A 450,850-nucleotide genomic window follows, 5' to 3' on the forward strand; every position below is an offset into this window, starting at 1 on the left:
TGGACCCTCACGTCAGGGACAGGAACATGTCCTGTATCGATATTCACCAGTTCTGGGGGTCACTCAGTAGCTCAGCCCAATGGGGATGGGAAGGATGACCCACTGAATGGCAGCTGATGCTCACCATGACAGATCTACCCTTGGTCATCTGTTTGGTGTGCAAGTAGGAACTGATGAGCCAATCCCTCCAACACACACTGGCCATAGCCACGGGACACCAGCCTCCTCCATGGACTGTGGGGCCAAAGTCCTAGAGTTCTACAGGGAGAAACCTCCCCTGGTGAGGTCCTCTGCACTCAAGAAGTCTCAAAGCCCTCAGTGGGTTCTGCAATGCTCTCTGTTTTGTGAGGAAGAACCAAAGCAACTCCTCTGCTCCCCAGAGCCAATGACTCACCTGGGCTTTTCTCTCAATTGGCTTTTCAGCATCATTAACTCCAGCCCCACTCCCACCCGAAAAATCACAAGCAAGGTTCATAATTAAATCAAATAAATAAATAAATAGCTATTTTTGCATAATTTGTGGGTATTCTTCAATATCAGGAAATACTTGGATTATGCACTGAATATTTTTCATTGAATAACAAGGTATGGATTTTTAGTTTGGGCTGTCATTGTTAGAGGGATTTTTAGTGGTTCTTCTAGATCATGTCTTCTGGGGTGAAATCAGCCCTTTTCTTGTTCTCAAATAGCTCAGCAGCAGTTTCACCAGTCAATCTGGGAGTCTTGCCAGGCTCTTCTGACTTAGCCACCACCACCACCAGGGACAGGGATGCTGCAGTCCAGGCAGTCCCACACGCCCCGGGGGAAGGAGGTAAGGTGCTGCCACCTCCGTACCAGTCCAGCCCTGCAGCCGATGGGGACATCTGTGACAACAGTTCAAACAAGGGCAAATACAAATCTCAGACTATGTAACATGTGGCACAGCCACAAAGGCTGGACAACACCGAGTGAGGACAGAGTGGCAAAAAGACACAGTGGAAAAATTGGCTTTGGAAAGATTCTTTCTCTGTTCGGTTCTCTTCATTGAAAAAGCAAGAAATTTGAAAAATGAGATGTTTTTCTATCTCATTAAGGGAAGAAGAATTCAAAACACGTGGAGTTTGTCCCACTTACTTTTTTGGCCATCCTTCTTCGAAGCAAAAAAAGGAAGGAATAGGAACACAAAACTGAAGTGGGCTTCTACCCATTTTCACTGCTTTTTGCTCCTTTTTCTGAAACGTTTTCAGTAGGAAAGTGAGAACAAGGCCATCCCCCCATTATATTCTCCTTCTCTACTTCCTCCCACCTTTTCTCCTAAATAGAAAATAAGGGGAAAAAAAACCCCTACAAAACCAGAAAAATTTAAAAGCTCCCACTCTTTCAAAACAAAAAAGTACAACATTTCAAAACATTAGGAAGGAACATCTTTCAGTTTCAGCGTTCAGGAATGAGACACAGCATTGCTCCATTACTGCAGCGCGAGGGACGACTATTTCCGACAGCAAGGAAGGAGATCAGCAGCTCACCTGCTCAACAATTTCCTCCTTGCCTTACTGGCCAGGTTGACTTGGGACACGGTGTAGATTCCACGAACTCCTCGCCTGCCTCCCGGGCCAGACCAGTCTCACACCAGGAACTAGATTTCCCTCATGATGTCTCTCTCCACTCCTCCCAGGCAGGCAGGCAGCGTTTTTGGGGCATAAAGCCTGGCTGGGATCGAGCCGTTAGTTACCATTCCTGTTGACAGGCAAACTAGAATAGGCTCTGGCTCACTTTCTCCGAGCTGCGGAAGGAGGAATGAGCCGGGAAAAGAGTTCATTCAATTGCTTCTGTTTGGCAGCTCTGCAGGACTCTCCGCAAAGACAGAAAGAGATGTGGCAAGTAAGGAGTTGCCATTTTTAGAATTACATAAGCCAGTTTGATTGCCATCGAGGCACTCTGTGCAGCTCCTGCCACGGTGCCCTGCCGGTTGCTCTGCAGTGGGACTAGATTTCAAACAGCTTTAGAAGCAGGTCAGATACCAGCTCTTAAAATTGGACTCAGGTTGAAAATGTCGATGTTATTCTTGCATAACTGACAATGTTGAACAGCATAACCATGCAAGGACTCCGGGACAGTTTGCTTCCAAAATCCCACTAATCACACTTGCTCTGGGACCTGTGCAGTGCTCCAAAAACTACTTCCCCAGTGAAGAAAAATAAATCTAAAAATAAAAAATAAAATTATCTGTCTACAGATACGCAGTAATGTGTACACAACTAAGTGAAAGAGATGAAACAATAGTCTGGAGAGACTCAACGCCTCTGCTCCAGCCAAGGTGGCCTTGCCTTGCACTGCCCCTGCCCCGGTCGTGGCACTCTCCATCGGGTGACAAGGCAGCAGGATCCTGCAGGATGAGATGGACTGCCCATAGGGACTGAGGCATTGGCACTGCTCCTGTTACACAAGGTATCACGGTTTCAAAGGAATAACGGGAAGCAGTCACATGGGTAACAACCCTCACTTCACCCCAGCCCCAAACTTTGCTATCCTGACTTCCCTATTCGTTGCTCCCTAATTTGTCCAAGCAGTGTCTGTCTTTGACCACTGCAAACCAAACTGCGGCCAAACACCTTGGGACCATCTCTGGGTTGACCCTTCGAGGTAGTAATTTCTGCCTTGCACTGAGACAGTCCCAAACCCAGCAAAGTGGGGCCAGGGCCGGGCAGCATCACAGCCCAGCCTGACCCAGGGCCACTCTGCCACACCTCGCACCAGCCACAAAGCTGCAAAAACACATAAAAAGCTGCCACCCCCCAGCTGACAAAGACAGCCCCATTGTAGTTGCCTGGGCTGGTGGCTTGGCTAGTAGTTCATCACCTTCTGCTATTAAAAAAGGGGGGAAAAAAGGGGGGAAAAAAGTATTTAGAAAAATACATACGTAAAGCAAAGCAGCATGGAAATCAAAGCCACCATTTCGGAGAGATTGAAGCATAATGCTAATAACTTTCGGCAGCTTCCACTGTGGAGTTTAAGCAGCTGCCAAGTTAAATAACTAGGAGGATCCTAAGTTGTCTTCCAGTGGACCAGAAATGCCCAGCGCCGACTGCCCGGGCACGGGCGGCCCGACGGGCACGGGGAGCCGGGCCGGGCCTGCGGGGCCCTGCGCTCCCGCCCGCCCGGGACCCACCCGGGACACGTCCCCGGGAGCCCCTCGCTGAGCGGGTCTGGCTGTCGAGGGGCGAAAGGGGAACCCCCGCCGTTTTTCGATGTCAGCGGCCAGGGAGCTTTTGGGGCTGGGGCTGCCGGGCGCGTACAGGATCGTCCGAGGGGAGTGGGGGCTAGAGAAGCCCCAGGTGACCCGGTGTGTCCCGCGTGGGGCCGGCCCGGCCCGGTCGGACACCGCAATCGTTTTTCTGGGGAGGCAGCAGCGCAAAAATCACCGTAGGAGCGATCGCGTCCGCATCAGGAGCGGCTTTGCGGCGTGCGCCCTTCCTGGGAAAAATCCACAAACCATTTCTCCCTCCAAACGTCGGAGGTGAAGGATTAAAACCCCACAGGACAACAGCCTCCACGGGAAAGGCAGAACGCCCTGCCGAGCCGGGAGCTGGGAGCCCGCAGCCCACCCGACGTGCGGCAGCTCCTGCCTCCCAAAGCCGGGCCGGGCCGCTCGGCCCCCCCAGACCCACCCGCTCCGAGGGGCTCGGCGGTGGGCAGGCGGCAGGGCCGGGGCAGGCGAGGGGGCTGGGGCAGCTGTCTCAAAGTCAGTCAGTTGTAATATGCTCGCCGGAACAGCAGAAGTCGAATCGATAGAGACGGCCTCCAGCTGTGCCTAAACCTGCGATTTCAATTAAAATACTGAGCTCCGATGCCGGGGTCTTAGCTGGGATCTCAAAGCCCTGATGCACAAGGCATGCGGTACCCAGCTCCCCACCGGCCGGGAGGCAGCGGCATGGCCCGAGCCGGTGCCCGGCTTCGGGATGCACGGGGGCTTCTCCGGGATGCAGGATGGAGGCGGCCCCGGGGCTGCACTCGGGGTTCCCCCGTCCCTCCTCGCCCCCAGGAGCCCTGAGGCCTACAGGACCCTCTGCCCCGAGCAGGGCGGTGGGTGCGGAGCGGCGAGCCGGCAGCCTTTCCCTCGTCCAGAAAGGGAGGGAGGGAAAGAGGGAGAGAGCCGGTCCAGCAAACACCCCGGCAAGGATGAGGGCGGCGCGGGGAAGCTGGCAGCAAGCTCCCGGCCCCGGCTCCGCAGCCCTCTTTTATCCTGCCCGAAATCATCTCGTTTACAGAAAATATTTGTTTGCACTATTAGTTGGTACTGGAGTTAATTACTCAACGTGTGAGCGGGGAGTAATATGGATAAAAGCAGCCCCAGTGTTTATTGTGTGGGTGAGCTGTTTGAGCGGTGCTTGAATAAACTGCAATTAGGGTTAGATAGAGATTAATTAACATGTGAGTGGCAAGGTGTAAAATAGTTCCCAACCCTCCACTCAGTATAATCTGCAGGCGAGGAAAAGAAGTTTGTGGAGGCTAATTAAATACTTTGCTAAAGCCGGCGAGCCCCGGGAGCGAGCGGAGCCCAGCCCAGCCGCCGCCTGCCCGCTCCCTCTGCCCAGAGGAGGCGCGGGCAGGGCGGGCAGCGCGGCGCGGCTCCCCGGGGTTCACACGGGCTCTCCCGCAGCCCAGCCACCGGACGCGGCTTGTGTGGCTCTTCGCGGTCCCGTCCCACCCTCTGCCCCAGACGCGGGACGGTTCCCTCGCTCCCGTGAACGCTGACCCGACAGATCCGGGCAGGCGGGATGGAGCGGGCAGGGCTGAGGGGATGCCAGCACCTGATGCTCCAGACGGGGTGTCCCCCCGGGGCAAGGCGCTCCCCTCCGCCCGCAGGCAGCCCGGGGCGGCCGCCGCTTTCAAAGTTTGTTTCTGGAGCGTGTTGTGGTTCGCAGGTGAAAAAGCCTGTCTGCAAACAGCCGCCGGCGAGCTGCCCCGGCGGGGAGAGGAGGCGCGGCTTTGTCAGCGCCGCACAAAACCCCCGAATTCCTCCAAACTTTCTTAGGCGTGCGAGGGAGGCGGAAAAAAATATATATTGGGGCCTTTTCATTGCTTGCTTTACCTCTGGCCAGGCTCAATCTAAACCCTTCTCTCCCCCCCTCTCCCCCGGATAATCCTCCCCTTTATTTTAGAAACACACAAAACCAGGTTCCACGCAGCGCTATAGTGGCTACAAGTGAAAGAGAATTGAGCGCCCTGAATCGCTGGGGGAAAATTGGTTCGGCTGAATAGCCCCAGCGAGGGACAGGGCGGCTAATCAGGGCCAGGGGGGTGCTGCCGGGCCCCCCCCCAAACAGGTGGACGCGGGACTCTCTCAATTACCGCGTCCTCGCATCTGAGGTTTCTGCAAATCCTTCCCTCCCGCATCACGACGTTTTAATTAAAGAGAGGAAGGAAAGAAACCCCGGCATCCAGGCGCTATAATGTATCGTCGCCTATTTGGGGAGGAGGGGGGAGGAAAAGGAAAGGCGGGGGGCACGACAAGGGCTAGAAGGACAAGGGAGAGCCGCACGGGTGCCCCGCCGGGGCAGCGGGCACCTTTCGGGGGTGACAATTTGCAGAACTCCCGTTCGCTAAACGCTGGTCTATTTTTTTTTTTTTTTTTTTTTTAAGCAGCGAAATCCAGTCCTGGACTCAACTCCCTCCACATTTATTTAAGGCTAATCACCAGCTACCCTGTGAGGGGAGAGGGGTGGAATTAAACTTAGTTTAATTAACATTAATACACTGTCCTAATTAATGGGTTGGCTATTAATTTATACATGCTGGGGAGGCTCGCAGATAAGTGACAATTTATTAATTATCTTCCAGCTCGGTTGCAACGGAGCTGATTGCAGATGGGTTGCCAAAATAACTCGAGCATGGTTGCGTGGTAGTTGCTTTAGAAAAAAAAAATCATTCTCCCCCTTCTTTAAAAAAAAAAAAAAAAAGGAAGAAGAAGAAGAAAAAAAAATCCTCACGCTCACTCGGAGTGGCTCTTCTAACCCCAGCAAGAACTGGAGCACTCTTTTCCACCCAACTTGTGAATCGCACTTGCCTTCTAATTTGCCACATGCAAAACGATTCCTCTGCTTTGCAAGTTGCTTTTTAAGAAGGGAGAGAGAGAGGAAAAAACCCAGCTCGCACACGAGCGATTTGTGCGTCTTAAACTGGAAGGAAATTGTGCGTGGAGAGGGGGGGCTCGTCTTCCTCTCTCTGCCCCAACCCACCGTGCTCCAGCCCGGCGCCTCGGCTCGGGGAAGATCCATGGTGGCATCCCCATGTCATTCTGCTCAAAGTGACTTCATGTGATGTCAGCTTTAAATGTACGAGACCGTGATCTGACGCTCAGGAAGATGTTTGCTATCAAAATGTGACTGTGGCCACACTGCGCTGCTTGGATGAGTCTCGCCGGCGCTGGGCAAAGGTAAGTGGTCCCAAGGCGAGTCCCGCCGCCCCTCGCCGTGCCCCCCGCCCCTGCTCCTGCATTTCCCGGACCGTAGCCATCGGTGGGGCTGGGCTGGGTGGCATTGGGCTGGAGGAGGCTTTTCTTTTTCTTTCCCCTTTTTTTTTTTTAATACTAACAAGGTCTAGCTTGCATGTTACTTTAGCGTGTTCCGCTTAATGAGCAGTAATCTGGTACCCTACGTGCCATTGTTCTTGGATATGTTCATTTGAATGTAAATAGGGAGGGGGTGCCGGTGGGGGGTGGGGTGGGGGGAGAACAAGGTGCTTATTAAATTGATTTGTCTCCTGGCTTTTCTGGAATGCAGAGCCGAGAGCGGGAGCGAGTCGCTGCTCACACCAAGTTCCCGCACGGCGGAGCGACATGGCGAGCCCGGGGTCGCTGGAGACGGTCATGCCTTCCTCCTGCCCCCGGCACGACGGCAGGGCCGCCGCCGCTAACCCCTCCAAGACCCTGGCCTTCTCCATCGAGCGGATCATGGCCAAGACGTCGGAGCCCAAGCCAGCCTTCGAGCAGCGGCACGGCGGGCCGGGGCCGGAGCCGGGCAAGAAGCCGCTGAGCCTGTGCTCGCCCCTGCCCTGCGTGATCCCTATCCCGCCGCTGGGCTACGAGCTGCCCTCCAAGACTCTCAACTACTCGGAGCTGTGGAAGAGCAGCCTGCGGGGCGGCGCGGGGCTCTGCAAAGCCAACTGCGGCGTCTGCTGCAAGGCAGAGCTCGCCCTGGGCCAGCCCAGCGGCCGGCTCATCAAGCCGCAGGTCATCCACCAGGCAGGGGCCGTGCCGGCCGCCCCCCGCTCCCTCTACTACTTCAACTACCTGGACGCCGCGTACCACCCGGCCGACCTCCTGCACGGACAGCTCTTCCCCGCCGGCCTGCTGGGCGCCCCGCCGCCGGGGGGGCTCTCGGCCCACCAGAAGCTTTTCCTGCTGGAGAATGCCAAGCTGGCGGGGCTGGCGGCCGAGAAGCTGCCGCCGCCGCCGCCCTTCGCCCACAAGGAGCGGCTGCCGGGACACCTGGATCAGGTGATGAAGGAGGCGGCGGCGGCGGAGCGCGGCGGCCCCCCCAAGGGCCACGGCAAGATGGGGGGCGGCGGCGGCGGGGCGGCGGAGGGCAAGCCCAAAAACTTTACCTGCGAGGTCTGCGGCAAGGTAAGGGGGGCGCCGGCACGGGGTGGGGGGCCGGGGGCGGCCGGCGGCGGGGCCGTGCCTGACCTCGCCTTCCCGGCGCTTCCCCGCAGGTGTTCAACGCGCACTACAACCTCACCCGCCACATGCCGGTGCACACGGGGGCCCGGCCCTTCGTCTGCAAGGTCTGCGGGAAGGGCTTCCGCCAGGCCAGCACCCTGTGTCGGCACAAAATCATCCACACCCAGGTAGGTGGGGGGCAGCCGGGGTGCGGGAGGCGGCGGCCCCCCCTGCTCTCCGCGCAGCCCCCACTGACGGGCCTCTCGCCCCCCTGTGCAGGAGAAACCCCACAAGTGCAACCAGTGCGGAAAGGCGTTCAACAGGAGCTCCACGCTCAACACCCACATCCGCATCCACGCCGGCTACAAACCCTTCGTCTGCGAGTTCTGCGGCAAGGGCTTCCACCAGAAAGGTGAGCTGAGCCGAGCCAGGCCGGGGCCCTCGCCCATCATTAGCGGGGATTAAAAGCGGCGAGCCCGGCCCGGCTGGGGGAAGCGAGGGGCGCAGGCAGAGCCGCCGCCGCCGCTCCCAATTACTTTCCCTCTAAGCCGGGCCGCATCGCCGGGCACTGCTGACGGTTCTCCCTAAATGCTTTTTAAATGAGAGGTGCCGGGCCTTGGTCCTAATCCAGAGCCCTCCGTTTGCCGCGGGTCACCGGGCTGACCCTGCCTCTCATTTGTGCCGTGCCAGTTGCGCGCTGCTCCGCGCTGACGCGGACCGAGTTTGACAAGTGGGACGGGGGTGCGGGGGGAGACACTTCCTAATGCCCCCCTTACCTGTGCACCGTGCGGCCAGGGCACCCTCGGGTAACCCCTTTTTCCACCTTTTTCCTCCTTCGCAGGCAACTACAAGAACCACAAGCTGACCCACAGCGGAGAGAAGCAGTATAAGTGCACCATTTGCAACAAAGCCTTCCACCAGATCTATAACTTGACTTTCCACATGCACACCCACAACGACAAGAAGCCCTTTACGTGTGTCACTTGCGGGAAAGGATTTTGCAGAAACTTTGATTTAAAGAAGCACGTCCGAAAGTTGCACGACAGCGTCTCCAGCGCTCCTCCGCCGCGGGACCCTGGGCGCAGCGGGCAGAGCTAAGGGCCCGGCGCGCCGCCCCATTCGGACCTTCTCCACCAGGCCAGCACTATTTATCCAAACCAGCCTTCGCTTCTCTGTCTTTTCCCCAGCGAGCTCAGCCGCCGGTAGCAAGCGACCCCGAGCCGCAGTTGTACATAAGAGGAATCTTATTTAACGGCGCGTTGCGCCGCCGGAGCGGGCCAGGAGGGGCCGGGCTGGCCGCCCCCCGCGCCAGGACAGCGCTCTTTATACGTGTCTGTAAATCTCCATTTTAAATGTACGCTCGAATAAGTGAGGAATATATATCTATATCTATATCTATCATGGGACAATAAACCGGCCCTTCGCAGGTGTCTCATTTCCCACCTCGGCCCCGGCCCGAGCGGGGACCGGGCTGCACGGCGCTATCCCCCGTGTGAACGCGGCGTGCGGGAGCTGCGGGAGTCGGGCCCTGCCGCTCCAGGGCCCGCCGAAAGCCGCGGGCATCGCAGGAAGCAAAACCAGGGCGGGGAGGGAGCCGGGCGGCTTCAGAGGGCTGCAGCCGCCCCCCGGAACGGGGGCAGCGCCGGTGCGGGACCCCCGGCCGGCAGCGCGAACGGCGGCTCGGAGTTTCCCAGAGCTGCTTTCCGGGGTCGGTTCATTACGGCGTGTTTAAGCCGCTCCTGAATGACTATCTTTCCTTGCATGCAGATAAAATGATCTCACGCTTGCTTTCCGAGTAATGACCCAAATTAAGAGAGAAAACACAGACCCTTCAAACCGCATTACATTAATCTAATCACTCCCAGCAGGCCTCAGAAACTCTTTTTGATCAGAATATGGATAATCAAGCACTTGGATTACACTAAATATTCCCTTCTCATCTCCCCCCCTCCCTCACTTTTAATACGCAAGTGTCTATTCTGGCCACGTCGTTAGGAACAATATTATTCTAGCGGAGAAAGGAGATTGAGGCGGCCGGGCGTGTGCGTGCTGCTCGGGCCGGGCTTGCCAATGAAGAGGGGAACGAGACAGGCACCGAAATGCCCGGGGACGGCGTAATGGGGAGCTCACCTTTCTCCGCTTAATTGAGTGGTTAAATAGTAGGAGGCGAGGACGAGCACAGCTCGCCGCCGAGCGCAGGAAGGGGAGGCGACCCCTCGCTCCGGGTTTCTGGATCATTATTCGGCTGCGATGTTCCGCGCTCCCCGAGGAGCGGGCTGGGGGCTGGGGCCAGGGCTGGCGGGCCCCGTGCTCCCGCTGGAGGGATGGGGCGACTTCAGAGTTTCCTGGGGTTTGCATTTTCCAGTGTCAGAAGTAGCGTTTTGACGGTTTGAGGGGCGGAAAAGGATGTCCAATTATCCTGGCAGTGGGGAAAGATCGTGACAAAAATCTGTTAAAATATTTTGGGAGAGTTTTAGGTTAAAAAGAAATTAAAAAAAAAAAAAAAGAAGAAAGAAAAAGAAAAGGAAAAATGCAAACCCCGTCGCCGTTAAGTCACTGTTCTGGACACCCTGTCGGGGGAAAGGGTCCCGCAAGCGAAGGGGCTGCAGCTCAAGCCTTTGCAGGTGAGAGCCGAGCCCGGCTCTCCCGACGCCGCGACAGACGGGGCGGGACAGCCCACGGGCCGGGGACAGAGGGGGGGACCCCTCTCTCCGGGAGGACAGTGTGCGGGGGGAGGCCACGGCAGGACAAGGTTCCAGAGGAGGGGAGCGGGGCGTGCGCATCCCGAGGGGCGGCTACGGAGCCGGTGCCGCTGTCAGGTCCGGGGGAAGCTCTGCTTCCTTCGCACCTCGGGCCGCGGGAAAAGGTCTGGGCTGCCAGTCGGGAGCCGAAAGCGGGAGCCAGGCGCGGCTACAGGCCCCACAGACAGCGCGCAGGCTGCTTCCTCAGCTCCCCTGATGGGCGAGAGCAGTGCGAAACCCGCTCCCGGGAAGGGAATTAAGGAAGCGCGTTCTTATCGCATTTTTATAAAAAGCGGCGTTGTTTACAGAGCCGTCTGTGAGGGGGGAGGGAGTCATCCCCGTCACGGTTAAGGGCATCCTCGGGGCACCCTGCAGGGCCGTATCGGCCGCCGCTGGGTGGGCTTGGTTACCTGGCCCCCCCTGGATGGCGGCGGGCAGCCCTGCCCGGGCCGGCTGTCGCTCCGGCTTCCCCCCGACCTCACGCACCGGGAAGGGGCCGCGGCAGCGCGCTCGCCACCGGCCGGCCCCTGCCCCCCCCCCCTCGGGATCTCGCCCAGATCCCGGCACATACAAGCCGCAGATCGCGGGGGAGGGGCGGCTCTGTCAGACACACACACGCCAGAGACTCCAATTATCTTCTCCCTCACAAGATGTTTCTGCTGTCCACGACTGCTCACACTTCGGCACTCTTGCCAGCAAGCCTCAATAATAACACAAAAACCCGCACAAAAAAAAACCTCTCCCGGCGCCACAGCCGCGCACACAACAGATTGAGCGGTGCCGGTGCCTCGGGGGGAGGGTTAGAGGTGCCTCCGCGCAGAGAGGGACGTGCCAGCACCACCGGGCTTCCCCCCTCGGCCCGCCCGGCCCGGCCCGGCGCCTCCCCGGCACCGGGCGGCTCCCAGGTGCGTCCCGGCACCGCGCCGGGCACCGGGAAGCGACCAACCTACAGGCAGCTGCGTTGCCCTTTTCCCTGCACTCCGCTCTCCAAACGTCTGAGCAACCAGTTTGCTGCTAGAAACATGTTAATTGCCAACGGAGCTCATTAAGGCATGCACATGCAAAACACAGCGAGGGAGATTAAATGGACAAAAGCGCAATAATGAACTGTCAAAAATCGGACCCATCTACACGACCAGGAGCACTCAAGAATGAGGCATTTAGAGGCAACAAAGGATTGTCTGGGACAGGAAGAAAGGACGACCTAGACTTTTGTTTAGTCAACACAATTGATTACAAATGAGAGATTAACAGGATAGCTTCAGAGTTTTTTTGAAGGAGGCAGAAGAGAAAAGTCCAATTAAGTGCACCGAATGTTAACTACATTGATTTCCACGGCCAGCGCTAGAGAAATTCTCATTAAACCATCCCTGGCGATCCCTTTTGGAAAGTAATTTGTCTCCCTGATGGAGCAGAGAAAGAGAGCCGTGTAAAGAGAAAGAAGCGCTAGTTCTTGGCACAATGAGCTTAGGAGACACACTGGAAAGAGCCAAAGGGGGAGTTAATGAGCATCTGACAAGCCGCTTGGACCCGGGCCTGGAGAGCAGCGATGAAAAGATGGAATTGGCCAACAACTATTCTTTATATCAAACATAAAAAGGCCAATCTGAAACAGGGCTGCTCAAAGCTGGTGGGGAAGAAAAGAAAGGCCCCCACTGGGGGGTGGAGTGGAGGGCTCAACTGCCCCATTGGGACGGGGGAAAAAAATGCATTGGCATGTCCCTCTCCCGAGCGAGCGGAGCTGCCGGCCCTCGGCACCACCCCCGGGCCAGACACGGCCGAGAGGTCCCGGCAGCTGCAAACACCCCCGGCCCAGGGGTTTGCACAGCCCCGAACCGCCCCACGCCAGCCGAGCTGGGTACAGTTTTAAGAGGTTGTCCCGCGGAGGGCGATCACCGGTCATCCCAAATCACTGCGGCCCGCCTTTCCTCGAAACTCGCCTTCCTCCTCCCTGGGGATGCATTCGCCCGACCCTCCTGCTGTCCCGGGCCGCGGCCCCCCCGAGGGACCGGGCACCGCGGAGCGCAGCGCAAGGCAACGCGCCTCGTGTAGACACGGCTCGCTCGGAGGCTCTTAAATCAGATTAGAGCTCGTTAATAACAATTTTGGCTTAAGTCTGTATTGACTTAGGTTTAGGAATGGCTTAGCACTTTCACTTAAGTCAACACTAGGGCTAAATTGACACATGCCTTTCCCAACCCGCCGCGTCCCCAAGGACGCCCAATTTCTTGCAGGACTAGTCCGTCTCTCGCTTTAAGCAGTTGTACTGAAGTATTTACGTTATTTTTAAGCGAGCCCACTGGGCCCACCCCTGCGAGAGTCCACTCTAGGGACGGGTTTCAGGGCCTCGCCCTCCCACGGCTGGGGTGCGGGCACTGCTGTCCTTCTGGCTCTCAGTGTTCTCACTGCCGGCCCTTGCTGTCCTTCCTTCCCCAGCCCTCACGGCGTGGCCCCTGCCAACTCCCTAACACCTCCTGCATCTTTCCTCAGGCCGTCCCTACCTCTTCAGATTTGGACCCCGGATACCCCCGGAGAGCCAGGGCTGTGCTGCCACCCACAGCCGTGCTCTGCAGAGAGGAAAGGGCCAGAGGAAGATGCCCCTGCAACCGAGGGACAGACGGCACGGCAGATCCCAGTGCAGGCATCGCCCTTCGGTCAGCACGGACAGCGGCCATGGCGAGGGCTATCGGCTGTCCGGCCGCGTTGGACCCCTTGGCAGCCTCCTGGGGACGGGATGGCGAAGGGCAGCGAGGCCCTGGGGCTGTGCAGGCAGAGGGGGTCACTGGCAGGCCGTGGCTGCGGGACAGGCACCCACCTCCCGGGCTGGGGTGCTGATGGGGGGCTGCTGGGTGACACGCTCACCCCATGCCCTTCCTCTCCTGAGGGCTTCTGCAGTCAGACCTTGCACCATGGCCAGCTTTGCCCTAAAGATCTTCCTTCCTACTCTCCCCACCTTCTCCACAGCCACGGTGCTGTGCTAACCAACACCATCACCACGGGGCCTTAGTAAAAAAAAAAAAAAAAAACATAAAAAGGGGGCAAAAACGCTCTTACCAGCCTGTGTCTACCACCTGCCCTGACTCTCTAGGTGACCTTTCCCCACCTTTTATAACCCTGCTCCTGCTGCTAACCCTGCCTAGCCCAAAGCCATAGCCTCCTCACGTTATTTGTATTTATCTCATTGATTTATTGCAATTGCTTAATTGATTCAATCATGGGCAACATGTGCCCTCAATGAAAAATTAAAAAAAAAAAAAAAAAAGAGGAAAAGGGTGCATTTGGAACTTCTGTGCTCTCCATTTTACAACGGGCTGCCCCTCCTCATCAGGTGTTGGGGCTGCAGCCGGGCCATGTGGCCTTTCAGTGTGGGTGCTTCAAGTCACCAGTGCTCTTAAAATCTGCTATAAAGTGACTCTGGGAGTAAGAGCATGTTTAGTCACCAAAGTGCTTTATGATCCCCAGTCGGGACAGACATGGAGTGCAGAAAAGGGGTCTGCTCCCAGAATTCTGAGTGTATAAGCCCAAAACAACATAAAACTTGACTTCTACAAATATTTGCATCTTTGCCGTCTTCTCCGTTTGAGAAGAAGCAGGCTGACAAGTAACTTTAAAAGAGATCTGGTCCGGGGGCAGAAGTACTCCCAGCCGACGGGACAGGGGCTGGGCACCGCGCTGGACCCGCTTCGCCTCTCCCGGCTCCCCGCCGAGCATTTCGGAGCACCCCCGGCCCCATCCGGGCCTCCTCAGCCCGTGGGCGATGGGTCACAGCAGTGGGGGGGGGGGGGAGGCGGCAGTCCCTGTCCCACCCCCCCGGGCTGACCTGCCAGCGGCGGCCGGGAGCAAAACCCTGTCCCAAACAACGGGGATGGGCGCTTTGAACTACCTGGGAGACCGAGGCCACCGGAGCCAGGTACTTCCCCAAATCAGCGCTGCTGCCTCGCTGCAATGGGCACAGTTGTCCTTTGGAGGGCTAAGGCGTTTAAATCGCAGAGAGCACCTGAGTCCTCCTGCAGCCGCGTTCCCGAGGTCCTGTTAACTGTCTGATACTCCTTCTACTGTCTTCCTCACTGCTGCCAGTTGCCAAGATATTTCACATAAATAGAAGCTTTCTGATTTATAATCAGCCTCTTCCTTCTGATTCATTATGTTAATGAATTGAGATATTACCAACATTGGATTATCGCATCACTCAATGAATCCAGCAAGAGAAAGCTGATTATAGAGGAAAAAGCCAAGTGTATTCGGAAACTTGATACAAAGAAACGTCCGAGAAACAGCGAAAAGCAGCTGCAGTAGTTTAAGCACCTTCTAAACACCGTTCCCAGATGACGGGGGGCTACCACACTTTTTTGGGTCACATAGGCAAACCTTTTCCCAAGAGATTTACGGATACGTTTTTCATCGTCATGGGTATCATTACGAACACTTCCAAGGAATCAAACCCTCTGCCCAGAGCTTTCCTGGGAATCTCGGCGCCTTTGAGTGAGGGAGAACACACACAACACGCTCCCCGTTCCCTCTCCCAGCGCACCGTTCCCGGCAACGCGCAGCCCCTGCGCCCCGACACGACCGACCGCCGTCCGTCTGTCCTCCCCCGCACCACAGCGAGCGCGTTTCACACCGGGCAACCACCAAGCAATGGGTTTGGGGTGTTCATTTTGTCCCGTCCTTTCTCCCTTTCCCACAGCCGCTGGGCTCGGGGTTTCCCGGCTCGGAGCAGCGCTGCCCCTCGGGCAGAGCCCGCACCGCCGGGGCGCGGGGCGCGCAGGTTCCACCGCGCCGAACAAAGCTGCGGGCATGTGCTCCACTTGGGCACATCATCCTCCGGAAGCTTTTACTGAGCAACAGTCAGAGCTCCGTGAAATGAAGCTACTGGGAACACATGCGAACTAAACGAGTAAAGAAAGGCAGGTCTGGATATCAAAATTACATTTCCCAACACCGCGGTGAGACAGGTACTTATTTACTGCAGCTTCAAGCTACGTAATTAGTCAAGGAGACTGTAATTTACTTAAAGAAAGGCAAATTTTTCCTATTATTAATTTGCAATAGATTTGTAAAATAATCTTACAGCAGCTGGCTCTGCTTGAATCTGTTTCAAAAGTGTGATGTAAATACCGTCTCACACTATTTTGTTGCCTATTAGGGCTTTCTGGTAGGTGATACGACTGAGAGTGAGGAGAAAGAACACCACACATTTATTTTTAAGATCATCATCACTAGCGATAAAACTTATGGGAGAAGTGAGCATACTTCCTATCTGTATGCGTTAAAACCAGACGTACTCAAAGTAAGTAAAATGTAAAAGATACAACTGGAAGGCTCCATACACAGCGGGTACAACTTAGCGCATTTTCAAGAGCTGTTTCAACTGTGTTTAAAAGGAGTAGCAAATTCCCAAATTAAATCACGCTATTTATAGCTAAGACAAAGAGCTTCACACAGCAGGAGGATGTACTAAAGAACCGTTTTCCCCCACCTGTTTCCTTTGCAAGGGCTTAAGTCTCTCTATCTACATCTTCCTAGTAATCGCATATCTGAAGTAATTTAGCTCAGTTATTGTGAAACAATAGGAGAGGTGCCAATAATCGATCTGGGATTCATTACACTTGGATTTTTCAGCAGTAAACTTCTGAGATTCTAATCTTCACTCAGCAGATTAGAATTTCATATCAGAGTCACAGGAAAATAAACACCATACCTGAACAAAGTATTTATCACTGGCCTACTTGCTGTTCACACACTTGGCTATCACAGGCACCAACTTACATCCAACTCACACATGCAATATAACACCGAGATCCAGGAGGCAGTGACTACAGGATCAAAGCTTTATTTCAACTATAACACAGTATATCCATGGATTATAATCCTTGAGCAAACAGAATATCACAGTAATGAAGACCTTAGCATTACAAATATGTTAAAACAGCTTGCATTTGGGGTGATATTTAAGGTCAAGTTGTATCTGAACACAACTATTAAAATATTATGAAAATTACCATTATGGAGTAAATAATATTTTCTTTCAGATATAACCTCTAAAAGTACATTCAATTTCAAATTTGGTTTTCTTATTTTTCCGTACCAACAAACTCAAACTGAACATCTCTATCCTCAACCAGCTCTATGTGAATGAAAAAGACAGAAATGACAGCCTAAAATTTAGCTCCCAACTCCTATGAAAACATGACCCTGAATAAATACAATCTAGATACCATAGTATCAAATATCATTTGTCCAAACCAACTTATTATTTCAAATGTACTCCCAAATTAAATTAATAGTCTCGAGGAAGATTCTGCAGAGTAAGAAATTTCTTATCCTAGGGAAAAACTAACATGCCTTCTGCTCCTGCCCCCACAGCCAGAGTAACTGAGAAAGTAAAAAGCTTGGGAATGTGATGGCAGAGGTGACAAGATGGGTGAACAGGCTGTGCTCCTGGGTTAGCATTGGGGCTACTCATCTGTGCATAAACCTAAAAAAGGATGATTAATTATTTCTTCTTGCAAGACACTCAAAGATGAACTTACAGACAGGCAAAACCTTTGGGTTTTCTCACTGCTCTTCTCTCAATTGCTGTTCCCCACCCACCAAAAAAGCACAAGAAGCAACAAGCTCTTAGGACCACTGCAGCATACGTATATATTTTAACATAAAAGGGCAAGTAGCAAGTCAAGACTGCAGAGTAACAAGTTAAGGTTTTTTTAAGGGAAAAACATTTAGTCAGGATGGATAGGAAATTACAGAAGATGTAATATCTATAATATATATTTTATATATAAAAGTTTGGGAAAAGATGTGGTAACTACATAGAATTGATATGTTTAAGGTAATAGCCTTGACTTGGTGTAGAACACCCATTCAGGATGTCATATAAGGCCAATATTGAATCACATCAGTATCAATCAGTTTAGGGGAATTTAAAAAAATTTTTTTAAACACACTAAACTTTCTCATTTGCTTTCTCAAATCTGTATCTATAGAAAGGAGAGCAGCAAGCTAGCCCAGCTGTAGTAAACTAAACTTAACAAATTAAGTAGAACAGGAGATGCCATATAATTATGTTCCCTGACACTGTGTGCCCCAAGGTCTGTGCCAAATCAGGAGACATTCGCTCCTTACCCTAATGTCCCTGCTGTGTCCCCCCTGCCCCTTCTGCTGTGCTGTTTCACAGTCACAGGCAATTGCATTCATTTGTTTCAGACCACACGCCAACACGAAGGTCCTTGTCTCTGAGAACAGTCACCTACACACATTCCTGCTTTTAATGTTTCTCTTCAATTTTTACTTTCCTGGACACGTTCCTATACAGCTTTCCTTCCACTTGTTGTCCTAGTGCTTCTAAAGTTATGCTGCAGGAAAAATTAAACATTTTTTTGAAGATAATTTCATCTTAATCTCATACACGCTATGTGAACACCCAACTGCAGCATGGAAACTACTCTAATCCTGCTTGCAGGTGCCTTTCCCTGCAGGCTGCCAAATCCTCATCCATCCAGCTGCCATGCCCTCAATGTCCACACACTTAGCTCTCCTTCCAGGGGAATTCACAAGGGGCAAGGAGACAGTGAGCATCTGCATTGTGTCCCAGTGGTGAGGCGGAGTGGAAAGAGATAAAGACCCAGATTATTCCTATATATAAAGTACTTAGGGGCCCAGATTTTAGCTTAAGTGATTTCCCTTTGGATGCAAAGACCGGGATGAATCCCAGTCTTTGTTAGTGACTAACTGCTCACCCATCCCTTCATTCTGGGCATCATGTGCAATAGCTGTTCCCTTCTTGTCTGCTCAACTGGCTCCAAGTATTTGCTTTTTAAATGTGAGCTCTATTACTGTAAGATCCATCCACATTCCCGCTAAATTAGATTGAGAATCACATTGTGAGCTTACAGAAGAAAATATTACCAAGTTGTCTTTGTGACAGAACACTGAGTAGGTATAAAATTGCAATAGTCTCTATGCCAGGTTTTTTTTAAGCTCTCAGCTTGTAAGATGAAAGCCTAATTTGATATTTTTGTAGTTATATAACAGTTCTAATATTTTGTGACATTTTGTATTGTGACACTATAGATGAAATTGTCATCGGACTGACACCCTTTACTGTTTATTCCTTAATTACAACTGTTAACAACACTGCAGAGAAGCGTGCTAATCTGCCATCACATATTATGAAAACAACGTTATTGTTACAAACACCAACACCCACTCAACAGGATAATTCTAAGATGGCAGTTTCTGTAAAAACTTATCAGTTTAATGGACACTTCAATAGAAAAAGTTTTAAATGAACTCTTAATATTCCTGTGGAAAAACATACAGAAATTTTATATCGCAGCTGAAGTTTTGATTTTATTGTGTCAGTGATTCTTCACGCAACATAGAGTTATATATATTTAACCAGTAGGTTATATCTCTGTAGCATGGAGATGCATAGCCAGTTAACTAGTAGCTTAGTAAAATTTGTAATCATTACATTTTCATATCCTCGGACACTGGTAGAGATAATTTTTTTTTCTCCTACTTCCAGGTTGGGGTGGAATTATATTGTTGGATATGAGATTAAATTTTAACAGTATATTGACTTGAGTACAGGTTCTTAATAATAAGAAAAAATAGTATTTTCTAGGCTTCTTTTGCTTGGGAAGGATTCAATTTCTGCAGACCACATCACACACCTGGAAGGATCTTCAGTTGAACCGATACTGAAGTTCTGTACTGTGAATTTTTCATATCAAGTTAGCCCACTGCACAATTAAAACTCACCAATACTACACCTCTGTAGGAGGAAGCTGAGCAGCTGTTCAATGTCTGAAATGAAATTATTAGCTCCTCAACTTCCATATATGCTTTGTTCTTGGACAGCCACTTCCACCTACCTTTCAGTTTGCTTCTCCCAAACTTTTCATGTCTAAGAAAAAGTTCTCACTTGTAGATTATATCAACAGAATGAAAATAGCATTAAGGGCAGCCTCAAAGTAGCAAAAAGCCCTGGAAATTTGTTTCCCTACCCCTTAGACAGGAAACACAACGTAGGCAGAAGGAGGTTGGGAAAAGCAGCAGTGGTTACTGGAGTGAGGTGTAGAAGTGATGAAAGTGGCAATGACAAAAATCAGGGAAAACAGGATATGGAAATTCAAGGTTGTTCCTTCCACCATTGCTCTTGTGAAGGTTTTTACAGATTCTTGGTGCTAAACCAAGGCTACTCTGATGCACACAGCCTGCCTTTCCTCCTAATGGTAAATTCCTGCTCTCTCCCTCATCCACGAACAGGCATGCAGCACAGATGACTGAAGTGAAGAAAGATAATGCAAGAATCTGTCTTTACTTATCGCACTTACATGTAGAAGCAGAGGATTAAAAATAACCTAAAACTCTTCTCATACTGAAAAAGCAATTGCCTTGGTGGAAATCTATACACTAGTGTTTCTCACTCTTGCTCCTAAAAGCCCCTTTGAGGATTGCTCCTCTAATACAGAACAAAAATAAGGAATTGTACACAATGTAACAATGGAATCAAATTATCCAATACAGTTAATTTTAATTCAAATTATTTACATTTCAATTTAATGGCATGATATTCTGTTGCCCGATCTGGATGATCTTCTCTGCTTAAGTAATAAATTACAAAACAAAATGCAACTAGAATGTTTATTTTTGTGAGTCTTCTTCTGAGTAGTTTATGTTCTGCTTTGTAGCTTTCATTTTCTTAAAGCCAATAGGAACTTCTGCTCTTCCTAAAAGAAATTCTTCCCACTTGGGAAGAGATTCTTTTATTGATGCCCAATAGAGAGTCTGAGAAAGATATAAGAAAAAATAAACTTAATTTCAAAATCTGCGTCAGCCTGTTTAAAACAATATAGATATGCAAAACATTATTAAATCTTACTTTATGAGTGAAGCAATTCAGAAAACAATAATGTACTTACACATGAAATTTCAGATTTCTAGAATGATACAAAATATCAGCCTGGAAAGATTTCATTCTGCAGCATGAACTGTGAAGTGACTGAATGTGCCCTCTTGTGGTAAGCAACAGATTAGTTTAGACCCTCACAGTACCTTTAATAAACTATTTTTCGTGATAATATACTCTTCCTGAAGTAGCTTTTATATTTAAGTATGTATGTTAGTTGAATTTAATTTTGAAGTGGAAAAAAAACCCGGTTTAATATTAGAAATGAAAAGTGCACATTTACCAACGTAAACTGATTATGCTAGAAGAGTCTGCAGTACTATAGTTCCAAATATTTGAGTAAAATTTTAGATGTGATAACTCGCCGATGAAGTTATAATCCCCAGTATTTGGACCAACAAATAATAAAAAAAAAAAATCTGTATACTTAGCTTGTGGTCTAGGAAAACCACTGTGGATCATCTAACCCTTCCTCCTGCATTATGCTGTGTCTCTGAGTAATGAATTTAACTTATTATTTATCTGTGGAATTCATCATTCATCATTTTTGTATTGGTATCCTAAGAATAACTTTGTTGTTTGCAGGATTTTCAGGAAAATTTCAAGTGCTGTGCATTATCTTTTTTCCCACAAAAATAATGGGATTGAAGAACCATATTAAGCCAACACCTTAATCCATCCACCAATGAAAGTATTTTTAGTCATTGATGTCCATTCAGAAAAAAGTAATTTTGTAGTAAAGAACAGTTATGGTACATATGTAGTGAGCCTTTTTATTTTACTTAATTATGTAATGTGGGAGAAACGCAGCACAAAACTGAACATCTCCCTGCAGGGTATTAGATTCCTGGCTAATCATTTTGATCCTTGCATGTAGCTCAGATATAACTGTGGCTCTTGCAGATTTACAAAAATATTTTCTTCAACAGATTTACTCAAAGAATCTTTTCTGACAAGCATATGTGCTGTCACACAAAACTACTCCGACTTAGCAAGCTGGGGATCCATTATAGCCATAACTTTCAGAGTATATTAATACAGACACATATATGGCTGAGTGAAATATGCTCAGAAGTGTTTTGGAACAAAGCACGCACAAGAATTTTGTACCATGAAAGAAAGTTTTCTTTTTCCACTATTTATAGCACTCCTCTCTAGAAGTATAAAAAAAAAAAAAAAAAAGCTGAAATAGGATCTTCTCCTCCAAATAGTAACTCTGCTCTCTCTAAAATTTCACCGCTGCTGCAGAGTGCAGACGTTCTGCAGCCAGAGCAGTCGCTCGGCAGTCTCCAATTTGTGAGGACTTGGCTTTACATGGTGCAAGCAGCTTCACACCCAACACAGGACAGAGGGAGCAGCAGTCCAAAACTGACCCAGAAAACCCTAGCTGGTGTCTCAAAAGTCCTCAAGGAGTCTAGAACTACTTCCAAACACAGTAAAAATAGGTTCAGTATTAGTAGCTTGGCATCTTTCTTAGCATCAATCAAGACGTACAGGTATCCAGGAGAAAAAAAATGTACCTTTATGCCTAAAAATGTCTAAAAATAAGAGTAATAAAAAAGCCACAGTCACAGCAGGCTGTTTACAAAATGCAATGACAGATAAAAACTTTTTAACAGTAACCAGAACAAGAATTGATGCCTCTCATTTAAGTAATAGCCTAAGCATGACAACACTTGCCCAGCAGGTGTGAAGCTAAGGCACAATACACCTCTTTTCACAGCTGACAGTGCTAAAAACATACCTTTGCCCTTCCCTGACAGCACCCAAACCTGTGTGGGACACTGTGCTGCTGTGCCTGTGAGGACTAAGCCACCACGCAACACAGAACCCACAAACTGTTGGTGCAAGAAACACAAGTGGGAATCTGGCTGCTCAAACTTTTTATGTTCAAATAATGTTTACAGTCTCCAGGTTGAGAAGCAAAAATAGAGTGTTCCTGCAGCAGCAGTACTTTTTGTAAGCTTCCATATAACCACAAAATAACTGAAGTGAAATTTCCTCTGTTCATGCTGATAAACTGTTGACCCTGAAATGTAAAGATGACAATCCGTGGCAAACTGAGAATGGGATGACCACATAAAATTACTCTAACATAATAAACACAGTAATCCTCTGATATTCACAATATTAATTTCTTATATTTGACTTCATTTTTAAATAGAATTTTGTACAGATCTGAAAGCTGATAAACATTTCCACCAGAATGCTCCAGAATCTAGGGACCTTGCCCCAGAATTTAGGTTCAGCTTGCTACACAGTACACAGGCCTTTGGCTATACCAGTCACTGGATTTTAAAATCAATTATTTTCACTTTAAGAACACGCTTCAGGGGAAAAAAACCCCAACAAAATATTTGGTAAACAGCAAATAAAAAGACAGAGTTCTAGGACTTACTTCTAACTTAACAGTTTCAGGATGTGGAAGTAAATACACTCTTTCTTGCAGCCTTTTTTCTGCTGCTTCTATATCCTAAAACACAGGCAAAGTATATTTTTAAAACAAATGCTGGGAATTTTAAAAGGAAAATAGACATTCACATAAAGACATTTCACTTAATAAACCCATTAAATCTAAAAAGCATTCAAATAATCACACTGAAGTTCAAATCTTTGTTTAGGCATTCTGAAATCCAACTTATACTAGTTAGACTAACACCCTACAGCTACTAAATATGTTTGCTGTACCTTTTTCATACAAGAGTACATTTCAGGACCATGTTGCTGTAAAAGACTGTTATTCTCTCTGGACACCAGGGTAAATCAGTTAAATTCTGTTCTATAAAACTTAAGGAAATAGAGGGGAAGAGAACATCTTTTTCTGTGCTACAAGAAGACTGAAGTATGTATTCTAGCTACTGTAACTGTAAAGTAACTAGGCAAATTATGTGCAAGATCTTTACTTCTCAAGACAAAGATGACTTGCTAATATGCATGCATAACATGTGCACAAAAATGTAGAGCTGCAGCAAGCTGTTCACCAGACAAACTTGGATGACAATGCACCTCACATAGCTTTCTTACAAAAAAATCAGTATTTGGGTTTCTGCGTGTCCAGCGGATGTGTGCTGGATTCACAAAGGCCTAAATACATTTTTTTTTTTAAAAAAAGAAGCAACCAAAAAACCAACAGCAACAAACAAATCAAAGCATGCCCCCAAACTCACCGCCCTCCCCCTTTAAAGTTCTGACCCGTTCTTGTGGGCTTAGTTCCATACCCAAACATTGAAGAGATTGAGTGGTGGGCAGATGAAGAGAGACAGAAAGGGACGTGGGAGTGGGGTGTGAAGAAGCCAAAGCTGAACAGAGTGGAGGGGGAAAGAAAGTATAGCAGATGGCAGAGTTGGGAGCAGAGAGCGGGTGTGAAGAGTACAACAGAAAAACTAAATGAGAGAGGAAATTCCCCAAAGGGACTTCCCAAATATTCACCACCACTGCTGCTGAAAGGAAGAGTGAGATTCTGGAGGAGCATATCCACAAGAGAGACCAAACATGATTACTCGTATTGAATAATAGCCAGTCTGAATACTTCAATAAGTACACAGTGCTCGACTCGGGTTTAGTTTGAAAAATATGACTCAAATTCAGTGAGTATGATTAATAAAAGCAAAAAAACCAAGCCTTACTGTTAGTTGAAGTTCAACTTAGCGATAGATACAGTCAGTTCATTCAATTTACAGTGTTTGTCTTATTTCATGAATTCCTTTTACAATGACTGTATTCTCTTGTACATGATAACAAACCTAATCCAAGCAAAACTGTTCTCCCTTTTCTACAGCAAAATCCATACTGCTGTAGGAAGCTAAAGGATGTTTGAGAAAAATCTGAGACCTAGTTTGCCCTATCCAAATCCTCGGAAGCAGCAAGTAGCTGTCCCTTTTCAGGTGAGAAAAGACTAATGGGATAAACATAAAGGGGGAACAAGAGCAATGATAAAAGCCATTTGAAATCATGATGTCAAAATAACAGAGGCCAACACAAACTTAAGTAACTTAAGCAAGGAATTTCTCTGTTGCACCACCACCAGCACCAAACGTAGCTCGTGTTAGAACAGCTCAGGCCAAGTCTGGAGAATTTATCACCACAGCAGAAAAAGGATCAATCAGTAACGTTCACCTCATTCTTCCATAGGATTTTCCTCCTTTCTGATTCCTGCTTCCTAATGACTGTAGGAATTTCAGCAGGAAGGAAGAACAATCATTATTTCTTTATATACTCAGCCAAGTCATTGGAATGTTTATGATGATAGGAAATGAGTGTCTTTCAGGCAAGAAAGGAGACAGCAGTTGTGCATATATGTTTAGAAGAGAAGGTCACTTTGGCATAGCCTAGATATTGGACATGTCTTTTTGTTGCTCACTCCAGTTTGTATGTTGTGCAGTCTATTGTCATTCAGAATACTGATTTAATGACAGACAGTGAAAGAAATTTTTGCTGGAAGGTGTAGTATGCTTTAGAAAATAACTGTAACTACTGAAAGATTAGATGGCACTTCTTGTGTGTCTACAGAACTGGTAAGCTTCGTAGGAAAAATAAATCCCTGTCATCAATATAAAAATAAATACGTCAGCAATATAAACTTCTTTGGAAAAAACCCAGCAAATCAAATATGTCACAGTACTGAAAAAAAAGAGAGCATCTTACAGTGCTTCCCCTAAAACCACAAGGACTGGAACAAAAACAATTCGAGACCCTTCCCCAGAGGTAAAATGGAATGCATGACACATGCATCGCTTTTAGGGGACCAAATTCAGCTGTCACTTATATTGATATCAGTCTGGCAGAATCCCACTTAAATAATTCTGGAATTACATGCCTGGGAAGGAAAGCAAATTTGCTCTAAATTACCTTCCCAATACTAATTACTATACAGCATATTCTTTCTTTTCTATTTCATGTTACAAGCTGTTGCAAAGTAATACATATTTCTAAACACAAGAAATATCACTGAGAAACAAATGTCATAAATTAGATTACAAATACTAGTCTAATTTCTGCTTTTATTACGACAACATTATATAAGCACCAAATGATACAGATTTCCCCAAATCTGCAGCCTCCCTCTAAAGACATCAAGGAAAATACTCTGATAATTATGTTAAAACGCTGAACAAGTGCTTATAATGTCAAAATCTCAATTAAAAAAAGGTTAGTTCCTTGCTTACTACTGATTAGAATTTAATCTTGAAATCTTTCCTGTGCATAAATACCAACTAGCACAGAGAAAGACAAATGCCTTTTGCTACCATCTATTACTGAAAACAACTGATTTTGCTTACATGCAGAAAACCAGAAATGCAAATAAAAAAATAACACTTCGTCATGTCCATGTATTTTTGAGTAGGCCAAATCAACAACTCTCCACATGGTAACTGTGAAATGTACAGTGCCTGGTATCAGGAACAATATTCTGAAGCTGGCACATTAATCAGTCTTGTTTTCAAGCTTCTCATATATTATGCTGCATAGATTTTTTTTTTCCTGTTTTCTTCTGTTATCAAAAAGCATCTGCAGGAGTGCATGCTTGTTAAAACTAGTATAAAATTAATAGATTTAAACTGATTTATGCTACTTTATCCTGCAACAGAATTTGTTTTGATACATATGTTTTTGCTTTTTTTCTGTACAAACACCAACATTTTTGACACTTGAAAGGAACAATTTTGAGGATGTGACAGAAGACGGCAAATATCTGTTTAACTGCAGAAATATTTACACTCTGTATATGTCTGAGCTATTGTTAACATTTCCAATACAATAAAAGCTTTCAGCATGGAAAAATACACTCTGCATTTATTGTGCTTGCCTGCACGTGTAAACTGAGAATGCATTTATAAATGCAAATAATTTATAAAATACTGTAATTATGAAGTAAAAATCTAATGTAAAATGCATATGGAAAACGGGATCATAATGGTTGAAATTACTAAATCGATGGAGGAGGAGCTATGGAAAAAAAAAAATTCAAACCATTTACTTCTCCCTAGTGAAGCACCTGCACTTATCCATACCCAATACAGGGGGGATTGATTGCCCCAGCCTGGAATGCACCAGTTTGCCAGTTCAAGCTGAAAAATCTTCCTTGTCACAGAATAGTTAAGAAGGCATCCCTGTCTAACTGTTTCACCTTGTCTACCCCTCCCTGAATATAACTTCCATTTAAACACAAAGAGGGCCTTCAACAGAATTATACCCACCCAAAATCTGAACATTTTAAACCTGAACCAGGCTCTGCATGAAGAAGCAAAGGATTTTGGGTGACAAAAATTAATCTTGTAATCATCTAGAGTAAAATTTACTTTTTCAGTAAACACAATATATACAATTTGGACCCTCAATAAAAATGAGTATAAAGGAAATGCATAGGAGGTTCAGTTTTCTGCTACTTCCTGAACAACCAACAAACATTTTTCAAATGCATCATGTCAGTGGCCAAGTGCATCTCTTTGAACTCAGATGCCTAAGCCTGGGGTTCCAGAGGAGGCTTTTAGCATTCCAGTCCCTGCCATCAAACCTGGATCGTTTCAATTGCCCATTCTCCAGTGTCTGCTGAATTTCTCTAGGAAACACAAACCTCACCTAAATGACGAGAGGTATGCGGAACAGCTATGAACAATATAATAATGGTGTCACCTCTAGGAAGAGCCAGAAACACCAAACACTACTTTTACAGACTTGCAAGTAAGATTCCTGCAGTCACTCTACACCTATTTAAAGAAAAACACCAAACTGAAAATCTCTCCTACAACTTAATGCAACTAAGGTGGGAGAGCAGTTCCTCCCCTGGACCAAAAGCACTGTAGCCTGGTCAGCCCCTCTTTCCAAACATACCCCCGTGTCTTGAATCGAAGCATAGAGAGGCTGTGAGTCCTGTCAGACCCCTAAGTTCTCTCAGGCAGACATGTACTAGCATGTGTTGCATCTCCACGTACTTTAAAAAAAAAAAAAAAATATAGTAGCAGCTTCCACTACGAGACTTTTATAAGAAGGGCATGGGAAACAGGTAGTGATGCCATCAGATAATGAAGACTTGTCATTTAATACTTTTTGGTCAGGTTCCAGAAGAGGGAACTGTACAGAGGAGAATTCAAATGACAACTATACAGCAAACACTTTTTTTTTTTCTAATTATCTAAGCTACATAACCATGACATTTCGATGCGGTTCCTGGTAGTTGCAGAAACTTACATTTAAAAGTGCTGCATTCCTTTTATGAGCTGCATCAGCTGCTTGAGTTTGCCATGTCTTTTTAGTCTTTTTGTCTCCTAGATAAGTCTCCATCTGCTGTAGCAGCTCTGATCTCTGAGACAGTCTACAAAGGAAAACATTTTGCTAAGTGGGTAGAACATTTTGCTCAGGAGCTAGAAAATAACCTTTTTACCTTACCCAGTTTTCTCAAAACTATGGGGCTAATTAAGCCGGCTGCAGGGTGGGTGTGCTGGAGGAGGGAAAAGGTACAGGCAGGCATCACCTGCTGCGCTTGTATAAAGCTATAACGTTGTAACCAGCAGCCCTCATATGCTAAGGTGCTTAGAAACACTGAATCTCCCAGCACAGGAAAGACAGGGTGGGTTGGGGTGACTTGATCAGTACTGCTTTTGCTCATTGGCACGTACTGGTTGTTACAAGAAAAACAGACTTTTCTGAATCATTACTGTTTTTGCCTCACATTCTGAGTTTACAGGGCAACAAAGAAGCAATTCTGTAACTGAGGCGTTGAGTGAGAAAATCCAATTACCTTCCCCAAATAGGAATTTAACAGTGACAGGAGGTTAACAATGGAGATCTTAAACCAGTACCACCATTGGAAGTCAAAAAACTCATCAACCTAGATACCCTTAACGGCAGGCAAGGATGCTAATTCCAATGGTTCATGAAGGAAGGGTGCCACCTCCTGGAACTCCAGCCTCTTGCAGAGCTCGGATTCACGGGCACCGAGGGTCATGTGCAGGGAGGGAGGTCTCACACGACCCCAGCACAAACTGCTGCGAGGTAGAACACAACTACTCACATCTCCTCATGTCTTCGAGCAAGGTGAACCTCCTGAGCCAAATAGGATGACATTTTCGGTTGTTTGCCCTGGTTTTGTCACCCTATAAAAAGGAAAATCAAGTGAAATTAAAACCTTCCAAAGACAGACATCAACATACACTTTTCAGTATTAAACAATTCTGGTTAAAAAGTTGCACACATTATATTTATATGTCAGCTATCTACACAAAACCTGCCACAAGACATCGCTACATTATGCTTTGAATACATTCACACTACTAATGTTCACAATATGTTTTAGGAAAATCCTACCGTATTCTAATAATTTATGAGAGAATTAAAGTTTTACTTTTGAGTTTCCGATTCAGCATTAAGTTTTCTCAAGTATCAGATGCTTACAACTGCACACAAACTCTGTGCTTGCAAAAACTGTGTATTACTGTTTACAGTACTGATTTCTGGCTTTTGTCATGTTACACTGAACACAAAGTTACTTGTAAATATGATTTTTAACTACTGATCACAGATACAGTGCCCTGTTCATAGGAAACTCTATGTATAGGTATGATTAAACTAAGTAACTTGATTAACTAAGTAACTTAGGCTAACAAACTATTTTTAAGTGGTTGAAAAATTAAGCAAAAACTTCTGAGCTCACGTTTTCAGCACTGTAACTCAGTACATGAGAGAGTACACAGTTTAAATAGTTTACATCTTACTGGTTCTTTTTTCTTATCCATTAAGGGGATCAAGTGCACCCTGATGCAAATAAAGATTCTGTGGCACTTTTCAGAAGGCCGAAAGTGTTTTACAGCCTATTTTTTTTCGTTTCAGAAGTGACTGTGTTGTCGTCACATCAAATAAAATTAAATAATTTATCACGCGTTCATAAGATGAAAGGGTGCGAGAGCTGAAAGATCTCATCAAGGTAAAGAGAACGCTGGGAAAGGCCTCTCTGTCAAGAGTTCACACTGAGACCAGTTATTTACACATGGCCTCTGCTGAAGTTGGGGTGCATCTTCTAGGGATGTGTGCTTTACCACACTCCGAAAACACTTCTGTCCACCCGGCCTGTTGATATAATGCTCCCCCTTCGCTCGCTCCTTCCCTCGGCCGGGGCACGTCGTGCTGTTCGCGCCGTATCTGCTCATCAGCAACACCTTTAGTGGCCACAGGAGAAAACAGAGCACGGGCAGCGCCGCCGCACGCACCTCGTGCCTTTAGGGGCGCCCACAGCTCACAACGGGAGCGATAAAGCAGCACCAGCCCGAGCACCCCCCGCCCACAGCACCGCGGGGCAACCGCTCCAACCGCAGTTGCTCCGGGAGGCTCCCAAGGCCGGAGGCAGCCCGGGATGAGCCCCCGCGGGCAGCTCCCGGCTCGTCAGCAGCCCCGTGAGGTCCCTGGGGCTGAGGGCGGCGGGACAGGACGTGACGGGATGGGACGGGACCCTTCGGTCCCGGGGCCGCTCCCCCTCAGGCCGCGGCCCTGACAGGGAGGGAGCGACTCGCACCGCCTGAGCCCTACCACTGGGGAAGGGGGGAGGGGGTGTCAGGATTTACGATCCATCGGAATGCACCACCCCGCAGGATCGAGGAAGGAGAAGTCAGGCAATAAATAAGTAATTCAATAAATAAACAAACCAGGCCGTTTACCTTTAGCCTCTCCGGCTTCCAAAAGGAAGACGACGACCCGCCATGGTCTCCGGGACGCCTTAAAACAATCCCCCCCGCCCCCCCGGGCTGCCATGGAGACGGCCGGAAAGGTGGGGCCGAGCCGTCGGCTCGGTGGGCGGGGTCGGGCGGGGTCGAGACCCGCCTTCGCCCCGGGGATTGGAGGAGCGGGACGGCGCCGGGCCAATCAGGGCCGGGCCCGGGAGCGCTGAGGGGCGCGCGGGCGGTGGCGGTGCCGACGCTTCCCCTTCGCGGAGCCCACGGGTCGCGGAGCCTCACGGGCCGTGCCCAGGGTCGTTTGTGTTTAAAACAACTGCTCTGTTCCCGCATAAGGCACACAGCGTTCCATGTCCGGCCCGGGGAGTGCGCCCGGAGCGCCAGCCCGGTTCTCCTCGTGGTTTCCAAACCCTCTGGTGTGATCCTGCCCCTGTGTGTCAGAGCTGAATTCCTTCCCGGCTCCAGTATTGGAGAGTTGCTGAAGTGACTCCAGTCCTTTATAGTCAAACTTACATCAAAATGTACTTCAAATAAAAAAGCACAACTAGTCCACCTTTTTTTTTTAATGAATTTTTTCTCCTTAGTAGAAAACATAAACCAAAATATTCCAAGCCAGATAAAGCTGAAAGATATTTTTTCTTCATTTCATTGGTGTCCGATAGATTTATGCATATTTGCAGCTGCAGACAATTTCTAAAAGCTGCTCTGAAAGCGCTTGTGTTCCATAAATATTTTCTTTCTGATCGTAGTTTAAGATGACTCATTACAAGCCTTTTTACTGCAGATCAGAAGTTTTTTCTTGGGACTATTCAACTCTTTATATTTTCTATTTTGTCCCATTCTCTGATTTTACATTTCTGCAACAAATTAATATTAAGTCACTTCGTGACATAAATACAAGTTCTTCAGCGTACTTGTCAACTTACCCGTGCTTATTGCAGCAGTCAGGATAAATACTACTTAAAAACTTACTTCAATTTTTTTTTTTTACCATTGTGATTTAAAGACAAGACTTTCCAATAAAAGACACAGAGACATAGGAGTCAGTCCTCGTTTCTAATGGTGCGGAAAGCTAATGGTTACGGTCTCAATAAATTTAACAGAAAGCCCAAGTGTTTTGCATATTCCACTTTGAGCTACGCCAGCTCCCTGTAATGGCCGTGATCTTTCTTTCTTGTAGCATTTAATGAATTTCAGGAAGAATAGAGACAAATCGAAGTTTGGTTTACATAAACCATTATGGATGCCATTTTTGGAGAGAATGCAAAGAGCATTTTAGTTGTTACAGATACTATCAATTGTTCGGTGTTGCGGAAACAGAGACAGGATGGAAGCCATAATTTCTGCCTTATGTGACAGTGGGTGAAGTTCATAGCTAATGAGCTATAAACTCTTATTTTAACCTAGATCAGTTCTGGACTTGTCAAGAATGCAAACTTCAAAATTATTGAAAAAAAAAATAGTGCTAGTAACAGCCAGAAATCCCCATGTGCTGGTTTGGGATGGGGTAGAGTTATTTTTCTTCACAGTAGCTGGTCTGGGTCTGTGTTTTGGGTTTCTGCTGGACACTGTTGATAATTCGGGGATGTTTTTATTGCTGCTGGTCAGGGCTTACATGGAGTTGAGGACTTTTCTGCTTCCACTCCAACTTGTGGGGGTGCACAAGGAGTTGGGAGGAGACACAGCTGGAACAGCTGATCCCAACTGACCCAAGGGATATTCCAGACCATCTGGTGTCATGCTCAGTGCATAGACCTGGGGGAAGAAGTAATGTACATGGAGGAAGGCATTCTCCTGCAGATCTGAATGCACTGGCACCTCACTGCACTGTGTTCTACTGTTCAACGTGTGTCATATCACATGTGTCTCCCCCCCTCAGTTTCCAGTTATATTGTGTATCTTACAGAAAAAACCCCACCTTTAATAATACTTATAAAAAGCCTTTTTTCCACCCTGATACTGTCTTCATTACTTCATTACTTCTTCTATCCTTATGTGAATTTACTGTTGGATCATTGCCACAAAAATTTGAAAAACTGGATACCTGCCAGTGGGACCCTGAGATCTGTATTTACTGCCCAGTTGTGCTCATATGACCACGTGTGCATTTTGTAGTTCCTCTGCTGCTTGGACACAGTCTGCAGTAGAAGTGTAGACATGAGATTGTGTACTCCATGAGCACTTAAATATGGATTAAGGACTTAATGTTAGCACTGAAATGGTAGCATTGTGACCCTGGGTTTTTCTGAACCCTGCAATTTGATTTTGCTCTGAAAATTTAGAGGGGTTTCTGAGCGAAATTGGTGAATTGTGACACTAGGTGGCACTTAAATACAGCTAACAAAAATTTTTGTCTCTTTCAACACACACAAACAGTCAAACACATTCTGTTCTAACATGCAGTTAATTATATCCTCCAAATGATGTCTTGGATTGATATTACTAAACAAACATGTATAAAATGTAATTACCGACAAGTGAAATAAATACTGTGGGCTTATAATTGCAAGATATGTTTTTTGCTTGTAATATGCTACACACCTGTGCGTAGTTTATATAGATAGTATTTTATTTTGTCATTTTTACTAACATTTAGGATGGCACAATTTAGCTTTATGTGCGTTTCGTTACTGCTACAAATTTTTGCCATATGTCAGTTTTTAAAAAAGGAAATGTTTTTATGTATTGGGATTGCAAGACATGAGTATTTCAAAGGGAAAACTGTAAGAAAATAGTTTTGTTATACAAAACTGCTTAAAACTTGTAAAGGAATGCATATATTTTAGGTTTTCTTGCTTTGCTTTCCTCTTCTTTTTGTCTTCCCTTACCTTTTGGAGGTACACCTCTATTGGTACAGTAGCTTAATATCCACTTTGAGGTCTGAGGTCTATTGGTTCATAAACATTTGTTAAGTGATACCACTGGTAAAATACCTCAGGCTTATGGGACAATCTGAGAGCTGTGAAGTCCCTTCAGAGCAGCTTACGGCCATCACCTTGGCTTCTGGCAGTTTCTCCTATCAACTGCAGAAGTTGTCAGCAGCATTTCAGACAACTGCACAAGACCTGTGTGAAGCTGCTTTAAGTTACAACCAGCTGAAAAGGCAAAAGCGTGCAAGGAAATGTCCTCCCAGAGCAGGAGTGAGCTAATAAAGAATCAAACATAGAAAGTTAAAAAATGGACTTCTAATTCCTTTTTCCCCTCACATTCCAATATTCAGAGAGTTCCTTTCAAACTTCCTGTTGGCAGGTCCCTCACCATTCCCTCTTCTGCGTTACGAATAGTTGGCTCCTCTGTGGTAGTAAGGTTAGAGCTGAGATGAAGCTCATAAATGCTAGGAAACCTCAACAATACATTCCTGTATTTGCATTTTGGGTTTTTTTTTTTTGGTGGCTAAAGGTGTATTTTTGTTGTGGGAAGGACCTGTACACAGGTAGAAGTCACACGTTGTTGAAAAGAATTTGCCAACGCATTACTGTGTGCTAAGTCAAGCTAAAGTGAATAACCTATGCTTGTTGGAATTGCCCCCAGGCATCAGGAGACCTGTTTCAGGTGAACCAGAACCCAAACAGCAGACTGGGATGGGCTCAGCATCCATCAGCAAAAATAGTTGTCCAAACTAGAGACAACTGGGTCAAGTTCAGAAACAGAGTTGGAAGACCTGTGTGAACAGGAAGAACAAGAGCTTTGAGTGTGAGGGCACAGAGGTGGTGGAACTTCAGCTGGTTTGTGTGCCTGCCAAAGTGTGGTATAAAACTGCATCAGGCCAGGCCAGACTCTGTCCAATGTCAAAAGAAAAAAGTAATGTTCTTGATAAAAGGATGTAGGGAAGAAAATTTTTTTTTCTATGTTTCAAGTAGAGATAAAAACCTGATAAATAGGACAAAGCTAAGAAAATCAGTATTCAAGTGCGATTTTTTTTTTTTAAAAGCTCCTTTAAGGTTCTGGAAATACAAGCTAGCCTAGACAATTCTTCAGCCAGTTTACTGATGCACCCACTCAGTCTTGTCAAGGGGATACACGCCCCAACAGGGTATGTTGTCTCCATCAGTAGTTTCTATGGTATAGCTACTTCTTTTTGAAGAGTTCAAGAAAATAATTTAGCCCTTAAGTAATGATATTAAGTCTTCTATTTAAAAAAATGTTAAAAGAAGTCTATAGGTCTCGACTGACTTTAACATACATACAGGTAGTAGAATGTTTTACAACTAATTAGAATAACTATTTACAGTAATTAGCTTGAATCTAATTGCTTCTCAGCATGTTAGGGCAGTAAATTACAGCTTTATTTCAAACAACTCCTGTTGTCAGTTTTCCCTAAACTCCACACAGGAAACCCAATAAAAACAAACACTTGGAGAACCACCATTCTCAGTTCCTGTTTGAAGTAGGTCGAATGAGGGTACTTAGCTTTGATCTTACAAGCAGCACTTCCCTACCCATGTAGGGTGCATCTTTCCTCCCCAGCACACAGAGAGCCAGGTCCTCCTGAGAGCAAAAGAGGGTGAACAAGAGGGACAGAAATACACCTTTTGGCTCCTAAGGCAGAGAGTTATGTCAGATGGTTTATACATGGGAAGGCTGATTTTCCCAGACTACCTCTGTAATCAATGCAAAGAGATCAGCTCTCTTTGACCTCAATGTAGGCACTAGGCTGAACATTTGGACTTGCTCTGAAGGACCAGAGGTGTCATTCTCTACAAGCCTATGTAGGGAGCTTTGAGAAACTGCCTTCCTCAGACTGGTGCCTGTATGTACCTGATCAGTGTCTGAACATCTGCTTCAAAACCATCCACAGCTTATGTCTTTCACACCCTAGTGGAGGTTCATTGGAGTTCCTCAAGGATGACCTTACCTGCTGCACAGACAGAAAGTCTGTCAGCTTCAGTCTGGTTTGAGATTCCTACTTGAAACCATAGCAAATTCACTGGGGAGCAGGTTGGTGCCTGCTGATTTCATGTGGATCCAATCACATGCCACGTACTGCTGATTATTTAAACAGTCCAGCTGAGTTCCCACAATATTTCAAATGAACTGGACTATTCAACTTTGTGTCCGCTCTTACTCCAGGTTGATGATAGACACCATCTTCAGTTTCAGGACGTTTGCATTGAGTATACAAGTCACCCTATAACTTTTAGCCACTGTAAGGAAGTGATGCTATTGCCATCTGGTCTTAAAATCATTGTCTTACGCTGTAATGATGATACATCTACAGCAGCAAAAAGTACTTTGAATTTTAATATGTGCGTTTATGCGACTGTCAAGATGCCTGATATTAATAGCTTGACTTTTACTGTAAGCAGAGGTAGAAGAAATAACACCACCTTCACAGTTCTGGCACAGTTTCCTTAAGAGCTGAATTCTCAGCCCATCGTTTCTGTTTTTTTGTCATACAAACCTCAGGAGCAATGTTTTATTTTTTTTTATTTCAGTTTAGATTTTGAATGCTTTTATTATGAGTTTTTTCAATTCTCAAGAGAAATTAGAGAAGCAACAATGCTTCACTTATTGCATAACATCAACATTTACTGACAATAAAAATAACTGAACTTGCACAAGAAGCCAGTTTCTAATAAACCCTTTTACTAGGTTGTTGTTATGAGGCTTGAGCTTTTCAATTTTTTTAAAAAGACACTTTTTAAAGAAAGGTCAGTCAACCTTTTTAGAAGGATTTAATAAATGACTTTTCCCCCCTTACTGAATTTAGTCTTTTGTTGAATTGTTTCCGTTCCTATTAAAGCTTCACAAAAATGTACCTTCTATTATATTTCTTCTAATAGGTTTCTCAGCCTTATAACTATAATAAATTTGTCAGTCTAGCTTCGCTGAACACTGGACTTGAAAATCCTACCACAACAGATTAGAAATATAACCATTTCTAAACCCTTTCAAGAAGTTTTACCCTTTCTTTCAACACATTTTATGTACTCAGCAATTCAGTGAAAATAACCTTTCAGAGTCATTCTTTAAACTCTCTTTCTTGGTGATAGCACAGTCGAGTCATTTGATCAGTCAGTCAGAAAGCCTGAGTTCTGTTCCTGTCTCTGCCAGGATGGATTCATAGTCTGAACCAACTCGCTGAAAGCCAACGTTTTCTTAAGTGTTCATTCAGAGGAAATGACCAACTTGACCCACATAGGACTTGATTTTCAGAGCAGCTGAGTGCTCAGACCTGCAATTTCAATAATTTTGAGCAGTGCCCTTAGCACTGGGGGGAGAAAAAAAAGTCTAGTGGCATCTTGTTTGGACATCAGAAATGAATACTCTCAGAAGTAGCTTTTATAGACAATTTTAAAAGATATGCAAATATCTTTTCTCTCATTTCTTTGCCTAATCTCTTTCCTCTATTTTGCTTCTATGAACTTTGGTTGTTGGCTTTGGCTTTCTTTTTTTTTTTTTTTAAGCAAAGAAGTTACATTTTTTAGAAACATAAAATACTGTTTTAATAAACAATTCTCTTGAGGAAAGAGTTTTGAAGTTTGAATGGATTAATGTAAGGAGAATAAAACAAAAAGTTTAGAACATTAATAACCATTCTAAAAGCAGGGAAGCAAGCAGCGTGATCACATAAATCTAAGAAAAGCAAATAGAATCTAAATATCTCAAACTGACTGTCATAAAATGAACCAACTTTTCTTTATAACACTATGTAAAGTAGAAACAGCAATGTATCATATTTGCTTTGTATGGATGAATGGGAAGCAGAGAGAAGGAAGGGTTATCTAAGTAATACAAAAGTGTAATTAATGAACACATCCCAGGGATGCAAATAATCTGCACTAATCCCAAATTACAGCACATATTTTATCCTTCAATTTACCCTCCACCCTTCAAATTTATCCTTTAATCAGCAAATGGAGAAAAGGTGGATTAGCTCTCCCCTCTTTTCTTGTGAGAGAATTGTTCAGGGATATCCTTGCAAGCCTGTCATGGGTCATTCTACTTATTTGACCAGCTGTGATGATTCTGGTGTGTTTCTGGTCACCTGAGTTCAAGAAAAATGAAGAGGTATAGAAAAAGCTTTTAGGATGATCAAGATAGTGGAGCAAGCTTGTTTTGTGAGAAAAGATTAAAATCTTTGGCTTATTTACCAAAACAGAAGCAGGAGGAGTATCTGATTGTTTTCTACTAACATGTGACAGTGTTATCATCAGTGAAAAAAATCTTTTAAAGCAAAAACATAGTACTGGCAGAAGAACAAATGGATGTAATCCAGCTGTGTCCCTGCCTGTGGCAGGGGGGCTGGAACTAGATGACCTTTAAGGTCCCTTCCAACCCATACCATTCAATGATTCTATAATGAATAAACCTTCTATGGCACAGAGAAGTTTTAGGAAAGTACTTAAGCAGGTGAACTTCTAGGGCAGCCTCCTAGACAGAATAGAGGGGGAGGAAGAGCAAGAAAATGGGGCCATTTTAACACAGACCTTCATCCGTTTGTGACGTGCAGTCCGAGCTGTGGCTTTCCGGTGACCTTCAGAGGGAAGCCTGACTTGCAGAACCTTTCCAAAGACAAGTCTTTCTTGCAGACATGTTCTGCTGAGCAGGGCTGGTGAAGTGCCAAAATCCCATCACCAGCGCCAATATTGTTATCAGCTGTTAGTCGTCACTGAGAGAAAACTTGGAAATTAAAGCTCCAAGTCACCTGCTGCTCTGTGCCTCTGGCTATGCAGAATTGCAGAGGGAAAACCTGTAATAAACCACACAATGCACAACTTGTGCAGTCTGCTGGGCTCTGCCTGCCAAGCCAGCCCGAGCAGTTGACACCAATGCTCTGTAGCATTGCTACACCATTCAGGCATTGGAAGGAGAATGTTTTGAACACAGTATCTCTGTGTTTTTAACATAAGATCTTCCTGCCTGTGTAGGCTTCCTAATGTAACCTTGTATTTCCTGTGATCTCCCTACAAGCTTTACATTACAAAGTCCTACATGACATTATTTGTAGTTGGATGTTTGAACCTATTTCGTAGCTTAAGGCGCACAAAGGCAGGTGAATTTAAATTTTAGCTTTCAAGTTAGTTTTCAAACACTGTCAGTTTAAAATATTAAAATAACAGCAAGTTCTAAAAACATTCTCAGATTTTCTTGCCCAGTTGACTGTCTTTGGCATTACTGAACCAGACTCTATTTGTGATCAGTTATGGACAACACTATGGAGCCCAGGCTTTAAAATAACTCAGTACAAATGTCAGTGCTGCCATTGATGTGAAAAGGGTCAGTGCTTGCTTTTCTGTCATTTATGTTTCAACCTAGCAATAACATAGTAAAGGAGATTTTCTTTGGAAAGGTGAAGCAGTGAGAAATATGAGAAAATAAATACATTCCAAGGAAGGAGAAAATTACTTTCCTTAGAGAGTATCATTTATTTTCTTCATTAAACCATATCACTGAATGATATCAGTCGATGGTTAGCTGCTAAGCTTCTGAAAATAGACAAGACTGGCAAAAACTGTAGAGTTACAGCAGTTTATATAATTTTTTAAAAGAGAATGTTTTTCTATTTAAATGAGGCTTATGTAGTCATACTGTGTGTTTGTGTATGTAGCTGTGCACACATGTGTGCACTAATCTCTATTTTCAGTAATTTTTGAAGCTGACCCATTGCAGCCAAATTTAACACCAAGGTTACTTGTCCCAAAGACATCACAGTTCTAAAAGCTGGTTTTTTTTAATAGATGGCTATTCAGAGAAAAAGAAAGGCAGAAAGGAGAGGTTACCATTTGCAAGATGTCAGAGGGTCCATGTAGGTTTTTTCCCTACCAACTCAATTCTACAGAAAACCAGGCTCCTTGGTTCTGTTATTCATAGAGCTGCTTATATACTTAGAATTTTTCTGTATTTAAAGCAAGTGAAACGAAACCAGTTTATATAAGCAATCAAATGATCTGTTGCTAAAATATGACTGCTGTATAAATCAAGCCGCTACTGAGATGCTCTAAATTTCCTCTCTGGAAATGCCTCTCTGTAATTGGCTAATCTCTCAAAATAATTTGTGATACCTTTTTACACATTGTGCCAACTGGAATAATCAAACAGGGCTGATTAAAAGTATGCTTCCCCAGTTCTATTTGAAAAACATAGTCCATAAGTTTTATGTACTTTTAATTGTTTTATACTGTTATAGACTCTGAGAAGGGACTGCTGTCTCTGCACCAGAGGACACATAAGTGAGAGTAGAAATGGTTATTAATCTCTGTTTGTGTGTGAGAGAATGTGGGTGTTACCTGTAAGAAAGATCATGAAAGCATCATTGGGATCCATGGCTAAATCCCACACGGCATGCTGAAGGTAGCAAGGTTTGTCACCACAAGGTGCTGAAGGTACCTCCCAAAAATGTAATCTAGGGCAGTAAACAATCATTTTTCAATGTAACATGAGTATTATTTATTAAGCACTTTTGGATGTGCATATCTCCCTCTGTAGATATAGCACAGAATTAGGAGTAACATTCATTTAAAATCAGGGACCAGTTCAGGAAAAGAAACTGCAGGAATTCGTTCTGAAAGGGAACTGAGTATTTTTAAAAAAATAAAGAGCCAGTAAATTTGTGAAGTTGGAATTATACAGGTCAGGAACTGTTCAGTCACTGAGGCTTTCTAGAGAGACGCTGTGAAAGAGAATCAAAGTGAATCGGTAAAGAGAAATTTTAAAAGATTTTAGGTCTACTCCATTACTTCTGTCTCACCAGCTGACAGCTCTTTTCCTTGTGCCTTCAGCCTTAGCCAGTGGGGTGGTAGGAGTGAGGAAGAGCACACACCCCCAACCAGATACCCCCACCAATACCCCCACCCATGCTGACCAGAAGCTGCAGCTGGTCATCCTCTTGGTCATTCCACACCATCTCACACTGGTGTCCACGTGTGTGATAAAGGAATATATTGCCCTTGCTTTTCCTCCCTTTTTGTGTTCTGCATCATACCAAACCAAGGGAAACCTTGAAGGCTAACAGCCACCAGTACAGTGTACAGCAGGGTGTACTTGGGACCACACCTTGAGCAGCCTCTGGCCAGGCAAACCCTATTCTTCCATGGGAGAAGAGCCAAGTCTGTGACCCCAGGCTTTGTGGCAGTGTCAGGAGCAGCTCTCACCATGCACTTGAACCAGCAGCTACTGCAGGATTTGCTCCTCTCAGCTAAGAGAGCCTTAATTGCTTTTGATTAGAATAGAGCAGAGAGGACATACCTATCTAAGCAATGTGCTCTCCACCTTGTTTTGCCCCCCTGTCTTGTTCTTCCATGCTGAGGTACTTACACCACACAACCTGTCTCAGCGCACTTATCTCAGCCCAATAAATAACTCTGTATAAAGAGTTACCTTCTAACAAACTGTGTTTGCAAAGACCACACAAGTTCTGAGAAAAAGGGAGGTTTTCTTTTCCCCTGTAGTTTATTGAGAGTTCTTTCTTTGTGTGGTCTCATTGTATATGCTTGCAAGACTATAAGGGAATACAGCTCTTGTAAGGCTGGAAAGTTATGACAGCATATGCCTTCCTTCTCATCATGTACCTGTGTTTAGATTTCATTCATTTGCTCATAAAAAAGCAATTGGATTAGTTTTAGAAAATGACTCAGCATGATATGGGGGTGAGGAGGAAGAGAGACAGTGAAAGATCTCACAAGCCTGAGATTTACAAAAAAATGTGACTTGGGAATACTATTTGTTTACTGTGAGTAAAATTTTTAAAAGGCAGTTAGATCACTGCTACTTTATAGGCCAAAATATATGTCAAAAATCAGATTAATCTCAGTGGAAACACTAAGTTAGAAATGGCATAATTCGGTGTAAACTGTCAAAATGTTCTGCAAAACGTCATTTGTAGTTATAGAAAAACAAGGCACACTTCATAGGACTGCTTCAGAAAGAACCATCCGTTTGCAGTCAGGGTGCAGGATTGTGATCTGTTTGTCATGACACCACTGATGTTCCAGACAGATCTTCCCAACAAAACACAGGCTGAAAAATCTTTATTATCGGGAGTGTAGGAATATTCAGGCTATATCCTGTTTTTAAGAAGGGATCAATAAAGGATACCCAGGGAAAATGATAGAGAGCAACAGACATTAATTCTTACCAGGCTTTGACAGTCTGTAGACCAGGCACATCCTGAACCAGAGATCATATCTACACCTTTGTGTTTATTCCTCAGTTTAAACTCCTTCGTGTAAATGTCTGAGGATAAGGTAAAGAGCACTATACATAAATAAAGAACCAACCTGTCTCTTTATTATGCATCCACACACTGCTGCTGCTGGTGCACATGGGTCCACAGCTAAAGTCCCAGGATACTACTACAACAGCATAATTACTATTCATCATAAATATCTTTGTCAGAAGACTGAAATAGGCCTGCCTAAAATTGCTCAGGAAAATATGCAGTAGTGTTGAAAGCCAAGAGATTTAGTGATAAGGTGACAGAAAAATCTTGGCTCTGCTAAAGCCAAACTGAACTTTGCCCGTGGCTTCTGTAAAGCCCAGATTTTTGCCTTGAGAGTCTGCCCAGACCAGCTGCTCTTCCTGGATGTCCTGAGAGCATCTCCTGCCTGAAGGGGCTTCAAGGAAAGGTGTGCTGTCATGAATTCAGAAAAATGGATTTTAACAAGCATGTGTGCACCATGACTGACTATACTACTCTTTTTGTGAAGAACCTACTCTTTGTCATTCATTTTCACAAAGCCAGATACTACAGCTGAGCACTCATGGCTGTCAATGTTCTGATGCCACCTTGTGAGGGAGGACTGGCAGAAAATATTCAGGTGGAGAGGATTTTGTAAAAAAAAGAAGTTGGCTTTCCATTTAGATAGCACTGGAAAGTGACTGTTGTGAAATATTATAGACTTGAGGATACACCACTTCTTTATTCCAAGCTTTTCCCTCTTCTGTACATACAAATCAGGAAAAGAACCATTGGCAGTCCTTTGGGAATTTCTTTGGCCATTTAAATGTAAATGCTTGTGCCTTGTAGGTTTTAGTACTTTAAGTTGTGACCATTTTAGTGAAAGAAATCTATGAAGAACGTGGCATAGATGGGAAGCATGGTTCAGTGTACTGGTGAAACTGTATCTTCAGGCACTAGACAGAACTCTCGTGAAAGGAGGATTGAAGGCACCAACTCAGAGATGGGGGTGAGAGCAGAGATGTCCATTGCCATGGCCTCACCACAGCACTCAGACCCACAAAGTTGTGCACAGGTCTGCTCACTCTGAAGGCTGTTAACAAGCTCTTGGTCCTATTCCCAAATCTGTCCATACCAATATAACAGCAAGAGCTTAGCTTCTGCTACAGGCATCAGTTGCCATGTGGGAAAATGCAGCACATGGATTATTGATAACCATGTTCTAGGAAGAAGTGGAGCCCTCCAGAATATCAACAGTGTATGATAAAATCTAAATGGGGAACGCATAATGAAGCCAGGATTAGCTGCACAGAAAAAACTTTTTAGTGCCCATGTCCTGCCTGTTTGGGCTGTAATCTGTTGCAGTTCATGCTACAGCTTGTAATGAGGTTAGTTTATAAATTATTAATAGATAATATGAGCATCTAGCAGATAAAGATAACAAGGGTTACAAGCTCATCAGCAGATAATGCTCTATTGCAGCAGTAATCGACCTGCTGAACTCTGTAATCACCTATAACAATTGAGACTTATTTGTGAAAATATCTATTAATTCCTATTAAATATAAAAGGAAGTTTAATACAAAACATGGCAGTAATGGGCATATGTATGAGATCCCTTTTTAATACTGTTTTGTCTATAAGCACTTGCTTATGCTCAACAAGATCCTTCTGTAAATAGGAAATGTGTCAACTGGAACTCATGTGTGAGGAGAGAGATGTATTTTTCCTCCACTGTCATGTTATTGGGAAGCTCAGGTTTTGGGCTGGGCAGAGGCAAGGATGGTGTCATGAAGAAAGGGTTTGTTAAAGCACACAGCATGGAACAGCTGTGTTACCTGGTTGGGTTATGTGGAATGATTCTTCTGAAGTCAGCCCTGCCAACAGCTATTCTGTTTCAACCAAGTGACATTCCCCAACTGTAGGGGCAGAGCTGGGCATATAAGGGGAGCAGTGGCCTCCTGTGCCAGCCTGGTCACTAAGTACCTTGTACCCACCTTGGATCTCAGGTTCTTGTGGATATCTGAAAAAGACTTTGGGGTTTGTGTGCTTTACACAAAAATCCTAATTGCAGGAAGGCCAAAATTCCGCTCCTCCGGAGTTAATTACTTTCTAAATCACCTCAAGTGTGGGACTCAAAACAGTGCTTGTGGGCTACAGAGTAAGCTGTAATAGTTGTAATGACATGGTGTGAAACAGAACATCATCCTGCTTTACACAAGGTGAAAATAAATTTTGTAAATCCAGCAAGTATTTAAGAATAAAAATAATGGAGATCTGCTGCCATTCAGATCAGGAAGACTGTGATGACCCCAGTGCTGCAGAGGTACCACTCTAGAGGGGACGTGGATTTAGTGAAACAATTTTCCAAACCCCGTGTGGAGGAGCTGACTATATAACTTTACATCTAATATCTATATCTATACTCATCTCCTATGAGAAGCTGAACTACAAGGATGCTTCCTGCTCTGCACTCTGCCTGGGACAGACAGACCCTTAGCTATGTGGATGCATCCTATCTTTAGTGGAATAACTGTGGGTCTTTCTCTGTATTGCTTTGCAAAAGTACCTTGTATCCTTCACCGGAAAGTGAAGTCAACAAAGGAATGGATAGGAAGGATTTTAGCGAATAAATTGGCTTATCTTCTGATATTATAGCAGTAGATAAAATTAAACAGAAAAATCCCATAACCCACAAAACCCAAAAAAAACCCCCTTCCCCCAAACAACAGCATTTTCAGTCATTATACTGGCAATAACATGCAACAATAAGATTATGATGCCTGCAAATGTACCACATTGAAACAAAATTATTTTAAAAGGCAAGAACAATGGCATCATCAGGTAGCTTTCTCGCAGGGTGGAAAATAGCTTTAATAACTTTATTGATGGAACTAGCATAAAAATATAAAGGTTCTCCTTTTCCCCCAATACAGCAGTGATTGTGTTAAAAGCAAGACCTCGGGGTCTAGAGGGCTCTTTTGGTGCTCTCAGCCTATGAAAAACAAGGGCTGTGGCATGCAGCTGAAAATCAGCAATGCAGAGTGTTGAAATCTCATTCAGAGATGGGTGTATTTCAGAGTACAGAACCAAACGGGAATATTCATTATATGGAAAGCTAATGCATCATGCTGCCTAGGAAGGATGCTGAGAGGTGGCACAGGAAAATCAATAAAAATTGAAGTCTCTATAAGTGCAGGCAAAATGTGGAATAAGAGCTCCAAAAGGCAAAGAATCCAATTGCCAAAGTTAATATTATATTTTTGGGACTTACCAAGAGGGAAATTACGTAATGGGACTTTGCTCTCTATTTTGGGAAGGGACCACTGTATGGTCTGAGGAAGAAAAGAGTGCAAGACATGATTGAGGCAGAAAATTTGGGTAGGGGTGACTGTGTGCTCAGAAGACACTAGCCCTGCTCAGGGTTGTTCATTGCTGAGGCTGCCATTAAGTGGCTGGTAATAACAAATATCTGGCACCCAAAGTGGTGAGTTTTATGCCATTTGTGAGAAAATGTACCTTCCTCATCTGATGCAAAGTACGGGGATGCAGCTGCTTCAAAACAATTTTGTGAACAAACTGGAAACCACCTGGATCAGCAGTTTGTGCCACATCTGTGACTTTGTGACCATTTGCAAAATTGACTTTATCATACTGTGGCCTTTCTCCCAGCTACATGAAGTGGCAGGGGCATAAAAACAGAAAGAAATAAGGGCACAAAAAGTGGGGGTGTACTAATATCCCTTATTTGCCGACTTCAGTGTAATTTGAACCACTTTATGACATTTATTTTAAATCACCGTGTTCTTTTATCTTGTCATTTTGGAGCTCGTTCTTTTTCTTTTTGTCCTACCTTTTATGTGAAAAAGTCCAACATAATATCTCTTTTGGCATTTACATACTTAATCTTCCCAGTTCCTGTGGATACCAGCACATCAAGGTGTTTCAGAAACTATTAAAGCTGATGAATCAGGGACCAGTCATTGATCTTGACTGGAAGGTGCTGATCCCTGGCTGATCAGGCACCCATGACTCAAGATGGAGAATCTGGAGGGGAATTTTGGCAAATGGAGATAACTGTGTTTTGACAGGTCTCTGCTCATCTAACCAAGTTAGCTTGAATCAGTTATTCTTCCTAACACACACTGCTTGGAGGTCAATAGTGTTTCTGAAGTCCATACAGGATCTATAGCCTGAGAGTAACAAGCCACCTGCATCCTTTTTATTTCAGAAAAGAAGAAAAGAAAATAGGGAAAAAGAAAAAAAGAGCAAAGATTTACTTTTGGCCAATTTCACAGGCTGCAATCAATTTACAGGTCACTAGGAGACTTTCAGGCAAAGGCATAACATATGTCTAACAGGCTCAAAGTAAGAGGCTATCTAGAAAATTGGATTTAAGTTATAAGGAAGCTTATTTAAAGCACTAAAATTCAGCAGGCAGAGCCTTTCATAACCTAAGGTACTGAACCATTAAGAGTTTTTATGATTCCACCCCACTCCAATAATGATGTTTTTCAGCTTGAAGTCTAGTATTAAGCAACACTAAGGACATTCCTTGCTAGTTGCAAAGTGTGATAACCATTCCATACCTACATAAATAAAGTGTCACCTTTTATTCCATGTCATTTATTTTTATAAAGCTACCTGTATTACAGCTACAAGCCAACAGCTTGTTTTAGTCAGTCACAGCGTATTCAGATTCATGAATGAAATAAAATTTAATTTAAGTGACATTAAAAGATATTTTAAATTAAAACTACCAATTAAAATCAGAATGTTCATCTCATGATTGGACTCAGGGTTTGTCCAACTGTTCTGACACTGAGGCAATAACATTGAAGATAATGATTTGAGCCTGGTACAAAAAGTTCCTAGAGAGTGAAGCACCACCTGGAGAGTCGTGCTAATGGTCCCATCAGCCTGCATGTAATCAAGGCCTCAATTTATTGTTTTTCTGTGGTTTTCTATTCTTCTTGATTGTCTGCTGATGAAACCTGATAAGTACCTTGTTACAGAAAAATGCTCATTTATCTCCTATATGCAAGACACTCCCATTCCATCCTATGTGTGCACCACATAGGAACCCCCCAGCAGAGAAGAAACAGCCAGGCTTTGTTGAAGAGATCATAATTTCCCTCCCATGCACTGGCTGAGAGAACACTAAAGATCTCATTTTATCCTGCAATCAACCTCGACAGCTCTCCCCTGGCTTTTCCTTCTCAGCAAGGAGCTGAAGGGGATCACAGCCTTCCCCCCTCACAGAAAGAAGGCGCTTGGGGCGTCTCAGAGCTCTGGGGCTGACCTACAGAACTTGGTGTCAGAGGGGAGTGGGGGTCTGTGTGATGCATGGCTGAGAAGCCACTGGTTCTCTGTTAGGATGGGAAAATATTTTTAAAGAGTCTGTACTAGATTTCTTCAGTATCTGGGCTTTATTTGGAGGTTCCCTCTGTTGCCTCAGTGTCTCATTCCCCCAGGTCTGGACTGTGATGGCTCGTGTGACACCAGCTCACAAGTCTGCCTGTTTCCTTCTGTACACAGATGGTACCTATGACCTTGTCAGCAGTGCAGTTAATGGAGCAGTACCAAAAGTAATGTTCAGCCATCTCAAATCCATCATAGGCTGGATCACACGTATGAAAAATTGAGTGCTCGGCTCACTCCTGCAGGCACCGTGCCCTGATGGACCCAAAGAAACCTGGGACCCACAGACCCTAAACGGTGTAGAAAAGCATCTACTTTACACAGCATCCTGTGTAGTCAGAGCCTGCTGGCCCTCATCTTGCAGATGGGGCATCATTTTAGAACTTAAAAAAGCAGCAAAACATCTGTTGGAGGGTTGTGCCACATTCCCTTCTATCAAGTCTTGGGCTTCCAGCCAATAATACCATCCTTCCAAGGCAAAAGACACATACCTTCTGCCTTTCTTCTGATGTTGACCCAGAAACTCTTTCAGCAGCTTTTTAGACAAAGGAACAAAGTATTGGGACATAGGACCAACAGAGTTTGAATTTGGGAGTGACAGAAATGCTGAGCTATGCAGAAAGAGTGGCTCACGGACACAGAGGCAGGGAAATGTGAAATATTGGAAACAGTTCCCCTAAGAGACATGGAACTGAAATGTAGAATCTTTTCAAAATTCAAAACCATAACATAAAACACCAGTGAAGCAGACGTCAAGTCCTAAACAAGGATTTCAAGACATAAGGAAGATAACAAGTTTAGAAAAGAAAAGTGAGCCCAGTGACTGTCAGATTAATTGAACACAGTGTCAGGAAAGATTGCTTTGTGAAGTGTTGCTTCTTAAAGCATTACAAAGTCGGAAAGACATCAGAAACATTGATTGGCAGCAAAGGGGAAACAGAAATCACCAGTGATCAATAAGGCAGCTGCCAGCGGGGGGGGGGTGACACGTCAATGCAGGAAGCACTTTGTGGAGCTTCAAGTGGCTAAGTAATAGGACTGGGACAAACCATTGATCAAAAGTATTTTTATGTTGTAAAAGGTCTTGAAAATACACCTTCTGGCATTTGAATCCATTTAATAAGAATGCTGCTATTATTTGTGCCTGCTTAGCATGACTGCTAGCAGCCTCTGGAAGGCTTAAAGGCTAAACTCGTTAGCTCTTTATTACAGAAGAAGTTGGGATCTCCTGATACCACCAATTAATTCAGGCATATTGTTAGAAGTGGGAAGTGCTGGTAAATCATATCTCTGTTGCCAAAGTATCACTTACTGCATCTTTCCACTCTGTACAAGTCTCAGCCAGGCCTCTTCCCCGTGCGTTTCCAAGCACGGAATCCAAGTACTTCCTCCAAGGCTTTCCCTTTTCTCTTGTCCTCTGCTCCTGCCTCTGTTGCCCACCAAAGCGGCTCCTGGGGACCAGGGCCTCCTGGAACAAATGCTGTGTGACCTTTGCAGTGTTGGGAGCTGCTGCTGAGCTCAGCTCAGGATGAGGGTGTGTTAGGGAACATCCTCCCTGCATCCCGCAGGGAGCTCTGCCCTGTTTGTGGTCTGTGCACATGATGACCTGGTTGGCAGCAGGAGGGGGCTCACCTCAGAGCTGCTACTGTCTACTGAAAATGCTGTTTTTCATTAAGGGGGCTGCCTTGGGGTGTCTTGATTTCTATAGCTGCTACAGAGATATTTTTTGTTGTTCCATCACTGCCCCAGGTCATGTTCCCACTGCCTGATCCCTACCTTCCTTGTGGCTGTTCAAGCTCTGTTTTTTGTCAGATATAGGAAGAGAATTACACCCTTCCTTCAGGAGTGGTGATTTAAGTACCAGGATAGAAGCCCCACAGCCTCTCCTCTGCTTCTGACTCTTCCAGGCCCTCTCTCTCCAGCATCTCACTAGGCAATGTCCCAATTCATCCTGTCTTTACTCAGAGGATTTCCAGCTCACTAACCATTCCTGTTGCTCTCCTTTTGCCTGTCTTCAGTGGAGTTACATTTTTTCCCTGTGTGGTCCTCCTTCCCAAAAAGAGACAGTTTTAACCCTGCTGAGTAGGCTGGGAGGTGTCCTTACCTGGTCCCAGGGTAGACTTGCCAGACCTGCACTTGTCCATCTTGCAGCAGGTGGAGTTGCCTCATGTTCAGCTTGCCATCAGCTCTATCCTTCAGGAGCTTCCTGGACAAGTGGGATTTAAGCAGCTCTTTTCCCAAATTGTTGTTATGAAGGACCATGTACCCACCTACCTGTGCCTGCAGAGGCTGCTGTCTTCTCCATGGAGGTGGAGCAGCCAAGCTGAGCAGAGGAGCCTTCCCTGGTTTCTGCTCCTGGTCTGGGAGATGTACAGAGGGCATGGGGCTCTGCTGGTTGCTGGAGCATCCCCCAGAGCAGGCCTGGCAGGCTGGGAAGCAGCTCCCTGCCACTCATTCATGAGGCAGCGGGACCTGCCGGTGGGATGGTGCTGAGCTGCTACTGGAGTGCAACATGAGGCAACACCCTGGAGCAAGGACTGGAGGGAGCACACTATGAAGTGGGGGGACTTGACAGGGGTCATCAGGTGGTGCTGCAGTGTCCCAGTGATCACAGTCCCCATCCAGTGCCCCAGGCTCCGTCTTTCTCCCTGTCAACCAGAATGCAGGACTTACAGGTGAGAATGCAGCAACACAAAAGGCAGCAGATGGAGTGTATTGATTTTAACCAGCAATTTTACGTCAACAAGCCATTCCAGTTATGGATGTTGTTTGTCCATGTGCAGGTGCTGCTCCAGAGGCTGCGTGCTGCTGGGTTTCTGAAGGCTCTGCCAGCCTGGGCAGTCGCTGTGCCAGCAGCAGATTGCAACGAGAATCTGTCCACAAACCCGAGTGGCTTTTCCACAAGAACGACAGGAAAGGTAACGCAGCACTGAGCACAGAACCAGCACAGGAGGTGGCATGTGGAGCTGCCGAGGTTTTGTTGCAGAACACGGAGCATCGACGGCGTCGTGTGTGCTTCACTGACAGCTCTTGGCTAGAGCAGCCGGGAGGTGTGACTGCTAATCCACTCCGTGGGGAATATTTGCTGCTTTCTCTCTAGGATTTGGAACATTTGTCCCCCCCCTCCCAGCCAGCCTGACATGGGAACGAGTACTTTTGCTTTTCCTACCCCAGCACTGGGGTTAGTTGAGCTGTGAGTTATCACAGTGAATCAGGTGACCCTGTTCCTCCAGGCAGGCACCTGCTGGCAAACCAGGGTTGGAGCTAAGGAAGGGCATGCCAAAGGAGCTCAGAGGAAAGCTCAGGCTCTGAGGCCCTGTTTGGAATGAAGACAGTCCTCCTTCCAAAAAGGATGTGGATGGGTCACAACCGTCTAGGGAGGAGCAGTGGTGGAGAGGGATGGGGTTACTGGAAGCTCTCTAATAGTTGGAAGCAATTAAGAAAGGAACAGTGATTTCCACTGTCACCAAGAGACTGTTCCCAGCTGAGTACTGCTTGGAAATTTGAGATCTAATTAAAGCAGGCCTTGGATCTCATCATTCTTCCTGCACGCCTGGGACAATGAAATACTGACTCCTGCATCTGTTCTGTATGTGTACACAATGCAAATAAGGAAGAAGTCTGTAAATACATCAAAAACCATACTTTATTTTATGTATAGCAATACAATTTACATATTAAATAACACTATAATAGAATGATTTGATATAGTTTAACATAACAAAAAGAAGATTCTTCAAGTTACAAAAAAACCCCAAACAAAAACCAAAAACGAACAAAAAATCTCCCTCAAAATACTCCCTCCCACCCTCTCCCCAAACCAAACACCACATTTTTATTTTTTTTTTCTGAATGGATCAATGAGACAAACGTATCCAGTGACTGGCTAAGTCTAATTCCTATTGCACACACTGACAATGGAATCCAAAAAAAATATCCAACTTTCACAATCACTGCCCCAAAGAAATGACATGTGTGGAAATCTTTTTTGGAGTGTGATGATGGTGTCTCACTACCTCGATACACAGAAGGTTTGTGTTCACATAGCCACCACAGAACTAGGAAGGAGGTGAAACTAGAAAAAAATTAGCTTTATATGAAAATATAAAATTCTATGATTATATACCATAGATACAAAGTTCCCAGAAGATGCTTATCCAAGCAACAAAATATTTACAGTTTTAATGACTTTGCTATTTTAAAAATGAAGGAAAAGAAAATAGGAGTACACATGAATGCTTCAGTCTCTAGAAACAATGGCTGCTTGCTAGTCTCAAGTGTTCTAACAAAACAAAAAAAGTCACTACCCCAAATGTTGGAGAGTTGTGACATTGTATAAAATTGACTATCTCCTCTTTTGGAGACGTTTATTCTTAAAACTCAAGACATTTTTCTTGAAATTAATTATCCTCTGTAGAAAATGCTTCCCTTTGCAAATAGTTAACAAAAACACTAAAAACAGTTTAACAGCTAAGACAAAGTAGAGGCCAAATCTCTTCATTACAGTTCCTCTTTTTCTTTATTTTTGCATTCCTTCTCCTTTGATAAGTAAAGCCAATGTAGTTCACATTGTTAGAATGGCAACAAAGAGAAGAAGAGCAAAGGGGTAACAGTGAATTACATCTGAAAAAAATTAAAAAAAAAAAGAGAAAAAGAAAAAGAAGAAAAGCAATGCAGTGGATTAACAAATAGGCATTTTCCCTTCATATAAAAATTCACTGGCACCATTTGAATATAAATTTCAGAACACAAGATCTGATGTCAGAAGACATGAATTTGAGAAAGACTGCTAAATCTTTAAGACAACTACATTTTAATTTTTTTTTTTTAAATTAAGTTGGTTTTGTTTTGCTGAGAATTAGTAGTATGTATCTTTGGTAGAATTGATATCTATATTTTTTAGCTTTTAAATAAAATATATTATCTTAAAAGAAAGATTAATGAGAAGGCAGTTGTGCTGTGTCATAAAGATTCTTCTCCTAATGTTCCAATGTATCACTCTGGGTTCAAACAATTTGAGCAGTCAAAAACTGGAAAAACAACTGAAATTTTTCAGATCCTGTAAATGACTCTGCTGACCTAGAACAGATCTGCAGTACAGAAACAGTCACTCACAAGAAATAGTTTAAGGGGTTTGGATTTTTCTTTTTTCCTGTTCCTAAATTAGTGTTTGGAAACAGACACTGAAATACTAAGGACAAATGCTGTTTAAAATGAATGTTCCTTAGACCTCGGTCCCACAGAAGAATCAGTGCTCAGCCTGCACATCTGAGCAGTCCCAGCAGCTCTCCCAGACCTTCCTACTGGCACCAAGCTCACATACAGGAGTGTTTGTAGGATGGGGCATTCAGCTGAGACTGTCACCCATTTTAGAGGCTAAGATGGTACAGCAGCTTTCCAAGCATTCCCTCTTGGAAAGCTTGGCTGCTCTTACTCAGCACCGTTTATGTCCCTCACGGCCTGTGGGTGCAGTACACATGCAAGACACGGAGAAATGGTATTTTCTAAATGCAGACACACATGCACACGTGTGCTTCAGTCCTTCCATATTTCTCAGGGCTGGTGCTGAGGACCATAGGGATATACTCAGGTTCTCTTAATTTGCAAACCTGCACATTGCCTGGGAACCTCTGATGCTTGAAAGACATCCTGACTGAATGCCAAGAGGTGGGTACAGAGAGGGGGGGGTTGATGTGCCAAAAGCAAGGTTGGGATGCACAGAGCAAGACACTTGCGGGAACATCAGCAGAGCTCATGAGTGCCCATCTCTGAGCAGACACTCCCTCCTTCTGCCACTCAGTCCAGGGAAAGGTGCAAATCCATGTAAGAGAGCAGAGCTACAGCTGCTTACAGTAGGGTAGATTTGGCTCTTTGTGCACTTAATCCTGACCTTCACAAGCAATTTCTAGCTTCACCCACTTCAAGCCTCATGCATCACTACCATCCATTGGCTACCTGACTGTCAGCACAGCACTTAACACACAGCTCAAGCCTCCTTACAAAAAAAAAAAAATCTATGGAGAACTCATAGAACACCAGTGTACATTACTTCCCCATGGATTAAACCCCAAGCAAAAGTATTTCAGGTGTCAAAAAATGCCAATGCAAATGCATGGATTTCCAAAGCACCTACCAAAGTTCAACCCCCGCAGCCTTCATTCATTGATGTTTAAAACTTGCGAGAAGGTAAGGGATTAAACCAAGGGTATTCAGACAGTGTGTCACGAACCACAGTTATCTTCCATCATGCCAGTGAAATGAAAAGTAATCAGCTGAAAGTACTGAACAAATCCAACCCTCTTGATGCCTGCAGTAATCTTCGTGTCACTTAGCTCTTGTCAGGGTTTGAATTCTTAACTTCTCCCTACACCTCCCCAGGAACTTAAATACTTCAGATTGAACTGATCCAACTCATCAGTCCCTTTGTGCTACCAGCTGGAATTTCCTGGGGCCAGGTTGATTACTGGGGGTGCAGGGGGATTTCCCAGCCTCTAATGCTGATGCCCACTGGCCAACAGACCACTCAGCAAAACCTTCCAGACCTTGCAGGCAGCAGCACTTGAAAACTTACCTAAACAATTCTGTTACTGGGGTGTAGTGACTGTAGAGCCAGTCCTACCTCCTACCAGACATAACTGACTCCCTTCTCCATGCCAGGCTATCCCAGTGCAAAGGGGATGCAAACTACAACCTTTTGAAACATTCTGCACATTTTTTATCTGGACTAGCTGTTGCTGGACATGAGATTTCCTTACTGAAACCATGGGCTTATTATCCTGTTCAGCATTAACAGTTATTGGGATCACTTGTATGGAGAGGGATTCAACAAACGGAGAAGTGAAAGGTTGCTGATGAGTTCTTGAATACTGTGGTGTTGAATTAATTGAGTAGGAAATCTTTCTCTCATTAAAGACAAAAGGCCAGATTTTAGCACATACCAGTTTGCATATCTCCTCTGCTCTCAGCAAGGTCGTATCAGTTTGCATCTGAGAGGTCCTGAACCAAAATGCCTACTCTCCATATCCTTTTAAGCAGTTTGCTTTCAGCTTCCTTGTGAGTGAAAATACACAGAACTCTGCCAAATGTCTGTATTTCAGCAAGACTGGACTGGCAGAAATTAATAGGCTTACATTTAAATGAAAAAAATAGGCTGTATTAAATGAAAAAAAATATGCTGTAACATTTTGACAAGTCCTGAAAAATTACAATGCACGTTTTGTGCAGCTGAAATTCAGAAGTAAAGAAAATAATGCTATATATAAGGGATAGTGCCTTTAACTGCCCACCAAACGTCAGGATGGCTGAAATCACATATTTCTTTTTCCAGGCAGATTCAATAACCCCTCCTCCCTACTCAGCCGAGCTATGAAGGACACGATTAACTTTAATTTTAAGGAGAATTAAGCATGTGCTTACTTCTTTTGTTAAACAGGGATGGACCTTGTTGAATTATGACCAATACAAAGGAAGAGGGAGCCAGTTAGGATGTATACTTAAATGCTCCAAACAATAATTCAATTATTTATATAATCTGGGGGAAACCATTTCATTGGTGTGGGAGGGAAAACACAATAAGCTAGGTTTGTGCTAAAGAATTAGTCTGGCAAAAAAAAAGAGGGAGAATGTAACTTTATAGGTAGTTTTTTTATTAGTTTGCTTCACCAGTAAATATGGATCAGTACTTTATGTTTTAGCACTAAAGTATGAAAATTACACACCTGTAAAAATGGCATCTAACAGTTATGAAATTAAGAAACGCCTGTCATCATGTAACATACCATTAGGTGTGAGGTCATATTCAAGAAATAGTAAGGAAATTAGATGTGTTTAAAATATTGAATAGCTTAGTAATGTAAAATATTGCTACCTTTAATATATCTGAAAACAGGTCTGATTTTGGGTTGTAGTAGATTTCTCACTGTATTGGCTCTGATGAGAATAAAACCAAAATACTTTCCCATCACAGGGTTGGTTATAAATCAGCTTTTTTCTGATTACATGGGGAAACTTTGAAATTGTAAGTTCAAAACCTATCACTGTGTCCCAAATATGAATTGCATCTAATTTATAATTATATTGTATGTAACATATATTCCATGTGAAGCAAGTCTCAGGCCTGTAAGTGTACAAAATAGCAATTTGAAACAATACAGAAATAATTGTTTCAGCTCCACAAGGCTTCACTGTAGCTAATAATCACCTGCCACGTTTTGTCAAGAAAGGATGAACACTGCTCATCCACTCCATGGAATGCAGAACACCGTTACCAAAACTGTGACATGATCATTAAATAATAAATATGGTATGAAGGGGTACAGTATCTGTTGTAGAAAGAATCCATCTGGCCTAGCATTCAAGATTTAGGATTCGAGGGTCACTGTAGTTAGCAAAACTTCACTGCATTTAAACAAAACAGAAAAAAGCGTATGTTTGTTGTCATGGAATGTCACATCAGGGCTTGTCTTGTATTAGAGTATTATAGGCAGTAACACTGATCATATAGTGCAAACTAGATAAAATTGCGTTTCACTGTGTGAAATAAACAGAGGTGCAAATGCTCAGTAGGATACCATTAAGACATAAAATGGCAAAAAATAAATATCAAAACTTTTATCAGTGTAAAAAAGTAATTGGGTTATTGTATAACCTAGAGTCTGGCAAAAAAGGCCTCAAAAAAGTTCACTCAGTCTTCAGAAGTTCTACAAATTAAGTGCCTTTTCAGGTTTCCAATTAGACAAGAGACTCCATGCTTTCTGCGGGATCAGATTCGTCACTGGCCATCACAGCACCATTTTTGTCCAGTGTCATGGGACCATTTCCATTTTCCTTAGTGCTGACCAAGCTTAGCATTGCCTTATAAAGAAACTGGTACTGTTCCTGGAAAAGAAAGAACAAGTTGTTTCAATCCTTTAAGGTGTACATAAATGAGCGACACTTAAATTTGGTATTTCCAGGGAAGGTCATGGATATTCGTTACCAGAAGCACACACAGAGCAAAGAAATAGACTTAGAGCAATTATCTCTGTTAATCTAGTTTAACCTTGTCAACCCAAATTCCAGTTTTGGGTAGATTATATGGTTTCTGATGTATTATTAAATGCTACAGGAGGGCAGGACAAACACCTGAGGCCACAGCTCAGCCCCAGGTTGGTCCCTGGGCAGCAGAACCTCGTACCACACACACTGAGCCAAGGGGGCTGCTCTTGCTGGACACCCAGTGAAGAGCCTTATCTCCCTGCAGCTCCACCTGCTCTCCTGCATCCCTTCAGACCACAACATGCCAGGTTTAAACAGCACAGCGTAGCTCACAGGGCTGGCAGGGGGATGATGACGAGTCAAAAGGTCTTTCTCTGCTAGGACTGCCTTATGGTGCCCCCCTCCAATGTATGAGAAGTAAGTTTAACTGCAAATCAGAGACTTACAGTGTGGGTTTGAGGTTTATAAAAAATGACAACTACATAAAAAAGTCCAAATGCAAATTCTGCTCGGTAGCAGATGCTGTAGGGCTTGATAACACACACAACGTGTGTTTTAGTGCATGCTTTTGGTCTCAGATGAAAACCTTGTAAGCTATCTATTTATATTCCATTTAAAGACTTACAATGTCTGTAAATACTCCAGGCCGCATAAGATTTATCATCTTTGCCACCTGGAAAACATCGACAGCATTTTCATTCTCCAGCTGCTGGGACAGAGTGGTAAGGGCACATAGCGTTCCTGCTGACACAGCTCCATACCTGGAAAACCACACCAGAATGATGAGTTACTCAGAAACACACCCGGGTCATGAAAATGTTGTTACAGTCTTATCTGATTACTGCAGTTCATCTTTGTATCTATTAAATGCCTGTTTTGTAGTGGTTAATTTTTAGTCATTTTGATTTATAGAAGAAATTTGATGGTACGCCAAGTCATCTCAGGATATCTGTACTGTTCAACACAAAGCACTGTATCAGCAGCAGAATGTGAGCCATTTCAGAATACCCAGCCTGGAGACTGTAACACCGAAATCAGTTCTCACACGCCACGTGTACTGAGAGCATCTGCATTACAGTTGAGCGTATTTTAAATTCATTAGTGGGAGCTCAAGCAAAACATAAACCATTAGAAAGAAATGAGACTTTTCCTCTTCCTCCACATCTGACAATTACAGCAAAATAACACGGCTGTGAGGTGCTCACAAGTAAATGGAGCACATCTCAAAGTCTTCCTTAGGTCTGATTCATCGGCAAGAGGCAACATCCCTGAGCCAGGCCCCCAAGAGACATTATGGATTCTGAAGAGTTGAGCTGTGCTGTCATGTAATAAGAACCTGAGCAGTGGTTATTTCGTGAGGAGCACAACTCAATGCGTCCTTGAGAGGTCAGGTGGAAATCTCAGTGCTGTAAATCTGGGGGTGTGCTTGTGCTGTATGTGCAGGTGGGAGGCGTGGCATAAAGGATCCTACACCACTGCTTCTGAGGAGCCTACACTCTACTATGCTCTCCCAGTACTCAGGAGACTGAAATTCTGTCCTGGCTCTGCTATGGGTCTGCTCTGTGACTTTGAGAAAGTCTGTGTCTAAATGTCCCCACTGGTAAAAGGGCATTGGTGCTGCCCTGCTCTCTAAACTGTTTGGAGAGCTGTGCATGAAAATGGAAATGATGAGCAAGGGCTGCAATACCATCTTGTATCACAGGATTACTATTAGGATGTTTTACAGCATTCCTGTGGAAATCAAGACATCTACTGACTTAATTTCATATGATTTTTGCAAATTCAGCTTGCCTAGAAATGGGAAACAACAGATCTGCTATGTTGCAGGTGAAGTCTGTAAAAGAAGCAGCAGCACCATCCAGATGGCTGTGACAGATAGGGACAGTGGACAAAGTGCCCAGTGCATGTGCCTGACAGGACACAACTAAATGTCTCTGAGGGTATGATGGCCTCATTTTTATTTGGGCTGGTTATCTCCAGTTCCCAACAATCTGAAGACTTTTCCTGTGGAAAATTATGCCGCAGATCTTTATCTAGTTGCCTACACATGGGAAGTTATATTTAAAAATCTTGACAACTGTCTCAAGTTGGAATTTCTGAACTTTTTAAAATGTTATCAAGTTCATCCCACCATGTACTTCCTAAATACCACATGCATTTATTATTTGCAAATTCATATATTTGGAATTAATCTGCAGTTGTAATTATTAGTGGATTATGTGATATAGTTGTTGCATGTAGCAAAGGGAAATTTTCATTTTCAGCTACATTTGCTTAGGCTCCAAGGAAAAGCAGAATCCACATTATGTATTAGGCATAAAAATAAAATCATTGAATATGAAAAATAAACCAAAAAAGCAATTTACAGAAGGAATGACTCAGCACTGTTAGGAATGCGATTTTGATTTTTTTTTTTTTCCATCTAGCATGAAATGCCCAAATCAATAATGGTTCTAATTTTGTAAAACATAATCTTAAATACTGCAAGAGTAGCAAAACCTCACTTCAGACTACCCAAAGCATGAATATTAAAACCAGCCTGGAATTAATCAGGGCTGGCAAAAGGCAACAGAGCTTACACTGTACATTAGTAAGGCAGGAGGTTGTGGGAGAAAAACTACTTGCTGCAGCCCAAGGCACCATTTTCAGGAGTCAGCTGGGAAAAACCTGGTGCAGCAGGGAAAGCAGGGAAAGCTGTTTCAGCATCAGTGGATGCCAGTGGTGTCCACACCCCAGCACAGCAGCTGGTCTGACCACCAAAACACCAGAGTGTGGTAGTAATGTTTTTGCAAAGAAGGGGAAGATTCCCCAAACCCTCCCACTAATTCTGCTTTGTGGCAATGACAGAAAGTCTAATGGGCTGTAGAGCAAAGGGGCTGCAGGTGTAGCAGGTGTTTGCACTCAGTGTTTGCTCTAAGGACAACACAAGCAGTGTCAGAAATTGGGCCTCCTTGGGATTTTAAGGACAGAATGACTCCAGGAAGTGCTCTGCCCACCAGGAAACAGTCCCTCCAAAGAGATCCTGTTAGACCCAGCCTCCAGTCTGACTATAATGGTATTTTGCAGCTCCATAATGTGTGTAAGTAATAATATGCAATGCAATATTTAGCACCCTTTATAACTGGGTGTTCAAGCGTAGCTGGCAGGACAATGCTCACAAAAGAGGCAAGTGTTGGGGCATGCTGGCCCCATGTTAGCAGGCTCCCTCCCTCCCACTTGGCACCATATGGGCCCCTTGGAGTGTTTTTGGGGAAGCAGAAGAAATAAAAATAAATCTTTTCTCAGAAAACGTAGGCCCTTTGTCACAAGATACTTCTGCTGCTCATCCTGAGACACAGCTGAGCTGAGCTTGTTCTGGCACATTAAACTTGAACTGTTAGACAGGAGCTCAGGCTGTTTTGAAACTGGTTACCATAAGCCCATATTGGGCTGCTTAGAGTCTTATCTAAACCAGGGCTCTGCTGGGTTCTGAAACAGGTTGTAGGATTTGTTTGGGATACTTCCAGGTGCAGAAGAACCCAAAATGCTTCCAAAGCAAACAGCCTCACTTCCTGAGTCCACCTAAGATTATGACCAACATAAAAACTACGCTAAGAAAAACGTATTTGGCCTCAGGTGCCAACTGAAAACTCATCTCTTGAAGTTTAAATATTCTTATTCTGTTCCCTAGACCACTAAACTCCATCTGCTCCATGCAGGAATGGACATCACTCCTAAGAAGTGTCTTGTAGCTGAGTAACATCTTGTACAATCTGCACATAAATGAGAGAAAAGAGATGACATACTCATCATGAACTATGGTGGGGCCATCCCTTGTTAAGGCCTCTTCCTTGATTACATTGATAAGTTCAAAGGTACTGCTTATGGGAGCGTCTGGGTTTGGCCATTTGGGGCACTGAAAGTGGCGGACTTCCAGAACGTAGTCATCCTGCAATGACAAACCAGCCTGGGCATTAGCTTCTTTCACTCCACACTCATCCACTCCAGGGAGAAAGAGGGAAGAGCCTCATTACACACTGAAGAGAAACTTTCTTCTTTTAAAGAGGTTATATAGAAAGAGGACAGACACACAGCTCCAACATTTCTGCAACAGTGAACACCTTAAAATAATGCAAATTTAACAAAATGTTTAATTGATACAGATTTTGTATTTGAGTTCAGGGCTTATATCAAACCTCTCTCAGAGCCCTTACAGTTCAAAAGTCAAACAAGAGCAACAAAGGAATTAAAATTTAAAAGGGCTTGAAAAGTAATGGTTTGTAGCAAAGTCCAGCTGCAATTCAGACAGCAAACTAGAAGCAGGTTTATAGTTCAAAGAAATGTGTTTACATTTTCATGTTTAGTTAAGACCCCTAGACAAATTATAAATGCTGCATTTTATAAGCAGAAATAGGACAATACACCTTGGTGTACTTTACAAAAAGTAATTCAATCTATTTTGGTTTCTCATTTTGAAATCACGTGTCTTCACTTTGAAGTAAGACAAACTTACTACAATCTTACTAGCTAAAGGAATCTGCCTGGAGGTAAAGGATGTATGAGGGAGAAGAATTCAATGAGAATCCCTTTCCTCTGAGAAAAACATGCATGCACATGCATCGACAAGTAAATCCTTTTCGAAACTGTTTCTGAATTATTCTCCTTCCTCATTTAAATGACATCAATATAATTTTGGTGAAAAGCAAAGACCCACATTTGGAGGTTTATTTTACCTGGGTAGCTTCAAGGATAAAGTCATGGATGATAATTTGCTCTTCGTTAGAGAGGCACAGTCTGTCTTTGCTGATAAGGGTCACAGTAAAGGCCTCACAGTTCATGGATTCCTCACGACTTGGCCAGTACACAAACTCATCTTCTGCCTGGAGAGATGAAACAACACGTTATTGGAGCCTTTCAGATATCTTGTGTGCAACTGAAAAATCCAGTGGATCAAAAAATTGGTTTGGTAAACAGAGATGATCAGGAGCTGACCTTTACAAGCCATTTCCGTCTAAAACAAATTTACTGTTACAGTAGGCAGGAAGCCTGCCAGATCCTCCCTTTGTGTGCCCAAACAGGTAACATCTGCTTTTTAATTGGTTTCATAGGGAAATGGTTATCTTAGCTCATTCATACTTAACCTTTATATTGTATCCTAGGCTTTATTGCCTCCTGTCTACAGTTTTGCTTGAAAGTCAGATATTTGTTTAGAAAAAACTCACTGACCTTTAAAAATTAATGAAATTATTTTTAATTTGTTTTTATTGTAGTCTAATCCAAAACTCAAGCTCTGTGGATCAGGTGTAGGTAGAAGACTGATGGGATATTTATGTAGGGCTTAAATTTTTAGGAGCAAGTGGAGGAGTGAAGAGGAAGGAAGAAACACAAATATTCTTAGCCTTGAAAAAAAACATTGGCTTAACTTAATGGAAGTTCTCCAGCAAAACACCTCTACTGAAGGGACACTGTAAAATCTCAGTGAGACTGTGAAGGGTGGAAGAAGCTCAGTGCTGAAGAAGTCTGACTGACAGGATGTAGGTAACATCCTGTCAAAGCTGCTCTTTAAAAAATAACTGTGAATTCCTAATTTGCTGCAGAGAGAGGAAATTATGGTCTGTCACCACATACATGCAAAGTCTGTTTCTACTCCTGGCTTCAGAGGTCTGTGTCCCTGCAGCATAAGCACAGAAGCTGCTCTGGCTGCATGCACAGAGCACGCCTGTGTCTCTGGACAACCCATCTTTCACTCATGAGAAAACATGAGCTCTGAACCCACGTCATCCCACTGTGGCCACAAACATGCCTCTAAAACCAGGCATATTTCTGTGGGTCCGGAGCTGTGGTGCACATGACATGCAAGATACTGTTGAGATTTGGGCCGTCAAGGTTTATTCTGTAAATGTGACATAAGGTCCTAAGTCCTCTGAGCGCCTTGACAATTCTGCCCTCAGTAAGCAGAGGCACTGGGAAGCAAAGAAATATTGCTGAGCGCCAGGGAGGGGACCTGTCCTGCCACCTGACAGGTCTTCATGCAGCAGGTACTTTGCATTATTGTGCTGTACTTTGGCATTACAGATTCAGCACCTGTTTTAGTCCCGTGCCACCCCTCCTTGCCAGCCAACACATCCCACACTGACCACTGAGCTGATGCTGGGATGCTGCTGCCTTGCTGGCCAGCCTCCACCCTGGGAATGCCACCCCTTCACCTGGTGAAAGCAGGGATGTGGCCAAACCCAGCCTTTAATCACTATAGTTCTGCAGAGCAATTTCATATATACGTGGAGACAAGATCAGCTTCTTCATTTCCACCTGACACACTTTCATTTCATCAGTGCTTTCCGATTCGATCGGATTTCTCTGAACGCTCCTTGCCTCGCAATGCCTGCAATCCCTTTCATTGCCCTGCACACAAGCAACATATTGACTGCTGCCTCTTTAGTAGCCCCTCATGACTGCTATTTTCCTGCTGTAATGAAGGTGGTTTCTCTTCCACTTTCAGCTACAATTGTCTATTCACCTCAGTGATGCGTGCATGAAAAAGCGAACCGTTTAGCTCTTAATCCTTTTCAACACGCCCTCTTGAGACGTGCTGGTAAATCTGGAAGTAGTGATTAGCACTTCACCTGTGTCTCCTTATTCTCTCTCTCTCTCTGATGCATTATTTCCACTTAAATTAACATATGTGTTTGCTTTTTACTTTCATTAAATATAGCATTTGTAGCCTTCCACAACCTTAATCTTGCATGGCCTGAGGCTTAAGCCCACGGGCAAACAAGCAATTATCTACTGTCCCTGCCTCCATTTCTGCTCCTCTCAAAGTCCTTATCCATAACTCCAGCCTCTCAGTGTCCTCAGTGCCTTCCATCCTGCCTCAGGAGCATCACAGAGGTTGTCAGCTGCCTGTGAGCAGTGAGGTCCATCCAGCCCAGGATGTCTTTCCCAGGGGTGAGTGCAGAAGGAGACAGCAAAAGAACATGCCCCACATCTTGGAACTTACCTTTTTGTAACAAGCTTATGGCAAAGTCTGAGAAGGTGGCTCAAAAAGTGGCTTTGGTTTCAACCAGAGCACAGCCACAGCAGGTACCCAAGTGACCTTGTGCTGTGCCCAGCTGGAAGGGACATGGGCAACTCACCAGGCTCTGGTTGTCCGGCAGCATGACAATGATCTGTGCATTGTGATCCCAGATCATTCGCCAGAAATCTTTAGTCGTATGTGGCAGTGGATGTTGTGTTATGATGAACTCATTACTCCTGTAGTAGCCCTTTTGCAGCAAAACAAACACACAGTTACTTACTGCCTTCCATACTTTTAAAGCATTAATTTCATCTTTGGGGGACACATAATGACCCTATTTCATTGTATTCCCCAGTATTTTCATACAGGCTATAATTAACTCCATTTCCATTCTGCAGAGTTCTTATTGTCTTAATTTACTCTAAATCCCAGCGTTTATTTGACTGTATCTCATGGAAATACACATCCCATCTAAATGCATCTTGTAATTAATTTTTTAGGCAAGAATCTTTAATAAAGCACGGTTAATAGCTTTACATTATGGGGAAGGTGTTAAAATCTCATCTGTTAATACATAGCCATTACGTACAGAATTAAGACAATTATAGGCATCTGGTATTTAGCACCTTAGAATTGATTTTACTTTGTAATTAGGTGTTGGCTTCCTCACCATGATATAAGAGGCATTAATGTAATCTGTTCCCTTCATTCCAGGCAGCGGTGCCAAGCCCACTCTAGCACGCTCAGCTATAACATAAAAAAAACAACATAGAGGAAAAAAAAAAAAGAAAAAAGATCAAAGTCTGGTCATGGCACAATGCAGAAAGTAAGAATTTCTCAGCTGTTAACAAACCAAACAGTGTGCAGCTCCCATCTCCCGCAGGAGCAGGCCAGCACTTTAACTGCGTTAAAGCACTGCCTGCTAACACAGGATATAAAAGAGAATGTTGCACAATATTCCCACAAGGACAAAGTAATTTCAGGAATCAAATTTTACTATAGCAAAGATTTTCACAGCAGGCTGAATTACCAAATAACAGTATATGCAGTGATAACAGGGGATTTCAGGTAATTCCTGACTGTAGTGTTCCATTTGTCTCCAGCAGCACACAAACCCAGCTGATTTATTTTGTTTTCCCTACCACTCGGCAGCATCGCCATCATTCACGAGGTGAGAGAACCTCCAGAGACAAACCCCTTCCCTAATGGGAAACCACCCAGCAGTGTGTGTGTGCTCTTCAGCAGATCCACACTCCTCTGTGTTTAAAGACTGAGCTCAACATCATCCTCAAACCCTGTGACAGGCCCCAAAAGCCCAACTGAAATCATTGCAGCTGCATGACCCAAAGGGCAAAGCCATACAGATTATTTCTGCCCCGTTTACATCTGTTTTTAAGATATATTCTGATGACTTCCGCTTTTATTAACAAACTTCATGAGGGACTGTATCTGTGCCACTGTTCCTTTGTGCTGGCTTGGCCATCATCTGTCCTCTGTCCTGTACTGTGGTAATGTCATGGGGATGATGTGTCCGTGCTTGGTCTGGTGCAAATTCATACTGCTTGACAGCCATGCACAGATTCCATATTAATGACTGTGAAACTGTCCCCAGGCACTGAATACCCTCAAATCTGGGGCGGCTCACACAGAGAAATTGAGTGCAGTAGCTGAATTACAAAGAACTTGTGCCAATCACTCTGGGAGATCTCACCAGAGCTGGGAGCAGTATCAAAGTAATCTCTCAGTATTCCATAGATTTATCCCCTACCTAATTATTCAAATTCTTAAGCACTTCAAATTAACATTTCACTTGGACAGTATATCTGGCTGACACTGCAACTATTTCCTTTTGTTCAGTTTCATCAGGGTAATACTGAAAGACAAGACAGCTTGGACTGAACAAAAGATTACATTTCCCCTTCCTAGTGGCTATGCCTTTTCATGCATAACACCAGGAGAATTCAGTACAAAAAGTTATGCTAGGCAGTAATCAAACTGAAGATGTGATCTTACACGGCACGACTGATGAGTTCCTGTTCTTCTCTTTGTTGCAGTCTTTCTGAGCACTGAAGCATTCCACGTATTTTGCGTTACACTGTGTAACCAGCTGAAAGAGAATAAAGTAGTAAGTCAGTCCTCAGAGCACACTAAATGAAGAGAGGAGGTTTCTTTGCCAGTTCCTGTGAAGATGCATTAGTAGAAGAATAAACTGCATTGTTAAACTTGTTTAAAGTACTCAAGATGCCAATGGAAATAATCCTTTTCATACAACATGTTTAATGAATAAAAAGATCTCTGCAGCTCTCAGCTTCGAAACATCCTGAAAATGAAGTTCCATCAAAATGTATTTTCACAGAGCACTATGTTTCGTTATCTTTGAGAATATATTTCAAAGACTTGCAGATATGTTCAGTCAGAAGCAGGTCTCAAGGAAGAAAAGCTAGCAAAACAGAACAACAGAACTTTTATGGTTTGGGTTTTTTTTTTCACTCCTCTAAAATAAGATAAAAAAAAAGACATTCCTGCAGAATGTCTTTTCCTGCCAGGCCTTTGGGGAACCCACCACACTGCCATCTGAGATCTGAGGCCACGGGTTACATTCTCTGGTCTGTCATGTTCATTCTGGGATGCTTGGGAGCACACAGAAAAGTCACGGAGGCAGTGCTGTGTTTGAATATTCTCCCAGTGTGTGGGGAAACTCTACCAGAGCAAAGCGAGTAAAGGTGCCTTTCTCATCTCCTGCATTAGCAACTCATCACTCAGCATAACTTCACTCTAAGATGGTTGAATGCAACTTGCTGTACCAGGGCATGAGCACAAGTTATCTTCTGCTACCTCTGTGGCAGCAGCAGAAAGAAGAGGAAGATACAATAATTGTTGCTGGTCACATCCCAATTTGAAATACATTCTAAACAAATCAGCACTCAACTCATCTATGCACTGGCATAAGCCCTGTTAGAAGTTATGGGGTTTCTAAACCTGTGCAATGTTGGCAAAGAAAGCAATTTCTATAAATGCCACTTAGGGTTGTGAAACTTTGTCATGAGCCATCAGAAAACATATAATTAATACATATAGTTTAGAATCGTTTGTAGAAGTGCAACACTTTTTAAAATAAGAAATCTTCTCCGACTGCATTTTGTGTGTGTGTTTCTTTAATTTAGTAATTAAGCATCTGGAATGTCCTGACTGATGAAGAAATACTGAGACTTCTACAAGTGATTTCAGAGAAGAGCCTGTTCATTTTTTTAACAGCTTGGCACCTGGTGTAATTTAACATTTTTGGTTCCTTGGGTAGTTATTGGGTAGGTATTAACTGAGTGCATTTAGCTGTGAAAACAGATGTCACTTATAATCTCTTTATGATAAAAAGTCTCACAAAATATTTTAAAATGCCTTCAAATAAAATGCAATCAAAAAATCTTAGGTTTCAAACAAGAGATCAGGGCAAAAAAAATTACTTTGGCCAGGAAGAAAGCAGCTATGACATAGCAGGAAAACGCAGCAAGCGTTGTTATTAGCAATGAGAAAGGCATGTTGTGCTTCCTGGTCTTAAAACATTTTTAAGTCCTTATCTACAGTGCTGAAATAGTAGGTGGTGCAAAGAATCTTTCTCCTGTCTTTCTCCATATATATATATGGAGAAATGCATATATATATATGCGAGAGCCACAGTTTGGAGGAAGACTTCCAGCCAAGCTAACCACTGACTGACTCGGGAACATCCAAGCTCCCTTGGGAACAGGTTGACCAGCAGCACAGTCCAAACCACGGTCCATGTCCCTCTTCTCATCTCTGACTGAAGAGTGTTAGCACTGATTTCCAGAAGCATAGCTAAGACTGTAGGGGACTGAACTTCTCAAGTTGTGCTAATCAAGTGTTCTGGTTTGGTTCCTTAGCCATGACAAGTGACAGTGAAGCCAGGCCATACAAAAGACAGCAGGAACATTAGGTCCCTCTGCATGGCAGTGATAAACCTTACCTTGAACTGTTTTTCTAGTCGTGTCTTCCCTCCTATGCCAGGTATGAGGATGCTGTTAACATAACTATGCAGCTGGTTTGCAGACACTTCAGTCTCCTTCCCAAGGATGGCTTCCAACAAGGCATCATGAATAAAAATGTACTGCTCCTAGAAAAATATCAGCATGTCAGGCAGGCATCTGGAATAACCTGAACAGCTGGTTTTGACTGAGGGGTAGAGCACACTAAAGGAAACGGTGTGCAAAACAAGTCACCCATGCAAATACCACCAAATCCAGAATAAACATCTATAAACATAGCACAGCTATGAATGAGTCTAAAGCAAAATCTGAAGTTTCTGGCTTAAAAAAAGAGACATTCTAGTGCAAAAAAAATGCCAGTAATGCATTCAATTTTTACAGGCATGTAACTGGAAAAATGTATTTTCTTTATGATTACAATATAAAAATGAACATGAATTTAAATTCAACCCTGCTGCAATTTTTACCTCTGTCTGGACGAGGTAGTTGCGCTGTGTCCTGATATGTTTCAGGAAACCCAGGACATTAACTGTGCTTTTGTCTTTTATTTGTTGCAGCATACTGTCTATCACAATGTAGGTACCAGTCCTGCCAACACCAGCACTACAGAAAACATAAGAGAAACCCATGTAATACAGTTAGATGAAAACAAATGCAGACTTAACACCAGAACAGAATTAAGCAAATATTGCTGTTCACAGACATTCATTTTCCTGCTAGCTTCAACCACTAAAGTTTCACAGCAAAATATTTTGGTTTTCTGGGAATATTACCAGGCATATATTTCCTCCCTTCTGTGGTGCAGGATGAGGATGAACACAACACAAGCCATCAAACCTGTGCCAGCAGCGTCAGGATGGGGCTGCCATTGTCCTGGACTTCACAGTCTGGCTGTTCACACTTGCCTCCTGTCAACAACTGCTACTGTTACTGGAGTTGGCTGGAAGAAGCCATATAGAGATCCACCCTATGCCAAGCTGCTGCTATCCTGGACCGTCAAGGTCACTCCAGGCCGTGAAGAGTGAGAAGCATTCCAGTGGAACTGGAAATGCAAGTGGTACCAGCACTGTGGGAAGGCATGAGAAGGGGCTGATGCTTGCAGGACTCCTTTGCAAGGGAGGAGAGTGGTCCTGGGCTCAACAGAGAGGGGGCTCTTCAGAAAGTCTCAGTTTCTGCTCAGGAGGGAGCTGTAACCTCCATCATCCTCTCCCCTTCGCTGTGGTGCTGTGCAGCCCCCTCACACACAGAGATGAAGACCACATCCCTGAACTAATTTATTGACTGATCTATTGTTCTGACTGCAAGTCGGGTGAGTGTGAGTGTGGTTCAGTGGCAGTGCCATGCCTAGGTGTCCATGTGTTCATGTGGTTGGTTCCCAGCAGAGGTGATCCTGCCCTGTCCATGCCCTGAGCGGACAGGCTACAAACAAGCTTCAACCAAGGAACTTCACAACCACACCAGTGCAATGTTTGGCAGCCTAGTGTTGTGGCATTAGCAAAACCCTGTGTCAATTGGGAAGCTTTTGCATTGGAGCTGTCTTAAGATGTAGGCAAAGCAAGGTCATGTACCTGCACCCCACGGGGCTGGCACACTCCTGCTGTGTTAGTAACTTATGGTGTTGCTGTTAGCTGGCATGAAAGAGCACACAGTGTGCACTAGGTGTGCCTGCCTTGAGGTGTTTAGTCACAGCCATCATACCTGCAGTGCACCACCACTGGTCCCATGTCCGGGGTCCTGGCTGCAGAGGATCTCCTGACGAAGGTGAGCACGGGCAGCGCGTACTCGGGCACACCCATGTCGGGCCACTGCGTGTAGTGATACTGAATAACCGTTCGCTCGTTCTGCCGCCCCTTGGGGTTTCCTTTCTGACCCTGTGTGCCAAGTGTGCGCAGAGAGAAGGAGGAGATGAGGGAAAAGAAGCACAGAAATATGATCAGTCCTTCTGGCTTGCTCAGCTGAGAAAGTGGTGGACTCTGACAGAAGAAATCTTCTGCAGCTCTGCCTCCTGCTAGGTGGAGACAGAGTTCAAGGAAAAATACATATGGGAACAGGTAATAACAGCAATAACTGTGACACCAAAGCAGCAGTGAACTAGAGAAAAACAAATACAGGCTGAATCTTTCACCAGGATCCTTGTAATCCTGGCTTTGCTTACTTATTTCCCACCCACCTGCTCCTTCAAGTTGCCTAAGCAAACCCCGCGTTGTGCTCTGGTGTGCCTTGCATCCCACAGATGCCATAAGGCACCTGGATGAGAACTCACCTTTTTCATCTTCGTGTTCCTGACGGTGAAGCGGCGCAGGGTGTAGCAGGCGTGGACGTTTGTGCTCTTCAGCGTGACGATGATGTTGCCGTACTCCTCGCTGTTCTCTGTCGGCCAGTACTGATCGCATTTCCTCTGAACAAAGACACAGTCAGGTGGGTTGGCTGAGGGTTTGAGCTGCTGCTTTGTGTTTGTGTTTAGAGCTTTTTAAAAAAAGTAAAATAATGGCGAGCTATGTACCCCTCTGTTATGTTCGTTATGTATTATGCATCAATATGTATCAACCCAAGCCATTTAAAAACAAATTCTGCCCAGGTGATTTAGGGAGGTGTTAAGGAGCAACTGCTAACAAACTAGAAAATCTCTTACTCTTCCTTTTTCAACAAGGTTTGTGATCATGACAATGATTCCAGTATTTTGTTCCCAAATCATCCTCCAGAAATCTTCAAAGGTAGACTTTAAAGGTCCCTGGGTAGCAATGTAGGCTTTTGCTTTGTTGTAACCCTTCAAAGAAAACCATAATGCCAAGTGAGATGAAAGCAATATCATGGCAGACACATTAATATTTTAAAAGTAACAAAGAAAGGTGCTTTTCTTATTCAGAATAGCGAGGAATTCATAGCAAAATTATCAGGTGAAGTTGGAAAACACAATCACTTCACAAATGGCAATACTTCCTCCTTGTGGAAGAATTCAACGGTAGAGAAGATAAAAACAATTAAAGCAACTTACATCGACATAATTAGCATTAATGTAGTCACTGTGCTTAGAATCTTTCCCCGGTAAAGGCCTTAGCTTCACCCTGCTGTGATCATCTGCAGATAAAAAACAGAGCAGAGAAGCATTAGGGAAACACACTGCAGAACTGCAGGCAAACATCCCATTTCCTGGGTATTGGGGTAGCCCCTACTTATACACACAAGAGATCAGCCTTGGATTGGAATCAAGAGGGATATGGGAGCATCTGTTCTTGGTCACCTGCTCATGGTAGCAGGTTGACAGTCTTCACATCCTTAAAAGTACATGGTTCATGCTTGAACAGCTTCTCTTTAAAGAACACTGGAGCCTCAGGAGCTAGGATCACCCGCATCATGGAGTAGTGTGGTTCAGGGAGCCAGGGCACCCCACGGAGCTGTAACACTGAGCAGAGACATCAGCGTGGCTCTGGCAGGCAAAGCTGCCTCTGCTTGGCTCATCCTCCTCCCTCAGTGCTGGGCTCAGACATCTCTGCTGGCTCTGGGAGATGAGTGACTGTCCTCACTTCTTCATCACACCACCAGGACAGATCTGAGGTCATGATCTGTAGCTCCTCTTTTTGTTTCACCCAAATGCTTGGCTTCATCTTAAAGCAGAAAGAAATCACAGTCCTTCTGCTCCTAGGCAGAGGCACTGGGCTGGGTGGTACTTCCCACTCATGTAGAGATGAGACACATCAGCCAACTTTAAGCACGAATACTGTGGTTTCAGTTCCCTTCCTTGAGGACCAGCAGAGAGAGACTTTCCTCCAGGGACAATTCAGAGGACTGGAGTGCCTGCTCCAGTTCTCCTCCAATGGCACATCTCTATGCCTAGAGGGACCAGATGTCCATGTCTAAAATGACAGCTGGGACAAGCTCAAGGAATGCCCTTGCCCAAGGCCACACAGCAAGCCTTTCAGAGGTCTGGGAATTGATCCTCAGCCAGTACCTTGATTACTTATGAGAATCTGTTAGAGACATGTATTTCCTTCCTGTGCCATCAAAAACATTTGGGATTTATTGCAATGTTTATGAACATTGTGAACTTTCTACCAGTGGCTCTCCATTTCTGTTCTTAAACCACAGTGACTGCTGCATCTGCGATCCATGCCACATCAGAGAACAATAGGGAAAAAGTTACTGCATTTCCATCCCAGACATGCAATAATTTGCATTCTGAGTCCAATCAGAGTCCAGATTTGCAGTTCTCAGAGGGATACAGACAAAGCCTGCTCTGTGCTACAAAGATCACTGTTTGTCCAAGTCCTACACACAGCTGAGGCAGTTTGAAATACAGCAGATACACTCTGCAAGATTTAGCACCTCTGGGATTGTAAGGTAATCCCAGGAATCATCAGTAAAACCTTTTGCTCCACCATGCACTTCCCTTAGGCCTGTTTTCAGGCATTAGCAGGCAGAAGAGCTCTGATCATCAACTGATCCCAGTTATTCCCCCACAAAATTTCATACCAAACTGCTACTTCTAGAACTACGTTTGGACCATGAAACCGCAAAACATTTCAAAACCAAAGATGGAGTGAAATCCTGGCTCCAGAGAAGTTGTCAAAACATCCAAGGCCTTTAGTGGAGAAATGACCTCCCAGACACACTTTCACATGTTTATTAATGACTGTGTAATAATGTAACCAGGAGCCACCTGCCTGTCCCAGTCACCACAGACACACTGTGAGAGGAGAGTGTTTTTTTGGGTTGATGCATTGTGCTTAGGCCAGTGCTTACTTACAGGCCAGGATGTTGATGTATCTGTTCTTGTGCTTGTTGTCGGGGTGGTTGGAATGCTCTGCAGTGATGTTCATGTCGGCCGTACAGCGCTGCACCTCCTAGGCACAAAAATTATTCAAATGGAAAATCTGGCAGTCCAAAAAAATTGAGCTGTCTTTTTTTATATCTGCAACAGCTTACACAAACAACATTTAAAATATCAGTATCTTAACTGCTGGGTTAAACACAAAGCCTTTCAGCATTGTCCTGTTTACCATGGTTTGCTCACACTGAGCCCTGTGAGCTGTCCCTGGTGCACAGTTATACTCCTCTCCACAGACCTGGGGACAGATGCTCTTTGAGCACCCTGAGGGCCGACTGTCCCCTCTGACAACCAGTCCACTGCCTCCTGCACTGCATCTCCTGCACCTCCCTTGGGGAGGGAAGAGAGGGTCCCTCAAAGGCAAGAGTGGCCAGTGCAGTGTAAGAAACTAAGCACAAAAAACATTTCAACAGAAGACTTTTGACTGTTGGACAACTTATCTGCTCATAACCTCTCAAAACGGGGTTTCTGACATTTACGTTTGGTACTGACCTTTTATTAGTTCTCTGCAGAGAGATGCCTTTTGTAAAATATAAATAAAATAGATCTCTGAAGACAACAGCGAGTGCTTAAATATCACTGCTCGGACACTGATTAACTGCCCACAATATAGTGAAAATCATAAAAGGTTGTATCCATGTATATATACATTTACAAAGCAGAGAGCAGCCAGGCTTGCCAAGGTGTTTATGAAGCCAGAGATGCAGATTTCTGTCTGGCTGAGGCTGTAGGTTAGATACCTAATTCCCATCGATTTTTTTTAGTTCTCAACCCACCCCTTACTGTGTTCAACAACAGAGTACAGGGCTACTGAAATGGGGCAATGGAGGGTCTTTTCTCTGACCTTAGAGAGAAGCAGCCATTCCCTTTGGCCAGACCATCCTAGAGAGTTACACACTTCAGAGGCTGTCTCATAAACTGAATCACTCGTGTGATTCCATCTCCAAGATAACTTTTTTTGGTATCAATTTAACCACAATCTTCCTGAAAAAGTAAACCCTCTTTTTATCACTAGCATAAATATTCTTCATGTAAAGACACCTTTTTTGGTGGGGGAAAAAAAAAATCAATATTTGGAGTTTACAAAATTGTGGAAGAAAATATATTTATTCAAATCTTTTGTGAGTCCCAGAAATTGCACCAAACAGAACCAATTTCCCCTAAGGATATGTGAGGAAGTGTCAAATCACTTTGTACTTCAGACTTTAAAAATAACAGCACAGAACCTGAGAGGGAAAGTCATTAGGAGCTCACAGCTGCTACAAAGATCACGAGCTAAGTGACAAAGAAAAATTATCACGAGAAATGCTATACAAATTGCAGATGTAAGAGTTCAGCATTATGCAGACATTTCACAAAGGATTTGTATAGGAATTTTGATATCTTCTCCAACATTTACATTTTAAAAGTGCAAAGTATACTAAAACCTTGAACATTTTATAGCTTTTATATCCATGTGACACTCACAAATAACAATTGCTTCTCTCTGTCTTCCCCAACCCTCCGTAGGGAGAAACATACTGTGCTCAAGGAGATAAGCTGAGCAAAGACAAAGAGGAATCAAGCAAAACTCTCAGCTGGCCCTAATAGAATTTTCATAGTTCCATTTCTATCACAAATAAAAAACCCCCATATTAAAGTGTGCGCTTCCCCTAATTCTGCCTGTCAGCTCCAGTAAGAAAGGGACTTCTGATTACACAATGGGCAGGATCAGTTCAGCCTAGGACATAATTGGAAAAGCAGCAATATTTACATGTTAGGTTGATTTTATGTAATTTTGTTTTGCCTATTTTTGCATTTAGAAATCATACATCACTGCTGTACTATTACAGGTCGCTCCTAAAAAATACCCTCCCTGCTTCTGAAAAACCTCACGTCACACCCTACATCCCTGTATCACTACAGAATTCTTTTTAGGAGTTATTGGCATTGAAAAATTTATGCCAAATGCTGTAGAATTTAATATAGATTAATCCAATAAGGTTCTGTGGAGAATACTCTGAAAAGTTATAGAATTTAATAGGGAATTACCTCCCTGCTAAAGAATTTTTTCTGACAGTTTAAATACTACATAGTAAATGTATCATTTTCTATTAAATTCTATAGGATTTTTCCATAAGGGAATTGTTGGTGAGGTTAATCATTTTAATTAACCTTTTTATGTTGATAGTGACTGTTTCCTCAACTGTACATGTTCCCAGCTGGCCAATATAAAGTTAATAGAACAGGAAGATTAAGCTAAGATGGTGAAAAACACAGCAATGGAAAAGGAGGTCTGACTCTGTGAGAGCTGATGATCTGAAAACAGCTTTTCTTAACGCACAGCATTCTAAATGGCTTTTAATACTCTGGGAAGCTGCTGTAATGGTGGATTTCTTTGTCTGCACACTGCAAAAGCACAACGAAAGGAGACTGTTGAAGAAAAGCTTCCTCCTTGCCAATATGCCTGCACTATTTTTGTCTTTTTTTAAAAGTCTTCAGCCCTCCCCTCCAGTCCAGGGCACAGCCAAGGCTCTGGGACATTGCAGCAGTCCAGAAGGGGTCTGAGGACATCCTCCAGCTCCACGCTGGCCACTGACAGTGTTTGGCTGTGCAGGATGGAGAGACGGGGTTGAGAGCAGAGTGTGGCTCTCCATGCTCTCCTACTCTCCTGGGTTCATCTCTCCAAATTATAACCACAAATTACTAAACCACAGCTCCTCCCACCAGACAGTAAGGCACAAGTTAACATTCCTCTGTTATTAAAGCCGAGCTGTTTGCCTTTCATCAATGCACAAAATGCTGCAAGAAGACAAGACTAGTTGCTGCCTGTCACTTGTGCCTCTGTTCAGAGTATTATTTGCTCCTTGGCAGAAGAGGACAGCCTGGTGCTAATAAATAACACCCTGGAGAAAGTCCCCAAAAGCCACCATCTTAATTTTGCCATTTTTCCACATTTATGTATATCACATATTTACTTTCCCAGAATTTTCTATGGCGTATACAATGAACACCATAGGATTTCTAAACCTTACTGCCTACTGAGTCCTTCATTTGCACTTAAAACATCACCGTGATTGCATTATTATTACCACCTACCTTTATAGGCAGGTCACTAGGCTGATCCCAGGCTGCTCACTGCTGCCAAAACAAATTCCTCTCACAATTAGCCCCAAACTGCTACTGGCACCTTGGAGTAGGACAGATAGTGTCCATATCACCACATCCATAATTCATCCATAAACTTTTCAGCTCTAGAGTATTTCCTCTGGCTTTCCTTAATCCTGCTTGGTCTCTTACACTGATCATAATGGCAGCTGGCTTGCACACTGCTGCTTCTCATGTTTAACTTCGCAGAACACATTACTGTCCCAGGATGAATGAATACAGGCTCTTATTCTGTCCTTTCAACTTATCATTGACAACCCAAGAAACCAAAGTACATGGTTTCAATTGACCGTTAGTTACTGTAAAAAGTGTTCTAGTCTATGCTATTATGGCTAATTTACCTTTTAATTATATTGTCCATGCTAATGCTAATTGGAATTTGATATACCCAGGTTTAACGACCCATTTTAATTGCCTTTCTGAAACAAGTTACAGATTAGTTTCTTCTAAACTTCAAAGAATTTCCATTTAAGTGTAAAATCAAACTGCTCCAGTGTCTTGCTGGCAATATAAGGTTCTGAGCAAGAATTTTTGCTACAGTGACTGAGCAGGAACTCGGTCTCTTGATTTGGCCTTACGCAGCGCTGCTGTTGTTTCCCATTACTTCAGGCTGATGTCCTGGCAGGGGCTGAACTGTGAAAGCCTATGAATAGCAATGAGGAGGAATCACGAACAAAGAAAGGATCCTAATCTGAGGGACTTAATCAGAGAAGATCCACAGCTCTGCTTTGATATTAAGGTGATATTTTTCAGCATGAAAGCGGCTAGTTCATCCACCCCTAAAATCAGTTTTGATCTATTATTTTAATCCCAAATTACAGGAATTCTGTGGTAGTGCTCTTGCTGTTTGTTTTATCACAGCAAACATGAAGACAGCATACCAACAGAGACTGCGGATAGTATTTGAAGATATCTCACAGGAACAGTGTAGATTTCTGCGATAATTTAGCACTAGTATAAACTCTCTGACAGCACTCAAGAGAGAGGTGAGCTGGGGACAGCCTAGAAAGAAGGTGAAAATAAACAAACCAAAAGGACTCAGCACAGGAATAACATAAAGAGATAGCTTAAAATTCCTGTAAATGCATAAAAGAGGAGAGGACAGTGGAGGACTGTTTGCTTGTGGTATCCTGCCCTTCATTAGGCAGGGAAGTGCCAGAGTCTGACCAAAACCTTGCATTGCCCATGCAATGGCTCCTCCAAACAGGATTTCCAGGCAGAAACCTTGGGAATGGCTGTGGTACTGTGATTAGTAACAGAAAACCCAGATATCTTAACTTCTTTTATTGCTTCTCTTCAGCTTTATCTCTTAATTCACAATGCCCATTTTTGAGGGCAGGTGAAGCAATGAGACAAGAATTGAGAACTCCAGGAAAGCCCTATTCTGCAGCAATCCTTCCTCCTCCAGCTTCACAGTGCTGCTTCCCTCTGGTTTCAGTACAGCAACGTACAGGCTGAGAACACCTTCAATTAGGGCAATTTTGGGCCAGGGTTATAAACCATTCCCAATGCAGTATTGCCTGCTAGCAGCATGCTTTTGAAATGGCATCCTTCTACTGCCAAATTCCTTGGTGTAGATGCAGCTGGAAGCATATGTCTGGTGTGAGCTGTGTCTAATCTGTAAGGGATGTCAGTATTACTACCCGGGGCTTTTAGTGTCTCAAGAAAAGTGCAAAGTGCAGCGTTATCTGCCTTCAATGCAGCCCTTTGCTAGAAAATAACATTCTGAGGTCACCGGTTAAAAAGAGCCAGTGACCCTTGTCCTGACCAGCAGCAACCATGAGAATAACTGCTAGCAAATCCCTGCCACATTGCTGAAAATACAGATTTATGTTATTTTCTTACATTTCAGGACATTTAGAAGAAGGTGTCGCTGGAGTATAAAGATATTTTCAATTTATGTGATGAGGGAGCTAGACAGCCTGCCTCCAAGTTCAGCGAGCCTGTTCAGACTCCAAATTGGCAATGAATCATTACACTCACACGGCCACGGGCAGGAGAGGTCTGTGGAGATTGCATTCACCCACTCTAATCGCTCCCGCAGCAGCACTGACTGACCTGCCCCGGAATTACGGAGGAGGGAAATAAAATTGTCTGATCTCAAAAATCCAAATACTGCATTAAACTGTAAAAACAGTTAGCTTTGGGGATGGAAGGTGATTTCTTGGCTTAGTGTTCCTTTCTTAGAGCAAGAGGACATGATTACTCAAAAAAACTTACTGTGTTATTGCAGTAACCGGCCAGGGGGAGGGAATGAAAAGCTTTACTGTGGGAGGCTACACTTCACACTGTTTTTAATACAGGAATTTGGAGGGCACATGTCCTATATAGTCAGGCTATCAGGGGAATTGAGGATGACAAATGTGAGATCAGTTCTTAAAATGAGATCCGGAAGAGGTTTCAGGTGCTGCAGCCCACTACATCTGATTCTCTGTGGGACAAACTGCTAAACACTGTAATAGAAGCCAGCAGAGCTAGTGAACACCTCTAATACACTGGGGAGAGGTCCCTGAAAAAGTCTACAGACCATCTAGCAGAGAGTAGCACATCAATTTTCAAAATATGTGAAAGGGCCCCTCAGAAAATATTACTTAAAAAACTGATCTGTCTTGGCGCAAAAAGAAAACTCGCCTTGTGCACTAACAGGTGAGAGGTGGGTCTCACCTGTCTGGGAATTTTCAATGTTCAGCTTTCACTGATGGGACCTTATGGGACCTAATCTATTCATAAATGGGCTGCAGAGGAGACAAAGTGTGTTTACAATACAAAATTATTCAGGGTAATTAGAACAAAAGCTGTTTGTGAAGAGAAGCAGAACCATCTCCCAACACTGAGTGGCCAAGTGATAAAATGACAACTGTAATCCAATGTTGATAAATGCAAAGTGATGTACTTGGGAAAAACAACCCCAACTAACTACACATACTGACAGGTTCCCAATTTGCTATTGCCATTCAGTGATGAGACCTTGGGGTCACAGCCGATGGTTTTCTGGAGGTGCCAGCTGAGTGCTCAGTAGTTGTTAAAAACCAAACAGTATGTTAGGAGGAAGGAAAGTAATGGAAAACCAAATGGAAAACATCACTGTGCTCCTGCAGAACTCAGCAGTTAAGTGACTCATTACATACTGTGCACAGTTTTGGCCTTTCTGTCTTGAAAAGGATATGGTAAAGGAAGAAAAAAAGGCACAGAGGGAACAAGTCGTCATAAGTCTGGAATGGCTTCCTCCAGCAAACCAAGTGAATAGTTCAGACTTCTTCAGATTTGAAAATGGATTATTAAGGGGGAATATGGAGGTGGACAGAGACATGTGAGGCATTTAAGTAAACAGGGATGTACTTTGTAATGCAAAAACTAGAAAGCATCAAGGGAAGTTATTAGGCGTGAGGTAAAAGCAAAAGGAAGTCTGTTCTTGCGGAACAAATTGTAGAATTCATTGCCACGGGACACTTTGGACACCAGAAGCCTAAAAGGGTTCAAGAGGCAATCAGAAATTTATGGAAGAAAGGTCTATCAAAGACTGTTAAACGTAACGATGCCAAGAAAATCTCTGGCTAGACAAGGAGTAGATATAATCTCTGGCTCAGGAAGCCTCTCAATCTCTGTTCAGTCTTGCCCTCAAACCCTGCCCCAGTGCTGCCCTGTAAAAATGTGGTACCTCATCCTGTATGCCATAGCAAGAGAGTGCTGGAGCTACCTGAGAGCAAGTCAAAAACCTTCCCTGAACTTTTTTCACTCTAGTACTGAACAAATTCCAAGGCTGAATACAAAGAGCTATGTCAGAGACCAGCACTGGTGGTGCAGGATCATGGACTTTATTTTAAAAAGCTATTTGTTGTTCAGCATTAAATTGGGTCCTATATTTCTAATTTATATCAAAAATTGAAAATTCACGGGACTCAAAGGAAATCTTAACAATACTGTATATACAAGAAATCCCAGCTATCACCAGACAATAAAGCTGGCTACTTGCACTATGATTACCCAAAGGGAATAAGGATTCATTTTAGATGTACTTTCCAAGGAAAGATTTGTGAGTTCAAAGTCCTTTTTTCCTCTGCACATAAAACGCTTCCTAAGCACATTCACAAAATATTTAGCTGTAATTACAGCTCAATTTAAGAGGAGGAGGGAGTATTCACACAACTTACTTTCAAAGGAATCTTCTTCATGTAAAACCCAACTCAATATAGCCCACAGCACACTGCCAAAAACACAGGAAGATACACCAAAATCTAGCAACAAACAAATGGAGGATGTTCACCCTCCCCATCGGCAGAGTGTGCCTGTGCCTAGCTTAGTCTTTTCCTTTTGCAGCTTCTACCTTAAACCTCCTCTCACGGAAATTTCTGAAGAGATTTTTGATCCTTTTTTCCTTTAACAAAAATCTCATGCACTGCCTACCTCTGGGGAGATTTATTTATTCTGTAACATTGATCACATTTTTTCAGCATCTCCTTGCCATCCTCTTCTCTCTTCCTTTTAGATGTAAAAAGCAGATTTTTTTGTAAAAAGCCTGTATGACTGCAGAATCCACTGCCTCTTTTCAGAAGTTCCCCAGGCATGAAGGCATGATATGGCTGTGGTACTTTCCATGCAAGGCTAGCACTCCTGTAACAATGGATTTCCTATTTCATCTGGAATCTTATTGTTTCTTCACAAAACATTAGCTAAGTCCTCACTGTAGCTGGCAGATACAACTCCAGCACATGGACCAAGGCTGGATCTGACCGTATGTGAGAAGTTACAACCCCAGCCACTTCAGCAGCTGCTGTGTAAACGTGACCTCGGGCTCTGCCAGCCCTCAGCCACTCTCAAAACTGGGATTCTGATCTCTGAGTCAGGCTGGGCACTTGAGAAACATTTTACCTACAGGCTGTGTGAGAAATCCAGCGTTTCAAATCAGACTCATGAGGCATCAGCAGGGCAGAACATCAGCACTGAAGGGGAGCTGGACGGTTTATCTCATTCAGACGTCGCCTTGTTCCTATTCCTCCTTACTCTAGGAGGAGATTTCATTTACTCTTTAGGAAGCTGAGATCCCAACTAGGGAGAAATACATCTAGAGTAGCTATACTGACTTCAAAGCAGATGCTCCAAGTTTTAAGCCAGCACGGAGAATAGAATTTGGCGCACGCAGTGCAGTCGGAGGAGTTTAACTTCCCTTTGGAGGGGACCCTGTGCTCCCCAGAACAAGAGTAATTGGCCAAAGCTCTCCTCAGCTGGCTGCCACAGCACAGCACTCACAGCAGGGAACTCCAGGAGGAATGGAAAAGATAAAGCTATTAGAGCAGTGTTTTTCTTTGCTAAAACACGGGCGGAAGGTGTCCAACATTTGTTAATAGCAGTGATTTTGCGACAGCTGAAGCAAAGCCTGCTTAAAGCCAGACCAAGTTTACAGATGTGTTGCTGATTATTTTGAATAATTAAGTGGTGTAAAACCCAGCTGTGATGAATAGCACTGGGGTCGCAATTCATAAATAATTGAGAAGAGTGAGTCGCATTTGATCATCCTGATCAAATTCTACTCTCTGGAGAATAAATGTTTGTCCTGAATACCATCAACATTGTTAAATGCCTCAATATTCCTGCTCAGCCATCCAGCCAGCAGTCAATTGAACTAAATCACTTTAACACCTTACACATTTGCCTTCCTCATGAATACAAAATGTTTCTAACTTACACAACGTTTTTTGGGCATCAGACAAAGCAGCCACTCTTTATAGACAGTAACCAAACAGCAACAATAAACGTTTTAAATGATCCCATTAAAAACAATTCCTGCATACAGTCTTGTCTTTACACTGCAGTAAGCAAAGAAGCTGTAGATATAAGGCCACCTATTTTGGTTCACTGCCTTGTTTGTAAGCACAGCTGCCTCTCTGATTCACATGCAGTACGCAAACACAGCTCCTTTTCTTAGTGGGGAAGCCAGTAGAGCAGCTCCCTGTAATTTCCTGGGGCTCCTCCTGCTTCTCAGTACTTCCAAAAGTTCAGCAGTGACTGCAGTTAGACTGAGTGAAGGAAAAGCCTGACTCCACAGCCTGTCCTCATGCTGCTTGGTGTTTACCATGCTTGCATAATATGGGTTTGGTAACCAAGAGGTGGAAAACTAATTTCACTTTGTTGGAACTGCCTTCAAATGATAGCAGATTTATAGGTCAAAATCTGTCCTACACAGGCAAAAAGATGCAAATTTTAAAATAGTCACATTATGTAACTACCACCAACCAAATCCCAAATCCTTTCTCCTTGGTTTTACTGGAACCAAATAACCAACGACTTCAATAGCAAACTTTCCTGAAGAGAGCATGAACAAGGATTCAAGGAACTGACCCACAGTCTGGGTTTTCATACAAGACCAAATTCTACAACTTTTACTCATTGTAAGTACTATTTTACTACTTTTGGACTTTTCAGTGTGGCTAAGAGGAACAAATTCTGGACCAAGAAGAGTAAAATAATCTGCACATTGTAAGAAAAACCTGGAATTAAAAACAACTGTTTGTATCTTTATGTTGTTTCTGGGGGCTTGCAGACAGCTTTTCCTATTTAATAAAAACTTAGGAGGATTCTCCCTTAAAGGCACCAAATCTGTGGTGGTTAGAAAGCATCTGTAAATGTCCAGTCCCACACTGCTCATAGCTGTTAGCAAATTGGTATTATCCTGTTTCTTCTGATACATTTGAGCACTGCATTTACCTGACATGACAGCCTCACACAGATGTCGCACGGTCCCCAATTATTAATACACAATTAACTTTAGGAAAACAACATTTTACTGGTGGATCATTAAATCGTACCTCAAAGTCTTCTGAGAACCCATGCTGGTTATTAGAATACAGCTCACTGATGTGTTTAACAAACTGCTTGACTGGAATTGCTTCCATATCATCTGTAGGAAAAAAACAGAGAGATATTCAGAGTTGCTCTTTGTCTCACACATAAAACTTCAGGGGAGGAAGTCTTCACTTGATAGTGCTCAGATCTGAGTTCCCAGGGGCAGAGCTGGTTCAATATGCAGTAATAGAAATCTTGATGAATCTGACCAATTTTGAGGTAAACATTTTATATTGTATTTCCAATTCTAAGCACCACAGTTACGAATATTGAGAGCCTGTTCCCTGGGATGTTAATTTACAAAGTCCAATTGAAGTTCAAGGATCATTTAGCTCTTCCTCACACTCTGAAGATGGCTGTGGATGGGATGTAGAGGCCTCCTCTCCTTCCATATTGTGTAAAAAGAACAGAAGAGAACCAGTTTATGAGAGCAGAACTGACAATTACTCTCAGTAAGTTTTTACCAGACTGAGCAGACACACAAGCCTTTCTCACCAAAGTTATTGCCTTTTTTCCTTTTACACAATGATGTAGAATCCAATTGGACTTATCATGGAACCGCTTCTGAGCAAAAGAACAGGCAAACACAACAGCCACACTAATTTGAGTTCTCTCTCATACCAGACACTATTCATAACACTAAATATGTATTCCACTGGACCATTTGTTCTTGCTCAGCACAGTGCAAATTCTACCCAATATACCAATAAATCACCCATAGACACTTAAAGAAGTCGAAAGCTTTAACTGAATTAAAGACAAACAAGACTGTTTCGAGCACCTGGGACCCTGGGCAGATTCTAATAAAGCTGAGGTGTAGGATGGCTGCCTTACTTATCTATTTCTCTGTTTCACTCTCTCTCAAAAAAAAAGGCCTAGATATTGTTACAACCACCACTGCAGTTGGTAGAAACACTGTGCTTGCCAAGATTCACCAGTTAATATTTTCAGTCTGGCATTTAGAAAATGCAAATCGCTATACAACTGTGATTACTTTCAGCATGTGAAATAATCTATTGCCTGATGGCTACTATTGTCTGAGTGCATGATTTTATGGCAATACTCTCGTATTTATATGTTCCATTTAATATTCTTCTGAAGATTGCATCCAGTTTATGTTTACTCCAAGTAATTCAGTGGTGTATTTTTGCTCTCATTTAGCAGCCATATGGTTTGGTGCTACAGCTGCATTATAATCTGGATTCTTTTCCTTTTAAACATCTACATTATGATAGAAAAAATCCAAATATTTCTACAGATACTTAGCAAAATTTAACGATAAATAAATAGATGTGACATTTACTGTATTCAGAGTGAAAGATCTTTGGCAGCTAAAACCTCTAAGCTGTCACATACGCTTTTCTTAGCAAAGGGTATGAAGATCTGTATGTGTAAATGAGGTTCTAGTTTGGCAAGAATTTTATAGATCCCTGACAATCTGATTTCTTTCCAGCTGATGGCAGTTAATATTGACCATGTCATTACTTCTCTCCTTTATTTTATCAGGTAACACTCTAAGGTGACTTTTTGCATCTATTGACATTTTCAGATCTCAATCAGCTTTCTTCTATTTTATTTACAAGGGCCAATTTTTAAGGATATGTTTGCAATCTGGTCACCTCACAGTACAGTAATGCTACTTTAATTAACCACATGCTCGTTTACTGAATAATACAGAATTCAAAAGATTTGACAAGTGTATGCTTCTCAGAGCAAAAAGCTGCAGCCTGCAGAAATGCTGGCATTTAAAAATATTTAAGTGATAACATTTATTCTATCTAATATTGAGAATATCATCATCTCATAACAACATTTGTATTAATATTTTTGCAGCCAAGACACTTGAATTGAATGATCTATAGGAACAGAATTCAATAGCAAGAATCTGTAAAACTATTTCCTCTCCTGAAAAGTAACCCGTACATCCTAGATTTCCTTGAAAATGGCTTGTGCTATGATAGCAATTTCATATAGTCTCACAAGAAAAGTTCCACAGTAATAATTTTTTTTTCTTTGCATAGTCTAGCTCAACTGAGACCAACCGAGATCAAGGATTCACTGCAGAAGACCAGTGTGTCCAATTTAGTTTTGCAGAAGGCAGAATTTAATTTTAATTGTGATCTGTGAGCCAAAAAATACATTAGAGATAACGTGCTCTCCAGTCCATTGAATTCCCACCAATTTCAAGGATGGGTCTGCACCAGAGATCCATGGCAAAGTATGGTTAGTTTTCTTTTTATCATTGTCACTGCATGGTGGCAGTGTGTCTCCACCTTTACAGCCACTGCTACCTCACTTTCACTTCTCCTTTAGCATTTCTTCTCCCTTTTTCCTCTTCTGCATTTTCATTCCTATTCTGTCCAGGAGCCTTAAACCCAATACAGTTTCCACCCTATTTGATAACATGAGCAACAATTACACGTTAAATAAACTAAATAGGAAATACTGTTGACATATGAGCTCACTGGGAGAGGGGGAAATGGAAGTTGCCCATAAACTCAGGAAAACCATGTTGCAGCAAACGTAATTATTACATATTAGGAAAATAAAAATCAGAACCATGAACGTTAGAAACTCAAAAAATCATTTATGGTTTCCAGTTTTCAAACTGGTGGGATAACACAGTGTGACTGGGACAGGCACAGCCCTGAGGGGATGGGCAGGGTGGTAGGACAAGAAAGCAGTTGCAAATGAGATACAGCCTTTTACATTAACCAACAGAACAGGAGAGTGTTAAAGTAATTTGGGCCTGCATTTTCCTATTCACAACATCCAACTCCAAACTCCCACCCAGAAACACAAATTACCTTAGCTGGCTCCATGCACGCTTAGCCATAGGCAACTTGCCAGATCTCTGATAAAATATCAGGAATGGTGTCTGCTCTGATTGTATATGAAGATGGCTGTGACCTTCTCCAAGAAAACCAACAGATGTAGCCAGATGCACAGAATCTGCTTTTCCTTGCACTATCGTCAGCCCAAAGGCTTTGGTTAAGCCTTCTTTCCATCTTAAAGTAAACAGACTTCAATGACTATAATTCTTTTAGTCGATTGAAGAGATTAATAGAATCCTATAAAGGCTAATTAGCAGCTCCCTGTAGTTCTGCCCATATTCCCTTTTGCACCATATACTTTTTTTCCAGAAAGAAGATGGAGTGACATTTGATATTGTCAGTGTGATCCTTACATTCTGCAAGACCTACACATTATTCAAAGTGAAGAGGGAGATGTTTTAATAACATACCTTCACCTCTAACACTGCAGATATAATTACAGTTCTGTCTAGCTTGGGTTTAGCCATCTGTTTTATCAGTGTCAATAAAGTGATTCTGGATTTACTTCCCTATGAAATATGAGCTGAATCTGGCACCGTTAAAATGTGCTAACCCTTTGTGTTAAACAGAGAAAGAATTATTCTTAGATGGACAGGGGACAAAGAGCTCCAGAACTGCATATATATTTATCATTATTATAAACGACATGAATTTTAGTAATATTTATATCATCAGATACTACTGAAACTGATAGGTGGGGGGGTATGTTTAATTATTGTGCTAGATATTTAACATGGTGGTGGAGTTCCCATCTTCACTTGCTGGTCCAAGACAAGTACCTGAGAGGAGCGTCAAATAAAATCAAAGGGTATCACAGTGCAGCTCATTCGTTGCCACAAAGAGACAATGCCAAGAAGAAAGTCATGTTTGTTTAAAAAAATGATATGTAGAGAAAAACCTTCACTAGTACTTTCTTTTTTAAGAAATGGCAATTGCCAATGCAGAACACTTAGTACATTCCTTCATAAGACAGCCACCTTCAAAAGAAGCCTGAAGTGTATAAAAGCAATAAAGTTCGAACAGGGTTACATTTTAAGTTCGGATAATTAGTAATCCTACCAGGAAGGATTTTCCCATAGCTCCCACTTAATAGGCTGCCTTTGTAATGTTAAAGCAATAGGGGCCAATTTCAAAAGAAAAATAGGATATCCTATCAGAAATGACATTTCCACATAATAGGGCCTCAGATTCATTTTGATTCATTTATAGCCTGGGAGCTCACCGGATAGTTTAGTGGCATTGTATTGGAATAGATGAGTTTGGGTCAGGAATTAATCCAAAAGGTCAAATCCAAAGTGCTTCCTCATATTACCTTCATTTAGTTTGGAGTTTTGGTGTTTCTGAACACCAGATGTCTGACACATATGGCAAAATCTTGGTAAGAAAATTCTCCATGTCTTTCATTCTGCTTGTAAATGCTTTCTGTTTTTCAGCAATTATCTTACTCAGCCTACTAAATCCAATATAATCCTTGCCTATTACACCTTATCCTTAATGTGAAATGCATGATTTTGTTGGTTTGTTAGTTGCTGCACTTAGTATCTCATTTACAAAGCCACCTGGATTTCATGTGCCATAGCTGCCACGTGCCTTGGCCCATCTGCTCCAACAGCAGCCACTTACTGCACTGCTCAGCAGCCCTGTGCCACCCCTGCACCTCAGCAGCACTTCCATCAATTCTCAGTGTGCTCTTCACAGCTGGCTTCAGCCAGAGGATGAGGGGATTCTCCCACTCCCCTCTCTCTGCCCTGCAGGGCTGAGCAGTGAACTGGATCGGCCTGCTGATCTGGCTGATGACTATAAGAAAGGATTAATTCATTTGTGGGGAAGGGGAAGAAGGATTAGTTGTCAGTGGGGTAGATGAGTTGATCCTACTCATTAGGATGAAGAATAGTGAAGTGATAGGGAAACTTCCCTTTCTGAAGGCAGCACAAACGTAACTTGGCTTATGACGATCATGAGACCAGTGACATTGTGTAGCAACATTAATCCTGGAGAATCCACTTCCAACAGCATGTCTTTGCAGTTCTCATTTTCTGCAAAAAAGTTTTCCCAAAATATCTACCGATAGAATTGTAGCAGGACTGGATTTGACCTTTTAACTCACTGAAATATAACACATCTGAAAAATGCTTTCCTCTATCCATAGCAAACAAGCACCTTTCTGTTCCCAGCAGCACTCAACCCTGGGATGTCAATCTTTCACCCTCTTACCCTCCACTGCTGGAGAGAACATGGAATGCAATCACTGGATTTTTAAAAAGATATTTGCTTATTGTTGAACACCTTCTGTGAAGTTCATGGGTTTTACCTTTTTACAAAGAGGCATGGAAAAATTCTGCAAGCAGCTGAAACACCTGACGTCAATATTTAGGCTACATATTACTTAAAACTGAGTTTAGGAGCCATTCCATAAGCTACAATAGCCAGAGTGAAGGCTGCAGAGCTATGGCAGAAGTACCCATGTGGAGTGTGATTCCAACAGATTCACTTCCACAATGAGCAATGGGGCACTCGTAGCTCAGATTTAAACAGGGTTCTGTGCAGTTGCACCACATAATATGAGTGCACACAACACATGGTACCACATGGGGATGTAAAGCCCAAATTTGCCTGTATTTGGTCTGTCTCTAGCAGAGTGGCTGATCATAAAGAACACTGAAAGGATTAATAGCACATCCTTGGGCAAAATTCTGCCCCAGCAGAGGTTATTGAAAAATGCTTATCAATTCCACTAAGGTCACGTGTCCACCTCTAGAGAGAAGTTTAGACAAAACCACATAAACCTACAGACTGAGCATACACTCCAAAGTGCACATGAGGACCAGAAACATCCCATGTTGCTCAAATTTTGGCACTGATTGAATTTGAAATGTCTGAACAGGCAACTCCATAGCCAGATCCTGCCCTAACTCACAGGAATACTGGACTCCACGAGTAATTCCACACGTAAAACAGGGCAGTGCCCAGCTTTTTTCAAACTATTCTAGATTTAATGCATTTAAATTATACACACTTATATTGTCAGAGCCTTTAATTCTGCAGTATACTGGCCTTCCTTGCATAACTATTTAACATAAGAATGCAACTGAAGCCATTGTATTTAATTTGGAATAATTAATCTTTCTGACTGATCACATTGTTTGTTGTATAAAAAATGGCCAGAAATATGAGAACAGATTTGTTTGTATAACATGAGTATCAATTAATTTATGATAAAGTCATTAAAAAACCTTACTATCGAGAAGGTGTCTGCTTTCTGTGGAGAACATATCTCCACAAATACTAAAAAGGCAATACAGTAGGTTTCATTCTAGGAGATCAAACTACCTGCTGAAGATCTCTAAGGTACTGGCATCCTTCTGAAGTCACTGACCTCAATAATTAAGACAAATTATAAATTAAAATAAATGAAGATGAATAAGAAATCATTAAGAGTTGATTACTGGGGGCACTATTCCTCATTAATGCTCACATTTTTGTAATCATTTGTTTATGAAGTACTGTTTTTAATAAAAAACACCTTTCAAAGTGAAAAGGCATAGAAAACACTTTGAACACATTTGAAAGTCATGGAAAGATGGGCATGTTGAAAGAAAAACAGGTGCCCTTTCAGCAAGATAATTGCTATCTATTTGTTATAATCAAGTCAAATGAACACAAGGGCAGGTTTCTGATAAAGGGGCGACACATGAAAAAGCAGAATATGAAAAATCACCTGTGTAATTCTGTAGCTACATTCATCTCTCTTGCTTCAAGACTTAATCTACTACAATGCTATTAGCCATGTGTCAGTCAGGAATATAAAGATGTTAATGATAAAATTTTATATGTGTCAAAATAAGAGCTCAGTTTAAATCTGCTTGTACAAATCTTAGATTAGGTTATCATTAATTATAAATGTAATAGCAATACCCTTCTTCCCTTTAAGCAAAAAACCAATTTCACTCCAAGAGAATGAAATAATGTGAATTTTCCCTTAGCACAGACATTAAACACGATCTTATTTGGTATTGTCTGCTAAGGAACACACTTTTAATCTCACACATTTCCATCCGCAGGTTCCAGTCATGCCATCAATTACACACACCCTTTACATCTGAGCACATGGATGTTCAACTTCAGGGCTCTGCCCCCCAATGTGACAGCTCTCAGTAAAGGATCTATCCACATTTCACATGGCCACCATAAAAACATGTTCTTTTGTGATGCCTCAATTGAAAGCACCATGATTAGATATCATACCATAAATTCTTCAGTGTACTGTAGGAGCAGGGTTGGTAGCAGAGCAAAAGGAAGGTGGATGTTCCCTAAAATACCTTGATACTTTCTTGGCTTCAGAGGATGTCTGTGTTTGCAATATTGCATTCATGAATTTAATTGAAGCTGAAGATGGGTACAATTCACAATATGGTGCTGGAACATAAATCCGCAGGGAGCAGAAAGCAGAAATAAAGTCTTAAACAGCTGAAGAGCACTACCTCTGTGCTCAGTGAAGAGCTTCATGCCCTTGAGAAATAAGTCCTCAGCTGCAGTCAGTGCTGTTCCCTGTACCTCGCCAGTCTGTAGCAAGGCTCACTGTGCTCATTGCACTGTCACTGTCATAGCCACAGGCGTGTCCTGCTCTCTGCTCTTTAGCTCTGGGGATGCAACTTAAGAAAGCCATATCTTAGCAGAAAACAGTAAGATACCAAGCCTTTGCTGGGAACCCACAGCTTCCTTGTCAAATGAGATATCTCATTACTGTCTCTCAATAGAACAGTTTGTCACAGGGTGGATGCTACCAGAACATATCAGAAGTGCAGGGGCTGAGCCTGTAAAAAACACGTCAAGTTTGACCACTGACATTCGTCAGGAAAGGTTCAAGGCAACCACGGTTATTGAAGAGCTAAGAATCAATAACATGGACTCAGGACGGGACTCCTTCTTGCAACCATGGGAAGACAGAGGGAAACAAAGGAGGGTCATGGTTGCACTGGCTTTCACACCCTCACTTGACTGCATGAGATGGTCAAAACACCTTAACACTGCAACGAAATTGGCTACTACACTATTTCCTAGGCTCGCGCACCCTCAACTGAGACATTCTTGAAGAAGCATGAGAGAGTTTCTCCATCAGATTCTGCCAGTATTTATTTTACAAATATTATTAATAAACTCCAGGACTAGTTAAAAGATTAATTTATTGCCATTTAAACCTAAAACTGAATGCACTTGTGATCCAAGAACTGGGAAATGTTCCTTAGTTTTGTATTCTAGACATAGCTGAAATGATTGGAATCACTTCTGAGAAATTTTACTTATACTAAAAATATAAGATGTGAAAGACTTTGGAAAAATATGCTAAATGAATCAGCTGCATTGGCCAGCTGTTGTGTTTTTCATGGTCCATGTTTCTCTGGATTGTGGCCACAACTACACTGAGTTTTGAGCTTTGCCATTGGGTCAAGTCTCAACTCTCTCTGTACTGATCTCACAAGTCCCACTGACATCAGTGCCACAGCATCCGCTGTGCCCATGGGCTGGGCAAGGAACCAGTAAAGCCACAGTAAGAGGAAGAATAATGCTCCTTCCAGGAGCAGGAAAACTCTGAGACAAAGGAGAGGAGGAAGGTAGAAGTGGAATTTGTGCTTGTTCCACTGTTGGGTATCATCTGAGTTGCACAGAGGTGCATGTCTGCGCCGCTGTCATGGAGCAGGTCTTGCGATGACAAGAAAGGAAAACTGCTGAAGGATGTGTTTTAGTTTTCAGTGTTGCAACACAGGTCTTGCTACACAGGTCTGCAGCTATGATGCTGTTGTTGTTGTTACTTATCTAAGTCTACTGGAAAGGGTCAAGTCCAGAAAGATCCAGAAAGTCAGTCCCAGCAATGGAAAAGACTGAACAAAGAGAAGCAGGGGCAGGTTTGCTGACTGAGATCTTTCCAAGACCAAATGTTTTAGTGAAGAGATCCAGGCAAAGATGATGTAGATGTGGCAAAAATTAACTGAGGCATGGAGGCTAAGAGAGAAGATATGGAGAAATAATTTTGTTGGGCTTAATGGCAGGGGAGTTTTCAGAAATCTGCCATTGATTACAGATGCATTACTGTCAGGTGTGAGGCTTATGCGAGTTGAGATTTATATCTCAGATGTAATATCCAGTGGGTGGCTCAGTTAATGATAACTCCTTTGTCCTATGCTTCTCTAGATCAAGCAGTGCAGATAATTATGAATAATGATAATGATTTGGATCTCAGAGAGAATTTGCACAGATAGGCACACACCTATGGGTGATGTGGCTTCATGCACAATAATTAAGCACATATGCCAAGGGAAGTGAAATAGAAAATGGGTAAAATCATTCCTTTGGGAGAAGGTTTTTTTTAGATTTTGCACCTGAAAAGTTGTACTGTGTGCATATGTCAGGTAGCTGGCAGATTGATTTAGAGTTCACAGACCTGAGAAAACAGAGGGTTTGCATAAACAAGAGCAGGACGGGGTGCAGAAATAAACACAAACACTACCTCTGATCATGCCAACATGTCATGGAGCAGAGTGGTGGAACGCAGAGACACCAGTGCTGCCTCTGAAACCTCTTGAGCTGCATCAGGACGTCGCTGTGCCTGGCTCCCAAACACCTGGCAGAGCCACCCCACATCTGGGTCAGGACCAGCCAACCCAAACCCACTCAGTTTCCCCTGCCTGGCAGCTCCCTGCATGCTGTAGATGGGCCTTGGCAAATGTGTTGAACATCTTCAGCCACACTGCTCTAAACTGCTCATACCCGAGTGGAGGTTGGTCCACTGAACTGTAGGAGGCAGAGGCACGTTCCCACCGGGGTCTAGTCAAATTTCTCAGGTAAGGATGGGGTTTCACGAGCTAACAGGGCTACTTCAAAAACCTTGTTTCTGTGAAAATGCCACTTAAATTTTGCTTCTAGAATCAACGTGGCGAGTAAGACTTTCTCACACCCTCTGGCAGCTTCCAGAGGAAAAGTTCAGAGGCTTATCATTTCATCAGTTGCCATCAGTTCAAAGGAGAATTTTGTCATTTCATGTTTTTAAGGCATTTCAGTGGGCTGTCTATGTGGGAGCAGCAGCTGACGTCAAGGAAGACTGTCATTCAGCTACAGGTATATGGGGGAAAACAGTCCTCTTCTACATCTCCAAACAAGGAAAATGCCTAGGAGAGCTTCAAGATCTTTCCAGGCATTATCCTGCATCTTTGGAAAAAGCCAGTATAACTGGAATTTATCTCTACTAACTTTGAGCCTCATTATGGACTCTTTGTTAATACACACAGAGCGAGGCACTTCCAGAGGGTGATTTGGCTTTTGGTGACCTGAACAGCTTTACTGTCAGTGCCAAGATCTTCAAATTCATCAGTTCATTCTCTCTTAAGATTTTCTGGGCATGATTCAGCTTCAGATTAAGGCCCCTCCATTTGGATGTCTGTATGCAGGTGTCTATATGACCATTATATCCACAAAAATGTTGTCATTAGACTGGGAATTCGAGGGTTGGATTCACCTTTGCATACAATCAGATTAAACCTCTTCCTAGTGCCCAGTTCTTGATGTGCCTTAGAGCTCACCAGCAATCCTTGCAGTTTTTTTAACAACAAAGCTTCACAAGGTGTCCTGCAGCACTTGCTCAGGGGGTGCCTTAACCTGCAGTGCCCCTTATCAGGGGTGAGCAGCTCTTTCTTAGCATTATCAAGTCTGAGCGGACTACAGTGTGCACTGCAGTGACACCACCATCATGTCAGTCCCAGAGCTGCTGTGATCAACAACTTGGCTTGCTCTAGTCATGGGAAGATGTCCCAAAAAGGCACTATTCTGTGCCCAGTCCCCTGGTGTTATGTGCCAGAACAGCTGCTGGAGAAGCCCTGGTGCATGTGCTGGCCTTACAGTCCCTGCTATCTGCACAGTTTTAATGGAACTACTTCTTAAAATTCATATGAATGCAGTCCAATCTTAATGGACTGACCATCAAAATATCTCTGTGCAGCAGGGAAGAACCACTGTCTCAACAACACACACTGCAGCAGAAGATGGAGCTTTCTGCTGATTTATTTATCTAAGAAAAACTTGTCTCAATTACAGCACAAATACTGTATGTTGGCCAAAGAGGCTTCTCTCTGAGGGGAGAACTTCTCTCCTCCCAGTGCCTTGTGTTTATAAACTCCTGGGTTTTGACACTGCTCTCTGCATATAGCCCAGCTTGGCCCCCCCTGCTTCCCCACAAGCTCCAAGGAGGCATCACATGAGAGCAGGCATGGTGGGACCATTACACTGACTGCCACAGGCAGCCCCAACAGGGAGTTGTTCCTCTTGGTTTCACCACAGAAAGAATGGAGTTCTCCAGCTATTTAAGTACTTTTGTGAAAACTCACTTCAGGTGGTCTAAGACCAAAACCTGTCACCTCCTGTTACCCTAAAGGAGAGTAAGAAGGGTGCCTTCTTGCTAAGGATGTGAGGTGGCCAAGACATACGTTTTAGTCTGCCACAGAAAGGAGAGGAGATGAGAGCTTGTTCTCTTCATTTTCAGTGGCTCACCATCAGACTGCAAGGCAAACTGCTTTCTGTAGGAATGTAATAGCTGACCTTTCATACTAGTTCCCATGGGTACTTTGAAAGACTCTTTCTAGAAAGAAGTCACACGTCTACTGAATAAAACCAAGGAAAATATAACTGTACTCTTTCACTTTTCTAGGAGGCACATTTCTTCAGTGTCTCAGAAAAGTCTCAATGTTTTTTGGCAAAATCAACCTATTTAACTGCAGATTGAACCCCAGACCAATGACACAAACTACAGAATATGACAAGGAAACTTAAAACACCTTCCAGCAACAAGTATGAGCCTTTGACAGACTGAGGTCAGTACAGCATTTTGGGTATCTTAATTTTGCATGTGAGACTGACCATCATCGAACAAGGTACTGGCTGCAAAGGCCACAGTAACACCAAGCTGCTCTCTGTCATCACGGCTTCAAGGCAGCTGCATCCTGCACTTAATAATTCCCAGGGGAAATGCCTGGTGAAGAGAGAATAGCACTAAACTCTGCTTCCAGCTTCATTCTCAGTCTAGCTGAGAGGAGAATTTGACCTTTGGTAACTTGATTAATACCAAATTAACAGATGGCTTTGGACTTTCCTTGAGACTGTTTGCTCATCCCTGTGTCTCGCTGTCCTCCCTGAGACCCCCAGACACCAGCTCTGCATACACTGAAAGTGGGGGCAAGGGCCACAGTCTCGAGAGAGCAGTGGAGCTGCATATCCCTCCTCCACAACCTGCCCTGACAGAGCAGCTGGTTTCACCCTGGATGCAATGCCTTGGTGTCTTTAAGAAGTGTTACTCATGTTTTTGACATTTTACAAAGGTTATTCTGAAATTTCTATTAAAACAACGTGGGAGAGGTGCCTGTGGAAAAATACAGCATTGGCACTGAGAGCCCCATTGCAAAGCACATTAAATTAAATGAAGCAGCACCGATACAAAAAATTTCTACCAAAACCCCATGATTTATCACAAGCATAACCTTCTCTTCTTTGTGTAATTAAAACAGACTTCAAATAGTACAAACACAGGAGATTAAGCCTGTCTTACCTGGAATAGGTATAATGGGAATACTTTCATTGGGGACCACACGGGGGGAACTGCTGTCCTCCACATAGAAATGAGCAGTCTGGAAACACTTTCTGTTAAAAGAAAAAGAAAAAAAATATACACTCAGGGTGTGAAAAACTGCCTCTGAAAAAAACAGATGAAAACTTTTGTACGTGTTCTGCTTCTCCATTTCTGCTCCATACTTTCAGATGTTATAGTTTTAAAACATTGATGCATGAAAACATATGTGCATTTTCTACAATTACAATCCTAATTCCAGATTCTGGTGTGCTCTAATTCATTGACATCTGACATCCACCCATCATAAATGCCTCTATATATTATTGCTAAGCACTATAGAATATGAATTATACTCATAAAAGTTAGTGGCTGCAAAACAGGTTTCAAATACATCATTCAGAAAGAAACTCTACAGACAAAAAACATATTCAGCAAACAGTTCAAGCCCAAATCTACCTGAGACACTCGCATTTCCAGGGAAAATACACTTACTGTAAGTTTCTGCTGTGTAACGGCCAGCAGACAGTAATACAGCATCTGTAACTGCTTCATATCATGATGCTCTGCTATGAAAGTTATTCTTCAAACATTAAGGTTTTTTATTTGTAACACTAAAGCCATATAACCCTCCTCCTGAAAACTTGTATTACATATGCTTCTCCAGAAAAATGCAGTAGACACTTAGCTTGGGCCCGAGGACTCATCTCTGAAAAGGCCTATAAGGAAGAGCAGAACTTAAATCCACCTGACTCATTTTTACCTGTATTTAATGCAAAGCAGAGAGCACAAGCTGGTCATCACAGAAAAGGTACTGAGCAGAGTAACATCAAGAGATCCAGGGAGACTCTGCATGGTGATGTTAACTGAGGCAGGGTTTTCCAACACCAGCGTCACTGCTCATTGCTGACTTAATGAGCTGCTTGAGGCTGGAACTGAATATTTAATGAGTCTTGCTTGGTGTGAGCAGCTATTGTGGGCAGGAGAAGGGTCTGCTCTCATCTGTCGGGTGCTAAACAATAGCTTCCCATTTCAGAAAGATCCCCCTCATTGCCACCCGTCAACTGCTCCTCAACACCTGGGCAAAGTTTGCAGGAGACCTGGTGAGCTGTGCTTTTGCCAAGTTGCTGGTTCCCTTGCTCAAACATATTTGCACATAGTGGCTTCTGAGTTCCTGCCTTGCAGTCTGGGGCTCTGCAACTCGGGCATTGTGCTCTCCATAGAGAGCCCATCGGCAGAGCCGCCTCTGCAGACTTTGTCAAAGTAATTTGTGCTCCCTTTGTTTCCAACATCCATGCATGCCGGAGGGGGGGATAAATGGCACTGAAATCCAAACCATCTCTCAGGCGAATCCAGAACCTAAAATAATTCCACATCCTTGCTTTCTATGTATCTGTACTTTCTACTGCACAGGCACAGAGCTTTATAACACAAGCACAAGCTATGGCAGCACAAGTACAACTTAAGACAATACAGAAGCAGGAGAGAGTGGATTTCACAGCATGGAGTCACTGTCTGGGAGCAGCTTGCTATTTTCAGGCATGATGTCTTGCATTGTGCTTGCATTAGTGAGTATACTCACTAAATAGACTCACATATTCTTTTCTTAAGAAACACCATAAGGTGAATTCACACATGAGGATGCAAGATGTGCAATAGTCTCACAGCATTTAAAAACCTCAGTTGAACTCCCCCTGCCCCGCCACTTGCTCTGTTCTCATTTTTTTTTTGGCAGCCTTTATTTTGGACAATGCACACCCTGGGGGCACACAGCAGAATAAATCAGTCACACATAAAGAAGAAACTATGAATATGAAACAGGCAAAATGTTCCTGATTTTGATGTATTTGGGGCTCTTTCCCTTGAGTCAATACTACAGAAATCCTTGAATGGCTTCTCCTGGTAATGAAGGCCTTAAAAAGGTGTTTGATAAAAAACTAGACCTTTACACAGGGATTTACAGGAATTTTTTAAAGCTGATGATACTGAAAAAGCAATTATTTTCTGTTAATTTGTTATTTTATACTCTGAGAGGCTCTGATAGGCTGGCATTATGGTTTTATACGCAGTCATAAGATGGTTTTTTCTTAATAGCCTCAAAACATGTAATTGTGTCAGATAATCTCATTGGGTGGTATTTTAAGGCCCACGATGGCGATAGCTGAATACCCAGCCCAGTGCAACTGCTGAACACAATGTTGGAAGAACAATGTATTAAATGAATATTTCACATAGTAAAGTTTGCCACAATCATTAATGTCATTAAAAATTCTGTGTTTTAGTCCTGGAAGACTTTCTGTAGCTTTTTTGCAAAGGCAGTCACCACGGAATTTGACTAAAGGTTTTCTCAAGTCACAAACATCACACTAAAATACACTCTCATCTGATGTAAATACCTACATAATGCAGCATGTTCATTACTTCACAATACTGGATACTAGCACATTAGGTGAAGACATGCTTCTCAAACTGGTTTTTTCCCCACTTGCTCATAATTGCTGTACATATTCCAAGTTTAGCCTCTCCAGGTGAGGTCACTATGCACAGGCCATCTCATCCCTGTCCTGGTGACTCCTTCCATGTCTCTGGGACCATACAGGCTCAAACTTGAGAGCAGGATGGAGTGGATCAAGCTTTAAAAGACCTTTTGCAGATTTAATGAACTCACTGGATCAATTTTCCAGCAAGTTCTGCTTATTGTGTCTGTTTCCTACTCTTGCATCTTTCCTCCGTGCAGCACCAGGAGGGAGCACAAATCTCAGGGTGCCAGGCAGATGATTCCAGTTTGGATAATGTCCATTTTTCCTAAATGAGAAAACATCAGGGCCTAAGAAGAGCTTTTGCAAACTCATGTCTAATGTGTAGTAATAAACACTGGTATCTGGTATCAAGGCTACTGAGAGGCATTTCAGACAATTTAGTATCTTCCTCCTCCCCCAGTTTAGGATGCTCCTTTCTATCCCTTGGCATTTCCCCTACCCATTACCTTTCCCTCCAGATACAAACCCTAAGTGGCAGCAGTTGCTAAGGCTACAAGAGGCTGCAGTAAATCTAAGTGTGTATATCAGGAGGGCTGGATAAAGGAAAAGTATGAGAGTAGGAAATTGCTTGTTTCGAGCCACTGGAGACACAGCCTAGGAGAGAGGGGGGAGTGGATGCAGGGCTAGACAAGGTGCGAATCTACATCTATTTTCACATGAGCACTTCAGCCTGTAACTTTTAACCCCAGTGTGTATAGATGGGCAGGTGTTTGCACCTGTGTGCCCACTTGCTCAGTCAGCAGAAAAAAGTACCAGATTTTTTTTCCTAATAGAAGCAGTCCTTAGTGAATGCACAACTGGGATTTGTCATGGCATAAATGATTATTGAAATCTTAACAACTGAAGCACTGATTTTAGAATAATTATTGTATTTCTGCAGCACTGGTTGAGGAAAAGAAAATCACAACCTTGATTTCACTTCCAAAAGACTTTGGGGAGCACACATCTTTTCTGTGAAATACCAGAGTCTGTTGTCTCTGAAATATGCTTGTGAGCAGTGAAGCACACCGTTTTCTCTAGCCCCATATGTTTTTTTGGCTCCCTTTCCCTGGGGTACAATAACTGTGCGAGATTGTGGTGATCAGACACACGGTTGTCACATATGGACCCAAATGCAGAAAGTAAAACACTGTGAGATTAGCATCTCCCCAGAGAAGGAGGAGAGGCAGGGGTTGGAACGTAAAGACAATGCGAGGGAGAGCATCCTCTGCCCAGAATCTTTTTGCAGAGATACTGGCCGTGAGTCACTAATGCAAACTAACAGGATGTAAAGTCCAGAGCAGCAGCACCTTGTTACCAAGCTGAAAGCACAAAAATATGCCAAGAGATGGTCTTGATTAGCTTGTTCCATCTCTGCTGGGCAAAATACCAGATTAGCTTCTGTAGAAGTAGAGATGCCTTGAGAGATTTTGACACTCAAACCAGGTTTCCCTTGGTTATTAGTTACTAAAGCTCAAGCAGCTTCTTCTCCTCTAAAATCAAAAGGGAGAACTAGATCACATAATGACCTGAAAGCATGGAAGCATTTTACTTTCGTGTAAAAGACAGTTCCTCAGTGTTTAGTTAATACTGCCTCCAATAGAAACACACAGCACACCACAGTCGATGGGAGCGCTGGGAAATGCTCCGAGGGCAGTGTCTGGCCTTCACTCCTCCATACTGGGTCTAGTGCAGACAACATCCCCTGATCTGCAATGACAGGCATGGGATCCACAGTGCTCCGGAGCAGCTGAGGCTGGGAGAGGAGGAGCAAGGGATTATTGCAGAAGGGCAAGCAGCCACCTCTGCAGTGGCCAGCTGGAACCACCAGGGCAGTGGCTGAACAGAGGAAAAATCAAAGGGGAATGCTTCATGTTCTGGGGACACCCAAGAGCCATGCCCCGCTTCACATGCTGAACTGACCAGCCCATTCATTGCTCCTCCTTCACTATAGACCTTCTCCTTCTTCCAGGTGTTTATGTTGGCTGGAGCAGTGTGTATTCCCTCTTCAAGGCCAGCCAGATTTATGCTACTTTATTTCTGTAAGAGCATCTAGGAACTCTAGGCTCTGGGTTTCCTGCAAATACTGTCTTTCTTGGGTCATTACCTTCTAAAGCATGACCAATTCAGGGGCAGATGGCTTGAAAAGGTCCTGGAGGCCTATTCACTACTGTCAGAGCAGGGCAAACCTTGTCCTTCAGGTACCCTTCCTCCAGAAACAGCCTCCCACAGACAGAACCTCTGCAGAATGTACATTTATTAACAAAGAGACCAGTAGTCCCTGCAGCCACCCAACTTACACACACAGTCCATAGCTGCGGGGAGAACAGGCAAAATCGAATCTGTAAGAGATCTTTAAACCAGGCTGGACAGGACATGGCTTAGTCTTTATCAGATGCAACCTGGATACAGGCATTCATTCACCATGCTCCTCCATCACAGAGTGTCTGCAAGTAACTCCCAAACAAAGATGCAAAGACAGGAAATGATCCCCTTTTACTACCTCTGTACATTCATTCTCACTTTCAATAGAACAAAAGCTGCTTCAGATTCTCCTTGAACTGTTTTGCATGTTTTCCAGGAGACACAATTAAGATTGGTTTCTGCTGGCACCAAAAACAAAGTATGTATGCAGTCAAGTGTACTAGTAACACATGGCTCTGCACTTTAAACTAGCTTCACTATTCCTTGGCAAGCATTTGTCACTGTCAGAATTGGCAATGACTCCTCAGAAAAGAGCACAGACTACGGAACAACAGAAGTGCTGCAAATCATGACCATGTCACCAGCAGAGCAGTGGATGGGAGCCTGGACAACAGCTGTCTGCAGTCTGCACTGCTCTAGCTGGGGTCATCAGTCACTGATTTTTATGAGCAATAAAACTGACTCAAGCGTTAAGAAGAAAAAGAGGAGAGAAAACCACACGAAAAAAGCTGATCTTATGAATATGAATAAGTGACCAGCATGGAGCTGTGATATTACATTCATTGTATCAGAGGGGCATCTGCATTTACTCTTTTTTTTGGCCAGAAAATGGCTTATATTGCCCCAATTTTCTACAATTATTTTCTTTCCCAAGTCTTAACACTTAATGATCGGAATTCAAAGCCAAGTTATAAAAGAACCTCTGCCATGCTGGAGCTGTAAGGCAGTGAATGCTGACTGAACTGGAGCTACTGGAGGATATACAAAGCAGGATTGCATAAAACGCAGGAGAATAAAGGAAAGCTGAAAAAGGAGCAAAATTTCCCTACAATAATGCTGATTTTCCTGCAGATCCCTCCTGAAGGTGATTCGCTTTCTCCCTACAAAGCAATTTCTGCCTTTAACATCCTTGAGTAGTGTTAAGCATCACACAGATATGGTAACTGGAGAGGTCTACATGGTACATGGGTAGGTTTCAGAAGTGCATGGCATGCCAAGTCCTTGGCATCTTTTCCTGGACAGAATGGTGAAAAGTAGAGTGTCCCTTTCAGGGGACTTCCTCTGGGTAAGGAGAAGTGTTTTTTCACATCAGTGAGTTGTTGCACAACCACAGAGTTCCACAAAAGGTTCCAAATGCTAATCACTAGTCCAACCACATATTCTGCAGTATTATAGGGAAATAAGGACAGGAAAAAAACTGGGAAAAGGCTGATGGGAAAAAAAAGAAGGTGGACAGAACTTCGAGACAGTATTTGTGCTGAAGAACACACCACTAGTAAAACTGTTCATCTGAAAAACTAATCTGCAAACAAGACTAGGGATTTCTGACACAGAACGATAGCTAATTTAATATTTATGGCCTAAATTTGCCAGCTGACTACACAGCTCTCCATAAAATTAAAAATCCTCTTCCCTCGATCCTTTGAGATCCTGTCCTGCACCAGAGCCCAGACACCCATTTACATCACATACGGTACTGAACTCAGGCATTATACAAGTCATCATAATTTTTAGAAGAGTATTCAAATAATTAAACAGTTAAGAAATTACAACACAGCCCCAGATGAGCTGCCTTCAAGTCCTCCCCCTTCATCAGCTGTGAAACCAGAGAGCGCTCAGGTGGCCAGTGCAGAAATACACTTAGAAAGCTCTTTAATTGCAAATCATAAGTGGATAAGTCTTAGTTTAACTCAGCACAAACATTTTCCACACTTACTTGTCCCATCTTCCTGGTGTTCCTAGAGAACAGTGAAGGTGATGGTGAAACCTTATTTGTGATGACACTTAGCCCTGTGACACTTGGTAGCTAATTACTCTCCTGGTGACCTCTGACAGGGCTAGAGGCACCAGACCTTCCCCTCCTGCTTTAATCAATACTCACAACAGCTGTCTTGGATACACTCAGCAATTTTACAGATGACTGAATGAGTTTACTCAACAGCATTTTCTACTGCAAGAGAACAAGCTCCCTGGTTATATGCATTACTACTCCAAACTTCAAAGTCTTCAGACAAAAATGGGGTAGACAAACCTACAGGAGGTATCTTAAAATGGTTTAAAAATTAGGTACAGTTTTAAAAACCAAAGGGAAGCCTGACGTATTCATTTTCTTCTCCCTAAGCCAACTATTTATGTAATGCAACATTCATAACAAAGGCTTGAAAATCACAGAGGAAAACAAAGATATGCCTTTTCCAATCAAATAATACCTTAGGCAGTTTCTATAAAATGTGTACTTTCAATGCCCTAACCATCATGTAATATTAAAAAGGAACCTTAAAACTTTTTCACAGGAGGTAGCTGGATTTAAGCAGGTGAAGAGTTGCTCTGTAATCACAAGAGCTACAGCAATCAATGAAGATTGCCTCTTACTAGAGAGGAGCCTTTACTAGCACCTCCAAGAACTCAAAATTGAGCATACTTGATATTATCATTTCAGGACATGAATTCCTTTTGGCATGATGTATCTTAGGAAAGGAAAGAATAAAAACAGGGTGGCACACTGGGAGGTTAAAATACAGGTCATTTTAAACACAAAGTGTAATTCATCTGGATTGGAAATAGTGTTATAGGAAAATCAAAACAGAGATGATCCAGCCTAGGAGGGGATAGCATAAACAGAGAGACAGCAGCCTCTCTTTGGAATATTCACCTGAATGTCCCTAATTACTCCCACCTAATTACTCTCAAAATGGAAGAGCTCTGCTCTTTCCTTTGCAAAAATATTCTTTCAATCCTCCAAATCCTCAGGATGTTGAATTGACAGACGTTTTAGGTATCTCAAGCTGCAGCCTAGGATCTAAGATTAACACAAAAATCTGCTAAAAATTTAGGCACAGCTTTTTCCTCTGTTTTAATGGCCCTGCCCATCTTCAGGCAGAAATGCCAGTTTGTTAAATGTAATGAAATACTCAATGGGAAGCTCCATCTTTCTCAACACACATGTCCTCATGCACCTGGACTAAAGCTGCATGGGAGAACTAGGAAGATTTCCCAACACTGCTGGACGTAATTCATGTTTACCTTGTTTGGGGCCAAGATAAAATATTAAAAGTGTGATTATTTCCTTTCTTTCTTGATCACTGTGTATTTGGAGGGTGGGCTTTTTTCATTGGCCATTTCAACAAGAAACAGCTATGTAAAAATTTTTATGGTCTCTCTACTAACTCTGTTTAAAACACAATTAGAAATGGCATTACATCTCTGGAAGCACAGCACAAAGGAAAAGAAATGAGCAGCTGGTGCCAAGAGCAGAGAAGCAAATCATTTAGTACCTGGTAGATAATGAGAACACTGAAAATACACTACTTAATGCTAGTGCTCTGACAGGGCTACGTACATCACCTCATCACGCTAATACAGACAGACCGGGTGGCAGCCAGCTGGTCCTTCCTCCCCACCCATTTCCCTGAAAGCAAAGATTTGTAAGCTGCCAAATAATAAACCTGGACAGAAGTCTTGAGGATCATTAATCTCGCTATCAATCAACCCATTTGGAGATTTGCTTCTTGCTGTCGCTGCTGCTAATCTGGTACTGACTCGAGAGCTCTGGGGAAGCCTGGAGTACGTGTATCTGAGGAATTGCTTTAATGAGTTTCTTGCATTCAAAGGTTAACAAATGTGACAAGGAAACACAACTATGGGGACAATAAACTGCCATCCACTGAACCAAACCACTGAGAAATACCACGTTGTGTATTCTGCTGCGGTATGTGGAACACAACCCCAACTAGCTCCGGAAAAATCCCCGAGTCAGATGCCAGGAGATGTGCAGGCACTCCTTATCTGCTGGGATAACTACCCTGGGCACAGCTCTGCGCTGCTCTGCACTAACAGCACTGTGCTGCAGAGAAGTAAAGCTGTATTTGCTGAAGTGGGGCCCTGGTTAAGTCGAGCAGTCAGTGTGGTGTGAACAAATCCACTGGGCTCTCTTCACCAGACACCACAGACCCATGACAATTAATGTATCACAATAAAAAGCCCCCGCATCAGTAGGACCCTTCCAGTAGCAGTTGCATTAAACTGCTGTATTTTCTGTGAGAATGTTTCTAAAAAATAAATAGCATCAACAACAACAATATAAACAAATCCCAAGATAATTAAACTACAAGAAAAATCTTATTAATACCAAAAAAGCAGACAGCAGCATTAAGCATACACAGGCATAATAAAGAAGTACAGAAAATAAAAACAACATATGTTTTAAACTACCATCTCCACAGACCAAATAAGCCATAAGAAAAAATCTAGAGTTATAAGCAAGTAATGGAGGTAGAATCCACCACACCATGAGGCAGAGGAGACTAGAGGGATGATCCTGACAGTGCGTGAAATGAAGTGAGGAAGAGTTCCTTTTTCAAAATATTTATTAAAAAAGGACACTTTGAAGTTTCATGCCCATAACCCATTCAAAGCTTCTTGAATTTTAGCGCCAAGGAAATACACATTTCTTACACAAAAAGGATTCGAAGTATGAGGCATATCAGAAAAATTACCACAACGTCTATTAGCAGGCTCCCAATTATATAAAAGAGTCAAGAATTGAAAAATCATAAAGTAACAGATGTAGAAGAGATTTTGCTTTTAAAAAATCAGTTGAAATTATTTTGAAAATTAGAAACAGAAAACTAGAGATTGCTTTCATCCTCATGACAAACTCTTTTTCAGTAAGTATGCACTCAGGCAAAAAAACTTTGCTTTCCTGTTGTTCTAATCAGTGTGTGGAAACAGCTACTAATCATAGGAGCAGAACATTTTGATATAAGATAAAAGTTCATTGCAGATAAGCAAAACGGGAGAAATTCAGTCAACCCACGTTAATTATTAGAGCCCTTAACACCAGATACAGTTTAATATATTTTCTTTTTATGGATCGTTCTCTTTATTTGATCTACTTCTAAAGCTTTAATCTACCTTTTATTAAGCTCTTTATAACCTTTCAGTGTAGGTTATAAATGATAAATGTGGAACTGGGGAAAAGGAGAAAAAAGCCCACAAGAACTGCAGTTCACATCTTAGGAAGAACACATGAATGCCTCCTAAAGTAAGAAGAAACGTGCCTGGATCCAGCAGGCACTTGCTCAGAAGGAGACACGTAATTAAACACATGCTCTTGGCCCCACATTTCCTTTCCTTGAAGCTCCTGAAGGTACGTGGCTGCACAGGCACACACACTGTCCTCGAGGAACATAGATCTCCTGGGTGAACTGTTCAGCCCTGACACCTCTGGCAAGTCACATCCATTTTCCTGCTGCTGTATTCATGCATTTCATTTCCCTGCTCTGATGCGATCTGTGGTGCTGCTTTGCCTGCCATCAGTGCAGCAATCAGACTGTGAGCTTGGCAGGAGGAAAGACAGCAGCCATCACCACGTCCAGGTGTGCAGGCAAGGGGAGATTCCAGTGGGGACTAAAGTCCTGCTGTCAGACTCACCCCAAATATTTTCATCTCTGCTCATAGCTGGGAACAGTAGTAACAAGTTCTTGTTTTATTCTAGTGCTTTAATTCAGGGAGTTTTGTGAGCTAAAAATGTTTAAAATGCAGACTAAACAGCAGAGTATTTTGCCACTATTTCTGGTAGTTTTGTCCCAGACATTTGGTTTCAGATCTGTGATTTCCTGTCGAGAACACACAAGTGTGAAATACTTGTTGATCCGTTTATTCATTTGCCTCCTGGCTGATCGTAGCCATTTTGACAGAATGGATAAATTGACTTGCTCCTTGTTTTTTTTTTCCACATGCTTCTCCATCAGCCTGGAAGCACTGCCCCAACTATCACTCCTACACCCTCACTTTACATCCTGTGCCCTCCTTTTAGAGGCTTTCTGAGCTAATTTCAGACAATATCCAGGTTGTCTGAAATGCAACAAACAAACTCTTGTTATGGCAGCTTCTGCAACTCCATCTGCCAGATGAAAACAATACATAATATTTAGAGAAATTATTTTTGAACAATTCAAACCCAATGCATACTTTACATCACTCTATAACACAAGATATACCTGTGACAACTGCACTTGGTTACTCGAGGCAGAATGTAACTATTTATCTACAGCACATCTCAGCAAATCATCTATTTTTCCAAGTCATGAACAAACACTGCAATTTGGAAAGGGAACAAATCTTGATATTCTCATTGAGGAAATGGCAAAGGTAACAGCTTCAAGTGATCAGGCAAAACCCTGTAACATCAGCACAAGATTTTCAATGCAAAGTAATTTCATCAGGCTAACAAATGAGTCACTTTTCTCAAACAGACGTGTAGCAGAACACAGTGCATTTAATTGATGTGCCCTTTTATTGCAAAACATACTGTCTCCCTCTGGTTTGACTGGAGCAATGGGATGCAGCATTGCCAGGAAAAAGCTGAATAATGCAAACTTGGCACCACATAGTAACTAAATGTTGATTCATGGAAATTATGAGACGTTCAAGGGGACAGGTCCCAGGCTCCAAATTATGCTCCACTCTTGTATTGCCCTCATGTGATTATAGCAAGTTTGGTTAAAATTTGCTGCTCACTCTTCTAATTGGATTCCTGCAAAGGGCAGTTTGCTGTGCCATGAGCTTGTCACTTTATATTCTGCTTTAACTCCAAACCACTCAATTAATATTAAATTCCATTTATTATAAAAGCATTTGTTTCTACCCATACAGTGCTATCAGCAGCCATCTCATTAATATTCATTTCCACAAAATAGCCCACTGATGTTAAGATCTCAGACACAGCTAGTAACTTTAAAAGGGGAAAATATGTGAAGCCAGGAAGGTCAAAACAGAACATGAGCTGTAACAGAAAACACCCAACCCATATGAATTTAATTCCTCTTTTGCAGAAAGCTCAGTAAATACAAAAAGGTTGTTAGAGAACAATGACAATGTCAGAGTTAATCCAGTCACCAGAACAAAATGAGGAGTGAGGTTGCCAATACATCTCCCTCTGGGATGGGCAGTTGCTGTATCTGGTACATCAAGGGAAAAAAATGCTGGAAGAAGGAATGGAAGGGAAATGCTTGTCCCATGCCTAATCTCCCCATTAGCTGAGCTGCCTACTTTCCAGGCTTATAAAAAAACCAAACCAAACCAAAACCGGAAAACTGAGAACTGTGGATAACCTTAAGCCCTGGGCTAAGGTTAGTTTAAAGCCCCTTCTCCTCAGCATGATTCTCTGTGCTCATCACACACGGAATCAGCACAGCCTGTCCCAGCTTGAGAGTGCAGAAGCCCCACTGGACCCCATGCTCCCTGTCCACAGAGTGATGGAGCACTGGGCTGAAGATGGTTTAAGTGTTTCAAAAAAAGCTGATGTAAAGCTCAGGGATTCTCTCGCACACCTTCAGTACCAGGAAGCATTGCTAGGGAAAGAGAGGACATCCAAGCGCAAGCTCAGATGCTATAGACAGCACTGCCACTCACCACAATCACAGTCTGACTAAAACACAGACTTTTCATTTCCCCATGGGCCCAGATGCAGCTTGGGTTATCTCCAAAGCTCATGAAATGGGAGCATTTCTTTGCTCAGCCGTGTCCAGCTGCTTCTCATGCAGGATGCTCCTGAGAGTGAGATTACACATTCAGACATGGTGAGATGAAGCAGCTGCTGACAATGTCTATCAAATGCAGTGATTTCTTCTCTTCTGCTCTCTTATTCTATGCACCTCAAATAAAACTGTGCTGCAGGGACAACAGGTAGTAGTGGTCTCCACCTATATCTTTAAACTATACAGCAGGGAACTTGTTCCACGTAGCTCTGTGGCTAGCAAAAACAGAGAATGTTGAACTCTAACCTTCTGCAACCACAAGGAGCTAAACTGATTCCCTACTGTACATCAGTGCTGCTTTTGTAAAGGTCCAGGCTCTGTAAAAAAACAGATGGAACCTAAACTGACAGGCCTTTAAAGATGTCAAGCCTTTCCTCACAGAGATGCCATATAAAATCTTTCTTCTTCCCAATAACTTTTTATTAATCAGAGCACACATGGAAACTCCCTCCATGGCACCACTCAGGGTTCACCCTATCAACATAAAACCTTTCGAACTTATCACCTCGACTTTACCACTGGGATAACAATGCTTTTATACCTAGAATTAAAGAGATGAATTGACACAGCCTGGCAAATCACTATGCAACAGCAGACACCTAATTCCAATACTGTTTGCTGCCCCTCTTCTTCCCACAGATTGTTCCCGCATTCGCTACAGCGTCTGGCTCAGAAAACCAGAGAAAGGTTACACTGCTGCAGCCTTCGTGCTTTTGCTTTCAGGGCTACTCTCCTTGCAGAACTTGAAGCACAGGAATATCTGGAAGACAGCAATGCCAAGCCTACAGGCTCCTGCTCTGACAGCCAAATACACTCCAGAGAGCTGCAGAGCCCACGTAGGTTCCCCATCCTTGTCTCCACCACTGGGTTATATGGAACAGAAGATTCCTGATCATCCATTTTCTTAAAGCTGTTTGTGTGAGGACCTGAGTCAAATGATTCTTTCTCCCCCAAAGAGCTGAACTGGAATTTTTACCATCAAGACTGTGAAGCAGTTGTGAAGTGCCCAACCATTTCTGAAGAGCCATCAGGGAGCTGGTGCCAGCTCCTTATTCACAGGTGACAATCATTACCATAAGCAGAAGAAAAAGGCTTCTGCCCTCCTGACTGCAGCCAAGTGCTCCACAGGAGTTGGCTTTGCAGTGATAAATGTCACATTTACAATGGAGTTTGCAACACATAAGTCCATAATTTGCTTTCCAGGGACCTGTGCTTGATTATCAGGAGAGTTAGAAGCATTCGCTGAAGTCTAATGAATAGAATTAACACATCATTTAAACAGGGACTAATATGTATGCAAATGAGAAAAAGTTAAAAATAAGAGTTCAAGCCATAATTTCAGAAAACGTAGACTGCATCTTTATGAAATATGAATGTTTCAATTCACCTCATATCTTCACATCTATGTTAACTGTTTTGCATGTGAACAATAGGGTGCATCAAGCCCATTTTGATTTTTATATTTGAACTTGGACTTATAAAATGGATTATATTGAAACATGAATAATATATATGCTAATTAAAGACTGCATTAAATGACATAAATAAAAATGAAGACCAACACAGGCTAATTTCCATTTGCAAATTTCCTAATGACTACATTTTCCTTTAGAAAGCAGAAACTTTAATTCCATAATCTCAGGAAAAAAAAAGAGAATACTTTCTTAGCCCAAATTGTTTTAAAAATCTTTTCATCTTTTTTATTCTTTAGGGTTGATCTCCACAGAGATAAAATTGCTTTGCCTAGATAGATTCAGTATTAAATAGCACCCAAGTCAAACTATGGTTGATTTGTGCATGCAAATGGTGTGATTTAATTATTAATTAAGATTAGATTTTTTTCTAATAAGGAATTATTGTTGATAAATATAAAGTTTATACACTCCTCAATATCACAAACATGTCCACAGTAACTCTGACAGATGTAAACCAAGTAAATGTCCTTGATGCTTAATAGGCTTTTAATCATTCTCTGCCTTCCCCTTTCCAAAATTAGACAGCAAGGGCAGAGACAATTGTGTAGTTATAGGGAGACCAGGTATTAGCAGAAAACATGACTTCAACTTCTGTCATGCAAAGCCTACAGAAAAGGCTGAAGAATAAACAGATTGCAGGAAAAGCCCTTCTAAGTTAAAAGGCTTGTTTCTACCTATAACAGCAAGGAAGGTGGTGAAAAATCAGTTCATTCAAATGAGTATGAAGCCTGTAATGACATCAGAGCCAGGAGAATCTTTTTTTCCTGTTGTGTAAATGTTGGTTCTGCGGATAAGAAGCCCAGACTCAGCCTTAAGTGACAAAACCAGCATTTGCAGTTTGCTTTTCAGAGTCTGCAAAGCCAACCCATTTACTCCCTGGTTGAAATGGCAGCTGAATGCTTCAAAAATATGATCGGAAGGAGACTAACTGTTCTGGTACATTTGTGTCCCGAGCTTTTATTAAAAAGCAAAACAAAATAAAAATAATATGGAAGGTATGAGGACTGCCTCTTCCTAACATTCACTGGGAAGTTCCAGCAAGGGGTTCAGGAGATGCCATCCCTCTCCCTGCTTTGCAGAGGGCTGTGCTCCCACTCCCATTCAAACCCCACATTTACACCAAATATACACTAGCAGGGGAAAACTCCATTTCCTGTCTCCAGTCACTACTAGTGAGGGATTTGCCAACATTGAGGAGCCCCTGGATCATCAGCCTCATGCCTGTGCAAAAGGAAAGACATCCCTTTACACGTGACTTGGAGAAACCCCCATCCACAGGGATTCACCATCCCAGCCTCAAGTCCAACCTGCAGTATGACAGAACTTGCCTCCATCCATAACAGCTTAAAACATCCTTAACACGGGGGGGTAGAGGGATAAACTCATGCTGCTACAAAATGTGAGGAATTTTACCAGCACTCACTGGAAACTTTCTGATGGTGGTTAAAAAGTGGTTTTGGAGAGTGAATCACTGTGCAGGAATCCATCCATTTAACTCGATAACTTGATCAGAAAGAAAACATAAAACATATTTGAGCCTCCGGGGAATAGAACATTTATCATTAGTGAGAAATGTTTTGATTTGTTATCTCTCTTTTTTCTTTTTAAACATTAACAATACTTTAAAAAATTCAAATTGGGCTTATTTCTATTACATTATAAAAGTCAATTTGTAGGACATTTCAAAAAGTTTTGTTCTATTTTGGAAAAGACGGGATTTCCAAAACACGAAACAACCCACCAATCAAGACCCAGGCATGCTGCCTACACCTGTTTCAGCTTAAAAGTTAGAACTCAGATGGATTTTAACCTGTAAGTCAGTAGAGTAAAACACATGCTGTTCATAGCAATAGAGGAACTGTTTGCTTTTAAACTAACAGACTCAGTTTTCTACAACAAACCGAATGAATTCACATACTTGCAACATTTTTAACAGCAGAACAACCAGCGCTGTCCATTGCTGTGTGTGGGTTTTTCCTAAATTGCACAGGTTTTAAGGACAGTAAAATGAAGTCCACCCCTGTTTGCTATTGTTTTACTAGTCTGCAGATTCCCAGTATTTATCCAAGCAGTTAAGATTGCTGAATTGATTTAATATTCTTACCCTATAATTTTACACTCAGACCACATCCTGCTGTGAAATAGCTGGTGCTGATGTTAGTCCAAATGCTGCTGTGGGACTTAGGACAGCACAGGGCCCTTCAATAGCTATATTTTATGGTTACAAGGAGAGAGAAAAAATATAATTTATCCGGTTGCTGTGGTTAATTCACAGTTTCACAGCAGAGGCATACTGTTCCCTCAGGGTACATCTAGTTGTATTATAGGATATTTCATTCAGTTTGTCCGAGACATTCCTCTAGCTCTGAACCTATCAGCTTATGAGAGCGAAACTACTCCAGAGATACCTGTATACACTTTAACACATACTCTTACATACTAAGGATATTAGAAAATATATTAACTAGCAACAGATCAATAGAAAACATAAGCTAGCAACAGATCAAATGACAACAAGTAAACAAATTGTTTCTTTGAGCTGAGAAGGGGAACAGAAAAAGAATGCATCCATTTTCTTAAGAAAGAGTCTTTTTTTCTTTTGTAAAGTGATTTAATTTCACAAAAGGCATTTGTGAAATTTGTTTATCTTTTAAAATACCTCTCAGAGCTTTAAAAGTCAGAGCTCAAAAATTTTAAAGTTGTATACAGGTTTCCTGTACAGTAGCTTACAACACACTTAATAGATGATTACGAGAAGCCAGTGGTATCCTCCAGCCTGGCATCCTCTACCACTGTAGTTATGAAAAAAGCCACACTCCTCATAGCACACTATTTCTCAGCACCTACCAACCTGTTCGTAGTGGAGCTTAATTAGAATATTTTTATATTTAAAACTTATTCAAACTTATGAATTATAAACCACTACCTTTAATCCAGTAACTGCACAGATAAAATGTTGCTCTTTTTCTTTCCAGATCTCACCATTACACCAGCACTGGGGAAGGCATTTCCAGAAAAAATATGCCTGCAATTAATCCATTTAATTAGTTCCACAGAAACGAAACACAAAGATCGATTGCAGCCGTGCTGCAGATCCCTCCTTGCCTGACCTCAGCTGCCCTTGCCTGTTCTCCTCTGCTTTCTCTGCAGAAGAAAGTATTTCTGTAAATGTTGGGAAAATTTGGCTACACCACTAAACGAAGTAGGGATGAGAGGTGTCAATAGCAGTTTTCCAACTTGCTGCCAATACTTTTGCGCCAACTCCACCTCCTTAGGGGTGGCCCTGTGGGCAAAGCACAGCACCGACGTCTCAGCTCCTATGGGACACGTCTTTTAACAAACTAAAAATAAAAAGTATACTTTTTGGTTTTGGGAGTTTTCAAGGTCACCAAGATGATATTTTGAATTCTAGACTTCCACACCCGAAGCACGTATTCTCCTGTTGTTTGGCTCATGATTGCACGCTTGACATTATCTTTTAAAATAAAGGTGATGCTGATCTAGGCTCCCACTGAGTTCAATGGCCACATCCATAAAAGTGCCTGCAGAAAGATGTTCACACAACTGACCCACATGCTACAAACACTTTTAGAGTAAGGGTTCTCATTTAAAGGCACTGTTAAAATAATCACAATCCAGCAGGCACCAGAATTGCCAGCGCTGAGATGGGTGGTTTCACAGCTGTGAAATTTTGGTTCTTCAAACAATCACCACTCTCTCTCTCCTGTGCATGAAAATACTTCCAGTCTCTCCAGGGATGTCTTGATTCAGCCACCCTGGGTGTTTGCTCAAAGGATCTTTGCCTCAGAGTGGCACTCACTGCTGCCAATGGGGCAATACTGACAGGAGTAGTTTGGATGGTGCCTTAGCTAACACACAAGGGGGGCAACAAACTGCAGCTACACCAACCCCATCTCCTCTGTTTTGTTTTTAAACTGCAAATCGCTGTTGTACTCTTAACTCTTCCCTACTTTTAGGCTCCCTGCTGTAGGAGAACAGATGGAACAAAACTCCAAACAGATTTTTTTCCACCAACCTGTGGGTCTCCTGACACAGTTGTCCTCTGCAAGCTGCCTTTGCAGTTTCTTTCCTGCCCAGTTGTATCTTCCTTTCACTCTCTCCAAAGCTGGCACCCTCCCTTGCTCCTCCCCCCAAATCTTAGACGTGCTCTTTTATCAGCTTCACATTATCCACTTTAAACATGATGCATTTAAACTGTGTCTTTCAAATGCTTTTTCAGGCTCTAGTCTGTGATTTACAGGACAATTTATCACACTGCACCATCTCTCCTCTTTTCCTACACTTACATGTGTCCTTTAAAACTCCCCCCGCAGAGCTGTGGAGAACAGGCCTGGAAGCTCCTGTGCAGGATCAGACTCCTGTGGTGCTCCTGACTGGAGCTGCTTAACTTTGTTTTGGAACCTAGAAGTGATGGAAAATTCTATAGGCCACTACTTTATTGTCTTTCCTATCATGAAGTTGTCTCTAATGTCTAACCTAAATTTCCCTCTTACTGCAATTTAAGCCAAAGGCCCCTCATTCCCAGCACAATGGATCCATAAGGTCACATATTCCTTGCAGACTCCTTTTTCACGTACTAGAGCACTTCCCTCCCCTCTCTGCTAACGGCCCTGCCTGCCCACCTGATCCAACAATCTTCCGTGTAGAAAAGGTATATCACATAAAACCAACCAGAGTCCTCTCTTATTTACACCTGGAGATACACCAGCCTGCTATAAACCTGGATTTGCTTTTCACTGACAGGACAGCTGAGAGGAGAACACTGATTCTTGAAATTCAGATGACGGCTGGGCATATGTGACACAGGAAGAAGCTGGTTTCAAATACCTATATTTGCAATTGTTATTGCAATTGCATATCCTTGAGAGCCCCTCTAAGATGCTACAGCTTCTTCAGTCACGTGAACTCAAATTTACAAGGGCAAGGTCTGATGGAGTTCATAGAAGTTATTCGGAAGTTAACACTCTTGTTAACATCAGTGGGATGGCTCAGGTTTAAACCTGAAGCAAAATGTAGACTGTCCTAATCTTGGAAGGGGAAATTCCTGGGTCAGAACGTGCTTACTGATTTTTGATTTTGCTCTTGATGCTCTATAATTAGTATTAAAAGTACTGTTTTCCAAGCTTTGTCAACATCCTGATAGTTCTGGAAATCACCACTGATCTGCATTTAAGCTTCTCCAAGTTCTTTTCCCTTCTCAAGACAAAATACATTTGTTTGTAAAGCAGCAACTCACTACCAGCCTCACCAGAGAGGAAAGGGGAATCTGGCAGAATTCTGGTTTGCGATAAAAGTGAAACTAGCGTTAATTAAAAAAGAGTAAAAGTAACAGGCATATAATGAGAGAACATGCCCCTTTCCACAGTCAAGCTCTTAACAGATCATCCAGCATGCTTAAAAAGCAACTTTCCATCTGCAAATCTGTCTCTCTCTCTTTTTTATCTAATGAGCATGAGTTAGTCTGTTCAAAAGCCCAAATGGGCATCTCGGGGCCAATTCAGCAGCAGGGGGTCCGTTACTATAACAACTGACAACTCCTGTGATTTCAAAAAGGCCCTGAAGTAGCCATTTGGGAAATGGTTATGAGCAAGCAGTCGGGAAGGGATGGCTGCAGGTGCAGGTCTTGAGCTCCCCTGCCTCGACCTTTCCAGCAGGGAGCCAACCCCATGTCCCACCACCCTTGGGAACAGCCAGGCTCTGCTCCCTGCAAGAGGAGACGGTAAAACCCCACGAGCCGACAACGGGAGGAACAGCAGTGAATCACTAGGATGTGGTCTTAGTGGATCTACCTGTGGGCTCTGCCCCTTGCCCCAGGCTGTATGTTGCTGGATGAAAGAGCACAGATCCCGTCAGAGGAGTTTTCATATTGATTTTCCTCATAATTGAAGAATGACGAGCGCTCAAAGTACGATAACAACAGATAGAACAAGCAAGTGGCAGCTGCCCTAAGCTTCGGGCTTGAAAGTGAGCTGCCTGAGTCAGCACAAAGGATGAGCTCAGTTCCCTGTGTGGGATAACAGGGAGTTGATCACAGGCCTGCTCTCTTTTAATGAAAATGAACAGCACTTTGAGAGACAGAACACAAAAGGGTCCAAGATTCAGTACCTTTACCTCTGGCACTGTCAAAATCACATAAAACCTGGATCTTCTGCAATAAGAGCTGAAGTGCTTTTCCTGCATTGTCTGGGTTGAGACAGGGACATCAGAAGACTCTGAATCAGGCTGAGCTGCACCCCACGTGCAAGCCAGTGATCTGCCCTGTTTCCATCCACCTGAGGCTGTTTGTCATTATGTGGGACTAGATGTGGCCATTCCCAGAGGAAAACAAAGGCATGCCCTGTTCAATATGAGCAGGGCACATCTGGGCACTAAAAACGAGCCTGAAGCTGGAAGAAGTTTCAGGTATGCCACTCACCTCCATGTTTCCCCTCGTGTCCCTGTGGTGTTGCCTGTTTCCGGCTTAGGAGGTCTCTTGCCCTTGTTGGCTAATTCTCCTCTCTGCCTGTCATGACACGAGTTGTGCTCTGGGGCACAGCCATCCCTAAGCCGAGCACAAGCACCTCGACATGATCCTCAGGCATCACTGAGGGTAGTGTCGGAGTGAACATCCCCATCCATCCTCTTCATTCCTGCCTCGTGCTGGTCCCTCAGTTTGGCTGGTCCAGCTCTGTCTGGTTACTACATGAACCAGACTGGGAGCTAATCTGGTTTAAATCAGGACACGAAAGCCCCTCTCTTTTTTTTTTTTTTTTTTTTTTTTTACCATGGATTGTTTCACAATCCAGCTCCTCACATAGTTGTACAAACATTTGCATTGGGGTCACAGAGGGCAGAGCAAGGGCAGGAACAGAGGATGCCACAGGAACTGCTGCTGCTGAAATAGATACTCATGCAACTGCACCCGAGGCATTCTTAAAGTAACACCCAGGGTCTCAGAAAGTGTTATCACCGAGCATCCTCCATGAGTGAGAAATGAGCAGAGTCACAGATATTTCAGAGTAAGCTGAAAGAAGCTTTTATCATTGTAAGCAAACAATTTTACAATGATCTGTAAATTTGCAATGTTCCTTTTCTAATCAGTACAGTAGATGAACAACACATTGTGTACTCATAAAATAAAACCTAGAGATAGGTTCAAATAACAATTTCAGCACTTTTTACAACCTGCTACAGGCACAAGTTATTTTTTTCCTCCCAATTAAGTTTTAACACTGTCTTAGCTAAGGAGCTGTGCATGTTCCCTGGAATTTAACACCAAAAGGTAGTTTTCTAAGGCATGGTTACTAGAAATGGTAAATACAAGAGTTCTTGGGCTTACATTGAAGCTCTCATTTCTATATTACAAGTTGATTTACAAATAAGGCTGACCAACCTTCTTCAGTGCTATTTTACCAGTGTCAGAAAACTCAGATGCTGAAATATTGAACACCTGAGCTTGCTCCCAGTGAGGTCTTTGCCACTGAGTTCAACAACAATACTCTCCACCCGTAAATGACTTGGCCCCGGGTCACACAGAAAATCAATGACTGAGTCAGAAAAAGAACTTGCATCTCCTGGTGCTCAATGTAATTTCTTCTGCACAGAAAGGCACTGCCAGAGAAGCACAAGGCTCTGGCACAGGATGTGTCCCAAGGATTCTGTTCAATTTGACAGGATGCTTAACGAAAACCTAAGAAAACTCTTACTGTCTACTAAATTCTACAGGGTTTTGCCTAAGGAAAATTAAAGACATCTTTTTCCCAAGCTGTCTCGTATACACGCATGACTATAAAACAAGCAACGCAAGCTTGCTTGCTCTTTGAAAGGCAGCAGCTGTGTTGTTCCAAAAATCCCTCCTGAATGTAAACATATTAGCACTGTATAAACAGCTTGATTTAATAAGAAATGCAATACAATATTCCCGCTTTGTCTTTAGGATCACAATGTTGATGGTGGCAATAATTCAAGGTGAATTATGGTATCTGCTTAAAAGAAAGAAAAAGAAAACTCTCCAGCTATAGTCATGAATTAATTTCTTCCTCTTAGCTGAAAATGAGAAATGGCTATAATTTAGTTCCCATTTAAAAGTTGCTGTTGGCTAAACTCTAAAATCTTAATTGCTTCTTAATATTCTCTGCTTATTTTTTCCCCTTTGAAACCGTAGTCTATAGGACTGTAGTGTTTAGATTAAAAATCAGAATGGAAAACAAACAGTGGAAGGTCACCACTCCCTCCTAAAATATGTTTTTTTGCCCCCAAAATGACAGAACTTATCGTGTATGAAAGTATTTCAGTTGATTTCCCAGCTCTAGTCACCCTCCTGCATCTCTGTGAAAAAGAAAGTGACACTGACCCTGGGTTTACCCTTAAGTGTCAATACTCAGGACTTGTTCAATTGGCAACAGAATGTAGTGGAAGTTCTACAAAAGACATGTTTCAAGCCATATTACAGCTCAGCATACTATAGGAACTCGCCTTGTTGCAAAAAAACTGAAGTCACACTCAATCCCTAAATAGTTTGGAGGTCACTACCAAACACACTCTGCAGTTCTCGGAGCTCGCAGAAAAGACTGTGAGAGTAACAGTGGCAAAGACTTAAGACAACCCAAGTCAAATTTTAAACTGACCTTGAAGAACTGCAGAAAGATCTCATGATAGTGAGTCTGGGTATAAAATCACAGATGCAAAACAAATGCCCAGAAATGCAAAAATAATGTGCTTGGGAAACTGTACCTCTCAATGCCCACGTTTTAACGGGCTCTAGCAGTGCTCCAGCAAAGATCCTAAAATCCCAGTGAACAGTTCTCGAGAATACTCAGTGGTTGTCCCTATAGCACACAATTTCAGGAACCAGTATGTAAGAAAAGGAAGCAGAAAAAGTACCATTGTGCCACTGCGGAAGTGAATGGTGAATCCATATGGTGAGTAAAACAAGGATCTGGTCTCCTCATCTTTTCTGTCTGCTAAGACTCAAATTCTCAACTAGATGCTAAAAGAAATCAGTTTCAAGCACGAGAGGTCCTGAGAGCAACAGTGCCCTTCATCATGCCCGTGACAGCTCAAGGATCAGCCAGGCCAGCTTTTCCTCCAGAGGAATCAAAGATGCACAGAAGCCAACTGAAACTACAGCTGTCATTGTCCCTCCTGCCCAGGCAGCCCAACTGCCACCTGGCCCCAGCGGATCTGAAGGCTCCTGGTCACCCTGTGATTGTGCTCTCCTCATTTTTCTGGGATAAAAGGCACCGCAATTTTTGCAGCTTCATTATGCTGACCTAGTTTATTTTCCACTCTACCAACTTAAAAATCACACATCGCTCTTTGCACAGCAGTGCCATTAAAAGTACTGAATTCAGGAAACTTTAGTAGAAAGGTAATTCAGAGCTGCTGCTTGCCTGCAAGTTCCCATCCCTTTTCATTACTGAGATGGCCACCATGTGAAAAAGATGGAAGTGACCCTTTCTCTTCAACATCAGTCATATTCTTTCACCATTTGTCCAAGATCCATATGGAAGAGGAACTGAGAACAGCAAATTACCTCTGCAAAGGTAGTCTCGTTCAGAAACAGCACAGATCATTTCCAAATATATTCAATTACAAGGAGTCTCTAATGAACACAGCATGGAAGCTCAACAGATAAAAAAAGGAAAAGCTTCATCAAACAATGACTGTTTCCTATCACTCTCCTGTTCAAATAAAGGGAACAGAAAATGAAGCTTCCTTACAGTAAGTCATCTTCACAAAACTTATTTCTTTGCTGTATCATGGGATGAGCTACGAAGAGTCCAAACAGAAATAAATGCTTTGCCAAACCTTCACAAGAAACTTCCCTAACTCCTTATTTTGGTCCCCGGATAATAGGGCACTGATGCAAGGGAAACAAGCAGAAGGCTTCTCTCTGCTTCATTGTTCTGCTTATGTCACCTCTGGTCTCAAATCATCTAATTCCACAAATGCTCAAAAATGCGAAAGTGAAAATATCATTTGTTTTACCCTCTGAATGTATTGCCAAAGGGTAACTATGTCTCTTCTGCTTTTTCTAGTTCTCTGGGTTTTATTTTGTAATGCTTTTTCTCACACCAAAACAAAGAACTGCTGTGCAAGAAAAGGCCCTATGGTCCAGCATGCCTGTCCCCTTGAGGGTTATCCTTTCATCAAGTGTTTCTCTGCTGTGCACTTCGATACCATGTTTCCCTTACTGAAATATCTGTCTCAAACTCGTTTTCATGCCATTTGCTTTGATGGCGTTATTTAGCAAATTATTCCATATGTTGTTGCCCATTACATTTTAAGCTAAGTATTTCTTCCTGAAAACCCAAATCACTGTTCCTTTCAAACTTCTAAATTAGATTCTGCAGTGTTTGCGAATCATTTTTTTCCTTACTTTAAAACACTAACAGAGATAAAAACATTTTATTTTTTCCTAAGGAAAGGCAATCACACTGCAAAGGGCACATGAAATGCTGTGTTGCCGCTCCAGTGACATGGTTTGGACAATGTGAAGTGTTACTGTGGACAATCTGTGTTCTAGTTGCTTGTTGATTTATCCTAAAACACATCTTTACTTTTTCAATACACTCCTTGTATTTGTTAAAAGTCCTCAGAACTAAGAAGGTAGATACACTTTATTTTGAAGCTAGTACACATGTGCTCTCAAGTTTGTTTATTGTTTCTCAATTTGTCGCTTTATATTTATCAAAAAGCTTTGACTGCTACATGACATTATTTTCATTCTATATTAATTTTTAATCTCCACCTTTTTTAGTATCAATTTTTTGCAAACAAACTGATCTACTGCTCTCAGGGGTATTAATTAGAAACTCATAGTTTTACCAAAGCCACTGATGAATGTTAACTATTGATGCATGCTATGGAGAGGAGATAAACAATTATTGTCCATAAGCAAAAATAACACATTACTGGAAAAGTAGCATACCTTAATTTTACTAGACTAATATTATGATCTATAACAGAAACTAATATTTATCAAAAGTTAATCTCTAACTGTTGGTCACTAAGCCAGTACAGTCCAACTTTAATATCTTCTCAGGGATGGCACTGTTGAGCACACTAAACACTAATTTTGCAATTATTTCTCTGGATCCATTATTGAAATTGCAAAGAAATGGAAATGTTTTGCAAACAGTGAGAGGTACCAACATTCCTCTAGATAATAGCTGTTAGCACTGCATTTCAAAACGTTTTCTCTGTAGAAGAGCATTTTGTATCAACATGAGCTAAAAATCACAAACCCCTCATTACAGTGCTTCAGGATATACCATATCCTTCCAGGGCTTGCCTGGTGTGAATGTGAAAATACATATTTAAAAACAGCACACTACAAGGGGATCTTCAGAACCTTTTTAATTTCAGCTTGTGCACACATATCAGTGCAATTTTATTCAGTGTCTTACTGCAAGGATGTTAATTATTTGCAAATGTTAATAGAAATTATTTTCACAAGGCTATTGCCATCTATTTATTAATTATTTCAAATGTTCTCAGCCTCAATAATTTGGCCAATTAATTGTCAGTGAAATGAGTACACTGAAAAATGGCTTGGTACTTTTAAAATTGATTCTGCAAATATAATGATCAATGGGACGGTATTTCTCATCAAAGCTACTTTCCTGTGTGCCATACAATCAAATAATTCCTAAATACCTTGTATGTGACTAATCCCTGGTTAATTTTAACTTCCAGACAAATGAGGTGTCTGTGGGTTCTGGTTCTGACTTAAGCAGGTGCTGCAGGTTTTAATTTACTCTAAATCAAATGGAGATGGATTTGTTGATGCAAATCCTACTCTCCACCACTGAAGCAATGTCCACTGGTGTGAGGTAATCTTTACTTTCAAGACCTTGCAGGCAACACTTCTGAACACCTCACCAATGCTAAAGAACTCTGACTCAGAGCATCCCTGTGGAATGTGAAACAAGCTTAGTCCCCTTACTTGAAGTGCAGTCAAAGGAAGGAAAGAACTGGTTAAGATTACACAGGAGGTTTGTTGTAAAGACACCCATGGAACCAAGGCCAGTCTCACTGGGCTTTTCTGCCACAACCACTTTTCCTGAAGGCCAAGCCAAAGATAACTTTTTATAGCTATTTTGGAGGGACTAATTGTGAAAATATTTGTCGCCATTACAGCTGGCTCTACCATTGCTGGAGCCCTACCAAGCCCATTTTCATGACACAAAAATCAATACTTAAGGCAGCTGAACAGTTAGCCAACAAAGCTGTTCTAGCATCCAGAGAGTTATCTAATGCATCTAGCACCATAACTTCTAATAAAATAAAAACCACAGGGCCACATTAAAAACACCACCTGAAATGTGTTTTAAATCATAATCAGTTTCCAGTGATAAGGAAACAGGCTCACCTCCAGTAGACAAGCACAGCGATGAGGAGAATGAGGCACACGAAGGTCAGTGCTGAGACCACAATGAGTGGGATGATCCATTCCATTTTACCAGGAGAAGGTCTCGTGGCCATGCTGGAGCTGTTCTTGCCAGCTGTGCGTTAAACAGATAACAAAACCAATCACTGACTGGAAAAAAGAATTACTGTACAGAAAAACGTGTAAACAAAACAAATAGCTTATCCATTTTACATGGTATGAGTAAACAGAGCAGAGATCCTCTAACTGCAGGGTGGGACTCCATTTGTCTTCAGTCTGAGACATGAGAGCACAGAAGTATGGTGTTTATTGCCACATATGGCTTGGATTTTACTACTGCCTGTAATTACGGTCTCATAGACACTTTTAGGACTCTTTTGTGCAAGCACCTATTATCAGATGTGGAGTACCCCACTGAGCCATTTCACCACGGTAACTAAGTAAACGCTGTGCTCCGTCATCAGTGTTTGCAGACAAATACACTCTGTTTCTCAATACTACAGGACAGCCCTGTTTGCAAAGCTCAGTGTAATACTTTGCTTCAGAAATAAATTTCTTGGTAACTATCTTAAAATAAAAAATCCTCAACATGTTGGGTGTCATGTCACATCATTTGCAGAATTGTCACAATCTGGTGGGTTACTGCATACGAAAGCACTTTTTAGCATATGGATCGTCAAGATGGGTGGATGAATGAATGAATAGGATGTGTTGTAACCGACAGAAGAAATCATTATGCCACAGCTTTTGAACGAAATTGAAGTTCGTCAATATCCTGAGATCTGGCCGAGTAACTCTGCTTCACTTCTTGCATGACATCTCATTAAAATGATTGTATCATATAGAAGATGAATATCTAGAGCTTCTGCAAGTACTGGAGCCAATGAGCATAGACGCTGTACCAATGTATTTCAAAAGACACCTAATTTGTGCAAATCTGTGTAGACTTGATGAATAAATTGGTTTAGACAGAATGATAGAAGAAAAATACAGAAGAGGATTCTCTATCTTATTCATGTTTCTTAACAAACAGGCAGTATCTGATCAATACCTGCCAACAGGACATAATGTCAAAGGATTAGTATAAACAGCTTCAGATTTTGAGGACTGAAACATGCACACTTGACTTCTACTTTTAGCCTATGTGAGTCTTTCCTCACCAACGTGATTCCTTGCCCTTGTTCAGTATTGCATTATCATATCTTCTGAAACTGCTGCAAATCCTACCAGAAGAACGTAATTGCCTTTTCACCATAGGCAGGCAAAACACAGATAATTGGAAGTCACCAGATGTCACATAATATGAAGTCATACTCTATTTTAATAGCATTTAGATTATACTCCTCGGTAGGCAGGAGTAAAATTCAACTAACATGGAAGTAAAGGTTAATTGTAAATGCTTTTGCCTGACTGCTGAAAACAGAGCAAGGCTCCAGGCTGCTGCAAGCCCAGCAAGAAATCTTTCTAGTTTTAAGAACTAGCCTGATAGAGGTAATGCCCTTTAACAAGCAGCCTAAATGAGGTGCTAATAATGAGGGTGTTTGGGGGAACTGAACGCGCACTTTGATTGAACATCTCTGATTTCCTTAACTAGAAAGAGTAAGGAAAAAAATCAACCCCAAAATTAAAGCAAAGGCTTATTCTCTGTATTTGCCAAACTTACAAAATCATAAGTCTTGAGGCATCAGTTTTTACCAGTGCATTTCAAATCATTTATCAGCACGAAAAAAGTAAGCCTGTGAGGTAAGTCTTACTAATCAGAATGATAAAAGGGACAAGGCAAAAAAAACATGCAATGTAATAAAACTTCATAGGAGAGCCAAGTAATCCCATCACCTTATGTCCATTAGGGTGTTGCTTCAGTTCTCTCCAAGGACAGTACTCTGTTTAGTTTCACCTCCACATCTTTCAACACAAAAACATATGTTTCTGTTTGCATGGGAAGAAAATTAAATTCCATTGTAAGCACAGCATGGGCTGGAGTCCCAATGCACACTATTAAATTCTGCAGTGCTCACGATGCTCCTCTTACTCAGTCTGCTGTGGAGAACACACTTATCTGCCCCTGCCAACTCCCAGTACCATAGATGTGAGGATAAGAAAGTGCTCAGTATGCTGAGTGCCAGAAGAGCAAATGCCATTCCTGCATGCTGATGGCTGGCCCTGAAATTCCAGTTGGGAATGCCCAAGCAGTGATGTGCTTCAGAAAAAAAGACATAGTTCCTGTGCTGGCTTTGAAAAAAAAGTCTTACGTGTTTTCCGCTGCTTAAATAATGTGTTGAGAGAGCTTAAACAAACAGCATATCCTTGTAATGGTGCCCACCATAAGCTGTACTTGCTGGTGGTGGTGGTAAGCTTAAAAAATGGACTAGGAAACTCCATTTTTGCTAAGAAATGTAAACAGTTTCCAGTGGCATATGCCTTCGTTGAATTAATTCAGTTTGCCTTTTACTGGCTTGGAATTCATCCCAGTAGGAAGGAATAAAAATTATTACAGCATATCTGTTTCGGGAGGTCCCACATGATACAAGCCCTGGCACTGCTAAATCTACTCCTGCGTCTGGAAAAATCCGTAACTTCTGTGAACCACCCATTCAGCAGTTCCACCCCCGGCACTGAATGGATGAGCCCTGGCACAGGGAGTATTGGATGGCGTCAGGCAGCGAGGGAAGCTCTGGCAGTGCAACTCTTGCACAAAGGTCAAGGTAAGAAAGAGGCTCCTACCACTTGTGAAATGTACTTTTTTTCCTGTGAATTCTTGGTAATTGGTTCCTGAGAAAAGAAACATGTTTATTTCCCTTAAGTAACACTGCTTGCTATAATAAGCAACCATAGCTGTACTATATAACCTATCTACTTTTATAATTCCTCAACATTGCACAAACTGCCAGGACAAAGTTCTGTTTGTTGTACCATTACAGATACCACTAACCAAAGCGAAGGCCTGCTGCTGAACTGCCTCAGACCACACGGCCTCTTAAAAGACAGTCAACTTGCTCATCTTTCCTTTGAGTAAATGAAGTTATGGATACTTATAAAAAGGTATTAATTTTGAAAAATAGTATTTGCCATATTATTAAATGATAAAAAGGCAAAATCATGTTTTTTAAAAATGTATTACCTTTGATACAAGCTCATGTCATTGTGCAGCTATTTCTTCCCTATTTCTTTAAATGCATTCCTGCAGTGTTCACAATTACAGGCTGTGCACAGCTAAACATGGCTTTTCACTGCTTTGTAAACAAATGCCAATCATATCTAATCCTATATCTGAAACTCACAGTTTGCAGACATCAAATAATTCACTTTTATTTTCAAGCCTTTCTGCTGTTTCCTCCTGTAAGTTGCCATGTAAATCTCTGAAGATATTTAAAAGCTGTCTGGACACAATCCTGAGTAATGTGCTCCCTTCTTGAGCAGTGAGGCTGGACTAGCTGACTTCAGTGGTCTCTCCCAACCTTATCAATTCTGTGACCCTGTGTGCAAATGGCTCAAGTGCTACATGAAAATACAGCTTAATAATCCTTGATGCGTATGGAGAAAAAGGAATTACACAGATGTTTAATTATCTTAATGAGGTTATTCCCAAAAGGCTTTTGTAACCTCAGACCTGGCAAAGACTGCTCTAAAAACCAAAATTCAGTCTCTGTTAAAGGCGTACACCAGGCTGGAAATTTAACCCTGCACATCATCTCTGTCTCTACAAAGCCCCCTTGTGGGAGGAACTTAGGATAACTGGGTGAGCACTGAGGGATGGGAGGATCTGGCTGAAATTTGGATGAAGAGCCAAACCCACATTTCTGTTGTCAGATCCAGCTCACCACTCAGGCAAAAGCCCCAACTGGACAGCTGTTATTTTGCCCACAACAGCCCAGTTTTTATCTTCTGTCAAAACCAAAGGATCTTTTTAACTGTCCGGCACAATCAACCAAAATTCCGTGGGACTGTATCTTCTCTAGCCTGATGAAACTGGATCATCCAGTTTTCCATTTTTTTCCCTCGCTTTTTATTTTGTTTCCTTCCCCCTCACTCCCCTGTCCCCTTTCTTGGTAGAGTATCATTCTAATTGCCGTTTTTCTAATTTTCAGGTTTCAGAGTCACGGACAATGCTGAGCAGCCGTGTGTGTAACAGTTGCAGACGAAAGGTACAATTAGTCTAATGTGGGCACCAAAACAGAGAAAAGGATGATCAGGAAAATGAAAGAGGAGAATGCAAGCAAGCGTTCGGTGACAGAAGAAAATCATCAGCCTTGGCTGATACCACCAGACAAGAAGAGGCCAATGCCATTTGGAAAATAATGACATGGCCTCAAGAGAGGTGTGTGTATGTGCGTGTGAAATAAGCACTAAAAGAAAATGAGCCTTGCTGTACTAATTGGCCTTGCACTTTCCCTGTAATTTCTCATGAGTTCCCTGTTCTCCTCTAATCATCCACACTCATGAGTACTTCCCCATTTAGTTATCTCCTTACAACTGCTAATTTGATGCTATATAATTAATTTTACAAGTGTACATTGTTATGAAACAATTTTCTACTCTTTAAAATGATTAAACTTCATATTCACAAAAACAGTTTTGAAACCTTGACAGCTTTTTAAAACCTGCTTTCTGGGACAAAAAATGCATCCAAAAATGTTTCCACCCTCACAATGAGACACAGTAAACTGCGAGCTTTCTGCGAGCTTTGGAAGTGGTCTTGACACTCTTAACTGTCCTGATGCTCAGAAATCCTTTCAGACACTTCTGGCAATGCCCTCTTGGCTTCACTTGTCTTGATTTCAGGTTTACCTTGTTATGGAAAATCTTTAAGGCCATTTCTCATAGATGAGGTCTTGCTATGGCTGCAGTTTCACTGAACTCAACTGGCATGAGCTAGGTCAGGTCTGTCTGTATGAATTGAAAATTTCCATACTACTGTGAAAAACAGCTAAGCTGAATCAGCTAGTCTTAGGCTTTGTGCTAGTCTAATTCACCAGCCTGTGTCTTTGGTAACCTAGATTGAGCCTGAAAGCTCCTTCTCCTGCATTGCCAAGTGTCTTCTCAAAGGGGCAGCACTCCCAACAGGCCAGGCAGGCCGTATTTGGACACATCTAGTAAAATATTTGGGCAATTTCCAGGCTAGTTAGACCTCACCTATCAAAGCCTGGTGGCTCAAGATAAAAAGAAAAGAAGGATTTGCCTGAAGAGACTTTGAAGGTACAGAGAGATTCAGACTGAAAGGCTCCATTCCAAAGCCAATAACACCTCAAAATGTTCTCACTAAAAATTAGCCTCTCCCAATGTCTGGACAGGGACTTGCCAGGTTTGTGATCAACCTAAATTTTTCCACCTGGAGGTCATGGAGCCGCTACTACAAGAAACTGGCACAAATGGGCCCCTCTTCATCTCTGAATAGTCATTCCCAGCCCTTTTGCTGTTGAGTATCCTCTTCAGGACACTGAGGGATCTGGGACAGGCTTGTCTGGGAGCTGAAAAAATGGTGCAGCTCCTTCTCCTCATCTCAGGTAGGTCGCCAGAGGTTTAACTATGATTTAACTAATGTTAATTTGGAGGAAACAGGCAACTCTCATTTATCTTTTCTCCATCTAACATGTGCTGATAATTTCAGATATAGTTTCCTACATATGGAAGCCACTTTTTTAAGATGCAGTAATCATAGTAAGTTATCCTCCTTCCATATATAGGTACAGAAAACCTAATTTGCAGGGTACTTTCAAAACTGATTGTCTTTGTTGTAGTCTTCAGGCACAGTGACTTCAAGCCATCAAGCCTGGAAGTGAGCAGAGCTCTAAAAGAGGCTGTCTAGTAGGAGGCAAAGCTGTACTGAACCACTTTCAATAATAGTTCTCTGTGTGCTAAAAAGAGACAGACTAAGGGGATACAATTCACAATAACTAGTAAGTATTTCTTAGCAATATTAAAAATATTTCCCCATCTCATTGATTTTAATATTTTTATCTTAACTTCACTATGGAATTGTTAACAATCTCTTTGTCACAAGCTAAGAATTAAGGCCAACTACTCATCTTTTTTTCCAGTTTTTTAGGCTGAGAACAAGCCATGAGGCCCTTTGTAGGTCTTGTATAAGAGACATTGTACTTGGGTCATACAAGAAACTGGCGCATGAGAAATAAGGAAGCCAAAGGCAGGAAGAACTATTTCAGAAGCAGGTTTACCCAGGCAGATTGAATTGCTGGGCTTTGAACCTATCTGGTGCTGAATGCTTACTCCTAACATGGCAAAGTTCCCTTCTTCCTGACAGAAAGGTGATTAGGGCAAGTGGCAGGTTGAAAGTTTCCTGACAGGCATCTCAGACCATGTTCAATGGGAGCACTGGACTTTGAAGATTTCCAGCTGAGGAATAAGAAAAACAGCATTGTATTTTAAAAATATCAGCACAATTTGGGTGTAGGTTTCTTGTCTTGCATTGTTAATCTGATCTCTTGCAGAACAGTTATGATTCACAGCGTTAGAGTCAGGTCAGCATTTCTGTAACAAATGTTATTAAAGATTGGATTTAGCTTTGTTTTTTAAATTGGTTCCGAGCTATAACTGAGTGCACAATGTCTGCATTCTTGTGTTTATCAGTGTAGGGAAAAATAAATATGCAAGGTTTTTTCACAGTACTCTAGAGTAGCTTTGATGGAAAAAGAAAATTACAAAACACTCCGAGATTACCAAAATAAACAATAACAGTAAAAAACCCCACTCCAAACAAAAAAAGTGCACTATCTTATAAATGCTGTGGTAATACACATAATCACTCATATAAACTCGTCACCATATCTCAATCCCAGTACTTACTCTGCAAATAAATCCACACATATGTACTCCATTTGCTCCTTGCAGTTTTCCTCACCAGTGCCTGGAGCTCCCCAAGCAGAAACATGTGTGGACACTCCACACATTGGTAGCACCATGAGATACCTGTTTGCATAGGCCTGTGCAGCAGACCTGGACCACACTGGGCTTGGGGCACATGCAGATCACCCAGGCAGGCTTCCAAAAGGTTGTATTTGCTGTGTATATACTGTGGAGTTGGTACATACACCCAGAGCTGGTGTGTACAGGAGCACTGGTAATTCTCATCAGGACAAACAGAAAGTATGTGAACTCAGCCTGGCTAAGATTTGTCCTTCCCACAGGAAAAAAAAAGAAGGTAACTCCAGTGCAGAAGGTGCCTTGTTTTGGAAGATCAGAGCATGTAGATTTTGTGATGAGAAATAAAGCAGCAATGTTCCCATATTTGGGAGAATATCTCAAAGCCCAATCTGGGAGAATCCTGCAGATAAAATAAATTAGCTTGCAGCATATATAGCAAACTTCCCACGAAACACCAGTTTGGCACAGCAGCCAATCTTCCAAATTAATTTCACGGCAATGGTTCACTGCATTCCTCTCCCTTTTTCTTTTAAACAAAATTCTTGATGCAGCACGTTGGGAGTTAACATTTTTTGCAAATTTTCTCTTGTGGTAAGTTACAAGGACCATGAATCTCTCCTAATAAAAGCAAAGGATGTTCCTTCCCCCTCTGCTCCTCACCAGTAACAATTTGAGGATTGAGTCCTGTGACAACCTGCCCACTGGATGAAGTCAAGCACCACAGAAATGTTGTATCTCCTGGAAATCAGTAGGGAATTTGGATTGTGTCATTTTCCAACACTCTTATGTTGGTAAAACCAGTTTTCCCTGGAGGTCACTCACCTGGATTAATGGTGATGAATTTGTTATCTGAGGGGTATTCCTCTGGAAACCTGTCCTCCTTTGGAGGAGGTTTTCTTGTAGTCTCTGGTCTTCTTGGGATCTTGCCCGGGTACAGTTCATCGGTGAACGCTGGTGGCACTTGGGTGGAAGGGAGCGGCTGGGGCTGAGTGTTGGCTTCATCCAAGCTCTCCTCCTTGGGACCTCCAGCCGCAGGGGCAACGTTTTGGTTTGGCTCTTCACCCGATATGGTTTTATTTCCTTCTTCCTCAGCAGTCCGGTTGGGGGAAGCCACGGCCACACTGGGCTCTGTGCTATCGTGCGCCTCCGCGGCTGCCGTCGCCCTGTCTCTCTCCTTCTTTTCAGCATCCTTTTCTTCCTCTTCCTCGTGCTCCCGCTCCCCATCCTCACTTTCACTCTTTTCATCCTTCTCCCCCTCCTCAGCTCCCTCGCCATCCTTGGTCAGTGCCGAGTCCCGCTCCGGCCCCGGGGAGGCGGCGGCGGCCTCGGTGGTGGCCACCACGGGCCGTCCCGCCTGTTTGCTGGGGGCGGCCGCCGTGGGCAGCCGTGTGGGCCAGACGCTGCTGGGGAAGGAGGAGATGCCACCACCGCTGAAGCCCAGCCCTGCCAGCAAGGTGCTGGTCACCACTGAGGCCACGGTGGCCTGGCTGCCACTGGAGGAAGGCCCCATCCCTGTGGCCATGGACACGAAGGAGAAGGGGAGGCCCGAGGAGGTCCAGGTGGAGGAGCCAGAGCTGATGGGAGCCATGTCAGCTGAGGAGGCAGGAGATGCCGTGGGCTTGAGGAGGTCACCAGCAGCAGAGGGGAAGAAAACACAGCAGAGAGCATCAGCAGGGGCCCAACATCCTACCTGGGGTCATTTTTCTTTTGTATTTCCCTCCCTTTCAACACATGTGCCATTCTGGTTGCTGTTCTCTTAAAGCCAAAGACTCCCACCAGCTGGATGCAGGGTTGAGCCAGGACAGGACAAGCCACAGAACTACCAGCAAACCACAAAGGGAAGAAACCTCCCTGAATTCACCACACCATCATCAAAACCCTCTTTATCCTTATCTTTATTCTACATCGAGACCTTCTCCACCCACGTCACCATTGACTTTGTGAGTAACGTTTCCTCTCGGGGTGAGGAGAATGTAAAGGAGTTTAATGAGTTTAGCTGCATTACTCACAGTGCTTTAATCCTCAGAATACAGAAGTTTAAAAATACAGTATTACATAAGGGCTGTCTCAAAATAATGGCTGTGCTGCTAACGCGAGCATCCGTGGCTGGTGGGTCTGTTCTGACAAGGAACTCTGGCTCTTCCCACACACATTGTGAGGCCCTCCAATGGTACTATTTTTATTTCATTAATTTACCCATCAGCATTATTCTCCTAAGGACTGGTGCTGCAGTGAGGCATCACTCTCATTAGAAAAGACCAGCTGGGCAGTCATGAAGCACTTGGAGAGCATCAGGAGCCCTTCAGCAAACCACCACTACCTCTGCCAGGACCAACAGGCTGCGACACTTATGTATAGACTCAGTTTTCTACAACCACAGGTCTCTCCCTGGTCACCACCAGCAACCCAAAGCCAGGCCTGACACTGCCCACTTCCCCCAGGGAGCTTAGAGGAAGCAGGGAATGACCTATGGACTTTGCATCCTCTGCACCCTGCCACTGTTATTCTAATGTCAACCCCGTGCACGCATGCTTGCATGCAGGTCTTTGTGCACACATGTGTGCTCTACTGGAAACAAACCCCCTTGGTATATACATAAAGAACTAAACCTTGGTCTATACATAAGGACCTAGTCATTCCCCTTCCTGAATTACATGTGGAAAAAGACACTGAAGTGAATTGACTAAACACAAGGAATAATTCTGTGGAAGAGCTGAGCCAGCAGTTCTGCCTGGACAACCTGACCACCCTCTCTGACTTACTGAAAAATGTCTCACATTACACAATTCATGACCAGGAGGGCCAGTAGCTGGAAAGATATACCTCAGATGAGTACAAACAAGGGTTAAATAGGTGCTACTGAACATTTTTTAAAAAAGTAAAATGTTTCTTTTTGAAACTGAAATGTATAACTTCACAGTATTTCTGCATCTTTCTGCAATTCCCAGGTTCAGTCAGGCCATGTAATTGAAATGCTGCAGCAAATCAAGAAAGGCTGCTTTCTCACGTTATTTTTGACCAGCTGCAATCACAGAGAACCTGAGATCTCAGATGAAAAGCCGTGCTTTAGAGATTTCAAGCCAAAACTTTAAATAAGCATCTAAACTTTCAGATACTTATCAATGTGAATCCCTCTGGCACTGTGAGATTTGCTTTTCACTGGCATGAACAGTCTCAAAGCTGGACTGAGTATTAAAGTTTGACAGCAGATTTTATATGTCTAGAATACCTCTATACATCATTAAACAAACATTAATCATTCAAATGCAAGTTTTGTATGTGTTATTTGCTTACTAGGGAGCATATCAAACTGGAACAGAATAAAACCAGAAGCAATGTACTTAGAGTAAATTCAACAGTATGAATCCAGTCCATAAATTTGGTTGAACAATTCAGTACACTGAATGCCAAGAAATTTAGGTTGTGGATAGCTTATGTTAAATAAACTAATAAGATGCTTTCAAAACTAAACCAGCATATTCCAGTTTTACTGTAAATGTACCAACATTTCTGATTCTGGAACACAAAAGTTGCCTTGTGAATTAAAATTCAAATAGAGAGACTGTTGAGGCTTTATTCACATAATAACAGGTATCCTTAGAGCACTGGAAGAGTAAAGATGTTGTGTGTGAGGCCTTATTCCTGGTGCATATACTTCTGGTCATACAATTAATAAAAGAAATTAAATTTATTTTCACAGTTATCATTAAGATTACAAATCCCCTCTAAATGGGTTGAATATAGATTTGGGAAGATTTTTTTAACACTCGATTCTTCAGTAGTCAAAGCCTCTCAGAGCATGAAGCTAGAAGACCAAACCTCCTGCAATATTTCATATTGGAAATATATTGTATGCTATAAATCCTTCTCTGGTGGGTCTGAACACCCCCCTCCCCAGGAAAGCTGGGTCCTGCCGCAGATTTCCAACACCGTGCTGCCACCTGGTGGGAATGTCCCCAAATCCCAGCTCCCCAAATCCACGACTTACCACTCCTGTCTTCACAATTCTGGTCCCCTCGAAAATTCGAGTGGTGTTAGCTGAGGGAGGAAGAAGAGCAGCGTGTCAGCAGGTTGGGAAAGGAGGCAATGACACAACTGCTGAGCAATTGCTGAACATACTGCTGCAAAATATGGATGCAGGTCTCAGTTTGGAGCAAAAGCAACTCAGCTCATTTGGCATTACTCACCTTACTTTGTACATGTGCCTAAAGATAGACTTGCTTGACTTTAACTCAGGCCCAGCAGTGCCAGTTTAAGTGCACTGTCAGAAAACACACTCTGTCCTTCAATCTCAAACTGGATGAAACACCCTGACTTACATGGGAAGTGACAGTAGCTGATGATAATAGTTTTTTCTGTCCTTATTATTTATTGCTATATATCTCAACTACAACCATGATCAAGCTCTGAATAATGTTTAGAAAGCTCACATGGATTAATTTTCTAGATCTTGGGTACTGCCAGAGATTAGAACAGCAGATCCTTTTTGGGGAGACATGGAAGGAATCACATCATCTACTCCCATTGCAGATGCGTGAATCACCTCCACTGCTTTGAACACTGGGCTAGAGTGCCCTAAGAATATCCAACAAAGCTGTCAGTAATGACTTACTCCTAACTGTGATTAAACAGGTATCATGGTCAAATTTCAAAGAATTTTTCCATTCTGTCATCTGCTGAAAGAGGTCATAATCAGCAACATACCAGTTTCTGACTTCTGCCTGGCACTTACAGTCAAATCCCAAACACTGTGCTGAGGTACTAAGAACAGAGAGCTACATGTGAGATGTGGGTTGGATAGGACACTTCTTGTCTGACCCCTGCTGTCCCTGCAATGCTGATAAGACTGTGGCAGGACACCGCCACAGAAGCAAACTGTGTCCACAGCTTCATATCCTTCAGATACTACGTGCTAACAGAGTAGGATTAACTTGCTCCCCCCCAATTTTCCAAAAATGACACAGAAAAACGTTGCTATTATTTTGTTCCCTTTACAGCATCAGATCCAAGTGACAGCTCCTTTCTTCATCTTAAAGATTTAAATGTTTAACTCCACTTGTTTTATTCTTCTGTTGCCCATTACAGGATTTATGTATCTGTAAGCTGGAGTGGGAGGGAATGCTCTCAGCAGAGGTAAATTTTGCCCTACTTAGTAAAAAACGTAGTAATAAATTCCCAGGAAGGAGCAAAACTTCAGCACTTAAAAAAGCTCTAAAAACTTCAAGTTCTTCTACCAAATCTCAGCACTACCAGATTTCTCCAATAAACTTGAAAGGAAATTCATGACAAAGGACAGCTTAGCATCTAGTAGTTTTGATTTCCTTTAAATATGTATGTTTTGGAAATCACTGAGGTTGTATGCATGGTAAAACCTGAGTGTCTCCACGTGTGGTTGTCAAGGTAGAACTGATCTCCTTTCCTCTTTACATAAAACAGACACCGATCAGACTCACATTCTGCTATAGCTGTGCCTCTGATGTATAAGCAGCCTCTGATGAATTTGTCTGAGAAAACTAGTAGCAAGAAAAGCCCTGAATTCTCCTAAAACCTGACAAACCCTGCCAGCAGAGAGGTGTAGACAAACCCTCATCACCAGAAATGTGATTCAGATTAAGTCACTGGCCACTAATCTGAAATTAGTATTGTCTACATGCACTCAAACATCTTCTGAAATCATTTCACACCATATTGCACTGTGAAAATAAAATAGGAAACAAACAATCGTTTAATATAAAAATAGGTATGTGGTTTTGTTACCTTGAAAGAGCATAGTCTGGCTAAAGTCACTACGCATTTCATTTCGGCAAACTGCTTGAACTCTGAACAGATAAAGGATGTCAGGTGAGACATGGCTAATGATGGCCTTCTGTTTAAAAAAAATAGATATTATTCAGTTTTTTACCCCCACAGTACTGTCCACGATCATTTTGAAATATATAAAGCATTGAGCTAACACAGGACATTTATGCCACGTAAGACAAACTATATTTCTAAACAGAAATATTCAGTGGTCCCCTGGGAGAGGGCAAGGCCGAAGGCCAAAGGGATGCACCCAGACTCTGCCCAAGAGAAAGAAATGAACATGTCCCACATCTATTCTCATGACAGTCTTCATGCCTGAAAGTCTCTGCTTTCCTCAGAAAAACTTAGTTCAAATCATTCAACCTTACAGGAATTAAATAAGATTTTTATAGGTGGAGATCCATGTCCCAAACATGAGATAAGCCCAGAAAAGTCACTGCATGTTCAAACTGACTTTATTTTGCAACAAACTGGCTATGGCAATTTGATGCTGGTGTACTGTACAACATGATGGCTCAGCACCCTGGGCTGGGGTATCCCTGCTTACTCCTAGACCCGAGAGACTGCTCTGATGCTTTCCAGAAACTCTTTTGTATTGCCTTGGTTCACAATCACATCAGTTCACAGCAGTAGCTGTGTGGGTCACTTGAAATACCCGTGATGTCCTTAGCTAAACACTGTCTAGCTCTGATTCAAGATGGGACAGCCCAACTGTATCTGCCAGAGCACTGAAAACAAATTGCACTTCCCTCTGAAAAAGGGTTTCCTTCTTCTCTTGCCCCTAAAACAGACTAAGCTGTCATTGCTTTCTTAACCTCCAAGCTCTGCTGAACAGCACAGGGTCTCGCTGCAATTTATTTCCAAGCTATCACTCCATCACATCCCCTGCACTTTTAATTATTTCTTTTATATAAAACAGGATGCTTTCATGGTGCAAACCTCATTTTTGCTGATTAAGGCTTTCCTCCTCATACCTGATTAAAAAAAATCTCCCTTAAGAGTGTGAAATTACGGCAAGAGAGAGGTTACAACACATCATAACCTTGGGTGTCTTTCAATAGGTTCCTTTCTGATTTTGTGAGGCAGATCGTTCCCTAATGTGACCCAGATAACAATGTCTAGTGGGGAAATTGAAAATATAAATGGAAATGAAGTAAAAGAATCTTCATCTGAGGGAATAAGAGAAGTATTATTGTATAACTGATTGAATGGGCCCAGAGGACTGTGTATTTGAAAAAAAAATGGTAACAGTCATTAGGAATAACACTGTGCTGCTGCATTTTTCATGTGCATATACAATTACTGATTTCATTATTCTAGAGGCTTTCTTTGATTAACAATAAATGGAGGCCTTTCAAACCTGAATATGTCACTTTGATTTTATATGCAGAGAATGTTAAGGACCAGTACAATACTTGCTTCCACTTAGACAAGAATGACAAGCAGATGAAATCCTAAATGGTGGAGATAGAGCAGTGTTTCCATCTGTGCTGGAACTGTCTTGCTCTTCCCTCTTTTTCTCATGCTGCCAGATGTAGGCAGTGCTTGTACAGGACCACTCCACAATAATCTTCTAGCCCTGACTATGCATTCCTGCCCCTGGCAGCCCTTACTGCCAGAAACTGCTCCAAAGACTGCAAGGGGCTATGCACAGTAAAAAGCCTGAGCCCAGGAACAGATTTTGGGGGGACTGGACTTTTAATGCAAAAATCTGTAATATTCAGAGCCTAAACATTTCCTGAGCCAGCTGTTTCTCAGCAACAGTATATGAAAAAGTGTCTGCAGATTTAGTCCTTTATGCACTCACATAAACCATAAAAACACAGTCCAGTGTTTGGGGTGGCCTGTTCAGCAACGTTTAACTAATGTTGAACATTTAAATAGCAATTCATTGTGAGTGAAACACTAGCCTGTCTATAAGGCAACAACTGCTTTCCTCCTCTACCTCCTTCTACCAAGAAAATAACGATATAAGGATAGCTTGATACATATGTCCGGGTTTGATGCTGTGCTTTTACCAGGTCCTTGTCACTGTCCTTGGTGAAAGTCTTCTCCTTTTCATCTTCATTTTTAGCCCAGCTATATGAAATCATGTAGTTCATGATTGGAGGGTGGTAGATGGTTTCTGGTTGGTTCCAGGTTACCAGTAACGCTGTCCTGTTCACAGGCTGCACTTTCATGTTCACTGGAGGAGTGCTGCAAGCTGAAACATAGAAGGAAAAAAGATGAAACTCTCCTAAATAACGAAGAGAAAACAAACAGGAAGAACTGTGCCTCACTCTAAGAGCCAGGTTTTTTTCTTTAATGCCCTTGCCTACAGTAACAGCTTAGACTGCAATCCACTGAGACCATGGGATTTAATACCACCTGCAGATGCTTTCTGCTCTCCTGAGTAAAGTGAGTGAGAGAATCTATTCTCTGCAGGCAAGTTGCTTAGTTCTCGACTTATTTTCAGTCCTGACATTGTACATACACTTTAACTTCGTGACTTAAGAGCTCTACACTGGAACATTAAGAAGTCCAGTCGACCTGATCCACAGCTTCCCTCATCCATGCCCTCCTGCTATAAGGGGTTAATACCCCAGTGTACTCTGCTGGCTCTGGAAAGAGTTGAAACCTCTGAAAATGTAACACTATTGGGTCAGTATTTTCCTCTTAACCCAGAACATTTTTACATATGACAGAAGTCATTTAATACTCTTCTTTCTATGTATTTTCCTTCAGAGATGCTCAACTGTTTGCCAGTAATGTACTGCTAGCACAGGAAAGAGTGGTTCTTGATGGCCTTGGCCGTCTCCTCCTAGCAGGGGAGGAACCCCTAGGCAGCCTCTGAAAGCCCTGCCTTCCTAACCCTGCCTGCAGTGTGAGGATACAAGTCACTTCTCACCCACACATAAGTTAGTGGGGTCATCAACATCAGAACAGCTTAACCAGTGGGAAAAACACAGCTTCTGCTTGCAGCAGCACCAAACCCAAAATTTCTGCGGGGGAGACCAAGCCCAGGTGCAAACCCAGCCCATCCACTCAAGGAGTGGGGTGAACACAGCCCCCTCATAGCTGCTGAAACAAAAACCACTTTTCAAGGCGTTGCCATGGAAGAGTCCGGGTGGGGATGCACAACACTAGATGGCACTCACATGCTATGGGAAAAATACATCATCCCCTTCCCAGCTATAAAGAGTTGAGATTTTTTCTCTGAGCTTTAAAAACCACGTTTAAAATACCCAATTCAGGGCAGATTCTCACATTCTTTTTCCCAATATAAACTCTGAACCAAGAAAAAATCACTTGCAATGATACCTAAACACATGTGCCGTGGCAAAGGAAATGATCTCTTCTGCCAGGGAAAGGCAAAGTGTCACCCAGCCCATCAGGCTGACACTGTTTGCAGAATTATTTTTCCCAATGCGACTTTTCCATTTCAAGCCAACATACTGAGCTTGTTTGCACTCTGCAGGTATGTGACTGCGTGTATATTTGGCCATTATTTCACTTCTAAAGAGTCCTGGCAGCACTGAAGGGGAGAAATGTCTATTCCTATGCCTGGACTTGCAGGTTGGTCATGTAGCTCTACTGTTACATTACTGAAACAGCTACAGTTCTTAAATAAAAATGATTAAATGCTTTAAACACCAATACTCTAGTACAATAGAAAAATATCTGTGAAATGCATTTGTGCACTTATAGCTCACATTTGTAGATAGCCTGAACCAGACAATGAAAATTGCAGAAATGCTCTTTGGAAAGGAAAGATCTTTGATGTTTGCTCTTGCCATGAGGGGTGACAATCCTGCGGTTTTGCAGTAGATCCTTCTGCTCAACTGAGAAGGAAGATCCAGCAAAGCAAACAAGCCCTACAGTACCTCAAACTGTTGAGAAAACCTTTATGAGTTTCTATTTACACAGAGTTGAAAGGATCAAAACAGCATTCTGCTGTCAATGCCACAAAGCCAGAAGCCAGACCATGGTCTGCTGCCTGCAGACACCTTCCCTCTGGCTCCCTCCTGGTCTCTGCAGGGAGCCCACAGAGCCAGGATGCTGCAGAGCACAGTGTGAAGCTGGCCAGGACCTGGACAAGAGGGCACAGCCGAAAGCAGTTGCTGTTATCACTATTCAGAGAGCTTCCTGATCCTTGGTATGCCTCTCCATGCTCACCTCTTTCCACTGAGATAGTCAGATCAATTCTCACTGACATCACTGTTTATTGATAACTGCACCAATAAATCATAACTGCCCCCTTTGACGCCCTTTGTCATCACAGAATTACACTTCAAATGCCAGGCCAGCCTTTATCGCTCCACCTAATCAAATCCCATCAGTGATAGGAGCCCGGGTGAAGGACTACCCAGATCTAAAACCCTTATCCAGTCCTTGTCCTCCAGGAGGACATGCAGAGATTTATATATTTAAAGTAATCATGCAACAAATTGTTTTAGAAATAATTCAAGCAGGTAACCTTCCTGAGAGACAGAGAGATCTACCTTAATTGCAATAGCCCTGTGAACAATGGCTGGGCGGCTGATTTGCAGACAAGGACCCCAAGCCACTCGAGGGAGAGGGGGCTGTCACATGCCACTGGCTTTGATGCCATTTGGAATAGCTCATGCCAGTCAGAGAAGAGAAGTGGGTATTTCCCAAGGGTAAACAGGAGACTCACAAACTCAGAGCTGAGAGACCCTCCCTGACCCTGCACCCTGATCCAAGAAGGTCATAAGCACTTCTAAACACCTGAGTGACCCCAATGACTTCACTGAGGTCAAGCCTCATTCACAGCCAGCTAAAATGAGGCTGAATTTACAATATTGCTATTTCACAGTAAATATTACAAAATTTTCATGACTTAGTATGACTTTGTTCAAATTACTGCAAGGCACTTGATGTAATTAAGTAATAACCGACCTGCTCTGTTCAGCCACATTTTTTTTTAACAGCTTATGAATGGGCAAAAAAGAAAGCTTTTTTTTTTTTTTAAATTAAACATATGGTTTTATTAATTTAACCAAACCTGCTTAGGACACAATGGAATAAAAAAAACCATTTGATCCAGTAATTCAATTTGATGATTTAATTAAAGTGATACATAGTAACATTGTCAACGTCTGAAAGGCAAGGAAAAAAGTGTAATGATTTGACCATCTATAAAACAACTAGCATTTCACAGAGATCTAATTTTCCTTTCCATACTCTCTGTGCCTTGGATTTTTGAAAGATTAAAAGAATCACAGACTTCCTGCTTGCTTTTTTTTCTTTTAGACGCTAAAGGACCTCTACTGATTTTGCAAAATATGCAGCTAAAGGACAGATAGAAATGGAGGAAGAGGTTGGGGCAGGGAGGGGGAAGCTTAATCAGGACACCCTAAAGAGAAACACAAGCTTTTCTTTTCATTTCCTTTTTTTTTTTTTTTACAAAACCAGGCTTAATAAGCAAAAAAAGCCTGTGAATTCATGATTGCTTGAGAAAAAAAAGAGAACCAAACTCAACAACCAGCATCATTTCACACTAAAATAGCATCTCAGCTAATTTTAGAAAAAATATTACTAATGCTTTCTTCTAAATTCATATCCTAAGGGAGAACAAAATATTGTAGGGGACTTCAGGATATCTTTCTGTGGTGTAGTGAAATCCTGAGCAGATACCTGAACTGGCTCTGCACAGGTCTATAGCAGGATACCAAAGCCACTACATCCAGGGCTAGCAGACCCCCAAGCCAAGACTTTGGGACCACAGGGCCACATCTTGGAGGCACTAAACATGGGAATGCCTCACTGCAGGCAGTGAGACATGCCCTGGACCTCTTGGAGTGAAAATCTCACCTCACCTTCCTGTCAGAGATGACCTGAACTGGGAGAACCTGGCAAACAAGCTGGCTCCTGCATTATGGAAAAGTCCTGTAGAGGTGGGACGGTTGTGCGGGTGCATCTGGAGGAAGCCCTCTGACCTGACAAAGGGCAGCCTCAGTGGCTCTTCCAGCTGCTGGCAATGTGTGGGGCTGCCAGGAGCTCTGCAGATCAGCCCACTGGGGAAGGCAGGGGGCAAGCCAGCACTTTGGCCAGCCTCATCTTCCAGGGCTCACTCAAGCCTGGAGAAAACCTGTTTGCCACTGGCAGACAAACGCAGCATGCTAATACAGCCCTAAGCACTGGGCAGGCCAGCCATACAGCAGAGAATTATTTTCTTCATGTTAAAAACATTCCAATGGGCTGGAACAAACAAAATTAATTTAACAACTCTGCATTCATCTCTCCCATAATTTGATTTGTATGTTGTATTTGGCTACGTAACCTCTACGAGGCTTTCCTAACTGAAGCCTGATAAAGCTTAATCCAAAAGCTCCTGGCAGCTCCATTTCAGAGAGTTGAAAGACAAAAAGGGGGCTTATTGTTTTGCAAAACTTAATTGCTGATATTAAGACACACCCATGAACGCAGAAAGGGCATGTAAGAGAATATTACAGCTTTTTTTGTTAGTATTATTCTTTAAAAGCAGCCTACATTTCTCTTGCAAAGAGGGAAATGCAAAACCAGCCAAACTTTCTGGGTTTCATCACGCTTTCTGCATATCCTACCTGTGGTTATGAAAAGAGCTATTTAGGGAAACTTTGAGAGAGTGCAAAAACTGTATATTTGGTTATTGCTTGTATACCTCCTCCCTGTAAAACAGGTGCCTCATATGATGAATCCAGTTGCACTGGGCTCAGCGGGATTTATAAAAACCTCTAAAAATGTTCTAAGTTAGGTCTTCCATGCATAAAAATGTCACCACTTTAAAGGCAGTTATTTCTAGCTGTGCTCTGCCCTCCTTTGGAAAATCCCACTCTCCCTCCCGCTGAATGTCTCAGCAATGCAAAACTGCCGTTCCTCTCCCTGGTGCCGTGGGATACACGTTGTGTGATGACAATTTTTGGCACAGAAAAGCAACATGCCAGTGAAGTCCTGAATTGCTCATTGTGAGATGGACATGGATCTTCTAAGGCAATTCCTACGTGGAGGGAAGAAACACTGGGATCAGGATGTGCCTAGAGCAGGTTACTGGCTTGGGGCTGCTCAGTGATAGGTAAGAGACTGGGACAAAGGTGTTGCTCTGGGAGGCAGCTCCTGGCCATAAGGTGAGTGAGGCCTCACTTCTTTTTCTCACTGATCTGGATGTACATGGGATGAATGGCAGGGAACAGTGTTTGTCTCTCACAAAGGAAGAGCACAGAGGAAGGTAGATGGGCTATTTCTTCCCACACACTCAGGAGAAGAGAAAGAGAGGTCAGTACGGGAATTTCATGCCTTTCTTCCCTAAAAGGGCAAACAAGTTGGTGGCCAAGCTCTTCAGGGAGAGAGAGTCTTTCCTTTCCCTCTGCTCCAGCCCTTGGAGGGAGCTGGAGAGGCCAGTCCTGCAGGACACATGGACCACTTGCTTCTGATAATGAGCAGCAAGTCAGCCACAAGTATTCCAGCAGATTTCAGAGAGGTCTGAAAACTGAGATCGATGCCTATGCTATTGCCAAAACACTGCACCAAGTTCACTCAGCCCTGTCACCCTCAGGTATCTGACTGCAGACAAGAAAAAAGCAATGCCACCAACAGAGATGAGAAGTACTCTCAAATATGTACATATACACAAACATATATCTATTCTTTCTCATTATTAGATCCTCAAAACTTCAAATAAACCCTGCAATGCAAAAATATGGGTTATGCTGCAATGAGAAAGCTCATGCTTGCTTTCAGTGCCATGGTAAGAGAAGTGATGCAGGGCCAGATTGAGCTACCTTGAACTGGTGTGTCTCAGTGGAGGTGCTTGGGAAGAGACTGATCCATAACAAACAACAGCATGCTTTGGGCTGTTGGATTCAATCCTGGAGTTCAGTGAGGGCTCTGCTCCCAAAGGATAACAAATAGACTACGAGGATCATATGCAGAGACAACACAAACTTTAATATATCTGAAAGTGCTAAGAGGCATACTTGCAACATTTTCCCCCTTCTCTTTTTACTAAATGTTTGTGTTTTTTTTGCTTTGCTTCAGTGTACATTGTTGACTTCTCAGAGTGCTTATAAATGACATTATTAATATATAAAGATAATTGCTTTAAAGAGAAGCATACATTTTTCCTTTACCTTTGCCTGCACTTTGCCAGCAGGCATTGGCAGGCTCCTGAGCATGCTGTACACACAAATATTTGTGTTGATCTACTTCAATCCACAGGCAGAATGTAGCTGTGGAGACAGACTATTTATCTTCCCTGCTCTTAACTTTCACTATGCTTCAAACAGACAGGGCTGTTTCTTGAGGTGTAAGGGACACCAACACACCCTGCACTTGTTTTATGAGCCTGGTGAAATAACCTCATGGGCAAAGGAGCACATGGGACTCACAGAGAGGCTCTGGGCAAGCTGGGTTTTTCCCCCTCTGTTGCTGGCCCGTTTCTCGAAGTGGACACACAACCACCATTTGGATTAATACCTGTATGACTTTTTTTGTAGCACCTGAGTTTCCACGGCATCACAGCAACAGAACCTGTTTTACTGAAAGGCAAGGACTGTGTGTTTTACTACGCTGTGTTTGAGCCCAAATATTTCATATATTTCACAAATACTGTTTCTAAAGCTGTGGCTTGAGTCCTCGGCGGGTGCAGATCAGCCCTTGCACCATCAGATGCCACACTGGGCTGAACTGATGTCTGACAAGGATCTGCCCTGCAAGTTTTGTGTTTATATTGCACACACGCACACAGGAGGTGAGTTGTGTTTAAAATGTACACTTGTGTCCTTATTTATACAGTGTGCCTGTGCAACACGTGTGATCACGTCCAGTGGCACAAGCTGCATCAAAAGGGAGAAAGGAGGATTTGCTGCCAGAAGGACACAGACTTGTCAAGGTTAGTCAAGCTGACCTTTCCAATATTCTGGTGAGGGTTTTTTGGACTGGGGAGCACAGGAAGGACAACCCAATAGAGTGGGTAGAGCATCTCAATACATACCCGTGGGATGCCCAAAATCAGACCAGGAAAGCAGCTTTCCTTTTATAGTTTCTGGAAGGCTTTTTTGAACACAAAGGATGAGCTGCAGGTGCTCATGGTTCAAATTAAAGTGAGTACTTCTGTGGGCCAAACAGCTGGACCAGCAGGTGGGCAGTGCAGAAAGGAATTCCCTCCAGGTGTAAATGGAATAAATCATCAAGCTCCCTTACAAGTACTTAGCTCTTCCAGCTTTAGTGGCAGCTGTGAGCCCAAATCACACTTTCACACTGAATTTCTCTTGCTCTGTTGGTTCAGACCCTTTATAATCTCTAAAGAAGTGTAAGTGATTATTTATTGCTTATTAATAAATCTGTTGTTTAGTTGTCCACTACATTCAGGCGCAGACACATGTGCTGCTCACATTACAACCACACAAAAGTTACTACAGGTGCAAATAGAACCCTGCAGAACAGAGCTGCTGCGAGAGGAAGCATGAAACCTATGTCAGGTATATGTATCACATCTTTTTGCATCTGACTCCCCCTTAAAATGGGTCAGTTTTTTCACTGAAAAGCTTGGTGTTCCACCTGACTGACCCAAAACTCTCTGGAAGGCAGCAGCCGTTCTCTCCCGCTTTTGCATGATGTTCTCCAAGACAGCTGCACACACCAGGACATCGTGTTGCAAAGCAAGACATGGATGAGGTGGAAGGGATGAAATATGCAGAAGGAGAACACTGATTTCTGCCTAAAACGTGCTTTCAGCAGGCACTTGAGGTGCACATCAAAAGAGACTCCTGCAGCTACAGGCGAGTACGTTTACTTGGAGCGCTGGGGCACAGCAGCAGCTGGGCAGGTCTGTAGTGCAAAGATGCAGGACAAGCAATTAGCAGGACAGTGTTACCACCCTCAAGCATGACCTTTCACACCAAGCCAGGCTGCTACACGAACAGAAATCCTCATAATGAGACATTGATACATCTGCACCAGCACCCTGCAGTAGGGTGAGGACCTGATTAAAGGGGGATGGAATTGGGAAAGGATAATTTTCATAAAAAAGGAAATCAAAAAGCAAATAGAAAAAGTCCAGTTATCCAAGGAAAGTGGGAAGGGGTTGTTAATCTATGAAGAAATCTTCCAAGACTCTTCCAAAGGACAAGAAGAATCAACTCTAATGGTAAACATATCATAAATTAATTAAAAAAGGTTCTTGCTGATTTTAATTTGCCCTAAGATATTTAAAGAAAGCAAATAGCTAAATTTTGCTTTAGCCATCCTGGGTTAAATTTTCAATAATGTATAATTTAAAATTTACATTCACTATGTTGTTGTTTTGGTTATATTACACCTATTACTACACTGTATTTTGTAGTAATTTAGGCTTGACTAAAATTCATAAACGACATTCTGCAAGAGTAGAACTTTCCTGCCTAACACTCTTTCTGGACTCCCAGAGAGACCCCGAGGGCATGAAGAGACTGCAAAGTTGTTTTGAGAGAGTTCTTACAAAACATGGGCATTTAGAAAGCAAAAACAAATTACTGGGAGTAATAACAGAGGCTATAAATGAGACAAATAACTTCTCATTCAGAAACACTAATGCCAATGCTTTAAATTATCTGCCTCAAAGTGATGATGTCAGTGGAGAGAATCTCCAGAACTTTGGATGCTGCTGCGTGGGAGGTGCACTCCAACACTGTGCAGAGAAGGCAATACCTTGGCAGGTGGCTGTAGTTTCACTTCTGACATCAGGAGCCATGAAACAGTGAGTAAGAACTAAACTGCTTTGCTTGAGCAGTGCAGTTCCTTTGGCTGCAGGTCGATGGCCTGAGCCATGTCTCCAACACAAAGCATGAAGGAGGGAAAATCCAAATATCTTCTATCCATGTTTTAGTAGCATTAAGTTAAAAGGCCCTCCAAACTGTGTATAACAAAAAGAACAGTAAGGAAAATCGCCACCTGGGCACTACTAGAGAAATGTCCCAGCTGTTAATTTAGAGTCCAAAGCTAAGTTTTACTGGAGTGAATTTATGACTGCTCATTATTTAACTTAGTCTAGGATCATAATTACAGATGGTACTCCAAGGCGAAATCCCACTGATGGGAAACAGCATCATTTGAGACTCCAGCAAAGAGTAATCAGACACCTTTGGGGAAGTAATCAGGCATCTGTGAAAGAAAACTCTGATGTCAAGAGCCCCTCACATGGGATGCTTGTTTAAGTGTTGTAAGGCTTGCAGCACGTTTAATGAGACAGAAAGGTTAAAGGTGGGTTGGGGTTTTTTTTCAGTGAAAAAAAAACCATAAAGAGAAAGAAATAACATTTGATGCGATCTGCAGCAAAATAAAACAGGCAAGTACTGTTGCACATGGGGTACTTCCTGAAACAAGGAAATGAAACACCTTTTCTTCCTGAGTTTCCACACCTACACATTTTACTGAAGCGGGTTATGTTTTGTAAATACACCTCTGCTTGATGGGACAACAGGTAAAAATAGGAAGGTTCATGCAGACTTAGAGCGTTGAACAGGATGGACTTTCATGTAAGAATTTTGTTTAGTTGCCCCTAAAGAGCAACATAGGCTATCAAAGCTGTAAATAATTAGCAATCCCTCTAGCAGAGCTGCTTGAAAGCAGCCCAGGAGCTGCAGGAGCACAATATACGATGTAACAGAGCAACACAGTCCTGAGCCACAGAGGACAGGCCAGAGGAGAAAGGATGCAATTTTAACAGAGCTGACCGTGTGCAAAAAGTCAAACACTACTGCTGTCACTGATACTTACAATATCTAATTAATATTTTACAAAGCATTCCTTGTTTAGTATGTCTATACAGAGAACCTCTAACTTTCCAAAACTTTACATAAATCAGTATTGTAACACGGGTGAGCCCTCTTGTTAAATTTTACAGGCCTGATGATCTGCCTGATTTAACAGCATGATCCAAGAGCATGATCCACTGTATACCTGGGATCTCTGAAAGTTTCATCTTCTTAAGAAATATCATTGTACAATGCTTTATTATCAATCCACCAGTTGCTACAATTACATAGCTTAACAGCATTTAACCTGAATGGTATATTTCTGAAATAAGATCTTTAAAGATCATCTGTATGGCTTCTTGAAATAGCTCCAGGGTCAACTTAAGAATTAAGCTCAGCTCATGGGCTCTGATTCAGCAAAGGTCCTACGCATATGCTTTTATTCCAGGAATACAAGCAGCCCTCAAGAGAACTGTTTTAAATCAGCTTTTGCCAACAGGAGGAAGGAATGAGATAATGAAATCAAGGAAAACTCTTCTTGTTAAACTTGACACAAAAGAAAATCTGGAGTTTTCACTTCTAAGCGAAAAATTAGCCCTATTCCAAATTAGCTAAAGTATTTTTTCACCATCTTGTATTCTGATGATTGAAAACACTGCCCTTCTCTTCATTGCCTCTTTAAAGTTTAAAAAAAGAGGAGGGAGAGGAGAGTAACTGCAAAACAAAAGGCTGGTAACGTTCATACTGCTTAACAAACTGGATCCAAATGCACTGACAGTTCTGGTTAACCTAAAATAGCCTTTCTCAGAAGACATTTTGTTTACCAAATGCCGCCACTTTCAGGGTTTTGGTAAGGAAATACTCAGAGGACTGACATAAAGTGAGAAATAGTTTTCCTCCAGTGTATCTGCAGGTTATGCTACTGGTCACAGTTCTGTGACCTGAGATAGCTTTGATAGCTGGAAGAAAAGACATTCCTGTTTGCTGCCAAACTGTTCAGGATAGCACATTTGCCAATGGACAACTGCAGAGCTGCATCACTTTGTGCTGATCTGAAATTCCCTATTGACTAGGGAATTCTGAAAATTATTCTGAACATTATGCAAATTGTTCTGGGCACATTTTCCTCCAAAATAAGAAAGGCTTACATAATGAACACTACACTGTTTTCCAGATTAGCAACACTGCCCACTGACTTAATAGAGTGTGACAGAGGAAACAAATTGCAAAAATTCACACCGACAAACAACCCCAAACTTCCCCTCCAGAGCTGAAGACCATCACAAACCATATCACCTTGCAGCAAGTAAAAGACACATTTTCGTGACCTTGCCTTTACAACACACGAATCAAGAACAGGGAGGGCAGAGAAGAGCCAACATGTGACAGCCAGTGGTCACATTGCTTAATGCAATGTGGAAAGCACTGAGATGCAACCATGAGGTATGCAGAAGAATCTGCATAAAATAAATTTGTTCTGCTAACCCTATACTCTTCCACTTGCATGCTAGACCATCTGTCTGGAAAGCACTCCGTGCACTTGGCTTCTTGGTACTTTTGCATGAATGACACTATATAAAGAGGTACTGTATTTACTAGCTGAATAAACAATAGGTTTTGCTTTCACTCAAGTATTATGACTCCAACTCATTTCATTTATATGTCAGTAGTTCAGAATGTGCAGTGGACCAGGCACATCATCACTGTTCACCTTTGTCAAAGAAGGGGCCAGAAACATCCACGTTGTTATATCTCTGGAACAGCTATATCTCATCCCTGTAACCTTTGGAGGATATACTACAATCCATTTTGTGTTAGCAACACTGCAGCAACCTATTTATTTATAAGTTCATGAAAAAAATGCACCTATTTTCAGTGTCCCCTGGTGTGCACACAACCCAGAAAGTGACAAGCTGACAGAGCTCGTATAGAATGACTGGCTGCCCAGCCATCAGCCTCCTATAGCAAAAGCTCAAGCAAAAAAAAAATCACTGACTCCAGCACCATCCCTGCCTTTAGATGGCATGCTGAATGTTGTCAGACCACAGGAAATGCATGTTCCCCAGCTGAGGGTCTCTCTTGAGCATGTTGTAAGCTCAAATTCCCAGGCAGGCATTATGGTACTTGGACACGATGGGAGAGGACCCAGAGAGAACCTGCTCAGGAAACCAGTCCCCAAGCAGGTGTCAAGTACCCCAGCACCAAGCTATCTAAACATGGTTGTGCAGCTTCCTTGCCCCTGTGGACTAGCTCACATCATGTTTACTAAGCCATGTGTGCTTGGTTCTTAGAGATTCAAGTCAAGGTGAATCTTTCCAGTTACTCAAGTGTTCCTTTGGTCTCGACGCTTCCAAATTCAATATCAGCCCATTAACTACAGACCTTTGCGTTTGTAAATGCTCTGACAAAATTGTGGGTTTCAGTTATTTACTATGGTGCTGAAAATCACCCAAAGCATCTTTATAATCTTAAAAATGATCCAGTGAGGTGAGGAATATGCAGGCATGTGGCCAAAGCAGTAAAATCCTCTTGAATATTACACCACATGAACCAGAGGTACCTTGGCTGCACTCAAAATAAAAACCAGTCAGTTTTGTCACTTTTAACATAATGTAATCCATTAACTTTCATCACTGTTCTGGGTAAATAATATGTACGCAGGATATAACTGAAGAAATTGCAGACACATGTTGCTGTTACAACACTGATTGGAAACTGCAGCCCAGAGCATCCGAGCGTAGCAGGATTTCTGCATTCCCAAGATCTTCTCACTTCTGATGTAAATTCTCCGTCCCAAGGCTGCCTTTAACGCACACGAGGTTTGTGTACGTGTACATTATATATATATCTCTATATAAAAATAAGCACGCTCACAGAATAATGAGCCCTAAGAAATTCACTCTCCCAGTACTCTCTTGGGAGGGTGAGGTTGCTGAATGCAGCTGTTTTCATGATTCACGTCCTCTAAAATCTACACTTTCTGTGCCTGGCCAGGTGAAAATGCCAGGTACGAAAGGGAAGCTTGTAAATCTGCTTAGCTGTTTCCTTCTGGCAAACTGCCCCTCTCTTCTTTACCTCTACCCAGAACTGGTTAATCACCAAGCACTTTGTGAGACTGAAGACTGGGAAGTACATGTCATTCCTCCTGCCTATAAATAACACCAGTCAATAAAATAAAGGCAAATAAAGGTAGTAAACGATATTTATTTCTAGTCTTATTTTATCCAGTGCACATTTCTCTCAGAATTTCTGATGTGCTCCTCTAGCCAGGGCTGTCTGTGCCAATGTGACTACAACCTCCCTCCCACCCCCCTCCATCCAGCTCATTATCCAGTGTCTGACAGAAGCAAACGCCAGCTGCTCTACAAAAAGGCACATGAAACGCTTCAGCAAGACATTAGAAAATCACCTGCCTATAAGGAAGGGTTTTTTTTTTCCTCCTGTCACCATTACCAACAGACTGATACAAACGTTGAATTAAAAGGTCGACAGTTCTTCAAAAGTCTTGTTACTGTAGAAATGAATCCCATAACCACATCTGGATACTCTATTTCCATTCAAACACCCAATGTGTCAGTGCTAAGGGGGTTGAATTTTTACCTTTGACTTTGTACCTCTGTGTTTCCTTTTTGTCCGGCATCTTTAAGGCCCTACAGCCAGTTGGACATCATCAATTTGAGACTTACATATCCAGTGGCTTTGAGACTCATATATTCTAGGGCTTTATGGCCATGGCACCTTGTGACAGCGAGTTTCACAGCTAATTGCAGCATAAGCAGGATGAGTTAATTTATTCACACATACCAACAAGGAATGCCAGCATAACCCGCATTATTACGTTGGTAGCTCACAGCTGTCCTCAACACCATTTGATGATAAAGTAGACAAAAAAATTTCTCCTATTAGCCAAGTGTAAAATTCTTAAGTATAAATCTACCTTTGGAAGCTTCTGTGCCGAGTGGATTTTCCAAGAGGTCTGTCATATCTTGGTTCCAAGCATCCTTCACAGCAGACTTGGATATCTTCCTGTTGTTCAGGCTTTGCTGTGGTCGGAAGTTATTCCTCAGGTACTCCACGGACTTCACATGGTCTTGCTGTTCAGTAGTGAAGATGGAGTAGAATGCCTCCAGCTGATCGTAGCCATCATGGCAGGGGAGAGAAAGGACGTTGATTAGAAAAACAATGTGGTGAAATCTGGGTGGCTGATAAGACAGTAAAATGGGAGGAAGTAAAATGTTGATGCCAAGACTGATAAACTACATGGGAAGTCAGACTGCCCACTGAAATCTCTGCCAACCTCCTTATCTCGGCAAAGGGCTTATCCTGCCCGACATGGGAGAAGGCCTTCTAGCAACCTGTGGACGTCTGTCATGGACAAGAAAACATTTGCCCTTAGACCCCTTGTCTGGAAGGATTTTGTGTGTGACACAGCCCTGCCAAACCCTCCTCACTGCTGGCACCGTCTCGTTTCACAGTATCGCGTCAAAAAGTTCTTCCAGATCATTCCACCCCAAGAGCTTTCTCCTGGACAAGGCAATGCTGCCTTATCTCCAAATACCTCACGAAGTTTAGCTGCCAGGCTAAGCTTCACAGACAGCTCGTGCAGCACTTTCAGGCACAGCTAGCATATACTCCTCTGGGAATAAGTTTCTTCTGTTGGATTCAGATCTGAGCTATTTATAAGAAAACATATTAACCTGTAAGAAAGAACTGTAATTGGAAAACTTTTCTGTTACTTCGTATCTTAGTATTTCTTAGGAAAAAAAATTCTAGCAAACTAAGATGGAAATATTTTCAGCTAATGTTTTTCTCACAGCTATCAAGGTTGGTATAGCATTTACTATTATCTTGTTATCATTCAGGTCAAGAATTAGAATTGGTTATGTTGCTGCTGGAAAGACTGAGCAAGACAGAGCAGAGAAGGAATCAGTCCTGATAGTGTTTGCATCACATCAGTTACACATATCGATAGCATGGATTTTGGGAGCACAGAATCTGGCCCAGGACTTCAAAAAGGGACTTGAGTTACATGTATAGCTTAACGACAGGTCACTCTGAAAACAACACCCTTTTCAATAAGTGTGTCTGCTCTAAAAGCTGTGGAGAAGCATGTGAGCCCTGAAACTTAAAAACTCGGAAGAATGTGAAAACCATTTCCTAATTATTAGCAGGAGCCCCTCAAAAGCACTGAAGGGCTAAAAAGGGGTAAAGGCACTATTAACTTACATTTTTGTATTGAGAAAATAACCCCCAACAGATGATCCTGATATGCCCTTCTATAAAAGCACAGCTCAAAACTCTTATGCTTATTTACATACCTGTTGCACTTCATGCACTAGTTTTGATGAAGCCAGCTAACAGGGTTTAAGGTGACTTTATAAAAGCTCAAGAACATGGGTAGCAACTGCTTCTGTGAAGTCAAGTCTCTAGGCTTAGACATCTATGACATTAATTGAATTTTTTAAACTTTCAGAGAGAACTTTTTAAATATTTTCTTCTGCCATGCTACCTTAGGGAGGTATAATTGCATTTTAACAACTGCCAATTCAAACATGATTTTTAACCTTCCCTTTTTTATGTGTTGAAGTATATATAAGTAATTTCAACCTCACTTTCACTATAAAAATATTATCTATGACAAATGAGAAACTAATTTATCCATAGCTACCAGAAAAAAAAATATTATAAGATCTGCAGTCAAGGAGCTACATTCACGCTCTTCAAGGAGTACAACAGCTTATGTTCAGAAGAAGAAATTAAAAGCTCTTGTAAGACTACTGTAGATACAGGGAAACCTGATCTAAAACTCTGAGTCATGCAATTACAAACCATTAAACCCTGATGTGTAGCTTTCTAAGGGTTGGATATACAAATGGCAATTAAAAATACTGAAACTGTTATAAGCACAATGAGATACTCTGAGCTATGCATTACGAGAGATAATGCCATGCTTTGGGTCATTGAATGCACTTAGCTTTACAATGCATCTGCAGGGTGACACAGCTTGTACTGTTTTGTTGTCTAATTATAAGGAAAGATGATGATGATGGAGGACTGAGAATAAAACAGAGAAGCCTCCACAAATGGACCACTTCAGTACTGTCCTTTTTACAGCAAGGTATGTTGCACAAAAGCAAGGATTTAATTGGAACAGCAACAAAGCTTAAACAATATCACTTTCCTCCCCTGGGATTACAGGCTGCTTCACGGGGTTTGTGATAAAGAAGGTTAAACTATGGCAATGGATTATGTCGCACTGTTTCTGTTAGAGGAAAAAATAATAATCATAGCAGTGGCAGGGTGGCAGGCTCTTAAAATACACACATCTCGAGCTGCCAGGGGGAAAGAATACTATTATTTATTCCACATGTGTTGTAGTATCAATGAAAGTCTGTCTACACACAGAATTCCCAGCCCTTCAACCACACACACATGCACAGAGCAGCACAATGCCAAATTTTAAAGGCTTAAGTTGGCACCGTTACTGCTGTACAGCACGGGAAAGGAGCTAGGCCAGGATAAAGTACCTTTATACCGATGGCCATAACTGGTATTTACCAGTTTATTTGCATTTGTTAAAAAAGAAAAAAGAAGTCATGACCCACCTGATGCACACACAGGGTATAAAACTGAGTGTGGGCCAGGCCTCGCAGCCACCAAATAATAAACAGTAAACTTATTGATGTAGTGAAAAGCTACAGGGATTGCAAGTATCCTGCAGGCAAGGACAGAATTCAAAATGATCTCGACAATCAGAGAAAAAGCCTGAAAAAAACAAAGGGTCCGATTCAAACGGGACCATGTGCAGAGTCCCAGGCTCCAGCCAGAACCAGGGGCTGCCTGGGGGCACAGTGTGCTCAGCACTGCCAGAGAGCTCCAGGGGAAGCCTCCAGCAAAAGGGTTCCTGCTGACCAGGAGCTGAACACGGGCACTACCGTCATGTTTTTGTGAAACAGGCAAGATAACACCAGGACAGGTGGCTGGAGACATAGATCCTGCCATGTCCCTCAGCCCCTGGAGGGCCCCAGCTGAAGCATTGTGACACAGCCTGTCAAAAAAAAGATGAAACAGTCTATGGGAGAAGCGACGTGATCTAGAAAACATGTTAAAAAAACCCCCTGGAGCAGGAGCGTGGCAATTGCCTTCTATACTTATGAACCTTTGAGCACAGCATCTGTCAGTCAGGATCACCCAGTGAACTGTCCATTTGTGCTTCACAGAATTAGTATATGTAAAAAGTTTGTTTTCAGTGGCTTGTGCCAGATAAATAAAAGGCAAGACTAACTCCAGCAGGTTGACTTTCTAAAGACAACAGTCTTACAATGCCAAAATGCACTGAACTGGTAAACATTTGACTCCATCTAGCCATTGCTTTATCGAGAGCATTCTTCAAACTCCAGACATTGTGTCTATTTGCATTAAAAGCTGCTATGTGCTAATTTTAAAGATTTGTGCACCAGCTCTCAGAGCACATAATGGCAGCTTTACTGTGTTATAAAAACAGTTAAGCATGGAGAATTAATGGAAAGATGTCTTTTCTAACGTAATTAGTTCAAATTACTAAATCTGAGCAGAACTGAAATCGCTCACTTTACTTTGAAAAGAAAGTTTCAATTAAAAAGAATAAAAAGGAACTCCATGTAAATATTTATACCATAGCTTAATTTAATCTTAGCAAAAACAATACCAAATAAATCACTGAAAGGAAACTGGGTTTCATGTTGTACTGTCTTCTCGAGACTGATGGCTCATGTTCAGAAACAATATTGCTTAAGAGAATAAAAAAAAAAAAAAATCACCGACACTTCCTTTTTTGTCAACAGAAATATTTGTGTTCTCAAAATTAAACCGGCAGGTTTTGAAAACGCCGTCTTAAGAAGGGCAAATCAAGAGATGGACTTCACTAACAAAATAAACACACCTGATGGTAAGAAATGGGAACCGGCTTCCGAAAAACGATCCACTCCACGATCTCGCTGCACGGAGGAGTAGTCAGGGAACCTGTGTAGCGGTAGTAGCTCCCCAGTGAAGTTGGCAGAAGTTCCCTCAGCACAAAGGGATCCAGAAAGGTCTCCTTCTCTGTGGGAAGATTGACAAGCGGAATTACACTTTTTTTTTTAACGTGTCTTTAAAACAGACATCACATTGCTAGGCAGCCTAACAAGGTGTAATGGCAACAACATATTTTATCATATATGTAATGAAAGATGGGAACACCCTACCAGAAAGGCTCTGTAAGAGCTGATGCGTGGATTATTAAAAGAGCAGCCAAAATGCTAGTCAGTCCCACACCGAACACACACCCTCCTGTTTTGAATGTGTGCAGGTGTGAAATGCACTTGCTATCCCACTGGTTTATGCTAGCATAGACATAATACTGTATTCAATGGTTTCAGCACTCAGTACACGGCTCTTCAGCTTGATGGCAGCAAGGGTTCACCAGGACCCAGTGGGACACAGCCAGGCCCCAGTGGTCCTGCTTGCTGCTGCCCGACCAAAGAGCATCAGGCAGTGTATCCATCCCATTTCTGCCGCTGGGGGATGCAGGAGGAGGGTCAAACCCTCAGTGGGTTGCTCAGATGGAGGAAGCAGAGCCATGCTGCTCAGCCAAACTTCTCTGGGAGCTTCCAGGCGGATGAGCTGAGGAGCAGGGATACAGGGCAGCAGGGCACGCCTGAAGCTCAACATGGTGCTCAAAGCAACATCCACCCAGTGCTCACGCAGGACTGCCTGCACCCAGCCACACAGGCATTGCCAGGGTGCTGCCAGACACAGTCAGTACAGCACCAGGAATATGTTTCAGAGGTAAAACTGCTGCCTCTTCTCTGAAATCCGAGAAACTCCTTCCCAGAGTCCAACAGTCTCAGGGACAAACCCTTTCCTCTGAGAAGCTCCCTGGACAGCTTGAAATGCAGACCTAAGCACTGGAAGCATTTACCTTCAAGTAACAATGACAAGCTGGTAATATTTAACACTGCGAAGAAAAATAAATAAACAAAAGAAGGGAACAGCTGCAGGCAAGACAATTTCCCTGCCATCCCTGAGCATTTATCCTCTGCAATTTATGTTGACTCACAGGCTGAAGCGCCCTCTCAGTCTGTGCAAAGGTGCTCACTGCCTCCAGGCATGCTGACATGCCAGGCTCTACATCTCTATTCCTCACTTTCGGTGTGCCTCCAACAGGAGCCCACGTTTGGGTAAAGGGAACTCTTCTGTCTCACCACAGCTGCTAAGCAAACCCACCAGCCCCCCTCCCCGCCCCAACAAAGTGGAGAAGCAGGTAGGCTGGTGATTGACACACACATCTTCCAAAAAGGCTGAAGTCTGCAGAATTCACTTCCCCAGCATCCCACAGTTCTCTAGAAGTCTTGATCGAATCAGGAGTTGCCTATACCTCTGAGCAGCAGTCTGATAATCAGGGATTTTTTTCCTCCACTGCTGCTGCAAATTGCCAATGATACATGCACTTCAGATGTCTTCTATTTTCTGCATAGTATCAACAGGTGTGCAATGTTTTCATAGCCTTTAGCATTCCAAAATATGAGTAATTCTATTAAAGTCAAGGCAGTACTGCAATCTCTTCATTAACAACTCCTTTCCTCCTAATCCAAGTAGATTTCAACCACTTCTGCATCTCCAAAAAGGAAACAAACAAATAATAAACCACAATTTTTCCTCATCATAACATACCTCTGGGGAAAAAAAAAGTGCTTAAATAATAAATACTAAAATATATATGATTGGCCAAAGTTCAAAGAGATTCTAATCAAGAAGTCATAATCACAGCAAAAGGTCGTATTTAATTTGATTGGCTCATTTTTATGCAGCAAAACTTGGTTAGAAGTACAAACTCAGTCACAGGACTTGATTTCCAAGTGCAGCACGCACACCTCGACACCAGCTTTCTGTTTCAGAAGCTGCCTCTCTCTGTATGGGAGCTGAGCACACAGTGGCCACGATGAATCCAAAAGAGCATTTGAACGTGTGAACATCCTCTTTGCATTAACAGAAAATGACTGTACATGAAGCAGATGGGAGGCAGAGGCACATTTTGAAAAGTGCTCTCCTCTTGAGCTTAAGAAAAAAAATGTTTCAGTTAAAATTAGCAATTTAACTATTTTAAACTTTTGTAATCTTTTATTTAGACTGATGGAATCACTTAAAATGCTGGATAAACACTGTGAGAAACCACGAATATGGAGCACCCCTTTGTCAAAGGATGGCAGGAGAAGGAAGCTCATTTTACACTTTCAAGGATTTTTGTGCCATATGCTGACAATATTATATTTTAATAATTAATTGTTCATCAAAGGAAAAGATGAAGAACAGGGATGCTAAATTCAAAGTTATTCAAATTGCAAAAATGAATAATGCATGACTTTTATATTAAATACACACTGTATTAAGTAGTCTACATTTCATCCAACTCTGTCTTTCATTTTTAAACATTTTGAACTACAATATGAATAATCAACTAAGGGAAGCTTATTTAGACAGAGAAATACCTTATTTGAATGCAAACTGGAAGTATCCGACTATGATTAATTTTTGGTTATCAATTAGGGAGGGTTTTTTCCTAAGCATTTAAAAAGTCATCGACAACTGTGAAAAAGAGTATTTCTTGAGGAAAAAAGTAGCTTTGCTAATACACAGTTTAAGTAGGGCAGGGTGTACTCGATCTAATTTTTCATGGCTACAAGCAATGCTCTAAGTTTTCATTAATGAATTCCAAGGATTAAAATAAAAAAATACATATAATTGGATTAAATTACTACTGAAATAGATGATAATCAATTGATTATGCTTTAATAACTTAACACTTTTGAAAACAGATCATTCATTTATATCGCTGCCATCTAGATGCACGGTGCAGAGTTTTAGAAATCAGAGTCACAAAGAAATCTTCACCTAAAGCTTAAAGAGACTGAGAAATTCAGGAGTCTACCTGCCATATCCTTCAAGAGCATATAGAAACCATAAATGCCATGAAGTTAAGTTCCTAAGAGCTTGAGACAGTTTCAAAAATGAGATTTTGAAGTCATGTCACTCTAAAAATTTCAACCTTAAATCATTTATTGTTGTTGGTAAAACTGTAAGGAGAATAATTTCCAGGCTAAGCAACAGCATTCACTGGATATCATGGAAGTGTTTCATATACATATTCACACACACATATGTGTGTGTACATATATATATATATATATATATATATATAAAATTTCTACTAAATGAGAAAGAACAAGGTTGGAAATTAGTAACAAACCTTTCTTCACTGTCTTTTATGATCAGCTCCTGTTTCCACTTACAGTGCTTAAGGTGGGCACAAACTGTGCCCAGAAGGCTGTGAACAGACTGAGCGGGGAGATGAATTTCTAGGAGGGAGAAAGTGGATAAGGCTGGAAACTATGATTGACAAGACAGCATTTGCAGACAGGTACTAGGAAATAACTAGCAGACAAAAGCAATAGAAGACATCAAAGTCAACATGTGTTCATCTGCAAATACCTGTGAACCTCTGCAATCAATGCTGCAAAACCAACCCATGAGCCACCTACTCATTCTCAAACACAAACCAGAGCCCTGCACCAAAGTGGTCTCTTCTGCTGCTCCTTGTCCTACTCCCATCTCAGCACCTGAGCACCCAAGCAGACATATAACCAACCAGGAAAGCAGAGCCCCAGAGACAGGGACCCTGAAGACAGGCCCTCCAACTAGGGAGCATTCCTTTGGGAAAGAACAATGAACCTGCTGCCACCAGTTTCCCAGGTGATGCAGCAAAGAGCAGCAGCCGAAACAGCCACTGAGATGCTCCACTAATGCAGACAATCTTATCCACAGCTAACAAACAGCAATGCTCTGTTTACAGCACCAGTGCTTGGGAAAACGTGTTCACTCTAATATCCCCAAAGGTAAAAATAGCAAGCACCACAGATTTGCCATTGACCATTAAGACAATGAATGTGACATTTAAACTACTGAGTGTTCCACAGCATAAAAGGACAATATTGTATTTCAACTCTTACAGTCACAAAAAACAATTAGCCAGTTGATAACATATTTGACCTTCCGATACAACATTCACATCTACCTCTTGGTCCTTCTCCCACAACAGCAGTGTGAAAAGTCACACCCAGTATATTCTTTATTTGGGCTGAGAAATCCCCCCAGTGTTTGCATGGGACAAAGGGCCATTTTCTGTACAACCCACCCCAAAGGCAGAGCAACTGCAGGCATGCTTTAGAAGGCTGATTTATTTACACTCCTTGTCAAGTCATTACCACTAGAATGAACTAATAAATTGTGCACAATAGTTTTCTGAGCAGAGGAAAAATATCAGATCTTAAACCAGATATCAGCAGTGGATCTTCACCAACTACTGCAGTTTTCACAAGCTGATGCCACCAAATATTATACTGCAAGAGCCATCAGTGGAACATTTTGCCTTCAAGGACTTTCTTGCTAGAAATAGATTCTGTAAACTGCTGGATAAAGATAGACCTGAATTTTAACCAAATCACTGTAGAGCAAGAGGCTTCTTGAGATATGCAGGTAAACAGCACACAACTATCTGTGATCAAAACCCTTTTAAATCTAACAGGAACTTGGATTGGACATCACAAGAAAATAACTATATGCCAAGTCCATTTATATCTCATGGAACGCTTTGGGACTTTCATCGTGCTTTTCTGTAAGAAAACAGGAACTTGGCTGCATTGAAAACAATATCTTAAAATGAGCTTATTTCCAAAATTAACGTATGTGCAGTGCCTGATAGGTGGAAACGTTACCCAGTTACACTTTGAATAACTGAAATCTGCAATACCAATATGAAGAGCTTTGAAAGTCTCCCAAATTTGTTAAACAATGTTACTGCCAATTTCATTTTCACAATGAGCCAAGACATTCTAAAGCTTCTGCATTCAAACATTTAAAAAGCAAACACACAAAAATAATCAAAAGGACACCGTGTCGCACACCCACTGAGCCAGAACTCCCCAGATAAAGCAGGATGCACAGCACAGCCAAGGGCCAGATTCATGGGGGAAATTTCAAAGATGAGATTACAAATATTATATATTACTTTAACTGAAAAGATCAGCAGATGAGTGCTTGCTGTGTGAATCCCACAGGAAGAGCAGCTTCTGACAGTCCTCTGTACTCAGGGTAATTCTTGTCATTTATTGTGCAATTATTTTTCTCACTTTTATTTAGTTTTTTAAAAAAACAGAGCCTCTGCTGAGCAATGTAAGAAACTGTAAGGACACAGAAAGAACAGCATGGCAGGGAGGAGGGGAATGAGATAATAACACAGTCCTGCAGACTAATTTAATCTGAGACAACCAGTGAGTGGTACAAAAAAATCAGGAGGAAAGAATTAAAAAAGCAAGTCTCTTATTCACAAAAAAAAGGCATTTCTGTGCCAGGTGTTGGTTCCAGGCTTAATTTTTCTGACTCCCTCACTTAAAACAGCTTAGGAAGAAAAGGTTTAGCTGAGGAGGAGAGGTCTTAACTCTTTAAGGAAGTAAAATGTAATTCAGAACTTTTAATGCTTAAGCCGTGGTGATGCAGAGCAGGTGTTGCCATTCTAGACTTGGATGAGACTTCCCCAGGTTTCACAAAACCTAACCTGAGGCAGAGGTACGGAAACTAAGAAATACAGAATGGGCACCAGTGATAGCAGGAAAAAGAAACTATAAGGAGTTTAGAGAAGAGGATCCCTGCAAAAAACTGGACTCTGGCAGAGGTTAAAGTGAAGCAGAAGTGCCCAGAGGACCGTGGGCTGTTCATGTCTGCTCCAGCAGAAGCAGAGCAAAACCACACATCCTCAGACTTCCCCACCTCTCTTTTCTCAGCACCTGTTCTCAAAACCCACCAGCAAAGCACCCAGCTCCTACTCCCTGCAGATGCTCTGTTCACCTTCAGCATCAACCTTAATTCTTAACTTTTAGCAACTGCAATCTTCTTTTTGTTAGGTTGAATTAGTTTTTCTGTGCAATATATTAATTCTCTGTCAGCTCGCTGGTCTTTACTCAGCCATGACCAGCACTGCTTTCCCCAGAGCAGACAGGTGAAGGACTAGAGATTTCCAACACTTCCATCACGTATTCCTTTAAATGATACAGACCCCTGCAGCTGTGCACAGAGCTGCCCTATATAAAGGTGTGAACTTATCACCTCTGCTCTCATCTTCATTTCCCACTTCCCTCCTCCTCCCCTTTGCTCCACAGCAATCGTGTCCTGGCCCCTTTCACACAGTTACTCTGACTGTGAACACAAGAACAGATCAGAAAACAAAAGAATATATCCAGATCATCCCTGAGGAAAAAGAAATGCTCCTCCATGTTTCCTTCCCAGTTTAACTCACCGCGCTGCTCTCCCTTTGATGGCCCTTCTTGTTCCAAATTGGGGTTCTGCTTTCTTCAAAGTTTTACTTTCCAATATGAGAACCCATGGTATCACATCTCACCCTCACCCCTCTCCCTCACCTTTCTTCTCTACAACCCCTGGATTTTTGGTGCAGAAGGCAAACAGCTTGTCAGGTGGTGTTATGGCTAAAGTTAAAAACAAAAGAAAAAACCTGTCATGGTGCTAATGGTGTTTTCTTGTTACTATGCTTTCTGGTGTGATAGATCCACAGGACGACTAACACCATCTAGATTGCTTCTTTCTTAGTGCTGGTTTATTTTAACAGGTTATTCACTGATTTTTCACCTAGGACAACTGGAGAGATGTGAACATATTTATTCTCCATCTTTTTTCATTATTAGAGCAATTCTATTTCTGCTGTATTTTGGTAGGGTGTTCCCAGCAGGCCCTGAAACTTTTGTGGTCACTTGCCTGAACACTTCCTGCCCACCTCGAGGGAGATCCAAGGCTACACTCTGCTCCATGCTGAGTTTCAGTTATGGCTTTTTAATAATATAAAAGCAGAAGAAAAAAGGGAAGACTTTTTTCCACGTTCTCTTTTAAATAAACAAAGGTTCCTCTCCTCCCCTCACCCCACCTCACGTTCACAAACAAGCAACAGATGCCATCAATTCACTTTGTACCTGGGCTTTTGATCTGGCAGCACTTTGATTTTCAGTGCTCACTTTTGACAAGGAAGGGAATGAGAGCCCCATTTTTGTGACATTAATAGAGCCTTTTCTGCTGTGGTAATTTATTTGTGCTCTGCTAATAATTTTCTGCTGATCTGTGTAGATTCTTGATGTCAGCCACAGAGAACAGGACAGAGTGACAAAACATGGTTTTCATCACCCTGAAAGATTTTCCAGGGGCCTGGGTTAGTGTGGGCTGCTGTTCCCTCTGACACCCTTTGCCTGCACAGTAAAACAGGACTGTGATCCTTTGCAGAGCACTCGTTCCCAGGCTAGGAGAGGGCAAATGCACACAGCCTCCAGCACTGGGTGCTGTCTCCCCAGGACTGACATCAAGGAAGAAGACTTACTTTAATGCTTTGCAGGTAGCTGGTAAGAACAAGGAAAAGGCCTCTCTAAGAGGCTTACATACAAAATGGTACCGAAAAGGTCAAATCAAAGGCAGCAAAGGTGGGAAAAGCAATGTTTCTGTGCAATAGCTCCATCCTGCCAGGTGCTCCTCTGAGACCTTGCTGAAGCTAGTGGCAGACAAAAGCTTTAGTAGCCATTTTAATGCAAATCAACTATACACATAACCTGGTATTTCACAGTCCCCTATTCCCTCAAGGGCACAATCATTCTTTTTGAGGCCTCATGAGCCTCCTCAGCCCTTGCACAAGAGCAGCTCCTTCCTGCCCCATGCTCCTCAGCATCACAAGGAAGAACAAGGAGCAGTGAGGGGCTCAGGGTAGGTCACTCAGCCAAGCACACTGGCAGCAAAACAGAGGCAGAGCAGTCTGATTTGCAGCACAAAGACTGCCCCAGGTATGGTGTAAGCACAGCCAGGCACTAGTGACTTTATTACCTAATGGTCCAATGACAGCTAATGACATGAATCATTCTACCAGCACCAGCATTGCTGGAGACCCTTCCCACCAGCTTTCATGATGAGAAAAGCATTTGAAGAGGAGCTAAAAAAGACCCCCAGTGATCAGAGCTGAAAGACACTGGCAAGTCAGCATCAGAAAATTCATATCCCACCAGCCCATACCCCCCCCTTTCTCCAGAGAGGGTTGCCTGCTCCCAGCTGTCATCCCGAGCGGGCTCCGTGGCAGACGCACTCGCCGCGTGCTCCGCGGTAGGGAAAGCAGGAGTGAGAAGAGCAGGCACCTGGCTGGCGGGAGGTGTGACAAATCCTTGGCAGAGCACAAAACTGAGAGCAGTTTTAAAATCAGCAACAAGCATCTGACAGCTCTTACAAGAGCCTCCTCGGCGTTCCTGTGCCGTTCCTGTGCCGTTCCAATGCTCTCCGAGGGTGGATGCGGGAGCTGGGGACCGTTGGCCGTGTGGGAACGTACTGTTGAGCAGGAAGACACGGGGCAAACCCCAAAGCATTATCATTGATCCAGACCCAGTTAGGCAGTTTGGTATACCATGGTTTTCCTTCCAGCTAAGGAACATTTTATGGTTGCTCATGTAAAATTAAGCCTAACGTGGCATTAAGATTCTGCAAAATTATGCCTGGAGATGAGGAAACAAAGTGAACTAAGTAGCGACTAAGCCTGTATTGATTTTTATGTGTGTGTGTCTCTATCATTACTACTAAGCTGGTGACACTGTGAAGGGCACAATTATTTATGTTCCATCAAATTAGCGAGTAATTCAAATCCCTGACGAAATCTCAAGCAAGAATTGCTTTCACTTCTACAGAAAGTCCTTCTGACTCTGGAATTGTTCACTTACCCCTGGAAGGGCACTGTAAGAGTACAAGAACTTCACAGAAAAAAAGATGAAAAGCTATGCAAGAAAAATTCAAACACAGCTCATACACTCATGAGTACCATCCCTACATCTATCTGAAGGTCACCCTTATGGGGACAGTGTGGGAGCCTTACACAGAGTAGAGTCCCCATGTAGGACCAGGCCTTCTAGTAAATGAAGAAATGAGGATAATGATGAGTGTTTGTGTGGGTGGGTGATTTCCTCTTTGAACACTCGTGTTTGCGAGGAATGAGTGACTGTTCAGCACAACTGAAGAAGGATGCTCTGCCAGTTGGAGAGAGAGGAAATCTTGTTGAGATGAGGCACATGGGAGGAGTAAAGCTGGAAGGCTGGTGATCTCTCCAGCCAGCACAGGATATGTGACTATTGTCTAATTTGAAAGCAAGGTAGTTACCTCAATTCATATGTCTTCTTGATTTTTACATTATAGGCAAGTGCCTCTGTATTGTGACAACCACCTAAAACTAACATGGGCATGGAAATGTTATAAAATGCAAAGAAACTTAAGGTTTTAATTTTGCTTCCTTTTGTTGGATCCCTGCTTGATCCAACCACTCTATCAAAAAACCACAAGAGTTTTCCACTGTATTTCAGCCAAAAAGTCCATGTTGCCTTAGGGTCCCAGTTGAATGCAGCCAAATGGAAGGCAGGAAGAAGCTTTTCAGATAAATTCATAAAAATGTGCTCATGTAAGATGTAAGTAAATCACATCAAGAAAAATGCAAGCGTCTGGAATAAAAACTCACATCTTTACTATTATTCTATATAATAACATTAAAAGAGGGATATGATATGAAAATTCTTCACTGAAGCATTCCATCAATATTTAAGTTAAAGAGAATGATCTCTTTGAACAACTGCTTTGCAGGAGGAAATTCCTTTACTCTAGCCACCAAAAGAGCCTTAGAAAAGGCCTTTAATCAGGGCCTTTGAAACAGGAAGGAAAGCATGATTTTCCTCTTTTTCTTCCTTAATGTTTTGAAAAGGAAACAAGCTATTGAAATATATCAAGCGATTTCCTTCACTTGAAACACGAGCAGACTTCTGTGCATTGTGCGCAAAACAAAAATAAATGCCTTTCATCCACCCAGATTTTCTGTGGGTAGACAACACCGAGATGGACTGATCATTATGTGGTTAGGGAATCACAGCCTCGGGACCGAGTCACATCCTACCCAAACAATTATTTTTGGGAACGGGATAATCCTCTTAGGAGACACTTCTGTGATTATCCACAAGTGGCTATTTTGGCTGCGGAGTGAGAAGCAAGAGAAGGAGCAGAAAAGCCCGATGAGATGGTTAAAACACCATCACACTTGCAGAGGTTTATTTACCTGAAATAGAAAGCAGGTAAAAAAACTAAAAAGAGATCCCAGTCCAGTTAAATGGCAGCTTGGCTGGAGAGTCAAATGACTTAGCCACTGAAGAATCCTTGCAGCCCAACTTGTCTTTGTTTTGCATTTGTGAGCCTGTTTTGTTACCCAGTGGGAGTGAGGTAATAACACCTATTTTTGTGGAAAACAACACCAGTTTTTCAGATCGGTGTGTTGTTTTTATTTCACGGCAGAACACTGCAATTTATAAACAGCAAAACCTAAGGAAAATTCTCTAAATGAAGGACTTTATGGTATGTTATCATTTAACCCATTTTTTACTTGTTCAGATTTATCGGCCTTCCCAGTTGCAATGTTAAATGATACTGAAAGCAGAACAATTAATCCAAAATCCTATTTGTTTTAATCCAAGAGTGTCAACTAGTTTTAGGTTTGCAGTCAAGAGAAAAAAAATGTTTGTTAAGCTCTACAGCACTAGCTAATGTCTAAAGACAATCCTCGGAAAAGGTGCAAAGATGTTTTATCACAGCACTATAGATGGGATGGAGATTTATTATTGTACCGAGCACCATTCCAGCAGATGCCTTTTGAATTACAATGAGATTATTAAAACTTTACAAATCATTATATTAAAACCTGACAAGAGTACTTTGGGAACCAGAGCATCTTGATGTCATTGCTGATGATGCATTACCTGTGGTAAGGCTTCAGGAAAATTCCTAAGTAAAAAACTGGTTATAAAAGTATAAAATATATTAATATTTATTTCAGTACCTGCTATAAGTTCAAGGATAATAGGTATATGCATCAGAACAGCTGAATGATCGTATTTATGTCAGCATTAGAAAGATGTTCATCTGCTGCAAAGTTTAATTAATTTTCATAGATAGTTAATTTTCTGTTTCATTATCAGCTCCCTAAATTTGAAAGACAAATAATTTATAAACAAATAGAAACTTCAGAGAGGAGCATTTTTAGAGCAAACAGAAGATAAATAACAGAGTGAAGCATCCACCCTGCCTTCGAAGTACTAATATGAATGATATATTGCAGCAGGTTTTGATTGATAACTTACGCATTCTAGAGCACTGACTGAAAAGAAACAAATTGTTTACTGTTAACCCCAAACCATTTTCAGGTAACAAATGACTCTGATCTTTACCAATCAAATAATGGCTGTGATGCCCTTAAACATCAGTGAATGAGGAATGTGTAGGCTCACTGTGTCCTTCCAGGGGTGACCTGATCCCGTAAGGACAATATTCATGCCCTTCTCCCCTTCCCAGCAAGAAGAAAGTTTAAACAGCTACTTACCGTGATGTACGACGCCCTTCAACCCATGGATAATGGGATCCAGTGCTGAATTGTCCCTCTGACTGACCTACATGCAAAGGATACAGGATTGGTTACATCTACTCTGGCATCAGGCAGAACAGTCTCAGTTTAATCTTCTGAAGAGAAAAAAAAAATGTTATCTAACTATCTGCTTAGTTCTCACATTTACAATGGATCTTCACCAAATGCCAAAGATACATGGTGTCATAAAATAAAGCGAGGAAGGTTAAATCAAAAGAAAGTGTCCTTTGAATTCTGTAAAACATTAGCCACATTATCAGCCCTGCAAAGCCTAAAAACACAGAGCTGATTTTTCTCCATCTACTTCTGCTTTTATAGAGGAAAATGGCTGTGATAAACAGAAGTTATCTTGGACCAGTTCACTCCTTACTGATGTGGCCATAAATCTGGGGCTGCCACTGCAGTCAGTGAAGCTGGGCCCCTTTCAGCCCTAATGGAGCTGGGCTTTGGCATCTCATCACTATTCATATTTTTAAGTTTATTTAATTTAGTGTCACTTGGACAAAAGAAAGGGAAAAAAGCTTTGTGAGAGGATATAGAAAAAATCACCAATTTTTGACAATGTAATTGCCTGCAGTGCCAGACCAAAACCTGCAGCATTCAGTCTATCACCCAGCCCACATCCTCTGCAACGGTGAGATCCAGACCAGAGAGAGGAGGGGAAGGCAGCAGGAAGGATTAACCCTGTTGAGCTCCACAACTTCCAGATTAAACCCATCATTTCAGTCCCTTACTTGCACACAGCCAAGGAATTTGCAACCAATAATGCATTTTTTTTTTTTTTTAACCTTTTGCCTCTTCAGAGGTATTGAAGGAATAACTCACAATTTCTGGGAACATGTTCCATTATTTAAGTTACTTGCCAATTTACTTTTGGGAGATAAATACTGGCATGTATCTCATTCATGGGGTACATTTCTCTTTTTTTTCCCCACCAGTCAGCTTCAGAACCCGAGCAGTGTTGATCATTTCTGGATGGACTGCTCCCAGTGGGCAACACATCAAATGCAAAAGAGCTCCTCTGTACTTTACTGCCTGCTGATGACCTCAATGTCATGAGGAATAGCAGAGTTTAATCACATTATGGCTGTGTATCAATATATTCAGAAAGGAGTAGAGACAGAAGAAGAAAACCCTGAGAAGGAACCTTGTGCCCAACAGGGAACACACTGTTGCGTGAAGCACAGAACCAGCTTGGAGCTTACTCTTAGGAAGAGGACATAATTGGCAACAGCCCATCCAAAAAATGTGTTATAATAAAAATATCACAAATTTAATGGCCAGACAAGAAAACTGGAATCAACTGCCCAAGTTTCACAACCACATCCCTTCTCGTCCTTCCTCCCCATGACTAATTAGGAATCTTAGAAACCTCATTATCTTCTTAGTCAACTTCATTGAGATAAACCACAACAAACCACCTTTCTTTTTTCTCTTTATTTGGCCTTTGAACTACTCTGCTGTGTTCCGGACGCATTTTCTTCTCTAGAGACAAAATGGTTTGGTTTGGTGTTGCAAATGGAAATTGAAAATCCTTTCCTCATCACAATACTCCAGAACTTGCAACGATTAGCTAGGGTAAGAAACGCAATAAAATTATGAAAGTAGAAAAAGCAGCTTTGAAATATATACAGCTTAGATGTCACTGGACATAATACTATTAGCCCTGAAGGCTGTAAGCTCCTTGAAGCATGAACTTTTATATGCCCAAAGGGGTGCTCTGTGCACTTTGGATCCTGTATAAATAATAATCACAGCACAGTGGACCCGAAGACTCACTTTATAAGTTCTGTCTGCCATCTGACAAGTCAACAACAAACACTAAAAATAGAGAGCCTGTTACGAGACACATTCCTGCATCTTCTCCATTCATCCAGGTTTCACCAAAAAAAAAATCCAATTAAAAATAAAAGTCATTAAAATGCCACCAGCAATTAAGTATAGGAACATAAGAAAACCTTGCACTGGACTTAAACAATGTTTTATTTATTGCTGCCTAACCATAAGCAGTAAAGAGTTTTATTTTGTTTACATTGGTTTTATTTCTGGTGACAGCTGCAATCAGTTTGAAGAAAGCAAATAGACAGAAAGAATCCTAAAGGTTAGAACTCTTCCTTCTGGGACTTTGTGTCAAAGCAGATCAATCCTTAACCTCAGTCCTGGCAGTGCCCCTTTAATCTGCTGAGGTGGTACAACTGTACAGATGCACACAGGCTTTTTGATAGCACATTCTGAAAATGTGCTCTGTTCTTCAATAGCATGAAATCAACAGGCACGTTGTTTCTTTGGGGGCTGGAGAGCAAACGCTCCATGCATCTGTAATCATGTTTTCTCCAAGGGTATAAGGAGTGGAATCTCATGTTTCCTTAAAAATCACATTCAAACAAGTATCACTTGCAGAGATGTTCGTTCAGACCTGTATGGGATATAGCTTTATTTTCCTTTCGGATGCTTTCTCTCTTTTTTCCTTATACTCTCACATGGTTCCCTCACACCTCACTACAACTGTTTCAGGATCTTAGCAAGACCATTAGAAAAGCACCTAAAAGTTTTCTCATTTTGTGGAAGGGTTCAGATTTCAGAACAAAAGTTTTCTTATATCTTTTTCTTTTTCAAATTCTTAAAAAAAAAAAACCAGACCAAAAAACCCACCTTGAATTTCCTCTCTCTTTTTTTTTGCACATCTCTGTATCCTTTTTCTGGCTGTGTTCACAGAGAAAAGGAGGTTTCTGAAACCCAAAATGTCAAGTTCTATCCCCACTGCTGTATGACTCTGGTTTAACTGGCCTGCAGCTACCATGCTGGTAGAGATCACAGATTCACCCATACAAGAATCCTATCTCTGACAACAGCTGATACTCAAAAGAAAGGAAGGGCAAAAAATAGCTGAAGGAAAAAAAGGACAAAAATCTCCAGAATAAGAAGTGTCCTTCTGACCTGCTTTATGATTCCATGTCATGAAGCTCGAGCTTATATCCTTCTGCAAACTGTTTTTATCTTTCTTTGTTATATAATATGTGTTACAGCAGTGTATTTTTATTATCTCATGAATATATCCCGAAGCAAAACAGCAGTGAATTCTCCAGATTGATTTTACATGCCATGTTTCTGCTGATGCCTTGGCTACAGAGTAAGAGAAAGATCATACAACTGCAACTGGGTCTTGGCACTTTTGCTTCACCCAACAAACACCTGCCAAAGCTGGGTAAAGTTTTTCTTTTCCTGTGAGAGAAGAGTCATGCATTTCCCCCTCCTCCTTCAAGACCTTAGCACAGAAGAAACACCACGAATGGCAACTTCTCAAGCACAGGAATTTCAGGCACAAACACAAACCTGTGATGCTGCTGGCCACGAGCTTGCTGCATGGTGAGTATTAACAGGCAGATGGAAAAGCATCCTGAAACTGCCCTAGAATACCCACAGTACCACTACCACAAATGTTGTTTCCTGAACAAGATGCTTTTGCTCAAGACTGACTAACACTCTATAGGTCTGAAGAAAACAGATTAAATAATGCTTCTGTGCATCATTCACAATTGAAAAATGCCTGTTAATCCTCCTCAGCAGAAATAAAGAGGTAACTACCACGCTAAGCACAACGGAAAAACAAACACAGAGACAGCATTAAGCAGTTTCCTGTGCTAACAGAGCTCTCACCATAGGGTAAATATGGATGAACATGACATGAAGAAGCAAAATCTCTTTGTTTATTGTACCCTTTGGTGACTTTGATACCTGGTGCACATGCCATTCTGAACAGAACAAATGGCTTGATGTTAATGCAACGAACAAAACGAACATTTGCAACATAGGAAAAGGCAAGGCACAAGTGACTCCATTCTGCAGTCATAAACTAGAAATGTTTCTCACATGAAGTCACGGTGGAAATCATTACTCTACAGGTTAGACTTACTTACAGCTCCCACATCTGATCCAGGGACTGAGAAATGATTCCTTCCTCAGTGAACAAGGTTGATCTAGTCATGAATTCTATTGACAACAGTGTTAACACATCTCAGCAGCACAACCTGTTGTCCCCTTGCTTGAAAGTGCTGTTTTTACAGCTCTAGCCTCGAGGGCAGACCAGGGAGCTCAGCACCTTCTCAGGATAACGTTATTAATGCTCCAAAGAGGACAGTTCCAATGAAAAAGCAGAGAAGGAGTGCAAGGAGGACACACAGCACCTCAGCCAGGCTGTCCATGCCAGTATGGGCATCAAGCCACAGCATGTGAAAACAGACTGTACTGGGTAAGGTAGTACTCTATGGAAAGCCTCTATGTTACAGCAGTACTAAGCTCAGTGTGTCCTATAGAGTTAAAACGTCCCAACCAGTTCTCATTCTCTATCACTCGTATATTAAATAGCTAAAGCTCTCTGTTCATCTGATTATTTTATAGGACAAACTCAGAACCTCCCGAAGACCCTGATTTCTCAAAACTCAGCAGAGTTGTAAAGTGTTAAAATTTGTATCATATGCTATATAATTTAAGCCATATGCTAAAGTCATGTAACTAATCCATGACCTGTCTTTCTGCTGGAAACAGTTCTATAAAGCAATGAAAAAAGGTCTCTGACAAAAATACCAAGCTTGCAATGCTTATTTCAGAAACAGTAACAAATGAAAACAGGGGAACCCCCAAATACACACTGAGGCAGCTGGAGAGGCCACCCAGCAACACCAGACTTTACTTACAAGACCCCTGCCCAAAGGGTCAGACTCTCCTCCCCTTCCCCATTGCTCCAGGCAGCATCCCTGAAAACCACGTTATCCTTCCACCAGCCAACACAAGAAGGGCTCAGGAAAACACCACAAAGCTCTCTAATCATCACTAGTACCAGCCACCTTGTGAGAAGTAGATGAATATTAACTGCTTAAACAGCTCAGGAGTAAGGAATACACTTCCCTTTTAAAAATATGTTTAAATAGATACGTTGGGTGGAAAAAAAGGGTGTGGGGAAAATAGAACTGAAGGAAACCCACGTATTTGTGTTGATACAAAATACAAATTTCTCTTTCATTTCCACCTTAAAAAAAAAAATCTGGCATTCAGACATTAAACTGTCATAAATTTGCAGCAACTGCTTTCAAGCTCATTAAATGGGCTCACAGACAGTATTGCAAAGCATCTCAAAGTGAAGGAGAATGCCATAGTCGGCTATATTGAAAGGTGAAATGACATGCATTTTGTTCAAGGCAGAGGAAAATGAATGGCAACAATTTTGTGATACAGTACCTGAGCCTTTCCCCTCCGAATAGTGATATAATTTACTTTTCTCTCCCACTGCAACATTTGGCCCTTGACTTGGAAACTAAATCTTCAATCTATCAAGCCTTACCCATCTGCTAAGTGAAATGGCCAAGACAATCTGCATGCCTAGAATTCGAGATAGCCAGCTGCTCCCAGAGTGCTGCAGCATTAACATCCAGAGACCATCCTCTCGTGCTGTAAAGGACAGTGTCTGCCAAGGATGAATGACTACATACTTAACCGTGGCAGCTGAAGCCAGTGACAGTGGCTGACACAGAGAGATGCCAATGTGTCAAACTCTACTTTCAATTACAGTGGTGAAAGTCAGGGGTAATATTCCCTCAGCCGTGCACCTTCAGCTCCCATACAGCTTGTGGTAAAGACACACAACTCACCAGCCAAATACCCAGGTCTCCAAACATTCCGTACAAACAACTAAGAATAAAAAGAAAACTATTATAAATTTACTATGTTGCATAGATTAAATTGTCCTGTAGTGTTTCAGGACAATCAACATGGTTAAACAATTTATTCTTTTATCAGCTTAGTGGTGTTGGACAGATGCCAGTCCTCAATCTCTACAGGAAGGGACCTGATTTTCACTGGCTTAGAACAGAAATTAGAAGAATCCCATTAATGTGAACATTGTGTCACACAATATATATTTTAATATCACAGCAACAGGATTTCAAAGAATCCAAGATAATTACCATAAAAAGAAACATTTTTTTCTCAGTAAAGGGAAAGTACTAGGGATAGTGCTTGTGAAACTCTCCAAATTCATGTCTTTGGGGCCAAATAATTTCAGGGCTAGCTATCCCTGCTCCTAACCCCTCTGAACAACAATCCTTTATCCTGCATTGGGCTGCAGCACTGGGAAAGGACACACATCCTGGCTTTGTGGTTCCCACCCTTCTACTCTGCACTATGCCCATTGTCTCACCTCTCACTTCTCTCCCTTTTGAAGTCCACACTGTAAAATCTGCTTGTGGATAAATATCTCATTTCTTAAACATTACTGAATAAAAGGAAGTGAAATATTTCAGCCAGATCTGGAATGTGGATGAACAGATATGAAACGTTTACATGTGCTTTGCTTTGAAATAAAGTAGGAAATATTTGTCTGGACCTTTTCAGGAGAACTGATGGGTGAGAAGGGATACTGGTCGACACTACAGCACACTGAGATATCTGTGGAGCCAAGAAAATGCCTACAAAGCTCCTGACATAATCATAATCTAGATTTGGTGCTCTAAGTTTTTCACCTTCGCAGGCACTAAATGATCCAAGAATGATATATTCCTGCTCCTCCACAGATGATATTTTCTTCCATCTCCCCCATATAAGCTATAATTGCACATCTCTCGTTTGAGTCGATGCAAAAGGACAAATCTGGCCAAGAGCCTGCAGCCTGACAGAGGTGAGCTGGGAGGCAGAAGGCATTTGCTGTGTAATGAATGGACTGCCCAAAGTAAGTATCTGGCAGGATATATTTGTAAGGGAAAACAAGAAATGGAAACAGCCCCCTTAATACTTCAAGTTGCTGCTCATGTGTAAAATCAGAGAGAATAACAGGTACCCAGGCAAAATGTGACACTGAACCTTATGCTGGCACATGCACTATTTCACACAGATACTACCATGACCTTTGGTTTTTTGAAAATGTGCATTAGAGCTGATTTTGCCTTTGCCTACGGCAACTGGTTTCAGGTTCAGTGATTTGAAGGCAAGCTCTGTTGAGTTAAATCTCGGTTTTGGCCTTCAGGTGTTAATAATCCTGCTATGAATGAAAATATACCGAAGTCATAGAGGTGCATACGCTGGAGGAGGGGGTGTTCCTAAATGTCTCATTCACTGTGTTGTTTGGGGGGGGAAGTTAATGAGTCTTCCAATGATTATTTTAAATAGAGTAATGGGTGTGCATTGATCCTTCTAGCTAATTCCACTTTGAATAATACATCATTCTGACTGAAAGCTTGCTAGTGATGTATTAACTTCATATTTCACTACAGCTTTGGAGGGTATCTACACTGAGGTATTAAGTAACAGTGCCAAAGAGGAAGCTGTGCTTTTTCCCTTACTGTTTTAAAGTCCAAAATGGTTTTAAAAGCTATTGAACTGACTTTGGGGTCAGGTGTTCTGGCTGTCCCTCATCTTTGGTTGAGTGCAATGCCGCTGCTTGCAACTGCTCCTCTCAGCCTTTAACTCACCCCCTCCATCACAGCCTCTGGACCTGAGTTAGTTACAGACATCCTGGGACAAGCATGGGACAAACAAGGTTATTGATCAGCAACTTCTCCTTTCATTATGTCCAGTAGGGATACTTGGAAACACAAGCAGCATAAACACCCTCTTTCACACCAAAGGTTGGCTGAAATATCCATGTCATAAGAAGAGCAAAGGGATGGCACTGGCACCACAGAAGAACAGACAACAGAACCTGTGCTGGTGTGTTGGTGCAATGGGCTGATACAGGAGACTGTCTCAAAAAAACCAAGACTGAGAAACTCAGAGGTAGAGTTAAGTCTACTTAATAACTCAGCTCAGAGTACTCTGTGTCCGTGCACACTGAGTTTCTTTGTTAGCAGACAGAAACATTGATCGTGCATTGTACACCTGCTGGCAGCGACTGATCGGATCACCGGGCTGAGGAAGACTCTGCAGCTTCCCCTCCACAGCATTACCTCCATTCACCATCACAAGATTTGCAACCAGCAGGATGGTAAGAAACAGCCAGTAATGTATTTTCCTTTCTTTTTGTAAGGCACTCGTTTGCCCAAACTTTGACTCTCTCCATTGATAAGTTAAGAATTAATTTCCCCAAAGCATTCTTGCATGAATGCAGCTAATTTACTGCAAGTGAATAGCAGATTCAATTAACAAATTATTGAAAGATCTTAATACGCATATATCTAAGGAAAAACAAAAGATATGTGCAGCCCAAAAGCACAATCTGATTAGGAGCAATAGAATATCTCAGATACAAAGCTCTGTAAAAGACAAAAATGTAATTGCAACACAGAGGAGAGGCAGCTTCAGTGGCAGCTTCTCAAAGCTGGGAAAGCTTGATTGATAGACTTTATCATCTGCAGCTGCGCAAAAAAGGGCTAGAGGAGCTGTAAGTTTATTTAAAGCAATTTTGGTGCACTGAGCCTACTTGTTCTCCTTTGAGAAAATAATATGATTTCTTCACAGAGCATGTAGTCTACTTATTTAAGCAGCAGTGTGCAAGATCTTTCAATCCTACCAGCAGTTCAGCTGGAAAAATGACACATCAGGGGGTAACATTTTATCAGGATGGAGGCTATTTTATAAAAACTGCCATCAGTTATAAACTGTTCTCACCATCTGAGTAAAAAAAAAAAAGGGGGTGTGTGGAGGGAGGAAAGGAGTTGGGTCTCTCTTAGACTTTTCAAAATTTGCTCACTTTACTGGATTTTTTAGGTAAAAATAACCATTTTGACCTAAGTTGGGAGGAAATGAAAAAAAATATAATGAGCACTACAGCCAGATCATCCTACAACACCCACTCCTTGATGTACACCTTCACACATTTGGAGAGGCTAAACTCAAAACTGTGAAACCACAAATGGAAGTTAGCTCTCATTTTCATCTGCTCCTGGCTTGAATTTGGTACAGAAGTGTGCAACTGAGAAAAAAATATCTTCAGCTATTCTTTTCTTTTCTCTTCTTTTTTTTTTTTTTTTTTAAACAATGAAAAATCTGGTGGCTAAACAAGTAAATGTGCTGGGCAAAATGCAAAGGGTGGAAGGGAACAGCTCAGATGGACATCTGGAACTCCAGCATTTTGTAGCGGTTTAATTTAAACGTGCCAGCTAAGCTTGCCTGGGATGCAGCAGAGATTTCCAGCCTTTCCCTCTCTTCCAGCCAACACAAAGGATTCTGGTGAGAGAGGTCACATCAATCACTCCCTTAAAATGAAGAAAAGGAATCGTCTCAGCTTCCCAACATCTTTCATTCATTCTACATGAAAAGTCCTCATTTCTTTCTCTCCCAGCACTGCCCTGGGCTCCCTCCAGCCCAGCAGTACAGATGACTCAAGCCGGCATCTATGAGTCACAAACACAAAGGATGCAGAAATGTCAATTAAGTTACACAGTCACTTCCCTAATGACAACCACACCTCAGTTCACAATTAAATTAGAAATCCAGGGAAAACAAATTGTTGTAGGGCAGATTTTTTTTTTTAATCTCATGCTTCGAAAAATCAAATTCTAACATAGTTTGTTTGCCATTTCTTTTACTTCATTTTTAAGGAGGTTGGTGTGAGCTGATCTCCCAAAACTGCAGCAGGAATTTTTGCAACACTAAATCCCCCATGTCTAATGCAGCAGTCATGGGCTGGGAGGGCTCTCGGGCTTCCAGGCATCTCTGTGGTACAGAAACACAACATTAAACCAGTGGTGTTCATTAATAGCTTTCCAGCACAAAAGGACAACTATGATACATTTTTTGCATTTGTAATTTTCTTTCAAGCAAGTTCTTCCATTTTTACTTATCTTTTGTAAATGTTCAGTGTCATTTAATTTCTTGCAGATGTGTGCAGCTTTGCAAAATGCTATGAACTTGCACAATTCAGTGCTCACGGTACCTAAGGCAGAAAGCACCAACTAATCCTCAGACTCTCCTCACTTCTGCCTCCACTCTCATGTCTGAGTTGCCTCCCTCTTCCATCACCCACCTGCCACATCCTCCTCATTCTCTTCCCACCCAGTGAGCTGTTTCTGTCTCCTCCAACATTACAGCATCCTCCCTTCCCAAACTGTTCCACTTACCCCTTTGAGCACCCCTGCACAACTCTCCAACCTCATCCTCTCCACCTCCTGCTTCCCCAAGGAAGTCCCTGTGCCCTTCCACCGCCCTGGATGGTCTTCATGGAGACAGAAGCAGCCCTGGCTACCCAGGATGGTGAGTGGGTTTGTCCAGGGGAAACCTGGATGCCAGCAGAGAGGGTGCCAAGGATAGCAGCTGCAGGATTGCCAAGGATTCCAGAGCCAGTGGGCTTCCAGTGTGGGTGCACCAGGAGCCCCATCTTTGAGCCAGGGTGGGTACCAGCAGTGGGGCAGTTGCAGTGGTAGAGCTCCACGAAACAGGTAAAATGGACAGGTAGTCCATCTTAATCTCCTTTAAGCCACTGAATTAAGAGTGGCAGGATGTGGCCTACAATTTTTTTCTCAGCTGCTTCTAAACTGTTCAAGTTCCTGGAGCAACAAAAGTACAGCTCACCCCCACCTATTTCACCTGGTGTAACACTACACACAACAGTGAGGATCACATCAAGATGTTTATTTTTCACTGGGTTAGCATGACCCAACAACTCACTCAGTTCCTTACAAAAACACTTCAACAACTATCATAGCTATAAAGTTTAAAGAAAATGTGGAAATTTTTGCAGAAAAACAGCACTTAGAACACAAGTGCATTAAAAGCCTGGGAAACATTCAGTTTGTGGCAGCAGTTTCTTCCTCTCGAAATACAAAGAAACACAAAAACTAACATGACATGTATGCTTGTTTCAAGATGTTCTACATTTCAGCAGTGGCAAAGTGAACGCTATTCAATCACTGCGAGTAGGTGACAGTCTTAAAGCCACAGAACTCCTCAGGATGCTCTAGCCTTCATGCCTCCGCTCCACGGGCTTCTTACAGCTTTCCGGTGCTCCTGTGGAGCATGACCCATCTATGGAGGGGGTTTTCAAGCTCTGTCTCTGGTCAGGAAGCCCTCCTCCTACACAGGATCTAACTTCAAAATTGACGGAATCTCAAAATCTCAGGGAAAGGTATGAGAGAAAGAATAAAATACAACTGAACAAGATTTAAAACAAAACTTAAAACACGGTTAGAACAAAAGGTGCTCTTTGAACAAGTCTAGCCTGACCCAGAACAGTGAAGATGCTTCCTGCAGGTGGGTGTACACAGGAATACTCTCAGGAAGAGTCTTCCATCTCTCCTCTCCTCCTCTCTGAATCTGCTCACCAGAGAACCTGGCTATTAATTTGAGGTGTTTCCTTATTCTTTTTTCTTCCTTCTCCCACCCCAGCACTTTAACTCCTGGGTGTCCAGAGATCATGCACACTGGTTATGATCTGATCACTAATTCTGTGGCAGTCAGCTGGACCATCCAGGCTCCTGGCACGTGTTTTGCCATGACCCCAGTTGTGGTACCCACCTCTAGAAAAGTTTTGTATCTCTCTTCTTAAGACCTGGCAGGCTGCATGGTCTTTTGATATCACCACCTTCATATAACCACCTGTGACTGACATCACAACCCACATTTGGTTTTTCCCTGCCAACAGCCTGAGCTGGTATGGAGTGAGCTAAAAAGCCAGTGTTCTATGAGGGCAATTCACAGAGGGCTGGCACGGAGGGACATGTTCACTGCCAGGCTGTACAGGCAACCCCACCCGAAATGCCTGAGACCCAACACAGCCTGAATTCCAGCCCAGTGTTACATGCATATGAGGAGCACTGCTGGCTGCTTTGAGGATAAGAGGTTTTCCAGAGCTAAGGGCAGAAAGTACCACTGCCCAAGGAAGGAATAAAAAAACTCTCCTCCCTTTAGGGGCAAGACATTAGTTATATGGCTCAGGTGCAATGCAAGCAATAACGAAGGAAGAAAGAGGGCACTTCCTCAAAGGCAGGCATAGGCTGGGCACTTAGGACACAAACGCAGCATTAAAAAAAATTGCTTCTGACACAAGAACAGCTGACAGAGATAATCTCCACAGCTCAGCACCAATTTATACAATCTTTCAACAACTCCATTAGACAGGTGTGGTAGCAGCCAGCTGTACTGCATGCACAGACCAAAGTTTCTCTAGTGCCCAGATGGCTCTGCAGCACACCAAGGTAGTGCCACCTGCCCAGGCATTACCCTCATCTACCACCACTATCTGTCCACAGAGAGGTATCGGTATCAACTTGAGGGGTAATGCAGAGCTGGTCTAGGCAATGGGTGAGTTCAGACTCCAAAATGATGGATGTTCCCATCCACAACACAGTGACCCCCAAACAGCTCTACCCAGACAGGTTCAAAAGCCAGCTTTACTTTTGGCCTTTAATTCTCTGCCCAAGTTATGAGCAGAGACAAGTCAAGCCATAAGGCGGGGTGGGGTGCATGCTATTAGGGAAGGTAAGCTTATTAGCTGAAATGTAATAAATCTCTGTAGATATCTGGAATAGCAGAAGGCAACAGTTTGCTTAGCCATATCACTGGTAATGAGTTGGCAAGAGGAGAGCATTTCAAAGCGTTAACCTAAAGCTTAATTTGACCAGTATGCACTTTGGGAGAGTACTTAATAAGACTGGTTCACCCAAGATGGGGAACTATCTGTCTGCTCATGCCTTCCATGAAATGCAGCAGGATATAAAAAAGTGTGATTTTAGCAGTTTAGAATACAAAATGCAGGGAAAAAAAAATCTTTGAAAAGTGATTGATGCAGTCTAATCATGTTTCACACAAGAGCATTTCAAATTATGTTAGATATTTTTATAGGATCTAGATATGATAAAAAAGGTTTGCCAGGTGGCAAGGTAGGCAGGGGGGAGGAAGGAGTAAGAAAATAATTTTATGTTGACTGCTTCTAATACACAGGCATGTGGATAATGCCATACAAACCACGGATAAAATGCATCAAAAAAAATTGCTAGCTTAGCTGTTAGGGTTATGGAGCTTTGCTTTCTAATCAACGCTTACCCATATAGCTGTTTTTAAATATTGATCTGGTAAGCATGATCCCAAGGGAAAATAAATATCAAAAGGGGTGATTTAATTCAATCATCCTGATTCCTGCATAACATGATCCTATTTCTTCAAAAACCCAGAAAGCAGTAACTTAAGTGAAGCTTATAGATCAGCTAATATATTTACAACCTTAAAATAACATGAGACACACTATAAAATATGCTGAGATCCAAAGTTAATCTCTTTTAGCAATATTCTTGCAGCAAGTAAAGATGAATTTTATGGAGAAAAAATCCATTTTATCAGGAGCAAGACTGAGCTTTCTAATAACCGAGCTGCTTTCTAATGTGGCATATCATTTTACTTTACTTATAAAGACGAGTTTGCAAAATCTCCAGTTAGACTTCATTTGATACAGTAGAGATGTTGCAAAACCAATACCCTCTTTCAGAAAGTCTCTTTGCTCTTGATAATGACCACATTACAATGCATTTTTGATGCACAGAAATGGTACTGTTACAATCAGCAGCTAAACACTTCTTCTGATGGTGTCAGCCAGGCAGCTTTTCCTTGGCTTCTCAGAGCTGTGAAACAGTTGCAAACACCATAAGCTCATAGGAAAAATCCTGCTCCATCAAAACTCACTGTTCAGAGGTGCTGAACAGATTTAAGCAATCTTTATTTAACACATATTCTGATTTTCAGCATAGGATAAAATGGTGATTGGCATTCTTGACTCTCATCTATCTCCAGGAGAGTGTAAAAAGCACATTCCAGCTTCTATGCTGGTTTTGTTCTGGGAACTCTGATACAAACACAGCTGAACTTAAAGCAAAGGGAGGTTTAATATTACTCAAACCAGGACCATTGAGCTCATTTTGGACTCATCACCTCAGTCAAATCAGTGTGCTCCTCAGTGAATCCCAGATGTGAAAGATACGTCTGAAAGCTACTATAAAGTTATGCTGTAAAAGTGTTCCCAGGCTTACACACCCTCATTTCCACACCACAAACTTGAAGATTTCTGATTTAGACTCACAGGAGGTAAAACATCAGATATAAAGATTGCTCTGGGCGAGCCGCCATCTCGGCTGCAGAATTATTTTGGGGGGCAATATGCCATCAGCATTATCAGCTAAACCATCAGCCATACATACAAATGTCTGCCTCTGTACAAAGACGTCAAGAAGGGACCAGACTAGACTCTGATTTACTTTCATTGCCTTTCTTTGACCTCTGGAAAGAAAACCACAGGCTCAGAAAACCCTCAATAATAATCTCTGCCACAACTGTCCTGCAGCACAGAAACTACAGACGACAAAAACCAGCAACAACTCAATCCGATGGCAGTAACCTGTAACACTGGATTTACAGTAATTTAGGATAGATTATAATTAAATTACTGAGGGAAATCTTCCTGCACACCTGCTCTGCATCATGGGTAATGTTTAGGAATTATACAAGAAACCACACATATCACTGGTAATAACTGGGGTGGTGCCTATATGGACATGCCAACCTGACACCAATTCATGCTGATGACACCCCTGGAAGGGGTGGGCAGCACCCTCTGCTCCCAACCACTCCTTTTCCCTCCCCTTGCATGCTTTCATGTTTTCTCATCACATCCAATCTGGGAAAAACACTGACATTTCAGCTGGATCTGTTCTGTGACTTGACTAAGGATGGATGGTGTGGGCAGTGCAGACAAAGACACAATTAGGATGACTACATAACCACCTCACTGATTGTACAAAAATGACACGTTCCATTTATTTGTACAATTTGAGCTGTAAGTGATTCTTACATCTCACAGCAGCCTATTAACAGAAAGAGACTTTGTGAATGGAGTATTCGGGTAAACACTTCAAACAAACACATCAATTATGCATAGTCGGTATACTTTTTCTACCTTAGGGATCAAACTGAAACAAGGCTAAAGAATTATGTTTTATTTGTATTAAAAATGTATTAGCTACTGTCCGAGAAGGTTTTCTAGAACATTTGGTATGCTACCCAGGAAATTCTGTCTGAAGCTTGTATTGTTTATGATTGCCAATACCAGGAGAAACCTGGCACTGTTATATCTGAGAACTACAGTAATAATTCTTCAGGCAGAACAGCTTATATTTAATAAGAATAACTTTTTCATCTGAGCCAGAAGATCTAAAGGGAAAGGAAGCCCCAATTTTACCCATCTATTTTATATATTCAGACTTTACAACCAATCTTTTCTTTATGGCACAAAGTGAAACTAGGCAATCATTTATGAATAGATCCTGTGCTCACCTTCACTCAAACTGTGCCATAACACTAACTGGTAACCAGAGACATATGAAGACTGCAGTTTCATTGAAGATACAGAGGGTGAAAACAGGTGTAGTTTTTCTAAGGGGTACACAAATTCTGAGCAAAATCCTGATGAACAGGGCAACATGTGAACTGGAGAACTGGAGTTTCCTGTTTGAAACACTAGATTTTTCCATCTATGTCCCATGAATGTAAGCCACATGTAATATATTTGATTAAGCCTCTGAGAGACAAATGGGTCTGAGTACTGGATGACTACAGAGCCTGGTTTTTTTTTTTTGTTGTTGTTGTTGTTTTGGTTTGTTTGTTTTTTTTTTTTTAAGAGAAAAGAAATCAAATTAAATTTTAAAAATAGGTGGGTGGACAGACATAAAAAACTACCTTCATGGAATCCAGGCTGGATGTTTAACAACTGGGAGAAAACAGAGACTCACCAGAGGCATCTGCTGTGTCTGGGAGAAAGGAAAGAAGATGAATGCACAGCTTTACATCTCCTTTGATTCTGTAACTAAGATCAGTTCTAGAAAACTCTCTGAAGATTTGGACAGCAAGAAATAGATGCTTTATTTACAGCTTCTCTCTTCCTCTCTTTTTCTTAAATAAAAAGGTCAAGTCAAAATGCACCATATTTGGAGCATGTAAGAAGGGTGGGGACAAAGCAATCTTTGCTATCACAGAGAAAAGTTACTTGCAGCAAAGAAGCCACATTTGATGGGCTTCTCAATGCTCAGAGTCACAAGAGAGACTCCACAAGGGGTTCTTGTCCCTCCCCTAGAGCAGACAACAGGTGAGGAATGAAGCCTACCTGAAATCTGGGGATCCCTCCACTTTTTCCCTGCTGTCACAGCACTCAGCTCTAGGTCTGCAGTGTGATGCTTGACCAAGTCACCAAGTCATGCATCAACAATGCACAACAGAAAGCAAAATGAAAAAAGTACTACTGTAGTTAGGGAATGAATTGGTTTTCCAGTCTAATGGTTATAATCAGTAGATTTCCTGAGTATCAATCTTCCTGAACTACAGAAGGGGTGACATTACAGACTGACAACTGCAATTTTTACATATTAGACATCTAAGTGTCATTTTCAGGAGTTTGGTAATGAAAACTCCACAGGACATTTTTCAATAAATTTAAAAAATCTCATGGCATGGCTACAAAAGTGGGTTGGTTTTTTTTTTTTTGTTTGTTTGTTTTTTTTAAGGCAGGGTATTTTTAAATCAGAGAGAAGTAAATTACTGTGTACAAGATGCTGACATTAGACACTATAAATATTCCTAAACTGACTCCACTTTTGAACATCAAGGGTGAGAGAAAGGAAAGAGAGGCAAAATACATGGATGTGTGCTGATCAAGCTTCTAGGCCAAGTTATTAAAATAAAAACACTGAAATGTAAGGGGACAATTACAAGAATTAATGCTAACAAACTGGTATGCAATTTAATGAAGCAAGTTAATAATGGCATCCCACTTGGGATTAATTGCAATACATTAATCAATTAAGAATCATTGAGAAAGCAAAAAAACTGCAGGTCAAAAACATTTACAATGCTGTAAACTGAAAGATAGTGATCCTGACATTCAAATGCACATTAAACTAGAAGAGCACAGAGATCTATTCCCCATGCAATGCACACAACCAGCTCTCATTAATGGTTACAACAGATAGCTCAAGTCATTGAGGAGAGACACCATAAAATATACAGAGAGTGTTTTTCAAATTTGTAGCATTGCACAACTTTGAAGTCCGAGTCCTCTCAACAGCAAGAAAGTTTGCAGTTCCTTCCCAGCATCAACAACTGTGATATTTCCACTAAAGAAATCTGAGCAAAGGACTGTGATTTATCACAAAAAGCAGAAGTCACTTGTCAAGCCATCCCCATTGTTAGCCACCCTCCTTCCTGCTGCATCCAAACCAGAGAGGCGATGGCACAAGTTGTGAGTTGTGGTCTCAGACTGCGCAGTTAAAAAAGCATTTACAGTGCATTTGGGAAAAAAAAAATCTAATTCTAATTTTTACCTTCAATTAGATTTTTTTCAGACACTTTGGAAGTTCATTTCTGTAGTTATGTCTGACATTAAAAACAAAATAAAAGCCAAAGACTCTCTGTGCATTCTGGTATTTCGCTCTGCACTGTAAAAAGAACTGCATGGCACCACTTTCTGTACAGCTCATATCCTTTAAAACTCAATCTAACAAAAAGGCTTTAATTGAAAGTACTGCATTTTAGAGGTCATCTGACAACATCAGGCTTTCTGCTTTATTGGAAAATACCAGGAATGAGTTCATAGAGCTGAAGAGAAGAAGGGAAAGGAAGACGATTCCTTGGGCACTGAAGAAGATAAGTGCACATAAGGTAGATTATCCTTCTACACTGCACAGTCAGCCTGTGGATAGAAAAGTTTCAACACAGCAGGTTGTAGCCATCATGATCTAGAGACTGCAAATGCCTCTTGGCAGAACACAGGCAAGCAGAAGCGGAACGATGTGTTTGCTTCCAAGAACGATCTGTTTCAGCCGCCCTGTCAGCCTGTGCCTCCAAATCCAGCCCACCTTTCGCTCACACATTCGTACCTCGTTCCTCCAAGCATGCTTGCTCAGGATGTTCGGGCTGCTGTGTGAACACTTCTGCTCTTAGCACTCACAAATTTAGCCACGTGTTTCTTCTCATGATAAGCCACGACAAGAGTGCAGCCGTGTGAATGGGGGCCCGAACCCAAAGCACCCTGCACATCAACAGAAACCTGGCTTGTGTTTGCATGGGATCTGACAGGAGGCATTACCAGGAGCCCAGGCTCTCCACAGTGACCCCAGCAGCAAAGGTGTGTATCAGTGCTGCTGCCAATGGACAGAAAGTTTGGAGAACTGAAGATTATCTGGTAAAAACAACCCCACAGGTGAAAGGGCCAGTGTGTCTTCAGTGCAATTCAGCTCACTAGCAAAGCCCTCATTTCTTGAGCCCAGCAGCACTGAGTGATGAACATCACTGGGCTCACAGCCCTGACACGTTCCCTGTGCTCTCCAAATAGCTCATGGGTTTTGCTCAGTGAGGTCCCAGGGCTCACTCCTGCAGTCTGGCCCTTCCTTACCTGCTTCTCTGCTCTGACACAAGTGATGATCTTCAAGAAAGGGATGCAGCTCTGCCCATCTCACAACTGCATCACCCTCCACAGCTAAAAACCTTTTGAAGCTTCTCTAGTAAACTCAAGATTTCATCAGGGATTGTTTGTTAAGTGCTCCTGAGAATCAGCCCACTCATTTATGTACTAAAATAAAGGATGAAGCACCTTATTACAAGAAACCTTAGTTTTTTTAAAGAATCTCTGCCGTAAACAGCAATTTTACTATTCAACATGATCAATTTGGGCAATGGTAGGGATCAGAATAAAGTTAAAGTCTCACTGTTAAGCACTTGAAACTCAATAAGGACCAAAATTGAAACTGGAGATATATAGATACATATTTTACTCACAGAGCTATTCCCCATCTGTTCTCCCCTTCCTTTCTTATTTTACATAAAATATTCAAAAATATTCCTATTTCCCAAAGAAACTTTCAACATAAGTTGAAATAAAAATCAGACTTTTGGGTTTAGTTAAAAAAATATTTTTGTTTTTTTTAATGGAAAGGGTAGATTATATTTTTTAGTAACAGTGAGCTTCCATCCATTTTTATCTTCTACACAAACCCACCTCCAATCAAAACGATTTCAGTGCAAGTATTTTGATCAGCATGAATGCTTGTTGTTAGGCACCTAAACTTGCACATTTTGGCTAAACAAATCACCTCTGGAGGCTGTTCCATGCCATTCACGTACTGAACTCAATTAAAATCTAATTTTAGAAACTCTCAAAATTTTGTTTTTAAGTTCTCCACAACGTAAAATCACTTTTGAAAAATTTATATCCACTTATTCACTGGAAAATTAGGAGAACCGTTTTCTGTTCCAGAGATGGTTCATATGTTACTGTACAGCATTACAGGTATTGAACAAGGTGAGTCTCAGAAAAATGTACTCTCAGTGCTGTACTGGCCATATCTACCTACTCTGACTGTGTCTTTATATGTCAGGGTAGCTACTTTGTACCTCTATACTATTCTTCAACCACTTAAAGGCTCTCGTTCTGCTTTTATTAGTAACAACTAATGGTTTTAAACAACTGCAACATTTCAAAATGCTGAGAAACTGGACTAAGTGAGGAAGGACACATTTCAAACTGTTTTGCTTGTCTTTGCTTACATGGAGAGCTCATAGTATATAGGACTGAATAAGCAGCTTTAGCCTGTACACATTTTCATGTTATGAATATAATAAAAATATAGCTGTACTAATACATAAATAACACTGCTAATCAATAATAACAGTTTTATTATTCATAAGCAACTATTAATAAAACACCATGGGTTCTAATGTAACCACTGAAAGAATTAATACTGTAATTTAATTTTAAGGTCTTTACATCTATCTGAAGTCTATTAAAATAAATGAAAAGTCTCTCAATGACTCTAGATGATGCCCTGCATGTTAATGATGCCACATGTTATTTTAACTACTGCAAATCACCTCTAAGATATTGCCTAAACACTGGAGCACCGATTATGCTTCATGTAGGTGGCTATAATGTTCCAAGAGAAGTGCACACCTCTTTCTCCATTCTCATTGTCAAAATCAAGCTACTTTTGCTCAGACTTTCAAAAAGCACTATAGTGAGGGAGAGGTGGAATTAGGGAATTTCCAGGAATTGAGATGGGGACGTGGGATCCTCATCTCCTGATTTACATGGTTTTCTCAACACCTACCGTATTTAAAGCACTTATTCACTGAATTTATTTGGTTACGATGGCAAACATGAAACAGTTAATGAAAGGGAAGAAAAGGGAAGAAAAAGGCTTCTAAGAGAAGTTAAAAGCTGAATTCTGTTGTTTGAGAAATATACATTAAAAAAAGCATATTTGTGCCAAATATTCAACAGCTTTGATGGTGTTCCACCAATTTATTCTGTGATCAGCTCATTTAGGTCCCCATGAAAAGTTACTGATCTCCTTGAAGAAGCACACCAAGAACTACTATCAAAAAATCTCACAAAAACCAAGACCACAATTACTCATTTTACTGAAGAACAAATCCCTGCGTACATGAGTTAGAACTAAATATAAAGATACTTACATACAAATAACACACACATAGATCTAAAAGTTAGAAGGGCTATACAGTATTTTTCCCACAACCTTACAAAAGTGTCAGCATTGGAAAAGAAAATTAAGAATGGCAACCCAGCAAAAGACCTGTAAACCCCTTGATTTTTACCCCATATACTTTTGAAAATACTGTTAGTTGCACATTTGCTGCCAAGTACCTAATTACCTTTAAAAATCTAGCTCTGCACTGCTAAAGCTCTTGAGTGATCGAGGTATCAACATCACTCATCATTATGGAGCTAATTTTAATGATGAAAGCATTGCTAAAAGTTATTTTAAAATTCATTTTTACTTTAACTTCTTTAGAGATGATTTGTTTGAGTACCTGAGACACAGTAACTAATCACTGATGGTTTTCTTTGCAAATATAAAATAGATTTATATGCCCTCCCTGTAGGAAAAAGAATTCCATCACCTCCTCCTGAATTTCTGAGCTATCGAATATTTGATGAGTGCTTAGGGAATCAGTATTGTGTCTTTTCACAGCAGTAATCAAGGAATGAAGTATTCTCTGTCATAATGAATCTACTGCAGGACTAAAAGATGAATATTTCAAATGCAAAAGCAATATGTTTGTTTTGAACACATTTAAGTTTGGCTTTAATAAAGCAAGTAGTGAAGTGTGCAATGAATTATATTGTTAGATGGTTAAAACAGAGCCATGCAATATGTCTGAATGCATTTAATCCAAGTAACTACTCATTTTAAATGTGACTTATAAATATGTATTACATGTATATAGACGGATGGATGACTCAGGAACCATGAGAGATCTGGGCCTTGCCTTCCACTCCTGGCTTGCTTCAAAACCAGCTCAGCCTGACAATTAACCAAGGCCCGGAGCCAGAACATCATTAACCACAAGCTGAATGTTACGTGGGCTGAAACCGAGCATGTGCACCAGCTATTCAAGTTAGGATCATTTAAATAAAGCCTGAGGTGCCCGGCTGGGCTGGGACCTGCCACGTGTGTTCCAGCAGATGGTGGGTCCCAGTCTGCAGCCACCGGCACATTTAAGATGCCCACAAAGCAACGAGCCCCTCAGCTGGGTCTGTCACTGTGGTGGTACCATTTCTGCAGACCCAGAAGCCTTTACTGCAAACCATGAGGATGCTCTTGGCAGGGGTCATGGGCATGACTAGTTAAACACCTCCCACTAGCACCAGCTTCACTTTGAGAAACACCACATAACCCCAGTAAGGAAAGGAACGGCCACAATGCGTTCTCCTGAAAAACCCGTCAGAAGGTAAGGAGAAATCACAGGCATTCTCTCATTTGTCTCCAGAGGACTTTGATTTTTGTTAAAATAACAAGTGAGTTCTCTTTAACAACAAAGAAAAACCCACTTTCAGAGCCCAGTTAGAGATTTCAGGCCAGCTCATCTCATTTGCAAATTGAGAATACCTGCTAGAGTCCACACAGTGCTATTTTGTGTGAGACCCTCTCAGTGTCTCTCCACAATGAGATACAGAGATGAGCAGCTATAGCAATTTGTATTTGCAAGAATTGTTTCCTAAGTTCAACTGCTAATTTTTTTTTTATCAGGTCAACTGCCCTGCAGCATACAAACAGAAACAGAATTTATCAACACAGCTTACAATGAAAGCAATGAGAAAAGCACAGATTTAGTTTGCATTTACAAAAAAGTCCCAAGTGCTTCAGTTATACCAGTTCAGAACCAATGTACTTTACCTGGAAATTGCCCCTGAAATAATGAATTCAATAAGGAAAATTTTTATATGGTCCAAGTTAAATTATTTAAAAAGGAAGAAAGAGGGTTCTTAATTATTTAATGTTTCACCAATAATTATATAGTTCAGTATAATGTTCACTCACCAGAGAATCTGATTTTCAAAGGAACATTTGTGAACATCAGTCAAACAAAAAACACCTGCCAGACTATAAACTCGGTGCAGTACACATTCATTCCAACACAGCATTACTGCATTAGCAAAAATCCAAGTCTTCACTTAATGGCAAATCTATCCAGTAATTGATGTTAAAATATTTACATAGGAAAGCAGGCATGATTCAGTTTTCTAATGCATTTGTAAAAAACAGTATGACCTCTCTTGCCACAATTTTTTTACAGCTAAGTTCTAGGTAAATGAGTTTGAGATGGGACTACAGCTCTGGAAAACTGAAAGCTATAAAATTAGTACTTGAGTAATCTAAACTGCCAATCAAAATGTGACCATGGACATCTTAGGGACATTTCATTCAAAAGTCACTAAGAATTAGTTTTAAAAGACAGCTTTAAATTTGCTGCATGGAATACTAGCCATGGTATGCTTATCCACGTGGAGCCCTGGGGAGCAAGGCTCAGGGAACACCAAGTATTTCTGAATAAAAAGGTTCTTCCAAGTTGTGGATCACCAGCTCCAGCACACAATACACAGTTGAGGGAGCTAAAGCAGCACCTTAGTCAAAAAAAGTACAGATCTGCAAAGGATTATCATCACCCATTGATAATCCTATGTACAACAACTCAGGCTCTACAGGACAAACTCTGGAAAACCCTCATGATGACCAAAACAGTAGTTGTCATCTTGATGTTTACTTACACAGGCCAGAATTTAGCACATGCCCTTCCAGACTGGGGACTCTGGGCTCTACAAATCTTCCTTGACTGTTCTCTGTCTTGGAGGAAAGCTACCCAGAAGGAAAACCTGATACACTCACAAGTTTAACTGCACAGCACTGATTTCTCATTTCAACCCAAAGGCAAAAAAAAAAAAAAATAAATACCAAAAAAAACCAAAAAAAATAACCCCATTTCCTTTCTGCCGCAAAACAGGTTGTCCCTGGGTCACTTTGCCAAAGAATTACCTTAGCCCCACTCTCTAGAAAAGATCAGAGACTGTTTATCAGTAATGGTTTCAGATTTCATGGCTCCTGGAGCAGAGGAGCCCAGCTGTACCATCATCCAGACTTTACAGCCTCATGTCCTGCAGCCTGCAGGGCTGGAAATGATGAGAAGTATAGATTTCTGCTTCCCTGAAGGGACCGGAACACTCAATTGTGGTCTTGAAGAGCCTGAGGTCTCTTACAATCAAAGATGGGTTTTTTAACAGCATTACAGATTATTTTAAGTTATTTTTAGTGAGTTTAATGGCTCCCTTGGAATTGTGCAAAGCGGGACTTGCAGTAAGTGCAGCACCTGGCTTTGCAGGTGGGGAATACAAAACACAGTCCCACTACAATTTTAAGATCCTCTAAAACCAGGATTTAGGGAATAAATGTCACATACAGACTAGGCAATGGTGTGACATGGGGCAGGGCTTCACATGGCTGATGTGAAGCACATCAGGGTAATTTAGCAATTAAATTCCAGACAGATGATGCCACAACACGTGTTGCACACCATGGTACAACACAGGCTCCTGACATAGCACACACACATAACCCACAGCTCTTCACTGTGGTACAAACCAGCCCTTGGCTGTTCTGTTTCTAAACTTTTGTCTCATATGGCCAAATTCAATTTGCCCAAAGCTTCCCATATCACATCAAGATTAAGAAATCTGGGGAATCATCATGCTATGCCACTGCAAATTATCGCATCTCCACCAACTTTGCCCTAACAAGAAATGCCACAGGAGTGCTCAGAATCCAACAGTGATGAATTTAACATGCCTCCTTCCACTAGCCTGATGTCAGCAGAGTTACAGCAATTTATGCAATACAAGGATCTGTCCTTTTCTCCTTATCAAAGCATTTGATCAAAATCAGTGACATGGAAAAAGACAACCTTACTTAATTTGAGCAGCAGAGTCAGGCTTGTCACTCTAACATCATAAGAAAAAGGGAGGTATTTACATATGGGTACTTGCATATTCCTTTTTATCTGGCTTCACAAAGATAACAGCAAGATCACTTTCTTCCTCAGTAAAAACTAGTGTGAAACCTCACAGAGAATCAGCATTTTCTCTTGCTCTTCCCTCCCTCCTTTTCTCTCTTTTGAAAAGCAAGACCTTAAGATATTTCAAATCTTCATTAGCCACTTCTCTGCCTGTGACAGCCTGGTGGAATGGAGTGGCTCCACCTCCCTCCATTCAATTCACCCTCGAGTCAGAAAGGTAAAAACCCTTTTTCTGATGCAACGTGACAAAAAGTTCACCCTGCTCAACAGCACTGTCACATGGCTCACATGCCAGCCATGGCAAGCAGCAGTCCCTGCCCCACACCACAGTTCTGGAGCATTTTGAACCACAAATGAGCTCCCCCAGCAGCCCCACTCTCAGGATGCATCTTAAAAAAGCGGACGCATAAATTCACTCATTTGGAAACCTGGTCTGTTCAAGAACTTGTTACTATGACAATTTAGAAGAAGCTGCTACAGATAAGATTGATGAAACTTATTGATTAATTTTCTCTCCAGCTATGTTTGAATTTTAAGTTTTCCCTAAACAGAACCAGTTGGTGTTGGTTTGTTAGTATTCCAGGAACTGCAGCAATGTGCTTAAGCAGTGAAGGAAGTTCCATGATAAATGTGTTCTCCAATCTGCATCTGTACAGCAGCTATAAAATCAGAACAATTCATGCAAAATTTTTCATTATGTTTTTAAATATACTTATTTACATTTTAAATCACACATAGACAATATGAAATATCTTTCACTTAGACAGGTGGGAACAAGAAAACAGATGCATCCATTAAGCTTGAAACAATTCAATGAATTAAACAGTACTCGGTGAACACTTTGGTTTATGGATATAGCCTTTGTTTAAACTTACTTGAAAAAACACAGCCATGGCTCCTACTACCCTGTTTTCTAGAACTGCTGTTCCAAAACTGTCAAAGTCATCGGGATTGTAGAAGTAAATCTGCATCTGTAAAAATTAAAACCAACAACAAAATCACATTAGTGTTGATTCATACAGTTTTCAAATGAGGTGATGCACACACATTGTATGTAAAGCCAGTGTTATGAACCTGAGATAAAGGAATTCTACTGAACAATGCTGTTTAACCAGCATCTTGATTAATAGCATGACTGCTCTACTGGGACAGTAAGCAGGGAACAGAGTCAATGCAATGCATTTTAATACCAAACCCAAGGATAAACAGAATGGTCAGTCTGTTTAGATGGTAAACTTTGTGCTTTCTGCCAGCATCTCTTCATTTCTTTGCCCATTGCAGGCTCATCTCCTGCTCTGTTAAATGTGCTAAACATATTTATCTCAGAAACCATAGAGAATTTTGAAAAGGATTTCAACATTTAGAGTTATTCCGTTACTCCTAAAGCAATTTGTAAGATAAAAGTCTGTCTCTGTAGCAATGCATTTTTATGAGCTTCTGATATTCTGGTCTACCAGTTAGGGTCAGACTTTTCCCTGTCTTCAGTTAACTTTCATAACTTTTATTTCCAAAGCGTTAGTACTCTGCAAGAAGTACGAGACAAACCCAGACGTTTTGATGTCATTTTCAGATGAATAATAAATATTAATAATTAGACAAACCCCAAGTAAAAGAGGGTGAGAACAATGATTACCCCAAACTAGAAAATGCTGGAGTTACACAAATAGAGAAACAAGAAACAGTTTCCTCCATACACTCTTGCTGGTGAACAATCCCACTCCAATACACACACTTGTCATGAATAAGGGCAATCTACAGAGGCCCATGGGTGGTCCTGCTCTTAATTTCTTGTATGATTCTTGTTTCACTTCCCACAGTAGCTGAACTCCCACTTCTGCCAGCCATCCAAACATTGCTGCTTCTTCAGTAGCTGTTCAACCCCTCCATTCCCAGAGAAACCCCTAGTGTTAGTCCATCTGTATCAGCCATGACTTGCTCCAAAGGATCTGGTTTACATCCAAACCACGCAATGCTCCCTTCTCAACATTACACCACGCAGGTGTGTACAGTCACAGGACAAATTCAGTATTGGTAATGTTTGTTATATGTGTGCCCTACACAATACAAATGAAAACCACGTGCCTGATGGTGACAGCCAAGCACACGAACTGGACTTTGCAGCAGTTGCTCCTGGGGCTATGCAGGGAACCTCCTGCATGGATTTCACGATCCAGACCAGTGCTGGCTGGCTGATGTGTAGGCTCCCTCGTGCACACTGATGCCAGCAAAAAATAAAATCTGTTTCTGGTTACGAAACGGGAATGGACCCACCAGGCTTCTCTGCCACTGGCCCCTTGCCTGAACCCTGTGCACTCACTCCTGCTTCTCTGCTGCCCATCCCCTGTTACCCAACCTTTTCACAGCATTACTAGGTGATAGGAGACACCCACACAGCCCACAGTTTAAGGGAGAAGAAGGTCTAGCTGAGACTGTCCGTGCATCCCAACACACTGCCAGTCTGACCATCATTCCCTCCTGCAAGTCCTTCTGCAGGAAAATACTCTGCTGGACTCAAACACTAGTTTGGGTTTTTCCAAGATAGAGTTGCATGACAAATCCTATTGTATCCACAAATGCAAGTATTTTTTCCATATTTTGTATATGCCAGATGAGAGTATACCCTTTTATCTTGCTCAGATATATTCCTACTCACATTTACCGATTCCCAGGCTTCTGACAGGATATATTGCCTGTAATGGATAGGTGCTTTGCCAGTATCATACAGATAATAAAACATCATTATATAGGGAGAAAGCCAAGATGAAGATCAGAGCCTTCAGAGGTAGAGGTACTTTTTTCAGTAGGAGGATGAAGTAAGAGCACACTCCAAATGGCCCACAGAAAAAAAAAGAAAAAAAAAAAACAGAAAAAAATTTGCACTCACACTAGCTTCATAAAATTTGAAAGCAATTTTCTTCCCCTATTTTGGCCTTCTTATTTCCAGAGTTCTCACAGCACACACAGAGATGCTGGTGATATTTCACAAAGCTGGTGGTACCTCTAGATTCCGACAACTCATGCTTTGAACAAATGCAGATCAAGGTACAGCCATTCATTGATGCAGAAATTAGAAACAATTTGTTTCAGGTAGAGCTGCTTAAACTTCAGTTTAGCCAGCACAGATCAAAGCTGAGAAAACATAAATTACATTTTACTCCTGTTTAAAATAAAGTCTAAAATTATGTATACCTTACATAAAACACTTCACTATATAGTCCTCACAGGAGTTTATGAAGAAAAGCATCACTGAGTGAGTTCGGCATATGCCAAAATCATTTTGGATCAATTTTGCTCACGGCATTTTAAGGAAATTAATTTTTACAATACACTTTTGGATAGCAGTGCAAAGGGCTTTGGTAAAAAATAGTGCTTTATTCAGATCCCTCGTCTCAGCAGTGCAATCTCACAGACCAATCAAGAACCACACTCTGCCTTGATTACCATACACATTGGAACATTTTACCACTGCTCCCTGGTGTTTTTCCAGAGAGCGTGGTTCCTCTCTCTGCATTCATCACGTCAAGGGGAACTGTCTTGTATGAAAAATTATCGTCATCTGTCATACAGTAGCTTCCTTATGTGTTCATACAGCTAGAAGGAACATTTTAGGAGTAGAGTCTCTGAGGAATTGCTATTATTATTACACACGCATACACTGCAAAGCAAATGTAAAAAAGACAGCAAAGTTTCACCCTCAAAGCCTCACAGTTCAGGCTGCTCATTAAACCACACCTGGACACTGCTGAGCATTAGTATTATGACAATTTTCTAATTATGTGATCACATATTGTTCTCTTCCATAATACAGTCTCATCTGTTTTCCCCAATTTACAATAAAATGCAAATGTATCAAATGTATTTTTGTTCCTTTATACATAATATACATAATATTGAATACATTTATCAGCAGATAGTTAATTTAATATTTTCTATGGGTGGGATAACGTTCTTTATGTACAAAGCGGGAATAAGACAGTTAACTGTAAAATTAATTTCACTGCATAGTTAAGTGGCCTAAACATGCTAGAAAATTTTCATTATTACTCCTTATTATACAATTAGTATATACAATATATGCTGTACTTTGCATATAAATGACTTCTACTGTCTCTGCCTGGGACATACAAAGCCATAGCACAGAATGCAACAGAAAGAAAAAAAAAGCTAAAGAAAATTTGGATCCTATTATGATTTGCTATTTGCAAAATGCAGAATGGAGCATCATCCAGGCTTGCACACCCAGCCTGAATTGTGGCCCTGCCTGATTTCAGCACCACAAACCATAATTTCTGTACATTTTTGCATGTGATTTCGCAATAGCTTCTATTTCCCAAAACTAAAAAAAAATAAAAAAATTTAGAGGTTGTGAGAATCCCACAGTAATGGGAAAGCCTGAAATACCCTTCACAGTTTCTATAATGTGACACTACCTGTCTGCAGTCAGAATACTCTGTTCCACACATCCAAACAGCCTTCCCTGTGGCACAGGTCCCAGAGGGCACAAGGATCCTGTCCTCTGTGGCACAATATATGAGATTTATAAGACTTTCACATCTATCCCCACTATAACCAAGGCTGGGAAAGGCTTACATGGGCTTCCTCAATCTCGGATGTGCAACACAGCGGTGTGCTAGTATGTACCTTGTAAAGATCTATTATAAAAACCATGTAGTGTCCAAGCAACTAGAAATTTTCAGTATTTTGATAAAACTAAGCTGAGACAAACCATCCCAAGGCACTTTTCTTGCAGGAAGACTCTCCATCCTAAAATGCTATCAACTACTGCAGCTACAGAGCTTTACCAAGGCAGGGAGAGAGCAAGAGTTTGCTTTTAATGGAAAAACTTCATGCTTTGACACTCTTCACACTATAAAAGAATTGTTTTCAAACTTGAGAGAGATTTGCTGTACAGCACAGATTAAGCCTTGGAAAAAAACCTTACTGAGGGCCAAATCTTCAGACTGTTACAAGTGCCTTAAAACAGAGGATTAGAGAGAAAGCCATAACTCAGGAGATAATTGCCAGTCACCCTAAGAAAACATGTCATGTTTTCTAGTATCTGCTTTCCAGGAAAATCCAGTGCCCAACCATTACAATTTCCAAGCACTCCAGGCCTATTTCCAGCTCACAACACACAAGTGAATACACCACATACACGTGGGTAATTCTCCAGCCTGGAGAGTCTTTGCCTCCAAACTCCTACCCTGCACTATGACCTGGGGGCAGGCAACCCCCTCCTCCCCAGGACAATCTATTCTCTGCAGAAACACCTTTCTTCAACTGTGTTCTTCCAGCCTCTACAGAAATCTGGTGTTCCCCAGACTTGGCAAAATGTCGGGCCCTGCTCTGTGCTTAGATTTTAATGCCGAACTGGGCTGCCACCACGCTGATGTTGTAAGGACAGGCTGTCCAAAATGTGGGTGTGTATTACTGAGAAATACTGCCCACCAGAGACTAGTTTTGATTTTATTAAGTACAATTACCTCTGAATGACTAAACCCTCATTATGAAATGTCACTGGCTTGCAAAACCTGAGCCTGCTTCCAGTGAATGGCTTCCTCCCGCCACCAACTCACAAATAAAAGGCTCCATCTCTCTGCTCAGTTGCTCCTCCTCTGCTTGGCACGACACACATCCAGACAGAAATCACCATTCCCATGCATGACATCTCTTTGCTCTCATTACCCCACTACAAAGACACAAAGTTTACATCCAATACAGACTATCATGGCCAAACTCATTCAGCACTTATGAGAGAAAAGCCACAATGAGCGTTTGATAGATCCCAGAAGATGTGAGTGAGTTCAAAGCCATTCTAAGAGACTGGAAACCAAGCAAGTACATTTTCCATAGACAGATGCCAAGTATTTTAAAAATAAATAATTGAGACTTTTAAATTGGGCTGCTATCACCCTGTGCAACCTCCTACAGCAGATTTCTCTTTAGATTAAAAAATGAACAAAGGCTCATTGTGCTGTCACAGATGTGGAGTACAGAATATTCAATAGTATCAGGAATTCTGGTGCAAGGGAAAAGATCATCGGAATTAGCTTTCCGCTCGTTTCCTTCCAGCAATCCAAGGACTAGCATGCAATTTGAAGCATGGTAAAAAAGCATAAAAAAAATAAAAGGTTTTAGAGGCCAGCCAATTTTTTGATGAATCAGGCAGCAAGACGCAGAGGCAACAGCGACGTGGTTTATTATGTACTGCTTTAGAGACTGCGAGTATTTTCAGAAGAGCAGAACACCCAGGCATTGCAGGTAGACTGCAAATCCCTGCAGAGTGGTGAACCAAAAATTTTGAAATGTTTGCTTTAAACGATGGAGTTAAGCACTGAATATACTAATTCTTAATCAGTGCCTTTGCTGCTTACATTGTAAGAATAAATTATTCTCAGCCGTTTTTACAACTGGATTTAAATCCTCTCACACAACAATAAATTCTGTGCTAAGATTATGAATCATACATGATTTTTCTTAATTGAAAGCTCGTATGTAACTTACTTCTGCTTTAAATATGTGCATAGATTTCCAGTGAACTGGATGATGTGATCCATTTGGCTGGAATAAAAATTTTCTACAGACATAATGTAATCTTCACTGCAGCACTAAAAATTCAGAATAACTGTCCTGCAGTCTGTGTGTTTACTGGAGTGTGAGATGTACACTGGGGCAATAAAATCTGATGTTTGACTTCTCATTATATTCTCTTTAAAAAAACCATGAAACTTATCATTTATAACATATTCAAAATCTGCTTAGAAAAGGCGGAGGGAAGAGCGAATCGTGATGTTTTCCAGTTCTCCTACTAGAGCCTGATGTAATAACACAGAGTATATTGCATTCTTTTGAAAAGATAAAGTTGAACACGAACAGATAATGGCATGTTTTTCCTGCCTAGTCTATTATTCATCAGTGAATTTTTAACTATAGTTAGGCAGGTACAGAGATGTATTCTGAATGTCATAACTTAGTATTTTACAGTGCCTAAAAGTGTGCTGGGTAAAATTGCAAAACAAAGAGTCAGACAGGGACTTTGCCCTAATGTAATCGCAACTTGATAATGAATACAATGCTAGGCTGAAAAAAATGAAAGGAGCTGAAACAACAGGAAGAGCAAAGATCATGGAAGTGAAATACCAGAACTTAACTCAATTTAGATGATCCCTTAGAAGTATGGTAAATTTCCCTTTCATCTTTTTTAATAGTAAGCTTTAATTCTTGCTTTGTCGTCTGCAAACAACACAGTAGGTGTATCTATGTTATAAATTGAGACTAAGCAATTTCATAGTCATATTCAACCTGAAAGCTGACAGTTGTGGCAGGTTCTGCCCCTAAGTCTGAACAGCATTTAAACCTGTGAGTGGTCCAGTGACAGCTCAGTAGGAACAGAGAGGAAACACGGTGCTCACAGCATCGCCCTGCGCTTCAGTGCATTGTTGGGTTGTGGCCATATCACTCAGTATCTTGAGTGTTAAGTCCTGAATGTTAAGAGAAAAGGGCATTGGCAAGCCAGAAACTTCCCTGATTTCTACTGCCAGAAATAAATACCCCTTAGGCCTGCTCCCATCCCAAACAAGAAAATTCATCTCATGTGTACTCAGTGAGTCATTACACAACGAAGGCAGATTTGATGCTAAAAAGCTGCATGTTGCATTCATTTGTATTTCTGTAATATGAAAATAACGGTGTCAGTGTTTATGCTTTCCTTAACATGAAACTTTCTTGCAATTGCTTTGTACTCCAAGTAACAGCCATATGATTCACCATGAAATGAAGTCTGGAAAATCGTTTTGGATAAATGGAACCATAAATTCAATAGAATTTCCATGACAACATAGATTGCAACACTCCGCCACAAGTAAAATGTTATAAATCATTCAAAACCAACAAAAAATCTGCAGTAAGTCTTCTCTTTCACAACACACAAGACCCCTGAATTATGGAGCTGTGGTTATTACCTCCCAATGCAGTGCCTCTTCTTTCTGATCCTCCTCCGTGTTACAAGTGTTGTTTCACATTTGACCTCTTTCCAAACACAGGAAATTATAACACTAACACTTTAATACCAAGATGTAAACAAGAACGGAAGCATAATGAGCAGGAGGCTTTTTTGAACCTTTCCTTCTCATCTTCTAAGAATGTTTAAAATATCTCCATCCTGTGGTAATTATACCTGTGTATCCAGATACATCACAGCATCTTGTTAGACACACAAATTTAGGAGGCTCTTTTTCTGGAAACGTGGGTGGTAAGTGTACAATAGGGTGCTCAGTTAGCTTGTAAAAGGGATGTGAACCACATGTCCAAGGGATGGAAGAGATCCAAGGAGAGAAGGAGGTAAAAATAAAAAAAGGATAAAGGATTGCACCACACAGTGTTGCTCATTTGTACCTCTCTATAAGAGGGTTCCTGACATATGGTATTTCAGTTAAAGTCCAAGGAACTGAATGATGTGACTCCAGGAGAATCTTCACTGCAATTTTAAAATCACCATGGTTGTTGCCTTCAGGCCTGTGAGAAAAATCTTGAAAATGCAAAGCTCTTTCCCTCCTGAAAAGATTAAGAAGCTGATAAAACCAAAGGAGAGATAAATAGTTCAGTATTCTGATTTTTGGGTAGAGGTAGCAAATCAAGTCTTTTGTTGACTTGAGAAGTTGAAACCTACTAGTCCTTGAACTGCAAAGACTACTAGAGAGTTTCTGCTATCTTGCATTGATCACTGCCCATTTCTGGGCCTTGTTTCCTCATATAAACTAAATGGTCATTGTCCATCCCTCCCTAACTAGATGTTTCATGAAGAAAAACATGAAAAAACAAATAAATGGAAAGAGTGACACACAGTTGAAAAATATGGGAAATGAAGTACCATTTGGAGTGCTGTTGGAAAAAACCCACAATTTTGGGTCCATTTGCTTGATATTGCAATAAGAATAGTCACACAGGTACCTCATGGAGACAGTATGTTGCCTCCTTAATACCAGTACCAACTTCTAACCAGCTCATAACTGACATAAGAAGACGTCATGAGAAGCTCTTTGTGCTTCATCCCTGAAGTGTTCAAGGCCAGGTTGGACGGGACTGTGGGCAACCTGATCTAGTGGAAGGTGTCCCTGCCCACGGCAGGGGATTTGGTACTAGATGATCTTTGAGGTCCCTTCCAATCCAAACTGTTCCATGAGAGAGTTGATGTCGCAGGAGTTCAGTGCAGACAATTACTGCAAGGCGCTGCTCTGCACGCGCGAGGGCACCTTCCCAGGCTCTGGGAGGTCACCTGGCGTCTTTCACTGGTCTTTAGCTCCTCTACCAGACTCTGACTCTGCCAGAGACTTCTTGGTTTATTCATTGAGTAGTTCTGAGTCTCACCCACAGTGGCTTTGTCTAATGGTGGCATATTCCAAGTAAGACAGCGGAAACACGCAATGCTGAGACAAACTTGGCTTTCTAAGGCTGTCCAAATGGAAAAATTAGAGGCAATACTTAGCTGCTGGCATGGTTGAAAATCTGAAACGGGCAATTTAGAAAGCGGCTAAGCACCAAATGACACAGCAACTAAAACAAGCCGGATGGACTAACTGTATGAACAGAATAGCTCTGAACTCCACCCAAAAGTGGCTGTTTCAGATGTCGTCTTCATCTGTTTCCCGTGGCCTTTCTGCAAGGAGAACTACACTACTGAAGAGTTTTAAACTTCAAAATACCCAAACTGTCCATACTTCAGCTCATCTTTCAAGCATCCATTTACATTTTCAAACATCAAGAAGTGCTGCTAGAATGTAGAGAACTGGGATTTCCTACCAAACACACTCCAGTGCTCTTCAGGGAAAAGAAAGGAGCTGCACTTGAAGAGTAAACCCTACAAAAGCACACTTTTCCTAGCATGTGTGATTAATACAATTTCATATCCTGTTCACTTTAAAGATGCACTAACACAAGTATTCATTCCTCTGAGAGTTCATATCTTAGCGCAAATTATTCTTTTTGTACTGTGGAATTCAAAATGTTCTGTGTGTGGTTTTTTCCACTGTTGTTGATGTTTTTTCTTTCTTTCTTTTTTTTTTCTTTCTTTTTTTTTTCCTTTCTTTTTTTAAAGGGAGAAGGTAAGGTCTTCCATGAACTTCCAAATGCCTCAGAACAAATTTTGAGGTATTTACAGTTTCATCGCATCTCTGGATTCAAAGTTATGCAGCAGATGGGGCACGTTTTCAGCAGCATTTTGCTGGGCAAAAGGCCATTCCTATCTCTGAGGAGATGTGAAATCCTTCAGGTTGTACACTTCCAGAGTTATTTTTATTTATGAACTGTGAAGTATATGGACAGTTACAGCAGAACCAGTCCATTACAAGAGCGTACTTGGAGGGTAAAAATAATATGGGCTTTCCCATATTTTGCAGAATACACATCTATCTCAGGCTGCACCATAATGCCAAAGGTAGAGCAAGCAGGGCACTCAGCATCAGAGGTCTCAGCAGCTATTTGCAGATTCCTGGAGGAAGGGACAGCAGTAGTTCTGCCACAGCCATCCCGTTTGAACATGAGAAGGATTTTTCTAATGCAGTTGCTTAATATCGGTGTTTTACTTCAAAATTCTCAAAAGGGTTTAATATGCAAGGACTGAGTACACTATATCCTTTCTAAAACTCAGGATCTCCTGAAAATACCTCAAATTGAAATCCCTCCCCACCATGGGCTGCCTACCCAAATTCCCCAGTCTCTTGGAAAACCTTATACGTAATACCTCTATATTCTGTTTCTAATTTTCTAGGTTTCTTTACCCTTATCCTCTGACTGTTTTACGAGAAGAAAGTGAAGTCTGCACACATCTGAAGTGCAGTGTTAAGAAATTTGTAAACTTCTCGTCTTAGTGACCTCTTATACAGACACATGCACACAGAAATACACCACCTTAATGGCACCAGTGTGTTTAGGACACGATTCTGTATTTATACTAACAAATCAGAAAGAACTACAGCACAGCAAGAAGTAAAATATTGAGGCAAGCAGTAAAATTGATGGAAAGGTAAAAGTGTTACAAATTCTGTAGTCTTTTAAAGTTAAAACTGTCACATCTGCAAACACATTTTGTAATGGTCCTTTGCTAAATGTCAAAGTTATTCTTCCATGCCTATGAAACAGAAACACAACTCTGATTCTCAGCCCCTCCCACACTCATACCTCTCTGCAGATGCCATGTTGAGAGTCCCCTGGTGCATCTGACTCTGCTGTTCTCTTGTGGCATCACCTTATATAATATGATTAAAACAACCTCTCAGCTGTAACACTTCCAATTTCTTACAGGCCCGTTGATATTGAAAGAAAAGTACGTTGAACTATTCTGGGTCCAGATTAACACACCAGTACCACCAGATCAGCATTTGAGTCCAAATTTCACAGGCTGTGGTTCAGTACAGCTTTCAGTACACACTCCCAGGGGGAGGCACGCCCAGTTGTGTCCCTGCTCAGCCAGGCCCTGCACCAGTTTCCCTCGACTCTGCATCTTAATAATAGAAACGATTCTCAAGCCCAAGAGTCACATTTCCACTCTGGCTTACACCTGTGTATTCCCTGAAAGCACCTCTTCTGCCTCAGCACCTCACATTTGCACAATTCACCTGGGTAAAGGACACCAGAGAAGTTCTGGTTCTCAGTATGGCAGCCGTTGGCTTTTCTCCAGTCTCTCGGTGTCTCTGGCTCCAGAGGGGCCCAACCAATCTAATTCTTGCTCAAGCCACTGCTGTCACCACCAGCCCCAGACACTTGCATTGTGCTGGCAACCACGAATGGAAACTGGAAACACTAAAAATGGTGCAGCCTCTCCCCATTACACAGTGTGGAGAGCCAGGGCTGGGCTGTGGTGGGTGGGGAGGTACCACCTGCCACATGAAACCACACCATGGTACATGTTACTGGTACTTTCGCCTCTCTTGGCTGTTCTGTCACAGCACGAAACGCCTCAATGGAACTTCTGAAATATGGGAGTCGCACAAGTAAAGTCTTTATCATAAATCTGATAATTAACCTGCATAACTAATTTTCCTCCTGGCAGCAGGCATAGGTTGGAATAAATAGTCTGTTCAATACCTACTGAGAGACGACTTTTATATTTCATGTTTACTTTAAACAAGTATAAAAACCTCAGGACAAAGGGCCTCAAAGAGTCAAATTCCTTGCAGTTTCAACAGAGTGCCCTGAATAATACATAAAGCAGCTACGCTCTTATCCCTAAAACCACAGGTGTGAACCAGATGTCATGCTTATCTTCTCTTGAGATTACAGCAAACAATCGCACGCCTTCGGAATATAAAGTAAGCTTTGGATCAAGGAACCTGAAATATATTAAAAGTGTGGCACTGAAGTTAAAAATTCAAATATTAACCTACAAATCACGGATTCATTTAAGAGTCTGTTTATAGTCTATGTTCTGTAAAAGTTGTATTTCTTTTATTTAACCTTTTCATAAGAAGATATATTATGAATCACAAATCTGAGATAAAACTACTTGCATAAATCTCAGTCGTGGTCAGCAAAGTATTGCCAAACAGATTGTTCAAATATACCACCATCTATTTAAAATACACCATGGCTCAAGGAACAGAATTAAAGCTAAAGCCTTGATTTAAATTTTAAACTTTCCTATTATTGTAGTAAAGGCTTAGAAAAAGGTGAGCATATGCTGCTCTCAAATACTGAAAGGAGATTAAACTCAGAAAGGAATCTCAAAGAGAATTTTAAAGTTAACAGTAGATAGTAACAAGACATGGTCCAAATGTGTTCTAACCATCCAGCCTTGATCATAACCAGCCACCTAAGAGTGCACAGCCAGTGGGTATTCCCAAATGTCCAGTTTAAAAAAAAAACCTATTTCCTCACTCAACCTGCGAAACATCCTACCCCAGCATATTTCAAAGGTCACACTCCTATCGCAGTATTTCTTCTTTTAAATTAGGTCCAGGCATCACCTCCTGCCTCCTGTGTCAACACCTCAGGAGCAGCAGTGCTTGCTGCAGAGGGTGAGGGTCTGTTGTCCCTGACAGAGAGCTCATGTCCAATTTCAGGGGGTTTTTTAGCTTTCCTCCTCCACCTTGGCTAGCTTTGGTTTTTAATCCAGCGTTCTGGTTTCCTTCCACAGGATCCCCTGTCAAACACACACACTCCAAAGGCTGTCAGCAGCTAATGCTAACGCTTCACTAAGAGAAGTCTTCCAGGTCAATTTATGACAGAAATATTGCAGGCTTGTAATTAGAGCTCTACATGAGAAAGTCTGTGTTTACTCAATAATCTCCATTTTCACTTAACAGAAGCATGCATCTCACTCTCCTAGCTGTCAAGAAAAGGCAGGGATGTGACCTGAATCCAACAGCTGTAATGTCATCTGCTTGATCTTGAGGGAGTTGAACTACCCCGTTCATATAATAGTATTCACCAGTGACCCAGAGCCTCATCCTGCCTTCCAGCAGCAGGGCCTGTGACTCCAGGGGAAAAAGCATCCAACATCTTGGCTCACTCACATTAATGAAACAGAGTATGAAAAGTCATAGGTTAAGGTGTTAACATGACCCTGTCTGTGAGGCTGAAAAGTCAAACTTGGTTTGAGTTGAAAGCACAAACCCAGGCTGCTCAGTTCCATGGCAACACTAATGATTCAAACACCTTTATAACTTTTTAATAACGATACAGGATAAAAGTTGAGAACAGTACAGAAAAATAAGGAATTTCAAATATAAACAATCAAGTCTTCTAGCTTCACCATATGCCTTATCCCCATCTCTGTTAGCAAATGGGTTTTCCTTACAAGAACAACCTAGGGATGGTATTAAATGTGGTGAAAAGCATTCTCCTTCAGAAAAACAGGTGAGATGGGCTACAGCCAGTTCTGCAGTCCAGTCTTAATTTCTGCAGAATAAAAACATGTAACGGCAAAAAGAGAAGTGCACAGACAGATAACTCAGCTTCTGCAACTGATACTTGCAACTTCATTACTGTGAAAAGCAGGCAGTAAAAGTGGCTGTTATCAGCCACTCCAACACCTGGTAACTCCTGTCAGGTGGCACAGGACACAGCTTTTCCCTGCCTTGCCAGGCACAGGATCACAGCAGTGTTGTGAAAGAGAATGTGTCTGGGCTCACTGTGCCAGGCTTGTATTTAACAGACGGAGGAAAGAGATAGGAAGGAAAAGAACAGAGATGGGGGAAGAAAAGGACAAACAAAGAAGACACAGCATACCTCTCACACCAAGGGGCTGCTCAGGATTTAGCAGAAGTCAGTGGCAGCTCTGGTAGCTGCCCACACTGCTGCTCTGATCAGTTCAAAACACATTCAGGATCATGACAGGCTTCCCAGAACACCCAGTGGTTGGTGTGTTGGTATTACAGGGTCCTGAGATGTCAGGAAATGGTGGCATTGCAAGCATTGCAGTTTGTCTCCTTCCCTTCATCAATAAATCAATCATCTGGCCCTTTCACTCTCCAGAGCTTCCTTCGTGCAGCCTCCCAGCCAAGGGCTACCAGTGGCACCAGCGTATCCATCAATTACACCCACCAGTCATTTACAAAACACCATTTTTTTCTGCTAATTTCCAACGGTATTCACTTCTCATTTAAGCACATATCTCAGAAGGTATCTTGATGGGTTTGAGATTATTTCAATCCTCCCTCCTTCTGTAGAATTTCTTTACAATGCCCCATACAGACCTTGTGGAGCAGCATGGTTGTGGATGTTGTCTGACCCTCCAGGCTGCATTAATATAAAACCTTGGAGAGCCCTCATAAAAACACTTAGTTCAGCCTACAGGTGCATCAGGCTCTGCATCCTGTCTCAAGTACCAGGCACTAATGGACAGTAAATCAAGACAGTGCGTGTTTACATGGACAAACAGCAACTGTCCCCTTCACTGCACCCCTGCAGCTTCCAGCAAGCCTCAGCATCCTTTCTGAGCTGGAAGCTGCACAAGGACCGTCCTTTGACTGGTCTGTCCAGAACTCTGTTAAATCCTTGTTCCAACCTGTATTTACTGCTGACCGCTAGAAAATAATTTCACAGGGGGTTCCACAATTCACGCACTGTGAAACACTGCAGGAAGAGGGTTCCTTTCTGTAGAATGTGCACCTTCTGCGCTTTTGGGATCGCAACCTCACTTATATTGTGAAGCTTAACAAGTAACATTTATTTAGCTTCTTTGAGATTTCATGGCACTGTGTAATCATGTGCCCAGAGTCACCTTTTCCAAGCTGAGATGTCACAACAACTATTTACCTTTTTTTCTTGTCACTGAAGATCCTCTATTTTTTTCAACATACTCAGCTTTTTTGAGGATGGGCAATCAGAACTGCTCAAGTCACCTGTACCACAAAGTAAAGATTTTTCCTGTTGATTGCACTAATTTCCTAGTAATTTCTAATGTTCCTATTTCCCTTTTTGCTACTGCTGAGCACTGAGCTCACATGTTCAGACAGCTCTCTGTAAGGACTCCAGGAACATTTCCTTGAGTGGCAATAACTAATTTAATGTTCATTACTCTGTGTGCAAACTCAGAGTCTTCTTTTTAACCTAGTTAAACTAGAAAATGAGATTTATATGATCCTGCTTTGCGTGCGTGTCTACACATGACATGTCAGTCCCTTGTAATAATTTCAGAATGCATTGACCAATTCGATCAAAACCTGACTGCTCACTCGGGTTCTTGAAGACTCAAAGACACACATGCAAGTGCCTTTACAGTTAAGTGGCAAAGTTAAAGACAGATCCAATTAATTTCACAAGTATGGATCAAATATTGAAGACTCTCCCTTCACAAAGCACTTCATCATCACATCCACCATGGGCAGCAGCCACTTCAGCTGCTGCCACGCTCCCTCCAAACTCAGCAGTGGTAAACTGGGGCTTTTTTGACTTGTGAGCACTTGATTCTTCCACCTGGGGATGTAACAAGTCACAAAATGTACCTACTTTCTCTTGCTCAGTGGGATTGCCACCAGTAGGTGTGGGTTTCCCATGAGTCACTGAGAAAATACTAGCATTTGAATCTAAGCACACACAATGTTAATAGAAATCCACCATTCTGTTAAATATTGTAATATGGTAACTCTAATCATAAAGCCTCTCAGTATTTAAATACTTCAGGCACTGTAGACATTTATACAACTAGCAGTAGATGAATTTTCAAATAGATACTTCTGAGTAATTATCCTCTTGAGACAGCACCAATTGCTAAATAATGCCTCAGTTTAATAGCACATAGCTCTTAAGAAATGAACAATTCTGGGGACTATTAAATCTCTCAGAAATGTAACAAAGATGGTGATAAATACCTTACACTCCATTACAGTCCTCATGTGGATGAGGAATAGGATATTTTTTCTCACCTGTTAGCTGGACTTCAAAGAGAACTCCTTAGAAACTGAGGAGGTAGCCCCTCCTGCTCGCTCTAATAAAGCAGGGTATGCAAATTTGTTCTTCTAGACATCAGCAAAGATTCCTTACAAGCAAAATTAGCACTCGGGCTCACAGGGAAAGCTGTCTTAGCAAAACATATCAGAGGAAGAATAAATGCATGGGATAGCTGAGTGGGAACTCCTGAGAATGCCAAAATCCTTACAGATTAACTGGCAAGGAATAATTCTTCTGTCCCCCCAGAACATCCCTCTGTCATTCCAGGGAAGAACTGCTGAGCAGAAAAGTAGAGAGAACAGAAAGAGTATTCAATCCAAACTTCAGTGAATCAAGGCATGACTATGGAGAGAGTTTTCAGATGAACCTGCTTTTATGTAACACACAAAGCTCTAGAATATCAGGAAAATGCAGACCTCTTGTTCTTATAAAATGCTGGACTTAATCCATGCTCCCTAAAGATGTTTTTCCTAAAACTCTGCCTGCTCACATATTACTTGCCCCTAATAAAAGAGCCTGGGGAAAGAAATTTGCATTCTCTGGTCGCCAGAGGTCTGTGAGAAGAAAGATTCACCATGTTGCCCCACAGAAAAGGTTGCCTTTCTATAATCAAGAGTAAAAAAATGGAAGCAAAAGGCATAAAAATACTTGTCTCCTCATCCTGACATCTTTTTACCTCTCGGTGGCGTTCAGAAGCCTTTAGAGATGATGAACTCTCCACAGCAAACCATGTCAGATTGTGTTTACCTTCATGCTAGAGCACGTCTTGGCTTCATTTCAAAAGCAGCCATCAACAATAGAGGCCATCTCCTCATACAGAGAATGCAGAAGTTAAAATTACTGCAAAAAGCCAATTTGTAGCCACTGACTCTGACTCTGAGTATCAAGTAGTTTCATCATCATTTAACAGTGCGCCATGAAATGCTCCTGTTCTTAATTCCACTTTGAATGACGACTGAAAACAAGATGAAGGATTTGATAACTTGGTGACCAAAAATTTCCATTGTACTTTCCTCCTCATTAGAAAAACTTACCATTAAAAAAAAGAGAAAGATTAATAAGGAAGTGCCAGATCTTAAGCAATGATTGAGGACTTTACATAAAAAGAGCTCAAAAAGTAAGGACAGCAAAGTATTTTTAGGTGTGCAATAACCCACAGCATTTTAACATATATATATATGTCACTTCAGGTTCAGCATGCGATAAATTTCCATTAGTATCTCACTGGCAATTGAAGCCCAGCTGAATACTAAATAAAGCTGCATAGCTAAACACTGCTGTGGGGAAAAAGGAAGGTCCAAAAACTTGGATAAAAACAGCCTGTGTGTGAGGTTCAATCACAAATACTTCTGTGGCCACTACAGGAAGAGAACTGGAGGGATGGGGCCACCCCAGAGCACACTGTCCCCACATGCTGTAATCACATGTCCTGGACCTGAATGTGGCCTTCACCTTGACTCGTGAGAGGTCTCTCTCCAAACCTGTATTATATCTTGCTTCAGTTTCTGTGGATCAATAAGTCATCAAGAGAAGCAGATGTCTTTTCATCCTGAAATTAGCAGAGATTTAATAAATGCATAAGATAATTTTCAGAGATTTACATGGAAGAGGTGTCTCGAGCCACTGTGCTGAGACCTGCTGGAATGAAGCTCTGGTGAGTTTGTTCAAAGTCTCCTTTGAACATTATCTTACAACTCAGTTAATGATGTTTCAATGAGCGAGGATATGAAGGAAGTCCATGTCCTCAGGGCACTCCCTGAAGGTTCAGACCTGGGATTTTTGTCTCTACGGGTCTTTCCTCAGGTAGTCACACTCCCATCTGTAGATGTGCAAAAGTTGGTAATGTTCAACAGCCTCTGCACCAAAAAAATCATGCTAATTATACTATGTGATATCAAATTTAATCTTCTAGACAAATGCAATAGTATTCATGGACACATATACCAAGTTCTGCCCCTATTAGATTATCTTTTCAGAATGTAAAGCATTTGTCCAGTGCAACCTGACGAGTGCCAGATGAATGCAATAAATTACAAGCAGAGTAACACAGCCCAATCCATAAGTTTACTTACATTGTCTTAACTGTATCACTTAGATACTCCTTTTTCATCCACATACAGATAAGTTAAAACAGCCCTGTTCTAGACAGGGAAAAGTCTTAGAAGTGGGATGCTGAGAATAAAATCAAAGGTCATGAGAGTGAGTGCTCACTGCTGGAGGCTCACCTTGAAGCCACCCATATGTAAACTACTCAGACCTGGAGCAGTTGCTTGTTTGGTGTTTGTACAGGATCAAACTCAACAAACCTGAAGCCCGGTTCAAAAGATGCTACAGTCATAGAAGCCAGCAAACCACAGGACTCCTGCACAGTATTTTGAGCTCAAAGAACCTCAAAAAAAGGCAAGATTCCAAAAACCTGGATTTTCTCTGGCCTATCTAGACATGACATGCAAACATTTCTGGGGGGAAAGTGGTTTAAAGACCTAATGTATAACATCACATAAACTACTGGAGCTGACTTAGGTGAGATTATTTCCTCCTCCTTCCTTCCACATCACAAACGAATTAGAGTCACGTACAAGTCTGAGTTTGTAATCACTATTGTCTTGCTCTTTTCCATGTTAACAGCAGCAAGGCATAAATAAGGATGAACCTTCCTCCACAGTAATATGTCAGGCATTTTACTAAATCCGTGATGTAAAGAAATTTCACCCATTGTTAGATCCTCTTTATCACACGCATGTCCTATCTCACCAACATATAGTTATATGCATATGATTTTAAAAGATTTAGGGCTTCTGCATAAATAAATGCACACATACGCCCACAAGCTTAGGGAAACAATAGATCTGTTTTCAGCAGGATGCTGTGAAAAACAATGTTTATTTCCCCTAAAATGCGTGAAATTGCAATAACTGATTGTCAGACCACTACAGTCTACTTACAAAACTCTAAGAAATTTTATCTGTTTGCAAACTAGTCTTGACTGACTTCCAAAGGCTTCTGTTAAGGCCTGTCCCCAGAGAGGATGGAGATAATGCAGGAATCCCACCCGCCACAAGAACAAATCGATATTTTAACATTCTTACTGCAGTACTGTTGATCCAGACCTCACAAAGAACCACCAGGAAAGTGAGATACAGCGTTTTCTGTAATTTTAAACCCATCACAAACCAAGATAAAGCTCTGTACCTGTTATTTTGGTTATTCTTGCCTGTATTTTCCTAGCATATTTCACAGATTGGCCTCCTTGTCAGTCTAGGCTTTTAAAAAAGCAGTGACAGGCAGTGATTTGTTTGACTAGACCTTAACTCCTCAGATTCCACAATTTGGCTTTTCTGGGAGTTATAATTATTGGGGGCAAGGACTGAAATGAAGTTGTCAAGTGACAGTAATGGGCTCTCTTTCTCCCTTCCCCAAGACTGATGCTATTCATTTAGAGCAGGTCTATACACGAGTCCATCTAATCTAATCTGCTGAAACCTCGGTGAGACCTCGCAGTACCTTGACTGGAAAACAGTTCTAAAATTAATAATAAGCCAACCTTTCAGCTTAATGCCTTGGCTATCACAGATACCTAATGGTGCACTTTGCCCAAGTCTCATATGGACACTGGCAGCAGGAGAGGAACAAAGACAGGAATTACACTAGATTCCTCACTGCCACACAAACACGGCAGCTTTAAATGTGGAGTTACAGACCAAGCAGACAATTTTATTGCATAACACATTCTGTTTATGTGAGGCTTGATCTCAGTCTTTGCTCATGCAAAAAAAGTCTTGAGACAATTGTGTGGAAGCAAAGGCTCCTTCTCTGCTCTATGTATACAGATTAAAATGAGCTGAGGCTTGTCCAGGGACAGCAAGACTGAGATGACAGTGAACCACTTCTGAATCCCACTGTTTCCTACTAAATAGGAAGAAAAGCATGAATATCTTAATTTCTTAAATTTCAATTAATTATAATTCAATTTGGCAAGGCCTAACACAGGAAAATATCTTTACTTTCCCATCTTGTACATTTTTAAATGAATTTGAGACTATATGATTGATGGAAGCTTCCAAGCTTTTAAGAAGTGGATACTATCACACTTTCCTTAGATAAATGATTTCCCCAATGTGAAAATGTTAGTTTTAATGAAATGAAATAGCCTTAATTGGCTGTGATGGGAAGTAAACCCTGAGATAAACATTGCATAAATAATTCACATCCTCCCATCTGGGAAACTTCTTCGTGAAGTGTCTCCAATCTCAAATGCAACACACATCATTTTAGCAGCAACTAAAAAAATGCAGACTTTTTCCAGTACACTGCATCTGGAGTGGAGAGCATCTGCTATTCCAGAGCTGAGTGCATATTTTAAGACATAGTTTTGGAAAGATTTCTGATTCCGGACTAGAACATTTTCTCCTAACACAGGTTTTCACCAGAACTGGTGTCCGCTGTAACTGGATCTAACTTTAACTGGATCTGTGGAAATTCACATTTTCCATGATGTTCCAACTGCAATACACCAAACCTTTTCCACTATTTTCACTTACACCATACTGTGCCCAAGGCAGCATCTAAAAGACATTTGGAAATAGAGCTGTGGCATATTTCATACTGGACTATGGTATATTATCCTAATGTTCTTGTATCTGCAGTCACTACTTATTCATTTTAAGAGCTGGTCTGCTGTCCAGGAACACCTTCAGGAACAACTTTTCCTCTAAGGACTTGATGCCAAGATCTATTGCTGGCAAAGGCACTCAAGGTGGGCCCCCTTGTAACAGAAGATATATCTGATCACAAACTGTCTGCTGAATTTGTGGCATTTACTGCACCTTCCACAAAACCCAGGGGGAGAACACGGAAGCAGGGAAACCACAAAACTCATTTAGGCTATTTGATGTGATCCTATAAAATTCACCATGGAAAACATGAGAAACTGTAGCTTCTATGTGGCAGATCTTTTGGGTGTTCTGCAAATGAAACCTAATAGCACATCACAAATTATTTTGTTCTGATCACATCTCTTGTTCAGCACAGTTACCAACTTTCCTTGGGGGCCTGAAAGAAATTCTAAAAAGTGAAGTTTTATTCCAAAGGTATTATTCAGAAAAGATCACAACCTTTGATGAAAATAATGCTGATTTAAAACAGGAATATGTAAAACAAAATCCTCCGAAGCGAAAATATACTGTCTATATATAACTTTAAAAAAGTAAATATATCTTTCAATCAACAATAATATTCTTAAAAACAGCAACTGCCAGTGACACACTTATTTTTTGCCCTATTATACAAAATAAATATAGAAGCATAATGAAAGAATATGTTATGCTTACTTGTGTTCATTGTCACGATTTTTACAGGATCAAATCAAACAGACAATGGAAATGAGCTTTGCAGTTTCACTGTGCCTTCTGGTTATCAAGTGATAAGTTCCTAGCTGATGACCATTTTTATTCCCTTTCAATGCAGACTCCAGAATAAGCAATTCCAACCCATAGAATGAAAATCTTAAAAAACAGATTTTCTTCTCTCTCTGCAAAAGCTTACGATGGATCACACTTACAGAACAGGCTAGGATACAGTTTTTCAGAGGATTCAGTCAGAGCATTTCCTTTTTTCAGCAAAGCACAAGACACCCTGGGACTGGATTCAAATGGCAGAGTTTACTAAGGCTGCCTCTACTCACTCTGAAGTCTGCTACGCTTAAAAGGTTTCTCCTGGCTGGGGTAGCTCTTAAACCTTAAATACGGAGAAGTGCTACTAGATGAGTCACAAATCATTTAACAGGATTCTGCTCTGCTTCCAGACAGGCACGAGCAATGCTTGCAGCTTTTTATACCTATCAAAGAGCATCAGAAAGGTGCTGAGATTTTCCACCCATAGAAGGACTAAGAAAGGAAAGAGGGATTTGACATGCCAGGATTTCTGTTGCTTTCTCTTGCTGGAGGGAAAGGCACCTGAAACACCTGAACCTTTCACATGCCGCTCCATGTAATCAGCATCTTGAATTGACTGGTTTTCTCTATTATTTTCATGCAACATGGGAAAGGGGGAAAGACAGGAAAATGTGATTTTCAAACCACAGCAGCGAGTCAGGGTGACTCAGAACAGGTACCAATTAGGAACAGCAAGTAAATGTTTTGAAACCACCTCGATTCCGCGTGGTGACATCTGTGTTAAAACAGCTTGCTGAGAGAGGATGTGCATGAAGCCTCTTCTAAGTTTCTTCATTCTCCAAGTCTAAACCTTTAACGCTCAGAGCAGCTCAACAGTTTCAAAAGAAGAAGAAAAAAAAGAAAGAAAATATAAAGAAAGCCTTATGCTCAAAGTAATTTTGCAGAAAATCCCCAAACCACAGAAAAACAATTGCTTAGAACTTACATTTAATGTTAAGGGCTATTCAGGAATTACAAAACCTTTTTTTTAAAATGTTTAAACATATAAACAGTGACTGAGAAAGCATTTCTTATTAAGCATTTTTATGGTTACAGCTACTCTGCTGCTGAAAAAGCAACTACTTATAAAAATAAAGCTAATATTTATGGGTACTATAGCTCAGGAAGGGACCTCTTTTATAAGACATTTACTGCAGCAGCCATCGCAGCTGAATCATGTTATTGCACAAAAATGAGGTTTTTTTAAACTCAGGCTAACATTTAACAACTTTAAGTAAATGATAGCATATGAAATTAACTTTCAACAGTACTAAAAACCAGAACAGCAAGGACCAAATCTGTGAGATGCTGATCATCCTCACACAGTGTAAGCGCTTGCTTGCAATGGGGCCAAGAAGTGGGGGAACACTGTGACCACCACAAACGCAGATGTGCAGGTGATTAACAAATTACTGTGCACAGGACACCCTCCCCTTGAGTGGCTGCAATCCTGGCAAGTTCAAAACTCCCCTGTGCGCTGCTCTTCCCAGTATCAAGAGCTGCATACCACACATCTTGTTTTACAACCATTGCAGGAAAAAACATCTCACCATCCCTGTTCCCTAGGAGTTATGTCCTGATGTTTTTCTCCTCTCCTTGGTAACTACTGGCAGTCTCATTTGTGAAAACTTCTGTTCTACAACACTCATTACCAAAAGATCTAATTAGAGCAGTAGAGAGTTACCCTTCCAGACCTCCATGGCATGACCTTTAAAGTACAAGCTCAAGGTCATACTTTAATTCACCCAAAGTCCCCAAGATTATTATTTTACAACGTATGCAATAATCAAAGCCACGCTTTAGGATTTGGCAGACAAGCTGTTCTGTCTATCAGAATAACTCACAGATGGTATGTATGTGACACAACATATTCATCATGTTATATTCTTAGTATATGCAATTTTCCTTCTTGCTAAATTTTCCAGCGTTCAGCAAGGGCTCTAAGAAACTGCTGGTGCCTTGGAAGAGATACCCTTCCAGCCTTGTTGTCTTTAAATTAACTGAATAAAGAAAGAATCTAAAGGTTGAAAAAACTCATTCTCCTGTGTAATTGTAAAACCTATTGAATTTGATTTTTTACCTTAGGTACTATTTTTTAACTTCTATTTTGTAGCTCATGTTTACTTTCTACTCTTCACTTCACATATTGTACTTTCTTTTTACTTGATGTGTGCCATATTGTTTTAGCTTTTGCTCTTACTTCTGCTTATTTATGATCCTTTTTTGACCAAAATCTCAGTAAGATTTGCTTTAGGGGCATTTTTTTATCTTTTTTTTCCAGGTAGTTGCATGCATAAGCGAACCATTAAAATTGAATCAGTTCAGTGAATCAAACTGAATGACAACAAACTAAAATGAGCAGAAACATGCCTAAAGCAACAAGCACATTACTTATTTTACTTATTTGTAATGTTGGTTTTTCTCTCCTTGAATTCTTCTGATGAAATAAAAAACCCACATTTTTTTTAAATACTGGGATGAGTTTTCAATCCTGAATGCCACATAGATTTTATACAGGAAAAGGCACAGAGGGAAGATGCACCCACACAAGGTCAGGTTTCGGATGCTGGCCCAGCAGCCTATTTTAGAGCTCATCATCTGGAGGAGTAAACCACCGAGCACGGCCAAGAGTTCACGAAAATAAACTTTCTGCTCCCAATTTCTCTTGCTTCTGCTACATCTGTCTGTCATTTACTCCCACTTTTCTTGTGTTTTAGAGCCTCCAGAACAAAAGTCACCTCTACCACTGATTTCTGTTTCGTACAGCATTCCTGCTTGAGTTAGTCCTTGTTAAATGAGGACAAGAGTTGAGAGAAAAATAACTCAGAATTAGGCTCTCTGCTTTGGAAAGAGCAAACCAACAGCCAGCAAAGAACCTACCATGCTTTTTGTTAAAGAATGATAAATGCCACTGCTGTAGTCAGAATTTTTCAGTTGTTTTCAGTGTTTTAGCTTTTATGCTGAAAGCCAAAACATTAATAAAGCAATTGTAGTAGGAGGCACACAAGTCCATGAATGTCAGCAGCAAGGCTTCACATATGTCACTTTGCAGTAATAGAAGACTTCATATATAGTACTAGCACTGTATGTTACTATTTTTATTTTTTATATAAGGAACTAAGGACAGGAATGCAAGCAAATGAAGGAGAAAAATGAAGGCAATTCCAATTAATCATTTCCCCTAGTGACATTTTAATGCATTGTTGTTACAATTATTCTAAAATGTCCTCAAAGGATCATCACACCAGCTTTTCCAGACTTCATTTTTCACCAAGTGAAAATTTAATAAGCAACCTTTCTGGAAAGTTTGGATCTCTGAAGGGGCAATACCCATTCATCCCTCTAATTTTGTGGGAAACTGGGCTCCTAGACACACTGCAGTATCAGGTGCGTTATGGTACAAGGCCCTCTTTTCATTTCCTTGTATTTTCACTGGCCTGAACTTTTCCTTGCTTTGGTTTCTTTCTTATTCACTCCCTGATAACCTTCTCCAAATCTGCATTTTGAGAAACCATTTGAAAATATGGCAAGACAAAATGTATCAGCCAGGCTGCGAGGGGATGGACGAGAGGTGGTGTGGGATTTTTTTTAAGATATAAAGTTACTTTTAATATTTTTTCCATTTTACAGCATATGAGTAAAATAACCTCTTCTGCCTCAGCATAATTAGTTCCCCAGTCCTGGCATGCCTGAGAGCCTCGTGTTGTTTGGGGTGCTGTTTGCCAGGGAACACTTAATATTCTCATCTATCACATGAATCAATAAAACGCAACCCTGTTTTTCACAAGGTGGCAGCGTATTAGGAAGAGTCATATGGGTTGAGTTAATTTAAAAGTAATAGACTGAAATTGTCCACATTACTTTTATTGAACTGACAGAGCAGGTCCACTGCTGCTAAGAAATTAATCCCATTTCATGGAATCACAGAGCAAGGCCATAAAAGTTACTGGTTTACCTTTAAAAAAAATAATTAAAAAAAAATAAACTTAAGCTCTGATTTTTACTCCCAGAATATGGGCGCTTTTTAAAAGACTCTATTCAAGAAATGAATAGGAGAATTAGAGCTATGCCAGATTGACCATATAGCCATTGGGTTAAATTTATGTTCATCGGGGAATAAATGTCTCCCTGCTGAATACCAAAAGGTCAAAGCCTGAAAATAAACTTCAGGCACCTTTGACATGTGTGAAAGTGAGGAGTGGAGTTCCCATAAATTCCCTTAATCCTCAGTGGAAGGACAGGGCCCCTTCAGAGGCAAATGATCCCAAGGGCTTGGTGACCCTTCGGATGGTGCAAGTCACTACTGAACAAAGAGGAAAACCAGGAAGAAGAGTCCAAAATTAGGGACCTTGGTTTGGTTCACCTACCCGAGCTGGTCCTAAGAGGGCAAAATTCCAGCAGTGAATTCTCCCCCAGACCAGGAGGGGTAGGATGCTCAGTGCTCTGTCATTCTGGGGGCCTTTTGCCTGCAGCATTTAGTCAGTCCCCTGCCCCAGCTATGTTCGGGTTTGTTAACACCTTGTACTTATAATGTTCTAATGTTTGGTCCTGAACAGATTTGCACAGCACAGGAAACAGGGGAGGCACAGTGCCAGAGAGGAGTGTGGTGAGCACGGCAGGACAGAAACATCAGCAGGATTTCTGTCAGCAAAGCAGATTTCACCTTTGATAATACCTGTTTTATCATTACTGGACCCATTACAGCAGGCTACCAGGCAGGAAACCTTAACTGCAGGCTACAGTGATGCACTTGCATCCCCACACCATGCCTGGAAATTTTGACCTCTGTTTTCCTAAAAGTTTTGTCCTCGAATGGATAAATTTCCTCAGACGTGAAATTAAAATCTTCAGCACCAAAAATATATTTGCATCCAAGGATACATGTCATTTCTCATATCCTGCTATTTAAATCATTTGACTTTGAGTGAGATATGGGAGAAATTTAAGTTTCAGTACATTTTAGTCTCCATCATGTCAAATTTACAACCCTGGAGTAAATCACACTGCCAAGACAAATGTCTTCACTTAAATCAGATTTGTTGCTTCCTTCCATACTTCAGAATATTAATAAAATTGGAGTTCTAGTTCATAATAATAGTTTCATCCTCACTGTGCCAGGAAAACCACAAGTTCACAGGAACCTTAATTCATCCTCCCCACGCTCACTTCGTTAAGCAATTCCAGGCTCTGGTTTTCAGTAGCTATGTGAACGTGTGTGAATCTGACTCACATTGTTACCAGTGTACCAGCATGCACACAGTCAGTCCACATACACCAAGATTTGCTTTAAATGTCTTCTTGAAATGCTGTTCTTATCTTCAGTCTTCCTGAAGATTGGAGTCATTAAAAAACAACAAAACAGCTCTCTGGGAAAGGGGCAAAAGCACCTGAAAGCAAGCAAAAATGGCAGGGATGTTTACAGCTCACTGAAATTACCTGAAATTTCTCCCCTTGGTAAAAGAAATTTTAACAATTGGTTTTCTCTGTCATCTTTCCAACACCTCTTACATCTGTGTTCTCAAGAGAATCACGACCCTCTTTCATTTCTAGATCTGATGCAGAATTATAGGAGCTGCTACTGGAAGGGATTACAGATCCAGTCCCTCCAGTAACGCAAAGGAGATGGTTGTTTTATGTTTCCCCATTGCAGCACCACCCTTGGACCCCAACCAGAGGCCAAGGCACGTTGCTTTAGGCTTTATGCAAGGTTAAAAAGCAGACTCCCATAGGGCACAGAGCACTGAGCTAAGAGTGGCACAGGGGTATAAAGCGCACTTGTGTAACAGCAGATCACAGAGCAGAAACCTCAGCACATTAAAGAAAGGAGATAATTTCAAGATGTATTTTTGCCCCACCGCTTGGCTAATCACTGTTCTTAAACCTAGACACTGACACAGACGAGGTAGTTGACACAGACCTGGATTTCTAGCACAGAACAAGGAACAGGAATGCATCTTTCCAACTGCCACCCATCGAAAACCGCTCTGACGCGTGTGGCTCCATTTCATACGGCTTATCAAGAGCCCTCTGTAATGGGAGGTACATGTCACTGGAATGTTGCTGGGAACTCTGTGTGATTCAAAACGCTTACTGCAGCATTATTACAGTAATCTTTCAGCATGCTTTTACTCCCCAACCTCTCCCCATTTTAACAAAAACAATCCTAAGCCTGTATTAACAACAGGGTTTAATGAAAACCATACATTTCATGATGAGTGTTTGGTCATGCATGGGAGATTTGTTTGGAATCAGGATCACTTCTCTCTAGGAATATGACAGGAGATTAAATCATTAAAAATGTATAGTGTGTAATTAGTTTATCATTGCCAGAATTGCAGGAATATTTTCCAACATAAAACTGATGCCACCAGCAAGAGATCATTTTGAAAGATCAATGTTGCTGAGGTATCAAAAACCAAAGTAATTAGGAGACAGCAGGCACGCTGTTCTCCTCTGTACTTCTTTTTTTTTTTTTCCACAGCCACATGCATGCATGTATATATATAAAAACTATGCAACTACCTCCTTACAAATCCAGCCAGTGATGGGATGGACACCGTGAGCCACAGAAACACTATTAGTGATTGTCTTAACTGGCATGGTGATGTAAGATTATTCTGAAGCATCACCATCTTCTGAGCCTCGAGGATTTATACTAACTGCATAATTCTAGGGAAAGCAGTAGAAAGCACCACAAACAGGATCTTGGTATTAGTTAATTATGGCACCGCAATATTTTCACCGGAGGCATTCTAGAAATACACTGCAGTACAGTGATGCTGTTTGTATTGCAATAGTTAAGGTGGTTTCAGACCATAAATTATAAACCTCATTTTTCAGAGTTTATGACAGAGCTATAAAAAAGGAACCAGCCCTAGCCAGTTTTCTTTTATGACATAAAAAAATTAGCTATTTGAAAGCTATACATTTATGCATGAGTTCAATGGTTTCAAATGGTTTTTCTCCTCCCACATTCTCTCGTTTCCATCATGGACAAAGCCACGGTCATATTTGATGGCCATCCTCCTCTTCCTCCACACTGTGACCCAGCCTCTCAGATGGACTGCCACTTAAAATCAGATTCTTTTGTTTTCCAGGGGGACTTAGCAATCTTATGTGAGTCAGCATCCCTGGACAACTCTTTGTATGTATTTAGTAAGGAAATATTAAAGCTGTCATTTTCAATATGAGGTTCGCAGACCCCTGGGGGACTAATTTAAAGGGGTCTGGAGAAGATAATTAAGAAAAGTCAGTCTACTGTCAGTAGTTTTAAACTCATTGAAAAAGGGTCGACACTTCATCAAGAAAATGTCTGTGAGATTACAAATAAAAAAAAAATAAAATTAAAAAAAATCAAACCTTCACTGAAATGCTCGATTACTTTTTTCCAAGGAGAATATGAATTTAAAGCAGCATAGAGGGTTGATGTCAGCTTCCAGTGCTTTTCTTTCAGAAGCAGATGTCAGCCTTATAGGCTCAGAGCTTACGTGCAGCAGTTGTAGGAGCACACACCAGCAGCCTTCAAACGCCAGCTCCAGCTCCGAATGGACCAGTGAATCCACACCATGCCCACTGCTCCATGGCCAAGGTCACCACCTCTCTGAGCTGTCCCCAAGCCTCCACCTTCTGCTCGTACATACAGACAAGTGGAGGTAAACATGTCACCTCAACACCCTTTTGAATTGAAATTGAGTTACTTTCAGGATCTCAGTTTCTTTGGAGTTGCATATGAGAGGAAGAAAATGTCCATCACTTCTAATAAAAAACAGACTGTCCTTTCCTCATCTTACCATTCCTTTGTCCCTTTGGATGTGGAGGGACAGGCTGCCTGGCAGATGTCTTTCTCTTTTTAGATACCTCTTCACACAAGACAGCAGAGTATGGGCACAAATGCAAATTATGAGCACAAATGCAAATCAAAAGCACCAGAAGTGGAGATCAAGCTCTTCCTGGACTAACAATTATCTTGATGCTTGTGGGCTTGACTGTCAGGAACCGAGGAAGCCACCATGTATTGACCTGAAAGTATTCAGAGCCATGTGCCAGATCCCTTTGCAAATGGGACACAGGATCCTAAGTCGCTTACACTCTTTTTTAATATAGTTTCCCCTGCTCATTCTTATTGCCAACTCAGCTGGAAAACTCTACAAATCCAGAATGCCCTGTGACAATTAAACAAGTCTTTTAGAACACAGTTTGGTTTTATAAGTGCTTTTCAGGTAACAGTAAAAATATAACTATTTTTCATGACCATGCGCATGGCACCAAGACCTTCTAGGTGCACAAACATCCTTAATTTCTATATAACATATATGTATGTACATATAAATGAGAGAGAACGTAGAGCAAAGTCACTTAGCAGATACTAGTCACAACTTCTTGAAAGGGATATGATATTTCTGTTTGAAGCGCACTTTAAGTACTTTAAATTAAGATACCGAAACCTCTTCAACATCATTAACCTGGATTGAAAATAATCAATAAATAATCATTTTGCATGTAAGTATGAAAGGCAAATGTCTGATACATTAATTATGAAACCCCTTGTGTACTAATGGTTGCCATAACCTAGGGGATCGATTCCATTATGGATATTTACACAGTGACCTATTAGGAATACACGGAAGTATCATTTTTTACATTGATTATCCATCCTTAAAACAGATAGTAATGTATACTTAAATGCATGGATTGCAAAAATCATTTTTAACCTTTATTACGTATTCTTTGTTGAAAAGGAAATCGTTTGAGCATCATGGTATGAAGGACACAATTTCAATTTATGTCTTAAGGACAGAGGACAATTATGAATGCACATAAGAAAAAAAAAAAATCTCTGATTTGTAGTAGTTGAATGAGTTACCTAGAACACAAATGTTTCTAATCTGAACCCAAGCAAACAACACAGACATTGCTGGGGAGCCATAAAATAAATACATATTGAACTTTCACAAATTGTATCACCTTTTGAAAACGCCTGAAGCAAAATTCCCCCTCTGAATAGCTCCGGTATAAACCAACGTGAACTATAGTCAGTACGGTTGATGCTGGAGGCAGAATGTTTTAATTTGACAAACCTGTCCTGTATCAAGTTTCCACAGTAAATAGCAGGGCTACTCGGGAGACAAATCCAGCCACGAGCCACACCAACAGCCTCAAAGTTACACAGAAAGGCACCCAAGGGAGATCACCCCCAGCCACCACCATCTGCACTGGAGCCTGCCTGCCCTTCTGGTGTGGGGCAGGGCCACTGTGCCACCAGGGAAAGGCAAAACCTCTTCTTTGTGCTCCAAAGAAGAAAAAGTCCGTGGGTTACAGGACCAGCTGGGAATGAGCAGCTGGAAATGGGAACAAGGCAGTTATCAAGGCTCTGAGCGAGTCAAAGGCTGCTGCAATGCTGACACTGTCTAAAGAGGGTGGTGAAATGCTATAGCCCTGTTGAGAGGACATAAACATTCAGACCTGACAATGACAGTCACTGCTATTTAGGCATATCTGGAGAAAATGGAGAGATTTTAACCTGGGACAGCAGCTCCTTTGTAAAAGCGAGGTCTGGTCATCTTCAGGTTAGTTTTACAGCCAAAGAGGAGAAACAGCTTCTTTTACTCGGCAGCAGCTCTGTGTGGAGCTCTCGCCAGAAGAGAGAAGGAAAAATAAACTAAGGCCTCCTAGTGCATTTAAAACAAGCTGTCACTAGGTTAACCAAGCCCCAAAGAAGGCACGTAGTACCTGCTCTTAGCAAATTCACTTACTGATTATCAAATCAATTTAGCAATTCGGCAAAGTGCCCATCATCCCTCAAGGCTGTCGCCACACCTGTCAACAAAAACCAGGCGCCGACTCCTCTCTTAAGGACATAACATGTGTCAATTTGAAGGTCCTATTCAAATCACAGCTTCCTGCCAGTTCTGATCTCCTCCTCCATCTTTCATGCCATAATCCTCTTAACACGAACAAAACCCACTGGTTTTGAAAGTGCTGAATTTTCCACCTGCCAGCGAGGTGGCACAGCGGGGACAGCAGCAGCCCTGCTGTAAAGCACCCACCAACACCGAGAGGTAGAGGTACCAATAATTCCTCCCAGGTGCTCAGAGGGCAGCCACTGGTCTTTACAGTCTTTATCATACAAAGGATTTTTTGTTGATGTTGCTAGATAAACAAGGGTTTCTCCCTTGCTAGTTACAGCACATATGCATGGTGCAATCAGGGAAGCAATATTGCCCTGCTGAATGTCTCCTCTCCTTCACAGCAGCGGTCATTGAAATTTCTAGTCCATTCGAATTTGTCCAATGCCCATGCATTTGGGGGAAGCAGATCTAAATCCCTTCTCATACTTATCTGCATGAGCATTATTTCAAGCATGCACACACTATTTCTGGGTCCTGGGGTGTGTACCACAATCCCACAAATAGCTCCCCAAAATGCGAAGATGTGTGGACCAGCAAGACACATCAACAAAAAGAAGCAGCATCATGTTTAACCCCGCAACAATTTGGCATTATTAGAGCCTGGGTAGTATCTCAATCTACAAAAGCAAAATCTCAGCTGTGCCCAGTTCCCCCTCCTCTCCTCTCCTCTCCATGGGGTCAGCAGAGCCAGCGTCACAGAAGCTCTAAATTCAAAATAACTCTTGCACAGAATGCCCTGCCATTGTGAACACTGCAAAGTCTCAAACCTGTTCGGCATGAAGCCCCATTTGAGTCTTCTGAGCATCCTTTCTTTTCAAAGTATAAGCAGATTAAGCTCACTGAGCATCTTTCTTCAGCAATCATGGAGATGCATTAAAATACAGTAAATGAAGAAGGCCTGATAAGACTAATGAATGCATTATCTCAAATCCCAGATTGCTATAACTTTACAGAAGTAAAGAAATGAACCTAAGAACAGACTTTAAATACTGTTTCAAGGATAAAGTATCGATGTATTGATCTTATGAGTGCTATTATCAGATGGCTATCTCTGGGTGTCAGGTGAATCCATTCACTGCTAGAAAGACACACCAGGTTGTCAAGGCCTGACAATTATCCTTGCTAATTATTTCTCTCCTACTGCCCTTTTCCAGTTCTAGCTTCTGACTGCTGCCAAATTATTCCTTGTAGTGTTACCAAAATGTCTTCCACTTCTATCTTGGTTAATTATGATGGGAAAACATCTGAACTAAGTCTGCTAATAATGGAGCAATATTATGCCAGAGATCACATGTGGATGTTTAGCTACCTCAAATGTTAAACAGGCCAAAACAGTTTGCTAGGAAGCTTTCTTTGAAATGAGAGCTTGCTCTTCTTCTACAGAAGACATTAATTTCCTCTGACATGGTCTCACCTTCAAACTCCTCAGAGCTGAGCTTTCATATGGTTCATATATATTTCATATTTCTTTTCTTTAAAATGGATCAACACAACAGCTGTTTGAGCTGCAAGAATCCAGAAATTGCTGTTTTCAGTTTCTTGAAATGCTAACTTTTAAAATGGTAATCCTGTACCCTGAAATACAGCAATTCCCTTCCAGGCTATGCCCTGTACAGGGACACCCAAGCCCAGCACACACATCCTAAATACTACAAAGGGAATAGGAACAGAAACATTTTATCAGAGGCAACATAAGGAATATCCATTTTCAGTCCTGACCAACTTGGGTCTTGGTCTTGCTACTACAAAATTGTCTGATAAATCACCATATGGTTTGGTGGGAGGGCTACCAGCCCTTCCAGAAATGGGATGCCAGCAACAACAGCATGTAGCTTCCAGCTTTACTTAGTAAACAGCATGTGCTTCAACATCAGTGACTGATACGACTGAAGGAATCTGATTCTGGGAGTAGATTCCTACAAGGGGAGTATTACATGAGGTTGAAGAGAAAGACACTACTATGGGTTTGAGGACGGGTGGCTCCATTTCTGTTTAGGAAATACTGGGTTTCACTTTTACTCTCTTGAAATTTCATCTTTTGAATGCAGTTCATTAAGTGAGTGCTCACATTCCTGGCTCCCAAACAGAATAAGAGCTCTCAAGTAAAGAATTTCAAATGAATCCTTTTTAAAACCTTTCCCTTACTGCCAATCTCCTATTCTGAACTGGATGTAATGACATTTCTTTTTCTTAAGGGATATTATGGTCCTGCCTGGAACAAGCCACCTCAAGATTAAATGTGTCACTCAACTTTCAGCAAGCCACCTTCTGCTCAAAGAGCACCAGCCTGCCCTAAGAGGATCTAGACCACAGAGAAAGGAGAATAGAACTTCCCATTCAACCAAGGATGACGAGAAACTTAACAAAAGAGGTTTCCTACTCTTTTCAAATGAATTTTGTAATTTTGACTATTCATCTGTGGGTAGTTTTGCATTTTAAAAAGTTAAATCTAATACTCTCTGAAAACCCTTGAGTTCTGCATGCAGGCACTGAGTATTGAATTTGTTATCTTATTTGTAGGCACAACCACCCTGAAGGAATGGAAGGGCTTGATGCAGGTATGAAAATCAACTAAAATCACTCTTACAGCAATCTAGTTAAGGTAAAGATCAAACACAAGCAGTATTGCAGTTATGAACTTCAAGACACGGAATGTAGTTAAAGACAAAAATGACAAAACTCAAGAAATTTAATCCATTCATGGCACGATCAAATCCCAAAGATATCTCTCCCTTTCATAACAAATGTGTGATAGATGTTGTACTAATGCAACTGTTTTATTCTCAAATTACATTCACCACTCAAGGTGAGCAAGTTTGCTTCTCCCCCCTTTATGTGGGGCCTGAGAGTCTGTTAAAAAGTCAGATTTGCCCCCAGTCCCAGAGAATATTGATTCACCCTTAACTTATTAGGGAGATACTCTGTCTTCTTTTCCTGGACAATTAACAGTCCCCTCTGGAGAAACTAATGTTCTTTTGGCAGACCAGGTGCCATTTTCTGTGCTTGAATAAACTATTAACAAACTGTTAGCCCACTGCAGGGGGAAAAGCTCTTTCCCAGCTGGTAATGCTATTTCAAACTCCGGTGGCAAGCCTTAATTTGTATTTCTTACACACATGCAGATCAGGAGCTATGTTTTATAAAAAAACCCTCCTGAATGGTCAATGGCCAACGGTAGCCAAACTCTCTTTGCAGGATATGCTAACAAAGGCTTTCCTGCCTGGGTAGTGAGCACTGGAGGCAGCTGCAGGCATTTCCTGGAAATATGAGCCCTCTTTGCCTCCTCTCTGAAGCCAAAGGATAAAGGAAAGCCCCCTCTGTAGACAGCCAGACTAGATAGGATAGTGATAGGCATTATTGGGCTTTCGAGGAATGTGCTGAAAAGCCCAACTATTTTGGGAATATAGAATTTTTCTTATTAAGCCAGGTAGCGAAATAGGAAGCAAGAGAACACATGTATTCAGGGATACAACCATTTCCCCCAAATTGTTTTATCTTTACAGAAAGACGAGAGCCTCAAAGCATGAACAAACACGTATGTTTTTCTCTTGTTTTCAACCACTTGATTGTTATTTCATTTCTACCAGGCAGTAAACTCTTGCTGTGTTTTAGATCCTTTTTCAACTTCAGTTAACCTTCCCATCCTGTCTGGAAATACAATGCCTAGGAACCGGGGAAATAACAAGGACTAAGCTCATATTGCTGCCTGATATCTTACATCATGTGAAGCTTCATCATAGAAAAAAAACCCAAACAATTCATCCCTGTAAAACCTGTGGTTACAGCAGGAGCAGCAGCATTGCTGCATCCTAGAGCAGAAATGCCAATGGGGCAGGTGCTGCACAAACCCAGCAAAGAGACATTCTTTGTCCCAAAGAGCTTTTAAACTCAATATAAGAAACATCAAAGCAATTCAGGTGGGAGGGCAAGAAGGTAAATATGATACTACTGATCAGCACAGTCCAAGTGAATGCACAGTCCCAGCTTGCCTTCCCTTAGAATTAAAAAGCCTTTTGGTGACCCACATTATAAAATCAGTTCTAATGAAAATCTTTTTTGGACACACAAATACCCAGACAGCAAGATGTGTCTTCCTTTCTGGTTTACACAAGCTTTTGGTCATCGACCCTTAGAATGCAGTTCTTTAACATAAGATAAAATGAAAAAAAACGTTCTGAATAAACGTACTGAGTTTTCTCACTGTGAAAAACATGTCTGACGTAATTTATTCTCTTGGCACAAAATTATAGCAACTGTTTAGAATTCTTCAGTAAATAAAAAAACAAACAAAAACCCCAAAGAACTAAAATGCAATCAGTAAAGTACCAGTATAATAGACAATTTAAATAATTTCCTGCTTGCTGCCTTAAATCATGATTAACATTGGTGAAATCTATTCCCATTGTTTGAGCCCCAGTGAAATGACTTCCATGGGATATACTGGCCAACAACTACCAACCAGCCCATTAACCATATTAACCATATTTGTTTTGATCTTTGTTTGTGTCAAGGAAACATTATTGCTTCTTAACACATTTGTGCAATGTTTCTTTTCGTCCCCCCCGACATTATCTCTCTTTGTTATTTCCAGTGGGCCTATCGGGGTAACACATCTCCAGGGGAAGACATCCCAAAGTCCCTGGACTGTTAGACCAGCCTAACAGGGGCACTGCTGAGCACTTATCAAGCTTCACGTGTTTCTAACCAACATCCCAGGACCCTTGTGTGGAGCCAACCTGGCACAGTGCGTAGTGCAAACACCTTGACCTGCCCCCTCAGTGCATCCGTGCTCAGAGCCCACAGTCCAGAGACACTCGAGGGACCTGCAGCTCACCACCCTGTAAGCCTCACATGCTTCATGGCTGTGCACTGGACTCTTAAAATCTGCCTTCTGGTGTCTAAGTTCCCAAACTTCAAAAGCTGTGAGCAGCTCTCAAAAACTCGGCCACCTCAGCCTCAAACAGGGAGTCATTTCCACGGAGAGCAATCCATCAGCCCTTTAATAGCTGCAGGAGCAAGCTTTTTTGCAGCATTAGTGAAGCCCTCATATCTACCCATACTAAATTACATGGTGCTTCTGTCCAAGATGTATTTGCAAAGAGGGATGCCGAGGTTCAGCTGAGTCCTTACCTCTAACCCGGCTTAGAAAGCCTCCATGCACAGCCTCCCTACCTGTGCTCACCTCTCACCATCACTGCTGGGGAGAGGAGGCTGACATGAACATGTCAGAGAAGTGATCCTGCTAGAAGGCCCTTTAAGTCTATCAAAGTTCTAGGCTGTTCCTTACAGCTAGGGCCAAACAAAATCACCTCCTCGCAGTGAAACACTTTTCCTTGCAGGAGCCTGCTAGACAGTCTATGGCAGCTACCTAACATGCTGAAGCAGCAGAAATAGCTACCACCTGCTGTCCTCTTCCTTCTCCTCCCATACTCAAGTAACTATTCTAGAAGAACAGAATTTATCAAGCTCACACACATATTTCTTCCTTTTTTGTCACACTGAGTGCCCAGAGCAAATGCCAGTAAATCCAGTGGTCTAAGGACCCAGGAAGCTCAGCACACAGAGCTCACCTTTACAGCTGGGGAGAGACAGTCCCATTTTTCTAACTCAGACAATCCCACATTTCAAGTAACAATCCTATTGAATCTGTTACCTTTCATTAAAGTAGCTCTTACAACTCTGTCAAATTCTCCAACCTTTGTATTGATTTTTTTCTCCTATTCAAAATAATTCTCCTTTACAAGAGCTGGATGTCAGCCTCTTATCTCTTATTTTCACCCCATCTGATCCTCCTTCTCCTTGTCAGTCTTTCCAGATTCCAATTAATCATGTAGAAAATCAGGGATTTATGTTAAGAAGAATGTACAACTCTTAGTTCATCATTAACACACTGTAATTGCAGTGTAGTGCTACTGCCTCTGACCTTTTCAACAAGTCAGTGGAAATCCTTTGGGGAAAGCAGGACATTCCCAGCCAACATGAAAAGAGTTGTATCTGGTTCATGCTACTGGACCATTACTTCAAAATAAAACTCTGGATGCATTTTAACATTTGTAACTTGCTCTAGAAATCACTGGGGCCTGACAGGCAGCAGGAAGATGCAGCCATAAAACCAAACTGCTGCTACATCCCTAAATTTTGTCTGGGTCTCTACATGAATGGTCCCAAGATGCACTAAACCCTCCACTAAACATATTTAATTTCAGACCATCCTCTCCTGTTTCTTCTTAATTATCACGGGACATACAGAGAAAAGATCAGCCAGATGGAGACTAAATATTTCACTACTACAAGATGGAGCATTCTGCACTAAAATGGAACTTTGATTACAATAAAGTCATTAATTAAAGTCTCAACTGATTCTCCTGTCAGTATACAGGAGGCACTAAAGACAACTGTGAGGAGACAGTGTACTACCTGCACTAAGGAAAATAAAACAGTAAACCAGATAGTGATAAGACGATGTTTAACTTGCACTACTCACAGTGAAACATGATGGAAACTCAGCATGTGTTCAATATATCCACCCATTTTATGTTTTTAAAATTGTGACACACTGATTTCTTGACAATGAGAGTCCTGAACAACATTTAAAAGCAGCAAAGAGCAAAAAGGAGTAAAGGCTAGAGACTCCTGGAATAAAATCTTACTTTACTGGAGATAAGACAGAGATATAGATTTGGCTTTTTAGCACACTGCATGTTTCCAGTACTTTATGGCTATCTGGACCTCTAAAGACCGCAGGAAAAAGGGGAGACAGAAGACTGTAAGAAAACAAAAAAACCTCCATGCTAAGTGTCATTTTCAAGGAAAAATAAAATAATTACATGTGAAAATGCCCAAGCCATTTCCTTGTCTGAATGATTAAGTCAAGGGTGCTATAAGAAATGCAAATGGAATAAGCAGAGCATGCTAAATTCCCTGGACACTCTACAGCACAGACAGTGTGAGTACTGAGCTAAATCCTCACTCAGAGTTTCACCAGCCCATCTCCCATCAAAGTCACCTGGAGCTCTAAGTATCCCCTTATAAGTGTGGATTTGGTCCTTTGAGAGAATTATTACAGTAAAATTACTTCAGACAGTCACAGTCTCCCACTGTGATATATTCCCAATGGTCCTCTTTAGGTCCCTCTATCATTTATTGACCTCTACTTCGCTTCATCCTGCCAGATAGAGGTAAGGAAATTTGAAGAACAACAGGTAAACGAAATATAAGTAAATAAAACCAATGCTGGCTCCCTGTTTCACAATCAGTCTTTACTGTACTTGAAGCCAACACCAGAGATCTTTGCAAAATTACAATTACTAGATGTGCTGGATGCCAAAAATAATAAACTCAGCTGCAACACAGGGTGTTGGTTCTCTCCTATATACCAAGAGAAGATCCTGTGATACATTTTTCATTTAATGTCATAAAGTGTGTGCAAATCTAAACAGACCCACAACTGCACCAACAGTAAAACTACAGAACAGAAATGGTCCCATTTCTAACATTAAGAAGTAAATATCCCCTTCCATTCACAGGTAGACAGAGGGCTGAACATATCCAATAGGTGATTCCAGGTGTGATAGAAAGTCTTAATATCCAGGATAAAATAATAATAATAAAAAAAACCCCAAACAGTAACTAGTCTCAGTTTATTCCCTGTAGTAAAGGTTTTTGTGCACTGAATACCACACATTTCTTCTACATTAATGACACTGATTGTCATCTGCCTGTGATAATGTAAAACATCAGAATTCAGTGATACAATGAGAGGTAGGATAGCACACAGCAATAAACTTTGGCAAGGTTACCTGAGCATTCAAATTAGAGCAACTAACTGTAGATCTAGACCACACCGAAGTTAGTATGTAGATTCAAAGAGAAAAGGAAGAAAATCAAAGAAGCAGCAAGAACAAAGACACCATTAGAACCTGGAAAGTCTTCTGAGAAACACACTTGAAGAACAGAAAGAATTGTTAATGCAAATGATTGTTTTGTAATAATAATTTAGTAAAATGAATCTGTCAACATAATGTAAAAGCTTGTTAATTGACATAAAAGGGTGTCAGCTCTTAATTTTCTGCTGGGATGGTTCGTGAGGTTTTCTGTTGGGGCTTTTTTTGCATACTTTTTTTTTTTAAATGGAAAAGAACTTGATATCCTCAAAAACATGCATGTTGGTACTTGTGGCTGTGAAATCACATTGTTCTTTCAGAAAGCCAAGCTGATGTTCCTACAAGGAATTTGGCCTAGACAATGCAAGTTTGTTCATGTAAGAGTAAAGGGATGAGGTCTTTATGGCATATTGGAGTATGGTCCTTGGAATAAGATCCTCATTTACTAAATAAATTACTGTATAGTACTGTATAATGGTGTTCACATTATAACTGACAATTAGCACCATTAAAGCTCATAAACAGCCAAAGCTCACATCAAATTAACACAGCCATGATTAAAATCACTCTTCTGATTTCTGCTCTTCACAGAAATAATCAGCATTTTGCATAAAAATTAGTATGAAGCAGCTAAAAAAGAATTACAAAAAACAAAACCATGGTTATGCTGGGATGGTGGGACTGCACTCCACCAGCACAGCACAGCAGTGCCACGTCAGCTCCTCGGTTGCTGTGAAATGTTAAGTGTTGGGTTTCCCTCGGAGCAGGGAGCTCGCACGGACCTTGTGCAGCCAGGGCTGGTAACCAGTGCGGTGACACGGGAGATTAAAGTGCTGCAATTACTCCTCTTGGCTCTAATGAGGGGAACCTGGGTTCTCTCCTGGCCTGAGGGAAGCTCATCTTCTTTATTTTAACTTTGTCACTTAGCCACTTAAATGGTTTTCTAGCGTTTGCATGTTCATTTATTCTGCTGCGGCTTCAGAACGAAAAAGAAAAACCTGAATAATTATAGCAGAGAAGAACAATAACAAAATACAAAGGAGTCAGCAATTCATTAAAATTTAGAGAACGCAACATTAAAAACTTTTCTTAACTTGAAAAAAAAAAAAAAGGAGTGAGATTTTTTCTAAACTGGCATGGAGCCCACGTCCTCATTAGGATTCACACTCCACTCACACAGCAATACACTAATGGTATCACTTTAATCTTCAGCATCACAGCACTAGTTCCTGGCCTCAACCAGATGTTGATGCTAAAATGGCAAGAAAGAGGGAAAAAGAAACTTCTTGCCAGCACTGAGCAGGGCTGGCATCAATCTGGATCCTAGCTGCAGGTGGAAGTTTGAAGCACAGGGACACGAACGCTACTTCAGAGACAGCTAGGCCTGTAATGGCTTCATAAGGCTCAAGCATCACTAAGGAAAATCTAATCAATAAATAAGCAATCAAGACCTCTAATGAAAGAATACCATTACATATACCATGGTTTAAAAAGGAATCACAATATGCTACATACGCATAAAAGTACTGCAAGATAATACGCCTTTGATCCAACATGCCTTTAAAGCAGGAAACACAAGGATGTTCTCATATATCTTACCAACTAATTTAACATATAAATCACAAAAAAATATGATCCAGATGGGCTTCAATGAAGGAAACCAATTAACGTAGACAGCCTTACCATCTGACACATTAGCTGCAATAATAAAACCCAAACAACATGGTCAAACAATAATGCTCTGTATTATATCTGACATTTCTAATTAGTTTCTGCATCCTCTTCAAGAAGAAAGACTACCAGCAAGCACTTTGTTTCCCAGAGGAAAAAACTTCTAAACTTAATGTGCGCAGAGCTCAGTCTATGGATGAAGCTGATCTATCTGTGTTCCCTTGGGATGTGCTTTGGAACTAATGGGTTTTGCATAGTCCACATCTGGTTGCACAATTAGACACAGAAAATGTTTCCTTTCAGCTGCATCACTACTGTAACTGCTGCAGACATGGAATGCCAATACCTGCATGCTACTTTAAAGCTTTACCTATGCCCATGGGCTCAGAATAAACAGAATGATTTGGGCTTCGATTTCTGTAGGACAGAATTTTGGTTTATCCTTTCTACAGTCTTCCTAGAAACGTCACTTCTCAAATGAAGCACAGTATTTTTGGCACAGACCTCCCAGCATCAGGCAATTAGGATTGCATCAGACAGTTGCAAGCTGCACTACAATTAGCATTACAAATTAAAAGCTTTACCATGTATATATGTACAGTTACTGTTTGAGAGGTGCAATGCCAACTCTGAGAACTGGTTTTGTATGCATTGGCAACAAAGACTCAGTTTCATCACCTTAGACCTACTGGATCCTTCAAAATCCACCCAGGGAAATCCTTTTCAGCACATGATTGAAATTTAGAATTCTTGTGTAGGAGGTAAATAGGATCACAACTGGGAAAGTCTTGGTTTGGAAATTTGTTCTTCCTTTGCAAAAAAGCAAAGGAATGGCTGGGGGAATTCTGCTGATGTCATCATACCAAGGAAGGCCAGAGGCCAGAGGACCATGTCATTGCAACAAACACAAATTACTTGGAAAACTATATTTTCCTTATTAGGATTAACACTAAACCTATCTGATACAGCAATTTATTTTGCACAGCATTCATAAACAAGTGATGTAACTTCTTAAAGGAAGTCAAGGCAGTTTCCTTTGTTTTTCACCCTCAATTTTAAAGCAGAAAAAATCAGAATTCCGACTAATTGAAAAGAAAATTAAGAATACTTAAGCCATAGGAAAATTATTTCTTAGGAATTTGCTTATTTCTAAAGTAATCCATTTATCAAGCCAGCATCAAATAGCCTTGGTATCATAAGAAAGGGTTTGTGAATTCTGACACTAACAAGAAGGTCCAGGCTTCTTCACTACCTCCACCCTTGAAATTTCAGAAGAGGAGTTGACTGGCTCTGTAGACTTTCTGAGTGCACCTTCCTGAGGTTTGCAAGTACCAGTATTACCAACTGAGACAGATCGGGCAGCACGGCAATGTTTGGCCCTTTGCTCCATGTTCTCAGGGTAGCCCCTTCTGAGAAATCACAGCTACATCAAGGAGATGACGTTTGAAAAGCTCAATAAAAAGAAGATAATATCTCTGTCTCCCAGAAAGTCAACATACAGGTACACAACTGGGAGACAAAAAAATGGCTTCTAATTCTTGTGTGATGGGGCAGTTTGTGCAGGTAGGTGAAAACCAGAGGTTTTGGTCATGCACCAGAGTCTATTACAACCTCCCTTTGAGCTCTAGAAGCCCCTTTCCACCTCCTGAAATATGTGATTGGCTAAAGCCACATGTGATGAATTCTAGCATGCTGGGGGCTAAATCAAGTTCTTGCAGACCCAGCTCCCAAGATGACCATTTCTGCCCACGCGTGAGCTTTCTGGGCACGCGCATTCCAAAATGCCACTCTCAGAAAGCACGTATCTGCTTACTGACAGGCAAAGGTGACACCAGATAACATCTGCTTTACCTCACCATTCAAAACCTTGACTATCGAGTCAAAAGTATCAATAGGCTCTGTTGACACAGAAAACACTACACTGACGACAGAGCCACCTGGGACCATCGGTCACAAGCCAAGACCCAACCGCATCAGGCTCCCCAGCAGCCCATGGTCTGGGACTCTCTGGGACATCTGAAGGCCTGTCCCTGCAGCCAGCTGCAGACAGTCACCCGGCCCTGTGCTCCCAACACAGCAGCGTTCCCAGGGCGCAGTGCCCGCAGCGGTTCCTCGCTCCCATCGTGGCACAGTGCCCTGCCAGGATCGCTGGGCGGCCGTCGGGCCGGGGCTGGCATGGGCCCAGCTGGCTCCAGCACAGCCAGAGCAAACACAGAGCTGCTTGCACGGATCTATGTAGAGATCCTGTTAGTGCAAGGCAAGGGGTGGCACCTGAATCCAGGTAGAGAGCGCCATGAGTTTGTGCAAGGAAGTAATTCTGATGACAAGCATCGGTCTCGGCACGATGGCTCCCAAACCGCTGCTATTTGTTTGTAAGCATCGTGGGAAAGGAAAGGTTTGGAGGACAATGAGGTCACTTTGAGGATATTTGTAAGGAGGTCCTCCCACACATGGAAAGCTTATGAAAGAAACGAGAAAAGTGGCTGTTTGCAACTTAACCCATGAGACACAAGAGCTGGCAACGTCTGCAAAGCAGAGCTCAGAGCTGACACTGCAAAAGCACATGAGACATGATAGATAGAGTGCTCCGAGGGCCGGAAGGGGCTGCAAAGTGATATGTTCACTGAAAGAAGCATTGCCCTATTTCACTGTCGCCTCAAACTACAGCAACGCATTCTAATTTTGTTTTCTCTGAGAACATAAGCACACGTCTTTCCACTCACCTCAACAGGGAACCTCTTGCCGTTGATGCTGTGCTCAGAGCCAGCTGATCCGTTGCTCTGACCCCAGTGAAACTCCACTTTCTCTGCCTTGAATCTTCCTGGTAACCCGGCACCACTGACAAAATAATCGTCCTTCAGCAGGATAGCAACTGCACACACAGAACAATGAGGGGAAAACTCTTAGCACAGTTTTTCTGAAGCATTTATGGTTTTTGCTCATTATATCAGAATACTTTTTCTAATGCAAGCAAAATGTCGGGTCATCATTTTCTGCTTTACAGGGATTGGCTCAAAAAAAAAAAAGTCTACAACTAATGCTGGCTAATTATGGAAGTGATTATGAAGTTACAAAGACCACAGAAAATCCTGAAGCCTGTATTTCTCAAAGACTTTTTGCCCTCCTTATTGGACTTTGATTAAAATTTAAATGGCAAACTCCATCAAACCCTGCTTAATGTGGTTCCAGAAGGTAACGGCTGACCATGGTCCCTGCCCTTATAAACCACAGAAGGTCTGCAGGTCACAAGTTAGGAAAAGAACAGATTCTCTGTTTCTTGGATTTCCTTTATTTTGTTGGTGGGGACCCCTGTGCCCTGTCCCACCTCTACTGCTGGACAAGGCGGGTGCTTTCCTTACCCTCCCAGCCCCCCTCTGTAAAATGGGGAGAGTGACAATAACATTTTTGAGACTCACTCATGAGACATCCTCCATGAGAACTGGGTTTTATTACAGTAACTCCGACATTATTATTACGTGATTCAATAAGGGTCAAAAGGATCCTCTTTGTATTTGCTTTTCACTCCCAAAAGCCTTTGTATTTTATGTAACAATAAAAGCTGTAGGACCAAACAGAGGGCAAAATCGTATGGTGGGAGCTTGTACATGTTAGAGGGGAGGTCTGTGGTCCAACCAAGAACTGACTCCAGCTTTCAAAAAGTTCCTGTCCACTATTCCCACTACAGGATCACCTGTCTTTTCAGCATCTCTTATTTTTAATACACACAATTCCTAAAAATTCCTCCCTACAAAATCCTTTCTTCTCATCCCTCACAAACCGTTGCTTAAAAACAGAACTAAAATTAGAATTTTGATTCTGTAAAAGCCACTGCAGACTACTGCTTGCTGTGCCTAGAATCCAGTGTTTAAAGATTTGGGGTTGGTTTAGGGATTTTGTTTTTTAATGGAAATAGCAAAACCCACAGAGACTTCTCTGTGTTCTCAAGTCAATTGTGTCATTGAAATGGAAACATTAATATAAATCCAATTTTATTATGTAAGACGGAGGATTTTATTTCTGCTAGAAAAAAAACCAACAACAAAAAAAGTTACTTGTGAAATAAAAGTTACTCCTCTATTGGTGACTCAGTGCAGGCTCTGCTGCGGGCCAGGCTTTCTGCCCTCCCATGAGGAAAGACAGTGACATTTTTCCACACAGCTCAACTTTAAACTGTTTATGTCAAAACTATGTAAATGTTAAATTGAATGAGATGTTCAGATGCATCTAAATTGTGCCAGTGAAATCACCTGACTATTTTCTTCCATCATTTCTGCTTCTTTTGACAATTCCTTTGCATCCAAGTGTTTTTGTGGGAAAGTATGTGATGCAGTCCTGGCTATGGTGTAGTGCCTGTGTCAGCCAGGGTCCTACTGGTAGTCACACTCTTCTTACATCAATTCTGTGAAACATATGTGACTGAAAGCACCACTGATCTCTACCTCCCTTAAAAAATTCTCAATGGGCTCAGCAGTACTTTAATAGTGAAAATCTCATTCAATTAGTTATACATTCCATAGATAAAATTGTAGGAGATGCGGAATATGGGAAAGCAGATTCGCATGCATCTGTTAACAACCTCTGTGGAGATTCAGTTGCATCTAATAAATATTTGGTAGTTTCTAAATAATTTATGGCTCTGTCAGGGGTCATTTTACTTGTTTCAGATGAATAATTAAAAGGATAATTAGGAGGATGTACAATCTGAAATGTTCATCTAATTGTTCATTTTACAGTATTTCTTACACTGCTGAGCTGTACAACATGTGTTCCCATCACCTTCCCAACTCAGCAGCATCCTCTTACTGCCAGTAAGAGTGACCTCTTCATGTGATCTCTAATATTCAGGACTGGAACAAACAAGCATCACCTTACTGGGCTTTGGGAGCCACTGCTTTTATCCAAGAATTTCTACAGAGTGCAAGGAATCAACCCCCAAAGCCCACTAATTTAAAACACTGCATAACCAAGATTACAAAAGCAAAGGAAGTAGTTTGCAGCCACCAGGACCACAATTGTGTGATGTCATTTGCCGGTTCAGGGATGGAGTTGGAGGACCATGACTCCTATGAGAGCAAGAATAAACCTGGACTCAAAGCAGCCATTCCCCTGCCCTCCAGAGCAGCTCTGATGGTCAGGACCAGCCAGAGTGATGCACACCACATAGGGAAAGTACTTTAAAAAATCCCAAACATCTCTGATAGCCAGTTTCTTTAAGCAGAAGAAGTTTTTAGAAGTTCTCAATGACCTAAAAAGGGGCAAAGTGGCAATATATAACGCTGGTAGAGGCACTGCTCCCTTGGGTGCTCTTCCACGGGGCAAGCTGGGTTTAAAGAAGCCTTGTCAACCTCAGGCCCAGCTGACACCAGCTGACAATTATAATGTGACCCAAATGAAAACAACTAATGCAAACATAACTATGAAATGTGTGCATACTTTCCAAGTGATCTTTTTCACTTAATACTATGGCTAGATATTAAGGTGATGAAATCAAACACACATTAGTGCCTTTGCCAATGCAATTGTACACAAAAGCATTTCTAGTCGAGACAGGGGCTTTACAAATCCATTTCCATTTTCTGAATGAAACACTGTTTTCCATATATTGTCTGCCCTTTACCTGACACGGGGCAGGGGGGGAGGGGACACAGAAGAAAGTAGAACAAATCTAAACAGCAGTAACCTCTTTACCTTTTAACATTTCAGAGCATAAAAATAACTCATTGTTCTATTCTAAAAAACAATTACTAGGTCCTATAGCAATAACAATAACCTAAGTAACACATTTCCTGCCAGTTAACGAGCATTAAGGTTATGGGTCTTTGGCTTTGCCTTGGACCCCTGTCTCTTTTAACCAGTCATTAATTGCAGAGAAATGCCCTCTACATCCATCACCATTGCTTAAACAGTTATTTAGTTTACTGTCTCTGCCAGTCTGCAATACGAAGGTCTCATGTGGCCATCTGCTCCAAGACTCTGCTGCCAAAATGTGTCACAATTTATGGCACAGCCTGCCTCTATCTTCTACTCACAAGCCAAAACATCCTACTTGGTTTGCTGCTCTACCACTTACCCCCTTAAAAACTAATCCCAGGTAACTTTCTTCAAAAGGTCAGAAAACCAAGAAAAGGAATGGGACTCGATAAAACAAGGGAGGAGTCAGGAGCTCAGCAGAAGAAACCGAGGCTGACAGCAAGGCAAAAAGAGTCTTCACATTACCAGGAAAAGGCCGTAAGTTACCAAGAAAAGTGACAGTTACTGTTGCTCTGAGAAGCAATAACTTGTCAGCAAAAATCCATACCCCATTGGGTGAGGAAATCAAATATAGCAGCAGTGCTAAAATCACCCAGCAGAGAAGACTGAAGGTTCAGCTTTCATTGCCAACTGTGTGGAGACTGGAAAATCTGCTGGCATGTTTCAGTTCAACAGAACAAGGTTCTGGCTTGTATCAGCAATAGTGTGGCCAGCAGGACCAGGGTAGTGACTGTCCCCTCATACTCGGTGCTGATGAGGTCCTCAAATCCTGTGATCACTTTTGGGCCCCTCAGTGCAAGAAGGATATAGAGGTGCTGGAGTGTGTCCAGAGAAGTGCAACAATGCTGGTGAAGGGTCTGGAGCACAGTTTGATGAGGAGAGGCTGAAGGAGCTGAAGGTCTTTAGCCTGCAGAAAAGGAGGCTCAGAAAGGACCTTACTGCCCTCTACAACTACCTGAAAGGAGGTCTTAGCCAGGTGGGGGTCAGTCTCTTCTCCCAGCTAACAAGCTATAGGACAACAGGAAATGACCTCAAGATGGGCCAGGGGACGTTTAGATTACGTATCAGGAAAAATTTCTTCATCAATATGGTTGTCAAGTCCTGGAACAGGCTGCCCAGGGAAGCAGTGGACTCACCACCCCTGCAGTTTAAAGGATTGGTAGATGTGGCACTTGGGACATGGTTTAGTGGTGGGCTTGGCAGCGCTGGGTTAACAACTGGACTCAATGATCTCAGAAGTCTTTCCCAACCTAAATGACTCTATGATTCCAACATGGCTTCCCACGATACGTGCAGCAATGTTGCTATTACATGTACAGTATAGCACCAGCACCCTTCTTTGAAGAATAGAAACATCATTTTTTCATGGTATTTCTAATTACATTTATTGCTGATTACCACAAACAGCCTCGGTGACCATAAGGGCAGGGTTCATACCATGAATAGATTAATTAAGTACCAAATTTCCATAGCATTCAACCTTGCCTGAACCTCATGTTGCTACAAAGGGCAAAAAAGTCAGGATTTCAAAGCAAACAGGAGCACTTCTTAGTAAAGCTGGAAAAAAACCCCCTCAGTAATGCATCAAAACCCCCAGCTATGCTTGGTGGTGGTTTATGTTAACTGGATTTGCTTTGCAGTAAAAGAAAACAGGATCACAGTCTGCCACTCCATTTCATTTGAGGGGCAATAACTCTCAGCTCCTGCTAAGATCCTGAACAACTGGAGCTGGATCTGAAGCACTTGCTGGACTCCAGGTCGTGGCTCAGATCCCAAATCCCCTCGAAACCATGGGTGTATTCAGGGTCGTGCTGCAAACTGCCTGAGCAGGTACACGCCCTGGATTTTGCTAGCAGACCTCTGGCTATAGACACAGTACAGAAAGCATTATAGAGATGCATGTCAGATGTTAATAAAGATAAAAATATACTTCCAATAAATAAAATCGAATTAATTAGTGGTTTAATCCAATTCCCTAAAAATATTTGACCTTGTCAAATGAAGAGGGTGGCCTTATAATTTCTGCTTTTTACATTTTTAGAATTAAAGAGTAATCAAATGCATGTGGCTTTGCATATAAATCAACCTTGACCTTTCGGTGAACTGTTTTGGTAAAAATAAGCAGTACTCATGCCTGTTCTTTTTTCTCTAAAAGGCAGAACAGACAGAGCAGAAAAGAATTCAGTGAAGAATACTGTGCTATAATCATATCAGAAACACATTAATAAGCCCCCTCTACTCTGAGCAGTTATTGCTCGTTCTTCTCTAAAATCTTCCAATTTCTAAGACTTCCCCTTTTCTTCCTCTCGAGCCCTGCATTTCAGCATTCTTTTGGATTAGATGTTACAGCCTCCCAAAGCTGATAATTCAAGGTTACACCTTGAAACTCTTATACCGCCTTTTATTCTGAGGAACAACCGACTACCAAGAGAATTAGTTTATACTGAGAACAAAAAAAAGCAATAAAAAAAACCTTAAAAAAAGCCCCCTTAAAATCAATCTGCAGAACTAGTTCTGCACAGAACGCAGAGGTAGAGGTAGGTGGCTCCTACTGGAAAATTATATTAAAAAAAGAGAGCCACAAAACCCAAACAACAGAACGATGAAAAAGGAGGAGGGTGGAACATGGCTTGAATTTTTAATTGACTGCAGGCGGGCTATGGAGACGAGTAGAAGAGAACATACCCGTTTTCCCTGTGTTTTTCATCCAAGTCTTGTTCGAAGACTCATTGTCAAAACCATCAAGCTGCAGTTCTTGATACTCATCTCCAACGTGGGCCAGATGGTCTACGATGTCTATGGGAGACTGGTGAGACCCTCCACACTTCTCGCTGGAAGTAACCCAGTGCTCGGGACCATAGGTACCTGTTAAAAAACACCAATGCCAATTAACATTCCAGTGGCTCAACGGTGCTGGGTAACTCTTAAGTGTGACGATGAAGCACGTAAACTCCCCAGGTAACTCCACCGCAGTTACGCGTCTCTCGTGTGAAAGAGCTTAAGACGCGTAAACTTATGAGGAGATTGAAATCCATTGGCTTTGTGCCGTGCTCCAACTTTGCCTCTGGCACTAATGAACAATGGCCTTTTTTAAAAATTACTATTCTATAAAACTACCTGCAGTTCTCAAGCTCCTCTTGTGCAAGTGTTACCTAAAGCTTCAGCCTTAATATATTACTATATAGTTTACCTTTTCACAACGGACAAATAATGTAGCACCTATCCATTAACTTGTGTTTGTGCAATGCTCCACTTAAATAATATCATCTTCATGAATGATCGCATTTCTTTTGGAGGTTTTGAAGCCAGAAAAGATAAAAAGAAAGAATTAAACTAAATGTAGATTAGTAAATTTAAAGAAAACAACAAAGGAAAAAGATTACTCTGGATGGAGGAACTAAAGAGGACTTCCTGTCAGGAAGACACTAACTTTCTTTTGCTGCTATTCCTACATGAGTTTTCTGGTTTTGATGAACAGTCAATTAAAATAATGTGGAAAAATAAAAGGTTTGAGGCAAAGACCTTGTCATCCGCACCACATACCAGCTCCAGAGGCACTAGAACACTCAGCACACTTAGGAGAATCTCCCATGAATTTCAAATTTTTCTTATGACCTTCCTCCCCAACTTTAAATTGTATTAACAGAGACTAAGAGATTATCTTCCCATGAGTGCAAACAGCGTTTTAAGCTCCTGAAATAACAGCACAGAGTTCTTGTAAAGCACTTGTTGCTCACCGTTCTTAAAGTGCTTTCCAGCTGGAAATTGATGGCTGAGAAGGGAAACAATTTGCCGAAGTTCAACTACCAAAACCAAGCTGAACCCTGCTCTCCTGAGACCCCTGATGTCACACCTGTATTGAACCTCTGAACTACACAGTCAGCAGGTCTTTTCGATAGGCAGACAGCAGTAAACCATGCATCAATGTGCATTTATTAGCCTTGCATCTGAGAAGCACATGTAAATTCAATTAGTGCCATGCAAACCCAGCAGTTGTGAAGGCCAGTTTCTCTGGACCCTGGGTTTTAATCTGTCTGGTTGCAAAATGCATTCATGAGCGAATGCAGGACACTTAATCAATAGCGAGATTTTGTGCTGTACTCATCACACACAAAAGCTGTCTGGTACCCAAGTGACAACAAGAAAGTGTTTTACTTTCAAGTACAATTAGTCAAAACTGCAACATCCTTTAAAAATCATTTACATCATCTGCCCAGGTTAAAAACCAGTTTCATTTATCTCGTGGTTCAACTTGTACTGTCAGCAAAAGCCACTTCCAGTTAATTTCCCAATGTACCACAACCAAGGAGAAAAGAATTATTAAAAACCTTATGTGGGGGAAACCAAAAGCGTTCTGCTGAAATACTGGTATTTTTCCCAAATCAAGGTGCTCTTAGTAATTGGTTTGCAGTGAATTAATTGGAATTTCAGATTTACTTTTCATATAACCTTGCATCTTACCCTATGAAATTTGGGAATTTGCTTTAAAATGTTTAGCACTACACATAATCAAACCTGCCAGCTCTCGTATTTTGGCTTTGTTATAAAAAAGGGGTGAGCTTTTCAAAAGCACTCTGCTCACAGAGGCTATCTCAGTGGTTTCAGCTGTGCATTCAAAAGGAGCTGCACACTCAAATTTTTCTTTTTTAAGTATTCTGTATCAACGGGGACTTTTTTTTTTTTGAGTCGGCGGATTTATTTTAACAGGAACTGTAGGGCTCCTTCCATGCATCTTGCCATAATTTTTCATTTACTTATTTATTTTAAGCATAGCCAGCTCTCAACCTATTTGCAGTGACAACTTCCTTGTCAAAATGAATAAAATAAGCCATAAGGGTAAACAAACAAACCACCATGTTGAATTAAAACCTCAAGTGACTTAGATACCTGGACTGACTTTTGCTGAAATATAGTTTCTCACAGACCTTTGAAGGCTTGTATAGCTTTGTGTCATTTTAAAAAACATTGTCTGCTTTTTTTTAATTAACTTGACTTGCTTGAATTTATTTCATAGCAATAAATCTCTTCCTATAAATACAGTAGCTTCACTTGCTTATAAATCTATAATTTACCAAAGAAAAGTCTGGCAGTATCGGCTTTCTTCACGTGACAGTATTAGTTTTCATGCATAAAATGTTTCCAAACTGGTGCTGAATTATTAAAGAAAAAAAATCTAATGCAATGAAACCCTCTCAGCAATTCAAAACCCCAGCTTAGTGCTGGTGCTGTGACTTCAAGTCCTGACATCCCAAATTACGGTCAGAAGGTTAAGCTCCGACTCAGAGGTTCAAGACCTGCTAGTTAAAATCAGCACAGGATCTTATAAATGAAAAGGTTTGCCATTAATTTCTTTCAGAAGTTTTTGATATGTAAATTAGTACATGCAATATGACCTACACCATTTATGGCAGCAACTCTAGACAGAAATAGAGGCCACGACCCCAACATCTCCGTTCCCAGCAGCGCAGAATTGGGGCCAACCCAGCTTTAACAATGAGCACGAAAAGGCAAAGGTAGGATGGGGAGGTGAGAAGAAAACTTGAGTTTTAAACCAAACTAAATTATATCCCCTACCCAGAAAAAAAAAAGCTCAACAACCTATAAAATGTAATCAAGAACAGTGCAGTGGGATTCACTTATTCCTTGGTAGTCATCAGAAGGTTCAGGTCTAACTGCCTGCTCCTTTTCATGGACATTCAAGTGCAGTTTTAATTGAAACTGATCTTCCACTACAGACTTCAAATTAATTCTTCTTCCAAGTGTCTCATGCTCCAGACATCCTTGCTTTGCAAAAAACCCCTATATCATTAGAGGAGGAAATAGAACACTTTTTCCAAGCTTGCAGATATTGATTACCTATTCCTTCCATCAAAGCACAATTGCCATTCTGCACTGTATAAATCTCTTCAGCGTTAGACACTTTATAAAGTACTGAGAATTATATCATTAATCATTTGCAGTTACACCTGTCTTGCTTTATTGAATTCTTTGTTTTTTAGAACTTTAAATAAATGCTTTTAAATAAAAACATGACACTAAATAAAGACTCTGTTTCACTTAAACCTAGTAAAAAAAAATAAAAATCCCCTAATTCTGCGTGTGACATTTACCCATCTGAAACAGAGGAACTTGTGAGTTATTTGTATTTCATTTTTCCAACAGCAAGCATGGTGGCTTTAACGAAATAAAATTTTGAATGAATTTGAGTTGGCCTTTTAAGTCTGATAAATAATTTGGTTTCCAAAAGCCCAAACAAGGTAAGAGCCCTCACCTACGTTAATAAATAATACTCATTTCCACTGAAGTAGTGGGACAACCTGCAAGCAAACATCAGACAGCCCCAGTCCAGGAGACACCAACTCCTGGAGCTGGAGTATTTGATGCAGGAGCAGCACAGAAAGAGAATAACTGATAACATTTGGCATTTTCAGATATTGAAGTCAGTGTCCTGCCTCCAGGAAACCACAGGCTTGGGTCCAACAACGAAGTGCCCACACTGGGGAAGGAGGGATGTATTCACCCCCCAGCTCATGGTCTCAAGAGGAGATGGTGACTGAAGAACTCCTGAGTGATGGGACAGGCCTGGGGGCTGAGGAAAGCAGTAAGGAAAGGGAATTCAGCCTCAGTGATCCCTCTGAGCATTGAAGAGGAGACCACTCTTTCCCAACCCTGCAGGGCATTTTTTTCACCCTTCCCACCCCGCAGAGTCACAGGACACTTGCTCTGTTCCTGCCTTGGGCTGGTACAAGGACAGAGCATCTCTCCCCACAGCCCCAGTGACTGCAGCCCTGCTGCCCCTGCCCTGTGTGTGCTCGGGGCTCAGGGGGCTGCAGAGCCCATCCACCTCCCGAGTCTGGACACTCCACGAGCACCCTCTGGGTTGCAGCCAGGTGCCTGAGGACTTGACCTTACACCTCAGCTTAAATCAGGGACAAAAGGGTCACTGGTTTCCAAGGCATGAAAGCAGAGTTGGGGTCAGGGACCTCAGCAACACTGTGGTGTCTGACACACAAAGCTTCAAACAACACTTAAGGCCAGAGATATTATCACTCATCCTTGCCTGAAATTACCTGATGCTTCCTAGATTCTTTTCTCATGCAAAATCTTTCTGTCAATTTCTGCAGCACCTCTAATAGTTTTTTAATACACTGTCTGCTCTTTAAATAGAATCTGAGATTACTTTTTTCCTTCTTTTTACTGTACAAAGCAATGAGCAGTCTTCATTAAAGAAAAACCATTAAAATAATGTATTCTGACAAAATCTAATTAAAGCGTGTATAAAAACTTCCACTTAAAAAAATAAAATATATTTATTTTTTTCTCACAATCTTTTGTTTAAAACATCTGTTATTAAAAATACTGGCATTTCCTTGATTTTACATAATTTTCTAATTAATGGTTCAGCTACTCTGATACAGACTGGTGTGTAACATATTTGCCTTTACTCAATATCCAGATAGAGATTAACAGACAATTAAATAGGCAATTTCTGAGCAATGTTTGATCATTCATTTACAAGTTGGGAAAGAGGTAGAAATATCAACACTTGGATTTTTTTAATTTCACTTGTTTTCAATGTTTTCACAAAAATCTGACTTTAAATCCCAGACCTGACACAAAAAAAAAAGCTAGTTTAGGGGTTTACAGTTTGGAAGTTTTCTATTCTTCATTCTTTTTGTTGGTTTTTGGTTTGGTTTTGTTTTGTTTTAAACAAGATTATCCCAGACAAATCTTTGTCTCTATTTGATGCCTCTTAAATTCTCATTTTTGAATGAAAATGGTAGTAATGATTGCAAAGCAACCAAAACCCCTCACCTCTGTAATTAAAGCAAATTACCTTGGTCACTTCATGGGGACATCCTATCCCATCATCTTAATATGGGAAAAAATCCATCCATGATTATGTGAGAGGCAGATATTTACAAGAGCTGTAAGAAAAAGGATGCTGCAGAAAGGCTTTTATCCCTGATCCCTCTCCAGCTCTACTTTCTTCTCACTGCCCCACAGAAGTTATGCAGACAGAAGTTATCCTCATACACAGACACGATCTGTACCAGAGGCAGCATGTCTCTGGTTCATATAAAGCAGCAAAAGCTCTTTTCTCACTGGGTTGGAAGGATGTGAGACCAGCACACCCAAAATAGGGCAAAAGGCCTGCTAAGCAGTGGCTTGGTATCTGCTTGGATGCCAATAGTGTTTGCTCAAGTACGTTAATGATGCCAACCAAGGAAGTTATCTCTCCCACAGCCTGCCTTCCTGCTTAAAGCACAAGAAACAAAAAACAGAAAGAATTCAAGTGCTTAAAAGCCAAATCTCACTTGAAAGCCAATGGGGACACCTCTGACACAGAATTTCTAGAAGTATCTGGCTATTTCAGCTGGGACAGTACTGTGCCATTCAGAATAAGCGAGTATAAAAAGGAAAATTCCAGTTTTGTCTTAGGGCAAAATCCAACCAGTTATTAAGAATGGATAGAAAGAAATAGTATTTCCTCTTAAAACAAAAATGTCCCAAGCTTTGCTTGCACAGCTTTATTTGGGCAGCTTAAATACTTAAAGAACCACAGCAGGTAAGAACCTCTGCAAGTTTTATAGGGTCTGGATAAACAGGAATGCTTTCCTTTGCACGGACTGGCAGCTGTGACCTGCCCAACCATCTCAGCATTTAGCTGAGGAGCACTACAGATCTGAATCTCTGCCTCTGAGTCTCTGTCACACTTGAACTGCTCCATCATGAGCCAAATCTCAAGAAACACCAAGAAATGTCACCACCAGTAAACAAAACTGATTCCTTTTTTTCCACACTGAGAAAGAGCAAGGAAGCAGTGCCCTTGCTCAGCTACAAAGCAATGAACTTCAATAGCAGGCTGGGTTTTCTAACAGGAAAAGATTGCTTTAAACAAACAAATATCAGTGAAATGCACTATGGAACTGAATGCAATTTAAGATCCTACAGAAATCTCAGTCTCTGGGGCTTCTCTCTGTTATCTAGGAACAAATAACCTGAAACTGTTACTTGATGCCATAAGATCCATCATCACTTTTTGCCATTTAAAAAGGAGCTGTATCAGTAAGTCCAGGAAAGCACTGGAGAAGGTGTTTAAGCCACGTACTGCAGATCCAGACTGGCTGAAAAATCAGCCTCCCTCTACCCTCTCTTCTCACCTCCAGTCCCCTCCTGGAAATAAGAAATAAAGTGAATCCCATAGGATGAAGCCTAAAGACTGCATTTAGATATAAGGCCAAAAAGAATGATTTGAATGACATATCTCTTGCTGAGTGATTTAGCACAAGGCTGCAGAGGTAAAGGCATAAAAACCTCTGAAAGCCTTGATAAAAATCAGTGGCATTTTTCAGGGGTCTTCCCATTGCAGAGAAAGTAACCAGGTTGTTGAATTATTATACTGGGGGAAAAGTTGTTGAAATTATACTGTCTTGCTTTAAAATGATGGCATACCAAAATCAAAGGGATGGAGAAGGAGAGCCTGTAGTTAAGAGTTCACAGTGTTGTTTTGAACAAAAATTTCCTGCCCTGAGGGAAAAGGGCTTTTCATTTTATTATTCTCTGTCATCACTCTGTTTAACATGAGACACTCGTGCTTGCAGAAAATTCCAATTACTGCTTGAAAAATGAGACTGAATTGCAAGAGCAAGATCCTGAAGAGCTTGCTGAGACCCAAATAGGTCTAAGCATCATCCAGTCTGAGAGGTGTGTGCAAGGCATGGGAGAGTCACAAACAGCGAAGGATAGCTTTTTGAGAACTCAAAAAATCTGAAAGAAATTTTCCCCAAGAACAATCTCTGATAAGGGATATCTTAACCAGCAGTTGCTGGAACAAACACAAAATACAGGAAGATGGAACAAAAAGGGTTTGGATTTCGGTAACCTCTGAGCCACCATGGGCAGCAGCACCAGAAGCACCGGTGCCACCACACCTACAGCACCACACAGCCATGGGGGGCTGTGGAAGGAAAGCTGATCTTCAGAACTGATTGTGTCAGTGATACTGTCACACTGCCAAAATGTGGCAGATGCAAAGAAAGGCTTTAAATCACGCTGCTAAATATAAACTATCCTATAATGTCTGCAGCTTTTAAACCGAAAGACAGAGCGATATGCGTGCTCTCCTTAAACGTTCATATCCACAGATGCTACAGTTATTGCTGGATTCTTTAACTAAACTTTCTCACCTTCAGTTACCTTTGGCGAAGTTTTTAATGCATATTTTCAAAACCTTTGTATTTCCTTATGGTTATGCATTAATATCTGTATTACACAGTCACAGACACAGTGTTTTTTAATATATATCCCCACATGCACATCTACAAACTTTCTGCATCATAATTTTGTTCCTCAAAAACGTATGAAGCCGCCATGAATCTTGTGTGAAGTTCCCACTGTACCTGTCAACCTGCCAGAGGCACAAGTGTGTGATAAATATCCAACATCAGGAAACACCAGGACCTTAAGACTAACGTTACAGGAAGCTCACAATAAAATGAAGTAAGTGTAATTATTAAAACAAGCTTTTTCCATAAACATTTCAAGTTTTAGCATTTGTGAGCTGAATAATTTATCACTACACAAAAGTGAAAATGGTACTAAGTTTAGCTGTGCTGGTAAGAAAGTTTGGGTGTCTCACACAATAAACTCTTCTTGATAGACTTGCCTAATGACCTGTTGAGTTTTATAACTAGTATTTCAAAACTATTTATATTGAGCACAGAGTACAACAATATCAATGAAATTATCATGCAGAACTCACTGAGTGGGAGGATAAATTGTGGTATTGAAGGTGCCTGCTGGTGGCAAGTGATTGAGGTAATGTATATCTACATCCTCTGTTTTTTATAATTTTTTGCATTCTTAATAAATGTATCTGACATCTCACACCATTCATTTTATAACTGTCAGAGGCCTTTTTAAAACTGCTCACCCTGAGCTGCATATAATAAACGAGGTGATAACTTGCAATATAAGGAAAAAACAGGAGATTAATTTATATGAAGGCACTGTAAATTAACTTCCTTCTATTCCTATACTAGTTAAGTAAAGTCCCATGAAGGCTACAGACAGACATAAAAATAGATTTTTTCCTAAATGTAATTTTAAAAAGTATAAATCCTAATGGAAATTACAGAATGAAGATGTATTATGAATCAATGCAGTAGCTCAGTGACAGCACTTTGTGTTAGTGGGAGGAAGGCATATATTCCAGTAATGGGTGCCTCGGACAGGGCACAAGTGTCTTGGACAGGTCACATCCAGGACAACTTCCTCTGGGGAAGGGTCTCTTTCACTATCCTTTTTTCCTTTATAGGCAATAGCTGTATAATGATGGACCTTGACAGCAGGAATACTTCTATTGCTGTAGTGCCCTATTACACCAGAAGGAAGAAGGGCTCCATTCTTCTCTGTACAGAGCAGCAAACAGCTTCTGCCTCAAAAAGCTTACAGCCTAACAATGTAAGACAAGTAACCCAACTTGAAGCATCTCAGATTTGAACAGATGCAGCCCCCTGGGCTAACCCTCCCTTCTCTGTAACACCATGCTTCATGCTCTCTTCTCCAAAGCCATCTTCCAGAGATGGCACTAACACACCAGAAAGGTGATCAACCTTCCCATAAGACAGAAAATAAATGCCAATTCTTCCAGAGAGCAAAGACAAAAGAAGAAATTAGCCCAGTGTCTCACGGAATTAAGCATATGAAAAAGCACAGGCTCATGTAACACTGATGTAAACCATGGTTCCACCTGCCTAAACCGAGGAGAAAGCACAGCATGAATAAAGCTCTGAGCAAATAAAACTGAACAAACAAGAGGAAGAAACTAGACAGGAAACTTTCCCACCCAAGAGTTGTTGGATGCAGATGGAGGTTTGGGGGGCTTCAAGGAGACTTTGTTGATAGAAGAGGAAGGAATAGGATCTGAATTTGGCTTGGTGCTAATGACAACATCCCTTGCCAACACCCAAAGCAGGCAAAAGCAAGGGGGACAAGTAGGCAGCTTGCTGCTTTGTGCCTGTGACTTTAACCTCACACTGCAGCTGATAGTCCCCACAGGACTCAGAGTTGAAACTGGGCAACAGCCTGGGAGCATCTGAGCTGAAACCCTGGGAGAGAGACCTCAGGCTGCAGGAGGACTGAGGCAAAAAGAAAACCTGCAAGAAAAGGGATGGTGGGCTCAGGAACCCTTTTATGGTTTTAAACCAAAGATCATGGGTTGTTTGAGGGCTTGACTGGGACCCTGCTGAAGCATCAAAGCTCCTGTGCTGCTGAGCCTGCCCAGCGGCTCAGAGATGAACAGTGAACGACAGTGACAGTAATAAGGCATGACATTTGCGTCAGGAAATCTCAAATTCCCATCTTGCTTCTCTGTCTCCATCCTACCACCAGGAGCTACACGCTCCATTTCACTCCCTTCTCTATAAAGGGAGAAGTTCAACTGTCTCATCAGAGCACCTGCAAGGACTGCTCAAAACTTGAGGAGAGCCATAGAGATAAAAAGCCGTGCAAGACTCAACTGTCCCACTAGAGACCCTGTTCCCAGGCTGGCTGCAAATGCATTTAAAAAAACCCACAATTCCAATTATTTCTCAAAGCACCACAGACTTGAATCCTACTACTTCTCACATGTACCCTTAATAGCCTTGATCTCACCAAAGAAACTGCTAATGTAAATGATGCCTCACTGTAACTTAATTACCTCCAATTTGGGTGGGTACGGAACAGAAAGTACCTTTTCTTGATTCCCATCTGTTCCTCATAACTAACCAAAGAAGCCTTCCCCAGAGCTCTGTCTCTGAAAGACAGCATGGAAAAAAAAAAAGGAGGAGGAAAGACAGGAAAAAATTGTATATTTTTATTGAATTTTTGCAGGATGCAAGTTAATAAAACACCTACAGAGAGCACAGAGCAATATAGAAAGGGAATAAAGGGAGGGAGGGCTGATATCAATAAAGCCTATCCAGAGGCACTGGTAGAGTGAAAGTACTCATGATTTCAGAAGAAACCTGCTACAAAAATGATTTTCACTTGTTGCTTTGGCTCAGGTTTAACATTTACAAAAACCAGAAGTGTCCTAAGCAGAGAGTGGATTAAAAAATAAAACCAGGAAGATAAAATTATCTGTTGCTGAAACATGTCACCTTCAGTTTTTCAAAACCCCTTGTTGATCCTAAGCTGACCAGAGACAGCCACCAGACTAGGACCCTACCATTTAATCATATCACAGACAACACTGCAGTCCTCAAAAATCACTCATCACACTTTGACAAACATTGGTTTTGCCATGATATTATTGCCTTTTTAGGTGAAAATCAACTTTTACCAAACTAAGTTCTTAATGGCATCCCTGTTCCAAGAGCCTTCTCAATCCAGCTGTCCCTTTCACTAATATGCACCAGCAAAAAAGCTCCCGGGAGACTTTCTGGGAGATTGCCAGCTTTTACTTAACGACACATCATGAACCCTGGCCTCAACTTCCATTAACATTCAGTCTATGTTTCTACCATTAATTCGAGAGGAATGAATAGGAAGACAATAAGCAGTGATTGTGTCCAGCCTGAGGTACTCCATCAGAAGGCACTGCTTCTGTAGCTGACAGAGAACATTTACAACCAGTTTTCTCATTTTTGCTCTGTATCTGTCATTTCCAGTATGTTATGCTAAACAGTTTAAACTGTTCAGAACCAGCTTTAGTTTTCCAATTAGGAAAGTCCAGAGTTAGGAAAAGGAAAAAACAAATCAACCCAGCAAAAAAACCCCAATCAAAGCCAAAAAACAAACGAACCAAAGTCATGGAAAGGACCTAATGTTCCTAAGGTGAATCTTATTCCATTGTACCCATTCTGTCAAAGTAGTAGCCTGTCAGTGCTGGAGGAGGGCACTGGCAGCAGCCCCCCTTCAGTCCCACAGCCTTGCCCAGTCAGGACAGGTAGAGCCCCTTTCCACCTGCCAGCACTACCCTGTGGCAGGGAACCTGCACACAAACACCTGAGCAGCTGCTGTGGGGAAAAGGGAAAACCAGCTGCTGCAGAGAGCTGGCAGCAAAGTACTGCTGTGATGGATGGAGCCGGGGTGAGCGCTGCAGGAGATTCACTCCCACAGTACCCGTGGTGCACATTCGAACACAGAGTTAAACAAAAAAAAACCAAAAAAACCCCAGCTGGGATAAATGTCCTTTCCTCCAGCACTGCACAAACATTTCATTTAGGGATCATCAGCCTAGACTGCAGCTTGCAAGGTTTTGGGATGCAGCTGTTACTGGGATGAATTTTCCCCAGGGCAATGCCCCTTCACCTCACTGCCTGCAGCTCACACAGCTGCCCACTGCCTCCCATGGGAGCATCTTCCTGAACTGCCACCACGGATGCTCCAGAGTAAGGCAGGTGCTGTCACACTGCACTCCCCCCACTCCTCCCTGCCCGGTGTGAAGAAGGCAGCAGCCAGCTCTGAACACACTTCTCTCCGCTGTTTAGTCACAGCAGCGTTTGGGCAGCCCACAGTGACAGATACCATAAAATGGAATCTGGAGTGTATCATTTAACTGTGAAATCTGTAAGATATTGGATTTATATGGTGTCTGCAGAGCACATTAGAAGATCATCATCATCATCATGTCTTTTCAAGACAGCCATAATTATTCAGGCTGTTATTCTATCTCACAGGTGCTTTTGAAAAACTATTCAATATTAGCAAACCCTCACTAAAACCAATGTTTTGGTTGAGGGACTAATCTTCCTATCAGTACACAGCCATACCTGGGCTTATCTACATTACCAATTCCCTGCTGATTGAGCGGATTCATTAACAACACAATCTCTGGTGACTGAAATGAAGTCTCATTCTTCGTATCACCGGTGCCTTGCTGTTTGCTTTTCCTTCACAGTATGCACACAAGTAATTAACTTACTATGCTCCGCTAGCTCCTGACACATTACTTGGCATAGAAAAATTCACCAGCAGGTAGTTAAGCATGCAAAATATTTTCAGTCAAATGAACTTCATAACAAAGCTCTACTTGGGAAAAATGCATCTCTTTCTGATACAATGCTAACTGCCCGTAGCAACAGGAGGTATCAAAAAAATATGTAATTTTAATCACTTTTTCTCAACGTATTCAAGTTTCTTTAGAGGGAAAAACTGGCAAGCAGTAGATGTTCACTGAAAGGATAAGCACGGAGATCAACCTGAGTGGTCCTTGTGAAAGTCTGACGTAACAAGGACAGACACAGGATGCATATGGTATAGAAGAAAACAAGGAAAAAAACAAAGCAAAGAGGAGATTCACTTCAGTGCAGCATTGCTGAGATTACTGATGTCTGAAAGTAGAGAATAAGAGTGCATTTTGACTTTTACATCAAATTCAAAAAAACCCCAAGTAATTTGCTGTTTAAAGCAGAGTGCTTTTATGCCTGGAGTTTGATGACAATGAAAACTCCCTAAATAAAAACATGGAATTTATTGTATGCCCCACCTAAAGACTCCACCCAGGAACATGACTTAAAATATTCAAGTCATCTCAGCAATGTCAAGAAATAAAACTAAAGTTACTGCTGTTCTTATCTGTCCATAGGATGAAAGGTTAAGGTACAAAGAAATGGTGAGTTAGCACAGAAGCAGTGAGGGGATACTGGGTTGAGCCCACTGAAGCGACAAGACTGGCACTGACTTTGATAGCACTAGGACTTTTCCCTGAGAATATAAAGATATCAGAGCCTTGGGGGGGGGTTCCTCTGATCTGACCACACCCTAACCTATGACTTTAATCCCCATAATATTTTTCTAGTACCAAAGACCAGGTAGCATATGATTCTCACACCACATTGGTGTAGTCTGCCTGTAGTGCCATACCAAAGACTTGCTCTACAGTGTCCTGGTCGTTCCTTTAAACCAAATGTGGCTGAAACTCCAAAATATATGCAAAAAGACTTGAATAAGTGCAGGAACTTGGCTGGATAAAGACCCATTCACAGTATTATTCATCCTAACTTTGACCTTTCATGACAAATTCTTGTTCAGAAATCCCATGATTGTGTTGACTTAAAACACTGGAAATTGTGACCTTGGTGTTTTGTTCTACATAAGGAAAAATCCTTCTGAAGTCTTGGAAAACGAAACTGTTCTTTTGCTCAGTTTTGTCCAGATGACATTTGTTTCTTTCCCCTTCACGTGCCACAAGGCACGTACCTTTGCCAAAATCAGACTGTTGTTTCAATTCATTCGGTCACAGAAGTTGTTCCTTGTGTTCCATCACAGCAATTTTAGCTTGTGACAAAAGAAATAGATCTGCAGAGGACAGAATTCGCTGTGATTTGTGTATATCATTTGCCTCTAATCTTGCACTGCTTTCAGCTCGGCTCATTTAAATATAGCTCCTGTCATACCCATCATTTTCAGTTCACCTGTTATGCAGAACCACACACTCCAACAGAGCAGCCTTCGCTGCACAGTTTGTACAGATTCTCTACTCCAGGCCTGAAATCCTTATTCATTTAAAAACTAGATGTTCCTTAAACAGTATTTCCAGTTGCTTAACCGGCATATTAATGCATGGAATAGAAACCGGATTTTGTTATTTCTGATTTTCATCAAAAATTAACTGTCTCAACCATGGGCATCCTTGATAGTTACTCAGGTCTGTATACAGTTCACTTAATCAAGGAAACCCTTGTTATATTTCCAGAAGACTGTTGAAACTTGCTCTGTCCCAGGGGAAGGCATCTCAGGTTTTGTTTGGTTTTCCACGCTTACAGTATCAGCACAAAGTAACAGGTTTTCATGCCAGAAGAAACAGTTGGATAACACATACTGACCTGACAGGCATGAGTCATTACACTTCATAAAGTCACCTCTCAGAGTCTTAAAAACAGTTTTCACCTTGTTCAGAAAGGTATTGAGTACAGAAGAAATCAAATCTTGAGTAGCCATTGTGTTGGGGTTTTTTTTGTTTTGTTGTTTGTTTTTTTTTTTAAAGATTATTTCCATGTTTAATTGCTCTCCAACTTTCAACCTGCAGGTTACTTCTAATGCCAGCTCACCACGTTTCCAGCTCAGTCTTTATTTGCCTTCCAGTGGCAGATAGCAAGTGATCTTCAGGAGGTAGCATTTTCCCTTGATGGAGGATGCAGACTTCTCAAGGGACTCATCCAGACATTTGCAGAGTCTTGACCAGTAAATGCAGCAGGGCTGGACAATTTTTCTCCTCAGGGAAGGTCACACACTGCCCAGACCTATTGTTCAGTGAGGAAATCAGCCAGGTTGGAGGTTCAGTGAGAACACTGAACAAACTCAAAGCAGAGCCCTTCACTGCCTCAGAGTACATTCCTTGGATGAGAGATGTGTAAAGGATTACTGTCTTTCCTAAGTCACAGATATCCTCCAAAAGCCAAGATTTCTTCTTTCAGCTGTGATGGAACTTTTCAATGGATTTGCAGCATCCAAAAAGCAGTGGAGGGGGAAAACAGATAAACAGATCCAACCTAAGCACCACATACAAATATTCAGAAAAGTTATTTTTTTCCTTTAAGTCAACCCTTAATAGTTTCAACTATAAAAACCCTGATGCCACTTGGCTCACTGTGGGGACAAGATCAATTCCTACTATGCTAAGCAATGTCATCCCACTGCACTGTAGCATTTTTCTGTATTCCTGTGTTATCTATGATCTTACACTAAAGCCAGGAGTCTTCTGAGGAACAGACTGACTTTCTGGTTTTATTTTGCTCAAAGTAAAATACAAAATAGATTTCAATACATGACTGGAATTTCTTGCCAGTACCAACGTATAGGAATGACTTAGAGTACTCTGAGTATTTTAAGGTAATAGCAGAAGTGTGTTTGAGAACATGGACCAAAATACATAATTAAACACAGTCTTCCTGATTATAGAGTAATTTAATGACTTTATTAAAGTCATAGTTGATGGACTTGAGAGACCACAGTCTTGGTCTCATGAGAAGGAATTATGTCCAGCATTTTAAACTAGAAACTTTCCAGGCTCTGTAGTTTCAGAGGAAAACTCAGAAAAAAAAAAAAGTCCAGGAGCCAGAAGGCAAACAAGAACCTTACAATTATTTTTTTTCAATCTCCCCTGATTTGTTTTGGTCAGTCTCATTACTTTTCAGCAACTGATCCTGGCAGTACTCCAGAGCACCTGGCTTTATTGACAAATAAGAAACAGAATCGAATGCCAGGGGAAATAACAAAAGAAACCAAACTCAGCAATACCAAGAGCTGGGCTAATACACACAATCCACACAGGCGTCCAAGGGCCAACCACCCTTCAGTGCTTGGCTCGGAGCCACCTCCATTGGCCATATAAGCAAAAGGGTGAAACCCCACAGACTGCTACTTACCTCAGAATGGAGGTGACACCTATACACTTCATACTCTCTAGCAGTAAAGGAGGTGGTAGGGGTTTATTTAGGTAAGGTAGCATTTATTTGGATGTTTTCCAGGTCCTTTTTTAATGATTGTTTTAGAAGCACATATAGCACTCTTATTTCTTCCTTGGTTTGTGATGTGTCCTGTACAAAAGTACCCATTCTTAGAAACACAACCCTGTGCACACCTTGGGGTGGAGATTACTTTCTAGAGGGATGGAAGCTCATACAAATAGTAAGATTTTGTGAGAGTGGTTGCACCAATTTTTTTTTTTTTTTATGTCTCTTTTTAACTATGAGTGACTCATAATAGCTGACTTTTACTTCTGGTGTTACTGGTATTGTCAGGTTTCCACAGCAGCTAAAGAAGCAGGGCTTACTCTGAAGTAAATTTTGGATATAACCACTTTTATCTCCACTAACACATAGAAGCTAGTAAATCAGTAGTAGAAGTTTATTAATTTAAGAGTTACTGAGACACATCTTATTGATCTTTACTCACACTCAGCCTCCAGTTTACCTCACAGCTCCAGTTTATGCCTCTATTAAATGGTTCAGAGAAGCCTTGCATTTTATAGCATGCATATCATGTAGCATAATGCTCCTGGTATGATGACTTGCAAACTAAGTAGTGGATTTATCACCCCAGAATAGACTTCAGTTTTACTCACCCCGGGCAGCCAGCACAAACACTCCTGAGCAAAGCTCACAGCCTGGAGCTCGGCTGTGGGATGGGTGGTGCTAAGACAGATCACAGTGGTCTCGTACCCAGCTTTAGCTCACTCGTGTTGTGACACAGTATCAGTTAGCTGGAGATTAGTTTCCATTTTCAGCATTCCCATGTTTTTCTGAGCATTTCTTTTTATAGGCTCTGATTCAGCAAAGTACTACTTAAGGACATGCTTTACTTTAAATAACTGAATAATCCAATGTCTTTTCAGCAAATGTTTAACTTATTGTGTTAATAGTTCCAGTTCAAGGGCTCCTCATATCTTGGACACTGAGCACTCATTGTGTGCTCTATCCATTGCACAGATATAATATCATTCATGGGCTCCACATTATGCATTTACTTAAGTGCTTTGCTAAACAAGGTCCTAAAGCAAACATGCCACAGTCAGAGTTTATTTAATAATGCTTCTACAAATTCAGTTCTAAACTGCTAAGCATTTTAAAAGAAAAAACTAAGTAACCATCGGGTTTACTTTCTTTCATATCTATACCTAGATTGAGCCCTGACTGCAATTGTGGCTACATGGTTCAACAAAGCATTAGGATTACTTTTTCTCAAGCCATTTGAGGAGATGTGTTTGTGCCTTAAATTAAAAAAAAAAAAGAAAAAAAAGAAAAAAAAAAATATCCTGTGTTAAAACTACCTCTGCAGAGGCTTTGCCCCCAGTCCATATGTCACACAGAGCTCCTGCACAGGGGCTGCAGCCAGTGGTACATTGGGAAGAGAAAGGGTCACCTTGGAGAGCTTACCTCTCAATTTACAGCATCCCCAGTCCTACTATGCATTTCATTGCCGAAGTATGATATTTGATTACAAAAATATGACCAAAGTGTTCTAGGGGATCTTTTTATGTGACTTTTTTTTTCCCAGTCAGAAATACTTGGGACAGACTTTCAAGTTCCTCTCCCATAACCACTGCTGCCTTTTTACATGGAAGCTGATGAATTTTCCTCTCATTAGAAGACTCCAGCAACTGTGGCTTAAAGAAAAATACCAAATACTGTGAGACTAACAATAAAACTCCCAGACCTGGCAGTGCTGCCCTACCCCTTTGGGCCATTTCCATTCCAAGTGGCTCCCCACTGAACCACACAATGCAGGGCGCCTTTCTAGTTTGGTAGCTCCTCCTTCAGTTGTTTCAAAATATGGTCATATAAGTTATTTGAAAAAGGAATGTTAAAAAAAAAAAAAGACTGCCAAAAGCACAACTTTCTAGAAAGCCAGTTCTCAAAATCTATTAGAAAAAAGGACAAGGAATGAAATTCACACTTCATAGGCATCTGCCCTCAGAGCAGGACATCTCCCTTGCCTGGCATTAAGTCCCACTGTTTCAGATGAAAGTCCCAGCCTTGCAGGTAAAGCAAGTTTATGTTCTAAGGTGACTGGAGAAGCCAAATTAAAGAGGGTAAAAAACAGAAACAGAACCAGATGCACCTGAGAACAGAAACTAAAATTGCCTTAAAAGATAAAAGGATTAAGATCTTCTGACTAGTAGCTGTAAAACGTGTAATGAATTTAGACATTTCTTTTCCAAAGGAAAAAAGCTATTTAATGAGATAAGTGTTATTAAGATAGAGCAGAATAACTACAGTGTAAAAAACTGCTCATTAGTTGAGTCTTAATTGCTCTTACAGTTGGTGAAGAAGCAGTAATTACTATACCAAAAAAAGATCTATATTTGGAGATTATTTGCTTTTATGCATGGAACAAGAATACTACCTTGATACTAAACCAAATTTTAGCCAGAACATATACAGTGTCATCCCATTGGAACTGAACACTGGGAACTGTATAACTCCCTGTGAAAGTAAAAAAGAAGTACTGATTATAGCAAAGAATGCAATTGGAGGTTACTCTGAAACAGGACTTCAATATTATAGTTATTTATTCCCTGTGGTTTCACTGTTTGCCTGTTTTGTTTATAAATATTTACCAAGTAGTATCTTCATAAAATAATTATTATTCAATGTGCACAGTAAAGAGAAGACATTACAGATCTGGCTGTGTGTTTTTCCATTCTAATCTGTATGACTATTTTAATTCAGTTTTAACACCATGAGCCCTTACAGCTGAACATCCTGACCTTTCTTTGCCGGGTTATGCATGCAAACATTTACAGAAAAGCAGAACCTCTGCTCCTGTGGCTGCCCATCCAGTACAGATCCCACAGGGATCCCCAGTGCCTGTAGGAGAGCTGATGTTCTAGGGACAGTTTGGTGACATTACAGGGGATTACCAGCGAGCGCAACATTTTCAACCCCTACAACCCCCTAAATAATTCTTCACGGGGTATTTAAAGCGTCACTTAAAAGGTGGTTTCTAATAGATACACAAATTTGAATGCAAGCACTGAGCCAGGAAAGGCTTCCCCCTGAAATGTTCCCTTGAGCAGCTCGACCAAAGTTAAGGATGAAGGGGTCCATCATTTCCATGTTACTGGTGCTTTTTTGAGGGATTCATGTAGCACAACATTCCTTCAAGTGATGAACAGCCTTGTGTTCTGGAGTCTGAGTGGTACAAGGCAGGCACAGGTCCCTTCTCCCTTGCAGACTTGCAAAGATGCAGGTAAGTTCTACAGACTCATCTCTCAGGCTCCAGCTCTCTCCACCAGGAGCCCAAAGATTCCTTCACACATGTTACAAGGACATAAAGCTTTAACAGCATGCCCCTAACCAGTCCTGTCCCAAACAGTGTCCAAGTTCACTAATGTTAAAAAAGATAAAAGGAAAATTTCTTTGGATTTATCATCAGTATCTGGCTGTGAGCAGCAGCACCCACATGAAGTACAACCAATTTGGTGATATATGTATCCCCTCTTTGTCTCATAAATCATGGCTGTAAAACAAATACTGGCAGGACAGCCAAGGTTAGAAACAATGAAAGATTTTTAGGCCAGTTTTTATTTAATTTGATTGTATTTCAAGATAATGATACCCCTTTAACTATGGGAAACACGCTCCATCTGTTCTCCAGAGCCTCTAAGGACTTGCAATTTCCTTCCATGTGCAATTCCAGATGTTACCCAGGACCCTGGAAGGCCCCTACGACCCAGGTTCCTTGTTCTCGCTCCCTCAGCAGCACAGGGGAAGCCCACAACAGTGATGGAGGCCTCACACAAAAAGATTTAAATGAGATTTTAACAGCACAGAGGGTCTTTTGCAAAACCTTGTTCAGTGCAAGCAGGTGACATCAGCAGAATTCTGGCACTCCAAACCCAAAGGACCAGGGCAGGGTCTTCTAAATGCCAGAGTACCAAGCCCAGATCTACAGTACTCTGTTTTTCTTCAGCAAGTGTAACCAGAGTAACCTCACAGACACAGCCCAAGGCTTTGCCCTACGTGGAAATACATAAATATGCTTTTTGGAAGTCCAGAAGGCATGTGAACAATCTCTCTCTGACAGGTTTTTTGGTAACTGACACCATACGAGTAGTTGGTTTTTCTGTTTGTTTTTGTTTGTTTGTTTGTTTTTAAACTTGCATATACTTTTATCAATTAAAAAAAAATTTTCAAGAAAAACAAAACCACTGGAGATTTCCTCTGAGATGATACATGAAAAAGCATAAATATATACATCTTAAACATAATTAAAATATTTTTAATGTAGAATTTTCAATCCCTTCACTGAAAGGAAGAACTCCCAACCTCTAATGTACAGAACTATGAATATTAAATCCTGGAAGATCATTCTGTGATAATTACTAACCCTTTTCTATTGCTCAGGTAAACTTAAGGGAATAATATTTCAAAGAAACAGATAACTGAAGGGTTATTTGCAATTCTGTTTTTACAAAGTAGGAAGCTTCCCTAGCTATACTCAGCATCTAAACTTCCAGTCCAAACAAATTCTTTACATTGCTTTCAACTTCATATTGCTTGCATTAATCACATTTATTCCTTCATATTTATAGAGGGTTTTTTTAACAGAATCACCACTAATAGTACAGTAGATCAAATATTATTCCAAATTTAAATAAAATCTGTTCATCATTATGGTCATTAGCTAATGGTTTTATCTTCCTTTGGGACCATAGTAAACATTAAAATTCAATTTATTTAACATTTATTTCTCATAAAACAAAAAAGAGCATCATTTTCTTGCTACAATAGCAAACTCTTGGGGTCACAAAACTCTCGAGAACCAGGTTTTAGAAAAAAGAAACAAACAAAAAAACCCCACCACACTTTGAAGACTAATGAGGTACTGAAGAAAGGATGCAAACATACACAGGAGTTCTTACATGGGCCATGTGCCTAATCCTGCAGCTACTCATTTTCCTACTGCTGCAAAGGCTGGAAGGCTGGGGGTTTTCAGCCTTTTTGAGTTGTACACTGAAAAATGGTTCCCAAGGGAGTGCAGAGCCCAGTAATTGTGGATTTAAACCTACTGACAATAGGTTTTCTAGATACCATTCATGGACTCCTTAAAAAAAAAAAACCTCCATGGATCCTCAAGGGTCCACAAACCCAAACCTGGACAGGTAACTGCAGATGTACCCTGTGCATGCCCAGTACCACAGAACATCCAGAACACCGACACCAGTACACACAAGAGTCCTGATGATGACCACAGCTTTGAAACAGCTGTGTGAAAACCTTTGTTTTCCCAGTGATATATTTGCATCGTTAATCAAGCTCTGAGAAATGCATTCCTTTCACCTAAATTGATTTTCTTTTCAAAGCTCCCTTTGTCAGCTGATTTGCTAAGTGCTAGAGGACTGCACATCTCGCTGACTGGTGCTCCCCTGCGTATTCATTCTCTTCACAGGTTACCCTGCAGAACTACCACGATTTCACCGATTATTTTTCAGTAGGCACTTTGTTAGACTGCTTATAAACATACTGACCTAATTGCTTTTAATTATTCCAGTGGAGTCTGCTTTTACAGTGGCTATTTGCTTCCACACCAAAGGAGAAATACTACTGTGAGAAGCATTGAAAAATCCATAGCCGGGGCTTCTCTCTGAAGCCTAAATCAATCAGAATTTTAATGCACACTGTAAATGTTTATGTGTATGTGTATCTATTGTGCATGTATGCATGCATTATATAGGTCTCTTTTACATCTATACCCATCTGTACATCACATAAGCCAAATGGGGCTAAGAAGACTGCAAACCCATTTAATTCTCAGTTTCAGAGATAAAGTGTTTTCTTAACAGCTCTGTGAAGGATGCAAGCAAATTTGGTGTTTTCACTTTCATTCCTGGCACATGCTTAGAAAATTGTTTAAATCTTAGACATCCACCCAGCCTGTTCATAGCCACATATGTATTTCTGCATATTGCCTGTATTACCAATGCTGCTGGAAACAGATAAAAGGTAGAGACACATAGAGAGCCAGTTACTCTGCAACTATCCTTTAGCAGACAAACCACCTTCAAATGCCATAAAACCTGCAGAATATCTCCTGTGAACATTGGCATGGGTTGGACTGTTAATCTAAGTGAATGGCTTTACAAGAAATGTTTCACCAGCAAAGTGAAAAAGATGTGCAGCTCAATAGGGAAATCCACGAGGGACAAAGACAGGAAGAGATGATATATAGAAGTCTGTTCCACACATACTCTGGAGTTAGCAGCAAGGTAAACTCTCAGTATATTTGGAACTACCTGTTCAGAACTTTTTTCCTCTTGGTTGGCATTTTTAAACCCAAATATTAAAGAAAAAGTGGCGGAAGGGAGGTGGAAAAACAAAAGAAGTAGAAAAGTGAAAATGAGAGCAGATGGTAGAGGCACCACATAACTTTCTCCTAACTCCTCATTTTGCTCTCCAAGGACTGCACAGTACACACAGGACCACAGGATCTAAAGAGGAAATACCTATGCTGATAACAGCTTGCTGCCCAGAAGATAGCAATATGCTGAAAGCAAGCCTTAAGCTTCCTTCAGATTTGATATTCAAATACCAAAGGAAAATTGGTATTATCCACAAATAGAAATAAGCTCACTTTTGAGAATCTTTTTCAGCCAGAGTTTTGTGAAATGAGCAGCTTGTGTGTTATTCTTAACATTCAGTTTAATATTTTTCAGCAAGGAGAACAAAAAAGGAGGCAGTATGTAGCACTTAAAAACAAACAAACCACAACAAAATAACACCCACAAGATGTCTGCGAAACTGTCCCTCCTGGTATAGAATAAGATAAGGTTGAAACAACCTGCCAATTAAGGTTTTGCAAATCTTTTTCAAAAATGTTTTACAAAATGGTTTGCTTGCAACAAAGCAAATTCTTTTCTTGAGAATTTCTAAAACATTTTCATAGCGTTTCCATTTTTAAATAACATTCTTCTCATAAGAATCTCCTATTAAAGTTGCAAATAAATAGTTCAGCACAAGACGGTGTTGCCAGCTTGACTATTCCATCAGTTACTGTGCCACTGCCAGTGGCTGGATTACCCCTGGCATGTAACTTGACATCTGGGAAGAAATTTCCCAAAATTCAACCAGTGTCATTCCACATAAGTGTTGTTCAGAAGAGGGGCAAGTCCTGTCAAAAGGGTTTTCGCTATTGGTACACACTGAGAGTTTGGATCCCGCCACAGAGCTAGGCAGCTCTGTTCAAAGATCAGACATGAAGGTTCCTAACTTCAAGTATCTGTAGTGGAGGGATTTTTCGGGAAGTCAGCTTCCAGAAGTTTTCCAAAATCTCAGACTGGGTACTGAGCATGGCCTGACCCCAACCCACTCACTCACAGTGCAATCCCACAACACTGGAAACATCCTCAAAAGCAGTTTTTCATCAGTTTTTCACTGGAGGTCTTACCTCAGCCCTCAGTTCTCGTGTCTGACATAATGCAAGAACACCTGAACAGAAAACAGTTCCCCTTCACCAGCACTCAGGCTGCAAGAGCATAATTCATATTTAAGATGCAAAACGTGCTCTCTCATTAGTGCATCCTTTGGGTCTTAAGCCTCTCGAAATGGCTGTTAGTGTTTTACTGATCACTGCCCAGCACTGTAATATACAGTGATCCTTCAGCTTTGAGGAAAGGTATGTGCCAGTCAGGTTTATGAAACCTATAAAACTTTTACTGTGCTTGTAGCATAACCAAGAAGAAAGGAAAAAAAAAAGTTATCTGTAAATTTAATTATTCCTGGCTTCTGTTCTTGGAGACACCTCTCCAGGGCACAGTCTAAGATTACTGAATACCACTCAGCTTCCTGGATCAAGGTGATACAAGTTTTTTAAAACCTCAATGGCAATTAATAGAACAATTTCCTTCTGCACATGAGTCTTTTCTAAAAAAGGTGCTGTTATTCCCTGACCTCAGCATGAACAGGCAGATTCAGAGGTGGAAGAAAAGCCAACAAATTCTGCAGAGCTGCTTTGCCATGGCTGGCTCTCATCACCATCCACTGCCTCCACTGGCCACTGGAAGACAGTAACTGATGCCTTATTTCAGGAATTTCTTGCAACCCTCTTTCTAAAGGGGGAACAGATGGCTGCCTTTGACTACAATATTTCCACCCTGCTACCAAAAACACCTCCTCCTGATCTGCAATTAGAAACATGGGATTGCTGAATCCCTCTGTCCCACACTGTACCATTCACTTGGAACTTCTTCCTTCCATTTTAAATGTTACTTTATTTTCAACAGAAGACAAAGGTCTCAGGATTTGCCATGGATACACATAAGTTAGTCTGTGGGGTTTGTTCACATAGTTTATTTGCTTAAAAAGGCCAGTCTGAAAAGGACTCCTACAGATCCAATTCAAACTAGTTTACTCTGCTGAGTATTTTCAGCTAAAACAAAAATTTGAAAAGCCAACATGTTCACTTTGACCAGCCTTTAAATTATATTATTTATTTTTCTGTTTTGAAGAAACACTCATTTTTGCAGTGGAGCTACATTTTGGAAAAGAATTAAGAACAGACTTGAAAGAAATGTTTTGTTCAGCTGAAAAATTTTTGGTTTGTTTTACATTTCAGCATGAATAAATGCTATTCTTCTTTCAGGACCTATCTAATGCTTTTCTCATCTCCAGCCTCCTCTCCCTTATTTTGCTGTTTGGCCACTGTCTCAAAATATGAACTCCCAACAACTACACAGGGAGGATATAATCTCAGCTGTAAAAATTTAGTCCAAAAACAGAGCCAGATAACAGATTAGGTATCTTCATTCAAAAAACAATCCAACAGGCATTATGAGGAACTTGCACAGCTTTGCTACATGGATTATAACGGATTCATTTTAAACAGCCTTAGTGTTTAAAAAAAAGAAAAAAAAAATCTCAAGGAAAACATGCATTAAAGTCAGGGATTATGAAGGAAAAGCAGAGGAGGAGACCACACATGTGTTGTACTCTGAGGATGCAGCTGACACGGTCCTGTCCTCAAGGGCTGCACTTCCCCTTCCCAAGGACCAGAGAGCAGCCTCCTCCTACCAGTTACGAAAGCACCAGAGCATTTTCCCCTCATCCCAAAATGTGAGTCCCAGCACCAAGAATGTATAGGTTTCTACTATGACAACTCAATATCAGTGAGGGCATCAAGCAATACACAAATTACTAGCTCTACAGTATTTAACAAGTGCAAAATTGCCACCAGCTGTGAAGTTCTCTGTATGTTGGCTTTATGGTGAAACATAAATCATGGTTTCCAATTAAAAAAAAACCAACCTGAAAGAAATTATTCCAGCACGGTGTCTTTCTGTTCCTCACCAACATTACCAATAGTTTGATCTCATTTCCTTAGAAATAATCACCAGGCTATTTAAATGCTAACTAGAGGAAAACATTAACACACTGCTGGGAAAACCAGACGAAACCGATGCCACACCCAGCTAAGCCTCCTGTCCTTAAACAATCCTAAACTCTATCAGACCCAAATTAGGATTCTGAATTTTCAGAAAGATACTCAGAGGGCAGCGAAATAACCTAGAGCAGCTAATCTGACATGTGGGTAATGTCAAAAGAGGTGGCCCCATTTCTCCCTCCTCCTAGTCCCTGCACATACATCAACAGCAGAATCCCTGTACTTGTCTCTTGCCCTTCCAATTTCACAGAGGCATCTACATTCCCTAGTAACAGGGAGGATTTCTGACATTTTATTGCATCAAGAGTCTCATCGTGTGAAATCCTTTTACAACACCAGATTCTGATTCTCACATAAGCTCCTAAGGTATTTTTGCAGATTAATTGAAACTGAATAAATTTCCTTGACATTTTGAGCCCAGGTAATTCATGTGGCAGTTCGCCATCACAGCCGAGCCAGCAGAGTACCACTGAGCTTCCCACCAGCGGTCAGCCAAGGTCTCCAGCCTGGCTGAAGACTCCTATTTAAGATTCCCCAAACAGGGAGAGGCTACAAGAGCAGTACTGCTCTTAAGGCAGCAGTGATGTTGATGTCCTTCTCCTTAAAGGAAAAAGAAAGAAAAAGTCCGAGGTGCAGGACCGGCAAGGGCAGACTGCACAGCTGGTAGACAACTAGGAAGAGAGCCAGAAGACTGCAGCACACAGGGAGCCTTTCAAAGCTGGGAAGGAGCACCTGGAAATGTGACGCTATAATGGGTAATTCCAGAACAGAGGTCTGATGGGATGAGGTCTGTTTTGGTAAGGAAAGCAGCACCGTCAAGAATGGGGGAGATGCTGAAGTTCAGGAGGAATTAATCTGTGAACCTATAGGGATTCTTCTCTGCTCTTTGAGTTACACAGAGTGAAACAAAATACACCCAAGTCCTGCTTTTACCTCCATGTTCTATCCCTAAACAAGGAGCCAAGAAGGTTTTGTCATTCCTTTGGGACCTGAATTATCATCTGAGCTTTCTACTCTTCCTGCTTATTCTCCAGTGTTGACTGTCTCACACTTATTAGTGTTTATATTTTTCAGTCTCACATAGGTAGCACAATACTGTCAAGTGACTTGGAAGATGGGTGATAAGGCCCTTTTTCACAACATAAATGCCATGAGGAATTCTCCCCGAGAAGCTTCTGAGATGAATTCTCCATGGTCCAAAGGAAAAAACATTACCTGACAACAGCACAGCTTGTGTTTGCATGTGTTGTTAGGAAAAGGGAAAGAAATCCCCATCCAGAAACAATAACTGCTCATGCCCACAATACCAGCACATACTGATATGAACAACTGCTGCCGCCACCAGAGGCAGGTTCACTGCACAGGAAAAGCACACAGTCCAACGTGTCAGGATGGCACTTCACATTTCAGAGGTTCAAAGGCTCACATAAAACATCCCTACGAATTCACACAAGCAGTCCCTTTGATAGCTAGGTTTTTTTTTTTTTTCTCATTGAAGATCATTTTTTACTTACTTTCAATGTCCTTGGAGACCAAAGAGTGCAACATAATGTAGTGTTAAGGCTCCAACCTTCAGAAAACCTCGTAGCCTTAGTGCTGGAAAGCAAATACACCCCAAGCTTGTACTTGTACATACTTGTATGTTTGGAGGAGTTACCAGAACAACTATTATCACCCTCTAAAAAGGGCTCCACGTGCAGGAGAGGAGGGAGAGGTGAGGACAGGAATGCTGAAGTTTGTTTCGGTGACTCCACCTTGTTCATCAGACATATTCAAGCCAGCATATCTTTCTCTCCCGAATGAAATCTGTTTCTACAATTTTGCCAAAACTTTTATATATGGCAGTGGCCAGCTGGCTGCTTGGAGAGCCATGTGTCAGCGGTCCTGGCGAATGCTTAATGTGTGATATGGATCTGCGCAAACTGCAAGCACTTGGTTTGCAAACATTCCTGTTTTATGCATTTAGAAAGCAGCTAGCAAAAAGAGAGGCTTCTGAAACAAAGTCACACAACATGGCAGACAGCTTATATATTTAGGCAATCCCTCAGTATACAAATATATCATGGTAACTCATCCTTTCTCCCTGATGTGCTCTGTCCCCATGCCCTGTAGGTCAACCTGCTCTGTCTCTTCCTGCAAAACACCATCACCACCTCCTCCACTGGCGCCTTTGTTTCTACAGAGGAATTCAACACCATCAAGGTTTATCCAACCAGACAAGATGGGGAAAACCTGTGCACCCTCCTCCCAGCCCTGCTGCATGGCTGGATCCCAGGAGAGGCAATGCCAGCAGATGTGACCACAGGGGAGGCTCCTCCCATACCCCAGCTGACAACACGGTGGCTCCTGGGCTGCTGCAAGAGATCTGCCTGATGAAGGAGACATCCACCCATGCAGGGATCAGCAAGTCAGCCCACACAGCTGTGGGAATCCAAGGGGGAAGCAGTAAAGCAAGACAGAGGCATGCTTTGAATCAATGTATTTTTGGGCTACATACTTCTGACCGTACCATCCCAGAGGAGGTGTGAGAAACAAACCATGTGGGTTTTACAGAAAGAGCAGCAGAAGCTGACTATATTGAAAGAAGCCTGTGGCTACATTCTCCATGTATATAAAAAGTGCTTGTGAAGTTTAAGGCAAGTCATCTATTTAGGGATTTGTTAATGCATTATCCCACGTGGCCTGTAGGCTTGTGTACAAGAATATATATGGCTTATTGACTAATGTCAGGGAAAATAGACTTCCCACCCTAGATTAAGTTTATCACAATCTCTGCAATCAGCCCAGTGAGCAAAAGCATGGGTGATAGATGAGCCTGCCATGGTCTCCCAAATGCCAGCAGATACCAGCTGACAAGGCACAGGGGGAAGGTAATTCCAAGCTAAGGCTGCTTGAGTGAACAGACCCTCCTCCTAACATACAAGAAACAGGCCTCCCATTGATTTCCTCCATCCTGACAGCTCTTGGCCCTAAAAGCAGTCTCCTCAGCCAAGCCCCAAACTAGAGACCATCACAGATCAGTATCAGTACCCATGTCTTATCCCTAGAGATGAAGGGGAAGCCAGGCTGGTCTCCACCCCACTGCCAGGACAGGCTCTGAACAGCTGCAAACAGCTGCTTCTGCACTTCAGTGCAGCCATCATGTCTGGGGGCTAAGGGTTTACAGTCTGAGATGAAGCTGGCAGATGTGTTTACTGGAAACAGGCAAGGGGAGCTGGAGTGGAATAAAGCTTCCATCTCTCCCCACAAGTAGAATCAATTGATTTTAAAATTTTGAATCAAGATATTTCAATGCTTTAGGTCAAAATCGTATATCAGTTACAAAAGGAAAAGAAAATCACAATGCAAAAGTGAAGTCAGAAGCTTGTCCCAAACACTGCAGCTCCAAATCGAAGATTCCACAGTCTCTACACCATAGTGGTGCTCATTTCTTCCCCTCAATATTTGCAAAATAAGAATTCTGATGACACTTCCAGTGAAATTCATAGCTGTTTCCAAATCCACTATAAAAATCAAGTAAAATCTAAAACATAAGAACCTAATGGTAACTGTAAGAACACAGATAAGTAGTTCATATAAACTTAACTGTCCAGAGAAGGAAACAGAACACTGTAATAGACACTGAGTCAAAATTAATCTTGATTTAAACAGGAAACCAACATGGGTTAGCAAGTAGGATGAAATGCTGGTGTCCTCCGGGTTATCATTAAGTACTCACTGCAAAGAATCTGCTCTTCCTCAAACTACAATAAAGGATTCCTTTTTCTTTCATTACATTGCCTGAAAGCTTCTTAGGAGCACCAGCAGTTTGTAAAGATGAAAAACGTGTTTAATCAGTAATTGCAATGGGTTTAGGAACTGCTAATAAATACACAAGGAAGCTCGGAGGGGGTACACTCACTCATTCAAAGCCACTAGTGTCACAAAAGTCAATTCCATACATAGTTGTCAGCCACATGACCAAATTTGTCCCAAATCAATTATCAAACAGAAAACGCAACCAGTTCAAATTTTCAAAACATCCAGCTACAAACGTAGACTTGCAAGGCAAGAGTGTCTAGTGCCAAGGTGGGATTTGAGTCTCAAATCTAAACATTTCACTGTTCCCACAAAAATTTTTGGCCAACACTGCTACAAAAGCCAACCTGATAAACACATGCAGCACTAAATCCAGCTGTCTCATGAGGAGCTGTAATTCATGATGTTTATGAGTTATACCTATTATGTGACACTCTCAAAGCTGAAAAGTGGAAATACATACAGAAAACCCAAAAGGCAGCTCCTGCAGATTAAAAATGACATTCAGCAACACAGAAGATGGGTCGTTAGAACGGTGAAAATACAAGAATGAGCTACATAATAAAACGGATCAACAGTGGTGACAGAGGCAGTGGGATTACAGCTGTCTGCTCAGGCTCTGCTACATCTGGTTACTGTTATGAGCCCCATGGAAGGAGAAAGGAAGAAAAAAGTCTACATCTGATATGACTGCTTTGCCTGTTTAAGATTCAAAAGCTCCACTGAAAGCTTTCACAAAGCTGAAGGGAGCATGATTTACACAAAAAGCTACAAGCCTTTTACAGTCCATTTTGAGTAGAATGGACATCAGTGCTACCTGCCCTTGGAGAATAGTGTTTCCTATTTTATTTACATTTACTCTACATTATGCTTTTAGAGTAATTTACCAATCCAGCCAATCAATTCAAACTATTTTGCAAGCATTTCAAGTAATTTCTTAGCTCACCCTGTAGGCACTTGCTTCTATGTAATTACAATCATTTTTCTGCAGAGATTTTCTTCATTCAAGTCGCTTTGCCAAGCAACAAGAAACAAAAGAATAACCACGTCTAAAAATAGTTAGAAAAATGTAGGAATCCCACAACTATATTGAACAGGGTCATCAGGAAGAGAGTAGGAGATAAATGGGTCTCTCCATGTCCTTCATGTCTTTGCTGACAGCCCAAAAATAGTGCTGTTTAATGTTTGATAGGTATGGCTCTATATTATAGCTTAAACTTATTTTAAAAAAAATAATCTATCTTAAAGTCAGCATTTTCAGCTCCTCTGGGGAGACCAGAAATAATCTGGCTTGTTGGTGCTTTTTATTATCTTTCTGTTGCAGAAGAAATTTTAACTATTTCTTTTAAGAAAAAAAGAACACGCCACCACAAAAAGTGCCTCACACAGAAAAGTATTACAATTGTGCTGATCAAGTATCAGCCAAGTGTGATCTCTCTCCTTCATTTTAGCAGATAAGGTGGCATTTGACTTGAATTAACCTGCCTGTTGAGGGGGACACTGCTCCAGACCTGCTGCTCTCACACCTGACCAAGACACTAAAGTACAAAGACACGGATTTTAACAACATAAGCCCCAAAAAAGTGGACTCAGGAGAAAGCTGAAAGCCTTGAATCCCAACTATCTCCCAATGGAAACAAAAGGTACAAATGTGAGCTCCCAGCTGATCCATGACAGTTTTAAGTCCACTGTTTTTCTTAAAAGTAAGAGGTTCAATTTCTTCGCTGGCAGCTCCCCTCTCTTTACTACTTCCATATTTTTTTGGAGACTGACCTGGTCAAAACCTTGTCAACTAGTAACAGCACAAAGTATCACACGTCACCAGCTTTGTCGCCAGTTTTAGGGCCGCCTTAACACAAAAGCAATCAGAGCACTTCTTAAAACTGAATATCCTCTCCCCACCCCACATGTTGACGTGGCCACTAAATCCCACTGGGTAATCTCCAGAATCCATCTGTTCCTTTTGATTCTCATCCTGAGAAGCCTCCCATAGCCCCTGATTATTTCTCAACTTGTCTGAAGAAATATCCTGTCTTCTGGCTTCCCAGACACTTGCTTCACCCCCTTCTCCCCAGAGGTTTGCTGAAAAAGGCAGCTGCAAAGATTATCCACTCCAAAGTCGTGCCCAGGCTCTCTTCAAATCCCTTGAAGGAGGAGACATTTTCTATTTTTGGGCAAAATGTTTAACAGAGGAGAACAAGTGTCTTTCAAAAATCAGTTTCTTCCCATTTTCATCCTGAAAGCAAGATCCAGCTATAGACACCTTTAAAGCAAGCATCTCTTAAAGCATCATTGGTTAAAAGAAGTAGAAATTAGAATCCTACACTGACCACATCTAGACTCTCCACCAACATGATGGATTGTGGCTAGGCCAGGTTACAGTAAAGCACTGCCTTATACAGCAACACACATTAATGGGCTGAGAGGCACCAGGAGCATTCACCAAAGGTCATCACCAAACAGCAGCTGTAAGCATAAAAAAGTGACATTTTCCTAATGACCACAAAGTATCTAAAATTACAGGAATGCATATCCTCTCCTTTTTCAGGTCAATACAGCCAGCATGTCTGTGCATTTAATGTATCAAACACAGCTGCACAAAACACTCTAAACGCTTCTCATTTAACTCGAGGGCTGTTAAAAGTGGTGGAGGAAAAACACACCTCTCTATTACTTGTGTTGTTGCATAAAATCAAAACATGAACCAAAGCCACAGAGGCCCCAAGTCTTAATTGTTCAGTTGTATTTTGTTATTGCTCTATTTGTAATTCGAAGCCCCCCTGGGATTACAGCTCTCATATTCTTTATAGGTTCCCACCAGCCCTCTACGTGCTCCAGCACCAGTCAAAGGTACCAAGAATGCAAACAGCAAACAGTAGTCCACAGTAGGTTTTATTGTTTCCCTACAATTTCAACATTACTGCTGCTCAAGCTTAATTCCTAGATTTACAGGGATGCCAAAGGGTTAACTTTGCTTGAAAATTTCCTATTTATCGTCATTCATTTCAAATAAAGCAAGTCCTGCAGGAATTTATGATGCCCAAACCTGACAGTCACTGACTGGCTAACAAATCTTTCCTTCTGTTTTCAAAATAGTTTTGTTAATCTCTCAGGTCACTATCAAAGACAGTTTAGCATCTAATTTATCACCTTTTGGGCAGAGATCCATGCTGAAATATTCACATCCAAACTGTAATTTAGTTCAGTTAATGGTCTTTTCTCAGAGGAACTGGACAATTAAAAACATATGGAAATGGAATAAGCTATTCACTTTTCTACTAAATGTTTGCTCTGTGTCTTGGGAAATAAATTTAGGATGAACAAGCTGAATTCGGGGAATGGATTAAAAGAGAGGAATGGACTGCTGTTAGAAATCAGTTGTCCTCCTTTCCCATGCCACATAGTGGTTTTGGGTTTTGTTTTTGTTTTTGTTTTAACAGAACATCTTGGCCAACAATGGAGAAAAACCTATAAGAAATTGCAGGTTTACACAGAATTACTGTGTTGGTTTTTTTTTAAAGATAGGGAAATCTCTTTATGCACTATAAGCATTTGACATATTTAGGCATGCAGACAAAGTAATAGGAAATGTCAGGTTACACAAGAAAAGCATAAAGGCAAAAATAGTTTAAAATGTGTACATCGGTGTACACTGGCTTTCATTATAGTGGCAATCAATCACAGATTTTTTTGGTAGATCTATGACATTCTATTATGTCTGGAAAATACCATGGTACAGTTGACACCTTTACAGAAACACAAAGTTTGGAAACATATATGGCATTTTAGCAGTGTCTCCTTCTCTTTTTTTTCCTCCCTGAAAAGTGCCAGTGTCTGTGTAACAACTCACAATTGAGACAAGTCCCTGCTACACATCCTGCTGAATGTCTCCCATGGGCTTCAGTGGGTGCTGGACGAGAACAGGATGAGAACATCAATGCCACTGACACTCCAGGAAAAATAATTTGTGGAATTCAGCGTGAATTTGTTTGTTCACTTTGTACCTCAAAGTGAGGTACTAAATTTAATACCAGTCTCCTTCCCCACCTTAGATGTATCCCAAAGTGGTAATGTTTCCACTAGGTTCTGAAGTTGTGCTGGGTCACACGCCCACTCCCTTCTTGGGGATGCACCAGCTCTAAGTCACCACGTCTGTGCTTTGCCAGCTTCTTTAGCAATTAAGCCTGCTGAGCACAGGTCTCTCCATCAGCTGTAGGAGACAGACCCAAGGACCTTCCAAGTGAGGAGCACCAGCTGACAGTGGCGGCTCTGAGGTTACACCTCCTTACAACTGACTGCAGTCACCACTACAACAAAAAGAAACTGGGAAAAAAATGATGTGATCATGATGTGTTGCTTCTAACACTGCTTTGACCAAAACAAGGGACAAACTTGTGGCTTCCAGAACTACAGTGATTACAGGTGTGTATCCTGAGCCAAAGCTCTAACACTTCTGGAGCACAGCTATGGCAGGCCAATGTTCTCCAGGGACATGGCAATGGGAACAGACCCAATGGGAACAGTGTGTGGATTGCGCTGAATTTTTCAATTAAAAACAGAAAGTGTAGCCCTTAGCAACAACAGGATAAAAATAAATAATAAAAAAGCCTACACAGGAAGACAGTGGAAGCTACACCCTTGAAATGCCTTTTGATGTTAATGTACTGCAATGAGTCTTAGTGTAATCTGCTTCATGAAATACTGAAAGTAAATAAAAACCAGGAACACAAGCTTATCAACCCCTCCACCTTTCAAGACTACCTAATACCTTCAAGTCTTCCTTCCCACTACACTTTTTTTTTTTATTTTAACCAGTGCCAAAAGGCCCTCAAAATACCCTTTACAATTCTTCTCTTCAAAGAAGAATTGCTGATAAGATCAATTAAGTGAGATGAGAAACAAAACCCAGGGTGTTGGTTCAGTATGTCCTCTGCTTACTCTATATTTCATAAAGACCAAACGTTTGATGTTAATTTTCTGTGATGCATTTTCCAATAATCCGTGAGTATGAGCTTGAGCACCGACAGAAAGAAGCGCTGTATTTCACAGCCACACAGGAGCAGACAGTTTTAGGATCATTTATTTAATTATGCAAATGCTACTCTTGTGACAACAAGAGACAGACTCAAGCTGAAGCCATACATTGGATAATAAAGTTCATATCCAACTGAAGATTCATTACCTGCTGCATCAACTCCAACTACTATCACATTATTATGGCTTACACTACTGTTTAGTTAAAGTTGAGATAACACTTCCAATCTAAACCTTTATTTTTAGGGCAGTTAAAAATAAGTGTTCATTTTGTACATTTTCTTTAATTGGCTATTCTACGAGAGACTCTGCTTGTACAAATTAAAACCAAAACCCAACCACTGCTCTGAAGCTAATCATCGTTGAATAAACAAAGAGGCTTTTTAATCAACCTAAACTTCACTTCTTTCCTGCATTTTACAGCAATGTATACCCAGAAGACACGTAGTGTTTTCTCCAGCTCTCAACAATAGATATATTAAAAGCAATCACAAAGCACCACCTCAGCAGAAGACTCCTGCATCCCTCGGTGCACACATGATGTAACCAGCACCACACCAACCAGACTCTCCTTGGCCAACACACTGATGAGCAGGGAAAAGAGCAGCAGGTGCTAAATTCATTTTCAAACTAGTGTTCATTCAATCCGACAAACCTTTTACCACCCTTCCTGGAGCTGTGCCACAGTCAGGAGAGCAGGAAGGGCTGTGCTACAGGAATGCTGCCCCTTGGTCCTACCTGTTCCTCTCAAGGCCTTATTCTGACTCAAACACAAGCAAATATTCACACCGTGAAAACTTACTTTCAGCTCCACAGAGTTCCCAGCAGTGATGAAATAAACCAGGACAAGATACCAAGACACAGGGGCAGAGGTGCCTGAGGGCGAGACCTTCCTCTCTCATGCACCTACCGCCCCTCTGTTGCTCTGGCTGATCCCACAGGGGCCTAAAACTACTTTTTTTTCCTGAGGAGAATTCTTTCTAAAGATATTACAAGGGTTTCAGATGAGCAGAGCCACCACAGCTCCAGGAGAGGCAGCGGCGTGTGGCTGGGGCAGAGGACAGAACGGTGCTTTCCAGGGGTGGCACAAGCTTGAGTTGGTTCAGGTGCACCACAGAACTGTGATTCTAAGGCAATTATATTTTAAAATGTTCCTGCTGAACAAAAAAGCTTTTGCATGTAATGGAATACTCCTTTGCAACTGATGGACCAACAGAGGATATGAGGCATGTTTCAGGCACACTTGGGTGTTTAAGGCTTAAAAGCTAACGCACTTCATCTCAGGTACCACATACACCATGAGACTGGGCAAGAAAACAAGTTCAACTTCTGCAGCAAAATTAATTTGCCCATATTAACCAGCTATCTCAGGCCATAAATCTTGAGCTGCTTAAATTACAAGATTCGCGAGTATTCTAATATGTGGGTTTGGTGCCTCTTTAATTTGAGTATTAAAATACTACTCTTCAATATGTCACAGTATATAAGTGTCATGCATAAATACTTACACTTGGCTTTTTTAATAGAAGAATTTTATTATCAAAGTGGTTTTGGTAATATGCAGCTATTGCATGCCAAACACTGTGCATGAAATACCTTCTTGGATAGAAGATTAATGTGCTCACTGTTATTCTTTGCACAAATTTCTTTAATGTCACCAAGGAATATGGAAAAGACTTAAATACAAAGCACCACAAAAATCTATCCCAGTCTACATCTTTCAGGGCTGAGAAAATGTTATTATACTCATGCATGTTTAGATACACAGTCAGATCTAAGGTACATAAATAAGAACCTTTCAACAAGATGAACGACATACAGAACACACATCTGATCTCCCTGCTTGAAAAATGCTCTCACTACTGAACTCCCTTCCCTGCTTTGCTGCGAGTGCTCCTGGCCCTGCACAGCTGTATTCAACCCGGCAAGAGCCTGATTTCATGAAATCCAAAGGTAAGCAGATCCAAATCTCGCCAGAGCTAATGGATTTGGCCCTTATCTCCCCCTGCTAAAGCATCCTGAGTGCCAAGAGACTTATCTAAGCATTAGGAACCAATATTAGTATTATAATGTAATATTCATGTATTATTCTCTTGTCAGTCTTTTAGCTCATATACAACACTTCAGCACAGGCAGTTGCTCATAGACAGTTTTCCATCTACCTCACTACAGTTTTTATACTGAACACAAGCGAAAATATCTGAATGCCTTAGCTACATCAACTGCTAAAGTTTGATGAAGAAAAGAGTTATTTTTAACCTGGGACAGTTCCCAAATCAGCTCATTGTGTAGCTCCAAAACTGGCACAAGAGGAGTGCATGTGGCTGGGGGAGGAGGGATAAAAACCATTTATACCCAATTTGTCACCAATAAATAAAACCAAAACACCATGTCCTAAAGCAAAGAGACACCAAAGGCCCAGTACAGACACTGAATGGTACAGACATACATCTAGATGGGACTTGAAGTGCACCTCTGTAGCTCAGGTGCTGTTTCCAACTAGTCCACGGGATTTAAATGCCTAAATAATTTGGGTGCTTTGTGAATTCCCCTACACACCTTACTGCATCTTGTTCAAACTTGGCTTTTGTTGACTTTCTAAGCCTGAGCAAAAGGTCAACAGTAAATTCACAGCATTACATGTGGCTTCCTGAGCCTGTGACAGGAAACTTAGGCAGGGCCAGCAGGGCCACCACCAAATTTCACCAGCCGCAGTAGTGCTCACATCACGGTGCCAGCATTTTAATTTGTCTGCCTCGACAAAAAGAAAAATGCTTAGAAAGTTTTACATATGAACAGACAAAAAGATGAAGCACCTCAGGACCCTCTCAAGACCGTAGGCTTCCCATACATCTTGAGACTGAAAGCACAGCTTGCAAGCAAGGGCTGAGCAGGAGCATCCCTCCGTCAGTGTCAGCACAGCAGACCTGCGAGGCTGGGGGAAGCCATGGGAAGCGCAGGCGGCTGTACACTCATCGCTTAAACACTATTTCATCCCAAGGTTCCAACATGATAATAGACTTTATTCTAATTGGATTGTCTGCAATGAGCCAATTTAAGTGCTAAATGCTGCGAATTATTCAGCATGACATAGCAATGCAATGATCTGAGCCACTGCAGGGCAGGAGGCTTCTTGAAAGCTACAGCTCCTGAAGCATAATAAGGAGACACAAGTCTTGCTTGGCATGTCTCCACCAACCAAATTCATATTGTTTCAACAGCTGCAGTTTGCCCACTGAGCATTAACTAATGCTCTGACCTAGAACACAACCGCTGTCAGCCAGCACACCTGATTAGAAGATGATTTTTCTGAACACACCTTTAAAGTCCACATCACTCTAATTGCTGGCTTTCAAAGAGACTAAGTACCTTCAACACCCCACCTACACTACACAGGGCTGTGAAATATTGATCTTACCACAAGCTTTAAAATATTTAACCAACTTGAGTCTGTACCTCCGTCGTCAGGGTAAGAATGTCACATCTATTCACAAAGATTTAAAGGACAGGAAGAGACAGATATTTAAAGCTTTAGATTTTATTCTGGTGCATTTACAGCAGCATGAATTACGAGTGCAAATGAAGGACTCCTGCGTTACCGCTTAGCCCTGGCGCACAGCACACAGGCCGAAAGACAATTATTTTTAATAATTGTGTGTGAAGTGGTTTTCTACATATATTTCACTGTAAAATGTATTATCTTGTATTAGCAAGGAAGAGAAAGTAAAGCCTAGGGTTCTCTTCTGATTTGAAATCTCAGATTACACCAAGAAGTCACAAAATAGAAAGAAAGAAAAAACGTATTTCTAACTTCTAACACAACACTATCATTCTCCTGCACAATCACCAAAAGAGACTGTCCAGAATTCCCCTGAGACTTGAGGGTTTTAGAGAACTTGAGTTTAGTTCCAATTAAAGTCCAGACTCCAACAGCAATGCCTACATTGCGGCACTTACAAAGTATGAAGTTTTACAACTTGGTTCTGGTCACCAAACTCTGACCCCGAAACACTCCAGTCCCATAGAGCTGGAGAGAGAAGAGTCTCAGAATATGAGATGTCTTGCCTCTCAGCTGGGCATGCATCTCCTTCAAAACAGTTTAGCAGCACTCATCCTTAGTGGAAATCAACAGCTCAGCTCTGCAAGAATGCTTGTATCCAAGTTATCTGTCCCCACTGATATAAAAATGATGGATTTTAATACCTCCTGTCCAATATCATGCCTGCTTGTCAGTGTGATGGTATGTAGTTAAATCACCAGCATCTAATATGAATACATCATCTGATTTACTGAACAGAAATATTTATTAAAAACTTCTGCCCTAACTTGACTTTGCTTCTTGGCTTCTGGATTTATTAGAATTAACTCCAGTAGACGAGCAGTTTACTGTATTTTATTTTCCCACATATTTTCTAATCCACAGAGGCACAGGAACATTAATTCAGGAATTGGCTGCAATTATTTTTTGCTATTCAGCTAGGGGCAGTAAATGCAAACTGAATTGGCTGCAGTTCAATGTCATTGCATAAGATTTGCTCTATTGTTCCCTTAGATGCAGATGTTAGGGTATAGAATGCTAAATCAAAGTAGAGACAGTGTCATCCCTATGCACATTCTAATGGGTTCCCACTAGGTTCAGTTTTCTTACTGAAAATTAATTTCCTCTTACCTAAAAACAATCATGGAATTACAGAATTAAGACCACTTCTTCCATCACCAAAATTTATAAAACTGAAAGAATGCCTCAGCTGTTCATTTTTCATATAAAGCTCAGAGTGCATTGCAAATTGAGGACTGCAAGCTTCAAGCACTCACCTTAATCATGAAAGCAGTGAAAATAAGATAAATAAGAAATGTGACATTGCTATTTAAACAATGATTCTTTCTCTTGCAAATGCCAATTCCTTTCACACTGAAAGCACTAGAGAGGCTTGAAAAACGTGTGCGTTAATCAGGATTTCAGCACAATCCTCCAGATTCTCAAACCAATCATCAAAAAATTCTCTTGCTCTTTGGAAACGCTGAGGGTAACAAAAAATAAGTGGAGGCAGCCTCTCCTTTTCTGCTGTTTGCTCAAGATCATTGTTTTCTGTTTTATAAGAAATACAGATAACACACTTCCTCTGCTGCTTCTTTTTTTTTTGTTTTTGTTGGGAGGGGAGAAGTGGGGTGGAAAGGGAGGTAGATTACCTGCAGATTGGTATTATTGCTGTTTATCACACAAAAGCCACTTCTCCAAGGAGTAAGCTGTATGGGACAGCACTGAGACTGAACAGATATTATAGATCCTCACTGCTATAAGATGTAACCACAACTGAAAATACTGATTATCTTCCCAAACAGAGCTCCTCTGTAGCTGCAATAGCCCGAAGAGGGACATTAACACAACACCCCTGAGGGCAGCCAGCCATCTCTTACTCATTTCTGTTTGCTCGTTTTAAATGCTGGGGAAAAATTAAAGGAGGAAATGATGAGATTAAAAAAAAAAAAAGCTTTCATTGCTTGCCCCTCCCCACAGAAATAAAGATACAAACAAACAGAATCCATCTTTCTTCCCTCTGCTGGGATGCTCCTGACAACAGCTATTATAGCTCCCAGCTGGGAGCTCACTCTTCACTGCTGCCTGAAGACTGTCACAGCCACAGGTTCCTATCAGATTAGTAGGAGTAGGAAAAGATGCTGCCAAAATTGTGTACAGCACACCACACGTACAACCCTTCACATGCTGGCGGAGCACTGTGAGGCAACAGCCCAAGATCCATCCCCAGTGTCAAAAAGCAGCCCATGTAAAGATGAGCACACTCAAGAGATAATGAGTTCCCCAGGGAGGAATCGAACATCCCAGCTTGAAAGAGGTCCGCCAAGAATATGTTGTTATTTACATTCCCTTTAAATGTCCAGAGCTCTGCTGCAGGAAGCTGCAATCTCAACCTTCTCAGGCATCAGCTCCCACCCTCTCGAGCCTTTCACTACTTACCTTCAGTGGCTCTTTAATTGCAATGAGCACTCTTGATAAAATTAAAATGTACATTTTAATGGATCAATCCGGCTTTTTAAAATCAAGATTAAAAGCCAAGCACTGCAATTGAGAACCATGGTCAGGCCACCTGGTCTGATCTTGGTAGCTATTTTCCACTGCAGTAATGCAAAAGAAAGCTAATGCTTTCAACAAAATGTCATTGGTGCTTTTTACTTAAACTGAAAAAAAAAAAAAAAAGGCCAAGAATGGGGTTTGAAGGTGGCTGCAGCCTGAGCAGAAGGGAAGGCATTGCGCCCTCTGCTCTGGGTCAGGCTGACCTCTTTCCATTTCAGGAGCACCACAGCTGTCCCCTCCACACAGGATCTTTGGACAGTTGCAAAGCACCACCCTGAATTTGGCTGTAAGGACTAGATACCCTTATACCGCAAAAAAATTAATTCTTTATCTTGCATGTCCCTAGAAGGTCGCAGGGCACAGCCCATCTCAGGAATCCTGAACTCCTCCTGCAGACTTTTGCAGCTCTGAATTGTGCAGAAAGGAGCTACAGCTGTTCAGAATCTTCTAGCTTAAGCTTAAGCAGAGGGGAGGTTATTGCAGACCATGCACAGAACAGGAAGAAGAGGAGCATCCAAGAGGAAATGACCAAATTCAGTAATTACGAAGCTAGATAAAACTCACGCTAATGAGATTAACTTGTTTCGCTATATGAATAAGCTACCTCTTAAGAGTCTGCTTATTATCAGACCATTAGAGGACAGACAATTTTCTGCACGCAACATATTCCATCCCAACAGTACATTCAGCAGGTAAGAACACAAAGCTGTTGGGTAGAAGCTGCCCTGTGCCCTTCCACGCACTCCTCTTCCCTGTATGATACAAGGGGGTTTTGTTTGTTTACTCAGTTGTTAAGTCTCCAAAAGAAAGTGTTTTTCCCAGGTATCAGCAAAAGCATATAGCAAAGCATGAGCAGGGCTTCAAGTGGGTAACTACTCTGCAATATGTGCCCAAATTAGCTATGGCAGAACCAAAGGCTTGTGTTTGGGAACAGGGAATAAAGGGAAGAGCAGCAACAGGTCAGACAGCAGCTCACCCCAAGTAAATTTATGGCAGGGACGCACAAAATGAAGCAGCTGTGGCTGCCCCATCCTTGGAAGTGTTCAAGGTCAGGTTGGACAGGGTTTGGAGCAACCTGGTCTAGTGGAAGGTGTCTCTGCCTATGGCAGGGGGTTGGAACAAGATGATCTTTAAGGTCTCCTCCAACACAGGCCATTTTATGATTTGATTTCCTGAAAGCACTAACAAAAGGGGAGTGATTAAAACATCTGCTGCCAGCCCATACAATCTTTTCTGAGGCCAAATGAGAAGGAAAGAGGTCCACTTTCACTGCTTCCCAAACCCACTCTCTGGTTCCTGTAATGGCTGTAAATACAGTAAAGCCATTGAGCAGATGACTTTACCTGGGTGTTTCCTCGTGCATTCATGCCCTGAGTTCCCAAGAAGCCCTTTTGTTACATACTCGTGGGGACCAAATGTGCTAAAGGTATCTTTTATGAAGATGATTATGCAGATACTAAGAAAAATTTGGCAACCGAGAGAATCTGTAACAGAATACAGAGATAGAGTAACTGAAAAACCAATACTAAAAAACAATGTTTATTGAATAAATGATAAAGTGACTGAGACCTTAGCTAAACATAACTCTAAGAAAAATCAGATCAGTGTGTGCCTCCCACATTTTTATGCATTTTGCTTAAGAATCTCTGTTATGTTCTGCATTGCAGAAGTCATTCTGACTATGCTCTGCCAACTTCTGCAATGATTCAGAACTTTAGAGATCTAGGATGATTTGCTAAGGGGAAAAAAAAAGAATGATTACAACTGTTTGTCTTTAAAGCTTTTAGTCTTGATTTAATGTTACGAGTATGAACAAAAGAAGGAAAATTGTCTTTATTGTTTTATGCACCATTCTAAGAGAAAATACAAACACTAAGTGTCTTCAAATCTCATATATATTCAAATATTGTATATTCAAGACAATCATAGTGACAAAAATCTATAATCTGAAATTAAAGGGCAATTGTTTTGTCCTTATGTGACGCTTGTGGTTACAGTTTAATGTGGAAAAAACTAATGCAAAGAGATGACAGGCTCCAAAATGTGAACTGGTAATTAAATTTTAATTAAAAAATGGAAGCAAGAATAAATCTATACAGCATCAGTTTGCTTTACAGAAAATTAATGTTTAAAAAAATCCCTATCTATTTTGTTAGTAGTACAAGAGCATCAACAAATGCAGTCACTAGCTGGTAGGTAGCTGGAAGCAGCATGAAATTCTGCAGTAAACATTTATTCTCACTTAAGATGAAAACCTCCACAAATTCATCCCCTGAACATATTGCTTTCCAATACTGAAGGAAACCTCTCGAAGAACATTAATACATAAATATTTGAGATTTAAATGCCATTGGGTCAAAGGGTTAGTGTAATACAATATTACTGTTACACTTTGCATTATTATCATTATGCTTGGTTTGCATTTTTACAGCATATGAAATCAAATTAGTTTGCTCTTCTGCTAAGTGCACAGTTCCCGGTGACCATTAGTGTGACTCACAGGTCAGGAAGCACCTAGAATTTGGCAAAAATGTGTCTTATTTCCAGAGGTTCCTATTACCTATAAATCTGATTGAAAACAGTGAAAGGGAGAATAGCATAACATTTTAAAATTAAGCTACTGCTACCTAAGAAACTTGGAACCATAAAGTTACTTGAAGCTGTTGGATGAAAAATCAAATGTGTTTGAAGCATCAGAACCCTTACAGAACGAGTGACTCCTACTTACCAGAGCAATGACATTATCTGGCACATTTCCTTGTGAGTTTGCTTTGTATATCATCTTGAGGGCAGAAATGCTGCAGAAATCACAGAAACCTTGCTACAGAAATTTTGGGCAGTTCCTGCTGAGTTCCTTAATGAATAACCACATAAATATAAAAATCCTAATCCAATCTTGTGAATACACCTCATAACTATTCCATCCCTGCCCAAGCTGAGCAGATACAATGGTATGACCTCAAAAGGAGTTTAGTATTCCGGTCACACTGATATTGCTAACATTATTTTTATATCAGTATCATTCATTTTTAGGTAGATTAATTATAATAAATATATGCTATATCAACAGACTTTTCATTATGGTCCATTTAACCTCATAAAACATAATTGATTCCTATTTGCTCTATGTGATCGATGCTTAGTGCTCATTCCTGAGCTGTGTTAGTAAAAGAGACGAGTCAGAGAAGGGCCATCTCTCTGTAGGATAAATAGCATGGTTGATATCCCATGTAGCTCTGATTGTCTGCATAAATATATGTCTTTGCACTTATGGAGAACACAGAAATTAATACTGATGCTTTATTAACTCAAAAATCCCATCCAAGAAACCTATAATTTATAAATCTGTAGTATTTACTAGCTTGAGTTCCAAGGCACATGCACTGGAAGAACTAGACCTCCTATGCTACATAAATAAAAGGAATATTGGTACAATATTCAGCATAAAGAGCTCCTTTCTTTAGCTCACTCTTTTCCTGGTGCTTTGGAAGATTGGTCTAGAAGTAGTTATGACCCTCTGGACTTCAGAGCATGTCATCAAATGCAAGAAGAGAAAGGGACAGGAAGGGAACCGTGTCTGTGTCATATCCTTTGCTAGACTGCTGTGTTCTCAGTAACTGGAAAGCCCCAAATTTAATTTATGAATAAAACAATAGTGACCACTGCTTTACATGGCCCTTCAGTGCACAGGCTGCACTGGAAAGCAGTGGGAAGGATCACATGAATCACAAGAATCACATGAACGAACTGTGGGATGGGATCCACCCAGACTGCATTAATGAAGTCCTTCCTTCCAGACTTGGATATTTCTGACAGATATTCAGATTTTGGGAAATCAACCCAGCATCACAAGATGAGCAATGTAGGAGCTGGTAGATTTGATTCAGGCAAGGCTGAAAGACATTATTTGCATTATCGGGATCATAGTCTAACTTTGATGTATCAAACAAGACATATGGAAACATGTATAAAATTTTTGGGCTTTTCCTGAAGGAATACAAGAATGGCACATCCCTTTGGATGCTTCAATTACTCAAGACCGTGTAGAGAATTCAGCACTTTCGTAACTATTAGTAAATAAGATAATTGTAATGTATATTAACTCAAAGTGCTAGAAGTAGAACTTTCCAAAAATATTTCTCCTCTAAAAAATGAGACATTAGCTTCACATCACTGAAACTAATCGGATATTCAGCTCACTTCTTTAATAAATGAAGTAAGTTTGAGAGGCAAGCCAACTTTAAAAAAAAAAAAAAACAAACCCAAAAAACCCCAACCTCCCCCCAAAAAAACCCCTAAAGACTACTGTTCATAACAGTGGGTAAAGATTTCATAGCCAAGGTCATAATATTCAAATTTAACTGTAAAAGAAGCTTATTCAGTATTTTCAGAATGAATCATTTAGCAGAGCCAGCTAATTTGTTACTTGTTGCATTGAGTTTTAGCGTGACTGATGGGAACAAAATGAACAAATAGTTGAAAATTTCAGCATTGTATTTCTAAAGGTTGCTTTCCAGAATTTCTTAATTACAGAAAGAGAGGAGGATGTATGTTCCTTGTGCAAACATCTGGAGTGCAGGTTTGTCGTCTGGGCCAATTAAAATCCACTTAATTCAAATCTGAAATAATTTTTGACTTCAATTTACATGAATATGTATTACTAAGAAAGATTTCCAGTTAAACAGGTACATCAACCAAATCATTCTTGGTCAGTTTTACCATTGAAAAACAGTCTCCAGCACATAAAAAACCATATTTAATGTTTCTGAGAAACCATTCTTTGAAAGTTCACCTGCCCTGTATTTCTCTTAACGAGTTTATCAATTTTTCAGAACGCCCAGGGTATAGTAACATTTAATACTACATACTAAATGTTAGCGAAGATTTCAAAGCAATAAAAAAATGCCAAGAGAGAGTTTCAGATTTCAAGATGCCAAGCTTGTCCAGGCAGCTGATCATCTTCCAGCACAAGAAAAACAACAGGAAAAGAGCTACAGCACCAGGGCTTGGTGATTAACTTAACTCTTGCAGGTAAGCGCTTCAGGAGGAAAGTCTAAAGGCACAATTAACGGATGCTGAAGCAGGATTTCTGAAGAATTCTTGCTGTGAGATGATGCTAGACCCAAAAGCTTTTACTTTCCTCTCCACTAAGGCAGAAGCAATTTCCTTTCATTAGGGACTCTGACGGCCCCTTAGGTCAAGACGAAAGATCTGGGGGTTTTTTTTCCTGCATGAATCTGACATGCCAATCACCCAGTCAGCTCTATGGAATAACATTTGCTAACTAAGGCACGAATAAGCAGACACAGTTGGCCAACAGCTTTTCAAACGGGAGCCTGGGCAGAATCTACAGACAGTCAGTCCACTCCAAACAGGACAATGCCTGCATGCCCCCTCAGCAAACCTTCCCTACATTTCACAAGTACTATGGGGCAGGGAATTACCCACAAACTCTGCTATTTGGAAAGCCTGGGCAGGATCCACTCTCCTAAATTGGGAAGTTAGCATTACTCTAGCAGGATGTAAACATCAGGTTGATGTCTAGACATCAGAAGAAGAAAAATATTAATTCAATATTTACTTTAACAGCACACTGGCCCTTTATGAATGAGAAACAGCTCTCCACAGTGCCCTTCTGTTATGGCAGCTGTGGCTGCTGTAGGGCATAAGGGCTACAGGACTGAGAGTGCTCACTTCAGTCTGGACACTGAATTACTCTCACTTGCAAGAGGGGCCCAGGACACACACACACGTACTACAGACTCAGACAGCTGCATGAACTCTGCAGGAATGCACTGCACATCTGTGTGTACACTGTGCTCTTAATGACTGAAACATGGATTTTACTGTTTCACTTGAAAATTTGCAGCCTGAAAAGTGGTGTTTCATCAGCATAATGTCTCTATGGGTCATGAAAGGCAACCTCAAAGGTTATAAGGGGTTAGAAATTGCAGGTGTTAGACAAGTGAAAAAAACGAATGACTACTCCTGTCCTCACTGCTCATCTGCTCTTGTCCTTCAAGAGATTATTTCCTGCCAGCTTCTCAAATCACACCGACCAAAAATTCAATACTGTTATTTCCGAGATTTTTGCCCCCCCTCTGATTCCTTAGGCAGACAATCATGTAAGGCACCCCATCTTTCAGCATCAAAAGAAAAAGAGAGCAAAGCCATCAACAGTTTGGGCAATTCCTTCCATTTCCCTCTCTCATCACTGCTATCTTCCATTACTTATCCTGAAAAAGTCACCCAGCTAAAGGACTTGGATCCATCGCACAAAAGCATTCCCATCCTTCAGAGTGCAAGAACAGTCCCTGCCTGAGGGAGCCCCTTTGCAGCCAGAGACAAGCAGCTCACCAGGGCTCACACTGGCTCTCACGGCATCTCACACGAGCGCTCATCCCCAGGCACAGCTCAGGGCTTGCCTGGCTTTTCACAGGCTGTATTTGAAGTTTCCCATGTCCCATTTCCAGTGGGTGTGGGAACTCACACCAGAGCAGCAGAACTCATCTTCCGGCATCATTTTCCATCTGCACGAGGTCAGAAAGCTGTACACCGGTATATGGGGTCATAAAACTGGATTTTACCAGAATCTGCAGGGATTCACATCTCTGTCTGCACAGTCTATTTGCCCTAATTGCTGCTTTGACTCAGAGATATTCCAGCATTTGTCAGTTTAAACAAAACTTTTAACACTGTTTGAATGCATCTAAATGCATTCAGAAATGTAATGAAGTCCCACTTCCCCCAAAAGTCTGTGTCTATTGCCCCTAAATAGTTCAGTTGAGGATTTATTTGAATTTATAGGCAGCAACTCAGTCACATATTGCTTTCCTAAATGCCTTATACAAGCAAAAACATATAACTAAGATATGAGGAGTTCAGCATAATAGCAAACCAATGCTTCATAAACAGCAGTAATTTTATAAAGCATCTTTTTAAAAGAAGTTTTTAAAATAAAATACAATTTTTCTTCATTTACTGAAGATGATCAAAGCCAAAGTAATGAATTCCCTGAGCTACAGCATTTCTCATGGAGCACTGCTTGGCTATGTCCCCTTTAACTTGCTGCATAGAAGCACCACAGAGTCCAAAACTCGAATTTCAACAAAATGTTGTGTGTGATTTTCTATCAACAAGGCAACATGCTAACTCTCTATCAAAGCCAAGTCCGCTCCTGAAATACAGTCTACATTTTCTAGGCCAAGGGCTTTCATTGAGAAAATGCAAGGTCGTGCACTGTGGTTCAATTTACAAAATTAGCTACAGATCATTATTTATTTGCACTGCATCAAAATTGAGAAAATACGTGATGAGTCACATCCATGCATCGGAAAGCAAGATAAAGCCATTGAAAATACTTTAAATTTAACATCTACAAAAAGGAACAAAATATACAACAACATTTTGATTATTTTCCAAGGTCGTGATAACTTGCAAATATAAAAGGCTTGCGGATTGTGTGGGAAGTTAAATCAAACATTTCATTTTACCAAACTTGCCAAAGTCAGCTGTCTTTATGTAACATTTTCCAGTGCTGGTAATTCATATAAATGAACACATATGCTTTTTCTGGGGAGAAAAATTAAGAAGGGGGGAAAAAAAAGGAAGAAAACAAAAGAAAAAAAAACTGACGGAGAAAACAGTCCTAATAACTCAGACAACAGCTTTTTAAACACACAGAAGTGTGTTCCAGTGAAGCCTTCTTCACCTCTACAACATCATGTCCCTAGGGTATTAAATGCTCTTAATCAACAGTTGTTCATAATGATGTGTCACCTATCAAGATTAGAGTCTGAATGCGAAAACATCTGTTACATTCCTTTGTTAGGAAACTGGCAACATAGTTTTTGAACATATAAAATTTGACTTTTAATTACCCTCTTACACCTTCTGTTCAGCTATTAACCAGCATTAACCCATAAGTCCTTTTAACACATTATGAACTATAAGTCCTATAACGTTTCCATATGAACAAGACTGAGAAATTTTAATATAAAATGAATGTCGTCTATTTTGCAGTTTTTGAATCAAGTTATGACTTCTGCTTTTGGGTTGGAAAAAAGTAAGTTGTGCTACCTTAAACAAAACAGCTAAGAGCAGTTGGACACAGATATTGCACTAAACTTTGACATAGTTTAAACAGCAACACATCCCAGGAACTTAAATAGCAAAGGATAACTTGTCAGTTTTCTTCAATAATAATGACACCATTTAGAAACATATTCAGCAAGCAGGAAACTAAACTACTATGTACACAAATTAAGAAGTGTTTTATGTTATAATCATGGCCCATGTTATTCCCTTTCTTTTTAACTGGACTGAGTTCTCTATTCACAATTACAATGATAACACAGAGATAACTACACAAAACACTTCTCTTTACCTGCTTGCACAGTGTAATGTTTCATAGAGAGGTCAGGAAAGTGCAATGCCTTAAAAAATAACTTTAAAATCACAAATGTGTATTACAACAACATGAGGTCTTACATGTGAAGCCCTTGGCTTCACACACCTGCCAGGACAGAACCACTCATGGCCCAAACCACAGGACCTTACTCATGACTTGTGTTTGCAGTAACCCGGGACACATGTGCTGCTCCCAGAATATGGCACAGTATAACACTTTCCCATCATGTCACCATATGAGAGCCTTCTTGAAACAAATACATATAAGGACACAAACCCACTTGTTTAGACCACAGAGGCACAGTAATGTTTAGATTTAAGGGATAAAAATGTTGAAGAAAAAAAAAATTACAATACATTATTTTCCATGTTGAAGGGCCAGCTATTCCCAATTGTGTTAGTGCTGTAGTAGTTAGGCAGCAGTTACTCCATGCTTTTGAGTGGGATACTGACCCAGTCCATACTTGTGAGGGTGTTCACAGCCCAATGATCAAATCAAACCACCTCAGCCTCATTTCCCAGAGAGCAAATTGGGGTCCAGCCTCACCTAAGCTACCCAAGAGAAACACTACATCAGTCATCTAGGCTTCTTCCAAAACCAAGAAAGAGAAACAAGAACCTAGAAAGAGCATCTAAATCTATATTACCTTAGAAAAAAGGTGTTTGTATAATTTTCTGCTTTTACAGTAACACTCAACCAAAATGAAGTCAGCTGCAGTTACTGTAGTTGGCTATTTCCAACTCTGATATGTCCAAGACCTTACACGGGACAGATTTAACCTTGACCTGTCCTAAGCCCACAGATGCATAAGAAGAATGGAAATAAAAATTTATGTCGTTGCTAATGACATTAATCAGCTCAGTTCTATCCATTGGCAGCTCCTTGCTGCTCATCAGAAAGCACAGTACACTGCAATTTCCACAACTTACTCCAAGCACCCAATCCTGCAGTGATTTCACAAGAGAAAAACAGCTATATTCCACCATTACTATGAGCCAGCCAGGGAATGCACAAAGGAATTGCCTCATGCAAAAGCTGCTGAAAGGATTGTGATGCTGCAAGGAACACAGAGCCTGCAACAGCCCAAAGGATCTGCCACAAGCTGTGCAGCAAGAAAACCAATAGCATTACAAGCAGGAAATATCTCAAACTTATGCATACCAGGGTTTGTTAGTAACACAAAAAAATACGAAAGCCATTTTTGTTAGCCTCCACTTACTTTTCCAAAAACTCTCAACAGAAGGAATTACCATTTTTAAATGCTGAAGTGTTGCTGTTAAATTTCTCCCACCAACTACAGCAGCAGTCTAATGCCTGTAGAACTATAGAGACTTTCCATCAAAGCTAAAACAAGAAAGAATATTATTGTGAGACTATCAAAAGACATAATTTTAAACGGCACTGCAATTATATTTCCAAGCAAAAGGCCAGGAAGCTACTTTTGTATTAAAAATGAAAGCTACATTCCTGTACAGTCATTTGGCTATTCAGAAGTGAGAGGCTACAAAAACAAGGATCAAAATCTTCACATAAGTACACCACTTCTGGTGAAAGAGATGAACGTTTATCCAGTAGATCTAGACAAGGGGTAAGAGGTGATCAGGTGCTGGACTTCCACATACAGAAAACAAACAAACAAACAAAAGAAATATTTACTGTGAAGAATTTGGAAATAATTTGGCAAAGCATGAAAAGTTCAAGGAATTCGTAAATGGTATTTTCCCCCCATTTTTATACTATCTAGGATAATCACTAAGCAGATAAAAAGGCTTTGTATTTAATGTCACATTAGTTCTGACTAGGACACATCTATATCCAAGCAGTCTGTGGCTGTTCTCCACATTTCTCTAAGACTGCATCCTCAAGAAATCACAATTTCTTTGCTGGAAACAAAATGATTAAGAAGTGTCAGAAAAGAGCAGAGAAGAGGTCTCCAATTTCTGCTGTACCTTCTCTGTCAACCTCTCTGCAGACTCCAATTCCTCTATAAATCTCAACCCTACGTAATCCCTTTCAGAGTTCAGTGGCTCCTGGCCAACGCAGTCCACATTACCCAGAGAACACAACAGATACATTCTTCACCCTCACAATACACTTAAACTTGGGTGCTTGGTAATTTGGCCAAAGGCAGCCTTGCATTTATCCAACTTCTCAAGCAACTCCTTGTCATTTTGGCACAAGCACTTTACAACTCAATTTACAAGAAAAGTGGCAGTTTAGTTCCAGCTGCAAAGCTCCAAGAGTAATATTAGGAAAATAAGAACCATATTTCACCTTTTATTGGCAGGGTACACACAGCACTTCATCAGTTTACTTAGCACCCAGGAACTACATGCATATATTGATTGGTGCTTTGATCAAGGTTTCACTTATTTAAAAGAGGTCAGTCCCCCCACAGGTCGGTCTTCCAGCACAGTCCAAAGGCAGGCATGTAAATAAAGAAATAAAAGCCCAGAAAACTCAGAAAAAAAGAAACAGGCAATCACTTATTTACACTTAATTAAGCATAAACTAACTCCTCCTTTGGGAAGGATATAGATAAAATATGAATGGAAATAAAAGAGAGTGGCTGAGTAATCACTGCAGTTCAAACAATATTTCACAAGCAAAACAAGTGTGATAAGATTCAGTAGCCTGTGGCAGACGCTTGTTTGAGTGAACAACAAGATCGTATTTTCATACTTTTGGCCATCTCTCTAGTCCGAGGCAAACCGCCAATTCCTACTCCACTGTCAACCCCCAGACCTAATGGAGACGAAAGGCAAAATACAGCTCTGTTCCAAACTGCATTATTAATTCCAGCAGGGCCACATTCGGGCTTGACGGGACTGAGGTCATAATTTAGCCATTAGCGCCAGGACCAGCAGGATTTGTCTACCCAGAACTGCAGGACTATGGGCCACGCTCTCCCTTTTATGTCTAATCAATATTATATTTTGTGTTGTCTCACTGGGCTAATGGAGGAACAGCTGCAGCACGGGTCTGAAGAACACTTCTAGCAAAAGGCAAAGACAAGATTTTCCTTGTAGACTATCAGTAGTCACAAACCTCATCCCACTTCTGTTTATCTGCTAGAATCCCTTGGTCACGTTAAGCTCTGTTTTCTCTCTACAAAGACTCAAAAAGAGCACATAATACCTAAAAAAAAAAAAAATTGTGCTGGCAAGGGCAGCTCTGCCTATACCTCAGGCTTTTCATACATCTGCAGGCAGCTTCTTGTACCAAAACACAAAACCCCTCAAAAATAAAATACTACAACCCAGAATAAGCCCTATTGCAATAAAACATAACATTTATGATACAAGTACAATTTATCATGTGATCCTGTAATTTTTTTCCTTGCCTCCAGCAACCAGACCTACTGTTGTTTCCCACAGGGAGCAAAAGGCCTGCAAATCCACCCTCGTTGATTTCTTTCTGGACGTACATTTACCTTTCCATGTTTTCCAACAACTTTTAGGTGGCCATTAAAAATATGTCTAAATGCAGGCTACTACAAAAGAATTTCCTTCCCTGCTTAAATGGACCTTTCTTGCCAGAATGTCCCCTGAAGGTGAGGAGTTTCATGGGACAATCACCTTCATCCATGCATTGTTTGCCCTTCAGCTGTGGACATCACTTCTTCTAAGGACCTGAGTGGGCCACGTGTATTGAGCAGGTCACGAAACTCAAGTTTTACACTTCTAGAAACAGCAAGATGATACTTGGTAGGATGAAAGCTTTATCTCCTTCACAGCTCAAGTCATAAAGACTTCAGACTTGACAATTTTCTTCTGTGATTTCTCTGAGGACCTTTCATTTCCCTCCCCAACCTTTTCAGATCCAATCTGCTTTCTCTGGGTTAGTCAGAGTCTGTAAGCAGGAAGAGCTGAAGATTTTAAGCATCTCTGTTATCACTGCTTATTTTAATTTGTTTTTGTTTTTAAAATAACAGTATAGAATGACCAGCATTATCCTGATTTTAAAATTGGCTGCTGTAGTTCATGGTTTTTAACTACTTGATGAAGAGGAAGACGTCCCTAACTGACAGCTTCCATGATCCTTAAAAGATAATTTATGGTAGGGTTTTATTAAATGTTGAAATACTTAGCTGAATGCAGTGACCCAGACAAATCTAGAGATTTTAAATTCAGAGCAGCAACTTTATAGATTAAACAGCTGCCTTAAGGCCTCAAATTATTTCAAAATAAATTTTATTGATTTTTTTTTCCTCCACATTTTGGAATTAAATGCTACTATCAGCTCCACATAAGCTCATCTCTGCAAAGGTTTCTCACATACTAGGAAATCAACTTAAATGAAATTCTAATCCATTTGCATTAAACTGGTAAAAATCGTGATAAATGAGGGTGAATGAACTTGAATGTGTTCCCACTTCATTTGCAACAATACAACTTTCTTTTACCTAAAATAAGCCTATCTTAGGTGGGGCAGCATCAACATTTTAAAATAAATACACATTCATACAGTAAACTAAGTTGATGCAACCCTGTTTTAAAAAAGGAAACAAAGAGTACTAACAAATAGACAGGTTTTTCCATGGAAGGAAGTTGACACTGAAGGGATTCCCACTGAAGACAGATGCTCAAATCTTAATTTATCTGTGAAAAGGAGCTTAAAAGTTATCTGTGGTTAACTTGAAAATAAACAAGTCTGGTGACCAGCAGCTCTTGCCACCTGTCTTGCACCAAAAACGACTGCAAATATGTGTATGAGGATCTCGCAGTACTGTGCAATAAATAGCAGAAGAAATTCAATGACAATCAATGCAGAATCAACACTAATTATATATGGACTTGAAATTAGCTGTTAATATTCGAGGAAGACTTCAGAGCAATCACTTAGACCAGCAGTTCTCTGTGTCACCTCCATGTTCCACAACAGTCTGAAGGCAAACAGAACCCAAGGAATTACTATTAAAGAATTAGAGAAGAGTAAAACACCATCACAGTCATCTCAGGGACTCACATCCTGAATGCTGAGAGCAGTTCTGCTCGCTCCTCTCAGAAAGGATGTAAAAGTGATCAGGAAAGGCATGAAGGATGAGCATGGATATGCAGTGGCTTCTGTTTCAAAAAGAAGAAAAAAATCTGGGCCTGAACAAGAGATGATTCAGGGTGGAGAAAGAAGAGCATACTAGCAGCCTTTAAAAATCAGAAATTGAATGGATGAGCTGAACACAGAGTTCATGTTCACACTTTGTGCCAACACAAGTGCTTCAGGGCATCAGGTGGATGCTTCTTCCTTTGGCTAATGCAAGCGTTGCCACAGGACATAGCAGAGGCCAAAAATACTAAAATGGTGCAAGAAATCAGTTCAACAAATGCTTGAGAGAAAATCCAATCAAGGAGTATTAAAAACAATTATGCAGATACAAGATCTGGCTGAAGAAGCCCCTCAGCATCACTGTCTGGCAGGGCAGGTCCCAGACACATGGGTAGCCCATCTTATTGAGTTACCAAAAGCCACAAAATACAGGGCTAACCAGACCTCTAGTCTGACCTCTATGGTCTAGTATTTTCCTATGAAAAGCTTTGAAGCTGAGACACATTTAATTATGGTGCAATGGGATCACACACTAAAAATAGTGATATCCAAAGCTCCATCACCTGCACAGGACTAAGGAGAAAATGTAAAGAGCCACTCTGATGCAATGTATAATTCATGCAAAATTTGCCATCTAAGCTCTTTAAGCTTTTCTTAAATAAACAAATAATTCATCCTCCACATCCTCTGCAGTCAGAAGCTCATACAAATTATGTTGATACCCTGGCAGAGGCTGGAGCCCAGCTGAGCACAGAGTCCCATCGTGTCCTCTGCAAACAGAGGAAGAGACATTTCTTTCCTCACAGAGCCAGCAATATTAAAAAAACATAGCAGAAAGATCATAGGAGACCAGAAACAGATAAGGCAGTTCTTCCTCCTCCAAACCAGAGCATCAGGAACAGAATTCAGTTTTTCCTGCAATGTCTGTGTACTTCTCTCAGACTTTCTCAAAAAGAGGCAAGATTGGATCTTTCCACAAGGGCAAACTAAAACTACCTATCTCTAACTTCCACTAATGTGGAAATGCATTCGAGAATCTCATGCAGATAATGTGCTACAACTGAAGAAACACGATCCACAGAAACATTTTTATTTATTTCACATATGCGTAAACCATGATGGACACCAACAGTAACACTGTTGTATCCTTCAGGCAATTGAAATGGAAACCACGTCCAGTAGTCTTGGGCAAGTGCTGTGAAACCTCAAGGGAGGGGAAACACAAGTCAGTACAAGGAAGTACAAGATGTGTACGTAAAAACATTTGGTACAGCTTTCTCAGATTTCAGACTTCAGCACTGTCAGTGATCAACACAGTAAAAGAAACCTTTCCTTGAGGGGTCTGATTCTTCACTGTTTCTTTATCATAGAATTTCTACTGTCCTGAGACTATCACAAAGCCCATGATAAAGAAAGAGACACTGCTTGCTCCGTAACTCAAAAAAAATCAGATTCCTGAAAGAACAAAATGTCCAAACTCCAGTAAAAAGAATAGGGGTCCGCAGACATCTCAGTTGGGTTTTGAGAGGTTTTTTTCCTTCACATCAGCTCGTATTTACATAGCTATCTTACACCTTAAGCAACAGGCAACACAGACAAGATCCCAATAGTGTAAACCAGCAAGTGACTCTGCCTCAAGCTCTGCAAACACGGCTGGCTTTTGATATTTTTCAAAGCATCTTGGTACAACCTCTAACATCTAGCTTCAAACAGTCTAAAGGCAACATGAAGTAGTATTCCAATCTGAAAAAAACCAGAAATATGAGATCTAGCACACTGATGCAGTCTAGCACTGCTTTAATTTCAGTGACAGCAAGAATGAGTCACAGGTAATTGCCAGGTAACACCAGGAACACCAGGTAACACCGTAGTCCCACTGCCAGTTGCAAGTAAGAAGTAGTTTTCTGCGATGGGGAAACAACTCAGAGAAGCAGATCAGAGATAATCAGAGCCAAGAATTCATATTAAAATTATGTTCAATATGAGGAAAAATATGAGTGAAAATATTTGATGAAAGGATTTCCTTATTACAAATAAATCAAAATAATATTCACTCTAAGGGTTCCTATTCTCCAAATTAGGAACCACCTTTATTTTGCAACTAGCACAAGCAAAAATGGATATATACTTCTCCTTAGATAAATATTCTCCTTCACTGCCCAAGGCAGTACTAACTGCACACTGTTTTTGTCCCAGTTTGCTCTGAAAAATCTGCCAGAGTGCAAATCCATTTCTGAGAAAGGTGTGAAGTCCAACTTCCAGCATCTGATAGAAAGATGCAGCAGTATCTCTTTAAATATTTAGTTTCCTGTCTAAAATTAATACTGGAATATCAAAAAGAAACCTGTGACACCTCCAGTGAACATTCTCTTATACAAGAGCCCCAATTTTAACAACAGATCTCAGGAACCACTCTCACTTAATGAGCCTTGGCAGCCATTCAAATTAAACACTCTATTGTGCAAGGAGCTAATTATGCTGAGATTAAACCTAGAGAATGATAGGGACATTTACTGTACTTCTGGCAATTATAAGAGCTCTCAGTATTGGAGAATACAGCTTGTGTTTCATAATTCTGAAAGATGTCCCTGCTAATCCAATAAAAAATGCATGTGCATGCACACACATACAAGATTAATTAAATTTTAAAAACATTTTTCAACTATTTCCGACACACATACATTCACTAATTATTATTATTATTAATATTATTTGTTTTTCCCCTATTTCTCCTTTATCTGAATGTTCATCCTGTATCACACATATTCATTTGTCATATCCTTCGCCATTTCTCTGATAGGTAATTAATGTTATCTCTTTCCCTAGGAAATCTAAAGTAATGACAGTAAAATATTTGCTCATTTAATATTCTAATTCATTTTTACAGTATCTTCCCAGATAGTGCCCCTTGCTTTTCCAGAAAACCAAGTGGTCAGTTATCTTTTTCACTGCTACCCAAAGAATGCATGCAAACATATGGAGTTATCCTTACTTGGTACACGCAGGCAAGAGCACTTCTGAAATTTCGGGGGTAAAACCTGTCACAGGATGATTTCCCATGTTCTGTTCACTAATGTCTACACAGCAGAGGTTTGATTATGGAACATAAAACCCTCTAAGTCCCCGTAAGAGCCTGGAGAGGCTGAAGGCAAGTGAACAGCAACGATCAGACTCTGCTGTAGCTGAAGGTGTTCAGCATCTCACAGGAGCAAACCCCTGCACACACGATGGAAAGCTGGGTAGCAAAATAATGGAACGTGGATTTGCAACGGATTTTGCATCCTGTGGTTAGCTCCACCAGAGTCTAATAGCCTGTGTAATCTGATTTAAGGTTCCCCCCTCCTGCAGTCAAGGCACAGCAACAGCTGTTTCCCCAGGGGATTCGCTGGTGTCTAATGAAAGTACAGTCCCTGCAGCACCGTTCCTTTCAGGGAGAGGCATCAACAGAGCTGTGTTTCTCTACCTTGGCTTTGGTTTTCATGAAACTTGTCAAACTGCAATGTATTGAACACTCCTAACCCTGCTTTTCCTGTCCCATCACATTCCAGAGCCTTGCCAGCCGATGCAAAGATATTTGTGAGAACAGACAGGTGCAGAGAATCATCAGCCTGAGAAATTAAGCCACCTGATCTGTGTTTCAGGTTGTAAAATTGGTCAAAAGCAATTTTTCAAGTATTCAGGCAAACTGGATCACCTAGCAGAAGGAAGGCAGTCCCTATTACCTTGAGCCAGCAGGGCTCCCTTGAGGGAAACTCTCCAGAAATAGTGAGGAAAAGCCCTTGTTCCCATGGGCAGCCTTCACACACAAATTCTGCAGTATTTCTTTTTCATATTCTATTCTCTATCAACATATTATTTTGCTTAAAATGGAAAAAAAACAAATGTGAAAGGCCTGGCCTCTCTGGGGCTGATGGGCACAAATCGGGGCACAAATGAGCTGCATCTGCAAGTAATGATTACTGAGACACGTCTCCAGAGGGTTGGAGGCAAAGCAAAGTTGCTATTATTAAATGTAGCTTACCGTAAAACAAAATAAATCAGAGAGAGTTACAGGCAATTATTTGCATGTTGTCATTGGTCAATCAACAGACCACATTTAAGAATCTGTGATAAAGTGATTTCATAATTAACGGCTCATCACCAGCACTTTTGGAGAGAATAGCAGGGCTGAGCTAATTGTTTCAGTAAAAGCAGAAGATAAACAAATTACCAGTGTCAAGAAATAGGTGGCACAGCAATACACTGAAGGAATGCACTTTCTAAGCTTGCACTTTGCTCTGTTCTTTATATAGTTTTGTTTCTGTTGCAAAGCAGGCCCACAGAACGCACCTGCTAAATGTCATCCCGTTTATGAGAAACATCCACACTCGGAAGCGCTCGGGAAGAGGTCTCTGCTTTCCCCCACGGTGGTATTCTAACATTTCACATTTCACATTTACTCCTGCCTTCCCTCACATCACCTCCTGCCACCCCCTCAGTTCCCGTATTTCTGATGACACAAAGTGCTGGGAACAGAGCAGTGACAGCCAACCCCCGGCAGCACGACCCCAAGTGTGATTCCACTTCCCCTTCCAGCCTGGCTCCGTTACAAGAGCATCAGTAACTACAGAACCAGCATTAAGCCTATTATACTGTGGGACAATCCCTTATTAAAACTTGTACCTTTTTAATTCTGGAAGAGCCACATCCAAGTGGGTGCAAAGCCTCTGCTGATGCCCCTCCTGCTCTGCCAACAGCCTTCTCAGAACGTTTCAGACCCTTTGGCTGCTGTTATAATCCTGATTTTATCAGTATCACCTGGAAAACTCTGGCCATAAAGCTGTCTCAGCTGAATACACAGGTTTTGCTAGTTTGTTCCTTCCAAGGTTTTAAATTACTGCTTTTAAAATGGATGTAAATAAAAACGCATAACTTGATGAAGACAATATCTTAACAGGTTGGTTTCATAAAATCTTTGTTACATTTTAAAAAAGGAAATGACTGCAGAATACCACCACTCTGGAAAACTTTCCTCTCAATTATGTAGTCAAAAGCTTTCAAAAAAGGAATGAATTTGATTAATTAAAAATTTATCCAAGTCTTACATGTCACCATTCCCAACAGTTGTTTCTCCTGCCAGGATGCAATATCTGTTTGAAAACCTTTATGTAACTTCTGAATTTTTCCATCTAGCTCCAGCAAGCTGATATAATCCAACAACACAGTCTTCTGTGTCCTTGCGCACATATTGGCAGTGAAGTGTGAATGCTGCATGGGAATAGCTTAAAATATTTCTTTAATATTTTATCATAACTTCAGTTGATGTTCATTTGAGTCCCCTCCAATCTCAGGTGTTGGCAGATGGAGTTTTTCCCTTTCAAACAACCAGGAGATGGAATTTTCTGGTTTGTTTTCCCCTACAGCGGATGTTCTCATATCTAAAAATACTTCAGTTATTTTTCTATTCCTCACCTCTTCCTTGGAGATTGACTGCTTACTTGCATAGTATTTTTAAAATAATGATGTTTTATTTTTTTCTCCTTGGGTAGACAGACAGGTTCTAGAATTTTTTATTTATATGACTATTACATGTAATTTGATAATTCCCTAGTAAGAGATGGGTAATTCTCCTTATATCAATATGTGGATTGTCAAATAATTTTATTTTTAAAAAAGACAAATACATTAGAAAAAAAATACCGGATTAGGTAAAGAACCAATATTCTATCAAGGCCATACACCAATAAAACTCATCTCCATCTATTCTCCAGTCTGCCATAACTGAAGCACAGTTTCCCAGATTAATAGATACAGTATCATTATTTAATCCTCTCCTCAGTGACAGGGTATAATGATCTGATGAACATGCTACTTAATGGACTACCTGAAAGTATTCAAATACCATAGTAATGAGCACAGGCTAGAAAAATATAGAAAATATACTAGAATAGAATGAGAACTGAGAAAGAAATCAGCATATAAGGGACAAGATTTACTCAGGGATGTATGGGGTCTTTCCTTACCCATAAGCGTTCCCATTTTTAATTCCTTTATTACCACTTTTATTGCTGCAATAGCTTCATGGGAATGCATTGGTATCGTACCAGGAATAATCTAAATTATCTTGCAGAGCAAGGTTGATAACCTCCCACAAATTAATATTAGCTCACCAACTTGGCAGTTTGTGTATATAAATCACAAAAGATACATGGTGCCTCCCTGTTTCCATATAAATACAATTTACCATAGATTTATTACTAATATTAAAATGCACACTCACCCTGTAGCAATTATTTATTTGTTTTTAATTTCAAGAGGGCAGAAGTTAATTTGTCAGCCACACAGGTTCCTTGCTCAATAGCTGACTGGTGGGCTCCAAGAGCTCCTACAAGACATCCAGGCCAACCTACCCCAGAGTGACTGGGAAGAAATCAGCTCAACCTTGTGAGGGGAATTACTCAAACTGCTGGGAAGTCAGTCTGTGTTTATGCCAAGGACAAACATTATCAAGGATTTCTTGGTGTTGAAAGTACTGGAGAGGTTTATATACCTCTCCCACAGAGGGACTCAGACTATACAATACTTCCAGTATCCTAGAATTTATATGAATAGGAAGATGTTGTACTTTATGCAACAACACAGTTCTGTGGAATTCCCTACACAACCACTCGCAACCATTTACTTCAGGATGCCAACCCTCCAAAAAAGCTTGAAGTTACACAGCTTACTGCATAGCACACAGTGAACATAGACCTGTGTGGATCTTGCCACCTGTCTACACAAGTCAAAATCAGTTTATCCAAAGGAAAAAAAAAAACCAAACAAAACAACAAAAACCAACCCACGGACAGAAGATGCAATTCCTTGTAATGACTCCAAACTTTACTGTTCTAGAGAGGGAAACATTGAATTACCAACATCTTTATGTCTTAATCAAGTACCATGTTAACTTTGTTTTTAATTACTGATTAGATTAAGACCATCAGGACTGATTTAACATACAAAGAGTGCAGGATTCCTTCAGGGTTTGGTTGTTTCTATGTAAAATTATAAAAGGACATACAAAATAAAGTCTTTACATTTAGACACTAATCAAAAACAGAGGAGAATTTATGTCATAAACATTTTGTAAACAGCAGCTCATATAAAAAGCCATTTTTTTAACACATGCCCAATTAGATTATCACTATACATACACACACACACACACACACACACACACACACACACACACACACACACACGCTGTACCGTGCAGAACTCCTACCCAAGGACTGCTGTGTGTTTTAGCTTCCAATTCAACCTCTTTTTACCACATTCTTGATATGTGTCTTGCCTGCCCTCTTAATTTTCACCTCATCCTTTCCTGCCTAGTAGAATTCATGTGAAGAATGAGCATCTTCACAGGGTTTATTAATAGAATAAAAACATGCTTTGAAATTTGGGGTTTTTTTTATTTTTTTTAGTAACTAAAACATGTAATTATACTAATTCACTTGCAAAAAAAAAAAGGAAAACACAGTGGTTTTCAAATGCTTTGCTTATTAAAAATACTGTAATCACTGCTTTACTTAAAGAGTCATTCTGTTATAAATAAGTGCGTTTAATTTATTTTGTAGATAAATAGCCAATGATAAACTGCTCAAACATAGCCACGGGTATAAAGTTATAAGAAGCTACTGTCAATAAATATCTATAATGTGACTCAATATGCACAGTCATGCTATTTGCAAACAGACAGAGGGCAGAAATGAAACTGTGCAGCTGGCCTGCCATACAATTTACCAAGGATTAATAGCAAATGCTTGATGTTGGATATGGGTGTGACTACACAACTGCCTCATGTGTTCAGTGTCTGCGTTACAAGGTGAAGTTGCAGAAACAGGGTTGTGTCCTAATGCAGAAACATAAGATGCATTACCATGAAAATCCTTAGGGACATGAAAATTGCTTCCTGTCAGCTCCTATATTTTGGCAAGTTAAAATAACGATAACCCAAGTTTTATTTCCAATAACAGGTGCAGCCTGAGGGCAACAGTACAAGGTGTGACTTGTGCCTTACTATCCCGCTCGCCAGTCTCCAAGCTGATCTCCATCTGCTTGGCCCTTCCTTTAAGGTTCTCTTTAGATTTTAATTTGTGCTTTCAGTGAAAATTGCAGACACAAACTCACGTGTCCACAGTAGATAACACTGACTGGTTTGTAAGGAGGCACATTAGCTTGGGGGCTTCACAAACAAATGGTCCTAGACAGGAACTCGCTCCCTAAGACTGAAAGGTGCTGGGAATTGAATTAGCTGAGGTAACTTTGCAAACTGTTCCCCAGTTCCTCCATGCCAGGTACACAGTACTGTTGGAACACAGCCACCCTTCGGTGCATCCATCAGCAAAAAGAGCATCCAGAACCCTGGCACAGCTGCTCCTGGAAAGATGACATAAGAACCTGAGAACACGAGAAATGCTCAGACCAGCAGTCCATGACTCTGCATCTTTTTTATCTGTGAGACTTCAGCTACGTGTGCTGGTTTTCATCCCTCCTCTCATGGATCAAAAGGCCTGAGGTGTCTCCTCTCTGAAGAGCTGTGTTCATGGGAAGTTACTGCCTGCTCCTTTGGAAAGGGGGCTAAAACATCACCCTGTTTCCCACAAGTCACTGAAAACATCACAATGGCACAGCTAACATCAAGGCTAAAATTAAACCAGTGAGAAAAAGACAAGAAATATGTTATTTCCATACAAAGAAAAAAACCCCAAACAACCCTATCATTACAGCCTACGGAAGGATCACGTTTCATTCTGAAAAGTTTGAAAATATCAATACATAACAGATGACGTTAAGGTAGCACATTTCATACAGCTCACATCTCACATTTCCCATCTCATAAAAAACAACATTCTCTATCACAAACTCCTTTTGATCTAAGAACAATGGCTTGAACAAAAATTGCTTCCAGGGCTGTTTGTCCATACAATTAGAAGACTTATCTCAATTTTCAGTCAGCTGCATTTAATGACCAAACTTGTGTCCCTGTTCAGACAGTTAATAACTCAGATTATCTTTGCAAAAATATTCTGAATGAAAGTTGCTAATATGTTAACCCACTCTGCAATATTTTATTTAATTGGTAACCCCAGTGGTTTTAAGTATGGCATGAAACCATCCTTTGAGAGACGTGGAGATAATCAGGATTGATTACAGGACTAAAAGAAGTAGGATCAAAGACAGACAAATTATAGTCTAAGAGGAAAAAGAAATGGGAGTTTTTTCCAACAATAAAGTTTCTAAACCATGAAGTCACAAAGAAATGGGAAAAACATATTCTGAATTGTCAAAGATCACAATTTTGTCCGAGAAACATTTTGTGCTGTACAGCTGCGTGACTGAGGTGGAGCAGTATCATTTTGTACCTGTATCCAGGATGCTATTTATTATATTTTATTGACTTGAATTTTATTTCTCTTTACTCACACAGGCTTTAAGCACAGAAAGTTATTGCAATGAGAAAATAAAAGTATAGGCTCTTCTATGTGGTTCTGCAGTGTGTAGAGCAGGTGACTCTGAGGCAGACCAGCCACTCTCAATGGCCAGACAGTATGAAATTTTGAGCAATTTAAATTTTGAACAATTTCCAAGAAAGAGTGGGCCAAGACAAACTCCTATATCCACCCTCTAATTTCAGTAGCATTTTTAGAACAACAATCTACTCTGGAAGTCAACCAGAGGATTTGTTCCACTGCATTAGAATTTAACTACATGCACAGCCTTTTCACATCCCTCGGGGGTGGGCTAAGCTCACTTTGACCTATGCTTGGCTAGGTGAAGAGCATACTTTGTATGCCCTAAGTGTAAGGCAAGGATAATTATTTCTTACAAACACTGTTCTATCCATATTCCCAAGCACCTGCTCTTTTGTTAAGCATTCCTGATCCCTTCTCAACTTCTTACAGGGATAGGCTCTGTTGTAAAGCAAGCAATGTCACAAATAAGCAGAACAAAGAATAAATCCCATCTCTAGCCAGCTTCAACAGTCATCCTCCAGAGCAACTCAGCAAGAGTGTGTCTGTCAGTGGGAGGCCACCACTCCTTCCATACAGGTACAATATTCCTCCTGCCAAATTAAATTCTCAAGTAGTAACACTTCAGCCAAACTGCAAAAAGGAGAATATCTGGACTTATAATAGATTTGCAGCAGTTTAACCACAGCAGTATGATTAAGACCAATAAACCTGCTGGCCTTTTCTTAAACTTGCTCGGCAGCTCCTGTTGAGTTAGCAATGCTACAGGAGTAACACATTCTAAGGGAATTGCAACAACAACCCCAAGACTAAGCCAGGAACTAGTTCCTAGGTTCCTCCAGCAAACCTGGGAGAAATTCATGTTTTTAAGGACTATTTCAGAAGAAACAAGGCAGAAGTTTGAAGAAGGCGCATAATCAGCTTGAGGATTTATTGAGTAAGTCTATCAGCAGCCATCATCCCTCCTCTCCCCTTGTCTGGCTGCTGAACTGAGAATTTTCCCTTTGAGAATCAAACACCAGTGACCTACTTCTGACTTAAGATATCAAAGATATCAGGCACAGTTCATCCACACTACATTGCACTGAACGTGGCCTGAAATGAGAGAGTCTGGGAGAGGAAAAGTAACTTAGGTTTCTAAAGCTGGAATCAAACCAATAAACTTACTCCAGATTTATAGCAGAGTAACTACAAATGAAACTGGAGCATTATCTCTGGTTTTACAGCCAGTAGAGTGGCATAGCAGGTATCAGGCCAGCTGCCACAGACCATATTTGTTAGGGAGGGCTTCTTTCCTTCATAAACCATGTGAACCAATTTCACCAGTCGGAAAATAATTATATGGGTTTGCACACTTCAAAAGCCTGTGGAAAAAATTATACATTGGCTGTCAATTTAGAATTTGGGTCTATTGTTTTACTTTATTTTGCTCAGAGTATAAAGCCATTACATGACTAAAATTAAATAAAACTGTTTCCTTGAGAGCTGTTCAAAATATTCTGATGTATTTGTCTTAGAGCTTCATTAATCCATTTCTAATTCATTCTGCAGGTTTACTCAACAGCTGTGCCTGATGTAACTACAAATCTGGATAAAATTAAGGCTGCTATACCACTAAATCACTTTATTTTCAAAGACTTAACTAAAATCTTCTGCTACTTCGGGTCACAATGACTTACAGGTTATTCTACCTATAGGCAAAAAAAGTATCTTTAGTGTAACATGAGAACAAACAAATACAAATACTAGAGGTGAAATTAATTTAGATATCAACACAGAAAGTATTCTATCCTACGATCTATGCCCTTTTTTATGCTGGATATCACTTTTCATCTTTAAGCTTCCACATGCAGTATTGAAACAAATCTGAAACTACCTTTTTTTTTTTGTTATTTATAGCTTTGTAGCAGCTCTCACAACCTGCAGTTTTTCTTAAAAGAGACTGAATTTCCAAGAACAGAGAAAAGCATCTGTAACTAAGTATTGTTTATGTCAAAGATGATTTCCTGTAACAAACACCCAATCCTCTTTCTATTTAACTAAAAATATAATAAAAGAGCCTAGTTACATAACATCTGCTAAATAAGAGGAAATGCTGCCTTTCAAGCATTTTTGGTGAGTCCCAGCACTGCAGTACCTATGACAGAAAACCCCTCTGAGCTCACCACTCAATAGTGTCTCGGGGTGTAAGCATTCAAGTAACGAAACAAGGTAGTTCATTATGAATTGTATCTCTGCACCCTTCAGGCTTTGCTGTAGTATTACTGTATGGCAGAGATCCGTTCCAATTTAGGAAACGTTACACTAATTGAGTATGCAGGCACACGCTCTCCCCATCTCTGATTAATTAGCACCACTCTAGCTCTTCACATCAATCTTGTGAAAACCACTGTGACTGATCTTGTCTCACTTGGAGCTGAAAATTACTTCGCCAATAGCATAACATAATACTTTGGTATAAACAACAACAAAAAATGGGACTCTTTGGTGGCCTCAGGATCGTTCCTTTCATACTGCACAGCTCTCTGGTGCTTTTGAAGACAAAGGACAGACAAATGCAAGTCAGAAAAAGGAAGACAGCACACTGAACGCTCTGTATTTTTACTGAGGTGTCTCTGATCAACAGAGACTATTTTTTGCAACTCCTGGTTTGACAAGACCACTTCAAAGGTCACTTTTGTCTCCACACCCTTCCTTGTGATGAGGAAAAGGCCCATTTAGGAAACCATTCAGGAGCTTGAGGCATTCCAGAGTAATTCCTGGAGGATCATTGCTAAGTCTTGACACAGTTAGACTACACAGCATGACCCAGGGCCACTCTGCTGCGCTTCCCGTTCTTAAACTTTGGAAAAAGACTTTCTCTCCCTTGCCCAGCAGCCATTTTGAACGAACGCAAAGGAACAACATGAATTGCAAAAGGTTTTTTCTCACGTTGTCTTTTGCTACTGACAAGTCAAATAGTTGAGCCAAGAAATGTCAGCAATACAGAGATGAAGGCTGATGATTTCAGGGAAGAAGTGAAGTTTTCAGGCAGAATTTCCCTACTGGACCAGGCTGCTTTCATCACGTGTATTGCAACTCCCAGGCTCGCCCAAGGCTGCACAGCTGGCTCGGCGCTCCCAGCCTGCTTCCAGCCCCATTGTTTTACACATGCTGCTTTCTCACCATCATCAACTCAGATTTCACAGGCCATATTGTCTGCCTCCGAATTCCCTTACTAGTTTTAACCCAGAATTTACTAAGCTCCTCAAGGTTTATGTTTCCGAACAAAACCATAGGGAAGGTTTTGCAGCTAATATCAGCCTTTCCCTAATCTCCTCAAGATCTGCAGCTTTCCGTCTGAGTGTCCTTCTATTACAGGCTCACGCTCCAAGATACGAAACATAACAAGTCAAGGGAGATGAGATCTACCCCTGTTCTTCCATCACCATACTTTAGCAAAACCACCAGGAATTTCTGCATGTCTCTCTGCCAGGGGAGGTGCAGCACACCGGTGGGAGCCACAGCAGTCCTGGCTGAGTTACTTCTGTGCCTGTAAGCCTTGTCCCTCCCCTCAGTCCCGGTGGGAAGCATCTCATGCCAAGGAGAGGATGTGCACCCTGCCTGCAGCGCTGCAAAAGCAAACAGAGCTCCCTCCCAAGGAGGCGTCAGGGTCTCAGTGAGGTTGTCGCTGTGATCCTATTTGTGCTTGTTTTGGCTGCCTCCCTTGCCCAGCGCTCCAAGGAAAAGTTCCTTTTATAGCTGTAGAAACTGGCTGAGAAACAGATTTGCCATTAAGTTGAAACTGAAAAGATTTTAAAACCAGCCATTTCCAGAAGGTTTACAAAGGCTGAGATTTTGAAAGTGTCCTGAGGGAAGCAAAGAACCTCTCAGAAATTAATGGGAATTAAATGTCCAAAACCCATAGGCAATTCTGAAAATCCTATCAAAGTATCTAATACTTCTATCTGTCAAAGGCACTAACATTTAAAACAAAAGTGATTTTATCACAAGCTAAGAATCAGTTTTCAAGTGAAAGAATTGCAAAATATTAAACCAATTAGTCTGTTTGACAACTTGACACGATTCTTCCCAGATGATGAGAGAAGGCTGCAGCATGGCAGGAAATAGTAAGATCATGACATAAAATGATAAGTAATTTCTAAGAAGTCTCAGAAATCTATAGGTCAGAGCTCAGACCTATGCATGAAGAAATAAGCATTTCTTTGTATTTGGCAAGTTTAATGTCTACTATGTTTACTATCTAGGCATAAGATTTATGATCCCCTTAACTACTTGTTAACCTGCTTTGAAATGCTTAGAGTTTACAAATTAGTGAAAGCTAATCACTTTTTTTTGTGCTTCTATCTTCTTTTTTTGTCACCCAGAGCCCATGTCTTGTATATGCAATATGGATATTTTAATGTAGCATGTACTAAACTTTCTCAGAGCCTTTTCTCATATAACTAGCTCCAGCAGATTACTCACTCAAGGCAGGGATAGTTGTCAATTTGTGTAAGACAAAGCCATGCCAATGTGAGCGGTAAAAGAAATTTAAATTTAACTATCATTTTACGTGGGGGGAAAAAAACCCACCACATTTGAAAGCTATAAAAGGTCACATCAGTAAACAACAGGGACTCAGAGACACAACTGCTAAGTGTTCCCTATGCAATAAACACAGCTTCTAAAAGAAACGGAAAAATGGTGACATTAAGAAACACATTTCCCGCTACTTCAGACAGTATGGTGAAATTCAACCTCTCATCCTTATTTGACCTATGAAATTAAGCTATGTGCCTCCCAACCCACACACACATTTTCATACAGTCAAGGTTTATATGAAAATGCCTCGTTTGCTGTCAGGAGTGACTTGCCCTCAATTGGTTTCACGGGGACGCAAAACAGGATCATCACCAGCCCGGCTCACCAATGAGAAAATGCCAAAGCAGCATTTTACCACAATTCCCCAGACCTCTATTTTCGACTACTCTGACATTGTAAGAAAGAAGATTCAATTAAACAGATTCTTTAGGCTTACTCATCCAGCATTTTATGAACCATCTCACCTCTTATCAGGCTAAACCAGATATTTATTATAACAATAAGGAGATTTCATACTAATGTTTCACATTCACTGAAGCTAGAGATATTAAACAAGATCATTTACCGCTGTCTGCTGCCATTTAAAACGCTGCATTCAGAAAACGCGAGGTGTTCAAAGGTTAATTTGGATTAATGTCAATGGATTTTCCTAACTTCTCCCAGTCCTTGACTCTTGTGCTTCTTAGAGGCCACAGAGGCCCCTCCAGTTCATGTGGAACACAGCTTGGATACGCGGAGAGGGAAATGGCTCTTCCTCTACTCCATCCTGTAATGCTTTGTCCAACCCAATCCACTCCGTCCTTAAAAGCAGCTTCTAAATAGCATCTGGATTTTCAAGACATTCAGGTGGAATAAAGCAGAGGAGACTTCTGGATTTCTTTATAAGCCCCCATCACCTGGATCACCCTGCTGCAGCACAGCACTGCTCCCAGCACACCCAGAGGGGCTCAGCCCAGGACCCATCCCACCTGCTCTGAAGGGTTTATATGGCAGCCACCACTCTCCCTTCCCTGCACTAAGGGAGGATCACACAGCCCTCAACACAGGCAATTGCTGTCATTGCCTTGTCCCTGAAGAGGGGAGTCACAAAGTAAGTATCTGGCACCACAGTTCCTGAAAACAAACACACAGAGAACCTATCCCAAGACTGGGTTCAGCAGCTGCCAAACCTGTGTGCAAGCCACAGAAAAAGCACATCTCCCTGCTGCACCAAGGGTTAAAAAACCCAATGCAGTTTAGTCAGCAAACAAAAACCAACATCCCATGGAGGCACGTGGTTCCTCCACACTCAGCTAGCAACCATCCCCAGGCACTAACACAGCACAACCAGGCAGGACCAAGAAACATGTAAAGAAACCCAAGGTAAACTAAAATCTGACTCCAAATAGGGAATGAGTATCTATAAAAAATTAAATACCAAATTTCTTTGTCGCTCCTTCTTCAGAGAAGGGCAGACTAACAATATACAATGGGCCATATAATGAGAAAGCCAGATGGCTGGATCTTGTGGAATCTGGGAAATGAGAAATGAGAGAAGTGTACAGAGAGGGAAGAGCAATAGTATTTTAAGACCATTATGCTGCTGAAGACAAATTTTTACATATTAAAACCATATGCCTTTTCTTCCTAAAACAGTACCAGTTGCTAGGCCCTTGAACATAAATCACGCTATACATGCTTTAAGTACTAGCTTGGCATCTATTGTTATAAAATAGTAAGTATCCATGTGATAAGAGGACATTATTTCCATGTAAACCAAATGTTCCCTTTATACTTGTAAATCTTCTACTTTTCTCCTATCAAACAAAAATATCAATGTATAAGCATCCATACTATTATCTGCCCCACGGTATCTTGGTCCTCAGTAGCACTCCTGTTGGCATTACCATTATTTTTGGGAAACAGCACATTCCTTTTTCCTCCAGCTGCTCAGCCTTAGCACTGCAAACAGGCTGTAGGGAGGATGTTCTTCTCCAAAGTCAGCTTCAGGTTAAAAATAAGCTGCACTTCAGTCCCAGAACACAGAACCAGTTTACAATGGTGATTAAGCTATGTATTTAGTAACAAAGAGACAGAAGTGTTTTTCTAAGTTGACACTTGTAATTAAGTACAAGCTTCTTCCATGGGACACACTCTGGGTCAGGTCAGGCTGCCTGCACAGGAGTGCAAGCTCATCACCAGCACCATTTTATAGCTCACTAAACTAATCATGGCAGAGAGGGACTGAAAGCTGTCCCTGCTCGCTTCCCAGCTGCTGCTGTGGATCCCAACAGAGAGGGAGATTCCTTCAGGAACAAAGGGCACCTCTGCAGACAGCTCTGGTTTGAAAGCTGATTTCATAGACAACAAGCATAGCTGGGGAGGAGGCTGAAGGAGGAAGGTGGGGCAACACACAGGGTTTCTGTTTTGCGGGAAGATCTGCAGCACAGCAGGGTACAGGGAACAATGCACTTGGCTGCCCAGTGCATAAATTGCTTTGGTGGCTCCTGAAGTGCTTAAACCATGGAAGTGTCCTCAGACAGCAATGCAAATTACACTGGTATGCAAGGGCTGTCCCACCGTGGCAATTGCAGAAGAAATTCATGTTGAAAGCCTCTCCCTGAGCTACTGAGCAGTGAAAGGAATCTCACTTTTGCAGGGAATGGAAAGTGGAAAGCAGACACTTAAGTCATTTATCTGGCTAAGAGGTAATTCTGCAGCACAGAAAACACAGCACAGATGTGGTAGCTTGGCATTAATATTATTAATGTACTGTGGCCTATATGCCTCCATCAGCATTGGTCTTCCATGGGCCAGATGCTCTGCAAACATGCAGGAGGAAAGCTCTGGAACAGCAATGAACTCTGCAGGAGGAAGTGCCAGTGTGAAGCAATCTGTAAAGTATCACTCCTTTAGTCAGTCTTTTAGAAGGCAAGAAATGAATGATGACTTCAGAAAGCATCTAAAACCCAAAGCAAAAACAGCTTCTCTGTTTCAAAGCCTTTCCCTTCCCCAATTTGAAAGAGTATTTTCTTCCCCCTCCTGCTGAAATGCCACAGTATAAATCTATGGCAGCAAGACACATGTCTGGCCATCCGGGAGGGCGCCCAGCCAGCACAGCAGCTCAACCACCATATTTTCCAACCCCATATTTTTCATTCTTAACTTAACCATCAAATACTTTCCAATGCCAGAGAGCATTTACTGCCAGAAAGCTATTTTCTGCTTTGTACTCATTGTTCAAATAAACAAGAGAAAGAGAAAAGAAAAGGAAAGGAAAAAGACGTTAGCATAAGATTCTGGAAATCCAGAAATCAGCAAAAAAATTATATGCTGGTTTCAAAAACATGCATATCTAAACATAATATAACCCATTACAGTGGTGGTGGTGCTGGGGTGTTCTATTTTCTGTTTTAAACTAACAGAAAGCAGTAACTGTCCTTGATGAATCGTCCATGGAATACGATGAACCAAGAACATGCTGGAGGCAAAGTTCAAAAGATTATGTTCTACTTCTCCAGAACTGTTGTTAATAAGAAATTTCTGGCTGTGTTGGGCCCATCAGATATAGCTAACAGCATAAAACAGAACAATTTCTCCTAAATCTGCAATCCTGAAAATTTTCAATAATAGCATTTTTATCTTAAAAATCATTTACTGCATGTCCTGCAATCTTGACCTCACACTTCATCACTTTGACTAAAATTGCTATAGGAATTTGGTCAAGTGCTGAGTCATGTTATTGTACCATACAGGCTAAGAAAAAGGCGTCACAAAATTATTTATTATCCTGTTGAGCAAAGACAGAAGTTTCAGTCTCTGTCCCTGTCTAGTCACCCATGGTCCTCAACACCTGGAACAGCAAGAAGAAATACAAGGTCCTCTGCCCTTGCAACACCACTCAGATGTCTACGTGTATCAGTGTGCATTATGTGTACTTAGTACTTATTGCTCCTCAAATGGGTTTAGGAATTAGACAGGCATCTATATTCTTAGAAGACACTCCATGACTCCATGTGCAAAAATGCTTTGATATTTTGTAAAGCTGAGGTTACATTTAGTTTGGAAACTAAATGTTTGGAAAGTTGTGCTTATGTTTAGTTTGCATTCCTGAAATATTTTTATGACCTACACTCACCAGCAGATATGAAATGAAAAGACTGAGGAGAAAGTTCAAAACATTTCAGTGCAACACAACTGTAAATATTCGTCCATTTAATTTCATCACTTCTTTCCTTAAGGGCTCAGCCTATGATCTCTAACTGAAGATCTGGCCTTCTTTCTAACCTATCCTTGAACCCATTACTGTCAACCCTGAGTTAACACTGGGTGTACTCCCAGGCCCATTCCTTCAAATCTTTCTTTGTAAGGAGTTGGTTGTCTTTGCCCTTCTTGGTAACCAAAAGGCTTGCGAGTTCAAATACCACATGTTCCATAACTATCATCATCTCAAACCATTAATTGCAATTAGTAATTTAAAACAGGAATGTTATCTGTTTCCATCTTGAAGAAATTTAGGAGAAGCCATGCTTTCCTGTTATAGGGTGTTGTCCAAAACTGCTCAACAGAAGTCTGCAAAAATAATCTTTCTAGTTCTCTTTGAAAAGCAATGCTTGGAGCTTTTCCCATTAAAAAAGGAAATGGGTTTGTCTGAAGTGCAAAACCTTAATATTCTTCAAAGAATATAAACAACTAAACAACTCAAACCTTCTTTGGGGGAGTCAGGGAAAGAGAAGGGAAGTGCTTATAACATGGGATGACTGTATTTTTTATCTTGATGCCATAAGGAGACTCAAATATGCAGTCTGACTAATAGTTGTTTAACTTAGCTTCACTAAAGTAATTAGTTTAATATATAACACAGTTAGATGACAAAGAAGCAGGAATGTTCTGTTTTAAATACAACAATGAAATGAAACTTTCCCAAACAACTCCTAATCTTTAAAGATAAAACTGCTATCTAGGTTTACACTAGCAGAATACAAAATGGTTTCCTGAGATATTCTGGACAGTAACTATGTGTTATAAAGGAGCTGCTAGACAAGAGCCATTTTTTATTTTAAATTACCTCAGCCAGTCACCTCTCTGCATTCTAAGGTTTCTCTTGTCGCTAATCATTCTCTGGTTTTAAATGCTCTAGGTGGTTTTCATCATTCTGGTCCTTATCTTCAGGATGCTGCAGCCAGGAATGGAAGATGACCCCAAGTCTGGGAAGGGGCCAGCACCCATATGGTCCTGGGGAAACCTGCTGCTCAGGCACTACAGGATTGATCCATGCACATGGGTGTCTGAGACAGAGAGGATGACACAGTTCTGCCTTTCCCAGAACCTGAGGGCTGTGTGTGGTGCAAGGTAAGACTCATGAGCTGTTCTCCCCAGCTCACACTTCCCTCTTCGTTTAGAGAAGATGTACACGTTCTCTGCCAGCCACCCTTTCAGCCAAAGGAAACCCCAACACATTCACACCACCACATAGGAGAGAGCACGTCTTCTGCCATTAAAAAAAAAAATAATAACAGGAAAATCTGAGCAGAAGGAGACTACCTCTGTAGGGTGTAAAATGACTAAAAGAAAAGCTAATGAGTGCCCAGGAAGAGGGCCAGCCATAGCTGAGAAGTATAATCTGGAACTTGGAATCAGGGGTACTTTTGCTGCCAAACATATGTCATGAGCTGTTCCAATGACTGTCTGTCTGTTCTTCTATAGGAGCCAGCTAAAAAAAGGCAGTCAGGTCCCTGCAAACATTCCTCCAGTTTTGACCTAAAGACTGCAAAGCGAAGAGATTATTCCATTTGCATGAAGATTGTGCTTGATGCAGTTAGGAAAAACTGCAGCAATGAAATTCTAATCTGCTGATGTATTTATAGCTGAAACATGGCTTGCAAATAGGAATTCCAAAACATTTTAGAAGAGTCTTGCAAACAAGGACAATTTCATAGATTTCACATGATTTCATAAAGACACAGCACCATAAAAATGAATCGTAAAACCAGTGACAAAGACAACTGATTAGTTCATCTTCTTCATTTCCTGCCACAGCAAAATTTTTCTCCAGAGTATATTTAAAACCACATTCTAGATCTTAACAAAATTAGCTAACCCTACAACTATGTGCAACATAACAAGAAGAAGTGGTTTCTTGCACTGAAATGGTCTAAAAATTAGGAAAGAAAGAAAGAAAGTCAAGGTCCTTCTTGCCATGGATCTGTTTTTGCCACAAAATCCCAAAATGCACAATTCTAGGGTACTGCAGCTGCCAGAAAGTCTGTTCAGGTTGCAGAGCCAGCCCATTTCACAAGGTTATGAGAAGCATGACAGAGGACACTGAAACAGCAAAGGACTTCGAAGGACTCCAGTGAATGAGGAGTCTAAAATTTTCAGAGAGCAATATACTGAAAATTATTTGTTTTAATGAACTGGTCTGACTTCTGCACTTTCCTTCAACCCTGACTCCTCCTGGTCACCAAACAGCACTTTAAACAACTCATAAAAATCCCTGCATTGTGTAGGGGTCCTTCCTGACCTCCTGGTCCACAGACATTACAAGTCCACCTCTTCCACTCTTTGTGTGTCACTGCCTTCTTTCTGGGAGTGAGACAAGGATCTAACACTTTGTGTATTTAATCACTTCACCTGCAAGCTTCTTAACTCATGTTCTTTGATTTGTTTCAACCTCCCCTACACTGCTGTGCAAGATAACATTGTCTGACAAACAGACTGAACAAGGGCTCTGTTCACTAAGGTGATACACAGCAGAGTTCTCCACCTTGCCCTCCAAATATTCCTCTGGGGTGCTCCCCGCCCCGCTTGCAGCAGCACCCATAAGATCAATGAAATGTGGGTTGTACTCCATAGCTCCTTCCTTAGGCAAAGGATGTAAAGGAAGGGGCCAGGTTCTGTCTGAATCTTAGTCAATAGCAATGCAACTGCTTCACTGAAAGGGAAAAATCACAATGTCAGATATTTTCTCCTCGGTGCATATTTTACAGCACCCTTGTACATCTTTATTGAGTTTCCACCAGGCATGGAAACGATTTGGAGTATCCTGGAAATCCTGTAAACAAAGTAGTCCTAACATTTTGGATCTTGTTGTGACAAAGCAAAGCCAGAAGACAGGCAGCTAAAAGAAGTTAAAGGTATCTAAAAAAGATGTATGTCTGGGATATTTCTGTTGTCAGCTTTCATTTAAATCCCTAGACACCGTTAAATAGCAGGCAGTATGTGAAAAATACACACAGGATATGGATGTTTTTCCTAAGCATGTAAGGGGTTCACACTCTCTTTCTTAAAAAGAACATTCTTGCTGTCTTTGATGTTGTAAATCTTATTATGTAAAACAGACTGTTGTGTAAAATAAATGATGGCACATGATCCTGCAAGAAGCTCAGTAGCCATAAGTCGTTTTAAAGCCAACAGGAGGAAAGGGCACTCAGCATCAAGCAAATTTCTACTGTGAACTTGTGCTAGACAGTTGGTGATTGAAAAACCTCATGAGAGAATAAAATTTAATGTAAACAGAACTTGCCCAAATCACAAGTTGGAATGCTTGAGAGAAAGCCTGCATGCAGGAAAAATTGCACAGATCTTTCAATCGCTCTTGGAAAAGGAAAGGGCTGAGCTACAAGGAAGACTGCTCCTCTCCAAAACCAATGCAGAAAGAAACCAGCACACCAAGTTTGCACTGTAATCCTTAGAGACCCAATGAGAAGACACAGGTCTTGTGAACAGGGACAGTATGAAGTCACTGCCAAAAGGGGCTCACAGGGTGAGCATCATTCAGCTCCATCAATAACCGTGTGATGACCAAAATGAAAGATCTTGAACTCCAGATCCATGGATGCCAGCAGCAAAGCTTCCATCGGTGTATGCAGGGCCAGCTTTTAAAGAAGATGCTATATTGCCTGTGAAAACTGATGGACTGATTTCACTCTCAACTGATGCTGAGCTTGGAAGACAAGCTGTTGCACGGCAGTCTTTCCTCCAATGTGCTCATCACGCTCTTCCTCGGAGTCCAGGATTTTTCGTAGGGTAAGATTAGTTAATCCTCTAAGTCCTGCCAAACATTTTTCCTCTATAGAGTCTACAAAGAGGCACAAGGTGCTGTATTAAGAGCTGGAGTAGAGCCATCAATTCATTTGTACTGTCTCCACAGAGCCAGCACCGACAGCGGCTGTCCCCCTTCTGCTGCAGGTAAACTGTGACCCAATCTGGGAAGAACTACTTGAACAACCTACCAAATCGCCCATCTTTTTTTCTTTCTTCTAACAAGACCCCAGGCACTTTCTGAAAGGATAACTATTATGAGTCCTCACCTCTCAATCTGGGCCACAGCAGGAGACCACAACCCCGCCACAAGCAGCGAGCTGGTATTTACCCTGCTCCACGGAAGCAATGTATGCCAAGCAGATATTTATTTTTAGCCGGCCACTTGGCATAAAAATGGTCACATCATGTTTATTTGCATTTTTAGCTTAATTACCTTTAGCCTCCTGCTATACTTGAGGGAGTTCTAATAAGATGTTAAGAGAGAAGCCATTCTCTACCCACATTGCCTCAGGTTAGTTCGATGCCCCATTAGCCCATCTAATGGTTTCTCATCTGCAAGCTGTGTGTGGGTGTCCTGAAGTCAGTGTAAAGAAAAAAAGCAGAGGCTGAGAGAATGGAACTCATCTTCCTGGATGGTACCTCTGCAGTCACGCATGTTTCAGCTATTAACAATATTGTTGATCAGAGTTACTCTAACTTAAATATTAATAGATACCACCTACCCAGAAAGATAAAGAATTTTTAAAATTGTAGTTTCTTTGGGGAAAAGTAGAAAACCAAACCAGAATACATCACTTATCTTAGGAGACTACCTTTTTCCATGGTGTTTTTACTAGGTGGTAGAAACTATCATGTTTTGTTATTTGAATTCTTACGCAGCAACTTCATCCCACTGCTCTCAGATACAATAAAGGTACATTTTTTTTTTCCCACTGCTTTCAGTAATGGAATCCTTTCTGGTTGAGCTGTAGTAACAGATCCCGTTCTACGGTGCTTATGACCAAGACTAAGCTGCTTATAACTGATATTTCCCACAGAGAATCACAGCAGGAACTGACTTTGTTCCTCATCTATTCTCCTGGCTCTGTGAAATAACTACCCATCCCTACCACCTTCTCACCTTTCACTGTACAGACCAAGTGGGAATAGCAGAAAACATGACATGTTTAATGTTCACTGTCCTATTGTTCAGCAATGAATAACTGCACTTGTGAGCTCAGCTCAGCAAGGAGCAAGGAGGAGGTTCTTTGCTCTGCAGCAGGCAGAGGACTAAAATGTCCTCACTACCAACCATCACAGTGCCAAAAATCAGAGCTGTGCTCTGACTGTTGTCCTACTGCAAGGCTTAAGATGTTATTGCACAGTCCCTCAGCTGGATGTAGGAAATGGCAAGATGGGACAGAAGCCCAGGCCTCAGTGTTCTGGTTCGTGACTTGGCTTGTTAGCACAAACATGAATTATTGCTGCCAGTCAGAGCCCACACACCACAGAGAAGCCAAAGACCAGTTCTGCTCCCTTCTACCAGCTCTGGGACAGCAGTGATGGTCGCCAAGAGAGCAGAAGGGGCAACCATGCCTTCAGCTGCCATGTCCACATTTAGGGAGGATGTCTGGGCAATAATCCACAAGCCAAAACAGCAAGAGCTGTGGTTTCCACCCCCTGCAAACTCTCCAAAACTTCTCCTCTGCAACCCATCTGTGAGAAAGGAAACAGAGATGTGCAGCAGTGAGTAGCATCTTGGCAGGGAACAATTTTCTAAGGACAAGATCCAGTGGTATACATATTATCTGTATTCTAACAAGAGTGGCAACACCACCCTGCTTCCTACATTACAACAGGAATATAAGCACATTCCCTTATTTACAAGCTCCCTTGATTTCAAACTATTTTTAAAATAACTATGATCAAGAATGTGGAATTGCACTTCTGAACCTCTAAAGGTGCTTGCCACGCTTATAATGCATATGTCTTTCCAGAGAATTCAGCTCATTTACTAAGGCATTACAAAGGGAAAAAAAAACCCAAAAGCAAACAAGCAGGGACATGGCAGCCCCATGTTCTTTAATTCATTTGAAACAAACCCACTTCCAGAGTTACATATTTAAGTATCACTTGTAGGACCAACCCAATTCATCAACAGGAAACACTTATTAACTGCTGTTAAATCAACAGATTTATAGATTACCAGTTCATTATTTATGCCAGTAGGATGAAAAATAACAATCAAGATGCATTTAACAATCAAGATACATTATTCAAAGTATAATTGCACACATAGGGTGTGACCTTCACTATAAGAGGCACCTCTAACGCCAAGTGGTTTGGGTGTGACAAGCAAGAGAATCACTAAAACCCAGACATTCCAATAAACCAAACCACCAGCAGCATGGCTCCCTCCAGGCAAATAAGTATTTTTCCTGTTATAATCACTTATGAGGAAAGAAACAAAGCATTCACTCAAATCATACTGAGGTTTGAAAATAAATTTTTAATCTTTATCACTCCAAATTACCTCTCCATCCCCCCCCAACACCAGATCTATCAATATAATGCTTTGTGTTCTCCCACAAATCTTGCATGCTACTTTCTCTTGAGTAATTTATGATGAGACCTAAAAAACATCCAGAGTATTTTGTTTCATGAAAACTACCTCACATACCCTGAGTAACGTTTTGCTAAACTGCAACATACACACGATTTCCAAGACAAAACCAAGTAATACAAAAATATTCCTGTTCAGTTTTAATTCCCCATTTCTTCTGACTCAGAAGTAAAGGGAACGGTGCAGTAAGAGAAACACTTCCTAGACATCAATTCATAATGTTATTTAACTGTTTTGCAGTGGTTTTGAAAACACAAACATATAAATGTTGAAAATAGAGACTAGTAACATTATCTAATGCTTTTATGGAAAAACAAGTGAGGAACTAATTTCAAATAACAGCTACACAAAGGAAAAGTAAAATAAACATTTAAAAAAACTTCAAAAAATCAATACTTTTAAGTTTCTCTTTTTTGAACCAGCTTTCCTGGATATTTCTGCAGTACTAGCAGCAATACAATTTAACCTTAAATGTTGCAAAAGCAAAAAAAAATTGGGATTTTTTTTCTGACAAGCGGAGAAAAAAGGACTTGGTGGTAGATGGGACAAAAATTCAGGTGAAAACAGTATAATGCTATGGTTTTCTGCAATATGAAGCACAGAGAAGCCATAAGTATAATAGAAAAATCAGCAGTTTAAATGGATGAATATAAAGCGGCAGACTTGTTGAGGTTGGGTTGGCAGAAATACACGCAGATGTACTGAGAGCCAAAATCTGTCTGTTTAGTTTCTAGGAGCTGGTCAGATATTTATGCCCATACAGAACAACCTTGGGTATGTGAATGTCACAGAGACACAGGATGTGTGTGGAGAGTTGAGGTTTTGGATAACCGAGGTAATTTTCAGAGTAATTAACTAATGTCAGGGGACACGACCGTGTTCCAAATAACAGGGAAGGTTAAATAATCGAATGCTGCTGTCTTACCACTTATCTTACTGAATACTGTAAAGGTTTTTATTGAAAAGCTTTTACTGAAAAGGAGTTCAAGATCAAATGAGCAGAGAGACCATTAATTTCACATGCAAAAAGCACTGCTACAGGGTATTTTGTGCCAAACCCCATACTGCTCGTCTGCCAGACAACAGAAGAGTGGTTTGTACTTTGAAAAGTGAATTCTTCCCTCTGAAGAATTTACCATGAACCTCTCCCTTCAGCAGCAGGAGCTACAGCAGCACCTACCCAGCTCCCCAAATCCCAGAGCAAGGTCCAAGGCTAAGAGCCCACCAGCTTTGCATCTCCAAAACCAAGGCTCCCTGTGTAACCTCAAGTGCTGAATTTGTTGGTCTCAGCCTCATACTGACCTTCAGACACAGCCTGTAGAGTCTGAAACTCGCTGGACTAAAGCTGTAAATGCTATTCAGAATAGCAAAAGCTGTTCAGGAACAAGGTGGGTGATACAGCCTTGCCAACAGGCAGGTAGTACAAAGTTACCTTCAGTATCTGCTTTAACTCTCACAAACTCAGCCTGGACCCAGCACGCTGCTGCAACTGCAAGCCCGGCCTCGAGGCCACAGTTCTCTCAGTGTCTTTCCAACCCAATGGTCTGTGTTGAAAGAAAAGGGAATACCTCCTGGGTCGTGTTCCTGCACTGGAGAAGACATTCCCATCCGTGGCTTTACTTGTGAAATTTCTCCTGTAGTTTTCAGCTCACTTACACGGCACAGGGTGAACGCTGCAGTCTTCCCTCTCTCTCTACTTTTGTTCAGTATTTCTGAAGCATTTGCAGTAATAGCAGCATAACAGCACCAACACTATTGTGCCTATTTTATAAGGCAATAATCCACTTCCCTCCTTGAGATAAACTACTAGAGGGAACAAGAGCTGGGTTATTGGCTTGTAAAACAGTGTGATGATAGTATTATTGTCTAAATTAATGTCATTTAACGCTTTATACCACAGTTGCAGAGGTCCCATCTCAAGCATTAATAATGCATTTTGCTTTTTAACATGTCACAAGGGAAAAGACTGACTTCTGACATCCAGAGATTGCATCAGCAAAACATAACTAATTGGTGCAATCTGCAAGAGCAAAATAAGAGACCTCAATTGTTCCTAAGAACAGTTCAGTTACTTCACCCTTCCACCCCATCCTAACCTCTCCTCTACCCTCCCAAATACAATCTTTTCTGTGCTTTACATTATTCATTTCTGAAAAGTATGAGCAGCTAAAAATGTAACTTCTTTATATACTTTTTCCGTGCTCAAATGTCTGTACATTAGCTCTCCTGAGCTACCTTGTTCTCATTCATATATTCTACCCCATTTATCAATGTAATAAACCAAAGCTTTACAAAGAAATCACCAAATTGAAAAAAAAAAAAGGAGAGACAACAAATCAGGCTCTGCATTGCTAAGACACAGTAAACAAGTGCTTGGATGATAAATTTGCTTATGACAATATTGGCAGAAATTTGATTCAAATTCCACCAAAGTCAAATTTGAATTATAGCAGCCAGGGGCACAAAATAGCTGCTTTTTTTAGCCGTTAACCCCATAAAAACTCCTTTTTTGAACCATAAGTCCAGCGTATTTCCCTGGTGGTACAGCTTAAAGCAGTGATCAGTATAAGTGAAGCATGATAAATAGCTACTGCACTACACCCCCATCAGCTGAAGTCTGCACAGGTCTAGCTGTGGAAACAGAAAGGTCATTCATTACTCTGTGTGAACAAACAGACGGCACATTTGTGATAAATAATAGCTATTACAGAGCTACAATACACACTGAGCCTTTCTGCTCTGTGGCTGTGCATGACTTCCCCTATGTTACCCTTTAAATATAATTATTTAAAATTGGCTTCTGTGATAAAGACCCCCATGCCTCTATGGACTGAACTCATAAACCCAAGTATGAATACATGTGTGTGAATATATATATATATATATGTATCTACCCACACAAGTCATTTGTCTCATCTACTAGAAAATAAACAGGATACAAGTGGCATATTTGCCTTTATTTTCACTTCTCTCATCAGTCACAATGTGGATCTTAGGATTGTAATAGAAACAGTAATTAGCAAGTCAACCTCTGGTCAGGAAACGCCTAAGATGTCAGTTCTCACTGATTGCTTTAAAAATCCTTTCAAGCAAGCAAACAACATCCACACAAGGTTTTCTTTCCCTCCCACCATGACCAGAAGGGCAAGTTATGTATGGTTTCCACTTGCTGGTCAATCTTTGAAATAAAATCTAATTTCTTATGGGTATGAAAGGCCTTAATATTATTCCAAACCTGGTAAGCACAGCAGGTGCTGAGAGTCGTTCTGACACAGGGAACAGAGGGATCATCCTAACTCTCACAATATGAGCAACTGCAAAAGCCATATATTTTAAACTTTTCATCACATTGAGAAACATTGTACTTCCCAAGTGTTCCTAGTAAAATAAAAGGATTATTTGAGACCTTTTTCTGTGAAGTAAATCACTGTCACAGGAAGTAAATATGCTAAAATACATTTTCTACTTATCTACCTTTGTCCAGCATCGAGTACAGGGAAGCATCTTCAGTGCCTAACTACCTGTTCTCTCTTGCAGGGACACAAATAGAGAAACTCCCCTGTAATTATACCAATTTAATTTACAAACCCACTAGCTGTAAACCTCTGAACACCCCCCTTGCTGGGGTTCTGCCACCTGTGCCACAATCTGAGCCTTTTTTGGCAATGCAGGAGTACAGGGCTGATGGACAAGTAACTTCTTTCAAACCATATTTAAAATTTTGAAGGATTTTTAGAAGCGTTTAGGATAAAATAATTTTCTCTCACCAACATCCCTAGTTGCACCTGTTCAGTCTCACAATCCTGCTTGTACTTAAATCAGCACTGAGTCTAATCTTGCAATCTCCACTGGCTTCCAGCCCTGCAGTGCTGTTTGTTCTGGAGGAGGACAGATCACCCTGCTCATGAGGAGCAGCTCCAGCCACACGTGTGCAGGGGAAATTACTGCTCACCCCGTGAATGCAAGGACATGAACGCTTGAGTGCACGAATCTGATCACAGGAAGAGAGTCCGAGCAGAGATGTGCTCCCATATTCAGCAGGAAATTAACTCTCCTGCATTTCCATCCCAGGTCTCTGCTGAATATGCAGCAGCAGCAATTAACTTTTACTGAGGTGGGGAGGGAGGAGAAAAGGGTGAGAGTTTTGAACTTTCACGAAACTTGGACCATTAATCACAATCTGTAAATTCAGATGAAGAGACCACAGAAGCAAATGGTTCCCTGTAAATTTCAGTTCTTCATTTACATGGTAAGCAGAAAACACAGGTCGTAACTCACAGCAACTGGAGTGCAAACTATCAAATTAGCCCAATAGAGTATGTCATTGTGCAGCTTCAGAAACAAACAACAGCCAGCAACGAAACCTCCTGAAAGTCAGAGATATTCAACTGAGCATACTACACAGTGTGCTAGGATGAGTGTGGTGATTATGGGGAGTAATGACATGAATAGTAAAATGATACAGAGCATTTATTCCAACCATGGAAATCAAGGAAGCCTGCAGCAATTTAAATTTTAGGCTTTACAGCTAAAGGCAAAGCAAGCTCTCTAAAAAAAAAAAATTCCTAACACAAAGAAAACCAGAGCTGCTGACTTTCTGATAGATTTATATTTTTCTAGTTCTCTGTGGAAATTTGAAAAGCAATGTTCAATTGCTACATATAACATTTTCTATTTATATGTAGAAAACACACGTTAGATATCCTGCATGCATATAGCATATCTTCATGTTTGTGTGCCTATGCACACAATTGTACACGACTGGTTTGGTCTCAAAACTAATTTTTTTTTTTTTTAAGCAAAGCGCATGTTTTTGATCTGCAACTGATGGAAAAGCTTTCCTTTTGTTTCCCTCCCTCCCCCTCCACTGATTCGAGATACTATGGGAGGGGTCATGCTAACAACCTCATTACTTTCTACCCCAAAACAACCCCCCCCAACTTTGTAGGCACTCCATGGGTGATGGGAAGGTATATTGAAAATTCTCCCACTCTGATTCCTTCAACAAGAACTACATTTCAGGAAGCTTTGTTTTTCCACACGACAAGATCTGACTGCCTGCCTGGTCCAGGTACTGTGACAGCAGGATGTTGCTCCCTCTAGTTCAGATCCTCAGCTGAGAAACCTGGCTTTGTGTGCAGGGGTAAGAAAAGTCAAAACATGGCATTTTCTAGGACATATGTATTACTGCAGTAAAAGCACAAATTATTTATTGTTCTAGAAATGCCTCTTCCCTCCCACCTTTCTTAAATCAAAATGTAAAAACATCAGGGTTAAAGCAACAAGCATAGGGGCCAAATTATTTTTCACGTGGCCGGTCAGCCAGAAAAGCTTTTACCTGTCAGGAGATTTGAGGACTCCAAAAAAAATAATAAAAAAAAGACTATCAATCTCTTTGACATCTGAAAGCTACAGACAAGTTAAACAAAACAAAACCAAAAAACTTCCAAGGTTTGAAAAACTCTTCCACGTTATTTAAGAGTAACTAATCTCTGTGCCACCAGCTCTAATGGCAGTCGCACAATTCAGAACAGCTTTCAGGGTCTGTCACCTCAACTATCTACTTTCTTGTAAATGCCTGATTTATATTTCTTTTCTGGCTGGTCCCTGGAAAGATTCCTTGGAGGCTACAAAGGATCTTCCTCTCATTTGCTTAGAAAAATTATTTGCAGAAGTAATGAGATGCTGTTCTGAGAGTTTCTTTTTGGAAAGCTCTCAGAGGTGCAGTTTAGGGGTCAGAGCTGCAGCCCTGATCCACACTTTGCAATCACACTGATTGCAATAACCTCAGGCAGTAAGATGCAGGGAGTAGGCTGGCAGAGCGTGGACCTCAGGGTAGGGCTCTCACTTACATTAAGATTATTTTAAACCACTCCCAAAGGGCAAAGAGCAGCATAAATGGCTTCTGTGTGGGAGTAAATTACATGTGTACAAAAGATCAAAACAATGCCAACACAACGCATAGAAAGCCACCCACTTATGCAGAATGTGACATTACTTTAACCTGTACCTTGTTTAAAATTCCTCATAATAGGCCTTTTCATTTTTTCCAAAGGAACTGTAGACATACTCATGCACAAACCCTTATTTAATGAATGTATTTACTTCATTTTCAAACCTTTGCTAAAAGAGGGAAGCTGACACATCCATATAAATCTTGATGATTTTCTGGATCAAAACAATACTGTTCTAGAAAAGTTCAGTTCAATCATCTTTCAGGATATTGCTGGGCAACACAGCCAGAGGATGCTTATAGACTCCAAAATACTAATTTCATACACAATTTCTACACACTTGGGAGTCTTGCAAAGTTTCCAAGTTTTCACACTTCTTTTAAATATCTGTATTTTCAAGAGCTTGAACCTCTAGTCATGTTCTGCTTTAAAATAGACTGTTTAACACGAGTCCTAATTGAATTACATTTATTCATTTAACTCAGTTTTTAGTTCACGACATAGGCAAAGCTGAGAGGACTGATTCCTCCAGCCCCCAAAGCAGAGAAATCCTTCCAAGGATGCACTTTGAGTAGGAGCCCCCTCAGTTCAATGGTATTTACAATCACCACAAATACCCCTTTATTCAACGACTGAGGATGAGCCAATTTATCCACTTGACAAGCCATGGCCAGAAGGCCCAGGTGAGGCACAGATAATACACTGGGATTAGGTTCTGGGCTATTACTCTCATCCGAATGACACAGTTACAGCAACACAAGCATATAGTGGAAAAGTTAACAGAGAGACACAAAAAAATCCTGGGTGAAGGTGCATGCCATGAAATTTAAGTGGGTTAAGTTTGCTTATTCCCAAATCCTTTCATTCAACAATCAAAATCTGGAAGAAAGAGGCTTTTTTGTTTGCCATTAGTGGGGCCGGTTTGTTTTAGGAGTAAAATTAATTACACTGAACAACAGTGCCCGACCACGAGCTGGCATACCACCAGCTTTGAATGGTACTCTGAATGGCTCACACAATCTCCTTTCAGTACAAGTCTCTTGATACTCCTTTTGGAGTTTGTTCACAGATTTCTCTTTTTTTTCTTTTTTAAAGGCCTGAGGATTTAAAAAGTTTGCTGTCTGAGTCATCTCTACATGATTTGGGTGAGTCTTTCATTTCCAGTCCTTTTTAGAAATAGATACTACCTAACAGAACCTGGTTACATCTGGAGTGGAATTTGCTGTTTGATCAACTAGAGATGTAGAATAGGGAGGTCTGACAATGGCAAATTGACTTTCTGCTTGGGGTAACTCAGAGTTCAAATTAGCACTGAAAGAAGCTGAAGTAAGGTGCAGAAGCATGGTCTACTGGTTACAGCATGGGCTGGGGAGACAGGACTGCAACACTCAATTCCCAGCCTTGCCAATGACTCACTGAACCTGATTCTACAAAGCACTTGCAAATGCTCGGGATGTGGATAAAAATTACTGCACTCCCTGAAGAACCTCACCAGCTCCAAGCCTGGATGACTTGCATTTGATTTAACTTCTCTGTACCTCAGCCTGTGGTAATGCAGTAATTCATTTCATCTATAACACGATTTGAGATCCCTGAATAAATATGCAATCCCCATAAATATTAATACTTTATTATTAAGTAAGTGCTTCTTGCTTGTAACTGACCCAGTAAGTTCTGAAATATCTGTTGCTGACATCAGTGGTGAAACTTCTAAATTTATATGAAAACCTGTTAGCAAGTTCAAAAGGTATGAAAAATCCACCATTTTGCTCCTTTTACAGCATATTTTACTATACTGATGCAAAACCCTGAAACATCCATTTTCCATGCTGCACTTCTTCTCAAACATTCTCAAGCTTAATTCTAAAAACCCAAGACACAGAAACAGTTCTGGCACTCCAGACCACCGACAACTCTGATGAACAGCCAAATCTGTTGGCGCTCCTTGCTCTGTCCAACACAACATGATGCCCAGAATAAAAGGGCAGATGAAATGCTCTGACAGTGTCTTTCACTGCCCTCACTTCACGCGGATTTCTAGAACAGCACAACACATCGGAGCAGCAGCTGGAGGATTGCTGGACACATAACTGCACTTCATAAAATAGCATCTGACCTCCTGCACTCCTAGCACTAGAATGCTCTTAATGAGCTGCAGCCTGGGAATGGCTGGAGATTCCTAAAATAGTCAGTTAATGAAGACTGACATGCCCCAAACTGTGACAGCGAGGGGAGCAGTGAATATGGCAGCGAGCTTGGGATTAATGCAGCACACATGGCCAGGGCTGCTGTCAGAGCTCCAACACCCTTCCTGAGCTATATGACCTCCATAAAACTAAAACAAACAAACAAAAAAACCCCCCACGATAAAGTTTATTTCCTAAGTTACTTTTGTGACATTAACAGTTCACATCTAATGACTCACTCAGAGCATCCATGTGTTTACACAACAGCCACTCTCAAGGCATGCTTATTGCCAGAGGTAACCAAGAACCTTTATCTCAGTATCTCTTCCAAGAGGCAGCAGATTTAAACAGTACCAGTGTGATCCTCAATCATAAAGGCAAAAGCAAATAAATAAATGAAAATAATTTAAAAAAAAAAAATAAAATCAAGGGTCACACAGACATGTACTGCTCAAAACTTTCCACTGAGATTATTACAATTCAAGACACGACAGTGCATAAAAAGAAATATATAATTTCGAAGTACTGCAACTGCACAGTGTGTTACACAAAGTGCTACAACTGCAACAGGCACAGTAGATGAGAGAAAAGGTCTCTGTTATTAATCAGAATTCATATTTAAGAAACAGTGGTTGTTAAGTAACTCCACTGAATCCTAATCACAACCAGAAAGGTACCAATTATTCTGACTCTTGTTACTATTCATTAATATCACGCTGAAATCTTATTTGTTTTTACAAGCTGGGGTGGGAGATGAAGGAAATCACCTTCGAGGGCGTTGCTTTTTTTCAAAGTGCATCCGTACCTGAATCAGCTGAACCCTCCGAGATCAGGCAGTCAGGATAAAAACAAGAATCCACATTTGACTAATTGGAAGGTCAGGTAAACAAAGCTCCATTATAATAACAAGAAGATATATTCTTCCTTGCAGACTTGCCATTAGCTTTATGCATCTCTTGCCCTGACAACAAATAAAACCTCTGCTGAAATGAAATATTATTATACCATTCCCTACATATTACTTTCTGAAAGACTTTTCCCCCTCCAAGATTGACCCAATGCTTAATTAAAGCTACAGAGAGCAGCAGAGAAAGATCTAAAGCTCCAAGCCAGCAATGACTAGAAACTGTTAGATCTGATTTTCAGTATCATGATATTCTCTTATCAGCACAACAACAACAGCAACAAACCTGAGCTGTAATTATGGTCAAAGTGCGTTAACACATTTTCAGGAAGGCTTTTTGGTTTGGATTTTAAGCCTCTGCCATTTTGGAAGGTAACCAAAGTATAATTCTGCTTCCCTTGATTGACAAAGCCTGCTTTACCTTTAATTAAATCTGTGACTCTATGCCACCTTTTTCAGTAAGAATAAGGAATTAAAAATTAATTTTCTAGAGGAAGAACACCTTCTCCTTACTGACAAACAGTATAATTTATTTTTTTAAATATATATAGCATGATTAGCTGAGATCGTGTATATGGCATTTCCAGAATAAAACTAATCAGTGTTACCATGCACTCCATCACCACTCTATTTGCATTTTTTTTCCTGGAAGGCTTCCAAAGAAAGAGGAAAAAATCTGCCTAGGAAGAGGCAAAATGCCCCAAATGTCTCCCCCTGAGAGGGACATCTAGCAGAAAACCACATAGCCAGGGCCTGATAGACCTTAACTCTGACTATTTCCATGAGAGCATCACTGGACATCTTCACCTGCACAGCACATACAGTGAGGGCAGGTCCACCCAGAGCCCTCCCAGCCATGGAGGTACAAGCAGAGCAAGATGGACAGCTCACCCCAGCTCTCAGCTCACCCAACACTGACCCTCTCCCTCCTGGGGATGCATCCCTGGAGTTCACCAACAGTACTGCACAATGGATCCTCCCCTGAGATGTGGTCTGAGGGCACCATTGGCCCAAATGCATGACAGCAATCAAGGCCATGAGCTGACCACCTTAGAAGAGATGTGGACTTTCAGTAACTCCTCTTCAAGCTTGTGACAGTCAAATGAAACTTGGGAAGGTATTCTGTCCCACATTTTGGAAATGCAGTTGCCAACATCTGCGATCTTGTGGTTGTGGGGGGACCTTATCAACTTCCATCCAGAAAATGGGGTGGGGGAAATAAAAGTCAATCCTTTCAGGTTTCACAGAAAAGCTAAGGAAATGCCACCCAAAAAAGGATCAGAGAAGAACTCAAAAGAAAAAGCAGAGGATTATTTTTTCTTCCTTCCCCTCAATAGTGTGGGTTTTAATACCAGTCTCCTGATAGATTGTGCTTTTCAAGGATTAGGGCTCAGAGAACTGCCTGAATCTGAATAATTCGGGCCTGACTGGAGAGATGAGTAAGATACCAGAAACAGAATGGAAAATTTTTAGGCATCTTTCACCTTTATTATGGGGATTATCAGGTCTGCAAAAATCCCTCTGCTTCCATGAGTTCCTATGGGAACAGACAAGCAAAGGAGACCCTGGTGCTATCTAAACTCTCCAGAAGGGGAGAACACAAGAAACTTAGTTCTAAAGCAGCAGTGAAGGTCACTTGGCAGACAGAGGGAGGACTCATGCCTGTGCCTCTGCTTCCACAGGTTCTCTAGAAGACAAATTACTAACTGCGCCAGGCTACACTGCAGCCTCCCAGTGAGCATCTTTGAAGGCAGAATTGCAGGGCTTAGGGAAAAATACTCATCTGTAGGCTCATCACAGAGTGGAATGGGACAAAATTTGGTGCTTCAACCATGTCTTGACAGAAAACATTTCCTCCTACAAGCAATGACAAGCAGTTGTCAAGTGACAAATATGCTCTTGAGGATCAAATGTCAGATTCAAAGGGTGTGAAACAACCCTGACATCAGCTTTAAGTACGAAGTTCCCTAAGGTATGTTCTGGGGGATCTTTTGAGCATTATTTACTGAAATTTGAAAAAACATACTACTCTGGGAAGCTTTAGAGAGTGCACCAAATACAACTTATACCTGCAAAACTGTTCTCACTGAAGAGCAACTACATTTCTGCATATCACTAATGTCAGCATTCAAAATCAAACTCATACAAAGTCAATTTTGGTGATTTAAACATTAAGTGCCATTCCTCTTTGTTAAAAGTAGCAGAATAAAGTAACATTTATTAACCTATCCCTGTCATGAGCTTATTTATTGCAGCTCATCACTGCAGGATCTGAGACCTTTTCCACAGAATCAAATTGCTGCAGAGAAGTGGACAGGAGACTTTAAAAGCATTTCCCCTTTTCAAGTTTCAACTCCATCTGAAATAGAATTGTGTTGACTAGGGAATAAGGAAAGGCCTGATGCACCTGCTTCCTTGGTAATGGCAGAAATATTTGACAGAGAACTTTACAGAAGATGCTGAGCATGGCTGGACTTCAGGTTTTCCAACTTTCTTAAGTTTATAAGTAATAAGTTACATATTGAGCTGCCATCATAACCAAGAGGCTCACCTGATAGCTGCAGGGAGCTAAACACATCAAGCTCTAGACTAGTTAATTAAAATTAGTTTATCTGAGAAACTTAGTACTTGGCAGCTGAACAGAAAAAATACCCTCACATCCATCTTAGAGGTAGATAGGAAAAGGGAATAGATAACAGGGAGGAGGACCACACACTGTCTTATAATACATGAACCATGATTCAAAAATACAAAACCAGCTAAATTCTTCCTAATTTTAGAATCTTGATGATCTTAAAAAAATTTGCTCATCAACTACAATTACCCTCAAAACTCACTGTGATATAATCCTTTATGCATTCTTGAGTATTTTTTTTTTAGTCCTTCACAGGTTGTCAAATTCTTTATTTCCAGGCATTACGCTAAATTATTCTTTTAATTCCTTGAGAAATGTGAGACACTTTTATTTTGATCTTCAGTGTAAAGCAAAGTCAATACTTGTACTACATCAGAAGTGATATACACATGAATGAAGAAGCTATGAACAGGTAACCAAAATTAAAAACTAATCCACACAACAGGGCAAAAAACCTCAGTTGTGCTCTCCAGCACACACTTATTATTATCCCCTGAACCACCCCATTCATCAGCCTTCCATGCCAGGCCCTAGCTGTGCTGATCCCACTGAATTCCTCAGTAACACACCACTGTTTGCCAGTGAATCCTAGACATGGCTTATTTGCATCCTAGCAAGGTCAATTACTTGACTCCCTGCAAGCACCTTCCATGGGAAGGGTTACCAGTGTGGCACTAAAGATCTGACTGTCACCCACGAGTTACACCAAGGTAAAAGATCCCACCAGCTTTTGAAGGTCCCTGAAATCCAGACTCTGACAGCAGAGCCCTTTGGCATTCAGAACAGTCTCAAAGCAGCAGTAAACTTTATTCACATAGTTCTCAGGTCAAATGTATGTCAGATGTTGCCTAAAAACTAATAATCTGGACTTGCACATCTTGCTTCCTCAAGGAACCAGCCACCACATTTTCCAAAGGATCCAACAGTCCACCTTAATATTCAGTCCAATATACATAACATAATTAAATTCTTCATCTAGTCTCTGGGGTGTCTAACTCATCTACTGAAGCCTATAATGATTTACAAACAGGACATACCGAATGCAGACAGGCTACTAACAGACCAGTTCTGGCAAGAGTTTTTTCCTGAAGATAAGGAGGTTGAGACCCCAGTTTCCACCTCTTCTCTGTGCTGGCAGCTGTCACCCTCAAGCATTGCCTCCAAAAGATGCAGAGTACTGTCTAGATAGATAATACATCAATCTGATAAGCAACAATGATGAATACTAACTTGTTTCATTACTGAATTAATATGCACATTTGTGCAGCTTAACACATCCTATCACCATGCCCAAGCTATTTCTGTCAAGTTCAAAATAGAGCAGAGGATCCACTGGTCAGAGAGACATATAGGAGAGAGACAATCAGCCCCAACAGACTACCCTATTACCACTGAAGTTAATCTCAGGGTAATAAAGGAAACGGATTCAGATTTCCCGTGGCTCATCTTTCAAACACGTGTGCACATGCATAATGCAGTAACACAACTCACACTACCAAGTTGTACAAACACTTGAGCAACTCCAGGATCAAGCTCCCAGTTAGCAACCTGACAAGATAAGATTTTATGTACTAGTTTTCAACATTCCCCCTCTCCGTTCTGCTTCTCTTCTGTAAGCTACAATGTTTAATGAACAAACCTATCTTTTCTTTCACTCAACAGCTCATCACTACAGTGACCTGTTATAAGCAATGAGATTCTTCAAACAGCTACAACTGTCTTTTTTCAAGAGGTTGCAGGTTTGATTTTTGAAATCAAACAATCAGGTCTCTGCACCCAGGAAGGCAGCCAGCAGGTCATTTAATTATTTATCTGCCAGAGGTCTTTTAAGGTGACTCTTGGAATATCTGAGCACCTCCATTTGAGAAAGTATTGATTAAGACAAAGTCATTAACAAGTGAATATGTAACTGCAGGAAGAACCTTGGCAGGTCTGTAACACACACGCAGGCACTCAAAAGAGTATTAAAGAGTATTTTAAAATACGTAAACAAATCTATTTTTTAAGTATAAGACATCTTAAAATATAAAATTTGTGGTTGGGGGGCTTTGTTGTGCCTAAAAATTGTGACATAAACCTCCTTAAAGTCAGTCTAGACTAACTGCCAAGTATTATACATTATATGATTAATCAAACTGAGTGTTCTGAAATTTTCCTATGTGTATATGATTAGGTAATGATATTTTTTTCTGTAATTAACTGAAAGCAGTCTGCTTTCTATTTCCTTCAAAGTATTGATGAATTAAATCAAGGGTAGCTTCAAAGATAGATCTGAAATACAAGCTAGGATACTGTTTTTCAGTTTGAAAGATGTGGTTTCTCTAAAGCTGAAAAGCATCTTTAATGTGGCACCACTTAAAGCCAAAGCTCAGAATTGAACCAAGGAAAAGAAAAATGTTCCAAAACAGGAAAAACACCAGGTTTACACTCATGAAAGTATTTAAACACCTAATTTTTATTTACACGTTAGTCGCTCAAATACACAATGGACTTAGATTTCAGAGACCAGATGGGAAGGGGCTACCAGCTTCCTCCAATGAATGTAATGTTTTCATAAACAGTCAAGAAAATGTTGCATTGACTTTTGTGCAACTATGCATTACACTGGGCTACCTTCTATAAATCCTAACTCATGGTCATAAACCCATTTCTTAAGATATCAAGTCAGTGGTGTAACAGTTATCCTTTACTGGTGACAGCATAGCTTTGACTACAGGTCACGAAAAACCAAGAGAAAATGCAGGATTTCTAGAAAAATGTTGTGGAAACTTGACAACAGGCCAGGTTGAGGCAGAAGAGGAGGTAATGTAAAGGAGAAGCAACTTTTCTGCCCAGATTTCCATCTGCATGAGAAAAGTGTATCAAGACATGCTCAAAAACACAAGTGCTTTGGGAAAATAGTGGCCCTGCTTCTTGCAAAAACTTTGGAGGATATTGCAAGGGTGGAAACTCAGAGTTTACTGAGGCAAAACAAATATTTAATGTGAGGTTGTCTCTATCTTTCACATCTCAGACTTAGCTTTTCTGCTCCTTTCGTGCCAAGTTCACCTCATCTGGCATATGACCTCCATCAGAAGGAACCTGCTAAACTCCCTTCCAGTCTGCCCCAGCAGCATCCACAGATGAAGGACTGGATTCTGTGCTGTGACCCGTAAGTCACTGCAGCTCAGGTCAGAAGACAGGTCTGTTTGGAACAGAACTCTCTTCTGCTGTTCCTTCATTATGTGCTGCAATTTCCTGGCAATCAGTGCTCTTTCCCTTCTTTGTTTTAAGCCTTTCCTATTTGAAACGGGGACAGGTAGTGGGTGTGCTACACATAGGAACCATGTGGGGTACCCACCCATCAGTGGAGAGGCTTTTCATCAGGAACAAATCATAATTACTGTCATTTTTTGAAAGATCCTCCCTTTCCACCCTAACAGCTTCCTTTGCAGAAAAGGGACATTTTTAAAATGAAGATACATCTCTGAAATTCATTAAAACTTGCCAGAGCCTTAACTGCCCATGCAGACGCTCCCAGACAAGGTGCAGGACACTGCCTGCACCCACGTTATCTCCTGATGATTTTGCTCATGCTGTCAGTCAACCGATTTACCAGCACATCCTGCAGCCATCTATTTTAGGAAGATGTATTACTGTCTCTTGACACACAGAGGCAGCATATATAAAGGTTAGAGAAGGAGACAAAGTCACCACTGCTGGGCTCCACCGACAGCTTTCTGCTGCATCTTTAGTGGTGGCTGGGTCAGGTACTTAAATCAGTGGTTTTAAATTGTGGTCCGTGGAACACCAATTGCAGAAGGAACATTTGCTGGTTGATGTTCTGAGAAATTGGCTGGCCAAGTAGTGCTGGCTGTCCTTGTTCCCACACATGGATGTGGGATTTATTGCCAAGGCAAAGGCAAAAAGGCATCAGATATTTTCCTAATTATACTCCACATAAAGAGACACTACCGTTGTTTGAAAGAGTGTCATGATATGGCAAATGGCTAATGCCTGGAATATGGGAATTGTGAACTAATACATTCTGTCATTGGGGAAAAGATCACAATTCTTCCTCTTAAATAGTCCAAGCCTCAATTATTTGTACAGGAAAAAAAGGTACATTTCTGACATGCCTAATGGGAAGCTATCATTCTTAATTGAGTTCTGTTTGCTCTATCCTTTGAAAACCACAGGGTTTGCAGAAAGAAAACAAGTGTTTTGTGATCATAAACTCCTTCCAAAAGCTGAACTGGGAAATAAAGCAAAGGTTTGAGTAGGATTCTGCTGAGCTGATGTTACACAAGGGCTCATCTGCACTGATGTGCATCAGCAGTGCTCTATTGATCACATTGATTTTACCCAGCTAAAGGTTTGACCCACAGTCTCTGAGGAAGACCTAAAGCTAAACAACCTCTAACTAACTAACACCAAACAATAACTACCAAAGCAATAACTATCTTTAAGAAAATAAGAGGGATCAAAAACAATGACCATTCAATAACAGCAGCACAGGAATAAACAATACACACGCTAACCCATACAGACAGAGCCAAACCAGAAATAGCTCAAAGTGAGAAGAAAATACAATGTACTGAGAAAACATCAAAACTCTGAGGGACTAGGGGAGGAAAGAAAAAAAAGTGAAGAGAAGCAAATGGCTAACACTGATCCTGAACCAACACAATTTCATCAGATACTGAAGTACAACATACATCTTCATTATGTTTCTCATTCAAACCAGGAAATCAAGACTAAGGACCACAGTCTTCAAAATCCGTTTTGATACATTTTTTAAACCCCCAAATTACTTTCCATCTATCAAACTTTCTGCCAGTATGAGCACCAGCCCTCACAGTTTACAGACATGTCCATACCCTTCTAGGGCTTTAGCCTAAGCAGCATCAGTGCCTGTGCCCACCCCTGTGCCCCACATGGCCAACGCTCAGGACTTGCCCAAGCCAGGTCCAAGGCTCCCAGTACTCATCTTGCAACAACAGCTTTTAGCTTTGTTGTTAATTCACTACTAGTGACTAACTGTGGCCTGAGGAGTTGTTGAATATGGAGCAATTTTGAGAGTTTTTTCTTATACATACACAGGCCAGTTTACATACACCTACAGCATGGATATAATGTGATTGTGGTTTTACACTTGCATGTAAATTATTATCCTTGCTGCTGCTGACACACAGATGCTACAATCCATGCTGTTATCCAGGGAAAAAAACCCCACACAAACACCCCCCCCCCCCCAAAAAAAATAACCCTAAACAACCCCCCTAAGGCCCTCCCCACGTTATCTATACTCTATTCACATTTGATCTCTGCATAATACAATAGAATTCCTTACAACACATCTGTACACAGAACCATTTTCTATTAAGACAGCGCCATATATCTTTGTTCTGAGCTGAATAACTGATTGTACCCAAGTTCTATCGCATCTCTTCACCGAAAAAGGCCCATCAGTAGAATCAGCCTGTATTCTATGCTCTGTCAGCATGAAATGACACTGCCAGACACATTTGCTGACCATAGAATTATATCTTCAAAAATACTGAGATGAAATGGATGATCAAAGCAGCCTAATGTTCAAACATAAGTTACTCCCTGCTGTTTCGTCTCATTTGGCTTTGGTCAAATTTTACTGTGACTGGGTTCCAGCACAACACTTTTTAATGGGTTGTAGCGGCAGAGGGGATGTCCTGGAGGGTCAGAGAGATGCCCAGCCAGCCTATTCTCTTTCCAGCAGTAGCAACTGAAAGGGATGTTTAGGAAGTGCACAAAAGTGTGCTGGGTAAGGAATGTTAAAATGTGCCTCTATGGAAATTCCCTTTAGCACTTGTTCATGAGTCTCTTCTTTTAGTTAGTACTATAACTTTTTTTTGAGATACAAATACTTGCACAGAGGTATTTAAGATATAGAACTGCATAGAGCATTTAAGATACAGGGACACCAAGGTTCTATGTGGCAGCAACATAAAGTAAACATACAGATAAGCCTTTCAGAGTCCTCCTAGTTTGGCCATATATCACTATCAGGGGATTATAATTATGTATAGAGCAGTACTATGCTACAATAACGTCCATTAGCTCATGGCTCTGCTGCCACCTGATGATTACCACTGGCACAAAGAACATTAACCAACTAAAGCCCATTGTATCAATCATCTTCACCTTAAGGGGACCCTGAGAGCAGTCATTAACAGTCCCACAGGACAGTAACGCTGTATATTCTGCCCATGAGCCAGATATTGAGGCATTACCATTAAGGATAGTAGGAGCTCTAAAAGTGCTGTTCCAGTCCATGGTCTCAGTGATCTGGCATTAGAGAGTTCCCAGACAGGCCTTAATATGAGCCTTTAATGAGCAAGTCACAGGTTGTTGTGTCATATCCTACTTGGGGACACTTTAGTTCACGGATCACTAAAGTGAAAGGCAGTAAAGGCAAACTCTCCAGAACTTCTATCAACCAGCCATCCATGCACAAATGCCAGCTCCTTTAACCCTTATAGAAAAATTTAAACCCTTCTCTGCTTTTGCTGTCATTTTCTGCTGGTAGAAAGAAACCTGCATTACAAATGAAGCATCCCTTCTCCCCGTCCTCCTTTAGCCACCAATGGATGACAAGACTGTAAAAATACCATTAATAACTAGCTTGTTCACTGTAATTAACACCTTTGCAGTCTCCTTTCCAGAGAGAAATTGGCACACTTAAAGACGGCTCAGCAAGGTGTTATTTACTTAAGGAAAAAGAAAACATTAAAGCTTTATGTGAAAGAAAATTATCTGTTATCTCTCATGGCTCTCGAATACATTTTACAGCAGTGACTTTCCAGCCTGCGCTTAAAAAAACAGAAAGAACTCTAAAAAATCCATTAGTAACTTAAAAGTATTATCTACCACTTTGCTACACTCTCCCTAATGAAACTGCCAACAATAAATTCACAAGATTGTTTTTGAGTTGTTTATTTATTTATTTATTCATTCCTGTGTTGATGACAGAGAGGAAAAGCATCAGCCATACAGGATGTTTTTAATGTCTTGTACACAATGTGAGCCTGTGGGAGTTCACAGCTGTCCCCCCAGGTACAGACAGCCCATTTACAGGGGTGGTAAACCCAGCCTCCACTACAGGAGAGGAGGATGGCATATGGGATGTGAACATTGCCCTGGTGGGTGGGACATGGTCCTCTACCACTGAGACAGTAAGTCTCCACTGCTGTGGGGATCCTCTCTGGACCACCAGAGAGGCACTGAAGAAGCACCTCCAGGCTGGTGACACCAAGGCCCAGCTCCTGACTGCACAGCAATGCTCTCCCTCTGCTGCAGTTACAGATTAGTTCTGTTTACAGACAAAGAAGGGAGAAGTCAAAGCAAGGACACTATTGAATCCACCCAACATGGCCACATCACACAGATCCCACTGGAGGATGGGCCTTGAACTCTCATTCCTCACAGCAAGTGGGAAAATATATTTCCTTATCCTAAAGGTTTCTTACTTTCAGTTAACTTTTCCCTGTTGGGCCCTCACAGGGCAGACAATTGCCACCTATTGGACCCATCTCTCCTCCTCACCAGGAGGATGCTGAACCTCACAAGTTTAGTTATTCACACAACGTGCACAAGCCCAGGAATGGACACCTGTTGACCATTTCAGATCAAAAGAACAAACAGGCAGATGACAACTCCTTAAACATGAGCTTCCAACCAAGGCAACCAAAACATCAGGCCATCCAAAATCACATACACAGCTTTCCCATGGCTTGCAGTAAAAGCATGTACATCATGGAGAGGCTACGCTGGCAAACCAGGGAGCCTAGTGCAAAGTGTCTGGTTTCTTCCTTCTCTACTAGTCATCAGAATTTGAAAAGGACATTTCAGTAAATCTGTTTCTCTTGTTTTTATTTGAATTCTGTCTTTTCTGTAAAAGAAACAAGCTTTTTAAGACAGAGGGGTCTGTTCATATAAATCCAGAAGATAAACCCCCAGAGACTATTATAATTTCAAATGCTGTTTTTAAAGTAGCTGTCTGTAACCTTTTTGAAAAGAAAGCACCATCTTACTCTAGTTGTACCTAAGATACAGGACATTAAAACAATTTTTCCAAAATATTCAGACAAATAATGCAATTCCATACTGATCTTGGTAATGGCACGAAAGCATAACCCCACCCCCCTTACTGCTGCACAATCACAAGTGACAGGCATTTGATCATTATTGCAACCACCTGTCAAGTATCACAATGAGTTTTCTCCCATTTCGTGAGTTAAAAGGGCTTATAAACTGCAAAACTGTGCAAAATAAAAAGTGCATTAAAAAAAAAATCAATATCTATTTAGATATCCTCTTAAGGAAGCTTACTTTTGATTAATTTTCTTGACTCTTGAGAAATCTGGTAACAGGAACAGAGGAAGAACACTTGTATTTATAAATTGGTTTGTCTAACAAGTTTGAAGATTTTTATTTTTTTTTTTCAGTTCTCATTTTGCATATAACTGATTCTCCTCCTTTGCAGAAGATCCTCTGTCAAATGTTCATGTAAAAGGTATTCTTTTGAAAGCCAGAAAAAAAAAAATAATTTCCTATTCAGGCAGTAGCTTTTACAGACTAACCTTTTTTATCAAGACAGCAGAAAGGCATTGTGTTTTTAGCCTGGCAATGACCACATTAATGTGGTTGGCAATGTATCTGTGGGAATGGTACATAGAGACATGAGATTTCTAAGGAACCTCAAGTCATCTCAAGTCCACCAAAAACAGACAAAAAACCAAACACCCAACAAAGAAAACCTTTAGCACAAGTTCAATTTTTGCCCTGAATATTTACAAGCACACCAAGAAGGGGATAGCAAGTCCTGAACCCATCATATCCAACTCAAAGCACTACATTTCCTCTCTCTAGTGATTTCAACTCTACAGCTCAGGCCTTTGATTGTGATACCTTTACATGTTACCTTTACAGGCACGTCCTCCTCTTTTTGGAGCAGGACAGTACAAAGGCAGAAGGTTCATCTGGTCAGCAACAGGCTGAATGTTTATCATTAACTGAGGAGCTAAGTCTACTTGGTAAGCAATTCACTGGAGTTTGTATATAAATACTGATTTGGGGATATTTTTCTCCAAGTAAACATTTGCAAATACAACTGCAGTCCATCCTCATTTTTTATCTGGAAATCACAGGATCCAAACTGACCTTGCCCTATAGTCTCATCTTACAGCTCTTTAGGGCAAGGCATATTCTGTTCTTAAAACCAAGGGGGCAGATCATCTTCATTTAAACAATGGGTAACGATTCTTGAAATATATCACATCTTTTACTTTAGGATGATAAAGGATAATCAAGATTTTGAACGCTGTAAATTGTAAAATTCCCTAGCCAGGCAACACAGCTCAGAGACAACAGGGAGAGACAGCAGCCAATGAAACAGTATTCAAGAAATCCTTGCCAGCACAAATCTTGTGAAACTTGAAAATGTTAAAAGTTTAAAAATTATTTGTAACACATCCCTGCATGAATTCTTGTTTTTCAGACCTGGAACAGAATGAATGCTGACCTACATTAGCCTGGTACTTGGTGTTAGTGTATCCGTATTGCATGCATCCTGTTTGATTTTGTCTATACATATTGGAGAGGCAGGAATAATTTTCAGTTCTTAGGACACATTTTTGATTTGAGAACTAAGCCCACTAGAGACAAATTAGGTATTTTCCCCCTTCCCAGTTTGGTGCTTTTTAAAAAAACGAGTCATTAATCTAGTGCACAGAACCAGCTGAAGGATGGTCCAGGTAATTCTACTGTGGCAAGTATTGACAGTGGTTAATGCTTAAACAATACACTTTGCTTTAGTCAGAAGAGACAAATGGTTCATAGTCTATGAATTCTTCCAGGTGCCTCACTCACTGCTGAATTTTCCTACACACTGTCAGCGTAATACCTTGTCTCTTTCTCCCTTAGATATTTGTCAGTGCACAAATGTATTTCTACCCTAGATAATCATGGCAGACAGGGACAACATATTGATATACAGCACTACTTTACACCAAGGTATGAATATTACATTAGCTGAGTTATCACTATAAGTTCTGACCTTCAACTACTCAATTTTAAATTCATTCATTTTCAAACTATTAAACTCTTCTCTGTCACATCACAGAAATCGACACTATGATGGTTTTTCTGACAATGCTTCAGTCAAAACAAACTATGATGTATTAGTAGAATTTGTAAAAATGTGTTTGTGCTATTAAAAATCTGGAAGGACTCTGTAGCCTGTGGTCACAGATTGACCCTGAGTAGTCAAGAAAAGAGAAGTGTCACGTGAGTGATCAGTTCCAGTTCTTCCTACACCCTTCTGATCCATGATTGTGGATCAGAAAGCTCAGCTGTTCTGTCAAAGACAGAAATCTGGGCTCCATTTCCTGCTCCTCACTGAAAAATCTCTAATGGGTGGATATTCCTGCTCTCAGGAATGAGTCCCAAACAACAGAACAAACTAGATTATGAAGAGAGCAAAGAGAAAAGGTTAAATGAAACTTTTTCCCAACACATTACTGGCAAATTGAGGGAGGATCAGGGAGCTGAGAAAAGCCTTCTCCCTCAATTTTCTGCCCTCAAATATTCTAGCAAGTTCCCAAAACTGATAACGTGTCTCAATATATTCACTTCTCACCTAGGACAAATTAAAAGGCAGAGAAGTTATTTCTTACAGAAACTGATCCACTCTTCTGGCATTTAGCTAGAAGAGGGTATCTAACCTTTCTGAACTACAACAAATGAATTTAAAGTGAAAAAGCCAAACCAACATCAGAGCTCCCCCAGAGCAACACCAACTGCTTGGGAAGCGTTCAGCTCCACTGTCTGCAACCTGAGAGTTAAAGGGGAAAGGAGCAGCAGCATCACCACTTAATACAAGGGGATCTGACAATACAGCACTTAAATTCAGCTACACACCCCCTTGGCCTTCCGAGCCCTCCTACCTGTGCAGGCCACTGAAGGTAATTGTATAATAACAGCAGGCTGTCACAGCACTATGGAGACATCCCTAACAGGCCAAGCAGGAGGTCTGCACGAACATTTACATGCCACTTAGAGACACTTTTTTGCCAGGCTTTCAAAACATGATTAATACAGCCACCACCTACATCTGTCAAGAGTGTAAACAATGAAACCCCTAGTAAAAAAAAAAAAAAAAAAAAAAAGAAAACATGGTATGCTATTGGATTGAATTGGAACATGTGGCATAAAATGCTCTGATGAGCATCAGAACGGTACTGACAGATTCACAGAAAATTTTTGCTTCTGTTTCACTTCCAGAAACAAAAGGACTCAAAGATACAAACTACAGGGAACAAGACAACTGCTTTCAGCAGCTTCTACTAAGGGCCGTAGATCTGATGACCATTTCCCTCAATTCAACAAACAGTGCCTGAAAAGACAGAAATATCTCCACATGGGAACAGAAGCCATTATTTTATCAAATCGATTGCTGCTGAAACCTTTGAGCTCTAAACAAGCCTTAGCTAAAGTCCTATTGGCATTTAGGTTAACAATTATCTTTTTACAAGTTCTGAAGACGTGCTGAGAGTAGCAGCACCCCCTGGGTAACAGAGACCTAATTGATGCCAGAAAGACAGGGGATGGGATTCTGGGATGTTACTATTAAAAACAAATCAGTCAATCAGTCTAACTTTGTTCTGAATGACAACCTAAGAAAGGAGATTTCCAGCATTGCCTTGCAAGGAAGGTACCACATGTGACAGCAATGGGAAATCTTGAAATCCTAGACAGCCCAGTGAAGAAGGGAACCAAAACCAATGGAAACATCAGTCCATTATAAGTATAAAAATAGAGAACATGAACTCAGGGAAGGGATTTCCCTTTAAGAATTCAGGCTCTAGGCACAACAGAGCTCTAGTTTGTCACGTTTACGTGGGTAGTCATTTTAATCAACCTTTTAGCATATATTTTGCATGTCTGTATTAGAAATATGAATTTTTCCTAACTGCTTCCTGAAAAGCCCTTTTAATTGAGACACTGCCTCCTCTGCAATGTCTTCTTTCAAGAGCCACAAGTCAGTGCCCTAGAATTACAGGAATCTAGGCTAAAAAATACTCTTCTACTTAATGTCTCTCCATAAACAGAGGAATTTCATCTCAACTGAGTAAACAGCAATTCTTGAACTCCAGTGTATGACAATATAAATTTCTTGCTCAGCTGAAGATTTATCAGCTCTTAAAACCACAGAACTGTCTTCCTCAATCTACTCCCTTTTTTCAGCATCTTCCTCAGACAACACAGCTTCTTCCAATTTTTACAACCTTTTTCTGAGGGGTCTTAATTTATGCCAAGAAAAACACTGTCTGTTAAATGGCACCATTAGACTCACATGATTTCTTGTGGTGCATGTGAAGTTTTTGGTCTCCTGCATACTAAATGATCCTTACAGTGTGAAAGAAATTGGTATAAACAGCTGCTTTATTTTGTGCTCTGATAACTGAGGAAAAACGACCCTCAATGAAGAAGTCATCCTTCACTTGGGGGAAAGTAAATGGGCAAATAAGTACATGAATAAAATTAGCAGATCGGGCACTGATGTCTTCACCAAGGTGCATGTGGGCTGGAGCAGATGTTTTCACAAGCAGAGCTCTGCCTTTTCTCATGGATCGATGCAAGATAAGGCTCTTCATCTGCCTTATTTCAGTGCCCACAAATACTTTGTAGATCAAGAAAGAGGCAGCAGGATGAGGAAACACAGATTCAGATTTCTTTTGGTTTCTGTATTCAGGATGTAGGACGTGTCGACAGCAAGACCAAAACTTCCATCCAGCCACAAAGTCACAGAAAATGGGGCAACAGCCAAGTATCAACCATCAACAGCCTGGTGATGATGTCTGTTTGCAGCTTGATACATACATTCATAAAGACCTGCAAGAAGTTTTCAGGGTTTAAATAAAAATATGTGGGGAATCGCTTCCATGCCTCAGTGCACTACACATTCAGTGCTAGTGAGCAAACTGGGAAAGGAAAAAAAACGAAAAATAGGAGCACAGAGGAAGGAACAATATGAAGTCAAACCTTTACTTTCTTAGGAGACCAAAGGTGACAGACAAGGGAGAAAAAGTAGTGTTCTCTTTTCACCTCTTCTGAGCAAAGGGGAACACAAGAAATTAGGAGGACAGACCCAAACTTACCTGAGGACACATAAGAAACATAAAAAACTAGGGGGATAGACACAAACATATCTGCAATACTCTGCTGCCAAGGAAGAATGTTTCTCATAAACATCTAAACCCTTTTTTTTTTTTTCTTTTTGGCATGCCTTGGGTCTGATCCAAAAGCCTGACACAGCCACTAGAAATGGTTATTGGATTAAATTCTTAGACAGCACAGAAAATAGCAGGCTAAAGAATCTTAGCAGACTTTCCAAGAGTACTCATTCATCTCTGGCTTGGGAAAAGCTTGTGAAGTGTCAGACTGAAGGAGAATTTTGCCAGGAAAATCTGGGTTTGAACCACAAGAGCAGCTGCCTGTAAAAGCATTGCCCAGAGAGGTATGAGACAGGTGCTAGAACCAAAAAAATGACAAGTAAGCAAAACACTGAAATTGCCTAGTGCCCCGTAAGTAAGTTTCTTCATCATGTGTAACAAAGCAACAACTCAGAGGAACTTCTGAAAGACATAAATGTCAATCCAGCACCCTGCTCAGGCTGACCTTTACAAAAGAGTTTTTCATTTTCACATTTTCCTATTTCTACAGGAACAGAGAACTCCTTTGAAAACCTCCCCCTGGAGACTGCTGGACAAGCGCGAGTCCTGGGAAAAGAATAAAATGGCCCAGTAATCCCAGCAGTCATGAATTTCCAAATCTGCCCTATTACTTGCAAGCTCTGCTAGTGGTTTGGGTAGGGGGAAATGAAGCCTCTCCCTCCTTGTCCACCCCTGCAGCCATCCCAGTCTCCAGATCCGCTGGGCATCTCGGCACAGCCGAGCAGTTACGCCCCAGGAAGAATCTGCTCCAGTGAGTCCCGTCTCTCCACAATTGGTTGCAAAGGGGGAAACAACAGCAGCTTTCAAAATTCCCATGGCAACAGCCTTTTCTCCCTGCAAACTCTGACTCCACTGGCAGCCTGAACACTGCACAAAGCAGCAGCACACAGAGGCAATTCGCAGCCTGCAGTCAGGTACCATTACTTCTATTTAATAAAAAATTCACAAGCACAAACCGCTGACCATGGCTGGAGATGTAACCTTGAACTCAGGTACCTAATCCTTGCTCCAGTATGGATCCTTCTGTGTTCCTATCTTTGCAATAATGGGCTTATCTAAAACGCTGGAAATTAGGTTTTTAAGGTCAGTAGGAGACCTTTAAAAGCCCTCCAAATAGAACTGAGGTCGTGACTACTTGTGGTCATTGACATTACAGCAATTTTTGTAAGTACAGGGATATTAATCCCGGGAGCCTGACAATTTCAATTTTAGTTATGACATTCTGCGCACCTAAAACTTTTAGTGAAGTTTAATATTCTTCACTCCATGTACTGATCTGTTTTGTACTGTTCTTAAGTGTTGTTAAATGGTTCTTTCATTTCACTGTGGAGCTGGCTGACCACACTTCAGCTGTGCATGGAGTGAACTCTGTATATTGCAGCATCATTACTCTCAGGGGATCCTAGGTAGTTTGAAAATGCTGTAATTTGATTTTTTTTTTCTTTAAAGCAACTACATTTTGTAAAAGCAGCCAATTATTTCTCATCCTGGAATGAATACAATAAAAAAATTAATTATGCCATGCTGTGATTAATTGAATTTTAATATGGAAAAGGTCTACTGTAAAAACATCTACCATATTGGTAACTATGTTACTTGGGTTGAATCAATAGTATTTAAAGAAGCCTGAAGAAGATTACAACAGTATTGGTTCTTCTTTATTTCATGCACAGTTGGACATCAGTGCCCTGACATTATTAAGAGCATATATGCAGTGTAATTCTCATGAACACTTTTACAGAATTATTGCTATGAATTAAATTTCACGATGGCTTAAGTGACTGCAAAATTTGAGCTCTGGAATCTATTCCATGCAAGTAGGATTTGAACCAAAATCTGTAGAAATTTTTCCAAATTTAAATGCTTCTGATCCGTAGCAAAGAACATCTCCTCTGAGACGTGTATTTGGCTGAAAAAAAAGGTGTCCTCAGCACAGTTAACAGCATCAGCACGGGCATCTAATCTTTGTATCATGCTAAATATTTTCTTCTTTGAAGTGATAAAAATCCAGCTGTCAAGCACTGCTTGATCTGACCCGACGCCTGGGGAACGCTAATCAAAAGGAAGCCTTATAGGTTCCCCCTACTTAAATCCACCCACCCGAATAAGCACAACTTAGAATTTTTATGAGGTAAAAGAGACTCTGCTGTCACAGCCCGGTGTTAATTGGCACAAAGGTTTGAGAATACCTTCGTTTTACTGAACTGCTTTGATTTCAAGACTTCTGAGCTGAATTTTCCTGCTTCTTTATAATCCTGTCTTAACTATCACTGAGTTTGAAGTGAGAAAGGAGCTTAGACAGATCTATATCGGTGTTCATTCATGCCAGACTGTTGCATTTTCGTCTGAAACACAGTCTGAAAAAAATTCCAGTTGAGGGCAGGAGTAGCAGGGGGAGCACAGGGAATGCTAATCCCCTGTCCAGCTCTTGTGGGAGCAACAGGCGATTAGTCATTGGCCACTATATCAGCAGCTTCTTATTTTCTTCTCTGACTAAAAAAAAAAAAATCCCCCAAAATCATTCCCATCCCTTTGCCCTCCATCTCTGGGTACCTGAGCCCTCTGCAGGACCATCTCCCAGGACACTTCCCAACTGCTGTGTGAAGTAGGAAGGTTCAAAATTCAGCAGTGAAATAAACCAAAGACAATAAAAGAAGACGCAGCTTCGGTTTACTTCCATCCCCCACTTTTGCTCCATGTCAGAGTACTTTAAAAAGCCTGGATGTCCTCTGTTTTGATCAGGTGAAAACACTATCATCAAGGTATAGACTACAACTCACCATGGGGCTCCACCTCCACTGAAAACCAAAACCCAAGATGCAGAAGCAGGGGTAGATGCTCCAGGCAGGTGTGTGCTTCTGTCTGACACTAACTGGCTCCAGAAGAAGTGATGAAACCCCAAATTAACATCACACTACAATATGGACATGAGGAAGTGTTGCTGTTTGAGGACCAACAGATGTTTTGCAGATTACCTGGAAAACTGCTGGTCATGGACAGAGAAGCCCATTTCACATGTAGCACTCAGTTTCAAGAGTTACCTTGGGTTTTTTGTTTACATTTTCAGTCACACATAGACATTTTACATTATAAAATTCCCTCTGCAATTAAAAACGAGCTAATGCCACTTCACTCCATCCTCACACCTATCAATGCAAGCTTCAAAGCATCTTTAGGATTAAAAACAGAATTTGTAATTTTCATAAAATTACTTCCAGTGGGATTTCCTTATTATTTTTTTTAACTTGACGTATCTGATGAAAGGAGTTTAGGGGTCACACTTCATACCATTTATCATCTAGCTTTCAGTTAGTTTCAATTTGTTTTTATTTATGCACTGAAAGGGATAGATTTTCTTCCTTTTTATTTTCATAGAACTGCCTTTACTAACAAAAACATAAGATTCCCAATTCTGCCAGTCTTGCTTATCAAGAGCCAAGTGTAATAAAATGGCTGTTTGACAAAGATTTTAACAAGGTACCCAAACACAGTCATTTTCATAATCTTACACTCCACTAATACCCTTTCTCCCAATATTTTCTCAAAAACTTATTTAAGCCAAAAAGCCTTGCAAAAAATCACCCACATTCTACAACACACAGTACACAAACTCTAATCTTATTTTACATTTTTCTTTGTAAGTATTCATGCAGCTTGCAGTGTCTAGTAAATATTATGTCTTGTCACAGATAACCAGCCATTCAACTAATTGGAGATTTCTATTAAGATTTCTCCTAAATTTTCCCTTCCAGTAGCATTTTTTCATCCTACTTCATCTGCCTGAAAATGAAGTCCTACATTTTCTCTGTATTATCAGTTTCTGTAGGAGATATTGGTATCATTTTGAATTAAACAAGCAAAAAAGCTTTAAGTCTGCAGAATTTATTTATACTGTAAGGTCTTGAAAGTGCCTTCTTAAGCCATTGAAGACAAAACTCTCAATCTTTTTTAATGCTGAGGAATACATATTCCTCTTTTCCATCAATTTGTTTTGCTTTAAGATCCATATTCAGTAAAAAAACCCAAACAACAGGGATGACTGAATATTAGGAGACAACCTGACTACCAAAGAAGAAACTTCATTTAAATTAATTGATAATGCATTTCCTATATCAAAAAAACCCACTATTTAGTTCTTTATCAGAGCATTAAACCCAGAAAACCTCATTTCACATTCATACAGCTTTGCTCATGAGTCACCTGTACAACAAGAAATGAGATTAGGTGAGCACAAATCTAAACAAACGCGCTTCCACTGCCTGTCTATCCAGTGACTTCCATCCGCCCCAGCAATGTTACATTATACCTGTGTCAATTCTATCAACACTAATTAATCTAACAGTAACCTTCTCCTCAATCCACCCTTCACCATTTTAAAGGTAACCATTATCTCATAAATCAAAACCCTTGTCTGATTGTCCTGGAGGTCCGTATGTAATAAAATTCCACTTATAGAAGCTGCCTGCGGGAGGTGCTTTTTCCTTTATCCATCCTTTTTGTAAGAGAAGATGGACCCAGTTTCTGACAGTTCAATCTGAGTGCTGTTTAAGTCTACAGTCTAACAGTTTCATACGAACCATGGGGAGCTTCAACTCAGGATTTTGGGTTTTTGCCCACCTCCACGAAGAGGAGGCAGTGAAATACTCCCACAGCACATCTTGACACGGTCCCGCAGCCCAGCCTACCGTAAAACAATCTCTATCAGCATACAGTGGCAGATTGCACAGGTTTAAATCACACCAGGAAGCAGTCAGGACAGGTGGCTGCAAAAATATAGGCTTCCAGGGAGCCAAAACCTGACTTTTTGGAACTGGTTTATTTTAAGAAGTAAGTTTTTCCTGTCAGCCTCCAGGTACGCAGCTCACTTGAGAAACACCTCTCAGAGGGACTGGCTGGCAGGACACAGTCAGATTCTTTCCAGTACTTTGGGTTTATAACCATACAGGAACAGCATTTACAGTTTTCTTGATTAAAAATAATTTCCCCTTCATTTCGTGAGACAACGTCTGTGCATCAAGATAATGGGATCTAGTGTCTAAAAAGAGTCAGCAATAGATCCTTTTGTGAAAGCGAGTCCTGGGGAGAAAGGGCCCAATTATTCAAAAAAGGTGTTTGCAGCAGAGAGTGAACAGTGTAACTGGCTGGAGATCTCTGCCTTGCTATGGGTGCTCAAGGAAGAAAGATGTGTAGAGGCAAGGAAAATGAGGATTGATGGGAACAGCGAGACCCAAGTCTGTCACCTCCAGCTTCAGCTACACTGAGCTCAGCTGAAGGGACACAGAAAGCAGAACTGCCATGATGGGAAGCAGAGGTGATCTCAGCTGATGCTGCTAAGCACCCTCATCTCAAAAGACACCAGTAAGACACATGTAAAGTCTGACCTGTCTTTATCAGATATGAAACCTCTGAGTAGGGCAAGGGCCTTCTGATGGGGCTACGCAGGTGACACTCAGACTGTACACTGTATGGAGAAAGGATTCCCATACACTGGTTTTCTTCTTCCAGACTTGGCAAAAAATGCTTCTTTTAACAAGTGCAAGTGTCTGAATGGGTGCTCCCTGCTCCACACCACCCCTGCTCTCCCAGTATGGGTAAGTTTTGCCAGCAGCACATTATCACAGTATTTATTCATGCAAACACTCCACTGCCAAGGGGTCAAAGAGGTCAAAATCCCACAGAAATAATACAAGGCTGTGCCCATACTTGGCCATTGGCATGAGGGCGTGTATTTGCTTTCCCCAGACAAGCCAGAGGATGTTGATAAGGGTACAAGGCTTTTCCAGGGACAATAGAAGATTGTTGGTTTTATTTTTTAAAGGCCTGAACTATACAAAACCTCGAGTGATTTAACAAACAGCAAGTTTCTAGAGCCAAGCAGTGCCCAAAAAATACTTTTAGATAAAGGTATTGAACTTCAGTGATTTGCAAAATATGGATAGATTGTTTAACCTGCACTTCTACAACCGAGCTACAAAGTATTTTTGAGCTTAAAATTGAAAACACAAAAAAATCAACGAACACATCCCAAAGCTATTGAAACATCTTATAAAAAAAGTTAAGAGAATTGTGAATGCTAAAGCATCCTGGCCTTGCCTGCAGAAGCACCCCAACTCTTCCACTTGCACAGACCCAACGCTAACAGGCAGGTAGCATCCCCCTGCACTGCTGGGATAACCTGCTCCAGCCACCCAGGGCCTCCCCACTCAGAAAATACACAGCACACCTGCTGCCTTGGGTGGGTCAGACCAGTGAGCTACACCACACAGCTTGGGCTGTGTCTTGAAAGGGATGAAGCACAGCTACAACCCCTGCTTTTGATTCTAGTCTCTTCTTCCTCAGTTTTCTGGATGGCACAGGACAGATAATGACTTTCTTTTCTCCCTTGTAATAGTGGGTGATTAATAACCTCTGGCTTTACAGAAGTGCTACAAGTAAGGACATCTTAGACATTCCCTTGGTGAAGACAAAGTCAAATAGAACAAGCCACTGTGAGCTCAGTGTGGTTTTTCTAGCCCAGATCCTACACGAAGATTTGATGGTAAGAAACAAGTATTTTTCTTGTGAAAAAGCACTCTGGAAATGGAAGTAATGGATGCATTAAGGATCTTTAAAACAGCATTATTGCTGTGTTCTGGGTTAATCAGGCCCATACAATTTGGTACAAAATTAATCATCTACGACTGTAGTAATAAAGTCTCACTTGGAGGCTGCATCTCTGCTTGGCATGGGCCCAGGAATGCACACTATGTCAGACTGCTGAAAAACCATGGGGAAGAAAGAGAAATAGTCATCTTCCCTACCCAAGTGCCTCAGGCGTTCTCTCCATCACACCAAACAAGGAGGCACAACATCTCCCATCAAAACTTTGCTGGATTTACTGCAGGTACAAGACATTCTTCTGTGCTCTTTCAGTCATGAGGCAACTAATAGTTTCATTACAATAATATAGCAAATTCTTGCCACAATTAGCTTTATTTGCTCTTAATTCTTGTTCCCAAAAGGCACACTAGATACCAAAATACATGACTGGTCTAAAATAAAAGATTAACTCTTACTGACTGAATAATTTTCTCACTGACAGTAAAACAAATGCAAGCTACATGAAGTTAAACAACAATGACTCTTCTGTAAAACTTCTAGTAAATAAATATTGGTGCTGTTAATAGCTCTTAATTCCAGCTTAGTTTTAAGTTGTGGTATGGGCAGTTGTAGTATTTTCACCACAAATGCATCACACTCAGACATGCTCTGTTTCCTGTTAATGTCATCTCTGGCAGAGCTGGGGGCACACACAGACTGGAGGCATCTGTTCCACACTGAACAGGGCGCTGCTCCTCCGATCAGGCAGCCAGTGCACAGGGGGGCTGCTGAGACAGAAAAAACACATTTCAGTCTCATGGTGCCTCTTATCCCCTTTCAGCTCTGCTGAGGATGCTGGAATGTCCTTGCCTTTGCCTGTCGCAAACGCCAGGAACACAAGGCTGCTCTCAGATTTTCATACCGGTAACAAAATGTTTGGAAGCAGAGGAGAGACTACTGATGCCTTTTTCCTTTCTTCTTCTCATCATGAGCAGGACTAGACACAGGCTAGTCCCAGCTCTACACAGTAATTTAAAATCAATATAATCACAGTGAGCTTTGTCACCTCTGCTTCAGCTGAGTAGGTTTTTCATTCGGGTCCCTTGCCATTTTTCTCCCTGAAAATAAGTTCTTCAGTTTCTAGTCTGCCTTGAAATGAAATAAAGCCATTCTTGGCTTCAACACAGCACGTGAGCAGTCTCAAGACATGCAAGACACAGAGCAAACTTCCATCATCTGCACATCGCTACAAACACAATGATTTCTATTAAATATTTAGGACTCAAATATTTATATCCAGTCAATTACATTGAGCATTACTTATCCTCCAGGGAATTCTTGCTCTCCTCAGCGCAGAAGAGAGGACCAAAGTGCATTTCCTATACTTACTAACAACACAGTAACACCTAAGGCTATCAAGAAATCCTTCCCATTAGATACAAAGACCTTGGAAGCAAACATACAAACCTAGTACAAAAAAAAAAAAATAGGAAGATCTTGCTGAGAGCCAACATAAACAAACGTTCATCTCTGCCCTGAGAAGCTTACAGTGTTCCTAACTCCAGGAGATAGGAAAATGGGGATGGGTGGGGGGACTGGGCACAAAAGAAAAGGTGAACAACGTAGACCTTTTCCACAGCTGTACCTTCACTCTGGAATACAGGCAATTGGCAGGTCTGCCAGGCTACAGAGTAATGCCCCAGAAAAGGAACAGTCATCAGTACCAGAAGATCCCACCACCAGACCACTGCTGTAGGTCCTAGCAGGAGGATTTACAGCTAGAATTTTGTACTGAGGAAATCACCAGTAGACTTTGTTAATCGTGTTATCACGCTCCGTAATTCATACATCTCTCCTACAGCAAAACCTTTTTATTACAGAATTTCAAAAACCAATACTTGAATTTTAAACTTTAATATGAACTTACATTTTAAAACATTAAATTATCCAGCGAAGCGGACGTGAATGTGAAAAAAGGCCATTTCCTCCATCATTTCATTAAATTTGAAAGTACTTATTTATTTTAATAAGTTGAGATGTCCATATGCCAGGAAATTAACATCAAAGAATGTTAAATATGCCCAGTATCACTTAAAAGTCTATGGAGCATTATGCATTTTCAAAAATAGCATAACTCAGCAAAACTACTTTCCCAGCAGTTACTTTTTATTACAGTTTCCAACAGTACTTTGGGGACAAAAGCTGAAAATGTTTACCCTACTCTGCACTCCCATTCACACTGAAATCATAAGATGCAAGACTGAATGATGTTTGCAACACCACAACACCTTCCCTAATTTAAGGTCTTCTACTAATGCCAAACAGATGGTTGTTCACCACGCTCTCCTCCCAGGGTTTCTGTGCAGACCTTCTTCATTGGCACTTGCGATCAAGACTGTGGATGGCCTCAAACGGAAAGGTTGGACTTGGACTGTTTCCTTTGACCAGTTATACTTCACTTAGCACAACAGGACAGAACTGTGACTAATATTTTGATCACTTGAACCACCCAGACATTCTCCAGCCTTAAGAACCCATCTGCTGAAATTGCAGGGAGCAGAACTTAACTGGCACATACTCTGAAAAGCTACCCGTGAGAGCTTGCCATCTTGAGTAAGGGCCCACAATGGATTAGCCTACTTTCCTAAGGAAACAGGCTTATGCCAGCTTTCTAATGCAGCTGGGCTACCAGCTCCTCTTCCCTTCCCTGCTACTTTGAAATGTGCTGGCTAACTCTGACCAAGTCTGAGAGAAGTGGGTGACCCTACAGAGCCACCGTTTTTGTGATGCACAAGCAACAACACATGGAGCAGTGGCAGGGAGCACAATTGGAGGCCATGAAATGACCTCAAGGCTTCTTAGGCACTGGAGACTTTTTACAGGAACATGAAGCACTTAGCTGCTCATAGAGCTGCACCATTCTGGTGTTTTAACAGCAGAGAAAGGGAAGATCTCAGTACCTTCTCCAGCTCATAGTCTTCACCTCATTACACCCTGCTCCAACTATTGCTGCATTTAACACCGAGCCACCTCTCAGGTGACTTGCACAAATTTCAGGTAGAAGTAACTTTTCTGTGTTTGCACTGAGAGTAATTAAGTCCTGCACACATCTGGGGAGCCCTTGTGCATTATAAACAGTAACTGAACTACATACACCGAGCCCTTCTTTACAAAAGTCACATCCAATTCTCTGCAAACTTATCTTCACAAATCCCCTTCCTCAGAGATCAGCATATGTTAATAGTGTATCATGCAGATAAGTGTCTCAATTTCAAGTCTCTAGCAACAGAAACATAAATTAAAAACATGATCTGAAGTGCCACAGAAGCTTCCAAGTTGGAATCTATCTGAAAAGTTCACGTCACCTCTGGTTAGGAGCAGACTAGCATCTGGCATGTAAAATGGCTTTTCATACCCCAGGGGGCCAGAAAGCTCTGGCAGCAGCCTGAGCTCAGCAGCCTGAGACACACCACCACACCTCAGGAGCAAAATACAGCATGTAAAACTGAACATGAAGTGATCCAAACTCTCCATGACTTCACTGCTGCGTTACCTCAGGGTAAATCTTATTTCTGTACTCGGGAAATACAATCACACAAACACAAAGCAAATCACATAACATTCAATTCTTCATTCTGAGCACATCCACTTAGCAATTTGTTCATACAGGAGCTTGACACGTGGGATGGATCCCAGTGCTCAAGGACCAGATGATGTGAAATACAGCAAAGGAGCCCTGGGAGGTTCCAGCCCACCACAGCACAAAAGCAAATGTTCAACATTTAAGGGGCCTTTGTCACTTCAGCTCTAGCTGTGAGTGTATTATGGGGAGTTGGGAAGGACACATTTGTTTCACTATTCCAATAAGGAAAGCAACAGAAATGATGGTCCACATGCCAATACTCATCATCTTCAGGCATTCAATTGTGTGGACAATTCCTCTTTTGTTTGTTTCTGAGGAAATTTATACACCAAGACAGTTGAGAAAAATCTCATAACATAGTGAGAAACAAAGAACCCCATGTGGAACAGCTCCTCCTGAGCTTTCTGGCAGCTGGACAACTTAGATGTTGGCCTGGATGCTTTAATCTATATTAAGGTAAAAAAAAGCAACACAGGCCAGTTTCAGAGGCCTCAGTTCAGCTACACTGGGGTGATCTGAGACACAGCACCCAGCCTCCCTGTGCCCTCCCAGTCTGTACAGCTGCGATCACAACATGACCTCACCAGAGACGTGTATCTGTGTACATCCCTGCAAGGCTGTAATCCTACAGCAGCATGGAGCCAACACACATGGAGTGAGACTGCATTCAAAGAGAAAAGTAGGGGAAGAGGCTTTACTTCAGCCACAGGCAGAACAGACTGGCTTGGGATAAACTCGGCAAGTACTGCTTGGAAGAAAACAGGCAGGATGGAGATGGATAAAGATAGAAAGCCTAATACTCATGGCAGCAAAGACTCCTTAGGTGGAAGAGCTGCTTTCTGGTCAAGTCTTCAGTATTTTTAAAGTAGTTACACGTTTCAAAGTTATCTCACCCTACTGAGGGTTCAACCACAAGGATTCCATGAATCAGCAACACCCACCAGTCCTTACTACGGCAGCTCAAGCTGCTACCTCCGTATTTCCGTGTCAGGGACAAAGGGCTTCTAATTCCTCACAAATGAAATCAGCAGTCTCACTAACTGTCCTGAAAACATCATCAACCAACAGTCCCACTCACCTCGCAACTGGGCAGTGTTAAGAGATGGGAGTGGGTGGGAACAGAGACTTAAAAAACATTCCTTCAGGGTTCAATTGAATTAAACCCACTTGCTTTCCCACCTCTACAAAAACACAAGCTTGGTACTCAGGTTCTTGGTAGTGCTTGACATTACTTTCATACCACAGAGAAACATACCTCTTCAATAAATCACTGCAGTGCCAATAGCCTTCCTCAGATAGAAAGGCTACAGAGATGACCCTTAAGAGTTCAGAGGACAGTTAAAAACATTTCCAGAAAATCGCTCAAGTGCTGTTTAAAGATGTAATTTATATGCATAGCTCTGCACTCCATTGCAGGACTTCATATTTATTTAATTTGACAGTTAAAAGTGCGCCCATCCAACTCTTTGGGCACATGCAATCTTTAACAAAATACTGTGTAATTTAAAGCCAAATGTTCTGAGTATTGAGTAGGAAAAGAATGTCCTCTTCCTCAAACCCAATGTTGTCCCAACCCTACTGGAAAAAACTGAAAGCATCAAACTGACTGAGAGTTTCAACAAAGCACCAGCACACGGAGAAGTTGAGTTTGCTGCTGAAAGAAGAATTAAGTTCCACAGCCTGTTCACCTCCAGAAGGCCTCCTGTTACCTCAGGAGCTTCACAACAGCTGTGCTACAAGGTGGTCTCCCCCAGGAATACGCAGTCTCCAAGGCAACCAAGGTCTCTCCAATTAGCATCTGATAAGGTGGGACCTGTGGCCTAAGAGACAGGGCACAGCACTGGGAATAGGACTGAATTTCCCACTCTGCCCTGTGCCACATGGGGTATAGCAAAGAAGTTACCTAAACTGCCCTGTTCCTCATTCCCCACCATGAAAACACACCTCAGAGATACTGTAAGAATTAGAACTCCTTCAGCTGCTAAGCACCCACCCTGCAGTGCCGAAGGGTTTAGAGGAGACTCTCTTTAATTCTTCCTTTCTCTAACAGGCATGTGACATTTGACACAGAATAAACTCATGGCACCCTCCACCCCGATGCAGACACTGCCCCCCTGGCAGCAGACAGCAGCCACCCCAGCTCTGCCTCTGCTCACTCCTCCCTCTGCGAGGGAACCCAGCGGGGCAGATCCGCTCCTCGGGCAGGCAGAGGTTGCTTCTTCAGGGATCATAATGATTAAAAACTGTAAGCCTTTGATGCCACATTATGCAAGACAGAGACACTTTTGGGGAAAGGGGGAGATGGGGCAATTCCTGGGGCAGAGACACTGAAAACAAGATTATCTTCTGAACAGTGACTGGAATGACACAAAGAAGCCATCTGATGTCACAAAAATAACAGAAAAAATTCTACATCTACTGCATCAACTGCAGTACTGGTCTTGCTCAGCCATTTCATACAAAGACTCCACTTATATCCTGCAACTAGAATTCTGATTCATTCCTTGATTATTTCATGCTTGGACTATTGCAATAATGTTTGTGCCAAGCTATTTTTTTTTTTTATCCACACACTACAAGACTATTCAGAGCTTCCCTGCTCGCTTTGTTTCTCACTGAAGTATCCTTGCTGTTCACATACTTTTTGCCTCATTGTTATTCTCCTATATGTGTTCAGTAACATATGAAATCAAGATTGGAACTTCAGTGTATTATTGCAATCATTCAAGAACCTCAAGGCAACAGCAGACTCCAACATTCTGAGTATTCTCCAGTTCAAGTTCATTTGCTGAGCTTGTATCAATCACAGCTGCTACCCAAATACTCCATCTTTCTTTTGCATGCTTAAAATATAGGCATTTCACATGTTTTTACATCTAAAGAACCTGAAATATTTTATTCTGTTGCTTATTTCAATGCCTGGAGATCAGCTAAATTGACAACTTTTTGCTGCACTTCAGCGCACTTTCAGTTTTATGAAACAGTGCACTGGTTGTTGTAATTCCAGAGGTTTTCCACAAATGTCCCAGTGTTCACACTGAACGAAAATGCAACAAAAAGCACAGTACGTTTAAAGAAGTGAGAGGTCTCCCCTCCCCAGCTAAAGCAGCTCTTTGTGCTTCCTCATTTCAGCAGAGATTTGCCAGAGCTGTGACTGCAGCAGCGCAAAGTAAAAATACTCTGATGCACCATTGGAACGACTGTATCTGAAGCTCAGAAGATTTCATCTAGCATCTATTGCAGTTATTTTATACTTTTGTGCTGTGCTAAGGAAAAAAACTTCCTGAAAGAATGAAAGTTGAGGGAACTGGTTCTTTGCCACTCTTACATTTCAGCCTCCCAAAGCTATTCATCTGCAATGGCCTATCTGCTCAAAAACAGTACAGAAAAAATTCAGAGCATTCAAAAATCAGAGATTTGCTTTAATGTATTTAAGCCATAAAAACCAATCAAATTCTAGCAAGAACCTTGCCAAAAAAAAAAAGGGAATTTCACCATAACCTCATCCAACATTTAAAAATTCAGTCAACCCCTTCATTATAGATTGGACACCAGGATTGACTATGACAGTACGTGGAATAAAGTACTGTAAGTGTGGCACACAAGAAAAGGTGGCAAGAAGAGAGAGTAAACAATATTAATGGTATTCAATAATGAAACCTTGTCTGTGTCTAAGTAGAAACTAAATTACTATCTGAGGTTTCCTTAGCAGATTATTTAGAAACTTGCCAATACACAAACAAAGTAAATGACAAGATTCTCAATCAGAGCTGTGTTCCCCAGCAATATGGCTTAGTAAAAATGATACAGACTACTTGGACTGCTTCTGGCAAGGCTGGCTCTCCTCAGGGGACTGCTAATGTTAAATACTCAACACAAGCGTGATTATGAATTCCTTATTCACATTAGCTTATGGCTAGGAAAATATATGCTGTTCTCTGGGATAGAAATGTGAAAACTCATTTCTTCATTCTCAGAATAAAACCAAAATAAAGTATTTTGTTTTGGTGGCTTCACAAGGCAGAATAGCTAGAGAAGTGTAAAAAGCATTCTCCTTGACATCCTCTGAGTAAGAGCATGTTTAGATGCAGATTCTGCAGACACAGATGTGTCTTGTGCACATCTGTAGAGTGTCTTGCTCGTGGACATGAAGACTCATGACCCAGTACCGTCAGAATACAAACAATCAAAATACACAGATGGTAATTCCTGTTTATTTGGGAAAACACACAGTAGTCGCTTTAGCTGTGCACATTAAAAATCAGGGTTCATGCTTAGACAGTAACAGCAAATTCTCCAGCTATGGTTTTCCATGTTTCTCTTATGAAAGAGTGTAGCACTGATTTCTGGAACAACTGTTACTCTAATAAGATTGCATATGGAAACGAATGCATCGCAGCTGGTTTCAGCAGGGTTCAGTGAAGACTGCCATTCATCTCTGATGAATGCAGATAAAAATATTCAAAGCTCAGTTTACTGATCAGATATTAATGGGAATATTTTTCCTACTTCTCTCAGCTTAGTTCCTCTTTAGAAAGTCAGTTCAAAAGACTGAGTGAGGAAGGGAGCCAGAACCTGCTCATTTTGACACCCTACATTTAAGGGAGATGAGTACTCTCACACAGGAACGATGACTGAGCACACAGTATGCCAGAGTTTTGGTCAATATCAAGATTAATTATTCTGAGGGACAGAAAGAGTGAAATACTGACCAGGCAAATAGCCCATTAGTTACCTCTCAGTTCAATAAGTCTTGATGCTTTCCTTACTATGTGCTGATTATTTCCTGTCCAATTCACATTAGCAGCTTATTTAATGAGGACAATCTAAGCAAAGAGAGAAATTCACACATTTACAAAGGACATCACCGAGTTACATTTCATCACAGTTAACACCATTTGCTGTTCTTTCAGGAAATAACCATTACCAATCTTTCCCATTTTAATGCCAGCAATTGCTTTTCAGGAGAACACTCAATTCTTACATTCACTACCAGTTATATTTTAAATAACAGCATCTAAAAGGACAGCAATAACTGCCTAAGTGTTGTAGGACAAAGCATTCACACACCAATAGCGTCCACTAGCTTGACAGCGTGGCCAAAGTTCTTGTTCTTAATGGACACTTTTCCCCCACTCACAAGGTCATCTCTGCTCTTGTGAAGCCTATTTTTCTTCTATTAACTTGTCCTAATGTTCATAGTAGTTGCACAGAATCTTGAGAGAAAGGATTCAACGTTTTAGAAAGAAAAAACATCAGTAGGACACGCACAAAGCATTGCAAGTATTTGTAATAATTTCACACAGAAAATGAGAGATTAAGGGTGCAAAGAGAAAAGAGGTGCCTTGAATATACCATAAGATTAAATGGAAAAAACAACTGTATCATTTTCTACATAGAGTTCTCTTTACAAAGCCATACTTAGATAAACATACAAAAACAAGACATATACATCCTTGGCCAGTGTCTGCTTTTTTGTTCTCCAAGAAGCCCAAATGGTTTTGATTACAAGTATTTCTTGAATGAGTCAGCTCACAACGCTGAGGCTGAGCAGCAGAACAGTCATCAAGAGCACAGGGCACACCATCCCCACCAGTGTCAGCTCCCCAGCTCAGCTGGGAAACTCCCATGACAAAAGACCACCACCCACAACAGCTGCCCCAGGACAGTGCAGCCTCCCATTCCACACCCCTTCATCACACAGATTAATACTGGAAACAATTAGGCAGCTCATCTTCCACCTGAAGACTCAAAAAGGAGTTTCCCAATTTGAGTAAGGAGCAAACTTCCCCATTGCTACTTCTGGTTTTCCACAATCTCATGCAATGACTGTCACATTATTTTTGCATAATAGCCTTTCAGAAAAGCAGGTATGAGTAGGCACAGGTCCTTCAGAGCTACTGTCACTGAAGGTACAAACATTTGCATCAGCATCTCTTACTGTAATCTCCTCCTAAAGCCCTGACCCTCCAGCTACTCATTTTTTGGGCTACTGCAAGGCAAACTATGGTCTGCTCAGGTCACCAGCAAAGTGTTCTCAGCATTGACAGATGCAACACTTGACACTGAGAGGCATCCTTAAATGTCTGGCATATTTTGCTCTGTGAAGAAGCATATATTACACAAGGGAGGGCTGGTCAAAAAGCCTGGATCTTGTTTCAACTGCATATTTTTGTAGGCTTTTGTTCCAAGTGTTGTTTTGGTTTTTTTGTTTAAAAACCAGCTTAAATATTTACAAAAATATTTCCACAGTGATGAAAAAGCACCTGAACTGCCACCTTCTGTCACTATGATGGGTATCAGAAACATACTGAGTTTTGTGGCAATTACAAGGATGTGCTAAAAATCATTTCAAACCGGTCCATTCAGCAGTTAGCCTAACACAAAAGGTGACTGTGAAAAGCAAAGGCTGCACTGAAGCACATTCAGAATCCACCCCTATTTCTTGCTGTGACTGTGCTGTGCCTGTTCCACAATTCTGTTAACTGCAAGTAATGTGGCCAGCCCCAGTTTAGGAAGTCTTTGGCAAACTGTAAGACACAATCATGGAATAAATACTTTGCCAAAACATACATGAATACACATGCTCAGAGAATTCCCCCTAGAAATGTAGTTTGAGCTTCCTGAAAAATCCTAAAAAGAACATCTAGGAGATCTCAGTTTCTGTTCAGTCTTGCAGTTCCTATTTAAAGACAAGTTAGGCTTCTGTTTTCAGTGTCTGCTTACTTCTGAATTTGGTTTAAAGAGCTGTTAGCATAGACTTAACGAAGTTTCTTCTGAAGGGCTGACTGTGTTTCCTGCTATCTTTATGACAGAACCCATTTAAAATGGGCCTTCTTTATTTAATTATCTAGTCTTTATTTTTGCAAGTTTTATCTCTGAACTAGAATAAATGTTATGGTCAGAATTGTGTCTGCAGACAACAGGGTTATTTTATAAGGCTTAAAAATCCTTTCCTGTACAACCAGACAGTGAAATGAGAGCTCTGTGGTGCAGCTTTGTCCAGGGTACATGAGCACAGGGACCTTTAGGTAGGTAGGTGCCTTAAAAAATGTTACAGATCTGAGGTTTGTTTGACTCCTGATCAATAACTGAAGTTTATCCCCTCTAAACTCTTGTGCCTGAGAAGAGCAATATGGCCAGGCAGTACAGGTAATGCTATAGATCACTCCTGAAACCAGAAAAATTCCCGATGTCCGGAGTTTAAACCAGCTTCTGGACCGTTCACCCTCCACAAGAGCTTGGAGCAGCAGAAGGGCTTCCTACAGCCTGCAGAGAAATTACTCTAAAAGGACAGTATAGGACAGATATATCCTGTGGAAGATATATATTTGAGGGCTCTCTGCAGCATAGCTGTGCCCTTTTTCCACCCCCAGGCAGGAAAATCACAAGTTGCTGCTTGCTTTCAGACCTCTCCACCCCCACCTCAGGATTTATTACAGAACACTTAAGCCCAAAAATACAAAAGCTCTGCAAGCAGGGCAGGCACAGCCATAAACGCAGAGAGGCCTCTGCTGCTGTAAATCAGTTCTGCTCAATTGAAATCAATACAAAGCCATAGCTCAGCCTAACACAGGCCAGCAGAGATGTGGGCACGCTGCTCAGTACTGGGGTTCAACAGCTGTCCACTGACAAATGTCAGAGCTGTCCTGGCCTTGTTTACTCCCATTGGCAAATTCCACTATAAGAAACTCCAGAGTTACCAGTGCACAGCCCAGCTTAGCCTCCTTCCCTGCCCATAATTGCTGGGGCTGGGCCAGCAGCTGTTGTACAAATAACCAGAGGGGAGCTGGCCTGACCATTTGAGGATAGGGAAGGGAAGCAGTCTACCAGATAATGTCTGTAAAAGAGCCTGGAAACCACTGACACAGGCTAATTGCTTACTGCAGAGTGAAGTTTCCCCTCTCTGTAGGCTCATTTGATGTAAACTTCCTAGTCATGTCCAAAACCCTACCCGCAGGACAAACGCTGTTAGTACATAAACTGCTTAGCCAAGCCCTGCTCAGGGTTCCTGGGAAATATTCTGGGGAATGAGGAAACAGATAACATGATCATCCTCCTCACTGTGCTCAGCTAGAAACAAACATCTGTCTGGCATCTGGGCTCTGTCGCCCACCATTTATTCCCATCTTCAACCTAAACACAGAAGCTCAGCATTTTCATTACTTCTGGTCCCCTCAGTGAGCAAATATGGACAAAAGACATCAGATAAGAGAGGCTGAACTGGCTGAAAATCCCTCAAGGAGCTGGAAGGAACCAAGTGATATATAAAATGCCATGACAAAGTAGCAGCCTGTAGAAACATCCAATTTGTAATGGAGCACAGGCTTCCTTCCCCACCTAATTGCTCATCTTGATTTTCTCCCTTTCTCAGGAAGATGGTAGCAATACTGACACTCCTGCAGGACATATGATCAACCCTGGAAAATTCCTTTAGAAATAACCATGTCTTTCCCAACTCTCTACTCACCTCTGCCTTTTCCCTCCTGAACACAGCCCAAATTATTGCCTGCAGCTCAGCATCCACAGTCAGCATATGGTCCTGTCCCTCCTGCTCCTTGGCACCCGTGTGGGGCTCAGCAGGCCAGATCTGCTCCTCTTTGCAGGCAGAGACCACAACGTGGCTCAGGAGGACACCAGATCTCCATCCCCTTCCAGGAGGGGCTTGCTCAGATGCAGTACACACAGTACCTGGGATGCTCACACACACCTGCATTTCATGTCAGGACACCGTTGGTGAAGACCTGGATTCTGCAGCTGGAATACTTGGTCCCAAACCACATTCCCCTGGAATGGCAGTTCAAGTCACTCAGTTCCATTTCCGGGTTTATAAATTTCCTAATTTATGCCTTTTAGCAGCAACAGTTACAAAACAATTCTAATTAGATAGGACTAATCAGGTCAAATAGCACATTATTGACAGCTGCAAAGTCACTATCTGTTGTCTGAAAGAGATTGACTATTTTCCTTATAGAAGTAGGAGATTTATCAATAGACAAAAGGATGCAAAACTCCAAAAGCTAAAGCATAATTACATATTTTATTTTGAGCTAAATCTAAAAGGATTCATGCGTGGTAATCACCTTTTTGGAGGGTTGAACAAGTGATATGAATCAAAAAGGAAGATCATTGCAAAAGTAGAATTAGGAAAACTTCACCATGCATAAACTGGTGTGTAGTGAATTTGTGGCTTTTTGTTGCTTTTGTTTGTTTGTTGGGTTTGTTTTTTTTATATCAGGACTGGTTAAAACAAAAAAAAAATAAAAAACTCAAGCAAAGAGTTTTTGACACATATGGCAACAGAATGATTTCACTAGTGTTTTACCTTTTTTAAAATATTTAACTACCTGAAGTTATTATTTCAAATACATTTTCCAGTAACAGAAACAAAGTAAAGCTGCCAAGTGGCACTTAATTTATAATATTTTACACAAGACAGCAGATAGGAACAGGCCATCCATTCCAACATACACATTTTTTCTTCTATCTGCTTATTTATACTCTTTATGAATTCTGGAGCTGAAAATCTTAAGAAAAGCTATTTTAGGCTGCAATGTAGAAGTATATCTTGGGGCAATATTTGTCCATTTGATAATCTCAAAGTTTAACAAAAAACTTTATTTTTCCTACATTACTACAATGTTTAGATTTATTTTACTTGTGTGACCTCATTTGCAAATAAGATAGCTTGTATTTTGAGATCTAATAGAGAAAATTTGTGTGTAATACTGGAAAAGAACCTCTAAGCTTACCTAAAATCATTCATTTCCAATGAAATAAATGGTCTGTATAAAAGCGAGGAGTTGGTAGTCAAAAAGTAACATTTGCATATTTATCTGGTAACAGTATTCAGACTTCTTAGAAAGCAATATTTTCCCTTCAACTATAACTAGCCCTGCAAAACATCCCTCTTGGAAAAGCAACAAATGTTTCAAATGTATCTCAGAGCTTCAAAACAAGCACACACAGATTCAATATAATGCTTGAAATCTTTACAGAAAACTTTTTAGGCATCAGACATTTTCCACAGAGTAAACATAGCTATTCACACAATTTCAAGTTGAAGGGTTTTTTTAACGACTTCAAATACAGAACTGGAATTTCCTTGAACAAACCAGCTGGCAAATCAAAAACATCACTCTGAAGTGCATTTTTATTTGCGGTATTTCAAAACTGTGCAGACACATCAGGTCTTCCATAAGACTTACAAGAGCAGTGGGACAAACAACAAACCAATATCCTACCTTTTCAGCACCACACATCCTGGTGTGATGCACTGGCAGGTCTCATTGTTGTACATGCACAGAAAGAAATAACTGTAAAATTTCTAGGGTGGATTATTTTTTTTAAACCTGAATATATATATACATTTATGGATGCTTACAGTCTTAACACAGTAAGCAAATGGTATGGGAATGTACTGATTGGACCAGGAGAGTAGAGAGAAGTTTGGGGGAGTATGCCTGTCCAAGGATGTGTTAAGAAACTAAAAGAAGACTGAGAAAAGGAGCAGAATAATAGGACAAATCCTTCAGGTAAATGGCAGAAATGCAAGAAAGGAGAGAAAGTGTACAGAGGGAGTTTGCAAGGAAGCCAGAAGAAAATACACTGTTAAAACTTCTTTAAACTATTTCTGAGCACAGCAGTAATATAAAAAGCAAGTAAACAATTTGATTTTGGAGGAATTTCATGTTTCAGTCCTCTGAAGAAGACAACTCACTCACCCGAGTACGCCCAGTAAGGATCCCCCGAAGCCTTTCGCCTCCGTATCTGCACAGAACTACCATGTCTGTTTTCATGCAGAGAGCCAACATAACCTTCAGTCAGAGCTGGGAAGAAAAGAAGCAGGAATTGTTAAAAAAGTGGTATTTACTCCCTGGAGTTTACATTGCGAAGCTTAATTCTTTGCTAAGCAGAGACTGCAAACTTGGTATTGCTCAAAAAAATTGAACGGGCATGTTCCTCACCAAAGAAAACCCACCATCCAGAGGTGATTCACAGAAGCCAGGACTCACTAATGCCATTATTCTGGTCTGGCACGTTTCTGTGCAACTCCAATAATTTCCACAAGGAAATTCTGATATACACGAACAAACAAGTACCAGCCATGACATATGACCAAGAGAGAGGGCAGGAGTAAAGAAATCTTTGTAAAACTCCACAGGCTAGAAGGTATTAAATTAATCAACTAAACCAGAAAAGAATCCATCCTACATTCCATTCCAGGATTTTATTTGGGTTTTATACCTCAGATAAAATTTATTTTTTCCCTTCTAAAGGAATGCATTGCTTCCATGAGGACGTGGGATATTTGGGCTTTTTATGTGCAAATTTTGCTTATTGTTTCTATACATCTGACTGAACCAAACTGGAGGTGTGTGAATTCACAAATGTCAGTAGAAAGTCTGTAAAAAATTCAACTGCCTTTCTCAGAGCCCAACTGAAAACTTTTGTGCTATAATAAATGCACACAAACAGAAAAGACCTTATATCAACAGACAAGGAATGTGAGGAACAAGCATGCACCGAATGGCTTTATGGAAATTTAAGTCCAACTGCTACCAAACCACTTATTTGATCAGTAAGAAACCAGCTGAATAATTCAAAATAAAACTTCAGAAAACAACGTAAAGCACTGCTACCCATATGGAGTCACCAAGCACTGCTCTCCCTTCTATTCCCAGGCCAATTACAGCTGGGCTGAAATGAAGCCTGGAACAGGACTTTATTGAACATCATGCACCAGTTACTCAGTTTGCCTTTCTTTCCCTTTGAGAAGCTTCTGGGTGACACCCCCTTGCACCACAGTAGCAGAGAACACGCTGAGCCCAAGGCTACCCATGTGTGCTAAACTGCTCTGTGCACAACCTTCCCTCTGCAACGTGGATCATGGATTTCTACAGATTTTGGAATCCTGAAGTGGTAGGAAAAATCATGCAATTTCAGGAAAGGCAGTACGGGTTTGGCCCTGCCAGATTTTCTCTTGTGTGAGCAAAGGTACTAATTGTGCAATTTGAATGATTTTTCCAGATTTCTTGGCAACTTTCTAAATGCTAATTCACTCCAAGCTGTGAACTAGAAACACTGGAAACACATCATGCTACCAGTTTTTATAGGCAACACTACCTCACATACCTTATTTTCCTCTTTAAAAATACTAAATTGAACATCTTATTTTCATCCTTTCTTTCATTTTTTATTTTTTAATTTATTTTTGTATGTCTACATGGTTGAGAGACAACAGGCACTCATTTCAACAGGAAAGAACAGGTATGGGATGGGATGAGAAGACCCAAACACTCTTGGCAAAAAAAACTAAGCAAAGATCAGAGACTATGAAAATCCCAAGGAAGAGAACATAGGAATAGCCTAGGTGGATGGCTGGAAAGGCTATCAGGAAAAAAAAAAAAAAAAAGGACCAATTATTCACTTAAAAAAAATCACACATGCTGAGAAATACATCTAAAGTCCCTCCTTGTTACAAAATCAAAGACAACAGCAGCTTTCTTCTGAGCATTCTCTATACAGAGAAGGATTTTTGTTGCCCAGAAAATCTGAGTCCTTCAGGCAGAAGGAAGGTTGCACACTGCCTCCTCCAAAGAATAAGGTACTCCTGCAGGTATCTTTTCCACAAGCCCTTCTGTGTGCCTTACCCTCCAGAGGAAGAAACTGAGTCTAAACAATCTATATTTGTTGAAGGTACAAATGCTCCAAGCCAGTGTAAAACATCTGAAGTTGTAAACATCTTTGTACATTTAGCTGGAACCATCAAAAAAAGCCTCATGGTAACCATGGCATGGCCATGAATCATACCATTGATTTTCAGTGTCCTCTGTGAGAAAATTAAATTATGCAAATCCAAGCTTTTATGAATGTCTAACTTTAATGTGAAATTAAACATTTGCTTCAGTCAGCATCTTATTTATGCAATTATAAACCTGACATTCTTATGAAAATACACAGTTTTAGTTTTCTGCAAAGACACTTAATAGATTTGTGTACTTATTTATGCCTCTGAAAGGTGAAGAGCCATGCTGTACACAAATTTATTTCCACCATCAAGGATGTTACAAACCAGGAGGAGAGCTCAAGTATTTTTCAAGAGAACTATGGGAAGTGACTTGCTGGTTATACTGCTAAATACCTTCTATAGGACTGGAAAAGAAACAAATTGGAACATCTTGTTCTAAATAAAATCCTGCATCACTGCTAGACAGCCCAACATTAATGTCAATAGTCCACTTAAAAGATGCAGTAATTCAGTAGTCATCAGCAATTTAGAGATTTAGCCACTACTTTTACTGGGTAACTGCCGAAACTCTGGGAAAAGGATGACAGGTCAAGATCCCTGGCCATGCTGTGAACTGGAAAAGTAATGGTCTGTCTCCTTCAAAAATCCTGACACGACACCACCTTCATCCCTCTGCTGGCTCCGTTCCCCTGCGTTCACAGCACAGCCATGCACTTCATGAGGCCACAAAAACACTCCAAGAGAACACTGTGGGAACAAACAGCTATTGTTGGCAATATCTTATACTGGTAAAGTCATCAGGAAACCACAGACTCAATCTCATGGTGCTTTTGTTCTTTGGTGTCAACTGGGGTCAATGGACTCTCTCACACTCAAGAGGTGCAAGGTACAGAACAGAGCACGCAGTGACTTTTCAGATAAAAGTCTGGAAGAGCCAAAGCATTCAAGTCAAGTTATTTCAAAAAAGGAAGTGCTTCATACATCAAAACCATCCTCTGTTTCAGGTAGAATCGCTATTTTTTTCAGATTTTGGGGGAGGCTGGGGATGTATCTTCTGACCAAAACAAGTTGACACCACGAATGAAAATTTAACAGGCATCTTGGTGTTACTACATCTGCTTCTTTCACTGAAAATACATACAGCTAAAATATTCTGTTCAGCTCCAGCCATTAGAGTACATTTATCTATTTTTGTAAATGCTCCAATTCCTCAGTTTCAGAAGATCTACGTGCAAATAAGGGACTCAAAATCAACAGACATCTTCCAGTGTTTCTAACACTGGAACAAGTTTTGGAGAAAATATTTAAGTCACGTTTATTAGCACCAATCATTACAGGTTTCCACAATCTTTCTCAGCTGGGAGACAGTTAACAGCTCCCACACAGGGAGCAGCCAAGTGGTTTCCTGCTCCACTCCTGCAGAGCTGGATGCTGGAGAAAAGCCAGCAATTAGACGGGCTGGTCCGACACAGAGCAAACAGGGGGAAGCTCCTATCTTCTGGGAACCCTGCAAAAGTTGGGGAAGTGGAAATCGGCACAATAGGAGGGGCAGGAACATGCTGCAGGAAGGCTCAACATGGAACAGCCAAATTAGAGGGGTGGAACACACACACACAGAGCAGGAGGCAGAGAAGGGGCAGCAGAAGCCCTTGCCCTGCAAGGTTTCATCTGATACATCACGCCAGTGCTGATGGCAGAGGAGAAATGAATGCCATAATATATGGTCTGAGACGTGCAGATACACGATTAAAAGACAAAGGGACTGATCATACACTCGGATACACAAGCGTGAAATTAAACCCTGAGCAGCTCCCCCGGCTGCCGGGGCCGTCCCGGTGCCCGTGAAGCGGAACACCTGCAGCCCGCGGAGCTGTGCCGTGCCCGCCAGCGCTGCTGCCGCAAGGAGGAGAGAGAGGATCCTTCAGAGCTAACATGGAGAAATCTCTTACACACAATTTCATATAATTTTAATGGGTACTGAACGCTACATGATTTCAGATGATGTGGTAAATGAATCAGCCCCTGCCGCAGATCTGCGGACAGCGAAAGCAATGCAGTGCTGGATATGCCTCAGCATTCTGATCAGCTCCCCATTCACTCTGTCTCAACGTATTAACTTTGCAATAAAAATTATTTGATAAGTGCCCTCAAAGGTACGATAAGGTAATTCCTGCCTGAATACCTTACTGGTGGTTCATGGCTGACATGAAAACACAAAATTTTATCCCCAATCTACTTTAAATATAAAGCTATTACACTATTCAGGGAGATTATACCCTCGGCATTAGTGTTTAAAAGGTATCAAGCCATCAGCTATGAAAGAAAAATCCTTTAAGGTCGATATGTTATGTCTGAATGGTGAAATCATTAGTTATGATGGTAGATTAACTAGATCGTGTGCCAAATTCGGATTCTTTTAAGCTTTCTTTGAAGATGAGGGTTGCACACAAATCTGTTTTCAGCTGTTGCAATTAAAATGGTACAAATTTGAAGGTACACACATTGCCCAGCTCATAATCATTCTGACTTGCCACTTTGGGCTGCAGTAGCAGCTGAATCACAGTTTTAATCCTAGTCCCTAATGGGTACAAACTTGTTAACTGATGTACTTCAATGTGGTGCTGCAAGCTCGCCTTTGGAGACAGAGATTTGACTATTCGAGTCTGGAGTAGTGTCACATTATGAAAACACTTAAAGCAGGGGAGTTAAAGAAAATAAATCTTATTCATGTGTAACAAAAAATTACGAAATCATAAGGAATTCTAGAATTAGTTCTGTATCACATCAATGCCTGCAGAAAAGAAACTTTCCAAAACCAAGAAAAGTACTATTTTCTTGAAGTCTGCAGAGCAATGCATTTTAAAAGGGAGTGGGGGCACTGAAACATTACCTGAAGGGCTTTTGTATCATCTCTTAAACAGAGTTAAAGAGATAAGTGACCCAAGACACTTAGCCATCTGCAAGCCTAAAGCTTCAAGAAAGCCTCACCAGAAAAAAAGCAGCACCTTCATCTAGGTGCACTCACTGTATTTTTAATTGGACTGTGCTAAAGAGAAGCAGGTGAACTGGAGACATTGCAACTCTACTGTAACACATTCTGCTGAAAAGAGTTCAGGCTTCCAGGCAATTTCTTAAAATAAATGTTGCCAAATGGGCCAGAAGGGAAAAAGAAAGAAGGAAGAAAAAACTGATAGATAATAAATTTATAATATTTAACAATTGAAATATTTTGTACAATTAATATAAATAATGGTAAATTCATCTCTCTAGGCTCTTTCATGGTCAAATTCCTAAACATGATTAGGCTATTTGCCTTAAATATTTTACTACCCTTTGACAGCAAATAAATCTAGAAATATTTCAGGCACAGCTAATCCATTTTGATAGTGCATTACTTTTAAACAGACTCTTCAGACATGGGTCTCCATATTTTGCAGATTATTTCATATCTTGCCAAAGAAGGATGAAAGTTAAAACAACATATGGTGGTCAGAAAGCATCAACAAATTGTATTCTGAATGAGGCTTCATCCTTTGATTATGCTGCAGAGATTTCTTCTGATTATCAGATAAAAGCCAAAATTTATTCTCCTGTGAGCACACAGGCAATTTTCACAGCTTTCCATTAATGAAATATGGGACTTAAAAATGACAAGTTTCTCACAACGTAAGTGAAATAACAGATACCCAGATGCTACATCTGTCAAGAGACATATATCCCTTTCCCAGATGACAGTCACCCAGACAGTCCCTTAATTCCTGTACAAGGAGAATCCACAGGTCTATTCCTAAAACTAACACGTGGACTCTTCACACCAGTCATTCTCTGCTATTCACGTGCCTGATGGATGATGTGGTAACAGCGCAAATCCTAAGAACAAGAACATAAATGCAGAGCACAGCAGGCCTCTACAGGAACTAACCAGCAGACTGCAATTTGAAGATGAAAAATCGTCCAGGGAACACGCTGTCAAACTGTGGGGATTAAATTAACTAGCAGAATTAAAAGCCCTTATCCCAAACATGAATACACCAGTCACCAGGTGCATTAACCCTTGGTAACCTGTTGTGTTCAAAGCCATTGAGTTGAGTGTAATGCAATTTTGTATTATTGCAATGTACCAACACTATTCAAGTCCCTGAGCAGCAGAGCTGGTGTGGACAGGCAACAGAGAAGAGATTTTCATTGCAGGCTTTTCCTTACATTACAAGAGATGGGGTTTAAGGGTGACAAGAAAGTCTCCTGCATCAGAGCCAGCCTTATGCCAAAACAGACCATGGACTGTGATGCCCAGCGCCATTGGCCACTATCCCATGGAGCAGATGCCTTTCCAAAGAAAAGCAAACCAGTCTCCCCAGCCAGGAGTTCCCACAGATCCTGCTCTCAGCCTGCCTGGCTTTATAAGCGAGATGAGCAAAGCTCATTAGCAAGACAGTACGGCAACTTCAAGTTGCATTAATGATGCTCCATTAAGGGGACTCAGAAAAAAAGAAGCTTGGGAGGTCAGGAAGACACAGATGCTGCTGGTTGATTAGAAAGGGCTTGATTTTGCATTTTCATGGCTTACACTTTGCTGGTGTCAGCTGCACAAGATATGACATAGCTGGTAAATTTGGACCTCTGATGTCAACTGGCATCACCTGCAGCACTTCTGCTAGGAATAAACAGTCAGCCAGATAACAAACAGTGCCAACAATTTCCAACTCAAGATAAAACCACATAAATTAAACCTACTGCAACATCACCCCTTCCAAGAGGACGGTGCCCTTCAGCACAGTTTCTGCCATAGAACCTGGGCAATACCCTCAGACTGAGGGTTTTCAGACTCTGCCTCATGAACTCCAATCTACCCATGCGTGAGCAACATGTCATGAAAAAAAACCCCACAACAAAGCAGTCTGTTAACTTTTCCCCTGAAGAAAGTGCAGAAAAAAAATAGCCCAGACAACTGCACTGCTCCTCCAGGAAGGAGGGGCTGCTGTTCATGTCACACTGCAACAGCATGTGATGAAGGTGACAGCTGAAGAAGTCTCAGCACCTCAGCTTCAGAAACACTCATCCCCCAACACTGCAGACACATCAAACCCCGCCTTGTGTAAAACCCTTATCCCACCAAACTGTTCCCTGACACTCCCTGAGTGCAGAAATACGCTCCATTTACCTTTAAGACAAAGTTTTCAAACAGACTGGTATTCTAGGCATCCGAGCTGAGATACCTTAAAGAAGACTAAAGCACATTACATCCTAAAAACTGGACTCCTTTTAGACACTTCTGATTTTGGTAGACAGACAGAAAAATAATTGGGAGCACCTGGAAACTCTGTAACCTTGAAAACTCTTGGTCTCTGCATCCTTCACAGTCCCTCAGACTTCTGTTAACCATCATTATCTGCATTTCTTAAAAGGAGGGAACCTCATCCTTGTTCATCCTCTCTTCATGCTGTACTTCAGAAGGGTTATGCCACCTCTGAATTTTATTCATAACAATGAGTGATGCAAACACAGAAATGAAACTTCAGAGCACAGGTTCACATGCAAGGCTGACCTCCACAGGAAAGCTGATGCTCTCTCAGCCAGTGCTGACAGAATCACAGCAGATACTAGGGAGAAAACAGATAAACTCAATTATCCAGTACCTAGAGTAACCAGAGTGAACCCAGGCAATGAAAACCCAGGCATGGGGGCAAAATGACTCCTCACACAGCCAGCTCCAATGTCTCTGCACTATCTCCCCAAGGGCAAGCTTGAATTCAAACTTAGAACTAGCTGAAATCCAGTGTATTTGTGCTGAAGAGACTTGAATTCCTCAGCCTAGACACACTGAGAAGGGGCCAACTTGGTCCCTTCATTCATGGCATGGTTTACCCAGGAAATGTGTAGACCACACATGTATAATGGAGTTTGTACCGTGAATTAACAATGGCAAAATAGGGCTTTATTTCACTTCTTGCTTTATTGCAAGTACCCAAACCTTAAGGGTTTTACAACAGTATATGCTGTGGCCAGAACCACTTGTCTCACTCTCATTCTCACATAATCAGGTGCTGCAGCACACACAGTGTGCTCTAAATAGCAAATAAGTGTGACCTTAATCAAGTATTTTGTACTTCCAATTCCTTGTTTAATGCAGAATCATACCACTGTCGTTTCACTAAACCCAGTAACACTCACAAAAACACACAAACTTATGTAAAATCAGCAGTTCCATCTCTGGGCTCTAGAGATAATTTGCTTGTGTCCTCTGCCAGCATTTGTGGTAGTACAGCCTTATAACATTTTCAAAATGGATTCCCCTAAGTACAAGAAGTATCTGGGTAAAAAAAAAAAATATTACTCATCCAAATAACCATAGCAGGGACCGTGTGACACAGACCTGCTCTGTGACTTCTGTCCACCCACGGTGCCACCTTGCCAGACACATTCCTGCCTCCCCATAGGTAGCCTACAATTTCATTCACTCCTGCCATCATCCCATTAAAACCACTCTTGCATTCCATCAGCAGAGACAAGCATCTATCTACAACCCAGGGTCTTCTCTGCTAAATTTTGGCAGAGTCCCCAGTGGGGGGCTGTGCTCCTGTAGAAGGGTTCAGTACTGACAGTGTGGAGTCCTCACTCCGAGGCACCCCTTCAGACTCACCTTCCTCTAACCCACAAGGAGCAGCAAGCCCAGCATTCATTCAGCAGCACATGCCAGGGCACAGTGCTCATTTCAGGCGCACGGAGAACACTGAGGCGCTTTATGAAGCCAACAGAGCTGCTCCCACTGCGTGGCATGAGATCAAACATGTTCCATTATAAAGTCTTCAGAGACAGGGGCTCGTCAGCTAATAAAAATTCCTCATTCTTTATACAAAATGATTTTTTTAACCCGTGTCCTTTGGCCCATTTAACAATTTATTGACTGTGGGAAATAAAGTGAGGCCACATCAATCTCTTCCTGGTTATTTGGTTCAGGCTCTCAAATTAATGCAGAAGGTGGAAAGCTCAATAAAGAACTATTTAAGAAAAGAAAGGAGAAATGCTCTAGTCCCACTGTGAGATATCTTCCTCTCAGTTTGCAGTCAGGCCTCGCCACCTACAGCTGCACAATCTCCTGGAGGAAAGATGGAAGAGCATAAACCAGCATTCCCCTGGACTGAGCAAAAATAACTTGAGATTTCTATCACTCTGCACTGAAACAGATGAGTAGTGCCCAGGTAGCCAGATTTAGTGCCTTCAGCATGTGACAGCAATTTCAGCCAGATCCACAAAAATTATTTTGGGATCAAACTTAAAAGCTGAGTAGAACCAAGCAAACAAGCACTCATTTTTATTTGTGTAAAAATGTGGTTAATTTGGCTTATGATCTACAAAACAAGGGGTTTTTCATCTTTTTTATGCTGACAGCTTGCATTACATACAGATTTTGTTGCAAAGGGTTTAATCCACATTTATTTCCCAAAATATAAATCTAAAGTGGAAACTGACATAAATAGAGATTTTTTTGTGTGTGTGCTGACTGAACAAGTTGTTAGTCTGGGATATGTGTCCCAAAAACGTGACCTACCATTCTGAGAACTCTCTCCTTTCCTTCCAAGTAAGTTGCATTGTTCAAAAGGAAAAGACACTATAAATACTACAGAGCTGATCTGTAAACTGAACCAAACTTCCATCTTTGCTTTGCAGTTCACCATTAGTTTTTCACCCAGGCAAGAATTTTTCTGGAGATTTCCCAGCAGGAAGTTCTGGTGCTGTTTAGGATCCAACACTAATACTTGGTTGCTCGGTCATTTGTCTCCAGAGAACACAATAAAGACCTTGACACGGAACCTCACACTACAAAGAGCAACAGCACTTCGGCAGCAAGCACAGAAATAAAAGCAGTAACAGAGCTCAGATGAAGTAAACAGATAAAAATTGCCAGCAAAGGTGCTCCCTTTGTAATGATGCAGTGGTGGCATGCAGCATGGGCTGAGAAGGCATGGTGTCACTGTTCTTTCCATACAACCAATTTAACCATCTGTAGGACAAAGCTAACGCCACACTGTAAACGTAAATGATGCTAAACCAAGAGGAGGAAAAGCAAGAATGCCTCAAAAATATTCAGCTGCCTGGCAAGCTCAGCGAAATGGGTTGATGTAAGTGAGACATTCCACTGAAGATAGATGTAAGGCTATGCAGTTGGGGAGAAATAATAATCAGCGCAGGAATGAAGTGAGAGAGTGCTGTTTAGAAAGCAGTAATGCAGAAAGACTTGAGTATTAGGGTGGATAATGAATTAGATGAAAGTTCATGCTGCAATACCACTGCAGAAAAAGGCAATTGCTATCCTGGGGCACATGCACAGAGATACTGGAAGCAATAACTCAGTTTTAGACAGTTTTTGGCAAGGCTGTCACTGCAGTGCCACATGCTGTTTGAGGCCCATTACTCAAAAGAAATAAATTCATTTTTAACAAAAAAATCTAAGACCTGGGGCAGGGGAGGGAGGGATGACAGGGGATGACATATGGAATGAATCAAGGCATCTTTAACATCAACCTTGTGCCCTACTCTGTACTGGCCTGGACAGCCAAGCCACAAGGCTGCTCAGCCCTGCCTGGTCAGGCCTTGGTGTGCTCGTGTTCATTCTCTCAAGTCTCCAATGCTCCACTCCACCTTCTACCTCCTTGTTTCATACATCAATTTTCATAACAAGCCTCATAAAGAGCTAGATTTTAGAGCACTCAGAAGTGTTGATCTTCAGGCAAGAAGTGCTCTCACAGCACAAGAGTGAAAGAGGAGGAGATGAAGAGCTCTGCAAAGAACAAAGGGATGCTTTCACCTTGTGGCAGGCCCCGGTGGGAGCTCAAATGAACACAATCATTTAAGCAAGGGGCAGGTTTGAGAGGAGATGCTCAGTGCATACAAGTGCTGGAAACAACACATGATTTGCTTGAGTGCCTCTGTAGATCAGCTCTGGCTGAGAGTGGAGACCAGAGCAAAAGGGATCAGCAGGAGAAAGGCACACAGCCTTCCAACCAACCCGAGCAGGTCCCACACTGCCAGGCCAACCAGAAAGAACTCAGTCCTGACATAGGTAGAAGACAGCTGGGGAGCTGCACACTCAACATCCAAACTTTCACTTCCCCCAGAGCACCTCGGGAAGGCTCAGGCACAGAACCTGCTCCCTTCCCACTCCAGTCTCAACCACTCTGCAACATTCCCATTTCCAGTGTTATTAATCCTACAGTTATTATAAGCACTTAAATTACTAAAAACCACAAACAAAAGCACTGTGCCTTGAAAGACCGGATGAATCTGGTGTAGAGCCCGCCCATAGCCTGACAAATATAATTGTTTTCTTAAGGATCATAAGAACCCTCACGAAGACTTCAGCCCACCTGCGGGAAACAAGGCTGTTGACTGCTGCAGGTTTCTCACTTCCCAAACAGATTGCTTGGCTATTTAATTATAATACAGCTTTGTACTTAGTCCCCACTTGACTCAGAAAGCCCCAGAATGGTCCTCAATACCCACAGAAAGTTTAATTACTCAAGAAGATAACTCCCCCCAGGCAAGTTAATTCCAAAGTGTGCACGTGTTCCACAGTTGCTATTTCTGTATTTTATGCTGCTTCTTTTATGTTTTCACTGTGAGCTGTAACAATATTCCATCTCTTGTACAGTCCGTGTCAGTGTTAAAAAACAGATTCATCCTTTTATGCAATACTTACAAAATTTCTTCATGGCAATATCCTATGTTATAGTTTGTCCACAAAAAGGAGATATTCCTATCAAAACATATTCTCTTTTACTCTAAGCAATTTAAAACTACATTACTATAAGGAAATTACTTTTTAAGTAACAAATGCATGAAATATTGACAGCATATCAGAGCTTGCTCTGTGACAGCATTCATCCTATCCATGACAGGGATCTGCAAAGCTGCATCTTACAACTATGAAGAACTATCAATAGTGCACAGACTATAACAAATGAGTTTTCCTCAAACAAAAAAAAGCTGTTCACCATTAAAAATGCTTTTATTGATATTCTTTTTCACATTCACCATACACACCACAGCCTTTGCTAGAGAAATCAGAAGTAAGACTATTCACAAGAAAACCTCTTGTTGTCTTTCTTCTTTTTACCCTCAATTCGTATTTTGTAAACAAGAAGCTCAAAGCAATCAGTTCCAGTCAGGCTTTTCAGCTTTGGATTTAAATCCTTTCATGACTTCTTCAAAAAAACATGTATCAAAATTTCAGGGAGGGGGAGGGAGAGGACTCTTGACATAGTAATTTTGTCTGATGAACAAACTGATGTATTACAAAGAGGCACCTATATACCCAAGCTACTTGCCAACTGACAACCAAATCAGATTTGAACACAGATTTGAAATAGATATAAAAAACAGTAACAATGATTAGTAAAATATCATCTACTGTATGTGATTAGATTTAAAGCTGCAGGAAAAGACTGGCATAGAGCACACTGGCAACTGATATGATCCATCTTAACACAGCATATACAAAGATCATCCTTGCTCACATGGAGTGTATCCCTCTGGTTACTGCACTGCTCTGAAAGGAAATAAAAGATACAAACATGAGATAAGAAGTTCATTTAAGCAGATCTGCTGAAATACCAAGAACCTGCAAGAAGCTTAACTTCCAACAGAGATGGCTCAAGCCATTATCCTATTAAGATGGATACTAGGACTTGCCAGGATTTTGGCACTCCAAAACACAATCACCCAACACCCCAAAAATATCCCAGCTAACAATCCTCATACATTCCTCAATACACAGGAAGGAAGCACAGAGTCTGAGACTTCAAAACTGAACAGCAGCAAGGGACCAGAGTCAGCCTCAGCTGGAATCAGCAACAAGACTGAGCCACAGGGAATGTGAAGGAGGTTGGTGCAATAAACAGGTCCAGACTCAGAGAGACAGACTTGAAAACCAGTCTGACCAGCACCTTGCTAAAGAGACCAGTGAAGATCCTTCAGACTGCTCAGGGATAGATATGCAGTTGGGAGATATGCAGCTGGGGGATAGAGCAGGAGCATTATTTCTTAGAAATGCTACATAGAAAAAATGCAAAACACTCAGACACACTATGGTCTGGCTTGAAGACCACATTCAGGTGGCAGGTCTGACAGCAGTCAAAAAAATAAACCCTTATGGGACAGGAACACAATAACAGCCTCTCCTGGCTCCAGGCAGCTGGAGCAGAAGGGCAGAAACAGGAATCTGGGACTGCAGAGCAGCACTGCCAGGGCAGACTGGGGACAGGACAACACAAGCAGCAACAGAAACATCACATGGACTGGTGTTGCACTGAGGGCCAGGGACTGTTGAAGTTATCGCTGAGTACCCGTCATGATCTGCGATGGCACTGATTATTTCCTTATCAGTAACCCACTCTGTAAGTCTAAATACTACAGTAACAACAAAAGCCACAGAGCAGGAGGCTGCTTCTGCAATTTTGAGCCACTCCACTGCAGTAGAGCAGTGTTAACTGCAAAGGAACCAGACTCAGTTTAGCTGGAAACACTTCATTTGAGAATTTTAGTGTAAGTGTAAATTTATTAGAGCCCATTAAGCAACATGTAATCAATAACTATTCATTATTTTCAGTATAGGTAAGGTAAGAAAAAAGGAAAAAGGTGCTTCCCAGGTCACAGTAAGGAATACATCAAGTCGGGAAGAAAGAAATCCTTGAAAGAGCTGCAAGTTCTTAATTGCCACTGAGGTCTAACACAACTGAGATATTCAGCAGACTCTGCATTCATGCCCCTGAGAATTAGGTAAGTGAGAAGGTGTTACACACACACACCATGTCATGCACAGGCAAGGGCCTTGGGTTGATGTAAGTTTATTTGAACTATATAAAAGCCAAGGGACAGTCAAATTGAGATTTAATATAATTTTGTTTCTACTCCACTTACAGACATTGCAGACCACATTTACAGGGGGGAAAGGGGGCAGGGAAAAAAAGGAATATTTTTAATTTTATTTTTTTTTTTTTTTACTTTACATATGAATAAATAGTAGAGATTTGTTTTAGAAAATAGTGATGCCAAAATATGCTAATAAAAGGCTGGCACTACTGGAAATTTGACTTCTTTAAAATATATATACTTTAATTTGCTTTTTAAAAAAATGACTATGCCCTAGTAAAAAACTGCAATTTCCAGCCAGCTACATTAATATTTCAACTTGGTCAAATTATTCTTTTAAAAAAATTTCTAATAATGTAGCACTTGCTGCGTGTCTTTTAATAAGATTACATTTCTATTTATGACGTTATAATACGTTGTATTAAAAACAAAAGAAAGATTACCATGGGAGGAACAGAGATGTCTTCCTTCATTTTAAATTTAATTTAAAGTGGAGGAAAAGGATTTTTCTCTTAAATTAATATTTCCCTTGCAGTGTTATGAATCCCAGCTTGTGCTATTGAATGAGAAGCAGGAATGGAAACTTCATCATTTTTATGCAAACTGAAAGAAAAGCTGAAACTAAACTTCACTAAGCCTCACATATACCTGTAAGCTAGAACTTGCATCTTTGCACAGTCTAAGGGTAAAGGTCCTAAGCCAAGATCCACATTTTTCCTGCTGAAATAGAGCATAACAAGTAGGTTCTATTGCTCTGTATTATTATACCCATTTTATGGCAGGTGAAGTGCAGAGCAAGGAGCAGAATTCATCCTCAAATGAGCTGTGCCAGTCAGAGGAGAAGCAAAACACCTGCAGTGCCTGTCCATCCTACTTGCCCTGCCACTTGGAAGGCAGGCATATCTTGCCTACAGTGCCAATAGAGGTAAAGTTCCCATACCTGTTAGATATTTACATTTTCTGATTCTGAAGAACGAGAGCAACAGGAACACGTTGGACAATGGAAAGCCTCATCCCCTGGCTCCCATCATGTCATGGAGGTTTTCTATCCCAGCTGGGTAAAACTGCTGTGCAATGTTACCAGAGCATTTTGCAAAGGAGGTCAACATTGGAAAAAACAGAGGTGCAGAGAAGACAAATCATTCCTTGGTATCTGATGGCTATCAGTCAAATCAGAGTTAAAATGCAGGATCAGACCTGAATGTCAGTGGAATATTTCATCCAGGAAGTTGCACAGATTTGTCGTTTAAAAACGTAGGGTGATCAGAGAAGTTCACAGACTGCACTAGTCAGAAAGTGCACTCAGGTATACAGCCACAGAAGAGACTGGTGGAAGATGTACATGAAACGAAGTGGGTTTGGGTGGCAGAGGTATAACATGCTGGAGAAGCATTTCTGTGTATGCTCGCCATACTGTAAAAGATTATGAGGATTTCTTCCTTCTATAAGGTCCCATTATAGTTTGAAGGAATCTTCTAGCCCAGACTCAAAATAAAATAAACCTGTTAGCCATTCAAAGGCAAAAGTACATGCTAAAATAATCACCTTCAGCCTGAAATGGGACTAAGGGGCAAAATCACTGTCCCAGAGTAGAAACCAAACCAGACCCCAAAACCCCTTTTGAACAACTGAGAATTCCCAGAATAAAATGAGTAAATGTGCTCAGGAATTATTTAGTCACAGCAATATATTCTTGACAAAAATCAATGCCCATGATATACACTATGCCACAGAAATGACCTTTAAATAGCCACGGTCTTGGACAGCAGGCCACAACCATGCTTCAGAAGGGGTGGGGAGGGTGGGAGAAGTACAAGACAAAAAAGGATGTTTTTCAGATAGGTCTTTACTGGTCCTTGACAGTCAACAAATTTATAACAGATGTGCCTCATTCTTAGTGTGGAGAAATGAGTGCTGGTAACTGTTATTGTCAGGACAAATCAATTGGAGCCATATGTCTGCAGCAGCTGACAGCATCATGAAAATCTCAAGCAACACACAGACATTAGGATGTTGCAGAAAATAAGAGCTTTCCCATCGTGTAAAGGGCCTTTGGGAGGTGCCTCTCTCTTGGAGATAGGTTTGTGGGAATTAGCTTATATATTTTGATTCTTTCAAATGCTTGATTGTATGCGAGACTTTGTCCTCTCTTACCTATTCCCCAGACAGTAGGTTATAATTAACAGGAGGCAAAATGCTACAAATTAAATCATAGGACACATCTAATTAGGATTCTTATTTTATCTAGATTAAGCAGGAGGCTGTCACAACATAAAATAGAGAAGTTTCCTAACCTTCTCTACTACCCTGTGCTCCCCAACAAAATGTCAGCTATTATTCCCAGTGATAAAACCCAGGGGACAACTCACAGCAAAAACTTAACTGATGACAAAAAGGAATAAAATGCTAAGAGCCCATTCTAATAAACTTAAGTTATGCTTCTAGAGTAATTCCTCCTACAGTGCATCTTCTAGATTTTTCAGAATGCAAACTAGTTAGTGGTTATTAAATAGCTGTACTGTGAAACAGGAATAGACATAATGGAACAGATCCATGGCCCTTTTTTTTTTTTTTTGGCCAGTATGCTAGACCAAAGCAGTGTAACATGCATTACAAGAAAAGGAAGTAACTAACATTGTCAAGTCAGCAGGGTCTCATGTAGGTTAAAATGTAATGCAAGATCAGTGCCATAATTATCCACACCAAGCAATTTTTTAGTTTATTGACTATACTGCAGTTCCTGAATTTATGTCCTGGGGCTTAAATTGCAAAATATTATTGCCCTGCCACCTGGAAGGCAGGCATATTATAATCCAGATATCAGTAGCTGTGCATGAATGCTTAGTATTTCTCTGAGCAGCCAAGTTTCTCCAAAACCACTGCTTTTCTTTTACCAGTACTAATGAGGAGTCTGCCAGAATGCAAACACATTCATTTCTGAGTCAAACATGTACAGAAAGTAAAAAGATCAAGACTTTCAAGGAAGAACTAATTTTCCAAGGAATTGTTGGCAGCTCACAGGCATCCAGCTCTCCTGATCTATTCCATGGTGAGTAGCAGCAAGCAAGAGCTGCCTGTTCTCAGTTCCCCTGTGCCCCTTCCCCATATCCCTTCTCTACAGCATAACTCTGCAAGGCTTTTCCCACATAGGTCACCATTTCTGACTCAGGTCCACCCAACTGACAGCCCTTCCCACGAGGTGGCTGCATGATGACATTCAGCACAGAACAGAGTTGATGAGCATTTTTTTGGGTGTCTCAGCAGGGAAGCCAAGCGCCCCTTCCACCCCTCTGTGCCAACAGGACCTTCACTGTCACCTCTGCTGAGCTCAGGGTCAGGCTGCACCAGCAAAAACTTCCCATCTGTGCTAATCACTTCAGCCAGAAGTGCAGACAAAAGAGCATTCCAAGGTATTCTATCCTGTGAGGGATAGGGCCTGGACATAATTGAGCACACACTTTGGATCCTTCCTAAAAGTTCAAAACAAGGGTGAGAAGAGAGGCTGACCAGCCTCTTGATCTGAGATTATCCTGAAATTAAATGCAAGCCAGAAGAAGCAAAACAGTGAAGCTTAGAGGACTCGAACTAATTTTTCCCTCTTGGAGAAGGAATACCTCGTTTTCCTCACCAGTAACAGCACAGGTACAGGTGAGGAGATTGTTGGCTCCACCTCAAACACTGAACATGTAACAACAACCCAAGAGCCCACAAGAGACAAAAGCACATTCAGTGGATCACCTTGAAATCAACTATAAAGATTTTAAGAACAAAAATCAGCATTTTATTCTTGACTGTTCCCTGCAAATAAAAAGCCCATGTTCACACATCCCCATGGAAGGCTGGATGCAGCCATAGGATGAGGCTTGGTTTGAATGCTTAATATTTTCTCAGCCTTCCAGATCTCTACCAGGGCAACTGCAACAAAATATGCTGCAGATTTTCCCCTATTAAGAAGTGATGGGGTCAGAACACTGACTGCCACATGCTGTAAAACAGTCCTGAAACTTGGGGCATCTACTACACAGGTCTGCTTCAAATGTCAGGCTGATAATATGGGAGTAACGGGGCAGAATGCTCTGGTCTGTGCTTTGCAGGAGGTCAGACCATACTTTAAATAATCCCTCTAGCCTTAACTTTCAGTTATTTTGTACTCAGGCAGGCATGTGAGAATATATCATGTATCAATCTTGCCAGGAAAAAAAAAGAGGGAGGAATAATCAGAACATACTCAAGACATTTTGTGAAGAAAGAATCCACACAGATAAACATTTGGCATAGGGAAAGGACCATATTCCTATTAAGAAACTCATCCATACATCTGCTACAACCAAGTTTTCCTTTCCTTGGAGGTGGAAGTTTCCATCACTTGTGCTGGGGCTTGGGCTATTTACAAAATCATTTTTCCTCCATGTTCTTTTGTTGACATATGGTTTCAATGCTTTACTGTTGTATTAATCCTATTTCGTCTCTCAGATAATAAGGATATTGTTGTTACTAAGTACTATGGTAATTGTTTTTGTCTAGTATTAAAAATATGTTGCACTGCCTTATTCTAATTAACTTGAGATTATTATTGAAATAATGCTTTTATTATTTTACCATGGCATTTTACTGCCTTGGAGTCTTAGTTGTACTGAAGCTATTATGACTTGGTATCAATTGAGTAACTACAATTATTCCATTATCCAGCTTCTAACATTTAATTGGGTGAGTGCAGAAAATACCTTCCTATTACACTATCTTTGCTTTCTGATTTATTAGAATTAACCTTCAATATACAGAATGAAGACTCAGTTCATTTTTCACTCTTCTCAAAATCCTATGAAGATCATCATAAGCTTCGTTTGGTTTAATTAGGAGGGGGGGAAATTTAAAATATATTACAAGATCTATATTGATGCCCTCCAGCACACATTCTTCATTTCACACTTTATGTAAGATTTCAACAGCCAACTCACTTGCCTCCTCCCCACATGAGAACACACCGCAGGGCAGGACTGTTAAACATCATTAGCATGAACTATTTTTTATATTGATCTTTGTTGCTCTGTTTCTCCTCATTCCATTCAACGTGATGCAGAGTTCAGATTTAAGTTTTAACTGAAATACTTGGCAGCCTTAATACCTTACCCAGGCTGCATTTTTCTCCCAGTTCCAGCTGCAGAAACCCATCGGGTTTCAGAGAGCTGTGCAGGTACCAGCAGCAAAGCCTGGCTCGGCAGCAATTGAAAAAAAGTGTTTGCTGCTGGCTCTACTGATCGTTAGCACAGATATTCTGAGAGGCTCCAAATAAGACCATTCAATTTGGTGTGCTCTTACTTGCAGGGGAAAACCTGTTAAGCTACCAGCTGCCTTTTAACTCCAGGAACAAGTGATTGGTGTGCCACAAGACAACTCAATCTCGGGTGCCAACGGGGGCACCGGCTGTCGGCTGCAGCATTGGGGCAACAAGCACCACGCACAGAAGGTGCCCAAAGAACTGCACAAGTTGGCAAAGGAGATCAGAATATCAAAACATTTGTGCAGTGGCCTGTCTGAGGACATTTCTCATCCTCTGATGTGTGAATAGCTGGTGTAGAATCTGGGCACAATGTGTGCTTTTGCTACAGTCTGGTGCGATGTGTGTGGGGGGAAGTTTGAAAATAATCAGTAAGCAAACAAATAAACCAAGCAGAATGACTGAAGGCTAAAGAGTGTAACACTTTGAACTCCTACACCCTCATTTCCAGATTTTATTGGCATTAAGTTAGGTCATTAACATTTTATCAATATATTATGTGTATATAATGTTACTGAGATTAATGGACACAGGCAATGCTGCTCTCAAGGCAATCAGAGTTCTGTAATAACTTATATGCTTGCTCTTCCAACAAACTGCTCAGTGGTAGGGATGCATGGATTTTTAAACAGCTCAGAGTTTAATATGTTAGAATTAAAAGTGTGACTACACTGCAGAATTAACTTGAAAAGAACAGATAGCTTAACCAGGATTAGTATGCTGCTCCCAACAATCAAAAGTTTTGAAACCCAAGTAGTTCAGACTTCAGCATGTGCTCTAAGTCAATATGTATTGAACTCCAAGCCTCTGCTGCAGCTGATTAAGGACAAAGAAAGGACATTATACAATGCTACAGGAATCTTTCTTGTGTTCCTGAAGAAATAACATTGCTCATTTTTATTAAGTCTTAAACTTTCTGTTATCTGGCTACCTAATACCAGGTATGTTTACTGCCCTCATTTCTGATTTTAAAGTGTATAGCCTCAATTGTCATTCTGCTCGTCTACTCTCATTAGAGGCTGCTCTCATTTAGTACACATTCAATTATACAAGTTTTATTGGAAGCCCAGGTAAAACCCCACTGCCTTCCTCTCCCTCCTCCTTCCCACTCTCCATCCTGCTGGTGTAGGTACACTCCTATGAAATATTATTTAAATTTATTATTAGGATAATTTGCATTTACCTAGGGGACACCCTGCAGCTTAATATGTTGACATCGAAGCAGTTAACTATTAAAAGCCCCAGAGCAGCACTTAGAATTTACATTACAGAAATGAGACAAGCTCACATCTCCTGGTTAGCTTCCAACCACCACTACAAAGGAAGGGAACACCTCTAGTCATGGTGATACAGCATAAAGGAATCTCATGTCACACTATAACAGGCATCAGCAGGATGTATTAGCTCCTTCTCAAAGGTCTTACAGATTTCTCTCCTCTGACCACGGCACACGCTCATGGAGAAATTTTAATTCAAAACCTTAAGTGAATCAACTCACCATGCTACCAGAAATACTTACTTTACATATTCTTTTATGACTGCCTTAACAGCAGGAACATTCTCCTCATTCCCACAATACTTGGTGACAGAAATGCTGAACAGACTCTGAAACCTCACGGAGAGCTGTTAATCAAAGCTTCCTAAATAACAGACCACAAATATATAGCTCATTTTATCCAGAACTGCCTTCACACCCCACCTGTGCTCCTCCTCATAACCCATCCAGGCACACACTGGTTCACACTGAAGAAACATGCTGATCCCATTTTCTTACAATACTTGACAGTTATGCAACTCCACACAAACATTTCCAAAACTATCTCATCACTGTCCAACTTGTCTCCAACTCTGCCAACTAGTTTTTTCATACTTCTCATCCACTGCTATGTCCCATTATATTAGCAGGGAAAGAGAGGAAAGAACCAGCTTTCAAGCTAAAGTCGTTGCTTGGAAGATAAAATAGGATACTTTCCCCCACTTCAACACCCTAGCCCCATTCTGATTCATCAGCTGCATTCCCTAAAATGAATCATGTTGGATTAACAAAGGTTCCCACGCTGACTCAGATAACTTGGAAGAGGTAGTCTTCCCCCTCAATGTTTTAAAGGCCAAGTTTTAAAATAGCAGTTCTGCTGAATTTGGGATTTCCTTAAAGGTTCAAGAAGAGTTAATCAGTGCATTGACTGCACCAAGTAAATAACCTAAATCCCATCATCAGCACATCACGTCCTGAGAACTTTTTCTCTGGAAAGTGTTGTTAAAAATCAGACTGGGCTTCTGGAAAGTATTTCTTATATTTTAAGAAATTACCTCAAATATTTTTAGAAACTACCTGAAAACACTACCCAGTATAAGGGTGATTTGAGGAGATCCACAGAGGACTCTGAAATCAGCACTCAGTAATTTTATCATCACAGTAACTCACAGATGGGTAATTTTTCTGCCTTCCCTTGGTTTGCCAAAGAGCGAAACTCCACTGTCTCTCACCACTCCTGGTACATCTGACATTCTAGCGGTGGAGAGAAGGTCACTGGCATCTGAAACCACAGCAAACAGCTACAGAGTTTTTTCTGCTCTGTCCATCACAATCCCTAGACTCCTTACTATGAAAGAACAAGGACTGAGCAGAAGCCATCAGTCAATGACAGCGCAAATGCCTCTCCCCTGTGATCATAATGACACAGTATCTAAATCTGTTCATCACAGCATAGGTGCATTAAAAATACACACAGATGTGTCTTTCACACCACCAGCAGCAAGATACTCCCCCCGTATTTGCTACATTATGAGATGACACCAATTTGCATTTCTATTTTGATTACATCTGACTGAATTCTATAATGTTCAGCAATTTGCGATGGATGAAACCTGACACCTTGAAAAGGAATGTGAGCCTTGCCATTGACTTCAACAAGGACATGATTTTATCCTAAATGCTCTCATAAGCAAAGCTCTAAAGAAACAGATGACCATAGTTTTTTCTAAACTGCACAATTTTGAATCAGAATAACCCGACTGAGTCTACAGATTTATACCAATAAGAGCAGAATTCTCCAAACCATTGTTATACCTCAGTTAAAGTTTATCACATTAGAGCTGAATGATACTTCACTAATGTGCCTTATTACATAAAATATCACAGACTGCAAGTGCAGCTGGAAGTTCTTTCCATACCTCCAGCCCCTCTGCCTTTGCATCTATCAAACTTTGTGGTCTTGGTTTCAAAAGCCTTGAAGGATTTTGCATTCAATGCCAGTTGAAGGAAACAGAGGAAGGCAACATCAGAGTTTTTCATTAACTAAATCTTGAGTCCCTAAGGCCACCAATATATCACAGCTGGGGCAGCACTAATATCCTGGTACCTGCTCAAAATGTTCCAGGTTAACTGTAACTCACTTTTAGAATGTGTTCAAAGTATACTACCCTGATATAGTATCAGGCACTTACCACCATGTAGGTCCAACATGGCTTTGATTAGCTGCACAGATCCTTTGGGAACGTGAGACCAAGGTCAGACAGACTAAAAGCACTCTGAGAACATTTCTATTTAACTAAGAACAAAAAAGATTAAAATGGATATGCAGAATCTGATGTATCTTACACTTCAATACAAGAGAAGGCTGACAGACTTTTCCAGGAGCATGTTCTTCTGGGATATACTGGGAGCAGACACGGTATTGGTTTACCTATTCAAGAGATGGGATCTTTTTTGTGCTTCCATGAGTAAGAACCTTTCAAATTTTCCCCTGTCATCCCCTACATAAAAATATTTATATGTATTTTACACATATATACACGCATAGGCATATATATGACATTCCCTCATCTTCCTTCATATTTTTCAGCGCTGCCTTTGGCAAAGGACAAAGACTTGAATGGTTTTAAGTTCTGCTTTTTTTACCTCCAAAACGTTGTCCCCTACTGAGACAAACAGATCCTCCAGAAAAGCACCATCCTAATTGCCCCAGGCTGTTAACTCCATTCGAGCTCAATGTCTTGCAACTGCTGGTCTTGTGACTGAATCCACTCGTCAGGGGGAGCAGAAACTGTCTGCTCCTCTCAGCCCACCACATCACTGCTGAAATCCAATATATATGCCAGTTTCTGAGACCTGAATCAATAATTGTCATCAAGCATTCATCACCACGTTGCACTGAGCAGAGCTCACCTTAATGCCCAAGCCTTGTGTCCCTATGAGACTTCTCCTAATTCAGAAGTCAGCAAGGTTCAGCCATAGGTCTAATTCCTCCTATGCTGAGTGCTCCATACTGCACCCACAACCCTTCTCCTCTCCCTCCCAGGTATCCCTGATGCTCCTTCCCCTGCTCCTCAATCTCAACCTAAATAATTCTGCATTGTTTCCTGTCCCCTTTTTCAGCTCACATATAAAAATTGAACACATTGTCATAAGGAGCACAGGGAACCTTTTCCCAGATTTAAATCTAATTTTCCATTGCTTGGTCAGGTTTCAGTCCTGACTTCTGAAGTAAAAAAAAAAAAAAGTGAAGCTTCGCATATCCTGGAATTTTTAAGAAGGTGGGAGTTTGTTATTAGGGATGAGTTTAAAAGGCAATTAGAGAGGCAGAAACTGGACATCTGCTGGCACAGCAGTGCCTAAGTAAAGGGGAAACAACTTTGCAGCATAGTTTGGCAACATCATAGGGAAATTATTTTCATTAATAAAAACAAAGTCAGAGACTCTGGGCAGCTTTCAGCAACGTTCATGTTGAAGTAAAATGTAGGCAGCACTCTCCCCTAAGTCACAGTGTTAATCCCATTCCTATGAGACTTTGCATGGAAGAAGACTCGGCAGAAGGGCCAGCCTGCACCAGACCAAAAGGTCACCATCTTCCCAGGAAGCTGCACTGCATTCATTTCTGTTACAACAGTTCCTGGAATAGCTATTACAATTGCTGTTACCTCCATGTGGATCCTTGTTCTGGAATAAAACCATTTAAATAGAATACTGGTACAACAGCAGCAAGACAAATAAACCAGTACAACTGCATTGTTTCATTTCCTTGAGAGGCCTTTAAAATGATAAAAACCTTCTTGTCCTCCAGAAGACAAGAAGCTGGTGTCATTTTTTTAATACATTATGTACACAGAATATTTCTGTTTGGACACTCAGACATGTAGAGAATGCCTACTTAAAAAAAGCTTCACCAGCTCAGACTCCATACACAGAACAGCTGTATTCTATTAAGTACAGAATATAAATATGTTTTTCTAGTTACAAAAATACCATGTCAGACACACTCCTCTTGCAGGTAACAAGCACATGGAAACCAACGTATCTAACAGGGCTGGGACATTTGGGAAAAAGCTGTCTGGAGAATAAGCTTGTTTATGAGAATAAAAACCTCACAGAGTATCTCAGCTAAGTTGGTGAGAAAATTAGGACAGCGGAAAAAAAAAACACTGGGATTTTTTTTTTTTCCCTAAACAAATGGCTTCGTATTTCAAGCAAGCACAGGAGATGCCAGGGGGGCTGGTGACAATCATCACTGATGCGAATGATGGGATATGTCAAGGAGAGAGAAATGTCATGTGGGAAATGTAATTAGCCACCACAGAAGGGGGGCTGACTCCTCCCCACCGCTCACATGCCAAAAAGAGAAGCCCAAAATAAGAGTACAGCTCCTATTGACTCAGATGTTGTTTGATATTCTTGTACCAGATATAATTATAAACACAATCACTTTTCTTGGAGGACCACAGCATTCCAGTTACTTCCAGTCCAGGTATTAGCTGAAGACACTTAATGGGAAAGGAACAGAGGTTGATCAACTGCTCCAAATTCCTTTGGGTTACTCCACAACAAATCAGTTTCTTTCCTCATCAGGGTAGCTAAAAATGCAAAATGTGTCCATGACCATAAAATTTCATGGATTCTTCCTGTGCAACAGCCTTTTAGACTTAGCTATGTCACCCACTCGTTAACATTGTCAGATCATATAAGCATCTTTAACAGCAACAACATAGCAACAGCTGCATTTGCTGTACGAAACCCCCTGATCAAATTCTTTGATGTAGATTCAACAGGTTTGCAGAGAGAGATTAACCTGGTATCCTTTGCATGTGCTCAAGGATGCAAAGCTCATGCTCGCAGGGCACAGCTGAATGTGATGTACTCATGTTTCCATTCCAGAGTGCAGGGGCAGTGGAGGAAGAAGAGAAAAAATACAGCTGCTGACCTTTCAGAGTTAAGCTGGAGATGCGGGGAGAACTTTTCCCCAAGGTGCTTAGGAGGCATCCTGGAATCAAGGTTTGCACATAAAGCAGACATGACCTTAAGAAGTGAGACCCACTGGCAGTCCATTGCAACTCTGCATCTGATAGTTGTTTCAAGGTTTGTAATCCCTCGCCCTAAGCCAGTTTCCAGGCAGACCCAGAGAAATCTAACAGATTTAGTAAAGTCATCATCTCCAGCATCACAAGAGGATTAGTTGCCATCATCCTCTCTCTGCCCTTTCCGGATATATTGAAAAAAAAAAAAAAAAAAGAGGTTTGAACAACCTCCTTAATGCCATGGCAGGTAAACAAGCCATCAAATCACCATAATATTGGTGCACTAAAACACCTACTGACTTCCTTGGAGTGTCAGCTTTGTTAACCCACTGTGTCCCCAGTGCTGTTCAGATCTCTGTGCAGAAGATGCAATACATCTTTCTCACATCCCATTTCTTTTGGCAGGACTGAATTCCACCCAAAAATATCTGCCTGTCTCTGAGACAATATTAAGGAGAAAACAGCCCCTTTTCACTAGACACTGTAGTATATACAGAAGGGGACATATTCCACCTTCCACAAGTTTACAGTCCGAATAGTCCTAAAGCAAAAGGCTTGTTCAGAGTTGCCCAAAATTCACAAACAAGCACAGATTCTTTGACTGCCATTAAAGCAATTGAGCCATATTTTCACCCTTGAAACACCTCCTTCCTCAAGAGCAGCCCACACAGCACAAGAACACAAGACTTCTCTCACTGAGCCTTGGTCAGATTCACCTGTCAGACATTTCCTGGATGCTCCTACAAAACAAAATCCCAGTGAATTGGATCTTGTAGCATCGGTGATGCTCCACCACAGAGCAGCTCAAACCCCTCAGAGCTGAGGGTCTCTTTGGAGCAGAACTGCTGCTGCTGTGATGCATAACGGGAGCTGTGAGCAGGGGAAATCATGCATAGCCACTTTCAAATGCCATGTAAGTAGGCTCCAGAAGCACAAAGAGGAGATAATTCAGACAAAAAATTGTTCTTCAAAGGTGCCTATAATTTTCATCTCTGAAGAAAAACCTGCGTGGAAAATATCTAAAATATTCTTCAAATGCTTCAGTGCTCATGTAACTGGGGTAAAGGTGCCCTGTGTAGCAACATCAATACACTATTTAATCCCTTTTTACAGAGACTTTGGAATACTGTTTCCATAATATTTCTTCTCCTTCCCTTACTACATCTCTATCAATGTTAGTTATTTCTTCAAGTTTACTTATTTGGAGTCATCTTAATTTTTAAATAATGCAGGGGAAAAATGACTGTAAACAATGTCCTTGTAAATACATTTGCCAAGAAAGTGATTACATGCATCCATGCAACGTGCATCCAGCCCTAAAAACTAGTTTTTGAACATGACCTAAGAATCTTGAAAAGATATAGCCACTCTTATTTTTTTTTTAACTGATTAAACCAAATTGCTCTGTTTAAGTTTTACTATGCTCTCTTTTGGGCAACTTGTTATTCAGTGGACATAAATGTGAGAAATTGCCTATCGAAATGCTACATGTTCTGACAAGACCACAAGCAAATATATAGTCCCCAAAGATTCAGGGGCCTTTGCATACAATCCTATTAATTGCTAGAGGAAAGCAACCATATGGCAAGACAGTAGCATGCTCCATGAGTGCACAGTGGGAAATATGTAGCTTACTGGGAACTTTTTATAAAGGACAAGGGGAGAAAAGACAGAAGCTGCTAAATCTATAGATTATTCATTAGAAATTCAGTTATAGACTAGTGCATTTCTAATTACTGAGGTTCATTAAAGAACAGGACTTTTTTAAGATAAACTAGAAAACTTCCATCCTTATCATTACAAGAATAATTGAAATCTTGTTTCTATTAAAGTTTAGATGACTTTAAATACCTGCCTTCAAAACTATAACAGCATGTAATTTAATGCTTACACAGGCGACAGAATACAAATTACCTGTTTGCTACTTGACAGCCACAATACCTGCACGGCACACACAGCCTCTGTGGCACACCTGAAGTCCACAGCTTCCAGAGCAGTTGGATTTGAGCCATTTGCTCCGGGTGTAGGATTCTTTGGGCTGCAGCAAGGCTTGCTTTCCCTGGCACAAGTAAAAGTTCAGGCATTCTCCAAGCCCTCCCATTCCATTCATTCCTCTCCCTGCTCAAAAAACCCACTTGGGCTGGTGCAGCTGCCTGTGGGTTCAAGTGGGGAACCACACTTAAGCCAAAAAAAGCCCTCAGCAAAATAAGGGTTTTTTTAATGTTTAAGTTTAGTTTAGCTCACTTCATTGACTTGGGTCCCTTATGGGGTCCTGTAAACATCACACAGTGCCGAAAGGGGTGCCGACACAAGGGAAGAGGAGGCAGCAGTAGAAGTGAACATGCACAGCCAGAGAGGCTGCAAACCACGCTCTGAGCAGGTTTGACTCCTGCATTTCCTCTTGGCATGCTTTCTTGGAGTGGAGAAGAGCTCCCTCCCACAGCTTGGTAGCACCAATCCCTGCCATGACAAGTTCTCAAAGACAAAAGCTCAAGACAAGAGCTCAAGGCCCTCACAGAAACCACAGATGCAAGTGCACCCTTTCTCAGCACTCCAGCACGTAGGTACAGACTCACCATGACACCCTTGGATATGCACAACAGCAGGAGCAAACAGACACACGGATTTTATAAAGTCTTGCAACACAACTGTTTGTATTGGGATTGGACAAAAGCATGAACAGAGATAAATAAAACATGTTCCCCCTCATTTCATTTGCCCCATGTTCACAGCATCCCTCCCTGAGCTCCCAGGGGCTAAGTGAGAGCTTGTACAGGAGACATATGACACAGAAGCACTGCTAATGGTGACTTTCATTCCCAGAAAGGCTGTTAATTCAGCAGGGCTGGAACAGCAACTCTAATTCACAGGAAACAAGGCAGAAAAGCTTTCCATAAACCTAACAGACCTCACCTGCCTGTTGTCAAAGGCTGTCAAACAGACCCCATGGCCTCTCAAACTTTCTACCCAAATCCTCCCAGCCTTACCATTTGGCTTTTCCACTTGATTAAATCTAAGTTTCTAGCACCAGGAATACAGAGAACAGATTTCTCCCTTGAAGGCTATTATCACACCTCCTGGCAACCTTCGTCTGGATAACCAGCCTCAGGTCAAATCAACTCAGTCACCCCAACTTTTCCCTTGAAGCTCAGTGCCCCAAACCAGCCACAGTAAATTCACTCAGCAGAAGGATAACACCAGGTGACCCTGCAGGCAACACAGCCAATGTGAGGCTGTGCTTCTCACAACAAGGAGTTTTGATTTCTGTGAAAAATGTTCTCACAGCAATGGCATTGCTGACTCACGTTCAGCTTGTGACACACCACAGCTCTAGATCTCTTTTTGCAAGCCTTCTGCACAAATCCAAGTGATTGTTCCTACATTTGTCTTCAATGAATCACATCCAGATTTTTTTTTAAATATTATTTATGTGATGTATTTATAGCCCAGCCCAGCTTCACGTCATCTGCAAGCTTAATAAGGATACTCCCCTCTGCATCATCCAAATCATTATGAAAACAGAAATACTGAACAGAACTGGTGCCAGGATAGGCCTTTTCCAAGCCATGCTCAGTACATTAAGCCAACCATTTCTGAAAATAAAACACCAGTAAGTAAACTCTTATCACTCTCATGACCATTATCCATCCAGGTTTGCATCCAACACCCACCAGAGATCCACAGCAAGACACTGATGCCAAGATGTGTAAAATCTGCTTCTCCTTTATCTCCAAAGGGTATTATCCTATTGTAGGGAAAGTTAGACTGGCTTGACATATATCTGTACTGCAGGTCACACTGACTGCAGTACAGGCATCAGTTGGTTATGAAGTTACACTGAAAATGTACATGTATGACAAATGGCCAGAGAAAGGCAGCTCACACAAGCCTCCCACAAGCAGCCTGTGCCACACAGGCACTGCAGCTCTGCACTGAGGTGCCACCTGATCAACCCTTTTATCTCTGTCCTTCATGCAGGCAATGGAGAAGGGCAGTAAGAGCAGGCTTACCATCACTGCTCTGGAGTGCACGTAAGACACCCCTTCTCAAGGAAAGATATTAATTAATTATACAAGTCTAAACCCAAGGTTCAACTGTCCAATCCCCCTACATGCAGCATCACCACTGATTCCATGGGGCAATGCAGGCATAAGAGCTTGGGACAAGCATGAGTCACACATTTGCCATTCTGCTAGTAATTACTTCCTATGTATTGTTTGCAAATTTGAAAATCAAGCAACAAAAAACCCCACCACAAACACAACATTTAAAGAGGAAAAGTAGTGTGGTCAGGCTTTTTTTAGGCTTATAAGGCTTTCTACCATATATTCTTCCCCATTTTCATAGGGAAAGTGCTGCTCACAGGGCATTTCATGAAGAACTGCAATAAGGTCCTGGCAAGTCTTTCCATATTTCAGGATAATAGTAGAACATGCAGATTCACATTCTATGTTTAAGTCTAGACAGACAAATACTCACTAGAGGAAGCCTAAATGCCTAGGCATTTGCAGGATCAGAGCTGAATTTCTGGGAACTAAGATAGCTTGTCACATCCCAATAGACAGTATGTCTTACAGTCCTAGGAACTATCCACCTGGCTGATATTCACTCATTCATTTCACATTCAATAGTGAATATTTATAAACAATTTAAGAAATGGGAAAAAAAAAAAAAAAAGGAAGCCATAGAGACTGCAGGGGCTAGACAGAGACTTATATGTGACATTTTAAGACTGGTAGTGAGCTCTGGCTTCCTGGCAGTGTTGGTGCCTTCTAACCACTTATCTCAAAGGCAAACATCTCCCATTGCTTTACCTGGACACCTTCTTTCGAGTCATCTTTTGCCCTAAGTCATGCCTTTAGCACAACTGAAAACAGGGGAAGGGCAAGATCAGCCAAGTCATCCAGTTTCCAGTAGAGGAACAAAGATGGCAAGAAATGAACAGGAGGGTGGCTTCACTCTGGAGCCACAGACCCATTTGCCTGCGCTTGTTACCACAGTATCTTAGCCCTGTTGCAGAAGGGAAACATATCTGACTCTGTTAGTGCATTAACCTTATTTTAGGAGCCCCTTTCAAGTTGTTACTTGCAGGGAAATCACTGTGCTCTCCTGTCATCAGTGAGACTTGGCTGTTCTCCCTCCTCTGTTCTCCTTTTGTTTCACTGAGTTAAGCTTATCTTTTGCTTTTGTTTTCCTCCAGTAGTAAAACTGTATTATGATGCTTGGCAGACAATTTAAGCTACTGTGACAATCATCTTTGAAAAGGGAATCTGCTTTCATAAACCCTTTCTACATGACTAAATATTCGTTTCTGAGCTAGAAGTAGGCAAAGATTTCACTCTCCCCACTATCTAGCTCCTGATTTTAAAGCTACTTAAAAATAAAAAGAGGAGCAGCAGCTGTTTGCAGAGGGATGTTCAAGATACCCACAATACCTTCCTCGACAACAATTCCCCTCAAAGATTTCTTTGTTATCTCTCCCTCATCCTTTTTCTTTTTGGAAAAGGGGTAAAGCAACACAAGATAGAAATCTGCAGGGTCTGCTCCACACTTGCCTCCCAGAGTGCACTACAGCCCAGACTGCTCACAAACAGCTTAAAAGAGTCGCAAGGGGATCTTTTTCCTTGTTGTGTGTTTTTATACAGAAATAATACATTATTTTTTAATTTTCTCTTCAAGTTTCGAACCTTACTGGGTGACATTTTTAAAATTTTTCCTCTAAGGACCAAGGGATCTATTTCTACTAACAAACAACTCGCACATGAATACAAAAAACCCAGACAGGCTTCTCCTATAATCCCATGTCTCCAGGAACCAGGGCTTTGAGGGAAGCAGTACTGTAGGTTTCTGATTAAATATCACAAGAATTGGCATAAATTGTATACAAAGAAGTAAAACTACAGTAGGTCATTAAGGCCTGGAACAGCCTCCTTCCCTGCACATCCCTCTGCCCTGTTCATCTCCGATGAATCGTTCAGCCTTAACACATGGAAAAAGCACAGTGTAGCATTATAAACACCACCCCAGGGGCTTCCCAGGAGAGCAGGCAACAATTCTGGCACCGAGGGTGGCCCAAACTTGTCTCCATGACTAGAAAGAAGCAGCAGCAACAGCAACATGTGGTAAATAAAACTGAACACAGAACCAGCAGAAAATTAGTTGGACATAGGGGGTGCAGGGAGAATAGAAATGTGTCGGATCCCTACTGGTAGCTAATACTAGAAAAGATGGAAAGCTCCACTCACTGCTGCACACAACTGGCTGCTGGCACACCAGGCCTTTCCTCAAACTGACAGAGAGCAGCACTGATCAGATGGACAACAGGAGAGAAGAAAATCAACTATGGCTTAGTAAAAGCCAAAGGCAACAAATAAGGATGTACCAGTGATGAGAGGGAAGGGGAACGTTCTTTATATTTGAGTCTCTCACAGCCTAACTTAGGTTGCATATGAACCAGAAAATACAAAAAAACCCCCAAAAAATCAGAAAAAATAAACAAAAAAACCACCACCAACAAAAAAACCCTAACCAAACAACAGCAGCAAAACAAAAAAAAACCCCACCAACACACAACAAACAGCCAAACAGACTAAACCTGCATGTAAATGAACAAAACAAAAAACACCATTAAAAATTAATAGTTCATTATACAGCTGCCAAGAATTCTGTTTTTTGGGGGAAAACAGTCTGAGCTGTCCACAATAAAATATTAAATTGGCAAGGAAAAACACAGAAGGATAATCTGTTGCTCTCCTAGTAACATTTTTCTAAATCTTTGCCACTTGTTTTTGTTCCATCAGGGGTTTTTCCTACTAGTTATTTCATTAATGAATAAAGCACGTTCCTAAAAAAGTAAATCAAAACTCACAGGCCCTGACCATGACCAGAAATCCACCAGGCTTAGCTTTGCACAGCCACAGAGACATTCAGGTGCCCTCCCAAGGAGTCGTTATTCTATTTTAAAAGGAAAGGTAATAGGTGAGGATGCCAGAGGGAGAATGCACAGAGGACCACATCATGCAGTTATATAAGTGCTCAGTTTAGGTCACTAAAGCAGGGGAAAAGGTAAAGACTTGAGGGACTTGCCGAAAACATTTGGCAATTTTGGCTGGAGGTTAAGACTCAAGAGCTGCTGACTTAGAAAGGGCAAAGTCATGGGTCATTTAAACAAAAAAAAAAAAATACTGGTTCAACAAACTTTGGTACAAACTGGTCAGAGGCAACTGCCTCTGCAAAACCCCATAATTACAGTGTAGGTTACATTCCACTGACTAAATTTACAGAGCTGTTTTAGAAAATTTCAGTAGACGTCACTGGACACTGCACACTGATTACTCCAAACCTCAGCACCTTTTAAGCTTCTACATATTTATTCAGCCATTCTTTCTCCCTGGAGTGAATACTATCCTTTTTTAAAGGTTTGATGTAAAATCCAACAGCATGTTGTTTGGCAAGGCTTTGGTCTTCCTTTTAAGACTGCTACTTCTCAAAAAGACATCTCAAAACACAAATATACCAGGGCATCTAAATATAACTGACCCCACTTGGACATAAGTTCTTCACATGTCTGCCATCTCTCCCTCAGATCTTTTTAAATTGCACCTACTGGGTAATAAACTATGCTCTCCCATAAAGGCACTGCTGCTTCATTCCCCAGTTTGGAGAGAGGATCAGCCATAAGCTGCACAAAGACTGTCAGCTCAGAGGATCCCGTGTAATCGCTCCAGCGAACGCTTGGCTTACTCAAACATAAATTTATGTTTAATGTTAAATTTATGCTTAAATTCCCTTCAGAAAGTCCCCTCAGGGTCGTGGTTTCCTGGGCTAATTCTAACCAGCAGCACAGAGCACTAGCAATCAGTGGCACAAACTTGCTGAAGCTGCGGGCTCAGGGAGAATTTAGCAACTGGAAGCAGCCCTGCACTCTGAGCTGGCCGTGCCACAGGACGTGCAAAGCCTTCCGTCTAAAGTGCCAAGTTTAGCTCAGGATCTTGCCTGGTGCACAAGATGAATCTCCCACTCACAGATGACCCAGGCTACTCAGCAAGCAGCTTTCCCACTGTTTAAGCACAGCTACCTCCAAACCACAGAAACAATGCATGAAACCATGTGCTTTCTGCTGTCGGATGAAGAGCGCTCAAAACAGTCAGGCACAAATTAAAAAAAGCAAAGCAGCAAAGCTGGGAGGATCAGAACTCACTGCTGCCTCTAGAAAGCTGCTTCTGATGCACCAGACTGTCAAACAGTGATACAAAACTGGGACTAAACTGACCTGCTGTGTGAGACATCACATCCTTGCTCTCTATCACTAGACCCTTCATTGCCCAGTTCCCACACTGACATGGACTTCAGGCAGCAGCTTCAAGGCTTTTACCAGAGATGAGAAAGTTAAGCTTTCTTATTTGCAGAGCCATTTTATCAATTGAACTTATGAGATTATAACATATACTGCTGAATATTAATATATCTCAAAAGTGTTTCTGTAATACTGTAAAATACTCTGGTGTATAAGAGTACTAAAGGCATTCAAAAGCAGTCTCAGTGAACTGTTCTGAAAAATTACTAGTAAAACTGTGCAGAAGTTTTCCTGAAAGCATTGACCTAAAAATTCTTTAGACTTCATTAATCTAAAAAAACCAAAGTTTCTCTCTTTTTTTATTCAATTGAAGAAGCTCTACCACTTGACTCTAAGTTGCTCCACCTTTACAGATGCTCTAAAGTTCTTGCTTTCTTTCAAGTTATTAAAAGCTTTCCTCTTGATAAACTCATTAAGGTCAAGCAACTCTACTAGAGATCAAGAAAGAGCTGGAAACAGCAATTCAGTGCTTCCCACATCCATGGGGAGCCCTGCTGCTTACCTTCTGAAGAACAAACATGGGTTATCAACACACAATTTACTACTTGTTGGATAGTCTTGGCTCTTAATGGGTTTGAATGTTACCCTTCTGAAGGATGATCAGAAGAAAAAATAAAGGACAAAGTCCCTACTCCTTGACCATGGCAGGTGCTCCAGCTTTGTACAAGTGTGTTACCGGAATTCTGGTTTTGGCTGAAGGTAAAGTTTAACTCGGGATTGGGGAATAATTAGATTTAAAAGAATACGCTTTGTTAAGCTTGAAAAAGCAGTGTTTCAAAACTTGCCAGCTCTGATGCCTCTTTCAGCTTAACCAAATCTACTAAATCAGGTATTTGTATTGGGAAGGGTTTTTGTTGTGTCCCTTGTTTCCCACCCCCACGTTGGCAAAACAATTCAGAATTAGTTTCAGCCAAGAGAAATAGCTGGGCTTCAGAAGACAAAGTTTTCTTCAAGTCTTTTTGATCTAACAGCAGATACACACTTCTTCTAGTGACTGATGAGTCTGAGGCACTGATTTCAAGTCAAGAGCATGCAGAAAGAAATAATATGTCTACTGGTATGCTTTATTGTTTCTCACAGCACTGCTAGCAAGTTGATTGCCAGACTTGCATATTCCTGGAGGTACGTGCTTATTTGCTGAGAAGTGTCTATATTCCTTACCATTAACAGCAATACTTAGTAGACAGTAAAATAACAGTTTTCAATCCTGAAAGTTCTAGACTTGCCTGAAAAATATCAGAAGGCTCTACCCTATCATCCAATGAAGAATAATCATGATTGGCAACAAAGACAAGAAACTTTCTTTATATAACCAAGACATTTTCCAAGACAAGGAGCCCTGTGACCTAGTGCAGTGTGCTCTGCCATGCACTCTCTCTCAGCAGGTTTCTTGGAGCTCTATGAAGGAACAAGGTAAAACAAAATTCCACATAAATGAGAACTTTGTAACTATTTCCTCAGAAGTCTCTTTGTTCACCCTAAGTTAACAGTTCAGTACTAGCCAGAGGTGGTTGCTTCTCATGAGACTGACATTTAAACTCACCTACATATTGGAACATAAAGCAGTAACATTAATTAGTTATTACTTTGACATCAGCTGTGAATATAAAACAACAGCAAAAAAAGGTTAGCTACTCCTTTTGAATCAAGTTTCTTTTCTTTCCTCTTACTACTTCAGAAAGAAGGGGGTTATGGCAAAGAAATCACTCCTCCTCCTCCCTCCAAGAATTGAATAAAACCCCAAAAAGTAGAACAAAATTGTGCATGAACTTAACTCAAATTTAAATAAGCAATTATAACATTCGCCTGGAGACTAGCAGGTTTAAACCTCCTTTCTGGAAGATCTGGATCTCCTACTCCACAAGTGCCTTTACACCACTGAGCTACAGGATACTCGAAGGGCAGCCTGTCACACCAAAGCTACTCATTCTGCCTAAAAACTACCTGCAAAACCATATGCTGGAGCTCTAACATCCTCCTGTTTCCCCGCCACCAGTAAACTATACTAAGCATCAGCATATGGAGTTATTCTTGTTTGCTCACTTGTTCTCAATTAATACATAGCAAATATTTGCATAAAATATTTAAATATTCATTGGATCAGAAAAAGGCTCAATTGCTGGGTGCTTGGAGAATTTGCCACGGGCAGAAAAAAAGGGAAGAGGAAAGAACTCGATTTCCAGGTTCTGCTAAAATGAGTATTTAAACTAAGCAGAATAGAAGAGCTTCAGTGGAAAGTAACTAACAAAAGACCTAGAAGGGCAGAAAACACACTTGATAGGCTTGAAATATTTCATGTCCCTGGAACACTACTGTAGCAATCTCGGTTTTCTATGGATATGCTAACACCTTCATCCAGGCAAGCTGACGACTTCATCCCAGTAAGTAAATTAAAACACAAACAACAGACAGCTGTCAAAATACAAAAACACATTTTGTCCCTCTGACATAAAGAGACCTGGAAATCATGCATAACCCACATGGAATTTGTGCCAAATCATCACAGTCAGTGAAAACTGATGCTAAATTCTATTCCATACGGGCTTCCCACAGTCAGATCAGAGAGCACACATGTAATGGGTGCTGCACTGACTACACAGAGGGAACAAGAGATGAGTGAAAGGGTGATTTTTAGTGCCCAATCTGATTCACAGAATGAGTGAAGAAACACCCTTCAAATGTCCCAATTTTGACAAAAAGAGGTATAAAAAGAGAACAAGGACAAAGAGAATGAGAAATATGACTGGTCAAACAGTGAAGGATATTGGAAAAGAGAGATAAATCATTTGACTTATCAAATCATATGGGGCAGGAAGGCAAATCCCTTTGGGAATGAAGACAGGAAATATACATCATTCTTCAAAGTAAGGCCAAATTGTATTTTGCATTAGCTTTTCACTTCTGTCACTGCTTGTGGGGCAGTTGTTCACTGCCCTGTGAACTCCTGGGCAGCCACGAGGCTTCTGCACGATGGAGCAGAACCGATCCAATGGCCAGTACTTGTGGATACTAGAACTGCATTAATGTACAACCTCTTTATCATCTTTCATTACCAGAGCCATGTTCAGAAGACACTTCAACATCCCCACAGTGCTCCAGCCACTGGAGTGTTCATCTCCTGTATTCAAACCCTTGGCAGCAGCTGCACACACCACTCTGGCTACTCATCATCTCTCAGATGCACACATTACAAGTCTTTCTACTCAAAAAGGTCACTGGTACTGCAGATGTGAAGGTGGATCTTCCCTTGCTATACTCCTCAATCCAGGTACAAATTTAGAGGAAAAACAAAGACATACAAAACCTGGCAGGAGGCAAGTTTAGCATCTCTTTCACTCTCCAAATCCTTGTTATTCTATCAGGAGAATGCATCCATTAATGTTGCATTGAACAGTCACTGGTGCCCCAAGGAAGACTTTGAAAAAACATTCTATTTAAAGACAAGCCTGTTAATGTGTCATCTACAATATGCCTCTCTTACTCCTGGGAAATTTGCATGAAAACAGGATTGTTATGGCTCTGACATTCTTGTGTTCCTACTGTTTATTCTCATTGGAAGAGGCACACTACCCTGCTATCTCTGCACACCCGGTGTCCCATCAAAAAAAAAAATTAAAAAAATTAAAGAGACTTTTAAGTGTAATCTCACTGCAGTTTCAGCTCACGTTCTTGAAATCCCAGTTTTAGTAGCAGGGAAGCTCACATGCCAAAGGAAACAGATGCTATAAAAGCCAATAAAAAACAAATAAACATAAATAAATAACATTTTGTCACCATTAGTGAAGGTTGGTGATTTCGTGAGTATTCAATAGGAGCAAATACAATTCCAACAAGAAAAAAGCAGCAACTCAAAATACATCCAATGAAATTAAATGGAAAAGGCATGGATCAGAGCACTGAACAGGTTGCCCAGAGATGTTGTGGAGTTCTCTTTTCTGAAGATATGCAAAACCTGCCTGGATGAGATGTTGTGCTCTAGGTGGACCTGCTTTAGCAGTGGGGTTGGACTGGATGATCTCCAGAGGTCCCCTCCAACCCCAGAGCATTCTGTGATGTAATGCCAGCTCAAACAAGGATAACAGACTATCATTTTAAGCTAGTATTTCCCAGGTACACTTATAAGTGTGCTGCCACTCCAAACTAAAGTCCTTCTCTTCATGGGGGTGAAAGAAGAGAGCACCAAGAGGATTTACACGGAGTTAAGTTACAGGGACAATGACAATTTACTCTATGGTTCTGCACTAGTGGGAAGCTTCCACTTTTTTTTTTTCAGCGCATTCCCATCTCATTTTCACTGTTACACATTCATTTCTCCACATTTTCGCAGACACACATTCACAACAAAAAGGTTCACAGAAGGGTTTATTGTTTAAGACTTCACTTGAAACAGACTGATCTGCGACGTCAGTGCAGCTGCCTCATATGCAGCATCGCATTCTAAAAATCCTTTATGACATTTCTCTTTAGACATGAATCAGCAGACTAACAGATGTCTCATTCACACCATGTTTGAGTTTCAGTTTTACTAATGAAATTAATTTAGGGCCAAATTGCATCTTGAGTCGCACACAGAACTCTTGTTGACTTGCATGTCAGCCAAATACGTGCATGGGAGAAAGGAAGTCTGACCTTAATTTTAATTTGATCTTTGTAACAGATTGCTAATTTAAAGAGACAGATTGTGATGTCCCTTACTTGTGCTACATACTACCTTGCATCACAAATAATCCCACTGAAGACAGCAAGATTTCTGGAGTACCATATACTCCTAGGAGGGTGAAGGTCTCACAACCTGCCTCTTCCTAGTGCAGACTGTCTCTGAATCTTAAGATGTAGTACACAGCTTCCCAAGCTCTTTTTCTCTTTGTACAAACAAGTGTGCTGTCCTGGCAAGATGTGCTGTGTTGCTGCTGAGTTTCATCGTGCCGTGCTCGGTACAGGCAGCAGTTCTCAGAACAGGAGATGAGGAAGCAGCAGGGAAGTTGCTCTTCCACACAGGTTGTTCACACAGTCTTTTGCAGGCAGTCTTTCGCTTGCCTGGACCAGAGTCTGTGCAGCTGTGTTGGCCAAACTGGATTTCCTCACTTTAGCCAAAAATCCACCATGTTAACTGCATGATCACAGCTACCTGTTAGAGCTCAGAGCACAGACACATCTGTTTGAAGCAGAGCGTGAACTCACATCTGCTTGCAAACACACTCCCCGTCCCTGACTGAAGTCATTTTGACAAACAGAGCTGTTCACAAGAACCAAGCGTTTTTAATCTCCCAGTTTTCTCAAAGGAATGTCTTAACCATGCCCTGAGCAGATCTTCCAGTGAGTAAATTTTTTTAAAAAAGGTTAAAATCCTAATGTGCTATAGCATTGGTGTAACATCCAGTCTAACACTCCCTCATTCCCTTCACCTCAAATACCTCATGCAACTTGATGGAGAAGCAACTTCTGTGCAAGTGACACTATGTTAAAAAAACCCAAGTTACTGTTGGCAGAATATTCAAGAGTTTCCACTCGCATGACTTCAGTCCCCAATCACATTCTGTTTTGCAGTGCTCCAGGAACACATCCACATTTCTAAGTCCCATACTGTCTCTAACAGTGAGTGATGTTTATTTGGAATCAAGATAAATTTTTAATTATTTGTGTTCCTGAAACTTTTGACTTCACCGTTAACTCTAAGGACCCAGTCATACAACAACTGGTCATGCTCCAACCAAGTGAAAACAAGGTTCCTTAACAAAGCAGGATGCAACAAGAGCTGAGGACAACTTTTTACTTGACAAATAAGCACCTGGAGGGCAGTGGGCTATAACTACTGACAGGGCTAAAGATAGTCAGTAGTTAAACTACAAGGTCAGTGAACTCCATGCATTCAGCATCTTAAGTCTGTAACCTTCTCAGGAATACCAGTGGTTTTTTTTTACCAGATGTTATTTCTACACTTTCACAGTACATCTACTCTCCCCATGTTTGCTTCCCACCTAGTTAATGGCCAATGTTAACTCAGAGAAGAGATATCCATCCCCTGTTCTGGTAATCTACATAAAAACCTGTACCAAAAATCTAACACTGATATGAGCAACATTCAGAAGGTGATTCTTCATGCACTTACTCAGCAGCTTAGGCTGGTTCAATAGCATTTCTCTGGCCACCTTCAGTTATTCTCTCCACCTGCAGAGACCACTGAGCCATATCACTGCTCTCTTTTCCGTAATATTCAGAGGCTGAATTCAACTATGACTTTAAGATAAATGGCAAACAACCAGCAATAGCACCTTGAACTTGTTGTTGGGTTATCTATTTCACCAGCAGATTCATTTCTGCTATGGTTACATAGTTAAAAATGCAAAACATATTTTATGTCATTTGCCTTCCAGTTGCTTTATGAGAAGTTACTTCTGTAAGCATATGGTTTTTAGCATTTAAGAAAATTCTTCTTGATGGTACATCACAATATGGGAATCCATGCTTCAGTAGCCTGTAAACTGCATCACTACACTGAAATTCAAGAATACCAAACTAGAGGAAGAAAAATATACAAGAAATCCCAGGAACAAAAAGTTTAAACAGGCTGGCACGAAAACTGCTACAGACTCTCACATGTGCCCAGTTTTCCTGGTGGTTTTGTTGTACCTCTCCTAACCCAAACTGCCTTTCATACACTGTAACCTTCACTGTGGTTTCATATCCTATTTCCCATTACACTTCGAGTTGTTACATTTATATTTAAAATCAGTCTCAAATACTTTCAACATATATTAATGACCTCTAAATAATTTAGGAGGCATTCAGAGCATAAGGTGTGCCTGCCAGATACTCCAGAGCTCTTTGACAGAAGGTCAAGACTTTGGATGGTCTAAGCAGGTAATACCTCAACACCTTCTTTTCCTTGGCCTGTGTTAGTTCATAAGTGGGTCAAGATCTGTCTTTGCTTTTGTACTTTTAAATACCCTGAAATAGCTTTCGTATAGTTTTAAATAAAAGAAGCTGAGAGTATTTCTGTTTTCTGAGCTGCACCTGGGCAGGCTCAATGACATAACATCTCACTACAAGTCAGTAGCTGATACCACATATCTGTAACCTGCCTGGACTTCACAAGAACTCAGACACTTGTGTACATGACAGAAATGTAAAGTACAAGCAGAGTCTTCATGAAAAAATATGCACAGTTGCACACAGATGCCCATCTATGCCTAGATAAAGTGTTCACACTGAAGCCTGAGCTCTGTCCAGAGCAGCGGAAAAAGATTTTTCTTTAGGAACTCCAAGAGAAGCAAAGAACGTATTTTAGACTTTAGCCATTTTTATGGCCATCACAAGCAAATAAATAAATAAATAAATAAGGAAAAACCTTAACCAGTGATCTATCTGAAACAAAACTCCTCACATAAGCTGCACCAAACCTTCATCCAAGCCCGTTCTCCCATAACATTCCAAATGCACTGTTTGGGGTTTAGCACATGGCTAAAAGCCCTTAGCTGGGTGGAGGGAAGCAGTAATCATAGAGCAAAGAGCTTTAAGTCCTAAGCATAGCCCTGTCTGAGGCACAAATAGCTCAGTACAACACAACTGCAGAGATGCACAAGATGTGCCACCTCAAAGTTTTCCATGTTATGTAACAATCAACAAACTACTTCTCTCACCTATTTTTAAACACATGCTGCACATAACTACAACTGACTCTGCCCAGAAATTGCTGTTTATCCCAGCTGATTTCTAGCACAGGAGTTTGATCTTTATCATCAGCAAGAGAGGAGAGTTGACTGGAAGACGGCTTCCTCTCAAACAGACACACGGTACTGCTGCAGAGGGGGCTGTAGGGGAGGAGACAAGTGGTTGGGACTGCAGAGAGTTGGTAAATCCCCCGTGGGAGAAGCCAGGTCGTGTGCCACGGGATTTGCTCAAAAAATCACAAGCAGAGCTTTATGGCCACAGCAAGAGCTAACGGGTTGGTTTGTATTTAATAAATATTTGAGACACAGCTTGGTTCTTGACATTTTTCCATATGCATAAAACCCAAGAGTTTATAAAAAGACACTGGGATTGTTAGCCATGCTGCTTCCCCAAGCCAACAGCAGGGAACATGTCCCCATTTTCCAACGTATCCATAATGCATGAAAAGCTGTAAAAGCCAGAATAGACGTTGCTGCGTTATAAGCTCTGAGCTATAACACACCAGATTTGTCTGTGAAGTTCCATACATACCCTGTAAACTGTTTCAAAATGTGCACAATAAAAGTTAAGTTTTCATTTACAGTTTAATTTTGTCAACAAACTGTGATTTACTACACCTATCTGTCAAACACTACACTACTCCCTTTCAAATATTACAGGAAATAAAATACAAGCTTCTAATTAACTTTGTCATATAAATAAGAGTTGTTCTAAAACTTCTCTCTTCAAAGTACTGAGATTTAAAGTAATAAATATTCCTTCAGAAGTAGGCCAGTTTGAATTTAATATGCACCAAATAAATATTCCCTCAATTAGATGCAAGCAAGTAAAAAGCTTTATGTTATGGCTTATAGCAATTTCAGATAAAGAGCTTGTGTGATGGAGTGAATCCAGCTACAAAATGATTGCAGGAGCGCAACGTATTTTTAGCACAGGATAGCACTCATCTCAAAAATAACTCTGAGAATTTTGGTGATTTTCAGATCACACTATGTTTTCAGCAAGGCTACCATGCTTAACAGACTCCACAAATTACTCCTAAAAAATAATAAGTCAAGGTAAGGATCCTTGTAATGAATTATGTAAGTTCTTATTTGGCAGAACTACACCCTTCTTCTCTTTGTGCGGGAACAAACATCCAACTTGTACCAAAGAGGAAAAAAAGAAAAAAAAAATCACCCATTACTGTGATACAATTTCTACGTTATCATTACTTTCATATTCCTAACAAAATTTTTACTCATCAGTTTGACTGAAATCTAAATCTGTTTTCATGACTAGTGAACTGTCGTTACTAGTGCAGAACAGCCTTCCACTGACTTTTTTTTATTAAAAAGTGCAAGTTCAAGGAATGTTAATGAAATAATCTAAACAAAAAAAAAAAGAAAAAAAAAGAAAAAAAAAAGGGCATATAATCCACAACTGAATCTCAGACTTTTCCCATATCAATCACCATGAAACCTCCTTCTGCGATTACATTTCAGAGCTAAATGCTGACTACAGTATGTCAGATACTATTTGGACTAAATTTGCTTCTGGAAAACATTACCAACTATTTTCTCTCTGTAGTGTTGTAGCTCTGTAAATAAAAAAGCACTTGTTCAAGGGGTTAATTACACATGCCCTGTTTTACATATACCCCAAGGTCAGCAAAACTGCAATTACTCAGGGCAACTGCAGGTATTGATACACAGCATGGCTAGACTTGGTAGGGTCTGCTACCAGGCACTGATTAAGCAATGGTTCCACTAAGTCTTGTCATCAAATCCACAGACACTGCTGAAAATGAGATCTGAGTTGGAAAAAGTGTCTACATCAGGAGAAAAGAAGTGGCAAAATCCTCCACAGGTCAATCATGATCTCTTCTAGAACAGGGAATTATTCCAGAGAACAGTGACTACTTCAAGCCATAAAAGTCAATATTCAGTTTGCTGACTTCAGCAATGATACATTCATTTTTCTGTGAAAAGAGATCACACAGTCCTCAGCCAGCACAGCCTTTGACAGACAGTTGCTACAGGGAGCAACTGGGCAGCTATTTTCAGTCAATACCTTAAATGCTGTGGGAGACAAAACATCTGGACAGACTTGACTGATCAAAAAGACAGGAGAAAACATACTGCACCTCTTTGTTTTCCTTTTTTTTTCCTCCCAGATCTGTTATGCTGACTCAGATCAGCTTCTCCCTGCAAGAGCTGGTACCAGTTTTGCACATTGGGAATGTGGCACTGAGACCTTCAAGTGGGTATCTACAGACATGCATTGCTGACTGTCAAAGCATCCCTTCATTTTTATATTGGTTCTGTTTTCAAAACAATCACATGAAGGCTGAAAGAAAATCAGTGCTCTACATAGTGAAGTATTATATCAAGTAAGTACTAATAGTCTGTTTCCCCTAAAGCAGTTTAGAGAGAATCACTGTTATGGAAACAGGAAGGGGAGAGACACCACACACAACACACCAACCAAAAAATCTGAACACGACTACAAGTTTACCTGTAATAAACCCAGGAATAACGTAATTTGGTACTTTCAGTTCCTTATTACAACCAGGAACAGGTTTGTAACTTACCCAGGGACTGCAGAGCCCTGCACTTCTCTCCTGAATTATAGCAGGTACTGTGATCCTGGAGAGTGGGGACCCTTAAAGTCACCCCAAGTTTATCACTCTTGGTAAAGAACCCTAAAGCACAGTTACTCACCCCTTACTTCTAAAATACTGAATTTATTCCTTCTGCAGTATCTTCCTGAATTCACAGTTGATGCTGGTTTTCAAACATCAAGAAACTTTCTGACACAGCATCTAGTGCTGGGTTTGACTGTGTCAGTGGAGCAGCTGAAGTGAGAATGACAAGTGGCTTTGGCATAACTTTAGACCAGGGCTTCTGGGTAGAGGCACAAGATGAATTTCTGGCAATGCTTTTCAGTCCCTTCACAGCCCTTTGTTCTGGGGGATCATTGCCTGTTATTAGCCTAAATCAAGAAATCCAGCTTTGTCTCATTTACTCTTAAATGATTTAAAATTCATCTTCTAAATGCAGTATAGTCTGCTGTGATTCAGAGCTGCAAGTCTATATCTCTGACAGTAAGAAAGATATGACACAAAGTTCAATCTTAGGCCTGCTCATAGCTTCACTTTTCGTAAATTATTTACCATCTGTTCACAGTCCTGTCTATTTAGACGAAGATGATTCAGCCATCCATGCCAGGAGTTACAAGAGGAGAAGTTGTACCAAGAAGTCAGACTGACTTCCACTTCAAGTATTACTGCTTTGTGGGTGCTGCCAGCAAATACAGATGCCAAGCATTTTCCAAACACTTTTCCAGACCTTGATTCAGGGAACAGTCAGCAATTTGTATGTCTGTCAGCTCGGTTCACTGAGCAGCACGGGACACACGGGTCCTTCAAGAGGGACTCCGAAAGCACACAGGAAGGGGACCTGTGCAGATGAATGCAGGGAGGTCACAAATTAACATACAGGGAGCCACAGAGAAGGCAGCACAAGGATGCATCACAGAACATCTGACAAGCAAGTGGCAGAGCAGAAGTGACAAGAGACCTCGGAATGCCGAGCAAGTGACGCTAAATGGAGAGGGTCACAGTTGTGTATAGCTTTCAAGGCTGACAAAAAGTATCCATCAGATACGATAAATGGATGGGAAGTTTACAAGGGACTTCCAAAAAAAGGAATTTTGTGGGCAAATAGGTTAGTAGAAGTGTTTTGGCTGGACCAACAGGAGTAATGACTACGACTGAAAAGACAAATTTACTTTATATATATTAATCAGAACAGGTTTACAGAGAAATGCCTGAACAAGAAAACACCCTGGAGAGATGGAGAAAATTCAGAATAACCTGTCTGGTGTGGTCCTGAGCCAAATGAGATGCTGAGGTTTCTGTAACACTCTGTTTGCTCTGAGAAGACATTTGTAAGGCATTTTACAGAAACAAGCCAATATACAAGATCGAAAAGCAGAAGCTTAGCAGTGAACAGAGAGACACTTTTACAAATCATCTGCACAGACATAGGAGAGCCTCAGCTACCATTGATTCAGCTGTGAATTGAAGAAATTGCCTGAAGATCAAGGTGAAGAGCAAAGGAGAAAGGAACAAAGCCTTAAGAAACAACCTCTCTTCCCCCCCAAATCACTGGGGAAAGCAGAAATTGAAAACAGCAGCTTTTCATAGAAGACGAAAAGTGTGAAGGACCGAACGCTTGGCCATTTAAATCAAGCCTAATATGATTTTTATTACAACTGTCAATAGCAACAGCTGTCCTTTCTGTCCTCAAAAAAATCCCCACACCAAACATAGCCTAAACAGCTGACCTCTAAGCACTCACAACACCTCCTGGAGGCACTCTGCAGCTTCACAAAGCAGCATCTCCCTTCCCTTTGCCTAGTTATAGTATGTTATTACTAATCCCACTATTACTAATCCCATGTAGAGAGCACAACAACAGCAGCTCAGAGGCTGATAAAAGGAGATAACATATATCCCCTCAAACACAGCATCATTTTCTCAGGGATTTGCGCTTATTTATTGGTATCCTCATGCTACTTGGGAGATGGCTTCATCTGCTGGGTACTGCAGATCTGAATTCTGTACTAAAGAGTATCCATCGATTGTTGCAAGCTTTTACATTTAGATAAACATGGTTTAGAAGTGTTCTTCCATCTATTAATTACTGAGCAGACAGCAGAGAACAATGCTAAACAAAGGCACATTATCCTGTCCACACAGGATGGCAGTTGTCACCACCACTTCAGGTTTTCTACAGATAATGAATAGTACTAATGCAAGGAATCATTCCAATTCCAGATATGCAAACCAGCCTCTTACAGGTCCTCTAAATTCCTACTGCCAAATGCAAACACACACATACACTCCCTCTCTCAAAATACCAACACAAAAGTGTATTGGGAATCTACAAGCACACAAAAAAAACCTGACAAGCTGCAAAGCTGCAATTGCACAGAAAAATAGGACATGAATAACTGCCGCATATTCTAAATTCCTTTGGGACACTGAAAAAAGCCCCAATGAGATATATATAAAACCAAGGAATTCTACCATGACAGAGAACAAGTAGCTCTCCACCAGCAAAAAATTAAGCTCACATTTTAACAGTCCTGCCAGAAATAAAGTACAAAGGATATTCTTTCCTCGTAATAAAACCCCAAACAAACAAAAAAGTTGAAAGAGACACTGCAAGTACAGATACTGGAGAAAACTCTTCTTGCCTGCCACAGGCAAGAAACAAGCACCCATGTAAACAGAAGAGGCCAGTAAAAACATGTATATATTGACAGCAGTTCCTGATTTAGGGAAAAGAAAGTGGGAGTATTAACCACAATTATGCCTTAAGTTAGTGGCCTGTTGCCACCCAGATCCCATCAACTGAGCAGCAGAAAAGAAAGCTGGCTTGATATGAGATGCTGTTCTCATTTATGAAATGCTGATATGAGTACCAAGGTTAATAAAAATGAGCTATGGATGATGAGATTCGATTTTGCTTATGTGGTACCCAGGCTGTGCCAGGTTCATTCTAATGTACAGATGAAGATATTTCCTGTCTCCATCAGTGCACGATCCAGAAACTGCATGTCCAATGTGGGCAAAAACCACACAAAACTATGTAGTTTCTTATTCACACACCATCTGAGATGCTCCAAGATAACCCACCAGGGCTTTAGAGGCTCATGCAGAAGGACCACCTGGGGAACCCACAGGTCCTACATAAGATCTGCTGACCCTTGGAGGTTGTCTCAAATGCCTCTCAACATTTCAAAAGGTACTATCTGTGTTTATGCAGCAGAAATGTGCCCAGACTGAATTAACTGTGTACACACAGGTTAAGACACTTTCCAGAGCAGATTACAACAAGCTTGAGAGCAGCCCTTCCACTTTCTCCTTCCAGCTAAAAGAGGTTGGGAGTCAAATTCCCCTCTTTTTAACAGCCCCTAAGAAAGCCCAGGGGATGAGAAGGTTTCAGATGTTACAACAGACTCCCAGCTGAGACTGCACCCTCCACATCTTTGGATGCTGAAGCCAGTGTTATCTACTGCTTCAATATTCAGGAAGTTTCTCAACTGAATTGGCTCGATCAGTGTTCAGCAAGGATGTGTGTGTGGCGGGGGGGGGGGGGTTGGTTATCCTATTTTTAGTGTATGGAGCTGTTTCTGGGGGTTTTTTTGTTGGGTTTTGTTTTTCTTTTAAGCTATAATCATCTTTAGAAGATGAGAAACACACAAAAAGAGCCGGCAAGAATATTTACCCTCGCATTAAAGCAATGCCCCAGAGCACACTCCTCAGCTCAGAGCCCTGCTGAGCAAGGTGCAGGAGGAACAGCAAGCAACACGACTTCCCTTCCAGGAATTCACTGGTTCCTGGCCAAGACAGGTCATAACCCACAAGGAAGACAGGACAAGCCGGAGACTAAACATGCAGAAGGGGTAAGAAGTATTGGGAGGAGGAGGAAACAGTAAGGTGAACAGTATCTAACAAAAGAATAAAATAAATACCAAGAAAAACTCATAGTAGTGAGCGCTCAAATCTATTTCTGATCTTATTCAAAGGATGACAAATATTCTCAAGGGAAATAACAGTTCCTGGCACCACACCCACACATCACTATGTTAAAGCTTTAGCATTTTCTGACTGCTCAAATTAATTCAAGTTTTAAAGAAACAAAACCTGGAAAATTCAAAACACAAGTTGGAAGATTCTGATCCTATTTGTGCTCCAGCTCCTTTTTGGAGCCCCAGCCAGTTCTCATGTGACAAAAGACAAGTCGGCAAGGAAGAGCACAGACCTAGCTGAACTGAGAGCTCTGGTTGGAACTCAGGGTAAAAAGGAGAGCTTATAACCTTCGGAAGTAGGGGCAGGCAACTCAGGATGTATACAAGGATATCATGAGGTTATGCAGGGAGACCATTAGAAAGGACAAAGCCCAACTAGAACTTAATCAGGTTACTACCATAATAGACAAAAAATAGTTCCTATAAATACATTCTGCAAATACCACTCTAAATGGACAGATTACAAAGAATATTAAATGAAACAGTGTACCTAAACTGTACATAAACATTGGACTCTTACATTTTGTAGTGCTGTTTTAAACACTAGCACTGACAATAACAAAACATTTTATCGCCAAGGAACCATCTAATGTCAGTGGCACCCTTTGGTAGCAAGTCAGGTAAGCTTCAAAAGTTCAGCTTTACTTCATTTGCAATAACCAGGCAACAACCACTTTCCAGTTATCACATCTCACATCAGTGTCTGTCAAAGTACAGCACTTTCTAAAGCAGTGACTGATGACAGCAAGACCCAGGTCCAGCCACAGCATCTAAACTTCCCATGTACCAAATCCCCCTTTCTGTATGAAAATCGAGCTGCTCCACCCTTATCCAGTGCCTCCCTTCAGTGGGAGGCAACACTTTGATCCAAGTGTTGTGCCCTTTTTACATCGGGAGGGGAGAGGAAAAAGTGACAGAAAGTCGGCAAGAAAGCACTCGTGGGAGGCACATTCCTTGCCCTGCCGTGGACACCCACTGCTCACCGGAGTGAGGCCAATGAGTCCCGTGGCAGAGCAGGGCTGCCTCAGCTCATCTCCACCAGCCACTCCCCCAAATACAGCAGTCTAGTCTACAGTTACACAGGATTTGCTAAGAATTTGCTATTGTATTTCACTGAGATGCACCATTTCTGATGAAAAGTGTGTAAGAGGACAGCCAGGGGGAATTCAGAGTGGATACACTGAAAGCCACTGCTCAAAAGAAAAAATTAAAATCACTGTCATAACCAGAGAGGTGCATAGCACTGGTTTCAGCAGTGCTCCATCTGCACACATGAAGTAGACTAAGTGTCTGTCTCTAGTTCCAACTATCCTCTGTCATCTGAAAAACAGAAGTAAATTTCCAGTCTAAGAAAACAAAAATACTCTTGCATCCTAAAGAGGATGGAGAGAACTTAATGCAGCAAAACAGAATGAATTAACTTGAATTTTATATCCCGTAACTTGCATGTAAATAAAGCTAACTTTATTATGGTTCTTGTGTTAGCACCCAGGCTCTGAATACTTCATCATGGATGAAAATGGAAACAACTTAAAAATCTCATGCACATGATAATAAGGTTTTGCAATGTACTCAAAGAATACATATTCACAAATTTACGCTCCTTGTTGAAAAACTAGATATAAAGCTGGAACAACTCAGAATTAAGCCTCAAGTTTTAAGTAGAAAAGAAAATCCTCATTCTTGTCGGATTTCTGCTTTGAGTTTTTTGTTTGTTTAAAGGTAGAACTATACTCAAGAATTTGAATTCTAATTAATATAGCTCTTTACTGATCTAAATTTCTCTATTACCGCCCTCCCTCCAAAATCATGCTGAGATAGTCTGTTAAGGGACAAAAGCAGAACTACAGTAATTACCCTCCAGATGGGACAGAACCTCCTTGCTCTCCTTCGACTTCCAGGCAGAGTTCCTTCTCAGGTGGGTCACTTTTGCTCCACTGAGCCACAAAAAAAAGCCATTTTACTTCACATTAGAAATAAGAGTAACACCTGCAAAAATAATTCAAAACTAGGTCCCCGAGTGTTTCCCATTCTGGTTACGTGTCTTTTTCCAGCAATTAAATAAACAAACAGTATTCCTTTAAAACAGAACGATTAAGAAGTCTAGGCACCAATTTTATTTTTTTTTCCAATCACACAAACAGACTTCAAGATAAACATACAGTATCTACAAGCAAGACACTGGGGGAGATTTTTTGTTTGGTTGGGTTTTTTCCCCTACATTGTTACTTTCTATGTTCTTACTTTCACTACTTATTATATCAACTTCAAAATTTGTGCATATGCTGTCAGTAACTTGGGGAGCAGAACGATATTTCTAGCTCCACAATGAACAACTCTTTTCATGGTCAGCTTTTTCAAGCACACTCCACCTCACTTGAAAATAATCATTTTTACTTTGGGAAAGCCGCCCGAAGTTGTAACCAGATTCCCTGTTGGGCTAATATATTCCATGTGGAAGCCCATACTACCCAAGTTCATGCTCAGCAGTACAAGAACTCGCTACTCCAGAGCTGCAGTGTCAATGCCTGCACATCCTGCAATCCAGATTTCCGTGCAGCATCACCAGAGCCTCTTTAAGGAGCTGCAAGACTCTCAGCACATTTGCACAACAGCCCCTGACTTTTTCACAAAGCACCTCTATTAACAATGCAATGCTTTTGTATTTTTGGAACTAACACAGTTTTTGATTCCAGCTTAAGTAGCAGCTCAAGAACTGAAAGAAAATGACGCATTTTTTTAAAAGTGAGAAATGTGTTGCTGCTGGCACTTATCTGGAATCTCTGCTCCGTGCAGGCTTTGGCCAACACCAACCGAGATTCCAGATGGGCTGCTGAGTGTTTTTGGTTTTTAAAAAACATGGCAGCCAATGCACCCATCTGGCTGCATATAGAAGTGATGTAGGAAAAGAGATCAAGCTCTACCACTGTAATTGAGATTGATAAATCAGGCGCTAAAATTGTGCACAGCAGGGAAGAAATATAAATGTATATACAGGCAGAAGAGCAAGCACAATTTATCTGCATCATTAGAGCAGGCGTTACCATTGAGTCACTGCCACCATGTTCCACACACAGAGAAACTTTCCACTGCTGAATCACTGGGAATTTTTAAAATGTTTGTTCTGGTATTTTAATATAGTTTGCAGCAAAGATTAGAAGCTTAGATGTGCAAACCTGCCACACAAATACAAAGAAGCAAGCAGTACAGGTTCCCAAATTTCTGCTCCAGGGGAAGTCAGAGGTCGAATTATCCAGGCACCTTGCGTTAAGTTAATAGAAGACTTTTTGTTTGTTTGTTTTGAGCCAGCTTACATTTACTTGCAGCAATAAGTAATTTCAGAAATCACACAACGGTAGAAAGCCCAGCAGGCCTTAACAAAAGTACATTAACTCAGTGGCACAGCAGATAAAGCAATGACCTCAAACTATTTAGCTTTGGATCCACTGCAGTAATTCTCAAGTGCGGCCAGTTACTTCTCACATGTGGCCACAACCAGAAAAAAAAGATTGAGGATATTTTGTCATTCATACAGCCTTTATGTACTCTCTACTGTAAATGTCACTGGTCTCTGACCTTCAGTTTTGACAATACTGGATAGTCTGAGGGAGGTGAGACTGAACCTGTTGTTCAGTTTACCAGGAAAATATCTATTTTCAGCTGCAAATACCAGAGCTGTTATCTTTCAAAGAACTGTGGTTAAAAAAAAAAATCAGTTTGGTTTTGTTATTTTTATTCCTTTAAAATCAATAGGCACAAGTATAATTCTCATCTCACAATGCTGATTTAGTTACTTCAGCAGAGTCACTTCTAATTTACAGTGGCATAAGCAGGAGGCAAGTGAGAATGACAGAACTCTGGGGAGGAGCACTGATTAAGCAGAGTCTTTTGGAGGTCTCTGTGGCTCCAAGTTCACCGTCAAGGCATGTGACCACCAGAGTGTCACATTCCTTCAGCTGCCATGCAGGACAATTGCCAGGAGACAGTTTAACTTACATGTCTTGCTTTGCTTTCTCCTTTCCCTGAACAGTTCATTGCAACATTAACAGAAGAAAAAAAAAAGTCATAGCAACCAAGACATGGAAGGAAAAAGCCCAGGCATATTGAAGTCAGTGGGCGTTCTGCCATCCAGAATGCTGGAGCCAGGATTTCATGCATTGTCTCATTCTATTAATATTTAAGTAATAATGAGTACAGATGTACCCAAAAGGACATATCATTCAAACTCTTAGATCACTGGCATCTTCTAAATAGCCAGCCAGATGTTCCCATGTCCTCTGCATCCTAAAGAACAGAATCATTTCAAGCAGCACCCACCGAAGCATTAACAAAGGAAGGCTCTGGACATACTTCTACCAAGATCATATGGTTTTAGCTCACTGAAATGGCAGCTTTCTTGGAAGCTTCATGTGCTGCAATACAAGGGAGATTCGTGTCTATCAGTAGAGATTATTCTCCTCTTTACAGCTTTTAACAAAGCACCAAGAAGCAAGTTAAATTCTGCATTCATTTAAAGCAAAAACAAAAACTCCTTTTTTATGTTACAGTTGCATTTAATAAACACTTAATGACTAAAAGTAATATATTACTTTCCTAGACCATTGAAATTAGAAGCCAGACAAATACTCGAGTGAGAGGTAAAAGTGACAGTATGATGAATCCCAGCTGGGAATCCTGCTTTATAATTCAAGGACTTTTGTTTGCTATTTCAAGTACCTGAAAAGCACAGCGATTACCTGACCCTGCTCCAGCTGCACCTGCCTCACCCCAGAGCTCAGCAAGACACTAGGGAACTATGATCCAGCCTAGTTGTTAAACAGGGCTTTTTTATGTATTTTTTTTTCTTTTCAACAGTATTTCTTGCTAACTAGGATTCAAGATTACTAAATATAGACTGTTGCTGTATAAACAAAGAGAAAGCAATGTTGAGTCTACTGTCATTCTGACAACTGCAAACATCCTGCTCAGTTCGGACAGTCAGACCAGAACTGTAGCAGCAGCAGTATTTAAGTCACATTAACAGCCTTCTCAGTGCTCCTCCAGGCAAAGAGACAACACTGGAACCTACTGTACTCAGCCAGCTAATTTTTTTCAGATGTTCATAATATGTTAATATACTTGATCTTCTGCTAGGTCAGGGCACTGACAATCTCTTGTAGGTAGATATCATTTCTAGGAATTTCAGCAGATTTTTGTAAAGCATACTTCAGTATCAATATTTATCCAGGAGGAAAATTGAATCAATCTGGCATCTGTCTGCCTTCTCCACTTTGAGGTCACAAATGGATATATAGAGATGCAGGATTTTTTTTTTAATTGATTTTTAAGTTTCAATAAGCCTTAGCTGCTCCTTTGTAAAGCCACCAGAGAATGAACAGTGGTTCAAAGGTGAACAAGTAACTTTAAATGAAACTGGTCCAGAAATAATGGACTTCTGCTTCACATAATTTCTTCCACTGCATGGATATAGTACTGTATATATAACATAGCTAAAGGTTTCTGCCCCACAGAGATCACCCAAGAAATCTCTGCAGGCATTAGGAACCCTCTGCAGTGGCTGCAAACATCTTTGCTGGTTCTACATAAAACAAAACCAATAGAAAATGTGATAAGGCACAGTAATTAAACCTGTTGCCCAGCTCACCTCCCTGCCGTGCATGGCAGGGGGAGGAGCCCAGCAGCTCAGGAAAGAAGAAACACTTTGCTACCTCCTATGATCACCTTGTGTCACTGAAACACTCCACTCACAGGGGTGATACTTGGAGGATTTTGCATCAGGTGAAAGAAGTGCCATTATCACTGAACATACGTCTCAAAAGCCTCAGAACTAAAAAGAGCATGAAGTATTTGAGGCAAATAAGTCTATGTAGGCTTAAATGTTATGGATGCACAGGGCAGAGTCTGATTCGATTTTGAGAATTTGGAAGTCCTGGACTTTTCTCGGAAGAGCCCAGTTTTCACCTTAACTGAATGTATAAGCTTTACATTCATGAAAGTTCATGAAGCCTTGTTTTTAAGTATATTAATAATGTTTCTTTCTAGGGCTCAGACACAGAGGCACTGGTTTCATTTTCATCACACAGCACTGCTACTAAAACCTAAAATTACAAGTTATACCAGAGGAAAAAAAAAATATGGTTTTCCACAATATCCTGCAGACTTTAGATGTATTTATATACATGAAAGATGATCAAATTTATTAGCAGTTGGTGTACTACTCTGGCTTTCAACAGAGCTCGATTTAACAATATTTTTACAGATTGAAAGCTGAAGAGCCAGAGGCAAAACAGGCACATATTAGACAACTGGGTCAACTCTAGCCTGATAGCAGGCCATTTCACTGTAATAAGAACTAGAAATAAGGGAAACTGTTTTAAAGGTAAGATCTAGTAGTATCTAGTTCCTGCACTTAAAAAGAATGACATTTCGCTGAAATGCGTAAGCACATCAAATTCATCCATCGGACATACAGAAGACACAAGACTTAAAACACACCAAATCCTTCATGTGATTTTTCTTCAGCTGAGGCTGCTGAAGCCATGTATCAAACCATTCACTCACATTTACCAGGACACTCTCATATGAAGAGGACTTAACTGTATATTCAATACAGTTTCAAGTCAGATAAGAACCATCAGTTTTACAGCACAGTTTTTGCTCACATAAAATTAGTTTATTCAGACACACACACAAACTGAACAATTAAAGCTACCAATATCACTTATAAATTCTGCTATTCATCATCCCAAATGTTACATTTGGGAGCTGGGGGAGGAAGGAGCCTACAACAAGTCAGATTTAATCACAACATCTGCCAAGAACTCCCAAACCTTCGATTTCATTCCAACAAGAAGTAACCTTTAAGAAGAACACACAAAAAAAGCTACACTCTGTTCAACAAAACCCACTTGGAATATTTAATGTCAAAGCACTGATAAATTTAAGAGAAAAGGTTGGGATGTTTCAGCAGCCGTGTAAGGCACTTGAAGCAAGTTGCAGATTTACAGTGTCTGCCCAGAGCTGGGGGATGCAGCGTTAAGGAGGCTCAATCAAACGTGCTGCTTAAATCCAAGCAAGCTTTGATTTCTATTAATTCCTTCTGATTTAAAAGATTCTGTGTCCATCTAAGACCTCCCAGCACACCAACTGTCTGACTCACCAGGGAGACACACTACAAGCTGTGAGGATGCCACAGTGGGGACGGTTATCCTCAGCCTACATAAACCCTGGGAAACCTGTCAATAATCCAGCCCCAGACACCAGTTGGGTGCTATCAAGTAGATCAATGAAGGGTCAGAAAGAAATGAGTCCAGCACAAGTACAGAACACTGGTGACGCAGGTGGCTCTGGCTGCACGGCTCCCTGACGCTTATCACAGGCTTTCCCATCCCCGCCCTGCAACCAGGGGGAAAAAAAAAAAAAAAAAAGGCAAAATAAAAGTTCTGCACTTTGGATTGCTCGTGGAGAAAAGGCGAGGAAATGGGTTTAAAATTACAGAGGAAGGAAAGGTCTGCAAACCCAGGAGAACGGTTTTTTTCCCACTTCCAAAAACCACACAAAGCTGAAAGCACACAGTTCAAAAGAGTCACTGCAGCTTGAGCCCCTCAAGCTTCCTTGCACCCCACTGGGAAGGGACATTTCTTTAACTGAAGCTTTTAGCAACAAAGTGCCTCCATAAACTAGTGAAGTTTGTACTTGTAACGTATCAGAATACAGTGTAAATATGAATTAACAGATGGACAAGAAAATCCAATACAGTAACTTAGATGGCAACACAGTCTCATCTTCCATTAGTTCAAACCAGGCAAAGTCTCTTGTGGCCACCAACAGATTCAAGGTCAAACACCTACAATGCAGGCACATGCGAATGTAATGCCACCTACACTTGGAGGCTGATAGAGAACTGCTAATGAAGCTAATCCAGATTCATCTCCAAAAGATTTCACAGGTTTCCCCCCCCACACACATCATCATGTTACATTTCCAGTTTAATTCTGTTTCAACAATATGCTTCACAGACTAAGATATTACACTTAACATTTGACACTAATGTGTTCTAACAAAGTTGACGCGTTAAAAGGATTACACATTTGCAGATTACTGAGCAGGTTCTTCCTGGATGTCTGCCGAAAAAATCCTGCAGATGTTCTGGCTCTGGGCTCTCCCGGTTACACCCAGCATTCATCCCCATGGGTTAGTGTAATCGGTTTGCATGCCACCCAAGGATCTGAGGCAAGCAATTGGGCTGCTTTCACGAGAGCCAAGCAGAGCCATAGAACCTGAATAAATTCAAAAGAAGGTTAAACGTCATTAATTCTCCTCACAACACACTGCTGTTTATTCTGGTGCTTTGTCAATTTAGTAATCCAGCAAAACCATATATATGACTGTTATCTTGTATGTGCAAGCAAGAGATTACTAGGAGGAAAAGGAATTTAAATTGTCTCTAATAACAAACCTTGAAGATTCAGAAAGAAGAGGAAAAAGGAAGAAAGGGAAAAGTTACCAGATAAATTTGGGTTGCAAAACTGAAATAAACGTTTTGTTTGCTCAGTTTATTTTTAAGCAGTGGAAATTCACATGTTCTGAAGCCATTTTACTTCTAGGGATTTAAGTAGTGAAAAAGAAATGAGAGAAAAGTCACACAGCAGAAGGGCTGGCACATTTGCCTCCCAGGCTGCTGGCTGAAGGGTCTCAGAGGGAAGGACAGGACTGCAGTTCTGGAACAGGTTATATATATATAACATCTCTGAGGGTTTTCTGCATTTCTGTACTTGCCATTTCAAACTTTCAGTGTTAACTTCAACTTTTACATCCTTGGGGGGGAAACATGAGTTTTGAAATAAGTCTTTAATCACTTCAGGATACAACCACATGTCCCACCAAGAAGTGTCTCTTTCAAACCCTGTACAGGGCACAGGGGAAGTATTGTTCTGTGTTAGTAACTCATCTGAGAAAGAATTATGAAATAGTTAAACTCACACACACCCTTCCTGCCTCTCTGGGAAAGGAAGAGTGCATTTATTTATATATTCCATTCAGAAAGCTATATTTGAAAGCTATTTTAAGGCTGCAGACTGAAACGTTCTAGAGGTAACATTAAAACAATTTGGACAAAAGAGACTTTTTCGCTTGCTGTATCTACATGACACTACAGCCTTTAGATAAATTATATATATTTTCAATAGATCCATGCCAAAGTTAGTGTACAAGTGAAACAGGAGCACCAAAGAACACACTACCACACCCTTAACTAACTGAGTTTTACACCTGTAGAAACAATATTCTAGCAGGGTTCTCTGATACCTGCAGTTATGCTGCAATTTGGAAAGCTCATTCTCACCAGACCTCACATTTCTGCTCCTGTTCAATTAGTTTTTATGACCTTATCAGTTGAATTTTGGCACACATACATATTGCTCAAAAAGAAGAGATTTCTAAAGGCACGATCAGGAGGCACAAGGCAGGAACTTAAATCCTCAGCGTTTGATGAAAATGTCATAAATGGGAAAATGATTCCTTTATATAATCTGGTGCGGTGAATTGCTTTCTTCAAACACTGAATATTTCCTTTAATGGTACATCAACTGCTCTTGGCAAATCCAATGGTCCTGAGTAAGCAAGTGATTTTCTTTTGGCTATAAAAATGCAACAAGTTCCAATCTGACAACTTCAGCTCACAAAAAACACCCTAAATTTTGCTTTCCTTCCACCACCCTTGTACTGCATCCTTCTATTTTCAGCATCAGCCAAATTAAAGGAAGTGTACAGAACTCAAACTGCTAATCACCTGCTTGTACTATTGATCAGCAGCTTTTACGACCTACTACAGCTGAATGAGAAACAACCACAGAAATTTAACAGCACACTACATTTAGACTTTTGGAAGTAGACACCCTCCCACACCTTTCCAGCAGCTAATTCCCTGCTCTATTTTAGCACAGCAGCTCAAAAACTGTGCACTGCATCAGACAGAAACAGATCCATCTGGAAAAGGATGCATTTCTAGAGGTTTTGGTGTTTCCTCCCAAAATCTGATCACTGCCCTGACATGGAGAATACTTGTGCTAACACAGCATGGAGGACTCCACACAGAGCTAAGAATGAACAGCAGGCACTGGACAGAGCAGCAAAGCCTCCAGCAAAAACTGCACACAACTCCAGGCTGACAAAAGGAGGACCATCTATCCACTGCTCCCCTTCATACACAAAACAGTAAGTCTGCAGCAACAATTACTGGAGTCACTGTTGATCAGATACCAGGTAATCAGCTTTGAGACTCCTGGACAGTCAACAACTACAGAATTTTGGCTGGTTGGTTTTACTTGTATTCTTGTTTCCTAATAGTCCTAAAAAAGGTGTAAGCAGAGGACTTAATGGCCACTTTATTTTCCTTTCATAGGCTGCTGTTACCTGTCACTGGTTCATGAGCAGAAAGTTTTCAAGTGTGCAGTGTTCATCCACTATCTCCAGAATGACAGCAGCTTAAAAAACAGCTCCCACAGAAGAAACAATGGATAGGAAAGGGAGGACAAACACCCTTAGTTGAATACTTTCCCATGAAGAAGAGTTCTATCATTTCCTCTGCCCTCCAAAGCAGCCTTTAAATAAAAAAAATTTAAGAAAAGGAAAAAAGAACCCACTAAGTAGCTTACATATTCATGAAAAAAGGATACACAAAAGTATGCATTTCTTAAAATACATGCTCTGGGTTTTTTTATAGTCTCAAAAAGCAGCAAAAATATTTTTACCCAAATTCTCAGAAATGCTATTCTGCACTACTCAGTTGTCAAATTGATACCCAAAAGAAGATATAATGCCCTAGGAAGGGACATTAGAATGAAACTATTTACAGAGCCTCAGCTGCAGAAGTCACATTGTACCTGGGCTATCACGCAGTTGAAAGCAAACATTTTATCACTGAGGAACAGACTACATGCATTTGTTTACCTGAACTCATTACCCTACCTGTGAAGGAATGCTTGTTGGATACAGATGACAAAACATGAAAACCACAACAAAATTCGACCATACAATTAAAAAAAAAAAAAATCCACTTCCAGTATCTCATCACTCTGTCCTCCAATAATGACAAAAAGTATGTTTTATGTATATAAAGCAGGTAGGGTACCACCACGTAAAATCAACAGCAAACTAAGCAGCAACCTGCCAACAGGCAGACAGTAATTTCACATGCCATTAAATAATTAAAGCTAAGCGTCCAAAGGATTCTTGTAACCACATGGTTTGACAGTTTTTAGGAAGCAGGACTCAATATTTCACTGCATATTCAAAAATGAGCTCGTGTGCTTTACAAGGTCTCTGCACTCCTCTGAACCTTGTCCATTATAAACACAGGCTCGAGATATATTCTCACTTTGAGATAACTTACACAGTTGACTATTTGCAGGGCAAACGAATGCAATCAAACAGTAAAGCTTCAAGGAGATTAGAGAGCTGCCAAGGTCTGAACTATATCAACAGCTTGAAGTCAGCTCATTCAATAAAGCTTTGACAGTATTACACTGGCAAAACAAACAAACCCATGGTGTTCCCATCGGCCAGGGCTTCACAATGCACTGGCTCTTTCTGCTCATGTATGGGGGAAAAATACCTGTTAATTGTCATTTCTAGAGAAAGAATGTGATCCTACTGTCCCAGGAATATCACACCAGAGGGCTGCTGGGCCAGCACCCAAGCTCAGTCCCTGTACCCCCGCTGGGTTGTAACTAAGTGGTCTTGCTTTATTTCAAACTGAATTTTCCCAGTTTTAGCTACTACTCCCCTTCTACCCCATCCCCTTTTCCAAGTTGTCACATGGAAGTAAGTCAAAAGTCTGATAGAAATCAGAGAGTGGATCATATCACTGTGTTTCAGTCAAACTTGCAGCTCCACAGCAGAAAGCCTGATTGGGTCCCATAAAACAGTGATGGTCTGCATGAATTACATTTCTGTCTTTTATTCACAGTATTCATTGCTTCCCACATTCACTTTTCCTTATTTTGCCTGGAATGGATCTCGGACCAACACTCATATTTAGGCACCTGAAAGTAATGGTTGTTCTCTAATCAATTCATACTTCTCAGTGTCTTAAAATGTACTGGGAGTCTTTAGTATTTTGGCGGGGGGGGGGGTGAACGGTTATCTGAAAATGTTTATCCCCAACAGTGAGTGTTTAATATCCTCTTTCCTTACTGGAGAAAAGTTATGTTCTTATTCCTGCAATATGGAAACACAGCAGCTGGTTCCCCTCTTACTATAACGCAGTCACTCATTTACTATCACATAGATAAATGAATATTGGCAAATTTACCATCTTCATTCATAACACTTCATATTTGGTTTGTCTCGATTAATGCAAAATATTTCTTCTCATTAGGCATAAATCATTCATCCAGTAGTTCTTAACTGACACTTACCTTCCTTTACCAGCTGCTTTTACTGCTACTGACTTGTGGGTTTTTTTCCCCAGAAGTTTTCCTTTTTTATTATTTATACTTTCTAGTCCCTCTAGCCAGGAGATTTTTTAAAAAAAAATCCTACATTTTCGTTCCTCTGGAAAGAATGTTTGGTTCTGAAGGGCGTATAGCAAAGCAATTGAAATGGTTTCCATCTATTTCTGTTTACATTTATTTCCTTCCCAATCAGTAAATTCTTCATGGCTCTTTGTATAGAAATAACAACCCTTCCAAAGCCTTTGCATATTACTATATGCCTGTGTGTATACACACAACATATTTAACTCGGGTTAACATTTTATTTGCACGTAAATTTAGTGGCTTCAGGCTCATGAGACTTGAAATTCATATACGCAGCTGGAGGTGCTCTCACCTAATTTCTTTTTAAAGGTCTTCTGCATCTCCAGCAGATTTGCAAGTGGCTGGAAAATCTCCATTCTACCTCCTCCTACAGATTTAACAGATCTTGTCTCCCTAGTTTTTGGGCTCAAGCACTGAAAGAAAGAAACTAGACATTAGAGTACCTGTGTTCTCACACACCATAGAGCACACACAAGGATCAATGAACAGCAGTCAATGTTTAGAAATGCAGCATTTCCAAGCAAATCTAAAACACCCAGGTTCAGTTCTGATTCAGTATCTCTTCGCTTATTATTTCTGCTTGCAAGAATCTGCTTACTAGAGTGCTGTGGATTTATACATTGATGACAAAGAAACTTTTATTTTCAGAGTCATTAGAAGAAAACTGCAGGCAGCAAAGCTGGGAGCTGGTGAAGCTTTGACCCTATAGAGCATAAGAGCAATACATTGAACAGCTGGTATTCTCCACGACCTATAACAAGTCATTTTACCTACTGTGTAGAGAAGGCTTTAATACTTGGGAGAAGGCAGAATCTCCATTTGTATAGCTCATTAGTAACCAATTTCCATAGTTCATTAGCAAGCAAAAGGAATGTAAACTGACACCTTGAAAAATCATCCTGTGTTTAGTAATAAACTTCTCTTCCTTTCCAGGTTAAGGCAAATATGCACAGTACGCACACTTTGGATTTGCATTTCATGAATTTAACACCAGTGTGGCAGAACAAAAATAGAACAGTGGTATTCATTCGTCCATGGAAGATAATATATTAAGTTCTAGCCTTCACTACAAAACCAATCACTGCTCTATCAGACTTTGGACATTTTAAGCACTTGGGAACTTACAAAATTGAGATTCTTTTCTCTGGAAACTACAGAGTCTATCAAAACATATAACCTACTTAGTACATCATATTTCCTATAAAAACTTTCATCAGGGCTCTCTGAGCAATTGCCAGGACAAGCAGATTAAACCTTTGAGCATTCCTGTGAAAGATACAGGTGCAGGAAACAGACTTTGAGGTAACAGTAATGCCAGCCATGACTGTTAAATCATCTCACATGGTCCACACATCCATAAGAAATGAAAAACAAAACAAATTGAAAAACTGTTTATAAAAATCCTCCGTGTTTATTTCTTACAAACTTCCCTTCTCTATTTTAGGGTGAATGGGTTCACCAGAGAACACCAAGAACGTCCCCCCTACTCTCCATACAGCACAGACACTTAGTGCAGCACATCCAAAGCAAACCATCTGCCAGTGTCTGAAGTAATGAAAACAGGTACAACTCCACTGACTTCAGCAGAAATGTGCTTGTTCTGGCTGATGTAAATTTGATCAAGGCTCTGTGTGCAGGTTCTGTATTCAAACAGCTGCTTATCTCAGCCTATCACCACGTTCATCCAGCAGTTGCAAAGTCAGTTGCTCTCCACTGCAACAGAACATATATAAACACGTTTCTCCCTTTGTTTTACTGCAAAGCACCCAAGCCAACAAATCATCACTGGTAGCAACACACCAAGCCATCATGTCACTTTGAGGAAGTGATTCATGGCATATTGTGGTTTTAAAACTGCTCATCTGTACCAGCTGAACCAGACAGTTTTTCTTCTACCATTTCCTAGCAGTATTAATTATTATTTTAACATTTCAATAATAAATACTCATCTCCCCTTCACTTAGAAAAAAATATTTCTGCTCTTAATGCTCCTCTGAATCCTTAATCTTGCCTTCAAGAACATTATCTCTTCCATTAAAATGATGTGTGTGTGTGTATATACACACAAATAGTCATTCAGTCATTCATTACAGTTTTAAGCTTACTATTCCAGAGGTACTCCAGAAGGGCCCTTTCCACAGCTGAACTTTTCAGGTAAAGCCATTTCTTGTCAGTGTGACAGAACATGATCCCATTGATGAAGCGGCCAAAAAGCCAGTTACTTCTGTAACACTGGTTAACACTGGAAGTCTCGCTGAGATCAATTTTAATCTGCCATTTATTACTACTTCAAGAACTCTACATGCCTTCAAGAGAATCTACAGTAAACCCCTTGCCCTTTTTATCTCCTTCATACCTGAGATCACAAAACTAATGTAAGTCACAAGCTTTAAGAAGATATTGCTTTCCTGTTGACTCAGATTGCTCCCAAGCAGCTTTGCACACAAAGGTATCATTGCATTACATCACGCAGACCTTTTAAACTTTCAGTTCAAGGCAGCAATAATGCATACAAAACAGCTGGAGGACAGGTTTCATTTCAGCAAGACACTTTGGTGATTCTCTTCAGAGGAAAAACCTTTGTCTTCCTCTTAATGGATTGCTACCATAAATGTTTCATGAGCATAATGTTTTATGCGGGTGCTAAGTAAGGAAAAGCCAAAAAATACTTGCTACTTCCAGTAAAACAACTGAACCCTGTGCCATTGAACAAAAGTATTCTGATAAATGCCTGCATATACACAGATACACCATAAAAATCCCACTGTCATTGGTCAACAAAAACGTTACTGGGTTACACCTGACAATTCCATCTTATTAATTCAGCATCAAATACCTCATAATGGAGCTGCAGCTGTGCTAACCTATGGAATTGCAGGAGACAGGACAGAAGACAACCCACCTCAGAACAAACCAGAGACTTCAAGACTTGGATCCAATCAAATCTGGGTGCAACGATGCATCAATTTTCTTGCCTTTGCAGTGTGTGAAAGGGCATTTGAGGTGTACATGCAGCAAATTATTAGAGCAACAAATATTTTGCAAAATAGAAGGGAAACACCAAGCAGTACAATCATCTACTTGGCTTCAGAAAGAATTTACTTAGAGTTTTTTGGAGAAAAAATTATAAAATAACAGGAATTTACTAGTTTAGTGGGAAACTTCTCACTTTCACCATTTTGGCTCCAATTTGACAACACATTTAAAGAATTCAAGAGTTAAATTCACATTTAGTATGTTCCTGAGTTAAAGCCAAGTAAAAATGGGCTGCTGAGCCAATATAGAAGGAACACAGCATTAAACCAAAGGTACTGATGGCTGCAACCTCACACACCCAGCTGGGCACAAACAGAGCATGAAACTTAATATTATGAGGTATGAGTCTCTCCTACATCAGCTAAGAGCTCCTGCTCCAAAATCAACAGCAGAATGGTTCTATCCACATTTATTTGTCTGTGCCTTGAGCACAAAGTCAAAATGTCACACAGGCTGCCTGTAGGTGGCTTTACCTGCGAGTTCTCAGGGCTTCCATCAATACCTGCAACTCTGCTGCTCCTGAAAAGACTCCCACAAACCCCCTGTGTCAGCTACACTTTACAACTGCTGCCACCTGACCTTTCACAATACTCACTGCACCAGGGGGGAAACTGCAAAATAGCTTTTTTAGGGGTCCACCTCTCTCCAAGATTAAATTTGTTAAAAGTGCAAGTCTTTCAACCTCACCCATTCTGTGATATCACAGTACAGACAGCTTAGACCCCTGCTTCACAAATGTGAATTAGTACATAATGACAAGAAATCAGCTTGTTCAGCAGCCAATCCTAAATCACAAAAGCAAAACAAAAATTAAAATCTCTCACAGAAAATATACTCCCTTGAAACCAAGGCAAGAGGTTAAAAAGGTACAATAGTGTTTTTGAAGTAGCCATGGGCAAATCTAGTTTTACCTTAATATTTGAAAATTCAGAGGGGAAATGTTTAGCAATTTCATAGTCAAAACAAAATTCCTTGATTCTTTCAGCACTTATTCTTTAAGCACTATTAAAAGGACAGACCCAGCACAGGTTTCCTGGATTCAAAGGTGACTATTGGGGAGTGACAGGCACATCTTCATATTTCCAGTTTTTTCTATCTGCAAAATGGACCGAAACAATGGACCAGAAGAGGAAGCTGCCATCCTCCACAAAGGAAGGAGACAAGGAAAAGTGCTGTCCCTTAATGCTATTTATACTGCTGCAGCACTCCCAGCTTGTAGAGGTCTGCAGCTGCTGAGCCCTGTGCAGAAAGGGGAGTAGCCTCAGCCCCAAACTGTTCACCCAAATGGGATGTCAGACCAACCCCAGCCCACGTTGATCCTGCTCGGTTCTAAGACAAATCAGCAGTTTCCCAATACTGATATTTAGACACATGAAACCCCACCCACAGCCCTCTGAGCAGCCTGGCTCTCTCTGCCTTTAGCTTAACAGGAGAGCAAAGCCAATTAAAATAAACAGATTTATGATGCTCACAGGCTTTCTGCATCGACACCATTCATGGAACACTTACAAAAAAAAAATTAAAAATTAAAAGAAACAAACGCAGTAAGGCCTGCAGCCAAAATAGCTGGAGTTGCATTGAAGGAAATACTTGAGGGATCCTGCTCACAATGGGCGGTTTCCTGCGGCACCAGCCGGCCCCGCTGCCGCTCTCCCCCAGGAAGGCCCCACAAGAGCATTAAGCCAAGCTCTCGTTCAGAAAGCTCAGGCTTTAATCAGTGGCAAGAGGAAAACAGAGGCAATATTAACTACAGGTAAATCAGTGCTGGCTTTCCCCACACGCTCCTCTTTTAGTCTTCTACAGCTTGAGAGCAGATTCACAGAATCACTCACAGTGATCCCTGAGAATCACTCTGAGTTGGAAGGGACCCACATGGATCATCGGTTTCCATGACCTGGGCGTGTGTGCATGGGCCTTTGCATCTGAACCACTGGCTGTAATGATTTTAAATGCAAAAATGTATAATAAGGAATATATTTATAAAACCAGAAGCACTTTTTCCTATACTCCATAATTACTTCTATTCATACTTTTAAATTACACAACATTTAACAAGGACTATACTCCGGTTAAAATGGAAGGCAGTTTACAAGTGTGACGTTCGCTGGTCCAAAAAAAGAAGGTAAAAATAGAAACAAGAGGAAAACAAAGCCAAAAATCCATCCACACCATTAAATTATCACTTTCCTGTCACCACCAGTTTATTCTGACCATATGAACACTGGTACGTCATTCTTCTCTTGCTTTCACAGGACAGAAGACAGAGCTCCACCGAAATCAGAGCAACACAGAACTTACCATAAGGCACATAAAACTGCACCCAGGACATAAAGAAAATTCTGCTGTCCACTGGCAGCCCAAATTACAAATTCAGACTAAGGCTGTCCCACAGGAAGACAAGTATCTAACACAGTACCTCAATGTAAGGCACCACAGTTTGATCATAGTCAGGCTGGAAACTCTTCAGGGCCAGGTCTTTCTTTATTCAGACACCATGCCAAGTATCTTGTACATTTGTTATGCTACATAAAGTATTGACTAGGTTGATACTACAAATCCATACATTTTTAAGAATTCGAGTCAATGTACATTTTGCTTTTATTATTTCTTAAATCTCAAAGAAGCACTACCCCGACTGCTTTTTCCCTCTCTTAGGAAAATAAATCACAGCATCCTTTCCTTCCCCTATTGAAGTCTGTGGAAACAGGCTCCAGCTCAGACTTTGCATACTTACTATTTGTCATTAGCTAGTAACTCCCACTCAGACTGAACCTGTGCTACTTTCCTAGTCACCTGCATAAATATTTTTTGTCAAACCACAAAATTGCAGAAAAAAAATGAATGAATGACCATTACAAATCCATTTGGGCTACATCATTATCATTTCAGACTACAACCAAATCCCATTTTCCCTTTGCAAATTCAATTTCCATCAATAGCCCCATACATCAGTAGCTGCTCATGTTTGTGGCCTCATTTTTTACATTAAAAAACCTGAAAGATTACTGCCAGTGTATAATAGGCAAACTGCATTTTCAATTCCCAACACATGTGCTTCAGGGGGGAAAAAAAGGAAACACAAGGTAAGAGGAAAAAATGCAAATGAATGCACTGCTATCAGCTGTATATTACCCTAGTGACATTACCATACTTCATATCTCTGGTTGCATACTTCAGAGGGGAAAAAAAAAACCACTACACTGCCATTCAAGTAAATTCTTCTATCATTTTACTGAATATTAGTTTACTCTTTAGGTTTCTATTTTATTTACCCAGGGGCAACAGAACCGAGCATTGATTTGTCTTTCTGCATACATAGTTTTTATCTACTTCGGCAAAATTTTTTCCCATGACCAACGCAGATAACAAGCTAGATTTCAGGTGAAATGCTTCTTTCCAAGTGACAAGACAAAAATCCAAAATTAAAAAGCATCCCCCAGATACTGAAAAGCTTAGACAAATCCTCAGTATGCCAAACCTTCTTTTCCACCCATTCTGAGGAGCATCAAGGAGCAATGAAATCTGCAGGAGTCAAAACTCTAGATTTCCCACTGAAAAAAATTGTAGTGCCTCCTTATTACAGCTACCAGTCCCAGTACACTGAGTAAATAACTTGCACTGAATTCTAGCATCTGTGCTGCATGGATAATTCAGTCACATTAGCTGGTCACTTCTGGTAAACACTCATTTCATTTGTGATGTGCTGCAATGCAACAGAACAGCTCTTGAGGGAATTAGAGCAGGCAGGTAGTTCCTGCCAAGCATTTCAAGGGTCCATTCTCACACCAACACACAGAAGATTCAGACACAATGCCAATTAGTGCTAACTGTAGTTTTCTCCAAGTCCCTCTGCAACCAAGGATGACAGAGACTTCATATGTGGTTCTTAACATAAGTGGCAACAGTAATTTTGTTCACTTCAAAATCCTTTCTGGATGCAGAGCTCTAAGCTTGATATATAAGGTTTACCAAGTTTTTAAATGGCAAAAGTACCCTCTATTCTAAGAATTCCACACAAATATTTTTCTTTAGCTCAGTGTCACAGCTATCTGAACAGGAAACGGTTGTTCTGTAGGTTTCCATGTTGCATTTCCCTCAACACAAGGATCTTCAGAGACCTTGACAAAGTTTTAACAAGAAAAAAATGTGAAAAGCTGCCCACAGCTTCCTGAAGGGCCATCTCAGTTAACCACAGACTGAGCACAACAGACCAACAAAATCTTGGGGAGTTAATTTCAGGTCAATACTGTCATATTCATCAATGGAGAACTTTGAAGGCAAAGGTCATTTGGTACAAACACCACCTCAATTTCTCCGGTGAAGTATCTCCATTATCTGTGAAACCCATTGTGAAGGACAAATATGGTTTAAAAAGGACATTTTGGGAATAGAGTTTTTACACTGCAGTTTCACACCAATCCTACAAACACCAAAATTAGTCCAACAAAGATGCCCAAAAGTACATCCATCCATACAGACCCTTTCAAGCAATGGATGCAACTTAGACTAAAACTGTGCTTGCTGCCAGCATTTCGTGCCTTAATCATTGCATGTTTAAATACACACATCCACAAAACAAATGTCATGTCCACAGACCACAAGCTCAGAAAGAAAAAAACAAAACAGAAAAATGTTAACAATTAATTAAACCAGTTCTCATTACCTCAATTTCCATCTGCAATTATAATCATTTCCCATTTAAAATATCTACCACATTTTATTCTTAATTAAAAATTACATCCTTGCAATGAAGTGCAATATGAATTAACAATTCAAATGTTATCTATGCAAATTCCTTAGTCCTTTGATTTTTACCCCATTTATGCAAAGTCATGTGTAGGTTTATTTTTATTAAGCTTGTATAACTTCACTCAATGTCTTCTGCTCTGAACTCTACACATATTTCAATCCAAGGACGCAGAAATAAGTTGTAAATTATACAATTTCTTTTCAAGTCTCATACCATTCATTGAAGAATCAATACATATGTGAAGAGGTATCTTCCCTAAATAATTGCAAAAAAAACTATGTAATTTTAAGAGATGTTAAATTTTCCACTGGTTTTGACAACAGCCATTTCTTCAGACCCTGCTGTGTAAAGCCAATGCAGAAATTACTGTAACATAACAAAAACCCATCTTTAAATCAGCTTTGTCTACACCCAGAGTTCAGTGACCTGACTCCTCAACATGACTCTCTGCCCTCAACCCTCCCAGAGGCAGCTCTTATCCAATTTGTTTTTATCTCCCTCTGCAGTATTTTGAGCTTTTATCCCAGATATAAAATTTCTTCCTGCTTCATCAGCCAAGAGCAAACTCATCTCAGATTCTCCAGGTGAACAAACCCAACAAAACCCAAATATTAGTGTCTATGAATCGTTTGCCTACAATTTCTGTTGATTTCAAAGTAATTCAGCAACAAAGTAGCACTAAAATGGCAACTTTTTTCAAAGTCTGTCTAAAAGTTTCACCGCCCGCTTTGTATTGAGAAAACCCAAGAGCTGAAAGCCCATTTAACAAGAGTGCCATTATAATAATACATCCACAATTACACACACATCCTACCAACACTGCTCACTGCCTTGCCCAAAGCTACTCTTCCATCCCATTCCAGCAGGAAACACACCAAGTACAGGACCAGCTGAAACTGTGCCACACACACAGTGATGGGGGATTTCTCAGCCAGGATCAGCCAGCTCCAAGAGGATACCTGTGAGTCTGTGTTCTGGCTTCCCTGCCAAGAGAGGGCATTGTGCAGCTGGGAGAAATTAAGGCATCACACTGTAAGTTTTCTTCAGCTGTGTGGTGCAGGTTATTCAGAATGGCAATCAGCTGTGTGTGCTCAGTAAGGAAGCAAGCAAAGGTGGCCAGCTGCTTCACAGATAAGATCCACACAGAGATTATCATTACAGCCCAGAAGATGAATTTTTCAAGGTCCAGAGGGCAGTGCAATGGCTTTAAACTGAGTATATACTTATGAGGCAATTAGATGCGTCAATATGAGGCACAAGAAAAATGCGGCAGATTGGAGCAAGATCTGCAGTTTACCAAATTACAAGGACAGATCTTGAAGTCAAATTATACAAACGCAATTACACAAATTACACTGTAACCTTCAAAGGAAGAGGCCTTCACTGTATTCCAAAAGCCTCATTTTGTTATATTAATAAATTCCGGCAAGACAAAGTTTGAAGTCATGCATTTATTTCAGTGGCTAGTTTAAAAACCCCTTTACTCAATGATCTTTTTCTGTCATAATCTCCTTATCTAATTTAAACAGAGTGCATTCTCCTGCTATGAATGTAATTTTCATTTAAGTTGCTATAACTTGTGCACAAAGGAATATGTCAATTCAGCTCACCAGCTGATATGTTCTCCCGTGCTATATGAGAGTATATTATTTAATATACCCCAAAATGAGAGTTGCTTCTTTCTACTTTCTTGTAAAAAGGCCAGATAGCATCAAGCCCCAATACAGCACACCTGGGAGCAGTCATGGGAAGCTTTTACACAAATACTAACTCTTTTCTTTCTTTCCCAGCCTGCAAAGTCTGCTTGAGATAAAAGCAACCAGAAAGGACTAAGATGTCTGAAGGCAGTTCCCTAGCATTGTCTTCTCTCTCTCACTCTTTCAGAAGCAAGCACGTATGAAGTCTCTGTCTCCCCCTCCAATTATGTCATTTGTCCTCTGCTAACTCTTATCCACATTAAAAAAAAAAATCCTTCTCTCCAACATCGTAATTGGAGGAGCTTTTAATAGATAATTTAACCTTGTGAGGATCTTCATTTTCACTGAGCATATCTCTCCAATCTATGAAACAGCCAAACCCTTTCACCTGAGCCTGCCATTCTTTAATTGTGACAGCACTGTGAGATAATGCATTTCAAACAGTTGATCAACCTGGGGGGAGTATGAATGCCCAAATATTTTAACAATGATGCCTTTTAAAATGAAAACTCAGGCTTGCAAAGACAGTTGTTGCATGATCAACAGCACACCAATACTATCACACACAGACTATTTATTTTACACACCAAAAAGATCGGCTTTTTCAGCAAGCAATCAGTAATTAGTAGCTGTATCACTTTTGATGTCTCAGCCACTGCACATCAGTTTACCAGCTACTACCCTCTCTCAGAGGAGAGACTATCAAATTAAAGAGAAATGGAAAGATTACTGCTATTTGTCCTCTTTCAAAAATTCCACCAGGTCAGTATCAATGCTGACTTCGTGATTATGAAGCTCCAGAGTAAACCAGATTTATCCTGTAGTCAGCCTTGCAGGAGCTCAAAGGGTGAAGGTGTAGCTGTAACATCCTCTAGGTCAGAGAAACTCAGATAACACTGAGGAAAGGCTCCTTTTTTCTGAAGTGTAGTGAGATCTGACAGACAAGTGCATCCAAAATGAATTCAAGCCATTAAAGAGAAAAAAAGTTTCCCTGGAGAATACACACCTTTTCTTCCTCATTGCCAAGGTACTCATCCTCGGCACTGTCAGACATGGGGACCCCTAAGAATGTCCTGCTACCATGATAAAGATACCACAAAAAAACATCACAGAGTCCTCACATGCCTCTGGGATCTACTCAGTTCAATCTATTGCTGGGCAGCACAAACTTCTCCTTGTCTTCCTTCCTAAGGACAGAAATCATCTGGGCTGATACCTGTACAACTCCCAGGCCAAGAAGGCTTTCTGGCAGCCTAACTTCACTGGTGGCATGGCAAGGCACCAAGATCCTGAATTCCCCACCAGAAAGGTGATTCTGTCTCTCAAGATGTGAAGAGCTTTCCATACCCTCCCTGCTCTCCCACTCTGTCTTCACTTAGATTAAAGCAGGAGGAAGTCTTGCCATTTGATACCTAAATTCAGCTGAGCCCAATAAAATGCAGCAAAGAAGTTGACCTCCTCCTTTGCCACAACAGTGAGAAGCCATCCTGGCTTCAGCAACCTGGTTCAGTCAGCCTGGACTGCGTGTACCTGGGCATGCAACTGCTCAGCCCTGTGCAGCAAGGCTTGAAGGCACCACCAAACACTTTAGCAGCAGCCTGAGGAGCCAGAGTCTAGGAGGGAGAAAGCACAGCCACCTCCCCAGAGCTTCTCATCCAAACATACATCTTCAGCTCCCAAATTAACCAGACCAGAACACTTAAGCCACACTCACTGAGCTGGAAGAAGGCAATGAGGAATGTCATGGGGTTTCTCTGGCCAAAACAATCCATGTCACCTAATGCAAGGAAATAACTGGATGCCTTCCTTAGTGTCTCCTTTCACTGTCACTTTTTAGGCATTACAGAAGATACAGGAACATAAAGAGTCAGGACAGACTGTGTTTTATGGGTATATTGTCATGAACATGGTCCAAATGGTTGAAGTCTAATTAAATTTAAATGCTTCTAATTCAGGAGTGACTTTGGTCTAAGGAGAACTGAGGAGTTCAGTTTGCCAGTCACAGTTGCAACGTGCTCACACTGGCCTTCACTGTAAGGAGGACACGGTATCAGATTCAGCTTTTCTGTAGCTGTCAGAACCAACCCCAGTAACAAAAGCTAGAGCAATTCAACCTGGTTCAACACCCTGGAACTGATGGAAATGCAGACTGTCATCTGAGAAGTGCTGGTTACACACAAGTCAACTTCAGAAGGTATTTTCAGCATGTTTGTTCAGCTTTGTCATTTCCAAAAATAGCTACAGCCCAGTCCATTGGTGCCCTTCTCAGGGACACTGGAACATCAGGAGACACCGAAGTCTCCAAGGGCAACACACCCCATCAAGGCCTGTATGTCTTCAAAGTAAGGTTCAAACCAGGACACTAAAAACTATCATATTTAAGATCCTACAATACACAGTCCCCCAGAATCATAGCAGGGTTTGGGGTTTTTTCCCCTCAAAATTATCATTAGATCCTTTGAACTGTTTTATACTTGGGCAAATCACCTATGATCTAGTATATTATACTGTGCTATTTCCTTATAATTGTCCCTTGCAGAATTCTCACATGTTCCACGGTGAAAATTCTGGGCCTCAAAAACGCTCCTGGGATGGCATGGAAAACAGCTAAACTGGGGAAGAAGAGGCAAAGAAAAATATAGCTGAACTTTAGATTAAAATACGTGCTAAAAATAAACTGATTTTTAGAACACCAATGTGTATTTTACACAGACTCTGTTGTCATTGTTTCTATTGCTTTTTCTTGAAACACTAAAGAAAATATACAGCTGCTAAAATGGAGCCCGGACAGGAAAAGGGAGAAATCTGGCTGTGAACATGATTGTACAAATAGCTTGTTTCTTCACTGCTTTTCCTCATTGAAAAAAATGTGTCCATAGGCATTAGTGTTTGAAAACAAGCAATCTCCCCACAATTCCCCTCCATGACAGGAACTGCCCAAACTGATGAAGCAACATGTAAACTATAAAACATCAATGCCACTGCAGCTTTTCAGGGAAGGAACTACAATGAAATATCATTGTCTTCTATCATGGTAGCCTGCGGTAGAGAAGTTTTTTTCCTATCAACACTGCAATAAATCACTCACTAGTCAGATTTCATCTGATGTTGCACCATCACACCCAAGGTGGAAATCTCCACTGAACTGAACAGGAACTTTTTTTTCCAAGACCAAAACCAATAGTACCAATAGTATAACCAACTACCTGCTACTATGTGTGGAGGATCGGCTGGCAGGACGGGGACATATGGATGTAGCTGGAGCTATGGATGAACTGTTGGAGTATAGAACACGGCCTGACTAGGCCGTGAGAAAATCTGAGATAGCAAAGCTACAGTGTCTTTGTGCCTGCTACTTGGCTGGTAAACAGGAACAAAACAAAAGCAACTGAGAGCCACCTGTGTCAACATGGGAAGGGAGTGAGAGGTGGAATCAACATTTGAGCCAGAGCCAATGGTGAGCTTGGCTTTTGCAATATGCATGAGCTAATTATGAGGCATATATTAAGCTGTTAGCTTATCAATAAACGAAGTTTGCTGATTCTCATATTGAGCGTCCCTCACTTCCCTCGTCGCGACAACTATGTGCTGTAGCCTTTCTCCACAGCACTCCAACCTGGGTGCAAAAGTAACCAGTGTTATCAGTTTTTATATGCACACTTAAAATTCTGGCTTCAAAGTCAACAGAAAAGCAATAGCAAAACACATTTCAGCCAAAGGAATCACAAGGCCATCTGCCTTCAGTATCACCTACCAAAGAAGTTTCCTGTCATATAAAGTAGCCTCATTCATTGCTTGGACAAGACTATTCTTGGGGGAAAAAAAAAAACAAACACCAAATTTCATTTCACAGTGGTGTCCATAATCATAGATTCAGACACATATGAATCCCCAGTGAGAAGTCAGTTCTACTCTACTGCTACAACATCTGCTGAATATTTGTTCTAATCCACCTACTAACTGCTTTACTAATGGAAGAAACCTATTCAGGTATATAATTCCTAGGCTTAATTATTGTTATGCTAGGATTTAAAAGCAGTTGTATTCATACATAAATACATATATAGCAATACATAGCAACTTGAAAGCAAAATAGCACCTTAGGAGTACTCAACAGACTTGACAGTGTTGCAGACTGATCCAAGAGCATCAGAGCATCCTCCTCACCAGTGAGATAGAAAATATCTGAGAAATCAGGTCTCAGTGTCTGGAAAACTGCTCCAGCCACTCAGCCCCAAGGGGAAGTATGACACTACACCCTCAGCTATGCATTCAGGCACTGGGGACTCCTCCTTGCAGCTCATCTAAGGCCTGGACAGCAAACACTGTGCAAGGGTAAGGGCACGGCTACACTGCAGAGGGATGGGGCAAAGAAAGGAGCCCCCAGTCCAAACGGGAGCCTTCCTGCAGAGGAAGGGCAAACACCTACAGCAAACACAACACAGTGCTCAGGGAAGCAGCACTGCACCTCTTGCTGGATTTTGGGTTTGCAGCAAGTAGAACAACTCAGGAACCTACATGGCAAAGACCACCAGAATTAACACAAAGGCCAGTGACCACTGGAACAAGTCATCATGGAATAGAGTCAAGATGAAAGAACAAAGGAATGGCAAAGCAGCTCTGTAAAAGCATTGACAGTTCTGAATAACAGACAGTCCTTCAAACTAAGATCTTTTTGAGAGAGGCTGCAAATATTAAGGACACTAACACTGTGTTACCCTTATAGTCCAGCTGAAAGATCTCTGGAGCTTTTTTTTTGTTATATATCCAAACCCACAGCATTAGTTCCTTCACAACCATCTTGGCACCACTGCAGTATCATCCTGGAAGGCAGGACAGCAGAGTCACATCATAAAACACAAACAGGGAAGCAGGCTTCTCACATAGCACGTGTGTGAGGACAGCAAGGGCAGGCAGAAAGGTCCAATTTTTGTAGATGCTGCTTGTATCAATCACAGCAGAAGCCACCAAAAGGCATCATGGGAAGCACGAGACAGTTTATCAGCTTTCCAGGGCAGACAGGACACTACCACTGGCTTTGATCCTTTATTTCACACAGTATTGCATGGCCCAGACAGCCAGTGGTAATAGAACTGGTGTTCACCAAAACCATGTATTTCACCTCCAGCTAACCAAGAAAGAACACTCTTAGCAAGGCCCACACACTTCAACATCATTTCCAATGAATGCAACTGAAAGTTTGCAAATCAAACTGTGAGGCCTGTGTCTCACTCAGTGTCTGCAGTTTAGAAACATGTGGTTTTGCAAAGAAAGAGAGCACTGCTATATTACTGTGGGTGCTCATAGCCTCTGTTCAACTGAAAGTACAACTGTCAGGCACATTAATAATTCCATTCTGATCTTCAGCTTTTTAGCAAGTGAACTTGTTACTAACAGAGTGCAAATGAGACAAGCTTGAGTTGTTACTCTTTGACAGTGTGCATCTTACAACCCTCATCTGTCTCTGCAGACACTGCCTGCACCCAAAATGCCTGATGATGTCTCTCAAATTGGGGGAGCGAATAGGGGAATGTAATCTCAAACCACAGAAATGAAGAGTCATTGATCAAGATAGCAATCAAAACTGTGAAGTGTGAAGGTGTAATCAAGAATACTGTGAAACTGTAAGACTCCTCAGGTCCAAAGAAAAAAGTTAATTTACTTCCTAAGTTGGTTTTCACCTTGAAAGCTAATTGCTGAAAGAGAAAAGGTCACACTGCTTAATAACATTAAACAGAGAATACAATACATGCAGATAGTGTTTGACATGAAGTATTAATTATGTTCTTGACAGAGAATCTGTTTATGCTGTGATGTATCACTCCTTGCATTGAACTATATATTGAGATTCACTTATGACAGGTGTCACTACTGTGTGGGAAAGTCACCTTTACCTTACAGTCCTGGATCACTGTATAGCAGGTTTGCTCATATATTTTTAAACACAGCTGGCTTCTTGGCACACAAACATGAAATCCTGTGTGCTTTTAAGTCATTTGTTGAAAAGAAATGGTTTTCTGTTTTGATATCACATTCAAGAAATTTACACACAACTCTTACATTGCCTTCAAGGGTGAAGGAATTATGCTCTTCATCACATCATCTACTTACTAATTATGTTTTGTTCCTACAAAACACTACTTTAGCAGTTTACTTAAGTAAACAGTCTCTTGCTTTCTCTGGGTAGCCAGATCCACCTCTTTTTGCCCTTGGTTTGCCCTCTTCCTTGATTCATAAACATAACTGAACCAAAGTAATTAGAAGCAAAAGAAAAGGTGAGAGAAAACTAAACCTGAGAAATTAAAGGAACACGCAGCTCATACCACTCAGGCACTTCAAAGGAAAGTTAAACAGGAAATGAGATTCAGACCTTCCAAAAGGTTCTTTTATTCAGAATTAAGAATTCCAGGAATTCTTAAACATTGCTGAAATTATGAGAAGCACTGAGCAAGATGACAGCAACCCAAAGAACCACCTGGTAAAAATACAGGCTCAAGTTTCACCCGGCAGAATTTAAAACAAGATGCAGAAGAACAGAAATGCTCATACAGACACTGGCCCAACATTGCCAGATGCTGAACTCCAGAAGATGTAGAGCAAACACCTCACCAAATGCTTCCACACACCACAGCATCTGGTCAATCCTTTCTGGAAATGTTGTTTCTGAAGACACAAATTATTTCTTCCAACCAGATACCCTCAGCAGAGACAGGAAGTCTTGCCTCTGAGAACTGAACCTTCATAAACACAGAGGGCAACCACCTCACAGTACCGTGTCCATCACTGTCCATTTGGGAAGCCTGTCCTGTAAACTGCTGAGGATGATTTCCTGCAGCCTGTGATCAACTCACCAGAGCACCAACACATCCTCTTTTGGACACTTCATCACAGCACTACCTTCAGATATTTCCTCTGATATTATGTTATGGTTCACCATTGCCTTACTAGCAAGCACCAACATTGCTGCAGTCTGAATTCCACATCGGATTTGACTCAGGTCCATCGTTCTTGCTGGCAGTCTGCTGGCCATGGGGTAAAAGCCAGCTGACAACACGACAACAGCTTCTTACACCAATTGGTGTGATGCAGAAATATCCAAGATAAAGACTGAAGGCATAGGGACCCAGACTCTGCTTTTTCCACTGGAAGTCCTCCCTGCAGAACATTGCCTAGATGTGCCAGGGGAAGCCTGTGCTACTCTGCCAGTACAGGACTCTTGGGTCTCAGCATTTGCTAAAGCCCCCAAGATATTTTTAAACTACCCTTAACTGCAAAGTATTCTTTACTGCATTTTTTGTTCAGTGATGACTTAGAGTAAGCATTTATTTTTAAATCATATTTGACATTTTGTTAGGTGTACTGGAAAATAAACCAATTCCTACATATGCAAAAATTAGAAATTAATGAGATCTGGCAATTATCTTGATGGGAAGAACAAAGTGATTTAGTTGAACATACAGAGACTTACTAAAAAAAAAGTCTGCTCTAGTAGTTAAAAACAAACAAAATTGCTTCTTATTGATTTTAATTTAGGTTGAAACACTAGCTGTCTCTCCAACAAAGCTAGAAATGGAAACAACTATAAATGAGTACAAGATGTGATAAGATAGACAGATTTTTAAGCAATCTAGTATAGAGATGACCTCCACTTTAGACTGTAGTTAAAATATGATATTATATGTATGGATCAATAACTAAGTTTGCATTTGTCTCAGCTCCAAAAGCTGGAGAGCTACACGTCTTTTTTTCTTTAGCTACTCTAAAATGTTGTCCAATTAAGCTCCACTGTTTTTTTTCTTACAGATCCTCTAGATTCTAATTTACAAATAAAATCAAGAGAAGCAATTAAATGTTAAGTACTATCAGCATGTTTCCCCAAGTGATGCACATGTGCAACAGAATAGAAGTAGTCCAATCTTGATACAGAAGACCAGGTTACAAATTGAAATACATTCGTATCACCATTACTTGCAGCTTCACGCTCGGGCAAGTAACAACATCAGGCACCACACGCTGCCCGTGCCTGCACAGAGGAGGCTCCTGGACCACAAACCTCACAGGCTGCAGCAGCTCCAGATCCACTTAACTCCTCCAGCCTCCAGAGCCAGCACAGACACAGAGCAGAGGCAAACAGGGGCTTGGTGTGCACAGGAAGAGTAAGTGCAGCACAGAACAGTGCCGGAAGGCACTTTTGGTGATGGCCATCCAGTCCATCATGTTCAAGGCTAATTAAAAGCTTGCTGGCAGACTGCCTGGTCACTCCTCTCTGCTCTCCAGACAGCACACACTGCCAGGGCCTGCCTGGCTCACACGGCACTCTGTCCTGAAGCACACCAGAAGCATCGGTATCGATCAAACACGATTTATGATCCTTTCAGCGTGCCAGAACTTGAGGCAATACTACCTGATAGGTATGGATCAGATCTTCTCTGTGTTTTTTGTGAAGGCTTTGAAAGACTGGACTCCCTCTCTCCTCTAGACATACAGATCTCTCCATTTTCTCACCTACCTTCACAGACACCAGCCTCTTCCCAGACAGGACAATACTAGCTGGGGCAGAAGGGACTGTTTTTTCCTCAATTGTTGCATGATACTAATTTGCCAAAACAGGCAGGATCAAAGTGAAAAGCTAGCAGTACCCAAGGGAGGCCACCCTAATGGAAAAAGGGCCACAGTAACAGAGCAGATCTTGCAACCAGCTCAATATCCAGCAGCAGAAAAGAAACACTGTCTACCAAAGTCAGCAGCATGAGTAACAGTAGAGGAGATAAGGGTACTGATGGTGGGAAAAAAACCCAACAAAAACCCAACAAAAAACCACCCAAAAAACTCCACCACGTTCCAAGAACTCTACTGCCTCTTAGGGGTCTCATCCAAAGTGTAATCCCCACTCCAAGGTTCTGATGAACCTCATCTGTCAGTCACACCAGTGTTACCACAAGGGCAATAACTGAGGCCAGGTCACAGGCAAGTTCTGGAGCTGTGTGAAGCTTTCAGTGTATAACACTTAACAGAAGTCAAACCCTAAACCCACCCACTTTAGATAACTCCACAACAGTTACTGACTGCTACTGCCTTAAAAAATGTTGGGCTAAAAAAGGAAACAAAGAAAACCACAAGAAATGATGCATCTGAGACACCAACACTGCAGATGACTTAAGCCTTTCTTTCTATTTCTAAAATTGCCATTATAGCAGCATTCAAGTCACATTAAAAAAAAAAAAAAAAGGAAAGAAGATACATTCAAAGAGTTTATTTTAGGCCACATCCACTGAACAGCAGAGTATTTTGTTCAGCACTGACTCCAATAATGATCTAGAAGTCATACTAGGCAAACAATCAACATGAGCTTCCTTGCTGTGGCAGAAAAATAGGCCACTGAAAATCCTTGGACAAACAGAAAGGGCAATAGCATTGCACATACATAATATGAATAAGACCAGTGTTCAGTTCTGATGTGTACCTTTCTGGGAAGGGGGGGGGGGGAAGAAAAAAATGCAAAAAAACCCCCAGATTGCTACAAAAATTATTCAAGGACTGGATAAAATCTGGTGGCAAAGGGCTTGTGGGGTTCAGGTCACTGAGTTAATCAGGACATTGTGACATGGGTTTACTGTAATGGACTCTCATGGTAACAAAATACCAGAGGACTCTTAAAACTGGTAGAGAAAAGTGAAACAGATAAGAGACAGTTGTTAAAGTGGTGGCATATTTAGAATTTGATCTTCACTAATTTGAACAACCACTTTTTTTCAGTGGCCTATTTATTTTGGTAACTACTTTATCCAAGGAAAGAAGTTGGGTATCACTTAAATTGACAGCTGTTGACAGGAAAATTCACAAACACCTTTGCAACAGCCACAAGTTTGCTCAAAATGCAAACAGAACCATGGTGTAATGCAACAGAACCATTCCAAGGACTGATTATTATGGTAAGCACCCTCCAAAAAGCCAGAATTTTAATGGATGGACATCACTTCACCACAGGCAGAATCATACCAAGAAATGGTTTTGCATTTCACCATCCAGCAAAAGAAAAACTCTCCAAGAAGCATAAAGACAGTAGTAAAACTGTGCACCTTTGACACAGAGCCACCCTTATGGAACTGCTGAAAAGAACACACACAGTTGTATTTCAGAATAATGTCATGATGAGGTTTATGGTGCAAATCCTCACCTGCTGAGAGCTGCCACAGCAACGGCAGCATCAGTTGTGCCACAACAACGTGCCATTACACCAAGAGAAGACATCATAGAATTTGCACAGTTTGCACCCCCAGTTCGCAAATACAACAATGAATTAATTCACAGTAAACAGAAGGGAAGTGCTTTGCGATGCATAAACAATGTAGTAAGAAACAATTTAAAAAGTAACAGTTTCGGAAACTGCTGTCGCTGAGCACAAACTTTTAACACTTACTTAAATAGCTAAAACTGCACAAAGGTGTTGCTTTGGAACACAAACAGTTATACAGAAGCCACATAATCTGATGCAAAACCCTTGGGCAAAGAAGGAAAAATAAACAACTCATTTTAGAACCTGAACACTCCATTAGCAATTCTCACCAATTAAAACATGATGCAACTGCTGTCAACAGGCAAATTTCAGTTGTATTTTAAGGATGGATTTAAATACAAAATACACAAGCTACTGCACTTCAAGAATAATAATTCAACTAGCTCCAAGTAGCATGGAGGCCAACAAGAAGAGACACTCAACTGGCTCTCTCTACCTGAATGGCATCTGAATGGATGCAAAGTTTAAGAGACAGTCATGCTGCACAACCCCTCATTTCTACTTTGACTGCAGTAAATCTATACTATAATCTCCAGAAGTCTAAAAGCACCTTAGGAATCTAAAGGCCAATGAAAGTCTATTCAAAACTTAATCCCTAAATTCACTTGTGATAGCAATGTAGATCTGTACCTAACTGTTTGAAAGCTACTAGATATCTTTATTGTCTTAGCTTGGCGTTTCCAGGGGGTGGGAGGGTAGGGAAGGATGGACGGACAGAAGTTTCATGCTGAGGCCCACTAAACTGAGGTTTATATAAACATGCATCCACCATAAAAATCCCTAAACTTCCCCTAAAAAACTCTTAGATAACAATTATTTATTTTGAGATGGGTATCACTACTTCCTCCTGAGATATAAAACAAATTCTTCTAAAATCCAGAAGAAGAAAAAAAAAAAAAAAAACAAAACAGGAAAAAAGATTTGATAGGAGACCGTTTCTAAGCACAGCAAACTGACACGAAGGCAGGGACTGGTCCTCAGTGGTGCCGGGGCTACATCACATTCTTGTATTAAAGAAATGTAACAAGGTCCAAAGAAAGTAACTGTTGAGGACCATCAGCAAGGGTCAGGACAGAACTGTTTCTACTCACCTCTGCAGTAAAAAAAAATGATTTTCCAATGCATTGGCGCAACTGAACCTACCACCATTTCCTACTTATTCTGTGTTCACCTCTTCTTATAGTGAAGTTCCTTTTCCACTCTGGGACAACTAACACTGGCAATCAACCAGCCTGACAAACTCCAGGGACCTCCAGGTCTAAGAATTCAGATTGTTAAAAAGCAGTAATCCAAACTGTAGATACTTTTACAGGAGCAAGAAAAGGGCAAGGCACTGCTGTGGTTAAAGCAAGTATTATAGCATTTCTTATGTCTCTTAGAAGCCTCCTACAAGGATAGAAAATGGAAAGAGTGAGGTGTGGAAAAACTGAACAACTCTCCACTTTGCCTGCGAGGAGTTATCAGACAGCTTTCCTTTCCTGTCAGCAGAATAAACTGACTCCAAACAGAAGAACTTGAATAGCACTCTGTCAGGGAGACAGGTACACTTTATTTCGTAAAAAAAAAAAAAAAAAAAAAAAAAAAAAAAAAAAAAAAAAAAGAGAACAAAACGGCTGCCACAAGACCAAATAACATCCCACATTTTGCTCCTAAATACCAATGCAGCTCTTCAGGGCTCAAGGTCTCATTCATTACATTGCTGCGAGCAGAGAAAAGGATTTTTCAAAGCAGCTTTCCTAAGCTAAGCATCCAAATCTCAAAACACCTAGATTTTCTTTAGAAAGGCCTCCATGCTATGAATGCTAAGTCCCTCAAAGCAGGCACTGGACAGGATAAACATGTATCAAGCATCACCGTAGCATTTATGCACAGAAGAACTGCAACACCCACATCACTTGAGATTTTATGTGTCAGTACTGCTGGCAGGTGCGTGATGCGGTCAAGTTTTAAGTTCTAGAAAATGGTTCATCATTATTCAAATGACTTGATAATTAAGAACACCAGTACTTCAACTCCCAAGCAAACTTAGAGATGCATAATAAAACCACATTAAAAAAAAAAAAAAAAGGCCGTGCACCAACTGATTTTACTTTAACCATAGTTCACTTGAAGACTAATTCAAATTGCTGTAAGGTGTCGTAAAACCTTCAAAAAAATTCAGTGTCGTAAAAACACGTCTTACAGTGATTACATAAATTTCTTAGCTTCCTTACTGCCCTGTGTCTTCCCTCCTCCTCCAGACAGGTGGGGAGTTTATTCCCACCACTGTTTCCCCCAGCTTCCCAGCAGTAATCAGGGAAAAGGAAAAAATGAAACAAGAACAGCAATATCCATGGATTATCTCAGTATCATCACTGCTGTGCTTGCAATCTGCACCCTCATTCATCTGTTCACTTGCAGGGTGGGAAGAGATTCTGCTTAGGCCACAAGTATGTGACAGCTCAAGGCATAAAGCAGGAATCTGCTGTGTCCTGGCAGCTGTGCCTCGAGAAGACGACTGTACACTGAAAGGCAAGTATTTGGGGACAGGACCAATGTAGCCCAGATTCATCTAGGAGTACACCTGTCCTCACTGAACTGGGGTGGGATCCCACTGGAGAGCTGTACGACCTGAGAGCAGCATTAAAAGAAAGAAGCCAACTTGAGTTGCCCCAGGGCAAGCACTAGCACAAGCTACTGAGTAATGGGAAAATTAACAGCAATCAAGGATCACTTTTCTTTGATTTTTTTTCCTCTAAAGGTTTATTGACACACAACTGAAAACTAGTTGTTTTCATCGAAAGTTACTCTCTAGTTGGGTACTTCCAACTGGCCACACCCCAGGTGCTGCTGTTTAATGTGAAAGGGTGCATTAATGTACATCTTCCTTCTCTGCTTTCCTTCCAGCCCCTGCATGTCTCCACAAAACTGATCCAGCCCAATTCCACCAGGGACTATCTGGCAATCGGTGATGTCACATTCTTGCCAACCTGGTGCAAGAAGATGCAGATCCACAATTTTGACTTGGAAGAAACACTGACAGGAGTTTACCTCACAAAGAAAGGAAAACTTTGTAAAGATATTTAGACACATAAAGCAGCAAGCAGTCACCAGAAGGGATATATAAACCATAAATTAACCCATTTGGTGCATATCCACATTCTCAGATGACTCCATATTTTTTAAGAGAATTTCTCTGATGAGATTCCACTTCCAAAAATACTTAATAATTGTTGTTTAGAATTAAACTTTAGGTAATGTGGCACATAAACATAAATCATCAAAATTTCATAGCACACAGGAACAACTCTGGTCTTTAAAAATGGAAGCACGGGAACTTGGGTAAAAAGAAAATCAGGCTCATTTTTTCATAATTTCTCTGATTAAAGTTATATTAGCTAAAATACAGTGTTATTACTAAACCCTTAAGCTTCAGAGCACATCATGCCACATGTTCATTTGGCTGCTAAAAAGAAGCAACCAAATGCTTAGCATTTTTTCCAAGGACAGTTAAGATTAATAGTTTGAAGTCATTTCTTTAATTTAACCATGGAACTTGAACATTGAAATTAGAGTCAACTTTAATAACATTTTATTTCAGAAAACTCTGTAGTCCTTGAGCACTGATCATGGGATAGATAGAGTCCTCACTGTTAGCTGTCTTTTCTATAATTGGAAACAAACCCCAACTATTAAATTTGCAGAACTTGATAACAGTACAGCCAACACTTGTCCCTGCAAAGACTCAGAAACTGGGAGTGAAACCATCACCCTACTGAAATCAATAGGTGGTTTTTGGTGACTTTTATGGTACCAAGTAGGACCTATTTGTTCCACAAAGATACCCAGTGCAGAAGCAGGTGGGATGGGTGAAGGACACAACATCTCTGTGCTTCACTCACAGAAGTTCCTCTCTGCTCTAAGACATCGATTTTCTGAAGAGAATCAGAAACCCTTTTATCCCCATTTCCTAGACAAAAAGAAGAGGAGACAGGGGATGAGAGAGCAGTAATAGAAATCCTAACTCACACACACAGGAAAAAAATCCTCCCTGCTCTTCCAAGCGAATACAGGCTTTGCAGGCATTGCCAACACCCCAACAGGACTCAGGGAATTCCAGTTACCCTCAAATTGTGCTCCTTTCTTTTTTTGGATGTACTGAAATCCCTTCCTTCTGTGATGCCTCTTCTTCACTCCCCACTTCAAGACGCCTCTCACTCTGCCTGCTAGCACAGACAGCTCCTGTGACTACTTGAAGATTTTTGAAAGCTGGGTCCAGGCCCCGCTAACCACAAACCTACTAAGAGACACCAAAGCTCTCCCTGGAGTTTCCCCCCCAGAAGCAAACAGCAAGCTCAGCTCTAACAGCCTGGGAAGGCTCACTTGACATTCTTTATCTGCAAGGACTCCATTAGCAACTTCCCGTAACGTAAAGCATATTTTATAACGCCACTGAAAATAAGGGATAATTAAAATGTAAGAAGTGTCATCTTCATAAAAGCCACAGGACTAAATAAAGTCTTGGAGGGCCCTCTCCTGTACGTTCCGTATTTCTCTATGTGCACGACGTACCTTCCTCTGTAAAATCTTTAGTAGACAAAGCCAGTCTTCTCTGTACCTTTAAAAATATCTGAAGTAGTATTTGATTAGTTCATAAGGAAAAGCTCCCAGTATAATTTTTCCTCCAAGCAGAAGACAGTTACATGCAAAATTAACTCTCAACTCAGAACTACATAGACTCAAAATCCAAAAAACCCATTTAGGCAGTTACCAGGTCAGCAACAACTTGATTCATTACCAAAGAGCTAATCTAGACTCAAGAAAATTACTTCATTTATGCATCTACCCTAAGAAAATGGTAGCAATTGTCACTCTTTAGATGACAAGATTGTCACAGCAACAGCTAAGAACTGCACAAAGTGTACTTTTTCCTTTACAAAAAAATATTTACCCTCTTCTGGCAAAACACGGAGAAATCAGGTAGTAAGGATATTTTCATAACACTAATATTTATGTCTTACTGATTTTTGGTACTGTGAATTTAAATTAATGAGCAAACAGACCCCACGGAAACAACCTCTCTTACCTTGTCTCGGTTTGATTTATTAAGCAATGCAATTACCAGTGACAAGCCCACAGAGAAATGCACTAAACACTTCAGAAAGAGGAAAACCTTACCCACATATTTTTTGTGCCAGAATGACTCCTTTCTCTTACTGCAACCTAAAGAACAGCAACAAAAATACCTACTTAAACAGTGAAAACCTAATACAACCCCCCTAACAAAGGAATACTGCAAAGACTTATTTTCTACATGGTTCATTTATTGTTGCTGAACAAAGAAAAGAATAGCCTTTATGTTTCCTCACAAAGTGAAGTGATTTGCAGGGGAGAAAATAAATAGTGACCTCTCTTTCATTTAAAGGGAGAGAGATATGAAGCAGACCGAAGAAAAGATGCTTGTAAAATACCACCAAAACAAGAAATACCTTAGTTCTCTAATCCTCTCTAGAAAAGGCTATGAAAAGGTACCGAAACATTTGTGGTGGATACTAAATGGTTAATATCTGGCCGGGATTCCCCGCCAACACAAATTCCGATGATTTGCCATTGGATGTTGTCAGCACCAATGTCCTGTTATAGTCCACCGAGATCCTCCCTGCAGCTTTCCTGCCTCGGGCATCTCTGATGTACGGGATCAGAGTCTGGAGCGTCCCCGCTTATCACGATGTTTCGCTCACCACCCCTTGGCTGCTCACACACCGGGTGCTGCTGCTCTTCAGAAGGCGGCACACAGGAGCGAGCAAGTCACTGAGGTCTAACATGGTAGCTCTGTGCAAAAACTAAACGCATAAAAGCCCTTCTGGAAAATAGTTTGCTTTCCAAGCAAGCCTTTTAGCCATGAACATCCCTGAAACATTCCCAAGTATTACACAGCTGTTTTACGGCTTCTGGCGCTCAAGAGTTTACCAACACACTGCAAACGTCCACAGACCTACTCTGCTTGCATCCATCTTCATATTCAAACCATAATGCAAATATTATCTGGTTCAAACATTGCTGATCTAAATCAGCAAGCCGTACAATACTGTCATATTAAACCGACATCAGAGCTTGTTTTCCTGCAGCGTTCCTGGAGCCTGCCTTCTAGATGTAATTACTGTACAATATAAATCAGAACCAGAGAGAAAGGCTTCACTCCGAGCGCTGAAATTGAGAAGAAATCAATACAAAGAAGATAAATGTTTCGTCAAAAGCTGCAGAGGTATTAACCCTCTCTTCAACTTAGTTTCTTTTTGTTTCAAATGATTTTACCCTGTGAGAAGCTGCTGGAAGGAACGGGAGCTCTGTATTTGGCGATGGAGAAAAGTATATTTCAGAAAGAAAAACAAAACAAAAAAAATAAATATTGAAACAGAAGTGGAAGTTCCTATAAAGCCTCCAGAATTTAATTCTCTCGTTTCACACTCGCACACCTGGAGGCAGCGAACAACCGGGTCTGCCTCAGGAGCCCACGCAAGGGACGGGAGGAGTCGCGGGTTGGGGGGGACACGCACCTCCCTGGGGAGGGGGCTCGCCCTGCCCCGGGCTCCTCGCCCCGCACACACCCCCACCGCGGCCCCCCGCGCCATCACCGCTGGGAGGAGGAAGGGAGCGTAGGGAAAAGCAAACAACCCATCAGAGCCTTGGGGGTGCCAAGCCGTCCCCCCAGGGCGACCCGCGGGCCCGGCGGACACGCGCGTGTCCCGGGGACGCGCCGGGCGGGGCCCGCGCTGCGCGCCCGCGGAGGGGCGCGCGCCCCGCGGGGGCTCCCGGCGGCGCCACAGCGCCCCTGGAGGGCGGCCCGGGAAATGCGCGGGGAGGCGGCGGGAGCCCCGAGCCCCGAGAGTTCCCCCGGGCCGGGGCCGCGCCGGGGGGGACGCGGGTCCCAACGCGGGTGAGCGCACCCCCGGCCCCCGTTAAACTCGGCCCCTGCAGCTCGATCCGGGGCGAGAAGCGATGCGCGGACACCGGCCGTGCGGTGCGAAGTGCGGGGTGGACAGCGCGGCGGGCACCGAGAGCCCCCCGCCCGCGCAGCCCCTCTCTCGCGGGGGGTGTGCGGTGGTGGCCGCGCAGACCCAGCCCCGGAGCGGGGCGGCCGCGCAGCCCCGCGGCCCCCCCGCCCTGCCAAGGTCAGCACGCGGCACGGCGAGACACCCACCGCGGACACGAGTGGGGCGGGGAGGGCGCGGACCAGGCACCGCGAAGTTTCTGGCGGGGGGCGCGGGGCTGCAGCGCGGAGTCGGAGCGCGGAGTCCCGCTCCCCTTCGGGGCGGCGAGCGGCGGTCCCGCAGCACAAAGGGAGCTCCAGGCAGCCCCACGGAAGAAGGGCAGCGTGCGAGGAACCCCCCTCCGCCCACCCCACGCTGCCGGGGGCTGCATTGCACCGGAGAGAGGGGACACCGCGCCGGGAGCGCGGAGCCGAGCCCGGGCACCGCTCACGGCCCCACTCGCGGGCAACGCTGCCCGCAGCCCGGAGGGTGCTGCGGTACGAGGGGAGACCCAGCGCTGGGGCCGCCTGGGCGAAGGGGCCCCCGCGGTTCCCCGGCGCATCCTCCGCACTCGCGGGGTGCCCCGCCGGCACCGCACGGGGGTCGCGGACACGTGTGGCGGAGGTACCGGGAGCCCCCCAGCCGCCGCGCTCACTCACCGGGGAAGCACACCACATCATGGAGCACGGAGCTGGTGATTTTCAAGAAAAAGATCCACCAACACGGTTGCAGTAGCCTCCGCATGTCCAAAGCCGCACATCGAAAGGGGAGAGGGGCTAAAATAATTAACACGGGGGAAGGGGGGAGAGGGGGGGAGGGAAAGGGGGATGAGAAGGGGAGGAAAAAAAAGAAAAAAAAAAAAAGGAGGAAAAAAAAAAACTTGTTGAAAATAAGTTTCTCCCCGCACCCCTTCTTCCTGCGGGAGAAAGCTGGGGGGCTCCTGCTCGCCTCCTCAACGTGGGGGGACGGAAAAAAAAAAAATCCCGCAAAGCGCGGGGCAGGGGGAGGACAGCGAGGAGCGGCGGCGGCGGGGTGCGGGGACCCCCCCGCGCGGTGTGTGCGCGGCTCAGGCGGGCAGCGGGGCGCGCCGCATGCCGCGGACCGACCGGGCGCTCACAGCCGCCTCCGCGCACGGCCGGGCGGGCGGCGGGCAGCCGGGGCCCCGGCGTGCTCCATCCTGCCGTACAGGAAGTGGCGGGCGAGCCCGGATCCTGGCGGAGACTTTAAAGCGGGGCGAGG

General features: G+C 41.5%; 3 protein-coding genes and 1 long non-coding RNA gene across 4 annotated transcripts; 2 read left to right on the plus strand and 2 right to left on the minus strand.

Annotated features, from left to right (window-relative positions):
• The first annotated feature begins 5,924 nt into the window (after positions 1 to 5,924).
• Positions 5,925 to 9,069, plus strand: FEZF2 (FEZ family zinc finger 2). The gene is made up of 5 exons (XM_032699167.1): positions 5,925 to 6,415; positions 6,762 to 7,603; positions 7,693 to 7,827; positions 7,919 to 8,051; positions 8,481 to 9,069. The coding sequence occupies exons 2-5, from the start codon at positions 6,818 to 6,820 to the stop codon at positions 8,735 to 8,737; spliced, it is 1,311 nt and encodes a 436-aa protein (XP_032555058.1). The 5' UTR covers positions 5,925 to 6,415; positions 6,762 to 6,817; the 3' UTR covers positions 8,738 to 9,069.
• Positions 9,070 to 16,197: 7,128 nt separating this feature from the next.
• On the minus strand, positions 16,198 to 30,078 carry C11H3orf14 (chromosome 11 C3orf14 homolog). Its single transcript, XM_032699169.1, has 5 exons — positions 29,944 to 30,078; positions 28,308 to 28,389; positions 27,485 to 27,608; positions 22,695 to 22,769; positions 16,198 to 20,175 (listed from the first exon to the last, which is right to left on the minus strand). Exons 2-5 carry the CDS (start codon positions 28,358 to 28,360, stop codon positions 20,032 to 20,034), a joined length of 396 nt encoding a protein of 131 aa, XP_032555060.1. The 5' UTR covers positions 28,361 to 28,389; positions 29,944 to 30,078; the 3' UTR covers positions 16,198 to 20,031.
• Positions 30,079 to 50,126: 20,048 nt separating this feature from the next.
• PTPRG (protein tyrosine phosphatase receptor type G) lies at positions 50,127 to 450,616 on the minus strand. Its single transcript, XM_032698957.1, has 29 exons — positions 450,271 to 450,616; positions 362,210 to 362,314; positions 238,060 to 238,239; positions 232,347 to 232,495; positions 189,219 to 189,314; positions 163,978 to 164,044; positions 152,392 to 152,549; positions 148,408 to 148,600; positions 134,778 to 134,962; positions 132,715 to 132,823; positions 130,946 to 130,995; positions 127,780 to 128,575; positions 120,058 to 120,190; positions 93,705 to 93,796; positions 81,245 to 81,336; positions 71,214 to 71,310; positions 69,465 to 69,547; positions 69,102 to 69,236; positions 68,733 to 68,867; positions 68,168 to 68,340; positions 66,937 to 67,072; positions 66,451 to 66,597; positions 64,482 to 64,575; positions 63,139 to 63,215; positions 62,587 to 62,715; positions 60,187 to 60,333; positions 59,260 to 59,402; positions 56,100 to 56,235; positions 50,127 to 55,375 (listed from the first exon to the last, which is right to left on the minus strand). Exons 1-29 carry the CDS (start codon positions 450,353 to 450,355, stop codon positions 55,229 to 55,231), a joined length of 4,269 nt encoding a protein of 1,422 aa, XP_032554848.1. The 5' UTR covers positions 450,356 to 450,616; the 3' UTR covers positions 50,127 to 55,228.
• Positions 122,602 to 124,581, plus strand: LOC116792196. The gene is made up of 3 exons (XR_004359026.1): positions 122,602 to 122,780; positions 122,997 to 123,117; positions 124,164 to 124,581. It is a non-coding gene; the product is annotated as an uncharacterized LOC116792196 (long non-coding RNA).
• Positions 450,617 to 450,850: the final 234 nt, after the last annotated feature.

The sequence above is a fragment of the Chiroxiphia lanceolata genome, chromosome 11 (assembly GCF_009829145.1).
Source record: "Chiroxiphia lanceolata isolate bChiLan1 chromosome 11, bChiLan1.pri, whole genome shotgun sequence".
Classification (NCBI taxonomy): domain Eukaryota; kingdom Metazoa; phylum Chordata; class Aves; order Passeriformes; family Pipridae; genus Chiroxiphia; species Chiroxiphia lanceolata.

Excerpts from the sequence above, each read along its gene's own strand:
- C11H3orf14 (XM_032699169.1), bottom strand. The coding sequence starts at position 28,360 with ATGTCATCCTATTTGGCTCAGGAGGTTCACCTTGCTCGAAGACATGAG. Across the intron at positions 27,609-28,307 it reads GCTCGAAGACATGAGGAGAT|ACTGTCTCAGAGATCAGAGC; the intron begins GTGAGTAGTTGT and ends TTTCCTTTGTAG. Across the intron at positions 20,176-22,694 it reads CTGAAACTGTTAAGTTAGAA|ACTCTCTATTGGGCATCAAT; the intron begins GTAAGTCCTAGA and ends TATCTTTCTCAG.
- PTPRG (XM_032698957.1), bottom strand. The coding sequence starts at position 450,355 with ATGCGGAGGCTACTGCAACCGTGTTGGTGGATCTTTTTCTTGAAAATC. Across the intron at positions 130,996-132,714 it reads CCAGACTATGCTCTTTCAAG|CTAACACCACTCGAATTTTC; the intron begins GTAACAAAACCA and ends TTCCTCCCTCAG. Across the intron at positions 68,341-68,732 it reads GGAACACGAAGATGAAAAAG|GGTCAGAAAGGAAACCCCAA; the intron begins GTGAGTTCTCAT and ends CTTGGCACACAG.
- FEZF2 (XM_032699167.1), top strand. The coding sequence starts at position 6,818 with ATGGCGAGCCCGGGGTCGCTGGAGACGGTCATGCCTTCCTCCTGCCCC. Across the intron at positions 7,604-7,692 it reads CCTGCGAGGTCTGCGGCAAG|GTGTTCAACGCGCACTACAA; the intron begins GTAAGGGGGGCG and ends GCTTCCCCGCAG. Across the intron at positions 8,052-8,480 it reads CAAGGGCTTCCACCAGAAAG|GCAACTACAAGAACCACAAG; the intron begins GTGAGCTGAGCC and ends CCTCCTTCGCAG.